General features: G+C 46.5%; 9 protein-coding genes, 5 long non-coding RNA genes and 2 pseudogenes across 69 annotated transcripts; 8 read left to right on the plus strand and 8 right to left on the minus strand.

The window, feature by feature from the left end:
* Positions 1-388: 388 nt before the first annotated feature.
* On the plus strand, positions 389-98,238 carry GATAD2A (GATA zinc finger domain containing 2A). Of its 15 annotated transcripts, none has more exons than XM_070586730.1 (13): positions 463-1,016; positions 37,344-37,429; positions 61,584-61,847; positions 85,277-85,409; positions 85,538-85,669; positions 86,953-87,042; positions 87,720-87,851; positions 88,043-88,210; positions 90,083-90,362; positions 92,782-93,080; positions 93,751-93,825; positions 94,116-94,311; positions 96,415-98,238. In XM_070586730.1, the coding sequence occupies exons 3-13, from the start codon at positions 61,585-61,587 to the stop codon at positions 96,543-96,545; spliced, it is 1,899 nt and encodes a 632-aa protein (XP_070442831.1). In that variant the 5' UTR covers positions 463-1,016; positions 37,344-37,429; position 61,584; the 3' UTR covers positions 96,546-98,238. The 15 variants fall into 15 exon arrangements, with proteins under 15 accessions (XP_070442837.1, XP_070442831.1, XP_070442830.1 ...); XM_070586729.1 differs by having other exon boundaries at positions 487-1,016; positions 61,579-61,847; XM_070586725.1 differs by lacking the exon at positions 463-1,016 and adding an exon at positions 13,231-13,368 and having other exon boundaries at positions 61,579-61,847.
* Positions 98,239-102,001: 3,763 nt separating this feature from the next.
* On the minus strand, positions 102,002-104,064 carry TSSK6 (testis specific serine kinase 6). Its single transcript, XM_008535882.2, has one exon. The coding sequence runs from the start codon at positions 104,062-104,064 to the stop codon at positions 103,243-103,245; it is 822 nt and encodes a 273-aa protein (XP_008534104.1). The 3' UTR covers positions 102,002-103,242.
* A 773-nt stretch (positions 104,065-104,837) lies between these two features.
* NDUFA13 (NADH:ubiquinone oxidoreductase subunit A13) lies at positions 104,838-112,693 on the plus strand. Its single transcript, XM_008535887.2, has 5 exons — positions 104,838-105,019; positions 110,293-110,371; positions 111,774-111,845; positions 112,230-112,299; positions 112,499-112,693. The coding sequence occupies exons 1-5, from the start codon at positions 104,926-104,928 to the stop codon at positions 112,616-112,618; spliced, it is 435 nt and encodes a 144-aa protein (XP_008534109.1). The 5' UTR covers positions 104,838-104,925; the 3' UTR covers positions 112,619-112,693.
* A 514-nt stretch (positions 112,694-113,207) lies between these two features.
* Positions 113,208-120,930, plus strand: YJEFN3 (YjeF N-terminal domain containing 3). 6 transcript variants are annotated; one of them, XM_008535883.2, is made up of 6 exons: positions 113,216-113,374; positions 116,820-116,928; positions 118,520-118,630; positions 118,862-118,975; positions 119,056-119,215; positions 120,570-120,826. In XM_008535883.2, exons 1-6 carry the CDS (start codon positions 113,316-113,318, stop codon positions 120,773-120,775), a joined length of 759 nt encoding a protein of 252 aa, XP_008534105.1. In that variant the 5' UTR covers positions 113,216-113,315; the 3' UTR covers positions 120,776-120,826. The 6 variants fall into 6 exon arrangements, with proteins under 6 accessions (XP_070442844.1, XP_008534105.1, XP_008534107.1 ...); XM_008535885.2 differs by having other exon boundaries at positions 119,056-119,206; XM_070586743.1 differs by lacking the exon at positions 119,056-119,215 and having other exon boundaries at positions 113,208-113,374; positions 118,862-119,055; positions 120,570-120,930.
* Positions 120,931-121,072: 142 nt separating this feature from the next.
* On the plus strand, positions 121,073-129,825 carry CILP2 (cartilage intermediate layer protein 2). Its single transcript, XM_070586741.1, has 8 exons — positions 121,073-121,543; positions 122,597-122,695; positions 123,573-123,845; positions 124,330-124,485; positions 125,561-125,839; positions 126,199-126,307; positions 126,500-126,657; positions 126,898-129,825. The coding sequence occupies exons 1-8, from the start codon at positions 121,480-121,482 to the stop codon at positions 129,231-129,233; spliced, it is 3,474 nt and encodes a 1,157-aa protein (XP_070442842.1). The 5' UTR covers positions 121,073-121,479; the 3' UTR covers positions 129,234-129,825.
* An 18,337-nt stretch (positions 129,826-148,162) lies between these two features.
* LOC103561323 (uncharacterized) lies at positions 148,163-178,228 on the minus strand. 9 transcript variants are annotated; one of them, XR_011530294.1, is made up of 12 exons: positions 177,873-178,224; positions 162,801-162,874; positions 162,484-162,603; positions 159,405-159,487; positions 158,356-158,493; positions 156,003-156,053; positions 152,663-153,265; positions 152,074-152,165; positions 151,445-151,737; positions 149,120-149,388; positions 148,718-148,853; positions 148,163-148,348 (listed from the first exon to the last, which is right to left on the minus strand). It is a non-coding gene; the product is annotated as an uncharacterized lncRNA (long non-coding RNA). The 9 variants fall into 9 exon arrangements; XR_011530297.1 differs by lacking the exons at positions 151,445-151,737; positions 152,074-152,165 and having other exon boundaries at positions 159,305-159,487; XR_011530289.1 differs by lacking the exons at positions 148,163-148,348; positions 148,718-148,853; positions 149,120-149,388; positions 151,445-151,737; positions 152,074-152,165 and having other exon boundaries at positions 152,224-153,265; positions 177,873-178,228.
* A 1,055-nt stretch (positions 178,229-179,283) lies between these two features.
* LPAR2 (lysophosphatidic acid receptor 2) lies at positions 179,284-185,151 on the minus strand. The gene is made up of 3 exons (XM_070586822.1): positions 184,508-185,151; positions 183,067-183,808; positions 179,284-182,310 (listed from the first exon to the last, which is right to left on the minus strand). The coding sequence occupies exons 2-3, from the start codon at positions 183,806-183,808 to the stop codon at positions 181,997-181,999; spliced, it is 1,056 nt and encodes a 351-aa protein (XP_070442923.1). The 5' UTR covers positions 184,508-185,151; the 3' UTR covers positions 179,284-181,996.
* Positions 185,152-185,531: 380 nt separating this feature from the next.
* On the minus strand, positions 185,532-195,029 carry GMIP (GEM interacting protein). 9 transcript variants are annotated; one of them, XM_070586819.1, is made up of 22 exons: positions 194,881-195,018; positions 194,467-194,592; positions 193,851-193,935; positions 193,285-193,360; positions 193,116-193,173; positions 192,713-192,838; positions 192,565-192,629; positions 192,362-192,469; positions 191,826-191,906; positions 191,575-191,745; positions 191,343-191,480; positions 190,840-191,036; positions 190,414-190,502; positions 190,251-190,340; positions 189,822-189,899; positions 189,599-189,753; positions 189,240-189,368; positions 188,940-189,077; positions 188,642-188,838; positions 187,930-188,317; positions 186,477-186,543; positions 185,532-186,345 (listed from the first exon to the last, which is right to left on the minus strand). In XM_070586819.1, the coding sequence occupies exons 2-22, from the start codon at positions 194,474-194,476 to the stop codon at positions 185,972-185,974; spliced, it is 2,820 nt and encodes a 939-aa protein (XP_070442920.1). In that variant the 5' UTR covers positions 194,477-194,592; positions 194,881-195,018; the 3' UTR covers positions 185,532-185,971. The 9 variants fall into 9 exon arrangements, with proteins under 9 accessions (XP_070442920.1, XP_008534112.1, XP_070442918.1 ...); XM_008535890.2 differs by having other exon boundaries at positions 189,180-189,368; XM_070586817.1 differs by having other exon boundaries at positions 189,180-189,368; positions 193,285-193,490; positions 194,881-195,010.
* Positions 195,030-196,561: 1,532 nt separating this feature from the next.
* On the minus strand, positions 196,562-212,287 carry ATP13A1 (ATPase 13A1). Of its 3 annotated transcripts, none has more exons than XM_008535895.2 (26): positions 211,596-212,287; positions 209,503-209,592; positions 209,207-209,397; positions 207,662-207,734; positions 207,284-207,439; positions 207,065-207,134; positions 206,879-206,985; positions 206,177-206,306; positions 205,996-206,051; positions 205,298-205,424; positions 205,083-205,220; positions 204,883-205,003; positions 204,348-204,505; positions 203,804-203,979; positions 203,620-203,730; positions 202,452-202,577; positions 201,517-201,625; positions 199,954-200,153; positions 199,777-199,873; positions 199,004-199,164; positions 198,820-198,934; positions 198,540-198,736; positions 197,521-197,663; positions 197,203-197,314; positions 196,974-197,117; positions 196,562-196,888 (listed from the first exon to the last, which is right to left on the minus strand). In XM_008535895.2, exons 1-26 carry the CDS (start codon positions 211,983-211,985, stop codon positions 196,778-196,780), a joined length of 3,609 nt encoding a protein of 1,202 aa, XP_008534117.2. In that variant the 5' UTR covers positions 211,986-212,287; the 3' UTR covers positions 196,562-196,777. The 3 variants fall into 3 exon arrangements, with proteins under 3 accessions (XP_008534117.2, XP_070442850.1, XP_070442849.1); XM_070586749.1 differs by having other exon boundaries at positions 211,361-212,004; XM_070586748.1 differs by lacking the exon at positions 204,348-204,505 and having other exon boundaries at positions 203,804-203,909.
* Positions 212,288-212,439: 152 nt separating this feature from the next.
* Positions 212,440-422,170, plus strand: LOC103543225 (uncharacterized). 5 transcript variants are annotated; one of them, XR_011530266.1, is made up of 5 exons: positions 212,474-212,595; positions 409,182-409,307; positions 418,033-418,295; positions 419,335-420,380; positions 420,638-422,170. It is a non-coding gene; the product is annotated as an uncharacterized lncRNA (long non-coding RNA). The 5 variants fall into 5 exon arrangements; XR_011530265.1 differs by lacking the exons at positions 409,182-409,307; positions 419,335-420,380 and adding an exon at positions 377,187-377,367 and having other exon boundaries at positions 212,440-212,595; positions 418,033-418,660; XR_011530263.1 differs by lacking the exon at positions 419,335-420,380 and having other exon boundaries at positions 418,033-418,660.
* LOC139077785 (uncharacterized) lies at positions 237,724-241,446 on the plus strand. Its single transcript, XR_011530267.1, has 2 exons — positions 237,724-238,795; positions 238,887-241,446. It is a non-coding gene; the product is annotated as an uncharacterized lncRNA (long non-coding RNA).
* LOC103545332 (olfactory receptor 7A17-like) lies at positions 277,617-281,029 on the minus strand. The gene has a single exon (XM_008512012.2). It carries the CDS (start codon positions 278,556-278,558, stop codon positions 277,617-277,619), a length of 942 nt encoding a protein of 313 aa, XP_008510234.2. The 5' UTR covers positions 278,559-281,029.
* On the minus strand, positions 348,002-348,961 carry LOC139077928 (olfactory receptor 7C1-like; annotated as a pseudogene).
* LOC139077981 (olfactory receptor 7A17-like) lies at positions 390,489-391,453 on the minus strand (annotated as a pseudogene).
* A 31,505-nt stretch (positions 422,171-453,675) lies between the features above and the next one.
* On the plus strand, positions 453,676-463,247 carry LOC139077786 (uncharacterized). The gene is made up of 4 exons (XR_011530268.1): positions 453,676-455,170; positions 455,268-457,857; positions 457,955-460,544; positions 460,642-463,247. It is a non-coding gene; the product is annotated as an uncharacterized lncRNA (long non-coding RNA).
* A 1,877-nt stretch (positions 463,248-465,124) lies between these two features.
* On the plus strand, positions 465,125-485,623 carry LOC139077787 (uncharacterized). Of its 15 annotated transcripts, none has more exons than XR_011530270.1 (11): positions 465,125-465,917; positions 466,015-468,604; positions 468,702-471,291; positions 471,389-473,978; positions 474,076-476,665; positions 476,763-479,352; positions 479,450-481,038; positions 481,576-482,039; positions 482,137-482,213; positions 482,974-483,093; positions 483,260-485,623. It is a non-coding gene; the product is annotated as an uncharacterized lncRNA (long non-coding RNA). The 15 variants fall into 15 exon arrangements; XR_011530276.1 differs by having other exon boundaries at positions 479,450-479,617; positions 480,287-482,039; XR_011530282.1 differs by lacking the exon at positions 483,260-485,623 and having other exon boundaries at positions 479,450-479,617; positions 480,287-481,038; positions 482,974-483,213.
* The last annotated feature ends 50,435 nt before the right edge of the window (positions 485,624-536,058 follow it).

The following is a 536,058-nucleotide window of genomic DNA, read 5'->3' on the forward strand; positions in this document are numbered from 1 at the left end:
GGACCAGGAGCAAGAATCCCCAAGATTCTCTTCAGAAGAGGGTCGAACTCAAAGCTCTAGTCAGAAAAGAGGGCTGGGGCAACGAACCCCGCCCCCGCCCCACCTCGGAAAGGAGGCCGAGCCACGGCTCTCTCCGTCCCCTCAGAGCGCGCCTCACGCGGCCCCGCCCACCGCCTGGCGTAACCATCCCACGCCCGTTTGGCCCAGGCCGCCTCCGGTGCATTGTGGGTGGGGCGCCCCTGCTGAGCGCTGCGTGGAACCCCCAGCCCAGCCAGTTGTCGGCCGCCCGGCTGCCCAGCCGAACCGCCCTCCCGGGTCCCAGCGAGCCGGCCACGGATTGACGCGTCCCCAAGCCCCGCCCCTCGCGGCGTTCCCGCCCCGAAGTCTTAGCCCCGCCCCTGAAGGACCCTGACTGGCCCTGAGGCCCGCTCCACTCTCCTATTGGTAGGCCTCCTGTCAGTCACCCCGTTCCACCTCCTCGGGCCCGCCCAGGCCTCCGGCGCGATCCCGAGGGCCAGCCGGCCCGCGCGCTCATTGGCCGCCGGGCACTGTCCGTCGTGAGGCCGGTCACGCCCTCTATGGGGCGCGGATCCCGGGAGCCCTGGCTGGACCCCATTGGCCTGCCGTGCCGCCACTCGCCGAGACGCGCCTCAACCCGGAAGTGTGTGAGGCGAAATCTGCCTAGCAACCGGGGAAGCCAGGCTGGGAAGCGGGCAATTTCAGTGTGAGACACAGCGGCGAGACCGAGCGGCGGCTCCAAGCGCGGCGCGGCAGCTCCTCCCGCCCGGGGTCAGTGCCCCGGCGCGCGCACGCGCACCCCCGCCGCCGGAGCGCGCCTCGCGCCGCCCGCTCAGTCGATCGGTCGGCTGTCTGTCGCCCTGTCGCCGCCACCGTCGCCGTCGCGTGCGCCACTTGAGGGAGCCGCCGCCTCGGGACCCGAGCGGACCGGACCCGACCCCGCCACCCGGGGCCGCCCGGAGCCTAACAGCCGCCAGCGGGGGCGCCGAGCAACTTCGGTGAGTGAAGGGCCGGCGCTGCTGGTGGCGGGTCCCCGGCTTCCGGTGTCCCGGGCTTGTCTGGGGCTTCCGCTTCTCCAAGGGGACCGCCTCCAGTGCGTGGACCCCCTTGTCCGAGGGGACCCGCCTCTCTGAGGGGAGCCCACTTCTCTGAAGGACCCCACCTCTCCGGGAGCCCCGCTCCTCTGAGGGGAGCCCCCTTCTCTGAGGGAGCCCCCACCTCTCTGAGTGACCCCACCTCTTGAGGGGAGCCCCTTTCTTGAGAGACCCTACCTCTCTGAGAGACCCTCACTTTTCTGAGGGGACCCCCTTTCTCTGATGGACGCTTCGCTTTTCTGAGGGCCACCCCTCTCTAAGGGACACCCCCATCTCTTTGAGGGACCACCTACTTCACTGAGAGACCCCTCCTCCCTTCTCTGAGACTCCCTCTGCCGACTTCTCTAAGGCGACCCCTGCTTCTCTGAGGGACCCCTGCTTCTCTCAGGAGACACCTCTGCTTCTTGGGGACCCTCCCCCTCACTTCTCTGGGGGACCCCCACATCTCTGAGGAGATCCCTGCTTCTCGGAGCTGCTGTCCCCTTTTTCTGATGTGCCCCTTCTCCCCTTGCTTTTCTAAGGTGCCTCCCACTTTTCCTAGGTCCCCTTTACCCCCCTTTTCTGAGATGATCTCCCTGTTTTTCTGTCCCCACTTCTTTGGGTGATCTTCTCCTTCTCCCAAGTGACCCTCAACTAATCTGAGGTGTTCCTACTTCCGTCAGAATCTTTCTTGGAGATGTTCCCCACTTTTCTGAGCTGTCCCCACTTTTGTTGGGACCCCCTCTTTGTTGATGAGTTCCTTCACTTTCCTAATGGGTTCCCCACTACTCTGAAATGCCCATATGTCTGACTGGATCCTCAGTTTTCTGAGGAAAAGTTCCCCACTTTTCCAAAATATTTCCCAGTTCTTTTGGATCACCTACTAATCTGTGGATGCTGCAATGTTTAGAGGCGTTTGCAGAGGTTCTCCCCCTAATATATGTCCTGCTCCTACGGGCCCCTCATATCTCTGAGGCATGCCTCCACTTTTCCAAGATATCCCCTCCTGATGAGAGACAGGGTGGATTTCTCCACTTCTCTAAGGGGTCCCCCTGCATTCCAAGGGGTTCCCCTCCCACTTGCCTGAGGACATTCCCCCTTTCTTGAGGTTTTCCTTCTGATTCTCTAAGGGAGAAACCAATTCATTTCTCCTTGGAGCCCCCGACTTCAAGATTCCCCTATTTCTGTTTGTTGCACTGACTTCCCTCCATTCTGGAAGGAGAGGCCAGAAATGTGCCCCCTCTTCCAGTCTTCTTTCTTACCAAATTTGGGGTCTTTTCTGAACTTTTACCTGAGCTTCCAGGGACCTGGTGGATTTTGTGGCTGGAAGGGAAATGGGAGACAGGCAAAAAACACTTTTTCTCTTGTCCTTTAAGACCTGCTAGATTGGGGGGAGCGGGAGCTGTTGCCAGATGACTACCTTGGTTACTCCATTTTTGAGCTATAGGCCACCACAGTGTTGTCAGGCCAGTGTGAAGGCAGGAAGGACAAGGCTGGAACATTGTCCCCAGATTATCACACTCTCAAACTGTGGGACGACCCACTTCCTGTCCCATCCCTCTGTCCTCCCCGCCCCGCCCCCCCCCCGCCCCCCCCGCCCCCCCCCCCCCCCCCGCCAAAAAAAAAGGAGAAGAGAAATGCTCCTTCAGGTCTTTCTGCTGTGTTTTCTCTCACTAGGCCTTCTGATTTACTCCTTGATCTCTAGAGGATCCTCAGTTTGTGGGCCGCTCTGGTTTGAAAGGCAGAGCAAGAAGCAGGAAATGGGTCACCTTAGAGCCAGGAAGGGTGGAAGGGAGGCAAGGCACAGGGATTTGACTTCATTTCTCTTAAGTTTTAGGTGACTTCAGCCTGGCTGAAAGGAAGTTTTTACGTGGCTTTTACAAATCTCATATGTACCTTTTTTTAATGGCCCACCCTGGATTCCAAGTTCACTCCAGTAGCTAATTTTATCTGCTTTGCCAAATGCAAAGCTCTCTGGAGCCCAAGTAGATGAATGCTGGCATTGAGAGATGGTCCAAAAGACAGGAATGAACTCAGTTTGAAACCTGAGTAACTCGTAACCACTTCATGTCCACACACAAGTCTCAGGCTAAAAACGTGGGGAGAACGTTCCTGAAGTGGAGTTCTGAAATGTAGGCTGAACTCCTGTTTGGTTTAGCATTTCAACAAGTTCTTCCCTCTGACTCTGCTAGAACAGCAGTTCACTTTACAGTTTTACTTAAGGCTGTCTCTCTCCTGTTCATTTCCATCTGGATCTTGCTTAATTTGAGTCCTTTGTGAAGACTCCTGCTGAGGCTATAATTTGAGTTCTAAATCTGTCGATGGACCATGTGGACACAAGTTTCAACTCGAGCTATTTTCTTCTGTGGAGAAGTGTTTGGAGAGTTTCCTGGGCCCTCTGCTCCTGGAGTAGTCAAGTCCAGGCAGGAAGCTGCTGCAGACCTGGTTGCTCTTCTACTGCCTCTTCCTGGTCAGCTGTACACACTGCCCTGAGGGGAAGGGGAAAGATAGTGGGAGCTCAGGGCTTAGGGTGTCCTGAGACAGGGCAGAGACGTGCCGACACACATTTATTATTTTAAATGAAACCCACAGGACCAGCAAAGTGGAGTGTTAGAAAGGGAAGGGGGAGCTTTGAAGTCAGAAGGACCTGATTCAGATTCTGGGTCTGTCCTTCCTAGTTGTGTGGCCTTGGACAAGTTATGGCACAGAATCGGCATTTACTAAATATTTGAGGGGTCATATCTCTGTAAATGTATGTGAAGGTGCCTACACATGGGATGTGCTTCCTAGACATATGAATGAATGAATCTGAGATAATGAACGGGAGGCGGCCAGCGTAGCACCTAGCACACGTGCAATAAAGGTTTGTTGTTGTACGCAGGAGATTAGGATTTTGGCCTGGGCTCCCAGACTAGGAAGCACTTGACATTCAGCCAAGGCTAAATATGCCCAAAGAGAAAGAAACTTGGTATGTCTCTTGCAAAACCCACTGTCCTCCTGGGTCTTGTAGCATTTTCCTGTGTTCAGATAGCAGATGTGAGATGCATTTGCTGTTTGGCAGCCGTTTGTGTTTGCCTTGGCCTTGCCTTTTCCCTCTGTAAAATGGAGTAATTTGTGATTTAAGGGCAAGTAGGGAGATGTATTACTATAATTAGACCATAGGCAAACCAGAAGATTATAATGAACTTGAAGAATTGTGAGAAGAAAAAAGTGGGTGAACCATAAACCTAAAGGGTTATATCTATATTTTGAGACTGCTTGAGTGAGTGATATGCAGCAGTTACCTGGTGATTGATCTCTTCTTATGCATTAGAACCTTGAAAGAACAACTGTTTTCTTAGGGTAATGGATCAGATTTGGGGACAAAAGAATGAGAAAGTGATGTACAAAGGCATTTGACACCACACAATAATAGAACATTGAGAGGGCCAGTGTGTGGCTTAGTGTCCACAGGAGATCAGGATTCACCTTGAACTTCCAGTATCTAGAGAGCTGTGGAGATGCTAACTCAGCTTCTGGGGGTTGGGGGTGGGCAGGACATTTGTTTTTTTGAGAGGATTCTTTCTTAGCAATTAATGAAAGCCCTAAAATCAGGGCCAGTGAGTTGGGCCCAGCCTTTTTCATTTACTAGTGTGGAGATGGATGGCACTTGCCCCTGATAGCTAAAACCCAGGGAGAAATAATGGGTGAAACTCTGAGCTAGGGCCCCACTGGGCTGCTCCCAAGTTTGAAGAAAAGGTTTCTTTCCTCCCCCAACCCCTCTTGAAACATCCCCTCTCCCACCCTCATCTCTGTCTGTCTGTCTGTCTGTCTGTCTCTCTCTGTCTCTGTCTCTCTCTCTGTCTCTGTCTCTGTCTCTCTCTCTCTCCACACACACACACACACACACACACAAAGTGACTTTACTGGTGCTGGCCCCGTGGCCAAGCGGTTAAGTTCGTGAGCTCTGCTTCGGTGGCCCAGGGTTTCGCCGGTTCAGATCCTGGGCACGGACACTGTAGTGCTCATCAAGCCACGGTGAGATGGTGTCCCACATGCCACAACTAGAAGGACCCACAACTAAAAAATATACAACTATGTACTGGGGGGATTTGGGGGAGAAAAAAAAAAAGAAGATTGGCTACTGTTGTTAGCTCAGGTACCAATCTTTAAAAAAAAAAAAAAGTGACTTTATTTAAATTTTATTTAAATTTTTCTTAATTCTTTTAAGGATAGTTATTCCATTATATGAGAAAAGAGCAAAGTTTATTATTTTTAAAATATAAAAAATAAAGTAAACAACTTTAAAGGGATCACTATCCCTTTTGAAATTATGCTGTGTCTCTTGTGTGCTACAGACTTCACTCTGGTGGATGGTGGCGCCACCACCAAGTCTCTTTTATCTAACAGGAAGTTTTTTAAACTTTTTTTTTTTGATTGAAAGATTCTTACAGCAATAAAAACCCTTGGGTAGTTAGAAATGATATTGATCTAGGTACATTTATTAGATGTAATGTAACGTGGTTATCCATTGGTGGGCAGCTCTAAAAGGCATGTGGGTCCCAACACTGCCCAGCATCTAACTCTGGATGATAAACTGTTGATTTATATAACTGAAATAGCTAGGGAAGTCAGGGTTTCCTTCCTGTTGGAGACAGCACTGGGGGCGTTAAATCCCTGTGGGATCTTGATGATAAGAAAGAAGCTGACCTCTTTTGGAATTGGGAAATATCTACTGTATGGAGTGGTTCCATCCAAATGAATGGACGGTGTTATTTTAAACTTCTAGTATTAAGTTTGGCTTTATCTTCTCTGCAGCCCAGTAGCCTTTGTTTATACTGGTACTTCATTTGAATATGAATTTATCCCTCCAAACTGGCCTATAAGGGACATTTGAGCACTCAAGTAAGGACGTTACTTACCACAGGTTTTCCTGTGTGGCCATAAGGTAGGTTTTTTAAAAAATGCAACTTAAATTGGATTGAAAAATAGAAAGTGTTAAATCTTCTGGCACATGTAACTTCCTGTGACAGCAAGTAATTCAGCAATGAATGAGTGCCTGTGATGACCCAGGTGCACCATGCTGGGTGCTGGGAACCTAGCAGGACGGATGCAGTTGGCCCTCCAGGAGCTTATATCCCAGTTGCAGACAAGTAAACAAAAGAATGAAAGAATATCCCAGGGCTTTTTTTGGGAATATCTCTGGATGTTGGGAGCTTAGGGTGGAGTTTCTTCCAGGTTTAGAAGTGAAACCTCACTACTCTTCTAATTTCCTCACTGGGCTCCTTGTTTCTGTTTCCTGTCTCTAAAAAGAGGCAGAAATTATGGCATTTTTCCAGTTGATTGTTGGCAATTGGCACTAGTTGATCCAAGATGACTGTGGCTGTAATCTTGGAGAAAGGAGAGAGTCTGGGATGGTCACTGCCAGGAGCATTTTTAGCTTTGCTTTTCTTGAAGTCGGTGGCAGTGTGTTTTTGGAATCCTGTGCATTTGTTCATGGCAGTGCATATTTTGCAAAGAGATAAACAGCTCTAAAAACCCTTCCCACCTTGTTTGAAATCTTAAAAAAAAAAAAAAAATTCAGACAAAAGGAGTGCCTGGCTGTTGTTTGTGGCATAGGAAAAGTGAGATTTCAAATAGACTGCTTTGTTGTGTATTAGTAGGTTCTTGGTGCACGGAGTTCCTCCTGCCCTAGGGTTCCCTCTTACACTCAGACTGGTTGAAGTGCTATTTTGACTTTCCTATGTTGTGGCCAGATTTGATGTTAATCCACATATCAATTATGTGACAGGTGCTTTTCTTAAGTGTATCTGTGAGGGGTGGAGCCAGAGAGCAGGAGTGGGCATACGCTCCAGCAGAGGATGAGGTTATTATGAGGAGAGTTTCTGGTAGTCTGTCTTCTTTTTCTTTCCTTCCACCCAAGTACTGACTCCGGAGGTGAAGAGGCAGGCCCAGGCCGGAAGTGGGCGTGGACAAGTAATGCAACTCTGCACATGACCAGGCTCCCACCTCTAGGCTCTGTTGTCCTTGGGAAGTGGATGCTTGCTCCCTCTTTACTTCCTGTTCCTCCGCCCTCCAGGCTGAGTTCTTGGGCCTCAACTTGAGCATAGAAAACACGTAAGCTGCTTTGTCATAGCTAGAAGCCGCCAGTGGACGTGCATTTGGCAATTCTGGGGGCTAAGCTAATGTACCCACAAACTCAGGATTATCTGGCAGGGTGGCCAACAGGATGGTTTCCTGTTGCATTGTCAGTATTCCCTGCTGAAGCTTGCCTGCAGAGGGCTGCTCTGGAGATGTGTATAGAACTTAAGGAAGCAGATGGTAGATTGGTCCTTCTACAAAAGTGTGCTCTTGAAGAATAGTTTGCTATTATTTGTCTTCGTTGCTTTGTAAAACTACCATGGGAGGCCCTGTATGCAGTAGAAACTTTAGAGCCCTGAGTTAACATCTGTTGCCAATCATCCTCTTTTTGCTTGAGGAAGATTGTCTCTGAGCTAACATCTGTGGTAATCTTCCTCTATTTTGTATGTGGGACGCTGCCACAGTATGGCTTGATGGTGGTGTGTAGGTCCATGCCTGGGATCTGAACCCGTGAACCCCAGGCTGCTGGAGTGGAGCACGCAAACTCAACCATTATGCCACCGGGCTGGCCTCAGTCTAAAATTCTTAACACAGCAGAACAATTTTTTAACTTGCATGGCATTTTCAAGGTTTAGGCTATATTTATATTTATATTTATACTTAAAAGCTTCCAAGCTTTATATTTAGCCTCTCAAAGCATCTCTATTGAAGGTTGACTTTTGATGTAAATTTGAAATAAAGATCTTACTCTTCCCAAATCAGGAGTTGGTAAAATGTAGGCCTGACTAGGTCAGCATGCTAGAGGGCATGGTGTTTGCTATCAAGCTGAAGGAGACAATTACAAAGACTTGCCACCTGTATTTTCTATAGTGAAATGCTGGGGACCAGCAGAGGAGGGGAGTACCCATCTTATTAGGAAAACTTTTGGGAGGAATATTTTTCCTCCTTCCTATGTCAAGTTGGAAGATCTGCCATTTAACACCTGGGGAGTGGGGTGTGAACTGGATACCAAGTTTTTAAAACATAGTTTTCTTCTTGTCTAAACGAAGGATGTTTTTTACCAGACTGATGATGTGACTAACACTGTTTCTTTGCTAAGCAGACTTAAGACTGTCATATAGCCTTTTTCTTTTCTGGTAGTTTTCTGACTTTATTTTCCTTTTAATTCATAGAAAACGTGGTTCACTTACTAATTTTTCAAAGACTTAAAATTGATGTAAATTAGATGGGCATTTTTTTGTAAGTCTTGTATAGATACAAAAGAGATATTCCTTGCCAACTGGTGACACATGCAGATGAAAACAGAGTGGGAGATACACTTCCGGTTCACGAGGATACTTCTGAGCAGTTAGTATTTAACCCTTTAGGGAAGTATTTGTGCTCAGAACTCTGTAATAGTGGGATATCATCAGGGCCACACAGAGACTAACTGCAGATGGAGCCTGAACTCCACGATGCATCAACACTAAAGTGTTCAGAATCGTGGTTAGAACGACACTCAAAACAAAACAGACACACGCTGACAAAGTGGCCCACCTCTAGAGAGCTGCACTTCAGAGCTTTTCAGCATGCATGACAGGGATGGGGCAAATGGGTGCTGCTCTGTCTCCCACAAACTCCTTATCCCGTGTGAGAATGTCATGATTTAAAAATGACATTGATGGGGCCAGCCCCAGTGGCCTAGTGGTTAAGTTTGGTATGTTCTGCTTCGGCAGCGCAGGTTCGGTTCCTAGGTGTGGACCAACACCACTCATCTGTCAGTGGCCATGCTGTGGTGGTGGCTCACCTGCAAAAAAAGAGGAAGATTGGTGGTGGATGTTAGGTCAGGGTGAATCTTCCTCAGCAAAAAAAAATAAATAAGTAAAAAATGAAAATGACATTTGTCGTAGCAGCTGTAATGTGTCTGGAGTATCATATTTTTCATAAAGCAGCATTATAATAGTCCTTTTAACTATTTTCTGGTGTTTGAAAAAAGTGCCAAAAATATCAAAGTACTAAGGAAACCAAATTCACATAGAAATGAATCTTTTCCTGTCCTTTCCCAACCAATTGCATTGTATCTCACCATGTGAGCATGAGTTTGGGGTGAAATAAGAAAATTTAGAGGACCGGCCTGGTGGCACAGTGGTTAAGTTCACATGTTCCACTTCGGCAGCCCAGGGTTTTCTGGTTTGGATCCCGGGTGCGGACATGGCCCCACTTGGCAAGCCATGCTGTGGTAGGCGTCCCATATATAAAGTAGAGGAAGATGGGCATGGATGTTAGCTCGGGGCCGGTCTTCCTCAGCAAAGAGAGGAGGATTGGTGGCAGATGTTAGCTCAGGGCTAATCTTCCTCAAAAAAAAAAAAAAAGAAAGAAAGAAAATTTAAAACAATTCTCTTTGAGAGATTGTGGTTATATTGTCCCTAAACTCAGTGAAAACAGTTTTAGACTTTAGAGTACTAAAAATGCAAAGTATGGAAAGCAGCCAATGCTCTTTTTCATAAGGATACTTTTTTTTAAAACTTGGTACACTTTTGAGTGAACAACCTGTTTATTCTTTAGAGAGCTTCTCAGAAAACAAGGGGCATTCTGGTATCACTATTAGATAGCAGTAATCTCAAAATTAGTTAAAGTCTACATAACTAGTTCTGCTTAGCTTGTGAATTTAAGTAAGTAGTCAACAATTCATTATGTGTTTTGAGAGAGAAAGGCATCTAGAAAGTTTAAAGGATAATGACTCCATCCTTTTTCAGCCTTTTCTGCCCCAAAGCCCCCACACTCCAGGTGTAACCAGCTCTGGCCTTTCCCTCTGCTGCTCTGGATGCCTCAGATGCTCATCCATTAAGACCTGGCTCAATTGTCACATCCACAAAGATTTCCCAGACCCTTTCTGAGCAGGAGAGCAGCCCCTTCCTCTGTGATTCCTCAGTCTTTCCCATGAATGAATTTTCTGCATTGAAATCATTCTGTGTTTCTGTGCCACCAGCCTGTGAACTTGTGGAGCCAGTGCCTGCAGGTTCCCTTGCAAAACCCTTGGGACGCATGGTTTCTGACAGTTCTGTTGATCTGTGTTCATCCTGTAAGAATCTTAAATTTTATCCACCAGAAACTTTAAAGAAATTTTCTGATCGAAAACAAAAAAGTACAGTACCTCAAACATTCAGTAGATGATGCTACTCCTTTTCAGTCAGTTTCACACTACTGTGGAGCCTTTGACCAATTTCTGCTGTAAAAGAGGACACAAACATGGAATTTGGCCCAAATTTCTTTTCTTCAGTCCCTCTGCAGGAACAGGCTCAGATGGTGTTTAGAAGTGTAGCTAGGGACCTGCCCCGTGGCTGAGTGGTTAAGTTTGCGCGCTCCGCTTTGGCGGCCCAGGGTTTCTCTGGTTCGAATCCTGGGCGCGGACATGGCACTGCTTGTCAGGCCACGTTGAGGTGGCGTCTAACATGCCACAACTAGAAGGACCTGCAACTAAAATATACAACTATGTACTGGGGGGGATTTGGGGAGAAAAAGCAGAAAAAAAAAGAAGATTGGCAGCAGTTGTTAGCTCAGGTGCCAATCTTAAAAAAAAAAGTTTAATAGTACGTTAGAAAGATAATTAGAATATTTTTGCAGTGGTTAATGTGGAAGGAGGCTTGGTTATTATGAGCAAGGATCTGGTGTATGAATGATAGGAAGTTTAAAGTGAATTTGAAAGAAAATTTTGTTTAAATAACAAGTGTTTTTTAAAATATTAACGGGTATTCATAAGTATTCATTGACTGCCTTATTCTTAGGGCAGAGGAAAAACTTCAAGAAAAACTTGGTTCTGGCCTTCGTTGTCTCTAATTAGAGTTTCTTCAGCTTTAGAATGGCATCTGAAGGTGATTGCATCATATTTCATAATCACCCAGCTGAACTATTTGCTGTTTAGTCCAGTACTAGGCACCAAGGCGGCAAGGTCTTTAGTCTAAGCAGCCTTAGCATTTGCCTGCCTGAGCCTTGGGGACCCCAAACGGGTCTGCATTCACTGTTGCTTTTTCCATCTACACACCTGGCCTTCTCTTCCTATCACAAAAATAAACCCTATGTTTCACCTCACCCCCGCCCCTGCTTTCCCAGCTGGAGAAGTTGGTACTGCCCTCTGGAGCAGCCCACCTGTCACCAGTGCACCTCTCAGTCCACAGGGGTGTGTCATTAATATGTTGCAGCTGATGCCTCCCTCTTTAAAACAGAGTGGTTGTTGCCTTGGTGACACACAGGGCTTGTCAGCTCAGACTCTGGAATCCCTACATCTATCTCAAGTCTGTGGTCTCCCATCTGACCACACTTTGCTCCGTTTGTAGTTAATTAAGTTGGCATTAATCAAGACCCAGGTGAGGAGCTGAGATAATATTTTGCTTGTATTGCTTTAATATACATCATCTGATTAATTGTTATGGTGTAAAGCAGTTCTCAAAATATAAGGCTGCTGAATTAGAGAGAAAATCCTGGTAATTGCTTTAACCCATTCCTGCACATGGGATCAGGGAGCTTCCTGCTTCTCTATACCAAGTCACTTGTTTGAGAATAAGACTGTTCTTGTTTGGTTTTTGAATTTGAACATTTGAATTTCTTTGTAGCAAATCAAATCCCTCACCAAACTTGGTTAAGGAAGGCGTTTGGGGGGTCAACAATTTATATTTTGTATCATTTTTAGTTTGAGGAATGCTTCTCTTTTCCCCCAGGGAGGTTGTGCCAGATCTTGCATCAAACAGTTGAAAGATTTTGGTGGTGGTGTGGGGGGACAGCGGTGGAATCAACGACAAAAAGTTACTGATTATGTGAGAAACGCAGCACAGAATTAAAATGGCCTTTTTTGAACTTCTTGTTGGGGGCTGGCCACATAGCAGAAAAACAATTTTATTTGTAAAACTTGTTCTACATTAAGTGTTTTTCAAGGTTCCCCTCAAGACCAATAGTGGGATGAGATTACATTGATTCTCTTTTTAAAAATGAAATAGAAAATATCAGAGTACATTGTAAGTGGTAAAGGTATGTTTGGTGAAACTTTTGTTTCAGTTGTATGAATATGTATTAGGATGTGTTTTGAAAAAATTAAAAGCCACTGTTTAGGAGTCTAGGTGTCTCATCATGAATTATTTGTTTTAATGCTGGAAAAAGAATATGAAAAGGGCCTTATCTGGTGATTTTTCAGAACGTGATCTTGATATTGAGAGCCTTGTAATACTAGATTTTTTATTTTCCCTATTGAAATTGTGTTTCGCTTTATGTAGTTTAACATCTCCAAAGCTCATCCTCTCTTAGGTTAGACTATGTCCTGTTTCCTCTATGTCACTGGAGAGGGAAGGGTGCAGATTTGCCTCCTGGGGGGTTTCACCTTCTCCCCGAGGCACGGGGACAGACGGGGATAACTGGAGAGGGAGAGCAGTCATCCCCCAGGTGTCTTCGAGTGGGTGGGTCTGGAGCTTTCTTCGTAGAACTTTGTTCACGGCGCTGGAGAAGTGATGGTTCAGCCGATTCCCTGTAGGGGAGCTTCTGGGTGTCGATCCCGCGGGGGTGGCATTCTAACCTCCGTTTTCAGAAGCAGCTGAGTTGCCTGAGGTCGCGCAGCTCAACTGGAGCGAGGTCAGCAGTGAGCGCGTCGTGAGTCAGCCCTGGGCGCAGCCCGCCCTGTTCTGCCGCTCGTGAGCTGGCGACGACCTCTCGGTCCTGCGGAGAGCGCTGGGGTTCCGCGGGACGGAAGCCCGCCCGAGCCCGCGTGGGAAACCAGCGAGCGGAGCTGGGCGTCGCGTGAACCGCAGCTGGGAGGGGCGGTGCTTCCGGGGCGGTCCTGGCCGGCCTGGTCCCGCCCTCCCGCCACCTGGCACCGCCTCTCGCACTCAGGCCCCGCCCACAGGCCGCTTGGCCCCGCCCAGCCGGGCGCGGGCGGGCGGCGTCGCCTTTAAGAGCTCCCCGGTGTTTTGGGGGCCGCGGGCCGGGCGCGCTGACCTGGTGCGCATGTCCCGGGCGGTGACGCCGGCGCCGGGCTCCATGTGTGCGGCCGAGGGGCGCATTATCTGGCCGGCGGCGCGGGCGGGCGGGCGGACCGGCGGAGCGAGCGCCGCGGGCCCTGGCGGCCCCACAGGCGGAGCGAGCGCGCGCGGCCCGGCGCCCTCGGCCCCTCGGCCGCCCGGCCCGGCAGGCGACCCCGGCTCCACGGCCCGGCGAACCCGCGCGCTGCCCTAGGGCCCGGCCGGCCCGCGGCCCGGTAAGTTCCGGACCAAACTTGGCGGGGGCCGGGGTCAGATCCGGGGCGCGCCGTGGAGACTGGAGCGGCGGTGGCGGCGTGGGTCAGGCAGGGTTGGGGAGCTGGGGGATCGGGGGGCTGCGAGGGACCCCCGCGTCAGTGTGGAAAAGTGAGAGCAAGCGAGTTCTACTCCTTGTATTCCGGGAGCGTCTTCCTCGCGCTGCCCTGGAAAGTTCCGCGCTCCGACGCCGCCCGGGCACGTGGGGGCCGGGCCGGTTGGGGGTCCCGGAAAGTCGCGGCGACGCCCCTTTTTCTCCTGCTCTTCCTCTGGGGCCTGGGCAGGGGCCGAGCCTCAAGGCGCCGCTTCAGAGCGGCCGGGACGGACGGGCGGGAGGGGGGACGACGGCGGGCGGCACGTGGGCGCGCGGGCTGAGGTCTGGGGCGGGGGCGGGGGTCCCAGGCGGGCCGGGCCGCCGCGTTGAACCCCGCGGCGGCGGCGGCGACGGAGGCAGCGGATCCCGTGTCAGAATAAGAGTCCCCGCGCGCCCACGCCTGCAGGGCCAGCCCTCCCCCGCTCGCGCCGTTCCTGCCTGACCCCCGGTAGCCGCGGGACCCTTCCCCTCCCTGGGCTCCACCCCTTCACAGGGCCCTACACTTTAAATTTGCTTCCCCATCTAGGCGGTGGCTGTATTGATTTCCTTTTTCGCACCTGGAATGGGTCGGCATCAGTGACTAGACAGCAGCAGCTGGCCTTTTAAAGGGATTATTGCCAAGAATCGGAATTGATCACTTCAACAAGGAAAGGCTTGTGGGCAGGGCCCCAGCCTACAGCGTGACTGACATTTGGAGTGTGCGCACTGCCCTGGGACCCAGAAATGAATGGGGGCCCCTCCCTTAGAAACTGAATGACAACTGTTGGGTGCGCGTTTCTGCCCTGCCCTGGGAATTTTACAGGGACTGCTTAATTTTCTGTATCTGACACAACGTCTTTAGGTGTGTAGTTCATCCTTATCTTAAGAGCTTTGAGTTCTTTAGATCAAAGTCCGAGTTAGTTACTTGAGCTTTTAATTTTCTCTCTTCCTCACCTTTTCACTTCTTTGAGTTTTCTTGGAGTACACAGTGCTTGTTAAGTCTCTGGTTCTGTGTCCATTTCGCACAGTGACACCTTCTGGCTGGGGCAGCACACAGAAACTGACGGACAAACAGCCTTCCGGGCTGCTCCTTCAGTCTTGGGCTGACTGTCCTGTTGATGTTTTTTTTCTTCTGATGGTGGTTACAAGTTTTCTTTTAAGTTTGGTTACATGAAATAGTGTTTGCTGGCACAAGATCAGTAGCTTGTTAGACCTGACAGCAAACTGTGGAGGAGGACTAATAGATCATATTAGTCTCCGGATTTGAGTGCCTACTGTGTGCCAAGCTCAGTGCAGAGATATCTTCCGTGCCTGTAACAATGCCATGGGCAGGGGTAATATAATCACCACTTTACATGTGAGGATACTGAGGCTAGTGGGAGTCAGGCTGCTTCCCCAAGGCTGCTGAGTGGTGAAGGTCAGAGCTGGACTTAAGCCTGCCCTGTGGGGCACCAGAGCTGACCAATGCTCCTGTTTGCAAACCCAATATGTGAGCATTTCCTGGGAGCTCCTAAAACGCGAAGTCATTTACTTGTCCAGGTTCCAGTGTACCTCTGCTGGGAGCTGGGAGATGACCTGGTGACTTGGGGACACCGTTCTAGCCCTGCTTTGTCCTCGGAGAACTGAGTTACCAGCTGGCCTTGAAGGAGCCAAGCCTCTGTGCATTCACTTCTTCAGCTTTCAACTCAGAAAAGTTGGCCCTTTTCTAGAGGAGGCAGTTGAAAAGGGGGCTTTTAGGAGCAATTTGCTTGACCTTCTCCTTACTTATTCTTCTGCTCTTCATCTTTTATCCCTTATTCCTCCCCTAAAATTCTGAGGCTGATTTTTACAGAGGATTGCCTGTCGTCTTGGATGTGATGTAGAGAATGGGATAACTGCCATATTACTGATTTGGATGCATTATTTCCACTCAGATGACATCATTTTTTTTAATGTCAAGTCATCTCTATTAATGCAGTATCATTTGGCAGAGCCTACAATGTTATATTTTAATAGTGAGGAAAGAAATAATGCTACTCTTGGTAGAAAAAATCCTGGAAGGATTTGTACCAAAATGTCAACAACAAAATCTCTGGATTAGGGTTAGCAGTAGTTTTTTTCCTTAAACTTTTTGGTATCTCTGTATTTTATGATTATTTTAACAATGAGGAGCATTTTTTATTTCAGTAATAAAACACATTTTAAAGACTCTAATTCTCAACTCTTCAGTAGCTCCTCTCACATGTTTTGCATCATTTATTTTGTGAATTTTTGGCGTTGCAAGTAGTGATTTCTGGATTGACTTATTCAATAAATGTCGGAGTGCATACAGTGCCTCCAGCACTGTGCTAAGAATCCCTGCTCAGCAGAGTTTACTGTGAGATTAGTGGGAGAGAAGTCATAATTAATCTCATAAACGTGGGGAAATTTACAAGGGCCAAGGAGAAAAGGACGCCATGACCTGGTGAGCAAAGCTTGAGGGGGCCTTCCACCAACTGGGATCTGAGGACAAGTAGGAGCTACATATATAAAAGAGAAAAGAGAGAGCGTTTCTGGCAGAGAGAGTGCTTGGGACTGAAGGAAGGTCGGAGTGGTTGGAGCATAGCTGAGCGGGCGTTGGGTCTGAAGGGTTCTGGGATTTACCTTGAGAGCATTGGGACCCCTTTGAAGAGGCTCAGCCAGGACCTTGTTGGGCCTTAGCAGACAACTGAAGGATAATTCTGAAGGACGTGGGTGGGGAAATAGCAAAGCCTTTCGGAAATGGTGGCATTTTCTGGTGTTTGTTCTCTTGGGAGAAAATTAAGAATGACCCACAGAGTTTTGGATATGTCAGTTCTCAACAGAGACAGAAATGTAATGCCCTTACCGCTGAATTCAGTTAACAACTGTCAGTGTGCTAGCCTCTAAAAGCATGGGCAACTCAAATGCTTGTCTGGAGAACTGCCTGCTTGAGCTTGGGGTATTTCTGTGCCATTAAATGCAGCGGCCAAGGTTATTGTGCCTAGACTGATAATTGAGTTAATTTATGCTCATTGTAGAAAACTAGGAAGATTATGAAACAAGTGAGTAGGTGAGGTGTTCATGAGCACTCATCCTGGGGTAATAGTAACAGTTGTAGGGTTGGGAAGTGCAGCAGAACCAGAAGAACGAGTTGGCAGTGTCATAGTTTGAGGCTTACAGAACTGTGCAGGGTCGTTTGTTAAAATGGATGCTCTTGAGTTAGCTAAACTGTTTTAGGAAGTGAGTTAGGCAGTCTGGCCTCAGATTGCTGTTCTCTCAGGTAGCGAAACTTATTTGATGTCCTAACTGTGCAAAGCTACATTTTTGACTTGAATTAGGAAGGCAGCATGTTAAGGTTGAGATAAAAAAAAAAAAAAAAAAAAGGTTGGGGGGACTCAAATCATGGCAGTGAGGTGGAAGTAGTGAGACTTAGAAACAAAGGTACCAGCTCGGGACAGATCTTGCACACGAGTGGATTCCAGCAAACATGATCCAGGACTTTTTAGTCAAGAGGAATGTCAGACCGTGGGCTTCTTGCCCCTCCTCTTGCTTGCTAGGCTGTATTTGTGACCTCTTTTTGTCTGATGAAAATGTAGGTTAGTGTTTTAGAAGACAAAGGAACCTAACTCTAATTGAATACCTGCAGGTAGCCTTAGAAAGTGGCTGGGAATCTTTCAGAACCCCCAAAGGTGTGGGGAAAAGGGCCCTTGCAGCTTCTCAGTGCACTACACCCACTTTCTCTTTCTTGATCCTCTCAAAGTTACCCCTGTTTCACAGATGAATTTATCAGGGGCCTTGCCTTCCTGTTCTCCTGATTCCTGGTTCTTGGGCTCCTTATATGAAAGGACTGAAGACTTGATATCTGTCCGAGGTGCGGAGAGGTCAGCATCTGAGATAGGATGTGCTGGCAGGGGATGGACAGTTCCTGAAAGCAGGCTCCCAGCAAATTGAGGTAGGAGTTTTGGGGAAGATTTGAGGCTGTAGGACTTGGAGGCTGCTTGGCCTCAAAGATAGCCAGGTGCACTTGCAGCTGGGGGAGGAGGGTGAAGCAGCTTGGGGTTGGTGAGAAAGTCTCTACTTGTTTGAGGTTGAGGAATCCTTCAGCCATTCTTCTTGCAGCTCCATCTCCAGACCCAGCACCACCTGACCTGTCTTGCTGGTCAGATCTTTTGATTTGAACCTTCAAACTTAATTCGGCCTAAATCAGGTGCCACCTTTGAGCACACTTTAAAAAATACTGCTGCATTATAGTGGCTGACCAGCTCCTTCGGGTGCCAGGGAGGCTGCTCCATGTCCAGTGCTGCCTGCTGTTTGCTGAGTGAGGCCCTGGGCCTGTTCCTGGGCAGCAGGTCCCTGCAGCAGTTGTGGCCCAGCCCTGGCTTTGCCTCTGACAGGTTGGGTGTGAACTCTGCTGGGCCACTTCCTAGTGAGGTGACCTTGCTGAACCTCACCCTCTGTTTCCCATTTGTAAAAAGGAGGTGGTAATGTCTGCCTTGAATGGCTGAGTTGGGAGTAAGATAATAAATTCAAGTGGCTTAGCACAGTGCCTAGTGCATGTGCCTGCTCCATAAATTGGAGTTCAGTGAGTGTGCTGTTATGATAGGACGAAGCATAATGGCTGCTCTGCTTCTCCCATGTGGAGCACCTGCATGCTTGTGGAGGGACAACAAACCATCACTGTTTGCTTGGTGCCCCTTGGAGCCACAGCCTGTCCCCATGTTCTAGATGGAAGAAGGCGAAGGCCCCTATAGAGGGTGACACTTGCTAGGGTCACCTTGCTGATTATTCCACAGCTAGCTGGGAGTGGGCCCCAGGCTTTCTGATTTCAGACTTTGCGTGTTTTTCCCACCAACCTTGGCTCTTCTCTAGAGATACAGAATAGCTGGGTTGGTGGTGCCCCACCGGAGGCAAGGAGGCAGCCCTTTTCCTGGCCCTGGGCTTGCTAAACCCCACATTCTGACTTTCAGGGGCAGCCCCTCCGTCTGTGAGATGGGAAGATGTTTGACAGGCAGATATGTCATGGGGGTCTTCCATTTGAGAATCAGAAGGCACTTCTGGTTTTATCCCTGAGTAGACTCTGGCAAATGAGGGGAAGTGGGTTGCCTGATGGTACCTACAGCAGTAAATGGGAGAGCCTGGGTCCTAATGTCATCTTCTTTCTGGATTTACAGCTTCTAGCCAGCTTGGGAATTGGACACATCTGGCTTTGTCATTGATTACAGCTTCTGCTGTTCAACCTTGAGCAGGTGGTGTGGCCACTTTGCCTCAGCTTTCCCATCTGTAGATAGGGAAATGTATCTGACCACATAGGGATGGCTGTGAGGACAAGTGGGAAATGGTTGCAAGTAGCCAGGTCTATCCCAGCCCCTGCTCCTCCCTTCACCTCTGAGACAAAATTCTTCTCCCCTTGGATGACAGCTACATGATGATCCCCCTAGGGTCTCACATTTCAGGTTATCACACATGATGAAACACTCAGATTGAGGAGCTAGATTTTCTGTATAACAAAATCCCACCACAGCCTAACAATTTGGAGTTCTTTGGAGCTCTTTGTAAGGAGATCTCACCTAAAAGATTTGGTCAGATTATCCCCTAAGGAGATCTCACCTAAAAAATTTGGTCAGATTATCCAGAAGGGAAGTGAAAAGCCCCGGTGGCCTTAAATTTGCATATAATCCCAACATAACATTTCCTCCGATCCTAGTTGTTCTATGCAATTAGCCTTTGAGTCAGTGGCTGTTAAATTCTCAACACATTCATACCTTAGAGGCAGCTGCTCACTGTGTTCTTGGAGCAAGTTTTAGGCCACTATTCTCGTCACTTGAGTTTCCAGTTGGTGGATTTTTGTGGCAATGACAACAGGATTTTAGTCTCTTGTGTGTTTGGGGCAGGCTCACTCTGCTAGCCAGTTGTGAAAACTTTGCTGCTACAACCTTCATTCACATCCAGAGGAAACATCTGTCCCCAGTTTCTCAATGGTTTTGGGAAGTAGGAGCATGGCTAACTGAATTCTCGGTTTGCAGGCATTGATTAAATTGGTTGAGTCACTCCAGTCCTTTGGTGTTCTCAGGACTTTCGTATCATTGACGGAGCACCTGGACTTCATTTTCTTTTGTCTCATGTATTATCCCTGTGCATTTAAAGGGTTAGGGCCCACCGCCTTCAGTGGTGGTGGTTTTTTCAGAGAATTCTGTAGTCAGATCCCTCCCTGGGATTCACTTAGACCCACTGGAACTGTGGGAGATTTTGAGGGTTCCATTAGTGTTTTCCTTAACACTTTTGTGTGATTAACTGACATTCTCAGCAGTTTGTATGTGGGTCATGTGTCTCCTGCCTCCCATCCCTAAATCTTTAGTGAAGGTTTTAATGTTGAGGCTTTTTCTCTCTTTCCAGCCATACAAGTGAGATTTCCTGCTGCTGAAGTCTGGGGAGGAGTTGCGAGTACTAGGAGTTGCCTGGTCTGCTTTTGAAGTTTTCTTGGGCTAAGATATTAACCTACTGAGTCTGAATGGAAATGTAATTGCAGCCTTACTGTCAATTTATATTTGTCAGTCAAAGCATTGGAAACGTAACTATTTTTGGTTTTGGGCAGCAGACAAGTTTAGGATTCACCTGGGGACTAGCTTGCTTCTCTGTGCTGTTATGCAGAACCTAGCACATGGCACACAGACTTCAAGATGAGCAGGGCAGCCCTTGATGTTACAAGCTGGAAACTGAGGCCCAAGAGGAGTGGCCTGCCCCGAGTTAATTTGCAGAAGGAGGAGAACATAACTCTCTGTTCCCTCCTGGAGCTCCTCTCTGATCCCTGTTATCCTTATTTCTTCATGGCTTGGTTAGTTTTGTTTTAGGTTCCTCCTCCCTTTATTTATGTAGGTCCGTTGGCAGGTTTCCTTCCTCAGGGCCTTGTCTTTTTTTGAGTCTTGAGGTCATTGTGGTGTCTGTAGTGTGGGCATGGGACAGGACACAGGGAGGAGGAACTTGGGGCTGCTTCTGGAATCTCAGGGCTGACTTTTTAAGAAAACTGTGGCAGTGTTTCCTGTTCTGGAACTGAGAGGGTGATGGTTTTCACTTTTATGAGCATAAACCTGCTTTTCCCCATGTATTAAAAAAAAGTTACGGCACTTACTTAACTTGTAGATATCCTTCAGGTGCTTATGTGGGTGACCATTTCAAGGTCCAAAAAAGCAACCGATGGAAATAAAGTGGAACAGGCTGAATCTCGGGTCCTGTGCCAGGCTCCAGCAGTCAGTTGTGCTGTCCAGGGTGAGAGAGAGGGTCCTTAACACTCAGCTAAGGGTGCTGGATGATTCTAGAACAGCGTAAACTGGCTGCTAAAAAGCTCTAAGGGAGATTATTTCTTGCATATCCCTTATATCTGGGGGAGTCCTTTCTGGTTGCTGGAGTGGTCTTTAAACTGCATCACAGGAGAACTGGTTAGAGGGATTGAACATGTTTTGTTTGGAGGAGAGAAGATTGGGGATGAGGGGCAGCGAGGGGTTCCAGTGGGCCCATTGATGAGTTAGAATCTCAGCTCAGGATCCAACAGACGGCCTTTCCTGCTGCTGGCACCATCGGGCACCTGCTCACCCCCTTGGGGAGTATGGAAGGTGTTCCTCTTACTTCCCAGAGATAAGATCAGGTGACCCTGTCACAAAGGCAGCAGAAGTGGACATATTCTCACCTGGGGCAGGGGCTCAGCATTGGTTGAGCTCAGAAACGTGTACCCCACCTTTATGAAGGTGAAGGTGGTGGGAGCGTGTCCACTCTGTTGCCTTGGTTTATTGCTTAAGGGCAAAGGATACTTAAATTGCTTAGAAAAATTAGGGTAACTTTGATCTGTTTAACCAGTCTTCTGAGTCTGTGAACTGCTGTTGGCCTTTTTTTTTTTTTAAGTTATTTTAAAAAGTTAACCCATCGACATTTAAGATGCTAAGCTACTTCTGTAAGTGCTCCATGGCATGAAATGCAGTATGGGCTTCTTATTGTTGCATGATAAATGAACAGAGCAGGAGATGCATTGCTGGCTTTGGAATTCTCTAAGCAGATCTTCTTAGCCAGGAGGCTGGGATGGGTGACAGGGATGCAGAGGTGTCCTTGTAGCCAGGTGGCCCCAGCCCCAGGCTGTGAGTAGCTCTCATTTTACTCCAGTGCACTGTGCAAATATCATTTTAGTTACATACCATAACATGAAAAAGATGGGGCATCTGATCTGTATCTTCCCTGCCCAGTCCCAGCACACTATTCTAAGAAGAGATGGTTTTCTTGGTCTTGGGGCTGTCCACAGGTCTTGTGGAGAGGGTTTGTGACACACTAGACTAGACCATTCACAAGGAGCGTTCCCTTGCACTGGAGCATCAGGGAGGGATGGAATTGGCAGATCACCCTCCCAGACATCAGGGTTTATGGAAAGTCATAGTGGAAAAGAAGGTTGAAAAATGCGGGTTGTTCTGATTATTGTTGATGACCTTAAATAGAAGGCTGTTTACACTTCGTCCTTAAAGCATGGAGAGTCCTCAGAGATTTATAAGGAGGAAAGTGTCCACTTGAATTGGGCAGGGAGGCCACTCAGGAAAAAAGGCCATTGATAAAAGGCAGGCATGAGCTAATACAGCCTTGAATTTGCCTGGTGGGGAATAAAAAGCAGGGACAGGTGCCAAAGACACTGCAGGGAGATTGGGTGGGGATTAACTGGACACCCGGGGCCGAGGACAAATCGTTTGTGCATTCAGCAACTGGGATCCCTTCCTTGCTTGGCCTGTGCTTTGCCTCTGGGTTCTGGTGATGGGTGAGACAGCCTATTCCTGCCCTCAGGGGTCTTATGTCCACATCGGGGAGACAGGGCAAGGTGCCCTAAGAAAGAGGAAGGGCAGGCAGGCACACATCTGAGAGACAGGTGACAGCTGAATGAGGACTAGAGGGTGACACAGGCCCTAACATTGTGGGTCTTTGGTTTTAGGGGTGCTGAGTTTGAGCAAAGATGAGGTGAGCTGGGTCCTGGAGAGGGTGGTCCAAAGTTGTATGTACTGCCTGGGAGAAGGTGTGTGTTGATGAAATAACCTGGCCTATGGTCTTGGATGGCTGCTCTCTGCTTCACTTTCCTGGGAGGACACAGTGGGTTGAGGCAGGGAGGCCCTGTGTGACCATCAAGACCCTCATGAACTCAAGGGGCATGTCTGTGACCCTACTGGATTGTGGCTGGCTCCAGGGGCAGTTGCAGAATTTGATTTATCCTTGCATCTCCTCCTCCCCAAACTAATAGTGTTTTGTGTTAGGTGAAAATTCGATGAAAGGTGAAAGAGGGACCATCTCATATATGTAGGAGAAATTTGTTCCGCTTTGCTCCCAAGAGTGAAGTAGTGCTGGATAGATGGAAATGAGAGGGACACGGTCCTCAACTTAGCCTGAAAAAAGCTTTGTAGCAATTAGAGGGGCCAGGAAGAGGCTTGATGTGATTCCACTGCTCTGGGAGCTTGTTGGTAACCAGCATTTTCTAGATGCTGAGGATTTTCCAGCTTGAGGTTTTGGACACTATTACAGAAAGATGGAGAGAGATTAAGAAGCTTCTCTGAAACATCTGCATGAATTATTCGAACAGCTGCTGCTTACTGGTTTGAGAAAGTTTTCTTTTTATTTTATTATTTTTAATTTTTTATTTATTTTTATTTCTTGAGGAAGATTAGCCCTGAGCCAACTACTGCCAATCCTCCTGTTTTTGCTGAGGAAGACTGGCCCTGAGCTAACATCCATGCCCATCTTCCTCTATTTTATTCGTGGGATGCCTACCACAGCATAGCTTGCCAAGCAGTGCCATGTCCACACCCGGGATCTGAACCGGCGAACCCCGGGCCGCCCAGAAGCAGAATGTATGAACTTAATCGCTGCACCACCGGGCTGGCCCCTTGAGAAGGTTTTCTTGTTTCATGCATTGCTCAAATGTTTTCAAACCTTGGCTCTTTTGGCAGAGTCCAGGGGAGAAGACCAAGTGGGTGTCCTGCTGAGTGACAACGCTGGTTTTGAGAGTGGGGAAGGGTTGTAGTTTCAGGAAGGAAAAGGGCCTTGGGGATTTGGCACTTGGAAAAAAAAGACTTGGGTCCAAGAGTGGCTCCTGGCTGGTGATGACCATGATGCTGTTGGGGTCCTGATTTTGGGGTTGAGGGTGGGAGTGAGGAGTTGGTGGGGTAAATGAGAGCAGCAGCCTGGTGCCTCGTGTACAGAGCTGGGAGGGCCGGGGTGTGCCCTGCCTGCCACCCACCCTGGAAACCTTTCCCTGCAGGACCTGAGCTGTCCCCTGGGCCATGTGTATTCTGCTGCTCTTGAACTCTCCTTGCTGGCTTAGAGGCCAGGGGACTGGTCTCCTTCTCATTAGTCTGTCTGCTCTATTCCCTGCCTCACACTGTGAGCACTGTGCTGTTCAAGTGGGAGGAAGAAGGCAAGTCTGCATACGTGCTCCTTGCTGAGGGACCCTGGTTTGCTCCTTTGCTGCACTAAGAGTTGTGGTTGGCATGTGTGTACATCTCATTGGAAATGAAGATGAAGGCCCTGGTTTATGATCCAGGCCGACAGTGTTGATCAAGTCCTTTAAGCCCTTTCCCTTGACTTGTACCTTGGCAGGTAGGGACTCAGAAATACGTGCTTCGTCAACTTCTGAGGTTTTTGTGCCTTTTACAGAAGGTAAGATTGCACCTGAGTCATTGAATTTGCTGTGTGGTCCGTGGGATGTGGCCTTGCACAGTGAGACTCACTCTTCCAGGAGGTTTCCAGCAATCAGTAAAGGGTTAAGTTAGTGTGTTCTTAGAAGAGGAGTCAGGGGTGTGCTGATCTTTGTTCTGGGAAGTTTTCTCAGAACCTTGGGAAGGATCCAGCCCTAATATGGTCTCGGAGTCAGACTGTCCCCGATGGTGCAGTGGTTCAGATTTGAGCCTGGGCGATGTCTGGTCTGAGTCTGGATCCCCATCTGACTTCTTAACCCTGTGACTCTGGCCAGTTGCTTTGACTTCTCTCAGCCTCAGTTTTCTCATCTGTCAGGTGTGGGCATCAGTGGCAGTCCCTTGTGTGAAGTGTAGGTAACAGTGGTAGTCCTCCATGTGAAGTGTGGGTGACAACGGCAGTCCCTTGTGTGAAGTGGATGTGACAGTGGCAGTCTCCCATGTGAAGTGTGGGTAACAATGGTAGTCCCACATGTGAAGGGTGGGTAACAAAGTCGGTCCCTTGTATGAAGGGTGGGTAACAATGGCAGTATTTCATGTGAAATGTGGGTGATAGTGGCAGTCCCCCGTGTAGAAGTGATGATGTGACAATGGCAGTCCCCAGTGTGAAATGTGGATAACAGTGGCAGTCCCCGTGTGAAGTGTGGGTAACATTGGCAGTCTCTCTTGTGAAGTGTGGGTAACAGTGGTAGTCCCCTGTGTGAAGTGTGGGTGACATTGGCAGTCCCTCAGATGAAGTGTGGGTAACATTGGCAGTAATCCATGTGAAGTGTGGGTAATAATGGCAGTACCTGTGTGAAGTGTGAGTAACATTGGCAGTACCCTGTGTGAACTGTGGGTAATAATGGCAGTACCTGTGTGAAATGTGAGGGACATTGGCAGTACCTTTTTCTGTGGTTATGAGGATTAAATGAAATCGGGCATGTAAAATGCTGGCACTGTGCCTGGCACCAAATAAAGAATTCCGTAATTGTTAGCCACTGTTAACGCTTTTCTTTTCCTCCTTTGGTAACAAAATCTCTTGTCAAGATGTTAAAGATGATTTTCTCGATGTCCCTGAAGTAGTTGTCAATGGGCTTTTCTCTAGCAGTTTGAATTTGTGTGTCTGGCAGTAGCTTTCTCAGTGAAGAGCCAGGCCCTCCCCTTCCCACCCATGAAAGCCCGATGAACGTTCAGGAGGAGGCCTGGACCATGGGGACAGCAGAGCCCTCCCCCTGGCAGTAGTGTCACTGGGGTCTTGGGCACAGACCTGCTGGGTCTCAGGCTGATCTTGGCATTGGATGGTTAGGTAGGACCTGGGTCTGTGTGTGGCAGCTGGAGACAGAGCAGGGCAGTGGGGTGGGCCTCAGAGGAGGCAGGAGGGTCCCCTACAGGACTGGCCCAGTAAAGGTTAGGTGAGTGAATGCCCCCGCCCTTGTGACCCTGCCCCTCCTTGCTCCTTCTAGCTGGTGCCAGCCTTGCAGCCTCCCTGCAAGGCAGGCTGGTGGCCTGGGACCCTGTGTGACTTCCGAGGGGATGTCTTGCTTGGAGTTGGGTTGTCTTGGCAGGGCTGTGCTTCAGAGACACTGGAGTGAAGTGGGCTTTGTGGGTCGTTTGGGAACCTGACCCTTTTTACGACAGTGTTTCTCTGAGATGTGTGGTCTGTTTTCTTAACAACCAATGGCTTAGAAGTGCACCTTTGCCTGGAGGACAAAGTATGTGCTGGCCTCATGTGTACCTGTGTGGTGGCCTGAATGTTTTGGTCTTGTGTGTGCACATGTGCTGGCCCTGTGAGAGTGTGTGTGTGTGTGCGCGCGTGCGTGCATATGCCCGTGTTTGCTGGCTCTACCTGCTGGAGTGGAGCCTGACCCGTGCAGTCACTCAGGTGTGTGCAGATAGAAGAAAAACATTCCGGTCTGTGGTGGACGTGCACTTTGTGTGTCAGAGTCCTGTTTTTTGTGGGGCTCTCAGCTTACTTTGGAGTGAGTCTTAGGCACAGGTGAAGTACCACTGAGGGCACAGCCTGTGCTTTTGTGGCCCTCACAGGTTTCTTCAGACCTTCTTATTTTAAGGCAGAGATTCACAGACGTTTATGTTGCACCTCATAACACATCAGAGCTTTAGTACTAAAACCTCTTACCAGCAAGGAAAACTTCGACTCCAGGCAGAAGTGGTAGATGTGAGATTCTGGGGCCTCACTATTGCACCCTGGGAGGTAGGCCCTTCACTCTTCTAAAGCTTCCGTGGGGTCAGTTTGCCCTTTGCTGCCTTGTTCCTCTTGGAGTGGGGTTCTCCAGGTCTGACCCCCAGTGCAGTTTCCTTCTGGCTTGCTCCCCAGATGCTGGCTCTTCAGCTGCATCAAACAGAACTCCCCACAGCTGGCAGGCCCCATGTCCACCAGCACCTCCTCTCTATGAGGATAAAGTGATGGGAAGTGTCTGTGCAGGGCACTGGGAAGCTCTGACAGCTGAGTGAAGCCAGGTGCTACCCACCTTCACCCCCTCCCACCTTGTCTGAGACCTCAGGGAGGCTCTACTTCCTCCTTCTCAGCCTCAGTTTACACTGTGAGGGCTGGGACGGTGAGGACAGTTGACACTTCTGTGAAACAACCTCTCTGAGGAGCTCCTCTGATCATACTTTTATTGTCGGGTACATTGTTGGGAAGGTGTGGCATCTCTTCATGTAGTTTCTCAGTTTGGTCTTAATTGGCATGTGTAGTGCGAGTCACGATTTACTGAGGGATGGTGCCATCTTTATAGATTCTTCCTTCGCCGTTTGCAGTATTTTACAGTCAGTCATGTGATTTTTGTGATTACTGTGGTGCATCGTTAGCTTTTGCAAAAGTAATCAAGTGTCTGTGGCTGGGAACCAGCTCGTTGGCCTAGACCTAGTGGCAAAGCCGTGGGACCTCTGGGCTGACCATGTGGCCTTAATCAGGGGTATTGGGACCACGGTGTGGTTGCTGGACAGTTCCAGGCATGTCTGAGAAGTTATCAGATGGTGTTGACTGTTTGACCTGGTCCCTGATGGTCACAGAAACTGAATTCTGTCCCTTAGGGAAGCTTGGTTGGTCAGATGGTTGTAGGTTTTGTATGTGAAGACCCAGTATCAGACTGGATTTCCAGAATTCTACCAAGTCCACTCTTCTGTCTGGAACTTGGCTTCGGGGCATCTGGAAGATTTGTGGGTGGATGACACGGACCTTGCGCCTGCCTAGGTACTCACTAGCTGCTCCTGATTTGGATCTTGGTGGACCATTTAGTGTTCTGGGAACTACCAGTTTACTTAGACCTCAGTCAGTTGTTCTGGTCTCCTGTTGCCAGCCTGGAGGATGAGACCTTTCCTGGGGATCAAGGTGGCAGAGGCTACCTGAGGATCCAGGTCTATCCAGCTGCCATGGGATGGTTGGTGGGCGCTTTCCTCAACAGTGAGCAGGCAGCTGGGGGGTGGGGGTGGGGGTAGAGGTGAAAACTGGTGGTCCTCCCCCATTTACATTCTTTGGTGAGATTTCTGCCATCCTACCTGCTGCTGCTAACTGACCAAAATAATCTGATCTTGGACATTACAAGGATAAGTTATGTAAACTACTGTGGGGGGGTTTTGTTTGGATTTTAGGATCATGAAGTTGTCTTCCTCTAGGCCTAGGTCTTCATTTGTATACAGTGGGGCCAGCCCCAGAATGCTGCTCCTTCTGGGTACTCTCGAACAGCAACAAAAGTTTTCCCTTCTCCCTTCCAGTGAAAAATATTCTGGAAAGTAAGGTACAGTTCTTAAACTTTGGGGGAGCACCTGCCGTACCTTATGAGATTGCACCGGTTCTAGCTGCTTGTTCATCAGGACTGCCTGTTTAAAGATGGCTGGTGGGGATGTAAACTCTGGACTTAGCAGATGGTATTTATGCTGCCTCTCAGAGAAATTTGGGGTAATTCGCTGGTCTTTGCCCTGCCCCTGAAGGTGCAGCTCAAGGTTGGTGCTTGTATTATCACCAAATGAGGGAGTGACTGGGCTGTCAAGTTGGGGGCTTTCTCCATAGCATGGAGAAGGTGTTCAGCTGGTGGCTTCATCCCACTCTCATGGCACATCCAGGCCCTCAGCCACCCGGACTTGGGTTGAGGCAGCACATGGTACCTGTGGCCAGGGCCCGGGACCCCTCAGAGGCAGTGGAGGACACCCTGTCCATTGGCAAATGAAAGATTCTTGCTTCTCGGAGGTTGTCTATGTAATGAGTAAGGTGCTGCTGCTTTAAAAACAAACTCAAGAAAACTTGCCACGAGAATAGGACAGCTGGAGGTTTTATTTCTTGACATGAAAATAAACAACCCAGCAGCCAGCTATAAAGCTAATATAGCTGGTTGAGATGCTGCACCACATGGAGGCTGCCTGGATGGTGCATTCTTGAGAATGGAGCTGGCTGCTGTTGGAACCTCCTGTTGGGTGCCTGCTACAATGAAGGTGATGTCTTCTGCAGGTGGGATTTTTTGTGATCTTCACTCCCAAATTTTCGTGTTTCAACTCATGCTAGAGACTCCACTGCTCCCTCCCTAACCTTCCCCCTGTTAGTCGCCCCAGGAAGACTCTCTGCGTGTATTGCAGTCATTGGTTACACAGGAGCATGTATGTTTGCAAAGGAGACCACCTGCTTGCCCAAGCCAAACTAGACGAGGAACCGCAGACAGAGGGAAGGACTGGTTGATGGTGGAGCACATCAGGGACATGGTTGGACTGGGAAGCAGGGTTTTTCTAGAGCCATACTTTTGGCTATGGGCTTTGTTCTCTACATACTTTGGCCTCCAATGGTTAAAATGACGTGTGTGGTCTACCTTGAAGAGATACTGTGCTAAATGAAATAGGCCAAATAGAGATGGACAAATACTGCATGATTCCACTTATATGAGGCACCTAGAACAGTCAAATTCTCTTTTTATTTTATTTTATTTTTTTTGAGGAAGATTAGCCCTGAGCTAACTGCTGCCAGTCCTCCTCTTTTCACTGAGGAAGACTGGCCCTGAGCTAACATCCATGCCCATCTTCCTCTACTTTATATGTGGGACGCCTGCCAAAGCATGGCATGCCAAGGGGTGCTCTGTCTCCACTGGGATCTGAACCGGCGAACCCTGGGCCTCCGAAGCCAAACATGCACACTCAACTGCTCTTTTTTTTTTTTTTTTTTAAAGATTGGCACCTGAGCTAACGTCTGTTGCCAGTTGTCTTTTTTTTTTTATTCTCCCTGAAGTGCCCCTAGTACATAGTTGTATATTCTAGTTGTATATCCTTCTGGTTGTGCTATCTGGGATGCCGCCTCAGCATGGCCTGATGAGTGGTGCCATGTCCGCACCCAGGATCCAAACCGGTGAAGCCCAGGGTCACTGAAGTGGAGCATGTGAACTTAACCACTCAGCCACGGGGCCGGCTCCCAGTCAAATTCTTAGAGACAGAGAATGGAATGGTAGTTGCCAGGGAGTTTGAGGGAGGGAATGGGGAGTTAGTGTTTAATGGGGACAGAATTTCAGTTTTGCAAGGTGAAAAAATTCTGGAGATGGATGGTGGTGTTGGCTGCACAACAATGTGAATGTGCTTAACACCACTGAACTGTACACTTAAAAATGGCTAAGATAGGTGGCTGGCCTCGTGGCCGAGTGGTTAAGTTCGCGCCCTCCACTTCGGCAGCCTGGGGTTTTGCTGGTTTGTATCCAGGGTGCAGACATGCCACTGCTTGTTGGGCCACACTGAGGCGGCATCCCACATGCCACAACTAGAAGGACCCACAACTCCAGTATTCAACTATGTACTGGGGGGGCTTGGGGAGAAAAAGCAGAAAAAAAAACCCCAGCTAAGATGGTAAATTTTGTTATGTATTTTTTTACCACAATAAAAAAATTGAACCTTCTTGAATTCAGAAATATCCTGCATCCTTATGAGAGCATATATTTTTATCCTCCATGAGTTAGCTTGGGGAGAAAGGAATAAAGGCACTCACATTTTGATGGCCCACCTTGTGCCAGAAAATACGGGATTAAAAAAAAAAAAGGATACGTGTGGTTCTAGAAGGCTTATTGTAACATCATCTTGGAAGCATTGGAGCGCAGAGGTTCCGTGGGTGTTCTTTGGTCTCCAGAGGGGTGGGGCCTGGAGGCACTTCCTCTAGCTTGGTGGGGTGACACAGGACTTCTGGAGAGCAGTGTCCAGGAATATCCTTGGTCTTCTCTGCTCCAGTGCTTGGCGCAGAGATCGAAGGTATTACTTGTTTTCTTGTGCCTATTTGTCAGAGAATTCCCTTAATACTGCCCGTATTGGTGTGTGTATACAGAAGGGGAGACACTAGTTCCTATGTCCTTGTTATTAACAGAGATAGTATTTCCTCTTTTGTTCTTGTGACATTTTCTTCAGGATATCCTTTAATATCGTAACGCACCAAGCATCCTCAGTGCTAAACACTTCAATACTTCAGACACTTCCCAAAGTCTCTGACTTGTCTAGATGTGCACATTTGATTCCTGGTGCATTTTAAATATGGGGGTTTATCTGAAGTTTTGAATTGCCGAGAGGACTGTTGCTGGGGACTGAGGGTGGAAACACTGAAAGGAACCTCAAGATAGGAATCGAAATATTTTGTGGAACAACAGTAATCATAGTAGTAAAAGTAAGAACTAGTTGCTTCTGTTTGAGAGCCTGCCTGGTGCCAGGGCCTGTCGCTTGCTCCTCATGATGGTCTTGAGGCCCGAGGGGCTGGGCCGGTGGGTGGCCTCCCACAGGCACAGTTGGATTTGGAGGGTCTGGGCTGAGCAGCTGGTCCTGATTCATTAGGAGGAAGTGCTGGAACATTTGGGATGGTTTGGTGATGTGAAAGGGAGGGACTCCTGGAATGCCCAGGAGAAAGGAGGGGTGTGGTGGGATCGAGTCTTGGAGTGGGCAAGGATCTATTGGAAGGACCTTCACTGGGTGTTTTAGAGCAAGATATTGAATCTTGCTAGGAGGAAGGGAGAAGGGGAGTGTGGGTGCATGGTGCTGGGGTAGCTCACGTTTCTCAGCGGTGGCTGGGGGAGGCCCTTCTACACACAAGGCTGCTGAGGCCTCTGGAACCTCCTAGCGCCTTTCTCCCAACAGGCCTGTGAGGGAGGTGGGGAGAGGCCACCCCTCCTTGGGGAGGCGGGTGGCTGTGGTGGTGCTGTGGCCTTGCCTATCTCCATATTCCGACTTCCTGGTGTTGACTTGGTATTCTAATTAAAGATAGAGTCTATATTTATAATATGTTTTTGCCTCAAGTCCGTGGTAGAAACACAGTGATTGGGTATTTATAACTCATGAAGGATGCCATTTCTTCATTTCCTCCTCTCTGCCTCATTGGGCCCTGGATAATGAGATGAGCTAAGAGCCCTTTCTATTATAAAGCATAAAGCGTTTGGGGAAGAGAACCTAATGAGATACTTGATGTCAGATGTCAAAGATCTGCTATGCCAAGTGATGGAGCTGTAGTTCTTGGGGATGGAAGGAGGCTGAGGAGAGGGGCTGTTTAGGGAGAGCGTGCCTGAATAACAGATGCTTAAGTCTGAAGGAGGAGTAGGAGGAAGGCAGGCTTTTGCAGTGGTGGGAACAGCATGTGCAAAGGCCTGGTGGTGGAGGCAGGCAGATGTGATGGGTGTGAAGAATCAAGGCGAAGCCAATGTAGTTGGAGCTAAGAGCATGGTGTGTCTGTGTATACATGTACATACATGCATGCCAGATGACTTCACATGGTCACCTGGGCCTGAAGCAGGCAGGGCCTTGAAGACCATGATGAAATGTTGTAATCATTGGGGGGTTTTAAGGGGCTTTAGGAACAGCTGCACTGGCACAGTGTGGGGAATGGACGATCTGTCCCTCAGTGAGGCTGTGGTTACCGTGGCTGAGGGAGGACAGGCAGGGGCAGACTAGGGGCCTGGAAAGCACATACTGGCTTATACCCAGTGGATGCGTCAGCTTGACAGTGGAGACCAGGCAGCTGTGGTTGCCAAGGACAGGCTTGTGCAGTGGCCTTAACTGTCAGCTCCTTGGCTCTTGTGGGGCTGATTCTTTGCCTCTCTAGTCTGCCAAGTCATGCTTTCCTCTGGTCCATGGGGACAGAGGGTTAATGGGGCACTGTGCCTTGAGGAGAGCAGGTACTGCTTTGTCCCCTGGGGCTGATGTGGGGCCAGAGCACCTCCTTGGTTTACCTCTGCCCTGACTTTTTGTCGTGGGTGTGCTGCCACGCCTGGGTCATCTCTGTCCCTTTAATGCTCAGCACAGCCCGTTAGGGCTGTGGTTTCCTCCTGCTTTCAAGGATCAGGTAGTCGGTATTTCTGCTGTATTGTCTCTGTCGCTACTACTCAGCTCTGCCTTGTAGCAAAAGCAGCTGTAGATAGTGCACATTCCTGTGGACGTGGCTATGTCCTAGGAGAAGCATTCAGCAGAATAGACTCAGGCAATAGTTTGCCGACGCCTGGATTAGAAAACCAAATCTTCTGCCCAAGTTAAACCTTTCCCTACCAGCCAGCACATGTTGGAGCAGCATGACCTCTGGGCTTCCTTGAGATGCTTCGTGCTTGCTTCAGCAGCACATATACTAAAATTGGAATAATAAAGAGGTGCTCCACTGTTACTCTGCCTCAGTTTCTCCCTTTCTGATAGAGCCAGCAAAGGAGTTACCCTCCTTGACAGTTAGCAATGCAGTTGTTAAGACTTTTGGCAGGGGCCAGCCCCGTGGCTGAGTAGTTAAGTTCGTGTGCTCTGCTTTGGTGGCCCAGGGTTTTGCTGGTTCAGATCCTGGGCACGGACCTAGCACCGCTCATCGAGCCATGCTGAGGCAGCGTCCCACATAGCAGAACTAGAAGGACCTACAACTAGAATATACAACTATGTACTGGGGGGCTTTGGGGAGAAGGAAAAAAAAAGGAGGAAAATTGGCGACAGATGTTAGCTCAGGGCCAATCTTAAAAAATTTGGCAGAGAGGGTCTAGGTGACCCTGGTCTTTGGGGTGCTCAGTTTGTGTGAAACAAGTGGATTTTGTGGACCTAGGGGTGGTAGAAGGTGAACGGTATTGTTGGGTTTCACCTTGGACTTTTTTTGCCCTAATGTCGTTTTCCCAGGACTGGATTGGAGCCACGTTAGTAAATGTTTGAGTGCAGACACAGTTGAAGAATTTTAGAGACCGCACGAGTGTTTGGTGAGTGCAGACAGTGGTAGGAGGAGACCCAAGGTATGCAGCTTTCATAGGGCTGGGCCTCAGAAAGGATGATGGGGCCTTCTTGGGCTCCTTGGTACCCATGGCTCCAGAGACCCGTCCCTGCGCTGGCTGTGCAACCCGAGTGAACTGGAGCTCCAGATGGTGCCCATGTCTGGCCAGATCTCCTCCCCTCAAGTTATTTTTTTTTTTTGTTTTTTTGTTTGTTTGTTTGAGGAAGATCAGTCCTGAGCTAACTACTGCCAATCTTCCTCTTTTTGCTGAGGAAGACTGGCCCTGAGCTAACATCCATGCCCATGTTCCTCTCTTTTATACGTGGGATGCCTACCACAGCATGGCTTTTGCCAATGATGCCATGTCCGCGCCCAGGATCCGAACTGGTGAACCCTGGGCCGCTGAGAAGCGGAAGGTGCTAACTTAACTGCTGCGCCACCGGGCCGGTCCCCTCCCCTCAAGTTAAAAGGGAGCTGACCTCACTTGCCTGAGCTCAAGAGGATGAAATGGCAACGAAGGACTTCTCTTGCCCAAAGTGCAAGTCACTTGATTTCATTGTAAATCACCATGGCTGTTTTCTCATCAAGTCTGATCTCCCTCAGATTGGGAAATCATATTTTGTTTGGGTGGGTCAGAGTCGGGAAGGTGGGGGCGGGGGAGTGTGTGTGTGTGTGTAAGTGTAAGTGTAAGTAGAGTACCCAGGTGCAGGGTCAAAGCCAAACCATAATGATTTATCAAGGGAGTGGAAGAGTCTCTTGTGAGTTGATAATTGTGTACTTAAGGGTTACTTGATACTGTTTTAAATGTATGGGTTGGAAATAAAAACAGTAAAAGCTCTCTAAACTCAGCCAGTGCAGGATGGCTGCCAAAATAGTCCAAATGATGTATCAGAGACAAGCGATTACAGTTTATTTTAGAGATATGCTCCCAGTTCTGGTGGTGCTAAGTGGTCTTTGCTTGGTTTCAGCTCCTTTGTGAATTTCGCACTAATTGTATTGAGGGGCTGCTGCTGTGTGGGCTCCTCAGATCAGTTCCTTCTCCTTCAGTGTTAAACCGTCCCTGCTCATTCAGTCCATAAATATTTATTGAGCACCTGGCATGTGTCAGACACTGTTCTAGGTGCTTGAAATAAAATCTAGTTTTAGCAGGAAGACACCCCTTTTCTTGTGCCATTTACAGGTGAGAAAGTCCATAGGCATAGTAGCTGTGTTTTGTAGAGTATGTGGAGGGGCCAGGGCTGTGGAAGAGAAGGGGCAGGGGTGAGCAGGGTGGGCCTCTGAGAGAAATGGTCATTTGAGGGGACACAGGTCAGCCATCTGGGGGGTAGAGTGAGGCAGAGAGAGCAGCTAGCACACATGCTCTAGCAATTACCATTAGAACAGACCGTCTAAGGATGTTTCTGAGAAATTGCATGAAGCTGAATATGGACTGGGCATTTGACATTTAGGAATCACTATATGGTAGTTATCTTTTCAAAGATCATTTTCAATTTGGGATGCAAACTGGAGAATTGATTGTTAAAATGATGAAGTATCTGGGATTTTTTTTAAAATATAAAAAGGCCCCAAGGAAGGAAGTTGCCTGGTGTGTTGGAGGCTGGAGCAGGGTAAGCAGGCGAGTGGTGGCAGGCAGGTCTCCAGGGCCGGGAGAGGATGGGGCTTCACTCTGAACGGATACAGAGCCTTTGGAGGGTTTTGAGCTGAGGAGTGAAAGCAGGGGGTCCAGTTCGCAGGCCTCCATCCTAGCAGGAAGGACAGTGTTGCCAGCGGAGGTGTGAGAAGTGATGGACCCCAGATGTGTTTGATGGCAGAACCTACTGGATTTCCTGATGAACTGGATATTGGAGTAATCTTCTTCTCCAGATTAAAATCTAAGCAGCTAAAAGACTGGATTTGCCATGAGCTGAGATGGGGAAAGCTGTGTTGGAATGCGAAAGTCTGAGGTGACTTTAAAACTTTTTGCATATTGCACTCTACCCCATGATGCATGTGTATGTTGTGATAATAGATTAAGATGACCTTCCTCCTTGCAGGGTTAGCCCTCCAGGAAAATGTTGTCCTGTGTGTCTTGTGGTCTCATGGAGTAGGGCACTTGGATCTTTGTTGAAAACCAGTTGTCCATATGTGTGTGGGTGCATTCTGTTTGTCCATCTACTTATCTGTCTATATTCATATTACACTGTCTTGGTTACTGTAACTTGAAAGTAAGTCAGTCTTGAAATCAGGTAGGGTAAGTCCTCCAAATTTGTTCCTCTTTTTAATGTTATTTTCACTATTCTAGGTCCTTTGCATTTCCATAAATTTTAGAAACGTAAAAAAGTATGTTGAGAATTTTTGACTGGGACTGCGTTGAATCTCTGGATCAGTTTGGGTGAGAATTGACACCTTCTGGCCTAGGGATAAGGCATGTCTCTCCATTTGGTTAGGTTTTCTTTCATTTCTCTCGGTGATATTGTAGTTTCAGTTTATAGGTCTTGCACAATTTTTTAAATGAAATTGATCCGTAAGTATTGCACATTTATGCTATTGTAAATGGAGCTTTTTCTTTCTTTTTTTTTTTTTTTAAAGCTTTGAGTTCTGGTGGTTTGTTGCCAGTATGTAGAGATACCTCTGACTTTTGTGTATTGACCTTGATCCTGAAGAAAGCAGGTGCTCGGAAAACTCAGGGTGCCGGCTTCTGAGGCTTCTCCCTCCGTGGCAGAGAGGCCTCGGCTTGGGAGGTATGGAAGAACTAGGAGTAAGGGCGTCCACTGCGTTTCCGAGCCTGAAAGGGATCAAAAAGAGTGGCAGAAGAGTCCCCCTTCCTGGGAGCTAGCCTAGTGGTGGCTGTGGTTGGCCCTGGGCCTCACTGAGGAGGGTGCTGTGTGCTCCTTGGTGCGCAAAGTTCTTTCTATAGAGTTCATTGATAGTTGCTTTTATTTTATTTTATTTTTTGCAAGTTCTCCCCTGGGAGTGTTTGTCACCATCTATGAGCTGTGAATTACTCTGAACTCAGTTTAAAAATAAAACTTTCATATCAGAGCAAGCTCCTGGTAGTCATGTGGACGCAAAGAATGACAACAGAGGTGATACTGATAATATTCGGCAAGCTACAACTGACAGCACTGCTTGGGAGTCAGGGGTTTGGCTAATTTGCTGGGTTCAGCCTCTTGCGCCCACAGTCCTGGGCGTCTGACGTCAACAACGGAAGGGAATTACTGGGGCCACTCTGTCTCTGTGACCTTGGGAGAGTTCCTGAACATTCTTGAGCCTTAGTTTTCCTGACTGTAAACCAGGCAGCCCGTTCCTCCCTCTGTGATATAAGCTCAGGAGATGATGCTTGGGATTAAACTGCGAGTTGCCCTATGGGGTTGAAGCCTGCCTATCCCCAAGCACATCCGCCCTCAGCTTCTCGAGGGCAAACTCAGCAGGGCCTGGAATGGTGGGTGGTTTCCTTGGGGTCTGGTCCGTGTGAACGGGGACCAGGGAGTGAAGAGATCATGTCTGCAGAGGGAGACCTGGATGACCCTGGGCAAGTTTCTGAATATCAGACATGCCAGATCTCTTATCTGTAAAATGGGCATGATATTGTAATCTACCCCTAAGATTATCTTGGGGATTCAAGAGATGCTGAGTGTTGGCATAGTACTTGGACTCACTACTAAGTACCTATTAAATGCTAGGTATTACTGGGTCTGCTGTTAATGTTGTTATTGTTATAATCAAACCTTGAACCATTTTCTGTGTTTATTATGTCAGCATGTGGCTGTGTACCACCTCATGTCTTCATCCAGTATGGCTGAAGATGGCTTCTGGTTTATTGGTTGACACCATATCAGGTCATGTGTCAGAGACTGGTAAAAATTTATTTCCTCAGCTTGCCCCCCTATGGAAGGTAGCAGAGACAGAACTCTGGTTGAAATCTAAAATTTTGCTAAGTAGTTCCAGGGGTTGGAGATATTTGAAATGGTTGGTACATTCCAGAAACTTGCTTTGGAAACTCAGTGTTCCTTTCTCTGTCCTTTGCTTTAGGTTGGTCAGCACGTTGATGCAAGTTGCCTTTTGCCATAGCTGCCACCATGGCTGGCTGGTAGGACCAGCATTCCCAGCTCAGATAGGTGAGTGCTTGGGGTCGGTGCCTCTGGAGTGAAGGATCTCATTTGTCCAGCAGACCTCGGTCAGCAACTTGGACATTTGAAACTGAACACTGCTTCAGAAGCTGATGGCCACCTCCTAGAGAAGATGGAGGGAGGCAAGTCCCTCCTGGATTGCATGCTGAGCTGTCTCCGTGAGGTTGCTGAGGCCCTGCCCTCTACCTCCAAGGTGGCCATTTGCTCTCCCCTGGACTCAGCGGTCACTTGTTTGAAAAGCCCAGGTCTAAATAGGATGAGCTGTCCTCCGTGAGGATCAGGGGCAGAAGATAATCCTGGCCAGGTGGCCTTTGCCCTTTGGTCGTTTCTGTGATTTTCCAACACTCACTGAAATGAGCAGAATTTTTTTCCTTAAGTATCTTCAGCGATGCAGGCCCCCTCTTCCCCCCCGCACTGGTGCTTAGAGCTGGTTGACCCTACTCCGCACTGTGCCTTGTGGGAAATTGAGCTGGTCTCCCTGTTTAGGGCTCTCAAATGGAGACTGTCCAGGGCTGTCAGGACCCAGTAGGGCAGAGCCCAAAAGCTGGGTAGGATTTTGTCTGTTACCATCAGGGGCTGGGCAGTGATGGTTTGGGCCAGGGCCACCTACCTGGAGAAGAATGTAGAACTGAGATGTCTTAGAACTGGGAAGCAGCTTGGAGACCTCCTGGCTTTGTCAGCTGCTTCGTCTTACAGGCCAGCCAGTAGGTGACTTGGCGAGGGGTGCATGCCCTTCTGACAGCTTCACAGCTGCACAGGGTGAGAACTGGCTGCTCAGACTAACCTACTGGGCTGAGCACAGTATGTGACAAGGGTTGGGGGTTGGTTTTGTGAGATTTCAGCTCTTACCTGCATATAGCAAGACAATATGGGCATGGTCAAGTAATCCTGGTGTCAGGAAAACACTTCAGAATGTTCTCTTAACAAAAAGGAACTTTACTGGTGTTTAAAAAAAATTTTTTTTTAATTGAGATAATTTACATACAGTACAATTCACCCATTTATAGTGTCTAAGTCAGTGATTTTTTTTTTTTTTGGTATATTCAGGAGTTCCTGAATATCTAGTTCCAGAACATTTTCATTACCCCCCCAAAAAACCCCACATCCATTAGCAGTCACTTCCCATGTCCCCTTCCCCAGCCCCTGCCAACCACTATCTATTTTCTAACTCTATGAATTTGCCTGTTCTGGACATTTTTTTTTTTTTTTAAGATTTTATTTTTTTCCTTTTTCTCCCCAAAGCCCCCCATACATAGTTGTATATTCTTCGTTGTGGGTCCTTCTAGTTGTGGCATGTGGGACGCTGCCTCAGCGTGGTTTGATGAGCAGTGCCATGTCCGCGCCCAGGATTTGAACCAACGAAACACTGGGCCGCCTGCAGCAGAGCACGCGAACTTAACCACTCGGCCATGGGGCCAGCCCCGAGTTCTGGACATTTTAATGTCGACAGAATAATACAATATATGACCTTGTATGTCTGGCTTCTCTAACTCAGTACAATGTTTTTGAAGTTCTTCCACCTAGCATGAATCAATGCTTCATACATTTTTATGGCTGAACTATATTCCATTGCATGGATAGACCACATTTTGTTTATCCATTAATCTGGGATGAATCTGGGCTGTTCCCACCTTTTGGCAGTTGTGAATAGTGCTGCTATGAACATTTGTGCGGACATGTTTTCACTTTTGGGTATATCCCCAGGAGTAGATTGCTGGGTCATGTGGTAGCTGTTTAATGTTTTGAGGAACTGCTGAACTGTTGTCATGGCGGCTGCACCATTTTGCATCCCCCTAGCCCTACTCAAGGGCCCCAGAGCTCTTTGGAGACAATAAGTGACTCAAAGTCTGTGCCAGTTTCCTAGAGCTAGTTGAAGATTATCATGTGTTGACAGTGCTGGTTCCTGGTGCGCATTACTTGGTGCTCATGGCAGCATGTAGTGGGGCAGCCATGAAGAGGTAGGCCTGTCACTTGGCTGTCAGTTGTCTCTCTTTAGACATTAGCGTTTAAGATTAGTGGTTTACATCTGGAAATGGTTTTACCTGCAGCCCAGTGGAGTGAGTGACTGTCCCTCATGTCTGAGGGCAGTGGCCAGCTCAGAGTTTTTCCAGGTCCTTGGCTGGGCACCCCACCTCTGCCTGGCCCTTTAACTCAGAAGTACATGATCTGAGTAATAAGTACTTGCTGAATGAATGAATGAAAAAATGAAAGCAAGAAACCTCCCCTGTCTCTGTCACAGGGCCAGGTGGAAGACATAGCCATAACATTACAAACAGTCAGTTTAGGGGTTTGGAAGAGTACTTCCAAAAGCCATCCCAGGTGTTCCTTTAGGCCCTGTCTCTCTCCACCCAGTGTGTGAAGGGGCTTGATGGGCAAGGACAGTCTGAACAGTTATGGCAGGTGGTGGTCAATGTCAAACAGGCAAAAAAACAACCTTGAGTGATTATTTTTTAAAGATTTATAAATGTGTCAGCCTGTGTATTTTTGTCACGGGTGTAAGTCAGCCCAGCAAATTGATTGGTTTTAGGTTTTCTCTGGCTAGCACCAGTCCACACCCACTTCAAGTTGAACCATGGCCTGTAGTCAGCTGGGGTCTCATTGTTCCTGCTACATAGGACCCAGCGGGCACAGAGGAGGAGCAGAGTGGGAGGAGGGCTGACTCCCAGAAAGCCCTGAGGCATGCACACAACCCCCACACAGCGCCTCACATTGTATGCAGTTGGTGGTGTGCACACTGAGGCTCAGGCTAATGGACATGGTATCCGTCCTTGAATTTTGCCTGTTGGAATTGTTCAGCAGGTACGCACTGTTCATATGCTGAGACTGGCCCTGCACTGGGTATTAAGGATCAAAACTGGGTGTGACTTATAGAAAAACAGACAATTTACAGAAAAAGTGAATGCAAATGGCCCTTAACCAAGGTATGAAAGATACTCAGTCTTTCTGATACCAAGAATAATGCTTGTTGCAGCTTCCCTGAGACATTTCTGACCTTTTGTCCTCGGAGATGGACACTCTTCTATTGATGGGAGTCAGGCACTACCATACGTTGCTTTTAGGGGTTCACAGCTCCTCAGAGGGGGATTGCTTGCCTTTTGCTCCAGCAGTGCCACTTCTAGAAATGTGTCCCAAAGATACGCTGTCAAAAATAAGGATTGTGACAAGGCTGTGCATACAACATTCTGAAGCAGCGAAGCTGGAAATGACTTAGAAGTGTTTCTCAGTTGTGGCTGGGAGTGATGTGGCTGGATCTGCCTATGGGTTGGGAGCCGAGCCCCTAAGTGAAGGAAGGAGGGATGTCTTCATGTCATGGTGACAGGATTTCTGCGGTGAAATGATGAGTAGAAAAAAGAACAAAGTAAATGATAAAGAGGTGTAGCACACTCACTTTTATCCCCCATGAGGAAAAGTGAGGCGGATATGGATATATGTGTATTTGCTTATATTGTATTTTTAAAAATGGAAGTATAAACCATAAATGAACCACATGGTCAACTCCAGAAGAAAGGATGAGAGGGGTTAGGGTTACCTAGAGACTTCTCTGGGGTTTCCTCTCTGTGTAGCACCTGATGGGTGTTTTACATAATTATAAAAGTATGTCAAATGTGTGTTTGTGGGGGCAGTCCCTGAAAACCAAAAGCAAAACAAAATAAATGAATCTAAGTGCGTGTAAGTTGTGACTCAACTTGGTGACTTAACCTCTTGGAGGATTTATTTCACATGACTTTAAAAACACAGAAGTTTGACAGTAAATGTTTTAGTGACTATGCCGTAAGAGGAAAATTTGTTTAAAAATCTTTAACTGGGGGGCTGACCCTGTAGCCGAGTGGTTAAGTTCATGCGCTTCGGTGGCCCAGGGTTTTGCCAGTTTGAATCCTGGGCGCGGATGTGGCACCGCTCATCCAGCCATGCTGAGGTGGCATCCCACATGCCACAACTAGAAGGACCCACAACCAAAAATACACAACTATGTACCGGGGGGCCTTAGGGAGAAAAAAGAAAAATAAAATCTTAAAAAAAAACCCACAAAAAAATTTAACTGTTTTCTTTCTTTTTTTTTTTTTTGGTGAGAAAGATTCACCCTGAGCTAACATCCATCGCCAATCTTCCTGTTTTTTTGCTTGAGGAAGATTAGCTCTGAGCTAACATCTTTGCCAGTCTTCCTCAACTTTGTACTGATGCCTTCACAGCATGGCTGATGAGTGGAGTAGTCTGCACCTGGGATCCGAACCTGCGAACCCCAGGCTGCCAAAGCGGAGCACGTGGAACTTTAACCACTTGACCACAGGGCCAGCCCCAAAAATCTTGAACTGTTTTTAGGAGTTATTTTTCGTTTCAGGTAAACGATATAAATATTCTTACTGTTACATATTGTAAGAGAAAACAAATAAGTACTTAATGTCTTTAAGAACTAGAATTTTCAGGGTGAAAGAAATATGAAAATATAAGGTTGAAGCACTTAAGTTAAAATGTTTTAATTCTAAATCTGCATTGGGAATGGCTCGATTGTGTAAGATGGTACCGTGGTTGTGTCAGAAGGACCCACAGGGGCACCCCTGGCCAAGGATGAGACAGGTGAGTGTGAATGAGAACGCATCCCCAAATTGGAGCATGAAATGTGTTAAAAATCCACAGGTTCGTGTTGGTGCTCAAAGGAAAGGAAGGTACTAGCTGGTCCCCATTGGAAGGTGTTAGGGAACTAACTCATTTTGAAAATTGGTTAATAGAGGGAAAGAAGCAAACATTTATCCGACCTCTTCTCTATGGACTGACTTGAACAAAATAGTGGGTGAGGACAAGTTTCCCTCACAGATCAGTGCTGCCCTACAGAACTTTCCAGAATGCTCTGAATCCTCACTGTCCAATGTGGTACCTGGAATAGTATGAATGAGGAAGTCAAGTTTTAATTTAATTTAAATCTATTTAAATATAGCCACATGTGGCTAATGGATAGAATATTGACATATTTTGACTAATTAATATGAAATGATGGAATTATAAGTTTATACGTTTGCAGACATCTAATGAAATGGTGGGTCCAGACAATGATCCTCAGTGGCTGCCAGCCCCAGAAGAGGGCACAGGTGCTTTTGGAGGGACGTGTGCTGGTCACACCTCAAAATCTAATTTATAGAAAATCAGGGTGTGTTGTTCCACCATAGGGATGCCACCCGTAAAACCCGCCTGTGGGAAACAAGATAAATGATCTAATTTCTTCAACGTATGATTGAAAGGAAAGTGGGGGGGGACCTATAGGTTTCAAACAAGTATGACTCTGACAAAGATTGAAGACTGCTTGTTCAGTTGTCGAAGGTGTGATTGTGGTTTGTCCTGTAGAGATAAATACTGACCCGTTCATTCATAAATGCACGTTGCATAGGATTTGCTTTCCAGAAGCTGGTGGGCTGTGGGAGAAGGGAACAGTGTGTGGAAGGCCAGGCTTGGTTGCCTGATGACAATGGAGCCTGGGTGGTAGGTGCATGCAGTTAGTTATTCATGCTATTCTCTCTACTTCTGTGGGTATGTTTGCAATTTTCCATAATCAAAAGTTTAAAAAATGGGTTTGACCCAGGCATTCCCTCAGGGAGCTTTATGATGCCTGTCACCCAGGGCAGGGCAAATGTCCATTTGCAAAAGTAAGGGTGGTGGCCACTTGTGGTAAGTTGAACTTCAAGCAGAAAACCATCTTCAGAGATTCTGGAATTGCCATGAGGGGCTGTAGTCTGTGGCCTGTCGGGAACAGCCTGTTATTACAGCATTCTTATTTTTTGTAATAGCAACAGTCACAGCTACCCTTCAGGGAGCCCTTGGAGAGCTTTAGTGATAAAGTGGGTGGTGTTCCCATTTCATAGCTGAGGAAGCTGAGGTGTGTGTAGGTGAACCAGGCATCATTCTGGTGCCGATGGCACCTTCTGTTCCCTGCCCCCAAGTACCTGGAGTGCATCCTATTACCACGTGTGTTTCTTCATTTCACTACTCTGACTCTCTGTGACATCCCGTACATTGTTTTCAGACCTAAGTTAATATATTCTTGACTAGAGACCAATCTTACCTCCCCATTGATGTTTGTCAATAGTAGCCATAGCCAGTCAAGAGAGTAGATAAAGTAGATGGTTAACTGGTCTTCAACATGATTTTGTCTTATAAAAAGTAGTGCTTTACAAGTTTGATCCTGTGTGCAATCTGGGGATCGCTGCAACTCCCAGTATAGGAGGGACCTCGCCTCGTGTCTCTTGGCCTGCTGTATGTCCATTGTCTACCCCTACCTCTGTGTGTGTCCTCCTGCTGTGTGTCCACGGCCTATCCCCCCCCCCCCCCCCCCGCACCTCTCTGTGTGTCCTCCTGGGGCCTATGCTGCTTGGGTGGGAGGCCTTTTGTTGGAATCCCCCAAGGATGTCCCTGAGGCCCAGTCAGCTCTGGTCCCTGGTAGAAACTAAGCAGGTGTTTGGATGAATGAGTGAAACACCTAGGAGACTGAGGTAAGGTGGCACATTCCCATTGTTAAGTCTGTGATGGGCCTGACTTGAATCCAGCTCTGCCTTTGGTGGCCTGTGTGACCCCAGCTATCTGAGGCTTTGCCCTCTCTCTGCCTTGGCTCTTCATTGGTAAATTGTCTCTTGTATCTTCCATGTGGTCACATTCCAAGGCATCAGCTCCTTTGCTGAGATATAGTTCTTAGTTCCCACCTGTATGGTGGGCTTGCTGTGGCCTCCTTGGTCACTATGAGAACTAGATGGTTGATGTGTGAGGAGGGGCTGCGCCCTGGTGGATGATGGCTCTTTGGTCGTTTGGGATCTTGTTGCTCAAAGGAGTCTTTCCTTGAGGACCTGTTTCTGTGCCATTGGGGTCAGAGTAAGTCTGCTTTTGTGTTTTAGTAATTTAGCAGCTTTAGAGGGGTTGTGCTTCTTGGGATTACGATTTTGTTTTTGTTTTTTCTGCCTTTTTTTTTAAAAAAACAGAAAAACAGGGGCCGGCCGCATGGCTGAGTGGTTAAAGTTCGTGTGCTCTGCTTCCGCAGACCAGGGTTTTGCCGGTTCGAATCCTGGGCGCAGACATGGCACTGCTTGTCAAGCCATGCTTGGGCAGCATCCCACATGCCACAACTAAAACCGCTCACAACTAAAAATACACAACTATGTAACCCAGGGGCTTTGGGAGAAAAAGGAAAAATAAAATCTTAAAAAAACCAAAACAAAAACAAAAACCAAACTGAGCTAAAATTCATATAATATAAAATTCACATTGGGGCCGGCCCAGTGGCGCAGCGGTTAAGTGCGCACGTTCCGCTTTGGCGGCCCGGGGTTCGCCGGTTCGGATCCTGGGCACCAACATGGCGCCGCTCATCAAGCCATGCGGATGTGGCATCCCACATGCCACAAGTAGAAGGACCCACAACTAAAAACCTACAACTATGTACTGGGGAGCTTTGGGGAGAAAAAGGAAAAATAAAAGCTTTAAAAAAAATCTCCATTTAACTATTTTAAAGTTTTCAGTTCATTGGCATTTAATACATTGACAATATTGTACAACCATCACCTCTAATTCCAGAACAATTTCATCACCCCAAAAAGAAATTGGTACCCATTAAACAGTCACTCCTCACTCTACCACCTCTGTACCCCTAGGGCCCTAGCAACCACTAATCTACTTTCTATCTCTATGGATTTGCCTGTTCTGGGCATTTCAGATAAAGGGAATCATACACTATGTGGCCTTTTGTGCCTGGCTTCCTCAGCTTAGCATGTTTTTGTGGTTCATCTGCATTGTGATGTGAATAAGAACGTCATTCCTTTTTATCACTGAGTAATATTCCGTTGATGCATATACCACATTTTGTTTATCCATTCATCCATTGGTGGACATTTGAGTATTTAATCGTTGGCTATAGTGAATAGTGCTGCTTTTAACGTTGGTGTACATGTTTTTGTTTGAATACATTTTCACATCTCTTGGGTGTATACCTAGGAGTGGAATTGCTGGGTCAATGGTAATTCTGTATTTAACTTTTTGAGGAACTGCCAGACTGTTTTCCATGTCATTGCACAATTTTACAGTCCCACCAGCAGTGTTATGAGGGTTCCAATTTTTCCACATCCTCTACAACACTTGTTATTTTCCTTTTTTTTTTTAGCCAGTTGTTTTTAGTGGGTGTGAGGTGGTATCTCATTGTGGTTTTGATTTGCATTTCCCTAATGACTAATGATGTTGAATATCTTTTCATGTGCTTGTTGGCCATTTGTATATCTTCTTTGGAGAAATGTCTATTCAAGTCCTTTGCCCATTTTTGAATTGGGTTTGTTGAGTTTTAAGAGTTCTGTATATATTCTGGAAACTAGGCCCTAATCAGATATATGATTTGCAAATATTTTCTCCCATTCCGTGGGCTTTTTCACTCTCTCTTTTTTTTTTTTTTAAAAGATTTTATTTTTCCTTTTTCTTCCCAAAGCCCCCCAGTACATAGTTGTATATTTTTAGTTGTGGGTCCTTCTAGTTGTGGTGTGTGGGACGCTGCCTCAGCATGGCTTGAGCAGTGCCATGTCTGCACCCGGGGTCCAAACCCGCGAAACCCTGGGCCGCTGAAGCAGAGCGCGCAAACTTAACCACTCGGCCATGGGGTAGCCCCTCACTCTCTTGACAGTGTCCTATGCACAAAAAATTTTAGTTTTCATGAAGTCCAATTTATCTTTTTTTCTTTTACTGCTCTTGTGCTTTTGGTGTCATATCTAAGAATCTATTTCTAAATCCAAGGTCATGATTTACTGTTATGTTTTCTTCTGAGAGTTTTACAGGCCTAGCTTTTAATATTTAGGTCTTTGACCCATTTTGAGTTAATTTTCATATGTGATGTGAACAGTTTTGTTCATTATCTTTCCTGTTGCCACGAAGACGTTTTGGCTTATTTAACTGAGAAGGAGAAGATGATAGCTGGGAGTTCTGAAAGTACTTTTTCTCGTCTGTTTAGCAAATCTGTATTGGGCACCTATTCTATCCTGCGCCCTGGGACGGTAGGACTAAACAAAGGTATTCCCTGGTTTTGTGGGGGATGGGGTGGGCACACAAACAGAAAGATGAGTAAATAAATAGAATGTCTAGTGGTGATGAGGTGGGAAAAGGGGTAGAGACCCATCGAAGGGCATGTGTGTCACTTTGCTGTCTCAGTTCAGACCTGAAGGAAGTGTGTTACACAGAGATCTGGGGGAGGAGCCTTCCAGGCAGAGGGAGAAGAAAGTGCAGAGGCCCTGAGATGGGAGTGAGCTTGGCTGTCAGAGGAGCAGCTGGGATGTCAGTGTGGCTGGAGCTGAGAGAATGGCGTCAAGGGGTGGGGGATGGCAGGAGATGAGGTCAGAGAGGCTGGCGGACCTGGAGGCTGGAGTGAAGCCTTGGTTTTACCTTGAGTAGTATGTTTCAAAAAAGCACCGCTAATGTGGTGCCCCTCAAACTCAGCTCAGCTATTTCCTGGAGGTTGGTGTAAGTGTCTATACCCAGAAGAACGCCCTGCCCAAGGGGAAGATTTCTATTTAACAAGGAGGAGGAGAGAAGTAGGATTTCTGTTCCAGCTCTAACAGCTGTGCAGGAAGTGCTGCGAGAACTGTTCGTCGGTAGGAACTGTTTCTTAGGCCCATGGGCTTCCTTGAGACCAGAAACTTACTTTAGGCCTAGAGGTAGGTTTCCCTGCTGGCTCTGATCCTCCTGGGGTGGCTCTGCCACCGCAGGACGTGTGCAGGGAGGAGCTTGACAAAAGAAGCCCCGGTAGGACCTCTAGGCGATGGCGTCACCACATTTCTTGGCGCCCTGATGAAAGTGACAAAAGATGCACACTTGCTTCTCCTACTTTCCACTCATGTTCCCTCCTGGGAATGGAGAAAGCTTTTCTGGCCCTTCCTGGGATTTTCCATGGAAAACCTCCCTGCCATGTCCAGCCACAGGCCTCAGTGGAGCTGGTGGTTAGCGCTGTGTCTTGGCTGGGCCCTTAGGGAGTTGGCCCTGGAAGGGTTAAGGCCTCCCATTTTGTGATGTGACACCTGCTGGGCACATTGCAAATGGCATGAAAATGGCAGGTGTAACCCTTTGTGAGATAAGGAGGCTCAGCCCAGGAGGCAGCTGGGAGGGGATAGAGGACTGGTCCTTTCCCGTGGGAGGGAGATTCAATCTGCTAGCCCTCATGCTGATGTCCTACACCAGGTGACTCCTGATCCCTGGTTCCCTGTGGACATTTAATATTGCTCAGATTCCCTGCCACAGGCGGCACCTTTGTTTCTGTGTTGTGTTCTCCCTCAGCATTTGTTTCTCTGTCTGAGGCTGCAGGGTTGGGGTTTGGGCAGAGGCCCTGGCCATTAGAGGCTCAGATGCCTACATGGGGCCACTTTCACGTGGGGAGCATTGGGTGCTTACTGAGCACTTTGGAGAGAGCAAATAGAAATTCCAAGTCCTCATCTCCAAGATGAGCCTCGGGGAGCTGTTGACAGTTTTAGAGACAGTTAGTTGCTACCAGTCTCTCCCCCTCTTAAAATATGATCATTTTGGGGCCGGCCCGGTGGTGTAGTGGTTAAGTTCGTGCTCTCTGCTTTGGCAGCCCGGGGTTTGCAGCTTTGGATCCCAGGGCAGACCTAGCACTGCTGGTCAAGCCATGCTGTGGTGGCATCCCACATAAAATAGAGGAAGGTTGGCACAGATGCTAGCTTGGCGACAGTCTTCCTCAAGCTAAAGGAGGAAGACTGGCAACAGATGTCAGGTTAAGACCAATCTCCCTCACATACACACACACAGAAAATAGTGATCAGTTTAGGTGTCTTTTTCCTACTGTGTGCCGTGACTGGAGATGAACACAGGCTTTCATCTCATGTCACCAGGAAGGGATGCTCAGAGGCCAAGGCATGGGGCCACAGTGTAGACGGAGCTGAGTGAGATCTGTGTGGCTAGGTAGTTGGTGGTGGTCCCTATTTTAAGGAGATAGGCTGTGTTTGGGGGAAGAAAATAACATAATCCCTACACCATTTTCCCGGGATAGAGTCTTTGCTGTCTCCAATCTCCCCCCACCCCACCCTACCTCATGACTCCAGGGAGGGAGGTGAGGAATGGGGACTTGGCTGTTCCACGCCAGGCCCTGCACATCTCCTGAATGAGTTTGAGTGGTGGGGTGCACCGTCAGAAGCTGGCTGTTCCTGTGGCATGAGCCTCATCAAAGGCAGTGACTGTCAGTTTTCTGGAGATGACTTGTCCTGAAACCTGCTTTGTTCCCACACAGAGTACTGTAGTGCGATGCTACCAGCTCCTTTCTCACTGTGTAGGAGTCTACGTGAGATTTGCCTTTAGGAATCTGAACACCATTAAGGTTTTATTTTTAAAATGTTGATGGGGGGCCAGCCCGGTGGCGCAGCGGTTAAGTTTGCACATTCTACTTCTTGGCAGCCCCGGGGTTTGCCGCTTTGGATCCCGGGTGCGGACATGGCGCCTCTTGGCAAAAGCCATGCTGTGGTAGGCGTTCCATGTATAAAGTACAGGAAGATGGGCATGGATGTTAGCTCAGGGCCAGTCTTCCTCAGCAAAAAGAGGAGGATTGGCAGTAGTTGGCTCAGGGCTAATCTTCCTCAAAAAAAAGAAAAAAGAAAATGTTGATGGTTATGACTTATGTTAAAGTTTCTTCTCTCTAGGTTAATTTTGTTAACTATATCCCCAAAAAGCATTATTTTGGAGGCATAATTTACAAGTCCTCTACCTTAAAAAAACAATCAACAATCAGATTGTAAATGTGTGTTTATTTCTAAATGTGAAAGCCAGAGGTGCCAGTTCTTTTTACTCCTTTCACTCTTAACAACCTGCACCTCTGGGTAGTTCTTGAAACAAGGACTGAAAGTGACTGGATAGGATGAATGTCTTGGTCCGACCTTACCTTGGATGACAACCCTCCCGGGTGGTGATGGGCTTAAATTTGATGGGTCATTCCTATTTTAGATGAAGAGCAGGGAAGGGACACCACCATCTAGCAGTGTAGTGTTTGGGAACACCTAGGATGTTAGAAGTGCCATGTTGGGAGGAGGCTGAGATGCTCCTGAACATAACCTTCCCCTTTTGACTCCTGCAACTGAGCTGAGTGCAGCACTTACAGATGGTGTCTCTTCCTGGAAGGGGTAGGTAGAGAGTGCCTGTCGGGGCTCGGGGCAGAGAGGTCACCGGAGGAGAGCACTAGTGCTGAAATTGATTTATTTGATGGAGTGGCTGGAGGCACTTCATTTAAGTTGTGTGTGTGCATGTCTTTTTGGAGTCTACTCTATATCATTTCATAGCTCTCAGTGCTCTCCTCATCTGTCGTTCAGGACCCAGTTAAAGGTTTCAGCCTTCCCCACTCTCACAGGCTGATGGCCTGTCAGGTACTCACCCCACCCACCCTGCATTCCCTGGACTCCTGCAGGGCACCCGGTGCCCAGGGAAGCCCATGGGAGGCCCGGTCTTGGTCTTCACTGCTAACCTCTCACACTGAGTAAGTGGCCTCTCTGTAGTGAGGATGCTTCTTCCTTCCAAGTGACCTCGTTCCATTTAAAAAACAAATGTTAAAAGTTGTAATCTCCTTTTATTTGGCTTTGTCTACTTTTCTTGGAGATGGGTTTTCGTATGCCTGTCTAATTTTTGCCACTTGACCTTTCCTGCTGCCATTTCTTCCTCCCTCTTCTATTTGTAAGAATCCAGATTCTACCCTTGGGGCTCAGCTCAAATGAAACATTTCTGGATTCTTCCTCTCCTCCTCTAGACCAGCAGGGTGGACTCCTTTTCTGGTGTTGACTTGTAATAAAATGATGATTTGCACATTCATCTCACAGCCCTTTCTGGCTGTTTGCTCCCACAAAGGTGGGGACCCTAAGCTGCTTGTCTTCCACCCTCAGCAGAGGAGATTCTCCATGATCACTGGCCCCTCAGAGGTCACTGTCTGATGCAGGATCAGTTTGTCAGGAGCCCATCAGTGTCCACATCCTTCTGGGCCAGATGGGCTGTGAACTAGGAGAAGGAATGTCCTGGGCGGTTAATAACTGACTAGGCTCCTCGTGCTATAGAAGTTTCCTTCTGGGTTCACGCATCACCCAGATAAGCAACAGTAAACAGTGGTCAGTTCTTTGCCTTCTCTGGAAGCTTAAATTACTATGTGCACAAAGTAGTGGAAATAGGCATGGTTGCAGTGCTAGTGATTTGAGAGTGGTCTGCTGCTCCAGCTGGGTGTGAAATCGTTTGTCTGTGACTGGGCTCAAGGAACTGTGGGTTGAAGTGGTAGAGGTGCACAGGAATCCGTGCGAGGCCATGTAAGACTCTGGGCTCCTTCACATGCTTTAGATGTTGTGATTCTGGCAACTGTGTCTAATCTCATTTCTGTACTTTATGGTTTTCCTTCTACTTGAGACAGGTGGATCAGGAGCCAAGTGGACACTGATCACCCATGAGAATTCTTGTCCTTTTGCTCAGAAGTGGATAGAGAAGAAAGACCTTTTCTGAGATAATTGGGCAAGATTTGGCAGTGGGAGAAGGGGATGAAAACTGTACACATGTGTGAGTGCAGGTGGTGTGCATGTGAGCAGGCACACGTGTCTGAGTATGCACCAGTGTGAGTGCACACACACGTATATTTGTGTGTGGTACATGGTTCCTGGTGTGTAGCTAGACTGGTGTGCTGCTGCTTTGGGGAGTGAGGAAGTCTGTTGACACCCCAGCTTTCTGCGTCGGTCCTCTGCCAATAGGGTGTCTATTGAGTGGGGTCAGATGCTCCCAAGTTGGGTTTGCTGTGTGTTCCTTGTCTCTTCCTCTTTTTCTTGATGCCCTTGGCCTCCTGAGAAGAGCCCAGAGCCCAGGCACCCTGGCCAACGGGGGCTGATGGTGAGACCTTCAAAGGAGCAACTGAGCCCCTTCAACAGGACAGAATTTCTTGGTCATGTCTCTCATTTTTGTAAAGTGACTGTCCACCCGGTGAGCTGCATTGGCCTCTCTTAACACCAGGCAGAAGGCTCAGAAAACCCTCATTGGTTCCCCAGGTCCAGGGAGCCCCACTGTTGGATAGACAGGACATTCAGGGGTGAAGTGATGTGCCCACCAATCAGGCCTAGTGTTCCTGTAAATGTTAGCACAATTGAAGGACCAAGGCCCTCACTAGGGGGAGGCTGAGCTGCAGGCAGCATACACTGAGTGCAGACCTTTGGCCACCCAAGAGGATTGTTCTGGAATCTTGATCCATCGCATAGGACAGGGTTGCAGAGCTGTGATGCTGCTGCTTGCCTTCCCAGGACCTGGGACAGTTGAGGTGGTCTGTTGTGGACCTCTGTCCTCCTGAATCCACTCATCCCACCCCCTGCCAGGTAAAGTGCCCATCTCAATATTTTCCTGGCACAGATAATTCCTCTTTCCCCAGCCCTCAAGAGTAAAGGCGAGTCCTGGTTACCTGGAGAGGCTGGGCCCTGCGGCTTCCTTCCTACTGCAGGGTGTCCCTGGGGCCCCCAGGTCTCCAGCCACTCAGCCCAGTGTGCCAGTGCCCTCAGGTCCTTCTCAGACTCAGCCCCTGCGCTTTTCCTCAGAGCTTTGGTTTGTTGCTCAGGCATATGTGCTGAGGGAACCGCTTGTTTCTGTAACTGGGTTAAAGTTTCATCCACTGCAGTAATAGAGTTTATAGCATGCTATTTCCTTGTACGAGGGGACTTATTTATCTTGAGTGTGTGTAGGGCTTTTAGGATGGTATAAAATTGACCCATGCACTGAGACAGAATGACCCTGCAGTGAGCTGTCTGCACTTGACACTTTTCAAAACTAAATTTCTTTTGACTTCGTCAAAGCAGTTAACCTTGAGTCTTGGGCTTGGATTGAATTTAAATGTTTAAGTCTTTGTTTTAACTGATTTTTCTCTGTAGTCAGTTCTGCTATAATGCTTGTTTTGGAAAAGCAGATTTGTTCCAATGCTACTGATACATTAGGGCACAGTTGGATATATACTGATATATGGATATATATTGATATATATATATATATATATATCCAAAGTTGATATATAACACACAGGTTGCATCTGGTTGAGTGCGGTTTTGTCCAGGAGAAATGCTAGGTTATGGGTTGGGAAGCTGTGGCCCTCAGGCTGGTGGCCTGTTTTTGGTAAATAAAGTTTTATTGGGACAATCCATGACCATTTGCGGACATACTATCACAACTGCAGAGCTAAATAGTTGGGACAGAGACTGAATGGCCTACAGAACTGAAAATATTTACTGTGACCCTTTAAGAAAAAGTTTGCTGACTCCTGCACTAGGTGAATCCAGAAAACTACTCTCAGCTAAACAGAGCACCTGCAAGTACACAAAATCAAAATGCACATACTTGGGCCTCCTCCATCCCTTTCTGGGGTCAGACAGCCTCCTCGCAGCACTTCAGAGAAACTCAGAAACCACAGCCCACCCATAGTCACAGCAAACAGGCAGCCCTTCCCCCAGGTGAGGGGTGAGGCTTCAGGAAGCACTTGTGTATTTCTTAGCCATTTAACATGCTACCATTTTTAAAATCAAGTTCCTGTCTTTTTTTATGTCATCGATGACGTCTTGGGATGTTGTGCACCTAACCATGTTCCCAAAAGTCCTGTGTTTTTATGGCTTGATTTTTGCGTGGCAGTTTTTAGGCATGCGTGTGTTATACTCCAGCAGAACTTACTGTACTTTGAAAGCAAACAGCAAAAGGTGTGGTCTCACTCATGACACTCAATAAAGCTGTAATCGTTTCATATTTTGTCTGGACCCCGTGAGGTGAGTGTAACAGGTCAAACCCAACTTTCTGCTTATGAGGAGCTCCTTGTGTCCTTTGGAAACTTCATGCCTGACTCTGGGTGGTTGACACAATATTTTGATGGGCACTGCCTGGAGGAGCATGGGCTTCAGTTCCCAGAACTGTCCTACTCATTCTCTCTGTGACCTCTGCCTACCTCAGTTTCCCCACTTATAAAATGGCAGCTGATGATAGCACTTACCTTGCAGGTGGTTGTGAGGATCATCGGAGCTGATCCATGAGGAGTAGCTGCTCAGTCAGTGTTAGTATTATGCCCTTAAAAGTAAGAAGAATTTACATTTCTGTTAATCACAAAGGAGCAATAAACTTGGGTCAAGATCTGAGGACCCCAGTATCAAAAGGGGGCCTGAGGCGTCTGGTCCATCCCACCCCATCTTGGAGAGAGCTCCTCTTTGTAAAACCTGTGTTCATCTAGTCGTCAGTTGTTTGCCATGCACCTGCTGTGTGGCCGGCACTCTTCTAGGGCTAGGGACACACCAGGAACATTGATGCTGAGGCCCTGCTGTCATGTAGCCTCTTACCTGGTGGCTGTAGGTGACGTCTGACTGCAGGGGGCTTATACCTTCTGGCTTTGGGGTCTTGTCTGGCCTTGCCCTAGGGAGATCAAATCTTAGTTTTCTCAGGTGTGGCCACCATGGAGGCATTTGAGAATGGCTGTTCCATCCTTCTCCTCACTGGCATGGGCATCATTTTAGTCTCACCATGTGCTTGTCACTCCAGATGGAAACAAACCGTTTAAACATGATTAGCAAAAAGCCTATGCACCATACATGGAATGTTCCACAGTGGGCAGCCTGGGAGAGTGCCAGGTAGAAAGAGGACTGGTGGACCTGGGTTTCAGACCCAGACCCTTAGCCCACCTCGTGGGGTAACATTCCCATCTTCAACACACAGAGGCTCTGAGTGAATGGCAGCTGCCCTCCTGGGCATGTATGGGTGTGGCCCTCTGCCCCAATCACTTGCTGAAGAGAAAGTCTCTCTCCTGAGTCTTCTCAGTCCTGGTCTTTGGAGGCCCACGGAGCTTCGAGCCAGATGGCTGGGCTAGGGCCCTCCTCATGGTGTACAAGAGAGAAAACGCTTGTATTTCTGGAGCGTCTTAAATTTTCAGACCACTGAGGGTTAAGAACCTGGGTTCAGTCGGTCAGTAGTCAGACTTTGTTCTTTCCTTGAGAAAACCTTTGGCACAGGACTCACTGTGGCCTCTCGTCCTCTGCCTGAGACCCTCCCTGCTCAGTGGCTTGGCCCTTGTTGTTCCTCTGCCTGGACCATCTCTCTGGATTCCTGTTCCCGCATCAGCCTCAGGTTGTGAGTCTCCATCTCAGCACACTTGCCTTCCAGAAAGCCTGAATGCAGGAGTTTTTAATGATAACACTTGACTTGTTACCTTCATTTTTCTGTATAGGCAAAAAAAAAAAAAAAAAATCCCCAGGAATCACACACTTCATGAGGTTCATTTACAGAAATGTAGGTTTAACTCAGTAGTGCATACAAACTTGTAATGTTTGCCCCACTCTGAAAATGAAGATGAATGGGAAAAAGAAGTTTTTGCCATGGAAGAGTTGAACATCGATCCAGGAGGAGAGATGAAGTATAGGGGTTTTTGCTGTGGGCAGTCTTGGTGAGGGACCATGTGGGATGTGAGCCCTCTCAGAGTGAGCTCACACTGGTGTTGTAGCTTGGCAGCCACTCGGGACACCTGATGGCCCAGGTAGAAGGTCGGCTGGGGGAATGAATCAGGGGGTTTGTGTCTACTCTTTAGAGCTTGAGAGTTGCTGTAGTAAGTGACACAGAAGGGGATCTTTAAGTTGTGTGGAGATTTGGCAATAACAAATGGGAAAGTGGCAGTGGTGTCCCCTCTCACTCCACTGAAGGTTACATGTTTGTCTTGTGTTCTTGGTTTTGCCGGTTGGAGGAGCAGGCCATGTGTCCTCCCTACGTCACCAGTGCCCTCTGATCTGGGAAGTGCCTCCCTCCCACAGGGCCTTCTCCGCTTGCCCTACCCTCAGCTGACACTTGTCCTTTCACTTCTCAGCCTCTCTAGGTAGGAGTGTTATTTCGTCTAACTTGCCTTTTTGTTTTCTCTGACTACAAGACTGATATGTAGTCACTGCTAAGAGATATAATACAGAAATGTTTAGGAGCCGGCTGCGTAACCGAGTGGTTAAGTTTGGGCACTCTGCTCCAGCGGCCCAGGGTTTCGCCAGTTCGGATCCCATGCCCGGACATGGCACTGCTCATCAGGCCATGCTGAGGCGGCATCCCATGTAGTACAACCAGAAGGATCAGAACTAGAATATACAACTACGTACTGGGGGGCTTTGGAGAGAAGGAGAAGGGAAAAACAAAGAAAAGAAGAAAAGATTGGCAACAGATGTTAGCTCAGGTGTGAATCTTTTAAAAAAAAAATTTAATACGGAAAGTGAAAGTTCTTAATCCACTCTTCAGAGGTGAGTGCTGTGGATTTTAGCCCAATTTCTATCAGTTTTGATTTTGGTAAACATTCTTTTGGTATTTTTTCTGCAGATTATAAGCATTTTAAAACCATGTGAATGGTATTCTACAATTCTGCAACTCGGTTTTCTCATTCAGGTTATTTCTGATAACCTTGTTTCTTCACATAGCAGGTCTGTGAGGTATGGTTGGGGAAACTCAGGCTGAGAAAGTGACAGGTTTCCCCAGCCAGTTGTTCCCTGAGGTCTGGCCTCTGTTCTCTGCTCTATGTGGTGGTGGAGGCTGGCTATTTTTGGCGTGAGTTTCTTCCAGAACACAGCTGCTGCATCCCTGCCAGTCAGTCAAGAGATATGTGTCAGAAAGTGGCTCAGACCATGAGCAGAGTGAGGTCTCTGTTCTGGAAGGGAAAGCATTTGCCTGTCAGCTGGGGGCTACCAGCACCACAGTGCACCTTAACTCTTCTCTCCCCAGGTGCCTGAGTTTGACTCTCAAGAACATGGGGAGCCTCTGGAGGGTGTGCAGATCTGGACTCGGCCTTGGGAGCTTCCTCAGGCTGGTGTCTCTAGGAGGGTGGATAGGATTCCTGGGTCCAGGCAGGAGATGAGTCCATGCATAGAGGTGGCACAGCCCCAGCCTTGGGACCCAGGGCGCAGAGACCCATCTGTACTGTGCGTTTACTTGGTGGGCTATGGGCAGCTGGCTGCAGGCCTGGGGAGCTGCCCATTGGTGGGGCCTATGTGTCGAGGGGTGTGGAGGTTGGCCAGTGGCTAGTGAGGCCAGCCTCTGGACTCTGTTATCACCCAGCTTGGCATCTGTTGCTTCACAGGCCCTTCTTTCTTTCTGACAAGAAAGGGTGCTCCACACCACTCTGAGGACAATGGCTGCCCCATGTGCAGGCCTCCACCTGTGAGCAGACGTTTCTCAGCCTCTCTGTGTTGACAGCTCACAATCAGGATGTCCAAACTACCCCACTCCCAGCCTTCTTCCCCCAGATCTGCTCCTTCCTTATCTCAGAAAATCACTTCCATCTTTCCAGTTGCTCAGGCCAAAACAAACAAAACAAAGCAAAGCAACCCTCTCTGGCCTCACGTCCAGCTGTTGGCATGTTCTGTTTCCTGTATCCTCTAAAGTACACCCAGCATTTAGTCCCCTCTCTCTGCACTGCTCTGTCTCCTTCCCTTTCTGAGCCACAAGATACAGATACCCCGTGACTCTCCCTGCCACCCCCTACCCCACTCTGTCCCCAAATCAATCAGATGATCCTTCAGAACACATCGCATCCCCGCCCCCAGACCTCTCCGTGCTCCCCCTGAGGTCAGGCCACACACAGCATCCTCCTTCCGTCACCACCTCCTCTGGGCTCTGGGAAAAGCACTCCAAGTCCACTTTCAGATCATTGGCTCTGTCACTTATCCCAAGCACATATTGCTAAGCTTCCCTTTCCTCATGCCTAAAACAGGAGTATTACTAGTAGTGTTCCTGCTCATGTGTTAGTCACAGAGTGGTATAAGTAGCATTTCCTAGTGCCAATAGTATTAATGATGATGCCTCAGGGTCTGGCTCTGTGAGTTGTGTATGTTTACTCTCTCCCCTCTTTTTCTTCCCCCTAAATAGGGTCATTTGTTGTGTGGGATTTTTTTTCCTCCCCAAAGCCCCAGTTCATGGTTGTATATCCTAGTTGTAAAACTTTCTAGTTCTTCTGTGTGAGCTGCCACCACAGCATGGCAACTGACAGATGGATGGTGTGATTCGATGACCGGGAAACAAACCCGGGCTGCTGGAGCGGTGAGAGTGCCGAATTTGAACCACTAGGTCATCAAGACTAGCTTCCCTCCTCTTTTTTTCAATTATTGAGAGACATTTACTGGCCTCCTGGGCCCGGCCTGTGTGAGGTGCTTTATTTTGGTCTCCCGAGTCCAGTTTAAAAATTCTGGTTCCTGCTATAGCGTAATTTATCCTTTTGGAGTTGTTTTAGAACAGGTTTTCCTCCTGAGGTTCTCAGATGAGTGGCCCGTGCTCTTTCACTAAAATAAAGGAGCTTTTGGTAGAGGCAGTTGAAATCTGCATTTAACCCAAAGCCCTGCATCAGCATTCTGCCCAGGGCTCAGTGGCCCCATAGTCCTGGAGTCTGTCTGTGTTGTGCCTGTGTAGCCTCTAGTGTGGCTGGAACCTGCCCTTCTTGGAGCTGAGGAAACCTGGGTTGTGTCTTGGTTGTGTTTGGAGAGAGTGAGGAGGGGCTGAGGCCGCCTAGGTTCTTGCCCTGCTCCCCTGTAGCCAGCAGCCTATGCCTCAGGCAGCCTTGTGGACCTGGTGGCCTCGTCTTTCCAGTGGGCATGCTGCTGTCGGATCTGCCCTGGAGGCAGCAGCCAGCACTGGATACTGCCTTGGTAAGAGGGACTTGCTCTGTGGGCCAGCAGTTCCCCAGCGGGCCTGTGCTGGAACTTCTGCTGTCGTCACTGCTTTCCCTTCATTCTCCTCTCCTCACTCACCAGGAATTGTGAAGCAGATCCTAATTTGCCAGTCGAGGTCATCCAGCCTCTTCACCTGCTCTTTAGAAAGTATTCTAATGCACCTCCTCACTGCTTTTTGCATCAGCATCGGTCATGCTTCACTCCTCAAGGCTGGCTTCTTCCCCACAAAGTTGTCTCTGTCCCTGGATCTGTGCCTGCAAGGTGGTGGCTGCCAGCCCCGATGTGCTGGGGACATGGGTCCTTCATGTTGAGAGGAGGGAGGAGCCACTTGTTACCAGCACCTGCCCTCTTTAGGAGCAGCTGCCTCTCGGTGCTGGAGATTGGTTGGTAGTAGGCTCCATGGGGGTGCTAAGGAAGCCTTCTCTCTGGAGGAGCTTCCACCCATGGAGGGGAGATCAGAGCTGGAGGTGCCATCCCCCATGGCTGGCCCCACCCCCTCCCACTGTGCTTGTCCTCCCTGTGGTGAGGGAAGGGTGCAGCAGGTCCCCCCAAGAGTGGCCCACCAGAGGTACAGGGCATGTGTGTGGCCAGGCTGGCCATCAGTTCTGGGCCCAGGGTTGGCAGAGTTTCAGCCCCTCAGCTTCAGAGTGAGCTGCCCTGACGCTGCACACAGAGCACAAGCAGGTGGGCTGTCTCCTGGGCTCTTTGCTGGGGACCCCAACCAGCTACCAGAACTGGGGTTCTGTGAGGGCCTGCCGCCTGGGGTGGTCCCCACGGCTGGAGGGAGCAGCCCTGTGGGTGTGAAGCTCTGCTTTGGCCCCTTGTGACTGCTTGTCCTACACCAGTGACAACGAAGTGAGATCACTTGGGCGCCACCTCGCTGGTCTGGTGACCTGGCACACAGCAACCTCGTCTTTGTTCCCCTACCCATGTGGGTGGTTGGGAGCAAGGACTTCATGCAGGGTCTGGGGTTTGGATGAGCTTCATGGATTGGGACTTGGGATTTACCAGGCTGGAGACTGCCCTGGGAGGGGCAGTGGGGCCGCTGGGCTGGATCAGAGGTGGAGTAGGGAAGCATAGGGGACGGGTCTGAGTGCAGGATTAGGGGTGCAGCGTCATGCTGTTTGAGGGTATGTTCTCCCTGCCTACCTCGGAGCCTCCTTCTCCCCTAGGGGGCACCAGGCCAGACTGGGAGCTTCTCCCTTAGGAACAGAATTTCCTCTGACTGTAGTTGGGGCTCTCCTTGCCTGAGGTCCTGGTCTCCCCTCATCTTCCACCCTGATAGGCGCCTCCCTGGTTCTGGGAGTACACATACCTGCCATCCAAGGTGGCTGCCAAAATCCCTCCTCTCATCTAGTTTCCTCAATATTCAAGGAGCTCTTGTTTCAGGCAGTGCCCAAAGGAAAGATGACCCACCCCTCCCACAGTGAGGGAGAGGGCAGGGTGACTGACACTCAGGGCAATGACTTGTCTGCAGTCTCACAGGGAGATAGGATGGACAAGCTGACCGGATTTGTGGTCAAGGCCTGTTCAAGAAGGACATAAAATGTAGAACTTTACGCTAAGAGGGACCTGGGAGCATCCCTTGCTTCCCTCTGGGGCAGTAAGGAAACGACCTCCGCATAGGGTCGAGGAGGGGTTAGGGAGATCTGGGCGAGAGCAGAGGGTTGGGGGTTTGTTAAGGGGACGGCTGGGACAGAGCAGTTGGTAGGGGATGGGTGGCAGGTGCAGGCTGAGATACCAGGAGGGGTTGGGGGCAGATGTAGACCAAAGAGATAGCCCATGCCCTTGAGCTTCAGAGTTCTCAGACCCCGCCCTCCATCAAGACATGATGGGGAGCACCCCAGAGGTGACATGGCCACAGGGAGACCTGCTCAGTTTTGCCCTTTGGGGCTGCCTCTAGGAGCGGATGTCTGAGTGCCCTGGCTGGGCCACACTGGCCTAAGACATATACAGAAGGACTGCTCTGCCTCCCATACCAGGAGCACAAAGCAGCTGTCACTCTCCCTCCTTTCAGTCTAAGTCCACAGAAGGGCTCTTTGGAACAGGGCCCTGCACTCTTGATCATTTGTGAAATGAGCTCCTTTAAGATGGTTGTGAGTCAGTCAGTTTGGGAGCACATCCAATACATGGTGAGGTGGCCCCTTTGTTGTCCTGTGCTGTCCCCAGCCTCCCAGAAAGTGGTCTCCAGGGCTGGGTCTGCCCAAGACAGGTCTCCCAGTGTGTTTGCTAGTGAGGAAACTGAGGCCCTGGGTGCTCTGCCTGTGTGGACACAGAGCTGGGAGGCCTTCAGTGTAGGCACGCCGCAGGTGTGAATTGGGATTCTCTGAGGGGCTCATGTGGTGTGCTCCTCCCTGGGCCCTGTGTTGGTGGACATAGGCACTGACTGTCTTGTGGAGAACTGGCACTTCGGGAATTCTACTAGAGCCTGGCAGCTAAGTGGTTTTTTGTCCCCTGGTGAACTCTTGCATGGCTTTTTACATCCTGATGCTGGCAGTCTTCTTTCCCGTATCCTGCCCTGTTGGAACATCGAGGCTGGGTTCCGAGCGGCTCCTTTAAGAGCAAGCGCCCGTGTCCCAGACTCTGTTGTGGAATGCCAGCAGCCTCCCTGCAGACAGACATCACTGCGCTGTCGTCTGTCCTGTCTCTGTGAGGGTTAACAGCACTTCAGCTTGTTGTCTGGAACCGGTTCAGACTGGTTTTCTGGAAAGTGCTTTGTCTCTCAGACTGAATCCTGGGAAGGGTCATGTGGAGCCCAGTGATGTCATGGGATCAAAAACTGACTCAGCTGTTTTTTTCTTCTTTTCTTTCTTCTTTAAATCAAGATATGTACGTGCTGCAGGTATAGGGCGCTGGTGTGGTGATGGGCCAGGCCTCACCCCACTCAGTATACCTTGCCAGCGGTCAAAGGGTTAAGCGTGATCCCCACTCCTCACCCCACTGAGGTGAGCAGGGAGTGAGGAGGCCACCCCTCACTGAAGCGGAGAAGAATGGTTAGCCCAAGTCATTGCAGTACACAGCTGGACCCAGGCAGTGACACTCCTCCTGAGACAACATGGTCCCCCTTCCCAGATTCTAGACACCTACAGTCCAGTGCAGGTGCTCAGAATCCCATAGGCAGGGAGTTCAGATCTAGAACAGTTTTTCTCTGTTTGTTCTTGAGTCTGGAGTGCAGAGAATTCCTCTTCTCTCTGATAAGCAGCCACCTTCCATTGTTCTTGTCCAGGTCCCTTCAAGTCTCTGGCCCCAGATGGGGTGGCATGTAGCTCAGCTCCCCAGATGCTCCACTGCTGCTCTCTTAGACTTCCCCAGTGAAGAAATGTCCCAGACACACTTTCTTGGTCCTCTGTTTGTTGTACTTACTTCTGCCATCATCACGTGGTGAGGAAAACCAAGCTGACACTTTGAAAAGTTTCTAAGAAGGTAGTGTATTTGTTGTGCCAAGTCTAAATGTTGTACTTTCCCCTTCCCCCCAAGTTCAGAATGACTGAAGAAGCATGCCGAACACGGAGTCAGAAACGAGCACTTGAACGGGACCCAGTGGAAGACGATGTGGAGAGCAAGAAAATAAAAATGGAGAGAGCATTGTTGACTTCAGATTTAAATGCTGATGGAGACACGAGAGTGACACCTGAGCCAGGAGCAGGCCCAGCGCAAGGGTTGCTCAGGGGAGCAGAGGCGACAGCCATGGGCAGAGGCGAAGGGCAGGCAGGCGACGGGCCTGTGGATATGCGCACCTCACACAGGTGAGCGGGAGGGGCTGGGAACTGGAAACAGGTCCCAGTGTAAGGAGGTGGGGGCAAGGCCCTCCCTCACCCCCACAGGAAGCAGGTTTTGGTGGGTTGTCATGGAGATGGCTGTGACCCCAGCCCTGGCATCAGTGTGCTATCCTGGCCAAGGGACCTCACCGCTGTGGCCTGGACATCAGTGGCACAGTGTGGATCTCACAGGAGGGGGTGTGATATCCTCTTATCAGCTCCCTTGCCTGCAGCATGTCTTCATTAAACATGTACCTGCTGTCTGTCCAACTGGGTGCTTTTGGTTTATAGGAAAACTTGCATTTTTCCTTTGGTCCTGCCTCCCTGCTTTTCAGATCTGGAGCTCAGGAGGCCAGAGATGCTATGCCCTGCCTGGGTTGCTTGGCTAGGGGCAGAGTCAGGAGCCCAGTCCAGGGTACTCCTCATAGGTGGCACATTGCAGAGGAAGGGGCCACTCTGTTTGGGTCTTCCATGATGTGCTCTGTTGGTTTCTCCTTAGTTGCTACTTACTTTAAGAGTAACTTTTCTGATCTTCTGTTTTTGTGAGGTTCTTAAGGAAAAAGCTTGAAAAAAAATAAAACTCTGTACTACACCATTTCTTCACTCAGAAACCTTTTCTCCCACAGTTCAGTGGTTACCAGGGGAAGGGGGTTGCAGGGTGGGCACAGGGGGTGAAGGGGAGCACTTATGTGGTGACAGTAAGAAATAATGTACAACTGAAACCTCACATTGATGTAAACTATTATGAACTCAAAATAAAAAAATAAAAAAGAATAGAAACCTTTTCTCCCTGTAAAGAGAAATTCAGGCCTAGCTTCTGCTCCTGTGGTCATCCCTCTTCTCAGAGCTCTAGTGAGAGCTGTTCTCCAGAATATTCACACCCAGATGTTCCATGGGCCAGATGTCCCACCATGGGCATGTGGGTGTGGCCGTGGCTCCTGGCCAGCCCCACAACCTCTCTGTGGTCTACCCCTCGTCTCCCTCACTGTCTCTCCTGCAGATCCCTTCTACATCTTTGTACAGGGGTGGGGTTGGAGGGCGGTAGGTGCAGAGCTGAGGAAGCTGGGGGCTTCTCACATTCTCACTGAGTGTTGACCTGCCCCAACCTGCAGTCTTTGTGTTAAATTGATTATGGAGCCCAAACTGCTAGCATTGTAAGGACTTCAAAGCTTATCTGCCCTAGCATTTCTCAGCTTTAAAAATTCTTAACCTTCTCGAGATAAACGGGAAAATCCAACTGCATCCTACTGGGGAAACATCCTAGTCTGGGGGAATGTGCTTTGTGTTTCTGCTACCCGGAAAGGTCTTTTCTGTCTGGCTCTACTTGCTGCAATCCCTGTTCTAAAACCAGAGGATTCAAGTTCCAGAAAAAAATTGTAAGTCCAGGTCTCCTTTCCCTCCCTCTGACTGGTCCTCAGCAATATCTCAAGTGATGTCCAGATGGGTGAGGAAAAGGAGGAATCCATGGTTTTTTAGTTTTGTTTTTTTTTTTCTGAGGAAGATTAGCCCTGAGCTAACTGCTGCCAATCCTCCTCTTTTTGCTGAGGAAGACTGGCCCTGAGCTAACATCCATGCCCATCTTCCTCTGCTTTATACATGGGATGCCTACCACAGCATGGCTTGCCAAGCGGTGCTATGTCCACATCTGGGATCCAAACCAGTGAACCCCGGGCCGCCAAGAAGCAGAAAGGAATCCATATTTTTAGAAATCTGCTGGGTCTCTCTTGTGTTCCTCGTCTCCTGGTACACATTTTCTCCTGTAATCACCATGCTCCCCTTCAGGGCAGGCTGCTGAATTGCAGGGGAGAAGTTAAGTGTTGAAGGAGCTCAGAACTGGAACTGAAGCCCAGATCTTTCTGTTGCCAAAGCCTGGGGCTGCTTGTGGCCTCTAGTCTTCTTGGTCCCAGGCTTTTCCCACGTGCCCATTGGCTTCCAACCCAGGGTCATTTAGATGATATGACATTGTTTTCTGAAGTTAGTGGGGATGATATCCTTATGACTCATAAAGGACACAGGCAGCGAGGCACAGAGATTAACCCAGGCACATGGGACAGAGGTCTTTCTATAGGACTAGAGACACCCCAGGGCATTTGTGAAGCAGTGTGAGAGTGTGGAAAGAACCCAGCTTTGGAGGCCAGCAGGCAGAGTGGGAGTCAAATCATACTCCCTGACTGATCTTGAGCAAATGATTTTAGCCTGTGCTTCTTTAATTTGTAAAATGGGCAATAATCACTGCCTGCTGGTTCATGGGTGACAGATCAGAATTGGCCCCAGGGTCAGGGGAGGAAGTATTGGTGCATCTGCTCTTCATTCTTTAGTTTCACTCAAAACAAGATGTTGCCTGTAGAGCTAGTGTCTCCTTAGCTAAGTAGAATGTTCTGTCTAGTTCATTGGAGAAGTCCAGTTGTCAGTTTTGACAGAATTATAGGATCAGGTCCAGCCCAGAGCCATTCCAAAACTGTAATATGTTCTGAAGTGAATGGCCCTGGCTTCTGTGTTAGAAACAGGCAGTCTTTGGAGACTTGTTGAGAACGTCTGGCTTGGGACATCCCTTGGGAACCTGTCTATAGCTTGGTGTGGTTGCTCCATTGGTTTCCAAGGTTGGTGTGAAATCCCCCATAGGGCAGATCAAAAGGCACAGCTATATATCTAGTCACAGTTTAGGTTGGCTGCAGCAAAGAGGCTTCAGGTTCACTGGTCTTGTAAGACCAACTTGCCAATTTTAAATTGTCGTGCCAAGAGAATTTTATTTTTTTCTTTACCTTTTTAATTGAGGTATAACGTATATAATGATATAATGAAAAGTACACGTGTGTGCCACTTGATACATTTCACAAAGTAGACGTATCCTTCTAGCTCAATCAAGAAACAAGGGGCCGGCCCCGTGGCTGGGTGATTAGGTTTGCATGCTCCACTTCAGCAGCCCAGGGTTTCGCCAGTTCATATCCTGGGTGTGGACATGGCACTGCTTGTCAGGCCATGCTGAGGCGGCATCCCACATAGCACAACCAGAATATACAACTGTGTGTGTGTGTTGGGGGGTGTTTGAGGAGGAGAAGAAGAAAAAAAGAAGATTGGCAACAGATGTTATCTCAGGTGCCAATCTTTAAAGAAAAGAAAAAAAAAAACATTACTAGCACCCCCAAGATCCCCTTGTGCCCACTTGTTATACCTCCAAGGGTAGCCACTTTCTTGACTTCTAACAGCATTGACTAGTTTTTCTTATTTGTTGTGCTTTAAATAAATGGAATTATATAGTCTGTATCCTTTGCTTGCTTTCAGTCAACATAATGTTTGTGAGATTTAGTTATGTTGTTGTGTTTAGCAGTAGTTAATTCATTTTCACTGCTGTATAGTATGCTGGTTCTAGACTTTGTATTTGGGTTTTGTTTTTTTTTAAACTGCCTCATTTTCTTTCATGCTTTCTTATTCTTATGACCTAGTCTGAGCATGTTGAAGATTAGAGGGGTTTCTGGTGGCTTCTAAGAGAGAGAATTTCCTTTTTCTTTAAGGAAGTGGCTGGTGAATTGGAATCACCAAAATAGAACTTTGTTTTACTGCATTGGGGCAACCTGGAACAGGCAGAGGCAGAAGAAGCATAGGATTGGTTCTCTCCTTCTCTACAGTCCTCCTTCTTGTTTTTCTTTGGCAGTTTTTCTGACTTAGTCTCCCAATGTGTGTTGTGTTTTATTTTCAAAATAAAGCAAGACTGGAGGGCAACTTCCAGCAGTGGTTGAGTGGGGAGAGACTTAATTCTTTCGCCTCAAAAAACAACTATAAAGCAGGGTAGGATTGACCAGAAAAACCAACCATTTCACAGCACTCTGGAAATTGACCAGAGGCATATAACAATCTGAGCAGTGTTTGTGCTTAAGCAGCCGCTGACCTTCAGGTGAGAACAGTGAGATTCTGTGGCATTTGGCCTGGGGTTCCTCAGTTCTGCTGGTAGGGAGGTGCTGCCTGGCTGATGTAAGCTGTCAGGACCAACAGCTTCTCCACAGGAGTGAGAAGGGCTCACTCAATTTAAAGTGGTGGGTAGCAGCCCTGCCTGTTGCCTTGTGTGACAGTCTTGGAGATAGGCAAGTGGGGAGGGACAATGGCTCTATTAGCCCAAGGTTGCAGTCATGTTTGGGGCAAGACAGAAAAAGGGTTTTGAAGAAAAAATGGCCAAATGTTTTTGAGGAGAAGCTCACCCAAGAAGTTCAACAAACCTCAAGTAGCGTGAATACAAAGAGATCTATACCTAGACACATGATAGTCAAACTGTTGCAAGCCAAAGAAAAAGAAAATCTTGAAAGTAGCAAGAGAAAAACAACTCATCACATACAGAGCACCATTAATACGATTAATAGCCAACTTCTCACCTGAGACAATGGAAATCAAAAGGGAGTTGAATGATGTTTAGAGTACTCAAAGAAGAAAACTGTCAATCCAGAATTCTATATCTAGCAAAACTTTTTCAGAAATTAAGATGAAAAAGACATTTTCAGATAAAGACTCAGAGAATCTCTTGCTGGCAGACCTGCCAGCTCTTCAGGATGAAAGGAAATAACTTATTAGTAACTTAGGTTCAGAGGAAGAAATAAAGAGCACTGGAAATGGTAAATATGTGGGCTAATATAAAAGACTATTTTTTTCTCATTTCTTCTGACTTAAAAGACATAACAGTGTATGAAGTATTAACTATAACACTGGAAAGAATTGACAAAAACAGCCATTTCTGCTTTCTGGAAATTGACCAAAGGCAAACAACAATCTGTTGTGTTTATAACATATATAAGTATAATACATGGGACAATAGTAGTACAAAACAGGAGGAATGAAATGGAGCTTTATTGGAGTAAAGTTTCTTTATCTTACCAGGATCAAGTTAGTATTAATCTGAAGTAGATTGTGATACATTAATAACATGCTTATTTTAATCCCTAGGAAACTATTAAGAAAATAACTTTAAAATATAGTAAAAAAAATCAACAGATCAACAGGAGAATTTAGTGGTACAATAAAAAAAAAATTCAACACAGAAGAAAGCAGTCAGTGAGTAACAGAGGAACAAAAAAGGAGGAAGACATGTAGAAAACAAATAGCAGAAAAACCCCAAATAGCAAATGTAAATCCTACTGTATCAATAATTGTATTAAATGTGAATGGTCTGAACACCCCAATCAAAATGTAGAGATTGTCAAACTAGATAAAAAAGCAAGATCTACCTTAATTATGTGTTGTCTGTAAGAAGACACCCCTTTGATCCTTAGGTAAAAGGATGGGAAAAGATATACCATAAGTAACCATAAGAAAGCTAGAATGACTGTATTACTATCATAAAGTAGACTTTAAGATAAAATATATTACTAGAGCCAAAGAAGGACACTTTATAATGATATATCAGGAAGATATAATAGTTGTTAATGTATATGCACCTAATAGAACCCCAAAATACCTGAGGCATAAACCGATGGGACTGATAGTAGAAATAGACAGTTCATCAATTATAGTGAGAGATTTTAATACTCTGATCTCAATACATGGTAGAGCAACTAAACAGAAGGTTGGCAAGATTCTAGAAGACTTGAAGAGCACTGTTGACCCAATGAGCATCTGTACAACACTCTGCCTGGTGACTGCAGCATATATCTTCTCACATGCACATGGAACATTCTCTAGGGTAGACCATGTGCTAGTTCATAAAACAAGCCTCAAGGATGGCTGTAATAAAAAAGACAGACAATGATAAGTGTTGGCAAGGATCTGGAGAAACTGGAACCCTCATACATTGCTGGTGAAAATGTAAAATGGCATAAACAGTTGACAATCTCTTACAAAGTTAGACGTGAACTTACCATATGACTCGGCAATCTATCCAAGGATTGTACCCAAGAGAAATGAAAACATGTCCGCATAAAGACAAGTACATGGGTGTCCATACCAGCATGATTCATAATAGCCAAAAAGTGGAAACCATCCACTTATCCACAGGTAGACAAGACATGCTATGTCTATACAGTGGACTACTATTCAGTAATAAAAAGAACAAACTATTGACACATGCCACAATATGGATGAACCTCGGACTTATCATGCCAAGGAGATGACACCCAATCCAGAGACTACTGTATAATTTCACTTACAAGGAGCGTCCAAAAAAGCAAACATAGTCTAGGGATAGAGAGAAATCAGTGGTTGTCTCGGGCAGGGGGAGGGGTGGTGGGTGGTAGCAGTCATTAACAGCTCATGGGCACAAAGGAACTTTTTGGGGTGATGGAAGTGTTCTAAAATTGGATTGTGCTGTTGGTTGCACAACTCTAAATTTGCTAAAAATCATTCACTTGTACTCTAAGAATGGATGAATTTTGTGGTATGTAAACTATACCTCAATATGGATGTTAAAAAAAAAAGAGAGATTAAAATAGTTTGGTTTCCATTCTGGCATTCATAAATGTGCTCATGGAAAAACAAAAATCCACAGAGGTGAAAGTTGTGAGCCTTTTGGTCTTGTGAGGCCTACCCAAAGGTCGTAGGCACATGCTGACTTTCTCTCACCCCAAGTCCGGACTGTTGGATGAGGCTGTGAGAAGTAGAATCTATTCCTAAGTCTCTGTTACAAATTGTTAATCTTCAGAAATAATCTAGGCCACACACAGGTGAGGACAACTTGCTTTTTAATTTTTTCCTCTTGGGTGAAGGAGCATTCAAATTAGTAAAACATGAGCCTCTTCTCTAGAGGTTCTGGCGTTGGAAAGTTAAAGACTGGGTGCCTCGTCACTCTGGGCCTCTGCGGGGGTTCTGTGAACGGCCACCTCCCTGCTTCACTGAAAATGTGTTTGTGTATGCCTTTTTTTGAGGCACCAACTCTCCTTGGATTGTCAGCAGACCAGGACCAGGCCAGCTCTGTGACAAGCACCACGCTGGTCCCAGGGGACAGAAATGGTTGGATAGGATCTGATCACTCAGCTACTTTCTGGGGTACCATATTATGAAAGAATGTGCAGGGGTCGTGGGGAGACTCTTGAGGGGTGTGGCTTGCTAGGGGTGGAAGTCACTGGGTGCCTAAGCAGGCCATCTCTACTTCCTCATTTTACCTGGAGGAAATATGGCCAGGGTGCCCAGGGTTCCATGGGTGGGGCAGGGGTAGACTAGGGGGACCGTTTCTGCTTTTTAACAGCCTTCCACATGGGTCTTGGTGAATGTGGGGCAAGTGTCGTGGTGACTGCCTGTCCCTGACTTCTGTTGGGGTGTGTGGCCTTGAGACAGTTGTGTGTCTCCCTCCTCTCTCCCCTGTCCCCTTTGCATCACACGTCTCATTTGCTGTGAGTTAGGGCTTCACTTGGACCAAGAGCCTGCCCTGTGGTGTGGATAGGAGGGGCTCCTATCTCCACTGAGGGGCCTTTGGCCTACTGGGAATTGGCAGTAGCATCTGAGCTGTTCGAGCCGTTCTTGGCTTCAGTTTTTCTGGCTTTTCACCTCCCTGGTCAAGCATTTGGGAGCTTTAACAGACTGTAAAATTCACTAAAAGTGCCGTCTGTTTATTGGGCCTTCAAAGCAGGGCACCTGTGTTGAAGCTGGTGTCCTTGATGACAGAATCACTGCTTGTCTTTCTTTTGAGACTTTGGCATTCATCAAGGGGGTAGTAGGGGGTGACACATCCATATAGAAACCAGTCCCCTCTTCCTCTCTTAAGGGTCTCACTGGCTGATCATTTGGAATTAAGACAGGTCCTGGTGGCCTACAGTGGTGAGTGTGGCATGTGTGGCACATCACCCACGTGTACATTAATGCCCGAGTCCTCTTCCAAAGCGAAAATGAATCTGAAAGTAATGTGCTAGTGCAGCTGCTTGTTGTCTGTAATGCGGGACTGTGTGGACGGCCTTGTAGTGTGTAGAAATGGGGCCTGCCGGAAAAAAATGTTCATCACTAACTTTTCCAAGACAACTCCACAGGTCTTAGGTAGAGTCTTTGTTGTTTGGGCAGACATTCTTTACAAGTGGCCTCTTGGGAGAGGAAGGATAAAGTAAACACCAGGGTTGCCAACCCGCCCTGCAAGGAGGTAATGCTGGAGCATGCTGTGTGAGTCTCTCCTGGTACGATTTTCACACATGCATCCACCTGTGTACCCCAAAGCCTTATCAGGATGCAGAACCTTATCATCACCTAGAAGGTTCCCTGGAGCCCTCCATACATTTCCTGCTCTCCCTGATTGGGTATATTCTCCTACTCTAGACTAATCTTGCTGCTTCTCAGACTTTCCCAGAAGTGGAATCATGCAATATGTGCTCAGTGGAGTCTGGCTTCCTTTACTCTGCAGGCTTTGGGATTCATTCTTGTTGTGTGTATCAGTGTTCTGCCAAGTGACTCCTGTGTATCCAGTCACCTATCCATGACACTGGGTGGTCTCCAGTTTGGGGCTGGTGTGAACACGGCTGCCATGATTATTCTTACAGCAGTCTTTGAGTGGACGTCATCGGTCTTCATTTCTCTTGCTAAATATGTAGGTATTAACATGTAGGGATTGACTTGCAGGGGTCCCAGGGTAGGTGTGTGTTGAGTTGTTTTAAAGAAACTGCCAGGCTTCTCCTCTAAAATGTCTAGGCCATTTTACTTTCGCAGGTGTGGGGATCTAGCCGCTTCATCCTCACATGATGTTGTCAGTCTTCACAGTTTTAGCCACAGGGTCTCCAGAGAAGTCTAGGTCCAGGTCCTGGCCTGCTTGTGTGACTGTCACCCTTTTCTGTTCCATGACAGAAGGGTGAGGCTAGTGATTCTTGCTGCACTGGCTGCCTGTGGGTGGGGGTTCTGGCTGGCCATGTGTAGACCTGAGCCCCCACCCACCCTCTTCTCAGGACCATGCCCTACCGCAGCTGTGCGTGGCCCACCAGCCAGCTGTCTGCTGGAATCTGCGTCTTTGATTGAGGCAGGCGAATGGGCCACAGCTGTGGGCGTGCTGGCCCTGGAAAGGGCTCAGGTTATCACATGGCCTGGGTGGGTGTGGTTGTGGCCCTTACCCTTACCCTGGCTCTTCTGCAGTCTTCCTAGCGGGGATTGACACCTTTCCCTTCCCCCACAGTCATGGGTGAGAGCTGTGGCAGTCCTGCATCCAGAAGCCAGTTCCATTGCTTCCTTGAGTTGGGGGCTCTGCACTCTGTGGGAGGCTCTCCAGAGGCCCAGCCTCTCCCTAGCACCTGTTGTGGGCTAGCTGCTGCCTTTCACTTGCTAATTATCTATCTGCTGCTGGGCAACGTCCAGGAGAGGCTGGGCAGTTGGCAGTCTCAGGGAGTGTCTCCCTCAGCTCCAACTAGAGAGCTGTAGCCTGCTTGCGTTTCTTAGAGTGTTCAGCACGTGGTAACAGAGAGGTATGTTCCTTCAGAAATTGGTCCCTGGTACCATGCTCCCTTCCCTGCCTCTGCTGCTGCCTCTCCAAACCTCCGTGGTCTCTCGCCGTCTCCTCATTCTTCGCCGTGCCTCTTCCCTGTGGGCTCCTCATTCCAATTCTGTCTTTCTGTCCACTTGCCTTTATTCTGGACCATATCTAATCCCAGATTTGAAATAACTGAAATTTGAGGGCCTCACCTATACTTCTGGAAGTCATTAGATTATTTTGGGATGGCAGGGTGACAGACTCTGGATGTCCTGTTTCTAACTCCCAAAGTGACCCAGCTCACATGGGACATAGCATGGGCCAGCCTGGTGACAGGTAAAGAGCTCCACAGTTTCACCACTTCCCTGTGTCTTCACGGTGCCCTCCTCTGGCCTTGGAGGGGGTGGTTTCTTGGCAGTGCTAGCCTTCTGCGGATGTCGCCATGTGGTGGCCCCTAACAGGAACCAGAAGGCCACTGTGTACCATCATCAAGGTAAGCACCTGTAAGCGCTCATCCTTGAGCAGTCAGTTCTTCTCTTCACACATATGTAAATTAGGCAGATTTGCAGATTAAGCAGATCATTTCCATATTTTGAAATTATTTGGTATAGTTCTGTGGCTGCAGTTTCTGATACCTCTTCACAGCACATATTCCTGCTAGTGCTTTGACTGTCACGTGCTAACAGGCTCCTCATCCTGTAACCAGTACCCTGGCCACTGTAGCAGGTCATTTAAATGTTCTGCCTATGGGAATAGATGAGGGAGAGTCTCCGACCAGTCCTCCACTGTGCCAGTTAAAACTGCTTTTATATGCGTTGCTTTTTTATGTTGCGGCAGGTTTCTCTACCGTTTTGAGAGCACTTGTGCCAGAACCATAAACAACCCAGGGGGCTGGGTGGCAAGTGTGCTGGAGCACTTGGCCCAAGGGATCCCATCCTGTCCTTCATGGCTACCTCACCTGGTGAAGGAGTGGGGTGAAGGGGCCCCTGGGTGTACAACAGGTGGGAACACTGGCGAATACTGAGGACCTTCCAAGGGTATGTGTGACCCTAGATGGGGCATGCAGGAGTCAAACTGGGAGAGGAATATATTCTCAGTGGAAGGTGCCCTGGAGGAACAGGAGAGCTGGCCTAATTGCTAGAGATTTCTGAGGTTTTTTCCTCAAGAGGACGAGCACATGAATTATAATTTGTGAGCCTGAGGCGGGAAGCAAGTAGTGGAAAAAGAGCGTGGGTGTCCAGCAGCCCAATACCACTCACACCCCCACGTGGCTTGGGACAGTTCACCCGACTCTCAGAGCCCACTGTCTCCTCTGAAGTGAGGCTGGTCATTCTTGAGTCTCAGAAACTCCTGGTGCCATCCAGTAAGATTTGTCACAGTGCTGATGGGAAGGAGCCTTGGGATTCATGAGTGTCTGAGAACGAGGAAGAGGAGAGCATGTGGATGGCCACAGACCCCTGTGGGAGGAAGGCGGGTGACACACAGCCAGGTGGGGACAACTGCCTTTGGAGATGCTGAGATCCTTTGGCCAAGGTGGCCTCCATGCTACTGCCATAGAGGGGCCTGCCTGGGGGTGGGGTGAGAAAAGAAGTCAGGAGTGTCTGAGGGGTAGAGTGATGGGAGACATACCAGACGTTGCTACGTGTCCCCTTCCTTGGGTCCCAAGCCAGAAGACTGCCTTTTTTGTGTGTGTGTGAGGGAGATTGTCACTGAGCTAACATCTGTGCCAGTCTTCCTCTATTTTGTATGTGGGATGCTGCCACAGCATAGCTTGATGATTGGTGTGTGTGTCTGTGCCTGGGATCTGAACCCATAAATCCTGGGCCACCAAAGCGGAGCATGCAAACTTAACCAGTGTACCCCCAGGCTGGCCCCAAGACTGCTTATTTTTAGAGCTTAAATCTTAAAAATAGTTGTGATGTAACCACGTTGAAAAACTTTGGGTCTTAATGGGACTGAGAGCTGGTGACATGCAGAGCTCCTCAAGGCAAGTCCTTGACAGTTTTCAGAAGTAGCTTTAACATGGCAGCACACTCTAAGTAGAATGACCAGTCTCAGCACGCAGCGTTTCCTTCTTTCAGGAGGACTTGCAGTGTCTGGACAGTGTGGGAAAGCGCATTTTAGGAAGTACTTTCTAGGGCACTAACAGCCCAGAGATTGTGGTGCTTGGAGGTTCAGGTTCCTTGAGTCATTGGGTTTGGTCAGAGTCAGGGCCTGAGAAGGTCGACCGTGGTGGGAGCAGGGCCAGGTTGTTGGGCTGGGAAGAACGGGCCATGGGGTGCCCTCTGGAGTGGGGAGAGTTGTGTTCTGGGCTTCAGTGGAGCCTGGGGACACCTGGACTTGAGGGTGGAGGTAGACATGCAGAAGGAGGGAAGTGATGCCTTTGCCAGGGAGCAGTGGTCTGGGGGGAGTGGGGCATGAGGTATAGGGTCCTGGCCTTGGGGACCTGGGGCACCCGGTCGGCCACTGGGAAGTCTGTGCTTGGGCTCCCCATCCGCAGATGCTAAGTGTCCAGGTTGCCTAGATGGGGCTGTATAGTTGCTGCTTTAAAGGCCACAAGAGCAGGGTTACCAAATTTTGTTGGGTTATAATTGAATAGATTTTATAGGAAAATTACAATGTATCTGTGGGGTGAGTTCTACTAAATTTTTAGTGTGTCTCGCTTTTCAAAACACAACTTTGGCAGGAAGAGAAAGCCACTGCGCCATGACATATCAGGAGGACTCCATTTTGGGAGCCTTTGCTCAGGCTGGTGTCTGTGAGGGAGATGGGAAACTGTTTGCCACAAGCACTGGTGCCACCCCTTTTCCGTCTCTGGGCCCCAAAGAACATTTGATTTGTGTGTTAAGCTATCTATTGATGTTTACTGTGTTAGAAAATTTGAAAATATTCATTAAAAGATAACTATAGTAAACCCATCACATAGTAGCATAAACATTTTTTATGAAAAATAACTATTTTGCAAATCTCTTTAAAACTTGGCTTAATAAGTACACAGTTGGATTCTCCTATCTCTTCTGCATCCAGTCTCTTGTGATATGTTGTTAGGGTCTAAGCATGTGAAGAAAGTCCAGCCTCACAGAGAGAAGCAATTGGAACATGGAGGAGTGTTTGGTTAGTCTTTTTGGGTAATTGTATTTCTTCCTTTGACGTGATACCCAAACGCAAAATGGCCTTTTCCTAACAGTTAGTTGCATGTGGATTCTGAAACCTCTTCAGTGAACTTTTTGCACTTGGTTACATTAAAATCTATTAGTCTCTCTTGCACTTTGAACAGGACAATCTTTTTTTTTTTTTTTTTTTTTTCCTGAGGAAGATTCTCCCTGAGCTAACATCTGTTGCCATTCTTCCTCTATTTTGTATGTGGGTTGCCACCATAGCATGGCCACTGACGAGTGGTGTAGATCCACACCCAGGAACCAAACCTGGGCCCCTGAAGCAGAGCACACTGAACTTCACCGCTAGGCCACAGGGCCAGCCCAGAACAATCTTTTATTTAAAAAGAAAAAAAGTACAACTCTTAATTTTAGGATCATTTTAGATTTACAGAAAAGTTGCAAAGATTGTTCCTGCATACCCTGCCCTCTTCTCCTCCATTAACAGATTACTGTGGAACATTTGTCACAAGTAGTGATCCAAATACCTATATGTCACTATTAACCAAAGTCAGATTTCCTCTTTTTTTGTTTGTTTGTTTTTTTGAGGAAGATTAGCCCTGAGCTAATATCCACTGCCAATCCTCTTTTTGCTGAGGACGATTGGCTCTGAGCTGACATCTGTGCCTGTCTTCCTCTACTTTGTATGCGGGATGCCTGCCACAGCATGGCTTGATAAGTGGTGCGTAGGTCTGCACCCGGGATCTGAACTGGTGAATCCTGGGCAGCCAAAGTGGAGCACACAAACTTAACTGCTATGCCACCGGGCCAGCCCCAAGATTTCCTGTTTTTTACCCTTTGTGTCCCAGGATCCCACATGACATTTAGTGATCACATCTCCTTAGGTTCCTCTGAGCTGAGACAGTTTCTTGAACATTCTTGTTTCTGATGACCTTGACAGTTTTGAGGAGGACTGGGAGGGTATGTTGTAGGATGCCCCCCAGTTGGGATCAGTCTGGTATTTTTCTCGTGGTTAGACTGGGGGACGGGTTTGGGGAGGAGGAGCACAGAGGTGAAGTGCCCCTCTCATCATACCGTGTCCAGGGCACATGCCATCAACACAGCATCACTGTGATGTGACCTTGATCACCTGGCTGAGGTGGCATCTGTCAGGTGTCTCCACTGTAATGTGACTCTTGTGCTCCCTTCCATGCTGTACCCTTTGGAAGGAAGTCACTATGTACAGCCCACAGCTAAGCAGTTGGAGGTCATGATCGCTCTCCTGAAGGGCAGAGCATCTGCACAAATTTTTTGGGATTCTTCTACCTGGGATATTTATCTCTTCTCCTTCTGAATGGTCTTTTCCTCATGTCTGAGTTGGAAATACCATTGAACATTAGAAAATGATAATTTACTGAGTTATAAAGATCTTTCAAATACTGACACATTTCGTTATTCAATATTGCAAAATAGTTAGTATCTGATCTGTTGGGAAGCTTTGGGCTCACATTGTGCAAACAAGTTTTCCAAAATTCTACATTTTGCTTGTCAGAAACTCGGACTTTATCGTTGGCAACAAATACTGTTGTTTTTCCTTGAAGTGACAGGCTTTGCTTTGACCATTTTGGGGAAAATGTCTGCCAAACACCCAAGGTCTGAATAACAGCAGTGTGTCTTTCAGTCCTTCCTTCAAGCATTGTGAGTGTTCACACAAGCGCTTTTCTTCCAGACAGCTGTCTTGCTTCGGGATGCAGTGCTTTACCTTGTCACAGAATATTAAAGCTATGTGTACTCGAGGATTGAGGTGTAATAAAATCAGTAATGGCTGTACTTCTTCATCCAGGGCATTGCCTACAGCGTGATGACACCGTGAGTCCTGGCACGGTTTGGCACTGTTGTCCCAAGTTGGTGAAAAGGGCATATGTCGTCTCAATGTTTTTACCAACCTCACAGAGCTCCGGAAAGGGTCCCAAGGGCCATGCTGGGAGAACTGCTGCTGTAGAGTAGCCTAGCGCAACACTGAGAAGCACAGGCATACAGGAGCGGGCTGTCCAGCGTGGGCAGAGGCAAGGACACCCAGCAGGACTCTGCTCACTTCTCAGGCAGCACAGTGGTTAATGGCCTGCTGCGATGAGACATTGGAAGGAAGAGAAGCCCTCAGCCTGGGCCCTTGTTCCCAAGGACCTCCGATTAAAGAGTAGGTGGCTAGATGAATCAATTCAGAGCAGAAAGGGTAATGGGGGCTGCCCTGAGTGTGCACATTACATTCTGTGAGGATGAGGAAGAGAGGTGAGGCTGTTAGCCACTGACTAGGTGCACTAGAGTCTTTTGCATTTCGTGATGTCCCCTCAAGGTGAGTAGCATCCCATTCTACAGATAAGAAACCAAGACTCGGTGACTGGGCCAGGCTCCTGCAGCCACAGAAGTGCACCCAGCCCTTTCTGGTCCTCACAGCTGACTGGGCAGAGTCCTGTGGCTGCTGAGCTCAGAGCAGCTGGAGAACATGTCTGGTAGAGGGGGACACCTGAGGACACCTCAGGATTTGCCAGGGGAAGGCCGGGGAGAATCCAGCAGTTTGAAACAGAGATATTTAAAAGGGGGCAGGAAACTTCAGGCAAAGCAAGGGCTTTCCATTTATCACCAAAGTTGTAGTTGCAAACTGGAAAGCAGTGTTTCTTGAGTGTGGTTTTCATCTGCACAGAAGTGACTTTTCTCTTGCTATGAGTTGGTGAGGAAGCTTGCAACCCAGGGGCTGTATTTGGGTTCATCTGATTTAGGGAGTTCCTCCACGCTACAGAGTGTTCCTGGGTTCTTGCCGTGTTCCTCCCTGGAGGAAGGTCAGCCTAGCACGTTGGTACTGTGGCCAGCAGTTAGGGTCCCACACTTCTTTTTCCTTCACTCTCCCAGGGCCTGGGCTCTTGGGGAGCCTGAATTCCCAAGTAGCAAAACCCTACCCAGCTTCCTCGGGCAGGAGGCAGTCCATGAGTAGGAGAATTGTTTTCCAGTCAAGTCCAAGGACCACATCCATGTTCTCACACTGTCATCTCTTTATCACCCTGGGGACTTGGCATGTGGATGCTGCTGACTGTCCAGGATCCTTCAAGTATAAATAAAAACATTTTCCCCTTTAACCTAGTCCAAAAATGGTATTGGAAAACCCAAGTTAGAGGCTGTCAGAGTTGACATTCATGTAGGACCCATCCTCTGTCACCCTGTGCCTTGTTTTCTGAGATGCCATCAAACCCTCTGCAGGCCATGGGCACCCAGCTGGTCTGACCAGGAGGGGAGGCCCAAGTGCCAGCACACTGCAGGTTGCACTCAGCGGCCCTTGGTGTCCCAGAGTTGGGCAGGCTTGCCAAGGCTGCACAGAAGCCTGGACCTGGTGTGGGCCCAGATAATCTGCAGGCCACGGGTGTGTGACCTCGGGAAGTTACTACCTTCAGATTGTCTCCGTACCTGTGGACTGTAGAGATGATCAAGCAGCTGAGAGGATTACATGGAAGTGTGTCTCTTGGTGGTTGGCGTGGGGGTGGCAAATGTCCTGGGTGATTTTCTAAACCTGACGTAGGTCAGCCTTTCACTTGTATGATTCTGGTCGTTTCTGACAAGTGCCCCTTCCACATTTGTGAGCAGAGTCTGCTGAGTTGGATTTAGTGTTCCTGGTGCTACTGGGTCCTGGCTAGACATGTCAGCTGCTGTCATGGTTGTGCTGCAGTGACCTCCCTGGGCAGCTACCTGCCCTGCAGGCTGCCCTGTTGCCTTTTGGTACTGGGGTCTTTCCATGGGGCCACTGCCAGCTCCTGCCTGAGGGAGTGCTCTCTCCTGCCCATCCTTGGCTTGTCTCTACAGCCCTTGGAGACTTCATGCCCCTCGTACTGGCCCCTGTCACTGCTTCCAGGCATAGCAAGGTCCTCTGGCCCTCCCTGGCCAAGCCATTTGACTTTCAGGGGCTTCTGTGTTCCTAGAAGGAGCCCCAGCAGGATAGGCTGGGTGCCTCCTAGTCTTGCTTGATGACACAGTGCTGCTCCACTCTGACCCTGCACCCTGAGACTGCCTGCCTCTGCTGGGGGCCCTGAGGGGGATGGGCTCAGAGGGCCCGAGCCTGGCCCCTCATGCTCCCTCCTTTTCTTCTGAAGCAGGGCACACCATAGTGGAGTCTCAGAGTGATAGTTGGACCTGAAGTCTCCAGAAAGAATGATGGCTGGGTTTCAAAAATCCCATCCCAGCTGCTCACCTCCATGGCCTCTGTGGCCAAGAAGCAAAATATGTTCTAACTTCCTGACCCCCACAAAGCAGGCTCTGGGCTTTTCTCTTGCTATCCCAGCCAACAGGGTGTCAAGTTACAGGGCTAGGAGAAGTGGTAAGGGAGTCCAGGGAATTGCAGAAGGGCTGGGGCAGGCTGGGAAGCAGGTGGGCTCTGGGAGGTGGGAGTGGGGTCTAAGGAGAAAACCAGCCACCGCTCAGCACCCAACTTCCGCCCAGGGCAGGCAGGTCTTGAGCTTTTGGGTGCAGCCTGTGTTTCTGTGCAGCAGAGCCCCCTCTCTCATCACACCGAGTGTCTCTGAGTGAATGGCTTCCCTTTGGACAAGAGAGTGGGGTGTTGTGAAGTCCCAGTGAACAGCCCCCATGCCCAGGTGACTTTGAAAGACCCAAGAAGAAGCGTGTGTTTGTCAAGATGCCTAACGTGCAGAGGCCTGTGAGCAAGATGTTGCCAGATGGTAGGACTAACCCAGGAACTGGTGGTAACTGTCTTATTTTTCTCTCTTGTGGGACTTTTCTAGAAGTATTTCTGGAATAAGGGGGCTCATTGGCATGTGGAATTGCTTTCCAGCTTTGACTCAGACACCAGGCAGTCTCATCCCAAGTCTGTATCTGCCGCAGGCAGATTTTCTCTCCCCACTTCTCTCTCCCTGCTTTGTCCCAGGTGGTGTCTAGGGTGGGTGGCCTTGTTGGGGACAGTCTGAGGGAGGATATGGATTACAGTGGTATGGGCTATCTCCCTGGGGCCGGAGCTGGGCTGCCGGCCCCATTAGCCTAATGGTTTAAAGTAACGACGGGTTGGTGTAGCCTTGTTTGTCAGGTCTCCTGGTTGGCTGGTCCCAGCTGGGTGCTTGCTTCTCTTATCCTTGCAGTCCTGCATCTGCTGGCCTGGATGCCCCTGGTGGCTTTGTCACTTATGTGGGATCACTGGGCCCATCTCCCTGTCTGTCTCTGATCCTCTTTCCATGCGGCTAGCTTGACATCCTACACCAGGGTGGTCTTAGCACAGTTAGACCCCCAGAGTGTGCTTTCTGAGGGCCCAGGTGGAAGCTGCAAGGCTTCTGTGACCTTGCCGTGAAAGGTTACAGTGTTGCTTTCTCCACGTTGTTGTAGTTCACAGAGTAAGCCACAAAACTAGCCTAGGTTCTCAGGATAGGGCTGAACGGGGGTGTGAGCACTGGGAGGTACAGGTCAGGTGGAATGAGCTGCCTCCACGAGGCTGTCAGGGCTGGGCAGACAGCTTGTCAGGGTGTAGCACCGTGATCCTGTGTACAGGGTTTTTGTCGACCCATGAATTTTAGGGCTCCTTTTTAACATCCACTGAAGTCCTGCACTCATAGGTTAGGGGTTGGATGTCCAGGGCGTATTGCTTGCAAAGACACACAATGACACAGAATTCGGAAGTCCTTTTAAGTTAATTTTCACATGCTTTACCAGCATCTCTCTACATGTGGAAAGAGATGCCTATGTGTGCAAGGTTATCAGTCTGTCTTCAGGCATTACTGGATTCCTTGTGAACTCACAAATCCCTTCCTGGAACCAGGTGCTGGGGAAGAGCAAGTGGTGGGCGCACACCAACTGTGTGGCCTGAGCACCCACCATACCAGGCGTTGCTCCTGCTGCTGGGATGTAGACACAGTGCAGACACAGTCCCTGCCCTTGTTGGTTTGTGAATATTCTAATGTGACCCTTCAGGGCCTATTGTCTGCTCTGTGCAGGCTGGCCTCACAGCGAGCAGCCCATTACTGTTTCAGGAAATGTCGGGCCTGGACCTCCCTGATGGTCTCCTACAGTGTCTGAGCCTCCTTAGCGCTAAGGGGCAGCACGGCAGGGATTTCTGTCCATGTTGTTGTAGGAGGCACAGAGAGGGAAGTGTCCTGCCCTCGGCTCCTTCTCTTGCAAGAGGCACATCCAAGTGAGACCTGGGCGGCTTTATGGGGGAACAACTCCAAGTCTGCAGGCTTGTTGCTTACTTAGTAGGCACAACCACAGGCTCTGGGAGGAAGGAGGTCCTATGACTTCTCTCCCACCTCAGCCAGCATGGCACTAGGAGGAGATTCCTGTACTTCTGGCTCTGGGGAGGTGCAGATCTTACCCCATTTTCTGGGGCTGTGGTGTCAAGTCAGGGCTGGAGCCCTCTCTCTTGTCCTTTTCTTGTTGGGTCACCCTGCGAACATCCTCACCCTCACTGGGAGCCACAATGCCTGGACTTTGTGGAGACAGGCTCCAAGTAGGATGGCAGGTCCCTGGCTGCTATGCCTGTGATGGCCTCCAGCCCCAGCTTGGGGTGCGGGAATCCCTGATGACAGCTGCAGGAGGATGGGAGGCTGCTGGAGGGTGGGCTGACATGGCACAGGGCCACCATGCTGGTGCTGTGCAGGAAGGTGAAGGCACTTCATTGCATGAGTTTGCTGGAGTGATAGCGAACTGGTCACTGGCAAGGGGGTATCTGCTCAGGCCTGTGCTGCCTGTAAGTAGAACCCACAGAATTCTGCTCTGATCTCCCCATTCCCAGGATGGACAGCAGGGGACAGGGCTAAGAAGGCTTTCCCAGGCATGTAGGCTGTGGGGCATTCGCTGTTGGGGGCTCCCCATGAGCACACTGAGGGAGCTCTGACCATCTCTCAGGGCCAGGGTATAGAGGCGCTGGGCCAGCCATGGACCTTTCTGAGGGCACAGATGGTTTGAAGGGTGAGTTGGGGCTCATGAGGGGAACCTGGGGATGTGGAGGAACATGGAGATGGGAGGAGCCCACGGCAGGATGTGTCTGTGGGCAGGAGCCTGGGGTACGGGCGCTGGGGGCCAGAGAGGCCTCAGAGGTGTGAGGGCTTGAATTGAAGGAACACCCTTGGGGGAGGGTCTGGTGGGGTCAAGGTGAGTGTTTGCAGAAGGTGCAGGTGAGGCTGGAGCTGGGTCTAGTGAAGCCCCCCACCCCACCTTTAAACCTGGCTAGCAGCCACCTGCCTCTTGCCACCCAGCCAGGCCCAAGAGATGAGGGGCAGAGGGAGGGAATGGTTGAGGCTGGCTCTGCCTGTCTCCCCGGGCCAGCCCTGAGGAGGAATTTGTTGTCCCGAGGCCTCATTAGGCCATAGTTCACAACCATCGCTGACTTCCTTAGTATGTGTAGGAATCTCAGGGATCTTGTTAAAATGCAGACTGTGAGCAGGTCTGGGGCCGCAAGATGCTGTTTTTCTTTGAGCTCCAGGGAAGCTGCTCCTGGGCCAAGGTGCATAGTAGTCCATCCCTACCTGTGGGCGCACCCCCACCTGCCCCTCCCCATCCTGGTTTTGGGTCTATCCCTTCTGGTGGACGCTAAGGACAGAACTGCCTTTTATCCAGGGGTTTATTCCCACTGCCTGGTACAGCACCTGCTTCTTAGGTAGGTCTTCAGCAAATGGTGAGTGAGTGAGTGAATGAATGAATGAATGTGGATGAAGTTTACCTTCCTCAGGCAGAGAACAACAGAGGTCAGAGCCCCCGAGCACAGTTGCTGCATTCCGTCGATGAGACTGCTTCCTCTGGCACAGGCTAGGAGGACACTAAATATTAACCTTGCGCTGACCACTGGTTGATGAGCAGCTGGGATGGTTGCCTGGTGCTGTGGACGCGAAGTCCTGTCTTGAGTTAAGTTTATAATCCTGGCCTTCCCTCCAGGAAACTTGACGGAAGTTCCTGGCAGGTAACAGAACTTGGGTGTTTGCTTAGCCAGGGCCAGCATATGGGGAGGAGGAGGCGGTGGGACTGTTTTCACTAACAGCCTGGTTTACTTCCAGGGATTTTCGTAGGTCATGTAAAATCTCTTTTAATCATAGTATTTTATATAAAGGTTCCTAAGATGGGCAGGATGGTCTTAGTGGATTTGCCCTGAAATCATGTGGCTTCCAAATAAACTTTGTGCCCAGGTGGCTGCCGTGGGCTGAAGCCGTGCATCTGGCCACAACACTGCCCCCCTGGCACGTTGGGCTATATTTCTTTTGCTTTTGTTCTCCTGGCCTATAAATGGTTTTATAATTTAAAACAATATTTTAAAAAAGAATGCCCATGATAATTTTGAGCCTGTGTTAAAGAGGTGTTCTTTTTGCTGAATTAAAAGAACTCTCTGGGAAAGTACTGAGCAACTTGAAGCACCTTTGCTTTAAAAATTTAGCTTAGGAAAGTTTTTCATGTTGGAAAGTAGAGGGGCTGGTGTGGCCTCTCTGTGTTTGGAAGAAGTGATCTGGGTCCCTGTAACAAGCCAACAGTCCCCTATGGGCCTGCGCCACACAGGAAATGCCTGCAGCCCGGCAGCCCCAGGGTGAGCTGGGCGCCTCCATTTTCTGACAGCACCTGAACTCTACCTCACTTCTCAAAATGAAGGCTGCGTGTCACAAACCGGTTAGAACTGGCTGTTGCCATGGTTTTCACATTGGAAGGCACAGTTAAAGGGTCACATGACCGAGGAGGGAAATGCCTTTGTCACATGACTTTTTGGTGGCCTGATTAGCATACAGGAAGTTCACTCCCTGCTGGCTGCTGGGATGCTGAGTGATCATTGATAGGAGGTGACGTCATCTCTTGGACGAGTTATTGATTAGTCTCAGGCCAAGATGGGACCTGGGAGTGCTGTGGTCAGAGTGGCCATCTCAGGCAGCTTCAGCCTCCAGATGGTCTCGATCCCTAACCTCCTCTTCCCTCAGGCAAATTTGAGTTTTATTAAACATCTCACCTTTAGAAGAAGTACATGCCCTCAGTGAGCTGATAAAAAGTGATAAATCCCTCAGCCACATTTTCTCAGAAAGCGCCTGCAGTCTGTAACTGTAGATGTGGTTCTGCCTGGGTGACTGCTCTGCCTGTGTGCAGCCACCTGGGAGCCCACCTAGCTTGGGACCAGTGGCTGTAGCTCCCGTGCTGGGGCCTTGCGTCTGCTTGGTGTCTGTGCGCGAGTCCAGAGAACCTGGAATTGGAGTCCCAAGATCACCTTGAAAGTCAATCTTCGGTGGAGTGGGCAGTCAGCAGGGAGACACACAGACTTGAAAGAGTGGTAGTTTACGAATTGTATTGGTCTTTGGTGAGGCCAAGTGAGACGTCCTAGGTTACTTCACTTTATAAACAGCCAGTTTCTGGACCTGAGAATGCAGGCTGATACCCCAGTGAATGGATTATATACCTTGAAATGGCACCTTATTTCCCATTCCCCTGGTCTCTTGTGAGAAGCCGGCTGGCAGCTGTGCTGGTTAAATCAGGTCAGGGCTAGGAGTGTTGCAGTGCAGCTGCTGTGCAGCTCTGGGAGACAGGATTAGGAGAGGCGGGGAAGGGGTGTGTGTCAGCAATGAGGGGGGTGTCCTGGGTCCAAGAGGAGTCAGCAAATGTCCTTCCTTAAAGACACAGCTCACTCCAAGAGTGGAAAAGGCAGTTCTGTGGGCTATTAAAGCACCAGTTCTCCTTTTATAACTGTGTCTGCTTGACTGGGGTCTAGTGGAAGTAGTGTGACAACTTTGAGCTGATACTCTCAGTTAACTTAGTTGAGTTTGTTCTCTGGGTCACAGTGCCACCTAGCGGATACGTTTAATCCTCAGCTGGAATTCCTGCTGACAGAAGGATCTGATTCCTTCAACTCAAGTGCTAAGGCCAGATCTTAAGGGAAAGTTTACATTATGTCCTTAGCAAACGGACCTACTTGGTCAGGGTCAAAGCACCCTCTCTGGGATCCATTGGTCCTTGTGTGTGGAGTCAGTGCCACCCATAGCAGAACGTCAGCAGCACTAGATGTGCATCTCCAGCCTAGGGGACTTGTGGGTGGGCAGGATTGGGGTAAGAGGGCGAGAAGGTAACGGGCAGGTGTGGCCTTGGCACCTGACCAGTCCACCTACTATAGATCATGGGAGGTGGGGGTGGCTGGAAACCAGTTTGTGAGCAGATCAGGCAGGTGGAGAGTACCCAGATTTGCAAGAGAAAATGTGTTCTTTGTTCTAGTCAGTTTCAAAACTTGTGGCCACTGCTGCCACATTGCCACTGGCAAGACAAAGAGGCCACGTGTGGCCCAGGAAGGACTATCCAGCAGGCAGTCTTGGCCACCTCATGAGGTGGTAACACCCCATGTCTGGGTGCCAACAGAGGCTGACAACATGTGGATTAGCCCCTCCATCTTCTGGGGGCAGGTGGGCTTACCAGGTGTGAGGGCTGTCAGTTTGGGTCGAGCAAAGATGGTGATTTGTGTGGGGCCAGGCTCTCCGTTAGGTGGCTTTCAGCATGGGCAGGTGGCACCTTCTGGTTTGTGAGGCACACACATTCTATTACACCAGCATGCAGGAGCCCCAACCTAGCCTTGGCCCCAGGATCCCAGGCCAAGCGTTTTTATCCAACATACAGCCACATGGTAGAGAAAGCTGTGGTGTTTTCCAAAATGGGTGTGTCAGACACACAGTTGTCCTCAGCCCTGGGGACATGAAGGTAGGGAACATGAACAGTCCTGGCTGTTGTGGGGCCCACCCATAAACTGGTGGGTTTGATTTCTGTGTGGTGAGTACAATGAGAGAAGGCAGCCTGGGTGGGTTGTGGGGAGGCCCAAGAAGAGAGGCTGTGGAGGCCTGGCAGGGCAGTTGTACTCCCACCTTCTTGCTGTGTCTGTGGCTGAATCCATGCATCCGTGGGGTGTGGGCACAGGGCCCTGGGGAAGAGTGTCTGGCAAAGTCAGGGCACCCTGGTAACAAGCTGCTGTCCCTGCTCCACAGTGACATGAAGTCCGAGAGGAGAACCCCCTCACCTGATGTGATCGTGCTGTCTGACAGTGAGCAGCCTGCGAGTCCACGAGTGAATGGGCTGATGAAGGAGACCTTGAAGGAGACCAGCACCGAGGCCCTCATGGTGAGCCTTGTCCCCATGCTGGGTGAGAACCTGCCCAGTGGCACCCCCAAATAGAGCTGGTGCCAGTGGGGCCTGTGCTCCCCAGCTGCCATCCATCCCTCTCAATCCTCGTCCTCTTGCCCTTGCAGAAAAGCAGTCCTGAAGAACGAGAAAGAATGATTAAGCAACTGAAAGAAGAGTTAAGATTGGAAGAAGCAAAACTCGTTTTATTGAAAAAGTTGCGGCAGAGTCAAATACAAAAGGAAACCACGGCCCAGAAGGTGTGTGCGAATCTGCTCCCTCCTCAAGGGTCAGAAGCACAGTCATTACTTGGCCCACCTCAGCGCCAGGAGCCAGAAAGGCTGGTTGTGAGGGGACAGATTTCCTTAAGAGCATGAGAGCCAACGTCTGAAATGGAAATTTTCAGACTCAAGTTTGCATTTTGGATTTATCTGAAAGCATGTCAAAGTAAGGGTATATCAGAATACATTTGAGTCTAGAATGTTCCAGATCTACGTATGTAAAACTCACTCCCTGTAGACTAAAAGCATCAGGGAAATGGAGAGCAGATATCTCTGAAGCTGCTGGAATCACTTTTCTGGGTTAAGAGCTCTGTCCTGAGCCTGTTTCCAGAAAGGCCTCCTGCCTTGTGGATGGCTGTGCTGGCCGGCAGGGGCTGCCATGGTTTAGTGGACAGATTTCTGAATGCCTCAGGGGTGTGCCACAAAGCTGCCTAGGACCCAGAGGCCCAGTCTTGGGGCTCCTGCTATCTCCCCTCGTGCCCCAGGCTCCTTGTGCTGTTTCTAAACACAACTTACCATGGAAAGCAAGGTCAGGTTTCTTTTGTTGGGCTTTTTTGGTGCCCCATTCTGGGAAGGTTTCTGGTTGGTGATGAACCACCCTTCCTTTTACTCTAACCACTGTCTCAGTAAACCAGAAAGTAAGTGCATCTCGGGCAGTACGAGCCCTGACAGAGTGTGTGAAACATGTGTCACCTTAAGGAAGCAGGACAGGAGGACACTCACTGGTTCAGCTTGGGGGTTTGCTTGAGCTCCCACTTTTAATCACCAAGTAGACACAGTCTGACGTCTGTTAATCTCCTGATGAACAGGGCCTGCCTGTTACTCATTTCCTTGTTAGCTGTTTAAGACTTGGTGAAGTGAACCAGGTCTGTCACTGTCTCTTCTCTAGTGAAATATGTGACTTTACGAAGTGCCTGGACCCAGCATTTTCTCACCAAGTTTGGGATTATTTTGTCCAGCCCGAGGTCCTTTGCCTTAGCCACTGCCGCCAGCCTTCCTGTTCCTTGGAGAGCAGAGCCGGCACCTGAACCAAGAGTGATGCTAATAGTCCCCGGAGGGTGAGGGCTGCTAGAAAATCTCTCTGCCCATTGCGAATATGTCATTTCCTGCCACAGATGGACTTAGCAGGCTTGAAAGCAGAATCTTTGAGAGCCTAATGCCTTTGGAAGAGAAGGAAAACCAATCCTCTACCATCAGCATTTTGTGTAGGGGGACTGGGGCTGGCAGCCCTCTCATCTCCCATGTGTCCTGCTCTCTTGCAGCCTGCAGGCTCTGCTGGGAGTGTTGTGACCACCCCTCCCCCGCTAGTTCGGGGCACCCAGAACATTCCTTCTGGCAAGCCATCGCTTCAGGTCAGTGTTCCCTCTGCATCAGGGTCCTGAGCAACCCCAATCCAGTTCTTGCAAAAGGCTGCTCATTCCTTCTAACTAGACTGGAGTGAGGCTTTCTGGCCACAGCTCACAAAATAAAGCATGTTCACATTTCTGAACCTCTAGGCCCAAATTAGGCTACCGTTGACATCATAAACAAATCATGCTGATGCTGGGAGGGCCCCTAATGAGACTGGAGAGAGGACTTAAGATGCTAGGCAGACCAGGGTCTCTTCGTCCTGACTTTCCCCAGGGCAGTTGTGGTGCCTGCAAGGGCCTTGTCCCAGCATGACTCACAACCTCCTCTGCCCATGGGGTAAGACTGGCAGAGCTCTTGCTCTTAGGCACAGGACTGAGATCTGGACAAGGGCCCACCTCCTCTCAAACAGGCCTGAGCCGCCTGCTCAGACCAACAGGCAGGCAGCACTAGTCCTGGTTAGTGGAACTCTTGCTGTCGTGGCCTCTGAGTCCTGAGTGAGCCCGGGTTTGCATGGCTCTTGTCAGAGTCCATGTTCCTTGTTCTTTCGTGTTTAGAATAAATATGCATTTTACCTTTTTATCTCTATCCCTGTGTTTTTAAAACAAGTATATGCTTTTACAAAAATAGTGAACTCATTTGTTAAAGCCATGAAAGATCTGGGGGTTGGTGTCGTTGACAGACCACTTCGACTCGAATGCCTGGCAGTGTCATCCCGCCGCCCCTGGTCCGTGGTGGACAGCAGGCATCCTCGAAGCTGGGGCCACAGGCGAGCTCACAGGTTGTCATGCCCCCGCTCGTCAGGGGGGCCCAGGTGAGCAGAGTGTGCACTTATGGGACAGGAGCGCATCCAGCAGCCCCAAGCAGCCATCACCTCACAAGAACGACCCTTCCTGGTCCTCCCAACCCCCTGGTGTTGGGGGTCTGTGGGGCCCATCCCTTCCCTGTGCCTCTCTCCATCATCCCTCTCATCGTCTTGTCCCCTACCCTACCCTACCCTGACAGCAAATCCACAACATCAGACAACATTCCAGCACGGGGCCACCCCCGCTCCTCCTGGCCCCCAGGGCATCCGTGCCTAGTGTGCAAATTCAGGGACAGAGGATCATCCAGCAGGGCCTCATCCGCGTCGCCAACGTCCCCAACACCAGTCTGCTCGTCAACATCCCACAGGTGAGGGCCTGGCATGGGGCATGTGCCCTGTGACTGGCCCCTTAAGGGTTCCTGGTCCTGGGGCAAAGTCAGATTTCCAGGTGCAGCATGACCTGCCTGCTCCCTCAGAGCTGAGTGATGCCTTGGATATTCCTTGGGGTTTGGACTTGAGCTCCTCTGGGCCTGTTGGGGTGTGAAAGTCACGGGCAGGAGTCCTGTGTTCATAACTGCTGTCTAGCAGAGGTGGATGGCTGCTGAGAGGGTGAGGGGTGCAGTCCTGAGCTGAGCTGTGAGGAGGATGAGGGGTAGGGAGAGGCAGTATGTGGGACACAGCAGGTTTGTGAGTAGAGATGAGGCCAGGTGAGGTGTCTAGAGCCCCTTTACTCCCCTCAGCAAGAGCACGTATGGAGAACACGTCTGCAAATGTCTTTGCAACACTGTGCTTCTATTCTTAACCATGTGTCCCCTTCACCTCTGTACAGAATCTTTGAGATGGGGAGGGTCTGTCCCCGCCCAGCAGAGCTGGGAAGATGGGTACCAGAGCTGGAAGCAAGAGCCTCATTGACAGATAAAATTACTGGGTCTGCAGGGGTTTTTGCTGACTGCGAGTTATCCTTCCTTGCTCTTTTGGCATGGTGCGTTCTTGCCTGCCTTCCTCAGATAACAGCCTGGCCAGCAGGGCTCTGGGCAGTGTCCCTGCCTCCTCTAAAGTTGAGTTAAAGTCTGCCACCCACATGAGGATGTCCTAGGCAGAGCAAAAGACTGACCTGTGCAGGCAGTTTCATCTACTCTGTAAATGTTGATCAAATTTCTACTGTGTGCCAGACCCTGTTCTTGGCTCGGCATGCTATAAGGATAGGAAAAGGGAAGGCAGTGGTGGAGTGTGTGGCTCTGTTCCCAGCGGGGCTGAGGATGCTCTTCAGGGGAACAGGAAAGAACTGGCTAGTCAGAGGGGGGTGGCCAGGCCAGGGTGTTGAGATGGCATCCTCTGCATTGAGGAGTCTTGCTTGGCTCTGGAGATCCTTTGTGGGGGGTGGGGGTCCTGTGAAAGTGACCTGGGCTCCCTGAGCCCTGTGATGTGTTACATGCAAGTTATCAGGTGTGTGCATTTTCCTGGGGATGGTGTATGCTACTTTCCTCCAATTTCCAGAAGGGTCCTCAATCCCACAAAGCTAAGGGCACTGGCATGGTCAGCTCTGAAGTTTGGGGAGAGCACTTCACAGGGTGAGGGAATGGGTAGACTGGAGCAAGGAGACAATGGAGAGTCAGCCACTAGGGTCCAGACAAAGATGATAAAGTAGGCCAGGAGCAGTAAAGATCGAGAGGAGTGAAGGGACGGGGGTTGGTCCAGGAGCCGCTCTCCCCCTAGCTCTGATGACGACATGTGAACTGACTTAAGACATTAGCATCTCCAGACAAGCACACGCAAAGATGCTCATGAGAGAAATGTCATCGATGCCACAGTGAGCCACCATTTGCACCCTGTGAGGAAAGAGGGTGCCCAGATGTGTGTTGGGAGGAGGGTGAGGCCATAGTGATAGGACAGTGGCCATGCTGCCTGGGTGCGGGGCCCACTGTCTTGGTCATGGTGATGACTTCATGAGTGTCCTCAGGTGGCAAGAGATAGCAAATTGCAGATTTTAAATGTGTGAAGTTTATTGAATATCAGCTAAACCTCAACGAGCATGTTTACAGGATTGGTTATCTCATAGGGCAATGAGTTTAATGCAGCTCTGCCTGCTGCTCACTGATGTCAAGCAGCTTGGAGCTGCTCTCTTAAGGACTCGTTAGTCAGTGCAGCTAATGGTGCCATCCTGGGCTATAGGTGTAGCAGTGGAGCCTGCCTCAGGGCATGCACCCTAGCATACTGACCAGATTGTTGTCTCCTGAAAGCCCTCCCCAGCATCACTGAAAGGGACGACGGCCACCTCTGCTCAGGCCAACTCCACCCCGACTAGCGTGGCTTCTGTAGTCACCTCTGCTGATTCTCCAGCCAGTCGGCAGGCAGCCGCCAAGCTTGCGCTGCGCAAACAGCTGGAGAAGACGCTGCTCGAAATCCCCCCTCCCAAGCCACCTGCCCCAGAGATGAACTTCCTGCCCAGCGCTGCCAACAACGAATTCATCTATCTGGTTGGCCTGGAGGAGGTGGTGCAGAACCTGCTGGAAACACAAGGTGAGCAGGCCCTGGGCCTATTTTCCTCTCTTACACTTAAGTTTCTGTTACCTAAGTTTTTTTCAATGCACAGCACATGTTGGTGCACCAGTGGTGTACCCAGAGTTGTCTTGGGGAGAGCATCTTATGGGCAACATTACATTATCAGTACTTATTTGCTGTGAGGTTTGGATAACTCCTTAAACACATCACAGGTACCTTCCTTCTCCTGTTGGGGACTCCTCTGAGAGCTGGGCCCCACTGACATTCAAGGCTCCACATGTGTGGTCCAAGGTCACAAGCAGCAGTAGCCTTGTGACATTACTGTGCCATGGGGGTGAGCAGGGGAGGGTGAGGAAGAAAGTGTGCGGGAGGCTGACAGGCTTTGCTTCTAGATAGGGCTCTTGGGTGAGAACTTTCCAGAGCATTGAGTGCCCTGAGCCCCCATGGTGGAAGAAGGACATCCATGCCTGGGCTAGACTCGTTTTATCACCCTCCTTAGGAACAGTTTGGAAAGTGTACCAGTGTGTTAGGAGATTTTAGGAATAAAAGGGCATATACAGGGTAGTGATTAAAAACAATATTGGAAACAGAGGTGAGAGGCTGAGTTGGCCCTTAGGGGGTTTCTGCCCTGAGATTGAGCTGGTGGTAACATTAATTGGGCAGTCAGCCTGAATCCTCCCCCCACGTCACCTCATCAGATGCTCAAAGTTGGAGGAGGCCAAGCCATAACCACTCCGGTGCAGGGGAGGGCCCGGTGGGCTCCACCTGTTAGGCTGCCTCAAGGGACCACTGGGCGCCAGAGCCAGGCCCAGGTGGGAGTGGTGCAATCTCTGACACAGCCTGGATGTACCTGGATCCCTTTGGTGTCTCCTTGATGGTGAAGTGAAGTTGGCACAAGAGCTGCTGCAAGGCGGGCAGTATAGGAAGAAGGGTTGGGGAGGCCTGAGACAGGACGAAATGCTCACCTGTCATGCACCTGCCTGCACGGGGCGTTCTGCTCTCTAAGACTAGCCTGTTTCTGCTGCTTCTCTTACCAGCAGAGACGGGCTGGGGTTAGTCACCCTCTCCTGTTGCCAAAAACAGGACCTAATTGTGGGAGGAGTCTCTGAGCCCTGCTTCAGGCATCTTCTGACACCTCCCAGAGCCCCAGGCTGGGTGCCAAGTGTAGCCTCACACCTATGTCTTGGCTCTGACACTGGTCACACAGGCCACAGCTGCCTAGGAAGCAGGTACTACTTCCTCCAGGGTTGGATGTGTGGAAGGAGGTGTGCTCTTGTTACCAGAGCATGTTAGCTACCGGTGGGGACCCAGAGCTGGGGGCCTGAGGTAGACCCTGGGCAGCAGGCGGCTTGGAAAAGTGACATCCCATCTGCTCTGGGGGGTGACAGGTCCACCCAGAGTTGGATCCTGCACAGCCCTTCACTGTTCAAGGGCAGCTCAGGTAGGCCCAGGGCTGGTGGGGAGGGGGTAAAGGCCAGGGTCTCTTAGCACCATGGTCTGTAATGCTGAAGAGGCAGTTAAGTCCCTGAGTGCTGGACACAGAAAAGATAAGAACAAAATGTGAAAAACACCTCTTACTGAAGATTGAATGGCAAAAATATGTAAGCTGAAGAATAAAGACAAATATTGACCCCATGCCTGAGTAGGCACTTTCTATGGTTTCCTCAGTCACCCCTCCTCTGGCTGACTGAGGAGACACCGTGTTCTCATCTCCCAGACAAGGGCACCGAGGCCCCAGAGCAGCCATGTCCCCTCAGCCAGGCAGCAGCTGTGAGTCCTGACCCTCCCTGCCACTGACTGGCCATGTGACTCCACAAATCATTTCATCTCCCTGGCCTCAGTTTCCTCCTCAGGACAATGGGGTTGGGGATACCCCCTCAGGAGGTTGTTGTAAGATTCAGATACCTCGATACCTAGAAGGCATTGGGCACGGTGCTTGTCGATATGAACACTCACTGGATGATCAGTCCTTAATTAAATCGCCCGCTAGCCAGGGTGCCCATCCCAGCGAGGTGGGGGCCTGGAGTGGTCACTGACTCCTCTCCACTGGTGACGAGGTGTGGGAGGGTTAGAAACGTTTGCCTGTGAGATCTAATACTGTGCTGCAGGTGGGAAAGGTGATCAGGAGAAGCCAGTCTGCACTAATGTCTTTGAGAGTTAGTACCCAGGACCCTAACCCATTGGCGTTTTCCAAAGCCCTTCAGCTTTGCTTCTACCTGCAAACTTTCCCTGAGGCTGGCCTAGTGTCCGCACACAGTCGGCGCCCAATATATGTTTGCTGAACAAACAGCCAACATCGACTGGGGCTTTGGTTTCTTGATGCTGGCTGAGCCACGCTCCTGCTGTGTCTCGAATCCCTGTCCTGCCCAGAGGTGATAGAGGCTCTGGCTCGGGCATCCTGTTCCTCTGACATGAGCTCACCCATCTCTCCCTGCAGCGGGCAGGATGTCGGCTGCTGTTGTGCTGTCCCGAGAGCCCTACATGTGTGCGCAGTGCAAGACAGACTTCACGTGCCGCTGGCGGGAGGAGAAGAGCGGTGCCATAATGTGTGAGAACTGCATGGCGTCCAACCAGAAGAAGGCTCTTAAAGTGGAGCATACGAGCCGGCTGAAGGCCGCCTTTGTGAAGGCACTGCAGCAGGAGCAGGAGATCGAGCAGCGCCTCCTGCAGCAGGGCACTGCCCCGACACAGGCCAAGGCTGAACCTGCCGCCGCCCCGCACCCTACGCTGAAGCAGGTGATAGTCCTTGTCCAAGGGCCAGAGCTGTGGCCCTGCAGCCTGGGAACGTGGGCTGGGTGGCCTCACCTTCTGGGAGAGGGGCCTCGTTCCCTTGGCAGGGAGTTGTCACTAGCAGTCAAGATGTTCTGACCTTCTGTCCCACACTCGTTGATCATCTGCCTGGTGGTTAACTGTGCGTCTAAATTACATTTAATGGTGGCATTTGGCGGTGAAAATACTAATTTGCAGTTTGTTTAGATTTTGTAGCTTTCACTCACAGTGTGCCGACTGGCAAGTACTTCTTGTCTTAAAGGACTTTTCTGAAAGCCACAGTGAGATACAAAAGGGGCGTTTAGAAGAACTGTTCTAGCTAAATTAAGGAGAGAAGCAAGTTTGAAATCAAGTTGTTTTTGGCTGCTTTTTTTAATGCTTTGCTTTCCCACCCCCTATAGACCCAAAGCTCCCCGTTGGCAATTTTTTGTGTCCTTGGAAATCATTTGTAGTTCACTAATAAACACATCTTCTCAAGATCCCTATGTAGTGGGTGGCTCTGCGGCCCTCAGGAAACGGCTGGTCCCATGGGGACTGGGCCACGTGCGGCCACAGCTGCTGCCCTTTGGTCACTTTAGGTCACCCTAGGCTGGCCTGTGGACGGTGCTGACCTCGATTTCAACCCCCATTTGTGTAGGTCATAAAACCCCGGCGTAAGTTGGCGTTCCGCTCAGGAGAGGCCCGCGACTGGAGTAACGGGGCTGTGCTACAGGTCAGAACTGCAGTGCCGGGAGTTCCCTGCACCAGGCCACCAACCAGCCCTCACGTCCCAGACTGTGACTACATCAGTCGCCGACTGTCATTCTGCCTGCGTCTGTCTGTCTCTCTCCCTCCCCTCCTCCTCCCCCTTTGGTGTAACTTACCTGGTCTCCTGATTTTGGACTTTAGGGACCCTGTGTGGGTGGGAAGAGGTCAGCCAGAGCAAGGAGAGGCTGCGCTGAGCGTCTCACCCTCTGCTGCCCCCTTCCCCATGTGAGCCGCTGCACCCTCTCTCTGCTCTAGGCCTCCAGCCAGCTATCCCGGGGTTCAGCCACCACGCCCCGAGGTGTCCTGCACACGTTCAGCCAGTCGCCCAAACTGCAGAATGCAGCCTCGGCCACAGCCCTCGTCAGCAGGACCAGCAGACATTCCGAGAGAGCCGTGAGTGCCAGCAAGGGCAACGCCACCTCCAACTGGAAGAAGGCATCTCTGAATACAGGTGGGCAACCCCCATGGGGCTCAAAGTAGGGACCTTGCCATGCTTGGGTCTATCCCTTCCTTATTTTTAACAAAGACGTGCACATGCACAGGGTGAAGGGAAGCAGCACCAAGGGCCCTGAACCCCCAGGTCTGCTCTCTGAGGGTCGCTCCTCTGACTCTTCAGCGCACTCTCTTCTGTTCACTAACTAGGACACCCTGAACAAGTGGTAGCCCTGGGTAGGTAGTAATTGCCTTCATTATGTGCACGTTCTGTACCAAAAATCTCAGGCCTCAACCCAAAACATGGGGCAAACCCAGTTCAGGCAGCATCCCCCCAACCATCTATTGGACTCCTGTCAGCACAGATGCTCATCTTGCCAACTTATGCTCCCCCTGTCCTTTCCTGCTGTTGGAAATACCTTTGTTTGCTGTTATGTTGTACCTTTCGTCATACACTAATTTCATTTCTTGCTCACCCGGACAGTGTCCTTCATTCCCTGCTCTGTGAGACACTCTCTTCCCACCCTCTGGCTTGGACAGGTCAGGTGGTGCGAAGTACAAAAGAGAACAAGAATGCAGGGATGAGGAGGGGGACCCTGGGACAGGGATGGGGATCAAAAACGGGAAAGTGAAGGGTAGGCACAAAAGAGCTGAGAGGAGACAAGCGAGTGCTCTTATTGTGGGAGCAAGTCTCCCCCTGTGGTTGCTGCATCCCTGTAGGAAGAAGAGTCATCATCATAAGATCCGTCTCCCTAGTCAGAACTGGGAAAGCCTTGCTACCTATGCAAACAAAACACGGGAGCCTGCTGTGCATGCAGCTGACCATGAGTTAGAAACATGCCCAAGTATCAGAGCCTGCCCCGAGAGAGTGAGCTCAGGAGAGAGAGGACGTTCATTCAACTCAGAAGAATCCACACAGCCTGGAGAGCGGAGAGCATTTGTAATCATAAACCAGGCAGAGATACTTTTGCTCAGCATGTTAAGATACACCTAAGCACGCATAGGCCGGTTGGAAATTCCTCTCATGGGAAACTTGAAAGTATATGAAATCAGTGGGAAAAGTCAAATACAAGTGTGCGTCTGTGTATGCAGTGATGGCACCAATGCAAAAACTGTGTGTATGTGTGTGTGTAAAGGTAATGTTTGGAAGGGAATATGAAGGAATAAATAGTTGCTGTGTTCAGCAGTAGGATTAGAGGTAAAAGTGTCATAGCTTAAAAGCAGCATTTTCCAGAAGAGTTCTGCCAGCACTCCTGGTCACCTTGGGTTTCTGGGTGGTGGTTTGAGGGAAATGACAGGTTTCTGGAGTGCCAGCCTTCAACACACAGGGAGGGTTCCCTACTGCATTTGACCTCGGAATACCTGTTCCACAGGATGTATTAACCTCCACCAAAAATAATTTTGCAGTAACAGTGACTCTGGAGGGCCCTGCTACAGCTGGGGGTCTGGGGCAGTCCCTCCTCCTGGCCAGCCAAAAATCTGTGTGTGCTGGTGTGTGTGGCAGTCATTTCTTCATTTTCCAATTATAAAAGTGACACTTGTTCATTGTGGAAATTTGGAGAATGCAAAGAGAGAAGAAAGCTGCAAGGAGAAGATAATGGTACTTTCCACCACAGGAGAACCAATGCTGTACTCAGAGGCTTGTCCCCAATCTGCCTCTTCACTTGAGTGTCCCATGTGTAAATGTGTGCCTTATTGAGGGCTCATGCTGTGTCTGCCATTCCATGTCCCTCTTAACATTTTCATAAGAGAACGTTACAGTATCATTAAAAACTCTTTGAGGACAGAACTGTTTTTCATGGCTGCATAATATTTCGTCATACTGGCTTGCCCAGTTGCACAGTTCTGTCATTTGTGGTTTTTCACTGTGCTCAACAGCACTGTGGTAAACACCTCACTTTACAATGTAGCGCTTGGGTAGCTGACAGAATGTGATCATTGGGGTTACTGTGGCAGAGGCTGGGGATGTTGGGAAGGCGGTTGGACTATGTCTTACGTTCTCTTCAGCTCTGAGGCCTAAGATTTACCCCGCCTGTGCTTAGTTGGCTCAGCTGAGGCTGGGCTCCTCCTGGGAGCTTTCACAACTGGGGCCATCTTGGCTTGTCACTCTGTTCTGTTGCAGGCGGGCCCCTCACGTTTGTCAGCCCGAGCTTGGCAGTGCACAAGACCTCCTCCGCCGTGGACCGCCAACGGGAGTACCTCCTGGACATGATCCCGCCACGCTCTATCCCCCAGTCGGCCACATGGAAATAGTGCGAGCCGGGCCCACTGGAGAACAGGCTCCCTTCTCCCTCCCACCTGGCCCTGCTACCCTCCATTTGGGAAGACACCGTGCTCCCCAAGAGAGCGAGCAAGCACCAGCCGCGCTGCAGAAGGGAGAGCTCCATTTTTGGCTGCAAAGTCTCATCGCGGCTGGGGGCCCACTTTACAGGTGGATGAGGATTATCACTGGGGGACCTTTCCCATGGGCTTTCCTCCTTTCTTTGCCTTTAGTTTGCCCAACACCAGCAGAAAAGCAGACCTCGGGGGCTGGTTCTGTTCCCGGCCCTCCCCTTGCCCCCAACAGGGTGCATGTACGGCTCACCCTGGACACTGTGACATGCTTGGGCAAGACTGGCGCCCTGGGCTTCTGAAGTCGAGCGGACCGTTGTTTTGTTTTTGCTTTTCCCCATCTTAGCCTCCCAGTCTTCGACTGCCTTCCTTTACGGCAATCTCTAGGTTAACAGATTTTTTTTTAAATCACCTCATGATGATGGAGTTTAAAGTAAACCTTGCAGACCCAAGGGTCCCTGCCGAGCACGGCCCCCCTGCCCGGTGAGTGGGCCGCTGATCAACCCTCGCTCCATCAGAAGGCCTTTGCTGCTGCTCGTCCCAGAGACCCCTGACCTCCCACACTTCGTAGAAGAACAAACCGCAACCCAGACCCAGCCTGGGAGCTTGGGAGCCCCATGTTGCTGAATGAGGAGGCAGGAGAGAATCGGCAGCAACGTCCAGAGCCTGAGCGGGAAATTGGAGGGGCAGGCTGTTGTGTTTTTGTTATTATTGTTGTGGTTTATTTTATTAAATGTTTTCCTTTTCTTTTCCTACTTATTTTGATGGACAACATCCTAAGCTGCCCTGGCCTGTGCTCCTGTCAGGTGTGTTGGCGTGGGAAAGCACCACCACCACCACCTCCCCCACCCCCGACTTCAGGGTTTCCATTGGGTCTAGTTTAGAACCTTCCTTTAAAGCAGGGCCATGCTGCCAGGGATTGCTTTCAGACTTTTTTTTATCCTCTTTAGAGTCTACAGAAATGTCTTACAAAGGATCAGGTCTGCTCTCAGTTTTGTTTTGTTTTGGTTTTTCCCACTCCTTAGAAATCGGTTCCATGAGGAAAGGCAGAAGCTGTTGTGTGTGTGCTGTGCACAGGCTGGCTCCACGCAGGTGCAAGGGTGTCCCATGTGTACGCACATGTGTGTGGAGATGGGGTACGCTGCTCCCCACTTCAGCCCCAGCCCTGGTTTTCCTATTCATGCAGTTAGGGACTTAATTTAAAATCTTTATTTTGTAGGGCTGCCTTCTTCAAACACACTGCTACAACATTCTAATAAAGGCTCATTTAACCCCTTCTCTCATGGTGTGTGAATATCAGTGTTTAGAAAACATTTTTGACACGCGGTAGAAGACCTAGTTTTGCAAAATGTTCTAATTTTTTGTTGTGTGAAGCCCCAAATTTCTCATAGATTTTTGTTTTGAGTGCATAACTTAGATGGGCTGAAGGAGGGGAGGGCGGGGAAAGGTCACTTCCATTCCAAGATCCAGGGATTTTGGGGAAAGGGGGGAAATTGACATTCAGGAGCAGGAGGGGGCAAGGGTGTGTTTTTACACCAAAAAATTAAGAGTATGCAAGATTTCTACTCCTTGCATTTTTCTGTGTGCCTGGCAAATAAATACCTGTCTCATACTACCCTGAGCTGTTAGCCTTCTCTGTTCAGTAACATGGGCCAGATTTTCCAAATCCTCCAAGAAGGAGCATCCAGGCCAGCCTCTTCTGGCAAACACGTCAGTTCTATGCAGTAACTTGGGATCAGGCATCTGGGGCAAGGTCACCTCTGCACTGGAGGGATGTGCCACAGCTGGGGTTAAGGGGGTCTGTGACTCAAGGGCCCCGAGCCAACCTGCGTACATTGGCCCCCAACCCTGGCCCCATCAGAATCTCACTCGTCACTGTGCTCAGGAACCACCTCTCCTCGCCTTGCCTGGCTGTACTTTGGGCCTCGGGCTGTTGAATAGGCCTTGTGAATTCAGTGCAAACCTGACTGCCACTGTCAGAGGATGGGATGGCCAGGCCCTGGCCCTGCCTCCTCCAGCCCAGCATCCCTGGGAACAGTCCCATCAGGGGCGACTTAACTGTGATGTAAACATAGTTTTTAGAGGGGGGCGAGAACGTGAGATGCCTTAATCTTTAGTTCATTTCTACTGTCTCAAAACTCCTGTCCCCTTTTTTTCTTTAGTTTCCCCCTTTGCAGTGTAACTTCTGTGATAAGCCCCAGAGGGGTGGTCGTGTGATGAAATTTATGGTGTTACAGGAAAAGGCATTCTTAAATACCTCTGGGTGTGGAGTTTGGACATACTAGGAAAGGATATTGACATTAATGGTGTCCTCCCAGCAGCAAAGCTCACTCCTCAAAATTGACCAAGGTGCTGGAGTCGTGGGCTCACCCTGGGATCCTCGGGGGTGAGAGGACCTGGTTCCCAGGAGCAGTGAGAATGTGGGAGTCGCCAGTCCCAAATAAAGATTGTAATGGTCCTGAGTTATCTGTGACACAAACCCCTGACGACAACTGGAAACTTCAAAATGTCAGCTGCTCTGTAAATTGTGGTGGGGGGATTCCCAGCTCATTCCTCCCCACCTTGATGGCCATGTGTGTGTGGACCCACAGGTACACATGCATATGCTCACACAGATACACGTGTCACTTGGAGCCACCCATGGCTCTGGCCATCCTGACCACGTCAGGGGGACTCCGGTCCCCAGTGTCCCATCTGTGACAACTGAACTTGCACCTTTAACAAGGTCAAGAGTGGCCCTTCTCCCAGGGGTGGCCTCTGGTCCTGTCTGTATCCGAACACCTTTGTGAAGCAAAAGCTCACCCCAGTGCAGAGGGAATGAAAGAGGCTACTGAGTACAGTCCTGCTGTTTCTTGTGGCTCCTTGTGTCCCACACCTCACTCCTGTAGACAGACACAGGGCGTAGTTTTCTATATAAATAATATATTCTCATCACAGGGGTGTAAATAATGGAAAAGACAGTCATTGCTGCTCTGCCATAGGGTTTTTCTTTGATGCTGAATTATGCTGCACATGACATTTGCCTAAAGAACTTGGACTGAGATTTTTTTAAAAGGACAGCTAAAGTTTTATAATCCTTAACAAAGAAAGTGTAATAGTTACACTAGTGCAGGGTATTTGGGAGGTGGTTTGTTGGGGGGGGGGGGGTGGTTGTTGTCACTTGTATTTATTGTGACTCTCATTCTTTGATAATAAATGTAAAAAAGAAAAAAATGGCCACCAAACCGGAATAAAAGTTCCAATAAACAAAGAGGCTGGAATCAATGGCTATACATTGTGTCATGAGGAAGTTTTAGAGTCTGAAGGACAATAAAGAAATGGACGATGTGTCGGCTGTATTTTTCTTTCATCCCCTTGGCCGTGGGTTCCCTGCCTTATTTCATCCCAACCTTGGGCAGCTTGGAGACTTGGGATGGTGCAGTAGGGTGACCCTTTGTTAACAGGGAAGCAAAGGATGAGACACCTGCTGCTTAGGCTTCTTTCAGATTTCACTTCCTGCAGGGATGAGTCCTCCCCAATTGGGCACCATGGCCTCACCTCCAGGCCTCCATCTCCTCCAGAACCTGGGGCTTTGTGGCCTGCTTACCCGTGGAGCTGGAGGACTGGGATGAGAATCAAGTGGGTTTTGCTCGTTGGGCTGGCTACTAGCCCCCATCAGTCTCTACCCTGGTGTGGCAGGTTTTCTGGGAGTGCTTTGCAGGCTTGGCACCACGTTGGGTGTCTTTGCTGCAGCATGTGATGTTACAGATGTGGATCCTAAGCACAGACAGAGCCAGGAGCCATCAGCTGGCTCTAAAATGAACAATTCTTAGTGAAAATTCGTTTTCTTCAGAAAATTTGTTGACATAGTGTTTCAAGTTTCATTCACAAAGTGAGACCTGTGATCATTCTGCTGAATTCCATTGTGCACAAAATATGATCCTGTTTTCCTAGGCGCTTTTATTTTTTTGCTGTTTCATGTTTTTGTTGTTGGGGCATCCCTGCCTCAAGGCTGGGGGCTGACAGCCCTCCCCAACGCCACAGTCACCTCGGTCTCACGTGGGCAAGGCACAGAGCTGGTAGAACCCATGACAAATTAAACCCAAGCCTGCCCCACTCCACCCATGACATATTCTGACTGGTGCCCCACACCCCAACACTGGCTGTGAGAAGTGCACTTATAGGGTGCTTTCTCAAGGGCTCCCGCACTCAGCCCTCAGGTGAGTATTCGCTGGATCAGGCACAGGCTCCTCAGTGGACCAGGGGTGAGTCTCAGGCAACTTCTCCAGCTAGCAAATGGGACACTCGCCCTGGTCCTTGAGACCTTGTCCCCTCTAAACTGAGCCATGAGTCTGTGGTCACAGGGCAGGAGGAGACCCGGGCCTCATTGCTCACAGATTCATCAGTGGACAGAAAAAGGCACATGCCACCCCTAGGTATTGAGACCGCACCTTACGACAAGGGCAAGGAGGGAAAAACGAGATGTCAGGGAGGAGGTGAACTTTAGGCCAAGTCTTGAATGAAGAGAGGGGAAAAATGGTTCAAGGAGTAGGAACAGACAGTACAAAGGCTTGGAGGTGAGACCAAGTGTGGCAGGTCAAGGACAAGGAGGACTGGCTGGATGGTGGGAGAAAGGGGCAAGGATGTGGGTTTTATTCTGAGTGCAGTGGGAACCTTGAGAAAGTTCAGGGCCCAGGCCTCCAGTGAGCCATGTCCCTTCCCAGCAACCCCTAGAATGGGTTCCTGCCCCCATTTTCCAAGTGGGGAGCCTGAGGTGTGGCCCAGGTCAGTAGAGACACCCTTCTAATGTAAACCAGAGGAGTTGGGTTTTCTCTCTCAGCCTTGAGGTGAATCAGTCAGAACTGGAGACAAGGCACTTCCCCTCTCTTAGCTTGTTTTCTCATCTGCAAAATGAGGGGGTTGGGGCCACAGCCTGTTAGAAGGAAGTGAGGGGAGAGCTGGCACTTAATTCCGAGGGCACCTGAAAGCCATGGAGGGTGAGAGAGCAGGGGTGGGATATGGTCAGACCCACAGTGGGCAGCTCCTTCAGGGACAGTGTGGGGCTTAGATGGAGGCAGGTAGGATTAGGACTTAGGGAGACGTTTCCCATGCACCCCAAACGACAGACATCCACTGTCACTAAACCCAGTAACCTCAATGCAAGCAAAATAACCCCCAGTCTCCCCCAGACGCTGTGGGAGTGCCCTCTCCAGGACATATATATTTACCTCTTCAACTCCTCTCCCTCCCTCTCCATTTCAGCCACAGGAGCTCCATTCAGTCTTGGGAACAGTGCTTCTGCTGTTTCCAGTGTCTAATTCTTTTAGGGCTCAGCTCAAATGTCGCTGCTTCAGTCCCTCCTTGGTTACCCCCCACCTGGCATTTAGTACAACTTACAATTATTTTATTTCTAGGCCATTCTTTTATTTTACTTGACTTTTCACTTGCCTCCTCGCAGAGGGCAGGGATGGATCCAAGCTTCTTTGCTGAGTCCCAGAGCCTGGCACATACCAGGCGCTCCATAAATGCACGAGTGAACAGAGGACTGAATGAACCAGCTTGCCCAGCTAACCCATGCTCCACCCTTGACTCTCCCCCAAGACTCTGACCTCACCAAAAAAAGCTCCCACCACCTCCCCACCCTACTTCAGCCACATCTGAGTTCAAAGCCCAGCCGTGTTCTTGGGCAAGTGACATCTCTGTGGGTCTCAATTCCCTCATCCGTAAATGTTCAGTTTATGTTGAGACAGATGGTCCCCACCCCCCGCCATTCCATTCTTAAACACAGGAAGGGTGCTGGGGTCCTTGCTCCCCAGCCCAGCATCTCCATCGCCCGCTAATTTACATTTCAAATTCACACAGCTTTTTTCACAGTGTATTTATGTGGGAAGACTAGAGGTATGAATCAAAATGTCTTTGGGCCCATGAATTAATGAGAGGTGTTACAATATCCTGGCATTAAATTAGTGACTAGCAGCAGTAATTATCTATGTGAAGATCAATACTGCTATTAGACTTGATGCCAGGACCATCACGACCCCAAAGACCCTTCGAATCTGCCCAGGCCGGGGAGTCCAAAAGGTCCAAGTTTGAATCTTCTCAACTCCCTTTTGAGACCTAGAGCAGGAACCTCAACCAGCCTTTCTCTAAAATGGGGTGCCTGCGCCTGTCCTCCTCAAGGAAAGCGACCCTCCCTCCCTTCTGATCTGTAAAAGGAGGCCATCGCTAGAGGCAGGTGCGAGGAAGAGCGAGTTTATTGCAAGTTCCAAGGAGGCGTCTTGGGGGTGCTGTCCCCACCGACGTGCGTGGCTGGTTGGGGAAGTCACCGCCGGCTGTGCAGCCGTCGCTCATTCCGCGCAGGCGCAATGCTTCCGTCTCCTCTCGTGCCGCCCCCTCCCAGGGCCTTTTCACGAAGAATCAAGGAAGAACATGCACCCTCCTACTCTCGGGATCGTGGAGGAGGAACCAGATTCCAAACAGGGACGACTGCGGGTCCCCGCCGTCGAGGGAGAAGGGGAAGGGGAAGGGCGCGTGCGCAGTGGTGCGCGGCGGCTTCGCAGGACCCGCGAAGCTCGCCTCTCGCGTGTGCGCTGCGCTTGCGCAGTGCTCGGGACGGCGGGAATGGCGAGAACCCCAGCTTCTAGCCAGAGTTCCCGGCGCGCAGCCAGCCGTTGCGTGCTACCTGACCCGCCGAGGGCCTCGCCGACGGGCTGAACTGCAGCAATTCGGCGATCAGGGCCTTGCAGCGCTCGGACAGCTCGAGGCCGTCGGGGTAGAGAACGCCGCGCTTCTGGCGCCGCGGGAGGCCAGCGATGTCCGAGTCGTCGAAGGGCATGCACCCGGTGACCATGACGTAGAGCACGACGCCCAGGCTCCATACGTCATACTTCTTGGGGTCGTAGGGGATGCCCAGGAGTACCTCGGGCGAGGCGTAGGCGGCAGAGCCGCAGTAGGTGGTGCTCAGGTCGGGATAGCCGTGTGCCTGGCGGCCGAAGCCGAAGTCGGTGAGCTTGACGCGGCGCTCGTCCGGGCTCAGCAGCACGTTTTCGCACTTGAGGTCGCGGTGGACCAGGTGGTTGTCGTGCAGGTAGCGCACGGCTCCGGCGATCTGTGCGAAGAGGTCTCGCGCCTGCCCCCCGGGGATGCGCCCGTTTCGCTGAACGGCCTGCAGCAGGTCGGTGGCGGCTGCCTCCATCACGATGTACAGCTTCCCGTTGCACACCTCGATGAACTCAAAGACGTGCACGATGTGCGGGTGCCGCACTCCCCGAAGTATGGACAGCTCTCGCGGCAGGAACTTGTTGACGAAGTCCGGCGGCGCGCGGCGCCGGTCCACCACCTTGATGGCCACCGTGCCCTTGTACTTCTTGGACGTGGCCACCTTCACCTTGGAGTAACTGCCCTCGCCTATCGTGCGGCCCAGCTTATAGCCGAGTTCGCTCAGAAGTTTGTCGCCCGACATGGTGGCGCCTGGAGTGCGCGGGGAGCAGGAGGCGGCTGCTGTCGGGGGGCGGCCGGACTCCACTCTCGGGCCTAACCCATGGTGCTCGGCACCTGCACACCTGCACCCCCATGTGCCCACTCCCGGGCCTCCGCGCTGCGGTGCCTTTTATTGCCCAGGTAACAATTTCTGCCTTGTGAAGTGACCGCGGGCGTCACCCTGCCTCAGGGTAGGGGCCGCCTGGACCCCGCCCCGCGGGGCCCCGCAAGGCCCTCGGGCTTTGTGACTCATAATCGGTCTGAATGGCCCAGTTCCCAATGAGGGGCCACTAGCAAGGGATCGCTAACACCACCGAGTAGCGGAATACGTGCCTAGCATTGGGGCAGCTCCTCGTGAGTCTGAATCTGAGCAGCAGCCGCCCCCTAACTTGGTGTACCCAACCGTTACCATGTGGAGCCCCGGGCTGCCCGCAGAGGCCCCAGGGGGAGGAAAACAGGAAGGGGGGCTTAACTTGGTGACCTGGCTCCCTCGGAACCTTGGGGATTTTGACTGGCCAGCACATCGCCCCAGAGGGAAGGTGAACGGGAGGTCCTTTAGTGCAAGGACCGGGGCGACCGGGCGGGCTCCAGGCGTAGACACCGACTGAGCCACGCCCCGCCTGGGAGAAGAAGAAATAAGGACCCCTCAGCCGCAGCCCGGCCGCGCAGTCAACCCCAGGCCCGGCCACCGGCGTTTCACTACGCGCTGAGGTCGCTGCACCAGCGCCCTAGGTTTCCCAGCCGTGCCTGAGACCTGCGCGGCTGCTTCCGCCACACTCAGCATGGCCGCGGCCGCCGGTCGCGTAACGTCCGCCCGCGACCGGAAGTGCAAGGTCCTGTGAGAATGGCGGCGTCGAAGGTGAAGCAGGACATGCCGCCGTCGGGGGGCTATGGCCCCATCGACTACAAGCGGAACCTGCCGCGTCGGGGACTGTCGGGTCAGTGTCGCCCTGCGCCGGGGTGTCAGAGTCTGGGTCTTGTGGGTGCCGCGGCGGGGGCGGGGCGCCGGGGAGGCTCGCGGGCCTCAGTTTCCCCTGCGGTATGACGGGAGGCGGAGCCCTGGGATCACCGATAGCTTCACTAGTGACAGTAGCGACTGCTGCAATATGTCGAGCGCTTACTAAACTCATTGCTTTCTTCTCTGACAGCCCAGGAGGTCGATCCCATTAATCATTCCCATTTTACAGTTGATTAAACTGAGATTAGTGTAGCTTGCACCCGGAGCCCTCCTCCGCGCTTTCGTTTCACAGGTGGGGAAACTGAGGCTGGAGAGAGGCTGCGACCTCCGTTTAGGGTCACCCAGAGCAAAGCTGGGGCCGAAACCCAGAACACTGAGGGAATTTAAAAGATGTTCTGTGCGGTGGTTCCTCGCTGGTGGCCCCCACCTGGAGGATGTCCCGGGAATACGTATTCTTAAATTTTTCAAATGTTTTAAGTAACATTTTAAAATTTGTTATTGCGTTGCACACAAAAAAATGTAAGAGAGAAAATAGAAGGCACCGATAGTCTGCACCCAAGGTTAACAGAGAAATACAAAAAATTTAAAACAGTAAAGGGTGAACACATTTGCTGTAACTCATGAAACTTTACATTTAAACTTGGGAATGTTATGCACATCATGCCTCAGTTGAAAAACAAAAAAATTCATGGGCATGGTAAAAAAAAAAAAAAAAGTAATAATTCAGTTAGTAGAAAAGTTAATGTCAAGTGAAAACTAAAAGCTTTCCCTACCCCTTCTTGGCTTTTTTTGTATCCTAGAACAGAGGTTGGTGAACTTTTTCTGTAAAGGGCTAGATAAATAGTGTAGGCTTTGCAGGCCGGATGGTCTCTGTCCACTGCTGCCGCTTTCTTACAACTGTTTGCAAACCTAAAAGTGTTCTTAGCCTGAGGGCCCTACAAAAAAAAGTTACAGGCTAGATTTGGCACCACAGGGGCACTCTGCTCATCCCAGAACAGATTGAAGGAATATAACATGATCTGAGTCTCTTCATTTCTTTTCTCGAGCTATGACTACACCCCCAGGCCAGTGCACCCCTCAGGTGTGTGGCACAAGGTCTGTTTATACATGTGCACCCATGTGACCTCTGTCCAGACCAGGCTACGGAAGGATCCCAGCCCTCCCACCTCCCTGAGCTCCTTCCAGTCAGCATCTCTCTCTCTCTCTTTTTTTTAAAGTCACAAACGTGCCCTTTATCTTGGTCCTCTTTCAGTTCATGATGCAGCAGTGCCTCCTGTGTGCCCTAACTACCACTGCCTGGGCTTTGGTCTCCTCATCCCATCGCTTGATGCCAGCTTGCTTTGTGGCATGTATAAAGCCACCCCAGTCTCTGCTGGCTGCAGAGGGCTGAGGAAGCTAGCCCTTCTGGTGGTGGGGTCTTGTTTGTGTACCTGTATTCAGTATCTGCTTGAGGGTGCATGTGGCACTGGGTGCTGTCCCAAGAAGCTCACAGCCTAGCTGAGGAGACAAACGTCTTGCCAGATTTTCCCGTTGCGACAAGGCCCGGAATAACCAGGGCCTGCTTTAGCCAGGGTGGGCCAGAAGAACATCTCTTAGGAGCCCCTCAGGCCTAGGGAACAGCGAGTATAAAAGCCCTGTTCTCCATCTGGAACCCCACCCTCAGCTTCTGTCCTCCTGGGTCCTCCTCCAGCCTTGCTTCTGAGCCATGGTCCACAGTGGCCCTCTCCCATCAGTCTTTCCCTCTTCTGCTCCTGTCCAAAGTGCTGTGGCCCCAAGCCTGGTACTCACTCCCCTTCTCTGCCTGGACCGCTCACCACCAGCGTCCTGGAACATCCTGGCAAGCCATCAGGCCACCTTTAATCCACACTGCTTCCAAATGACTGCTATCCCCGCCTTTTCCCCTCATCTCTCACACTCGGCTCTCCTCTGTCCACTCCCCCTGCCCCAGCAGGTGACTCTTTTTTCCTTATATCTTTAACATTTTTATTGATAGTCATGTACCATACCATACAATTCACCTATTTCATTTGTTCAAATCACTGATTTTTAGTCTATTCACAGTTGTGCAGATTTAGGATCACCATAATCCTAAATTTACAACACTTTCATTAGTCCAAAAAGAAACCTATTCCCATTAGTAGTCACTCCCCATTCTCCTCTCCCCCACCCCCTGACAACCACTCATCTGCTTTCTGTCTCTGGATTTGCCTCTTCTGGTCGTTTCATATAAATGAAATGACTTGCTACCTGTCCTTTTGTGTCTGGCTTCTTTGACTTAGCATGATGATTTTAATGTTCATTTTGTACCATGTGTTGGTGCTTCATTCCTTTTATGAATGAATAATATTCTTGTATGGCTGGATTACATTTTGTTTATTCATTTACCACTTGATGGACATTTGAGTTGTTTTCACCCTTTGGCTTCTGTGAACATTCCTGTGTAAGCTTTTGTGTGGACATGTGTTTCATTTCTCCGGGGCGAAATTTTACCTAGGAGTGGAATTGCTGGGTCATATGGTAGCTCCGCATTTAATGTCTTAAGGAACTGCCAAACTATTTTCCAAATTGGTTGTACCGTTTTACGTTTCCACCTGCAATGTGTGGAAGTTCCAATTCTCCACATCTGGACAGCACTAATTATTTTCCATGTTTTTGATACTAGCCATCCTAGTGGGTGTGAGTAAGTATCTCATTGTGGTACCTCATTGTGGTTTTTCTTTGCATTTCCCTGCTGACATGGTGTTGAGAGCATCTCTTCAGGTGTTTATTGGCCATTTGTATAGCTTCCTTGGAGAAATGTCTTTTCAGGTCCTTTACACATTTTTTAATTAGGTTGTTTTTAATCATCTTTTTATTATTGAGTTTTAAGAGTTCTTTATATATTTTGGATACCATTCCCTTATCAGATACATGCTTTGCAAATACTTGCTCCCATTCTGTGTGTTGTCTTTTCAGCTTATAGAAGGTGTCAGCACAAAAGTTTTTAATTTCAATGGAGTCCAGTTCATCTATTCTTGTTTTTGTTACTTGTGCTTCCACTGTCATATCTAAGAAACCATTGTCTCATCTAAGGTCACAGAGACTGACTCTTCTGTTTTCTAAGAGTTTTATGGTTTTAGCTCTTACATCGAGCTCTTTGATCCATTTTGAGTTCATTTTTATGTGGGGGGAAGGAAGTAGTACACTTTATTCTTTTGCATGTGGCTATCCAGTTGTCCAATTTGTGGAAAAGACTATTCTTTCCCCATTGAATTGTCTTGGCACCCTTGTCCAAAATCAGTTGACCATAAACGTGAGGGTTTATTTCTGGACTCTCAGCTCTGTTCTGTTGATGTACATGTCCATCCTTTTGCCAGTCCCCCACTGTCTTGTACACACAGCTGCGTGATAAATTTTGAAATTGTGAAGTGCGAGTCCTCCAACTTTGTTCTACTTTTTCAGAATTGTTTTGGCTATTCTGCATTTCCATATGAATTTCATGATCTGCTTGTCAATTTCTGTGGGAATGTTGGGGGAAGGTTGGCATTCTGATGGGGACTGCGTTGAATCTGTACCTCAATTTGAGGAGTGCTGCTGTCTGAACAAGGTTAAGTTCTGATCCATGAACACAGGATGCGTTACCATTTATTTAGGTTTTCTTTATATGTGGCCCACATATCCTTCTGGGCATGCTCCTCACCAGCCTCCTCCACCATATTGGTAGCTCTGGAGGCACAGACCTCCCTGAGGGCCTGGGGTCTCAGCCTCTCAGGAAGAGACAAGTTAGAGCCCTATCATCGTAAAGGAATTTCTCTTACGGGTGGGCCCACACGTGGGTGTCTGGTGTAAGGGCAAGGGGTCTTCACAAGGACCGTCCAGGTCTGTCCCCTGGGGCTGAGTGAGAAGAGGAGGCCCCTGGGCCTCTCTCCAGCTGTTGAAAAGAATGGAGGCAGCTCTGATGAGATGCTCCTGCCCAGTGGAGAGGACATGGAGTGCCCAATGCAGGCGGCCACCCACTGTGAACAAGCCATCGGTGACTGGGAGCTGGTCCTAAGCACTCCGGCCTCTCGGGAGAGGTCCTGCCTCTCAGCACAGGAACCAGGGTGTTGTCTCTACCCTGTCCCCTGTTATGTGGAAGTGTCTTACCCGAAGCTGGTGTTTTTAACAGGTTAAACTAAAGGGGTAAAAATTGAGCCAGTTTCTCCTTTATCTCTGAGTCCAGTAGAGGTGCCGGATGACCCTTGTGCTGGAGGTGAGCTAAAGAAGAGAGAGCCCCTCTCTGTCCCCCAACGAGGCTCAGGGAGTGACCTCAACCACCGTTTCCTGGTCCTTTACTGGGTGTTAACTGAAGCTCGACCTGGCTGAGCTTGTCAATTTGTCCCAGCAACCATGAGGTCTGTCCAGAGAAGAGACTGAGAGGCTGGAAAGATGACGGGGCAGAGCGAGCCAAGCCCAGCCAGGCCCCAGGCAGTCTGGGCCTCCCAGAAGACCCAGCAGGCCCACAGCCTGTCAGTCAGGATTAGAACGCAGGTGCCCACAGGTGCTCAGTAAATATTCATGGCAGCTTCTGTCCCCTGGGGTCCTGGGCAGGGGCTTGACCCTGCTGGATGGGGAGGCACCAGCACCCTGGGAGTCCAGAGGGTGGTTGGGTGGCCCCTGCAGGGCACTGTCTGCCTCTGGCAGCCCTGTCCAGCCCCCCGTGAGCAGCACGCAGGGAGGTGACCCAGGCAGCCGGGAACCTCCATGGAGTTGGGACCCAGTGTGGATACTGTCCTTCCTCATGGGGACCAGCCAGTTGACTGGGAACCAAACAGCCTTCTAGAAGATGATGGGGCCAGGGCCACCCAACATAAACATCTAGACCCTCAGGCTTTTCTGCGGTCCCCCCATAGCCTGCACCTTCCAGAAACCCCAACTTGGGGGCAGAGGTGTTGCAGCCACAGGAGCCTCACCTGTGAGAGAGAAGCTGAGGCAGCTTGGTGTCCCCTGTGTGCTGAGCTGGTGAACGCGATAGAGTGGTCTGCAGCTGTGGGGGAGGGGGCTGTCTGAGGGAGGGGGCTAATGGACATTCCACAAAGACAAAAAATAGAAGAAATACGCACTAGAGTTGGTCCTGGCCACCTCTGGGCAGGGATCGTGGGGGCTTTCACTTTCTCCCTCGCCCATATTTCTGGAGTATTTGCACAGCAAGTGGATTGTGCTTCACGAGAAGAAATGACGAGGGGTGGCCTGTCCTGTGTGCAGGTACTGAGCCCGCTCCCCTTCTCCCCACAGGCTACAGCATGTTTGCTGTGGGCATCGGGACCTTGCTCTTCGGGTACTGGAGCATGATGAAGTGGAACCGTGAACGCAGGTAGGCTCAACTGAGGGTTGGACAGGACGTGCGCCTGTGGACTTGGTGTAGTTGGGATCCCCTTGTCAATCCCCTGGGCCTCAGTGAGTGCGAGCCCTGACCCAGCAGGTTCATCTCTGGGCTTTATCCTCAAGAAATGACTAGTAAGCGAGGAGCTTGCCACCAGGCATCCCTCGGCCTCCACTACTGGGGACCAGAGGGTCCAGGTTAGGATGGCCCATTGGATAGAGGTGAAGGTGGAGAGGCAGGCCCAGTACGTGCTCTCTTAGTAGGGTTTTGTCAGTGGTAACCAGGCAGTGAGGATAATAAGGGCTTAGAAACAGGCCGTGCAAGACAATGGCCGTGCCAGCCACGTGGGGCCTGAGGGACCAGGGCCTGTGGTGACCTCAATTTAGACTCTGGCCTCCTCTCAGCTTGCCTGGATGCCCTGCCAGGAGGCTTCTTCTCATTGGCCCCTGACAGGCTGGGCCCCTTGACCCTGTCCCATCCTGTGGCATGTGTCCTTAGCATCCTCCCTGAGCTCACTCACCCCCCACGGGACCAGGAATCCCTTGAGGGCGGTATTGGAGAAGGCACAGCATGTGGAGGGCGCTTGGCATTATTAAGTGAACTGAGGAGTACCTGGTGGGTACCAGACACTAGGGCCCTGCACTGGACAGAAGAGACCAGGTCCAGCCTCCCGAGGCACACCGCCCACAGGAGATGGACATGGTAGGTGACAGCAGTGTGCGGCTGTGGTGAAGGCAGTAGTCTGGAGCGCGGGTGCTGCTCTGGGTCCTGGGGGATGGGAGAGGGTGGGGACTGAAGTTCACCCAGACCCTTCCCGGTGTGAGATTCCTGGTGATGAGGGGAGACAGCCAGAGGCCACTCCCTGAGCCACATCACTGGACGCCGCTCCCTCCACTTCCCCCAGCCCAGGAGTGGCTGGTGGCTTGGAAGACGTGAAAAAGTAGGGAGAAGAAAGGAGCCGCCTGTGATACATGGACTCCACCCAGCCGTTATTTTGAGATGAAGGGGACAGTAGAGGGAGTTTTTGTAAGGCCCAGAGCCCCGTGATGAATGTGTGTTGGTGAATCAACGTTGTCTCTTCATCATCCCCCGCCCTGTTTCACCGCAATCATCAGGCCCAGGCTGTTTTTAGGATTAGAAAAGTTTTTTAATTGAAAAGAAAGTGTGAAACCAACAGTCTTTTGGACTGATGCCTGTGCCAGCTCTGTGCCCCCCACGCTCACCCTCATCTTGAGCTTCTGGGGGGCGGATCCCACTGCCTTAGGCCTGCCCCACTCACTTGCCTCTCTCCCAACCCCCTTCCCCATGCATCACCCTGGGTGTTTGAGGGCCACGTTGTTTACCAGTCATCCCAGCCTGGTCTGATCTCGTTGTTGCTTTGGGGCTTTTACAGGCGCCTGCAGATTGAGGACTTCGAGGCCCGCATTGCACTGATGCCGTTGTTGCAGGCAGAGAAGGACCGGAGGTGGGGCCACGGGGGCCAGGGTCGGGAAGCCATAGGCCTGAGTGCCCCAGCCTGCAGCTCAGGACACGGCCAGAATTCATGTGGGGACTGGCAGCCTCGTCACACATACAGGGCTACTGTTACCCTTAGAGAGGGCCCTAGACATGACTTATAGCAGAAACCCAAGGGGGAGAACAGGAAGGATTCCTGGTGGAGAGGGCATTAGGGCTGGAGCAGGAAGACAGTAAGAGTTTACCGAGGGGAGGAAAGGAAAGGAGAAGAGGGGTCAGTGTGTACAGAGTTAAAACTGGCAGGAGGTAATGGGGGCATAGAGCATGGAGGGGTCTGGCAGGGACTCCTCAGGGTGCTCAGGCCTGTCCCCCACCTCCCATTCTGTCCCTCCAGGGTCCTGCAGATGCTTCGGGAGAACCTGGAGGAGGAAGCCATCATCATGAAGGACGTGCCCGACTGGAAGGTGGGTCCTGAAGTCCTGGAGAGGGCTGGAGTCCAGGCAGCTGCAGAAATGCAGCCTGTAACAGGAAACCTGGGGCTGAGGCAGGTGGTGGTGCCAGCTGTGTGGAGGGGAAGGCAGCAGCTTTTGACACAGTGGTCAGCAGGCTATGTGGGCCTGAGGGGACAGCTGCACCCCTACCCATACCCCGCTGTCCCCACAGGTGGGTGAGTCTGTGTTCCACACAACGCGCTGGGTGACCCCCATGATGGGCGAGCTCTATGGACTACGCACGAATGAGGAGATTCTCAATGCCACCTACGGCTTCATATGGTACACGTAGGGGTCTGCGCCCCTTGGACCACTGGACCCCCGCCCCCTCCCCACCGGGAAAGAATAAATACTCTTGAGACCCGCCTGTCAGTGTCCCAGGGAGTGAGTGACTGGGGCAGGGGAGGGTGCTACTGGGTCATACACGGCCTGGACACAGGGACTAGACCTGGGGGACTCCTTAGAAGACGCCAGCTGGCAAAGCCTCAAAACACACCCAAAAACTGCCCTTGGATCCACCATCAGCCTCTGCTGCCAGATATGCCTGGACTTTCCTACCTCTCTGTTGAAACCCTGCTTGTGAGCAGCCTGCCTCTGCAGGCTCAGAGCCTCTCTGCTAGGGGCACAGGGGTGGTTGGGCGCCCTGGAGAGGAGAGCCCCGGGTTTGGGGGGGTGGTAGAGGGGAGTCCCCTTGATCCCAGGCCAGGATCCCATGGTAGGAGTAAGCGGCCCATGGCTGCCGGACCAGACTTCATTTCTCTGCCAGTATCCGCCACTCTGGGCTTCCCTCCGTCCCTGCAACGGCTGCACGCCTGGCAGGAAAGGGTTAAGTCCGCCTGCACCCACCGGCCAATGGTTGCGTGCAGCGCCTTCGCGGTGCCTCCTGATTGGCGGGCACGCAGAGTGGGCGGGGGGGCCGCCCTCGGCCCAGGGATGCACTTAAAAGGCCGTGGCGGCGGTGGCCCTCTGCGCACCAGCTCACCTCCGCCATGAGCGGTGCAGCGGGCCCGGACCCGGAGGAGGCGCCCGAGGAGCAGCGTTTCCTAAGGTCAGCCGGGAAGGGGACGTCGGAGACTGCGTGGCTGGGATGTGGCCCGGGAGTCCGGGGACCCGAGGCAGGGGCATGGCCGGGATGGGACCCCGGGGAATCCGAGGCCCACCCTGCGTTTCGCTGGAGAGACTAACCCTGCCTCCGCCAACGCCCCCGAAGCTGCGTTGTCTGGGAGACTGCATCCGCGGCAGGCCCGCCCCTCATGAATTATTCATCACCAATAGCCACCGCCCCGCCCCCCCCCCCCCCCCCGCCCCGCAACCCAACCCTGGCCCGCATCCCCTTTCCATCTCTCCCAGGGACCCTGGAGCACCCGCCCTTCCTTCCCCATCTGGCAAGAGCTGAGCTCTTTTAACTCTTGACTCAAACATTCACACCTCCCTTGGTGGTCCCCCTGCCACTATCCCCTTGTCCAGAGAAGGAAACTGAGGCCTGGGGAGGGAAGCCACTGGCTGAGCCAGCGCTAGGGCAAGTTTTGAACATATGGACCACTTGCCAGCGGGCTGATGAATTTGGGGTCGGAACTGGCAGCTGTGGCTGTGTCTCCCACCTCGTCCTGAGTCATCCTCCTGTGTCCTCTAAGCTTGTGTGACATGGGACCCCAAGCAGGGCTGTGGACCTCACTGTACACAGATTCATTTAGAAGCCCCTTGTGCAACCACCTGCCTCCTGTCCACTCAGCCCCCATTCTCAGGGCAGTATGTCCAGTGACTAGCTGATGCCCAGACTCAGCCTGGAGACCCAGCAACATCCTAGGCAGGGGGAGAAGAATGTTTTAGAAGCTGGAACTGTGACTTCACCTGGCGTGGGGGACAGCAAGGCCAGTTGTGTGGGGCCTCAAATGGCAACTGAGGAATGAAGGGGTGCTGTCAGGTGGGTAGGAGGGGAACACAGCGAGCAAGGGGAGAGGAGGCAGCGAGGCTGGAGACATGATGGGGGGCATGGAGGCGGGATGAGGAATGTGAATATTCTCTGAGGGCTGGGGAGCCATAAGAAGCTTTGGGATGGGGAGTGATGTGATCTCGTGTTCAAGTTTTCAAAGCCCCCATGTCGCGTGTCGAGGAGTTTGGGGGGCATGAAACTGCTGTAGGCAGCCAGGTGAACAGTGATGGCAGGCTGGTGGGCAGAGGCGTGAGGGTGGAGAAAAGCAGAGGGAGCTGAGAGAGCAGGGAGGGTCTGGCACAGGCACCCTGCCCTCAGGGCTTCACCTCCAAAAGAGCCCCTCCCCTACTTAGGGCCCTCCTTGCCCCCTCCCAGAAGCATTCTGGGAGTGTCAGTCCCAGTTCCCTTTGAAACCAGATCACCTCAGCCCTTCTGGGGCTGGCGGCCAAATCCTTGGGCCTTGAAGCCCCTCTCGTCTGGGGGCTGAGATTGGGAGAAGCAAGAGGCACCCTCATAACTGAGCCCCTCACCCCCAGTCTCACAACTGCCTGAGTCTCCCTCCCCCACCAGCTCAAATTTCCTGCTGCCCCCACCCCCAGGCTCCAAGCCTGGACCACCTTCTAGCCACGAGTCCCCATTACCACTCTAATGACCACTTAGGCAAGAAGATGATGTTTCAAAGGCCAAACCTTTGGGACAGAGGAAGAACAGGAGGAATGGATACTCTCCCACTCTCCTCCCTCCCTCGTGTGGGGGCAGCAGCCAGAGCTGTCACAAGATGAAGGTGGAGGAATGAGCCACATTCCTGAACGTGCACCTTCTCCAACCTTCTTTCCTGGGAGGTGGGCCGGGCTGCCCTGGGGGCGGTCTTCATCTGATTCCACCGTGAGCTCCTTTCCCCCACCTGGTCCTTCAGCCTCTTCCAACGTAGGTGGAAGAAAAGCCCAGAGTGGAATCTGGCTCTGGTTGCTGAGGTGACTCAGGGCATGTGGCCGCCCTGTCCTAAGCCTCCATCTCCCCCATCTGCATGGGCCCCCAAAGTGTCTTCCTGACCCAGTTTCTCAGTCTTGCTTGCTCTGCTTCAGCCACACCAACCTCTCTTCTGTCCCTTGAGCCTGCCAAACTCATTCCCACCACAGGGCCTTGGCCCTCACTGTTATTGCAACCTGGATTACCTCCCACAGTGCTCTAGACCTCCTCCTCCAGGAAGCCCTCCCCGACCCCCTATCCCACAGCAGTCCTCACACCCCATCTCTGTTCCTCCTGCTGCCTGGCCTGATCATGCTGCAAAATTGGCTGGAAAGTTGTGGTCTCCTGCTCACAGAATTGAGGAAGGGAACCTCAGGATTCATCCCACCAAATCTCTGCTTCTCCTTCTCTGGTCACATGCTGTGGCTCTGGAGATGGACACCAAGGGTGGAAGTCCTGGTTTTCCCACTTGCTTCCTGCATGACCCTGGGCAAGCAACTTAGCTTCTCTGAGCTGTTGGGTGTTCTTCCAACTCCTCTGGGCCAGGTTCTATCATAATCATCATTGTTACACTCTCTAGAGTCTGCTGAGCTAGGGGCAGGTGCTGTTCCCCAGCAGGAAGGGGTCCTGCCTAGGAGAAGCTGGCATCAGGTCTTAGACCCTGCCCAGCTGCCCCAACCCCTGACTTGGGTGAGGAGCATCTTCTGATCCTCAATGCCAGCTCTCCCTCTCTGCAGCCACCAAGCCGGTGCCCTTTGGAAGCCATCTAGGCCAGGGCCAGCTTGGTCTTGGCACTTAGAAGGGCCCAACACTTGGTTTAATCTGCTGTCACTACCTTAAAATTCTTAATAATTTTTGAACAAGGGGCCCCACATTTTCATTTTGCACTGGGCCTGGCAAATCATATAACCTGTCCTGCCTTCACTTTGCAAAGGAGGAAGCAAGGTTCAGAGAGATGAGATAGACCCAGTAACTCAGCGAGTTGGTGGCAGAGCTTTACCTCAAGCAGAGGCCACAACTATAACTGTCCTTGAAGAAGGGTCACCAATGGATCTCAGAGCTGTGGGCCCCACATCCACCCTCCTAAGTGAGCCATCAATCCCCTCTGCAACCTTCAAAACCCACTTCCCCAGCCACCCTTCGTCCAGTCTACCCACTCCAGCGTCCTGAAGCTCGCTCAATGGTTTCCATTTCCTGAAATCCGTCCATCGCGCCCATCAAAGTCCTTCACGCTGCATTCCGCTTTCTGGGTTCCTCCCGCCTTCCCGGCTGGGGGCGTCAGTGTCACGCTCTGTCTCCCACGCTTTGGGGCAATAGAACCAACATGCGCCGCCACGCGCTTCTTCGACCACCAGAGGGCGCCCGTACCTCAGGTTTTGGCTCAAACCGCCCGCTGCTTAGGCTTCTGTTCAACCGCGTGCGCGTTGAGTGGGGAAACTGAGGGAGGATCCCCGGCTCTGGGCTGCGGAAGCTGCACGAGGGTGGCTCGGAACCTCGGTGGAACATTTCTGGCTCCATCTGAGTCTCTGTCTCTAGGTCCTTTCTCCATCTCTCTGTGTCTCTGAGGTTCTCTCCCCACTCTGTCCCCCAGCGCCGCGGAGGCGGCTGCTCTGGAGCGGGAGCTGCTGGAGGATTATCGCTTTGGGCGGCAGCAGCTGGTGGAGTTGTGCGGCCATGCTAGTGCCGTGGCTGTGACCAAGGTACCTGACTTCTCACCCTCAACCTTGACCCCAATAAGATGGCCAGCCTACCAGAGCCAAGGCTAGCTGCATGACCACCATGGCTAGGATGGGCTTGTCCTCAGGAACCCTCTTTGCTTGGGGCCACCTCAGCGCATCACTCAGATGGGGAAACTGAGGCCCAGAGAGGATCATCAATGGGACAGGCCAGGGTGACATTGAGCATCAGGGCAGAGACAGGGTCCCCAGAGATGTGAGGCTGGGGAGCAGAGACTGAGCCATCGCAGGGACAGGTCTGGGGCCCTTGAGGTGCAGACTTGACTGCTTGTGTCTGCCACCTCCTGAGTCTCAGGCACAGGGGACATCAGCTCCCACAGTCTGAGCACCCCCCAAACGACCCTGTGCCACAGGTGGGGAAATTGAGGCCCAGAGGCTGGGAGGGGCTGCCCAGGGCCCCAGGGGGTGGGAAGCAGAGCTGTATCCAGCTTTGGGGCAAACCTGCAGCCCTCGAGGGACCTCCAAGAGACTCATGCTATCCAGGGTTTCCAGCCATGTTGCCATACCATGCAGGGCCTCAGTTTCATCCTCTCAAGAAAGGGTTATAACTTGACTCCAGTTAAACTCCCGCCTGACCCTTCGTGACCAACTGTCCGGTTTTTGCCCTGAAAACCCTGCTTCCGTCCAGGAGCCCCTCGGTCCCAGCCACCCAGACGCTATCACTCTCCCTGACTTGCGTGTGGGACTCGGCTCTGGGCCTGGTGTGGTGGGGGCACAGGCATCATCAGGGTTGGGCAGGGCCTCGCTGAGACCTTGGAGTGGAGACTCAAAAAAGGGAATAACTTCCCCTCTGTGTAGTTGGAAGTTAGAACCTGGCTGGGCCCCCCTGCACACCCCCCTGCCCCCCCAGCCACCTCACATGCCTGGCAGCCATTGTAACTCCCATTTGATGGAGGCAAAATTGAGGCTGGGAGAGGAGAGGGGGCCGAGGCGACGCAGAGTCAGGGCAGGGCTGGGTCTGGAACACCGGGACTCTTACCTCCTGTGTTAAAGAGAGACACACAGGCCCACAGAGACACAGAGAGTCTGAGAGAGAGAGACTGACAAAGAGAAAAACAGAGACGAAGACAGAGAGAGACTAGATGGAAAGGGACGGCTGAGAGATGGAGAGACAAGGTATGGCAGGTTGGAAAAGTACCCTCCTCCCTTCCTTCCCCCCGCCAATTTGGGGCCTCCAGGAGGGACTGAGTCCTGGAAACATGGGCGGGGGAGGGGCAGCCACTGCGGTGGAAAAAGGTGGAAGAATGTCTGCAATTTGGGCCGAGAATAAACAAACCACAGTCTGGGCGCCAGGCGGTGGCAGGAGGCACGTTTTCCTGGTCAGGCTTGGCAGAGCCTGAGGCAAGGACTCTGCATCTCCAATGAGGAAACTGAGGCCCCAAGAGGCCCCACCCCTCACCCAGAACCCCGCCTAGGATGCCTCTGTTTCTGTCCTATCCTCTTGCCTCCCAGGCCCAAGTCCCAACCCTTCCTCTACTCCAGGGCTCAGTTTCCCCACTGGAGCAAGAAAGAATTCTGAGCCCTGTGCCTTTGACTTTGTTCTGCCTCCTGCTAGGTGTTCCCCTTGCCTGCTCTCTCTCGGAAGCAGAGGATGGTGCTGGTTGTGTGCGGCCCGGAGCAGAACGGGGCAGTGGGGCTGGTCTGTGCCCGGCACCTGCGGGTGTTTGTGAGTAGCATGCATGCCCTTCGCCTCCCAGGGTCACCCCTGACCCCGTCCCAGAATTGCTTCCTCCTCTTGATAGTGTCCCGGGGAACATTGAGGCTGGAAAGGTTACAGGATATCCCCACTGTTTGCCCCAGGCAGGGTCTGCTACCTGGTACCCAGGTCTGAGGTCTAGGCCCCAAGGGGAGCCTGGGAGGGTTCCCAGTGCAGACTCCTTCCTGCCCACCCCCGCAGGAGTACGAACCGACCATCTTCTACCCTACACGCTCCCTGGACCCGCTGCACCGGGACCTGACTACCCAGTGTGAGAAGATGGACATCCCCTTCCTGTCTTATCTGCCCACGGAGGTCAGCGTTCCGTGGCAACTGGGATGGGAGGTGGGGGACGGTGCCCTAAGGCTGCCCCCTGACCCTGCCTGCCATCCCAGGTACAGCTCATCAACAATGCCTACGGGCTGGTGGTGGACGCCGTGCTTGGCCCCGGTGTGGAGCCGGGCGAGGTCGGGGGCCCCTGCACGCGTGCGCTGGCCACACTCAAGCTGTTGTCCATCCCCCTCGTGAGCCTGGACATTCCCTCAGGCATGCCAGGTGGAGGGGGCACATCGGGGCCTGGGGGGCTTGGGTGGGGGCCCCCGTACTCTGTCTTCCGGTAGCCCTGCCCACTCTGAGCCTCACTTGCCCCAGTGTGGATGGCTCGTGCACTCTGGGTGAGGCTGAGGGTCACGTCCATCCCTCAGATGAGGAAGACTGAGGCTGCTGCCCAGGTGACCCCGAGTTCCCTCCCCCCCACACCCAGCCCAGTGTGCCCGCTGCCCACCCTGGCCCAGTCGCCTGGGCAGACGTGAGCTCACTCGGCAAAAGCCTCGCCTGTCCTGGCTGCCGCCCCATGCCTGCTGGAACCATTAGGCAACGGGCAGACGGAACAAACAGCCGCTGGCCAGCCGGACCCTCCACGGGGGTGGCCAGACTCAGGGGGATGTCCTTCAGCTTGCAAGACCCCAGGGCCATCCCAGTAGGGTGCTGCAGAGCAGAGGGGTTGGCTATGAGGAGGTGGGCTGTCTGGTCTGAGGGTGGAAGCTAGGGTAATGGAAGGAAGGATTAAAGTCAGAGGGTGGAGGCTTTTAGTTAGTGGCCCCAGACTCGGGCCAGAGGCAGGACAGAAGGCAAGGCCCCTGGTCTGAAGGAGGAGGCTCATCTGAGAGGTGGCAGAGGCTATGGCCCAATGAGGGAGGGGGTGGGGTCCTGCTAAGTCAAAAGGCAAGATCTAGTCTGAGGGTGAGGGCAGGGATGTCAGGTCACAGGGAAAAGGCTCTAGACACAGGAGGATGGACAGATGCTCAAATTGAGTGAAGAAGGGGCACATCCCATCAGAGGCAAGAACCTGGGGCAAAGAGACAAGTCTGATGGGGGAGGCTTGCCTGAGGATGGAGGCAAGTCTGTCCTCTGAGTGGAGAGTGGGGATCTGGTCCGGGGGTCGGGGAGAAGGCTGGCTGGGGAGTCTGGGTGAGAATAGGTGCTAGTCTAAGTGGGGAAGCTCGGGGTTGGTCAGGAAGCGGATATGGGGACAGGCCGCTGGTCAGAAGGCAGAGGCATAGGTCTGACTGGGAAAGGGCAGCAGGTGGAAATGATGTAATCTGAAGGCAGAGACTGAGTCAGACGGAGGAGGAAGATTAGGCAGCAGGATGGGAGCACGGTAAGAAAAGTATGAGGGTAGAGGCTGTGGTCAGAGGGAGAGCGAAATGCCTTCCAAGGAGGGGGAGAGACTGGTCTGAGGGCGGAGGCTCAGTTCTATGGGGAGGCAGGTATGACCAAGACTCCCTTGCAGAAAGCAGAGGCTGCGTCTGACGGGGGGAAGAGGGAAGTGGGTGGTGGCGCGGCAGGACTCTCATCCCAGGGCAAGCACCCCTCCCAGCTCCCGATCCGCCTCCCCCTCCTCCCTCAGGCTGGGACGCGGAGACCGGCGGCGACGCCGAGGACGGGCTGCGGCCGGACGTGCTGGTGTCGCTGGCGGCGCCCAAGCGCTGCGCCGGCCGCTTCTCCGGGCGCCACCACTTCGTGGCCGGCAGGTTCGTGCCCGACGACGTGCGCCGCAAGTTCGCGCTGCGCCTGCCGGGCTACACCGGCACCGACTGCGTGGCGGCGCTCTGAGCCCGCGCCCCCGCGGCCGGACCCGCGCCAATAAACAGCCGTCCGCCGCCACCTCGCCTCCGCGTCCTCTGTGCGCCGGGCCCGCGCTGGGCGCGCAAACTCGGGGTGGGGGGTCCTTCCCACCGGCCCCCGGCGGCCCAAGGCGGGAGAGCTAGAGGGTAGACACAGGGTGGGACTTCCCGCTGGCCTCCGAGAAAACTGGAGCCAGAAGAGTGGTGGGTAGGTAGATTCAGGGTGGGACTTCCAGCCTGCTCGGGGTAGGGGGGGCCTAAAACCAACTGGATCGAAGTCAGACTCGATGGAAGACTTCGAGCCGCCCAAAGGGCCGCCTAAAGCGCGAAGATTGGGGCAGCTTCAGGCTCGATTCCAAGAGGCACCTCCCGCAGGCAGCTTGGGACCCAACGTGGAGAGTGGAGGGTGGGCTGAGGGAGGGACTTCCAGCCGGCGACGGGGGAAGCAGGCCAGCCAGCCTGAGGGCGGAGGCACAGCCAGACTCACCGAGGGGGGCGACCCAGAGAGGTTGCTCGCACACCGAAGTCACCCAGGGCCGAGGAGGGTCTCTTGGACGGGGCGGGGCCTGGACGGGGCGGGGCCTGCGGTCGCGTTCGCCCCCACTCTCAGCCCCAGCGGCAGCCAGACCTGCAGGAGTCAGACCCGAGCGCGCCGCAGAGCCTAGACCCTTCCTCGGACGCTCAGACCCAGCCATGGCGTCGCTGCCGCCACTACTCTGCCTCTGTGTCGCTGCCGCGCACCTGGCGGGGACCCGAGGTGAGGCGCCCCCAGCCCCCAGCCCAGCCCAGCCCCCTAAGCGCCCCACCCTCTGGCAGCGAGCCTGGCATGCAGCCACGCCTGGAGAGACAGCCAAGGGACCCACTCGCTTCCCTAGACCTGGGTCCACTTCGCCAGCCCGGGGTTGAGGGAGGGGGCGACGAGGAGACGGAGCCTTGGAACCAACTAGGGCGGGGAGGGGTCCTCCTCTGCTCCCTGCCATCCTCGGAGAGACGATAGGCGCACCCAGAGTGGATCTGAACTTCAGGCTCCTCTGGGTTCCCGGGGAACGCTGGGCGCCGGTCTCAGCCCCAGTGTTTGGACCCCAAAGCACCTGGTCCTGGCTCCGGGATGAAGGGGTCAGAGCCGTCCCCTCTCACCTAACTCGTCCCCTCTTCCACACACACACCACTCAGAAAAGAAATTCCCATCTCTGGAACAATCGGCAGGGGAGCGGGGGTAGGGGGGTGGGGGGAGGCTGGGCCCATTTCTCACATGAGGAGACTGAGGCTCTGAGACGGAAGGGACCTGTCTGAGGTCATTGCCCAGTCCAGCTATCTCAAATAACTCGAGCCTAGAGCAGCCAGGCTAGATTCCAAGGACTTCCCATTGGCAGCTTGGGCCCCAAGTGCACGAATGGAAGGTAGACTGAGGGAGGGAATTCCAGTTGGTAAATGGATGAAGCGGAATGCAGCTCAACGTGAGGACAAAGGCACAGCCCACAGAACTCATGGCCGCTGAACACACCCAGGGAGAGAAGTGGATCTGGGGGAGCAGAGCGGACACAGACTTCCCCAGCCCAGGGAGTTGGGGCTGGGTCAGAGGGAGGGATGGGGCTGCCAGAGACTGAGGACGGAGGAAAGCCATGGGGAGGCTTCCTGGAGGAGGGGGTGCTGCAGTCCTTGGGATCAGCCAGAGCTGGGTTCTGGCTTCTAAGAGGCTGTTTTCTCCCCTGTGACATGGGGATGATCCTGGCAGCCCCTTGCATAAAAGGGGCGCAAAGTGGTCCCTATCAGCACATGTCCCTCCCCTCACTCCTCACCCCTTCCACAGGCACCATTTCCACTGAGGAGCCCACAGAAATTGCATGGGGCCTTGAGGGTCCATCGTTGCGCCCTGGCCAGCCCTCAGCAGCGCTGGAGGACTGGGAAGGTGAGTCAGCCTGGGTTCAGGTCCTGGGTCTGCCATGGACTTGCCGTGTGAGCTCTGGCTCGTGGGGCCACATGAGGAGAGGACGTAAACTGGCTGAAGAGACAGAGTCCCTGGACATGGCAGCCCCTCAAATGGTGCCCCAAGAGGTCTAAGTTTTAGGAGCTGGGAGGTGAGCATCCAGGCTGTTTGTCAAGGAGGAAACCGAGGTGGGGCGGGGTGGGTGGGACAACTTGCCCAGGTCAGTCAGGGAAGCAGGAGTTCTGGAACCTGGGTCTCTAGTTTCCCGGCTAGGAAGGTTGCTCTTGAGTCAGGAAGGGAGTGAGCACCTCCTTTCCTGGGTAGATGGAAGCAGGAGTTGACCTGTGGGAGGCTTTCTTCCCACCTGTGGCTTCAGTGAAACAGAGGTTGCCCTGTGGGTTCAGCGAGCAGAGAGCAAGGTCCCAGCTGGTGCTAACGGGGAGCAGCCAGGCAGCAGAAAGCCACAGCTAGGGCTGGTCTCAGGCTCCTCCTGCTGCCTTTGTATCTCTTCACACCTCAGGGGTTCTGAATTCTGAGGCCGGGGGCTGGGGAGACCTCAGCGTGCACTGATGCGCCAGCTCCGGCACTGGGCAGCAGAACTAGGACTGGTGCAAGGGGAGGCCAACGTTCCCGTGACCTCTTTACAGCTCCTTCTGCCCTAGAGGGCTCTGGTTCTGGGAGGGGTCGTGGGCAGGCTGAGCTACCCTGTGCTCCTGGAGGGCGGAGGGACCCGGCTTAGACAGCGGGTAAGGCCCTTACCAGGCAGACAGGGGTGGGCAGGCCACAGCCCGGGCCCCTGCATGCACTGATGGGGCCCGGCAGGCTGCGGCCCGGGTCCCAGCGCGTGCGGTGCCCACAGAGGCCAGCGAGTGGACGTCCTGGTTCAACGTGGACCATCCCGGCGGCGACGGAGACTTCGAGAGCCTGGCCGCCATTCGCTTCTATTACGGGCCGGCGCGCGTGTGCCCGCGGCCTTTGGCACTGGAGGCACGCACCACCGACTGGGCCCTGCCGTCTGCCGTCGGCGAGCGCGTGCACTTGAACCCCACGCGCGGTTTTTGGTGCCTCAACCGCGAGCAGCCGCGCGGCCGCCGCTGCTCCAACTACCATGTGCGCTTCCGCTGCCCGCTCGGTGAGGGCGGGGCCATGGGGGCGGGGGCCTTGTTGGTGGGCGGGGCTACGGAAAGGGCGGGACCGAGATAAGTGATGCTGGGGAGTGGGCAGGACCGGATTGGGGTGGGACTTTGGAAGGGAGGGGCTGGCAGGGATCCCCAGGAGCGCAGCTCCCTCTCGCTGCCCTCGTTTGCTCATCTGTAACAGCTCTGTTCTGTGGGGGCGTGTTTTGAGCCCCAAATATTTGCGAGGCGCGGGGAAAACAGCAGGGCTAACCTCGGGAGCTTATCTGAGGGGCGGGGCGGGACCTCAGCTGCCCCTTCGACAGGTGCGCCTGGGGGAACACTGATGGCGGCAGTGGGCAGGACTTCTCTCTGGAGTACCTGCCCTCGGAGGCACGTGGCGGGGGGCGTCCTTCAGTCTTGCACTGTCACCCGATTTCCAGGAGGCGCAGTCCCCAGGGTGGGCGGCCGCCTGACCCTCCCTCTCTGTCCTTCCCGCAGAGGCTGCGTGGGGCTCGTGGGGCCCGTGGGGTCCCTGTTCAGGGAGCTGCGGGCCAGGCCGTCGTCTGCGCCGCCGCCGCTGCTCAATCCCGGCTGGGGACGCGTGTCCCGGGCGTCCCCAGGAGGCGCAGAAGTGTGTGCGGCCTCCGTGCCCAGGTAGGAGGGGCGGAGCCTGAAGGAGAGGGTTGGGTAGAGGCGGGGCCTGGATGTGGAGGGGAGGGGCCTGTTGAGGGACGTCCCTAAAGGGGAGGGGCTAGTTGAGGTGGATGCTGACGGGGCGGGACTTGGCGGGAAGTGGCCCAGCTTGGGGTGCAGGGCCGGGGCCTGGAAAGCCTGAACTTGGTCCACATGGAGACTGGCCCTTCCCTTCTGGGCCCCCGGAGGAGCATTGGTGAACGTGTACATCTGGCTGGGAAGACGCCACAGGGGTCCTGTCCAGGAACGGGCAGATCTGAGGGGGGCACTTCCTCTGTGTGTACGGCCGAGTATGTGGATGTCCCGGTGGACGCGGACACAAAGAAGCCTGCTCACGCTCACTCGGGGTGCACACACGCGTGGCATTCGCAGCCCCGCCCGTCCCCTACGCCCACGCGGACACGCGCTCACACCCTGGCAGACACGATGCCCAGGCCCTCCCAGGGCCAGACATCAGGCCAGCCAGGAGGCGACTGGAAATTCCGATCCGGCCTGGGCTCCACAAACACGGTCTGGAGACCGGGCCGGCAGAGCCGGCAGCAGGGTGGGGGAGCACAGTGGCCAATGGGGTGGTGGGATCCCCACCCTGCCCCGCCTGGCTTTGCCCTCCGGCGCCTCTGCCCTGAAGTTTCCAGTGGAATTTTCCATTTTATGGAGAAACCGCGGGATTGGGAGGGGAGGGAGATGTTCTGGGCCCAAGACCCAGTCCCCCGCTGGGCCCCCAGCCCACGCCTGGACATTTTCTCTCATGCTGGGAGGAGTCTCTCTGCCTTGAGAGAGTCACCTCTCCTGTCCCCTCCTCCAGGGCATTTTCCTCACCCTTCTGCCCCAGGTCCCTCCCCTTAGCCCAGCCCTGACCACTGAGTCTCATGTCCCCCTCACACTAGGGGCTGCTCCAAGCCGTGTCATGCTGAGGGACACAAGAGTGGGGGTGTCTAGGTACCTTTGCTGAGTGACTGACAGAGTGGAAAGCCCTCCCCAGGAGGGAGTGAAGAAGCTTCTCTGCTCCTCTGTCTCCCTGTGTTCCTCCTCCCAGGGTGCAGCTCCAAAACGTGTGGGTGCCCTGACCACATCCTCCTGGGCTCAGTGGTCACCCCATCTGGCCGACCACTGCCAGGAGCCAGGGTCTTCCTGCGAGACTGGCCTGGCACTGTGGCCACCAGCGATGCCCATGGAACCTTCCGGATGCCTGGAGTCTGTGCCAGCAGCCGGGCCAATGTCAGTGCTCAAATGGATGGCTTCTCTGCAGGCATGGCCCAGGCCCAAGCCAATGGCTCCATATCTGCCGTGGTCACTGTTGTCCTTAATAAGTTGGGTAAGAGCCTCATGACAAGGAGGATGAGGGGGGCTGAGAAACTGAGGAGGAAATTCTGGGTGACACCAATCACTTGGGATGAGGTGATGCAGAGTGAGGTCATTGGGAGAAGAAATAAGATGTGAGACAGTCACTGGAGAAGGCGCAAGGTGAGACATGGAGTTGCAGAGGGAAGTGTTAAGATGGGGCACCATCTGGAGCAGATATGGGGTGAACTCGAAGGGGAGAGGGTCATCAGAAGAGGCACAGGTGAAATAGATCATCTCTGGAAGGGAAAGGATGGGCCCTACTCTTGGGAAGGGTCATTGGGAGAAGCTGGGATGGGGCAGGGCCCTGACCTTTGCCAACTTTGTCCCCAGAGAAGCCCTACCTGGTGAAGCACCCTGAGTCCCGAGTGCGAGAGGCTGGCCAGAACGTGACCTTCTGCTGCAAAGCCTCCGGCACCCCCATGCCCAAGAAATACTCCTGGTGAGTGCCCACCCCGTGCTCACGGGCCTCGCGCCCAGCTCTGGGCATGGACTGGATTCCCGTGATATGTGGTGCCTCAGAGACCTGAAGGAAGCTGCTCTGCAAACTCCTGGGGCTGTGTGTGGGGTGGGGGCGGGTGCAGTTCCCCCCCTGTGCCAAGGGTACCCATAGTGTTGCTCCTCCACCATGCAGGTTCCACAATGGGACCTTGCTGGACAGGCGAACACACAGGTACGGGGCCCATCTGGAGCTGCGGGGGCTGCGCCCGGACCAAGCAGGCACCTACCACTGCAAAGCGTGGAATGACGCGGGCGCCGTGCGCTCGGGCACTGCCCAGCTCACTGTGCTTGGTGAGCATCCTCGGCCCCCTAACCCTGAGCAAGCCCTGCCACCGAACTAAGTCCCGACTTTAGCTAAAACTCAACCCCAAACGGAGCCCCAATTTCAGACTGACCTCTGACCTCACTGAGTCTGATCCAAGGCCCCACTGAGCCTCTGGGTTGAACCCTTGACCCCAGTCCAGGCCCCCAACCTTGGGCTCAGTGGAGCCCTCCCCTTTACCCTGATCCGGCTGATTTCTTGCTCCCCAGACCCAGGCCAGCCTGCCTGCGACCCCAGGCCTCATGAGCACCTGATTAAACTCCCAGACGACTGCAGTCAGCCAGGCAGCAGCCCTGCCTACCTGGACGTGGGCCTCTGCCCCAACACCCTCTGCCCCAGCCGTGCAGGGTCAAGCCCTCGATGTGGGGATGTGGGCTCCCGCTGCTGCTCTGTGCGCCGCCTGGAGAGCAAGGAGATCCACTGCTCCAGCTACATCCTCCCGGTCAAGGTGGTAGCTGAGTGTGGCTGCCAGAAATGCCTGCCCCCTCGGGGGCTGGTCCGGGGACGTGTGGTGGCTGCTGACTCTGGGGAGCCCCTGCACTTCGCCCAAATCCTGCTGGGCCAGGAGCCCATAGGATTCACATCCTACCAGGGTGACTTCACTATCGAGGTGCCACCTTCCACCCAGCGGCTGGTGGTGACTTTCATGGACCCCAGGGGCGAGTTCATGGACACTATCAGGATCCTGCCTTTTGATCCTCGAGGTGCTGGTGTGTACCACGAGGTCAAGGCCATGCGAAAGAAAGCCCCAGTCATCTTAGATGCCACCCAGAGCAACACGATCCCACTCGGGGAGCTGGAAGACCAGGCCCCCTTGGGCGAGCTGGTCCTTCTGCCGGGAGCCTTCCGCAGAGCCAATGGTGAACCCTACTCGGGGGCTGTGGAGGCCCGGGTGACATTCGTGGACCCCCGAGATCTCACCTCTGCCACTGCCGCCCCCAGTGACCTGCGCTTCGTGGACAGCGACGGTGAGCTGGCGCCGCTGCGCACCTACGGAATGTTCGCGGTGGACCTCCGCGCCGCCGGCTCTGCGGAGCAGCTGCAGGCGGGGCCCGTGGCCGTGCGCGTGGCTGCAGGCCAGATCCGCATGGCGGGGCACGTGGAGGCCCTCAAGTTGTGGTCCCTGAACCCCAACACGGGCTTGTGGGAGGAGGAGAGTGGCTTCCAGCGCCAGGGGTCAGCGGCCACTCGGGTCCGCCGGGAGGAGCGGGTCTTCCTGGTGGGCAACGTGGAAATCCGGGAGCGGCGTCTGTTCAACCTGGACGTGCCGGAGCGCCGCCGCTGCTTCGTGAAGGTGCGCGCCTACGCCAACGACAAATTCAACCCCAACGAGCAGGTGGAGGGCGTGGTGGTCACGCTGGTCAACCTGGAGCCCGCCCCCGGCTTCTCGGCCAACCCTCGGGCCTGGGGCCGCTTCGACAGCGCCGTCACCGGCCCCAATGGCGCCTGCCTCCCTGCCTTCTGCGACAGTGACTCGCCCGACGCCTACACGGCCCTGGTCACGGCCACCCTGGGCGGGGAGGAGCTGGAGCCCGCACCTTCCCGACCCCGCCCGCTCCCGGCCACTGTGGGGGTGGCCCAGCCCTACCTGGACAGGCTGGGTTACCGCCGCACCGACCACGACGACCCCGCCCTCAAACGAAACGGCTTCCGCATCAATCTGGCCAAACCCAGGCCTGGCGAATCCACTGAGGCCAACGGCCCCGTGTACCCGTGGCGCAGCCTGCGGGAGTGCCAGGCGGCCCCGGTGACGGCCAGCCACTTCCGCTTCGCGCGCGTGGAGGCGGACAGATACGAGTACAACGTGGTCCCATTCCGCGAGGGGGTGCCGGCCTCCTGGACCGGGGATCTCCTGTCCTGGTGGCCCAACCCACAGGAGTTCCGGGCCTGTTTCCTCAAGGTGAAGATCCAGGGTCCCCAGGAGTACATGGTCCGCTCCCACAATGCTGGGGGCAGCCACCCTCGCACCCAGGGCCAGCTCTATGGGCTCCGGGATGCCCGCAGCGTCCGGGACCCGGAGCGCTCTGGCATGTCGGCTGCCTGTGTGGAGTTCAAGTGCAGTGGGATGCTGTTCGACCAGCGACAGGTGGACAGAACACTGGTGACCATCATGCCCCAGGGCAGCTGCCGTCGCGTGGCTGTCAACGGGCTCCTGCAGGATTACTTGGCCCGGCACCCACCGCTAGCGCCGGCCGATGACCCTGCTGCCTTTTCCATGCTGGCCCCATTGGACCCTCTGGGTCACAACTACGGTGTCTACACAGTCACTGACCAGAGCCCAAGGCTGGCCAAAGAGATCGCCATTGGCCGCTGCTTTGATGGCTCCTCCGATGGCTTCTCTAGGGAGATGAAGGCTGAGGCTGGCACCGCCGTCACTTTCCAGTGCCAGGAGCCACTGGCTGGCCGGCCCAGCCTCTTCCAGAGGCTGCTGGAGTCCCCGGCGGTAGCGCTTGATGATATCCGCAGGGAGATGGGTGAGGTGGCCCGGGCACAAGCCCGAACCACGGGTCCACTCCGCACCCGCCGGGGCAGGGCCCGGCAGTGACCTGGGCCCCAGCTTCACTCCTCTGCCTTGCTCTGGGCTCCTCGGTCCCCAGAAGTCTTATCCCCTTCTCCAGACGCTCCCTCCCCAGGTTTCTGGGCCCCCTTTGCCCCCTGCCCAGAATTCAGAGTCAAGTCCGATGGTGGAAACGCCAGGTGTGACATGAAATGGAGTTTGCCCTGACTGTGGGAGCCAGCGTCCTGAGAGGCCATCGGGCAGGCGTCCGGCTGAGGCCCAGAGGGAATCGCTCCCAGCTCACGTGCCTGCCCTGATTGCATGTGTCTTTCGACCCTGATTTCAGATCTTCTGCCCCTTGGCATTTCTGGCCTTTGGCCTGAGCCCTCTCTGCATGTCGCTGAACTGGGTTCTTTATTGGGTCCTCTGCCCCAAGCTTTGCTCTTGGGGTTATTTATTGAAACAAAGCCTGTGAGGCTGGTCATGGGCGTGAGTGGGGGCTCCGGGCCCAGTGAAGGTCTGGGGCAGGGGCTTCTTGGCTCTGGGGCTGGGGGGCACAATTCTCACATGTTTGGTGCTTGGAGACCCCCTACCCAGGGGGGTCAGGGCAGGGAACCAATTAAAGATGCTTCATTTCCAACTCATGGTGTCAGTCTCAGAGGGCAAAGGATGAAGGCAGGGCTCCCGGACCCAGACGCACCTTGGCAGGTGGAAACAGGCCCGAAACACAAATAGTCATGAGTGTGCAAGGAGCTCTGGGGCCCCATGAGGCCCTGAATGCGTCTCAGGTGGGTGTGTGGGCCCCAGCTGATGCACACAGAAGTGTGTCTGTGACATGTGTGTGCAGAGCCCGCCTCTGAGTGGCCCGAGCCTGTGCTGCTCAAACCACTGAACACAGCGGGAGCTACTGCCCTGGCCTTCTTGCCGGCTCCCGCCTGGCTGTGTGCCCGGGGGCTGCAGCAGGTAGACAAGGGCCCCGGCAGGGGTGCATGCCACCAGCGGCAGGAATCGAGGCTGCCCTGGATTTCGTCAGCCGGGGCCACAGCTGCCCTGCCCTGGGCCCCACTCCACTAAGGCCTGGCCACGCCTTGGCCACGTAGTGACTGGGCTGTCCCAGGCCACGGTCCTGGGCCCTTTGACCTTGCCAGGACTCAGTCTGGAGGCGGCGGAGCCATCGCTTGCTCGTTCTCTATGTGGGAGCGGCCAGGTGAGTCCTCCTGGCACCCCGCTGGGCAGGCGCTGTTCCAACCACACTCTCATTTTACAGAGAGAAACTAAGACCCTAAAAAGAGAGGCAAGGGGCTACCTGGGCGCTGGAGTGAATCCGGGTATGAGCAGGGTCTTGCTGGATGGCCCAGCAGCCCCCTCGAGCACATGTGTGAGACTCCCATGGCCTGGAGACGCTGGCCCCAGAAGGCACTGATGTGACATTGCTGGGGGCCTGGAATAGGAGGTATTGTGCCTGGCTGATGGCCCCTGGGGAGGACTGATGGCAGGAGGTGGGGGTGCAGGGTGTCCCCTGAACCCAAGGCATGCTTGGGCCTTCTGTACACCCACTCTCTCACTTCCTCCTTGATCACCCACCTGTCCACTTGCCCACCTGCCAACCCCCCCATCTACCCTACCATCTGTCTGTCCAGCATTTAGAGGTGCCAACCGCAGAGGGCCTGGGCTTTCCCGCACAGACCCCAGCATACCTGTGGGGTCAGCACTCTGCCCTTGTGGCCCACTGGCTCTTGTCCATCTGACAACTCCCAACCTCGCCAGCCCTCCTGCCTTTGCTCAGGCCACTCCCTTCATGGGTACACCTTCCCCTGCCCAGGGGGCGGACTCGGGGGCCTGGAGGGTCAGGAAGAATCTGGCAAACCCAAGGGTATCAGCCCCTGTCTCTGAGGGTGGGCCCCCAGGCTCTGCTGGAGTCAAGGTTTGGGAGGACCCTGCTGCCAGCACCCCAGCCTCGCCCTGGAGAGGCTCTGAGGGACAAGAGAGGGGAGTTGCTTTGAGGCCCGTTGGGAGCCAGAGGGCATGTGCACTTATCCAGAACATACTGTGTCTACACCCCCAGCTGACAGGGAGACTCAGAGGAGCAAGCCCTCCATCCAAGGCAACCTGGACTTCGGGCCTGCCTGCTCCAGAGCCCTACTCAGGGCTGCCTGCTGGGGTCCTGGGGAGCAGCAGGCATGGGGGGCCTCCCCCTACAGCTGGCGGGCAAAGCTGGCTTCCAGGCGGAGGGTGATGAGGTGTCAGGCCCCATAGCCAAATACCTTTCATTGAGAAAGTGTTGGGGCCGTGGCTGCTGCCAGGCCTCGGCAGCTGGGTTTGGGCGGGCAGCTGGCCCCCCTTCCCTAGGGTGGGGCAGAGGTGGGTGGGCGTCATCCTGAAGTCCCGTCCCAGCTACTGCGGCCGGGCCAGGAATGAGCAGGGGCTCCTGGGGGGCAGCGGGCCAGGGAGGGCGTTCCTGGCAGAGGGCACAGCCCAAGCAAACAGTTGGCACAGGCAGGGCAGCGGCTCAGCACCTCCTGACCCTGCTGACAGCTCGTCAAGAGGGCAGCGTTTGGCCCCAACATCCAGATGAGGAAACTGAGGCTCTAAGAGAAGGAAGCCAGCACCCTGAGCTGACAGCCCTGTGCCTCTTGACGCTGCCCTGGGACCCCACTGTAGCCACGCAGCCAAGAGAGCCGCCCCCTCCCTCCTGGAACGCTGGCCATTTGTCCCTCAGTAAATCCATTGCTCTCCCCACAAACTGGGGCTGTCAGACCACAGCCCCTCAACCTGGGGGCAGTGAGGGGCATGAGGATCCCCAGAGACCCTGGCTTCAGCCACCCTGGGGTCAGCTCAGGGCACAAGGAGGCCCCTGGTCCCACCCACAGCATTTTAGACTTTTATAATTTTAGAACCAGGGGTTCTTAAAATTCCTAGCACCACGCGTGGGAGAAAAATCTTGGAACAATGCTTAAAACAAGAGTTTTAAAACTGCAGAATCCTAGAGGAGGAAGATAAAAATGGACACACATTGAGCACTGACCGGATGCAAGCCCTCCCTTCTCCCCCAAGGCCCAACTCACTTGAAGGTCATGTAATGTATGTGATGTTGGGACTTAAAATAGGCTTTTAGGGAGGGTGATTTTCACACACACAATTCCCATTTCATAGCTGAAGGGACTTGTCCAGAGTCACACAGCAAACAGGGACACCATGGGCTCAGGGGAAGGGCAATGTTTCCCAGAGAAGGAGACAGAGGTGCTGGGTCTTGAAGGATGTGTAGGAGTTTACCAGGTGGGCGAGGCAGGAAGGGCATTTCAGGCAGCTGGAAAGGTATATGTGAAGGCTGGAGGAGGGACACCTTGGGAGGGCATGGAGAGCAGCAGCAGCAGAAGAAGAGAGACATGCAGGGGAGGTGAACAGGGCCTTGAATGCTGAGCAAGGAGCCTGAGTTTTCATGGGGTGCTGAAGGAGGTGCTGGAAGAGAGGAAGGTCACACCATTTCTTGGAACAAAGACTCCCCTGGAGCTGGTGCAGGATTCAGCTTGTTGGAAAACATTTCTTTTATGGAACTGGGGTTTGCTCTCTCTCACGCGGCAGCCCTCGCAGGGTCCAAACCCTGCAGCCCAGCACCCCCTCTCCCCCGGCTGCCTCCTGTCCTGGCTGAACATTGCTGGCTCCTCCACCAGGGCCTCGTGGACCTGGCGCGGCCACCCACCACTTCCCCAGCCCCGTCTGTCTCTCTCATCAGCCCTCGGAGTTGGGTATGACCCAGACTCAGACCCCGAAGACTGGAGCCAGCCTGGCGGGGTGACCTGGCTTCAGTCAGGTAAGGGGAATGCTCGGGCTTCGATGATGGAAACACAGGCAGGGGGCCAGCAGAAAAAGAGCAGGCCAGGTGAATGCTGATGTCCCGCTGCCTGACCTCTCCCGGGGTAGGGGCTGAGACCAGACCCAGGGCCTGGGGAGGTGGGTCTGGGCAGGTAGGAGGGAGGAGACTCCAGGCATGAGGGGAGCAACAGACACCATCATTCTGGGGTGGATGCAGAGGAACACCCACTGCCCCGCCCAGGTCACAGTCACCATGCAGCACTGCAGATGTGGCACATGGAGCCAGACGTCCTCGTCCTCAGTCCTGAGGTCACATCGTCCTCGTCATGCCCTGTCCCCATCCTCCCCAGACACTCCCTCCCACACAACTGGGGCCACCTTCTTCTCACACATTTGGCTATACTGTCCCTCTCAATTGCAGCCCCACATGCAGTCATCCCCCAAGGTGCACGTGGCTGGACATGCTGGACACATCGGACACACCGGACACTGTCCTGTCCCTCGCAGCTGCATGGGTGGCCGCATTCCCTACACCTGGGTCACGTGGTGACACGTGCCGCTGAGGGCACCCGTGCGCTGTGGAGCATAGACACACCCACAGTTGCCCTATGCTGCCCCACATTTGGAGGTACACTGACCCCCAGATGCCCAGACTGTCAGAGTCAGGGCTGAGTCTAACACCTTGTGATCCCCACAAATTCAGTCCCACCAAGCACGCCGGGACTACAGCCGGGCACACACGTCACCTCCCACCCTCCTGGGGCCCTGGGGGGGCGGGGCGTGGGTTGGGGCCGGGGGCTGGGGGCGGCCCTCAAGGTCCCAGCTGCTTTTCCTGGGAAGTCCTGAATCCCTTCCTGCTGACTCAGCTCTGGCGGCAGGCCGGCCGCGTGCTGCCAAACCTCAGGTATGTCCTCGAAGGCTGTCTGGTGGGGCTGCCGTGGAGGCTGGCGGTGAAGGGGGCTCCCACTCAGGACTCAGCCCTCCCTGGCCCTGGCCTCCCCGCTTGCCCCAGATGGAGCTTGAACATACATGGTGGAGCTCGAGGCCTGGTGCCAGCACGGTGGAGGCTGAGGCCGGCTGCTCACACCCCCAGTTCTTCCCGGCTGAGGGTCTGGGGACAAATGAGCTCCAGCCGAGCTGGGCTCCCTCATAAAGAGGCCCTGCTCAGCATACTCTCCTTGCCTCGTAAAGATGCCACTGTCTTGGGTGGTCTGTGGGGAGTAGGCCTGGCTGCCCATTCTGGGGCCCAGCACAGGGAAGGGGACACACACACACACACGTGCACACACGTGCTCCTATGTGATGTCTACATGCGGACCTGTGGGTACAGATATGCTGGATTATGCTCAGGCTCAGCCCTGGAGTGATGCTCCCACAGCCACATTCTGAAGAGGGAGGCAGAGCCAGGCACGGATACCCCAGCCTGTGGGGTCAGGCTTGGGCCAGTGGGAGGGCCCACAGCTGGAAAAACTCAGAGAAGGGCCCAGGAAAGGCTTTCAGGAGGAGAGGGCATTTGATATGGGTTTCAAAGGGTGAATAAAAGTTTGCCAAACCAAGATCAGATGTCCAAAGGTCTTGAAAGCTGGTTTTAGACTTTAGTTTTCGTCTCTGAGGATTTTGAGCAGGGGAGGGACACGGTCAGACAAACCTCAACTCACTGCCTCTTCTTGAGGAGCCAGCGTCTGTCCTCAAGAACTTGCAGTCACAGGCAGGGGGCAGAGCCAGACCCAGTAGGGAGGCGCAGAAGAGACAGGGGGTCTGTGCAGCACCTGCTGTGTGTGGGGCCGGATCCTGTAACAATGACTGAGGGCAGCCTGTATGGTCATCTCCGTTCTACAGCTGAGGAAGGCGAGGCAGGGAGAGGAGAGCGCCTAGCCCAGGGGCGCACAGGGAGGCAGGACTGTTCACAGCCAGCCCTGGCTTTGACCTTCAGTTGTGGCTGCTGACCCAGTCCCAAGCTGACCCTAAAGTTTGAAGGCCAGAATGGTGAGGCTTGAACAGGTCAGCTTTGTTGAGGGTCGTGTCTTTGCTTGTGGGGTCCTGGCTGGGGAAGGAGGTCGCTGCTCACGGGACACACAAGCTCCCCCTGGGCCTCGTCACAAGATCGCCCCCCACCCTTTGTCATTTGGCTGCTGAGTGGCCTTAATGGGGGGCTTCTAGGCAAAGGGATGTCCGACTAGGGGCGTGGGGTGCTTCTCCAGACTTGCTGGGAAGCCAAGGCCATGGGCTTGCTGTCTGGCCCAGCTGAACACAAACACTTGGAAGCGGCTGTACCCAATGGAATCTAGGTTGTGGTCAGGCCGTGGCTGAAGAAGCCACTGGAAAAACACGCCGTCCACGGGGCCAGGCCCAGCTTACGTTTCACCAGGCAGGAGTGGCCTGCCTGGTGTCCAGAGCTAAGGAATGTCCACTCTCCAGCCCTTTGAACCCGCTGTCTGACTGGGGAATCCAGCCTCTGGGTGGTGCCCCACCTCCGTCTCCTGTCCTCAGGCTATGACCTGCCTCCTAATGTGTCCTTGGAGAATCAGGCCTCTTGGCTTGGCTTCCTGATCCAACTGCTGTTGGAAACCTCTTGTCTGCTTGCATGCCCCTGACGATGGGGAGCTTACCCCTTTATGACTGTCATACCCGGCAGCCAGGAACCTATAATTGGGTTGATTTCCTACAGGAAGCTCTGGCTCCCTTGATGGTATGGAGGGGAGGTGAGCGCAGCCTGAATGCTCCATATCCCACACTCCTCTGCAGGTCTAGCCCCTTCCTAGGCCTCTGGCCCCCCAACCCCCAGGCCCTTTGGGCTCAGCGTGAACCAAATGGACCTGTGTCTCTCCCCAAAATGTGCTCTTCACCCCGTGGCCATATTTCAGCGCCATCTGTCTGTCCACCTGTCCTGAGCCACACGAGCTGGGCAGGTGGCCCCCACATCCACTGAGCGCCTGGATGTTGAAGCACTTTACCTGCATCTCTTCACTGACCCCTTCCATTTAGGCTGGTCTTGTATTGCCCCACTTTACAGATGAGGAAACTGAGGCTCAGAGGGTTTACTTGGCCTCCTGGGGTCACAGGGACAGATTCTGGAAGTAGGAGCCTGTCCCCTGCTGGTGCCAAGATAGGGGCCTGGGTGACCTTGTCGTTTGGGTTGGGGCGGCCCCTGGAGGCCAAAGGGGGAGCTGCAGCCTGAGCCACATGGGTGGGCCTGACTGTCTCTGGTCACTCCCCTGCTCACAGGTACTCCATGGCTCCCATGGTCCCTCTCAGTGGGGCAAAGGGGCTCTGTGTGAACCCCTGCTGGGTCACCATGGGGACCCCTGAGCGCAAAACCAAGTTTTTTCAGTCAAACGCAGGCCCTGTCCCCAGTCAACCTCACAGCCTCAGTTTCCCCAGCTGAGTACTGGACCGACAATGGCCTCTGCTTCTTCAGGTCTTGGTGAACGCAGGCTGGCATGCAGTAGGTGTCAGTAACTGCAATTGTCTCCTTCAGTAACACGCAGGAGAGGGGCAGGGATCTGAGCTGGGGTGTCCCAGGCAGCCCCAGTCCCCCTCCCTCAACTACTGCCACCCACCAGGGCTTCACAGTGGTGTTGGGTGGGGGAGGCTAAAAGTCCCCAAACTAAACTAAACCAGAGCCTCAGTTTCCCCCCAGGGCCTGAGGACCTCCTGACTTACTCCGGGGTTCTGCTGTGGCAGGCCTTGAAAGGCTTTCTGGAATCTTAGGGGAACAGACATCTTTACCAAGCACTGATGAAGGGGAGCTTGGAATTTCCATCTTGAAACTTGATGTGAGAGACCTTGAAACTGCATGTGGGGGACCTTGAAGCTGCCACAGCACACCTAGGTTGGTCCCGGACATACCTCTGCCACTTGGACTTGGGGAGCCCTCTAAATCTTCCCAGGCACTGGCCCAGAGGGTCTGGAAATTTTTCCTAGGGCTTGGGCATGGGGAGCCTCCAAATTCTCATGACGGGGGGTCTCAAAACTCCCATTTCGAGGCTCACACCCTTCTGGGTGGCCCTGGGAAGGTGGGAGGTGTGGCCATTCTTGAGGTGGGAGACTGAGGTACAGAGAGGAGGCCTGAAGGGGGTTTGGGCCTGAGCTCCTCTGATCCCAGGGCCTAGGGAGGGGCCCAGGGCCCAGGGCCAGCAGCCAGCCCCCCCAAGGACGGAACTCCAGTTTCAGACCCCCACCCCTGTCCCAGGTGACCCTGAGGTCTTCCCTGGAGATGGCGAAAGTTCAGGGCCCAGAGCTGCAGACGCGAGCAGAGGTGCTACCCCGTGAGAAGGGGCGTGGCCAGGATCGGGGGTGTGGCCAAGCCGCAATAAGGGGTGGGGCCAGAGCTGGGGCGGGGCCAGAGTCAGGGTCACCAATTGGGGGACGCGCCGAGGTCCCAGAGAGGCGGTGGGTAGGTGGGGGCGGGGTCCAGGTGGACAGAGACCACGTGTCTGTCCAGTCTTCTGATTCTACCTCGCCCCAGGAGAGATGGTGAAATTAAAGCGGAAGCTTCGGGAAACTTCGATGAATTATCCACACGGGTGAGTGAGGTTGGAGACCTCCCCGCAGCACAGACCACAGCTCTCCTCACCTTTCAACCCTCCCCGGGACTCGTTTCAGTCCGGAAAATCCCCATCTGCCAGGCAGGCGAAAGGTTGAGGCCCAGAGAGGGGCAGTCTCCTTCCTAGGGTCACACAGCTAGCCCCGTCCCCTGTGACTGGGGGCTACTGGAGGGGTGACGGGTCTAGAGAGAGATCAGCCAGTCAGGCTCGCAGTTGCCAGAGCTGCCCCATCTCTACTCTAGGGGAGAATGAGGTGCCAGGAGGGAGAAACGATAACGACCCCAGCCCTTTGGGTGCCCCTAGCCAAGGGGCTCAGGTCCAGGACGCTGGCTGACCGTTGAGGAGAGGGCGGCTCAGGGGAGAAGAAAGCTGGGGAGGGGGCAGTAGGGACTCAGGGACTCTGAGGGGTCAGGGCCTGGGAGCAGAGGAGAGGTGTCCCAGGGAGGGGAGGGCAGTTAGCCAAAGAAGGGAAGGGAGGGTGCTCAGGCCGAGGGAACGGCCAGTGCAAAGGCCCTGGGGTGGGAATGTGCTTAGGGGAGGGTAATGAGGGGGCCTGTGAAGACGGAGATGACGTCAGAGACGGACCTCGTAGGGCCTGGTTGGGGAGGAGGAGGGGAGACTGGATCCTAAGAGGGAAGGGAAACCAGGGCTAGTAAGTAAACATGTCTGGATCCGATTCACGTTGTAAGATCGCCCCCTAGCGGCCACGTGGAGAACGAGCCAGGAGGTGGGGCCTGTCCACCCTCAAGTTTACCCTCCGACCCTCACAGCCAGGCAGATCTGTCAGACGACCCGCCTCCTGTCTTCCCGTGTCAGTGTCCCTTCTGCCTCCGGGAGCGCCTCCTGCGTGGACGGCGTCCTCCGCTCTTTCGTGGGTGTGTTCACATGGTTCCCATGAGCCCTACAGGGCAGGAGCTGCTTCTATTCCCGCCTCCCAGAGACAGAGGCGTTGCGAGAGACACGCTGAAGAATACCGCGGACGTCTGGCTGTCTGCCCTGAGCGCGGCCCTTTAGTGGGTCAGCCCTTGGACACCACGCCGCAAGGTGAGGGGGTCTTAGGTTCCTGCCCCGGCCCAGGAGAGGCAGGTGTCCAGGCCTCCGGCTCTGTGCTCTCTGAAGGGTCTGCGGGCCATGGCGACCCTTGCTGGCAGGTGGTGGGACACAGCGGCTGGCCCTCTCACCTCCACCTCAATCCTGATCTCCTCCCTGTGCCATTCCCTCCTGATGGGCCCCTCTCAGGTGAAACCCCTGATCCCACACCTCCAAGCCCAGGTTGATGGGAGGATAATGAGCAGGACTGGCTGAGGGGAGCTGTCAGAGTTCCAAGGGCTCCCACACCCATCCCTACACCAGCCTCTTAGGGATTTTTAAAATGCAAACTGCCCAAAGCTATCCCCAGAGACTGCTTCCCCTGCCAATCTCCAGCTCCCTGGTTGCCCCCCCAGAGGCCACGCTATGACCTGTGACTTTGGATAAAAGTCCCCCACCCCAATTTCAGAAATTTACACAAATTGTTGTCCTCCTTACTCTTTAAACTAATGCATCACGGAGAAAAGTCGCTTCAGCCTTTTCTTGGTTGTATAGTATTCCATCGTATGGCTGGACGACCACAGATCAAAACAGTACCAAATTGACAGACGTTTGTTTTCCCATTTTTGCAATTACAAAAAGTGTGGCAAGACGTGGGTCATTTTGCACTCATATACATGTATCTGTAAAAAAATTATTAGAAGTGGAGTTGATGAGGGGAAGGGTGTGTGCATTGTTAATATTAATAGATTCTAGAAAATTGCGGTCTGGAGCAGGGGTCCTGATGAGCAGTCTCACCAGCGCTGCCTTCAGGCTCGCAGCCCTGGCTCTGCCTGTCTCTCCTAACTGGGTGCCGGGGGTGCAGGTCATGAAGCCTCTGAGCCTCTACGTCCCAGCCCGTCGCGTGGACGTGCCATCAGTATCCCCTCTGCCAGCAGGGCGGGCTCGGGGGCACCAGCCGACTCCTCTGTGCTCCCGTAATCTTTATGGCTCCGTTACCGTCATGCGGCCACAGTGTAGGCATTTTTGAATCGTGTAATATAAAACGTTAATAAAGTGCGACTTTACGTGCAGAATTTGACCTAGGGAGGTTTCCTCAAATTAACCCCCCAGAGAGCCAGCGCGAAGCCTTCAGCCAAGAGAATGCAACCCACGGTCACACCACGGCCAGGAGAGGGTGCGCCACACGTCCGTGTCCGCGCCAGCCTCAGGCGGGCAAGTTGCGGCTTTGTGTGTTTCCCTGCGGACCACCTGGTCACTGTGGCCTCTGGCGCCCACACCCTCCACTCCTCTCCAGTGACCAGATGACCTGTCCTGGCACATCCCACCTTCTCCCTCCCTCAGGACCCGCTTGGCAGCTCTCTGCACTCGCTGCCTCAGTTTCCCTCCCACACCCCGCAGCCCCTGGCGACCTCTTTGCTCTCCTTGAGAGGGGACTGTGCCGGAGTCTCTGATTCTCTCTTGAATCAGTCGGCGGCCCCACTGCTGCACCGAAACTGTCACACCCCACGCTGCTCTGTCTGGTGGGCACTTCTTGGTGCTGGTGGAGCTTCGCTTCCTGCTCCTGGGACCTGCCCTGGTTTCCGTGACATCCTCTCCTGGTTTTCGTTTAGTATTCCGGCCTCTCCCGCTTCCAAACTTCTCTCTCCAGAGCAGACCTCTCTTCTGAACATGAGTCACACATTCAGCCCCAAGCCTCCGTGACAGACGTCCCCATCTGTTCTTCCTGTGGCTCAGGCCACCCCACTCCCACTTATGAGCAAGTCCTGCAGTTTCACCTTCGCCTATGTCCGCCCACCCTGCCCAACCCTGCCTGCACTTGACCACCCGCCGCCGGGTTGCAGGTCCCTCCGACCCCCCCGCCTGGCAATCTGTTATCGTCTCAGCAGAGGAGTGGCCTGTCAAGACCTGAGTTCCTCCGTGGTGCCCACTGCTCACACCCGGCCCGGCTGCCTCCAAAGGCTGGCGCCTCTTGCCCCTCCCACCTTTGCGGGCACCTCAGGCAGTGCCGGCCTGTCCGCCCCAAGTCTCTGCACGCTCCCTTGCTCACCTCCCTGAGGTTTTGTCTCAAAGGCGCCTTCTCCAAAGGGATGTTATTAGGTTATAAAGAGGAATGAAGCACTGGCACATGCTGTAATGTGATGAACCTTGAAAACATCAGGCTGAGTGAAAGAAGCCAGGCTCAATAGCCCACATGTTCTATGATCCCACTTACATGAAATGTTCAGGACAGGCAAATCCACAGCGACAGACAGCAGATTAGTGGTTGCCAGGGGCTGGGGGCATAAGGGATGGGGAGTGACTGCTCATAGGGACGAGGTCTCCTTTGGAGAGATGAAAATGTTCTAGAATTAGATATAAGCAGTGACTTCACAACATCATGAATGTAATTAATGCCACTGCACTGTTCACTTAAAAATGGTTAAAATGGAGCGGTCAGCCCGGTGGCACAGCAGTTAAGTTTGCATGTTCCGCTTTGGTGGCCTGGGGTTCACCAGTTCGGATCCCGGGTGCGGACATGGCACTGCTTGTCAAGCCATGCTGTAGTAGATGTCCCACATATAAAGTAGAGGAAGATGGGCACGGATGTTAGCTCAGGGCCAGTCTTCCTCAGCAAAAAGAGGAGGATTGGTGGCAGATGTTAGCTCAGGGTTAATCTTCCTCAAAAAAAAAAAAAAAGGTTACAATGGCAAATTTTATGTTATATGTCTTTTATCACAATTAATGGAAAAAAAGCCACCTTCTCCCGGAGGCTGACCCCAAACCCACTGCAGACTTCTGCTCATGTTTATTCTCTCTTTTCTCTCTGGAACATAACTTGACGAGAGCAGAGCCCTCATCTATTGGTGAGTCTGAGGCCACAGGGAGCCATGTGGCAGGGCAACTGGACCCAAAGACAGGAACGGAGGGCATGGGGAGGGAGTCGGCTGCCATCTTCTGGCTGCAAATGATAGAAAACCCAAATCAAGAGGCACGAGGAGGAAAACCCACTCAGTGGAAATGTCACTGGTGCACTGGGGTCTCTGATGGCTGTCCCCTGCCCACCCTGAAGGTTTGCATGGCAGTGAAGAAAAAGGACAGCCATCCTGGTGACTGTGAAGAGCCAGGCTGGAGGCAGGCCCCCAGAGCAGCCCCCCTGGCACCGAGCCGAGGGGGCGTTGTGGGCACATGCTGCAAAGATGGGAACCAAGCACATGTCCAGAACCAGGCTGAGGGGCTCTGGTCATGGCACCTCCCTCCTGGGAGGAAGACCCTTGCCAGACACAGAGGTGGTGGCTGCTCCAAGATGCATTGTGTGGAAAAAAGCGGTGTGTGCAAAGTGGGGACATGTATAGGCTGGGACATGCCAGGGACCATCACAGACCATCTCACAGGACAGCCTGAGAACTGGCTGCAGTATCACCTGTGGAGAAGGGCCTGGGCCAGGTGGGCCGGGGTACTTCCCTCACCTGCCCTTTTGTGCTACCTGTTTGAAATCCATTTCCTGGTTCTTAAAAGCAGCAGAAGTGGAGGCGTGGAGGACATGGTGTGGCAACAGACTAGGCGACGTGGGCGTGATGGGTCTGAGTGGGCAGGAGCCAGAGGGGCTGGGGCTGGGCAGGAGTCTAGGGAGGACCAGCAGCAGAGGCGAGCACCTCCCATCCTGTGCAGCCATCGCTCTCAGCCTTTTGGGGTGCAGGCCGGGACCTGGAATGTGCTGCCTGGCGGTGGCCTACACCTCTCGGCTGTGACACAGAAGCCCCTCACTCCTGCACCTGGTTCTCATCTGTGATCCTCACAGGACCAGGCGAGGTCACCCGTCAGCTTGGCCTTGTATCACTGCTGCAGTGGTGGCACTTGCAGGGGTTGGAGGCAGGATGGAGGGATCTTTTGGGCGTGGGGGGCTTCGAGGCCAAGAACCAGGAGGATGATGATGCATCCAGCGGGCCAGGATCTGGGGGCAAGTTTGTCTCTCTGGGACATGTCAAGGGACGGAACACTCAGACAGGAGCTCAGATACTGGTGGTGGTGGCAGCTGACATGTGGGGTTAGGGCCCCAGTGACACTGACTGACAGGGATGTGGAATGCCTGCTCAGGGCCCTGAGCTGTCCTGAGCCGGTGGTTTGTTTAATTATCCCAACAGCCACACTCTACCATCTTCATTTCCAGTGAGGGGAGGAGGAGACAGAGGGAAGGTCCCATTTGAGGGCTCAAGTAAAGGAGGAACTGGCTGAGGGGACAGAGGACACCCAGGAATTGGGGGGATGCCAAACGCCAAGGCTCAGGCTGAGCCCTCCTGCCTCTACTTTCTACCCCCTCTGACCCCACCAGGCCTAAGACCCTGCCCCTCGCCCCCCTTGTCTCAGCTGTTTCCTCCCACGTGTCCCAAGGAGCTGTCATGATGCCTGCATGTCAAAGGCCAGTGTCAGGTGAGCAAATCAACGACCCTCGGCTTCCTGCGAGGGACCTCATCACGTGACACGGGGGTGCTGAGAGCAGCTGGGAGGAGCACAGGCCTGGGGGGACACACTCTGCCCTTGGATGGAGACCTGCAGGCCTATGTTCCCAGAAGTGGTGACGGGAGGTGTCCATCTGAAGGACTGGGAGGTGACAGGCTGGTGCCTGCGTGTGGGACTGGGAGTCAAGGGGCAGCTCACATGTTCCTTGGGCGTCAAGGGCTGAGGCGATGGCTCCCAGCTGGGGCAGCCTCAGCCTCCCTGACTTGCTCTCTGAAAGGGCATCTGTCCTGCCCAGGACAGGGGACAGTGCATGCTGGGTGGGATACGGGCGGCACAAGTGGGGTGCCTGCAGCGTGTGGGGTCCACACCAGAACCCTAACATTCCTGCTTACTACTTAGGGTTGATAGGACCCCACCTCATGGTCCAGGGAAGCTGCATGAGGACTTACGCAGCTCCAGATCTCCCTTGGTCTCCCGCCCGGGGACCCTCACCCTGATTCACTCTCACCCACTATGCTAAAGGCGCTGAGCTCTGGGTAGGCACAGAGCAAGATGAGTTCTGGCCACATGGTGGCACCAGAGCTCCCTGCTCTGCCCAGGTACTCATTGTGGGCTGTGGGGTTGCCATGGTGATGAGACGTGCACTGCCCTGCGCCAGGCCCTGCCAATGGCACCAGGAGGCATCCGTTCTTGTGGCCCCACTAGGGGCTGGGGGTAAATCAGTGGGAGTCAACGCTGGAGCTGCAGGGAACACTGGTGTGAAGGAAACAGGTGGGCTGTGTAAGGCCCCGCCTGATGCCCCACATCCTTGCACCTGCATGGCCGCAGCATAGCTGTGCCTGTGTAAGCTCTTTAGGAAGATCCTCTGTGTGGGGTTGGGCCCCTGTGACTGTCAGTGGGATTCTGGGGAGGCCCTAGGCACTGCAAGAAGGATGGGCCCCCCAATCCTGGCTGGCCCGGCATGTTGCCCAACACCCAGAAAGTTCTGGTGGGTGTGTCCCGAGATGCCCACGATCTTGGCTCATTTTCTTCCCAATCACCAAAATCCATCTTCACTCTGGCCCAGGTGGGCACCGACAGAGGGGGCAGCTGGGCTGGCAAGGCTGCAGCATGGACATGGTGGAAGGTCTGAGCTCAGTAGGGATCCAACTGGCAGGGCCTCATTTGCCTGCCCCCACACACCCCCGTGGGGTACACAGACACCCCCCTTGGAGGGAGGGCTCCTTCAAAACAGCCAAAGCCCTTGCCTCAGGCCCACTACTCAGCAGCTGCTCTGGGTTATCGGGTCCTGGGAGGGGGAGTGAAGGACTCAGGTCTTTGCAGAGTGGGCCCCACAGAGCTGTGCTCCGAGGTGGCTCCACCAACCTGTGGTCGTCAGATGATGGTCGAGTGCACAGATGGGCCCCTCCTTGTTGCCAGGACATCTGAGGGAGCCTTGGAGAGGTCAAGAGATGGCCAACAAGATCACCCGTTCCGAGGACCCAGCACCCACCCAGGCTCTGCATCTCTGCCCTGACACCGAGTCAGGGAACCCAAGTGAGGGACCCCAAGAGTGTCCTTAGGATTGTGCCCTGAGACTCACCTGAGACCACAGGCTGTCTCCCCCAGGGGCAGGCCAGTGAGAGGCCACTGTCTGCAGGGTGATAAGCACGTCCCTCGTGGTAGTCAGTGGGGACGGACCAGAGGAACCTGGAAGGGGTGGGAGGACTCAGGACGAGTGTTCCAGCCCTGAAAGTTGCAGAAACTCCTCAGGTGGGATCTACCAGCCCCTCGGCTGGGAAGAGGCAGTGCATGTGGCACCCACAGGTGTCTGGCTCTCCCATGGCTCCCTGTCCCTTCTGCAGCCCCACGTGTCGGGGGACACCAGCTGGGTTGGGAGGGCACACTGCACATGGCCTTTCTCATTGGTATTCATGTTTCCGTCCCCATAGCACCAGCACAGCCTGCAGGGGTCTATTGACTTGATCAGGATCATCGCCAACAAGAACAAAAATCTCACATCTATATAAAGAGGTGTAAGTGGTGACTAGTCGGAAGGGGCCGTGCTGTCCTCTTGCTCCTTCCCCAGTCACAGCTCAGGGGGCCCGGCCACACTTGAGTGACTGTCCCTGGGCTGGGCAGCCTCACTCACTGGACCTGGGCATCGATGGGTAGCTGGCCTGCCTCCTTGTACCCCCGACTTTGGTGGTGTCTGCTGCCGTTTTAGCCATGTAAATGGAAGTCTCTTTTTGAAACTTCATGTTCTTTTTATACAAGATTCTTTTGTTGCCGAACCAGCTGGAGACCTCTGGACACACAGAGATAGCGGTCTCTAGAAAAGCTGACTCAGTAATGAGATGATGGGAACAGACAGCAGGCTCCCTGAGGTGTCTGTACTCCCACTGCTTGGGAGGATCATCTTTGAGTGACAGCTTGCAACCCTGGGGCTGGGTGAGAGGACAGGGCTGAGAAGATGGCACTGATTGAACTGTGGACCCAGGGAAACATCTGTGGTGGGTCGAGGACACCCTGGAGCTGGCATGGCTTACAGGAGAGGGTGCAACCTTGCTGCCTAAGAACCAGGTGCAGCTGGGACCTGGAACAGGGAAGGAGCTGGAGGGAAAACAGGCCTGTCTGTGATGTGCTCAGAGTGCATGCACTCAGGGCAGGGGGCGCAACAGACTCAATTCTGGATTCCTCTTTAGGAGAAGCAAAAGCCAGGGAGACACGCATCCCTTAAGACCCAGTAACCCCATTTCTGGGAATCAGTTCAAGGGAAGAACATGATCGAATTCAAGACTTATCAAAGGATAACACGGGTGAACTGACAGGGGCGTGGGAAGGGGCCGAGCACTAAGCCAGCCTGTGTTCAGCCTTGGAGCTGGCTGGGAGGGAGCCGTTACCACTCCCGTTCCACGAGCAGGCAGTCCCGGCGGCGGAGGAGCTGGCCCAGGGCTAAGTGGTGCCAGCCCAGCTCTGACTCCAAACCTGCACCGAGACTCCCAGGGCAGCGCTTCTCCCCACGGGGTGTTCACCGTGGTGGGGCCGTCCTGTGCACGGTAGGTTGCTGAACAGCGTCCCTGGTCTCCACTACCAGATGCCAGGAGTGCCCCAGCTAGAGTTGTGAAAATGAAAATGTCCCCTGTGGGCAGAAGCCCCCAGGTGAGACCCTGGGCCAGTGTCTCCCTACGAGCATGGAGATGTGCACAACCGGAAACACTTCAATATCCCAAAGTTAGGCACGTGTCCCTGCGGTGGAGTATATGTGTAGGTTAATAAACAGAAATAAACGGTTGAGTTGTGGTGGCAGGACTGTGGATGGATGACCTTTCCTCCTTTAAAAATTTCTTTCTGTAATGTCCCTACATCATCCTCGCAATGTTAACCATGAAAAGAAACAGCCCCTGTGTGTGCTCCCTGCTCCTCAATGTGTCTCTCCTCTCCTGGGTGTCCTTCTGCCCCTGGGTGTGAGGGTGACCTTCTCTTAACCAAGCCAGAGAAACACCTGGTTCCCACTCACCTATAAGGGATGTGCCGGAACATCTTTGTGGACTAGGTTTGCAGAAGAATGGTGGCAAGCGGTTTTCCCTGTTGAATTCAGCTGGCATTTTAGAGGGACAAAGAGCAAACTTCCTGAGGGGGTGAGGGAGGGGGCTGGTGGGTCTGGGGGAGGTCTGCTGCCTGGGGGAGGGCAAGCTCCAGCAGGGTCTTCCCTCTGTATGGGGAGCACTCCAACACAGGCCCCTGGCACAGGGCGGGGCAGCACGGGCTCCCAGATATCCCCCCGTGGTTCAGAGCCCCTGGCCAGCGCCTCTGGCCCTTCCAGCCCCTTTGGTGAGCCAGCTGCAGCTGCCCGGATTTCCACCCCATCCACCAGCTCAGCTCTCCTGCCCCTTCCTCCTCGGGCCTCCTCAGCCTGGAGTTGCAGCTGATTCTGTTCTGAAAACATCTGTGGCCTCATCTATGACGCCCTTTGCCTTAATGGTGTGCTCCCCTCTCACAACCTTCTCCTTGGGGTGAGCCTCACAGCCTGCACAACATCTGCAGCCCAAATCTGGAGCCCCTTCAATTAACTGTCAGTCATTTCAGGTTGTCTCGGGACCTGGCCGACCCACCAAAGTGGGGAGGGGCTCCCAGCCCAGAATTCTGCTGCGGGTGGGTGGGGTCTCAGGGCCCGGGGAGAGTGGGAGTCACTGGAACAAGGCCAGTGCTGGTCAAACTTTTGTTTGCAGTGAACCGTCTCCTCAGATCAAGTCGAGACCCAAGACTCATCTGCCCTCCGGAGGCGCTGGTCCTGAAGTGAATCTGGCAGTTCTTCAGACAACTGTCTGTGGTGGCAAACAAGCCACCACGCCTCACGCTTCTGTCAGGCCCTGAAGCCCCAGATGCCTGGCCTCTTCCTTCAGCTCCGGCCGTGGTGCTGAGGACCCCACAGCAGCTCCAGGGTGACTGAAGTCAGATGTGCCTGAGACAACTGCAAGGTTTTCTGCCTGTGTGGCCCTGAGGGGCTCCTGAGTGCCCTCATCATGAAGTCACAGTGGACTCAGCCTGGGCCGGGGCAGAGGGTGGGGCTAAGGGCACAGGCTCTGGAGGCAGCCTGATTGGGCTGGGCACTCCGCCCCTCCGACTGCACAGGGGGGCTGCCACTATCTGCCTTGGGCGGTGGGGTGGGGTGGAAGGGAAAGCGGGTGACTTTCAGTGAGCCAGTATGCATCAGTGTCAGCGCCAATCCTCCCGACGGCTAGAGGCAGGGGTGCTGCACCCAGACCCCCTCAGGACACTCATGCTGCCCCATGGGTGTGGCCAGTTTCCTCCTCGAGACTTTGGGCCGCCTGGACTTACCGTTCCCACTTTAAAACCTCCTGAAATGTTTCTTGGGCTCTCCCCTTAGCTTCCCCTCCCTCGCCCCCAATTCCATTGAGAACACAGGCAGCAGTGACTCCCAGACTACCAGGATCTCCGGGGGTCGTCCAGGTCCCACCTCCAATCTGCACCAACATTCCCCATCTGGAGCCAGATGCTGCCTGTCTTGTACCCCCAGTCACACACGTAGACCGTGTGAGAAACACTCAAGCCTGCGTGCACCCCGGCCAACCCCAGTATAACTGAATTGGCACGTTAGCACAAGAGCTAGTCTGTCATTTTAAGTCCTGATTTTGCTCCAAGTTCTTTTTTGTTTTTTTTTTCAGAGATTTTATTTTTTTCCTTTTTCTCCCCAAAGCCCCCCAGTACATAGTTGTATATTCTTCGTTGTGAGTCCTTCAAGTTCTGGCATGTGGGACGCTGCCTCAGCGTGGTTTGATGAGCAGTGCCATGTCCGCGCCCAGGATTCGAACCAACGAAACACTGGGCCGCCTGTAGCGGAGCGCATGAACTTAACCACTCGGCTATGGGGCCGGCCCCTCCAAGTTCTTTTTCTTCTCCTAAGCTTATACCCCCACCTCTCTTATGCAGCACAGCATATCCCTCTGATACAAGAATGATGTTAAATAGTAATGCCGACAATTCACCACATGCTACACTCTACCTGCCTTACCCCCGGGACCTCACACCCCATGCCCATTGCCTCAGGGACCTCATGCTCCACATCCATCATCTCAGGGACCTCACACTCCACCCGTGTGCTCCACACATTTAATGAACTTCACACAGGGAAGTCCTCCTCACTGGACTTAACCTTCTCCCCTTCCAGGTTCAGGGGGCATGGCAGGAGAGGACCGTCACCTGGGAGACTGTGATGCCACCCTTCCTAGCCAGCTCTTCTTTGGCTTCTTCACTGCGGTAAGGGTTGCTCAAATGGGAATAAAAATACTCATTCAGGAATTGTGTGGCCTGCTTGCTGAAATTCCACCAGTTACGCCTGCAAACATAGACAGACTCAGCCAGCATTAATACACTGGCTCTCTTGTAATGTCCCCTCATCCCCATCTATGATTTTCTAGAGGTTATAAAACCAGTCAACACTTCAATCGTCTTCCAAGAGGCTGTGTAAGGGCTACACCTGTGGCCACAGCGAGAGCCCGTGGACAAGCTTGGAGGCTCCCAGGACTTAAGCCCAAGCCAGCACTTGACTTGATTCTTCCTAAGACCCGACCTTGGGGTCACTGGCAGCAGATAGGGTCTGACCTGGCATCGAGGAACTGTGAGCACAGGGTCATCATGGCCTCACAGGTGCTCTGCTTCAGCTGCATCTGGATGGTGCTGAACTTGCCATGATGTCACTGACCATGCGCTTGATTTCCTGGGGTGAGACAGACCTCATCCTGCTCTGCTACCGGAGGAGGCTGGTGACGAGTGTGGTGAACTCAAGGCAGGCCTGGGGCGGAGACACGCACGCCAGCCTGGGACTACCCAGCAGGCTCGCTCAGGGCTCCACACAGAAGAAACGTTCATGGCTGTAGAGAAAGGGAAGGTGGAGGACGGGGTGTGGGGGCTTCTGAGGGGATGGAGGCAGGGGGCAGGCAAGAAGGGGACAACGTCCACCTAGTTCTGACTTTCTGGAAAACAAAGTTTAAAGTGTTTTCTTGGAAACAGGTTCTCTTAATACTATCAGCTACTAAGTGGCTTAAGTGCGCTAATATAACTCAGTTTAATCATTTCGTGTGGATATTTATTCATTAACCACTTGTCCCTTTCTCGTTCCCTATATAAGAGAGTAACCTTTTCTGGCAAAAATTCTCTAGTGAAAACTGAAGGAGCTCAAAAGATATCCTTGTAGGAATTTTCCTCACACACGGGGACCCTCACCATGTACTCAGACCCACTGGGTTGCAGCGAGGCTCTTTCTGAAGGAACTGAAAGAAAAGAGCCCCTTTTACCAGTTATCTGTTAGCCTTCCAGCTCAGAGACCCAATTCTCTAACAATCTTACTTGGTCTTCAAGAAGCACCAAATGTAAACTGTGGTTCCTGTGAGCCAGGGCAGCCTGAGCCCAGCGAGGACAGTGCTTGTGGGGCTGCGGACCCCTGCATCTGGTCCTTGCAGACTCTGGGCAGAAGCTACAGCAGCTGGGCCCTAGGGACAAGCCACTAGATCCACTCCAGAGTTGACTGCACTGACTGTTCCTTGTAAAGGCCCCTCCCCGGTCTGACCTCTCCTAGCCCAGAGTAGATAACGGAGGTCCTCCTCCCCGAGTCCCTCTGTTGATTCCATCTCCACAAACAACCCACCATCCGCCCCCTCCCTTAATGCCATTCCTGGACCTCTGCTGCACTGATCCCCCTCCTGCCCTCCATGATCTGCAGAGGAAAACCTTCTCCCCGCTGATCCATTGTGCACACCTGCAAGCCGACTACCTTCAAACACTATGTTTATCACACCAGTGTCTTGTGCAAAGACTTCAACACTCCCCGGCACCCACAGGTAAAACCTAGAATCTGACAGCTGGCACTCAGGGCTTTTCCTGACATCCTTCCAAACCCACCCTCATGAACTCTCCCTCTGCTGGGTCCTGCATGGCCCTCTGTCGGCACAGCAGACGCTCTGCTCCTGTCTCAGGTCTATTCAGCAGCTCCTCCCTGAGTGCCCATGGTCTAGGCTGAGAATTAGGAGTGGGCCGAGAGGGAGACACAGGACCCAGTCCTTCCCCACAGGGCCCGAGCATGCCCTGACACCTGGGGGTGGAGAGGCCACCTCCACACCTTCCATTATAGCTTCAATTGAACTAGGGAAAGGAGTGCTCAAGGTGGGAACATGCGGTTTAGTGAAGGAGTGTGTGCGTGTCCGTGTGTGTTCATGCATGTGTGTGCATGTAGGGGTGTGGGCTCGTGTGTGTGTCTGCATGCACATGTGTGCACGTGTGGCTCTGGGCTGCTGTGGAGCGTGGGGCAGTCTTTCTCTCATTCTTTTATGTATCCAACAGCAAGCATCTGAGAGCCCATCACAAGCCAGGTACCACATCAGGCGTTGGAGATTTTTAAAAATACGCCAAAAAAACCGTGGAACTTATTGTTTCCAAATGAAAACTCTCAAATTACAAAAAGAACACTGGAGCCTTTTCTCATTTCTCTTTGTGGAGTATGCGTTGGTGCAAGAGTTTGGAAATGCTGATTAACAGTGAAAAAGTGCATCTCCTCTGATCTCCAAATTCCTGTTCTAAGCATTTGTCCTACAGAAACACTGACACCTGTGGAGGCTGTATTTACAGGACGCACACGACCACACCGTCACTATGAAAAACTGAAACCACCCGGATGTCCATGAACAAGGAGACAACATGCCCGTCACATCCCAGGCCCTGTGGTGTTAACTGTGCGTCTTCTTGAGGTGCTGTTACAACAGGCATTCACGTGCCACAAGCTTGCTTTCTTTAAGGCTGTACACATTTGCAATATGTACATGTGTGAGTAAAAGCAAGACCTAAAACACCAGAAGTGACCCCGTGCCTTGGTCACCACGACCAGTCACAGCTGTGGACTTGGCCGAGCCGAGCGTATGTTGGGCTTCACCTTACCTGCTCACAAAGTGCCGAGTGCCCCCATCACCTGCTGCTCACTCGCAGCCCTGCGCCTCTCAGTACCGTGCATCTGTCCTCCCAGCGCACCAGCCTGGCCTAATTATTCTCATCAGACACTCATTACCATCAATTACAACAAGCTCATTTCTGGCTGATGGTTCCAGAGCATCTCAAATGTGCTCCTCAGCTTCCCCAGGGACCTCGACTGGCGGGCAGGCAGGCGGCTGTGGGAACCAGGAGCTCAGCTCAGGGACACCATCCATCAGAGGTGCTCAGAAGAAGAGGTGGAACTAAAATAAAGGCACCCCCGAAAACCATCAGATTTCCTTCTGTTCCCAACTTACTGAGGGGATAAAACCCCAGTAAGCCAAACAATGAAGTAAAATAAAATTGTGAATTTCAACATACTGTTTTTTGTAAGAAACAATATGGAACGGCTATGGACTGAATTGTTCCTTCCCCACTAAATTCACTTCTTGAAGCCCTAACCCACCCTGTGACTTGTGGAGACAGGGCCTGTGAGGAGATAATTAAGGTTAAATGTGGTCATAAGGGTGGAGCCCTGACCCGTAGGACCATGGCCTTCTAAGAGGATGAGAGCCCTCTCGCTCTCTCCCGACACCCACCGTGTGAGGCAGCCATCTGCAGACCAGGAGGAGAGCCCTCACTAGGAACTGAATCAGCTGGCACCTTGATCTTGGACTTCCAGCCTCCAGAACTGTGAGAAAATAAATTTCTCTTGTTTAAGCAGCCCCGTGCAGACTAAGACAGGAACATGACCCCAAGACGTTTTTATTTTTCTCCCCTAATGGAACAAAGACATGGCTGTTTGGGGGGAAGCCTCCTTCGCCCTGACCCCCGCCACTGCTGCCTGTCCCCTTGCCCATTCAGGAGTGCCCTTGCTTGGCAGCAGGACTGTGCTCCAGCTTCCTCCCATGCCAGGGTGGGAGGCTGGGCAGAGCCATCTCCAGGACCCCTACTGCACACAAGGGAGGAAGTCTAACCCATGGGTTGAGTGCCAGAGACATTCGATGTCCCGACTGGCCCCTTGGATCAGCCACCTCATGACTCTGTGGCTATAAAAGGGTCAGGCCACCAGCCACAGCCCTGGCTGTGAATGGAGCTGCTCTCAGCACCTGACGGGATGGGATAACATGGGACAGGCCTGGCCCAGAGCCAGCCAGGGCTTGGGCTTTGGAAGCCGGCCCCCCTCACCTGCACAGTGGGGTGGTCTCCATCACCTACCACCCGAGATGGATTAAGCTGTGAGAACCTGCCGCAGAAAGAGGCATTGAAGCCAAGTGAGAGGTGACCAAACTGTACTCCGAGGAGCCCTCCGATGACACACAGTCTGAGACTGGTGTTTGGACCTCAGGGTCAGGGTTTCGAGCCCCTGAGTTGCAAGTGTGTGCTGGGCACCCACATTTGCCACTTGTTCCGGTCACACCAGCCCCCACGTCCATCACCCTGCAGGCCAGTCCACAGCACCAGTCTGGAAGCAACAGCACCAGTGTCTCTTTCATTTGAGGGTGAGAATAATTATTAGGGAGAAAAGCTTGGGGACTCCTTGCTTCCAGAAACCTTTCAATGCTTCTTTGATCACTTGCTGAGCGCTGACTAAGTGCCGGGCATAAGCTGGGGCTCTGGGGGGTGGCAAGTAGCTGCTGCGGCCCCTGGAGAACCAGTCTCCTGCTGCTCTGTCTTGACAGGAACGGGGCCGCAGGGGTGGACCCGGCGTGGTCATCGAGACCTGTGCTGAGGTTAACGTTTCCTGTCCTCATTCATGAACTTGAGTGCAGCTTCTCCCAGCTCCAGTTTCTGTTTTAGTCAAAGCAGAGGTAATAAGGTAATTGTACAAGAAATTCTGGCAAGGAGCTAGTCCCAGTAACCACTATCATCTTTTGTGAGGGTGTTTCCTCCCTACACGATGCCTGTTAACAGAGGATGCGAAAAGGGGAGCAGGTGGTAAATAACTTTTTGTACTTGGACCCCAACTGCTTAAGAAAAAAAATGCTCCAGCTATTGGGAAGGTCTCAATGGCCTGCAATTGCTCTTTCTGATTCTGTCATTGTGTCTATTCCCTAGGGATGGACGCCAATGGAGCGTGTGCGTGGGAGTCTTTTCCTATCAGGGTCATTTCATCCATAGGCCAGAATTTTCCCAACGAACCTGACTCACCTGGGGAGCAGGAAAACTGCACGGCAGCCCCACACCCCCCAGAGGGCTCCCAGAGCTGGCAGGGGCTGCAGATCAGAGGCTTGGTCACTGTTAGGGAGACCGGTTTGATTCTGACTCGGTCAGTGCCAGTTATTGGTAACGGGGAGTTTCTGAGCCTTAATTCCTTTAAGTTGGGAATCATATGCATGAGGATTCAATGAGATCACCAGGGAAGTGTGGGACATGCTGTCCCCAGCACAGAGGCATCTTCGTACACAAGAACTCCTGCTGCTGGAAAAACCCCATCAGACCACGACTTGGAGGCCTAGGGGTGCCCCCCACACCCCCACCTGCATCCCACGAAGGTGCAAGTCTGTCTCTATTATCACTGTGTGGAACCACCCTGCTCTCTTGGGACTGTCGCTGTCGTGTTCACTGCCATCACCCCAGCTCCTGGAATGTGCTTGGCCTTGCAGAATCATGCTCCAGAAATAGGAATCTGTGCTAAGAAACGGCTCCCTGAAGGCCACCAGGTCACTATATGGAATGGCACTACTGGGCCCTCAAGGAAGAGAGAGCCCCTTTCCTCAACAAACTACTTTGGAGGAGAGACCCAGGAAAAGCCACCCACCCACCACATGGAGAACTCAGGATGGGAGCTCCATGAGGAAATCACACCCCAGCTTCATTTGTTTAAGCCACTTTGGCTTAAATAAGTGAACTGCAAATCAATGTCAGCAGCATCTCTGTGTGTGTATGTGCATAAATATATGAATCATAACCACAAGGATTTATCTCCGCACACATGTGCTTTCAAACTCTGTCACTGTAAATCAATGAAAGTGAAAATTCTATGTAAATGAACGTTCATGAAAATCTATCAATGTAAATCATCTCAGTAACCTAAAGGAGAGAACTCAAAAGATACAAAAAGAAAAAAATCTATTAAAACAATACCCATTAGTGATAAAAACCCTTAGCACACCAGGAATAGAAAGAACCCTCCTTAGTGTGATTAACAGGTCTCTCCAAACCACACAGCACCCTCAGGCTTACTGGGGACCTTTAGAGGCACTGCTTCAAGTCAGACACAGACTTGACTCAGCTCTGTCCTCAGGTGCTGGTCAAGAGGATGAGACCAGGAGCCCAGGAAGGACAGACGGGCAAGGCAAGGATGGGAGACGTGATCCACGTGCAGGCTAAAGGGTGTCCCTGTGTTGGGGAAGTCGCCCAGGGAGTCACTGATGTCACCAATAACTCCCTCCTAACCCTCTACCCCAGCCCTAAACTGGCCCCTAGGCGGGGTCAGTGCTCAACAATGGCATTCTATGTGGCTGGCCCCCGACACCATCAAGGGCCATTTCACATTCTTGTTTCCTGGAGATGACGAGTCCTTAACCTAAATGAGGAGACTTTGGGAACACAGACTGTTAGTGTTGAAAACTGCCTGCATTGACCTTTCAAGCGACGTTCTCTAGGTCAGTTCATTCAAGCAGCGTTCTAGATGAAGCCTCATTTTAAGTCACTTTGTCTTAACTTTGTCTTAACTGAACTTTGTCAGTCCCACAGGACTTTACGCAGAATATTCCTTTAACAGTCGTCAGCTTCTGAAATCATGGATGCCATGCACACTAGATACTCGCCAACCCACGGGAGTATCACACCGTGCAAATTGCCATCATTTCTAATTAATCCTTAATTAAAATACATCACAATCTAAGTGCTGAAGCCTCAACCAAATATGCAAATTAATTTTTATTTCAGTATACTTATGCATTTGTTCATTAAAGCTCTGCAATTCTGTAATAAAGTACTGTATGAACTGCTGATGCAAAGTAAAAATGATATACAGTTTAAGTTTGTTTTCCTTGCGTGTGGCAATGAGGCAAAAGGAAAAGCGAGCAAAATGCTTTAATATAAAACTTGGCCAGGTAAAATGTCTAGAAAACTAGTCCATACTCTCCTATGGGCTTTGAGAACATTTAAGAGCAAGAGCTAAGAAAAACACCACTTATGGACAGTTTCTATCTACATTAAACAATTTTATTTCTCATCCAAAGAAATCCTCTGATTTCAACTGAACAATACCTAATGGGAGCCATGAGGAAAGGCCTAGAAGCTTCAGAAGCTGGGCCACCATCACCCAACGTGTGACCTTTATTTTTCTGAGTCCTGCTGCACAGGGAGGTGACCAGTCCAGCAACACGCATGTCAACTATGTCCTACCCGTTCCCAGGCTGGGAATCAGATTTTTAGGCTGGCCAATGCCCTAACTACGCTATTAGGAATTGTCCCAGGAACTGGTGTTAAGCAGGTTCTAGGTGACAGGACAAAGGAGCATCTTCTGTCAAGAAAGATTAGTCACTCCCGTGCTACCACCAAGTTTACTGACACCTACCGTGAGCTGAGACGCACAGCAGGCATGCCTGTGTTTTCTTGGGCTGTCGCTCTGGGGAGAGAATCAGAAAACAAGCCAGAAACAAAAGCACAAGACAATTTCAGTCGATGGTTAGGCCCTAAGAAGAAACCTGAACAGGGTAAGAGAGGCTGCAAGAGAGTGCTGCTTCACGAGTCCCTGTGTGTACTGAGGCCGTAAGCTACAGGCTCACTCTGTATTAGAGACGTGGCCCTGCCCAAAACCCTGTGGTCCTCGAGCTGTTTTTATAACAGTCTGATTGAGACATAATTCAAACGGCATAGAATTCACCCATGTAAAGTATAATTCAGTGGTTTCCAGTAGATCCACAAGGTTGTGTAACCACTACCACTATCTAACATTTTTACCACCCTAAAAAGCAACCTCGTCCCTGTTAGCAGTGACTCCCCATTCCCTCACTTCCAGCCCTTGGCAGCCACTAATCTCTTTCTGCCTGTTCTGGAAACTTCATATAAATGGAATCATATACTCTGTGGCCTTCTGTGTCTGGCTTTTTTCACTCAGCATAAAGTTTTCAAGGTTTATTCACGTTATAGCATGTATCAGAGCTTCGTTTCTTTTTACGGCTGAATAATTTGATTATATAGATGGACTACGTCTGGTTTCTCCAGTCATCATGGACGTTGGGTTTTTTTCATAATGCTTGATCTGTACGTTTGTTTAAAATAATCCACCTGTCTGTTCAACAGAACTTTCCTAATGTTCTGGACCTATGCTGTCTAATACAGGAGTCACCAGCTATATGAGGCTACTGAGCACTTGAAATGTGGCTTTAATTGTATTTAATTTTAATGATTTCAAATGTAAATAGCCCCCGTGGAGACCAGCGGCTGTGTGGCAGGGACCACAGCTCCGCACAGTCTACAGCTGCACAGGAGCAGTTAGGATTGGAGGCTCAATTCACCAGTCACCCTGAGACTCGGGGCTGGGAAAGGACGTTCCAGGCAACCTGGGAAATAGCTCCCCAGCTCTAGGAGATCCACTCCCAGCACAGCCCTAAGGAAATGTGGTACATGGGACTCAGCCCTGGGGAACAGTCAGTCAGAAAAGAGATCCGAGTTCCAGAAGTCACACGCTGGCCCAAAGGGTAACTGCTGGGACAGACCCAGCCAGAAGGCTGGACCTACAGATCATGATTTTGCAATTGCAACAGACCTAACTAGCTGATGAGGAAGGGAAACAAAGGTAAACAAACCTGCCGGATTACTTTTGCCTGACAGCTCCTAGCTGGGCCAGTGAACACTGGTCAGTAAATAATAGGTGTTCCCTATTATATTATGAATTATTTACATTCTTTCCTCTGAAAGGCAGCCATTGGTTCCCCCGCGGCACAGCAAGGGTTCCTTGGCCCGAGAGCAAGGCTGGTGGAGCTGGGACTTCTCGTTCCTCAGTGACACAGTGACCCCAAAACCAACCAAACTGAGGCACAGATGTGCTCTTGAGACCAGCTTGGGGGACAGTCACAGCCAGAAGACAAAGCAGGTCCCTCTGTGTGAACTGCCCTGATACCCAGTGGCTCTTCAAGGGGCTTCCTGCACACACAGGGTCCAAACTGCCTGCACACCCGCAATCCAAGGTCCAAAGGCTTTTGTACAAGTTAGCACGCAAGTGCATCTGGAGGCAGAGCCTGTGTAAGAATGTTCCTGCTCTGTGCTAAAAGCCATCGTTTGAATGCAGGCTCTGCCTCAGTCCTCATCAACATAATGTAGCTAAAACCCAAACAATTCCGAATCCTGTAATACACCTAGCCCCTACGGTTTCGGGAAAGGGATGGGGCCAGTATGCATTTGGTCTTCCCAGCTAAATTCAGAACTCTCCAAAAAGGATTTATTTTGTACTCCTCAGGACAACTCCTCTAGATACAAAGAAAGACTGCTGTTTTTCGGGGTTTTTTTTCTTTTTGCTGAGGAGATTAGCCTTGAGCTGACATCTATTGCCAATCTTCCTCTTTTTGCTTGAGGAAGTTTAGCCCTGAGCTAACATCTGTGCCCATCTTCCTTCGCTTTATATGTGGGTCACAGTGACAGTATGGCTGACGAGTGGTGTAGGTCTGTGCCAGGGATCCGGGCACTGAAGCGGAGTGTGCCAAACTTAACCACTATGCCATGGGGCCCGCCCCAGGACGTCTGTTTTAAGGGAAGGATTTTGGAGGGAGGGGCCACTCCTAGAATGCCCTTGGCTTTCTTAGACTGCCTTAGGCAGGACCACCCAGACACTGCAGAGAACACAGGTGGAGCGCCTGCCTGCACACCGACCTGGAAGATGCACTCGTGTCCCTCCCACAGGCTGGAGGAAGCATCGGAAGGCAACTCACCCTGGAACTCATGAGGCAGTGCTTCCAGGAACATCTGCCAACACTAGGTCTACGTGGCAAGTGGCTTTCTTTTCAGAATGATATGAACAATAAGCCTTGTGTTCTCAGTCAGGCCCCATTCATTCAGTCTTCCTGAACCTCGTAAAGTGAACAGGATGAAAAGGATTTCACTTAATAGGTATCATCAGCAGAAAGTCTTCATTCAACAAAAACGTGAGGGACTTGCACTGCATGCCAGGAACTAAGACAGTCCTAGATCACAGGACACCCTAGACCTTGCGCTGGCTAAGGGAGACAGATGGCAGAGGCCAGGAGCCATCATGGATGCAGTGAGGGCAGTGGACTCAAAGACAGCCTGCAGGGTGGGGGGTGGGATGGGAGCCACAGGCAGTGAAGCACAGGGAGGGTTCCCTTCCTGAGCCAGGACAGGGTGCAACTTGGTTGTGGCTTAATGGGGTGCAATGGTCTGTCTCTGGAGCTTCACTCTGCTTATCTGTAAAACAGGAGTAAGTGTCTGCTCCCAGGCCGCTGGAAGGTTGGGGCGTTAATGCAGGGAAGCATGGAGCTCCAACAATGGCCACTGGGGGTGGGGGGTGTTCAAATGCTCTGCGCAGGTTTGGTCTTTAATGAAATGCCGAAGACTTTAGCCAGAGGGGAAATGTGATAAATGTGAGTTAAATCAAGAAGGAGACGTGCGATCTTCCCTTGTGGGGCCATCCCCGCACCTGCAAGCTCAAAATGCACCCACACCCTGCACACTGATGTTTGAGTCAGTTGGAGGAAAGGAAGCATGACTTTTGGAAGCAATGCCCAGATGTAATGTGTGTGGCTTGTGCTCTGAGCCCCACAGCCTCCTTGGGACTCAGCCTGGGGTGAGTCAGAAGCCCCAAGCACGGCCCTTGCGCCCTGGGAGGATGGGACAGGGTGACTGAGTGGCTAAAATGGACACCTCAGCCTGCTCTGGTGGTAGCAGGTATCAATCCCTTCTTTTTCTCCTGAAACTGCTGAGTCGGAAGCTGATGGACAGCTGCAGTCATATATGTACATACAGAATCAGACGGAGCAAAGAATGAGATGTGCCCAGACTGCGCATCCACAGCTCTCCAGTTTCCTGTTCAGGTCCAGCGCTGCACTGATAGGAAAAAGGTCATTAAGAACTAAAGCTTTCTGAGACAACACTAGATTAAATTACTTTTAAATATCACTTTTCAGGGGCTGGCCCCATGGCCGAGTGGTTAAGTTCATGGCGGCCCAAGGTTTTGCCAGTTCAGATCCTGGGCGCAGACCTAGAATGGCTCATCAGGCCACGCTGAGGTGGTGTCCCACATAGCAGAGCCAGAAGGACCTACAACTGGAATATACAACTAGGTACTTGGCCGGGGGTGGGGGGGGCGGGGGAGGGTTGGGGAGAAGAAGAAAAAAGATTGGCAACAGATGTTGGCTCAGGTGCCAATCTTTAAAAAAGAAAAAAAGACTTTTTATTACTACTAATTCTGTATTTTGCAAAGCTAGTTGTTATCAATAAAAACCTTAGGGGCTCACACATCCAAGGAGCTATGATGACACAGCCAACTGCTGAGGGCAGTGGGGAGCCCCCAAAGGGCTGTTTTTTCCTGGGGACCAGTGGGGATGAGGCCAGGGGACAGCTCACCTCAGTGAGAGGCACCCATGCTAGCCAATTTTTATCAGGGTGATCAACATCACACAGTGCAACAGTACTAAGGAGCATGTGGCTATGGTTGGTGTCTCCAAGGGCTGGGCGTGTCCCCTGCAGGCACTTTCTTCAGCCTACAGGACTTGGGTTTTGCTGCCCAGCGGTTGCAGGAGCACTGCTCATCCAGTTCATACAGAACTCTGAAGGGAGTGCTGCAAGAGGCTGAGGGCAAACTTACCTAAACTAAAAAAAAGCCCAACCTTCGTACTTCCATTTACTGGAAGCCATAATATCTGCTCCTCATCATTTAAATAAGGAGGGGCCGGCCCGTGGCTGAGTGGTTAAGTTCGTGCGCTCCGCTTCAGCGGGCCAGGGTTTCACTGCTTCAAATCCTGGGCGTGGACATGGCACCACTCATCAAGCCATGCTGAGGTGGCATCCCACATGCCACAACTAGAAGGACCCACAACTGAAAATTCACAACTGTGTGCCAGGGGGCTTTGGGGAGAAAAAGGAAAAGTAAAATCTTTAAAATACATACATACATGCATACATAAATAAATAAATAAGGAACAGACATGACAGGCTGTCAGACATTCAAACGCCCTGCAGGGCGAGAGGGTGTCTGTGGAGGAGGATGACCTGGCTTTGGGTGTTAGAGGCCAAGAAAGGTGAGGAGGGTGTCACAGGGCAGCTGCCTGCAGAAGTGGGCTGGTTGGTGGGGGACAGGGGTCAGGGGCCGAGGGGGCGAAGAGTGCATGTCCGGGAGGAGGATTTGGTGTACATGAGAAGGGAGGGAACGGACTAATTAAATAAGCAAAAGTTCTGAGGATAATGGGAGCAGAGTTCTTGCTATCAGAGAAAGGAGATACAAATCTGGGAAGAGAGAAAAACAGGATGACCCTGTGGTGTTGAACTAGAATTAAAGATATTGGAATGAACTCATGGTTTTCAATATATACAGATATAGAAAAAATAGATATGCATGTGTGTGTGTGTACACACAGGAAGTTACTACCCACAAATATTCCTTAGCTGTGTCTTCTGAGAGTGACTAGAGTAGCAACACCTCAATAGCACTGAGCACACTGAGGGCCAAGATCTACTCTAAACGGAGGCTGGGCTCCTGGAGAAATGGCTACTTCTGGCTGGGGCAGAGAGAGGAGAATAGGAGCCTGGAATGTGTTATGGCAGCAGATAAGGGAAAGCTCAAAGGATGACAGAGACATGTCAGAGGGACACGAAGCCAGCTTGAAGGGGCTCCCACTAGCCACATCTGGGACAGTCTGAGCATCAAAATGAAGGATGATAGTAACTGACTGTGATAAAATAGGATTCTATAATCTATACTGATACAAAACACAAAAATGAATAAATGAAAAATTTAACGAGGGATGGAGTCATTTACATAGTCTCAGAGTACCTCCCAACAGAACGCTTATCACAAAGAGAAAGGGAGCAACTTCAAAAAGGAGAAGTCTGGCAGAGACCATCTCACTTGTGTGATCAAAGTTAATGTCCCTAGTAGGGGACAGACTGAATGTGGGTACCACTGACCAGCCTCTGCATGACAACAGGGTGTTGTCTAATTTTGAGGATGCACAGAGGAAATGTAACCTTAAGGAAACATCAGATAAGTCCAAATGGAGCGGCCTGCCTGTGATCTTCCAAATGGTCAAGGTCATGAAAGTCAAGCAAAGATGCGGGCTTGTCACAGATGGAAAAAGACCAAAGAGACATGATGACTAAATGCAACATGAGATTCGGACCTGCATCCTTTTCCATAAAGGACATTATTAGGACGAGTGGCAGAGCTTGAATAAGGTCTGAGGATTCCATGGGAGTGGCGTATCAATGTTCCTTTCCTGACCGTGAGGGTTGTCCTGTAAGCAGGAGAATGTCTTTGTTCTGGACACACACTCAAGCGTGCATGGGTCATGGGGCATCATGGTAGCAAGTTACTAGCAAATAGTTCAGGAAGAAAACTTATTTGCACTGTTCTTGTAAATCTTTGATTGTTTCAAACTAAAAAGTTAAACACACAAACAAACCTATGAAGACAAATGTGGACGACTCAAGCTACAAGACTGAGGAACTGTCACGTATCGATAGAGATCAAGCAGACACGTGGACTAAATGCAACATGGGAGTCTGGACCAGAATGAGAACATTAAGGGAAAAAGTGGGGAAAGCCGAGTAAGATCTGCCGTGCAGAGATAGAGCATTGTACCGAGGTTCATTTCCTGATTTCGATCATTGCAGTGTGGTTCTGAAGGTGGTTGACCTTAGAGGAAGCTGGGAGAAGGATACAGCAGAACTCTCTATACTATTTTTTCAACTTTTCTGCAAATCTAAAATTAATTAAAAATAAAAAGACTTTTTTTAAAAACAAAAAGGTTTGCAGTGGCAGAAGCCATTCAAGGGGATGACTTTGGATGCTTCAAACAAACAAAACAAAATTGTTATGATACTACCTTTTTTTATCATCTTTTCCTTTTCCAAAACAACTGAATGCCACGGTGCCTCTTAGGTATTGCTTAAGACGAATGCAGCTGCTTGTCACACATTGGCAAAAGTACTTCTCCAGTTATAAACTGCAAAATAAATGCATGTGATGCACCAAAAAGCAGGGCACTGACAAGACAGAAATGAACCATCTGAACCATCCACGGCCAGAGAGAGATGGATGAACAAGAAGGCTCATGATGCACATTAGGGCCAAGCCAGGACCCGAGGTGCGTGGTTGTCGACTTCCTGGATCCATGCAGGAAGTGTCTTCTCAACCGCCTACCTGTCTTTTCCTTGATCTCACAGAGCACACTGAAGACAGCAGGCTTCATCCGATGGCAATTCAGAGCATACTTTCTGAAAGAAGGGCAACAGAGGAGCATATGAGAGAAAGAGTGACACTGTCCACCAGGGTAAAGCTCCTCCATATTGAGCCTGCCAGTTCTGTTGAAAATCCTTTATGAAGGTACAGTACAAGAGCATTTCATATGAATTCAATCTGTGCAAGATTCAAATACAGCAATATACAAAAATTCAAAACATTTCCCTTTATATGTAGAATTTTAAACAATGCAAATAATGCAAATTTAAACAATGAAGTAACTCACTAAGAACTATGAAATTTCAAGGTCCAATGATCTGAGAGCAGCACACTTTGGAGCATAAGCAGACACCAGCCATCCTATCCCAGTGGTGTGCAACGTTAATGTAGCAGGTGTTCACTGAGCAGCTACTACATGCCACACACCATTCTAGTGTCACAGAGACAGACAGACAAGGTTCCTACCCATGTGGCAGTTAAGATGGAGTAGGTGAGAGACACCAAACACACACACAAACAAAACCATCAGCCGTGCCAGGTACTTCGTGGTGACTTTACTAGAGTGATGACTAGAAGACATCGTAGTTTGCATGTCTCTAAGGTGACATCACAGCTGAGATTGGAATGACAAAAAGTCACGCCAGAAAAGGGCTGAAGAGGGTAATAATTTAAGCAGAGGAAACAGCCAATGCAAAGGCCCTGAGTGAGAACACACTTGGCTTTTTAAGAGACCAGTATGCTGTAGGGTAAGGGGTGAGGGAGAGAGCCACGCGGTGAAGTTAGAGAGACAAATGGGGCCGACTGAAAGTCTTGTAAGTCAGGGGAATGACTCTGGCTTTTTTTTGCCTGTGATGGGAACTGTGGTTGGCAGAATGGTCCCCAAAGACGTCCATGTGCTAATCCTCGGAACCATGAATACGTTACCTTACAAGGGAAAAAGAACTCTGCAGACATGATTCAGGTCTTGCCCAGCTGTGGTCAGCAAAAGAGATGTGATGACATAGGATCAGAGAGGCTATGCTGTTGACTTTGCAGATGGAGGAAGGGATTACCAGCCAAGGAACGCTGGGAGCCTCAACTAGTTGGAAAAGGCAGGGAAACGGATTCCCCCCAGAGCCTCCAGAAGGAAAGCCCTGCCGACACCTTGATTTTAGTCCAGTGAGATCCATGTGGGATTTGTAACCTACATAAATGGAAGATAACAAGTTTGTGGGGATTTTTTTGGTGAGGAAGATTGGCCCTGAGCTAACACCTGTGCCAATCTTCCTCTATTTTTATGTGGGATGCTGCCACAGTGTGGCTTGACGAACAGTGCTAGGTCTGTGTCTGGGATCCGAACCTGTGAACCCCAGGCCGCCAAAGTGGAGCGCATGAACTCTACAACTATGCCACTGGGCTGGACCCAAGTTTGTCTTTTTTAAGCCACTACATCTGTGGTCATTTGTCACAGTGGCAACAGAAAACTAATACAGGAAGCAATGGAGGATTTTACAGAGTGGTTATCACATGACATGATTTGCATCTTTATTAGTGATTTTTTTTTGGAGGAGATTAGCCCTGAGCTAACATCTGCCACAAATCCTCTTTTCTTTTTTTTGCTGAGGAAGACGGGCACTGAGCTAACATCTGTGCCCATCTTCCTCTACTTTATATGTGGAATGCCTACCACAGCATGGCTTGACAAGCAGTGTGTAGGTCTGCACCTGAGATCCGAATCCGCAAACCCCGGACCGCTGAAGTGGAATGTGCGAACTTAACCACTGTGCCACCAGGCTAGCCCCTATTAGTGTTGATTTTTTGAGATGTAATTCACATATGATAAAATTCAATCTTAAAAGTATACATACAGTTCAGTGGCAACCTTCACCAACTATCAAATTCCAGAACACTTTCATCACCCCCAGAAGAAACCCTGTCCCCATTAGTAGCCACTCCACATTCTCCCCTCCTCCCATCTGGCAACTAATCTTCCTGTCTCTACAGATTTGTCTCTTCTGGACATTTCATATAAATGGAATCATACAGAATGTGGTCTTTTGTTACTGACTTCTTTCACACAGCGTGTCCTTTGTATGGATATATTTTGTATTTCTCTTCATCAGTTGACAGACTTTTGGGTTGTTTCCACTCTTTCGCTTTTATGAATAATGCTGCTACTAACATTTATGTATAAGTTTTTGTGTGAGCATATGCCTAGGAAGAATTGCTGGGTTATATGGTAACTCTATGTTTAATTTTTTGAGGAAATGCCAAACTTTCGCAAAGTGGCTGCACCATTTTACATTCCCATCAGCAACTTACAAGGGTTCCAATTTCTGCACATCCTCACCAACACGTGCTATTGTCTGTTTCATTATGGCCACCCCATTGGGTATGAGGTGGTATCACTGTGGTTTTGATTTGCAATTCTCTAATGGCTAAAGATATTGAGCATCTTTTCATGTGTTTATCAGCCACTCTTTTTGGAGAAATGTCCATTCAAATCTTTTGCTCACTTTTTAATTGGGTTTTCTTTTTATCATGAGTTGTAAGAGTTCTTTATACATTCTGGATACTAGACCTTTCTCAGATATATGACTTGCAAGTCTTTTCTCCCATTCTGTGATTGTCTTTTTACTTTCTTGACAGTGTCCTTTGAAGCACAAAAGTTTATCTTTTTTTTTTTTTTTAAAGATTGGCACCTAAGCTAACAACTGGTGCCAACCTTCTTCTTCTTCTTTTTTTAATTCTTCTCCCCAAAGCCCCCCCCATACATAGTTGTATATTCTAGCTGTGAGTGCCTCTGGTTGTGGTATGTGGGACACCACCTCAGCATGGCCTCATGAGCAGTGCCATGTCCGCCCCCAGGATCCAAACCCATGAAACCCTGGGCCACTGAAGCAGAGTGCACGAACTTAACCACTTGGCCATGGGGCTGGCCCCCAAAATTTATCATTTTGATGAAATCCAATTTATCTATTTTTCCTTTTGCTGCTTGTGCTTAAGGTGTCATATCTAAGAAACTGTTACATAACTCAAGGTTACAAAGATTTATGCCGATGTTCTCTTTCAATAGTTTTATAAGTTTAGCTCTGACAGATAAGTATTTGATCCGTCTGAGCTAATTTTTGTATATGGTATTAGGTAAGGGTCCAACTTCATTCTTTTGCATGTGGAGATCCAGTTTTCCCAGCACATTTGTTGGAGAGACTATTCTTTCCCCACTGAATGGTCTTGGCACCCTTGTAGAAAATCAGTTGGCCACAGATGTATGGGTTTATTTCTGCACTTTCAATTATATTCCATTGATCAATTTGCCTATCCTTAAGTGAACTGCATTTCAAAAAGATCACAGTGGCTGCTCTGTGGAAAATGGACTAGAAGGCAAACGTGGAACCAGGAACACCAATGTGGAGGCTACTACACACTGGAATAGTCCAGAAATGGCGCTGGCTTAGTTAACAGTTATGGTAGCAAACATAAAAAGTAAACAGATCTTTGACTTGGGGGATGGAATTAACAAGACCTCCTGACAAACTGACGTGGGGTTTTAGGGAAAGAGGAGATTCAATGATAGCTACTAGTTTTAGGCCTGAGCAACTGGATGGATGGAGACACCATTAACTACAATAAAGGAGACTGGAGGACAGCAGGTTTTGGGGAGGAGGGTCTGGAAAGGAGAGCTGTACTTTGATAAGGTTACACTTGAGTACCTATGGGCTACCCAAGAGGACGTATCAGATAGACAGCTGGGCACATGGACATGGACTCAAGGCTGAAGATAATACAAAGATGGGGAGTCCTGGGCATAGAGATGGCACTTAAAGCCCTGAGACTTGAGGAAATCACCATAGGAGAATGTAGACAGAGAGGGGCCCAGGCACACAGACTTGTAGAGATGAAGCAGAGAAGAGTCTGCAGAGGAGACTGGGACCAAACTGCCGGTGAGGAGGAACCAAGAAAAACAGTTTCAAGGAGAGAAGAGTACTCTGTGAGAAATGCTTCTGAGACGCGAAGCAGGAGAAGAACGCAGAAGAGATCTTGGATTTAGCAACATGGAGGTCACTGGTGACTCAGCAGTGGGAGGGAGAAGGGAGGAGTAGGGAGAAGGGAGAAGAGGGAGGAGAAGCTTGGGAAAGAATAGGTGGAGGAGGAGAGGAAGCGGAAGCAGCAACCACAAACTCTTTGAGATCTGATCATAATGGAGAGTAAAGAAATGTAGCAGCTGCTAAAAGAAAGGGTGTGTAGTAATCATGTTTTTTATTTTCTGTATTTTATGATGCTTTGACCTCTTAGGGCTAGCTAATTCCAGATATAGCAAACAGCTTGCCTGAGAGCGTGCCTTTCACATGCAAACCCAAATCCAAAGGCAATATGCCCAACCACCTCCTTTCTCTAACTCTCAGCACCAGCCAATATTCTCCCGGCTGTAAATCACCCCAGGGCCAGGTACCAGACAACTAGAAACCACCCCTATAGCCCAGAGCCTGCAGAAATTATTTAAACTATTCCAATTTAAACTTGCTTAAACTTGCCAACTCTGCCTTGTCCAGTCCTTCCTGCAGAAATCACAATTAAAGCTCTGGGCCATGCTTCCCCTCACTCCTGCCTCCTGACAGATTCAGGTGCTTCCCCATGTGGCCCTGCACACCTCCATGGGAACTGTAAGTAATAAACTCTTTTTTCAAAGTTGTCTTGATGTCTCTCATCTTACCATACCTGATTAAAACAAATCCCAAGTACAGATCAAGGTAGGGTGAGTCAAGGAAGATTTTTTGTTATTGTTGTTTCTTTGTGTGTTTTTAAAGACAGAATACACTAGCACATGTTTACACGCCAAAAAGCCAGCCTAGAAGGAGAATTTTTATTTATTTTTATTTTTTAAAGATTGGCACCTGAGCTAACAACTGTTGCCAACCTTTTTTTTTTACCCCTCTTCTTCCCCAAGCGCCAGTACATAGTTGTATCTTCTAGTTGTGAGCGCCTCTGGTTGTGCCATGTGGGATGCCGCCTCAGCATGGCCTGATGAGTGGTGCCATGTCCGCGCCCAGGATCCGAACCCATAAAACCCTGGGCTGCCCAAGTGGAATGTGTGAACCCAACCACTTGGCCATGGGGCTGGCCCCCTAAAGGGAGAATTTGATAATGCAAAGAGAGAGGAAAGATAACTGCAGTCACGATGGTGTGTCCATGTGTCAGAACTTCTGTGAACAACTTTGATGAGTGCTATACCATTATTTTAACATTTACTGTTGTTATGATTTTAAATCCTGTAATGCTGTCATCCAAGCATTCATTATTAAAAGATGCTGCCATGGCTGGATATTGTACCTGAAAATCAGTAGTTTCACAATGGAAGTCAAATGGGATTAACACCATGAGGAAGATCAAATACTTGCCACAATGCCCTATACTGTTAATCTATGAGAGAGTGTCTTATTTCCAAGTGTCTTCCAAATTCACCATGCACTCCTGTGGGATGCCTTTAAAAAGGCTAGAGCCTTTTTAGTGCAGAACTAAGACCCAGGTCTCTGAACCCCAAATATCAAAATGTTCGTGGGAGATGAGATTTGATCTTCTGTAAATCTAAACCCAAACGTTAGTCTTTCTTATATGGTATACAGTATTTGATCACATAGGATATTCAGCCTAAATTGTTGTCTTTCCATAGAAGCAGTATTACCATTAATGAAAAGGGACACCAGTTAGAGCTTGCTACCTTCTGTAAATGTAATTCTAAACACATGAGGGGAAACAATGAAGTGGGCTGTTCTGCTTCCCAAAGGGGTCTCAGGACTGTTTATTCCCAGGTCATTTTTCTGCTTATAAAACATCTTACTTTAGATACAGTATGAAGCATCTTTTAATGCATAGAAAGCAATTTCACAGGATGTCTTTACGGTTTACTATGAAAAGAAAATAAATGCCTAAGCTTTGAGCATGTTCTTGGCCTCCAGGTGATTAAGCAACTGACAGCAAACTATCAATGATGACATAAAGTAGGACAGACCAGTGAGTTCACAGCATCACCAAAGGGGATGAATTCACTTATGCGACGGACACATCCTAAGGTGACCCCCACTGCAGAATCTGTGACTTGCAAAGTGATAAAGGTGATGGTATAGTCGTATAGTCTCTCCTGTTGTTGTTATCTATAACTCCACCTTAGTGGTCCAGAGAGTGTCATCTGCTGGCCTTGAAGTCAGCTGTCATGTTGTGAGAGGGCCCAAGGCAGGGAACTGCAGGTGGCCTCTTGGAGCTGAGAGTAGCTGCCAGCTGACGGCCAGCAAGAAAACAGAGACCTCAGTCCTTTCACTGCAAGGAACCGAATTCTGCCAAGAACCCTGCAAGACTGGAAGAGGACCCTGAACTCCAGGTAGGAACATAGCGTGGCCAACACCTTGACTGCAGCCAAGCTCAGCTGTGCCCAGATTCTTGACTCATGTAAACTGAGATCATAGATGTATGTTGTTTTAATCTGCTAGGTTTGTGGTAATTTGTTACATAGCAATAGATAGCTGAGACAACTGAACAGATTGTAAACCAGTGCATGGGGACCGTGGAGAGAAAAACGGGATCTGTGCCTAGCAAGTACACGACCTGTTTTATCTGATCCAAGTATCTGCATTAAAACAAAACAAAATGTTAGTGTTTATGAAGAAGTAAAACTCCAAAGAATGAAAAATAATAAATCCTTTATACAAATAGAGTTCCAAGGATTCTTCTAAACTAAAAACAAAGTAAAACAAAACTAAATATCCTTTTAAAACCAATGCAAAGAATCTGTAGCAAAACTACTGAAAGTCATTAACAATCATGCCGGAAAAAGAAAGCAGAGAGTTTTATCCCCTTTCAATTTCACTTGTTGAATAGTCACAGGACTATCATTTATTGAGGAACTACTATATGCTGATCACTGTATAAGGAGAAAGGAACATGGGAACGAACAGAACATAAGCCACATTCTGCCTTCTACCAACAGTGTATTATAGCTCCTAATTTTAGCTATAATTTACGTTTCCAAATTATGGAACAACCTGCTTTCCTGAATAAGGTAGCATTTTAAATTACCAGAGAACTTGATTTAGATATATATTCAGAGGTCTCGTCCCTGTAGAACAGGATACTTGAAAAAGCTTCCCTGAGAGCCACAGTGATTCTAACACTTCAGCCAAAGATGGAATCAGATCCCCTTAATGATTCTCCTTTCTAGAAGGATTATTTTAGCTGACAAAAACAGTCAACAATATTCTGCACCTCCTGGAAACAGACCTAGGTACACAAAAAAAATTAGAAGACATGTTCCCTACCCTGAGGAAATAAAACCTGGATGGAAAACCTTGAAATTCACAGAGGGTGCTGAGCTCCACAAAGGAATACAGCCCAGGAGTCAGACGCCCCCAGCATTTCAAAATACAGTGAAATAAATATATTCAAAATAAATATATTCAAAATAAAGTGAAACTGGGAAGAATCAATCCGTAATGGATGCCATCAATCATCTGTAGAGGTCACTCTAAAAATAAACCTACAAATAACAAAACAAAAACAGTCAAGTAAATGGGGGTCAAGCATATGTACGGATACCCAAGTTCAACCATGGAAATTATTACAGTGATTTCAGCAAGACGAGGCCTTGGATCACGAGCTAGTTTTGGCACCAGGAAAAAAGGAAAATTCTTTAACATGACGCAAGAAAAAGTCTGCAGGACTTGAATAAACGAGCGATCTTGGAGCCGGCTCAGTAGCTCAGCAGTTAAGTTCACATGTTCCGCTTCAGCAGCCTGTGGTTCAGCAGTCGGTCCCAGGTGCGGACCTATGCACTACTTGTCAAGCCACGCTGTGGCAGGCATCCCACATAAAATAGAGGAAGATGGGCATGGATGTTAGCTCAGGGCCAGTCTTCCTCAAAAAAAAAAAAAAAAAAAAAGAGCAATCTTTAGATGGAATAAATTTAAGTCTACAAAAAGCTCTTTGTAATGTCATTTCCTAATTTGTCCATGAATTGGTCACATTCAACACTAATGCTAAATTTCTTGTTTAAAAATACGATTTCTCATCTCTCTCCTGATCAGAAAGGTGAAATGGCTTCTCACTGTCTGCTTCAATAAACTCCAATCCCTTCACAAGGCATTCAAGGCTCTTCGCCAGTGTCTTTCTGACCCCCTCCCTCCTCTGAGTTTGGAGAAGTCCTACTCCTCTGTCAAGCCCACGACTCTCAAGGGTTGGCCTGTCCCAGCCTGGATTCGTTACTCTCCACTCTGTTCCCTTTAAAGTTTTTAACCACAGCTGAACTGGGCATGAGGAAGGCCTCAACTTCTTCATTTTGGAAACTCCAGGCCAGCACCATACTTGGGACACTAGCTGAGAAAGGACCTATTGAACTGAACTGAAGAAAAGGCATAAGCTAGAGATGTCAACCTGGCAGAGAGTAGAAATGAACAGTGTGAGGGCAGAGCTCTAACGTCTCCAGACTTAACTGTGGCAAGTGGAGAAGTAAAAAACTGGGGTGATAACTGCTGGGTTCCACAATCAAAGAAGGGAGCAGAAGCCAAGGGCACACAGAGCTCAGCCGGGAGCCCCGCTTCTTGGTTTCTATTCTAGGGCCGAGCACACAGTGGGCACTTACCCTCTCTAGGAATGAAGGAGATGTGTTAAGGGGTTTAATAGTGCTGCATGAGAAGAGAGAAATAACATCAAAAAGAATAATGGCCAATAGATAGTAGATTTGAGCAGGAGGAAGTTAAGAATAAAGGAGAAAGCTGCATTAGTGAGAAATAAGAGCAGGAGCCCTTAAACCACTGGGGGGGCTCAATCTGAAAGTTGATAAAAGAGTTATCTCAAGACATTCCTGAAGAATGGTAGAGAGGAGCTAAGGACTATTGATTTTTCTTCTGATCTAAGACCAATACCGTAGAAAGGTCGAGTACTTCAAGAAGTACTTACATAAGGAACAGAACAAACTGCATGCTCACTCCTCAGCTGACAAGGCACTCAAGGGCATGCTTGATCGGACAGCAGCTAAGGCCGGCAGTCACCCCACTGAGTCCCCCTTCAAAGGCCGTGCCCTCTACTCATGGCTGATAGAACCACACTGCATGCTTTCACGCTCTGAGCCTTCCCTGCACAGATGCTTGTCCCCAGACCAGAATGCCATGCCTTCTTTCTCTGTCTACGCAAAGGCTCTCATCCAGATCATGGTCCTTTCTTAGGTGCATCCTCCTGTTCCCCAGCCTGACTTTGGCTGGATTCTAGGGTCCCATTGTCCACACTCCACCAGCTCTTGTCTTGTTGACAGATGGCCTCAGTCACCCCGGCTTATTCCTCATTGTCTTCTCTCTGGTCCACCCCTCCCCACTGCATCGCACTTTCCATTGTCTCTCTCTCCTGAAACCAGAGCTTTTTAGGACCCATTGCTGAATCCCTAGACATGGCACAAAATGAAGGTTTACTGAGCAAATGAGATTAAATCCATGACAATGAACATAAAAAACATCCTCTCAAGCCTTTAGCCCAACTGTCTCCCACAGCACCTGATCACCTCTGAGCTCTCTGAGCAGTAAGCGATGCTGTATGCTAGTGAGTCCGTGGGAGCTCTGGAGAAAGCAAGGAGGGAGGCAGGTCAGCACCAGATTTCAAGAGAACACAGCCAAGTATCTATCCAACCACCCCCTAGTTGTCTGACTTCAGGCAAGTTCTTACTCACTCAAGACCAGTTCCTCATCTAGAAACTCAGTGAAAAACCACCCACTTCCTAGGGTTTCTGGGAGGTTTAAATGGGGGAAATCATGGTTGTTGTCGTCATCATCAACCACCATATTCTGACGGAGGTGCTCGGTAACTGCCACTTGAGTGAATGGTACTTGCTCATTTGTGAAACTTTTCTGAAACATTCTGTGTGTTGCTTTACTTATTAATAAAACCACTTCAAAAGAGATTTCACTTGGATTTTAGATAGCTTGGCGATACTAGATTTTAGATAGCTTCAGGAAATTGTTTTAAAACCAACAAAATTCAAATCTTAGAAAAGTACACTAAGGACAGCAAGACTCTCCTTTGGCAGTAGACCAAGCCAAGTTAAGCATGTTAGCCTAAGAGCAAAGCTAAATCCTGCAAGCAGGCTAAGAACAGAGACTGCTGGCACTAAGCTGACTGGTATCTAATGAACCTCCTTAAGGATAATGAAAAAGAAAATTTCAACTCTGAAATTCTCCTTCCAAGGTTTGGACTAATAGATCTTCTCTTGCTAACGTTATCTGGCTTTGGGAAATTCCAAACCATAAATTCTTCTTCTGACTCCTCGCATTCTTTGAATGGGTGTGCTGAAAGCTGAATGCTCCCTGACAGACATTAATGTGCATACTTCTAAAGGTCTGTGTCTCCATACTTAGTATTCCAGAGGTACCAAGATGAGGGCCACATCATTCAGTTGACAGTTTATGCCTTGCTACTTGGGTAAGTTCCAAGGATAGTCAAAATTACATCATCATCTCCCTTTAATAGTTATAATTTAATCCATATTATAAGAAAAGTCGATCTGCAGAAATACTGGAGGAATTAAGAAAGTCATGAAAATTTCTACTAGTGGAACATACCTAACAAGTCATATATGAAAAAAAAAAAGTTCAGAGAAATATTTTCCTCCTAAGAAAAGTTATGAAGGCCCTAATTGTAGTATCTGATATGTTGCCTAAAAGCCAACTTCTAAATATAATCTTTTTAGTTTCAGGTACATCACCCTGTTTACATACTGCTTGCTTCTAAAACATATATTACAGTGACCATTCTCCATCATATTTTTACTCATTATATGTAAAATTTTTTTGCCCTAAAAACCTTATTACCATTCCCCAGTAGTCATTTTCTATTACACTCAGGTTCTACAAACTAACACAAATTTGGGCTGTGGTTTCATAAACTATGTAAAGGAAATACACAAACAACCCTGGAACCTCTAAAACGCGGTTTCCTTAGATTGAAAATGTAAACAGACTCTGAAACAACAGGGCCCTGTGGTCCCAGACCAAGTGTTTCATTTAGAGAGAAAAAAAAAATCAACTATTTTCTGAATTTTATTTGTTCATTTTTAATTTTATTTCTTTATTAAGTATGTATAATGCTAATATGTGATCCTTGTGATTAATTTAAAATCCATTATGCCCACAAATATAACTTAGGCTCAAAAATAATTTCTGTTTGTCAGATTAACCATCTACTAGGTAAATTGATGGATGAAAATTAAATAGGACACTGTCATCTCTACTCTTGAGAACCCAACCTTTCCATGTGTGGTCTGGGATCAGCAGCATTGGCATCCTTGGGAGGCTGTTAGAAACACAGATTCTTGGGCCCCACGAGACCTGCTATATCAGAATTTTACATTGCAATAAGATGCAGAGATTTGCTGCACCTCCAGCGGAGAAGCAATGCTCTGGAGCACCATTGTCCAGCATTTTCTGCTATAATGGAAATGTTTTCTATCCAAGCTAATATGGTAGCCACTAGCCATACGTGGCCGCTGAGCACTTGAAATGTAGCTAGTGCAACTGAGGAACTGAATATTTAATTTTATTTAATTTTAATTCATTTTAATTTAAAAAGACACATGGCAAATGGCTACCACATTAGACAGTGTAGCTCTCTAGCATATCTGCATGTACTTGCAAGCAAGGGGTCAAGAGGTGACCACTACAGCCATATCCACAAAGCCTGCCAAGACAATCCGTCTGTCATTCCAACATGTAGAATGACCTGAAGAAGGGCCAGTCCTCTTCAGCTGCCTCTCCCAGAATATCAAGTATGGAACCTGAGTCTCCAGGTTGACACTGCTAACCATTCTGGTTCCTCTTTTGATTGGGTTTCCAAAACCCACCCCTCAGTCATTCCCAGCTCTCTAGAGTTTTCCTAGTGACTTCTTAGGAATCTCACTGCTAGACAAAAAAGGAGTCCACCAACCTCTGATGAGTGGCAGCTTCCAGGTTCCAGGGCACCTGAAGCCTGATGATTCTCAAAGGTGTGGTACAGGGGCACACTGATCTGGTGAGGGGAGGGCCCAGAGCTTGCAACAGACTTTCAAAAGGGCCTATGATTCAAACATGGGTTAAGGACCCTGAGAGGAAGGAAGAACTTTGGAGCCTGCCAGTCCTGACAGAGGAGTCCTCAACTCTAGTCTGATAACCCTCATAAACTCCTCAAAAAGGTAGTTGAGAGAAGCAAATGAAATAACCTGTGAACTGTATATAAACTGTAAAATGTTGTAAAATTTATTATTATAAAAAAATAAGACTACGCATGATAGAGCAAAATACTCAGACAATCCTTGGCAAATGAGATAAAACTTTCTGCTTTACTGTCCCATACAAGAAAGGAATGAGAACGTGATGAGTGAAAGGTCCAAATCAGAAGACATAGAGCTGTCCCTTCTCCAGGAAGAGCTCAGGGTGTAGCTGACGAAGGTCAGAAGATGGAGCATTCCCTCCCCCAGGAAGCCTCCAGCTGACTTGGGCTGAATCTAAACTAAGATGGTGCCTTCCTAAGTACCCGACGTCTCTCCACTATCTGTGTAGCCAGACAGAAGAACAATACAGAGTTCACTATTCTGACTATTCAGCTATAATGACAAAATGAATTATAATAATGCAGAAAGGTGTACGTAAGACTCCAAGTTTAAGGAGAGTAGGTGCGTTTTCCTTCTTTAAACACACTTATGGTGACAAAACAGGTTGAGAAGAGGGCCTCACATCTGAGACGAACAATGCCTTCTTTCTAGATAGTCGAGTTTAACTGTCTCCAGGGGCTACAGGGGTCAGCAGGCACATTGAGAGAGGGCAGAGTCAGAAGAACTTGCGAAGGCCTCATCCAGTCAGCTGATCAGGAGAGACACAATCTGCTTCCCCTCCCAGGTTGATAATCCACCAGGCTGCAGAGTCTGCTGTGAGGAACAGACCCATCCAAGTTGTTTTCTCCAGAGTGGAGTAAGTGGCCCACCTGAAGAGTGAAGACTATTGTCGGGATTTGGGTGACTTTTAGGGCCCTGAATTCATCTAAAGCCTATGTCTGAAGAAGTGGGACAGATTTGAAGCTTCTAACATCTCAAAATAAAAGCCCAAGGGGTCTTTGTACCTCAGAAAGAAACCAGGAACCAGCTACCTAACAGCTATGTTGTCAAGCATGTATATTCAATTTCTTAGCCTTAAAAGAAAAAGAGCTCTCTTAGAACAGCAAAGAAGAGATGACTGCATTCCATTCTAAAGCCTATCTAGGGGAGTCTAGAATCTCAAGATTGCTATAAGAAAAAAGCAGCAGCCTCGGGGCTGTGCTGGGGTGACAGATGCCTGAGGAAGGCCACATCTGAGCAGAGCTCACTCTGTAAGCAACTCCCCGCCTAGAACAGAAGGAACACAGTAGTTCCATAAACACCCAGAGCTCTGCCTCTGTAGTTCCTGGGTGTAAAGAGCCCATTTCCCCTAGCACAGCTCCTACTTATCCTTCCAGCATCTCCTAAGTGCCACAAAGCTTCACTGAATGCTAAGTGCCTGGCATTGCGCACAGCCCTGGGGATACACAGGAAACTACAACCAAGGCCCTGCTCTTAGACTAGACAGTGCATCACAGAAGGGCACCTTCTCCTGGCCCAGCTCTTTTCTGCCAGGAATTATCTTTACTCAGCATACTGCTGTTATGACAACTATTTATAAATTAGTCACCCCCACACACTATTTCTCAATGAGCTCAGAGAACATCTTAGCCATCTTGGTTTCGCTAGCACCTAGCACAATGCTCCAAAAAGTAGAAGGAACATGGTGATGATGGTGGTGGTGCTGGTGGTGGGGTGATACTCCTAACTTTTCAGATAGAGGCTATAAAACTGCAGGAAGAGTTGACCCTCCTCAAGAAGCAAGGGAAGGAAAGTTTGAAGAACAAAAACATGCCATATCTACCTTTTACTTTGCCTCTTCCTTCCTGGGGCTGCTATTCACCTGGCTTTGTAACCTCTCCTCACTAAAGGGCTCTAGTGACTGCACAGCCCACACCACCAGACCCTGGTCGCATCCCCAGGACCATCCTTCACCCCGAAACAGACCCCAATCAACAAGGCCTCATCCTCCAAAAGGACTTCCTTCAGTCCTTTCCTATTTTCTAACAATTCAAGCAGGGCCCAAACACGATGGGCTGCCTTGTGAAGCAGATTTTACTAGTTGCGCCTGGCTGACAAATGGTGGCTGGAGGCAAGTGAGACAGGTGGTTTTAAAACTGCTGGGATTTCCCCACCGCAACTGAAATAAAATCCAAACTCCTTCCTGAGACTTGCAGACTCAGAGTGATCTGATTCAAGCCTCTCTCCAAAATCACCCTGGGATGTTCAGTTCCTGATCCTGCTTTCTTCCCACTCTTTCATCCCACCTGAGGGCCTCTGAAGGTGCCATGACATGCCCTCTCCACAGCCTGCTCTTCTTCAACTGACTTCCAACTGCATGCCATCCTCTTCCTTACAGTTTTTCTCACGACTTATTTTTTGCTACTTATTTTCTGAGCTTGAGAGCAGCGACTATGTCAGCACCAGGCTCGGCGCCCTGCACATAGTAAGTGCCTAAGTAAACATTTGCCAAACTAATAAAAAAGGGGTCCTCCGTCCCCACCTAGCTCCCCCACTAACCATTTTACCTGATGGTTCCCACACCAAGTCACCCCATCTCTTCATTCCCACAACTCACTCTCCATTACTCTCTGCCCTCAAAACTTCCCACCCTCATAAAATCCCACTCACCCACTCGTCCATCCTTCATAAATCCCGTGTACAAGCATCTCTCAGCCCTTACACCCCCTTTCACCATGAACTTCCCCAGCCACAAACTCCCCTTAAACCCCCTCCCTGTCGCCCCAGGACGCGCTCCTAAAACCCATCACACACTGCTCAGCCCCATAAGCCTTCAAGTCGTTCCATTTACACCCCAGAAATCCATTCGGCCGCAGACCCTCCTTCAGGCCTCCCCAAGACCCCAGATCTCCACCCCCCTGAGACTCACCCATGCTCTTACCCCGCGCCCTCCTCACCTCTCGCGCCCCGAGCCGACCCGGCCCTGGCACCCTCGGCCCGCCCTCTTCACTGCGGCAACTTTGGTGGCCCCCGCCCCCGCCGAGCCTGCTCAGCACCTGGCCCACGCCTCGTCCAGGCTCTGGTAGGTGAGGGCCTCGATCGGCTGCAGGACGTCGCCTGTGTCGGGGCCCGGCGGGGGCCCGGGCGGCGCAAGCCGGGGGGCGGAGCGGGGTGCTGCCGGCGCGGCGGGGCGCCCATGGGCGGCGGGGTCCCGCAGGCGCTAAGGAGGAGGCGCCGGGAAGGGGCGCTAGCTCGTGCCCCGCCGCCTCCAGCCAACGGCCGCCAACCAGGCGGCCGCGCACCGCCCACGGACAAGCCCCACCATCGCCGCCAGCCAATCGCAGCGGCCCAGGGCGCCGCGCACCGGACACGCCGCCACCAGCCCCCCTCAAAGGCCTAAGACTCGGTTGGGGGTTGCCGAGGCAACGGTGCTTCTCACCGCCACCGTCCTCCCGCCCCAAAAAGGGCGCCGCCGGCTTCGCTTTGCTTCAGAGGCCCACACCCCGACGTCTCCGCCTCTCGCTCCTCCTCAGAGCAGCTACTCCTGCTCAGAGACCTTACTCCTCCTCAGAGCCGCACGCTTCTGAGAGCCCCACGGTTCTCCTCAGACCCCCACAGTTCCCTTCAGAGCCCCACAGTTCCCCTCAGAGTCCCACCGTCCTCCTCGGGGCCCCACAGTTCCCCTCAGAGCTCCACCGTTCTCCTCGGAGCCCCACGGTTCCCCTCGGAGCCCCACCGGCCCCCTCAGAGCTCCACCGTTCTCCTCGGAGCCCCACGGTTCCCCTCAGAGCCCCACCGTTCCCCTCAGAGCTCCACCGTTCCCCTCAGAGCTCCCACACCTCCTCAGAGACCCCCCATATCTCCTCACAGCTCCCCACTCCTTTTCAGAGCCCCCCACTCCTCAAAGCCCTCACTCTTCCTCCTTAGAGCGCCCACTCCTCAGGGACCTCACTTCTCCTCAGAGCCCCCACTCTCCCTCAGAGCCCCTTACTCTTCTTCAGAGGCCCTCATATATCAGAGCCACCTACTCCTCTGGGACCCACACAACTCAGAGTCCCCAATTCTCAGAGCACCCCACTCTTCCTCCAAGCCACCCCTTCCTTCTTAGAACTCTCCATGGCTCTGAGAGCCCCATCAACACGTCCTCCCTCCCCTGCCATTCATCTCCAGAAGCCTCAAGCCCCAGACCCCTGCTCAGTCCCCTAATGTTACCCTCAGCCTCAGCCCCATCAGGTGGGTCACTAGGGCTCCCAGCTTCCTGGATCCACCTCCACCACAAGCGTTCCATGAGGGGCACAGGTGTTTGGTGCTGGTGGCTGGGTTAGAACCGAGTGATTTTCTCAGCTGCAGAAATCAATTCTATTTACCTTTTGAGGTTTGGCATAAGAGTGACCTCACCTGTTTATTCATTCTCTTGCTCTACAGCATTCCGGGCCTAGAAAACTGCTAGCGTGTGGTTACCCAATGAATGAACGATGCTTCCTGAGAATCTACACTGCAGTGCACCCCAAGTCAGAGCAAATCTTCACAGGTCTTTGTTTCTAGCCGTTGGGACTCAAGGCATCAGAGAAGGATCCTCGCATGAGAGAAAAGGGACAGACTGGGCATTAATCACTTTTCCAAAGTCATGGGACCTCCTAGAGCCTGTTTGCTCTGAGGACAGACTCCAGATGCAAGCTCATAAGGGGTCCTCGCTGGGAACCCTTCAGGACAGGGCCCAACTTCTTCCCATTGTTGCTGGAGAGGAAATGCAAACACCATCTGGTGTGATTGGATTGGGAAGACTCCAAGAGACAGCAGGGAATGGAAATGAGTGATGTGAGCCAGTATAAGAACAACCTAGAAAGCTCCCTGATGAAGGAAACCTAACACTTGGCCCCAGTAACACGAAGTACTAGAACATGTGGGCGCTATGGTGAGCCTGTGCAAAAGGTCAACTGCTTGTGCAGCACTGCACAGCACGCCTGAAAAGTAGTGGGTAAGTTTGGTCTCCTTCAGAGAACAGTAGTGGGGAGAGAAAGTTGAAAGCTTCAGGGACCAGCAGAGACAAAAACATGAAGTCACTTGGTGTAGAGGAGAGACCTCCAAGAGAGGAAAAAATGTTGGGCCAAAATCCCAAAGAAGATCCGAGTGTGGGTTAGAACCTGGAGGATGCTGATCAAGAGCAGCCAGCTCAGAGCAGGTGAAACACAGAGCTGCCTTTTGGAGGCCAGTGGGGGTCCCCACCCCATAGAAATTGGTCGGCTGCCTTGGCACCCAAAGTTGCACGTGTGTCCAACAGTCCTGGAGCTCCATGGAGGCAAGGACTGCATCTTTCATGGGCGTGTGCCTGGGCACATGGTGAAAGGTGCTGGCCTGGGTCATCACCCCTGGAGATTCAGGCCCTAGGCCTTAGGAGCCATACCGCCCACCTTGGACCCTGGAGAAGTACCTAGCACCCCAGTGCATTCTTGCCTCCTCATGGAGTTGCCTTAGGGCGGGGGGAGTTTTCTCAAAGAGAAACCCAGCCCCATTTAATGTAGAAAGACTCAGATGTTTTTGGTTCTTCAGGAATGTGTGCTTTTGTAGTTTAAGAAATGGCCTCTGATGGGATGACTGAGTTCAAATTCCAGCTGTTATTTAGCATGTGAACCTGAAGTAGAGATATAACCCTGTCTCCTCCCTGGTGAGGCAGAAGCAGAGAATCTAGATCCTGGTCTACATCGAGTCTAGCAGCGTGCCTCTATGAGCATCTGAGATGGGGCTTATCAGGGGTCTAGCATGTCTGAGGCCTTGCGGGGCTGTGGGTGAGGTGGGGAAAGCTGGCCTGAGCTTGTGACCAACTCCAGACTTTGTGGGAATCTGAAGCCTTTCCCCAGGGGCCTCTAGTCCCTCGATGCATCTCTGTGCCCTTTCAAAGCTGTGTAACCATGGGCCAGATCTCAACCTCTCTGAGCCACTGTCCTCACATGAAAATAAGTGTAATACCTGTGCCAAAAGATGCAGGTGATGATTAAAGAATCCATCTAAAGTGCCTATCAGTGTGCCAGGCACATCAGAGGAGCCTGAGAAATGGCAACTCTCAAATCCTGCATCCTGCTCCATGGACCCCACTATGCTTGGCTCACAGGTGTGTATGTAGGTGGTGGGGTGGGCAATGGGATGGACATACCTGACTATTCACAACCTGGACTCAGACAAAAGGGCAGGCAGGAGAGGGTGGGCTCACACAGGTCAGAGAGCACTCTGGACTCCAGAGGACGGAAACAGACAGGTGAGTGGCGAGATGAGGCAGAGGAACAGGCAGAGGAGACAGAGGCAAAAGGAAATGGATGCAAGAATCCAACAAGAGAGATGGAGTGACAGCCACACAGAGACTGAAGACGAATGAGAACAGAGCCAAGAAAATGCCACTTTGAAGGATCCCAGCCCAGCCCAAGCTAAGGTGGACAATTCTGGGATACAGGGACAGAGACTAAGTTGATGGCAGAATGCTTTAGAGATCTCAAAGCAGAAAGAACGGTTTTCTCCTTATATCATGCCCTTCCTGTGGACCCCCTCAATTCTAATGGGGACAGGCAAGACCCCCAGAGGCTGCAAGGGGCCACAAGTCTTTCCCAGCTCACTCTCAGAACCCCTCAGTCTGTGCCCCTAAAGAATCAGCCTCAGGCAGATGGTGCATCTCCGTTCCGTCCTTGTTACTCTGCTGCACTGGGCAGTGAGGCCTGAGAGTGCCCTCATCTTTTCCACCCTTAACACCCATACCACCACGGACGAGATAGCAGTCCACAGAGTTTACCAGGGATATGCAGTAAAAATAGAAAAATGTCCATTAAAAAAACCCACAACCTGAGATGATTGAAGACCCAGATTTCCGCTCCCCATCCGACTCTCTCTGGAGTGCTTAGAGATGACCCCAAACACCAGGCCCTGGGGCAGGCAGAGCTGTTGCCTAGGAAGGGCTGGCAGTGGTGCTGTGCCACGTCAGACTGAGGGTCCGCCTTTCAGTCTGTCCCGCAGATTGGGTAGGGCCAGGTGCATCCAGAAGTGGTGAGGTGCTGCGATCTGTTGCTTGCTGCACCCTGCTGAAGTCTGAGGTTGGCTAAAGGGTGGAGTCCATCAGGGGGTGGCCATTTTCAGGAAGCATGATGCGAGTGCTAGGGCCTGTCCGGGTGGAGGGTGTGTAGCTGGCAGACTCGTGGGTGGACCGGCGGAGGCAAAGACAGCAGAGGAGGCGGCGGAAGGTGCGACGCATCTCAGCATCACGGCACGAGTACACTACAGCGTTGACCAGTGAGTTGGCCTCAGCTAACAGTAGGAGATACTTCTCCACAGCTAGAACATTGCAGGACTTGCAGCCCAGACCATCCAGGAGCAGTACCACCTGGCCCGGCGTCCAGCAGACCACGAATGCCCCTGTGGGATGGAGCCTGAAGTGAGAGGGGCTAACCGTTGGGGGGCCCAGCACCCACAGCTCTGAGCTCAGGGCTGGAGCCGTCTCCAGGGCTCGGGCAACAGCTGTGCAGTTTGCGGGGTAAGAGCTTCCTGTCTGGCTGCCTGGGCAGTGTGATGGGGCAGAACTGCTAAGAGGGGACACCTTTCTCTGATTTGTCTGCCAGAAGGGACACCTTTTCTAACTGGTACAAGGTGGCCAGGGCCCTGGACATTTCTACATGGACGTTTGTTCTATGGGGGAAGGAGGTCACCGTGGGACAGGCTGGTTATTTGAGGGGGAGGGGATCTTTGGGAAGAGTCGCTCTTTGTTCTTGGAGGCAGGGGTGGGTATCCCATGACGAGAGGATCTTACTCCCTCCCCCACTCAGATCATCCTACTTTCAACGGCCAGAGTGAACAAACACACTACTCTCTGCTAAAAATCCTTAAGGGCTTCCCGTGGAACTCAGAACAAAATCTGACTCCTGTCTGTGTCTTTTGAGGCTGTGCTGACCTCTCCTGTGCATGGGCCAGCCACGCCCGCCTCCTCTCTTTTTTGAAGGTGCTGCCCGGGGCTTTCACTTTCTGTTCCCTCTGCTTGGAACTCTTTTCCCTTCCCCAGCATGTAGGTCTCTGCTCAGATATCACCTCCTTGGAGAACACTGCCCACCCAAACCATCCCCTCCCATCACACTCTATCAGGTCCCTGGGAGTTGGGGCAAGTGGGCTCCCACTCACCCAGGATGATGACAACAGTCTTGACCAGGTTGAGTGTGGTCTCGCGGTAGCGGGGGTGGCAGCTGACATGCTCTGCCATGCGCTGCACTCGCCGCCGCACGTAGAAGAAGATGCGAGTGTAGACAGCCACCATGAGCAGGAATACAAGCAGGCTGGACAGGGCCCAGACGGCCAGGTAGGAGCGGCTGAGCAGGGGGGCCATGCGTGAGCAGCTGTCCAGAGCACAGAGGCAGTGCCAGGAGTGGGCAGGCAGCAGCCCCAGGCCCAGCGCGGCCACCCACACGCCCACGATGAGCATGACCACCCGGCCGCGGGGAAGACGACTGTGCAGCTGGACGGCCATCACGCTGCGGTGCCGCTCCACGGCAATGGCCAGCAGTGTGGCCACCGATGCTGTTAGGCTCGTGTCCAGCAGGCCCTGCCGCAGGAACCAGCCCTCGAGTGAGAGCCGGGCTGTGCGAGGGCCTGTGTGGAACATGAGGAAAAGGTAGGCCACTCCAGCAAAGAGGTCAGCTGCAGCCAGGTTGCCGAGTAGGTAGTAAATGGGCTGATGGAAGCGGCGGTTGGAGGCGATGGCCGCAATGACCAGCAGGTTGGTCAGCAGCACCAGCACGCTGACTGTCAGCCCCAGCGCCACCACAACTACATCCTTGGGCCGCCAGTGGGAGCTGAGCTCCTTGCCACTGTTGTTGTAGAAGAAGCTGATGGTCTCGTTGTAGTAGCACTGGCCCATGGTTACCATCTGGGGGCACAACCGGAGAGGTCAGTGTGGGTGGTGGTGGTTGGAAGAACACAGAAAGGGGCAGCACAGAAAGGAGCAGCAGCCAGAAGGGAGGGTCTCAAACTCAGATACCTGGGGCAAAGTGGTCATAGTGGGGACCAGGGTGACCTGGAAAAGCAGGCGGGATGGGGGAGTGGGGGTGTTGTTTGGGCACAGCTCTTGCTTATTTACTAATAAGATTCCTACAAAGACATCTCCCAAACCTTTTTGCCCACCCGCTGCCAATCTGTGACACGTGTGTGTTGGGAGGGTTTAGGGCAAGACAAGTAGGGGCGTGAGCTGTGAAAGTAGGTGAGGGAGGGTCGGTTTGGTGCTGGGGTCAGTGCAGGGAGCAGAGCCGAGGGGGCGTGTGTGCGCAAGGTGGGACCATTGCTGGGACCCTGAATGGGGTCAGTGCTGGGCCATGGAGGTGACCGGGGCGACCAGAGTGGGCAGCGGGCTTTGGGCGCGATTGAGCCCAAAGCGGGTGGGACGGAGGAGCCTGGTGGCCTCCGGGACAAAAGGGGCGGTCAGGGAGGCGGCGGCTGGCGGGCCTCCCGGCGCCCCCAGGCTGTGGGAGGAGCAGTGGGATAGGAGGAGGAGACAGCACCCGGGCCCTGCGGGCACGTGCCGCGCCCTGCCCGGGACCCGCACCCACCCGCCCCGTCCGTGCCGCCTCACCTGGGCCACCCGTCACGCCGCAGAGCCGGCAGCCTCGTGGGGGGTTGGGGCGCGCCCTAGACCCATGGCTCGGCGACCGCGGCTAGAGCGAAGGAACGTCCCGGTGCGCCGGCGCGGGCGACGGAGAGAGCGCGGGAGGAGGTGTCCTGCCCACAGCGCCCCGCCCTAGCCCGGGCCACAGCGCCCCGCCCCCGCCACCTGGGGAGTCCCGCCCCTACCACCTGGGGACCCCAGCCTCCGCGGCCGTGGCGAGGACAGGGTCGCCCGGAACCGCAGCCCCCCCATTTCCTCCTCGCCTGGCGGCCCCTCGTCTCCCCTCTCCACTTCCGGCGCGGGACCCCCATCCCAGTCCCCGCGCACCTCACGCGCCCGCAGTCTTGGGCCTCCGAGGGGCTGAATCCCTCGCGGCCGAGAATCCCTCCGTGACCTCGCGCCGCCGGGGCGCAGCTCGGGGTGGTCTCAGGGTACGCACCCCCGCCCCACCCCACCCGCCCGCTCCTCGCGGCCAATCCGCCGCGATGTTCCAAGCCACGCCCTGATCCGACCCGGCTCCCACCGCAGGGACCCCAGCCCCGCCTCGGCTTCCCCAGCCTGGAGCTACTGTGCGCCTCGGCCTCCTTGCCCCGCGGACCCCTCTGGCTCCAGCTGACAGTCTGGCCGGCCACACTCAAGTTGCTTGCAATCCCGATGCCCCCGCACCCTGCCCCTGGCAGCGCTGCCCCTTGCCAGGCCCAGGCCTGTGGCGGCCCTGGGCTCCCACGGCGGGAGCACACAGTCCCATTGTCTCAGTTATCTGCACTTTGTTACATTTGTTTGATTGTGCAGGTCTGGATCGGAGACACGGAACTCCGGGAGGGCTGAGCCAGCGTGACTCAGCCTGGTGCCTGGACTGCCTGTATGTAGGTGCTCAGGGGTATTTGGGGATGCACGGGGGCCTTGGTTTCCCTGGTGGGGCCAGAGGATGCTGCCCTCACCGACCTCTCCCCTGTCACCCTTCCCTGGCAAAGAAAGACATTCAAGGGTATAAAGGACACACAGTTTATTCAGAGGCCATCAGACCCCAGGCACCACCAGGATGTGCCTCCTGAGCTGGTCACTTGGGGTCAGCTAGAAGCAGGTGGAGATGGGGGCGTGTCCACAACCAAAGTAGCCAAAGGCACCCCTGTTCCAGGGGTCAGAGACTAGGGTGGACCCCAAGGATCCTGTGACCTGTATTGACCCTGAGTATTGACCCTGAGTATTGACCCTGAGTGACCTCTGATCCTGAGTGGCCCTGAGGCTTGGTAGCGACCTGTGTTCAGTGGGGGAAATCCTGGTACATTGCCCCAGAAAGGGTTTTAGTCTTCCCCCAGGCTGTGTAGTCTTTCCTTATAGGAACTCTCCAGAACCTCCAACATTGAACTCCTGGGGAGAAGTGGATCCATCTTCTCAGTCCTTGGCCCCTTGGTCAGAGTGCTGGGATGGTCAGAGATGGTCCTCGACTTCCTCAGGTTGGGGGTCCCGGCTACAGGTGGCCTTGGGCACAGCCTCGTTGTGCATCTTGGAGAGGAGCCGGGCTGTCTCCTGGGTGATCTCAAAATGCTTGGGCAGCGGCGTGCGGCGCAGGGGGCTGCCCTCAGGGGAGGCGGCGGCAGGGCCAGGCCCCCGCCTCCGCAAGCTTCCTTGGGGCACTGATGTGTCAGGGGTCTCTTCGCACAATTTGGAAGCCACCAGCGCCAAGCTGGACAGTTGGTGGGTGACAGGCCGCACGCCCCCCCGGGGATACTTCACTGGCTGGCGGCTGAAGTGGCCACGGGACTGTGTTCCCAGGGATGAGTCCTCAGGGCCTTGGCTGGGCGCTGTGGGATGGGATGGTCAATGCTGAGCCACCCTAAGTGCTCTGGATATCCCCCAGGGAGTCTCTCTCAGCCAAGCTACCCTGGGGCAGGGGCACCCCCAGAATTCCTTTGCTACTCCCTAACACACTCACCTTCCCTTCCTTCATCTTTGGTGTCTTCGGCCACTTCCTCTCTCTGGTCACTCTGCGGAGTTGGTATCTGTAAGAAGAAACCCAAGACCAAGACCCCAACAATAAAATCCCAGTTCTTCGAGACACTTGGAGAGCTGAAGGTTTGTTCCTGGATATATAAAAGTTTCTTTGCAGTTTTGGTGTCTAGGAAGAAACAATGCCCTTCACTGTGTACTGCTTGTCCCCCTGTGCAGAGGAGCATCATTAATCTTGATTGTGGGCTCCGGGAGGACAGCAGACGACCAGCCCAGGGAGCCATCTGCGAATTAGGACCTGGTGAACTACCCATCTCCATCCTGCTCTGCTCTCTGCAACATTACGCCCGATTTTTAGCTGTAGATTCTCACTGTTCTTCCTTTAGCTAAACGTTAACGGCAGCTGGATTTCTTTGTTAAGTGTCAGACATTGTAAGTGTCCTGAGCACTTCCCGAGCCATTCCAGTTCTCAGAGTCCCACAGCTCACCGTGCCCCTTTCCCAGGTCTGGGCTGCTGTGGGGGAGGTCTGTCCTGTCAGGAATGGTGGGTGTAGCAGGATCTGAGGGATGGCAAAGCCCCCTTTGGAAGACTCATCTGTACATGGTTTTCAATAACAGTATCTATGTTTTAGGGCTGTGGTGAGGAGGACAGGAAGCCTATAAAGCGCCTGTGCATAGGAGATATGCGGTCAATGGCTGCCGCTAGACCCTTCTTTGGCCTCACTTCCTACCATCTTCCCTTCACTCATTCATTTATAGTGCGGGGTTGTGCCCTGAACACACCAGGCATGCTCCCACCAAAGGGCCTTTGCACTGGCCGTTCTCTTTGCCTGGAACTCTTCCCCTGATTTCTACCTGGCTTCCTGCTCCCTCACATCCTTCCAATCTTAGCTCAAAAACCACCTTCCCCATGAGACTCACCCACACCATTCTATTTACTGCTACAAACTGCCTTCCACCTCTCACCTTGGTGCCCTTGAGGTCCCTTAATTTATGCTACTTTCTTTTCTCTATTATTCTTGTCACCTTGTAATATCCTATGTAATTGATTCTGTATCATATTTCTTGTTTGTTGTTGATTTCTTTCCCACTAGAATGCAGGCACCAAGAAGATGGGTTCTTTGAATATCCTGCTCACTGATGGATCTGTAAGGCCTAGAACAATGCTTGACACATAGTAGGTGTTCAAAAATATTCTGTTGAAGGAATGCACGATCACCCACGTTGTTACCTCTGCAAGGCTGTACCCTGCCATTCCTCCCTTATTACCCACCACTCCATTCCTCACTTTTCCTTCCAAAACAAGCGCAGGGTAAATAAGGAAGGGAGGGAGGGAATAAAGGAGAAATTTTTAGAGAGAGGAAGGCAGGCAGACAGGAGAGAGAGAATTAAATGGAGAGAAGGCTTTCCCCATGTCAGTGGACCCAGCAGGTTCCTACCTTGGGGGGCATGGCCTCAGGATGCTTCTCCAGGGTACCATGGGGCTCAGGGTCTGGGTCAGGGTCTGAGGTAAGGGCTGGGGGCAGGGGCTCTAGGGCAAGATGTGGGGGTGGTGGCTGGGGGCTGGTTGTGAGGGGCCCAGGGGCTGGGCTGGGGTCTTGGGGTGCGGGCTGGGTGGCCAGGGGGAGTTCATCCATCCCGAAGATCTGCTCGTAGTACACAATGAGGAGCTCCACAAGCTGGGCCTGGTGCCCAGAGTCCAGCAGGCAGGTGACAGGGCCGGCCCCCACTGCTCCTGGACCATCTGGCGGCCGCAGCAGTGTCGGCCCAAACACAATGCCCAGGTTGTTGGCAGACATCTTGTTTTCCTCAAACTGTGCAGCCACCCTAGGGACAGTGTAAGGAGAAGGGTCAGGGCATGGAGTGCATAGTCACTGGTCATTGAGTAGGACCTGCAGGCCAGGCTAGTGGCAACTTGCCCAAGTCTTGGTCATTGTTTGAGACCAGCAGCCACATGCCCGGCGATGGAGGTCAGGCGTCAGCACCCAGAGTTAGGAATCAAAAGGTATTAAAGTTCAGAGCTCAGAAAACACATGCAAAGGTTAGTCTCGGGGTCAGTCTCAGGGGTCAGTAGTCACAGATCAGGGGAAGGGGTCACAGATTTGTGCCTCAGGTCAGAAGTCACATTTCATGGTCAAGGACAGTGCACACCTGAACAGATGGGCCACCAGGTGCCGCAGGGTGTTGTAGTTAGAGTCAGGCAGCTGCACCAAGAGGGTCTTCAGCGAGCGGATAACCTCAGGGCTGGGGCTGGGGGTCCTGGGGTCGAGCCCAGGTTCTGCATGCAGGGTCTTAGCCAGAGAGATGAAGGCGTCGTAGAGGTGGAAGGGGACCACGGGGTCAGTGAGCTGGCGGTGGAATGGTGGGGGGACAAGGGTGTGGGTGGGCTGCAGAGGGTCCTCAGCCTGAGCCCGCCCGGCCCCTGCCCCCTGAGCTTCTGAGCACTCACCTCCTGGAGGAATCGCTTAAGGACACTCGAGACATCGTGAGGCGAGTTCCCGGACAGGTCCACCAATGCTCGGCCATTCTCTAAAGCCTGGCACAGCCGCTCCACGCGGACCCGAGACCCGCTGACCCGATAGATGCCCTGTAGGGCAGGGGCAGGAAATGGACACCTGACTTGCAATCTGGCCATCGAGAGGGCGGGTCACTACTGGGGATGGTCAAGGGCCAAGGGTCAAAGCAGCACCTGCACACCCAGGGCGCGCTGTTCTATCTCAGCTGTGCACCTGGTGATCACAAAGGGTACCTCCTCCGGGAAGTCTCTGGGCAGCTGCAAGAAGTCAACCCCAAAGAGGGGGGTCCGGGCTGGGAGCCGCCTGTGTCCACAGAGGATCAGCAGAGTCTCGAGGCAGCGCTTGTGGCAGGTCAGAAAGCACTAGGGGGAAGGTCACAGGTCAGAGAGGTCACTGGGGGTCATCAGGGAAGAGAAGGTCGTAGGGATCCTCAGGGGACTAGGGGCTCATAGGAGATCATCAGATCAGGGCAGGTCCCAGGGGCAGGAGGGTTGTGGGGATCTCAGGTCAGGGAGGTGGCTGGGGTCAGGGACGTCAGTGGGACATCAGTGAGGGTCAGCCAAGGTTGTTGGGTCATCAGCCCAGGCCACACCTCCTCGCACTCTGTCCCGCTGACCATGAAGGCCTCACACTCTCGGCACTTGGCTGGACCGCGCAGCCGTCGCAGCCGATGGGTCTGGGCCGCACTGGACAGTGTCCACTTCCTGAAGGGGCTGCCTGTCCCGTTCTCCAGCCCATCTCCAAGGTCTGCGGGGAGACAGGGTCAGGGATGCCTGGTCCAACCCCAACCCCACCCTGCCTGCTTCTAGCCTCACCAGGATCTCGCTCCTCAAAGTCGTCTGAGGACTCGGTGCCTGTGGACGAGACCTTCATCAGCCGTCTTGTGCCAGAGCCTGCAGAGAGTCAGAGACGTCAGGGATCATAGGGGTCACAGGGAGGCTCCAAGGCTAAGGGGACATTTCCAATTTTCAGGCCTTCTAGCATCACCCACAGATGCCCTTGTGGAAAGGGTCAGAGGTCAAGAGGGAGGTCAGAGAGGTCAGAGGTTAGGGGTTAGAGAATTGGTCAGCAACCTTGGGGGGGTTGGTTCAGAAAAGAGTGGGTCAGAGGTTGAGAAAATAGAACAGGGGTGTGGGGTAGGTCAAAAGTCAAAGGACAGATTAGAGATTGAGGGTTAAAGGCTGGCCAGGGGCTGGAGGATGGTCAGAGATTGGGAGGGTGTCAGGGTGAGGTCCTGGTCCCACCTGGGCTGGAAGTAGGAGAGTCCAGGGACCGAGACTCACTGCCACCTCCCACGCTGTCCACATCACTCCCTGGAGTGGGGCCAGGAGTCCCTAGGAGGGGACAAGTGAATTAGGACGACCCCCTGCACGGCCACCATTCCCGCCCATCCCTCACTGCACTCACCCTGCCAGCCAGTGCCTGCGTCCTCCCAAGGGCCTGGCTCAGCCACAGTCTCATCCAGCTGCGGAGGCAGGGGGCCAGAGAGCTTCTTTCTTGTGTCCAGAGGGGAGGTAAAAGGAGAAGTTTGAGGGCTCTGATAACCAGGAAACTGGGTAGGAGTGACAGCACCCAGGCATCCCATCTAAGACCCAGCTCCAAGTACTTGGGTCTGCAAGCCCTGATGCCCATGAGCATCAGACCCCAGTGCAGTAAGCCCCAAGTTCTGACTCTCCCAGGGCTGGGACAACTCCTCCAAAATGAGAGCCCTGGGTACTAAATTACAAGCATCAAGACTTTGAGTTCTCTCACCCCGAGGACTCAGCCCCACTGTGCCAACAGCCTGGCACCGCGTCTCCGGGGCTCCTTCCCACCCTGCTCCCAGGGGCCCACCTGTGCACTGTGGGCACGAACTCCTGGAAAGAGAAGGCAGGAGGCGGGGGCGGTGGGGCCTCCGGCTGAAGGGTCCGCACGAACTCCTGGTAGCGCTGGCCGGGCTCGAAGGGTTTGCAGCACTCGGCCAGGGTGGCAAAAGTGCGGGGGCCACGCTCCGCCTGAGCCCCACGCAGCCCAAACAGCCCCAGGGTCACCTGCGGGGCGGAGACAGCCTGTGAGAGAGGCTCCAGGCCAGACTGTGGTGGGACCTGACTCTGAGAGACTCGATGGTGGTCAGGATTGGGGGCGGGACCGGGCAGTGGGCGTGGGCGGTCCGTCTGAGCCGGGGTCACGGTGGGAGCTGGGTCGGGTCTTCCCGCAGGACCCCAAGGGGGTGGGTCCGAGACGGAGGTGAGGTCAGAGGCTGGGAGCGAGAACTGGCTGTCTAGGGAGATGGAGCGAGTCCTGGTTCCCTGGAGGCAGTTTAGGGGCAGAGGGCGCTCAGTGGGGAAGAGTCTCACCCGCCTCAGCACTTCGTCCCCCTGCAGCACCAGCTTGCGCACGTGCGACACGATCCGCCGCTTGGCGGCCTCCAGGTCTTGCTGCCGCGCATTGGCCTCGCGGACGCAGGCCTGGTACAGCGCCTCCGCCTCCTGCGCCTGGGGAAATCGAGGCCGGGGCGCGTGTGGGAGAGAGCGTGGGGCGGGGGCGGAGCACCGAAGCGCTGGGTGGGGCACGAGGCTGCATCTCCACCTTGGCCTGGGCCTCCTCTCTCGAGCGCCGCCGCCGCTCCTGTTGCTTGCTGGGTCCCAGCGAGGCTTGGGGGGTCATGTCCTCGGGGGACGCCTGGGAGCGCACTCGCAGGTCCTCGCTGCGCTGCACGTACTGGAGCTGGGCCCTCCGCAGCGCCTGCACAGCCTCGTTCTAGGGGCGGCGGAGGGACGCAGTCAGCGTGCTTTCCTCTCTTCCCCCAGCCCACCCCGCCTTCCCCTGCTCGGCCTCACCATCCGCTTCTGCTCTTTCAGCCACTGCTCCTTGAACTCTTTCCGCCACTTCTCAATCTCAGTCCGTTTGGCGGCCAGAGGCTGGCAAGGATGGGGGATGGGGATGCTGCCTCAGGGCCACTTGGTCCCTCCATTCCCCGTGGCCACATGCCTTTCACCCTCTGAACCCTCTTCTGGGTCTGCACTCTCCCTGGGGGTCTTTTCACTCAGACCTGTTCTCTCCCACCCTGGTCTCTCTCTCCCCACAAAGAGTCTTAGTGGTCACCTCATCCTTTCTGCTGGGACCCAGAGATGCCAAGGCTCTCTTCCTGGGAACACTCAGCACCTCGCCCCGCACCAGGCAAACAAACAAAAGCAGTTTTGCAATTGTACAGGAAGCCTGGTTTGAATCTCTGCTGGGTAACCTTAGGTAAGTTCCTCAGCATCCCTGGGCCTCAGCTTCCTCATCAGCAAAATGGTGCTGCTGATTGTAACTTGCCTTCCTCCTGGGTAGTTATGAACGGAATGACGCGTGAAGGACAGCAGCGTCCCCTCACCTGGTAGTAGTCTCTCTTCTGCTGGGCCACCGTCTCCATGGCTATGGTTCCCAGGTTGAGGTCATGCTCCAGAAACAGGGTGTAGACGTATTGCAGTGGCATGTGGCTCTGGGAGGGGGAGTGTTGGAGGATGCTGAGGATTTAGAGGGGCCTGGCCAGGGTTCTGGAGGACTTGGGCTCTGGGGGGGTCTGGTCATGGCTACCTGCTGGTGGATGGACACCTTGCCAGCCTCGGCGATCTTCATGATGCTTTTGGCAAACTCCAGCTCTAGGGGGAGACAGCAGGGGTCTGAGTCTGTCCTGGGTGTGGGTGCTGCTTGGGGCCTGGGGCCAGGCAGTTGGGGACCTCACCGTAGCTCGCTCTCTTCTCGGTCCAGGCCAGCAGCTCCTTGGCATAGCGGCTCCAGGTCTTGGCATACTCCAGGGCCGCATCCACACCCCCCTTGGTCCGAATGAGACGCAAGTCCAGTTCCTCCCCTGGGGCAGACGGGTAGACCTCTGACCTCTGACCCCTGACCTCCTGTGGAAGCCTTCCCTGAGCCCCCAGACCAGTAGCCCCTATTTACACCCTATGGCTCCCCAAAACACCCCTTTGTAGATTTGTACACAATTGTCCATCCAGACTGAGGGCAGGTACTCAGATCTGTTGTGTGCACCACCATGTCCCTGGTGCACAGAACAGGCAGTTGGTGATGTCCGGTCAAGGGAAGGCTTCCTTTCTGCCCCCACCCCTCTGGCCTCAAAGCCCCCCTACCTGTGAGGGGTGCAGGACCTTCTGAGGAGGGGCCACTCCAGTGGCTGGTTTCGCTAGTCTGAGGGGAGGGAGACAGCAGTTCAGGAGCAAGCAGGACAGGCGCCCACCTCCGTACAGCCCCTTCTCCCGGAGGTTCCCTCCTCCCTGCCCCTTTGGCCCTGCCCCTCACCACAGTGGCTGTGGGGGTCTTGTCAGGCTCTGGGTCTCCTGAGAGCACAGGGTCTCCAACCAGCATCTCAAAGGTCCTGGGAGGTAAGGGTGTCAGGATGCCTCTCTCCACCCAGTCTGTCCCACTCAGGGGTGCTGGGGACCCCAGGATAGTTTGGGGGATGGTGCTGGATGTCACCTCTGTGACATCTCTTGTGTCTGGAAGGTCTGAGGGATGGGGTTTTGGAGGGAAACCAGGTGAGACTTTTTATGGGACTTGAGACACTTTGAAGGGTCTGAGGTAAGTTTGGGGCTAATAGAGTGGGATTATAGGGATCTCAAATGTTTTAAGAGGTCACAAGAAGGATATGTGGGGGTTCTAGGACCACTTTGGGGATTTCCAGTGGATTTGAAAAGTTGAATTTTGGGATTATTCAGGTGTTTTGGAGGGGCCCATCTTAGACTTCTCAGGTTATTAGGTAAGTGGGTCCAGATGTTGCAGGTTCCTAATGGGGCTCCAGGCACCTAAATGATTACGGCTTTGGGGTATCCTAGCAGGATTTGGGGGTGACCCTGGCTCAGACTCACACATTCCCCAGTGAGATCTCGAGGTTGTCCAGGCTCCGGAAGATGTCACTGTACCTCTTCCTGCTCTCAGGAGCCGGGGTTAGCCCTGGGGGAGTGGAGTGTCACATGGACCAACCAAAGGCTCCCTCCACCCACGAAGCCTCACCTCAGCCTGGCTGTTTGGAGGGTAGGGAGAGAGAGAGAGACAGAAAGAAGGGGGAGAGAGAGTGTTCTGGCCCCCTGGCCCATGGGGAGTGCAGGATGGGGACAGGTGTCTGAACCGGGATGGAGGGAGTGGGCTTGAATGGGGCCGACTCAGGGCAGGCAGATAGACTCAGGCACAACCCAACAAAGAGACAGCTGCTGAGAGGAGCAGGGACACCCACACATGCTCCAGCCCAGAAGAAAAGTGACAAAACAGAGATGCCCCAGATGCAGCCACAATGTCTTCAGGGAGACAGCCCGCTGGACAACGGAACCACATGGACCTCAGGCCAGACAGATGGAAGTACAGACTGGCACAGAGCCTGGGGCAGAAGCACGCACGGGGAGACTGCAACCACGAGGGATATAAAGGCCGAATGACACTCAACATGCACAGCGGAGACACAAAGACAGCCGGAAACAGAAGTCGGACCTTGCCACATTTCTGCTGCAGCCCCCTTCTAGGGAGCCCAGATCAGCACTGCTCCCTCCCCGGGCTATGGAGGAGCCGGGTGGGGATCCTGCCGCGTCGCCCCTCTCCATCAGCGGTCCTGACACCCTGCCCCCATCACAAATATCAGAAGCAGAAGCGGCCACTTCCCCTTCCTGGGCCCCCTCCCCCAGGCATCCGGGGTGAAGACTCCAAAGGGGGAGGGGGTCAAGGACTGGTGCCCCGGGTCCCTCTCGGCTCGGGGTTCCCCACAGTGGAGGATCTCTCCATCCTCCCCATTCAGGAACTCCTCTCCCGGTTCTCTGGACGGAGAGAGGTAGGCAGGGCCCCTAGATGTAGGAAGTGGGGTACGGTCGGGGGAGGCCACTCTCGCATCCCGTATCCCGGACCGCCTACCCGGCTCTGCTGCATCCATGGCCCGGCCCGGGGATCGCTCGGCGGGGACGGGGCTGGGATGGGATCGCGCGCCGCCGGGGCCCGGCCCCGATTTCCTGCCTTGGCGGCCGCCGCCCGGGTTCCGCGTCGCCCCGCCCAGCGGAGGCCCCGCCCCGAGTCGACCACGCCCCGCCGCGGAGGAGGCCCGGCCCGTGGCCACGCCTCGGCCTGCCGGGCCCCGCCAAGGCCCAGGAAACGAGGACCACGCCTCCTGCCGGAGCAGCGGTAGATGGGGGTTGCGTGGACGCGGATGCCGCAGGACTCCATACTGGCGAAGGTTCCCCCCCCCAGATCTTTGCGCGACCCCAGAGCCCCAGCACACTACCCCCTCAGTGACCCCTTACAGTTCACCTGGCTCCGGGAGCCTGTCCCCGAACCTTCCACTCTGTGACGCCCTTGCCCAGGGAACTCTTTGACCCCTGACCCATGCCGTCCCGACTGGGGCCACGGAGCCCCCTGGTGGAGGCCTGATATCTTGCCCGATTCCAGCTGTATCTGGAGTCCCCTAACGCTCTGGGCTGGAGACCCCTGGCCTGGGGTACCCCCAGTGACCCTCAAAGCTGGATCAGGCTCTTCAGGTCCTGATTACAGCACAGCCAGAAGTGCGCCTGGTGCCTCTCTCAGGCACAGGGCAGAGACGCCAGCCCTGAACTTCCCAAGAATCATCCCCAGCAAACGCCAAGTCCAGAGTGCTCCCCTGGGGGTGACCTGAAATTGTCTCAAGGATTCCACATGACCACAGTAGCCTGTGTGCTGGGTGGGGTCTGGCACCTCTACTGCTCTAGACTTAGCTGGTCCTGGCCCCTTCCTGGCTTCGGCTCCCAAAACTTTCCTTGGGCTGCGGGCCACACTGCACCCAATGGGGAAGCTAGACAGGGGGAAGGGTGGGAAATGGTTAAGAACTCCCCAAAGTGGATTGGCAGGGAGGGGGAGATTGTCTAGAAGCCTGGGCCTGGGTCCCCTGGTCTGAGGTGGTCACATGCAGCTTATCAAAGTTATAAAAATGTCCCCACACCTTGCACTCAGTGGAATTTCTGGCTGGAAATAAACACTTCATGTTTATAACTTTGCTTCCTAAAATTTTTGGCTGGTGAGAAGGCAAATCTCCCACCGGCCGTGACTCTCAGCTCTCATGCTGCGTATTCTGCAATTCCTGAGTTGTTAGTGAGAACCCTTTAACAGGAAGGACAGCGTCAGTACGAGGGCCCAGCCAGGCCGCCAGGTCAAAGACATGAGATGGCGACGGCACCTGCGGGGTGCCAAGACCTGAGTATGACCTGAGCCAGTATTTGTAATGATGTGGATTGAACTCCGTCTCATCTAAGGCACTCTGAGAGGAAAACATGCTATTATTTTGTGTATTATTAAAAAGAGAAAAATGCCATCGATCCTAAGACTTCTTCCAGTGCCTGATGTTAAAATGTGAAGCTGAAATCACAGAAATATGGGAGTGCTTGTTAAACTAGGAAATATGCAAAGCTCCCTGGGCTGGGAGCTTAGCCTGTCCAAGTGCTGAATGCATTCCAGATGGTGTGGTTAATGACCTCACACAGCCCATGGGGAGGCTGCTGGGACCTTCCTCGGTGACTACCCAGCCCCCCAACAACCCCTTGCGTGGTGCAAACAGAGGCAGAGGCTTGGCTTCTTAAAATCATTGGATGCTGCTTTATTTACCAAAGGTGCCGGCCTAAGGCTGGTTCTGCCAGCCAGACCTACACAGGTGGTTGTACGGGGTCCCAGCTCAGTCTTGGTAGGCAAGGCTGGGTCAGCCTTGCCATGGGGGCAGTGTTCCCTCCTGGGGCCCTCACAGGGCCTGCCTGGTGGCAGCAGGATGGGCAGTGAATGTGGCACCATCGTCTCACGAAGGCACTTTCAGCTTTGGGGTCCCCAGGAAGAACTGCAGGATGCGGTCGGCCAGGAAAGCCAGGCAGAAGTCCAGGAGCAGGACCTGGGTGATGACCAGCTTGAACTGCAGGGCAGGGAGTGATGATGAGCTAGGTGCCTGCAGATGAGCCCAGGCCAAGTCCCAGGGCCATGTCCACAGGGCCACTCACCTCCACGGGGATGTCCACGAGGCCAAACTGGCTGTTGAAGTCGGGTGAGGAGCCAAGAAGCAGGCCGATAATGGCCAGGAGTGACAAGGCCAGGCTCCATACTAGGGGCCTGTTCTCAGGCAGGCTCTCCATGAAGGGTGGGCCCTGCAGGGACAGATGGACGGATGGCTGAGTGTTATGAGGGCCAGGCAGGTGAATAAAGCATGCTCAGGTAGGAGCTGGGCCTCACCTTGTAGTTGATGGCAAAGGTGGCCATCTGCATGGCCATGGCCATGATGTACACGGTGCTGTTGACCAGGCTTGGCTCAAACTCCTTGTACAGGTCCACAAATTGCTCCTGCCTACAGGGATGTGTGGGGATCAGGGCCCCTCTGTAGCTCCCGCTGCCCTTGCACAGAGCCAGGGATCTGCCTGGCTGACCCTGCTGGCCTGGCCCTGGTTACCCTAGGGCTATGTCTGTGTGCACGTCCTCGTGCCACCTCCCACCGCAGGGACGTCGCCTCCTCTGGGAGCACCCTGTCCGTCCCCATGCCAGAGCAGCACTCACTTCTCAGGGCTCCGGGCCTGGGCCTCACTGTACAGGTAGACGAGACTCAGGAAGTGCACGCAAAACTGAAGCACAACCGTGAGGATGGTGTACAGGTTGAAGATGTTGGGCAGGGGCCGCTCCCGGGAGAGGGTCTTGAGGGGCTGCAGTGGCAGGGTAGGGGTCAGGGCCCAGACTTGCCCTGGGGCCCCCAGCCCACTCTGCCTCCTAGCAGGCCAAGTGCAGAGAGGGTCTCCAAATCCTGGGGGTCACGGGTCAGCACCGGTCCTCAGAGACCTGCTCACCCCCGCAGCCCCTCAGCCCAGATGCCACACCACCCTCGCTTGATGCCCACACTCCATACAGTAGTCACAAGGGTCTTAAAATCCACACCCTTTCCCATTCCCCTTGCTCTAGAACAAACCCAAAGCCCTCTCGGGGGCCCATGGTTAACCCAGCCCACCTCCTGCCCCCTCTAGCCACTGAGGCCTTTTTGAGTCAGCCCACGTCTGTCTGTGACCTTCTGCCTAGTTCCTGGCTGACTCCCTTGTTCTTTACACATTGGCTTCAATGCCAGCATCACACAGGCTTCCCCAACCAACCCCTAGGTCTCCCGCATAGTCTGGGACCCGCTTTGTTTTTTTCACAGCACTGCATTCTCTGAGTGGTCTTAATAATTGTTTGTCCATTTGTCCCCAGCTCACCTTGGGGCTCTGTGTGGCCCACCTGAGACCCCAGGCCATGGACAGTGCCAGGGCCCAAGTTGTGTCACTGGGCGGAGCCTCAGCGCGCACCTGCCCTACCTCCTCATTCCCATCTGTAATGTGGGGACGATAGTTCCCACCCCAAGGGCTGCAGTGATAAAGAGCAGGGATGACACATGGTGGCACCTCTAATAGCCTGCCCTGGCTGGCTTGAGCATCCCTACCCATCAATCTGAGAAGCCTCTTAGCACCTCCAGGGTGGGTACTGTGGCTCAGAGGCAGAGAATACCCGTGGGCTGGGGCAGAGCCCCTGCTTTGTCTCGAGGCCCAGCCCACCTTGGAGCGGGAAATGAAGAGGAAGCAGCCGGCCAGCAGCAGCCCCTGCAGTGTGGCCTGGAAGTCGCTGAACTTGACGCCTTCCAGGTAGAGTACACTCTGACTGTATGCCAGGATGAGGGCGTTGAGTGCCAGAATCTTGAACATCTGCAGTGTGGTCACCAGCGTGCAGCGGCCCTGCTTGATCACGTGGCAGACTGGGGTGGGGGTGGGGGGGGTAGGTGTGGGCCTGGGTGCCAGGAAGGGTGGGCAGGGGGATGGGGTGGGTGGCAGGACTCACTGCATTGGATGGATGAAAGCTTGGAGGTAAAGGGTGCCGCGATGCTGGCATCCCCCAGCTTCACGATGGGCGTGCTCTCGTCCTCGAGGTCCCGCAGCACCTGGCTCAGGCGGTCCTGTGGAGCAGGTGGCAGGGGTGAGACCTGGCCACAAGGGGGTGCTGGTGTCCCCGTCCCATGACTCACCCGCTGGGAGGTTGGCTGCTCCTCAGGGGTTGGGAGCCCCGACCTGTGCCTGGCCACCCTGGAGGTGACCCTACTGCTGCTGTTGCTCAAGATGGGGCTGTCCCGGGGCCGTCGCCGCCGCTCGACAACCCGCTCAGGGGCATTGGCCAGGAGTGCCACACCTGTGGGGGACAGGGGCAGGGCGTGTGTTTGTGTCAGGATCCAGTGGGAGCCTGCTGGCCCTACGCTGAGGCCCAGCACAGAGCAGGATGTCTGCTCAAGGCCAAGGTGGAGCTGCTGGCCTCGTGGCTGAACCTCCCCAATGAACCTCAGAACATCTATCTTACCTTCTACAAACTAATACTCCATAAATGCTACAGTCGATAAATAAATCAAATAAATATTTACAAAGCACTAAAACTGTTACATTAGTCTTTAAACGTCAATTTGGCATCTGTCCGAGGGTATGAACCCTTAGCAAATGCTTCAGCTCCAACTGTGTCCCCTGACTTGTCCCATCTCTCAGCCTCTGGCCTCAGTGCCTCCACGCAGCGCCTGAGCAAACCAAGCCGGGTCTGCTCCACACAGCTGCCCCAGCCCTGGTGGCCCGGGCTGCACTGTTCCTCAGACACCTGTGTCCCTTCCTGCCTTTGTAGCCCCCTTGGATCTCCAACGCCAAGGGCCCCTGCCTCATCCCCTCACTGTCTTGTCATGCTTGATGACATGTCTCTGATGCTAAGCCTGTGTTGGCAGAGCAGTGAAGGAAGGACAAGGCCCCAGCCCGTGGGGCTCACCCACGTCAGCATGCTTCAGAGCACCCACGTCGTTGGTGCCATCCCCACACATGAGGGTCACGTAGCCCAGCTCCTTCAGACTGGTGATGACAAACTCCTGTATGGGCAGAGATGGGCTGAGTGAGGGCTGCGTGAAGCACCAGGGCCCTGCCTACCTCCGTCATCCCCTGCACTCACCTTCTGTTTGGGGGCCACGCGGGCGAACACCTGCACATGGGGGATGAGGCGAAGCAGCTGCTGGGGGTCCTCAGCCTGCAGGTGTGCCAGGCCATCGCCAGTGAGGCACAGTGCGTGCTCCAGGGCCAGTGACTTTGGGGAGCCCTGGGCCAGGGGTAGCACAACGCTGCCGTCGATGGAGTGCCACTCACAGGATCGACCTGCAGGGTCAGTACCCAGGGTCCAAGATGGGGTTCAGCCACCCAGATGGACCCCCAATACCCAGTCGGAGTCTCTCCTCTCTGGAGGACCGTCTCGGTCCCCACTCTTCCTCATCTTTCCCAACCCGGATTTAAGAACCTAGGGCCTGAATCACTGAGACCATGTAACAAGCCAGATTCGAACCCAGGTAGCTGACCTCAGAAGCCAGGCATTTCCCTAAGCCTCCCACTTAATGAACTCCCAGCCTTTGGGCCTGCTTAAAACCCCGCTCACCCAGGGCCAGGGCACCCCGAGTCACTTCCTCACGCCAGACACTTGCTATCTACTTCCTCTTTCTGGCTGGCTGGCCCAGGCAGGGACTCTTGAGCACCAAGGATGGCTGAGGGGGGCCCACTAGCCCTCCTGGCACTGGCTGGCTTCCCCGGTAGGACAGTAACTTTCACCTAGCTTTTGTTGTGGCCATTTTGTTAGGGCAACTTTGCCTGCCAGTCAACAGTACTGACAGCCACTTTGGGCCACCTTCCCACAACCTGTGGGCTAGGGCAGACAGCTAGGACCTGCAATGCAGACTGGGGGAAGGGCTGGAAGCTTCCAGAAGCTGTCCTAGCTGGTGAACGTCACTCCTGAGGCAGACTGCACTGGGCGCCATCCCGTGGTGTCTGACAGACCCCACCCCACCAGCGAGGATGTGCAGCAGCTGGATTTGCCCCTCAATTGGTTTGACTCCAGGGCACTACTTGCAGCCCACTGAGTGATCAGTTCTTGGTCACTCAGGAACAGCCTGTGGCCATGAGCTCTGGAGTTAAGACACCTGGGTTCAAATCCATGGTGACACCAAGGGACCCAGGCAGCAGATTCATTTCCGTTTCCTTGTGTATAAAGCAGGAGCCCAACAGCTAACCTAGTCGGCTTCCTCCTTTGTGGTGTGAGGATGGCAAGGCCCCCTTGAGGGCCAGAGGGACCAACATGGTAACAGGCACCAAGCCCTCTGCCCGGGGTCTGGCCATGCTGAGCACTGGCAGGCCCTGCGCTCAGCAGAGGAGCCCTTGCTGTACGCAGGCAGCCTGCCAGGCCCGAGGTGCGTGTGAGGATATGAAACGTGGGCAGATGTGACTACAACCAACCACCTTGTGATTGTAAGTTGCTGGTGATCCAGGAATCAGTGACCACCTGCATGCTGCTGGGCATGTGGGTCTGGAGCTCTGGCCAGAGGGCCCAAGTATGCCCAGAAGACAGGGCTGTCTCACAGGTGCTAGATGAGGTGGGGCGTGTTCACCCAGGCCTGGCATACAGACAAGCTGCCAGATGGGAGCTGTCCTTGGACTCAGGGTCCGCTCAGCCCCTGGCCACACAGGGCCTCACCTTTTTCCATGGGAGGCTGCAGGATCAGCGTGTGTGCCTTTTCAATGAAGTGCAGCTCCTGGGCCACATGGCAGGCAGTGAGCGGGTTGTCACCTGTGATCATGACCACCTGAGGAGAGGGTGGAGTCTCAGTGGGGCAGGGCCCAGTGAGTTATTACTGCAGCCTGGAGACCTGGTGTCCGAGTCCTTTTAAGGAAAGCTACAGAGAAAGGTCCTGGCCCCCTTATAGGGAATGGGCTTCCAGGGACCACAATCCACCCCTACTTGGGGCGTTTTATGCATACAATACACACATGTGTACCTTCCTGAGAATGGCCATAGCCTCTATTTGCAATACAATCTAAGAATCAACCCTTGGCGTGGATCCTCTTGGCTTGGTAGCTTCCCCAGGTGCAAGGACATAGGCTCTGGCCTCCTGGCTTAGAGCCCAGTGACGGGAAGACAGGTTGTGACTGCTGAGGGTCAGGTGTGGACTAATTATGTCACCACCCTCTGAGATGGCTCACCTCCCAGACTCTAAACTGCATCCTGAGTCCCAAACTAGAAAACACAAAACCACAAGACAGATGGATGTGGCCTCAGTGTTGCCTCCACATCCCCTGAAGCAGCCTCAGTTTTCTCCTCTCTAGGATGAGATAGAGAGTCAGGGAATAGACCTCACCTCCCAGGAACACTAGGGGTCGGAGGAGATGTGAGGAGGGTGGGCACAGGTCAGGTCCCAGAGCATCCTCAGGCCCAGAGCAGTGTGAGCGCCCGAGCAATGATGGCACTCGGCCAAAATCTAAGACGTCCTTGCTGCTGACACCTGGACACCCAAGCCTGGTTGTACCACTGAGGATAGAACTGTCCCCTGATGTCACATCCCCCTCTCTGTAAGGAGATGTGACCACTCTGCCTCCCTTGGGGCCCAGTGGGGAGGGGTCTGGCAGCCATACCCGGTGGGATGCGTTCTGGATCTCACGGATCACAGCCTTGGAGTCGGCCTTGAGTGGGCAGGAAACCACGATGAAGCCGACGAACTTGAGGTTGCACTCCAGGGTCTCCCGCTTCACCTCCCGGGCCTGTGGATAGATGTGGGGCTGCCCTCACGACCTGTCCCCACCCATTCCCATGCTTGGGGTGGGGGAGGTCAGGGAAGGCCCTGTCCTCACAGGAGGAACACTTGAGGACAGAAGGTAAGAGGCAGGGGTAGGGCGCTAGGCACCCTGGCGCCAGAGGCTTGGCAGTGGCTGAGTGGTCCCAGCCCCCGGATGGTGTCTCTACTCGCTGACACTGACAACAGCACAGCATGGAGCCCCTGTGGCTCAGCTTCTGAGATGATAAGGTCGAGACTCTCCTTTGTTAACCACTGAGCAGACGCTCATCCTCTGCTTCACATCAGAAACCCAAAACTCCCTGCCCTCACGGAGCTTGTCTTCTACTGGAGGAGACGTGTAATAAAGCAAATCACAGAGATCTGAATGCTGAGTGCCTGAGGAGAGATGAAGGTAGGGGAATGAGGCAGAAAGGGTCGGGGGCCAGCACTGAGTGGGCTGACTCTGAGAGGGGCTGTGACCACTTTCAGGAATGGGCAGGGCTGTAAGCCTCAACCTGGGCTCTGAAAACAGGGTGGTGACCTGTCGTTTTTTCTGGAAGAAATCTCGCACCCTCTGGGGGCAAGTAGACTGGATGAGGACTGAGAGGAGAGCAGGTGAAGGAGCAGCATTGGTAGTGGAGATGGGAGGAGAGCTGGTAGTGGGAAGTGGGGTGTGAGCGAGAGCCAGGGATGCCCAAGACAATGTGGTGACCAGGTGGTTGGGCAGGGCAAGGGTGGAGCTGGGCCAGAGCTGGGAAATCCAAGATGCCTCCTGTGTAAGGATCCAAGGGTGAAGAGGTAGGAGGCTGGGAGAAGGCTCTGTAGGAGGTGCCAGGATGGGATGGGGTCCGATGAGGGGCGCGGCGTGAAGCAGAGAAGGGACTGAGGACTGAGCGCCACTCAGGGCCTCCAAAGGTAGAGGCCAAGATGAAGATGAAATCACGTCCACTCACGCAGCACTGCGGGTGACAGGAGGCGATAGAGCCGAGGGGCTGGCAGGGCAGCAAGTAGGGAACCTGGGCCCTTACCTGCTGGTGAGTGAGGTGCCCCAGCTCCTTGTACCCCAGCGCCAGGACGCGGGCTCCTTCCCGGGAAATCTCCGTGTGGATGTGATGGTAGTCGGGTGGGCACTGGGAGAACTGCAGAGAACGCAGGGGGATGTCACTGACTGCTCTGTGCCCACCTCCCTTCCCTGGGCTGCGGCCAGCTCACCATGGAGTGCAGGGTTTCAGGGGCCCCCTTCACAGTCGCGATGTAGCAGAGGTCGGTGGAACCGAGCTTCTCGTAGGAGGCGAGCACGGACATTCGCTTTAGGGCACTGGCAAAATGAAAGCGCTGGTGAATTTTCAGCCCCTGAGTTTTAATACTTCGGGGGAATACTTTCTCATCTGGAAACAAATAAGTACGAGTCCTGAGGGCCTTCGCTCCAAAGAGGCAGCCAAGCCCCCCCTGCCCTCTCCACCCTCTTCCTCCCCCAGCCCCAGGCCCGGAGTCTGAGGGGGCTCCTGGCTCCAGGAGGGGTCAGAGCTGCGAGACCTTGGCTTGGAAACCCCTGCCCCGAGCCTTCAGGTGGAGTGGGCTCCAACCCAGAGAGACACACAAAGGCATGGCCTGTCCCAGGTCAGAGCTGAGCCTGTGCCCACCCGCCTGCTGCTGAGTTGGACACACAGGTGTCTCTGAGAGGTGAGGCCCTCCTGGGAGGGGGTACAAGAGCTGGCGGTGTGTCTGCACTGGGCCTGAGGCTCCAGCCCCTCACCTTTGGTCAGTGTCCAGTCTACGGCTGTCAGCATAGCCTTCTCCAGGGGGTCACCCACAAGGGTGCCATCATCCAGCTGCATAAGGGAGTGGCATGAGGCCAGGGCTCGGTGTGTTTCTACAGGGATGTTGGACACAGGAGTCACCTCCTTCCCATCTCTGCAAGGATGGGAAATAATTGGTTATAGGGTGGAGGCGAGCCAAGTGGAGGGACCCCTGGGAATTGCCAGCCAGGATGACAGAGGAGCCCCCAAACTCTGTGCCAGTCACTATGTGGGGCTGGGGGGAGTGTTGTCTTGGTCCTTGTGACACCTATGTCCATCTCACAGATGCCCCTAGAATTCATGCAGCTGCTTGGGGCCCAAGCTGAGCCCCCATGCCTCTGTCACTCACACTGAGGACTGCATGGGGAGCCCTCCAGATTGGACTTCTAATAGGCCCTCACTTCAGGGGATTGGGCTGGGCAGCTGTGTGTCCTCTGAGCTTCCAGAACACCCTCTGCTGAGCGCCTTGTGGCCCAGGCCCCCAATGCTCACCTGAGCCCAGCCACGCCTCGCACCACCAGGCTGTCACTGGTCAAGGTCCCCGTCTTATCGAAGCAACACACTTCCACCTTGCCGGCAAAGGGGATCCGGAAGGGCTCTGTGCAGTACATGTCTGCGAGGTGGGAGCCAGGGTCAGGGGTCCCACCAGGCCCCAGCCTGCTTGGCACCCCGGCCCTGTCCCAGAGACTCACAGAGCTTAGCCAGGGCGATGAGGGAGGTGTTGACGGCCAGAGACAGCTCGATGGGCAGCTCAGGGGGCACAACTGAGGTGAGAATCAGCGTGCATTCCAGAAACAGCTTGTAGCGGTTCCGGCTGGGGTCCTTAGTACCTGTAGAGACAGGGCTTGCCAGCCTGGGGCCGTGGGTGTAGGGCCAGCAGACAGGTGGGGGGGGCCATGGCGCTCACCTTCAATCCACACATAGGCGGCTGCTGCGATGGCAAAGACCAGGAGAAAGAGGATGAAGATGAAGGTTTCTAGGTTGTTCGCAGTAACCCTCTTGACCCCAAATAGGATGGTGCGCAGCAGCTTGCCCTAGAGAGATGGAGGAACAGAGATTTTTCTTACGGGGGTGGCAGCCTGAGAACAAGGGCCAGTTTCTCCCTCTGCTGATGGGGAATGCCTGCCCTATGCCCACAAGTGAGCCCTGTAGCCAATGACGCAGCTGTCTCAGGGACCACACAGCTACGTGGGCAGCTGCCACTCAGCCAAGAGCTACGGAGCTATGGAGACCAGCAGCTGAGGCCTGCGGGTCAGGGAAAGAAGTGGGTGAGATATGAGACGAGCTTTCTGGAAGGAAATTTGATTATCAGTTCCATCAGGTAGTCCTCAGCCTGCTTTAGTGAAGAGTTTACAGTTAAGACTCTGTTCACACCCCAAAGTGTGTGGTAATAGCCCATATGCTGTCTGTGCTCACTACTAGCACCTCAGCTTGGGAGAACGAGCTTGGCCTGGGGCTTACCTCTGCACCCTGGCCCTCATCCCCAGACCTGCTGTCAGAACGAGCCTGTGGGGTGGACGTTCTGGGGTCTGAAAGGGCCTCCGTCTCAACTGTCCACCACCCACCTTGGGCCCACCGTCTCCAGAACCGGGTAAGGCACCATACCTGGGATGTGTTGAATCCAGTCCTCAGGACGTAGGCCACGCACCCGTTGTCAACCGCTGGGGAGACAAGTAGAGACAGTGTCACTCGTGTCTGCTTGTCCCGATTCCCTCATGGGCAAGCACACATGGGGATAGTGGGGGTGGCAAGGCCAAGACACCCCCAGATGCCCTGAGGCACCTACGCTTCAGGCCTGTGGTGGCCTTCTGTGGGGGAATGTGCTGCACCACCTTGGTGCCCCCGAAGATGACGTGGAGCCGGGAGTCGGCCTGGAGGTCCAGCACTCGGTTGGGGCTGAGATCTTCAATGGGCTCCTGGGGAGGAAAGTAGTATGGTAAAGCTGATGCCGGTCCCACCTCAGCTTCCTCCTCTGTCCCTAGTCTCTGGAGAGCTAGACCCTGGGTCTGGGAGGAGCTCACCTGACCCTCATAGAGCTCCCTGTCCAACCCAGTGCATCTCGCCAGGTACAGGTGCCTCTGCCTTGTGTGCTCTACCTGCATGTGCAGTGACGACTCCCGTGACTCCACACCTGGCCACACCCAGGATTCACACCCTCCCCGTTTCTCAGCTCACCTCAGTCTGACACCCCAGGGTGCCTGGCCATTCCCCTGATGCTCTTGGCCTCTTATCTCCTTCCCTCTCTCCATTGCCACCCAGCTGCCCTTTGCCTAGGCTTCTGACTGGCAGGAAACTCAGCAGCTCCATCGAGATGCTGCACCCACTTTGCCTCCTACAGCCTCCGGGGCCAGGGGCTCCACCCTCCGCCATCTGTGCCTGGGTGGGATCCCGGCCCAGCCATCAGCCCTCTCCTGGCCTGTTTCCTCCTCTGTGAATGGGACAGCAACGTGTGTGAATAGACTAAGGACACCCCCGAACCCCCAAGCACCTTCATCTGTGGCACTGACTCCCCTGTGAGCATGGCCTCGTCCACAATGCAGCGGCCCCGCAGCAGGAGCACATCACACGGTACCAGGTTCTCCTGTGGGGAGCGGCCTGCAGGGCAGGGGCAGGAGGGTTGGACAGAAGCCCAAGCCAGGGGCTCCCACTGGGACAGAGTAGAACTGAGTCTCACCGATGGAGACGATGTCCCCGGGAACAATCTCGTCGCTGGCGACGGGCCTCCACTTGCGGCTTCGGTAAACCTGGGTGAGAGCAAGGTGTCATCAGCTCTGGGTGTTCAGGCGCACATGGTGTGGGGACATCCCCAGAGCTGACAGCACCCTGCTTCTGCCCTGTGCCTGCCCCAAGACCAACAGGAGCCCTCCCCATTCGGTCTCCCTGCTGGCCACACCTGGATCATGTGAGGCTTATTGCCCATCTTCCGGATCTCTGACATGTTACGCATCTGCTGCTGCACCAGAGAGGCCTCAAAAGCCACCAGCATGGAGAGTGTGAAGACGCTGTAGTACCAGTATTCGTCCAGACACCAGAGCCCCACGCAGAACACCTGTGGGACATGGGCCAGTCTGTCCCTGCACCCACCCATCTGTCCATGGGAATGCCATATATACCCCTGCAGAGGCTGGGATGGCACACCAAGATTCCACCCATGGGCTTGGACCCATGAGGGGAGGGAAAGGTTTTTGGGTTTAGAGGTGCATACGGGTTGCTTTGGCTGTGAAAGCACTAAGGAACAGGGTGAGGAAAAGGGCCAGAGCTGCTGCTTTACCTGGAACACAAAGAATGGTGCTGTGGCTCTCTCCTTGAACAGCTCCGAGAAGTCGGGCACCACCATCTCAGCCCTACAAGAGACCAGATCCTGTTCTCTACTCGTGGTGGAGACCGTGGAGGCCCTACTCTGACACTGCTACCTGGGGGCACTGCAGGCCTCCCTGGGAAATGAAGTGCTCCAGGAACCCTCTAGACAGGACGCTCCACTCAAATATGGCTTTCCTGGTTCCCAAGGTACCGGGGTAGACTTGCTGCCCACTCCCAGCCTTGTGCTCCACAGAACCCAGATGAAGTTTCTGAATCAGCAACAGGCTCTTCAGGCAGCCATCCACCCAAGCGGGGCTGGTGCGAGACAAGAACCCATCTGGTCGGGCGACAAGGCAACTGGAGAGTGAATGTCTGACTGTGGGACAGGAGCCCTGAAGCTGCACAGAGGCGGCCAGCAGCTGGGTGCCAGGGAGTCCCCTGGGGCCTAAAATATGGTGCCTGAGTCTCACTCCACTTTGGAGAGGGGAGGTCTGGAGCCGCTATTTGCTAAAAACTCCCTGAATAAAAGCCCTGGAATATGAAGAACTAGGCCTAAGGTGTGTTCTATGACACTGTATAGTGGGCCCATGTGGCCAGGTGACCGGCCAGAACAACTAGGGCCACCGTCACGCTGCCCTTGAAGTGGAGGGATGTCCTGGACATGGGATGTGAGAAAATAAGGGGCCCCACTGTGAACAAACAACAATTGAGCCTCATCCTGTATTGCGTCGGGCACATCTGCATGAGTAGGGATGGTATGAAAGGGAATGTGCCAGGCTGCCACTGTGGTTGACCTGGGTGGGGGGGATGGTAAATGCTTCTTAAACATCTTCATAGTAGATCGATAGTTGTGATAAACATGTTTGTAGTTCTCTGAACAGCAATTAACCCAGGAAAGGTTCCCTAGAGGTTTTGAGGATTTTTGGTTGAGGATGATTGTCCTGGTGGCCAGGACAGGGGCTCTAGAGCCCAGCTCTGTCCCCTCTCAGCCACATGTCAGCATGGGTGGTTTTGGTGATTAAAGCAGAAAGCTCGTACAGAGCATCTGCCATTCCACATGGTACAACTGAGAACTTTTCTGCTTGCTGACATCGTTTTATCACCATTCCTGAAGTGCAAGGATATGGACGGGGAAAACATCGAAAACTTACGCTTAATGAAAAAATTCAAAACAAAGAGGAGAACTAAATAATAACGAGATAAGGAACAGCAGTCAAGCCTTGTGGGCCACAGGCCAGGCTCCCACCAAGAGATGCCCCTGCCATGGGGAAGCGCTCTCGCCTGCGAGCCCTCCAGGAGTCTTGTCACAGGTAAGTTCAGGGTACACTAGACTAGAGCAGGTTTCTCAGAGGGTGCTGGCCACCTTCATCTAGGAGGTTTTGCTGAAAAGGTGGACTCTTCCGTCCTCCTTCGCAGGCACCCAGACTTGGGAGCATGGCCAGGCAGCTAGATTGTAACCATGGGCAGAGCCCAACTTCTGCCAGCAGGGGCAATGCATGGGGACATGGGGACTCACTTGTTGCTCCCAAACTTCTTCTCGGCTGCGCGGATCTCCGAGTCCTCCTGGAACCCTCTGTTGCTCTGGTAGTATGAGAAGGCATTTCCCACGGGAAAGGCCACTGGGAGGAACCGCTTCTTCTCTAGAGCGTCGTAGGAATACTTTATTTTCTGGAATTCAAAGGACAGCACCTCCTGCCCATCTTCGCCCTGTGGGAGAACATGTGTCTGTGGCACAGGCCCCTGATCTGGGCGTGTCAGCGCCTGGGAATCCCACCCAAGCCATGCTAGGGCAGCCTCGCAGGCAGTCCCTACCTCATTGCGATGCAGGGCCACAAGCTCAGTGGAGCCATTGTTGGGGGTTGGCACCACCTTCACGAAGGTCACTTTGCTGGGGTCATACTCCTGCAAGAGGCAAAGCGCTGTGCTGAGCCCTTCTTAACCCCCAGCTCCACAGCCCTCACTGGGGAGGCTGCAGGTACAGCAGCTCTGTGCACATGTTCCAGAACATGCCACTGGGCTCCAAGTGCTGGCTTGGCCACTCCCTAGTCTGTCACTTGGACAAAGAACAACACCTTGCCACACCTTTGGTCCCATATCATAAAACTGGGGTCATGGACAGCAACCAACACCGAAGACTGCTGAAGATGACAGGAACTCAAACAGGAAGAATGCCACCTGGCAAGAGGTGTGCCCTCAATCCACGTGAGACAAGCTCTGTGACAGCCTACCTGGCCTGCTGCTTCCTGCCCTCCCATCCCGCTTCAGGCTGTATCCTCAAGGGATTAGGAATGATGAGGCTTGAGGCTTGTCCATGCCTTGACTAAGGGCCTTGGCACGAGCTGTTTTCTCTGCCTGGAGTACTTACTCATACAACCAGCTTCAGGCCTTTGCTCAGATGTCACCTTCTCAGGAGGCCTTCCCTGGCTGCTCCATCTAAAGTTCCCTCATGACATTCCTATCCTCGTCCTGATTCTCTCCCTCTTTAGCATCGTCAGCTGAGGACAAGTTCTATCCCCCCCACCAATACCACGAAGGTGAAGGGTTTCGTCTGTTTTGTTTACTGCTGTTTCCTCAGCACCTAAGACACGGAGGCATGGAATGGGGCTCTGTTAGCACTCCTTCAGTCCTGAGCTGTATCCATCCACCACTCTCTGGCAGACCCTGTGACGTGTGTTTTTGGGGTAGGGGGGCCACCATGGTGACCCCAAGAAACAAGGCCCCACCCCTTGGGGAGTCTATGGGCCACTAAAGCCGGCAGAAAATAACAACAGAAGACATATCTAGGAACTCTGGTGACTTCATAGAAGAAAAGTGCAAAGTGCTACATGGGGCAGCCCCATGCCAGGTGCTTTGCAAATGTCATCTATTTCTTCTCACGATGGTACCCTGAGGTAGGCACTATGGTTCTCACTTTACACAAGAGGAAATTGAAACCCAGAGAGCAGCGCACCCTGAGAGCTCTGAAGCAAACTCAGATCTGCCTATCCTAACCCCACAGCTGCTTAGCTCCTCCTTGTTCTCCATCCCTGGAGAGGAAGTTAACAGTCACACTTTTTAGGTGCAGGCCAAAACACAGCTAAGAGTTTGGGGGATGTCACACTCTCTTCAACTCCCCTTCATTTTTTTGTCCCTCACTAGGGTCTCTCACTGTACTGACTTGAAGCCACCAAGCTCAGAAGTTTGAACCCGTCCCCTGGGATAAGGGAGTGTGGCGGGGGGGCTGTTCTGTCTCTCTCTGCAGCCCTTGGTGCTGTTCCCTTTCCCTCTTCTTTCAGCAAACACAGATCTGGGATCAGAGGGGAGGCTGGCTGCAGGTTGACCTCAGCATTCCTGACTCCAACCCTGCCATAAGTCACTTGCTAACAAATAGCTCCTGCTTCTCTTAAACACTGCGATTAACTGCATTCCAAGCTCGTTTGGGTTGTACTACCCGAAGGCTTCTGAGCACTGGACAGCAGAGTTCTCAAACCAAGCTTCACAGACAGGGAAACCCACCCTGCAGGTCTGGCCTCCCACTTTAAAAACCAAGGTAAGACACAGAAGAAAAACAAAGCAGGAGTGTTTCCAGGAGAAACAACCCAGTACTCGCTATTATGGAAGCTGGCATTAACAAGCTCTATCAAACAGCGCCATACGCCAAGCCCCACGTTAACCTTCCTATAGGTATTACCTTATGGATCTAAATGACTGCACCAGGGGGAAATTCCAGAGGAGGGAAGAGAGTCAGACCACGCCAGGTCGCACAGCAAGTCAGCAGTGGGTCCAGGATTTAGCCAGCGCAGAAGCGCAGAGGACGCCCCTGGGAACCCAAGCCCAGTAGATGCTGGGCCCGGGCCGAGCCCAGAACCAACCCGAACGCCGTGCTGCGATTCGCGGCGAGGCCCGGCTCGTGCCCGTGCACTTACCGGAGTGCAGGTGAGCGCGCAGTGCGCGTGCACGGACCAATGCCCCGAGAGGACAGTGAGCGCGTGCGCGAGGCAGATGGAGGCAAGCACGAGCAGCGCAGCCTCAGGGACCTGCGCCCAGCTGTTGCCCCAGCCCCAGCAGCCGGCGGCCGCGGCGCCCAGCCAGGCCGGGTAGAGCAACCCCGCGAACGGCAGCACCGTGAGGCGCCGCAGCACCGCCAGCCGCCGATACGGCCACACGGCGGCCACCAGCTCGTCGCCGCTCGCTATCAGCGCTGGCCCGGCGGCAAGGAGCGTACGCGGCTGCGGCCCGGGCTTGGGCTGCCCGCCGGGCCGGGCCCCACAAGACACCGCGTTGCCTGCCGCCGCCGCCGCCGCTGCCGCCGCCATCTTTCCCAGCGCCGCGCTCGCTTCCGGGCAGAGGCACCGCCTCACTTCCGAGGTTTTACTTCCGGTGAGCCCTGGGCGCCGCTGTGGCAGCCGGGAATGGGAAGAGCCAGGGTAACGTAAGGGGCTGAGTCCGGAAGTGGCTACTCAGGGCGCCGCCATGACAGGCTGTGGCCGGAAGGAGAGGCAGGAGGCCGCCATGACAGAGAGGGCTTGAAAGGACTCAGGTGGCCTTCCGCCCAGCCACGGCCGACTGAGACCGGAAAAGGCGAGACAAGGCGGACGGGGCGCCACCACGACAAACTGAACCGGAAGAGGTGAGCCCTCCTCCGAGAACACATCCGGCTGTCTGGGTCACAGGGGCGGAGCCTGGACTCTGCGGAGGCGGGGCCAATCAGGGAAGGGCCCGCGTACAGGGGCCGAGGCCTGGGCACGCCGAAGGGGCGGGGTTTGCCGTGGGGGCTTGGGAGGGGCGGGGGGCGGTGGTTTCTGGGTGGTTCTCCGCCGGCCGGGGAAGCGCTTCCTGCGGGGTCCTGGGCAGGCGGCTGTGCTGGCTGGCTTAGAGAGCCAACACGGGACACAGCCGCATTGGACGAGAGCCATCATGTAATAGGTAATAATTACGCACCCAAAGTGCTACTTTAACATAAAAATATGCAAAAGTGGTGTTTATTTGAAATGAGATATTATTTTGTGCTATTTACTTTTTGTTACATAAATGCTGTTTGAACAAAACAGTAGCAATGTGTATTGTATATAGTACGATATTTTTGTTTCTTTGTTTTTTGACTCAGCAATTTGAACTAATTTTTAAACTTTTTATTGGATATTTGAATTTTGTAGGCTATATTGTCGCATATTCTTAAGATACATAAGTAAGACTTTGTAAAAGGAGAACATAAATGCAATAGGACTTAGATATACTATAATAAAAATGACGATGACATTGCTTTCTGTCCCATTACACAGTAGGATATTTTTATTTACAGTTTTCTTTTCCAATAATACTTCTCTGAAGGGACTGCAACCTTTAGGACATCCTTTTCTTTTATGAAGTGATAAAACTAACTCAAAGGAGCATTTGTCAAGTAATTATCAAGCCCACAATTACTCTGATTTTTGGTGTCATTCCAAGCTAAATATCCTCTCAACTAGAAGCTTTCAGTATGGATTTTACTTACTAGTAACAACAGGCTTTTTTGACTTGTAGGAATTAATTTCTAGCTCTCCAAATTAGATTTATTTTGCAGACCAGCTATTTGTCAATCAGGTCTTTGCATCTATAAATTCATCATATGCCAAAATGTGTCCAAAATGTTCATTATTTTTGAACACTGTGAAGCACATTGGATGTCATCATAAGTTAAACCTCCCTTTTTCAAGGACAATGGTTTTAAAACATAGAGGTAATTTGAAGTTGTGAAATCAAAGTTGAATTACAAATAGTTACATTTTTAGGCAAGAAACTGAGAACATACTGTTTAATTTGACTGCCGCTTTCTGGTGACATTTTGAATTCAGAAGCAGTCTTATTTTAAAACAGGAGTCATTTTTCATGGTATGAGTTTTTGTCATAACTTCAAACAGTTTAGGGGCAGTTAGTTCATCCTTGTCTGGCCTCCTTATGGCCACTTCAAAGATCACCAAAGAGTTTTGGAGAAACAGCATGTCAATTTCTGCTTGACTGTAATTGTTTTCTCCATTTGAATCTTCAATGCCAAATTAGAGGAGGGCAATTTTCTTTTCTCACACTTTGAAAATATGATTTTATGGCCGGCCAACTTAAAAAAACTCTTGTATTAGAGTAGTTTTAGGTTCAAGCAAAAGTGCAGTGAGAGAAAAGTACAGTGATTTCCTATATATCTCCTGCCCCCATGCATTTATACCCTCCCTGGTTATCAGCTTCTCCCACCGGAGTGGTACATTGTTACCAAAAAAAGAAAACCCAAAAAAACAAACCAAGTCATTGTCTGTAGTTCACCCCTGGGTCACTCTTGGTATTGTACATTCTGTGGGTTTGGACAGATAAATAGTGACATGTATCCATCATTATGGTCTCAAACAGAGTAGTTTTACTGCCGTAAAAATCCTCTGTGCTCTTCCTCCCCCCAACCCCTGGCAACCACTGATCTTTTTACAATCTCCATAGCATTGCCTTTTCCAGCGTATCATACAGTTGGAATCATACAGTATGTAGCCATTTCAGATTGGCTTCCTTCACTTAGCAATGCATTTAAGGTTCCTCTGTGTCTTTTCATGGCTTGATAGCTCATTTCTTTTTAGCACCAAATAATATTCCGTTATCTGAATGTACCATAGTTTATTTTTCCATTCACCTACTGAAGGACAACTTGGTTGCTTTCAAGTTTTGGCAATTATGAATAAAGCTGCTATAAACATCCATGTGCGGGTTTTTAATTTTTTAATGGTGACATGATAACATACATTTCTTTCTTTCCTTCCTTTTTTTAATTCATGTTTTCCAGTTTTATTGAGATATAATTGACATATAACATTGTGTAAGTTTAAGGTGTACAACATGATGATTTAATACACGTGTGTATTGTGTAATGATTACCTCAGGAAAGTTAGTTAACACCTCCATCACCTCACATAGTTACCTTTTTTTGTGGTGAGAATGTTTAAGATCTACTCTCTTAGCAAACTTCAAGTATACAAAACAGTATTACTAATTACAGTCACCGTGCTGTACATTACATCCCCAGGACCTTTGTAACCTTTGACCAACATGTCTCTATTTATCTCACCCCTCAGTTCGTGGCAACCCCCTTCTGCTCTCTATGAGTTCCATGTTTTTAGATTTCGCATGTAAGTGCGGTCACATAGTGTTTGTCTTTCTGTGTCTGACTTCTTTCACTAAGCATGATGCCCTCAAAGTCCATCATGTTTTCACAAATGGCAGGATTTCCTTCTTTCATATGGCTGTAAATCTGTCATCCATCTATCTATCTATCCATCCATCCTCATCTCACATTTTCTTTATTCGTTCATTGGTAGATGAACATTTAGGTTGTTTCAATGTCTTGGCTATTGTGAATAATGCTGCAGTAAACATGGGAGTGCAGACATCTCTTTAAGATACTCATTTCATTTCCTTAGAGATAGTGATTTCTTTTGCTTTGGATATATAACCAAAAGTATGATTGCTGGATCATATGCTAGTTTTATTTTTAATTTTTTGAGGAACCTCCATACTGTTTCCCATAGCGACTGTACCAATTTACATTCCCACCAACAGAGTGCAAGGGTTCAATTTTCTCCACATGCTCACCAGCATTTCCTATCTCTTGCCTTTTTATTTATTTATTTATTTAATTTTTCATTGCGGTAACATTGGCTTATAACATTATATAAATTTCAGGTGTACACCCGTTAGATTGGCAAAAACATCCAAAACCAAGAGTGACAAATGTTGGAGAGGTTGTGGAGAAAAAGGAACCCTCATACACTGTTGGTGGGAATGCAAACTGGTACAGCCACTATGGAAAACAGTATGGAGATTTCTCAAAAAGTTAAAAATAGAAATACCCTATGACCCAGCCATCTCATTACTGGGTATCTATCCTAAGAACCTGAAATCAGAAATCCCAAGAGTCCCTTGCACCCCTATGTTCATCGCAGCATTATTTACAATAGCCAAGATGTGGAACCAACCTACATGCCCAGAAACTGATGATTGGATAAAGAAGATATGGTATATATACACAATGGAATACTACTCAGCCATAAAAAAAGACAAAATTGGCCCATTCGCAGCAACGTGGATGGACCTTGGGGGTATTATGTTGAGCGAAATAGGCCAGTCAGAGAAAGATGAACTCTATATGACTCCACTCATAGGTGGAAGTTAATATATTGACAAGGAGATCTGATCGGTGGTTACCAGGGAAAAGGGGGGGTGGGGGGAGGGCACAAAGGGGGAAGTGGTGTACCCACAACATGACTAACAATAATGTACAACTGAAATCTCACAAGGTTGTAATCTATCATAACATTAATAAAAAAAATTTCAGGTGTACATCATTATATATTTTTGATTTCTGTGTAGATTACATCATGTTCACCACCTAAGGATTAATTACCTTCCATCACCACACACATGTGCCTAGCCACCCCTTTCACCCTACTCCCTTCTCCCTTCCCCTCCAGTAATCACCAATCCAATCTCTGTTTCTATGTGTGTGTTTGTCGTTTTTGTCTTCTACTTATGAGTTAGATCATACGGTATTTGACTTTCTCCCTCTATTTCACTTAGCATAATACCTTCAAGGTCTATCCATGTTGTCACATATGGCTGGATTTCATCCTTTCTTATGATTGAGTAGTCTTCCATTGTGTATATATACCGCATCTTCTTTATCTGTTCGTCCCTTCATGGGCACCTAGTTTACTTCCAAGTCTTGGCTCTTGTGAATAATGCTACAGTGAACATAGGGGTGCGTGTATCTTTATGCATTCGAGTTTTCATGTTCTTTGTAAAAATACCCAGCAGTGGAATAGCTGGATCATATGGTAGATCTATTCTTAATTTTCTGAGGAATCTCCATACTGTTTTCCATAGTGGCTGCACCAGTTTGCACTCCCACCAGCAGTGTATGAGGGTTTCCTTCTCTCCACATCCTCTCCAACACCTATTGTTTCCTGTCTTATTAATTATAGCCATTCTGTCTTGTCTTTTTGATGATAGCCATTCTAGCAGGTATGAGGTGCTATCTCATTCTAATTTTGATTTGCATTTCCCTGATGATTAGTGATGTTGAGCACCTTTTCGTTTACCTGTTGGCCATTTTTATGTCTTCTTTGGAAAAATGTTCAGATCCTCTGCTCATCTTTTAATTGAATTGTTTACATTTTATTACTATTGAGTTGTATGAGTTCTTTTTATATTTTGGATATTAACCCCTTATCATACATATGGTTTGCAAATATTTTCTCCCATTCTGTAGGTTGCCTTTTTATTTTGTTGATGGTTTCTTTTGCTGTACTGAAGCTTTTTAGTTTGGTGTAGTCCCACTTATTAATTTTTGCTTTTGTTGCTTATGCTTTGGTGTCATATTCAGGAAATCACTGCCAAGACTAATGTCAAGGAGCATATTATCTATGTTTTCTTCTAAAATTTTTATGGTTTCAGGTTTTATGTTTAAGTCCTTAATCCATTTCGAGTTAATTTTTGTGAGTAGTGTAAGAAGTGGGTCCAAACTCATTCTTTTGCATGTGGATATCCGTGTGGATTTCCCAACACCATTTATTGAAGAGACTATCCTTGCCCCATTCGTGACTCCCTTGTCAAGTATTAATTGACCACGTATGCATGGGTTTGTTTCTGGGCTCTTGATTCTGTTCCATTGGTCTGTGTCTGTTTTTATGCCAGTACTATACTGTTTCGATTACTATAGTTTTGTAAGATAGTTTTAAATCAGGACGTGTGATGCCTCCAGCTTTGTTCTTTCTCAAGATTGCCTTGGCTATTTGGAGTCTTTTGTGGTTCCATACAAGTTTTAGAATTGTTTTTCTATTTCTGTGAAAATGCCATTGGGGATTGCACTGAATCTATAGATGGCTTTGGGTAGTATGACATTTTAACAATATTAACTCTTCCGATCTGTGAACACAGGATATCCTTCCATTTGTTTTTGTCTTCTTCAATTTCTCTTATCAATGTGTTACGGTTTTCAGTGTATAGATCTTTCACTTCCTTGGTTAAATTTATAATTAAGGCGTTTTATTGTTTTTGATGCTATTGTGAATGGGATTGTTCCTTATTTCTTTCTCAGATAGTTCTCTATTGGTGTATAGAAATGCAACTGATTTTGTATGTTGATTTTGTGTCCTGAAACTTTACTGAATTTTTTTATTAGTTCTAACAGTTTTTTGGTGGAGTCTTTAGGATTTTCTATGAAAACATCCTATCATCAGCAAACATGACAAATTGACATCTTCCTTTCGAATTTGGATGCCTCTTTCTTTCTTTCTTTCTCTTCCTTCCTTCCTCCCTCCCTTCCCTCCCTCCCTTCCGTCCCTTCCCTCCCTCCCATTCTTCCCTCCCTCCTTTCCTTCCTTCCTTCCTTCCTTCCTTTCTTTCATTCCTTCTTTCTTTAATTCCTTCTTTCTTTATTGCCCTGAGCTAACATCTGTTGCCAATCTTCCTCTTTTTGCTTGAGGAAGGTTGTCGCTGAGCTAACATCTGTGCCAACCTTCTTGTATTTTATGTGGCATGCTGCCACGGCATGGTTTGACGAGTGGTGCTAGGTCCACGCTTGGGATCCGAACCTGCAAACCCTGGGCTGCTGAAGCGGAGTGCACAAACTTAACCACTACACCATTGGGATGTCCCTGTTATTTCTTTTTCATGCCTGATTCCTCTGGCTAGGACTTCACTATTTGAATAGAAGTAGTGAGGGTAGGCCCTCTTGTCTTGTTCCTGATCTTAGTGGGAAAACTTTCGACCTTTCACCACTGAGTATGCTATTAGCTGTGGGTTTGTTATATATGGCTTTTATTATGTTGACGTATGTTCTTTCTATACCTACGTTTTGGAGAGCTTTTATCATGAAAGTATGTTGAATTTTGTCAAATGCTTTTCTGCATCTATTGAGATGATCATATGATTTTTGTATTTCATTCAATTAGAGGTGTGCCTCATTTTTTTTTCTTTTGAGGAAGATTAGCCCTGAGCTAACTGCTGTCAATCCTCCTCTTTTTGCTGAGGAAGACTGGCCCTGAGCTAACATCCATGCCCATCTTCTACTTTATATGTGGGACGCCTACCACAGCATGGCATGCCAAGTGGTACCATGTCTGCACCCGGGATCTGAACTGGTGAACCCCGGGCCGCCAAAGCAGAACGTGCACACTTAACCGCTGCGCCACCGGGATGGCCCCCCAGGCATACCTCGTTTTATTGCACCTTGCTTTATTGCACTTTGCAGATATTGTTTTTTACAAGACCCTCCACCAGTAAAAAGATTGGACTGCTGAAGGGTCAGATGATGACTAGCAATTTTTAGCACTAAGATTTTAATTAATTAAATGTATGTTTTTTTTAAAAGGCATATTGCTATTGCACACTTAATAGACTACAATATAGTGTAAACCAAACTTTTATATGTGTTGGGAAACCAAAAAATTCATGTGACTCACTCTGTTGCAGTATTCACTTTATTGTGGTGGTCTGATACTGGACCCACAGTATCTCTGAGATAGGCCTGTAATATAGTGTACCACATTTAGTGATTTGCATATCTTGAACCATCTTTGCATCCCAGGATGAATCTTGCTTGATCATGGTGTGTGATCCTTCTAATGTACTGTTGAATTTGGTTTGCTAATATTTCGCTGAGAAATTTTGCATCTATAATCATTAGGAATACTGGCCTATAATTTTCTTTTTTGTAGTGTCCTTATCTAGCTTTAGTAATGGGGCAATGCTGGCCTTGTAAAATGAATTTGGGAGTGTTCCCTACTCTTCAATCTTTTGGGTAAGTTTGAGAAGACTTGGTGTTAGTTTTTCTTTCAATGTTTGGTGGAATTCACTTATGAAGCCACCTGGTCCTGGAGTTTTCTTTGTTGGAAGGTTTTTGAGTACTGATTCAAACTCCTTGTCGTAGGTCTATTCAGATTTTCTACTTCTCCTGATTCAGACCTTTTAGGTTGTATGTTCCTAGAAATTTATCTGTTTCTACTAGGTTGTTCAATTTGTTGGTGTATTATAGTTTATACTAGTCTCTAATGATCCTTTGTATATCTGTGGTATCTGTTGTAATGTCTCCTTCTTCATTTATAGTTTTATTTATTTGAATCCTCTTTTTTTCTTGGAAGGTATAGCTTAAGATTTGTCAATTTTGTTTGTGTTTTCAAAAATAGAGCTCTTAGTTTTGCTTGTCTTTTCTATTCTCTGTTTCATTTATTTCTTCTGTGATCTTTGTTATTTCTTTCCTTCTACTAATTTGGGCTTAGTTTGTTCTTTTACTAGTTCCTTGAGGTGTAAAGTTAGGTTGTTTGTTTGAGATCTTTCTTTTTTCTTAATGTAGGCACTTATCGCTGTGTGGTGTAAGTGCCTGACATTAAGCTTTTTGATTGTAGTTTTAGTGCCTGACATTGTTTATTATTTATTTTTTATTTTATTGAGATTGTAATACTTTATAGCATTGTGAAATTTTGGTTGTACATTATTATTTGGCATCACCATATATGTGAGCCCCTTTATCACTTATGCCCACCCTCTAACTCCCTTCCACTCTGGCAACCACTTATCTGTTCTGTTTGTCCATGTGTTTGTTTATTTTCCATAAATGAGTGAAATCATACCATGTTTGTCTTTCTCTATCTGGCTTATTTCACTTAACTTAATACCTTCAAGGTCCATCCATGTTGTTGCAAATGAGACAATTTTGTCTTTTTTTATGGCCGAGTAGTATTCCATTGTGTATATGTACCACATCTTCTTTATCCATTCATCAGTTGATGGGCACTTGGGTTGCTTCCACCTCATGACTATTGTGAATAATGCTGTGGTGAACGTAGGGGTGGGTAAGTCTCTTTGAATTGTTGATTTCCTGTCCTTTGTATAAATACCCAGTAGTTGGATAGCTGGGTCATGTGGTATTTCTATTTTTAATTTTTTGAGAAATCTCCATATTGTTTTCCATAGTGGCTGCACCAGTTTGCATTTCCACCAGCAGTTTTTGAGGGTTCCCTTCTCTCCACATCCTCTCCAACATTTGTTGTTTTTTGTCATGGTAATTATAGCCATTCTAATAGGTGTAAGGTGATATCTCGTAGTTTTGATTTCTATTTCCCTAATGATTACTGATGTTGAACATCTTTTCATGTGTCTCTTGGCCATTTTTCTTTGGAAAAATGTCTGTTCATATCCTCTGCCCATTTTTTGATCAGGTTGTTTGTTTTTTTCTTGTTGAGTTGTATGAGTTCTTTATATATTTTGGAAATTAACCTCTTGTCTGATATATGATTTGCAAATATTTTCTCCCAGTTGGTGGGTTGTCTTTTCATTTTATTCATTGGTTCCTTTGCTTTGCAGAAGCTCCTTAGTCTGATATAGTTCCCTTTGTTTATTTCTCCTTTTGTTTCCTTTGCCTGAGTAGACATGGTGTTTGAAAAGATCCTTCTAAGACTGATGTCAAAGAATGCACTGCTTATATTTTCTTCTAGGCGAATTATGGTTTCACATTTTACCTTCAGGTCTTTAATCCGTTTTGAGTTATTTTTTGTATATGGTGAAAGATAGTGCTCTACTTTTACTCCCTGCATGTGGCTATCCAGTTTTCCCAGTACTGTTTATTGAAGAGACTTTCCTTTCTCCATTGTATGTTCTTGGCTCCTTTGTCAAAGATTAGCTGTCTGTAGATTTGTGGTTTTATTTCTGGACTTTCAGTTCTGTTCCATTGATCTATGTGTCTGTTTTTGTACCAGTACCATGCTGTTTTGATTACTATAGCTCTGTAGTATCAAAGTCAGAGATTGTGATGCCTCAAGCTTTGTTCTTTTTTCTCAAGATTGCTTTAGCTATTTGGGGTCTTTTCTTGTTGCATATGAATTTTAGGATCCTATGTTCTGTTTCCTTGAAGAATGTCAATTGCTTTAGCTATTTGGGGTCTTTTCTTGTTTCATATGAATTTTAGGATCCTTTGTTCTGTTTCCTTGAAGAATGTCATTGGGATTCTGATTGGGATTGCAGTGAATCTATAGATTGCTTTAGGTAATATGGACATTTTAATTATATTTATTCTTCCAGTCCATGAACATGGAATATCTTTCCATTTCTTTATGTCATAATCAATTTGTTTCAATAATGTCTTACAGTTTTCCTTGTATAGGTCTTTCACCTCCTTGGTTAAATTTATTCCTAAATATTTTATTCTTTTTGTTGTGATTGTAAATGGGATTGTATTCTTGACTTCTCTTTCTGTTAGTTCATTGCTATAGAATAGAAACGCAACTGATTTTTGTAAGTTGATTTTGTACCCTGCAACTTTGCTGTAGTTGTTGATTATTTCTAATAGTTCTGATGCATTCTTTAGGGTTTTCTATATATAAAGTCATGTTGTCTGCAAACAGTGAGAGTTTTACTTCTTCATTGCCAATTTGGATACCTTTTATTTCCTTTTCTTGCCTAATTGCTCTGGCCAAAACCTCCAGTACTATGTTGAATAAGACTGACAAGAGTGGGCATCCTTGTCTTGTTCCTGTTCTCAGATAGATTGTTTTCAGCTTTTGTTTTGGGAGGTTTTTGATTACTGTTTCAATCTCTTTACTTGTGATTGGTCTATTCAGATTCTCTATTTCTTCTTAGTTCAGTTTTGGGATGTTGTATGAGTCTAAAATTTATCCACTTTTTCTAGATTGTCCTATTTGTTGGCATATAGTTTTTCATAGTATCCTCTTATAGTCCGTTGTATTTCTGTGGTATCCATTGTAATTTTTCCCTTTTCATTTCTAATTTTACTTATTTGAGCCTTCTCTCTTTTTATCTTAGTGAGCCTGGCTAAGAGTTGGTCAATTTTGTTTATCTTCTCAAAGAACCAGCTTTTAGTTTCATTGATCCTTTCTACCATTTTTTGGGTCTCTATTTCATTTATTTCTGCTCTAATTTTTATTATTTGCCTCCTCCTGCTGACTTTGGGCTTTGTTCTTTTTCTAGTTCTGTTATATATAGTTTAAGATTGCTTATTTGTGATTTTTCTTGTTTGTTAAGGTGGGCCTGTGTTGCTATGAATTTCCCTCTTAGGACTGCTTTTGCTGCCTCCTATATGAATTGATATGGTGTATTTTCATTTTCTTTTATCTTCAGATATTTTTTTGATTTCTACTTTAGTTTCTTCAATGATCCATTTGTTATTCAGTAGCATGTTGTTTAGTCTCCATGTATTTGACTTTCCCAACTTTTTTTTTGTAGTTGATTTCAGTGGCACAGCATTCTTGTTGCAAGGATGCTTCATATGATTTCAATCTTAAATTTATTGAGGTTTACCTTGTTTCTCAGTAGATGATCTATCTTTAGAATGTTCCATGTGCACTTAAGAAGAATGTGTATTCTGCTGTTTTTGGGAGGAGTGTTTTGGATATATCTATATATCCATCTGGTCTAATTTTTTGCTTAATTCCACTATTTCCTTGTTAACCTTTTGTCTGGGTGATCTATCTATTGATGCAAGTGGGGTGTTGAGGTCCTCCACTATTATTGTGTTACTGTTAATTCCTCCCTTTAGCTCTGTTAATAGTTTCTTTATGTACTTTGGTGCATCTGTGTTGGGTGCATATATATTTGTAAGTGTTTTGTCCTCTTGGTGGAGTGTCCCTTTTATCATTATATACTGCTCCTCTTTGTCTCTCATTGCCTTTTTTTTTTTTACCTTGAAGTCTACTTTGATATAATTATGGCAACACCTGCTTTCTTTTGCTTGCCATTTGCTTGGAGTATAGTCTTCCATCCCTTCACTCTGAGCCTGTGTTTGTCTTTAGAGCTTAGATGTGTTTCCTGGAGGCATCGTATTGTTGGGTGTTGTTTTATAATCCATCCAGCCAGTCTGTGTCTTTTGATTGGAGAATTCATCCATTTAAGTTTAGAGTGATTATTGATATATGAGGGGTTAATAGTGCCATTTTATCTCTTGTTTTCTGGTTGTTCTGGATTTCCCCTGTTTCTCATCCCATGTATTTCTGACTGCCAGTTCAGTTTGGTGGTTCTCTATGATGTTTTTCTCAGTTTTCTCTTTATTTATCATTTGTGTCTGTGTTCTGATTTTTTGTTTAGTGGTTACTGTGAGGTTTTTATAAATGATCTTGTAGATGAGATAGTCTCTTTTCTGATAGCCTCTTATTTCCTTAGTCTAAGCAGGTTCCATTCCTTTCTTCTTCCCCATCTAAGTTATTGTTGTCACAACTTATTCCGTTTTGTGTTTTGAGTTTGTGATTAACATGAAGTGATTATAGTTATTTTTGATGTTTTCCTTCCCTTTATCTTTAATGTTATAATTGTTAGCTAACCTGTTCTGATAGAGAGCTTCAATTTTCTGATTTTGTCTGTCTATTTATCTCCTTGCTCAGGGCTTTGTAAACCCCCTGTTTTTTTTTTCTGGTATGAGGGCATTCTTGATTATTTCTTGTGGCTGGGTGGGGGGTGGTCTTTTGGTGATGAACTCCCTCAGCTTTTGGTTATCTGGGAAGGTTTTTATTTCTCCATCATATCTGAAGGATGTTTGTGCTGGATAGGATAGTCTTGGCTGTAAATTTTTGTCTTTTAGAATTTTGAATATATTATCCCATTCTCTCTTAGCCTGTAGGGTTTCTGCTGAGAAATCCTCTGAAAGACTGATATTGGTTCTTTTGTAGGTTATTTTCTTCTGCCTTGCTGCCCTTAATATTTTCTTTGTCATTGACTTTTGCTGGTTTTACTAATATATGCCTTGAAGAAAGTCTTTTTACATTGATGTAGTTAGGAGTTCTATTTGCTTCATTTACATATAATTCCAGCTCCTTCCCCAGGTTTGTGAAGTTCTCAGCTATTATTTCTTTGAACAATCTCTCTGTTCCCTTCTCTCTCTTGTCACCCTCTGGAAAACCTATAATCCTTGTGTTATAATTTCCTAATTGAGTTGGATATTTCTCAGAGAATTTCTTAATTCCTTTTTAGAGTTAGTTCTCTCTCCTCCTCCGTCTGAAGCAGTTCAATATATCTGTCCTCTAAATTACTAATTCTGCCCTCCATAATGTCAGCTCTGTTATTTAAAGACTCCAGATTTTTCTTTGTCTCATTCATTGTTTTTCATCTCCAACATTTCTGATTGTTTTTTTTTAGTGGTATCAATCTCTTTTGTGAAGAATTCCCTCTGTTCATTAATTTTATTCCTGAGCTCATTGAACAGTCTTTCTGAATTTTTTGTACTTTATTGAGTTTCTTTATGATAACGATTTTGAATTCTCTGTCATTTAGATTGTAAATTCCTGTGAGTCAGGATTTATTTCTGGGTACTTGTCATTTTCCTTCTTGTCTGGAGTATTAATATACCTCTGCATACTATTTGATGGCATGGACTTATGCCGTTGCATAGTGGTAGTATCTGGTTGCAGATTTCACCGGTTGCTACTTGTGGGATGGGCAGGAGCTGTGTATTCTGAGCCTGCCGTGATCCCTGGCAGCTGTACCTGTCTGTTGGAAGCCATGCCAACAGGACCCATCTGCTTTTTCCCTCTGGCTGCCATTGCCTTACACATGTAGATGTGCAGGCACTCTGGTGGGGGTCCCCTGCTCTGGCCAACCAGCTGAGCTGGTGTGCCAGGCAGAAGGGAAGGAGGGTTGCTTTCTTTTGTGTCCATGATCCTGTGTGCCCCCACTCTGCACTGCTGTCTGACCTCCTGGGCTGCTCAGCTTGGTGAAGACAACCCTGTGATTTCTTTGCCTCCTCAGTGTGGAGCATTCTCAGAGTGGCAGAAGGCCACTCTGAGAGTGAAGGCGTTCCTGCAGAGGTCTTCTCTTTCCCCTCCTCCTCTCGGAGTCACATGCTGCCATGTGAGGTCCCATGCCCTAGATTGCTGCCATTCAGGAGGGAGAGGAGATTCCCTTACCTCTTTCCACTGCCTCCTGGGAGGTCCAGCACCTTCACCTTCAGATATATGACTGCATGGATCTCTCAGACATCTGCTATGTTGTGTATATGTCCTCTGTTGGTTTATGAATGTCTTCTTCATTATACCTTATGGGGGAAAGACTAAGGGAAGAGCTCACTCTGCCATCATGCTGACGTCACCCATGATATTAAGTTTTTGATACTGAGGCATCCATTTCAAAAGACATCCATCCTGAATAAGCATCTTACCAGCTGTATTACACTGCTGCTAGCAAAATGACCAGATAAGGAACTAGGTTGCCCCCACCCATGAAGTTCTCTCTTTCAGAAAGCGCTGGGTTACTTAAATAACTGACTATTTGAGTGACCCCACTTCTCCTTTCCTGTACCCTTATTCCTGCTCTTATGCTGCAAATTAGCCAATAAAGAGTGAACTCATGAGACTCTAGACATTCCATTCTCAGACCCTAAGAATGGTAGAGCCCCAGGTCTGTGTGCACTTTCTCCCTCTACATGCAGACTCACTGTGTGGCCCTCACGTGTGGTGTGTGTGCTCCAGGACCTGTGAGTAATAAATCTTGTTCCTCAGAGTTCCCTGATGGTTGTTGCTAAAGTATGTCCTACTGTCATCATAAGAACCACGAAGGCTGGTCCAGCTGCAACATTGGCTCTGGTTGAGGAATGTCTCTGGGGGCTCATTAAGAGTTACATGACCAAGGTGAGTGCTGAGGCATACCTCGCTGGGAGCATCACCATCAATAGACTGGGAGCTAGCACGCTAGAAACTTCCTTCTTAACACTGCTTTTGCTGTATCCCATAAGTTTTGTTATGTTGTGTTTCCATTTTTGTTTGTTTCAAGATATTTTTGGATTTCCCTTTTGATTTCTTCCTTGATCCATTGGTTGTTCAGGAGTGTGTTGAATTTCCACATATTTGTGAATTTTCCAGTTTTTTTCCTCTTACCAATTTCTATTTTCATTCCACTGTGGTCAGAAAAGATATTTGGTATGATTTCAATCTTTTCAAATTTGCTGTGATTTGTTTTGTGACATAATGGTGATCTATCCTGGAGAATGCTCCATAAATATTTGAGAAGAATGTATTTTCTGCTGCTGTGTCATGGAATGTTCTGTGTATGTCTTATAGATCCATTTGGCCTAAAGTATAGTTCAGGTTATGATTGTGCATCCAGTTTTGATCTGTGGGTTTTTTCTCAATGCCAAACAATTCTCAGACACCAGATGGGTGTCCTACAAGTTAACTCAATTCTGACACTATTTACCTGGAGACAGCATCAGATCCCACAGGTAAAGGGCTCAGTCCTACAAGACTGCACCCCCCACCCCCCACCTTCAGATCCTAGAAGCACCTCCTGAGTCTCCTAGCTGGATGGGGGCCTGAATGAGACTTAGAAATATTTTTGAGGAGTGCCTCCCACTAGGCCCCATGTAGGACTGCAGCTGGGGCCAGGGGTACCCTCTTGGCTTCTCTTGCTGGCCTGAGCTGATCCCCACTGGAAGGAGACAGAAGAATTTTTGAGAGGGCTCATCTGGTGACTGGGCCCGCAAGTTACCCTCCTTGGGCCTCCGTGTCTGGCCTGAGCTGGTCCAGGTCTCAGGAGGTAGACTAAGAAAACTTTTCAGGAGGTGCTCCCAATGACCGGGACTCATGAGGGACCAAGACCAGACTCTGGGTGCCCTTCATGGCACTCCCTGGCTGGCCTGTGCCAGTGTGCCCACTCCAGAGGGTGGAAATAAAGGAAGACCACCCAAATGCGAAGAACAGAGCCTGCTTATTCAGAGCATGCTAGAGCAAGGGGGGCAGCCACCATCCCTGCATTTGGCAGAGACTCAAAGGCAGGCAGGAGAGAGGGAGAGCTTTATGGTGGAGAAGGGAAGGCACAGGTGTGCCCATGGGAGGCTGTTGGCATGAGGAAGCCAGGTGGCTGACAGGAAGCAGGTGTCCTATGTGATTGGTCACAGGAGCTTATTTGGCTTTGGTGGCAGAAATTAGGGAAGCTACAGTCACCGACGAAGTCTTGACTCTCTGGGCCAACTGCTGCAGAGGTTGTGGATCAGAGTTCCATTGTCATGTATGGTCTGGCCCTCATCTTTTTGTATATTCCATCTCTCAAAGGTGACTTGAAAACCTTTTGGGAGGCACATCCAACCCTCAGGTCCGGCATGGTTCTGCGGTCAGGCCCAGGGCCTTCTCCCTAGACTTTCTTGACTGGCTGTTTGGTCCCCACCATGGAAGGGGAATTGAAAAGCGTTTCCAGAAGCGAATGTGATGAATGGTACTCACGTGGGACCTTGGTTGGGTACAGAACACCTCCTTGGTTGGCCCTGGATGGCTGCCTCCTCTAGAGGGAGACTTAGAAAAATTTTTGTGGGGGAGCCAGCCTGTGGCTGAGTGGTTAAGTTCACTCACTGTGCTTCAGTGGCCTGGGGTTCACCGGTTCAGATCCTGGGTGTGGACCTATACCCCACTCATCAAGCCATGCTGTGGTGGCATCCCACGCAGAAGAACTAGAATGACCTACAACTAGGATATACAACTATGTACTGGCACTTTGGGGAGGAAAAAAAAGAGGAAGATTGGCAACAGATGTTAGCTTAGGGCCAATCTTCTTCACCAAAGAAAAGGGGCATACTTTGAAAGATTTAGAGGATGTCCAACAAGTAGGCCCCACATGGGATGCTGCCAGGCCCAGGGGACCTTCTGAGGGCATCTTACCCATCCAAAGCCAGTGCCCTTCCTCCAGAGGGGGACTTTGAAATGTTTTTGAAATTTTATTTTTATATATACATTTTTGATTATAGTAGAATATACATAGTATAAAATTTTGTATCTTAATAATTTTAAAGCATCCAGTTCAGTAGTGTTAAGCATATTCACATCCCTGTGCAAAAGATCTACAGAACTTTTTCATCATCCCAGACAGAAACTCTGTACTCATTAAACCCCGTTTCCCCTTCCCTCCGGCCCTCACAACCACTAGTCTACTTTCTGTCTCTTGGATTTACCTATTTTGGACATTTCTTATAAATAGAATCATACAATATGTGGTTTTTTGTTTGTCTTCTTTCACTCATCGTAGTGTCTTCAAGATTTATCTACGTTGGAGTATGTGTCAGAGTTTAATTCCTTTTAAATATATATCTAGAAAGAGATTTATTCTAAGGAATTGGCTCATGTAATTGTAGAGGCTGACAAGTCCCAAGATCTGCAGTTGGCAGGAGAGTGCATGAGGTACTTCCATTCTGAATGCTGACCAGGGAGACCCAGGAAGAGCTGATGTTTCTGTCCAAAGGCAGGAAAAAACCCCATGTCCGAGCTGGAAAGCAGCCAGGCAGAAGTTGTTCCCTTTTGTTCACAAAGGATTAGCCTTTTTGTTCTACTCAGACCTTCAACTGATTGGATGAGACCCATGCACATTAGGGAGGGCCATTTGCTTTACCCAGTCTCCTGACTCAAATGGTAATCTCTTCCAGAAACATCCTCGCAGACGCACCCAGAATAATGTTTGACCAAATGTCTGGGCACCTCTTGGCACAGTTGACTTGACGTGTAAAATTCACTATCATGCCAGACTTACCTAATAGTGCAATTGGTTGGAGTTGGAAACCTATTAAACATGACTAGGATGTTAGCAGTGGGGGAAAGAGAAGCATTGTAGAAGGATAAAGCCCTTTATCGGGCTTATGTCCAATGGGCTGTGTTGGGAATCCATGCCAGTGCAACATTGTAATATGAAACAGGCGAATAGCTCTGCCCACAGGAGACTTGGAATCCAGAAGTAACTAAGACCTGGCTTGTGGTTTACACTCCAGTCCATGACAATGTCTGTGCAAGGACCAACTGTGTGAGAAGGCTGAGAGAATGCTACTGTAATTCTAACTGACATTTTGTGTGGATCTTAGACTCACCCATGTGTAACTGCATTTTGGTGTAATACTGGTATAATTGGTAAAGTTAATTTGATTTTACTGTTATACTGATATCAGTGATCAAATTTATCGAGAGAATGAATTAAACTCCCCACAAGCTGTTTTTCTGATGAAAGTTGATTGGCTAGAGAAAGAACAGATTTTGTTAATAATCATTAACTTTCATTAAATCAGTCTATTGATACTTTTCATAAAGTTCGTATTTAGTGGTGGAGGGAGGTAAAAGAGTTGTCAAGTTTGTAGATGGTTGTGAACAAGTCTGTGCTGGAATGGTTGGTAAACGGAAATGTTTCTTTAAAGCAATACGTATCCCTCAGTGGAAGATACAAACAATTAGCATTTGGTGTGTATCTTTCTACTTTTATTTTATAAATGTTGACTGATGCAGAAGGAAGAATTATGAGTGGTTTGTAATTCAGAATGCTGGACTAAAGGTCAGAGGCTTGCACTGTTATGTACAGGTCTAATCTCAGTTGCTCTGTTTCAACCCTGTGCTTATCTTTGAGACACCAGGAGCATGGTGCTGACTCTTGGCCAAGCGTGAATGAAATCTGGCTAAGTAGTGATTGATATAGACCTGTGCTAGAGTCTGCAAGACACGAGGGGGCAACCTTAGCAGTTTATGAGCATTGGTTTTAGAAAACATACAGATTGATGGTTTGCACCTGGTTTCAATTATGTTCTTTGGTTTCTACTATTGAGACTGGTCATGAAACCTGCTTTTGGCTGTGTGATCAGAAGGATATTAAAAACTCTTCCTCAGATGATGCTGTGGCTCCACTGACACGAAGATGTCTTGCACAATCTTGGTGATTCGTGATCAGAAGATGAAGTCTGTTCTATGGGACTGAGAAAGGACCCTGAGAGTTACAACTGGAAGTCACAGGTCTCTCTGATGTTGGCTTGTGCCTTATTTTTCTTGCCGTACCAGATAATGTCTTCAAGGTTCATCTACGTCTTAGCATGTGTCAGAATTTCATTCCTTTTTAAGGCTGAATAATATTCCATTGTATGGATAGACCACATTGTATTTGTCCATTCATCTATCACTTGGGTTGCTTCTACCTTTTGGCTATTGTGAACAATGCTGCTATGAATGTGGGTGTACAAATATCTCTTTGAAACCCTGCATTTAATTGTTTTGGCTATATACACAGAAGGGGAATTGCTGGATTATATGGTAATTCTATTTTTAATTTTTTGAGAAGCTGCGGACTGTTTTCCATAGTGGCTGCACCATTTTACCTTTTCACCAGGAGTGTATAAAGGTTCCAATTTCTCCACATCCTTGTCAACACTTGTTATTTTCTACTGTTCTTTATAGAGCCATCCTAATGGGTGTGAAGTAGTATCTCGTGTTTTTTTTTTTTTTTAAGGAAGATTATCCCTGAGCTAACTGCTGCCAATCCTCCTCTTTTTGCTGAGGAAGACTGGCCCTGAGCTAACATCCATGCCCATCTTCCTCTACTTTGTACGTGGAACGCCTCCCACAGCATGGCTTTTTGCCAAGTGGTGCTGTGTCTGCACCCTGGATCTGAACTGGTGAACCCCGGGCTGCTGAGAAGCGGAATGTGCGAACTTAACCGCTGCACCACCAGGCTGGCCCCGTCTGATTTTTTGTTTAGTGGTTACCGTTAGGTTTGTATAATAGATCTTGTAGATGAGAAAGTCCATTTTATGATAGCCTCTTATCACCATTAGCCTAGTCAGGGTCCATCTCTTTCCTCTTCCCTAAGTTATTGTTGTCACAAATTATTGTTTTGTGTTGTGAGTTTTTGATTAAAACGAAGTGTTTATAATTATTTTTAATACTTTTCCTGGGGGCCGGCCTGGTGGTGCAGTGGTTAAGTGCGCACATTCTGCTTCAGCGGCCCAGGGTTCACCGGTTCAGATCCTGGGTGCAGACATGGCACTGCTTGGCACGCCATGCTGTGGTAGGCGTCCCACATATAAAGTAGAGGAAGATGGGCATGGATGTTAGCTCAGGGCCAGTCTTCCTCAGCATAAAGAGGAGGATTGGCAGCAGTTAGCTCAGGGCTAATCTTCCTCAAAAAAACCCCCAAACTTTTCCTTCACTTTATCTTTAATGTTATAATTGTTTGCTGATCTTTGCTGATAGAGAGCTGCAATTTTATGATTTTGTTTGTCTATTTATCTCCTTGCTCAAGGATTTCTAAACCTTTTCCTTTTTGTTTCAGGTATGAGGGCCTTCTTGATTGTCTCTTGTAGTGGGGTCTTTTGGTGATGAACTCCTTCAGCTTTTGGTTATCTGGGAAGGTTTTTATTTCTCCATCATATCTGAAGGATATTTTCGCTGGACAGAGTATCCTTGGCTGATAGTTTTTGCGTTTCAGTATTTTGAATCTTATCATCTTGTTCTCTCCTAGCCTGTAAGTTTTCTGCTGAGAAATCCACTGAAATCCTGATAGGCATTCCTTTTTAGGTTATTTTCTTCTGCTTTGCTGCTCTTAATATTTTTTCTTCATCATTGACTTTTGCCAGTTTTACTATCATTTGCCTTGGAGAAGGTCTTTTTGCATTCATGTAAGTTGGAGTTCTGTTGGTTTCATGTACTTCTAAGTCCAATTCCTTCCCCAGGTTTTGGAAGTTCTCAGCTATTATTTCTTTGAACAAGTTCTCTGCTCTTTTCTCCCTTGCTTCTCCCTCTAGAATACCTAATCCTTATGTTGCGTTTCCTAATTGATTAAGATATTTCCCGAAGAATTTCTTCATTTTAAAAAAATCTTAGTTCTCTTTCCTCCTCCACCTGGAGGATTTCTATATTTCTGTCCTCTAAATTACCCATTCTGTCCTCCATGATATTGGCTTTGTTTTTTAAAGGTCTCTAGATTGTTTTTTTGTCTCATTCATTGTTTTCTTCATCTCCAGAATTTCTGTCTGGTTGTTGTTTAGAATTTCAATCTCTTTTGTGAAGAATTCCTTCTGATCATTAATTTTATTCCTGAGTTCATTCAATTGTCTTTCTGAGTTTTCTTGTAACTCATTGAGTTTTTTTATGATAACTATTTTGAATTGTCTGTCATTTAGATTCTGACTTTCTGTGACTTCAGGATTGGTTTCTGGAAATTTGTCATTTTCCTTTTGCTCTGAAGTGTTAGTATAGTTAGTATAGTTTTTCATAGTGTTTGATGAACTGATCCTTTTCCGGGGCCTTTGTAGTAGCGTCAGGTTACAGATTCCACCTGCCAGCTCTGGAGGTGGGGGCTGGGCCGGAGCTGTGTTTTCTGAACCCGCTGTGTATGCTGGAAGTCATGCTGGTAGGGCTTGTCTGTTTGCCTGCTGGCCACAGCTGGTGACCTTACACACACATGTGCAGGTGCTCTGGTGTGGGACCACTGCCTTGGCAGGGGACTGACTGAGCTGGTGCACTAGGTGGGAGGAGAGGGGTGCTTTCTTTCCCACGTAGGCTGGCTCTGCACTCATGGACAGTTCACTTGAGTTGCTGTGCTTACTAGGGGCTCTTTTGTGGGGCCTGAGCCACACCACTCGGTGGAGAGCATTCTGTTCCCATGGGCAGGGCTGCTGAAGCATGATGGGTGCTCCTGTGGCCAGACTGCAACTCTGAAAGCGGAAGTGTTCATGCACAGGCTTGGCTGCCCCCCACTTCCTTTTACAGTCATGCACCAGCTGCTGTGTGAGGACCTGTCACCTAGACGGCTGCTACTGGGGAGGGGGAGGGATTTGCTCACCTCTTTCCATTGCTTCCTGGGGATCTAGTCCCCCCACCTTTAGATGTATGGCTGTGTGGATCTCTCAGACATCCTATTGTATTGTATAGGGAATCCTCTATTGGTTAATGAATGTCTAGTTAGTTGTAACTTAGTGGGGAGAGACTAAGGGAACCACTCACTCCACTATGATGCTGATGTCACTGCCCACTTCATTCTTTTGCTCGTGGAGATCCAGTTTTCCCAGAACCATTTGTTGAAAAGACTATTCTTTCCCCATTGAATGGTCTTGGCACCCTTGTAAAAAGTTATTTGACCATATATGTGAGAGTTTATCTCTGGGCTCTATATTCTAGTCCATTGGTCTATATGTCTGTCTTTATGCCAGTACCACACAATTTTGATTAGTGTAGCTTTGTAATAAGTTTTGAAATCAGGAAATGTGAGTTCTCCAAATGCTTGGCCCTGCTGTGGCTCCTCATGTGACTCAGTCACTGGATATGCTTCCTGAAAAATCTTCTAAGTCTCTCTTTGTGGGGATGGCCAGAAGTCTGGGACCCCCAACCCTGCCATGGGCCCACATGGGGCACGGTTGCTACATGTACATACTGAAATTCTTTCTAAGTCTCCTTTCAAGGAGGGGACCATTCCAGGCCAGCCACTTCAACTTTCCTAGGACAAAAATACGAGAGGGACAGCGCAAGGCCAGGTACTGGTAAGTCGCAGAGCTCCTGCCTAACTCAGGGGTCTGGATAAGTCATGATCCTGGTCAAGTTGGCTGTTGGGAGTTGACTGGCTGCTGCCTTTACAGGGCTTCTCCAGAGCTCTGGGCATCCCCGGAATGGAATTTAATCTGGCTATGGTACCTGAGGTAGAGTTCCAGGAGGCCAGCAGTGATGGCAGTCTCATTCTGCTGTGCCCAGTGTGGCTGAGGAAAGCATTCTCCATAGATTTACTTGCAGATAGGGAAAGGGGCCACTGCCACTATCCAGGTGACATCTGGGGATGGTGTACGAGGGTTAACTGGCATCCAGAGGACCCTCCACTGGGCAGGACTGTCCCAGGCAACCAGGAGTAGGATGTGTGGGGCTGGATCATCTGATGAGCTTCTTGAAAAATTTTTCAAGACCTCTTCTGGAGGCCTGGTCATTCCCCGCCTGGGCCTTTTGGACACATGGGGATCCAGGCCCTCCTACTACACCATATGAAGAGTAGATCAGATGGCCCGTGGGGTCCTGGGTCTCTCATGATGATGGGGTTCTTGTGGGTCCCTGTTGCCAGACTGCAGTTTCAGGAAGTCAGCCTGAGGGTAAGATTGCCCATGCTGACTGGAGTGTGTGTGTTCTGAACTGGCAGGCCAGATTGGGCCACCAGAATGGTGGTGACATACTGATCTTTGGTTCCTCTGAAAGATGTCAGACTTTAGATGCATTCATAGTTCTGGGCTTTACAATCTGTCACCCAAGACCACTCCTGCTTGAGTTGCACATGTGGGCCTATGTGCTGGCTCTTGCCTATGCACATGTCCTGACCACACTGCTACTTAGGGTCTGTGGTACCTGAGGGTGTCATCGGTCCTTTATCCAGGGTATGAGTCTGAAAAGCATCATGCCAATGTCAACCCAAGGTCAAATTCAAGGTATTGTTCTAGGCCACACTCAAGATAGAAGTCAAATTTCAGGCAGTGATAGAAATTGTGAGGATGATAGTCAAGGACAGTATATGGATCTGCAAAAGATCAAGGTCAGGGTCAAATTATCAGTCAGTGATAGAAATAAACATTGATTATAGTCAGTGACAGGATTTGGTCTGAAACAGAGGCAGTGTGAAGTCCAGGTCAAGATAAATAATCAATCAGTAATAAAAATTGTCAGGATGATAGCTGATACAGGATATGGGTCTGAAAAGAGTCAAGGTCAAGGTCAGGTTCAGATTAAGTTCATGGGCAAGGGCAAGGACAGAGTTAATGTTTAAGTCAAGTATAAATTATCTGTCAGTAGGAGAAGATCAAGACAATTCTAAGGGACAGGATATAGGTGCAAAGGGTCAAAGTTAAGGTTGTGGTCAGGTTACAGTCAATGTCAGATCAAGGTCAAATTATTGGTCACAGAGCGAGAAAGTCAGGAAGATGGGGTATGTTAGACAAGGGTCTATATCAAATTCAAGATTATGTCAAATTCAAACTCAGGTCAACAGCAAGATCAAGGTGAAATTCTCAGTCAGCATTAGAGATGGTGGGGATAATATTTTTACAGAGATTATAGTTTTGAAAAGGGTAACAGTCAAAATCAGGCCATGGTCAAGTAGAGTGTCATGTAAAATTCAAAATCAAGGTCATATTTTGGTCTTAGCGATATCTTTTTGGATGTCTCCTCAGGCAAGGGAAACGAAAGCGAAAATAAACAAATGGAACTACATCAATCTAAAATGCTTCTTCACAGCAAAGGAAACCATTAATAAAACAACAAGACAACCTACTGAATGGGAGAAGATATTTGCAAATCATATATCTGATAAGGGGTTAATATCCAAGATATATAAAGAACTATACAACTCATCAACAAAAAAATAAACAACCCTATTAAAAAAGAGGCAGAGGATCTGAATACACATTTTCCAAAGAAGACATCCAGATGGCCAACAGAAACATGAAAAGATGTTCAACATCACTAATTATTGGGGAAATGCAAATCAAAACTACAATGAGGAGACAAAAACATACAGACCATAGCAGAAGACAAGGGTCTATGTTAAGTTCAAGATTATGTCAATGCCAAGATCAAGGTCAAATTCCCAATCAGTGAAAGAAATGGTCAGGGTGATATTCCTGTGGTCCTAAAAAAAGGTCAGGGTTTGGGGTTGGTCACACCAAGTGTGAGATCAAGTTCAAGGTCAAAATTATATTATCAGTCAGTGATAAAGATGGTCACGATGATAGAATCAAAGTTTAAGGGTAGAAAACGTTCTAATGAAAGGTCAACGTGAAAGCAAAGTTTAAGACAAAGTTAAAAATCATGATTAAGTTCAAATTCTCAGAGATAAAATGAACAGAATGATAGACAAAGATAGGATTTGTTCATAGTTAAGGTCAACATAAAGGTCATGTGCAAAGTCAAACCAGGGTCGATTAAGGTCAAATTATCTGTCAATGATAGAAAATGTCAGGATGGTAGACAAGGACAGGATGTAGGGTAATAGGTTCAAGCTCAAATTAAAAGTGAGGTAATGGTCAACTTCAGGTAAATTCAAGGTCATAGTAAAGGTCAAGTCAGGTTCAAATTTGATTTCAGTGATAGACATTGATAGGATAATCAAAGGTGGAATATTGTGAATCAGTGTCAAGATCAAGTTCAAGGACAAAGGATATGGACAAACTGATGTCAAAGGAAATGTCAAGATCCTGTCAAGTTTCAAATGACTGGTTTGTAATAGAAAAACAAAAACCAAAAGGACAGAACAGAGACTAAAAATGATCAGTGTCAACTTCAAGGTAAAAATCAAGATCAAATTATCAGTGAGGGATAGATCAGAAAGTCCCATACATAATATGCATCTGAAAAAGGTCAAGGTCACCTTCAAGGTCAAGATCAAAGTACCAAGTTTAGGACAAATTCTCATTAAGAAAGTCAGTGGCAGTATTTTGATTATCAGGGTCAAGGTAAAAGCTAAATTCAAGTTCGAGATCAAGATAAAGTTCATGGTCTAAAAGACCTCCATAGACATATGAGGTCAAGGTCGTGGTCAAATTTTCAGTCAGTGATAAAAAAGGTCAGATAATAGGGACAGGATAAGGGACTGAAAGTACCAAGGTAAAAGGCGGTACTCACTTTCAAGGACAATATCAAGGTTAAAATCAAGGTCAAATTTTGAGGGTTAGGGTCAAGATGAGAATTAAAGTTAGAGGATCAGGGTCAGGGTCAGATAAGGATAAAGTTAGATTTAGTGTTATGGTTTGGGATAGATGTTAGGGTTGGAATAAGTATTAGGAGCAGGGATGCGGTCAGGGTACAGTGCTGGGGTTGGGTCTGGTTTGGGTATATGTTCATTCGTGTTCATGTTCTTGTTTGTTGTTGGATTTGAATTCAGGCTCAGGCTCAGGCCAGGAGTTGGGAGAGTGTATAACATGCAGAAGAGACTGGTGAACACAGTAGTATTTGACTGAAATAACACTATCTGCATTTATTTGTGCACCTAGCAGTCTTCTAACATGTTTTTTACATGTGTCTTTAGAGAGTACACAATACGCACCCCATAGACGTAAATACAGTGTTCCACTGAAGTAACACTTTCCTGATTCCTTCATGCAACTAGAATTTTTAGATCCATCTTTTACACATTTCTTTACAGAGCTTAGATCATGCAGCACAGTCTTTCACAGAGAACGAACACAGTCTTTCAATGAAAAAACACTATCCTGATTCTTTCATGCAAGCAGCTCTTCAGAAGCTTTTATGTGTGTCTTTAGAGTGTATAATGTGCAGCACAGTCTAATGTGAACACAGTATTTCACTGAAAGAACACTATCCTTGTTCTTTCAGGTGACTAGAACTGTTTTAGAAACATCTTTCCTAGATGTGTCTCTAGGGAGCTATAATGTAATGTGCAGCACAGGGTACTGGACACAGTGTTTCACAGGAATAAGATTCATGGACTCAGCCATTGCCTTGGAAATGACTCTTATGCATTTGTCTTTAGAGTGTATAACATGTAGCAGAAAATGATGAACACAGAGTTTCACAGAAATAACACTGTCCTCATTTGTGTAACTGGTACTCTTAGAAGCATCTTTTAGACTGCGTCTTTAGAGTGTGTACTACATGCAGCACAGATTTGTGAAAACGGAGTTTCAAAGAAAAAACACTATCTTAATTCTTTTGTGTAACTAGCATCTTTACAAAGATCTTTTGTAGTCCAAACTGGGGGATGAAAGTCCTTTAACACCTGACCCCATCACACAGAGTCCACGTACACTCTAGTCCCAAGGAAACAAGATCCATGGGGCTTCAGGTCCCTTGGACCTGCTCTCGGCCACTGCTTTAGGAAGCAGGCCAGGTGGATGGGAAAAAACGGATGCGCACACGCACGTGCGCGCACGCACACACACTCACACTCACTCATCCTAGGGGCCTGTAGGTCTTCCCACCAGGGCCTGGCAGCAAGGGGAGCAGACAACATCCTAGGAGACAGTTGCTGCCAGTTCCTGGCTCATCCCCCTCCCCCAAGGCCAGCCTCAGGGCAGCACTCTCACTTCTTGGCCCAGCCCAGGTGCTGCCTCCACCAGAACAGTTCTCTTCTTTTTCATGCTGGGGGTGCAGTATGGGTGGAGGGTCCAGGTCTGGGTGGGTAGACTGGAGCTGGAGTACGGAGGACCACTGCAGGGCTTCACTGGAGCCAGGTGGGCCAGTTAAGTTGGGGTGAAGGAGGGGCGCTGGCTGCGCCAAGGGCCTAGGGCTGGAGGTAGCCAGGAGGCCTTGGGCCTGGGATGTTCTTGGGACGCCCAGCCGAGGGCCCCACTGACAACAGCCGTACCAACCTGAATGTGGCCAGTCTTCTCTGCCACCAGAAGGTAAGTGGGGTCCAGCCCTGAGAATACTGGGTGCCTTTGCCACCTTCCCCTCTCCATCCCCGCCAGTCACCTGTCCCTCCTCTTGCCGCAGACGGGAGCAGGCTCCCTCCAAACATCATCTGCCCTCCGACTCCTGGACATTACAGTCCCTGTCACCCTCAGCTGCCCAGGACCTCTTATTGCACTGGCACAGTGGCATCCAGCCCTGCAATCTCGCGGCAGTGGGACGCGCTGGCAGAGGGGCATCAGCGTGTCCTGGTCGACCCCCGTGGGTGGCTCCACACCCCGCCGTGCACCTGCACGTCCATCTCCGGCGACTGGGTGACGCGCCGACGCCCTGGCACTGGCGGGACGATCCTGCCAGCGCCGCTAGCTTCCTAGGACTTCGCCTCCATCACAGCCGCCAAGCGCTTGTTGGTTTCCGGGGGCTCCGGAGAAAAACTACGTAAAAGTTTCCGCCAGGTGGCGCCTGACAACTGGTGCGAACGTCTCCGGGACGGACCGGGGTTGCCTGCTGTTGTGGACACGCCGCCGGCCGCCCGTCCAAACGCCCGACCTCGGAGCGCCGTCTCTCGTCCCGGGGCAAACGCAGGGCGTCCCCCTCGGGGCTCTTGGCCGGCGCGGCGCGACCCCAGCAGCAGAAAGGGGACTTGGAAATGTTCTCAGGATGTCCCTTGAACCACTGTTCCCCTCCAGGGACGGCTGCTGGGAGCGGACAGGCTCCGGACTCTGGAGAGGACGCGGGAATGTCCTGGAGACGCGCGCAGGCAGGGGGCCCTGCTGGGCCTCCCAGAGCGGTACCGGGCTCCCCGCGGACGTAGAAAAGTCTGCAGGACTCGGGCAGGCGTGGACTGTAAACCCGAAACCGTGAAGGTACTCGTAGAAACATGGACGAATCATTTTAATTCTGTGATTTCAGAGCGGAGAAGGTCTTTCTAAAGCATAAAACAAAGCCCAGAAGCCGTAAAGAAAATGCCTCCGGGAGGGGCTCACGCCATCCTCAGAGTCACTGAGCGCGCTGGGAGGCCGTGGCAATTCACGCCTCGGTGGTCCAGAACACTGGCTGCCGCCCCGACCTATGGCAAAGCAGACCTCTCCATGGACCGGGACGGCTGACCCGTTGAATGAAATGGTCTTCCCAGCTCTCCTCTGGGCCAAAGGAAGAAACGGCCCTTAGACCCGGAACCCAAGGTACAATCCCGAGTCAATAGTATGCAGCTGCGTCTCGGGCCCTTTGGGTCAGCTCATCACCGCTTCTCAAGAAAGAGTGAGGTGCCTAAAGTCCATGGGCGTTACTGCAGAAAGGGGAGAAAGAGTGACCAAAACCCACAAGGACACAGCATACCCCCGCCTCTCCCGCCCCCCTCGCCCTGGGTCAACTGCTTCTCACCGGGCCCAGCCGTGAGGGGAGGAGAAAACGTCTCAACAGATCATCTCTCCTGCCTCCTGGTTCCTCTGGCCTGTTGCCTGGGTCATTCAGATTCTGGGGGTTTCTTGATGTGACTGTGGGGGTGTGAGAGCTTGGAGCTTCCTAGTCTGCCATTTTGCTGACCAGTACCTGACATTTTATTCTGTCTGCTACATTCCTCCTCCTCAGTACTCAGTCAAAATTAAGAAAACAATACTCTCCAGACATTGCGTCCAGTTTTCAAATGTGAACAAGGTTTAATAAGACAGAGGGAAACAGTGGTTTGAACAAATTTGGGAAGGGATTGCTAAGAGAATTTTATCTTTTTTGGAATGTATCAAAATGTTCAAGTGCATTCCATGAAAACTTTAGTATGTTTAAAAGTAGACAAAGAAATGACTCCTCATTGCTCCCTCTGGCCCAACCCTCTCTCTTCTCCTACCTGACGCTGCGCAGCCTCCACTTTGGCATCTGTCACCATGGGTTGCTTGAACTCACCTGATGAGACACCTGCCTCCGGCTGTCCTGTGCACGGCTGTTTGCACTCGTCTCTATCCTCGCGTTCACTGGAGGCCCGAGCCCATTGCTCAGTTAGAGAGTGGAAACCTTTCCCCACGGAGGCCAAGGGGCGGATGAGAAAATCACAGTCTTTTACATTTCTTCTCTGCAAAAACATCCTTAATGGAGAACAGGATAAATGAATCAGTTAGTGGAAATGTAAGGAAGGAGGTAATTTCTTGATTAATCCCTAGTCTGCCCTATGCCTGACGGGGTCTTGGTGAAATGTAACTGGAACTGATATTTCCTGGGTGCACTTAGAGGATCTGAGCCAAGAGGAGAAACCTGCCCGACTGGCAAAGACTATCAATTCGGTAGTAAGAACAATCCCCTACTCACTTGCGTGTCATTGTCAGGAACTCAGCCACCACCTGTCTTCCTCTGTGTTCTCATTGAGGGACAGTCTGAACACTAAGCAGATAAAACTGAGGAAAGAGAGAAAAGCTATGAGAATCCAGTCTTTTAAAATATTGCTGGAGACACCAGTCTTGAATCCCCAGACACACACCTGCCAGCGACCCTGCCCAACCTGTGTACTTGCAGGGGGACCTAAGACAAATGAGGGAGCCCTCTCCTCTCCCAGGGCTGAAGGTAATAAGGCTTGGATACTGTTGATCATAAGGAAGATAGTAATAGTCCCATTTTTTAGATAACAAAATAAAAATCGTGGGGTTTTATACTTTAATTACACCTTCTATTTAGAGTTATTATTTAATTAATATTTAATTCCTTGGATTAATACCAACTCCTAGGAAACCCTCGTAACTATCACCTGAGGATTCTTGTCTCCACAGCAAGGACACCACTCTGGAATTTCTGAGTTATTAATTCTTGGTTAGGTGCACACACATTACTTCTCTAATACCAATCCCAGCCCTTTAGAGCTTCCACCCTCCCTGCTGTACCCTGCCCCCCACTCTCTGGACACACTTGTCCTCAAACATTTGGTCTCCTCTGCAGGTGGGATTCAGGCAACATCAGGACATTGACCCTGACTCTGCCCCACGTGACCTTGTACATGTGGCAGGCTACTTTGGAATCTCTTTAATGGTGGACGGGACAATCCAAGGACTCACATCTTATTGGTCTTGTTCAATGACTCTCATCATGCATGTCAGGCACTAAAAACCCCTTGCACAGGCAGGGAGCAGGAGTACACGTGTTATAAGTCTGCTGTCGTGTCCCACAATCCCCACACAACAGACAGGCTCAGCAAATGCTGAGTGCAGGAGTTTAATTTGGGGAGAAATCGAGTTGACTTCTTCAGATATCTTAGTGAAATGGTATCTGGAATTCTGTCTTAATAATTATCATCAGCAGGATCATTTCACAATTTATGTATATGAAAGCATTTGTTGCCTCCAAAGTATTACCTAAATCAATGTTAATAATTCAGTGTACAGCCTGGACAAATAATGCAGTGTGTCAGGAACGGAGGTGGATTACAACCCTTTGATCCTGAGTTCCTGAAAAGAGAAACCATTTCTGGTAGTATGAATTGAAACCCTGTGGGTGGGAAATACATATACTGGCTTATATAATCCTATTTCCCTGATGTTTATGGACTTGTTGTCTGCTTAACAAGTGAAGCGAACTGTGTTCAGAGACTTTAGTAATACAACAAAATTCCATGCTAGAAAATGACAGAGCGAGAATGTAAATTTAGCTCTGTTGTCTCTGAATCTCAAATTCCTAAACTTGCTTGTCTTGGGGGATATATCCCAGACCGAAGTTTTACCTGGATGGCCCCTCAGATGAATGATCTGAGACTCTTATCTCTTAGCATGCCCCTTCTCCTTTCAGCAAGTTCACACAATTACTCCCTGTGTTAAGTTTCTCCTAATTCAGAGGAACTTTCAGTGCATTGACCCCAATTCCCAAACGTCAGCCCCTCCTCTCTTCAGTTTTGCAGATGTTTCACCTGCATGTTCTCATTTCAACTATACACACCAGGAGCAAACATTATCCATCCCTCCAACCTTTCACCACATCTGGTGATCAAGACCTCAGTCCCAGATGACTCCAAATACTGTATTGCCCTTTCCATGCCTGCATCTGTCACAGGACATGGCATGTCACAGACACTGACCAGGCCTAATTACAGAGTCACCAATCTCCCAGTGGCTTTCCAAATTATCAAGTGTCCTTCTATGCTTTGGTACTTAATTAATCTTTCCACGCTTCATAAATATTTCAGACTTTCACCAAGCCTTTCAAATATAAAAATTCCTCACCTGTCCTCTCAGTTTCCACAAATGGGATCATCTTCTGCTGCACTGATGAATTTGATGATTTGAAGTAATACTTCAGCTCACTGCCATGAAGTCTACAAATATCCCTGCATTCTTACCATTAGTGACTCGTCTCCTGATTCAATTGAAAAGTTATCTTGATCCTTGGTTTAGTCCAGTTGTATCCCTTCCTTTCCTGCTTTCTAGAGAAATTTTATTATTGATTATAAACGTCATGTTCTTTACTAGTAACCACCCCACCCCTCCTCCATCAAACCCCTTTAACTCATTCTGTCTCTTTATTACTAAAACAAAAACCTCTCCTGAGCCAATTTCTCTCTTGTTCTTGCCCCATGACTTCCTTCCCCTTCACAATGAACCTGAACGATCAGTACTCATGGAATTACAGTCTTCTCATTCCCTGACACCTCAGACTTACTAAGATCGCCAACGATCTGTATGTAAATAAATCTTGATAAGATCACAGTTATCTGCCCATCGTTAAGTCCAAGGAGTGTTTCTGTGTTTTTATCTTGGAACAAAAGCAGAATTGGAACATGATCTCCTTTTTGGGTGATTACTTGTCCTAGGCTTCTTGACATCTCAGGCTCCTGATTGCTTGTAAATATGACCACACCCCCCTGGTGTTTTTCCCAGGTCCTTTTCACACAACACTATTGGGACAACTCAGGACTCAATTCTAGCTTTGTTTTCTCTGATTACTTTATACTGTCTTGGAACTCTTATGCATTTCCTCCATTGTTTCAATTTCTTCTATTGTTATCTCAATGATGACAATGTCTAAAACCACGTCCAGATTTCATTTCTGATATATAATCCCTACACGTGTACGTTTTAGGCCCCTAAATAAAACATGTCTCTACTGAAGCCATTAACTCCCCACTCACCAACTAAATACTCCTTCTCCTCTTAGTCTCCGGTCTCATATGATAGCTCCAGTCGCTATCCAGGGAGTAACGTTTAACACAAGCTCTCAGATCACATAAACAAAACCAAGCAGTGCTGTTGTCAGTACACTGAGCGCCACTGTCATCCCTCATTTCCACACCAGAATCCAGACTTGTATTCCCACCCTATATTCAGTTTCAGTTTAAAATGTCAATTCTGCAGAGATCCCCTTTTAAACTACTACTGGAGTAAGCATTTTCTCCCCCTCTTATCTTGAATAGAACTTGACTTTTCCTTTAGGCCACTGTGAAATAAGTTAAGACGTGTTCTTTTGATTTAATATGATGTAACCTTTGAAATTGTTTCAAATAATTGTAAAATGATTATAAGTACATTGGATCTTTGAAAAGTGAGATATAAAAGTATAGAGTATAATCTTTATTTTATAAAAACAAATGCATGTTTACCTCACATGGGAAAGTTGATTCTCTGGGACATGCAACAGCAGTTATACCTGTGCTGAGATTATGAGGCATATGGTGTGTTCTCATCAAACAGCAGTGTTTCTGCCAGGAACCTAGTAGATTTGTTTTTCCCTTGTTTGAACTGACAGTTAGATGCTTTGCATGCTTTAAGTAAGGAACTCAAGCTTTAACATGTCTTCTCTGTCTCTCTCTCTGGGTTATCTTGTTTTGGTTTTGATGGGGTAAGGGGAATAAGGAGAACATGCCCGAGGAATCCCCTTGTTGAGTGGACGCGTATGGTCTTGGTGAAAGCCCTCATCCAGTGGAGCTCCTAGAGATGTGGCCAACAGGCACTAATTCCCTTTCGGTGCCTGACAAAGCAGGATTGACCTCCCTCTGCTGTTGGTTCTGTTTTGTTTGATATTATGTCTGGTATTTTTCAAGCCAAAAACTTGTGTCCAAAGGAAAGTTCCGGAAATGCTTCCAAGGATGATGATGAGAATTTGATTTCGAAGTGACTATTCCCGGCATTTGATGAAACTTCTTCATCGTTAATCACCATCTGGATTGTTCTGGATCCGTTCCATCATTTCACAGTGATAGTGCCATCCTCTACATTCCTTACCAAAAATTATTCTTTTGTTTAGAAGCCACTAGTGTGTTATTACTTTATCATCTTAAAAAAAAAATTCATGTTTCTGGGATTTTGTTTTTGTTTTGGAGTTTTTTAAAGCAGCTAGGTGTTTTTGAGCTGAAAATGAAAAGTATTTATTATGGAAATCCTCTTGATGTACCCATAAGGATGAAACAGGTCAGACTGTTTGTTATAAGCTATGAAAATTCTAGAAGGTTTTCCTCTGATGTGACCTGTAAAATTTTCCCTTTCAACAAAGATTTTCTTTCTTTGTGTTCTGTAGCTTATTTTAAAAGACCCGCTGGGGCATGTCCAGTGAGATAGTTCTGTTGGAGTGAGGATAGTGCTGCATACAACCTGTGCTTCATACCGTCTGGGCCTTACCGTACTCTGCACAAAAGGCCAAGGGCTGGCCTTTTGAAGACAGGGCTATTTTTGCATTATGAGTTCTGAGATGCTGAAAAGACCTTCTGTGGCTTTCCTTATATCCTAAATTTCACAATTAGAAACTTATTCTTTTAAATCTTGAAGACCTTTCACCATGAGTTTCTGTTAAAAGATGACTATCTAGGATGGAAAGCAGCTGTCATTCAGAATCTTACCAGAGTTTCCTGCCAGCCTCCTTGGAGGATGGAGCAGAATAACCTGGTGGGGGAAGGGCTCATGACTGCTAGGCCTTGGGGAAAAGCTAGGGGGGAAGTTCTTTTACCAGGGACTTTCCATGCTGGGCCTGGATTGCAGTGACAGCAGCTGAAAGCAACTTAAATGATTTTAATTTGAATACAGCTTTGTACAACTTCCTTCCATTTTACCTCATCCTCTTTGTTTCTTGTAACTCTCATATGGGAATGGGGTGGTTTCAGGGATTCACTGAACTTGTTTACAATATTCAAATGGTCTTATATCTTGTGGGTTTTTTTATAGAGGTATGATTGATATATAACATTATGTTAGTTTCAAGTGCATAACATAATGATTCAATATTTGTGTTTATTGTGAAGTGGTCACCACAACAAGTCTAGTTAACATCTGTCCCCAAACATAGTTACACATTTTTCTGTATGCGTGTGATGAGGATATGGTGTGTGTTAAGTTGCAGAGGAATCAACAATGATGTCATACATTTCCATGTACAACTGGATGAATTTGGACATAAGTATATACCCATGAGACCATCACGGCCAGAAACACATCCATCACCTCCTGAAGTTTTCTCCCACCCTGTTTATTACTATCATTGTTCTGTGGTAAGAACTCTTAACATAATATCTACTCTATTAGCAAATGTTAACTACATAATACAGTCTTGTTAGCTATAGGCACTATGCTGTATATCGATCTCCAGAACTTATTTTTCTTGCATAACTGAAACTTTGTACTCTTTGACCATCAGCTCCTCATTTCTCCATCCCCCAGCCCCTGGCAACTACCAGTCCAATCTCTGCTTCTATGAGTTTGACTATTTTTTTTTTTCTGCTTTATCTCCCCAACCGCCCCCCTCCGTACATAGTTGTATATCTTAGTTGTGGGTCTTTCTAGTTGTAGCATGTGGGACGCCGCCTTAACGTGACCTGACGAGCAGTGCCATGTCCGTGCCCAGGATCCGAACCCTGGGCTGCCGCAGCAGAATGGGCGAACTTAACCACTCAGCCACGGGGCCGGCCCCTGACTATTTTTTTTTAATTTTTAAAGATTTTATTTTATTTTTTTTCCTTTTTCTCCCCAAAGCCCCCTGGTACATAGTTGTATATTCTTCGTTGTGGGTCCTTCTAGTTGTGGCATGTGGGACGCTGCCTCAGCGTGGTTTGATGAGCAGTGCCATGTCCATGCCCAGGATTCGAACCAAAGAAACACTGGGCTGCCTGCAGCGGAGCGCGCGAACTTAACCACTCAGCCACGGGGCCAGCCCCCCCTGACTATTTTTGATTCCACATATAAGAGATCATATGTATTTGTCTGTTATATTTCACTTAGCATAATGTTCTCTAGGCCCCTTCATGTTGTCACAAATGGGAGAAATTCCTTCTTTTTAAAGGCTGAATAATATTCTATTATACATATAGATGTATTTATATCTATCTATCTAGTCTATCTTTATCTATCTATCTATCTATCTATCTATCATCTATATCTCAAAAGAGACATTTTCAGCATCAGTAATGTGACAATAAGCCACTGCTTCTTGGGATTTCATTGTCTATTTGAATGATGGCTTGAGGTATTATTAAAATCCTCTTCCTAATTACTTACCTTTGTCTGAAAGATTTACCAGTTTCTGGGAGTGATGTGTTAAAAAATAATATAGTATCTGTAGTAGTTATATTTTCCCTCAAAATGACTTATTTTTAAATTGAATCTTCTCTCCTGTCTTTTCCCATGTGGCAGTCATCTGGAATTTTAGTTAGAATGTGTTTTAATGTCTTGTTTTAAAGCTAATATAATTTAGATACACTAATTTTTTTCTTTCCCTCATAACTCTTATTTTTTCCTGGGTTTGCATTTCTTCTTTTTGGTGTACATTCCTCATTGTTTTTTTCACTGAAGGCCTGTGGGAGGTCAGCTTAGAGTCTGCCTGTATATCGGAAAATGTCTTTACCTCTTTCTTCGACACGTAGTTTGGCAAGATATTTAATTTTGGTTCCAAGTATTTTTTTCCCGTTCTTGTCAAGTCATTTAATATGTCTGATCCTCCATATATTTAGCTATAAAATGGGAATAAAGCCCTCAAGGATGGTGAATATCACTGAGGTAATGCATGTAGAGCTTGCCAGTCATGTTGCTTAGCAGATATTAAGTAATCAACTAGAATAGCTGTTATTATCATTATTATAACCTTTGGAGAGGGCATTCTTGGAGAGTGCCTGCTTCAGACTGAGGAGGCAAAGCTCACACCAAAAAAATGGGAGCAATGGAATAGGTGATTTTAATTCTTAGCCCTTGGCTGTCTTCAGCAGTGGTGGTCTGCAAGCTGTGTAGAGATAATGTGTCTATTCCCCACACCCTTGGCAGGACAGCCCAGCCTGCCTCATGCCTGGGTGCTTTGGCCTGCTTTTTGGGGAGCCTCTGCTGTGACTGTCTAGGTGGATTCAGTGCAGAGAAGATGAAAAAAAGACTGCCTTGCTTTTCCCTCAGGCTTTTCCTCTGAGTCTTCTTCATCTTTACATCCAATGCAGACATTGCCTATACTCTTGGTATTCCTCTGGGCCTTAGACTTCCCTCTGCTACTCAGCAATGGAGGTTAGGAAGCCTATACCTGGAATTCAGGAGATTCCTTAGAGCATTTTTTATATCTCCATGCCCTGTGACTAAAGTCAATGGAAAACTACAAGAAACCAACCCAGGCAGGACCACCTATGTCCCAAACCCTTCAGGAATGTAGGCTGTGGTCCCCCAAATAGGCAGAGAACCATGACCAGCCCAGGTGCTTGCTGAGGTCAAAGGGGATATGAAATGGGTAACGGAAGAAGGTAGTTAAAAATACTAGCTATGAAAAGGGGATCAGCTGCAAAAACATGGGTTTGATGCTTATGAGTATTTTTTTAATTCTGTTTTGAATAAGTGTGAGTGCATGATGTATTTGTGTGTGTGTGTGCATATATATATGTTAAATTTATGTCAAAGTGAAAAAAAAGAAAGTGATGAAATAGTTCTTGCTGCAAATGTGGGCCTCTTTTTGTTGAGTATCAGTTCATTTTTGGCCCTTGGAAGCCCAAATGTACAATAAATTGTTACCTCTGCCATATAGTAGGCTCAAGACTTATTAAATATTGGTACATATCGAGTCAGCTCTCAGGAGCCTCATAGCTCTGTGAGAGAAACCCCTTGGACATAGTGCCTTCCTCCTGGCCCTGAACCAGCCCTGGGACCTCGCACTTCTCTTTCTCTTTGGAGGGGAAGTGCAGCCCTCCCTACTTTGCTTCAACAAATCACTTTCCTTGATGGCTGTGCTGCACCAGGAAGTGCCCTGCCGGGAACCAGGATTTATCCCCAGCTTCTGGCTGTCCTGAAATGGCCTCCTTGACAGAATCCAGCCTGTCGTGTGTCTGGGTGACACTTGTAGCCACTGGGAAGGAGGGGATAACTCAGAAGTGCCAAGAAATTCACCTGGCCCTTGTCTTACAGGATATTTTCAGGGGATGGTGTTCAAAATGCCAAGTGGTAACCTTTATCTCCTGGTCATGGGGTGGGTTCTCAGGGTGAGCTCAGAGCAGCGTCTGTTTAATACCTGATGGGAAGCATTTCAGGATTTTAATTGGTCAGGCTGTGTCCACGCATGTCTCTGAATCATCAGTTTGATGGCATTCCCTGCTAGACCCCTCACCCACATTCCTCTTATGCCTCCTCTTTCAAAGGTCCCAACAGCAAAGGTTCACAGCCCCCCTGACAAAACCACAGCACAAGACTAGGGAAAAGAACACGGCTCTCCCAGGGGCTACATTCTGTGCGCTTGGGCCCAGCTACCCTTTAGAATGAATCAGTAACCACATGACTGAGTGTGTAAACTGGTTATTGTTCGAGACCATGGACCTCAGAACCACAGGGGCCCAGATATCACCCTGGACAGTAAGGGAGAGTGTGGGTCATTCAGTTGCCAGGATTATGGTCCCTTATTCTGGCAAACTAGAGCTCACCCATGATCTATGAGGCTCAGCCAGGGAGAAGCAGCCACAATGTACCTAACAGAGAGGCTGGGGGCCTCCTAGGTAATTTCTGCCCTAAAAAGAATTGTATAAGGAAGTGCAGAGGTGCTGAAAATCCTAGTTCACAGGGAGAATGATGTTTATGGAATGAAGCCCAGATGTAGCCTTAAAAGCTGCATCGCAGATCTTTCCCTTGGATGTGAAACCAGCAGGAAAAGAAATTCTGAGGTCATAGACCAAGATCCCAGGAGGAGTCCCATCTAGGGAAACAGTGACCATGGAGTCCCAAGAGGAGGCCTGAGGAGAGAAAGTCCTGCTTGCCCTTGTCCATCTGTAAATGACCTTCCGCTGACCTTGTCCTCTCCGCATGCACATTTTGAGTTTTTACATTGTTTTCCCCACTTAGTGCTGCTGTAATCCAGAGACTGAAATAGAAAACTAAAAGTTCCTAATATTTGGTCAAAAGAAACTGCAGCAGGAGAAGCAGAAAACATTCCTTCTTCCTCGAAAGCTGTAGAAAGGCAGCCACTGTCCCTTAGCAGGATATGGTCCTGGCAAGTGCCATCTGAAAGACACCCACATTTCAGTGGTTGTCTCTGTGTCTGTGAAAGTCCCAGGAGTTCTGAGAGGCTGTGTCTGCTCCTGGCCCAGGTGAACCACACTGAAATGACCCTGTCCTCTGAGGAAAGGGGACTTGGGGGTGTCCTTCAGCAGCCAGGGAAGGGGGCTGGCTCTTTTCACTTCCCCCTTGTAAAGTAAGCTGTGACCCCGCGAGACTCCTTAATTCGAGGAGGAATGTGAGATTCTGTGTCTCATTTACATGAGCTGAGGAAGTGAAAGAACCATACCGTGACTCCCAGGCTATCAAAGAAACGGGATTTTAATATAATATTCAAATCTAATATTTACTACTAACAACAAGTAAGTATTGCCCCTCCCCAGTGAGTAAATAGGTGCTGGGGTGCAGATGTCAGGGAGTTGGGGCAGGTCGTCCTCTCTCTCTCAGGCTTCAGGGATCCAAGGAGAAGGCTTACCATGTTCTCCTTCCCATCAGGGTGGAAGCTGGCCCAGTGCACCCTGAGTGTCTCAGCTGTGTCCCCACTACTGAGGAAGAGGCTCCACTTGATCTGGTCTCAGGAGTGTTGTCTGCCTCTTGTCCATGCTCTGTGCTGAGGGCCTGGTGACTGAGTAGAAGAGACTGATTATTGATTATCATGACCCACCTCCCTGCCCTCTCTGCACTGTGCTCCAAACCCTGTGCTGAGTGCTCAGTCAACAGTACCCCATTTGTCCCTGATGTGGGAGCTGGCACTTAGCCTCACCCATTTCCCAGAGGAGGAAATCAAGTCCCAGAAAGGTGGGGGGAATTGTCCATCGCAGGACTGCTCAGTAGTGGAGTTGGGATCCCAGCACCAGCTGTCCAACTCCCCAGGCCTATGCTTAGCCCAAAGCTTTACTGAGCCCCTAGATTCAGTCACAGCTGATCTGGATACTCAACCCTGAGCTTGAAATGGAGGGTTCTTCTTGGCCTTGAAGAACAGTCAAATCTTGCTGGCCCACTGGAATGGGGGCTCCAGCTGGCAGGACAAGGCTGTAGCTACAGGACAGAGTGGACCTGTGAACTACCAGAAGCCACACCTCAGGTGTCCGTCTCAGAGCCTGCCAGCAGCTGGAGTCCCGGTGCCCCCGGGGTCACCATGAAACAAGATCTGGGGCTGACCAGACAACCATGGCCACGGGCATTGGAGCTGGCCATCAGACAGAGTCTGCCCTGCCCTCACCCAACTCCTGCCCCACCTCACCTCTTATCCTCACTAAGGGGCTCCGTGGGCTGAAACCAGGACCCAAATTGCTCCTGGGGCTCAAGGTTGTAATGATGCTCAGTCTCCTGGAGTAGCGAGATGTCTTCAATTACTTTCAATTGCTGGGACACAGGAAGGACAGGATGCAGACAGGGCCTGCAGGTAGGGGATCCTGCAGGGGTCTTGTAGGGATTGAGGAGAGGGGCAGGGAGCCAGTCTGGGGTCTTTGCCCACTTGGGAACCCTCCTTCCCCCCAATTCCATCCAGGACTTGCCTGTGCTCATCGTTGGGTTGAAATAGTTCCTCCTCAGGAAAATGTCCTTGATCCAGCCCCTTCCCCCACCCGCCAATGTGATGGGATCCCCAGCCCTGTGTATCTAACTCTCCCAATAAATATAAGACCCAAGGGATGGGGCCAGAGAGGGTCTTGTCCAAGAGGGTCTCTGATTTTCACACCCCCACTGTCCCACAGTGAGGCGACAGCTGCTTACCTCATCCCTTTTCTGAAAGTTGATCACATTGTTCTGGAAGGCAGACAGCCAAAGTCCATGAGAAACAGCTCACTTAGCCCATAACGAGCCCCCATCCCCACCTCTTCTCATGTTGCACTACTGCTGGGGGGCAGGCACTTCTGGAAATAGGACTGGGACCTGCACCAGCCTCTGGGCTCCACAGCAGGGGGGACAGGGGAGCCGAGGCCAGAGACCTTGTAACCCAACCCTCTCTGATGACGGATGGGGAGACTGAGGCCTCAGGCAGGAAGGGACAGCTCAGCCACTGATGTATTTCCTGACTTGGAGGGGCCTGACTTCACTCACTCCATGAGCGGGGCCTGAGGGAGAGACTGAGTCCAGCTCAGGCACAACCTCCTGCAGCTCTGCAGTCAGGCAGCTCTGAGCTTCACCAGCCCAGAGAAGCTGGATGGCAGCTTATGTGGGTCCTCAGTTCATTCATTGCTAAGATGGTCCTGAGGCCCCGGCTCCCAGGGGTGGCTGTGAGGCTTTCGTGAGAGGAGGTTTGCCAAGTGCTGAGAGCTCAGGGCTCACTGTGGGGCTCTCTCCTCCCAAACCTCAGGATCCTCATCTCCTGGCCCCACCTCCAGGCTCACTCATCTCCAGATAATCCTCCATCACATTTTCCAGCAACTGCAGGTAACTGAATTATGTGCCAAGGAAGGGGGCAACACCCTGTGCCATTGGGGTGGGGGTGGTGATGAGCCTCTGCTCTCAGGGGACCCCAAAGACCCTCCTCTAAAATCCCTCACTCAAGCCTCCTGGCCACCCCAGGCTCCCACTTAGAGCACCGCAGGACCTTTAGCAGCCTCCCCCCAATTCTCTCCTCCTCTCCCCTCCAGAGGCACCATGCCGCTCACCTCCCAGGGCTGGCTTTTGGCAAATCCCAGGGTATATGGTCCCTGCCCCTCCCCACCCCAAATCCATCCTGCACCCAGCCCTTCCAAACCTCCTCCTGGTCACTTCAAATGCAGGCCTTTCAGGCTCTGTGGCACCAGGAGCTGGGCTGGCGGAGGAAGGCCTCTCTCCTGGTGGACACCTGCAGCTTAGAGGGGGGGAGCCCCCTCTCCTCTGACTCCTGGGCCCCTCCCCCACAGGTACCCTCACGTGCTGCTGCTGCCTCTCCTGGGCTCCTTGGGGGGCCGATCTGCAGGGTGATCATCATGGAGGTTGCCTCCTGCCAGGGTCAAGGACAGGGTCAGTGAGGTCATACTCTCCTCCACATGTTCCCTCAGGCCCCTGACCTCAGACCCTGGACATCTGACTTGGGTCACCTGGGCCCTCTGCTGCTCCCATCTCCAGGGTGCTCAGAACCTAGATCAATCCCAGCTCCAACACTGCTGTGTGACATTGGGGCTGCCCAGGCCTCCCTGGGCCTCTTTCCTCATCTGGAAAGTGTAAGAACTCTGCCTGCCTCCCAGGGTCTCCTGAGGGCTCAGTGTCGTCTGACTGTCATCATTGCTCTCCCTTCACCTCTTGAGAAGGAGCCAGCGCAAATCTCCTGCACATGCCTCTCCTCCCTTGAACCTCATCACCCCCCGACCCCTTAGAACAGGAGAGAGTTCTATTGCTGCAAAGTAAACACATGAAAATCTCCAATTTGGCTCAAGCCAGGATCTGACATTTAAGGAAACTAATTCCTGAAGTAGAATTGCTGGCCTAAGGTCCCAGAGAAACTCAGAGACCTGCCAACCAGGTTAGTCCCTGTCTTCCAGGTTCACTGTCTCCCAGGTGGTCCCAGCTGACTGAGGGGGCAATGCCAGCCCTATGTAGGGTGTCTGGCCCACCCTGGTGCTGCTCAGAGAGTGGAGTGCCCACCTGGAAACCTGTCTTCTTCAGACCATGAATCGAGGGGTTCTGCAGAGCAGAGACGATGGCATGCAGTGAGGAGAAACTCCTTAGGACTCAGCACACCTGGGGAAGGGAAGAGAGTGAGCTGTGAGGGGGAGCTAGTGCCCTGCTTCCTCTGGCCTCTGTCCCCTCGTGGACATCTCCTGTCCTCAATGAGACAGATGCCCAAGGAACCCAGGGAGGGCAAACCTGGGACCTGATGAGTAACACTCCCAGGGATAGCTCAACCCAAGGAGGAAGCCCAGGAGGGAAGTGAGCTTGCCACCACTGGGACCAGGAGTCAAGGTCAGTGTGGCCTTGGCAGGAGGGACCTAGGGACTGTGCAGGGGCTCAGACCACAGACTCAATCCTGAGAGTTGAGAAAGCAGAAGAGGTGGAGAGGGCCTTCCTGGCCTCCCATGACTTACCTTGGCCATCTGCATCCAGAGCTCCACCACCCTGGCCGTGTCCTGGGTCATCATGCTCGGGTCCCTGAGGCCAGTGGTGATGATGCAGTTGGCCACAGTGATGAAGTGTGTAGGGTGGCATGGATGGTGGGCGCCAAGTACTCATTTTCCCTGACATCCTGCCAGAACCAGATGATGTGCAGGTAATGGCAGGGCACTGCCTTCTTGAATGGTTCCTGAGGAGATTGGGGAGTGTCTCCCGGCCCTACCACACCCCAGCTCAGCGTCCAGAGTTCTCCCACAGTCCCAGGCAGGGTAAGTGGTCAGAGCTGGAGCTCAGGAAGCTGAGGATGTGACCTGAGGCTTGTGGGAGTCCCTGGATTTTGCCTCTGTCCACTGAGGGTACCCAGCACAGGATGACCCAGGACACAACACTGTGGGGATGGGAAGAGGCATTTGCTCCCAGCCCAGTCTCACTTCCTCCAACGACCAGAACACAGCTCACACCTGCCCGTGTCAAGGGGCATCTTCCACCCATTCTGATCACCCTCTTGTCTGACTCCCCATTCAGATACACATTCCCCCGAGGCAGCAACAACCATGGGCTTTGTTTGTTTGTCTTCCATGTAGGAAAGTACATATCAGGTGCCTAATAAATGCCGAGGCTGTTGAGGCCTCCTGGGCAAATGGGTGATGGACCCAAGGATCTGGCAGCACTTCAGTGAGCTCCCCTCCCCGACCAAAGGGCCAGACTGCCCAACTCCCTCTCTGTTGTACCTCATTCATCTGCACAGCCACTCTGCAGCAGGTGCTCATAGTGTCCATCTCTACTGTCCACGTAGGGACAGCAAAGGCTTGGGGGTTAAGAAAGCTGCCCAGGTCCTAGGGTTGGTAAGTGGAGGAGCTGGGATTTGGACCCAAATCATTGTATTCTGGATCAGGGAATGGCAGGTCTGGGGCAGCTGACGGCACAGGGAAGGCAGGCCCCACCTGCCCTGAGAGCCCCACTGTGCACCACATCCATCCTCGTCAGCTGCTCTGCCACCAGCTGGGGAGGGAACTTCAAGAGGTTAGGCTTTTCCTCCCTCAGCAGTTTCTTGGTGGTCACAGCCCAGAAGCAGGTGGGCTCCAGGGCTGGATCTGGCTCTCTTATTATTTCTGCAGCTGGAGGTGTAAGTCACAGGAGAGTCCATCGTCCATCTGGCTCCAGCTCAGGAGCTGGCACTGGGGCTGAATTTAATGGTGGTGCTTGCTCTAGCCCAGGAGGGGCTGATGGAGGCCATGCTCGCTCCAGCTCTAGTACAGGTGGGGAAACTAGAGCTGGAGCTGGCTTTAACCCAGGAGCTGGGCCTTCCTCTGGCTCTGGAGCTGGCGGGAGCTCTGGAGCTGGCACTGGAGTGGGATAAAGAGAAGTTTCACCCACATACCTGACTTTCCTTGTGCCTTTCCAAAGAGAAAGACTCCACTGCCTTTAAGGGAACTGCAGCTCCTGCACCCCAGCACAGATAGTCTTCCCAGACTGCAGTCCTCTCTCCTTCCAGCTCTGCCTCAGTAGGCTCCAGATGCCCTAGCTGAACCCAGAGAAGGTCAGCATGGCTCTCCAGGTCCAAGCCAGGCAAATTGACACACACATAGGCCAGCTTCAGCTTGAAATAGGGAAAGTGCAGGGGCTCCCAGAAATCCTGCACTTGGTTCAGCCAGGTTCCCACCATAGAAAGGATAGCACTGGGGGAAGGCAGTTGGGCTGCCGAGTCAGAGGCCTGGCCTTTCCTTCCACACGGTCCTCCCAAGGCACGCTTGTTTGGGTCTGGGCCCCTATGCCTGCCCCTTCCCATCTAGGAGAGAGCCCCATCTCAGCCCCGACCCCTGTGTGGCTGTCCTGGCAGTGGCAGGCCTGTTCATCCAGCAGGTTGAACACAGAGTCTGTGTGAGTCTCTTCTCCCACTGACACTCTTCTCCCGAAGGGCCTGGAGAAGGCCCACCTCAGCCCTCCATGCACTTGGGCAACTGGACTGCGGACTCAGGCAGATTTGTGAGCAGGTTGCTCACACACCTTCTGTTCTGGACCTGGTGGTGGTCAAAGAGGTGGATGTGGAGAAGGGGAGGAAGATCGAGATGCGACTGTAGTGGGGATGGGTCTCTAGGAGACAACCCAGCCCAACCTCCTCTCTGGTTCCTGATGGACTGGGAACCCATCCACAATTCTCTTTGACTCCTGTCCTCCTGGAATGGAAGCCATCAGACCTCAAACCTCTCATGGGAATCAAAAGATGCGAGCAGGTTTCTGCTAGGTCCACCCCAGCCATAGCCCCCGTACACTCCCCTACCTTGTTCTGTAGAAACAGAAGGTCTTCCTTCTGGACCCAAACACCGCTCACTTTTTCAGGTGGTCCATGGTCTGTCATCCTGGTCAGAATATGGGAAGATGCTTCCAGATGTTGAAGAGGCTACAAGGGCATCACGTGGGATGTATGGTGGACAGGACCTGCGAATGGTGTTGAGTGTGACTGTCTGACAGACCAGAATTGAGGCCCAGGGATCGCGTCTGCTTCATTCATGGCATTATGCTAAGTGTCTCCAAGAGTCCTGCATATAGTAGGTACTTAATGTATTGTTGAGTGAATGAAGTCCAACCAGAACCACCCTAGATGTCTGAGTGGGCCTGGGCCCCTCTGCTTCCCTAGTGATCCCTAATTGGCTACCCCAAGGACAAGGACCAAGACCAGCTGGATGGAATCTCAAACTCCTTGACAGGGTGCTTTTCCATATGTTTTCCAGACTCAGAAAGGCCACATCCCAGTGATGGTAGAGGCCGACTGCTTTTCACAGGGGACAGAGAAATAATAACCGTGAGCAACCACAGCACATCCTGCAGCCCCTTCTGCAGAGCCAGGCAGCAAGTAAGCACCTGCCGTGGCTGATCCCATGATTTCCTACAATAACCCTAAGAAGTTCATCTTCCTACCACTCCACTTTTCAGAAGAGATAAGTGAAGCTCAGAGAGGTGTGTTGACATTTCACAGACACACAGTTAGTAGGTGAGAGACTCACCACTGTGCTATGGAGGGGCTGGCACTCACCTGTGGAACACCTGGTCCAGGACCTGTTGGGTGGTGGTGAAGGTGGCGATGGTACGTGGATGAGAAGGTGGTGATGTAGGAGATGTCTCCATCCAGGAAGGCTGGTACCAGGGCCTCTGCTAGCTTCTCTGTTATGCCTGTCTTGGGGGTCAGCGTTGTGCAGGTCTCATCCTGTGCCAGAGTTGACTCCTTTTCACACCGAGTGGACAAGGAGGGACATGTAGTCAGTGGCATCACCATGAGCCACCAGGAAGATCAGGGTTTGGAGTTCAGACCAGAAGCTCTCATCACCTCAGGAACTTGGGCAAGAGGAGGGACATGAGAGCCCACACAGAAAAAGGTTCTAGGCTTTAACAGCATCATTTGATTTTGGGGAGAATGATAAACAACTGGTACCTTCCAGGCATTTTTTGAGCTGAGAAACAATAGCACGTCCCAGTATTAATAGCCTGTGTTAAGTGCCTTATCCCAGTGAATCATCAACAAACTTCCCCACTGTAGATATTGGAAAACAGAGGGTTAGAGATTTTAAGTGGCTGCTCCAGATCACGCAGGTCAGAACCTAGGACTGTCCATAGCATGGGCTACATGACATTCCCTCTCAACTGGAGGCTTGGTCTGCTCCTGACACGGAGGGGAAGGCTCTGGGGAAACTGCATTCCTGGGAGGATCCCAGGGGAGTCACCAGATTCCAGTCTGGGTTCTGGGTCCACCCCAGTCACCTGGGGGTCCTGGATGTGGAGACCCCGTGTGCCCCTACTTACCCAAGACCACGGTTGGCTGTTGTTGGTTGCCAGATGCATCTGCCCCTTGTCTAGGGAGGTGGAGTAGTTGAAGCCGTCAATCAGCTCCTCGACGATGTCCTGGGTGGAGCTCTACTAAGGCAGAGCCTGGTGCTGGGCCAGTAAGCATCAGGGACTTTCCACCCAATTGGTGGTTCTATGTTATGGCAGACCTAGTAAACTAACAGACTATGAGGACACACTTCAGATGTTCCCTGCAGCACTGCTGAAATGGCAACAGAATTGAATCATGTCAAGGTCCAACAACATTGAAAGGTTGAATTGCTGTGGCAAATGACTTCCTTTATGAGATATTGTGAAGTCACATAAAGCCACAGCTCCTGATCTGACAGACCTACAATGATTAGATGTGTTCTGTGAGGTGACAAGTTGCAGAGAAATGTATAGAATCAAGTAATCCCACGCCCCTCCTTTGTGTAGAAGTCACCCTCTGAAGTGTGATGATTTGTAAGGCTTGGAGAAGCTCTGCAAGGACAGTGGAGCTGATTGTTCCACAGGATACCTGGAGTGAGTCATTAAAAAAATCAAAACAGTGGCAAAGTGCTGATGCTCATAAAAAGCGGCCTTGTGAAAAGTGAAAGCAACATTAAATATTTTCTCTACCATTCCAACAAGAAAGTGAGGAGTATATTTCTACTCTACCACGTAGTGGGTGAGTTACATGTGGAGGTCCAGATTCCTTTGGGATCTGGCCTGTGGGACACTCATGTTGGAAAGGCCTGGGAGGGCCCCAGGGGAGTCCCTAGCTTTGAGTCAGAGTTCTGGGCCACCCTGATCATCTCAGGGTCTTGGGTATGGAGATCCCTCTCCACCCATTTTCACCTCAGACCAGTGGATGGTGTTGGCGGCCTGGTGCACCTGCCCGTTGTCTAGGGAGTTAGAGCAGTTGGACCCATTGGTCAACTCCTTGATGATGTCTGAGTGGAATTTTGCAAAAATACTGCTCAATAGAGAGGCTAGGAGGCATCGAGGCCTGCCTGGATATTGTCACGGTGGGGCAACCCCATGAGAATTTCTGTTTCCTAGTTCAGGCACAGAGTGGCATCTGCAAAGAACTCTAGTCAGGGAGGGAATAGTATGAAACCTCTTGGACTTGGGTCACATATGAGTAGAGGAGCTCACCTTATGCTGTCAGCCATGACCTGGGGGATGAACACAACAGGTCCACCAGGCCTCCAATACCTAACAACCTGCTCCTGACCAAGAAGAGCATGCCATTCATCCCTTGCTTTCCCTCCTCCACTCACACACACACAAACACACACACGCACACACACATGATGAGGGGCACGGGGTGTGGGGCTGCTCCAGTGGGATCATAATGTGGCCTGTCCCACATTGGCTTGCCCTGGTCTGCCCTGTGTTACCTTTGGGTACCTCCTGCCAAATGGCCAGTGGTATCAGGGATGAGGGCTGAGCCAATGTCTACAGCAACAGAAGAGCCTTTCACTCTGGGCTTTCGCCAGCCCAGTGCCTCTGCAATTCAGGACACAACAGCAGAACATCTTGTTCTCCTGAGTGTGTCTGGTCAAGTGAGTTGGATAGGGGGCTGTGGGTTCCTGGTGACCAGAGTTCTAAGTTCTGTTGGGGCTATCACCAAGAAAGTGAGGTCACTCTCTCAAGATTCCATTACCTGACCCATTCCTTCAAACAGACTACCCAAAGCCCCCTGCTGGGCTGTTACTACTCACCCTTCTCCCCTATATCATCTCCTTAACTGTACACAGTGAGCCAGCACAGCGCTAGCCACAGCTCCCTGGAAATGTAATTAGGGTCCTAGCTTTGAGGAGACAGAGCTGAATTCAGACCTCCTTTTTCTGACCAGTTCTCTGTCCTGGAAACCTCATTGTGCCTCTCAGGTCCTTCCCAGTCTCCTAACATGTACAGTGGGGATCAGGCTAGAATCTGCTTCCTAGGGACATCGTCGGGTATATAGGAGATAATATCTATCACACCTGAGGGCTAGTGTCATGTATATCTAAGGCATAAACTTAGAGATGGAAGAATAGTGAGAAGGGGTGGGACACAGCTTGGGACACCACTCAAAACAGGCCTGGGTTCTGGCAATGTGATATTGGAACACTCACTTCTACCTTGGCCTCATTTTAATGTCAGAACCATGAGGGACTTAATGAACGAATTCCAGACACTGTCATCCTCTGGATTAAAACCTTTCAATTGTTTCCTGTTACATTTAGAATGAGACCCAAGTGCCTCATCTTAGTCTTTGAGGTGGGAAACCTCTACAGTGGCAGCCACTGGTCCCACCCATGGTATACCCATCCTTTCCACATCGCTGTGTAACCACTGAGTCATTAGTTACTCGCTTCTGACTAATAGAATACAGCCAATGTGAAGGGATGCCATTTCTGTTTTAAACACAAGAAGTCTCTCACTTCCTTCTTACTCCCTCTCTTGTGTTCCACTTTTCTCTCTGTCTCTCTCTGTATCTCTGTCTCTCTCTCTGTCATATCCCTGAACTGGGGAATCAAGCACAGATATTTTGAGCTGCTCTATGTAGAGGCCCACCAAGGAGAGAACCGAAGCAGTGCCCAGGCAGACAGATAGAAAGGAACTTGTGCTCTGAGCCCAAACTGCATCCTGAATCCTTTGAGTGAACTTGGGAGCAAATCTTATGTCAGTTGAGCCTCAGTTGAGGCTGCAGCCTCAGCCTGTGAGACAGCTTGAGCACAGGAACAGAGCTAATACGTGCCTGGATTCTTCATCCACCAAACTTGAGATGTTAAATACTTGTAGTTGTTTGTTTGTTTGTTTGTTTGTTTTTTGAGGAAGATTAGCCCTGAGTTAACTACTGCCAATCCTCCTCTTTTTGCTGAGGAAGACTGGCCCCGAGCTAACGCCCATGCCCATCTTCCTCTGCTTTATATGTGGGACGCCTACAACAACATGGCTTTTGCCAAGCGGTGCCATGTCTGCACCCGGGATCCCAACTGGTGAACCCTGGGCCGCTGAGAAGCGGAACGTGCGAACTTAACCGCTGCGCCACTGGGACGGCCCCAAAATACTTGTAGTTTTAAGATGCAACATATTGGAGCAATGTTTCCAGATAGGAAGGGATAACTAACAGTCTACCAGGCCCCAAGATCTGGCCCTGCCCTCCTCCTGCTCCTCTCTCCTCCCAGGCTCTCCCCAGCCACACTGGCCATGCTTCTAACCTCCTCTTGTCAAACTCACTTCTGCCTGCAAGTCTCTGCACCAGTGATGTCTTCTCCCTGACACGCTGCTCCCAGACTTGTGCAGGGCTGGCTCCCTCTTGTCATTCTGGTCCCAGCAAATGTCACCCCAGTGAGGCCTTTCAGACCCTCCTACCCAGTGACACCCCCCACCCCCAGCCCTCCCTCATATCACCCTGCTTTATTTTTCAGTTAGCACTTACTCTTTCCTTTCATATGTTTTGCTTCTGTGCTTTTGTCCTTCTCTCCTCCAGACTGGTAGCTCCTGGAAGACAGAGACCACTTGGCCATTTTCAGCACTGGACTTGGACACTCCAAGGTACCTGGCATGGGATGAGTTCTCAGAGCATCATCTCTGAAGAAGTAAAAGGGAAGATCTTGGAGCTCTTCTTCCTTCCTCTGACCAGGTCGTTCCATAGAGATGATCACTAACAACAAGAGGTGCATGTTGTTTCCGAGGCAGGGGCATGGCCAGAATGACCTTTGCGTGACTGTTTCTGCTTCAGTCGCTCCAGGAAAGCTCAGGGGGCACCACTGACACAGGAGGCTGTCTTTCCCTGATGGCCAGCACTATAACGGCAGCCCCTGGCAGGAAGCTTTAGTTGGGTGACCTGGAGGCAGAGGCCCTCCAGAGTCCCAGGGGTAAAGGAGCAGGACCTGCAGGGTTTCAGGGCTGTGTAAGGGACCTCAGAAGACACTCTTGCCCTCTCTTTGCCTCTCTATTCTGCGGTGTCTAGTTTGCTCAAAAGTCGTCTTCACCTCAGCCAGGGCAGTGATTCCCCCTACTTCCAAATGAGGACTCCCAGGATCTGATTATGAGTGATCTTGCTCTCAGACCCCTGACTCTCAGTCCCTGGCTCTGCCGCATTCTGCCCTACCCCAAATCTTTAATTCCCGAGCTCCTCTCTGCCCTGAAGGACATTCAGGCAGTGAAAAGCATATACCCATTGTCCTCAGAGCACAGTGGGTCATTGGTAGAGAACCAAGGTCTACAGACTTTACAAGCATGCAGAACCCTTGGGACCAGCCACTGCAAGCACCCAATTTGTAGAGAAGGAAACAGACCTTCTCTCCTGTAGTCCTTGTCTATACTAGAGGATAGGGTGTGCTCAGCCCAGTTCCAGGGGCCCAGAGTGGTGGAGTGCAGGACCCTAGACCTTGTCCTCTGGAGACTACTGTGGAGATGGCCTCTGCCCAGGCAGGACGGTGGAAAATTTAAGGATCACCCTCATGCTATGGACCTCTGGACATGTTGGCAGGAGAATGAATGCCCTATTCCATTGCAGAGCTGTCTCAAGCCCCTTTCTTCTCTTTCCCTTGTCACTTACAGGGTCTATGCTCTTCTTAACTACCCTCCCATGGCCCCCAACTGTGAAGTTGGCTTCTGTTTGTGCATGCCTGTGCCTCATGAGGATGCAGGAAGGAAAATGGCCCAAACTGGGAGGAGCTGAGCAGGGTTCACCGAGATCTTAGGGGCTGTCATTTCGAAATTAAATGTGATTGGAGGGGTTGAGCCAGTGTCCTCATTTTTCTTCTTGACTGTGCCTATGTACTGTTCTCTGGGCCAGTCCCTGCCTCTTTCTGGGCTTCAGTTTCCCAACTGTACAAAGAGACATTGAATGCAGAACTTCATAAGTGCATGCACAGCAGGACACGTTGTCAGGCTCCATCAACACTGGATGGGCTGTTGGAGTGCCAGGTTCCAGTGGGCACAGGTGCATTGGCCTCCTAACATGGGTTGATGCTGGTGGACATGGAACAGGAGTGTCCAGGTCTCCTATCAGGGCCCAGTGCTCACAAGTGGCCAGGTGCAGGCCCCAGGACAAAGAGTGCACCTGAGCCCTGCCTTGTCTCTGCACCAGCATATGCACTGCACCAGCTGTTCTGCTTATGAGTGAGTTCTTTGCCATCCCCACCTGCAACTTCTGAGCACCAACATCTTCTGGAGCCCCATAGGTGCCCCCAGTGCAGTCAGGTGGGTCCTCAGGGTGCTGGACCTGGTGGGCCTGTAGAGCCTGGAGAAGAGAGAATCTCTTTTCTATTTTCTCTCTCAGCTTTGTCACATTTTTGAATTCAATAATTTTGTCATAGTATGACTGAGCTTGAGCATATTTTCATATATTTAGAGCTATTTATATATTTTTTCCCATAAACTTTGGGTTCATGTGTTTTACCAATTTTTCTACAGTGTGTGTTCTTTTCCTTATTAATTTCTAGGAACTTTTTATATATTGGGGACATGAGCCCTTTTGTGATATGAATTGCAAATATTTCTTCACAGTTTATCATTTCTTCCTTGTTATTATGATGTTTTGCTTTGGCTCAGGTTTTTTTTTTTTTTTTTTAATGTTCTTGTTTGTTTTGCTATGTGTTGCTAAGATGTCACTTGTCTCCTAATTGATCTAAGATTCATACAATCGCAATAAAGTATCTCAGCAGATATCTTGTGGACACTGACAATCCAATTTCAGAATTTTCATTGAAATACAAGTGGTAGCATATAGTCAAGACAATCTTGAAGGAGAACACACTTGGAGGGCTTCCACTAGCAGGTGTGAAGTCTTAGTATAAAGCTACACTCATCAGGGCAGTGTGCTCTCATAGTGCAAGGATGGCCCCAAGGAGAAGTAGAAAGAATAGAGAGTCCTTCTGAGACTCACAGATATGAATATTTGTATGTGACAGAGGAGGCAGGCAGAGCACTGGGGAGAAGATAGTCTTCTCAGTCAATGGCTCGGGGGCACTGGCTATCCATACAGGAAAGAAATTCATCTTGACTTCTACCTCACACCATAAACAAAAGTCAGTTCCAGGTGGATTTTACAACCAAATGTGGATGTTTAAAACAGTGACATTTGCAGTAGATGACACAGGAGTATATTTTCATGACTTTGGGGCAGGCAAAGATTTCTTAGATAGGTCACAGTGTACACTAAACATGAAGACAAAAATCAATAAATTGGACCTGATTACAATTAAGAATGTCTCTTCATCAAAAGACACCTTCAAGAGAGTAGGAAGGCAAGAACAGAATGGGAATAAACATTTGCAATATTTTATCTGGAAAAATCTTCTTATAGGATATGTAACTAACTCCCACAAATTATTAAGAAAAAAGACAATCTACCAGAAAAAATGGGCAAAATATGTGACTAGGAATTTTACAAAAAAGATAACCAAATGACCAACAAGTATTTGAAAAGGTGTATAACATCGTTACTTGTCAGGAAAATGCAAATTAAAACCACGATGTGATACCAATACACAGTGACTAACATAAAAACCACCAACAATACCAAGCATTGGTGTGGATAGAGTCACTGGGCTTTCATACACTGCTGTGGGTGACAGCTGCTACAACCACTTTCAAAAACTGTTAGGATCTCCTAAAATGGACTTACACATACTCTAGGACCCCAAAATTTTTCTCTTAGGTAGATACCCAATAGAAATGCCTACACATGTGCATGATTGCAAAAGAATGTTCGGAGCAGCGTTATTTGGTAATCCTCTAAACTTGAAACAACCCAAACTTGCATCAACAATAAAAGGATAAATAAAATGGGGTACATTTTTTAATAAGGTTATATGCTACAGAAATAAAAATGAACTACAGCCACATTCATAAATATGTTTGAAATTCACAAACGTAATGAAAGCAGCCTGACATAAAAGAGTAAGTTCTATATGATTCCATTTAAATAAAGTTCAAAAACAAGCAAAACTAATAAAGAAATAATAATATTTGCTACCCTTGGGGAAGAGAGGGCAGTGACTTGGGATGGGCACATGAGGGTCTCCTGGAGAGTTGGTAATGTTCTATTTCTTATAGGTACTGGTTAGCAGGTGTGTCTCCTTTGGATAATTCATTAAACTATACACTTAACGATTTCCATACTTTTAAGTGTGTATGCTATGGTTTAACACACAAATCCAATCAGTTGGATCCAGAACTTTCTTTTTTGGTTAGTCTCATGGCCAGATAGCATAGTGTTTGCTTCAAGACTCTGGAATTACATAGTGTAGACTCATATCCTGGATCTCAGCACTTCCTATTTCAGAGATCTTGGCTAAGTTACTAACTCTCCGAGCTCAAGGCTTCATCAGTAAAATGGGCTAATTATGGTACTTTTCTCATAGTTATTGATTATTAATATTAATAATCCTCTTTAATAAATATTAGCTCTTGGGGTGGTCTTTGTTGCTTTCTCTATGGACCATGGAGAAGATGGTCCATGTGGAGAAGCTGGACGATGGCATGTGGAAGGAGGAGAATGATTAGGTTTGAGTCAAGAAACATTTTGAAGTTGAAGAGTAAGTGGAAAGATATGATTTTGGGGTGAAGGAAAAACAAACCAAAGGCTTGGCTTCACCCCTTCCACTTCCTATCTTGGGCTTCCTGCCCATCTCTAAACACAGAAGGTAGGCTAACTAGGTGACCTCTAGCTGATTAGTCTTTCCAGCTATAACATTGTAGAGTCAGCAGGGCAATGAAAATGTCACCCAAAAGCCAAACACAAATGTTCATGATTGATCCAAACTGAAACTCAAAGACCCAGAAACTTGGGAGTGAAAGGAGGTCAATTCCCAGAGGTGAGATTATGGGGTATTTTGTTTTCTCCATTGAATTTTTTCTATGTTCTAATTTTCTGTCACAAGTGTGCCTCTTAATCAGAACAAAACTCCAAACATGATATATCCATGCCTATATATTTATATCCATACATTTTAAAATATAAGCACCTGCCAAATTATAGATACCAGGAAGTAGAGCGGAGAGACCATCTGGGCAGGAAAACACTATTTCTGAGGTATAAGGACCAAGCCAGCACCTGCTTGGTCCTTATACCTCGGGTCAGGACAGGTCACCCTAGGTCAGGACAGAAGTGTCACTGACTCCTCATCATTCCCGGACATTTCCTACTTTGTATTGTGCTTTTCACCCCTGCCCTCAGTTACCTACACTTTTTATTTTTCAAGCTAAAATTAGTCCAATCTTCTGTTACAATATTTCACCTTGTTCATAAAACCCAGGACCAAAGAAGGAGAATAAAAGAGTTGTATACTCACTGTATATTTCTGAAAGTAGTCTGGATGTAATGGTCACTTGCTCCAGGAAGTTGGCATAAGCAGCATTAATTAGCAATTGGAACAGGGATCCCTGCCAAGGGGAGGGATTCTCTGAGGAGCTGACTATCTCATATATATGGGAAACCCTCAGTCAGGTTCAGTGTCAACCACAAGTGTTTTCAGCTCTGACCATGCAGAACTCTGGCTGAGTGTGTGGGAAAAGATCCAAACTCTGGGAGAGTCAGACCAGGACATTCCTAGTATTCATACATTTACCCAGGGAGTGCTCATTGTGTCTGAATTATGTACAAGACACTGTACTAAGGGCAATCGAAATGGAATCAAAATTAGTAAGTAATATGTGTGCTTCATGAAACACATTCCAGTTGGATTCTCTGAACTCCTGTATTTGATAGCAAACAATGTCCAGAGAGAGGAGGGGTGACAGTGAGTGAGGAAGGTGAGATGAGGGGTCAGGCTGAGTGGATGGGATACTTACTACTGGTAGTGGACTGGAAGATTGGCTGGGTTTGGCCATGTGGAGACAGAAGGATCCCCACAGAGGAGGAGAATGAAGAAGGGCAGGTGGGCGGGGGGCATATGTAGGAAGAGTGAGGAGTTTGCTGAAGCAGAGAGAGTCGGGGTGGGAACCAGAGTGTGGGGGCCTCTGTGGTCAAGTAGGGACTGTGGGTTGGATTTGGTAGGAGCTGCAGAGTTGGGAGGGACTTTTGAGCAGAAGAGTGGGTAGGTCAGAGCTATTTTTTAGGAGGGTTCTGTGGCAGTGGTGGGTTGGATGAATGGAACTCAAATTGTTATATAAATGAGCCTTTCCATTATAATTCCATCCAAGCCTTGAGCCCTGAATTCTGAGCCCTCAATTTCTTTTAAACAGAGAAAGAGATGGTCTCCTTTAGAAAGACTTTCAGCTTCTGACTCCTTGATGTTCTGACGTAGATTCTAGCTCTGCACGGATTAGGGAAGGTGTTCGAAGTCAAGGCAGCTCAGAACTTGAAGTCATCTTCTCCTTCTTGCTTCTTGGTGATTTTCTGGGATTTTTTGTACTCGTCTTTATATCTGTTTAAAGATTTCATGAACAATAAGTGTCTGCTGAGAGTGGAGCTGTAGGCATTGAATTCTTTCAGTATGATCACTAGGGACTCAATTACTTCCTTTGTCAGGAGAATGTGAAAACATTCTTACCTGTGAGGTAAGTAGGCGAGACCCCTGTTTATGTGGGGCTTGGCTGAGTGTGAGAGACCCCAGCCAAAAGCCACACCCTAATCCCACTGAGCGGGCTGGAACCTGGCATTTGGCTCTACCCAGCACTGCTGAGTGTGTTTCCTTTCAAAATAACAGTCCTTGGTTGGTTTTGCAATTTTTCTGATCATGCAAAACATATATGCTTTTTGTAGAACATTTGGTAAACACACATGAGAGCGGTTTCTGCTTGTTGTGATATGAGTTTCCATTTCCTGTCCACTGTCCTAATCCTGTCCTTGAACTTTACCTATATCATCCCATCAAACCCTCCAGTGCCCCAAGGCCCAGATACTTCCCTCTTTCCCAGGTAGGAGACCAAGGCTCAGGAGTTACCCATTTGCCTCAAGTTATGCTTCTGATTCTAAGTACTGCAAGCAATTGGCAGTGCAATTCCATTTCTGTGGATGGTCTTTACAGAATTAGTTGTACAAAGACACAAACACACTAGGAAGTTCACAGAGAACTATTTTTCATGTTGAGAGATTAAAACCAATCTTAAAAAGCCAATCAGTTGGGGGATGGTTAAATCTTTATGAAGCATCCATATTAATGAATTCTTTTTTCATTGAGGTAAACTTAGTTTATAATGCTATGTAAATTTCAGGTGTACATTATATTTCGACTGCTGTATAGACTACATTGTGTTCATCATCAAAAGTCCAGCTGCTAGTTGTCACCATACAAATGTGCCCCTTTACACCTTTCACCCTCCCTCCATCCCCCTTCTGCTCTGGAACCACCAATCCATTCTATCTACGTATTTGTTTGTTGTTGTTTTATCTTCCACATGAGTGAAATCACACAATACTTGGCTTTCTCCTTCTGACATTTTGCTTAGCATAACCTCAAGGTACATCCATGTTGTTGCAAATGGCAAGATTTCAGATTTTTTTAATGGCTGATTTTATTTTTTTATGGGTGCTAGTATTCCATTGTGTGTATATATATATATATATATATACCACATTTTGTTTTGGCTGAGGAAGATTCGTCCTGAGCTAACATCTGCTGCCAATCTTCCTCTTTTTTCTTTTAATTGAGGAAGATTAGCCCTGAGGTAACATCTGTGCCAATCTTCCTCTACTTTATATGTGGGTCGCTGCCACAGCATGGCTTGAGTGGTGTAGGTCTGTGCTTGGGATCCAAATCCATGAACCCAGAATGCTGAAGTGGAGAGCGTCGAACTTAACCACTATGCCATGGGGTGGGCCCTGTACCTTTTTTTAAAAAAAATTATTTTATTGAGATCATAATGGCTTATAACATTGTGTAAATTTCAGGTGTACATTATTATATTTAGCTTCTGTATAGACCGCATCATGTTCACCACCAGTAGTCTAGTTTTATCTGTCACTGTACATATGTGCCCTTTTACCCCTTTTGTCCTCTCTTCACCTCCTTCCCCTCAGGTAACACAAATCTGTTGTCCTTATCTATGCATTTGTTTATCTTCCACATATGAGTGAAATCATACAATATTTGTCTTTCTCTGTCTGACTTATTTTCTTAGCATAATACCCTCAAGGTCCATCCGTGTTATTGAAAATGGGGCAATTTTGTCTTTTTTATGGCTGAGTAGTATTCTATTCTATATGTATATATACACAAACCAAATCTTTTATGCATTCATCCCTTCATGGGCACTTGGTTGCTTCCACATCTTGGCTATTGTGAATAATGCTGTGATGAACATAAGGGTGCATATATCTTTTTGAATTGTTGATTTCATGTATTTTGGATAAATACCCAGTAGTGGAATAGCTGGATCATATGGTATTCCTATTTTTAATTTTTTGAGAAATCTCCATCCTGTTTTCCATAGTGGCTGCACCAGTTTGCATTCCCACCAGCAGTGTATGAGTGTTCACTTTTCTCTACATCCTCTCCAACACTAGTTATTTCTTGTCTTGTTAATTATATCCATTTTGATGGGTGTGAGGTGATATCTTATTGTAGTTTTGATTTGCGTTCCCCTCATAATTAGTGATGTTGAACATCTTTTCATGTGCCTGTTGGCCATCTGTATATCTTTGGAAAAATGTCTGTTCATATCCTCTGTCCATTTCTTGATTGGGCTGTTCATTTTTTGGCTGTTGGGTTGTATAAGTTCCTTATATATTTTGGAAATTAACCTTTTGTCAGATATATGATTTGCAAATATTTTCTCTCATTTGGTGGGTTGTCTTTTGGTTTTGTTGATGATTTCCTTTGCCTTGCAGAAGCTTTTTAATTTTATGTAGTCTCATTTTTTTTTTTTTCCATTTGCTTCCCTTGCCTGAGTAGACATGGTATTTAAAAAGACACTGCTAAGAGTGATGTCAAAGAGCATAGTGCCTGTTTTTTTCTGGGAGCTTTATGGTTTTAGGTCTCACATTCAAGTCTTTAATCCATTTTGAGTTAATTTTTGTGTATGGTGTAAGATGATGGTCTACTTTCGTCCTTTTGCATGTGGCTGTCCAGTTTTCCCAAAACCATTGTTGACGACACTTTCCTTTCTCCGTCATATGGTCTTGGCTACTTTGTCGAAAATGAGCTGTCCATAGATGTGTGGGTTTATTTCTGGGCTCTCAATTCTGTTCCATTGATCCTTATGTCTTTTTGTGCCAGTACCATGCTGTTTTGGTTACTATAGCTTTGTAGTATATTTTGAAATCAGGGAGTGTGATACCTCCAGCTTCGTTCTTTTTTTCTCAGGATACCTTTGGCTATTTGGGGCCTTTTGTTGTTCCATATAAATTTTGGGATTCTTTGTTCTATTTCTGTGAATAATGTTGTTATGACTTTGAGACAGCATCGATCTGTAGATTGTTTTAGGGAGTATGGACATTTTAACTATGTTAATTCTTCCAGTCCAAGAGCATGGACTGTCTTTCCATTTCTTTGTGTCTTCTTCCATTTCTTTCAACAATATTTTACAGTTTTCAGTGTACAGATCTTTCACCTCTTTGGTTAAGTTTATTCCTAGATATTTTATTCATTTTGTTGCAATTGTAAATGGGATTACATTCTTAATTTCTCTTTCTGCTAGTTCATTATTAGTGTATAGAAATGCAGCTGATTTTTGTATGTTGATTTTGTATCTTTCAACTTGACTGTATTCACTTATTATTTCTAAAAGTTTTTTAATGGATTCTTTATGGTTTTCTATATATATATACACAAAATCATGTCATCTGCAAATACTGACAGTTTCACTTCTTCCTTTCCAATTGGATCCCTTTTATTTCTTTTTCTTGCCTAATTGCTCTGGCTAAGACCTCCAATACTATGTTAAGTAACAGTGGTGAAAGTGAGCATCCTTGTCTGGTTCCTGCTCTTAGAGAGACTGCTTTCAGTTTTTCTCCATTGAGGATGATATTAGCTGTGGTTTGTCATATATAGCCTTTATTATGTTGAGGTACTTTCCTTCTACACCTATTTTATTCAGAGTTGCTTTTTTTTTTATCATAAATGGATGCTGTATCTTGTCAAATGCTTTTTCTGCATCTATTGAGATGATCATGTGATTTTTATTCTTCATTTTGTTAATGTGGTGTATCACATTGATTGATTTGTGGATGTTGAACCATCCCTGCATTCCTGGAATAAATCCCAGTTGATCATAGTGTATGAACTTTTCAATGTATTGTTGTATTTGGTTTCCTAATATTTTGCTGAGGGTTTTTGCATCTATGTTCATCAGCAATTTTGGCCTGTAATTTTCCTTTTTTGTGTTGTCCTTGTCTGGTTTTGGTACCAGAGTAATTTTGGCTTTGTAGGATGAGTTAGGAAGCTTCCCTTCCTCTTCAATGTTTTGGACGAGTTTGAGAAGGATAGCTATTAAGTCTTCCTTGAATGTTTGGTAGAATTCACCAGGGAAGCCACCTGGTCCTGGACTTTTATTTTTTGGGAGGTTTTTGATTACTGTTTTGATCTCCTTACTGGCAATTGGTCTGTTCAGATTCTCTATTTCTTCTTGATTCAGTTTTGGAAGGTTGTATATTTCTAAGAATGTGTCTATTTCTTCTAGATTATCCAATTTGTTGGCGTATAGTTTTTCAATGTATTCTCTCATAATCTTTTGTATTTCTGTAGTATCCATTGTAATTTCTCCTCTCTCATGTCTAATTTTATTTATTTGAGCCTTGTCTCTTTTTTCTTAGTGAGTCTGGCTAAGGGATGGTCAATTTTGTTTGTCTTCTCAAAGAAACAGCTCTTTGTTTCATTGATCCTTTTTACTGTTTTTTTGTTTCAATTTCATTTATTTCTGCTCTAATTTCTATTATTTCCCTCCTTCTGCTGACTTTGAGCTTTTTTGTTCTTCTTTTGCTAATTCTATTAGGTGTGGTTTGAGATTGCTTGTTTGAGATTTTTCTTGATTGTTAAGATAGGCCTGTGTTGCAATGAATTTCCCTCTTGTGTGTACATATTTTGTTGAGTCCAAAGAAAATGTTCAAAGGTAAAGTTGTGGGTATGTATATATGCGTGTGTGTACTTGGATCCGCATTTTAACTTTAATAAACATACACACATATAAATACACAAACACAGCCTCATTTATAATCTCATATTTTATGTTGAAAGGAAACTTGAGAGAAAGTAGGAGATGATAGAAATCAAAAGAATGAATGTTTGAATTGACATGAAATTAAAAGAGAATAAAAATATAGACACAAAAATTTAAATTAAACATAGACATAAATTTAAATTATAAATTACTTTTCTATTCTTAATGCCTCAAAGGCATCAAAATCTGAAGCACATTTACTTTGGTGCATGAGAAATTCTCCATTAACTAAAGAGACTGAATGCCTCCAAATTGATTCCAATTTCTTCTACTTATGGTGGGATTACAGCAGAGTATGCCTTTCTCCAGGGGAAGCTAAATGAATGAATTGATATGCTTAATCTCAGTTTCCTGAATAAAATTTTATTGGATAAATGTTTCTATTCAATTCCTAATGCTAATGTAAAATTACCACACTGGTGACTTAAAACAAACACATTTATGCTCTTACAATTCTGGGGGTCAAAGGCCTGAAATGGGTCTCATTGAGCTAAAATCAAGATGCTTGCTTGGCTGGGTTCCTTCTGGAGGCTGCAGGGAAGAATCAATTTACTTTCCTATTCCAAGCTCATATTATAGTACAAAAATATCTAAAGATATTTCTTATAAATAACAAATATTTCATAATGAGGGAGAGCTCTTAACTTGTGATATAAATATGAAATTTCCTGATTGTTTTGGAAATGTGTCACGAAGCCAAGGTATGTGGCACTCAAGGTTTATATCAAAGGAACTTAGTTCTACCCTTTGTCAAAAAGGAAAATAGCAATTCTATGTAAATATCAGGGACTGTGTCTCCACCACAAGTCGATAGTTTGAAGATTCAAGGGATCTAATCCAGATGGGTTGCTCAGTCTTAGACTTTGGAGAAAGTTTTAAATCAGGATTGAGATAAGGGACTGCTGCAACGTTAGACTTCTGGAAGCCAGCAGAAATCATGAGAAAGAACTAATAAAAACTGAATTCACTTAATTCTAACCTGGTCTAATGGGAACACAAAATTTAGAGACAAACTTTTCTTCTCTTCAGACTAGTTTCCCACGGAGAAATCAGATGTCTGGAGGTTGGGGTAACAAGAAGGAAATGTGACAAATAAGCAGACATAAGGAGCTGTAAATATCTCCTCTGCTGTAGTCTCTTGGTGTGTGCACATGTGGGCCGGAGCAGACCTGGTTGTCGCTTTTGGAGTTCTAAGTTTGGCTGGGGGACTGATGCTTCACTCCTTTCTGCTGTCTTGTCTGGGAGAGAGCTTAAGTCTCCATCATCAATCATCCAAAAGGAATTCGGACTTCCACACAGTGGAGACCTTCCCTTCAGACTACCCATCCAGGTGAGTCTGAGAGCCTGGTATGTACTGAAAGAAGGGGTCAGAGAGAATCACCTGACAGCCACCAGCCTAGCCCAGAGCCTAGAGATCTCTATAGTTGTCTCCTTGTCTGATTAAGTAAATATGAATTTATTTATGATGGAAAAAAGGGAAGTGAACTTTGAACTCACAACATATGGGTAATTGTTGATAATTAGGAGATGGAAGTCCTGTTAGGGGAGGGAATGGGAGGCATAAAGTGCTTCCAGTAAAAGTAGAACATATCCAAGGAGCTGTGAAATTAAAAGGAGTAGAAAAATAGGGTACTATGCATGGAAGAATGTCCAGTGCAATGAGGACATTTCTTTTTTATATTTAAGATGGGGTATATTCAAATATGTTTCCATATTGATAGGAAAGATCTAGACCAGTGTATTGCTTGTGAATATTGCCTTGCAATAGTAATTCATGAGACATGCATTTCATGGTATCTTCTTTCACTCTGGGTATTCACATAAAAAAGTTTTTATTTGATAGGTAAAAAATGGTATGCTAAATGCTTTACTTTGCAATTATTTCATTACCCGTGACCAGAATATATTCGTGGGTTACTTATTCATGTATTTTCTTTATTGTAAAATTGTCTGTACAAATGCTTTACATTTGTATAATGGGGTCAGAGGGTTTTTATTCCTGTTTTTGGTTGCATTCTTCCAAACAAGGAATTAAAGTTTTTTTCACCAATTTTGCTGTTAGTCATTGAGTTCTTTTACGTATGTATAGATGTATATGCAGGGATTTGTGGGTGTTTATTAATAAAGTGAAGTCAAATCTATCACTCAGTCATTTTGTGTCCTCTCTATTGTTTTTTTAGATTTTTCTTCTTTTTTTCTGAGGAAGATTCGCCCTGAGCTAACATCTGTTGCCCATCTACCTCTTTTTGTATATGAGCTGCCACCACAGCGTGGCCACTGACAGATGAGTGGTGTAGGTTCACACCCAGGAACTGAACCCAGGCCACCAAAGTGGAACACACCAAACTTAACCAGTAGGCCACCAGGGCTGGCCCTAGATTTAATTTTTTTTTTTTTTGCTGAAAGAATTTAGCTGTCACTTTAATATTCTTCACTTGCAAATCCTTTCTATAAACAAAAAAAAGAAGTGAATGTTCTTCTGTATACTTAGTGCTAATAAATCACCCTTTACACATATTGCCAACTAGTTTTCACATTCTGTCATTTCTTATTCCTTTTGGCCTTAGATCTATTTCTAAAAGTGGCATCGTATTTAACTGTAATCTTGAAAGCATGTTCTTTACCTCTGACTAAGAATTACCTCTGCCTCCCATAAGCATATTTGAATCCACATAGCTTTATATAAGATGAAATTATAACTTAGATGCTGCTTCCTCTGAATTTTAAAAGCCCTTCTATTATATTCTTTTATTTCCAAGTAATTGGAAATTTATTCTGGAATTAGTGACCCATATTCATATCACTAAATTATATTTTATGTTTTTATATAGGGAAGTTTTAGACTGTCATTCAATTTTGTTTCCTACAACTGTTTTGATACCACTATACTTAACCTTATTTCATTCCTACTGACAATCTTTATTGCATAAGTTTTTAGCTTTTTAAAAAACTTCTCTTCCTGTGCTATGCATGTGTACATACTCATATACTTTTATACAAAATCATGAACAGTATCTTGTACCCATCATAAATCGTCTTTTTGTTTCAGTGCAGTCTTTTTTCTCTTTTTCTTTTTATGTTAAAACTCTTATTCTCCACCACAGGCAATGTTGTTCCCCCAGGGGACATTGAACAGTGTCCAGAGACATTTTTGGCTGTCACATGGGGAGTTGTCAGAAGAGGCCAGGAATGCTCTAAACATCCTCCAATACACAGGATACAACCCACCAAAAAGAATGATCTGATCCAGAATGTTGATAGTGCCAAGACTGAGAAAACTTGAGTTAAAAAAAAGTCTGTATTTTAATATTTATAGCTGGCTTCAGGTGGTTTCCCAAATGTGTAACACTTCACATTTCTGCCACCAAAATTAGAGAATCTTCTTCTGCTACCTGTTTAAAAATTTCACCCCCATTAAATGAGAGAGATCTTTACGTTGTCTCACAGGCTGATGGATGTGAAAGAGATTTCTTGTTGTTTCCTGAAAGTATTACTCAATTTGGGCAAATATTCATACATTTGATCACCATGTTCATTATTATGCACCCATCATTACTATATGTCCATGAATTATATGCCTATGGTTCTACAGTTACTAGCGTTTCAAGTAATTTTTACAAATTATGGTTTATTGACTTTTGGTTGGATATGTTGTCCATAAAAAAGTTTGAAATTTTATATAGTTAAACATGTATACTTCTGATTTTCTTGCCTTAATTATGATGGATTTACCTACTTGTAGCTTTTATATGTATTTTTTTAAACATGTTCACCTACAATGTACTGTTTCCCTTTACATTGAGGTCCTTAACCCCTCTGAATTTTTTAAGTCATGTGAGATAGGGAACCCCTTCCTTTTGTTCCAGATGGCTAGCCATTTATGGTAGCTTTTATGAAATAATCAACCTTTATGCTCTAAATTGAAGTATACCATGTCATATATTAAATGTCCATATGTACTGAGATAAATTCAACAAATAACAGAGTATCTGCTACATGCCAGAGAGTTCTAGGTACATTTGATGTTATATTCTCTTATGTCAAGGTCTTTGATAAATTAATTATTGATTCATATTGATATTGTTCAATTACTGTTATTTTACATCATATTTCAGTTAGTTTTCAATGTTCCATTCAATTTTGTATAATACAGTTGTATGAAACTACTCTATTTAACTGGTTTTATTATCTATGCCAATGCTTTTATTTCATGACTCCTCATTTTCTTAAATTTTTTTCTATACAAGTGCACATATATTCACATACCACTTTGGAAAACTGCAGTGAACAATGCAAGGAAGGCCTTTCTTCTTTAGTACTTACATTATACCGGTAAAGTCACAGTACAATGACATAAATGTGTGTATGACATAATGTCCTCAGGCATAAATCTTATGGAGAAATTTATTCAGAGTCAGAGGATGGATTACCATGGCATGTGCAGAATTTTATAGAGTATTTGTCAAAAAAAGAGATCAAAACTCAAAGCCCAGGAAAAAGAAAGAAGCCACATTAGAAAAGTGAAAGGACATGGCTCACACTATAAGATTGTATAAAATCCAATTGTTCAAATAAATATGAAATAGGCAGAGAAAAAACAAGTCTTCTACTGCATCATAAATAACGTGTCCAACTTTTGTTGCTCTTTGCATATTTCCTTTGGTAAAGTGTTGGTTTATTCTCTTAGCACATTTTTCTCTTGGAGTGTTCAGTCGTAAGGTGATTGACACCATAAGGATGTCACTACTTTTGTCTTCTGGTCAAATTTATTTTTGCTCCTTTATTATTTTTGCTGATCATCAAGGTCATATCAGGTTGGTGTATTTATTATAATTTGTCTTTCAATGAAGACTCCTCTTGGAGATATGTGTTTGATAATCATTTTGTCAGTGACCAAGGTAGGCATTGTGAGCACCAAGCTGAAAGAGAAAAGGATCCCACTGGTATGTTAAAGTCTATATTATGAAGAAGAGCAGTTAAGATGGTGATATACAAGGAAATGTCAAACATAAAAGTGAAAAACAGTGGTCTCACAATTTTTTCTATTGTAAAATTATAGAAATTGCCTTGGTCGTCAAGTGTAGTTTTTTCCATAGGAGTAGTACAACTCATGACATTGCTTCTAGTAAAACAAAAGAAAAATTATTTGGTATGATATACATCATTTGAGAAAAATTATTCTGAATAAATCCATATTGTCGCATTAGGTAAATGGGAATTTCCAAATATTTCTGATCCATGGTTGGAAACAAATTTGGCCAATTAGGATAACAACAAAGAGAAAACTGTTGGATATCAGAGAGAGCAGAAAGCTTAGTAAAGTGAGTTACATAAATCGAGTAGAGAAGTCAAGGTCAAAGAAATGGAAATTCCAGGAAACAAAGAAAGAGCAATATTCTTCACAGTCTGATCAAATAATCACCATTTCTGAATCTGAGGCTTTGACCTCTGCAATCATGGGACTTCTTCAGTCCTAAGATAATTTTGTGGTTTCCTTCACAAAGAAGGCTTTCAGGGCCCTCTTTATGTCTTTATTCCTCAAACTGTAGATGAAGGGGTTCAGCATGGGTGTGACCACAGTGTACATCACTGAGGCTGTTGCACTTGAGTGTGAGCTGTGAGTAGCAGCTGAGCTAAGGTATACACCTAGCATTGTACAATAAAATAGGGAGACAACTGAGAGGTGAGATGCACAGGTGGAAAATGCTTTATACTTCCCTTGAGCTGATGAGATTCCACGTATGCAGGAAACTATCTTAGAGTATGAGTAAAGGATACCAGCAAAAGGACCACCACCCATCAGGACAGCTGCAAAATACATCACCATGTTATTAATAAATGTGTCAGAACAGGCAAGTTGGACCATCTGATTCAGTTCACAGAAAAAGTGAGGGATTTCCAAGTTGGTACAGAAGGAAAGCTGCAACACCATTAAGCTTTGTAACAAGGAATTCAGGATACACATGATCCAGGACACCAGAACCAGCAGTCCACAGAGCCGGAGGTTCATGATGACTGTATAGTGCAGGGGATGGCAGATGGCCACAAACCGGTCATAGGCCATTACTGTCAGGAGAAAGATGTCCAACACTGCAGAGAGTGTGAAAAAATAAATCTGCGTGATGCAATCTTCATAGGTGATAGCTTTACTCTCTGTCTGGATGTTCCACAGCATCTTTGGGATGGTGGTGGAAGTGAAACAGATGTCTACAAAGGACAAGTTGGAGAGGAAGAAGTACATGGGTGTGTGGAGGTGGGAGTCTGAGATGGTGGCCAGGATGATGAGCAGGTTTCCAAACACAGTGATCAGGTACATGGAGAGGAAAAGCCCAAATATGAGAGGTTGCAATTCTGGTTCTTCTGAAAATCCCAAGAGAAGAAATTCTGAAATTTGTGTATCATTGCCTGGTTCCATGTGATTGAGGTGACTTCCAGGAAAGAGGAAATAACATGACTACTTTTCAAACAAACTTGCATTACTCACATATTTGAAATTCTACAATTTATATTCTACCATCAAGAAATTAATTTTAATATTTTGTGTATTCATCTGGTTCCTTTTAGGGTATCCTCCATACCACCTATGGTATGGAATTCTTATTCCAGTCAGCTTTCCCCCTAAGTAATCATGTTTTCTACAGTTTTAATGAGAAATTCTTCATGTATTTCAGGAATATATATTTTTCTTTCTTTCTTTCTTAGTTCTCTATTTTTTTAATTGCAGTAACATTGGATTATAACATTATATAGCTTTCGGATGTACATCGGCCATTTGTGACAATATGGATGGACCTTGAGAGTATTTCAGGAATACATTGAGTGCTGTCCATGAGGCACTATCTAGGCAATAAGTATAGGGTGCTGAAGAACAAAAGTCCTTGCAATTCATTCATGGAGAAAGAATATATAAGTAAGCAATAAAATTATATAACATTCATATGGTAACAAGTGGTATAAAGAAAAGGAAAACAGATATAAAGAAGAGAATGATTAGAGTGTTCTATTTTTCATGAGTATTTAGGCAAGATATGCAAACAAGGTGACATGTGAACAGAGACTTCAAGTAAGAGGGAGAGAAATGCAAGGTTGTGTGGGGAAGTGAATGCCTTGTAGAGAGAATGGCTGGTGTGAATACCCCGAGGAAGGTGCTTATTTCAAATGTTCAAGTCAAAAAAAGTGAAGCCAGTGTTGCAAGGTGAATGAGCATGAGTAAGAGTGAGGGGAGATGGTGTCAGACATGTTGAGGAGTGAAGTGGCCTCTCTGCTGCTGCTGAAACCTCAAGGCACAGGGACTCCCTCATCCATACTACCTCATTCACTTTATTAATCTTGTTGCAAAGGCATCCCATGAATTGAAATCGATCCCCTCCTTAGTACCTTCTTTTGATTGAATACTGGCCCCTGTATTGTAAGAATCACCTTAGAATGTATGAGTCCTTCTACCCGTGTTCTGCGGACTGCTCACACTACACAAGTCACACACACAGCACACCATGGCCTCTTGGGTTGTGTTATTTCCTTGTTTTTCTCAGCGTCATCTATGCTAGGAATAGATACAACCCAAGCTGGCCAGGTCAATGATCTTTCCCAGTATAATGTAGAAATGATTCCCAGAAATTCCAATTCTTAAGCCTCCCACAGACAAATAAACTCGGTGCTCCACATTAGGATGACTATTTTTTGCCATGTATTTAAACAAACATAAAAAAATCTGTTCAATAAATGGAGAAACAGAGTGAGAGGAATGAAATGGATGAGGAGGAAAAAAGGTCTATGAGCTCAGATGGTCCCTGGGAGACTGTGAGGAAGCATAATCTCCCTTGGTTCTGGCAGCGTTCCAACCCTGATTACATTCCTTTGATGCCCAGCAAAAATAATAAGAGGACAAAAATTAACTTGTCCAAAAGACAAAAGTAGTGATATCGTTATGGTGTCAAACACCTTACATATTGTGCACCCAAGAGAAAATGAGCAAAGGGATAAACCAGTACTTCACAAAAGAAAATGTATACAATATAACGAAGTTGGGCATTTTTAGTATCAAGCACAAGTCTTGCTTTTCTTGTGCCTTATTCCATAATTATTTGACCAATTAGTTTTTGTATGGTCCGATAGGGGATGAGATTAGCCCATCTCTCTCTTTTCTTATGTGGCATCTTTTCTTTGTTACTTTTGGGCTTTGGGTTTTGATCTCTCTTTTGACAAACCCAATGGGCACACTCTAATCTTGTTTCTAGACTTTATCCAATGTGCAAAGGCCTATCAGACTATACTTTCTAAATCCTGCACATGCCGTGACAATGCTACCTTTTTATACTGAATAAGATTCTTCATATGATTACACCTGAGGACATTACATCATATACACATTTATTTCATTGTGATGCATGATCCAAAAGAGCAGGGACTTTTCACTCTGTTCACTTTTCTATTTTTCACAAAGGTATGTGAGTATATGTTCACTTGTACAGAGACAAATCTAAGAATATGAAAAGTGATAAAATGAAACAAGTGAACAGATAATAAAACCAAGTTAAAATGAGTAAATTTTTTTTAAAGATTGGCACCTGAGCTAACACCTGTTACCAATCTTCTTTTTTCTTCTTCTCCCCAAAGCTCCCCAGTAGGAGGTTGGATATTGTAGCTGCAAATCCTCTGGTTGTGCTAAGTGGGATGTCACCTCAGCATGGCCTGATGAGTGGTGCCATGTCCATGCAAGGTTGTATTTCAATTTAGTTATAAAAGCCTAGATTGTTAAATAAAAGCTTACATAAATGACTATCTGTTTGGAAGAACATGAAATTAGTCCCCTCTCTCAGACATTTTACAAAAAAATCAGAGGGATTACAATCTCAGTGTAACAGTACCCAATACATTTTAGATGAACATCTCAAAAAAAATACATAAAAATATACAGGTGGGCCAAACCATCTTCAATAAAGAAAGAAACTCAGTAGTAAGAGGATAGACATATTTAAATAAAATTAAAATTCTGTATGGTCAAAAATATGCTCCAAAAATCAGTTGAGAAACAATGATCTGTAGAAATCATTTGAAATGGTGGTAACTGTAGGAAAAAATGGGCAAATATGATATGGGAATGTAAAAGTAATAGGTGAATCAAAATGGTGGTCAAATATATGAAGTTTGGTGAAACTGAGTAATAGTTTAAGAAAACAACAAGAAGTCTGTTTCATACCCATCAGCCTGGGAAAAAAAATAAAGAGCTGTCACATTGATTGGGGTTGGAACTTTAAACTGGTTACAAAAGGGTTACTCTGTTAGTTTGCTGGCAGAGAAGTGTTACAAGGTTCAAAAACAACCTGAACACGCCTATAAATATTACAAATAATGATATTCATCAACTCGAGTTTTTTCAGTCTCAGGACTATTGACATTCTGGGACAGATTATCCTCTGTGAAGAGGTGTGTCCTATACATTAAAGAATGTTTAGAGCATCTCCGGCCACCACTCATGACTCTCCAGTGTGACAGCCAAATATGCCTTTGGACATTCCTCAATGTGCCCTGGGCGACAAAATTGCTCCCTTTTAGTACTACAGTTTAAATTTAACAATATTAAATTTTTTTAAGCATTGATATACTAGCAATTTAGTGATAAAGAATAGGAAAGATCATCAAAAGTGTGAGTAGCACAGCTACACTATGAAATATTATGCAGCCACTGAAATAAATGCATTAATTAATTAAGCAAAGAAACACAGCGATCTCTTCCTTCTGGACTAGGTTCAATTGGCTTTCAGGTGACAACAGGTGAATGTTCTTGGCTTCCATTCTGTCTGACCTTCTCATGCAAGGTCAACTGGGTTGTTGGACTCACCTGGATGGAAACTCTAAGAAAAAGGTCTCTGTAGGGAAGTCTGAATTCCTTCCTGGATAGTTATTGATGGAGACTAGAGCTCTGTCCCCAGACAAGACAGCAGGAAGGAATAAGGCATCAGTCCCCCAGCCCGAAACAGGACTCCAAACAAACAGAAACCATGTTCCCTCTATCCCAAGTTTACACACACTGAGAGACTGAAGATGAGGAGATATTTACAGCTCCCCATATCTGCTCATTAGGCACATTTCCCTCTTGTTACCAAAACCTCTAAGCACATGATTCCCCTGTGGAAAACTGTTTTAGACAGAAAGAAAATTTTCCTAATGGTTCTCTACTCCCAAGAGATCAGTTAGGAGTCAAGTGAATCCAGTTTTTTTTTCACTCCTCCGTGAACTTGCCTTCCTTCCAGATCTCTAAATCTCCTATCACTTAATCTCAGCCCGGAGTTAAAGTTCTCTCCAAGATGAAGACTGAGGAACCTATCTGGATTAGGTCTTTTGTGTCTTCAAAGCATTGACTTATGGTGAGGGCAAAACCCTGACATCTCTAGAAAATTTCTGTTTTCCTTTTTAACAGAGAGAGAATTGTGTTTCTTTCTCTTTCTTTCTTTCTTTTCTTTTTCTTTCTGTCTCTTATTTTTAAAAATTATTTCAGAGTTTACATTGGCTTATAATTTTTGTAAATTTCAGGTGTACCTTATTCTATATCAGTTTCTGTATAGATTGCATTGTATTCTCCAACAATAGTCTAGGTTTTATCTGTCACCATACCTATGTGCCCCTTTACCTAAACTTTTCACCCTTCCCCTACCTCCTTCCCTTCTGCTAACCACTAATCTGTTTTCCTTACTCGTGTGTTTATCTTCCACATATGAGTGAAAACATACAGTGTTTGTCTTTCTCTGTCTGACTATTTTGCTTAGCATAATACACTCGAGGTCCATCTATCTTGTTGCAAATGGGACAATTTTGTCTTTTTTTTAAGGCTATGTAGTTTTCCATTGTATATATGTGTGTGTGTGTGTGTGTGTGTATGTATACATATGTACCACATCTTCTTTATCCATTCATCTGTTGATAGGCACTTGGGTTGCTGCCATATCTTGGCTATTGTGAATAATGACGTGGTGAACATAGGAATTCATAAATCTCTTTGAATTGTTGATTTCACGTTTTTTTGGATAAATACTCAGTAGTAGGATAGCTGGATCATATGGTATTCCTATTTTTAACTTTTTGAGAAATCTCCATACTGTTTTCTGTAGTGTTGTACCCGTTTGCAGTCCCACCAGCACTGTATGAGGGTTCCCTTTTCTCTACATCCTCTCCAACGCTAGTTATTTCTTGTCTTATTAATTATAGCCATTTTGATGGGTGTGAGGTGATATCTCATTGTAGTTTTGATTTGCATTTTTTTACTAATTAGTGATGTTGAACATCTTTTAATGTGCCTAGTGGCCATCTGTTTATCTTCTTTGGCAAAATGTCTGTTCATATCCTTTTTGATTGCGTTGTTCATCTTTTCGTTGCTGAGTTGTATAAGTTCCTTATATATTTTGGAAATTAACCCCTTGTTGGATATATGATTTGCCATTTTTTTTCTCCCATTTGGTGCGTTGGCGTTTTGTTTTGTTGATGATTTCCTTTGCCTTGCAGTAGCTTTTTAGTCTGATGTAGTCCCATTTGTTCATTCTTTCTTTTGTTTCCCTGCCTGAGTAGACATGGTATTCAAAAAGATACTGCTAAGACCGATGTCAAAGAGTATACTGCCTATATTTTCTTCTAGGAATTTTATGGTTTCAGGTCTTATGTTCAAGTTTTTAATCCATTTTGAGTTAATTTTTGTATATGGTGTAAGATAATGGTCTACTTTCATTCTTTTGCATGCGGCTGTCCAGTTTTCCTAACACCATTTATTGAAGAGACTTTCCATTTGCCATTGCATGTTCTTGGCCCCTTTCTGGAAAGATAGCTGTTCATAGCTATGTGGTTTTGTTTCTGGACTTTCAATTCTGTTCCACTGATTTGTGTGTCTATTTTTGTCACAGCACCATGCTGTTTTGATTACTATGGCTTTGTAGTATAATTTGAAGTCAGGGATTGTGATACCTCCAGCTTTGTTCTTTTTTTTCCTCAGGAGTGCTTTGGCTATTCGGGGCCTTTTGTTGTTCCATATAAATTTTAGGGTTCCTTGTTCTGTTTCTATGAAGAATGTCATTGGGATTCTGATTGAGATTGCATTGAATTTGTAGATTACTTTAGATAACATGGACATTTTAAGTATGTTTATTCTTCCCATCCATGAGCATGGAATATCTTACCATTTCTTTGTGTCTTCTTTGATTTCTTTCAATAATTTCTTATAGTTTTCAGTGTATAGGTCTTTCACTTCCTTGGTTAAATTGATTCCTAAATATTTTATTCTTTTTGTTGCAGTTGTAACTGGATTTGTATTCTTGACTTTTCTTTCTGCTAGTTCATTATTAGTGTATAGAAATGCAACTGATGTTTGTATGTTGATATTATATCCTGCAACTTTACTGTATTTCTTGATTATTTCTAATGGTTTTTCGGTAAGTTCTTCAGGGTTTTCTATATATAGAATCATGTCATCTGCAAAGAGTTTCACCTCTTCCTTTCCAGTTTGGATCACTTTTTATTTCTTTTTCTTGCCTAATTGCTCTATCCAAAACATCCAGTAATATGTTGAATAAGAGTTGTGAGAATGGGCATCCTTCTCTTGTTTCTGTTCTCACAGGAATTGCCCTCAGTTTTTCACCATTAAGTATGATGTTCCCTTGTTTTTGTCTTATTATGTTGAGGCATTTTCCTTCTATGTTCATTTTATTTAGAGTTTGATCATAAATGGATATTGGATCTTGTCAAATGCTTTTTCTGCATCTATTGAGATGATCATGTGATTTTTATTCTTCATTTTTTTAATGTGTTGTATCACATTGATTGATTTGTGGATGTTGAACCATCCCTGCATCCCTGGAATAAATTCCAGCTGATCGTGGTGTGTGACCCTTTTAATATATTGCTGTATTTGGTTTGCTAATATTTTGCTGAGGGTTTTTGCATCTATGTTCATCAGCAATTTTGGCCTGTAATTTTCCTTTTTTGTGTTGTCCTTGTCTGGTTTTGGTATCAGGGTAACATTGACATTGTAAAATGAATTAGGAAGCATCCCATCCTCTTCAATTTTTCAGAATAGTTTGAGAAGGATAGGAATTAAATCTTCTGTGATTGTTTGGTAGAATTCATGAGAGAAGTTGTCTGGCCCTGGACTTTCGTTTTATTGGAGGTTTTTGATTGCTTTTTCATTCTCTTTGCTTGGGATTTGTCTATTCTGATTTTCTATTTCTTCTTGATTCATTGTTTTAAAAATTGAGATTCATAATAGTTTACATCGTTGTGAAATTTCAGTTGTACGTTATTTCTGGTCTGTCACCACGTAAGTGCTCTCCTGCATCCCCTGTGCCCACTCTCCACCTCCCTTCCACTGGTAACCACCGAACTATTTTTTTTGTCCATGTGTTTGTTTATATTCCACATATAAGTGAAATCATATGGTGTTTGTCTTTCTCAGTCTGGCTTATTTCGCTTAGCATAATACCGTCTAGGTCCATCCATGTTGTTGCAAATGGGATGATTTTGCGAGAGGTTGTATGATTCTTAGAATTTATCCATTTCTTCTAGGTTATCCTGTTATTGGTGTATAGCTTTTCATAGTATTCTCTATAATTCTTTATATTTCTGAGGTGTCCATTGTAATTTCTCCTCTTCCATGTCTAATTTTATTTATTTGAGTTTTCTCTCTTTTTTTCTTAGTGAGTCTGGCTAAGGCTTGCCAGTTTTGTTTATCTTTTCAAAGAATCAGCTCTTGGTTTCATTGATTCTTTCTGTTGTTTTTTTAGTCTCTATTTTATTTCTGCTCTGATTTTATTATTTCCTTCCTTCTATCGACTTTGGGATTTGTTTGTTCTTCTTTTTCTAGTTCTGTTGCGCATAGGCTAAGCTTGTTTATTTGAGATTTTTCTTGTTTCTTGATGTAGGTGTGTATTGCTATACATTTCCCTCTTAGAACTTCTTTTGCTGCACCCCATAAGTCTTGTTATGTTGTGTTTCCATTTTCATTAGTCTCCAGGTATTTTTTGATTTCTCCTTTGATTTCTTCATTGATCCAACAGTTGTTCAGTAGAGTGTAGTTTAATCTCCACATATTTGTGATTTTCCCAGCTTTTCTCTTGTAGTTTATTTTGAGTTTCATAGCATTGTGGTCAGAAAAGTTGTTTGATATGATTTCAATCTTCTTAAATTTATTGAGGGTTGCTTTCTTTTCCAGCGTATGGTCTATCTTTGAGAATGTTCCAAGTGTAATTGAGAAGCATGTGTATTCTGCTGTTTTTGGATGTAATGTTCTAGATATATCTATTAAGCTCATCTGGTCTAGTGTTTCATTTAAGGCCACTGTTTCCTTGTTGACTTTCTGTCTGGATGGTCTGCATGCTGATGTAGTTGGGGTGTTAAGGCCCCCTGCTATTATCGTGTTGCTGTCAATTTCTCCCTTTGGGTCTGTTAGTTGTTGCTTTATATACTTTGGTGCTTCTGTGTTAGGTGCATAAATATATTAATAAGTGTTATGTATTCTTAGTGGAATGTCCCTTTTATCACCATACAATGGCCATCTCTGTGTCTTGTTATCTTTTTTATCTTGAATTTGGCTTTGTTTGATATAGCTATGGCTACATCTCCTTTCTTTTACTTGCCATTTGCCTGGAGTATCATCTTCCATCCCTTCACTCTGAGCCTATGTTTGTCTTTAGAGCTGATATGTGTTTTCTGGAGGTAGCATATTATTGGGTCTTGGTTTTTAATCCATCCAGCCACTCTATGTCTTTTGATTGGAGAATTCGATCCATTTACATTTAGAGTGATTATTGATATATGAGAGCTTAATACTGCCATTTTATCTTTTGTTTTCCAGTTGTTCTATATCTCCATCATTTCTTTTCCCTTGAATTTCTGTCTGCCATTTCAGTTTGGTGGTTTTCTGTGATGGTTTTTCTCTTTATTTATGATTTGTGACTCTGCTCTGATTTTTTTATTTTGTTGTTACTGTGAGGTTTGTATATAAGTTGTCATAGAGGAGATCGTCCATTTTCTGTTAGTCTCTTATCTCCATTAGCCTGTGCAGGTTCCATCCCTTACCTCTTCCCCTTCTACGTTTTTGTTGTCACAAATTATTCTTTTTTGTGTTGTGACCAAATTGAAGTGGTTATAGTTATTTTTGATGCTTTCTTTGCTAGCCTATTCTAATATAGAGCTGCAATTTTCTGATTTTCTCTCTCTATTTATCTCTTTGCTCAAAGCTTTGTAAACTTTTGCCTTTTTCCTTCATGTAGGAAGGCTACCTTCATCATTTCTTGTAAGGGAGGTTTAGTGGTGATGAAATCCATCAGCTTTTGTTTGTCTGGGAAAGCTTTTATTTCTCCATCATATTTGAAGGATAATTTCACTGGATAGAATATTCTTGGCTGATAGTTATTTTCTTTCAGTATTTTGAATATATCATTCCACTCTCTCCTAGCCTGTAAGGTTTCTCCTGAGAAATCTGCAGAAAGCCTGATGGGGGTTCCTTTGTAGGTTATTTTCTTCTCTCTGTCTGCCCTTAATATTTTTTCTTTGTCATTGACTTTTTTTTTTTTGAACCTAACAACCATTTTTATTTTGGCTAGAATACTTCTCTCCACAACCATGTGGGTTCTCTCCCCCAGCATCAGCTCCAGCACATAGGCTTGTTTTTTTGTCATTGACTTTTGACAGTTTTAATATTATATGCCTTGGAGAAAGTCTTTTTGGATTGGTGTAATTAGGAGTTCTATTAGCTTCATATATTTGCATGTCCAGTTCTTTCCCCAGGTTGGGGAAGTTCTCAGCTATTATTTCTTTGCATAAGCTCTGTGCTCCTTTATCCCTCTCTTCTCCCTCTGGGACACGTATAATCCTCATATTACTTTTCCTAACTGAGTCAGATTTTCTCAAAGAATTTGTTCATTTAAAAAAAATATTAGTTTTCTCTCCTTCTCCACCTGTATCATTTCTAGGTTTCTATGATTGAGCTATATGATTCTTTCCTCCATAATATGTACTCTATTTTTTATGCAGTCTGCATTTTTTTTATCTCATTAATTGTGTTCATCATATCCAGAATTTCTGTTTGGTTTTTTTTAGAGCTTCAATCTCTTTGGTGAAGTATTCCTTCTGTTCATTAATTTTATTCTTGAGCTCATTGATCTGCTTTTGTGAGTTGTCTTGTATTTCATACAAGAAATACAGCTGTTGTGAATTCTCTGTCAGTCAGATTTTAATCTTCTGTGACTTCAAGTTTGGTTTCTGGAGAATTGTCACTCTTCTTCTGTTTTGCTGTGTTACTGTAATTCTTCATGCTGTTTGATGAATTGATCCTCTGCTTGCACATTTGTGGTAGTAACCACCTTTCTTATTTGGTTACTTTGGTTCTGAGCTGCTTCTAATTGTATTTGAGAGCCTGCCCTTTCCACCTTCCACTGCCTCTGCTTGAGGCATTGTCAGTGCCCTCCTTGTGCCACTTGTGCCTCTGAGGTTGCTGGTGTCTTCCTGCTTTTGATATCACTGTAGTCTCAGGTGTTGCCACTGGGGTCACCAAGCTGTGAGCATCTCTGCTGCTTTTGCGGTCTTTTGGGCTTCATGTTCCTCCACTTGGTCTTCATGGGCTTGAGGGCTGCTGCCCCATGCATCAGCTGTGCTGCTGTTCCTGGGTTATTTGGGGCTGATAGTAGCACCTCTGAGTGGTGCTGGGGCAACATGTGTCACTGTTGCTGTCAGGGGCCTGGGTTCTTCTATGTATCCCCTGCTGCTAGTATAGCCAGTGTGGGGTGCCACCACAGGGGCCTGGGACATGGATTCTGCTGTGGTTCCTGGAGGCTGAGGTCGTAGCTGCCACATGCCGCTGCTGAGGGAGGATTAGGGGTAGGATGTTGTTGCTGGCCCTGCAGTCTCTGGACACTGGTGCCTGCCACTGTGCTTTTTGAGACCTCAGGTCAGGGGACCCTGTTCCTGCTGATGAAATCTGTGTTTTATTTTTATTCTGGTAACATTGATTTATAACATATGACTGTCAGGTGTACATTGTTGTATTTCGATTCCTGTGTAGATTACATCATGTTTACCACACAGAGACCAATTAAAATCCATCACCACACACATGTGCCTAATCACCCCTTTTGCCCTACTCCCTCTCTCCTTCTCCTCTTTTAACCACCAATCCAATCTCTGTCTCTATGTGATTGTTTGTTGTTGTTTTTATCTTCTACTTATGAGTGAGATCATATGGTATTTGACTTTCTCCCTCTGATTTATTTCAGTTAGCATAATACCCTCAAGGTCCATCCATGTTATCACAAATGGATGGATTTCATCATTTTTTATGGCTGACTAGTACTCCATTTTGTACATATACCACATCTTCTTTATTCATTCATCCCTTGATGGACACTTAGGTTGCTTCCAAGTCTTGGCTATTGTGAATAATGATGCAGTGAACCTTGGTGGTGCATGTATCTTTATGCATTCATGTTTTCATTCCTTTGGATAAATACCAGGCAGTGGAATAGCTGGATCTTATGGTGGCTACACAAGTTTGCACTCACAAAAGCAGTGTATGAGAGTTCCTTTCTCTCCACATCCTCTCCAACACTTGCTTCTATCTTGTTAGTTATAGCCATTCTAACAGGAGTGAGGTGATATCTCATTGTAGGTTTGATTTGCATTTCCCTGATAGTTAGTGATGTTGAACATCCTTCCATGTGCCTGTTTACCATCTGTATATCTTCTTTGTAAAAATGTCTATTCAGATCTTTTGCCCATTTTTAAATTGGGTTGTTTGTTTTTTTGTTGTTGAGAGGTATGAGTTCTTTATATATTTTGGATATTAACCTCTTGACAGACATATGGTTTGCAAATATCTTCTCCCAATTGTTAGGATGTTTTCATGTTTTGTTGATGGTTTCCTTTGCTGTGCAGAAGCTTTTTGATTTGTTGTAGTCCCATTGTTTATTTTTTCTATTATTTCCCTTGCCCAGTCAGACATGGTACTTGAAAATAGGCTGCTAAGACCCATGTTGATGAGCATACTGCCTATGTTTTCCTCTAGAAGTTTCATAGTTTCAGGTCTTACATTCAAGTCTTTAATCCATTTTGAGTTAATTTTTATTATGGTGTAAGATAATGGTATATTTTCATTCTTTTGTATGTGGCTGTCCAGTTTTCCCAACATCATTTATTGAAGAGACTTTCCTGTCTCCATTGTATGTTCTTGGCTCCCTTGTCAAAAATTAGCTATCCATAGATGTTTGGGTTTATTTCTGGGCTCTCAATTCTGTTCCACTGATCCTTGTGTCTGTTTTTGAGCCAGTGCCATGCTGGCATTATATAGTTACTGTAGCTTTGTAGTATATTTTGAAATCAGAGACTGTGGTACTTCCAACTTTGTACTTTTTTCTCAGGGTTCCTTTGGCTATTCAGGATCTTTTGTTGTTCCATATAAATTTTAGGATTCTTTGTTCTATTTCTGGGAAAAATGTTGTTGGACCTTTGATAAGGATTGCATTGAATCTGTAGATTGCTTTAAGAAGTATGGACATTTTAACTATGTTAATTCTTCCATTTTAAGATCACAAAACATCTTTCCATTCTTTTGTGACTTCTTCAATTTTTCTCAACAATATTTTATAGTTTTCAGTGTACAGATCTTTCACTTCTTTGGTTAAGATTATTCTTAAGTATTTTATTCTTTTTGTTGCAATTGTGAATGGAGTTGTATTCATAATTTCTCTTTCTGCTACTTTGTTGTTAGAGTATAGGAATGCAACTGATTTTGTATGTTGATTGTGTGCCCTGCAACCTTATTGTATTCATTTATTATTTCTAAAAGTTTTTTGGTGGACTCTTTAGGGTTTCTGTATACAAAATCATGTCATCTGCAAATAGTGACAGTTTCACTTCTTCCTTTCCAATTTGGATCCCTTTTGTTTCTTTTACTTGCTTGATTGCTCTGGCTAGAACTTCCAGTATTATGTTAAATAAGAGTGGTGAAAGTGGGCATCCTTGTCTGGTGCCTGTTCTTAGAGGGATAGCGTTCAGTTTTTCTCCATTGAGAATGATATTAGCTGTGGGTTTGTCATATATGGGCTTTATTATGTTGAGAGACTTTCCTTCTATACTCACTTTATTCAGAGTTTACATCATAAATGGATGCTGTATATTGTCAAATGCTTTCTCACATCTATTGAGATGGTCATGTGAGTTTTATTCTTCGTTTTGTTAATGTGGTGTATCACATTGGTTAATTTGAAGATGTCGAACCATCCCTGCATCCTGGGATTGAATCCTACTTGATCATGATGTATGCTCTTTTTAATGTATTGTTGTATCGATTTGCTAGTATTTTGTCGAGGATTTTTGCATTGACATTCATCAGTGATATTGACATGTAATTTTCTTTTTATGTGTTGTCCTTGTCTGGTTTTGGTATCAGGGTAATGTTGGTTCATAGAATGATTTAAGAAGCTTCCTCTCGTCTTCAATATTTTTGGAAGAGTTTGAGAAGGATAGCTATTAAGTCTTCTTTGAATGTGTGGTAGAATTCACCAGGGAAGCCATATAGTCCTGGACTTTTATTTTTTTCAGAGGTTTTTAATACTGTTTCAATCTCCTTACTGGTGATTCGTCTATTCAAATTCTCTATTTCTTCTTGATTCAGTTTTGGAAGGTCGTATGATTCTAAGAATTCATCCATTTCTTCTAGATCATCCAATTTGTTGCCATATAGCTTTTCATAGTATTCTCTTATAATCTTTTGTATTGCTGAGGTGTCCATTGTAATTTCTCCTCTTTCATTTATGATTTGGTGTATTCGAGCCTCCTCTCTTTTTTTCTTGGTGAGTCTAGCTAAAAGTTTGTCAATTTTGTTTATCTTTTCAAAAGACCAGTTCTTTGTTTTATTGATTTTTTCTAATTTTTTTCAGTCTCTATTTCATTTATTTCTACTCTGATTTTTATTACTTCCTTCCTTCTACTGATTTGTGGCTTTATTCCTTCTTCTTTTTCCAGTTCCTTATGCCCACTGTTAGATTGTTTATTTGAGATTTTTCTTGTTTGTTAAGGTAGGCCTGTGTTGCCATAAACTTCCCTCTTAGAATCATTTTTGCTGTATCCCATAAATTTTGGCATGTCATCTTCTCATTTTAATTTTTCTCCAGGTATTCTTTGATTTCTCCTTTGATTTCTTCATTGACCCAATTGTTGTGCAGTAGCATTTTGTTTAATCTCCACATATGTGTGGCTTTTCTGATTTTCTTCCTGTAGATTTCTAGTTTCATACCATTGTGGTCAGAAAAGATGCTTGGTATTATTTCAATCTCCTTAAATTTATTGATACTTGTTTTGTGGCCTAATATGTGATCCATCCCAAAGAATGTTCAATGTGCATTTGAAAAGAATGTGTATTCTGTGGTTTTTGGATGGAATGTTCTGTATATGTCTACTAAGTCCATCTGGTTTAATGTGTCGTTTAAGTCCAATGTTTCCTTATTGATCTTCTGTTTCGATGATCTATCTGTTGGTGTATGTAGAGTGTTAAAGTCCCCTACTATTATTGTTACTGTCTATTTCTGCTTTTATGCCTGTTAATAATTGCTTTATGTATTTAGATGCTCCTATATTGGGTGCATAGATGTTTAGAAGTGTTATATCTTCTTGTTGGATTGTTTCTTTTAACATTATGTAGTGTCCTTGTCTTTTATTAGAGTTTTTGTTTTAAAGTCTATTTTTTCTGATATAACTATTGCTGCTTCAGCTTTACTTTCTTTTCTATTTGCATGAGTATCTTTTTCCATCCCTTCACTTTAAGTTTGTGAGTGTCTTTAGGTCTGAAGTGTGTCTCCTGTATGCAGCATATTTTGGATCTTGCTTTTTTTAAAATCCAATCAGCCACCCTGTGCCTTTTGGTTGGAGCATCTAGTACATTGACATTTAAAGTAGCTATTGATAAGTACGTACTTATTGCTATTTTGTTACTTTTTTCTGGGTGTTTTAGTGGTTCTTCTCTGTTCATTTCTTCTCTTTATGTCTTCCCTTGTGGTTTGATTGCATTCTTTACTATTATGTTTGGGCTCCTTTCTCTTAATTTTTTGTGTATTTATTATAGGTTTCTGGTTAGTGGTTACCATGAGGTTCATATATGATAACCTACATGTATAGCAATCTGTTATATTGATGGTCTCTTTAGTTTGATCTCTTGCTTAAAGCTCTACTCTTTTACTCCTCTTCTCCCACACTTTATGTTTCTGGTATCATATCTAACCTCTTTTTTTGTGTGTGTATCCATTACCCTCTTATCATGTAAATAGATAATTTTAGTACTTTAGTCTTTTGACATTCATATTAGCTTTATAGGTTGTTGATCTGCTACCTTTACTGTATATTTACCTTTACCAGTGATTTTAGTCCCTTTAGCATTTCTTGTAAGGCTTGCCTCTTCGTGATAAACTCCTTTAGTTTTTGCTTGCCTGGGAAGTTCTTTATATCTCTTTCCATTCTGAATGTTAAACTTGGCGGGTAGAGTAATCTTGGCTGTAGGTTTTTTCTTTAAGCACTTTAAATATATTGTGCCACTCCCTTCTAGCCTGCAAGGTTTCTGCTCACAAGTCAGCTGATAGCCTTATGGGGTTTCCTTTGTACGTCACTTGTTGCCTTTCTCTTGCAGCTTTTAGGATTCACTGTTTATCTTTAATTTTGGACATTTTAATTATAATGTGTCTTGGTGTGGGCCTCTTTGGGCTTATCTTGTTTGGTGCTCTCTGTGCTTCCTGTACCTGGATGTCTGTTTTCTTCTTTAGGTTAGTCAAGTCAATAAAACAAAGAACTGGTCTTTTGAAAAGATAAACAAAATTGACAAACTTTTAGCTAGACTCACCAAGAAAAAAAAGAGAGGAGGCTCAAATACACCAAATCATAAATGAAAGAGGAGAAATTACAATGGACACCTCAGCAATACAGAAGATTATAAGAGAATACTATGAAAAGCTATATGGCAACAAATTGGATGATCTACCTTTTTTCTCTCTCTTCTCCCCCGGGACACCTATAATACAAATGTTAGTGTGCTTGATGTTGTCCCAGAGGTCCCTTAGACTCTCCTCATTCTTTTTAATTTTTTTCTTTTATCTCTTCAGCTTGGGTGATTTCCTGTAGTCTTTCATCCAGCTCGCTGATCTGTTCTTCTGTATCATCTACTCTGCTATTGAGTCCCTCTAATGAATTTTTCATTTCCAGTATTGTATTCTTCATTTCTGAATGGATCTTTTAATATTTTCCAATCCTTTGTTGATGTTCTCACTGAGTTCATCCATTCTTCTCCCAAGATCAGTGAGCATCCTTATGACTTTTTGTTTGAACTCCTTGTCAGTTAGATTGTTTATTTCTGTTTCATTTAGTTCTTTTTCTTGGGTTTTGTTCTGTTCTCTTACTTGGAACGTGTTCCTTTGTCTCCTCATATTGCCTCTTTCTCTTTGCTTATATCTGTGTATTAGGTAGGTCAGCTATATCTTCTGATGTTGGAGAGGTGGCCTTATGTAAGAGCTGTCTTATGAGGCCTAGCAGTGTGCTTCCCTCTTGTCACCAGTTCCAAATGTTCCAGGAGTGGCCTCTGTGTTTCCTTCTGTAGTGGCAGGGTTCCTCTTGCTGCAGGTACCCATGGAGGCTAGGCTGTCCTCCTATCTGGATTGGTGTAGTGCTTAGCTGTGTGTGCCTGCTATGGACCCTTCAGTCATTTTATTGGGTGTGGGGAGCCCCAGCACAGTTGGCTGCAAGGCCTAATAACACATTCCTGTTGCAGTTTTTCTGTTAAGTGAGTAGGTCCACAGCATTGCTGGTTGCTGGGCTCGGGGGCTTACAATTGCTGCAGGCCTCCAGCCTGCAAGGCTCTTGTCAGCTCCGTCAGGATTGCAACTGAGTAGGGCTTGCCCCAGGCACAGGAGCACCCAATTGTTTCAGGCTTTGGAAGGTGGGGCCAATCACCTATGTGGCTGTTTGAGAAGCACAAGTCTTCTGCCGCTGACAAGCCCCACTACCACGGGGCCACACATACCATCAACACAGTCCTGTCCCATGCCTGTGCCCTGACTCCTTGTAGCAGACCCTCTCGCCCCACTGCAGAGGCCCCACACACTGCACCTGCTCCTTGAGCATGCCCTTCCCCACAGAGGTAGACCCACTCACCTGGCTGCAGAGGATCCAGGCACCCAGCCTCTTCAGGCCCACAAGGTGCCCAAGGGCTTCCTGTTGGGTGGGGCCTGTCCCTAGGGTCAGCTACCTGCCCCGGCTGAGCTGGATTAAAATGGTGCTCTAGTGGGTGGGGCAGACCCTGGGCTAACAGGCAGGAGGAAGAACTCCAATTGTCTCTGCCAGCATCTGTGTCAGCCCACCTGCAACAGGTCACAATAGTGGCTGCTACCAACGCCTCAGTCCCTAGAGAGGTCTCACCTCTCACTGAGATGTACCCACAGCTTATCAGGTGAGTCTCTTTTCACCAAAGGACAGTGCACCTTTTTTTTCTGGTGATTTTAGGTTGCTTTCTGAAATAGGTGAATTTGTGCAGGGCCCTTTAAAAACCATCTTTTACCCCCTTATATCAGATTGCTTTTCTAGGGGTATTCCCCATTGTTATTAGTAGCCAGCAAAGACAGATGTTATGATGCTTGTCTAAGTTGTGCTGAATCCTAAAGCTGAATATAGCAGTCATTTTCCCTGGTCAGATTCCCAGCTCATCCAGGGAAGCTCGAGTACCTTAGGATTGCTCCTGGCCGGCCATGAAGCTCTGTGGCTTGCAAAGATGGCTTTTTTCTCTCCAGAAGGGAATTCCTGTCTCTTCCACCTCAGTTAGGACTGTCCCCTTTTGCGGGGATTCTTTTTATCCAGTTTTCAGTTCTTCCCAGGGGTAATTTATCCCAGAGTAGTTGTAAATTTGTTGTATCCATGGGAGGAGGTAAGTTCAGAGTCCACCCACACAGCCATCTTAACACGTCTCCAAAATCTGTGTTTTGATTACTTTCTCCACTGCTGGAGAGACCAGCTGCACCGACAGGGGAGGAGGAGGGTGTTGGGTCACCAGTAATGCTCTGTGTCCTGAAGCCTCAGGATGTGTGTGCCACTGGCCACCACTGAGTGAGGGCAGGGGACACAGCCTCTGGTTGTTGGTGCTGGTGTGTGTGCTGATGACCTGCTCTGAAACCTCAGATCAGGGCACCCTGCCCCTTCTTGGGAAATTTACACCTTGGATGTAGTCCCTACTGCTGGGAAGACTGGTGCCACTGCTGGGGGAGGGGGAGAGGACCAGGTCACTGCCTCTGTTCTGTGTCCCGAAGCCTCAGGATGTGTTTGCCACCTGCCACTGCTGGGGGTTGGGCAGGGGAGAAGCCATGGGTGCTCTGTTTGCCCTTAAAGCCTGTGGTCACTGGTGTGTGTGCCAGTGTGGGGATCTGCATTTTGGACCACTGCTGCTGAAGGAGAGGGAGGGGGCTGCTCTCCTAGTTCCACTGCCACCCAGAGGTCCAGTCCACTTACCTTCGGATGTATAGATGAGGGAGTCTTTTGCTGGTCACTGGATGTCTGACTGGTTGTAACTTAGGGGGGAAAGATGAAGAGAACAACTCACTCCACCGTGATCCTGACATCACTCTGAGTTCTTTTGATAATAAACCTTGGGCACTGCACACATTGGCTTCTTGACTATGTTGCCCTAACAATTAGGAATTTCAAACATATCACAAGCTAAGTACTGTCATTTAGTCCCTCATTAAAAAAATGTTTGTTAATTGTAAGAGATATATTTAGATCTTTTAAGTACTATAACCTGAACTTAGCACCTTATAGGGATTGTCTGATTTAATTTTATAAATGTATTATCTTGAGGAAGTAGATTTATGAACTCCTTCTCCATTGCGGAAATGGTGCTTGGAGGGGTTTAGTGATCTGCTCAAAGTTAATATCTGAGTATGTGATGAGCCTTGATTGTAATTCTGTCAGGATGCTCTTAGTTCTTAAACTCTGGGGAAGTGATTCTCAACCAGAAATGATTTTTCCCCTGGGGATATTTGTCAAAGTCTGAATGGATGCTGCTAAACACCTATGATCCACAGGAAAAACATCCCAAAGGTATTATTATTCTGTCCCAGATGTCAATAGTAAAGGTGAGAAAAACTATTCTAGACCAGCACTTCTCCAACTTTAATGTGTCTATGAATAAACAAGGATTCTACTACAAATGAAAAATCTGATTCAGCAAGTCCTGGTGGGCCCAGAGATTCTGTATTTCTAACAAGCTCCCGGGTGATGATGCTGCTGCAGGTCCTGGTGTGTGGACCGCTCTTTGGGTAGGAAGGCTGTGATCCTGTGTTAGACATAGGTGTAGGTAGTTTAGGTATTCTGCACCAAATGTCGTCTTTGCACATAATTTTGAAGGAATAGTGTAATCACTCACTCCAGAAGCTGTGGTAAATTTTGTTTGTTTCTTTTACGTAAGGATCCTTAAGTGACACAAAATAATACACTTCTGAAAAAGACTTTGTAGAAGGCAGAATAAGGGCCTCCAAAATATGTCCACATCCTAATCCCCAGTACCACTGAATATATTATTTTTTTATAGCAAAGAAGGATTAAGGTAGCAGACCGAACAAGGCTGCTAATCGACTGACTTTAAGATAAGATTAGTCATGGTTATCCAGTGGGACTAAGGTAATCACAATAGTCCTCTAAATGTTGAATACGGAGACAAAGAGTTGGTGTCAGAGATTTTGAAAATGCTACACTGCTGGCTTTGAAAATAGAGGAAGGGCCCAGAGCCAAGGAACACAGGTGGCCAGCAACACAAACTTGAATTGGAAAGAAAACATATTCTCCCCTGAGCCTCTAGAAGGAACCCAGCCCTGCAGACATCTTGATATTAGCCCAGTGAGACTCATTTCAAGCTTCTAACAGCCAGAACTGTAAGAGCATGTTGTTTGTTTTAGGAAACTAATGTGGGAATATTTTAAGCAGCAATAGCAATGTCATATAGATATTTATTCAATAAAATTTGTTTGAGTAAAGTGATTTTAAGCTTCTCAGTTCATTCATTAGCTTCCCTAGGGTAAGGACATTTTACTTTGAAAACCCACATTAAGTAGAAAACAAAATTAAATTTATTTGGAGATATTCTGCCCCAGTAGCTGGTATAATAAATTCCTAATTGCATAAATGTAAATGTGGTTCTGACTATCATGCCTTTGTGGCATTAAGATGGAAAAAGTAATTCATATCAAAATTAAAGTTACCCATTTTACTTTAAAGCTTTGTGTCTATATTTTTACATTCTTTTATTTCTTATTAATTTATGCATTCCTTATTTTCATTTATATCCTCTCCAACGTTCCCTCAAGTTCTCTTTAAATGTAGAAAGTGGAATCATAAGTGCATCTGTGTATGTACATATATGTGTGTGAGTATGCTTATTTGAAACAAACTTTTACACAAACACACACACATGTACATAGACACAACTGTACCTTTGAATGTTTTCTTTCGACTAAAAAGTGAGTTTTCATACATATCATTTATTCCTCACAACATCTGTATAAGCTATGTTTATTATCCCACATTACCTTCAGATAAGGGAAATGAGGCTCAAGGAGCTTAAAATTTTAACTGTTACATAAAGTAGTTAAATCTTACGTGCACTGTCTTAAATTATACACAAATGAAAACATGCACTATGTACTCAATTTTTGTACAGTTCCTCTCATTCATCAAATTGTACACTTTATATATGCAGTTCATTTTGTGTAATTGTACTCCAATCATAATTAAATGGAAAAAATCTAATGATGCATGGCTAATGGTAGGATCTACACCACAGGTAGCTGATTATCACTTAAGAGGGGTGGGAGATATCTCTTCTAACTGGGAAGAAAGCTGAGTGCAATATATATGGGTATAGGAACAGTGGAGTTTAATTAATTCACATGATAAGACTCATTTTTTTCTGTAAATAGAACATTAACCTAGATATAGAGTTGGAATAAACTTACCATAAATTGGCTAAAGACAGAAGAGACTACAGCCTCTCACAAGATCATGGATGAGCCTTAGAAACACAGTGTAGAGCCTGTCAGCTGACTACACACTCATGAAGAGCCCAGCAGAGATTAGAAACCCTCCCCAGCATATAATTGTATTTGAAAATGAAGTAATATAGTCTCCCGTTTGATATGTGATGGCTTGCTATGCAGCAATAGCTAACTGATACAATAATCAGGGAACAGAACTGATGGTCTGTGCTTTTCATTTTTGGCATATGTTATGATACTCGAAGAGTGCATTCATGATTCTTAGGCTATGCAAGTTTACTTCAGATAACTGCATTAACAAGTGCCTACCTTGGGTCTCCCTTCCAGGTAACTAGGAGAGTTTGGAAGGACATGCATGTTTGTGCAGAAAAACTGGTGACCCTGAAAACATGACTGGGCAGGACATCAAGCTCTCTTGTGAATATTCCTCTCATCATAACAATGAAGAAATTCCTGAGCATGAAGGAGATATGAAGTGAATGATATTGACATTGTTCATTCATTGTCCCTTTAGTATTTAGGACAAATGTTTTAAGAGAGGGAGCTATTTTTTAGAGCAATAGAATCATATTTGTAGGTAGCATTAGAAGTTTTCATGCAGAAACAGGAAGATAATTCAGTAATGAAACAAAATACACTAACCAATTCTTTACCTCATTGAATAAACCCCCTCACTCATGGACACCAATCTGCCATGCTTTCATAAATAGATGCACAGAATAAAAAAGAAATATTTTGCATAGTAATAAAATGAATGATTTGAAATTTTGCTTCCTCATATTTATGATCATCTCTGACATTAAGATCATACTAGGTCACAAATCAATCAACCTGAAACACCACATTAACAAAATGAAGACTAAAAATCACATGATCATCTCAATAGATGCAGAGAAAGCATTTGACAGGATACAGCATCCATTTATGATATAAACTCTGAATAAAATGGGTATGGATAGAAAGTACCTCAACATAATAAAGACCATATATGACAACCCCACAGCTAATATCATTCTCAATGGAGAAAAACTGAAAGCTATCCCTCTAAGAACAGAAACCAGACAGGGATGCTCACTTTCACCATTCTTATTTAACATAGTACTGGCAGTTCTAGCCAGAGCAATCAGGCAAGAAAAAGAAATGAGAGGGATACAAATTGGAAAAGAAGAAGTGAAACTGTCACTATTTGTAGAGGACATGATTTTATATACAGAAACCCTAAAGAATCCACCAAAATCTTTTAGAAATAATAAATGAATACAGCAAAGTTGCAGGATGCAAAATCAACATATGAAAATCAATTATGTTTCTATACACTAACAATGAAGTAGCAGAAAGAGAAACTATGAATACAATCCCATTTACAATTGCAACAAAAAGAATAAAACACTTAAGAATAATCTTAACCAAAGAAGTGAAAGATCTGTACACTGAAAACTATAAAACATTGTTGAAAGAAATTGAAGAAGACACAAAGAAATGGAAAGATATTCTGTGCTCTTTGGTTGGAAGAATTAACATAGTTAGAATATGCATACTTCCTAAAGCCATCTACAGATTCAGTGCACTCCCTATCAAAGTTCCAACAACATTTTTCACAGAAATAGAACAAAAAATCCTAAAATTTATATAGAACAACAAAAGACCCTGAATAGCCAAAGGAATTCTGAGGAAAAAGAACAAAGTGGGAGGTATCACACTCCCTGATTTCAAAATATACTACAAAGCCATAGTAACCAAAACAGCATGGTACTGGCACAAAAACAGACACAGATCAATGGAACAGAATTGAGAGCCCAGAAATAAACCCACACATCTATGGACAGCTAATTTTCCATAAGGTAGCCAAGAACATATGATGGAGAAAAGAAAGTCTCTTCAACAAATGGCATTGGGAAAACTGAACAGCCACATGCAAAAGAATGAAAGTAGACCATTATCTTACACCAGGTTCCCAAACAGTGATCAGGGACATGGAGAGAACACCACCAAATATGAGGAGATGAAGTTCTGCTTCCTTTGATAATCCCAGAGGAAGAAATTCTGAAATTTGGCTATCATTGCCTGGTATCATATGGTGGTGGTGATGACTAAGAATGAAAAAAATAACATGATTAATTTTTACACAAATGGGCCTAATAATATAGTTGAAATGCTACAACTTGTCTTTGCTGTCAGGAATCCAATATATATGTTTTGTACAGATCTGATTCCCTTTAAGGGATCTTCTGTGACCTCTCTGCCTAGAAGTTCCTGTCCCACTCTGAGACTTTTCCCTAAGAGCTCTTGTATTACACAGTTTTAATGAGGAATGCTGTCACGTACTTGAGGAATATATGTTGAGTACTGACTGTCTTCTAGTCAAAGGGTATAGGATGCTGAAAAAATGAGCATAAAGATATAATTGTGGTGAAAGAATATAAGCAAATAAATACCACATATCTTATCAGATGGTGACATGTGCTATGAAGAAAAAAAGTAGGTATAAACAAGAGTAAATGAAGATTTTATTTTTTACTGGGAATTCAAGAAGCCCTGCAAACAAAGTGACATTTGAATAGAGACCTCAAGAAAGATGGGATGGGAGACACAAAGCTATCTAGCGATAGTGTGTGCCGTGCAGGGGAAAGAGCCAGTGCAGCAACCCTGAGGAAAGTAGTTTTTCTAGAAAATCAGGAAGCCAGTGAGTTGAGGGTAATGAGCAGCAGGGAGATTGATGAGAGATGGTGTCAGAGAATGTTGAGGTACAAGGTGGCCTCCCTGATACAGCTGACACTTCAAGACATGGGGAGTCCCTTGTTCACATGTTGTTCCATTCACTTTATTAATTCTGTTTCCAAGGAACCCTGTAGAAATGATTTCCATCTGTTGGTTAACATTCTGGGGTCTGTCTTTTAAGGGTCACATTTTGGAGTATGTGGGCTAGATACCACTGCCCTGAGAACTGCTCATGACTACCCAAATACACAGGCTCACTCACAACCAATACACACACAGTACACACACACACACAGTGCACTATGACCTGCTGGGACCATGTTACTATCAGGCTCTTCTCACCATAGCCACAATTGGAAAAGAAATGATACGAGGAAGCTGTCAACATTGGATTATCTAATTGTAAAGAATTTAGAAATAGTGTTCACATTCCTGTTGGTAAGCCTCCATGGACATGTAGACATGGGGCTTCATATTCATATGACCATTTTGTGTCCTGTATTTAAGGAAACATAAAAAGCACTTCAAAAACATATAGAGGGACAATATAAACATGATTGGAAAAAAGACCTAATAAGTTCAGGTGGTGTCTGAAAGATTATGATGAAGAGAAATACTCCTTGGTCCTGGCAGCATTCCAACCCCAGTTATATCCCTTTGGTGCCTAGAATAACTAATAAAGCAGAATAAAACAATTTATTTTCAAGAGAAAGGACTGATATCTTACAATGTTGACACCTCACTGATTGAACATCCTACTAGAAAAATAAGCAAAGGGAATAGACCCTCAATTTATAACAGAAAATATACAGCATACAACAATAGTGGGGGATTTTAAAGATGAAATGGAAGAAGACTTTCTAAATGATATTAAATGCAAAGCTTTTGGAATCAGAAAAGCAAGTTTTGAATCTCTGATCTACTGCATGTTAGCTGTTTGTCCAGGGGAAGCAACCAAATTATTCAAAATGTTAATATCCTCACTCAAATAGTGGGGATAGCAGTATCCACTCTCTGGAGGTGGAGGGCAGATTTAGTCAATATACATAAGAAGGTGAACATAGTTTCTTCCAGTTAGTAAATGAATGGTCATCACTGGTGATGAGGTGAGGATGAATTCCTCTCACATGTCTCCATTGTTTCCTCACCTCTAGGAAAGGAAATAATTTTTAAGTAAAGCTCATTAACATACCTCTTTTTGCATATTACATACATTATTTTCATGTGAATAGCCAACAAATGAGATGATACTGTGAAAGGTATGTCTCAAGAACTGTTGTTGCAAAGTAATATCTAACTCCTCGGTCAGGAATTTCTAATAAATACAGAACATGCTGAAATACACTCATCTTAAACATTTAAAAAAATGCCCCCAGCTCACTGCACAGGCCTCCACACTTAAGACTGTATTTTACAACTCCTCTTAACTTCAAAACTCTGATATGTCTGATTTATCTAATTTTCTGATATGTCTAATTTTACCTGAACCACTTTATGCCTCCCATTCTTTTTTCATCACTTAATTGTAACAATGATCCTTGTATTTCTGAGCTCCAAATGTGCATTTAAAAACATACTAAATAAATTCATTACAAATTAATTAGTCTCGGTAGCAAACAACCGTGGCATTTTCTTGGCTCTTGGCTAGGCTGGTCAGGCTCTCAGGTGACCTCAGATAAAAGTCCTCCACATTTTTTTTTAAGATCGGCACCTGAGCTAACATCTGTTGCCAATCTTCTTTTTTTCTTCTTCTCCTCAAAGCCTGCTAGTACATAGTTGTATATTCTAGTTGTAGGTCCTTCTGCTTGTGCTCTGTGGGACGCCACCTCAGCATGGCCTAATGAATGGTGCCATGTCTGCGCCTAGGATCTGAACTGGCAAAACCCAGGGCTGCTGAAGCAGAGCGTGTGAACTTAACTACTTGGCTGCGGAACAAGCTCCTGAACCTTTCTTGAAGTAACTACTGGGCACCTGGATTCACCTGGATGGGGTCTCTGAGAGGAAGGTCTCTGTATGGAAGTCTGAATTTCTCCCTGGATTGTTGACAATGGAGAATGAAGCTCTGTTCCCAGAGACGATAGCAGGAAGTAGTCAAAATTCAGTTCCTACCCAGTCTTAGAAATCCATAAGGAACAACCATGACTTGTTCAGCTCAAGGTTGCACACTGAGGGACTACAGCAGAGGAGATATTTACAGCTCCCTATGTCTGCTCATTAGGCTCTGTTTCCAACATTACTCCCACCTCTGAGCATATCATTTCCCCAGGGGACTCAAAGAAATTATTCCTGCTGATGCTCTGTTTCTAAGACCAAGTTAGAAGTCAGGTGAATTCAGTTGTTATTACTCCTCCATAAAGTCTCCTGCCCTTGAGAGAGAGAGAGAGATCTACTGTCTCACAACTTATCACAATCCTGAATTTAACTTATGTTCAAAGTCAAAGACTGAAGACCTGTGGGTTAGATCCATTGGATCTTCAAACACTGAACTGTGGTGGGGACACAGCCCCTGGCATCTCCGTAAAATTGCTATTCCACTCTTCAACAAGGGGGAGAACTTTGTTCCTTTGGTAGAAAATCTTGGGCACTAAATTCTTTGTGACACATTTGCCTAAACAATTAGTAGTTTTGTACTTATATCACAAGTTCAGAACTGTCATTTTATCCCTCATTATGAAATATTAGTTAATTGTAGGAGATCTATTTAGATCTTTTCATGCCAGATAACCTGAACTTAGCACCTTGTAGGGATTGCCTCATTTAATTTTTACAAAAGGCCATTTTGTGAGGTAGTATTTTATGAATTCCATTCTCCATTGTATAAATGGGGCTCAGAGGGGTTTAGTGATCTGTCCACCTTTACAAAGTGAGGAAGGCATGAGGTCTTGTTTGGAACTCTGTGAAAATGCTTTCAGTGCTGAAACATTGGGCCAGTGGTTCTCAATCAGAGATGACTGATAGTTGGTACTTGGCAATATTGGAATGCTGCTAATCACCTAAAATTCACAGGACAACACACTACACAAATACTGATCCATCCTCAAATGTCAATAGTGAGAAGGTAAGAAAGCCCACTCAAGACCAGCGTTTCTCCAACTCCAATGTGCACATGAGTCCCCAGGGATTCTAGTTCAAATGCAGATTCTGATTCAGCAGGTCTCCTGTGGACCCAGATACTCTGCATTTCTAACAAGCTCCTGGGTGATGTTGATCCTGCAGATCCAAATCTGTGGACCACTCTTTGAGTAAAAATGCTGTGGTCCTGTATCAGGGTCAGATGTAGGTTGTTTCAGGACTTCTCCACCAAAAATAGTCATTGCATGTAATTTTGAAAGAAAAGTGTATTCACTCACTCCTGAGTCTGTGATAAATTCTGTTTCTTTCTTTGTATAAGGGACATTGAGTGACACCAAATAATATACTTCTGAAAGTTACTTTGTAGGAAGCAGAATAAGGACCTCCAAAATATGTCTAAATCCTAATTACAAGAACCTTTGATATGTTATTTCATAAAGCAAGGGGTATTTAAGGTGGCAAATGAAATGATTGCTAGTCAGCTGACCTTAATAAAGATTAGGCATGATTATCCAGGTGGGACTAAGTTAGTCACCTGGTTCTCTAAATGTGGAAGAAAGAGGCGGAAGAGTTGGGTTGAGAGAGAGATCTGATGTTCAGCTGCTGGTTTTGAAGTTAGGGGAAAAGACCATGAGCCAAGGAATGCAGGTGGTCCCCAGAAAATGGTATAGGAATGTAATCAGACCCTCACCTGGAACCTTCAGAAGGAACCCAGATGTGCAGACTTCATTATTTTCACTCTATAAGACTCTTAAAATCTTCTGACACCCCAAACTGTAAGACGAGAATTTTATTTTGTTTTGTTTTCATTTCAGTGTGGTAATTTGTTATAGCAGCAATAGGAAACTAATACAGATTTTTATCCAGTAAAAGCTTGTCTGAGGAAACTGAATTTAAGCCTCTCAATTCATTCATTTAGCTTCACTTGGGTAAAGTCATTTTGTATTGGTATCCTACCTTAAGTAAAAGTAGAAATCTAAAGCCAATTTGGAGCTATTCAGCTCCATTAGCTGATATAGAGAATTCCCCATTGTAGAAATGCAAATGTGGTTCTGACTTTGAATCCTTTGAGGCATTAAGATAGAAGAAGTAATTCCTTGTTAAAATTACTCATTCTACTCCAAATTTTGTGTCTAAATTCCTCCATTCTTTTAGTGTCATGTTAATTTAAAGATTTAATTTTTTCCTTTTTCTCCCCAAAGCCCCCCAGTACACAGTTGTATACTTCTCGTTGTGGGTTCTTCTAGTTGTGGCATGTGGGATGCCGCCTCAGCGTGGCCCGATGAGCAGTGCCATGTCCGCGCCCAGGATTCGAACCAACGAAACACTGGGCCGCCTGCAGCGGAGCGCGCGAACTCAATCACTCGGCCACGGGGCCAGCCCCTAGTGTCATGTTAATTTAAACAATAGACTTATTTATTCTTTTTATATCTAGTCTCTCCAACCTCTTTTCTAGTTTCCAATAAACTTAAAAGGTAGGATTAGAAATTCATCTGTCTGTGTACATATGTGTGTGTGAGTGTGGTTATTTGAAAGAGAATGTAAACACACACACACACTTATACACACAAACATGTTTTACCCTTGAACATTTTCTTTGAATTCAACATAGTGTCTCCACACATTTTATTTATTCCTTCAGACATCCATATGATATATTTATTGTCCCACATTACATTCAGAAATAAGCAAACTGAGGAGAGTCTCATCAGAAACATGGTGGAGTGAGCTCTTCTCTTTATCTCTCCCACCTCTGAATTACAACTAAGCAGACATTCATTGACCAAAGGGGATACCCATGCAGCACAACAGGATGCCTGAGAGATCCATGCAGCTATACACATGAAGGTGGGTGGACTGTACCCCTGGAAAGCAGTGGAGACAGGTGAGCACTCCACTCCCCCTTCCTTGCAGCAATGATTCAGCTTGCGGATCTTCACATGGTGGCTGGCACTACTGTAAGGTGAAGTGGGGACAGCCCAGACTGCAGGCAAACACTATCCTGCCCAGCAGGAGTGCCCACTGAGGCACCACAGCCCTGCCACTGGGAATGTGCCTCAGTACAATTGTGAGAAGAGGCAGTGGCAGTTCTGCATGCACGTGCATGAGCACTTTCCCCACTGGTGGAAGTGCCCACTGTGTTGCTGAAGCCCCACCAGGGGAAACATGCCTTGGTGTGAGTGTCAGAAGAGGGGGCAGTACACCTGTGCGTGCACATGAATGCTTTCCTAGCTGGTGGGAGTGCCCAATATGCCACCATGGCCCTAACAATTGGCCCCAGCTCATACCCCCGTGAAGAAACACCACCCACCAAGCACAGTGGCTGATGTGACTGTAAACAGATGTGGCGGCAATCCAGCATGTGTGTGAACACTAGCCCAGCCTACAGGATCACCCACTGTACCTGCACAACTTCCAGCAGGTGAGGTAGGATCAGAAACACAGCTCTTGCTGCCTCCTACTTGTAGCAGGTGGAATCTGCAACCTGATACTGCCACAAATGTGCCAGCAAAGTATTAGTTGATCAAAGAACATGAAAAACTAAGTAACAATTCAGAGCAGAAGGAAAATGACAAGTCTCCAGAAACCAACTGTAAAGTCACAGAAATTTACAATCTAAATGACAATGAATTCAAAATACCTGTCTAAAGAAACTCAATGAGTTACAAGAAAACTCAGAAAGACAGTTCAATGAGCTAAGGAATAAAATTAATGAGGAGAGGAAATATTTCACCAAAGAGATTGAAACTATTAAAAAAAAACCCAAACAAATTCTGGATATGAACACAAACAATGAGATAGAAAATAATCTAGAATCCTTAAAAAATAGAGCTGACTTTATGGAGGATAGAATTAGTGATTTAGAGGATAGAAATATAGAAAGGCTTCAGGTGGAGGGGGAGAGAGAACTAAGATTTTTAAAAAATGAAGGAAATCATGAGAAATATTTCACTCAATTAGAAAAAAACAATATAAGGATTATAGCTATTCTAGAGGGAGAAGAGAGGGAGGAAGGAGCATAGAGATTGTTCAAAGAAATAATAGCTGAGAACTTCCAAAACCTGGGGAAGGCACTGGACTTACAAGTACATGAAGCCAGTAGAACTCCTAATTACATCAATGCAAAAAGACCTTAAGGCTCCAAGGCAATACCAAAGTAAACAACAAAGAAAAAATAGTAAGGGAAGCAAGGCAGAAGAAAATAATCTACAAAGAAACCCCTATCAGGCTTTCAGCAGATTTCTTGGTGGAAACCTTACAGGCTAGTTGAGTACAGAATGATATATTAAAAATACTGAAAGACAGAAACTTTTAGCCAAGAATACTCTACTCAGTGAAGCTATCCCTCAGATACAATGGAGAAATGAAACCTTTCCTAGATAAACAAAAGCTAAGAGATTTCTTCACCACTAGATCTCACTTACAAGAAATGATAAAGAAAGCCTTTATCCCTGAAACAAAAAGGCAAAAGATTACAAAACTTTGCACAAGGAGATAAATAGGCAGATAAAATCAAGAAACTGCAGCTCTCTATCAGAACAGCTTAGTAAACACTTAATTATAACATAAAAGATAAAGGGAAGAAAAGCATCGAAAGTAACTATAAAGACTTCAATTTAGTCACAAACTCACAACACACAGAAAGAATAATTTGTGACAACAGTAACTCAGAAGGGGAAGAGGAAAAAGATGGAATCCTCTTAGGCAAATGGTGATAAGTGACTATCAGAAAATGGACTATCTCATCTATGACATCTTTTATGCAAACCTCATGATAACCACTAAACAAAAAATCAGAGCAGAGTCACATTCATAAATAGAGAGAAAACTGATAAAACCACCAAACTGAAATGGCAGTCAGGAATACAAGGGGAGAGAAACAATGGAAATATAGAACAACCATGAAACAAGAGATAAAATGGCAATATTAAGCCCTCAAATATCAATAATCACTCTAAATGTAAATGGATGGAATGCTGTAATCAAAAGACACAGAGTAGCTGGACGCATTAAAAAACAAGACCCAACATAATACTCCCTCCAAGAAACACATCTCAACTCCAAAGACAAACATAGGCTTAGAGTTAAGGGATGGAGGACCATACTTCAAGCAATGGTAGACAAAAGAAAGCAGATGTTACCATACTTACATCAAAAAGCAGACTTCAAGATAAAAAAGACCAGGAGAGACAAAGAGGCACAGGCTATAATGATAAAAGGGACTTTCCACTAAGAGGACATAACACTTATGAATATATATACACTTAACACAAGAACACCAAAGTACATAGAGCAACTACTAGTAGACTTAAAGGGAGAAAATAACAGCAATGCAATAATAGTAGTGGACCTCAACATTCCCCACTTGCATCAATGGGTGGATCATCCAGACAGAAAGTCAATAAGCAAACAGTGGATTTAAATGAAACACTAAGCCAAATGGGCTTAATAGACATATCTAGAACATTCCATCCCAAAACAGCAGAAAACACATTCTTATCAAGTGCACATGGAACATTTTCAAATATAGACCATATGTTGGGAAACAAGGCAAGCCTCAATAAGTTTAAGAAGATTGAAATCATACGAAGCACCTTTTCTGAGCACAATGCTATGAAATCAGAAATCAGCTACAAGAAAAAGCTGGGAATGTCACACATATGTGGAGACTAAACGACATGCTACTGAACGACAATCGGATCAATGAAGAAATCAAAGGATAAATTAAAAAATTCCTGAAGACAAATGAAAAGGAAAATATAACATACCAACTCTTATGGGATGCATCAAAAGTGATCCTAACAGGGAAATTCGTAGCAAAACAGGCCCACCTTAACAAACAACAAAAATCTCAAATAAGTAATATTAAAATGCACCTAACAGAGCTAGAAAAATAAGAACAGACAAAGCCCAAAGTCAGCAGAAGAAGGGAAATAATAAAAGTCAGAGCAGAAATAAACAAAATAGAGACTAAAAAAATAAAAAGTAAAAAAGATCAATGAAACTAAGAGCTGGTTCTTTGAGAAGATAAACAAAATTGACAAACCCCTAGCCAGGCTCATCAAGAAAACAAGAGAGAAAGGTCAAATAAATAAAATTAGAAATGAAAGAGGAGAAATTACAACAGATACTGCAGAAATAGAAAGAATTATAAGAGAATACTATGAAAAACTACATGCCCACAAATTGGATAACCTAGAAGAAGTGGATGAATTCCTAGACTAATACAACCTCCCAAAACTGAATCAAGAAGAAACAGAGAATCTGAACAGACCAACCACAAGTACAGAGATTGAAACAGTAATCAAAAACCTCCCAAAAAACAGGCCTCAACACCCCACTCATATTAATGGATAGATCATCCAGATAGCAAATCAAAAGGAAACAGTGGAATTAAATGAAAAGCCTGACCAGATGGCCTTAATAGACATATATAGAACACTCCATCCCAAAACAGTAGAATACACATTCTCCTCAAGTGTGCATGAAACAGTCTCAAGAATAGACCATATGTTGGGAAACAAGGCAAGCCTCAATAAATTTAAGATTGAAATAATAACAAGCATCTTTTCTGATCACAATGCTATAAAGCTAGAAATTAATTACAAGAAAAAGCTGAGAAAAGGACAAAGATGTGGAGACTAAACAACATGCTATTGAACAACCAATGGATCATTGAAGAAATTGAAGGAGAAATAAAAAAAATATCTGGAGACAAATGAAAATGAAAACATACCATACCAACTCATACGAGATGCAGCAAACTTCTATTAAGAAGGAAACTCTTCACAATACAGGCTTACCTTAACAAACAAGAAAAAACTGAAATAAACAATCTCAAACTACAGCTAATTGAGTTAGAAAAAGAAGAATAAACAAAGCCCAAAGCTAGCAGAAGGAGAGAAATAATAAAAATCAGGGCAGAAATAAGTGCTATTGAAACAAAAAAGGCAGTAGAAAGAATCAATGAAACAAAGAGCTGGTTCTTTGAGAAGATAAAATTGACAACCCCCTAGCCAGACTTACAAAGAAAAAAAGAGAGAAAGCTCAGATAAATAAACTCAGAAATGAAAGAGGAGAAATAACAACAGATTCTGCAGAAATACAATGGATTATAAGAGAATACTATGAAAAACTATATGCCAACAAAATGGACAATCTAGAAGAAGTGGTTAAATTCTTAGACTCGTATAACCTCCCAAAGCTGAATGAAGAAGAAACAGAGAATCTGAATAGACCAATCACAAATAAAGAGATTCAAACAGTAATCAAACGCATCCCAAAGAATAAAACCCCAGGACCAGACGGCTTCCCTGGGGAATTCTACCAAACTTTCAGAGAGGAATTAATACATATCCTTCTCAAGCTATTCAAAAAAAATTAGGGAAGATGGAACACTTCCTAACACATTCTATAAGGCCAACGTCACTCTGATACCAAAGCCTGACAAGGACAACACAAAAAAGGGAAACTACAGGCCAATATCGCTGATGAATATAGATGCAAAAATCCTCAACAAAATATTGGCAACAAAAGTACAGCAAACATCAAAAAGATCATACATCATGATCAAGTGGGATTCATACCAGGGACACAGGGATGGTTCAATATCTGCATTCAATCAATGTGATAAACCACATTAACAAAATGAGGAATAAAAACCACACGATCATCTCAATAGATGCAGAGAAAACACTTGACAAGATCCAATAGCCATTTATGATAAAAACTCTTAACAAAATGGGGATAGAAGGAAATTACCTCAACATAATAAAGGCCATATATGACAAACCCACAGCCAACATCATACTCAACTGCGAAAAACTGAATGTCATCCCTGTGAGAACGGGAACAAGAGCAGGGGGACCACTGATCACCACTCTTATTCAACATAGTACTGGAGGTTTTGGCCAGAGCAATTAGGCAAGACAAAGGAATAAAAGGAATCCAAATAGGGAGTGAAGAAGTGAAAGTCTCACTGTTTGGAGATGACATGATCTTACATACAGAAAAACCCTAAAGAATCCATCGGAAAACTATTAGAAATAATCAACAACTACAGTAAAGTTGCAGGGTACAAAATCAACTTACAAAAATCAGTTGCATTTCTGTACTCTAATAACCAACTTACAGGAAGAGAATAAAGAATACAATTCCATTTACAATCACAGAAAAAGAATAAAGTACATAGGAATAAACTTAATAAGGAGGTGAAGGACTTATACAATGAAAACTATAAGACATTATTAAAAGAAATAGATAATGACATAAAGAGATGGAGAGAGATTCCATGCACATAGATTGGGAGAATAAACATAGTTAAAATCTCCATACTACCCAAAGCAATCTACAGATTCAATGCAATCCCCATCAGAACTCCAATGATATTCTTCACAGAAATAGAACAAAGAATAAACAAGTAATAAAAATTAGAGCAGAAATAAATGAAGTAGAGACTAAAAAAGCAGTAGAGAGGATCAATGAAACTAAGAGCTGGTTCTTTGAAAAGACAAACAAAATTGACAAACTCTTATCCAGACTCACCAAGAAAAGAAGAGAGAAGGCTCAAATAAATAAAATTAGAAATGAAAGAGGAGAAATGACAATGGATACAGCAGAAATACAAAGAATTATAAGAGAATACTATGAAAAACTATGCCAACAAATTGGATAACCTAGAAGAAGTGGATAAATTCTTAGACTCATACAACCTCCCCAAACTGAATCAAGATGAAATAGAGAATATGAATAGACCAATCATAATTAAAAGAATTGAAACAGTAATCAAAAACCTCCCAAAAAGCAAAAGTCCAAGACCAGATGGTTTCTCTGGAGAATTCTGTTGCATTTCTATACAGTAATAATGAACTAGCAGAAAGAGAAGTCAAGAATACAATTCCATTTACAATAACAACAAAAAGAATAAAATGTCTAGGAATAAATTTAATCAAGGAGGTGAAAGACCTATACTCTGAAAACTATAACATTATTGAAAGAAATTGAAGACATAAAGAAATGGAAAGATATTCCATGCTCATGGATTGGAAGAATAAACATAGCTAAAATGTCCATATTACCTAAAGCTATCTACAGATTCAATACAATCCCAATCAGAATCCCAATGACATTCTTCAGAGAAATAGAACAAAGAATCCTAAAATTTATATGAAACAACAAAAGACCCCAAATAGCCAAAGCAATCTTGAGAAAAAAGAACAAAGCTGAGGCATCACAATCCCTGACTTGAAAATATTCTACAAAGCCATAGTAATCAAAACAGCATGGTACTGGCAGAAAAACAGACACAGATCAGTGGAACAGAAGTGAAAGCCTCAAAATAAAATCACACATTTTTGAACAGCTCATCTTTGACAAAGGAGCCAAGAACATACAATGGAGAAAGGAAAGTCTCTTCAACAAATAGTACTGGGAAAACTGGACAGCCACATGCAAAGAATGAAAGTAGACCATTATCTTATACCATACACAAAAATTAACTCAAAATGGATTAAAGACTTGAATGTAAGACCTGAAACCATGAAGCTCCTGGAAGAATATATAAGCAGTATGCTCTTTAACATCGGTCTTAGCAGTATCTTTTTGAATATCATGTCTACTCAAGCAAGCGAAACAGAAGAAAAATAAACAAATGGGACTTCATCAGACTAACAAGCTTCCATAAGGCAAAGGAAACCATGAACAAAGTGAAAAGGCAATCCACAAAATGGGAGAAAATATTTGCAAATCGTATATCCAACAAAGTTTAATTTCCAAAATATATAAAGAACTCATACAACTCAGCAATAAGAAAAACCAAACAATCCAATCAAAAAATGGGCAGAAGATATGAACAGACATTTATCCAAAAAATTTTTTTCCAAAGAAAAATACAGATGGCCAACAGGCACATGAAAAGATGCTCAACATCACTTATCATTAGGGAAATGCAAATCAAAACTATCACAAGGGGCCAGCCCTGTGGCTGAGCAGTTAAGTTCACGTGCTCCGCTTTGGTGGCCCAGGGTTTCTCTGCTTTGAATCCTGGGCTTAGACATGGTACTGCTCATCAAGCCATGCTGAGGTGGCATCCCACATGCCACAACTAGAAGGGCTCACAACTAAAAATAGACAACTATGTACCTGGGGGATTTGGGGAGAAAAAGGAAAAATAAAATCTTTAAAAAAAACCCCTACAATGAGATGTCACCTTACACCAGTCAGAATGGCAATAATTACCAAGACCAAAAACAACAAATGTTGGAGAGGATGTGGAGAAAAGGGAGCCTGCATACACTGCTGTTGGAGTGGCACCTGGTGCAGCCACTATGGGTAACAGTATAGAGGTTTCTCAAAAAATTAATAATAGAAATACCACATGATTGAGCTATCGCACTACTGGGTACTTATCCAAAGAGCATGAAATAAACAATTCAAACAGATTTATGCACCCCTATTTTCATTGCAGCATTATCACAATAGCCAAGACGTGGAAGTAACCCATGTCCTTCAACTGATGAATGGATAAAGAAGATGCGGTATCTATATATTCAATGGAATACTACTCAGCCATAAAAAAGATGATATCATCCCATTTGCAACAACATGAATGAACGTTGAGGGTATTAGGTTAAGCAAAATAAGCCAGACAGAGAAAGAAAAATACCACATGATTTCACTCGTATGTGGAAGATAAACAAACACATGGATAAAGAGAACAGATTAGTGGTTACCATGTGTGAAGAGGGTTGGAGGTAGGCAAAAGTGATAAAGGGGCACCTATGTATGGTGATGGACAAAAATTAGACTATTGTGGTGAGCATGATGCAATCTATACAGAAACTGATAAACAACAATGTACACCTGAAATCACAATGTTATAAACCACCATGAACTCAATAAAATAAAGAAATAAGGAAATTGAGTCTGAGGGATTTTAAATTTTTCACATTTAAATAATGAAATAGTGAAAGCTTACTATTCACTCCCTTGAATATGTACAAAAAGAATCAAGCATTATGTGCTCTCAATTTTTGTATGACTCCTTCAATTCTACAAATTATATATTTTGTTTTATTTTGTGTTTTCCAGCTCTACTGGGATAGAATTGACATACAACATTGTATAAGTTGTACAGTTGGTGGTGAGCAGGATTCATTCTATACAAAAATTGATATATAATAATGTACACCTGAAGCAACACAATGTTATAAACCATATGACCTCAATAAAATAATTTTAAAAAGTTCTTTTATTTGAGGATAAATAAACCTGAAAAAGTTCAATTAAAGTGAATCCACTTAAAAGTAGAAGAAATGGGGGCTGGCCCCGTGGCCGAGTGGTTAAGTCTGTGCGCTCCGCTGCAGGCGGCCCAGTGTTTCGTTGGTTCGAATCCTGGGCACGGACATGGCACTGCTCATCAAACCACGCTGAGGCAGCGTCCCACATGCTACAACTAGAAGGACCCACAACGAAGAATATACAACTATGTACTGGGGGACTTTGGGGAGAAAAAGGAAAAAATAAAATCTTTAAAAAAAAAAAGTAGAAGAAATGTTAGTAAATATTTGATTTAATATCTTTTTTTGACATGAATTTTCTTGAATAGAAGATGTATAATCCAAAATTCTAATATTTGCCAACTTTGAATTCGTCATGGCCAGATGGGAGGTCACAATAGTACATAACAATCTCAAAATATTTTTTTTATAATTGTTATAATAGCAATATAGTGAGAACGTATATGTAACGCCTTCAAAGTGTGAATAGCACAGCCACACATTGGAATCTTATGTAGACACTGAAATTATGAGTCAGCATTACTCAAAGTGATTGGGGTTAAGTCCATGAGATATTATTGTGTAAGAAGGAAGAGTAGACACAAAGAAAGACTTAATCTAATTTCATTCCTACTGACAATCTTTATTGTGTAAATTTTTAGCTTTTTAAAAAACTTCTCTTCCTGTATTATGCACATATACATATTCATATGCTTTTATACAAGATCATAATAGTATCCTGTATCCATCATAAGTGCTCCTTATATTTAAGTATAGTGGTATCAAAACAGTATTGAATGACAATCTAAAACTTCCCTATATAAAGACATAAAATATAATTTAGTGATATGAATATGGGTCACTAATTTCAGATTAAATTTCCAATTACTTGGAAATAAAAGAATATAATAGAAGGGCTTTAAAATTTGAGAGGAAGCAGCATCTAAGTTATAATTTCATCTTACATAAAGCTATGTGGATTCAAATATGCTTATGGGAGGTAGAGGTGATCCTTAAGAGGTAAATAAGAATGCCTTCAAGATTACAGTTAAAGGTGATGCAACTTTTAGAGATAGATCTAAGGCCAAAAGGAATAAGAAATGACAGAATGTGGGGCTGGCCCAGTGGCGTAATGGTTAAGTTCACACTGTCTGCTTTGGCGGCCCACGGTTTGCAGGTTTGGATCCCAGGCGCAGACCTAGCACCACTTGCCAAGCTACCCTGTGGCAGCATCCCACATAAAATAGAGGGAGATTGGCATAGGTGTTAGCTCAGTGACAATCTTCCTCAAGCAAAAAGAAGAATATTGGGGGGCCTGCCCAGTGGCACAGCGGTGAAGTTCACACGCTCTGCTTTGGCAGCCCAGGGTTCACCAGTTAGGATCCTGGTCATGGACCTACCTACCACTTCTCAAGCCATGCTGAGGTAGGTATTAAACATACAAAATAGAGGAAGATGGACAGAGATGATAGCTCAGGGACAATTTTCCTCTGCAAAAAGAGGAGGGTTGGCAGTGGATGTTAGCTCAGGGCTAGTCTTCCTCAGAAAAAAGAAAAAAAAGAGGAAGATTGGCAACAGATGCTAGTTCAGGGCCAATCTTCCTTATTAAAAAAAGGAAATAACAGAATGTGAAAACTAGTTGGTAATATGTGTAAAGGGTGATTTATTAGCACTAAGTATACAGGACATTCACTTTTATTTTTGTTTATAGAAAGGATTTGCAAGTGAAGAATGTAAAAGTGACACCTAAATTCTTTCCATAAAAAATAAAATCTAAAAAAGCAATAGAGAGAACATGAGATGACTGAGTGATAGATTTGACCTCACTTTATTAGTAAGTAGTCCCAATTCCCTGCATACACATCTATACATACTTAAATGACAAACAGAAAAATTGATGAAAAAACTCCAATTCCTTGTTTAGAAAAATGCAATCAAAAATAAGAATAAAAACCCTCTGACCCCGTTATACAAATGCAAAGAACTTGTACAGACAATTTACAGTCAAGAAAACTTATGAATAACTAACCCACAAATATATCGGAGTCACAGGTAATGAAATAATTGCAAAGTAAAGCTATTTAGCATGCCCTTTTTAACTTAACTTTAATTTTTTTATTTGAATGTCCAGAGTGAAAGAAAATACTGTGAAATATATGTCTCATGAACTATTGCTGAAGGTATATTTGCAAGCAGTACATTGGTCTAGATCGTTTCTATAAATATGGAAACACATTTGAATATGCCCCATCTTAAACATAAAAAAGAAATACCCTCACATCACTGGACATTCTTCCACGTATGATACTCTATTTTCCTACTCCATTTAATTGAAAAACTCCTTGGATATGTTCTACTTGTACTGGAAGCACTTAATGCCTCCCATTCCCTCCTCTAACTAGGCTTTCATCCCCTAATTTTCAACGATTACCCATGTGTTGATGAGTTCAATGTTCACTTCTCTTTTTTGCATCATAAATAGATTAATTAATCAGACCAGGAAACAATTGTAGAGATCTCTAGGCTCTAGACTAGGCTAGTGGCTGTCAGGTGGCCTCAAGTAAATATACCTGACTTTGATTCTCTCTGATCTTTTCCTACGGTACCTACTGGGTCTCAGACTCACTTGGATGGGTAGTCTGAGGGGAAGGTCTCTACGTGTAAGTCTGAATTCCTCCTGGATGGTTGATGATGAAGACTGAAGCTCTTTCCCAGACAAGACAGCAGGAAGGAGTGAAGCACCAGTTATCATAGTCAAATGGACTCAAAAAACAACAACAAGGTCCCATGCAGTTCAAACTTGCACATGCTGAGGGACTCCAGCAAGGAGATACTTACAGCTCCCAAGGTCTGCTCATTAGGCACATTTCCCTCTTATTACTCCAACCTCTAAGCCAACGATTTCCCTGTGGGACACTAGTCTGAACAGAAAAAAATGTTTCCCTGGAGATTCTGTGTTCCCAGTAGACCAGGTTAGGATCAAGCAAATCCAGTCTTTATTAGTCCTTTCTCATAAACTCTGCTGGTTTCCAGAGATCTACTCTCCCAGCCCCTTATCCCAACTCTGATTTAAAATTTTCTCAAAAGTCTAAGACTGAACAATCTTTCTGGATTAGATCCCTTGAATCTTCAAACTATTGACTTGTGGTGGAGACACAGCCACTGATATCTACAGAAAATACCATTCTCCTCTGCAACAAAGGGGAGAACTTAGTTCTTTTGATATAAACCTTGGGCACTACACGCTTCAGCTTCATGGCACATTTGCCGTAACAATTAGGAATTTCATACTTATATCACAAGTTAGGAGCTGTCATTTTGTCCCTCATTATGAAGCATTTGTTAATTATAAGAAATGTATTTAGATATTTTTGCACTATAATATGAGCTTGGAATAGTAAAGTAAATAGATCCTTCCCTGTGGCCTCCAGAAGGAACCCAGCCCTGCAAGCATCTTGATTGTAGCCCAATGAGACCCACTTCAGGCTTCTGACCCCCCAGAATTGTAAAAGCATAAGTGAATTTGTTTTAAATCACCAGTGTGGTGATTTTACATTAGCATTAAAAATTGAATACAAACATTTATCCTATAAAATTTTGTTCAGGAAACTGAGATTATGTATCTCCATTCATTTAGCTTCCTCTGGGTAAAGGCATTTTGTATTGTAATCCCGCCTTAGGTAGAAGAAGAAATTTAAAATCAATTTGGAGATATTCAGCCTCTTTAACTGTTAGAGAATTTCTCATTGCATAAGTGCAAATGTGCTTCAGATTTTGACACGTTTGCAGCATTTAGAATGGAAAAATAATTCATCGCTTACACTTACATCTACATTGACTTTAAATCTTTGTGTCTAAATTTCTACATTCTTTTAATTTCACGTAAACTCAAATGTTCATTCTTTCCATTTCTATCCTCTTGAACTTTCTCTCAAGTTTCTTTTCAATGTAAAATATGAAGTTAAAAATAAGTCTGTGTTTGTGTACCTATATGTATGTGAGCATATTTATTTGAAATAAAAGTGTATAGAAATAAGCACACACATATACATACACATGAGCTTTACTTTTGAATATTTTCTTTGGACTCAACAAAATAGCCCAAACATTTCATTTGTTTCTTGTAACATCTGTCTGAAGTTATGTTTACTATCCCACACTACTTTCAGAAATAAGAAAGTTGAGGTTCCGAGTAATTAAATTAGGAACAATTTCATTAAAACGCCATTAATGTTTATTGTGCACTTTCTTGAATTATACAGAAATGGAAACATACTGTACTGTGTGTTTTTACGGCTGTAATTTTTTTTAAAGATTTTATTTTTTCCTTTTTCTCCCCAAAGCCCGCGGTACATAGTTGTATATTCTTCGTTGTGGGTCCTTCTAGTTGTGGCATGTGGGACGCTGCCTCAGCATGGTTTGATGAGCAGTGCCATGTCCATGCCCAGGATTCGTACCAACGAAACACTGGGCCGCCTGCAGCAGAGCGCGCGAACTTAACCACTCAGCCACGGGGCCAGCCCCTTTATGGCTGTAATTTTGTATGGCTCCTTTAATTAATCAAATTGTACTTTTCAAATATGTGCAGTTTATAGCAGCTAATTATATTCCAATAAATTACTTAGGAAGAAAAAAGTCTAGCAGTGCATGGATGAGTGTAAGGTCTAGAGCACAGGTAGCTGATTCACACTGAGAAGCGGTGGGAGATATCTCTTCTACCTGGGAAGAAAGAAAAGTGTCATCTATGGATATAGAAACAGTAGTAGTAAATTAAAGCAATTCACACATGATACTTTTCATGCCTATAAAACGGAAGATAAAACTAGATAGAGAAATAGAGCAAACTGATCATACATTGGTTCAAGTGAGAAGAGCAGCATGGCCTCACGCAACATCATGGATGAGCCTTAGGAACACAGTGTAGAGACTCACAGCTGACTATAGACCCACGAGGAGATCAGCAGAGCTTAGAACAATTTTTCACCATACAATCTCATTTGACAACAAAAGTGCTATATTAAATCATTTACTTTTAGGATGGCTTGTTATGCAGCAATAGCTAACTGAGACAATAATCAAAGTGAAGAGAGATGAGGACAATTATAATAATCTGCTGCAGATTATTCTTGGCATTTGTTCTTATATTTGAAGATAGCATTCATGATTACTTTTTAATTTCAGTTTATTTCAGACAACTGTATTTAAAAATTCTTGGGGCCAGCCCCGTGGCCTAGTAGTTAAGTTCACATGCTCCACTTTGACAGCCCAGGGTTTCACCGGTTTGGATCCTGGGTGCAGACCTAGCACTGCTCATCAGGCCATGCTGAGGTGGCGTCCCACATAGCACAACTAGAAGGACCTACAGCTAGAATATGCAACTACGTACTGGGGGACTTTGGGGAGAAGAAAAAAAAAGAGGAAGATTGGCAACAGATGTTAACCCAGGGCCAATCTTTAGAAAAAAAAAAGAAACCTCTCATTGGGGTTCTTTTCCAGGTAACAAAGAAAAGTTGAAAGGGATGCATGTTTGTGTAGAAAACTGGTCACCTTGATTTACATGTCTGGACAGGAATGCATACTCTCTCTGGAGTCATTCTTTGATAATAAAAAATAAATAAAATCCTGAGCACAATGGAGATATATAATAGATGATAATGATCATTCATCATCCTTTTCATAATTATCGCAAAATTTAGAAGAAGGGATATATTTTCTTTACAGCAATGAAAGGAGTCATATTATAGGTAGCATTGGATGTTTTCAAGCAGAAAAAAGAAGGTAATTAAATAAAGAATAGAAAACACCAATCTATCCTTCATCTGTACGTATAAATGCCGTCACACATGGGCAGCAATCCTCCATACTCCAATGAATATATGTATGGCATGAAGAACAAATATTTTTCATAGTAACACAATGTGTGATTTAAAATTTTGCCCCATCGTATTGAAGGTCATCTGAGATTCTAAGGTCATATTAGGTCAATATGTTTATTAAAATTTGTCTTTTAATGAAGACTCATCTTGGAGACGTGTGCTTAATAAATATTTTGCCAGTGACCAAGGTAGGCATTGTTGACATCAAGCTGAAAGAGAACAGGATCCTTATGAGGAGAACAAAACCCAATGACCAGCTATAAAACACAATTTAAAGTCCACATTATCAAGAAGAGAGGTTTAGATAGTGATATATAAAGGAATGTCAGACATAAAAGCCAAAACCAGTAGTATCACATTTATAAAATTATATAAATTCCCTTGGTCAGTAAGCATAGTTTTTCCAGAGAAGTGGTACAACTATGACAATTGTTTTAGTAAAAAATAAAAAAACTTGGTATGATATATGTCATTTTAGAAAAATTATTCTAAAAAATCTATGTTGTCTTATTACTTAAATGAAAATTTCCAAATGTTTCTGATCTGTTGTTGGAATAAATTTGGGAAAGTAGGAAACAACCAAGAGAAAAACTATTGGATATCAGAGAGAGGAGAGAGCTTAACAAAGTGAGGTAGTTAAAGTGACTAGAGAAAGTTGTGGTCAAAGAAATGGAAATTCCAGGAAATAAATAGAAAGATGTTATATTTTCACGGTCTGATCAAATAATCAACATTTTTGACTCTGAGACTTTGACCCCTGTAATCTTGGGCATTTCTTCAATCTAGGACAACTGGCCCTTTAACAGTTTCCTTAAGGAATGTTTTCAGAGGGCCAGCCTGGTGGCTCAGCAGTTAAGTGCACATGTTACACTCTGGCAGCCCGGGGTTCGCTGGTTCGGATCCTGGGTGCGGACACGGCACCACTTGGCAAGCCATGCTGTGGCAGGCATCTCACATATAAAGTAGAGGAAGATGGGCATGGATGTTAGCTCAGGCCAGTCTTCCTCAGCAAATGGAGGAGGATTGGCAGTAGATGTTAGCTCAGGGGTAATCTTCCTCAAAAAAAAAAAAAAAAAAAGCTTTTTAGTTTGATGTAGTCCCATTTGTTTATTTTTTCTTTTGTTCCCCTTGCCTGAGAAGATATGGTATTCAAAACCGGGCTGCGAAGACCAATGTCGAAGAGCCTGCTACCTATGTATTCTTCTAGTTTTATGATTTCAGGTTTTACATTCAAGTCTTTAATCCATTTTGAGTTAGTTTTTGCATATGGTGAAAGACAATGGTCTAATTTCATTCTTTTGCATGTGGCTGTCTAGTTTTCCCAACACCATTTATTGAAGATACTTTCTTTTCTCCATTGTATGTTCTTGGCTCCTTTTTTGAAAATTAGCTGTCCATAGATATGTGGGTTTATCTCTGGGCTGTCAGTTCTGTTCCATTGATCTGTGTATCTGTTTTTCTGCCAGTACTATGCTGTTTTAATTTCTGTAGCTTTGTAGTATATTTTGAATTTTGGGAGTATGGTACCTCCAGCTTTGTTCTTTTTTCTCAGAATTGCTTTGGCTATTTGGGGTCTTTTGTTGTTCCATACGAATTTTAGGATACTTTATTCTATTTCTGTGTCATCGGGGTTCTGATTGGGATTGCATTAAATCTGTAGGTTGCTTTAGGCAATATGGACATTTTAACTATGTCTATTTTTACAATCCATGAGAATGGAATATCTTTCCATTTCTTTATATCTTCAAATTCTTTCAATAACGTCTTACAGTTTTCAGTGTATAGGTCTTTCACCTCCTTGGTTAAATTTATTCCTAAGCGTTTTATTCTTTTTGTTGTAATTGAAAATTGGATTGTATTCTTGATTTCTCTTTCTGCTAGTTTGTTATTAGTGTGTAGAAATTCAGCTGGTTTTTGTATATTGATTTTTACTCTGCAACTTTACTGCATTCATTAATTATTTCTTGTTTTTTTTGATGGACTCTTTAGAGCTTTCTATATATAGAATCATGTCATCTACAAATAGTGTAAACCAAAACTACAATGAGATATCACCTCACACCTGTCAGAATAGAAGTTATTAAAATGACAAGAAATAACAAGCGTTGGAGAGGATGTGGATAAAAGGGAACCCTCACACCCTGCTGGTGGGAATGCAAACTTGTGCAGCCACTATGGAAAACAATATGGAGATTTCTCAAAAAATTAAAAATAGAAATGCCATACCATCCAGCTATTCCACTTCTGGGTATTTACCCACCGAATGTTAAAACACTAATTCAAAAAGACATATGCACCCCTATGTTCATTGCAGTATTATTCACAATAATGAAGACTTTGAAGCAAACCAAGTGCCCATCAGCAGATGAATGGATAAAGAAGATGTGGTGTATATACATGTACTCTGAAATACTACTCAACCATAAAAAAGGCAATATCATGACATTTGCAACAACGTGGATGAAGCTTGAGGGTACTATGCTAAGCAAAATAAGTCAGAAAGAGAAAGACAAGTACCATATGATTTCACACATATGTGGAAGATAAACAAACACATAGATAAGGAGAACATATTGGTGGTTACCAGAGGAAAACGGGGTTTGGAGGTGGGTAAAGGGGTAAAGGGGTATATATATATATATATATATATATATACAGTGACAGATGGAAATTAGACTTCTAGCCGTGAACATGGTAAAGTCTATACAAAAGCTGAAATATAATAGTGTACACCTGAAATTTACACAATGTTACAAGCCAATGTGACCTCAATAAAATACTTAAAAAAAGTATATAAAACCTACTTGATCATGATGTATAATCTTTTTACTGTATTATTGTATTTGATTTGCTAGTATTTTTTTGAGGATTTTTGGATTGATTTTCATCAGTGCTGTTGGCCTGTAATTTTCTTTTTTTTGTGTTGTTCTTGTCTGGTTTTGGTATCAGGATAATGAGTTAGGAAGCCTCCCCTCCTCTTCAATTTTGTAGGAGAGTTTGGGAAGGATAGGTATTAAGTCTTCTTTGAATGTTTGGTAGAATTCACCAGGGAAGCCATCTGGTCCTGGACTTTTATTTTTTTTTATTTATTTATTTTTTTAATCAAAGATATATTTATTATTTCTGTTCCAAGGTCTATTTTTTTTTATTAATGTTATGATAGATTACAACCTTGTGAGATTTCAGTTGTACATTTTTGTTAGTCATGTTGTGGGTACACCACTTCCCCCTTTGTGCCCTCCCCCCACGCCCCCCTTTCCCTGGCAACCACCGATCAGATCTCCTTGTCAATATACTAACTTCCACCTATGAGTGGAGTCATATAGAGTTCGTCTTTCTCTGACTGGCTTATTTCGCTTAACATAATACCCTCGAGGTCCATCCACGTTGCTGTGAATGGGCCAATTTTGTCTTTTTTTATGGCTGAGTAGTATTCCATTGTGTATATATACCATATCTTCTTTATCCAATCATCAGTTTCTGGGCATGTAGGTTGGTTCCACGTCTTGGCTATTGTAAATAATGCTGCGATGAACATAGGGGTGCAAGGGACTCTTGGGATTTCTGATTTCAGGTTCTTAGGATAGATACCCAGTAATGGGATGGCTGGGTCATAGGGTATTTCTATTTTTAACTTTTTGAGAAATCTCCATATTGTTTTCCATAGTGGCTGTACCAGTTTGCATTCCCACCAACAGTGTATGAGGGTTCCTTTTTCTCCACAACCTCTCCAACATTTGTCGCTCTTGGTTTTGGATGTTTTTGCCAATCTAACGGGTGTAAGGTGGTATCTTAGTGTAGTTTTGATTTGCATTTCCCTGATGATTAGCGATGATGAACATCTTTTCATGTGTCTATTGGCCATATTCATATCTTCTTTTGAGAAATGTCTGTTCATGTCCTCTGCCCATTTTTTGATCGGGTTGTTTGTTTTTTTGTTGTTAAGCCAGTGTGAGTTCTTTGTATATTATGGAGATTAACCCTTTGTCGGATAAGTGGCTTGTAAATATTTTTTCCCAATTAGTGAGCTGTTTTTTTGTTTCAATCCTGTTTTCCCTTGCCTTAAAGAAGCTCTTTAGTCTGATGAAGTCCCATTTGTTTATTCTTTCTATTGTTTCCCTCAACTGAGGAGTTATAGTGTCCGAAAAGATTCTTTTGAAACTGATGTCAAAGAGTGTACTGCCTATATTCTCTTCCAGAAGACTTATTGTTTCAGGCCTAATCTTTAGGTCTTTGATCCATTTTGAGTTTATTTTGGTGTGTGGTGAAAAAGAATGGTCAATTTTCAATCTTTTGCATGTGGCTGTCCAGTTTTCCCAGCACCATTTGTTGAAGAGACTTTCTTTTCTCCATTGTAGGCCCTCTGCTCCTTTGTCAAAGATTAGCTGTCCATAGATGTGTGGTTTTATCTCTGGGCTTTCAATTCTGTTCTATTGATCTGTGGACCTGTTTTTGTACCAGTACCATGCTGTTTTGATCACTGTAGCTTTGTAGTATGTTTTGAAATTGGGGATTGTGATTCCGCCGGCTTTGTTTTTCTTGCTCAGGATTGCTTTAGCAATTCGTGGTCTTTTGTTGCCCCATACGAATTTTAGGATTCTTTGTTCAATTTCTGTGAAGAATGTTCTTGGGATTCTGATTGGGATAGCATTGAATCTGTAGATTGCTTTAGGTAGTATGGACATTTTAACTATGTTTATTCTTCCAATCCATGTGCATGGAATGTCTTTCCATCTCTTTATGTCGTCGTCAATTTCTTTCAAGAAAGTCTTGTAGTTTTCATTGTATAGATCCTTCACTTCCTTGGTTAAGTTTATCCCAAGGTATTTTATTCTTTTCGTTGCGATTGTGAATGGGATTGAGTTCTTGAGTTCTTTTTCTGTTAGTTCATTGTTAGTGTATAGAAATGCTACTGATTTATGTATGTTGATTTTATACCCTGCTACTTTGCTGTAGTTGTTGATTATTTCTAATAGTTTTTCTATGGATTCTTTGGGGTTTTCTATATATAAGATCATGTCGTCTGCAAACAGCGAGAGTTTTACTTCTTCGTTACCTATTTGGATTCCTTTTATTTCTTTTTCCTGCCGAATTGCTCTGGCCAACACCTCCAGTACTATGTTGAATAGGAGTGGTGAAAGTGGGCACCCTTGTCTTGTTCCTGTCCTCAGAGGGATGGCTTTCAGTTTTTGTCCATTGAGTATGATGTTGGCTGTGGGTCTGTCATATATGGCCTTTATTATGTTGAGGTACTTTCCTTCTATACCCATTTTATTGAGGGTTTTTATCATAAATGGGTGTTGGATCTTGTCGAATGCTTTCTCTGCATCTATTGAGATGATCATGTGGTTTTTGTTTTTCATTTTGTTGATGTAGTGTATCACGTTGATTGACTTGCGGATGTTGAAGCACCCCTGTGTCCCTGGTATAAATCCCACTTGATCATGATGTATAATCTTTTTACTGTATTATTATATTTGATTTGCTAGTATTTTTTTGAGGATTTTTGGATCGATTTCCATCAGTGCTGTTGGCCTGTAATTTTCTTTTTTTTGTGTTGTCCTTGTCTGGTTTTGGTATCAGGATAATGAGTTAGGAAGCCTCCCCTCCTCTTCAGTTTTGTAGGAGAGTTTGGGAAGGATAGGTATTAAGTCTTCTTTGAATGTTTGGTAGAATTCACCAGGGAAGCCATCTGGTCCTGGACTTTTATTTTTTTGGGAAGTTTTTGATTGCTGTTTTGATCTCCTTACTGGTGATTGGTCTATTCAAATTCTCTACTTCTTCTTGGTCCAGTTTTGTAAGGTTGTATGGTTCTAAGAATTTATCCATTTCTTCTAGATTATCCAATTTGTTGGTGTATAGCTTTACATAGTAGTCTCTTATTGTCTTTTGTATTTCTGAGGTGTCCGTTGTAATTTCTCCTCTTTCATTTCTGATTTTATTTATTTGAGCCTTCTCTATTTTTTCCTTGGCGAGTCTAGCTAAGGGTTTGTCAATTTTGTTTATCTTCTTTTTCAACCAGCTCTTGGTTTCATTAATTTTTTCTATTTTTTTAAGTCTTTATTTTGTTTATTTCTGCTCTAATTTTTATTATTTCCTTCCTTCTGCTGATTTTTGGCTTTGTTTGTTCTTCTTTTTCCAATTCCTTTAGATCCATTGTTAGATTGTTTATTTGTGATTTTTCTTCTTTGTTGAGGTAGGCCTGTCTTGCTATAAACTTTCCTCTTACAACTGCTTTTGCTTTATCCCATAGATTTTGGCATGTTGTATTTTCATTTTCATTTGTCTCCAGGAATTTTTTTATTTTTTCCTTTGATTTCTTCATTGACCCAATCATTGTTCAGTAGCATTTTGTTTAATCCCCACATTTTTATGGCTTTTCTGATTTTATTCTTGTAGTTGATTTCTAGTTTCATACCTTTGTGGGAGCCATTATTGTGACCAGTACAGGCATGCTGACACAGACACTGGCATACACCATTGGAGTTCTTCCCCTGGCCTGTTAGCCCAGGGTCTGCCTGACCCACTACAGTGCGAATTTAATCCAGCTCAGCCAGGGCAGGCATCCCATCCTAGGGGCTGGCCCCACCCAAGAGCAAGCCCTTGGGCAACTTGTGGGCCTGCATATGTGGGGTTCCCAGAACCTCTGCAGCTAGACAAGGGGGTCCACCTCTGCAGGTCAGGGTGTGCATGAGGAGCTGGTAGATTGTGCAAGGTGTTGGTGGAGTGTGTGGGGGCTCTGCAGTGGGGTGACTGGGTCCACATCAGTGGGTTTGGGCCAGCACATGGGACAGGACTGTGTTCAAGGGGTGTGAGGCTGTGTGGGCAGTGGGGCTTTTCAGTTGAAGCAGACTTTTTGTTATCAAACAGTTACATAGGGGATCAACTGGAACTTCCAGATTCTGAAACAATTTGGCATGCCCATGCCTGGGGCCAGCCCCACTCACCTGCAATCCTGAGAGAGCAGACAACAGCCTTGCAAGCCAGAGGCCTACAGAAATTGTAAGCCCCTAAGCCTAGCAAGCAGCCATGCTGGGAGCCTACTCACTTAGCAGAAAATCTGCAACATGAATGTGTTATTAGATCTTACAGCCAACTGTGCTGGGGCTCCCCTTGCCCAATAAAGTGAGTGAAGTGTCCATAGCAGCCACACACTGCTGAGCATTACAACCAACTGGCCAAGTGACAGCCTAGACTCCCTGGGCACCTGCAGCAAGAGGAACCCTGTTACAACAGGAGGACACAAGTAGCCCACACAGAGGACATTGGTGACAAAGGGGAAGGAAGTGGTGAAGAGAGGAAAGTACACTGCTGGGCCTCATAAGGCATCTCTTACATAAGTTCACCTCTCTAAGATTGGGAGACATAGCTCACTTACCTAATACATAGATATAAACACAGAGAAAGTGGGACTATGAGGAGACAAAGGACCATGTTAAGTAAGGGAATAGGACAAAACCCCAGAAAAGTAACCAAGCAAAACAGAAATAAACAATCTACCTGACAAAGCATTCAAACAAAAAGTCATAAGGATGCTCATTCATCTTGGGAAAAGAATGGATGAACACAGTGAGAACATCAACAAAGAATTAGAAAATATAAAAAAGAACCATTCAGAAATGAAGAATACAACACTGGAAATCAAAAATTCACTAGAGTGACACAATAACAGAATAGATGATACAGAAGAACAGATCAACAAGCTGGATGAAAGACTAGAGGAAATCACCCAAAATGAATAGATACAAGAAAAAGTATTAAAAAGAACAAGGACAGTCTAAGGGACCTCTGGGACAACATCAAGAGCACTAACATCCATATTATAGGTGTCCAAGAAGTAGAATAGAGAGACAAAGGGCCAGAGAAGTTATTTGAAGAAATAATAGCTGAAAAATTTCCTAACCTAAGGAAGGAAACAGACATCCAGGTACAGGAAGCACAGAGAGCACCAAGGAAGATAAACCCAAACAGGCCCACACAAAGACACAATACAATTAAAATGTCAAGAATTAAAGATAAAGAGAGAATCCTGAAAGCTGTAAGAGAGGCAACAAGTGACATACAAAGGAAACCCCATAAAGCTATCAGCTGACTTCTCACCCCAAACCCTACAGGCTAGAAAGAAGGGGCATGATATATTTAAAGTGCTGGAAAGAAAGAGCCTACATCAAGAATACTGTACCTGGCAAGGTTATCATTCAGAGTGGAAGGAGAGATAAAGAGTTTCTCAGACAAGCAAAAACTAAAGTTTATCACCAAGAAATCAGCCTGATAAGGAATACTAAAGGGACTTGTTTAAGCGGTAAAGAGAAGACCACAAATAGGAATAAGAAAATTATTTTTAAAAAGAAATAAAGTCACTAGAAAGGCAAATACACAGTAAAGATAGCAGATCAACAACCTATGAAGCTAATATGAAGGTCAAAATACAAAAGTACTACAATTATCTATTTCACTGATAAGAGGGTAACGGATACACACACACGAAAAAAAGAGGTTAGATATGATATGAAAAACATAAAATATGGGAGGAGGGGAGTAAAAGAGTAGAGCTTTTAGCAAGCAGTCAAACTAAAGAGATCATCAACATAACATAGATTGATATATATGTAGGTTATTATATATGAACCTCATGGTAATCACAAACAAGAAACCTATAATAAATACACAAAAAACTAAGAGAAAGGGACCCAAACATAATACTAAAGAAAGTCATCAAAACACAAGTGAAGAGACCAAAGAAGAGGAAAGGAATAAAGAAGAGCTAACACACTCAGAAAAAAGGTAACAAAATGGCAATCAGTACATACTTACCAATAGCTACGTTGTTTATTTACTTTTTGTTGAGGAAAATTGGTTCTGAGCTAACATCTATTGCCAATCTTGCTTTCTTTTTTTCTCCCCAAAGCTATAAACATAGTTGCATATCCTAGTTGTATGTCAATCTAGTTCTTCCATTGGGATGCTGTCATAACATGGCTTGATAAATGGTGTGTAGGTCCACATCCAGGATCTAAACTCGTGAACCCTAGGCTGCCAAAGTGGAGCACATGAACTTAACCACTTGGGGGGGTAGCTATTGGGTGCCATGGGGCTGGCCCTCAATAGCTACTTTAAATGTCAGTGGACTAAATGTTCCAATCAAAAGGCATAGGGTGGCTGATTGGATAAAAACAAGACCCATATATATGCTACATACAAGAGACACACTTAAGACCTAAAGACACTCACAAACTGAAAGGGAAGGAATGGAAAAAGATACTCCATGCAGACAGCAATGAAAAGGAAGCTGGAGCAGCATTACTTATATCAGACAAAATAGACTTTAAAACAAAAACTGTGACAAGAGACAAAGAAGGGCACTACATTTTGATAAAAGGAGCAATAAAACAAGAAGATACAACACTTGTAAATATCTATGCACCCAACATAGGAGCACTTAAGTATATAAAGCAATTATTAACTGACATAAAAGGAGAAATAGACAGTGACACATAATAGTAGTGGACTTTAACACTCCATTTACCAATGGTTAGATCATCCAAACAGAAGATCGATAAGGAAACACTGTCCTTAAATAACACATTAGACCAGGTGGACTTAGTACATATATACAGAACATTCCATCCAAAACCCACAGAATACACATTCTTTTCAAATGCACATGGGACATTCTCTATAATTGATCTCATATTAGGCCCAGAACAAGTCTCAATAAATTTCAGAAGATTGAAATAATACCAAGCATCTTTTCTGACCACAATAGTATGAAACCAGAAATCAACTGCAAGAAGAATATTAGAAAAGCCACAAATATGTGCGGATTAAACAAAACACTACTGAACAATGATTGGGTCAATGAAGAAATTAAAAGAGAAATCAAAGAATACCTGGAGACAAATGAAAATGAAAATACAACTTGCAAAAATTTATGGAATACAGCAAAACTGATTCTAAGAGGGAAGTTTATAGCAATACAGGCCTACCTCAACAAACAAGAAAAAATCTCAAATAAACAATCTCACAGTAAATCTAAAGGAACCAGAAAAAGAAGAATGCACAAAGCCCCAAATTAGTAGAAGGAAGGAAATAATAAAAATTAGAGCAGAAATAAATGAAATAGAGACTAAAAAAAAAGAAAAGAAAAGAAAAGAAAAATCAATGAAACGAAGAGCTGGTTCTTTGAAAAGATAAACAAAATTGACAACTGTTAGCTAGACTCACCAAGAAAAAAAGAGAAGAGACTCAAATAAATAAAATCAGAACTGAAAGAGGAGAAATTACAGCAGACACCTCAGAAATACAAAAGATTATAAAAGAATACTAAAAAAAGCTATACACCAACAAATTGGATGATCTAGAAGAAATAGATAAATTCTTAGAATCATGCAATCTTCCAAAACTGAATCAAGAAAAATTAGAGAATCTGAGTAAACCAGTCATCAGTAAGGAGATTGAAACAGTAATCAAAAACCTCCCCAAAAGTAGAAGTCCAGGACCAGAGGGTTTCCTTGGTGAACTCTACTCAACACTCAAAGAAGACTTAATAACTATCCTTCCCAAAACTATTCCAAAAAGTTGAAGAGTGGGGAGAAGCTTCCAAATACACAGATCACTCAGCCAGCATTTCCCTGATACCAAAGCTAGACAAGGACAACACAAAAAAGAAAAATCCTGGCCGATATCACTGATGAAGATTGATGCAAAAATCCTCAACAAAATACTGCCAAAGTGAATACAATACATTAAAAAGTCCATACACCAAGATCAAGTGGAATTTATTCCAAGGATGCAGGGATGCTTCAACATCCACAAATCAATCAACATGATACACCACATTAACAAAATGGGGAATAAGAATAACATAATCATCTCAATAGATGCAGAGAAAGTGTTTGATGAGACACAGCATCCATTTATGATAAAACTCTGAATAATACGAATATAGAAGGAAAGAACCTCAGCATAATAAAGGCCATATATGACAATTCCACAGCTAATATCATTCTCAATGGAGAAAAACTGAAAGCTATCTCTCTATGGACAGGAACCAGAGAAGGATGCCTGCTTTCACCATTCTTATTTAACACAGTATTGGAAGTGCTAGCCAGAGCAATCAGGCAAGAAAAAGAAATACAAGTGATCCAAATTGGAAAGGAAGAAGTGAAACTGTCACTATTATATGTAGAAAACCCTAAAGAATCCACCAGAAAACTTAAGAAATAATAAATGAATATGGTCAAGTTGCAGGATACAAAATCAATATACAAAAATTCGTTGTGTTTATATACAATAACAACAAAGTAGCAGAAAGAAATTAAGAATACAATCCCATTTACAATACAAGAAGAATAAAATGCCTAGGAATTAACTTAACCAAAGAGGTGAAAGATCTGCACACTGAAAACTATAAAACATTGTTGAAAGAAATTGAAGAAGACACAAAGAAATGGAAAGATATTCTGTGCTCTTGTATTGGGAGAATTAACATAGTTAACATGTCCATACTTCCTAAAGCAATCTACAGATTTGATGCAATCCCTATCAAAGTTCCAACAACATTTTTCACAGCAAAAGAGCAAAGAATCCTAAAATTTACATGGAACAACAAAAGACCCTGAATACCCAAAAGAATCCTGAGAAAAAAGAGGAAAGCTGGAGGTATCATGCTCCCTGATTTCAAAATATGCTGCAAAGCTATAGTAACCAAAACATCATGGTACTGGCACTAAAACAGATACACAGATCAATGCGATAGAATTGAGAACTCAGAAATAAACCCACACATCTGTGGACAGCTAATTTTTTATGAGAGAGCCAGGAACATACAATGGAGAAATGAAAGTCTTTTCAATAAATGGTGTTGGGAAAACTGGCCAGGCACATGCAAAAGAATGAAAATAGACCATTATCTTACACCATACACAAAAATTAACTCAAAATGGATTCAACACTTGAATGTAAGACCTGGGACCATTAAACTTCCAGAAGAAAACATAGGCAGTACGGTCTTAGATATTGGTCTTAGCAGCCTATTTTCAAGTACCATGTCTGTCTGGGCAGGGGAAACAATAGAAAAAATAAACAAATGGGACTACATTAAACTAAAAAGTTTCTGCACAGCAAAGGAAGCCATCAACAAAACATAAAGACAACCTAACAATTGGGAGAAGATATTTGCAAACCATATATCTGATGAGGGGTTAATATCCAAAATATATAAAGAACTCATACATCTCAACAACAAAAAACCCAACCCAATTAAAAAAATGGGCAAAAGATCTGAACAGAAATTTCTCCAAAGGAGATATACAGATGGCCAACAGGCACATGAAAAGATGTTCAACATCACTAACTATCAAGGAAATGCAAATCAAAACTGCAGTAAGACATCACCTCACGCCTGTCAGAATGGCCATAATTAACAAGACAGGAAATAAGTGTTGGAGAGGATGTGGAGAAAAGGAAACTCTGATACGAACTGGTGCAGCCACTGTTGACAACAGTATGGAGATTCCTCAAAAAATTAAGAGTAGAATTTCCATATTATCCAGCTATTCCACTGCTGGGTATTTATCCAAAGAACATGAAAACATGAACGTGTAAAGATACATGCACACCTATGTTCATTGCAGCATTATTCACAATAGCCAAGACTTGGAAGCAACCTAGGTGACCACCAAGGGACGAATGGATAAAGAAGATGTGGTATGCATACACAATGGAATCCTATTCACCCACAAAAATGATGAAATTCAGCCATTTGTGACAATGTGGATGGACCTTGAGGGTATTATGCTAAGTGAAATAAGTCAGAGGGAGAAAGTTGAATATCATATGACCTCACTCATAAATAGAAAATAAAACAACAACAAAGAATCACTTAGAGATAGAGATTGGATTGGTGGTTACCAGAAGGGAAGAGGGGAGGGAGGAGGGCGAAAGGGGTGATTAGGTACATATGTGGGGTGAGGTATTGTAATTAGTCTCCGGGTGGTGAACATGATGTAATCTACTCAGAAACCAAAATATAATGATGAACACCTGAAATTTATTTAATCTTATAAACCAATGTTACCACAATAAAAAAAAGAAAAGAAAAAATTAAAATTATTCCAAAGTAAAAATATCAAAAGAAGTGGATGCAAGAGAAAAACACTGTAGTGTTCATCAGTACAGAAAAGTTTTTTAGAAAACAGATCACAATCATTTCAAATATTAACAAAAATAGAAATCTCCTGGAACAGGGACTAGAAACTTGCAAATACACAATAAACAACAGTAGTAAATTTACTCAATAGGCTAAAATTTCTTAAAGCCCTTCATGTGTCAAGCACTTGTGATGTGTTTAATGTGCCTTAGCTCATTTTATCATGATTTTAAAAATTGAGGTATTATTAGCATATAACATTACATTAGTTTCAGGTGTACAACATCATAACATCATAATTTGATATTTGTATATATTGCAAAATGATCATCACAATAAGTCTAGTTATCTGTCCCATTTATAGTTAGAAAATTTTTTTTTCTTGTGATGAGGACTTTTAAGATCTAGTCTCTTAACAACTTTCAAATATGCAATACTGTATTATTAACTATAGTCTTCATGCTATACATTACATCCTCATGACTTATTTATTTTAAAACTGATTGTTTTGCATTTTGACCCCCTTCACCCATTTCATCCACCACCCACCCCCTGCCTCTGGCAACCATTGATCACTATTATTTTTTTATTTAATGAATGTATATATGTTTACAGTAATGCAGTGATAGTAATTAATATGTATAGATGCTCACTACATGTTAGCACTGATTTAAAAACTTCCCATGCACTATTCCTTTTACATTAATCTTCATATTAACACTATGAAGCAAATACTATTCCTATCCTCATTTTACAAATGTTGAAACTGACACCCAGAATCATTAACTTCATATCAAAAGCTGTATGAAGGAATTGTAAGTACTAAATATGCAGAATCCCAGGGAATGTTTTTTGTTTGAATGAATGAATAAATGAATAAATGAATGAGTGAATAAATAAGAAATATTTTATAGATAAAAGGATACAGGAGCATCTTTGATAGAGAAGAACAGAGGCACTCTTGTAGTGGCTCCTGAAAAGCAGCTAAGATGGCTGAGTAAGAAACTCTGGAGAGATGCTGGGGGCTCAGAGAAGGTCAGTTTCATTAGAAAGGTGAGAGACCTTCAGAACTGGGTTCCAGAAGAGACAGGAAGGAAAATGAGTGGAAGAGAAATTGACAGAGCCACAAGAATTGAGTTGTGCAGAATGTTTGAAGTAAGTGGACTCCCATATCATGTTATCCTCATTTGTGACACCCATATTTGTCCTCTGAGAGCTCTGCCTGCCTCCCTCCCTGTTTCCCCCAGCAGGTACTCTGATGGCATTGCTGAGCCTCCAGTTCCCTGGGTCCTTTCTTCTCTGAGTGATAGATATTTAATAAGAAAGGGCAGAGAGGTGGTGTCAGGTATCCATTCTCTGAAAGTGCATAGCTGAACTCCCTCCTTCCTGGGGTAGTTGAGTTGTAGGTGAGAGACGTTAAGGGGCATATTTATGTTTCTGCAGCCTCAGATGTTGAATTCTCATTATCTGCATTAAATCAATTGTTCCATTTTTACTCTATTCACTGAAAAATTTGCTTCCCATGACTGAGGGAGCCAAAATAGAAAGGACCTTCTTTTCTGCTAGTTTTGTCCCCAGAGGAACATCCTGGATGTTAGATATGTGCATGTACTCCCCTGAGCCCCTTAGTCATGTGTTCTTTCCTCCATGGATCTAACTTCCACTGTCCTCTCTCATGAGCATTTCCCCAACATTTGAGAGGGAATTTGTCTCTCAGAGGCATGATGGCGCATTTTTTAAGACCATGTGAGTCTCAAGAATCTTGACTTGGATTTGGGAACAGGGATCTGGACCACTCCCAACAAACTATTCCAATGACTTTGCCACAACTTCTGTTTTTTAAAAAAATTATTTTATTGAAATCATATTAGCTATACCATTGTGTAAATTTCAGGTGTACATTATTACATTTCAGTTTCTGTATAGACTGCATTGTGTTAACCACCAATAGTATAGTTTTTATCCATCACCATACATACTCCTGTTTTTACTATTGAAGATGCAATCTAGAGAAAGTTCCAGGCATACAGTGCGGGAATTATGGTGGGAGGAGGATGGCTGGCTGAACAGGCAGGACTCTGTGGGTAACTACACCTTTACAGGGTCAAACCCAGTCCATCAGATGGTCCTCAGTATTCAAGCCCAGAGGGAACAGCCTATATCAGTTCATAAGGGGCTGATTCTAAAGTCATAATCAAACATCATGAAAACATTTTCAGAGAATGGGCAGGCACTTAGAGTGACTATTTTGAGAGACCATTTTCAGCCTGAGGGGTCATCAACAGGATGAGTCCTTTACCACCAGAAGGGCAGACCTACTATGGGATCCACTAGGTTCATATCATTCTATCAAGTTTTCCTGGATTAGCCTCCTACTTCTCTTCCCCACAGTATCGCCATTCCTTGATCATGCTTGGTAAGAAGGCTTTAGTCTCTACTAAAGTATGTTCCAAGGAAACAGCCCTGTGAAATCCACTTTCAATTAAAAACGTTTTTGAGGTTGTTGTGGAGTACAACGTGCAGTGACTTCTGTCTGAGAACAATTGTCTATGTGTCTTTATTGTCCATGGCTCAAGAATAGTTGTTCTTTGAATAATTGATTTGTGTTTATTTTTTCAATGTCGTAAGTCTTGTGATTAATCCAGTCTCCCTTCCTTCTTCTGGCTGCTATAGGACATAGGGCCAGATCTGGGGCTCCACTTTAGCATTTGTACAAGGATTTATGTTTTATTATTATCATGCATAAAAATGTTTGAAGGAAGAGAGTTAGGACATGAATCAGAGAGGAGAGTCGGGACCACCTCATGTATAGTTTTTTAAGCCACTGGGAAGTCTGTGACTTTTAATGATATCGGAAACTATTAGGGGGTTTTTGAGTGGAGAAATTATTGATCAGCATTATATTTTAAAAAAATTGTTCAGTTACTAAAGTGAGAATTACCTGTGTGCTGGAAGAGACAAGGAAGAAGCATGAAATTAATTAGAAAGCTATTGCAATATTCCAGTATGAAGAGTGACCATATAACTTATTGCCTGTTATGCACTGAATGTTTGTGTTCCCCCAATATTCAGATGTTGAAATGCTAACCCCGAGTGTGACTATAACTTGAGTTAGAGCCTATAAGGAAGTGATAAATGTTAAATGAGGTCATAAGGATGGAGTATCTGATAGGGCTGGTGCCCTTGTAAGAGGAAGTGACAATAGAGCTTTCTCTCCCTCCCCACAAACATGCACCAAGGAAAGTACACATGAGGGTATAGTGAGAAAATGGCCATCTGCAAGCCTGGAAGAGAGCTCTCACCACAAATCAAACTCTGCCAGACCTTGATTTTGAATTTTGCAGTTTCCAAGACTGTGAGCAAGTGAGTCTTTGTCATTTAAGCCTCTCAGTATGTGGTATTATGTTAAAGCAAGTCAAGCAGTCTATGACATTGCCCCCAACAAAATTGGAATTAAAGTTGAAAATTTTTAAATGGAAAAAGGTGCTATTAAAAATTTTTATGGGACAACAGATGTAAATTGGCACCATTCCACGTAAATTGGTATGTGTGATCACCTAACCAGGAACAATGACGGTGGCTGAGAACAGAGTGGCAGCAGTGGAGGTGGTAATAGGGGGTCAGATGCAAGATGTAGTTTGAAGGGAGAGCAGATGGGTTTTGCTGAAGGATTTGATGTGGGGTGATAGAGGGAGGAGTCAAGGGCAACTCAGAGGATTTTGGCTTGAGATATTAGAGTAATGGTTTTTTGTTTTTAATTTACAGACATGGGAAGACAGTGAGTGGGACATATTGGGGAATAATCAGTGTTAAAGTTCAGGACTGGTCAAGTTTGATATGCCTGTTTAACTACCAAGTGGATATTTTCAGGAGGCAGGTGGACCTAACCCTCTGGAGTGAACCTGTATGAAGATATGAATTTTGGATTCATTAGTCTTCACATATGATTCTAAAGCTATGAGACAGCATGAAATTACCCAGAGTGAGAACAAACAGGAAAGAGGAAAGTTTGAGGACTGAATCACAGAACATTGCAGCACTGAGAACTTGAGAAAATGAGAAGAAGCCAGCGAAAGATGGAGAAGGAGCTGCCAGAGAGGTAGGAGTGAAACCAAGAGAAGAAAATGATCAAGAAGGAGTGATTGATTGTATCAAAGAGAGCTGAAGAGTCAAGTAATATTAGAACTGAGCATTGGCCATTGGATTTGCATTCTGAGGTCTCTGACAAAATTGTTTAGGTGGCATTTTGAGGAAGAAAGTCCTGTAGAAAAAGTTTAAAAGAGAATTGAGGAGAGAAAGTGGAGATAGTGTATTTGGAATGCTCTCTTGTGGAGTTTTGATGAAATGGAGAGTAGAGATAAAGCGGCAGTATCTGGAGGGGAAAATGGGGTTAAGAAAACAAACTTATTTATTAACATAAAATTCACACACTACAAAATTCACCCAGGAAACATTTTAGATGGAGAAAATGGCAGTATGTTTACATAATTCAGGGTGTAATCTATCAGGGACAGCAAATTTGATGTTGCAAAGAGAGATTTTCTGAGGGTGTGTTTTTGGGTAGGGGCAAGGGGATGGATCTAGGGCACATATAGACCTATTGGCTTTCACAGAAGCACAGTGGGAAGGTGGAGTGTTTAGGGGCAGAGTTGGTGGGTGGGTTGTTATGGTGGTGAATGTGAATGGAAAATTGTTTCTGAATTTTTCAGATTTCTCAGTGAGTGAAGAGCCAAAGGAATCAGTTGGGAATGAGAATAGGTGAGGAGGTTTTTGAGGTATGAGGAGACAGAAGACAATAAATAGTCATCTAAGGGTGAAAAGGAAAGAGGTGGGTAGGCAGGACGTTAAAGGATGGAAGGAAGGAGGAAGGGAATTTGGGGGTGAGTGAAAATGTGCATTAGAATTCTAGTGCGATGAAGAGATTTTGGAAGGAAAGTCATTTGGATCGTAGCATCTTCTTGAATCCTACCCTCTATTATCCTACTCTTTTTTCACAGCCTTCTATCAGTTCTGTTTTCTCACCTCATGACTTGGCTGCAATTCAAAATTGAGAGTTTTCAAATTTTTCTTTTTCCTCATTTCACCATTCACCTCCTAGTTTCATTTCTTTCCCATCTGGTTCACACACTTTGGCAGGGCATCCATCCTATTCTGTTCACCTTATCTTGTCAATTTACCTCAAATAAATCCATTCCTACCCAGCAGATATGCTCAATTTGTTGCCCAATATTCTCCTCTGTAGGTACTATCCTGCATGCCTGTTGAGATTTTACTTTCTTTTCTCTATTCATTGGGGAAGAGCTATTTTTTCTTCTGTTCATAGTGGATTGGAACTCCCAAGCTTTATAACCACTGGGTCCTTCCTACACTTGGAAAATTTTCTTCATCTATTTTCTCCCCTAATCTGGCTTCCACTTTTAATACCAACTAATTTGTACCTATTTATACCAATAATGATCTACTAATAGTGAAATCTCATGGTCACATTTAATTATTCTCTGACATTTGACCTCTCAACAATTCTTTTTTCAAATTCTTTACTCCTTTTACTTCAGTTCTCTCACTCTTTCTGACCTCCCATCACTCTAACCTTTTCTACTTGTACACCTTCACTAATTAATGTTTAACATGTAGCTTGTAAACACACACACATACACGTATACACACATATGCACATACACATACATGCACCCAGGGATCTTTGGCTACAGATTATCCAGGGTATAGGAAGCATATTCTGTGATTTTCAGTACACAACTAGAGTGTTATGTACACTTTCATGTCCCACAGTTTAGAAGCAGTAATGATAGACCTGAGGGTATAAGAGGACATTAGTGGAACAGAAATTATAGGTAAAGGAATTCATTCCATCTCTTAGGGAGAATGGAAGATTCATGAGGCTGAAGACAGGAACACAGTTGTTGCTTAAGAAGTGATGGGTTGTTACATAGGAGAGGGTTGAAAATTGATATATTCCTTCAAAAGAACTAAACCAATCATGGGCATCATAGGAAAGGTAATTTTGACTTAGAATAAAGAAAAGTCTTTAATATTGAGAGCTATCCAACAATAGACTGGCTTCCACCATCCCTCTTCTTTTCAGGTAAAGACAGAAAGATCATTTCCTTTAATTAAGTGGGTTATATGAAAAGTCGGTCATTCATCCAGTCCTTCCCATATCATGCACCAGTCCCCTTGAAGCTTATAACACTGCCTTTGCTTTAAAATGTGCATGATGTCAAGTTTATAATTTCACAATGAAGACTTCACATCATGACATTACTTATAATCACTGTGAAGTTTATACAATACCTAAGAATTTTACCAGCTTCAGAGCTTTGGAAATTCCATTTATTAATTTACAATTTGCATAGACTAGTTTAGATCTATTCATTCAACAAGAATTTATCACATTTTCCTTCTGTGTCAGAATTTTTTTAAAAAGATTGGCCATGAGCCAACATCTGTTGTCAATCTTTTTTTTTCTTCCTCTCCCCAAAGCCCCCAAGTATATAGTTGTATATTCTGGTTGTAGATCATTCTAGTTCTACTATGTGGGACACTGCCTCAGCATGGTTTGATGAGTGGTGCCAGGTCCGCACCCAGGATTGGAACCATGAAACCCTGTGCTGCTGAAGTGGAGCGGGTGAATTTAACCACTTGGCCACGGGGCCAGCCTCTAAGATTTTCTTTTCTAAGCAGAGGAGATATGAAGATTAAGAAAAGATAAGTTCCAGTGGGCGGAGCAAAATGGCGGGGTGAGCTGACCCGGGATTCTCTCCCCTCCAAAATACAACAAAAGATTGGAAGAACTGAATTTCAGAGAATAAACATAATGCCAGCTCGTTAGAGACCTACAATACCAAGAAGGCAGAGATCATAACCTTGCTTACACCCTCGGAGGCACTGGAACAGTAGGAGAGAACATCGCTCCCTCCCCTAGAGTCTGCGATCGCTGTGGCGCGGGTCGGGAGGGAGCGGGGGAGGGGCCGCGCGATCGGGAGATCATCCAGGACTCCTGCCGCTGATTCAGTGGAGACCCGCTGACGGGGGGAAAGCTTCCGTCTGTGGGGACCCTATAAATCAAGGGCCTTGGGAGACCAGAGAACAGAACTGATCTGAACCCAGACCGGCGCGTGTGAGTAACAGCCCCTCCCCGCTAACAAAGCCAGTGGGCGCAGCCATCTTGCCCCAAGGCGGAGAGCTAACACGCCGCTCTCGACCCCCATCTAGTGGTGACAGGCTGTAACTGCAACTGAATTCTACCACCATGAGAAAAAACCGCTCCTCTACCATCCAGCAATTTATAAAAGCCCCAGACCAGAAGGAAAACAATAAAAACACAGAATTAAGTCCTGAGGACTTGGAATTAGGTAAACTAAGTGATAATGAATTCAGAGCAGCTATAATCAAAAAACTCAATGAGGTAGAGAGAAAGATAGAGAAACAAGCCGAGTTCTGGAGTTACTTCACAAAAGAGATTGAAATCATAAAGAAGAATCAAACAGAATTACTTGAGATGAAAAACACAATGGACCAGATAAAACAGAATACGGATTCCCTGAATGCCCGTGTAGACAACCTAGAGGAGCAAATCAGCATAATCGAGGACAGACAGGCTGAATGGCGCCAGACAGAGGAAGAAAGAGAACTAAGAATTTAAAAAAATGAGGAAAATCTCCGAGAGATAATGGATTCAATGAGGAGTAAGAACATAAGGATCATAGGAATTCCCGAGAATATGGAAAAGGAAAATGGAGCAGAAAGTGTGCTTAACGAAATTATTGAAGAGAACTTCCCAAATCTAGGGATCAATGGAGAAATGTGTGTAGAGGAGGGTTTTAGATCTCCTAGATTTGTCAATGTAAAAAGACCCACCGCAAGGCACATAATAGTAAAGTTGGCAAATAGGAATGATAAGGAAAGAATTCTCAGGGAAGTAAGAAAAAAAAAAGAGAATAACCTATAAAGGAGCCCCTATCAGACTGTCAGCGGATTTCTCTACAGAAACCCTACAAGCTAGGAGAGAATGGAGTGATATATTCAAAACTTTAAAGGATAAAAACCTTCAGCCAAGAATACTCTATCCAGCAAGAATTTCCTTCAGATATGAGGGAGAAATTAAATCTTTTCCAGACAAACAAAAGTTAAGGGAATTTGTAACTAAAAGCCCTCCATTACAAGAAATCCTCAAGAAGGCTCTCATACTTGAAAAAAGAAAAAAGGGAGAAAGGGGACACAATCCACAGACTAGGGAGACCGATGGATAGAACCAGAACAGGATAGCAAATATTCAACTATAGCATTAGGGTAAAAATAAGGAAACTACCAAAACAAGGCCGATCTTAGCACTCTAACTACAGATTAATAAGACTAGTTGGAATAAAAAATGAAAATGAAAAATGAAAATAATTATTTAGGAGGGGAAGAGCAAAGGGTCTAAATCAGTATTGGTTGAGTAAGTAAGAGACCACCAGAGAATAGACTATATTATACACGAGATTCTAAATACAAACTTCAAGGTAGACACTAAAATAAAGTACAGAACAGAGTCACAAATCATAGATAAGGAAAAATCTAAGAAACCCAGCATAAGAAATTGCAGTATTAAATGGGTAGTCTAAAGCACACAGGAAAAGAAACACAGGAAAACAAGATAATGAGCGACAGATTGACAGCATTAAGTCCACATGCATCAGTAATCACTCTCAATGTGAACGGATTGAACTCTCCAATAAAAAGACACAGAGTGGCAAAATGGATTAAAGAACAAGATCCAACAATTTGTTGCCTCCAGGAAACACACCTCAGCCCCAAGGACAAACACAGACTCAGGGTGAAGGGGTGGAGGACAATACTTCAAGCAAATAGCGAGGAAAAAAAGGCAGGTGTTGCAATTCTCATATCAGACCAAGTGGATTTCAAAATAAGACAGGTAAAGAGAGACACAGAGGGACAATATATAATGATCAAAGGGACACTTCATCAAGAAGAAATAACGCTTATAAATATCTATGCACCCAACACAGGAGCACCAAGATTCATAGAGCAACTATTTACAGACCTAAAGGAAGATGTTAAAAACAACACAATAATAGTAGGGGACCTCAACACCCCACTCACATCAATGGACAGATCATCCAGACAGAAAATCAACAAGGAAATAGTGGAGCTGAATGAAAAACTAAAACAATTGGACTTAATAGACATATATAGATCACTCCACCCTGAAGGAGCTGAATACACATTCTTCTCAAGTGCACATGGAACATTCTCTAGGATAAACCATATGTTGGGAAACAAGGCAAGCCTCTACAAATTTAAAAAAATTAAAATAATAACAAGCATCTTCTCAGATCATAGTGCTATAAGGCTAGAAATTAATTACAAGAAAAAAGCTGAGAAAGGCACAAAGATGTGGAGACTAAACAACACACTACTGAACAAGCAATGGATCATTGAAGAAATTAAAGAAGAAATAAAAAAATACCTGGAAACAAATGAAAATGATAGCATGCCATACCAACTCATATGGGATACAGCAAAAGCTGTATTAAGAGGAAAATTCATCGCAATACAGGCACATCTTAACAAACAAGAAAAATCCCAAATAAGCAACCTTAAAGCACACCTAACTGAACTAGAGAAAAAAGAACAAATGAAGCCCAAAGTCAGCAGAAGGAGAGAAATAATAAAAATCAGAGCAGAAATAAATACTATTGAAACGACAAAGGCAGTAGAAAGGATCAATGAGACAAAGAGCTTGTTTTTTGAGAAGATAAATAAAATTGACAAACCACTAGCCAGACTTACAAAGAAAAAAAGGGAGAAAGCTCAAATAAACAAAATCAGAAATGAGCGAGGAGAAATAACAACAGACTCTGCAGAAATACAACAGATTATAAGAGAATACTACAAAAAACTATATGCCAACAAAATGGATAATCTAGAGGAAATGGATAAATTCCTGGACTCCTACAATCTCCCAAAGCTCACTCAAGAAGAGGCGGACAATTTGAACAGACCAATCACAAGGAAAGCAATTGAAACAGCAATCAAAAACATCCCAAAGAATAAAACCCCAGGACCAGATGGCTTTCCTGGGGAATTCTACCAAACTTTCAGAGAGGACTTAATACCTATCCTTTTCAAGCTATTCCAAAAAATTAGGGAAGATGGAACACTTCCTAACACATTCTATGAGGCCAACATCACGCTGATACCAAAACCTGACAAGGACACCACGAAAAAAGAGAACTACAGGCCAATATCACTGATGAACATAGATGCAAAAATTCTAAACAAAATTTTGGCAACCAGAATTCAGCAATTCATCAGAAGAATCATACATCAGGATCAGGTGGGATTCATACCAGGGACACAGGGATGGTTCAACATCCGCAAATCAATCAACGTGATACACCACATCAACAAACTGAGGAATAAAAACCACATGATCATCTCAATAGATGCAGAGAAGGCATTTGACAAGATCCAACAGCCATTTATGATAAAAACTCTGAACAAAATGGGCATAGAAGGAAACTACCTCAACATAATAAAGGCCATATACGACAAACCCATAGCCAACATCATACTCAATGGGCAAAAACTGAACCCCATCCCCCTGAAAACAGGAACGAGACAAGGATGCTCTCTATCACCACTCTTATTTAACATAGTACTGGAGGTCCTGGCCAGAGCAATCAGGCAAGAAAAAGGAATAAAAGGAATCCAAATAGGGAGGGAAGAAGTGAAACTCTCGCTGTTTGCAGACGACATGATCTTATATATAGAAAACCCCAAAGAATCCATTGGAAAACTGTTAGAAGTAATCAACAACTACAGCAAAGTTGCAGGGTATAAAATCAATTTGCATAAATCAGTAGCATTTCTATACTCCAGTAATGAACCAACAGAAAAAGAAGTCAAGAATACAATACCATTCACAATCGCAACAAAAAGAATAAAATACCTTGGGGTAAATTTAACTAAGGAAGTGAAGGACCTATATAATGAAAATTACAAGGCGTTTCTGAGAGAATTGGATGACGACATAAGGAGATGGAAAGACATTCCATGTACATGGATTGGAAGAATAAACATAGTTAAAATGTCCATTCTACCTAAAGCAATCTACAGATTCAACGCCATCCCAATCAGAATCCCAATGACATTCTTTACAGAATTAGAACAAAGAATCCTAAAATTCATATGGGGCAACAAAAGACTCCGAATTGCTAAAGCAATCCTGAGAAAAAAGAACAAAACGGGAGGCATCACAATCCCTGACTTCAAAACATACTACAAAGCTACAGTAATCAAAACAGCACGGTACTAGTACAAAAACAGGTGCAGAGATCGATGGAACAAAATTGAAAGCCCAGAAATAAAACCACACATCTATGGACAGCTTAGCTTCGACAAAGGAGCTGAGGGCATACAATGGAGAAAAGAAAGTCTTTTCAACAAATGGTGCTGGAAAAACTGGAAAGCCACATGTAAAAGAATGAAAATTGACCATTCTTTTTCACCATTCACCAAAATAAACTCAAAATGGATTAAAGACCTAAAGGTGAGACCTGAAACCATAAGGCTTCTGGAAGAAAACGTAGGCAGTACACTCTTTGACATCAGTATTAAAAGGATCTTTTTGGACACCATGCCTTCTCAGAGAAGGGAAACAATAGAAAGAATAAACAAATGGGACTTCATCAGATTAAAGAGCTTCTTCAAGGCAAATGAAAACAGGATTGAAACAAAAAAACAACCCACTAACTGGGAAAAAATATTTGCAAGTAATACATCTGACAAAGGCTTAATATCCATAATATATAAAGAACTCTCGCAACTCAATCACAAAACATCAAACAACCCAATCAAAAAATGGGCTGGAGACATGAACAGACATTTCTCCAAAGAAGATATACTGATGGCCAATAGGCACATTAAAAGATGCTCATCATCGCTGATCATCAGGGAAATGCAAATCAAAACTACACTAAGATATAACCTTACACCCGTTAGAATGACAAAAATATCTAAAACTAATAGCAACAAATGTTGGAGAGGTTGCAGAGAAAAAGGAACCCTCATACACTGCTGGTGGGAATGCAAACTGGTGCAGCCACTATGGAAAACAGTATGGAGATTCCTCAAAAAACTAAAAATAGAACTACCATACGATCCAGCCATCCCACTACTGGGTATTTATCCAAAGAGCCTGAAGTCAGCAATCCCAAAAGTCCTGTGCACCCCAATGTTTATTGCAGCACTGTTTACAATAGCCAAGACGTGGAAGCAACCTAAGTGCCCATCAACAGACGAATGGATAAAGAAGATGTGGTACATATATACAATGGAATACTACTCAGCTGCAAAACAGAACAAAATCATTCCATTTGCAATAACATGGATGGACCTTGAGAGAATTATGTTAAGTGAAATAAGCCAGCGAGAGAAAGATAATCTGTGTATGACTCCACTCATATGAGGAATTTAAAACTATGGACCAAGAACAGTTTAGTGGATACCAGGGGAAAGGTGGGGTGGGGGGTGGGCACAAAGGGTGAAGTGGTGCACCTACAACATGACTGACAAACATTAATGTACAATTGAAATTTCACAAGATTGTAACCTATCAATAACTCAATAAAAAAAAAAAGAAAAGATAAGTTCCTGACCATTAGGAAAATTGCTATTTACATTATTAGGAAAAGGATCACTTATTGTTTGATTTAGCATCTCTAACCACATACATTAATAGTAATAATGAAGTTTTGTGGAGAATTTCACGTCATCGTTAGGGGATTTTGATGGTGTTCTGAGATGCTTAAAAATCTAACTACCTGAACTGAGAACAATAGTTAATTCAGGGGCCTGCAAACTCTTACAGTGAATGGCCAGATAGTAAATATTTTAGGCTTTTTAGGCAACAACTCAAACCTGCTCTTGTAGCATTAAAGTAGCTATCAAAAACATGTGCACAAGTGAGTGTGGCTATATTCCAATAAAAATTTATTTACAAAACCAGAAAAAGTGCTGGATTTGATGTGCTGTGCATACATTGCATTTGAAACTACTCCTGATAAAACTGCCCTTTATGGGTTGAATTGTGTTCCCTAGAAATTCATATGTTGAAGTCCTAATCTCCAGAACCTTAGAATTTGCGCTTATTTGGAAATAGGGCTGTTGTGGATGTAATTAATCAAAATAAGACAAAGTCTATAGTGGACTAGATTGGGTCTCTAATCGATATGAATGGTATCCTTATAAAAGGGGAAATTTGGACACACACACACACACACACTCACACACAAACAGGAAGAACACCATATGAAGATGAACGCAGAGATCAGATAATGATTCTACTTGCCATGCAATGGCAAAGATGACTAACAAACAAACAGAAGCTCAGGTTGAGGCGTGGAACAGGTTATTCCTCACAGCCCTCAGGAGGAACCAACCCTTCTGACACCTTGATTTCAGAATTCCAGTTTCTAGAACTGTGAGACAGTAAATTGCTGTAATTTAAGCCACCCAATTTGTGGTACTTGGTGATGGCAGCCCTAGAAAATTAACACACTGTCTTTAAAAATAATAAAAATCCAGACACAGTAAGATATAGTGATTCCAGGACTAGAAGAGGATAAACTGATGTTCGGATTCATCCAAGATCCATGAAAAATGCCTCCTAATGGTTTGAGCCTTGATACTTATGAGAGTCCTGCAACAGCCCCATCACTGAGAGGTGCTTCCCTGCTGAGGAGTCTCCCCAAGGCACTCTTCATGTTCCTGTTCCTCAGACTGTGGATAAAGGGGTTTAGCATAGGAGTGACCAAAATGTATATCACTGATGCCACCAGACTTGTCCTAGAGGATGAAGGGGATGAGGAACTGAAGTAGACCCAAACTCCTTGCCATAGAACAAGCAGACCACTGAGAGGTGAGACCCACAGATGGAAAAGACTTTGCATTTGTCCCCAGCTGAGGAAATCCTCAGTATGGAGCAAGCAATTTGATAGTAAGAGAAAAGTATTCTATTGAAAGGAATTGCTTCCAGAGGGCTAGTTGCAAAATACACCACTAGGTTATTGATGAGGGTGTCAGAACAGGCGAGCTTCAGGACTTTAGGAAGATTACAAAAAAAGTTTGGGGTTTCAATGTGTGTGCAGAAGGACAACCTCAAAAGGGTCAGGTCTTGAGCAGGGAGCCCATGACACTGATGCACCCGGACCCTAGGACCAGCAATCCACAGAGCAGGGACTTCATGATAACTGTGTAGTGCAGGGGGTGACATATGGCCACAAAGCAGTCATAGGCCATCACGATTGGGAGTAAATTTTCCAGGCATCAAAACACAACGAAGAAAATATTTAGTTGAGGCAGCGTGCATATGTTATGACTTTGCTCTCTATGTGGATGTTCAGCATCATCTTTGGGATGGTAGTGGAGCTGAAACAGACGTCAGTAAAGGATAGGTTGGAGAGGAAGAAGGACATGTGTGTTTGGAGGTGGGAGTCCTAGCTGATGGCCAGGATGACGAACAGGTTCCCAGTGAACATGACCAGGTCCATCAATAGCAACAGCCCAAAGAGAATAAAGTGAATCTCCAACTTTGCTGAAAATTCTAGGAAGAGAAACTCTAAAGTACATGTTTGATTTCCTAATTCCATGAAGATGAAATAACTGCCAGGAAAGATAAAAAACAATATTTAATTATCATCACAATGACAGCACAGCGATATGGTTGCCTTTAATTTCAGGTGAAGGAATTGATAAAGTACTACCTTTTTCTAATTGCCTTTAGTTGGAGAATTTTCAATTCTTCCACCCTTCTGTTTGCTGTCACTACCATCTGGAAGTGTCATCTTAGATCCAAAGTAGGTGTGCCCTTTATAGCCTCGTTGCTCAAAGTGTGATCCATGAACAAGCAGGATCAGCATTACACAAGAGCTTCTTTGAATGCAGAATCCAAGGCCCCACTCAGGCCTGCTGAACTAGAATCTACATTTTAACAAGATCTCCAGGAGTTTCACATGTACATTAATGTTTGAGAAGTGTTGGTCTATGTCTATGGCTTCTAGTCCTTCAGCTTTTGTCTCCTCACTTTTATTTTCCTTCACACCTTTCCTCAAACACCATTACTTAACATGTAGGAAAAAATAGGAGCTTAATAATTATGTTTTTTCTGCCATCTCTTTAGAGTCAATACGTTTTATACTTTGGTGTCAACTATTCCAAACATTGTTTATGAATCCTATGTTTAATTTGTTATTGCAAATATCTATAACTTTCATAATGATATGCATTGCTTAGATGATTATCTACTACATTATTTTATGTGTTTAATTTTTTACATTCTGTGTCATTGGAAAGCCTGATAGCCATTATGCCTTTTTTCTTTTTTATTTCAGTAAAATTTCTTAAAATACAGTTTTAAAAAGTAATATAGGCACTGCATATTAGGCTAATGTTGTATTATTGCATTTTTTGTTTTTAAGGTTAAAATTCAGAGTTGTTATGCAAGTACATATTTACATACATATACTTTCAAAAGTGCTTAGAAGCTTGTTAGAGATTGATGTCAGAGAAAATGGTGGAGTAAGGAACTCCAAAGGCCCAACACTCCACAAAAACATTAAAAATACTGGGAAAAACTGTCAGTATCAATTTTGTCAGAGATTTGAAAAAGAATTGATGGTTTAGAACAAGGAAGGAACACTTAATCAAGAAAAAGATGACTGAAATAAAGTTAGAAAGCTTTGTTGTGATTCAGCTTATTGTTTTCCCCAAACCCCCTCCCTGGCTCAGTGGCAGTGTTGAAGATGAACATCACAGTTTCTGTGTGGATTCCTGGGGTAGGAGGGAGCAAAAAATTTTGGTTTTCTGTTTTGCCTTGTCTTATTGCTCCCTGGAGGACAAACACAAAGGGTTTGCCTTTACTTTGCGTAACTTGGAACCTCTCTCAAAGTGAAAAAGCAGCTATGTGGAGTGTGATTGGTAAGCATATTTAAAGGCAAATGAATTACCTGCTGGTGTCTGGGCAAATGATTTGAGTTGGGGCAAACAAGAGACACATTGAAATGCCTGGGAGGAAAGAGTGGGGAGTGAGGTGCTTTGGGTATCTGTCTTTGAAAGTTGTCACATATTCCTGAGAAGTTAGAAGGTCAGGCACATATCAAGGGTAGGAAGCATGCTCAGAAAAGATCAGAAAAGCCCTGATCTCTTACCTCTGGCTGATATTCAATTTCTGCACAAAAAATGTGAAGGAAATCGTGAGAAGTTACAAAATGTCCAGCTGAGTATTAAGGGCATGCTCTGACACACACACACACACAGTGCCAATCTGCAAAGACTGGGGAATTTTGATTTTTGGCTCAAGAATTTAAGAAAATCTCTTTATCACTAACTGACTGTTTAGCTAAAACAACAGAGACTTCAGTGAATACACATGACAAAAAAATAGTCTGTACAAAATTAACTTAGAAAATTCATTAAGAAAACAAACAAACAACCCACAACAAGTCCCAACAGTAAACTCCAAGGAGGAGGGAGAGTACAATCTCTGGAGTTATCACATTATAACATCCAAAATATCCAGTTTTCAACAACAACAACAACAACAAAAATATGAGGTATGCAGAGAAATAAAAAATAATTGGCAAATTCACAGGAAAAAATAAAATAGCAGACTCTGACCCTGAGGAAGCCAAGACATTGGACTTACCAGAGAAAGTCTTACTATCAACTGTCTTAAATATGCTCAAGGAACTAAAGGAAACCATGTACAAAGAGCTAAAGGAAACTAGGATGATGTTGTCTGATGAAAGAGAGAATATCTATAAAGAGCTAGAAATTATAAAAGGAATCAAATAGAAATTCTGAAGTTCAAAAGTACAGTAAATGAAATGAGAAACTCATTACAAGTCTTCATCAGCGTATTTTATCAGGCAGAAGAAAGTATCAGTAAACTTAAAGATAAATCAATTGAAATTATGTATTCTGAGGAGCACAAATAAAAAAAGAATGAGGAAAAATGAATAGAGCCTAAAAAACCAGTGGGACACCATCAAACATGACAACATATGTATAATGGTCCTCCCAGAAGGGGAAGGGAGAGAAGTGAGCAGAACAAATATTTGAAGAAATATTGACTGAGAAGTTCCCAAATTTGATGAAAGATATGAGTCCACATGTTCAAGAAACTCAACAAATTCCAAGTAGAATAAACTCAGGTCTATACTAAAACACATTGTAATGAAACTGTGAACACAAAGAGTGCTGAAAGAAAAAAATGATCAACCAAGAATTGTATATCCAGCAAAGCTAGCCTTCAAAAACGAAGGAGTGAAAACTTGGAAATAAATAAATGCTACAAAATGGGTAAAAATCCAAAATATTATGCTGAGTGAAAGAAACCTGATACAAAAGACCACATATTGCTTGGTTCCATTTATCTGAAATATTTAAAATACATAAATTCATAGAGACAGAAACAGAATGATGTTTGCCAGGGACTAGGGCAGAGGAGAATGGGGGGAGAAACTGAAATTATAATGTATAAGTGGTTTTACTTTTGAGTATTGGAAATATTTTGGAACTAGATAGAGCTGGTGGTTGCACAACATTGTGAATGTATTAAACAAAACTGATTTTTTTTTGCTTTAAAATGGTTAAAGTTATGTGAATTTAAACTCAATAAATTGTTTCTTTAAAAGAAGAAATTAAGACAGTCCCAGAAAAACAGAAGTTGAAAGGATTTGTTGCTGATACCGACCCTGATATCAGTTTCCCCACATTAAACCCAGCGTATATGGGGTTAAAACCAAAACACTCATTCCCTGCTTACTCTCTGGCTTCCTGGCTCCAGAATCCACTATCCTCCATGGAGACAGACACCGTCAAGGACAAGCACGTGGACTATCTCCTCCCACAAAGAGATATGGGCTGGTGGGAAAGCTGCTGACCAGCAAGGTCATGAGCTCCCTCCTCTCTGCAAGTAGTCTCAAGGCCAAAGACAGGCTGGTGGGAAAGCTCTGACCAGCAAGGCCATATGCTCCCCCTCCCCTATCTAAAACCCCAAATAAAAACCCTTCCTTTTAGCTTTTTGGGGAGTTTTGGATTTCAGCGTTAGCTGCCCTCTCTCCTTGCTCAGCACTGTGCAAAAATAAAATTCCTACTTTCTTCCACCACACTCGGTGTCAGAGATTGGCTTGCTGTGCAACGGGTGAGCAAACTCACTTCAGGTTCGGTAACATTGCTAGTAGATCTACCCTATAAGAAGTGTTAAGTGGAGTCCTTCAGGCTGAAATGACAGGACACTAAATATTAACTTGAAAGCATATGAAGAAATAAAGAACATTGATAAAGATAACTACATAGGTAAATATGGAAGTTAGTATTATTGCATTGTTGGGTAGCAACTCCTCATTTGTATGTAAGAGAGAAAAAATGATGAAAGAGAGAAGAGAAGCTGGCTCTTGTGTGAAAAATATAGAGTAACACTGTAGAGAGTAGAAGTTCAAGATCCTGAGGAAAAGACACCGTTGGAATTGAAATTATGAATGAGAAATTCACAGAACAGGAGTGGAGAGAGAATGGAGAGAGAATGTAGTGAATGCAAAACCCCACCAGTGCTAAAGGCTTACGTGTTGTAGAATTCTTAGAAATGGGCTTTTCCTCTCTTTTTGTCCTCCTCTATCTTCCCAGAGATACTGCTCACCAAAGCCTCTTTTTCCTTCATACCTGTAGATGAACATTTCTCTATCCTTTTTCATTTTTACCATTAAGAAGATTTTTTAATGATTGCTTTATATACTTTGGTGCTCCTGTGTTAGGTGCATATATATTCATAAGTGTTATGTCTTCTTGGTGGAACGTCTCTTTATCATTATATGGTGCCCATCTTTGTCTCTCATCTTTTTTTATCTTGAAATTTGCTTTGTCTGATATAAGTATAGCTACACCACACTCCTTTGCTTGCCATTTGCTTGGAGTATCATCTTCCATCCCTCACTCTGAGCCTTTGTATGTCTTTAGAGCTGAGATGTCTTTCTTGGAGGCAGCATATAGTTGGGTCCTGTTTTTTAACCCATCCAGCCACTCCATGTTTTTGGATTGGAGAATTCAATCCATTTATGTTTAGAGTGATTATTGATATATGAGGGCTTAATACTTCCCTCTTGTTTTCTGATTGTTATGTATTTCTGTTTCGTTGGATTTCTATCTGCTATTTCCGTTGGGGCTTTTCTTTGATGGTTTTCACTTTGTTTATGCTTTGTGACTCTGCTCTGATTTTTTGTTTTGTGGTTACTGTGAGGTTTGTATAAAAGATCTCATGGATGAGATATCCCATTTTCTGATAGCCTCTTATCTCCATTAGCCTAACAGTTTCCATCCCTCTCCTCTTCCCCATCTGTGTTGTTGCTGTCACAAATTATTGTTTTTTGTGTTGTGAGTTTGTGCCTAAATTGAATCATTTATAGTTATTTTTGATACTTTCCTTCCCTTTATCTTTTATATTTTAATTAAGTGTTTGCTAACCTATTCTGATAGAGAGCTGCAGTTTCCTGATTTTGTCTCTCTATTTATTGCCTTGCTCAAAGTTTTGTAAACCTTTGCCTTTTTGTTTCAATAGAAGGGCTGCCTTTATCATTCCTTTAAGGTGATTCTAGTGGTGATGAACTCCGTCAGCTTTTGTTTATTTGGGAAAGCTTTTATTTCTTCATCATATCTGAAGGATAATTTCACTGGATGGAGTATTCGTGGCTGAACATTTTTGTCTTTCAGTATTTTGAATATGTCATTCCATTCTCTCTAGCCTATAAGGTATCTGCTGAAAACCTGATAGGAGTTCCTTTGTAGGTTCTTTTCTTTTCTTTTCTTTTTTTGCTAATGGAAGATTAGCTCTGAGCTAACATCTGTTACCAATCTTCCTCATTTTTTTTAAGATTGGCACCTGAGCTAACAACTGTTGCCAACCTTCTTTTTTTTCCTACTTTTTCTCCCCAAATTCCCCCAGTACATAGTTGTATATTTTAGTTGTGGGTCCCTCTAATTGTGGTATGTGTGATGCTGCCTCAACATGGCCTGACAAGCGGTGCCATGTCCACACCCAGGATCTGAACCAGCAAAACCCTGGGCCACTGAAGCAGAGCACGTGAGCTTAACCACTGAGTCACAGGGCTGGCCCGCTGTAGGTTATTTTCTTTTGCCTTGCTTCCCTTAATATTTTTTCCTTGTCATTGACTTTTACCTGTTTTAATATTGTATGCCTTGGGGAAAGTCTTTTTCAATTGATGTTGTTAGGAGTTCTATTGGCTTCATGTACTTTAAGTCCAGTTTTCCCCAGGTTTGGGAAGTACTCAGTGTTATTAATTTGAATAAGCTCTCTGCTCCTGTTCCCTCACTTCTCCCTCTGGGATACCTATAATCCTTCTGTAACTTTTCCTAATTGAGTCAAATATTCTTCGAAGAATTTCCTCACTTTTTAAAAATCTTAGTTCTTTCTCTTCTTCCACCTGAAGCTTTTATATATTTGTATTTTCTAAGTTACTAATTCTCTCCTCCATAAGGTCTGCTCTATATTTATGGTTTCCAGGTTTTTTTTTTTTTTTTTTTTTTGGTGAGGAAGATTTACCCTGAGCTAACATCTGTTGCCAATCCTCTTTTGTTTTTTGCTTGAGGAAGATTAGCCCTGAGCCAACATTCATGCCAATCTTCCTCTACTTTGTACATGGGATGCCTCCACAGTATGGTTGATGAGTGGAGTGGGTCCACACGTGGGATCTGAACCCATGAACCCAGGCCACTGAAGCAGATTGCATGGAACTTTAACCACTTGGCTATGGGGCCAGCCCATCTACATTACTTTGTATTTCATTAACTGTGCTCTTCATATCCAGAATTTCTTTATAGGTTTTTTTAAAGGGCTTCAATCTCTTTGGTGAAGTATTCCTTCTACTCATTAATTTTATTCCTGAGCTCATTGAACTGTCTTTCTGTGTTTTCTCATAACTTGTTAGTTTCTTTATAACACGTATTTTGAATTCTCTCTCATTTAGATGGTAATCTTCTGTGACTTCAGGTTTGCTTTCTGAAGACTGGTCATTTTCCTTCTGTTCTTCATTGTTAATGTAGCTGTACATGGCATTTGATGAATTGATCCTCTGTCAACACATTTTTGGTATTATCAGGTCACAGATTCCACCTGCCACCACTGGGGAGTGGCGGGCCAGGATCTGTGTTTTCTGTTCCTGCCTAATCTGCTGATAGTTGTGCCTGGTCTGGCTGCTCTGTTTTCCTGTGGGCTGGGCAGGTTGGGCTCACATGGGGGCTGCTGTGTTTGGGAGGCGGGTCCAGCTGAGATACTGCACTAGGTGGGTGGGGTGCCTTCCTTGTGGGCCAGGTGCTGCACTCATAGGCAGGTTTGGCTGAGCTGTTGTGCTTGGCAGGTGGGGCACCTTCATGTGGGCTGAGCTGCTGCCACTCGGTTGGGAAATTCACGTGAGTGGGGCAGCTGTTCTCGGTGGGTTGAGCTCATGTGGGTGGGGCACTTTCACATGGGCCAGGCACTTTGCTTGGTAGGTGAGTCCAGCTGAGCTTCCGAGTTTGGAGGGCAGGGCACCTTTGCTTGGGTTGAGCCACTGCCCCTTGGTGGGGAGCATTTATGTGGACAGGGCTGCTTCTGTAAGTGGGTGCTCCTACTAGCTGGGGTACCACTCTGAAAGCATTCCCATGCAGGTGGGCTACCCCAGTCTCCATTCACAGTCATGCTGGCAGCTGTGTGAGGATCTGTAACCAGCATCACTGCCATCAGGGAGGAGGAGGGGTACATTCATCCCTTTCCACTGCTTCCTGGGATCCAGTCCACCTAGCTTTAGATGTACAGCTGCACGGATCTCTCAGGTGTCCTGTTGTGTTTTGTAGGGAATCCTCTGTTGGTTAATGGATGTCTGTTTAGTTATAACTTAAAGGGGAGAGAAAAAGGGAACTCATTCTACCATGATGCTGATGTCACTCCCATTTCTACTTTCTTTCTGATAAAGATAACATGATCTGGCCAGCTTGAAGTGTACCCACTACTGGCATAATTAGTGTGACTGGGGATGAGAAAGGCATTGTAGTAAATAGCCCAGGAGGCCTTGATGGGCCATGGTGTGTGTGTGTGTGTTTGTGCACATGTGCATGTGTATATGCTCTTTGTGGAGTAAGACCAGTCCTCAGAGCAGGGTTATCTGGGCTCATATATTCCAAGGTGGCTTGTAATATAGAAGCCAGAACTCAATCAACAGAAATAACTAAAGGGGGTTGTCCATTTCAATTCAAGGGACACCATTATAACAAAATGAATAAAGTCCTACAAAAACTTGTGAGTGAGAGAATCCCTGTGTCTTATAGCTTCCACTGTAGCAGGGCAGCTGCTTCATTCATCAACTTTCTCTGACACCATCTTTCATCACTCTCCTTCTTGTTCATTTCCCTCAACACATTGGATTCCTTTTGAGACTTGATTATCTGAAACAAGCCCCATCTTCAGGTTTAAATAAATTAATTATAAATTAATTAGTTGACATAACAGACAAACATCGCATTCTCTTGGCTCTTGGTTAGGCTGTTTATTCTCTCAGATGACCTCAGATAAAAGTTCTCCACTTCTGTTCTCTCTCAACCTTTTCTGAAGTAACTACTGGGCTCCAAGACTCAGCTGGATGGGGACTCTGAGAAGAAAGTTTCCATGTAGAAGTCTGAATTTCTCACTGGAAGGTTGATGATGGAGACTGAAGCTCTCTTCCCAGATAGGACAGCAGGCAAGAGTCAAACATTGGTTCCCATCCAGAGTTAAGAATCCAAGAACAATAACCATGTCCTGCCCAGTTTGAGGTTGAACATACTTAGGGACTGCAGCAGAGGAGATATTTACAGCTCCCCATATCTGCTCCTTAGGCACTCTTTCCACTGTCACTCCCACCTCTGAACACATCATTTTCCCAGGGGGCATTCATCTGGACACAATGGAAATTATTCCTGCTGATTCTCTGTTTCCAAAACCAAATTAGAAGTCAGGTGAGTCCAGTTTTTATTACTGCTTGTCCATTAACTCTCCTGTTTTACAGAGGTATACCCTCTCACACCTTATCACAATCCTGAGTTTAAGTTTTGTCCAAAGTCAAAGACCAAATAGCCTGTCAGTTAGATCCCTTGGATCTTCAAACATTGAATTGTGGTAGGGACACAGCCCCTGGCATCTCCAGGAAATCACTGTGTTTTTTGCCACTCTCTCTCTCTTTCTCTTTTTAAAAAAAATAACAACTTTTCTGTTAGAGTTTATTATGGTTAGACACAATGTAATGTTTTTCAACTTTTTAACAGTAGTTTTCAACATTGGCTTTTTTGCTATGGTAACATTGGTTTATAACATTATATAAATTGCAAGTGTACATCATTATATTCCGATTCCTGTGTAGATTATATCATGTTCACCATCCAAAGACTAGTTACAATACATCACCATACACATGTGCCTAATTTCCCCTTTTGCCCTCCTCCCTCTTCTTTCCCTCCTGGTAACCCCCAATCCAACCTCTGTCTCTATGTGATTTTTTGTTGATGGTTTTATCTTCTACTTATGGATGAGATCATCTGGTATTTGACTTTCTCGCTCTGACTTATTTCTCTTAGCATAATACCTTCAAGGTCCATTCATGCTGTCACAAATGGCCAGGTCGCATCATTTTTCATGGCTGAATAGTATTTCACTGTGTATACATCCCACATATTCTTTATCCGTTCCTCATTTGATAGGCACTCAGGTTGCTTCCAAGTCTTGGCTATTGTAAATAACGTTGCAATGAACAGAGGGATGCATGTATCTTTACATATTCATATTATCACGTTCTTTGGAAAAATACACAGCAGTGGAATAGCTGGATCATATGGTAGTTCTATTCTTATTTTTTCGAGGAATCTCCATACTGTTTTCCATAGTGGCTGCAACACTTGGCACTCACACCAGTGGTGTATTAGAATTCCCTTCTCTCTGCATCCTCTACAACACATGTTGATTCCTGTATTGTTAATTATAGCCATTCTGGCGGAAGTGAGGTGATATCTCATTGTAGGTTTGATTTGCATTTCCTGATAGTTAATGATGTTGAACATCCTTCCATGTGCCTGTGACCATCTGTATATCTTATTTGTAAAAATGTCTATTCAGATCTGTTGCCCATTTTCTAATTGGGTTGTTAGTTTTTTTGTTGTTGAGATGTATGAGTTCTTTATATATTTTGGATATTAACCTCTTGTCAGACATATGGTTTACAAATATCTTCTCCCAATTGTTAGGTTGTCTTCATGTTTTGTTTCCTTTGCTGTGCAGAAGCTTTTAGTTTGATGTAGTCCCATTTGTTTATTTTTTCTATTGTTTCCCTTGCCCAGTCAGACATGGCACTTGAAAACATGCTGCTAATACTGATGTCAAAGAGCATACTGCCTACATTTTCTTCTAGACATTTCATGGTTTCAGGTCTTACATTCAAGCCATTAATCCATTTTGAGTTAATTTTTGTGTATGGTTCAAGATAATGGTCTACTTTCGTTCTTTTGCATGTTGCTGTCAAATTTTCCCAAAACCATTTATTAAAGAGACTTTCCTTTCTCCATTGCATGTTCTTGGCTCCCTTGTTGAAAATTAGCTGTTCATAGATGTACGGGTTTATTTCTGGGCTCTCGATTCTCTTTCATTGATCTATGTATCTGTTTTAGTGGCAGTACCATGATGTTTTGGTTACTATAGCTTTGTAATATATTTCGAAATCAGGGCGTGTGATACTTCCAGCTTTGTTCCTTTTTCTCAAGGTTTCTTTGGCCATTCGGGGTCTTTTGTTGTTCCATATAAATTTTAGAAATTTTTGTTCCATTTCTGTGAAAAATGTTGGAACTTTGATAGGGATTGCATTGAATCTGTAGATTGCTTTAGGAAGTATGGACATTTTAACTATGTTCATTTTTCCAGTCCAAGAGCATGGAATATCTTTCCATTTCTTTATGTCTTTTTCAAGTTCTTTCAAGATTGTTTTATAGCTTTCAGTGTACAGATCTTTCACCACTTTGGTTAAGTTATTCTTAGGTATTTTATTCTTTTTGTTGCAATTGTAAATGGGATTGTGTTCTTAATTTCTCTTTCTGCCACTACGTTTTTAGTATATAGAAAAACAACTGATTTTTGTATGTTTATTTGTATCCAGCAAATTTAGGGTATTCATTTATTATTTTTAAAAGTTTTTTGGTGGATTCTGTAGGGGTTTCTATATATAAAATCATGTCATCTGCAAATTGTGACAGTTTCCCTTCTTCCTTTCCAATTTGAATCCCTTTTATTTCTTTTTCTTGCCTGATTGCTTTGGCGAGAACTTCCAGTACTGTGTTAAATAAGAGTGGTGAAAGTGGGCATCCTTGTCTGGTTCCTGTTCTTACATGGGGAGCTGTCAGTTTTTGTCCATTGAGATTGATATTAGCTGCGGATTTGTTGTATATGGCATTTATTATGTTAGGTACTTTCCTTTTAGACCCATTTTATTCAGAGGTTTTTCATAAATAGGTGTTGTCTCTTGTCCAATCCTTTGTCTGCATCTATTGAGATGATCGTGTGATTTTTATTCTTCATTTTGTTAATGTGGTGTATCACATTGATTGATTTGTGGTGGTTGAACCATCCCTGCATCCATGGAATAAATCTCACTTGATCATGGTGTATGATCTTGTAAATATATTGTTGTATTTGATTTGATAGTATTTTTTTTGAGGATTTTTGCATCTATGTTCATCAGTGATATTGTCCCATAATTTTCTTATTTTGTCTTGTCCTTGTCTGGTTTTGGCATCAGGGTAATGTTGGCCTCATAGGATGAGTTAGGAAGCTTCCACTCCTCTTCCAGTTTTTGGAAGAGTTTGAGAAGAAGAGGTATTAAGTCTTCTCTGAATGTTTGGTAGAATTCACCAGGGAAGCCATCTGGTCCAGGAATTTTATTTTTTGTGAGGTTTTTGATTACTGTTTTGATCTCCTCACTGGATTGGTCTATTCAAATTCTCTATTTCTTATTGATTAAGTTTTGGAAGGTTGTATGATTCTAAGAATTTATCCATCTCTTCCAGACTACCCAATTCGTTGGTGTATAGCTTTTTCTAGCATTCTTTTATCTTTTGTATTTCTGAAATACCCATTGTAATTTCTCCTCTTTCATTTCTGCTTTCTTTGAGCCTTTTTTCTTTTTTTCTTGGTGAGTCTAGCTAAAGATTTGTCAATTTTGTTTGTCTTTTCAAAGAATCAGCTCTTGCTTTCTTGATTTTTTTCTATTGTGCTCTTTAATCTCTATTTCATTTATTTCTGCTCTGATTTTTATTATTTCCTTCCTTCTACCGATTTGAGGCTTTGTTTGTTCTTCTTTTTCCAGTTCTTTTCTGCACACTGTTAGATTATTTGGGACTTTTCTCTTTTGTTGAGGTAGGCCTGAATTGCTATAAACTCCCCTCTTAGAAACAGTTTTGCTGAATCCCATAGATTTTTGCATGTCATATGTTCCTTTTCATTTGTCTCCAGGTATTTTTTGATTTTTCTTTTGATTTCTTTATTGACCCAGTCATTTTTCAGTATCACTTTGTTTAACCTTCACATATTTGTGGCTTTTCTGATTTTCTTCCTGTAGTTGATTTCTAGTTTCATACCTTCGTGGTCACAAAAGATGCTTAGGATTATTTCAATCTTCTTAAATTTATTGAGACTTGCTTTTGGCCTAATATGTGATCAATTCTGGAGAATGTTCCACGTGCATTTGAAAAGAATGTGTATTCTGTGGCTTTTGGATGGAATGTTCTGTATGTATCTACCAAGTCCATCTTGTCTAATGTGTTCTTTAAGGCCAGTGTTTCCTTATTGATCTGTTTTGATGATCTATCCATTGGTGTAAGTGGAGTATTAAAGTCCCCTAGTATTATTGTGCTACTGTCTATTTCTCCTTTTATGTCTGTTAATGATTGCTTTATATATATATATAAGAATTTATATGCTTCTATGTTGAGTGCATAGATATTTACAAGTGTTATATCCTCTTGTTGTATTGTTCCCTTTATTTTTATTTAGTGCCCTTCTTTGTCTCTTGTTACAGTTTTTGTTTTAAAGTCTATTTGGTCTGATATAAGTATTGCTATCCCAGCTGTCTTTTCATTTATACTTGCATGGAGTATCTTTTTCCATCCCCTTCACTTTCAGTTTGTGAATGTCATTAGGTCCAAAGTGTGTCTCTTGTATGCAGCGTATACATAGGTCTTTTTTTTTTTTCCATCCAATCTGCCACCCTATGCCTCTTGATTTGAGCATTTAGTCCATTGAATTTAAAGTAGCTATTGATAAATATGTATTTATTGCCATTTTGTTACTTTTTCCTGGGTGTTTTAGTCATTCTTCTCTGTTGCTTTCTTCTTCTCTTTCTCTCTTCCCTTGTGGCTTGATGGCTTTCTTTAGTAATATGTTTGACTTATTTTCTTTTACTTATTTGCATGTTTATTATAGGTTTCTGGTTTGTGATTACCATGAGGTTCATATATAATAATCTATGCACATAGCAATCTATATTGAGTTGCTAATGTCTTTAGTTTGGTTTCTTTCTAAAAGCTCTACTCTTTTACTCCTCTCCTCCCACATTTTATGTTTTGATATCATATCTAATCTCTTGTGTATGTGTATCCGTTACCCTCTTATCATTGAAATAGGTAATTTTAGTACTTTTGTCTTTTAACCTTCATAGCATCTTCATAGGTGGTTGACCTGCTACCTTTATTGTATATTTGCCATTACCAGTGAATTTATTACTTTCTTTTGGATAATTTTCTTATTCCTATTTGTAGTCTTCTCTTTCCAACTTAAGTCCCTTTAGCATTTCTTTTTTTTAAATTTATTTTTTAGTTTTTATTTTTTGGGATGTACATCATATTTCGAATTCTGTATACATTCCACCATATTCACCAACGTTTTTTTTTAAAGGAAGATTAGCCCTAAGCTAACTGCTGCCAATCCTCCTCTTTTTGCTGAGGAAGACTGGCCCTGAGCTAATATCTATACCCATCTTCCTCTACTTTATATATGGGATGCCTACCACAGCATGGCTTTTGCCAAGCGGTGCCATGTCCGCACCTGGGATCTGAACTGGTGAACCCCAGGTCGCTGAGAAGCAGAATGTGTGAACTTAACTGCTGTGCCACTGGGCTGGCCCCCCTTTAGCAATTATTGTAGAACTGCTCTCTTGGTGATAAACTCCTTTAATTTTTGCTTGTCTGGGAAACTCTTTATCTCTCCTTCCATTCTGACTTATAACTTTACTGGGTAGAGTATTCTTTGCTGTGGGCTTTTTCCTTTAAGCACTTTAAATATATCGTGCCACTCTCTTCTATTTTGTAGGGTTTTGGATGAGAAGTCAGATGGTAGCCGTATGGGGCTTCTTTTGTATGTCACTTGTTGCCTTTCTCTTGTGGCTTTTAGGATTCTCTTTTTTCCTTTAATTTTGGACATTTTAATTATAATGTGTCTTGGTGTGGGCCTCTTTGTGTTTATCTTGTTTGGTGCTCTCTGTGCTTCCTGTACTTGGATGTCTGTTTCCTTCCTTAGGTTAAGAAAGTGTTCAGCTATTATTTCTTCAAATAGATTCTTTGCCCCTTTGTCTCTCTCTCTTCTTCTTCTGGGACACCTATAATATGAATGTTAATTCACTTGATGTTCTCTCAGGGTTCCCTTAGACTGTTCTCATTCTTTTTAATTTTGTTTTCTTTTACCTGTCCAGCTTGAGTGATTTCCTCTAGTCTTTTGTCCAGCTCGCTGATCCGTTCTTCTGTATCATCTACTCTTCTATTGAGTCCCACTAGTGAATTTTTCATTTCCAGTATTGTATTCTTCATTTCTGAATGGTTCTTTTTTATATTTTCCAACTCTTTGTTGATGTTCTGACTGTGTTCATCCATTATTTTCCCAAGATCACTGTGCATCCTTATGACTTTTTGTTTGTACTCTTTATCAGGTAGATTGTTTATTTCTGTTTCATTTAGTTCTTTTTCTCGGGTTTTCTCCTCTTCCCCTGCTTGGAACATATTCTTTTGCCTTCTCATTTTGCCTCTTTGTCTGTGCTTACATCTGTGTATTAGGTGGGTCAGCTACGTCTCCTGATCTTGGAGAGGTGGCCTTACATAAGAGACACCTTATGAGGCCCAGCAGTGTGCTTCCCTCTCATCACCAGTTCCTAATGTTCCAGGAGTGACCCCTGTGTGGGCTACATGTATTCTTCTGTTGTGGCAGGTTGCTCTTGCTGCAGGTGCCCAGGGAGTCTAGGCTGTCCTTGTGGCCAGCTGGTTATAATGCTCAGCTGTGTGTGGCTGCTACGGACCCTTCAGTCACTTTTATCAGGCTTTGGGAACCCCAGCACAGTTGGTTACAAGGTCTAATAGCACATTCCTGTTGCCGTTTTTCTATTAAGTGAGTAGGTCCCCAGCTTGGTTGGTTGCTAGGCTCAGGGGCTCACAATTGCTATAGGCCTCTGGCTTTCAAGGCTTTTGTCAACTCTGTCAGGATCGCAGATGAGTAGGCCTGGCCCCAGGCACAGGAGCACCCAGTAGTTTCAGGCATTAGAAGGTGGGCCTGACCCCCTATGTGGCTGTTTGAGAATCACAGGTCTTCTGCCACTGATAAGGCCCAGGGGCCACAGGCCCACACACACCATCAACACATTCCTGGCCTGTGCATACGTCACAACCCCCTTGAAACTGCCCAGTCACCCCACTGCAGAGGTCCCCACACTCTCCTCCAAGGGCCCCCACACTCCACCTGTTCCTCATGCAGGCCCTGCCCCACAGAGGTGGACATGCTCACCTGACTGCAGAGTATCCAGGCACCCAGTTTAGGCCAACTGACAAGTAGCCTAAGGGTTTGCTCTTGGGTGTGTTGGGTGGTGCAAGTCCTCAGGGCAGGCTGCCTGCCCTGGCTGAGCTGGATCAAATTGGTGCTTTAGTGGGTGTGGTGGAACCTGGGCTAACAGACAAGGGAAAGTACTCAAATGATGTCTACCAGCGTTTGTGTCAGCACGCCTGTACTAGGTCACAATAATGGCTGCTTCCTATGTCTCCATTCCCAGAGAGGTTTCATCTGTCACCAAGGTGCACCCAGAGCCTACCAGGTGAGTCTCTTCTCACCAAAGGACTGTGCACTTTTCTTTCTGGTGATTTTAGGTTGCTTTCTCAGATGGGTGAATTTATGCATGGGCCCTTTAAGAGTTGAGTTTTTCTGCTCATGTCTGAAAGCTTCTCTGGGGGGTGTTCCCCATTGCAGTTAACAGCCTGAAAATGAATATTTTGAGACTCATCTCAGTTGTTCTGAATCTGAAGGATGTTTATGGCAGTAATGTGCCCCTGTTCAGGTCCCTGCTCCTTCATGAAAGACTGCATACCTTAGCTTTGCTCCTGGCTGGCTATGAGGCCCCACAGCTCACAGGTAGCTTTTTACTCTCCAAAAAGGAATTTCTGCCTCTTCGCTTTAATTAGGCCTGTCCCTTGTTGTGGGGGTTCTTTCTATCTAGTTGTCAGTTCTCTCTTGGGGTAATTTTTCCAAGAATAGTTGCAACCTGGTTGTGTTCATGGGAAAGAGGTTAGTTCAGAGTCCACCTACACCACCATCTTGATGAGATCCCCTTCAATCAGATGGATTAAAGACCTGACTATAAGAGTGACCAACACATTTTAGATGACTATGTAGAACTAAATATAAAATCTATGAATGGGCAAGTTCATCATTATTATGGCAAGAAATTCAGAAGTAAGAAGATAGACATATTTAACTAAATAAAATTTAAAAATTTTAAGGCCACAAATATCCCCCAAAAAGTCAATTGAGAATCGATAATCCATAAAATTAATTTGAAAGGCTGATAACTATAAAAATAGGCATATAATATAATAATAATTAGTAAATAAAAAAGTTGATCAAATATATGAATTTTGCCCAAACTCAGTAATAGTTTAAGAAAACAACAAGAATTTTCTTTTACATTCATCTGACTGGGAAAAAACTTAAAGAATTCCCACATTGCTTGGGGTTGGAATTTTTAAACAGGTAATAAAAGAAAAGTATTCTCTAATTTTACTGACTAATATGTGAAGAGTTACAGCTTCTAGAGGAAACAACCTGAAGACAGGTATAATATTAAAAATACAAATATTCTTTAACTCAAGTCTTCTCAATCTCAGCACTATTGACATTCCAGGCCAGATCATTCTCTCTGGTGGGGTCTGTCTGTGTATTGTAAGATATTTAGAGCATCTCTGGCCTCCACTCTCCTTTCCCCAGTGTGACAGCCAAAAATATAACTGAACAATGCTCAATGTCCACTGGGGACAAAATTGCCCCTGATTGACAACCATTTTTAACTTAACAAAGTCAAAGTATTTTTGCAGCATTGATATAATAGTAATTTAATAGAAAAGAATACAAAAGACCATCAAAAATATAAATGATACAGCCACATCTTGAAATGTCATTCAGGCATCGAATTAGTGAATCAGCATTAAACTAGTTGATTAGAGGGATGTCCACAAGATACTATTGAGTAAGAAGAGAAAGTGGAGAAAACTTAGAAAACAGGATATCCTAAAACATAAAGAGTACTTATGATGTGTTAGGATTCTATTTATGCATTTGATTTAAAAGTGAGTAAACTGAATAGCCAAGAGTTGGAAACAACCTGAGTGCCCATGAAGGGACTAATGGATAAAGAAGACATGGTATATATACACAATGGAGTACTACTAACCTATGAAAAAAGATGAAATCTTGCCATTTGCAACAACATGGATGGAACTTGAGGATATTATGCTAAATGAAATAAATCAGATGGAGAATGTCAAATACCATATGATCTCACTCATAAATAGAAGATAAAAACAACAACAACAAATAAATACATAGAGACATATTAGATCAGTGGTTACTAAGGGGAAGGGGGGAGAGAGGAGGGCAAAAGGGCTGACTGGGAACATGCATGTGGTGATAGGTGGTATAAGTCTTTGGGTGGTGAGCAGGATGTAGTCTACAGAGAAATCAAAATATAATGATGTACACCTGAAATTTATATAACATTATAAACCAAAGTTACTTCAATAAAAAATAAAAAAATAAAGTAATTCAGTTAAATGCCTTAAAAGAAAGTGTGTGAATTGTATGTGTGCATAATATATATATAACAGTTTTGAAAGAAACTAAGAACTTTACAATGAAAAATGTCAGGAAGATGGAATTAGGTTTAGTAGTTTCAAAACAACTCTATGAAACAAAATACATTGAAAATCTAAATCTAACTATATTTAAAGATATAAATAGTAATAATTTGATGACTTCAACAAGTGTCACTAATCCATAAATGAAATGCCAAGGACTTAGAAATAAAAGACTATAACAGAAAGGCTTTTAAAATGTGTGGAGGAAGCAGTAACTAAGGCTATAATTACATCTTATATAAAGATTATGGATTCAAATATGCTTGTGGAAGATACAGGTGATCTATGGTCAAAGGTAAAGAAAAATGTCTTATAAATTATGGTGGAATGTGTTGCAGCTTTTAGAAATAGCTCTAATCATAGAAAGCCAAAAGGAACAATAAGGAATAAGAGAGATCTGGAAACAAGTTGGAAACATATATAAAGGTGGTTAGCAATAAGTAGGCAGGACATTCACTTTTGTTTTTGTTAAAACAAGCATTACTAGAGAAGAATATTGAAGTGGCATCTCCACTCTTTCAGTAAAAAATAAAAAGATAATGGAGGAATGACATCAGCACCACGGCGGAGTGAGCTCTCCAGTTAATCTCTCCCATCCACCATACAATGAAAAAGACATTCATACTCCAACAGAGGACATCCAAACACAGCAGAAAAGACGTCTGAAAGACCCATGCAGCCATACGATGGAGGGCAGAGAGGCTGGAGCCCCCCTTGGAGGAGGTGGAATGGGGTAAGAGAAAACTTTGCTCCGCCCGCAAAAGGCTGTGTTCTTGGACTGTGTGCAGCCTTCAAGAGTGAAGGAAGGGGGAGGGGATGCCTGCTCATGGGAACATCAAAGATCCCTGAGGACACTCATGGCCTAGAGGGAAGCCCTTTACTGGGGTGAAAGTTGTCATGGCAGTTGATCTCATCAAGCCAACACCCCAGGAGAGCAGATAGTGAGGCCAGAGCGAGAAAACCTGGGCAGCATGCAGAAGAAAGCACCCTTCCCCCGCCCCACCCAGCATGGGCTCCAGTGCCTAGGATCTCAGCAAAATGCAGAGGGTTCCGAATATGGGGTTCTTGACTCCCACCAGTGGTGATAGGCGTAACTGCAACCAAATAATACCATGATATGCAAAAACAGAGCCACGCCATCTAGTAGTATCAAAAATTATATTAAATCTCCAGACCAGAGAGAAAGTGAAAAGTACCCAGAAATCAGTCGTGAGGAAACAGAAATATGTAATCTAAATGACAGAGAATTCAAAATAACTGTCATCTAAAAACTCAATGAGTTAAAAGACAATATAGAGAAATAATTCAGTGAGTTCAGGAGGTACTTCACAAAAGAGATTGAAACTGTAAGGAAGAATCAATCAGAAATATTGGAGATGAAAAACACAATGGAAGAGATAAAACAAGATATGGATTCTCTGAATGCTCGAGCAGACATCATAGAGGAGTGAATCAGCATAATAGAGGATAGAAATGTTGAAAAGCTCCAGATATGGGGAGAGAGACAACTAAGACTAAAAAGAAATGAAGAGGGGCCAGCACCATGGTGCAGCAGTTAAGTGTGCACATTCCACTTTGGCAGCCCAGGGTTCGCTGGTTTGGATCCTGGGTGCAGACATGGCACCACTTGACAAGCCATACTGTGGTAGGTGTCCCACATATAAAGTAGAGGAAGATGGGCATGGATGTGAGTTTAGGGCTAGTTTTCCTCAACAAAAAGAGGAGGATTAGCAGTAGATGTTAGCTCAGGGCTAATCTTCCTCAAAAAAAAAAAAAAATGAAGAAAGTCTCCAAGAAATATCCAACTCAATTGGGAAGTGCAACATGAGAATTATAGGTGTTCCAGAGTGATAGGAGAAGGAGAATGGAGCAGAAAGCTTGTTCAAAGAAATAATAGAAGAGAACTTCCCAAACCTGGGAAGGAGATGGAAATCCATGTGGAATAGGCTATCAGATCTCCTACATATGTCAGTGTAAAAAGACCTACTTCAAGGCATATAGTAATGAAACTGGCAAAAGTGAATGACAAAGAAAAAATACTAAGGGCAGCAAGACAGAAGAAAATAACCTGCAAAGGAATCCCTATCATGTTTTCAGCAGCTTTCTCACAGAAACCTTACAGACTAGGAGAGAATGGAATGACATATTCAAATCTTTGAAGGACAAAAACTTTCAGACAAGAATAAGCTATCCAGTGAAAATATCCTTCAGATATGATGGAGAAATAAAAACTTTCCCAGATAAACAAAAGCTAAGGGAGTTCATAGCCATGAGGCCCTCCCCTACAAGAAATCCTCAAGAAGCCCCTAATATTTGAAAAAAAAGGGAGAAAGGTGTAGAAAGCACAGAGTAAGGTGATAAATAGGTAGACAAAATAAGAAAATTGTAGCTATACATCAGAACAGGTTAGCAAATGCTCAAGAGTAGCATTAAAGATAAAGGGAAAGAAAAAGACCACAAACTCACAACACAAGATGGAATAATATGTGAGAAAAACAATTTAGGAGGGGAAGAGGAATGGGATTGAATCAGTTTAGTCTAAGGAAATAAGAGGCCATCAGAAAATAGACTATCTTATCTATGAGATTTTGAATACGAACCTCGTGGTAACCACTAAACAAAAAAGCAGAACAGAGACACAAAGAATAAATAAGGAGAAAACAAGGAAACACATCATAAAAAATACATAATTCAATGCGTAGACCAAAACACACAGGATGAGAAACAAAGGAGATGCAGGAGGACCGGAAAATGAGTGATAAAGTGGCAGCATTAAGCCCTCATATATTGATAATCACCCTAAACATAAATGGATGGAATTCTCCAATAAAAAGACACAGAGTGGCAAGATGGATTATAGAACAAGACCCAACAATATGCTGCCTCCAGGAAACACATCTCAACTCCAACGACAAACACAGGCTCAGAGTGAAGGGATGGAAGACAATACTCCAAGCTAATGGAAAACAAAAGAAAGCAGGTGTCACAATACTTGTATCAGACAAAGTAGAATTCAGGATAAGACAGGCAAAGAGAGACAGGGGCAGTATATAATGATCAAAGGGACACTCTACCAAGAAGACATAACACTTATAAATATCTATGTACCCAACAGAGGAGCACCAAAGTTCAAAAAGCAACTATTAACAAACTTAAAAGAAGATATTAATAATAAGACAATAATAGTAGGAGACCACATCACTCCAATCACATCAATAGATAGATCATCAGAAAGAAAATCAACAAGGAAACAGTGGAATTAAATGAAATGCTAGGCCAATTGGACTTAATAAACTTATATAGAACATTCTATCCAAAATCAGCAGAATACACATTCTTCTCAAGTGCATGGAACATTCTCAAGGACAGACCACATGTTGGGAAACAAGGCAAGCCTCAATAAATTTAAGAAGATTGAAATAACAACAAGCATCATTTCTGATCACAAATGCTATGAAGCTAGAAATTAATTACAAGAAAAAAGCTGAGAAAGGGACAAAGATGTGGAGACTAAACAATATGCTATTGAAAAACCAATGGATCATTGAAGAAATTAAAGGAGAAATAAAAAAATATCTGGAGACAAATGAAAATGAAAACGTACCATACCAACTCATAGGGGATGCAGCAAAAGCCATTTAAAAGGGAAATTCATCACAATACAGGCTCACCTTAACAAACAAGAAAAATCCCAAGTAAGCAGTCTCAAATTACATCCTAATTGAATTAGAAAAAGAAGAACAAACAAAGCCCAAAGCCAGCAGAAGGAGAGAAATAATAAAAATCAGAGTAGAAATAAGTGCTATTGAAACAAAAAAGGCAGTAGAAAGGATCAATGAAACAAAGGGCTGGTTCTTTGAAAAGATAAACAAAATTGACAACCCCCTAGCCAGACTTACAAAGAAGAAAAGAGAGAAAGCTCAGATAAATAAAATTAGAAATGAAAGAGGAGAAACAACAATAGATAACAGAGAAATACAAAGGATTATAATAGGATACTATGAAAAGCTATATGCCAACAAAACGGACAATCTAGAGGAAATGGATAAATTCTTAGAGTCTTACAACCTCCCAAAGCTGAATCAAGAAGAAATAGATAATCTGAACAGACCAATCACAAGGAAAGACATTGAAACAGTAACCAAAAGCATCCCCCCAAAATAAAAGAACAGGACCAGATGGCTTTCCTGGAGAATTCTACCAAATTTTCAGAGAGGATTTAATATGTACCCTTCTCAAGCTATGCCAAAAAATTAGGAAAGATGGAATGCTTCCTAACACATTCTATGAGGCCAACATCACCCTTCAATCAAAGCCTGATAAGGGCAACACCAAAAAGGAAAACTACAGGCCAATATCACTGATGAACATACATGCAAAAATCATCAAAAAAATATTGAGAACCCGAATACGGCAACACATCAAAAAGATCATACATCATGATCAAGTTGGATTTATACCAGGGACACAGGGATGGCTCAACGTCCACAAATCAATCAAGGTGATACAGCACATTAACAAAATGAGGAATAAAAACCACATGATCATCTCAATAGATGCAGAGAAAACATTCAAGAAGATCCAATAGCCATTTATGATAAAAACTCTTAACAAAATGAGGATAAAAGGAAATTACCTCAACATAATAAAGGCCACAAATGACAAACCAACAGTCAACATCATACTCAATGGGCAAAAACTGAGCGCCATACCTCTGAGACCAGGAACAACACAAGGATGCCCACAATCACCACTCTTATTCAACATAGTACTGGAGGTTTTGGCCAGAACAATTAGGCAAGAGAAAGGAATAAAAGGAATCCAAACAGGGAGTGAAGAAGTGAAACTCTCACTGTTTGGAGATGACATGATCTTATATATAGAAAACCTCAAAGAATTGGTCGGAAAACTATTAGAATAATTAACAACTACAGTAAAGTTGCAGGGTACAAAATCAACTTACAAAAATCAGTTGCTTTTCTATACTTTAATAACAAACTTACAGAAAGAGAACTCAAGAATACAATTCCATTTACAATCACGATAAAAAGAATAAAATATCTCGGAATAAATTTAACCAAGGAGGTGAAGGACTTATACAATGAAAACTATGACGTTATTGAAAGAAATAGATGATGAACTAAAGAGAGGAAAAGAGATTCCATGCACATGGATTGGAAGAATAAACACAGTTAAAATCTCCATACTACCCAAAGCAATCTACAGATTCAATGCAATCCCAATCAGAATCACAATGATATTCTTCACAGAAATAGAGCAAAGAATCCTAAAATTAATATGTAGTAACCAAAGACCCTAAATTGCTAAAGCAATCCTGAGAAAAAAGAACAAAGCTGGAGGCATCACAATCCCTGACTTCAAAATGGACTACAAATAGTAATCAAAACATCATGACACTTGTACAAAAACCGGCATGCAGATTAATGGAACAGAACTGAAAGCCCAGAAATAAAACCGCACATCTACGGACAGCTAATCTTCAACAAAGGTGCCAAGAACATACAGTGGAGAAAAGACAGTCTCTTCAATAAATGGTGTTGGGAAATCTGGACAACCAATTGCAATAGAATGAAAGTGGACCATTATCTCACGCCATACACAAAAATAAACTCAAAATGGATCAAAGACTTGAAGGTAAGTCCTGAAACTATAGAACTTCTGGAAGATAATATAGGTAGCACACTCTTTGACATGGAACTAAAAAGGATCTTTTCGGATACCATGTCTTCTCCGACAAGGGAAACAAAAGAACAAATAAACAGGTGGGAGTTCATCAGACTAAAGAGCCTCTGCAAGGCAAAAGAAACTAGGATCAAAACAAAAGACAACATACCAATTGGGAGAAAATACTTGCAAATCATATATCTGACAAGGGGTTAATCTCTGTAATATATAAGGAACTCACACAACTGAACAACAAAAAAACAAACAGCCCAATCAAAACAAGGGCAGAGGATATGAACAGACATTTCTCCAAAGAAGTTATACAGATGGCAATAAACACAGAAAAGATGTTCAATGTCACTAATCTTCAGGGAAATGCAAATCAAAACTACACCAAGATGCCACCTAACATCCATTAAAATGGCTATAATCACTAAGACTAAAAATAACAAATGTTGATGAGGGTGTGGAGAGAAGAGAACCCTCACACACTGCTGGTGCAAATGCAAACTGGTGCAGCCACTATGGAAACAGTATGGAGATTCCTCAAAAAACTAAAAATAAAAATAGAAATACCATATGACCCAGCTATCCTACTACTGGGTATCTACCCAAACAATTTGAAATCAACAATCCAAAGTAACATATGTACCCCTATGTTCATTGCAGCACTATTCACAATAGCCAAGACATGGGGCAATCCAAGTGCCCATTGACTGATGATTGGATGAAGAAGATGTGGTATATATATACAATGGAATACTACTCAGGCATAAAAAAGACAAAATCGTCTCATTTACAACAACATGGGTGGACGTGGAGGGTATTATGCTAAGTGAAATAACCCAGGCTGAGAGAGACAAACACCAGATGATTTCACTCATATGTGGAATATAAACAAATGCATGGACTAAGAAGACAGTTCAGTGGTTACCAGGGGAAGGAGGGGTGGATGGACACAGGGGGTGAAAGGGAGCACTTACGTGGTGATAAACAAGAAATAATGTACAACTGAAATTTCACAATGATGTAAGCTATTATGAACTCGATAAAAAAAGTAACAGGGGAAACACAATACGACCAACTGATAGACTGTGAACAAAGTTTATAAAGTTTCACACATTTCCCACAAATACACCTAAACTTACATGAAAACAAAGGGCAAACAACAATGTCCATGAAAAAAACTCCTCCAAGTCTTTCTTTGAAAGAATGGAATCAAAGATAGGAATAAAAAGACACTGAATCAATATACAAGAGCAAAGGACTTGCACAGATAATTTGTAATAGGGAAAGTAAATTGCTAAAAATACTCACAATATATTCATCCTCACAGAGAATAAAATAATTGCAAAGTAAAGCTTGTTGGCATACCCCTTTCCATACATTAAATTTTTTTTATATGAATACCTAGCGTGAAAGAAGACACCGTGATTTGTATGCCTCTTGAACTGCTTTTGCAAGCTATATTTCCTAGCATTCCCTAGTCAGGATCTTTCGTGACAATATGGAAACATAGTTGAATATGACCCATCTTAAAAATAAAAGTGAAAGGTTCTCACTTCACAGTACATTCCTCAACAGCTAATACCCGCCCCCCCCCTTTTTTTTAAATATTGGCACCTGAGCTAACAACTGTTGACAATCTTTCTTTTTTATTCCTGCTGTTTCTCCCCAAATCCTCCCAGTACATAGTTGTATATTTTAGTTGTGGCATGTAGGACACCGAACATGACCTGACGAGCAGTGCCATGCCTGCTCCCAGGATCCGAACCAACAAAACTCCATAGCCACAGAAACAGAGTGCAGGAACTTAACCACTCTGCCATGGGGCCCGCCTTTTTTTTTTTTTTTATACCACTCCCATTTACTGCAAAGGTCTTTGGACTTATGACTTTTTACTGGTAATACTTTAAATATCCCATTCCCCTTTTCAATTGAGCTTCCATTACTGTCGTTTAATTGTCAACATTGCTGACCCTTGCATTGCTGAGTTCCATGTTCACGTCTCCATTTGGCCTCATAAATAAATACACTAATTAATCAAACAAGCAAACAGCAACAGCAATCTCTCAGCTCTGGTCTATGCTAGATTGGCTCTCAGGTCACTTCAGGTAAATGTTCTTGGCTTCCATTGTCTCTGATCCTGTCCTGCAGTGTCTACTGGGCTCTTGGATTCACCGATGGATAGGAACTCTGAGATGAAGTTCTTGCCATGGAAGTCCAAATTCCTCCCTGGATGTTTGATGATGGAGGGTAAAGCTCTATCCCCAGACAAGACAATAGGAAGGGGTCAAGTGTTAGACCTTGAGCCAGACTTAGGACTTCAAATTTATCAATCATGTCTCATTCAGCCCAAGGATGCACACAGAGGGCCTTCAGTAGAGGAGGTATATACAGCTCCCTATATCTGCTCATTAGATACATATTACTACAACCTCTAAGCACATGATTTCCCTTGGGGACACTGCTCTGGACAGAAAGGAAGTTTTCCCTGCAGATTCTTTGTTCCCAAGAGATCAGGTTAGAAGTCAGGTGGATCCAGTTTTTATCACTCATCCATTAATTTTCCTGTCTTCTGGAGGCCTAACTTTCCAGCACCTTATCCCAACACTGAGCCAAAGTTTTTTCCAATATAAGGCTGAGAAATCTTTTTTATTAGGTCCCTTGGATATTCAAAGAATTGTCTTGTGGTGGGGACACAACCCCTCATATCTTCAGAAAATTACTTTTTGCCTCTCCAAGAAAGGGGATAACTTTATTTCTTTAATATGAAACCCTGGTCAGTACACTGCTTGGCTTCATGACAGTTTTGCCAACTCAATTAGGAATTTTATATGCATATCACAGCTTAGAGCTGTCATTTAGTCCCTCATTATAAAAGGTTAGTTAACTTAGATTATCTGATTTAGTTTTTAGAAAGGTCCCTTCTATGAGTTTGTACTATTATGGACTCCATTCTCTGTCCAAGAAATGGGGCTTGGGAGGTTCAGTGATCTACCCAAAGTTATATCTGAGTAAGGGATAGGACATTTTACCAGAATTCTGTAAAGTTGTTTCCAGTTTTCAAACTCTGGGCTAGTGGTTCTGAACTAGAGATGATTTTGCCCATGATGACATTTGCAATGTCTGAAAGGATACCACTAAGCATCTAAAATATACAGCACAGCACCCAACATGAATAATTATTCTGTCCCAAATGTCAACAGTGAGAAAATGAGCAAACTTATTATAGACCAGCAAGCTTCCAACTTCACTGTGCATACCAATTACCTAGGATTCTAGTACCAATGCAGATTCTGATTCAGTGGGTGCTGGTGGGCACAGAGACTCTGCATTTTAAATAAGCTCCTGGGTGATGTTGATGCTGCAGGTCCTAGACTGTGGATCCCTCTTTGGGTAGCAAGGTTGTGATCCTGTGGTAGATTTAGGCGTAGGTAGTTTTAGGTCTTCTGCACCAAAAATCATCTCTGCATGTAATTTTGAAGGACTAGTATATTCACTCATTCCGGAGACTCTGATAAATTATGTTTTTTATTCTTTTATAGAAGGGCCCTTTAATGACATCAAATAAAATACATCCAAAAAAGACTTTGCAGTAGGCAGAATAAGGGCCTCCAAAAGATGTCTATGTCCTGGTGCCAGAAATCTTGAATATGTTAGTTCATATGGCAAGGGGGGATTAAGATAGCTGGTGGAATAAGGTTGCTAATCAGTTTACCTTAACGAGATTAGCCATGATTGCCCATGTGGAACTAAGATAATGAAAAAGTTCCTCTAAATGTGGAAAGCTGTGGAAGAGAGAGGAAAGTGTCAGAGTCAGGGAGAGATTTGAAAATGTTACACTGGTGGCTATGAAGATGCAGGAGAGGCATGAGGCAAGGAATGCAGCTGGGCCCTTGAAACTGGAATAGCAAAGTAAATGGACTCTCTCCTGAAGCCTCCAGAAGGAACTCAGCCCTGAAGACACCTTGATTTTATCGCTTTTCATTTCAGGCTTCTGATTTCCAGAATTGTAGGAGCATAAATTCATTCCTTTTCTGCTAAGTGTGATAATTTGTTACAGCAGCAATAGGAATCTAATATAGACATCTATTCAGTAAAATTTTGTCAAGGAAACTGAGTTTAAGCCTCTCAGTTCACTTATTTAGCTTCCCTTGGGTAAGAGCATTTTATGTTGAAATCCCACCTTAAGTGGAAGAAATTTTAACTCAACTTGAAGATATTCTGCTCAGTAGCTGGTGTAGAGAATTACCCATTGCATAAGTGTAAACATGGTTCTGACTTTGAGGCCTTTGAGGCATAAAGATAGGAAATGTAATTTGTTATTAAAATTAGGGTTATCCATTCTAATTTATATCTTTGTGTCTAAATTTCTACATTCTTTTAGTTTCATGTTAATTCAAACATTCATTCTTTTCATGTCTATCCTCTCCAACTCTCAGGGTATCTTTCAACATAAAAGGTGTTTACATATATATTTGGGTGTTAAAATGTGAAAGAAAATATATACAAACATAAACACACATTTACATAAACATACCTTTTACCCTTGAATGTTTTATTTGACTCAATAAAGTATTTCCACATATTTCATGTACTCCTTGCATATCCATCAGAAATAAGGAAATTGAGTCTCAGAGGCATTCTTTTTTTAAGAATTACATAACAAAGCAGTTAATGATCATTGTGCACTTTCTTGATTATACCTAAATGAACCCATACAGTACGTACTCTCAGTTTTTGTATGGCTCTTTTAGTCCAGCAAATGATACATTTTAAGTATGTGCAATTTTTGCATGTAATTATACTCAAATACTTTAGTTAAATGGAAAAAAAACTGGGGATCTCGTCAAGATGGCGGTGTGAGTAAATGCTGAACTCGTCTCCTCCCACGAACAGAACCAGGTTACAACAATTTTTGGAAGAACTACCCTGGATTGAAAACTGAAAACGGATAAGAAGAACCTCCACGACAAGGGACAGTCCTGACGAAGGCAGAAGAGGCAGTAATTACTGCTGGAGAGGAAAAAAGCCACCTTTGGGAGCAGTGGAGCTTCTCAGCTGGCCAGGCGGGAGACACCCCAAGGTACGAGCCCTCCCTGGAGGAGTGAGGTCTGGAGCGGGGGCAATACTGCTGTAAGCATCCTTCAGACTCAGCCCAACTGAGATGGGGGTCTTACCCTCTGGCTTTGCGGCTATTGACTGCAGCAGGGACACCCCCAGAAAAGCTATCGGCCGAAAGCCGAAAAGACCCGGGTCTTAAAGGACCCATGCACAAACTCACTCATTGCAGCAACCTAAAATCACCAGAGAGAAGTCTGACAGTCCTTTGGTGAAATGAGACTCACCTGGTGGGCTCTGGGGGCATCTTGTTGAGAGGAGGGACCTATCTGGAGACTGAGACATTGGTGGGGGCTATTGTTCTGAGCTGGTCCAGGGGTGCTGATATGGACACTGGTAGGGGCCATTGAGGTCCATCCCTTGGGCTGTTAGCCCAGGGGTCTGCCACACCCACTAGAGCACAGGTTTAATCCAGTTCAGCCAGGGAAGGCAACCCGCCCTAGGGACTGGCCCCACCTAACAGCAAGCCCTCAGGCTACTTTTCAGCCTACATTGACTGGGTGTCTTGATCCTCTACAGGCAGGCAAGGGTGTCTGCCTCTGTGGGGCAGGGCCTGTGTAAAGACGAGGTTATCTGTGGGGGGCATTGGTTGAGAGGTGGGAGCCACTGCAGTGTGGCATTGGGGTATGCTCCAGGGGGTTGAGAAGGGTGCATGGACCAGGACTGTGTTGACAGTGTATGTGGTCCTGTGGGGGGTGAGGTTTAGCAGCAGCAGCAGACCTGTGCTTCACAAATAGCCATAAAAAGGATCAGCACCACCTTCCAAAGCCTGAAACAATTGAGTGCCCCCATGCCAAGGGCTAGCCCCACTCAGCTGCACTCCTAAGAGAACTGACAAGAGCCTTGTAGACCTGAGGCCTATCACAACTGTACGCCCCTGAGCCTAGTAACCAGCTACATTGGGTACCAACCCAATTAAGAGGAAAACTGCAACAAGAGAGTGCTGATAGACTTTGTAGCCAACAGGGCTGAGGCTCCTCAAACCGGATTTACAAACAGCTGGCCAGGGAAGGAAAGGTTAGACTCCCTGGGTACCTGCAGTGGGAGCAACCCTGCCACAGCAGAAGAACACAAGTAGCCCACAAAGGGGTCACTCCTGGTTCTTATGGATTGGTGATGAGAGGGAAGCACACTGCTGGGCCTCATAAGGCATCTCATATATAAGGCCACTTCTCCAAGATCAGGAGACTTAGTTGACTCACCTACTACAAAGAAAATAGTACAGAGAAAGAGGCATAATGAGGAGGCAAAGGAATACTTTCCAAGCAAGAGAACAGTAGAAAACTCCAGAAAAAGGACTAAGTGAAACAGAAACTAGCAACCTACTTGATAAAGAGTTCAAGCAAAATATAATGAGGATGCTCACACATATGTGGAGAAGAATGGATGAACACAGTGAGCACATCAGCAAAGAACTGGAAGATATTAAAAAAAATCCAATCAGAAATGAAGAATACAACGCTCGAAATGAGAAATTCACTAGAGGGACTCAATAGCAGAGTAGAGGAAGCAGAAGAATGGATCAGCAAGCTAGACGAAAGGCTAGAGGAAATCACCCAAGCAGAATAGAAAAGAGAAAAAAGAATTAGACAGAATGAGAACAGTGTAAGAGAACTCTGGGACAATATCAAGCATGCTAACATTCAGAAGGAAAAGAGAGAGACAAAGGGGCAGAAAATTTATTTGTTGAAATAATAGAGGAAAATTTTCCTAACCCAAGGGAGGAAACAGACATCCCAGTTCAGGAAGCACAGAGAGCTCCAAACAAGACAAGCCCAAAGAGGCCCACACCAAGGCATATTATAATCAAAATGTCCCAAATTAAAGACAAAGAGAGAATCCTAAAAGCAGCAAGAGAAAGGCCACAAGTGACATATAAAGGGAAGCCCATTAGGCTATCAGCAGACTTCTCAGTCAAGACCCTACAGGCGAGAAAAGAATGGCATGACATATTTAAAGTGCTAAAAGGAAAAAACCTACAGTCAAGAATACTCTAACCATTAAGGTTGTCATTCAGAATGGAAGGAGAGATAAAGAGCTTCCCAGACAAACAAAAATTAAAGGAGTTTATCACCAAAAAACCAGTTCTGCAAGAAATGCTGAAGGGACTTATTTAAGTGGGAAAGCAATAACCACAAATAGAGATTAAAAAATTATCAAAAAACCCCAAAACAACAACAACAAAAACACCAGGCAATAAAATCACTTTTAAGGTAAAAATATATTAAAGGCAGCAGATCAACTACCTGTGAAGATAATATGAAGGTTAAAAGAGAAATGTACTAAAATCACCTATTTCAATGATAAGAGGGTAATGAATAGACATACACTAAACAAGAGACTATATATGATGTGAAAAACATATAATGTGGGAGGACGGGAGTGAAAAAGTAGAGCTTTTAGAAAGAGGTCAAGCTAAAGAATCTATCTACTCAATATAGACTGTTATACACATAGTATATTAAATAGGCTCCTCATGGTGACCACAAATCAGAAACCTATAAGAAGCAGGAAAAAAAGTAAGACAAAAGAAATCAAACATATTACTAAAGATACCCATCAAACCACAAGGGAAGAGAGCAAGAGAAAAAGAAAGGAACAGAGAAGAACTACTAAAACACCAGAAAAAAAGGTGACAAAATGGCAATAAATACACATTTATCAATAGCTACTTTAAATGTCAATGGACTAAATGCTCCAATCAAATGCCATAGGGTGGTCAATTGGATAAAAAAACAAGACCCATGTATATGCTGCATACAAGAGACACACTTCAGACCTACAGAGACTCACAAACTGAAAGTGAAACGATGGAAAAAGATATTCCATGCAAAAGGCAAAGAAAAGAAAGCGGGGGTAGCAATACTTATATCAGACAAAATAGACTTTAAAACAAAAACTGTAATAAGAGACAAAGATGGGCACTACATAATGATAAAGGGAGCAATCCAACAAGAAAATATAACACTTGTAAATATCTATGCACCCAACATAGGAGCGCCTAAATATATAAAGCAATTATTAATAGACATAAGAGGAGAAATAGACAGTAACACAATAATAGTAGGGGACTTTAACACTCCACTTACACCAATAGATAGATCATCCAAACAGAAGATCAATAAGGAAACACTGGCCTTAAAGGACACATTAGACCAGATGGACTTAGTAGATATATACAGAACATTCCCTCCAAAAACCACAGAATACACATTCTTTTCAAATGCACATGGAAGATTCTCTATGATTGATCACATATTAGGCCACAAAACAAGTCTCCATAAATTTAAGAAGCTCGAAATAATACCACGCATCTTTTCTGACAACAAAGGTATGAAATTGGAAACCAACTAAGAAAGAAAACCAGAAAACCCACAAAAATGTGGAGATTGAACAAAATGCTACTGAACAACGATTGGGACAATGACGAAATTAAAGAAGAAATAAAAAAATTCCTAGAGACAAATGAAAATGAAAACACGACATGCCAAAATCTGTGGGATACAGCAAAAGCAATTCTAAGAGGAAAGTTTATGGCAATTCAGGCCTACCTCAACAAAGAATAAAAATCCCAAATAGACAATCTAAAAGTGCACCTAAAGGTACTGGAAAAAGAACAACAAACAAAGCCCAAAATCAGCAGAAGGAAGGAAATAATAAAAATCAGAGCAGAAATAAATGAAATAGAGACTAAAAAAAAAAAAAAATAGAAAAAATTAATAAAACCAAGAGCTGGTTCTTTGAAAAGATAAACAAAATTGACAAACCCTTAGCTAGACTCACCAAGAAAAAAAGAAAGAAGGCTCAAATAAATAAAATCAGAAATGAAAGAGGAGAGATTACAACGGACACCTCAGAAATACAAAAGATAATAAAAGAATACTATGAAAAGCTATATGCCAACAAATTGGATAACCAAGAAGAAATGGATAAATTCTTAGAAACATACAACCTTCCAAAACTGGACCAAGAAGATGTAGAAAATTTGAATAGACTGATCACCAGTGAGGAGATCGAAACAGCAATCAAAAACCTCCCCAAAAATAAAAGTCCAGGACCAGATGGCTTCCCTGGTGAATTCTACCAAACATTCAAAGAAGTCTTAATACCTATCCTTCTCAAACTCTTCCAAAAATTTGAAGAGGAGGGGAGGCTTCCTAACTCCTTCTATGAAGCCAACATCATCCTGATACCAAAACCAGATAAGGATAACACAAAAAAAGAAAATTACAGGCCAATATCACTGATGAACATCGATGCGAAAATCCTCAACAAAATACTAGCAAATCAAATACAACCACACATTAAAAAGATCATACATCATGATCAAGTGGGTTTCATTCTAGGAATGCAGGGATGGTTCAACATCCACAAATCTATCAACGTGATACACCACATTAACAAAACGAAGAATAAAAATCACATGATCATCTCAATAGATGCAGAGAAAGCATTTGACAAGATCAAGCATCTGTTTATGATAAAAACTCTAAATAAAATGGGTACAGAAGGAAAATACCTCAACACAATAAAGGCCATATATGACAAACCCACGGCAAATATCCTTCTCAATGGAGAAAAACTGAAAGCTATCACTCTAAGAACAGGAACCAGACAAGGATGCTCACAGTCACCACTCTTACTTAACATAGTATTGGAAGTCCTAAGCAGAGTAATCGGGCAAGAAAAAGAAATAAAAGGGATCCAAGTTGGAAAAGAAGAAGTGAAACTGTCACTCTTTGCAGACGACATGCTTTTATATCTAGGAAACCCTAAAGATTCCACTAAAAAACTTTTAGAAATAATAAAGGAATACAGTCAAGTTGCGGGACACAAAATCAACATACAAAAATTAGTTGCATTTCTATACACTATTAACGAAGTAGCAGAAAGAGAAATTAAGAATACAATCCCATTTACAATTGCAGCAAAAAGAATAAAATACCTAGGAATAAACTTAACCAAAGAGGTGAAAGATCTGTACACTGAAAACTATAAAACATTATTGAAAGAAATCGAAGAAGACACAAAGAAATGGAAAGATATTCCATGCTCTTGGATTGGAAGAATTAACATCGTTAAAATGTCCATACTTCCTAAAGCAATCTATAGATTCAACGCAATCCCTATCGAAGTTCCAACAACATGTTTTACAGAAATAGAACAAAGAATCCTAAAATTTATATGGAATAACAAAAGACCCTGAATAGCCAAAGGATTCCTGAGGAAAAAGAATAAAGCTGGAGGTATCACACTCCCTGATTCCAAATTATACTACAAAGCCATAGCAACCAACCAGCATGGTACTGGCACAAAAACAGACACACAGATCAATGGAACAGAATTGAGAGCCAGAATTAAACCCACACATTTATGGACAGCTAATATTTGACAAGGGAGCCAAGAGCATACGATGGTGAAAGGAGAGTCTCTTCAATAAATGGTTTTGGGAAAACTGGACAGCCACATGCAAAAGAATGAAAGTAGACCATTCCCTTACACCATGCACAAAAATAAACTCAAAATGGATTAAAGACTTGAATGTAAGACCCAAAACCATGAGACTTCTAGAAGAAAACATAGGCAGTATGCTCTTTGACATCAGTCTGAGTAGCATATTTTCAAGTCCCATGTTTGAGAGGACAAAAGAAAAAATGAACAAATGGGACTACATCAAACTAAAAAGCTTCTGCACAGCAAAGGAAACCATCAACAAAAGGAAAAGACAACCTAACAATTGGGAGAAGATATTTGCAAACCATGTATCAGATAAGGGGTTAATATCCAAAATATACAAAGAACTAATACAACTCAACAACAAAAAATCTAACAATCCAATTAGAAAATGGGCAAAAGATCTGAAGAGAGATTTCTCCAAAGAAGATATATGGATGGCCAAAAGGCATATGAAAAGATGCTCAACATCATTAGCTATCAGGGAAATGCAAATCAAAACTACAATGAGGTATCACCTCACTCCGGTCAGAATGGCTATAATTAACAAGACAGGAAACAACAAGTGTTGGAGAGGATGTGGGGAGAAGGGAACCCTCATACACTGCTGGTGGGAATGTAACCTGGTGCAGCCACTATGGAAAGCAGTATGGAGTATCCTCAGAAAATTAAGGATAGATCTACCATATGATCCATCTATTCCACTGCTGGGTATTTATCCAAAGAACTTGAAAACAGAAAGACATAAAGATACTTGCACCCCTATGTTCATTGCGGCATTATACACAATAGCCAAGACATGGAAGCAACCCAGGTGCCCATCAAGGGACGAACGGATAAAGATGTGGTATTTATACACGATGGACTACTACTCAGCCATAAGAAATGACAAAATCCGGCCATTTGTGACAACATGGATGGACCTTGAGGGTATTATGCTGAGTGAAATAAGTCAGAGGGAGAAAGTCAGATACCATACGGACTCAATCATAAGTAGAAGATAAAAACAACGACAAAAAAACACATAGCATTGGAGATTGGATTGGTGGTTACCATAGAGGAAAGGGGGAGGGGGGAGGGGAAAAGGGGTGATTAGGCTCACATGTGAGGGGATGGACTATAATTAGTTTTCGGGTGGTGAACATGATGTAATGTACACAGAATTTGAAATATGATGTACATCCAAAAATAAAAAAAGGAAAAAAACTAATGATGCATGATCAAGGTAGCATCTAGAGCACAGGTAGCTGATTCACTCTTAACAGGGTCAGGAGACATGTCTTCTAACTGGGAAGAAAGAAAAGTGTTATATATGGATATAGAAACAGTGAATTAAATGTAGTAATTCACATGATATTTGTAATTAGAAGATTAACATAGAAATACTAAATAGAAATGCACTAAACTGACATTAATTGGTTCAAGACAAAAATGCACTATGGCCACATATAACATGATAAATGAGTCTTAAAAACACAATATATAGATGGACAGCTGACCACAGACTCATGAGAAGCTCAGGATAAGTTAGAAAAACTCCACACCATATAATCCCATTTGATAAAAAGGTATTATTCTAAATCACTTGATTTTAGGATGATTTGTTATACAGCAATAGCTATTTGATACAATAATCAAAGCAAACAGAAATGAGGGCAATTTAAAAATCTGTTTCTCTTTATTTTTGGCATATGTTCTAATTGAAGACAGCCTTCATGATCATTCTCCTTATTCAACTTAATTTCAGATAATTGCATTAACAAGTGACATATTGAAATTCCATTCCAAGGGCCATGAAGAGGTTGGAAGGACATGCATGTTTGTCGAACAAACTGCCCACCCTGAGTCACATGACTGGGTAGGAATTCAAGCTCTCTTGTGAGTCATCCTTTGATTATGAAGATTGAGGAAATTCCTCAGTTATAATTGTAGGCAGCACTGAAATTTTTCAAACAGAAACAGAAAACTAGCTCAGTAAAATCTATAAAGACACCAACTAATCATTCACTCAAATGCATAAACCCCCTTACACGTGGACACCAATATTCCACACCTCAATGAGTAGATGTATATCATGAAAAGGAATATTTTGCAGAGTAACAAAATGTGTGATTTAAAATTTTGCTTCCTCATATCTAAAGACATCGCTGACTCTAAGACCATATTAGGTCAATCTATTATTAAAATCTGTCTTTCTGTGAAGACTCTTCTGGGAGATCTATATTTGATTATCAATTTTTGCCAAAGATTATGGTAGGCATAATCTAGACACTGAGCTGAATAAGAGAATAACACCGGGAGGCTGGTTACTAAACTCAGTAGCATGTAAAGTCTACAATGTCAGCAAGAGCAGTTAAGGCAGTGAAATAGAAGAGAATAATGGACTCAAATGAAAATATAGTTTCAGATTTTTCTCTGCAATAAAATTATATAAATGGCCTCAGTTGCTAAGTGTAGTTTTTTCCACATGAGTAACACAACTCATAACTATTCTTTCAGGAAAACCAGAAAAAATATTCCTTGGGATGATATGTATTATTTGAGAGAAACTTATTTAAGAAAAAATTCTTGCCCCAAGAAATAAATAGAAATTTATAAATATTTCTGATGCAAGTTTGGGAAAAACTTTGTGAAAGTAAGAGGATGGATAAAGGGGAAAACTTTCTATAAATCAGACAGAGCAGAGAGCTTAATCAAGTGAGTCACTTAAATTGTACAAAGAAGTTTAAGTCAAAGAAATGAAAATTCCCAGGGCCAGCCCAGTGGCATAGCAGTTAAATTTGAGTGGTCCGACTTGGCAGCCTGAGGTTCACTGGTTCGGATCCTGGGCACAAACCTAGCACCACTCATCAAGCCATGCTGTGGCAGCATCCCATATAGAGGAGCCAGAAGGACTTACAACTAGGATATAGAACTATGTACTGGGGCTTTGGGAAGAAAGGAAAAAGAAAAGAGGAAAATTGGCAACAGATGTTAGCTCAGTGCCAAGCTGCCTCACCAAAAAAAAAAAAAAAAAAAAAGAAATGAAAATTCCAAAAATAAATAGAAAGAGGAGATTCTGTTTCCAAAATCTGTTTAAAAATCACAATTTCTGGCTCTGAGGTTTTTTTTTAAATTGAGTTCATAGCGGTTTACATCAATGTGAGATTTTTCTCTTTCTGTAAGTTCATTATTGAAGTATGGAAAAGCAACTGATTTTTGTACGTTCATTCTGTACCCTGCAACTTTACTGTAGTTGTTAATATTTTTATTAGTTTTCTGATGGATTTTTTGTTTTTTTCCATATATAAGATCATGGCATCTGCAAACAGTGAGAGTTTCACTTCTTCACTCCCTATTTAGATTCCATTTATTCCTTTCTCTTGCCTAATTGCTCTGGCCAAAACCTCCAGTACTATGTTGAATAAGAGAGGTGAGAGTGGGCTTTGTCTTGTTCCTGTTCTCAGGGGGATGGCGCTCAGTTTTTGCCCATTGAGTATGATGTTGGCTGTGGGTTTGTCATATGTGGCCTTTATTATGTTGAGGTAATTTCCCTCTATCCTCATTTTGTTAAGAGTTTTTTTTTAATCATAAATGGCTGTGGGATCTTGTCAAATGCTTTCTCTGCATCTATTGAGATGATCATGTGGTTTTTATTCCTCAGTTTGTTGATGCAGTGTATCACCTTGATTGATTTATGGATGTTGAACCATCCCTGTGTCCCCGGTATGAATCCTACTTGATCACAGTGTATGATCTTTTTGATGGATTGCTGAATTCGGGTTGACAAAATTTTATTGAGAATTTGCATCTATGTTCATCAGCAATATTGGCCTGTAGTTTTCCTTTTTTGTGCTGTCCTTGTCAGGCTTTGGTATCAGAGTGATATTGACCTTGTAGAATGTTAGGAAGTGTTCCATCTTCCCTAATTTTTTGGAATATCTTGAGAAGGATAGGTATTAAATCCTCTCTGAAAGTTTGGTGGAATTCCCCAGGGAAGCTGTCTGGTCCTGGGCTTTTATTTTTGGGGATACTTTTGATTACTGTTTCAATTTCTTTCCTTGTCATTGGTATATTCAGATAGTCTGTTTCTTTTTGATTCAGCTTTGGGAGGTTCTAAGAGTCTAAGAATTTATCCATTTCCTCTAGATTATCCATTTTGTTGGCATACAGTTTTTTGTAGTATTCTCTTATAATCCTTTGTACTTCTGTGGTGTCTGTTGTTATTTCTCTTCTTTCATTTGTGATTTTGTTTATCTGAGCTTTCTCTCTTTTTTTCTTTCTAAGTCCTGCTAGGGGTTTTTCAATTTTATTTATCTTCTCAAAGAACCAGCTCTTTGTTTCATTGACCCTTTCTACTGCCTTTTTTGTTTCAATAGCATTTATTTCTGCTCTGATTTTTGTTATTTCTCCTCTTCTGCTGACTTTGGGCTTTGTTTGTTCTTCTTTTTCTAATTCAGTTAGGTGTAATTTGAGATTGCTTACTTGGGATTTTTCTTGTTTGTTAAGGTGAGCCTGTATTGCGATGAATTTCCCTCTCAACATGGCTTTTGCTGCATCTCATATGAGTTGGTGTGGTACGTTATAATTTTCATTGGTCTCCAGACACTTTTTGATTTCTCCTTTAATTTCTTCAATGACCCGTTGGTTTTTCAATAGCATATTGTTTAGTCTCCACATCTTTGTCCCTTTCTCAGCTTTTTTCTTGTAACTCATTTCTAGCTTTATAGCATTATGATCAGAAAAGATGCTTATTATTTCAATTTGCTTAAATTTATTGAGGCTTGCCTTGTTTCTCAACATATGGTCTATCCTTGAGAATGTTCTATGCGCACTTGAGAAGAATGTGTATTCTATTGTTTTTGGATGGGGTATCTATATATGTCTATTAAGTCCAACTGGTTTAGCTTTTCATTTAATTCCACTGTTTCATTTTGATTTTCTGTCTGGATGATCTATCCATTGATGTGAGTGGAGTGCTGAGATCCCCTACTATTATTGTGTTGTTATTAATATCTTCTTTTAGGTTTGTTAATAGCAGCTTTATGAACTTTAGTGCTCCTCTGTTGGGTGCATAGATATTTATAAGTGTTATTTCTTCTTGATGGAGTGTCCCTTTGATCATTTTTACTGCCCCTTTTTGTCTCTCTTTACCTGTCTTATCTTGAAGTCTACTTTGTCTGAAAGTATTGTGACACCTGCTTCTTTTGTTTTCCATTAGCTTAGAGTATCATCTTCCACCCCTTCAGTCTGAGCCTGTGTTTGTCATTGGAGCCGAGGTGTGTTTCCTGGAGGTAGCATAGTGTTGGTTCTTGTTCTTTAATCCATCTTACCACTCTGTGTCTTTTATTGGAGAATTCAATCCATTTACATTTAGGGTGATTGTTGATGTATGAGGGCTTAATGCTGTCATTTTTCCACTCATTTTCTGGTTTTCCTGCCTTTCCTTTGTTTCTTGTCCTGTGTGTTTTGGTCTACCCATTGAATTATGTAGTTTTTTTTTTTTATGCAGTGTTTCCTTATTTATTCTTTGTGTCTCTGTTCTGCTTCTTTGTTTAATGGTTCCCCTGAGGTTTGTGTTTAGAATCCCATAGATAAGATAGTCCATTTTCTGATGGCCTCTTATTTCCTTAGTCTAAACTGATTCAGTCCCTTTCCTCCTTCCCTCCTAAGTTGTTTTTCTCATATCTTATTCCATCTTGTGTTGTGAATTTGTGGTTAAAATGACAGGATTATCTTTGTTTTTGGTGTTTTCCTTCCCTTTAGCTTAATGCTATAGTTGAATATTTGCTATCTTATTCTGATTTTGTTTACCTATTTTATCTCCTTACTCTGTGTTTTGTGACCCCTTTCTCTCCTTTTTCTTTTTCAGGTATGAGGGCCTTCTTGAGGATTTCTTCTAGGGAGGGTCTCATGGCTATGAAGTCCCTTAGATTTTTGTTTGTCTGGGAAAGTTTTTATTTCTGCCTCATATCTGAAGGATAGTTTTGCTGGATAGAGTATTCTTGGCTGGAGATTTTTGTCTTTTAAAGATTTGAATATGTCATTCCAGTCTCTCCTAGCCTGTAAGGTTTCTGCAAAGAAGTCCACTGAAAGCCTGATAGGGGTTTCTTTCTAGGTTATTTTCTTCTTCTGCCTCACTGCCCTTGCTATTCTTTCTTTGTCATTCATTTTTGCCAGTTTTACTTCTATATGCCTTGCAGTAGGTCTTTTTATATTGACAAATCTAGGAGATCTGGAAGATTCTTCCACACAGATTTCCCTCTCTTTCCCTAGGTTTGGGAAGTTCTGTGCTATTATTTCTTTGAACATGCTTTCTGCTCCATTCTCCTTCTCTTCTTCTTGAATACCTATAATTTTTATGTTGCATTTCATCATTGAGTCAGATATTTCTTGGAGACTTTCTTCATTTGTTCTTAGTCTTAGTTCTCTCTCCTTCTCTATCTGGAGCATTTCAACATGTCTATTCTCAATTATGCTGATACATTCCTCTATGATGTCCACTCAAGCATTCAGGGAATCCATATTTTGTTTTATCTCTTCCATTGTGTCTTTCATCTCTAATATTTCTGATTGATTCTTCCTTATAGTTTCAATCTCTTTTGTGAAGTAACTCCTTACCTCGTTGAATTGTTTCTCTACATTCTCTTTTACCTCGTTGAGTTTTTTTAAAAAATTGGCACTGGAGCTAACAACTGTTCCCAATCATCTTTCTTTTTTCTTCTGCTTTTTCTCCCCAAGTCCTTCCAGTACATAGTTGTATATTTTAGTTGTAGGTCCTTCTAGTTGTGGCATGTGGGACACCACGTCAGTGTGGCCTGCAAGTGGTGCCATGTCTGTGCCCAGGACCTGAACCAGTGAAATCCTGGGCTGACAAAGCAGAGTGCATGAACTTAACCACTCAGCCACAGGGCTGGCCCTTGACTTATTTGATAATAGCTATTTTTAATTCATTGTCATTTGATTTACATATTTCTGTGTCCTCAGGACTAAATTCTGGTTGCTTGTCAATTTCTCTCTGGTCTGGAGATTTGATGTAGTGTCTGGTGTTGCTAGAGGTAGGTTGGGTCTTACACATTCTGATATTATTTGCTTTCAGTTACGGCCTATCGCCACTAGTTGGGGGTCTAGAGCTGCATATTATGAGCACTCCACCTTCAGCTGAGATGAAGGGCTGTGGAGTGGTGGGGGGCGGGTGGGGAGAAGGGCGCTTTCTCCTGCATGTACTCCAGGCTTTTTCACTGTCGCTATCTGTCTCCTGGGGTGTTGGCTTGATGAGCTCACCCCTCATGAAATCTTTCACCCTGTTAGAGGGCTTCCCTCTAGGTTGCAAGGGCACTAGGGAGTCCTTGGTGATCCTGTGAATGAGTGACCCCTCCCCTGCTCCTTCCCTCATGGAACCTCCCATGGTTGCGATTGCAGTCTTTCTGGGAGGAAGCAAAGTTCTCTCTTACCCCATTCCAGCTCCTCTGAGGGGGGCTCCAGTCTCTCCACCCTGCATCGTGTGGCTGCATGTCTCTCTGAAGTTTTTGTCTTGTTAGGATATCTTCTGTTGGAGTATGTATGCCCCTTTTTGTTGTATGTTGGATGGGACAGAGTCCCGGGCAAGTTCACTCCACCATGATTCTGGCTCTGAGCTTTTGAGCCCTGCACTCAAGGGCTCTCTTTCAGCCCCAGGACAATTGTTTCTTTTATAGCTTTCTTCCCATAGAATCTTTTCAGAGCTCCCCTTATGTCTTCATTGGTCAGACTGTAAATAAAGGGGTTCAGCATGGGTGTGACCACAGTATACATCACTGAGGCTGTTGCACTTGAGTGTGAGTTGTGGGTAGCAGCAGAGCTAAGGAACACTCCAACACTTGTACAATAAAATAAGGAGATGTGATAAGTGAGATGCACAGGTGGAAAATGCTTTATACTTCCCCTGAGCTGATGAGATTCCACATATGGAGGAAACTACCTTAGTGTATGAGTAAAGAATACAAGCAAGGGAACCACCACCCAGCAGCCCAACTGCAAGATACATCATAATGTTATTAAGAAAGGTGTCAGAACAAGCAAGTTGGACCACTTGATTGGTTTCACAGAAAAAATGGGTGATTTCCATGTCTGTAAAGAAGGACTGTTGCACAACCATTAGGATTTATATCAAAGAATATAGGACACTCCTAATCCAGGACACCAGAACCAGGAGGCCACAAAACCAAGGGTTCATGATGACTGTGTAGTGCCAGGGATGACAGATGGCCACAAACCAATCATAAGCCATCACAATCAGGAGGAGGACGTCTAATCCTGAAAATAATACAAAAAATACATCTGTGCAATGCAGCCTTTATAGGTTATGACTTTGCTCCATGTCTGGATGTTCCACAGCATCTTTGGGATGGTGGCGAAGGTGAAACAGATCTCTACAAAGGACAGGTTGGAGATGAAATAGTACATGGGTGTGTGTAGATGGAGTCTTAGCTGATGGCCAGAATGATAAGCAGATTTTCAAAGACAGTTATCAGGTACATTGAGAGGAAAAGCACAAATATAAGGAGTTACAATTCTAGTTCTTGTGATTATCCTAGTAGAAGAAATTCTGAGATCTGTGTATCATTCCCCAGCTCCATGTGGTGGAGGTGACAACTAGGAAAGAAAAAATAATATGATTAATTTTCACACAATGGGCATTACTAACATAGTTGAAATGTTACAATTTATACTTTTCAGTCAAGAAACCAGTATATATCTTTTTCATGCATCTGATCCCCTTTAAAGGATCTCCTCTGATATATCTGATTATGATTTCCTATTCCACTCTAACTCTTTCTTCCAAAAGGTCATGCATTATACAGTTTTAATAAGAAATTCTTTAATGCATTTGAGGAATATATGTTGAGTACCGACCATCCTTCTAGGCACAGGTTATAGGGTGCTGATAACAAAAGTCCCTATAATCCAGTGATAGAGAAAGAATATAAGTAAATAAAAAATCATGTATCATGTCAGGTGGTGTCAGGTGTCACGAGGAAAACAAAAATAGGTATAAAGGAGAATGGATGGGGTATTATTTTTTTTTTTACTGGGAATTCAAGAAACTTGCCAACAAGGTGACGTTTTAATAACGCCTTCAAGGAAGATACAGCAGGAGAGAAGAAGTTGTCTGGGAAAAATGTGTGTCCTGCAGGGGAAAGAGCCAGTGCAAAGACCCTGAGGGAGGTCTTTCTTTCAGATATTCATGGCTCAAAAGGGAGCCAGTATATTGAGGGGAATGAGCAACAGGGAGAGTGATGCTAGATGGTGTCAGAGAATATTGAGGAATGAGGTGGCTCCCTGTTACAGCTTAAACTCAAGACACAGGGATTCCCTTGATAACATGTTGCTCCTTGAACTTTATTATTTTTTTCCCAAGGAATCCTATGGAAAAAATGGATATCCTCCTTATTTCAATCCATAGTTAATATTCTGGCTTCTGTATTTTAATCATTACATTTTAGAGTATATGAGCTGGGATATCCCTACCCTGAAAACTGTTCATGCCCCACAAAACACACACGTACATACAGAGTGCACTATGAATTCCTTGAGCCTTTTAGCTGCTAGGATCTTCTCACCCCCAACCATGATAATTAGGAAAAAAAATGACACAAGACATGTAGTGAACACAAAATTATCTTTACCCTAAAGAATGTAGAAATAGTACCCAAGTTCCAGTTTATAAGCCTCCCAAGGATATGTAGACATGGTACTTTAGAATCAAATGACCATTTTGTGCCCTGTATTAAAAGAAACATAAAGAATAGTTCAGAAACAGAGAGAGGAGAGAAAGAGATATGAGGGTGAAAAAAGACCTAATAAGCTCAGGTGGTCCCTGAGAGATCATGATGAGGAGAAAGTTTCTTTGGTTCTGGCAGCCTTCCAACCCCAGTTATATCCCCTTGACACCCAGAATAATGAATAAATCAGGAAAAACCAATTTACCCAAAAGAGAAAGGAGTGATATCTTTACAATATCAAGATATCTCATTGATTGAACATCCCACTAGAAAAATGAGCAAAGGGAATAAATCCACAATTTACGAAAGGAAATACACAATATACAATAGTGGGAGATTATTAAAGTGAAATGGTAAAGGGAACTTCTAAATTATATTAAATGCAAATCTTTTGGAATCACAAAACCTGGTATTGAATTTTGAATCTACCGTATAGTATCTGTTTGAACTTTGAGAGGCAAGTGAATCATGATAAATGTTTATATCCTCACCCAAATCATAGGAATAGGAGTATTGATCCTCCTGAGGTGGTTGAGGATATATGTAAAAAGTTTATCATTGTTTCTTCCTGTTAGTAAGAGGATGGTTACCAGTGATGATGATTCTCTTTGTTCCTTTTTGTGGAATGGTCAGTGCTAAGGCCCTGAGGAAGCTGCTTGCTTCAGTTGTTCAAGTCAAAAAAAGAAAGGTGATGTTGCAAGATGAATGAGCAAGAGGGAGTGTGGTGAGGCATGGTGTGAGTGAATGTCAAGATGTGAAATAGCTTCTCTGTTACTGCTGAAACTTCAAGACATACACAGTTTGTCATTCACACCATGGACCTCTTGCACTTTATTAATCTTGTAAAGGCACTCCATCAATTGTAATAAAGCCTGTCTTTAGTAACTTCTGTTTAGTGAGTTGTGGCCTGTTTTATAGGAACCAGCTTGAAACATATGAGCCCAGGTACATCTGCTCTGAGGGCTGCTTTCACTCCCTAATGGGCATACACACACACGCACACACACACACACACACACACCATGACCTATTTGGCTTCCATGCCCTTTCCCCCCCAGCCACACTGATTAGACTAAGAGTGGATATGATGCAAGCTGGCCAGAGCAATTATCTTTCCCCTAAAGAATGTAGAAATGGTATCCAGAATTTCCAAATTGTAAGCCTCCCATTGAAAAACAAATTTGGGGTTCTATATTCTCTGCACTGTATTTAAAAAAACATTAAAAAATCTGTTCAATAAATAAAGGGAGAGAAAGAGATAGAGAAATGAAATGGATGAGGAGAAAAAAATCTCATAAGATTAGGTGGCCCCTGAGAGACTGTGAGGAATAAAAATCTTCCTTGGTTCTGAGGGCATGCTAATCCTTATTAAATCCCCTTTATACCCAGAAAAATAATAAAAGAACAAAAATAAATTTGTCCAAAATCCAAAGTAGTTATATATTTACGGTGTCAAACACCTTATAAATTGAACACCTCAAGAGAAGAATGTGTAAAAGGAATAAATTGAAACTTCACAAAGGAAAATATATAAAGTACAACAAAAGTTGAGCATTTTTAATATCAAGAAGACTTCTTAGGGCCAGCCCAGTGGTGTAGTAATTAGGTTTGCACCCTCTGCTTTGGCGGCCAGAAGTTTGCAGGTTTGAATGCCAGGCACGGACCTACACACTGCTCATCAGCCCATGCTGTGGTGGCGTCCCACAAATAAAACAGAGGAAGATTGTCATAGATGTTAGCTCAGGGCCAATCTTCCTCAAGCAAAAAGAAGAGGATTGGCAACAGATGTTAGCTCAGGATCAATCTTCCTCACCAAAAAAACCCCCCAAAAAACCCCCCCAAAACACTTGTTTATCCTGAGCATATTCTGTATTTACTTGACCAATTGGTTTGTATATGATCTGAAGGCATACGAGGTAAGCCCCTTTCTCACTTTTTTAATGTAGCACTTTTTCTTTGTTATTCTTGAGCTTTTGGGTTTGATCTATTTTTTGACAAGCTCAATGAGCATGCTCTAATCCTCATTCTGGACTTCACCCAACATGTGAAGGCCTCTCAAGACCATGCTCTATAAATTCTGTGCACACCACGACATTTTATCTTTTTACACTGAATAACTTTATTCATATGATTATGCCCGAGGACGTTATGTCATAACACATGTACTTCATTGCACTCTGTCTTTGCTGCTATAGTGTATGATCCAAAAGAGCAGGGGCTTCACTTGCTGCATTCACCTTGGTATTTTCACAAAAGTATGTGAATATATGTGCACTTGTATGCAACACATTTAAGAATATAAAAAGTTATATAATAAAAAGAATGAAGGGAGAATGAAATCAAGTTTAGCATTGTGATTTCAAAAACAAATTTAGTAAGTAAAATTGAATGGAAAATCACACACTAACTGAAACAGTATACAAAATGGTAATAATCTATCTGGAAGAAAATGAATTTTTGCCCAACCCTCAGACATCTTCCAAAAACTCAGAAAGATTACGAACTCAGTGTAAGAATAACCAACATATTTTAGATAAACATCTAGAAAACTACATTTAAAATGTAAAGGTGGACAAATGCATCTTATATAAGGCAAGAACGTCAGAAGTAAAAAGATAGACATATTTAAACTTACACACAGTTTAAGATGGACACAAAACTTTTTTCTTGGCTAAAAAAATGCAACTAAATGTCAATTGGAGATTTTTTTTTTATTAATGTTATGATAGATTACAACCTTGTGAGATTTCAGTTGTACATTATTGTTAGTCATGTTGTGGGTACACCACTTCCCCCTTTGTGCCCTCCCCCTCCCCCCCTTTTCCCTGGTAACCACAGATCAGATCTCCTTGTCAATATGTTAACTTCCACCTATGAGTGGAGTCATATAGAGTTCGTCTTTCTCTGACTGGCTTATTTCGCTTAACATAATACCCTCGAGGTCCATCCACGTTGCTGCGAATGGGCCAATTTTGTCTTTTTTTATGGCTGAGTAGTATTCCATTGTGTATATATACCATATCTTCTTTATCCAATCATCAGTTTCTGGGCATGTAGGTTGGTTCCACGTCTTGGCTATTGTAAATAATGCTGCGATGAACATAGGGGTGCAAGGGACTCTTGGGTTTTCTGATTTCAGTTTCTTAGGATAGATACCCAGTAATGGGATGGCTGGGTCATAGGGTATTTCTATTTTTAACTTTTTGAGAAATCTCCATACTGTTTTCCATAGTGGCTGTACCAGTTTGCATTCCCACCAACAGTGTATGAGGGTTCCTTTTTCTCCACAACCTCTCCAACATTTGTCGCTCTTGGTTTTGGATGTTTTTGCCAATCTAACGGGTGTAAGGTGATATCTTAGTGTAGTTTTGATTTGCATTTCCCTGATGATTAGCGATGATGAACATCTTTTCATGTGTCTATTGGCCATATTTATATCTTCCTTTGAGAAATGTCTGTTCATGTCCTCTGCCCATTTTTTGATCGGGTTGTTTGTTTTTTTGTTGTTAAGCCATGTGAGTTCTTTGTATATTATGGAGATTAACCCTTTGTCAGATAAGTGGCTTGTAAATATTTTTTCCCAATTAGTGAGCTGTTTTTTTGTTTCAATCCTGTTTTCCCTTGCCTTGAAGAAGCTCTTTAGTCTGATGAAGTCCCATTTGTTTATTCTTTCTATTGTTTCCCTCAACTGAGGAGTTATAGTGTCCGAAAAGATTCTTTTGAAACTGATGTCAAAGAGTGTACTGCCTATATTCTCTTCCAGAAGACTTATTGTTTCAGGCCTAATCTTTAGGTCTTTGATCCATTTTGAGTTTATTTTGGTGTGTGGTGAAAAAGAATGGTCAATTTTCAATCTTTTGCATGTGGCTGTCCAGTTTTCCCAGCACCATTTGTTGAAGAGACTTTCTTTTCTCCATTGTAGGCCCTCTGCTCCTTTGTCGAAGATTAGCTGTCCATAGATGTGTGGTTTTATCTCTGGGCTTTCAATTCTGTTCCATTGATCTGTGGACCTGTTTTTGTACCAGTACCATGCTGTTTTGATCACTGTAGCTTTGTAGTATGTTTTGAAATTGGGGATTGTGATTCCGCCGGCTTTGTTTTTCTTGCTCAGGATTGCTTTAGCAATTCGAGGTCTTTTGTTGCCCCATATGAATTTTAGGATTCTTTGTTCAATTTCTGTGAAGAATGTTCTTGGGATTCTGATTGGGATAGCATTGAATCTGTAGATTGCTTTAGGTAGTATGGACATTTTAACTATGTTTATTCTTCCAATCCATGTGCATGGAATGTCTTTCCATCTCTTTATGTCGTCGTCAATTTCTTTCAAGAAAGTCTTGTAGTTTTCATTGTATAGATCCTTCACTTCCTTGGTTAAGTTTATCCCAAGGTATTTTATTCTTTTCATTGCGATTGTGAATGGGATTGAGTTCTTGAGTTCTTTTTCTGTTAGTTCATTGTTAGTGTATAGAAATGCTACTGATTTATGCACGTTAATTTTATACCCTGCTACTTTGCTGTAGTTGTTGATTATTTCTAATAGTTTTTCTATGGATTCTTTGGGGTTTTCTATATATAAGATCATGTCATCTGCAAACAGTGAGAGTTTTACTTCTTCGTTACCTATTTGGATTCCTTTTATTTCTTTTTCCTGCCGAATTGCTCTGGCCAACACCTCCAGTACTATGTTGAATAGGAGTGGTGAAAGTGGGCACCCTTGTCTTGTTCCTGTCCTCAGAGGGATGGCTTTCAGTTTTTGTCCATTGAGTATGATGTTGGCTGTGGGTCTGTCATATATGACCTTTATTATGTTGAGGTACTTTCCTTCTATACCCATTTTATTGAGGGTTTTTATCATAAATGGGTGTTGGATCTTGTCGAATGCTTTCTCTGCATCTATTGAGATGATCATGTGGTTTTTGTTTTTCATTTTGTTGATGTAGTGTATCACGTTGATTGACTTGCAGATGTTGAACCATCCCTGTGTCCCTGGTATAAATCCCACTTGATCATGGTGTATAATCTTTTTGATGTATTGCTGTATTCGGTTTGCCAAAATTTTGTTGAGGATTTTTGCATCTATGTTCATCAGTGATATCGGCCTGTAGTTCTCCTTCTTTGTGTTGTCCTTGTCAGGTTTGGGGATCAGAGTGATGTTGGCTTCATAGAATGTGTTAGGGAGTACTCCATCTTTCTCAATTTTCTGGAACAGTTTCAGAAGAATAGGTATTAAGTCTTCTTTGAATGTTTGGTAGAATTCTCCAGAGAAGCCGTCTGGTCCTGGACTCTTATTTTTGGGGAGGTTTTTGATTACCGTTTCTATTTCCTTACTTGTGATTGGCCTATTCAGATTCTCCATTTCTTCCTGATTCAGTTTGGGGAGATTGTAGGAGTCTAGGAATTTGTCCATTTCTTCCAGGTTGTTCAATTTGTTGGCATATAGTTTTTCATAGTATTCTCTTATGATCTCTTGTATTTCATTGGTATCTGTTGTGATTTCTCCTCTCTCATTCCTAATTTTATTTATTTGCGATTTCTCTCTTCTTTTCTTGGTGAGTCTGGCTAAAGGTTTGTCGATTTTGTTAATTTTTTTGAAGAACCAACTCTTTGTTTCATTGATCCTTTCTATTGTCTTTTTTGTTTCAATATCGTTTATTTCTGCTCTTATTTTTATTATTTCCCTCCTTCTACTGACTCTGGGCTTTGTTTGTTCTTCTTTTTCTAGTTCTGTTAGGTGTCGTTTGAGGTTGCTTATGTGAGCTTTTTCTTGTTTAGTGAGGTGAGCCTGTATTGCGATGAATTTCCCTCTTAGAACTGCTTTTGCTGCATCCCAAATGATTTGGTATGTTGTGTTCTCACTTTCATTTGTCTCCAGATAATATTTGATTTCTTCTTTAATTTCTTCAATGATCCATTGTTTGTTCAGAAGCGTGTTGTTTAGTCTCCACATTTTTGCACCTTTCTCTGCTTTTTTCTTGTAGTTGATTTCTAGTTTCATAGCATTATGATCAGAAAAGATGCTTGATATTATTTCAACTCTCTTGTATTTATTGATGTTTGCTTTGTTTCCCAAAATATGGTCAATCCTTGAGAATGTTCCATGTGCACTTGAGAAGAATGTGTAACCTGCTGTTTTTGGATGAAGTGTTCTATATATATCTATTAAGTCCATCTGGTCTAATTTTTCATTTAATTCTATTATTTCCTTGTTGATTTTCTGTCTGGATGTTCTGTCCATTGGTGTTAATGGTGTGTTGAGGTCCCCTACTATTATTGTATTGTTGTTGATGTCTTCTTTTAGTTCTATTAAGAGTTGCTTTACAAATTTTGGTGCTCCTGTGTTGGGTGCGTATATATTTATAAGTGTTATGTCTTCTTGGTGGAGAGTCCCTTTTATCATTATATACTGTCCCTCTTTGTCTTTCTTTATCTGTTTTGCTTTGAAATCTACCTTGTCTGATATTAGTATAGCGACATCTGCTTTCTTTTGTTCATTATTAGCTTGGAGTATTGTTCTCCATCCCTTCACTCTGAGTCTGTGTTTGTCTTTGGGGCTGAGGTGTGTTTCCTGGAGGCAGCATATTGTTGGGTCTTGTTCTTTTATCCCTCCTGCCACTCTGTGTCTTTTGATTGGGGAGTTCAATCCATTTACATTTAGAGTGATTATTGAGATGTGGGGGCCTACCACTACCATTTTATGTCTTGTTTTCCGGTTTTCTTCAATTTCCTTTGTTTCTCGTCCCATGGTTTAATCTGTTCTGATGAAGAGCTGCTACTCTCTGTTGTTGTCCTTCTACTTATCTCCTCTGCTCTTGGTTTTGTAGCCCCTTTCCTTTTTTGGATTTTTCAGGAATGAGGGTTTTCCTGAGGATTTCCTGAAGAGGAGGTTTTGTGGCAATGAACTCCCTTAATTTTTGTTTATCTGGGAAAGTTTTTATTTCTCCATTGTATTTGAAGGATATTTTTGCTGGGTAGAGAATTCTCGGCTGTAGATTTTTGTCCTTCAGATTTTTGAATATATCATTCCACTCTCTTCTAGCCTGTAAAGTTTCTGCTGAGAAATCTGCTGATAGCCTGATGGGGGTTCCTTTGTAGGTTAGTTTCTTTTGCCTGGCTGTCCTTAGTATTTTCTCCTTGTCGTTGACTTTTGCTAGCTTCACTACTATATGCCGTGGGGTTGGTCTTCTTGCATTGATAAAGTTTGGAGATCTGTTGGCTTCTGTCACCTGAAGATCCATCTCTCTCACCAGATTTGGGAAGTTCTCAGCCATTATTTCTTTGAATAGGCTTTCTGCCCCTTTTTCCTTCTCTTCTCCCTCTGGTATACCTATAATCCTTACATTGCATCTCCTAATTGTGTCTGATAATTCTCGGAGAGTTTCTTCATTTCTTTTTAGTCTTACTTCTCTCTCCTCCTCTGCCTGCAGCATTTCTATATTGCCGTCTTCCAAATTGCTAATTCTTTCCTCCATATTATCGGCCCTACTGTTCAGTGCATCTAGATTTTTCTTAATCTCTTCTATTGTGTTCTTCATTTCCAATATTTCTGTTTGGTTCTTCTTTATCGTATCAAACTCTTTTGTGACATAACTCCTGAATTCGTTGAGTTGTCAGTCAGAATTCTCTCTTAACTCATTGAGTATTTTAATGATGGCTGTTTTGAAGTCATCATCATTTAGGTTATATATCTCATTTTCTTTGGGATTGTTTTCTGTGTATTTGTTATTTTCCTTCTGTTCTGGAGATTTAATGTATTTTTTCATATTGCTTGATGTTGTTGATTTGTGCCTCCGCATAGAGATAGAGTTTAGTTGCTCCTTTCACTTGTTTCTGCTGCTGCGGTGGGGGAGCAGCTGTTTATACTGCACCAACCAGGAACCCTATCCACAGTTGCTAACTGGGCCTGGGCCCCTCCTCGTAGTCACAGTGGTTCTTTGGATTCCCTCCTCTGCTGTGGGGGCCATCACAGGGGGGCTTCAGGCTGCTGGTGCCTACTGTTGCAGCCCACCTAGATGTGCTCCCTCCTTGGGGTCTGCAATGGTGTTATGGGCTTTTCCAGCGGCCAGGGGTAGGATCACTTATATTTGTTGCTCCGTCACTGTCGGCACCCACAAAATCTCACTTGTCCACTATGGGTCGCAGGAGAGCTATTGGCATCTTCTACAGTCAGTGGTTAGTTCACCTAACTATGCTACTTTTGTCCTGGGGTCTTCCAGCCTTGTGGCTGCTGGCTGGGTGCTTTCTACTAGTGCTGTGCAGAGGCTTTCCCTGAGGCTGCTGTGAGCCTGTAGGGTTTCCCCCTAGGCTATGGAGCTGGGTCGCTGGAACTCCACCCAGCCCCAGTCCTGTTCCCCAGGAACTCAGGGAGCCCTTTGCCCTGTCTTGGGGGATAGCCAGAGATACTGATTTCAGTGGTAGCTGGTCAGCTGCTGCCCTGCCTGATATTCTCCTCTCTGGGACCCTCCCGGTGTTGTGGATGCTGGGCGTTGCCCCTCCGCTAATAGCAGACAGAGAGTTTTGTCTGCTGCCCAGGCAGAACTCTGGAGCTTCCCCTCTGGGCCACAGGGCCGGCCGCTGGAGCTCCCGCTAGCCCCAGTCCTCTCCGAGATCTCCGGCAAACCCTTACCCCATGGGGCGGGCAATGGCAGCTGGGGGTCACCTCGCCCTCTGGGGTTCTCTCCGGGACTTTCCTGGAGCTGTGAATGCTGGGCGTGGCCCCTCCGCTAATGGCAGACAGAGAGCTTTGTCTGCTGCCCTGGCAGAACTCTGGAGCTTCACCCAGCCCCAGTCCTCTCCGAGATCCCTGGCAATCCCTAGCCCCACGGGGCAGGCAACGGCAGCTGGGGGTCGCCCCGTCCCCTGGGATTCCCTCTGGGACTTTCCTGGAGTTGAATGCTGGGCATGGCCCCTCCGCTAATGGCAGACAGAGAGTTTTGTCTGCTGCCCGGGCGGAACTCTGGAGCCTCCCCTCCAGGGCGTGGAGCTGGCCTCTGCAGCTTCACCCAGCCCCGGTCCTCTCCAAGATCTCCAGCAATCCCTAGCCCCACGGGGCAGGCAACAGCAGCTGGAGGTCCCCTCGCCCTCCGGAACTCTCTCGGGGACTTTCCCGGAGCTGTGAATGCTGGGCGTGGCCCCTCTACTAATGGCAGACAGAGAGCTTTGTCTGCTGCCCTGGCAGAACTCTGGAGCCTCACCCAGCCCCAGTCCTCTCCGAGATCCCCGGCAATCCCTAGCCCCACGGGGCAGGCAACGGCAGCTGGGGGTCGCCCCGCCCTCTGGGATTCTCTCCGGGACTTTCCCGGAGTTGAATGCTGGGCGTGGCCCCTCCACTAATGGCAGACAGAGAGTTTTGTCTGCTGCCCGGGCGGAATTCTGGAGCTTCCCCTCTGGGGCACGGAGCTGGCCTCTGAAGCTTCACCCAGCCCCAGTCCGCTCTGAGATCTCCGGTAATCCCTAGCCCCACCATGCAGGCAGTGGCAGCTGGGGGACCTCCGTACCCTCAGTGATTCTCTCTGGGACCCTCCGGGTGCCGTGAACACTAGGGGGGATCTCCCCGCGGGCTCAGGTGTGTAACTCTAGAGTTTCCCTCTGCGTTTAGGAGTAATTGCGGGGGGTTTAGGTAGGGTTCTGGTCACCTGTTTCCACCGTCGCTCCTCTGTTGTGTGCTCGCTCCTGCCCTAGATGTGTGTTGATCTTCTGGGGGCGTCCGTTGGAAGAAAGCCGCTTGCAGGTACTAGGCTGTTCGGTCGGGGTCGGAGAGTTTTCACCTATTTCCACATCCTCCTGGAGGAAAGTCCATCCGCCTTCTGATGTATAGTCACGTGGGTCTCTCAGACGCCCTGAGATGCTGTCTGGATATCCTTTGTTAAGCGATAAGTGTCCAAATAATTGTAGACTCGAAGGGGGAGAGACAAAGAGGACTACTCACGGCGCCATCTTGGATCTGTTCAAAATACAGTCTTTTATATTGTCCACATATTTACCTTTCTTGGTGCTCCTCATTTCTTTGCATGGATTCCTGTCATGAACTTACTCTCTGGTGCTATTTTCTTTCAACGTAAAGGACTTCCTTTAGTGTTTCTTGTAAGGCAGGTGTGCTATCAACAAATTATCTCAGTCATAGTTTGTTGGAGACAGTATCCATTTCACTTTTATTCTTTGCGGGATAGTTTTAATGGATATAGAATTCTTAGTTGACAGCTTTTTCCTTCACCGTTTAGAATATGTCACTCCGCTGTCTTCTTTCCTCCATTGTTTCTGATGAGAAGCTAGCCATTAGTTATATCGTTGTTCCCTTGTTTGTGATCAGTCATTTTTTTCTTGCTGCTTTCAAGATTTTCTGTCTTTAAACTGTTTGAATAGATGTGTCTAGGGTGGATTTCTTTTTCATTTATTCTTTTTGTGATTCATTGACCTTCCAGAATAAGTCATATTTTTCATCAAATTTTGGAACTTTGGGCCATTATTTCTTTATCCCCTCCTCCTTCTGTTTATTTCTCCCTCTCTCTTTTCCTTCTAGGATTCCCGTTACACATATATTGCTATGTCCCACATATCTCCAAGGCACTGATCAATATTATTAATTTTTTCCTCTTTTCTTCAGATTAGGTGATTTCTATTGATCTATCTTCAAATTTGTTGATTCTTTCTTACGTCCATCTCAAATCTGGTGTTGAGTCCCTCACATAAATTTTTCAGTTCAGTTATTGTACTTTTCAACTCCAGAGTTTGCATTTGGTTCTTTTGTTGTGATTCCTATCTTTGTTGATATTCTTTATTTGTTGAGCCACTGTCATCATACATTCTTTTAATGTTTTTAAAAAGATGGTTTTCTTTAGTTTTTTGAACATATTTATAATAGCCCTTTGATGTTTTTGTCTGCTAATTTCAACATCTGGGCACTCTTGGACAAAGTTCGTACTGATGGCCTTTTTTTTTCTTTCCTTAGTATGGCTCAACTTTTCTGTTTCTTTGCACGGCTCATAATTTCTTGTTGAAAACTGGATATTTTAAGATTATATGTTTTAGCAACTCTGGATTCTAATCTTCCCCTTCTCCCCAAGGGTGATTATTGTGGTTGTTTGATTGTTGTTTAATAATAACTTGCCTAAATTAAATTTGTGGAATCTATTTTCTTCTTTTTTATTCAATTATTTTATTGAGGTTATGGTTTATAACATTGTGTAATTTCAGGTGTACATTATTATATATCAGTTTCTGTATACTGCATTGTGCTCCCCACCTATAGCCTATTTTTTAACCACCATACATATGTGCCCCTTCACCCCTTTTGCCCACTCTCCCACCCCCTTCCTCTCTGGTAATCACTAATCTGTTCTCTTTATCTATGTGTTTGTTTATCTTCCACATATGAGTGAAATCATACAGTGTTTGTCTTTCTCTGTCTGGCTAATTTTGCTTAACATAATAGCTTCAAGGTCCATCCATGTTGTTGCAAATGGGAAAATTTTGTCTTTTGTATGGCTGAGTAGTGTTCCATTGTATATATATACATGGCATCTTCTTTATCCATTCATCAGTTGATGGACACTTGGGTTGCTTCCACATTATTGTGAATAATGCTGTGATGAACACAGGGATGCATAAATCTCTTTGAGTTGTTGATTTCATGTTCTTTGGATAAACACACAGCAGTGGGATAGCTGTATTGTATGTTATTTCTATTTTTAATTTTTTGAGAAATCTTCATACTGTTTTCCATAGTGACTGCACCAGTTTGCATTCCTACCAGCAATGTGTGACAGTTCCCTTTTCTCCACATCCTCTCCAACATTTTTTATTTTTGTCCTGTTAATTATAGCCATTCTGACAGGTGTAAGGTGATATCTCATTGTAGTTTTGATTTGCATCTTCCTAATAATTAGTAATGTCAAATATCTTTTCATGTGCCTGTTGGCCATCTGTATATCTTCTTTGGAAAAATGTCTGTTCATATCCTATTTCAATTTTTTGATAGAGTTTTTTTTTTTGTGTTGAGTTGTGTGAGTTATTTATGTTGGAAATTAATCCCTTGTTGGATATATGATTTGCAAATATTTTCTCCCAGTTGGTGGGTTCTCTTTTTGTTTTGTTCATGGTTTCCTTGGCTTTGCAGAAGCTTCTTAGTCTGATGTAGTCCCATTTGTTTATTTTTTCGTTTGTTTCCCTTGCCTGACTAGACGTGATATTGGAAGAGATACTGCTAAGACTGATGTCAAACAGTGTACTCCCTTTATTTCTTCTAGGAGTTTAATGGCTTCAGGTCTTACATTCAAGTCTTTAATCCATTTTGAGTTAATGTTTTTGTATCATGTAAGAAAATGGTCTACTTTAATTCTTTTGCATGTGCCTGGCCAGTTTTCCCAGCACCATTTATAAAAGAGACTTTCTCCATTGGGTGTTCTTGGCTCCTTTGTTGAAGATTAGCTGTCTTTAGATGTGTAGTTTTATTTCTGGGGTTTCAATTCTGTTCCATTGATCTATGTGTTTCTTTTTCTGCCAGTATCATGCTGTTTTGATTACTACTGTTTTGTAGTATATTTTGAAGTCAGGGATTGTGATACCTCCAGTTTTGTTCTTTCATCTCAGGATTGTTTTGGCTATTCAGGGTCTTTTCTTGCTCAGTAGAAATTTTAGGATTCTTTGTTCTGTTTCCATGAAAAATGTCATTGGGATTCTGAATGGGATTGAATTGGATCTGTATATTGCTTTAGGTAATAAGGACATTTTAGCTGTGTTTATTCTTCCAATCCAAGAGCATGGAATATTTTCCCATTTCTTTGTGTCTCCCTTGGTTTCTTTCAATAATGTCTTATAGTTTTCAATGTATAGGTCTTTCACCTCCTTGATTAAATTTATTCCTAGATATTTTATTCTTTTTGTTGAGATTGTAAATGGGATTGTATTATTGACTTCTCTCACTGTTAGTTCACTATTAACGTATAGAAATGCAACTGATTTTTGTAAATTGATTTTGTACCCTGCAATTTTGCTGTAGTTGTTGATTATTTCTAATAGTCTTTTTGGTGGATTCTTTAGGCTTTTCTATATATCAATCATGTCATCCACAAACAGTGAGAGTTTTACTTCTTCCTTTCCAATTCAGATCTCTTTTATTTCTTTTTGTTGCTTAATTGCTCAGTCTAGGACTCCTGGTACTATGTTTAATAAGAGTGGTAAGAGTGTCTTTTTCCTGTTCTTAGAGGGATGGCTTTCAGTTTTTCACCGTTAAGTATGATGTTGGCTGTGGGTTTGTTATATATGGTTTTTATTATGTTGAGATACTTTCCTTCTATATCCATTTTATTGAGAGTTTTTATCATAAATGGATGTTGGATCTTGTCAAATGCTTTCTCTGCATCTATTGAGATGACCATGTGTGATTTTTAATCCTAACTTTGCTAATGTGGTGTATCACATTGATTGATTTGTGGATGTTGAAAAATCCCTGCACTCCTGGAATAAATCTCACTTGATCATGGCATATAATCCTTTTAATGTATTGCTGTATTCAATTTGCTGATATTTTGTTGAGGATTTTTGCATCTATGTTCAACAGCAATATTGGCCTGTAATTTTCTTTTTTGTGTGTTTTCCCTGTCTGGTTTTGGTATCTGGGTAATGTTGACCTCATATAATGAGTTATGAAATGTCTTATTTTCTTCAATTTTTTGGAATAGTTTTAGAAGGATAGGTATTAAATCTTCTTTGAGTGTTTGGTAGGATTTACCAGAGAAGCTATCTTGTCCTAGACTTTTGTTTTTTGGGAGGTTTTTGATTACTGTTTCAACCTCTTTACTTCTTATTGGTCTATTCAGGTTCTCTATTTCTTCTTGATTTAGTTTTGAGAGATTGTATGATTCTAAGAATTTATCCATTTCTTCTAGGTTATCCAATTTTTTGGCATATGGTTTTTCATATTATTCTCTTATAGTCCTCTGTATTTCTGAAGTATCTGCTGTAATTTCTCCTCTTTCATTTCTAATTTTACTTATTTGAGCCTTATCTCTTCTTTTTCTTAGTGAGTCTGTCTAAGGGGTTGTCAATTTTATTTATCCTCTCAAAGAACCAGCTCTTAATTTCATTGACAGATTCATAACTTTGTGGTCAGAAAAGCTGCTCCATATGATTTCAATTTTCTTAAATTGATGCTTGTCTTGTTTCCCAACAGTTGATATATCTTTGAAAATGCTTCATGTGCACTTGAGAATATTGTGTTTTCTGAATGTGTTTTTAGATGGAATGTTCTATACGTATATCTATTACGTCTATCTGGTCTAGTGTTTCATTTAAGTCTGTGGGCTCAGATGATGCTGTTCCTGGATTGTCTTCGGTTGCTGCTTGCACCACTCTCAGGGGTTCTCGGTTCACAGGTATCACTGTAGCTGATGGGGGCTTGAGGCCCCAGGGACTTGTATACAGCCCCCTTTGCTGGTGGAGCTGTTGACTGGGTTGCTGCCACTGGGGGCTGGGCCACAGGTTCTATTGTGGTTCCTGTTGCTTCCAGTTGTAGATTCCACATGCCACTGCTGGGGGTGCTGGGGCTGTTTTCTTTTCCAACCCCATCTGCTCATAGTTGTGCCTGTCAGTCCACTGTGCATTTGTGCAGGCAGGCTGCAGCCACTTGGTGGTTCATGCTCATATGGGCAAGGCTACTGTGCTTCGTAGCAAGTTGCAGCTGGGCTGCGGTGTTTGGTGAGTGGTTCTAGCTCATGCAGGCAGGGAGCCTTTGCATGGGCCAGGCTGCTGTCTTTGGCAGGTGGGTCTGGCCAGGCTGCTGCACTCAGTGGGTATGGTGCCTTTGTGTGGGCTAAGATGCTGCCACTCAGTGGGGGGCATTTTCTTGGGTGGGGTCACCGTGGTAGGTGGGTACTCCCATGGCCTGGGCTGTCACTCCAAAAGCATTTGCACGTCTGCCAGGCTGTCTCCACCTCCACTCACAGTCATGTCGACTGCTGTGCTGACCAGGATCACTGTTGCTGGGGACAGAGAAGAGGGATCTGTTCCCTTAGTTCCAGTGCTTCCCAGGGGTCCAGTCTGCTCACCTTCAGATATACGGTTGCGTGGACCTCTCAGGCATCCTGTTGTGTTGTGTAGGGAATCCTCTGTTGGTTAATGGATGTCTGTTTAGCTGTAATTTAGAGGGGAGAGACAATGGGAACAACTCATTCTGCCGTGATGCTGACATCACTCCATTTTTTTCTCCAGTATATTTACAATGTTGTGCAACCATCACCACTATCTAATTCCAGAGAATTTCCATCCACCCCAAAAGAAATTCCCCATCAGCAATCACTACAAATTCTCCCCATCATCCATCCTCTGGAAGCCATTAATCTACTGTCTGTCTCTGTGGATTTGTCTTTTCTGGAAATTACCTGTGAGTAGAATCATATAATATTGGTACTTTGTCTTATAAGAATAAAATATTCTGGTTTTTATTTAACTGTTATGGCCAGAAAGGTATTGTTATCTAACCCATTGTGGGGCATGAAGAAATAATGATTATCTTGTCAAAGATAGTTGTATAATTCCTTCTTTGGTTTTCAACAATCTCTTCTTGACCAGAATATTCACTCTAAAGATGTCTCCATGATATCCTCATCTCTCTCCCAGTGATAATCCTGGAATCCAGATGTTAGGTCGAATTCTAGAAACCTAACTATTCTTTGGCTCCTCTTCTTGTCCAGGTTACATTACTTCTCTCTCTAATGGGTTTGTTTAGTCCTGGTTTATCAGTATCCTGGCTGCCAAGTCAGCTTATGTCTCAGTGGGTGGTGAGTCTTTTGACCATCAGCCCTGGCCTCTGTTTCTCTTGCTCTGTATCTACATTTACCCCAGTGCCTCCCCTTCTGCAGGGATGAAGACTACTCTATTCCTGGTAGTCATTTTCAGGCCAGGTGCAGCTTTCATAGGTATAACCTCCTGAATTTTCTGCCCTTTAAGAATTCTGTGATAGTAGAGTACTCTCTCACAAAATCTACTGTGTCGGTGGTATTGTCAGTGGGGTGCACTGAAATTCCAGTAGTAGGACTTACGTTAATAAAGAGCCAAGATTACTTAACAACTCAAGAGGACTTTTGGTGAAATCTCTAAGGTCATCATCCACTCACGTTCCTTAACGTTACTGTTCACTCCTAATTGTGTTTCCATGTCCCTCTGGGAGGAGAGAGTTGGAACCTTTTTTTTCACAGACCAGCTGGATGGTGAGAATGGAGGTCACCTGGACCTGTACACAATGAGGCCACTTCAGAGATGTGTCCCCAAGTAAAGGAACACTCAGTCATCCCAGCATCCACACATAGTAGATATTCTACCTAAGTCTAGTATCTAATAGGAAATTCTCCATTCAAATTTGAAGACAGGATTACTCTTGTATTTGGGGGTACTTCTGTATGGTGTATGCTGGATAGTCTCCACTTGTATCTTTTACAAAAAATAAATTAAAGTTTCCAATTCAGAGATATTGTTATCAGTCATTTCTGGGGTCCTGGCATGGATTTAATAATGCAGCCCTGCCAGAGAGTTGGTCAGACTCCACTCCCTCCTTCTATTTATAGTAGTTTGAGTGTTCTTTTTTCTGCAGTTCTTTCTGATGCTGCTGCTGCTGTTGCTGCAAAGCATTTGGAGCAGTAAGGGATTTGGCCTGACCATCCAGGTGTTGGCGTGTATGGCCTGTTGCTTGTAGCAGGGACCAGCCTACAAGCTTGAGGTATGCTGGTAGAGCAAAGAGCACTACCCCACCCAATCAGACTTTGGAGGATGGCACTCTGGTACTGGAGAGGCCCAGCTCCTTCTCCTCAGGGATATCCCACATACCTGATATTCTTCCTAAAAATGAAATTCCACCAAATTCCTGCCTGTTCCCTGGGAGGGGCTCCATGGGGCCAGATGGAAGTAACATCCCATACATCCAAGAAGTCCATACCCTTTAGCACTTGGTACTAAGAGGAAGCCTGTGACATTACAAAATAGCAAGGTTTGTCTTTTTCTCCTTCTAGAAGCACGGATCTCCCAGCAGCACCTGGAGGTTGTGGGAATGTTTTACTGGGGTTTTGTTCAGGTACCTGAACTCAGGCCTACTTACCCTTTCCAGATGGCCTGGGTTGGGTATTGATGGAGGTTCCCAGGTGGGATTTGGAGTGTATAGGTTCAGTCTAGACTGTATCCGTGACCTGCAGAGAGGTCTCGCGCCAGGGTCTGTCTTACATCCATGGAACTGGGTGGAGAGAATCCAACCAATGGGTAACCCAGTATACTCTTATTTACCATGGGACCCTGAGCATCCTTTGCAGTAGGAAGAGACAGAGTCATGAACAACTAGGAACGTGGTGGTGATCAAAGCAGCCCTGGTCCCTGTCCTCATGGAGCTCTAATTCCAGTAGAGTGCCAGACTCATCCTCAGATGACTCAGACATAGACAACCCAGAATGGGCAGCTCAGGGATGGGGCATGCAGAAGCAGCTTGTTTGAAGATTGTTTATATGGGGTTTTTAGTGCCCTCTGGTGCCTACTGTGCAGATGCCTGCCCAGGAATTATGATGAATGACAGAATGACACTCAGGAACCACTGTATGTGAAATAATGCTTATCCTTCACCCAGGAAGCAGCGACAGGACTCTCCTAAGGAGATGAGCTCAGGTTCACTCCTGTTTGAAGCATGTATCAAGTGAGAATCTTGACTTTGGAATTCTTTTTTTTGTTATTGAGGACCTTGGGTCAGGGTGAGGTTCCTGCATGTGAGCTGAGGTAGAGGGTTTGAACTTCCTTCTTCCACCAAGGGAGGGAGCGCACAGACTGCCCAAATATGCAATGGAAGTGAGAGAGGTGGGGCTCAAAAGTTGTCAAAGTCAAACATGAAAAATTGAATCTTCCTCCTATACAAGGAAGTGAATGGTGTTACCTGTAAATGGACTATTTGGCTTTTTGAGAAAGTGTAAAGATTCAAACTCAGGGTTGTCTGATCCCAAATCCTCATCACTGTTGAGTCAAGGGCTCTCAGTGTCCATGAAGCCCTGGCCTGGCCCTCAACTTCTTCCAATCAGCACAGCCTCCAAGACCCTCTGCCCTGCCCTTATCTCACTCCACTTTTCCACCCAGGTCCTGACTCAGCCCCTGGAAAGACCAGGCTCCAGGCCCAGGATGGTGGGCTGGGCTCCTCCCTCCTCAGAGATGCCAACCCCAATCCTGTGCCCAGGGGAATGTGCTTTTCTCTGTCACCGGCTGGCGTCCAGGCCAATCTCATTCCTCTTTTTGGCAAAGACACTGGGCTGGGTGCTAAGCGTACTTCAACCTCCCCAGGAAGCAGCTGGGAGGGAGGATGTGAGAGATGAACCGTGTTTTTGGAGGATGCGATAAGACAGCTAAGTCAGTGTCTCTTAAGAGAGGAGAAGGTGAGCCTGTGCCTGGAGCCTTTCCAGTCCCATGTTTATTAACTATTTGTATGTGACTCACTAGGAAAAATAGATATTACATCATTAAGTAGCTTACACATAGTCCAAAGGAAAGCTTAATTATACAGTAATGGTTATGATTCTTTGCAGTGCACACTACTCTATTTTCAATCAATTCTATTTTAATTTTTTAAGTACCCCTTATGACAAACTCATTGGTTTTACCAGAAAGAGTGTCATGATCCAGTTTGGGGAACACTATTCTGCCTGCAGCTGAAGGAGAGGGGAGGCCTGAGGAGCAGGGGGAGAAGTGGTTCTGGGAGGGAGCGTGTTGTCCTCTACCCCCTTGGGAAAGAGTGGACATTTAGGACTCTGGCAATTGCACAATTACTTCTGTGTCAGGAGCCTCCTCCCTGGTCTCCTGTCTCCTGTTTCAATCCTCCTGTCCACCCCTCTCACAGGAGATGGATACTAGGATCTTCCAAAGACCCACATCTCATCACTTCCATCCCCTGCTTAGGACCTGTCTGTGGCTCCCAGTGCATTCAGGCTAAGTCCAGAATCTTCATTGAAGCCCACAGGGTGACTGGCTCTTCCCTTTCCCCTGACCTCTGCCCTCCCAAGACTGAGTTCTGCTGAAATAGTTACAGATCTTGCTCATTCTCAAAATCACATCTCAGATGTCCCCTCCTCCAGGAAGCCATCCCTGATGCCCTTGGCCCTCCTTCCCAGCCTTCCTCACTCTGGGTCATTATTGTCTGGGATGGTCTGTGTCCTCCGTTGGATACGAGAACTAGAAGGACAGGGCCTGGGACTAAGTCATTACTGTGTCCTCAACATCAACTAGTACAGGGTTGGTGACAGATAAGGTGCTCAGGTAATACTGAATGAATGAATAAAAGAATGAATAAAATAATCAATGGATGAATGCATGGGTGAATGAATGAACGAAAGTGCTGTGTTTGGAGTGTGTCTATCTCAAAATGACTGCCTTGACATACTGAGTTTCTGAGAATTGGTGCCTGAAGTTCAAACACCTCCCTCTCCAGGCAGCCTCCCTGTCCTTCTTGTAATGCTGTTGCTCAGCTGTACCCTGTGGGATCTCATCCCCTTGGGAAGGCCTAAGAACCTCCCTCCCAGCCACCTCTCCCATGGTTCCCACCCCACACACATAGGACCCAACCCTGTGCTGGGGGCTGGAAACAAGGCTACCAGCACCATCTGGGCCCTGCCAGGAGAGTACAGGTTGGGTTGGGGCTCAGAGGCTTCTCTATTTCTGATTTTACTAATCCCTTGGATGCATCTACTAAGAAACATAGATATCACATCATTTGTGCAGCTTACACACAGTCTCAAAAGAAAGTGAAAAGAAATAGACAAAATAGTGCACTGCCAGCCTCCCTCAGGGGACCGGGTCCGTCACCTTCTCATCCCAAGTGACTTCTCTCAGAGGAAAATCTACCCCCTCTCCCTCAGATCAAGCATATTCAAGAAGGAAGGTTAATTCCTGTGAAGAAGACAAGTGTAAACCTTTCACTGGTTCTGTTGTCTTAACTCTTATGGGGTCGTGATTTACTTGAGGGTCTCCAATCACCTATAAAGTCATCAATTGCTCACCCAGCGCCAGGCACAGCTTCTCCCATTATCTCATTCATAATCTCCCCTCCCCTCCCCTCCTCTCCTTTCTCTTCCTCTCTTCTGATCTCCTCTCCCCTTCTCTCTCCACAAACCAAATGAAAACAGTGGCTTTTGCAGGGCAGCCACAGCACTGAATCTCAGACCCTGAAACAGTGCCTGGGATGTGCAAGTTGTGTGTCCTTGAATAAGTGACGACTAAAAAGAAACAGAGTAGACACTTGTTCTTGTGACATTTGAGTTCCTGTCTTGGTTTTGTAAGTGACCTGAGAAGCCTGGAAAATTTCGCACTTTTCCAACTTATTCAAATTGGAATTTCCAAATCCATAAACAAAAGGTCACTGCCTATCACAGCCACTGTTGCCTGAATGACATCAGCTGTGGTTAAGTGAGCAGGTACTACGCTCTGGTCCTTGGACTTAGAGTATGAGGTCAGGGAGCTGACAAGTCCCTTCAGGAGGGTTCTTAATGTACAAAAGAACATGGGGAAAGTAGAAGACTTGTAAGGTCATATGGATCAGGCCTAATTAGCTATTTCAACTTGGGAGAGTAGGGATGGGTCCAAGGTGTGTCCTATGCCTTCCTTTTGCTACAGTGAGAGGAAGAGAGGCAGGCATTTGGCAGAAGGGAAAGGGAAGGGAGCATCGGTTCTCTCCTGCCTCTTACAGGATCTGACATCAGGTTTCAAGGTGACAGATACCCCGTGTGAGGCCTGCCCCAGCTCCAGACCCAAGCAATGCCCCTGGAGGCCAGGGAAGAGGACTGGAGATCCACTGACATCACCCACTCCTCTCTAGAGATAAAAGGACCTGCTGAATTTGTTGCTTTCCCATCGACTGAACTAAAGCAAATCCCAGACAGGACTCCCCAATGCAGACTCCAGGGTAAGGTAATCCCATCTCCAGTTACAACCACAATCTGGCCACAACCCCACCCAATGTCCAATAACCACATGAAAAGATGCTCAACGTCATTTTTAACAGAAATTCTAATCAAAATCACTAGGAATTACCACTTCATATCCACTATAATGGTGATAATTTTTTTTTTTTTGGTGAGGAAGATTGTCCCTGAGCTAACATCTGTGCCAGTCTTCCTCTACTTTGTATGTGAGAAGCTGCCACAGCATGGCTTGATGAGAGGTGTATAGGTCCACACCTGGGATCCGAACCCATGAACCCTGAGCTGCCTAAGTGGAGCATGTGTACCCAACCGCTACGCCACTGGGCCAGCCTTGATAATTTTTTAAAATGGAAAAAAAGGTGTTAGCAAGAGTGCGGAAAAATTGAAACACTCCACACTTTGCTAGTGGAAATGTAAAATGGTGCAACCATTGTGGAAAACTGTTAGTGTGCTCCTCCCTAAGTTAAACATAAAATTACCATGTGAACAAGCATTTCTACTACTGGGTGCATACCCAAAAGAGTTGAAACAGTTGTTCAAACAATCACTGTACACAAATGTTTGTAGAGGCATTATTCACAACAGTCAAAAGGTGGAACTATCTCAAGTGGCCATCAATTTATGAATGGGTAACTAAATGTGGTATATCCATATAATGAAATATTACTTCTCGTAAGAATGAAGTATAGATACATTCCACAACACGGATGAATCTTGAGAACCCTGTGATGAGCGAAAGAAGCCAGACATAAATCACCACATATTGTATCATTATATTTATATGAAAAATCCAAAGTACATAAATACATTGAAACAGAAAGCAGATTAATGGTTTCTAGGAGCTGGGAGGAAAGTGGAATGGGCAGCAATTGCTTAATGAGTCTGGGGTTTCCATATGGGGTGATGAAAATATTTTGGTGGTGGTTACACATTTTGAATGTGCTAAATGCCACTAAACTATAACAATTTACAATGGTTAAAATGATGAATTTTATGTTATGTGTATTTTACCTCAAACATAGAAAAGAAAATTAAAAGCATTTGAATGGGGGGCGGGGGGGTGTGGGTGGGGGCTGGTCCAGAGCGCAGAAGGAACTGTCCACACCTTTGGTGCTGACCAACTCGATCTGTTTCATTATTTCTGTTGCTGGAATGATACTTTCCCTGAGTGTCTTCACTTTATAGTGTGATTCTGATTCCCATCTGCTTGTGCAGAGTGTAGGCTGGTTGGGTTCAATTAAACCTAAAATCCTTGATCTATTTGGTCCCTGAAACAACTTCTTCCCTTCTCATTGAAGATCAAAAGCCACAACTGGGCTCGATTCTCAGGTGTCTTTCTTGACTGCAAAGCCACAAAGAGCTATGATAAGTGCTCAGCAGAAGACATCCAAGGTGCTGTCAGGATGTAATGGGGTGACTGACCTCAGCCTCGGAGTTCTGAGATGTTTCAGGGAGGGTGAAATTTAAACTGAAAGCTGGAGAATGCATAGAATGCACGGGAAGCGAGTGGGGAGAGAGTTAGACAGGAATCATCATGATTGAACCTTGAAACATGTGGATGCAAGGGGAGAACAGACTCTGAAGTTGACGAGCAGAAAGTGGGGAGAGGGTGGTGAGGCCTGCATCTGGGGGACATGGGAGTTGAGTCATGGGAGACATTTGGGGTTGTAATAAGGAGCTGTAATAAGTTGAGGGTGATTGGGAGCCATGAAGGGTATACAGGACACTTGGCATCGATCCCACACACTCAGGGCCACCCTGTCTGCAGAGGCTGGGCAGCTTCAGATGACCTTTCCTGGATGGACTTGCAGCTGGGGTTCTGGATGCATCTGAAGCTTGAGGCACCACAGCCATGGGGTCAGCAGGTGTTTCTCCAGCAGCAACCATGAGTTCAGGCTATAGCTTTGAGGTGCTGATAGGCTGCTGGGGCTGCAGAAGTGATATTCACATCCCTGAGTCGCATCAGCAGGCTGTTCTGGACATCGTTCCTGGAGGCACAGCCTAGAGCCTGCTCTTCCAGCTCCTCCTGTGACAAGTAGGCTCTTAATTCACTGTTTTACTTGGAGGATTCAACCAGGGCTGGGATTGGGACAGACCATCCATCCTTTGGTCACCAGGAGTCCATATACAGGGAGCAGGGGTCAATTCCAGAAATCTTGATAATGTGGCTGGAGTAAAGGAATGACACAGCCTTCTCCTCAGCCAGCAGGGGAGGATGTTCTGGCTCTGGAAAGCGCCAGCCCCTCCTCCTGCATACCTGACATTCTCTCTGTACACTTCAAAGTCCACAACATTCCTGCCTGTCCCCTGGGAGGGGCTTCCTGAGGCCATATGGAAATAACACCCAGATGCTGACAGGAGAGATATTCAGTCAATTTATTCCTGGGGCAAAGGAGAAGCCAGTGGGGAATCCAGTAAAAGCAGAACATGACGGTGTTCTCCTGGATTTCACATCTAGGAGCCCAGCTCTGCCAGCCTCGACCAGGAGCTGTGGGAACATCAACCCGGCTCTTGTCCAGGGGAGTCTGTGAGCAGAGCCTGCCTGTCCTTCATGGACGGACTCGTCCAGGGGGCTTTGGAGGCTCCTGGACTGGAATTCAGGAATCCTGGGTTCTGTTCTAGCCTGTGTCACTGACCAGCATTAGGACATTGTGTCAGTGTCTTCCTTGGATCAAGGGAGCAGGATGAGAGAGTAAAACAAGTGACTGGTCAGGATCTTACACGTACTGCCAAGAGAGCCAGAACCTTCTTTAACCATAAGTAGAAGCTGAGTCCCAACACCTAATGATGGCTTCAACCAAGACAGGCTGGGTCCTGCCTCATAGATCTGGGCTCTTACGCAGAAGACAGAGCCGTCCTCAGACAGTGAGGTCCCGTGGTGCACACAGTAGGATGTGGTCTCTGAGGGAGCTGATGGTGGGATTAGACAGGATTGTGTGCAAAGGCTTTTTTGATACCTTGAGAAGAGACAGAAGCAAGATGCAAACTCAGGGCTGTCTGACCCCAAAGCCTCAATGCTGTTGAATTAGTGGCTCTCAGTGCCCACACATCTCAGGACTGGCCACCGTGCTCCCACCAGCACAGCCTCTGACCCCCTGCCCTATTCTGACCTGCCCTTTGGTCATTCATCTCCCTTGAGAGATGAGCCTCCAGGCCCAGGAGTGTGGACTGAGCTAAGCCTTTCTCAGAGAAAAACCTCCAGCCCCGCCCTGGGGAATATGACTTCTCTTCACCCTGGCTGGTGTCCAAACCTCTAATGCACAGGCCTGTGTCCTGGCCTACCTCAAGCCATTTCAGAAAGTGAACAGAATCAAGGTCATGAGAGATTAGCCCTGAACTGGAAAACATGATGAGGCAGCTAAGTGTGTAGCAGTCAGCAAAGGATGGAACTAGCCCTCGCCTGGGGCCTCTTCCACTCATGAGTTTACTAAGCAATAAATAAGTATTACATCATTACATGACTCCCAACATTCTTGAAGGAAAGTTTCAGGAAACAACATTTGACAAGATTCTGTTCAGCACACACTAATACATTTCCTAATATAGTTTTTAATTAAAAAATATAGTTTATGAGCAACTCAAGTGGTTATATAACCTACTAAAAGGTTGCAATTCAGTTTGGAAAATATTGCTCTACTGTGAGGCTGTGAGAGAAAGGAGGCCAGGACACAGGGGAGATGTGGGGCTGGAAGAGGAGCATGCTGTCCCCCTAGCCCTTTGGAGAAAGAGGACATTTAGGTCTCTGGTAATTGCACAAATATTTCTGCTATGGATCTCCCGTGGTCTCCTACTCCAGTCTCAACCTTCTTGTTCATCCTCCTCACAGCGCACAGATACAGAGATATTCATAGACACAAATCTGAACTGTCCTCTCCTGATCAGGACTGAGCCATGGTGCCCAGTGCACTGAGGATGAAGTCCTGAGTACTCCCCGAGGCTCCAAAGGGACTGACTGTGCCGCATCCCTCCAGCCTCCTCTCTCTGCCCTGCCCTCCTCTCTCTCTGGGATCAGACTGAAATAGTCACAGTTCTGGCTCATCCTTGAAATCTTAGCTCAGACATCTCCTCCTCCAGGAAGCTCTCCCTGAACTCCCAATGTGAGTGATGACCCCCCCACCCCGGGTTCCCACACCCCCTGGGTTTCCCCAAACCAAACCTGACCTCTCTGAGCCATTATGGTCTGAGGTGGTCTGTGGCCTCCAATGGTGGGATGGCACCTGCTACTGGGTCATCACTGTGTCCCCATCGTCTAGCACAGGGCTGGGCACACAGCTCATCCTCAGTTAATATTTGTTGCCAGGCCCTTAATTGTGTCATCTCTGTTAGACCAAAAGACAATGGGTCAGGTGAGCCTGGTTATCTCCATTTTACAGGGAAGGAAACTGAGGCTCAGAAGGCAAAGTCACATCCAAAGGTTTACCCTGGGAAACCTGGTGAGAGGGTACCAGCATCAATCTCCATGGCACCCTCAGAGGTGATCTGTGACAATACCTGTGTCCCCAACAGGAAAACACCAGAGCTTGCGCTGAGGACACTCCTGGAATTGGCCTGGATGTTTCCCTGAATCCTCCACTTCTGCTAGGTCTGGACACTGATGTGGTTCCCACCTTACAGTGAAGGATGTGCTCCATTCGTCTTTCACTTGGTCCTCACCCTGGTTTCTGTCTGGAGTGGGTACATTTCATGAAGGAGCTGAGTCTGGGCCTGGGCTCCAGATGGAGGAGAGAGCGAGCATTGCAGTCTCCCTCAGAGAAGCAGAGATGCAGAAGGTAGGACCTTTGCAAACACAGGAAAGGGTACACCAACTGCCTACAAGATGGACAGGCCACCTTTTTCAGATCCTGGAGAGAATCTTACCAAAGTGCAGGCTGAGTGCTCCTGAGACAGATTCCTGCAGAAGCTGTGGGAGGAGCCTCCCAGTCCTCACTGCACGGGGTGACCTGGACCCACAGAACTAACCCCACGGTGTCCCTCTGGGAAGGGGATCCTTCACCTTCTGTTTTCATATCCTGATCCCAAGGTGGTTCTTCTCAGGGGAAATCCCACATCCATCTCCCTCTGAACATGCATGTTAAGGATTAAAGACTTTGAGAATCTACCCATGTGGTGGAATTTCTCCCACAGAACTTCACAGGCAAGTAATATTGATAATGACATTGACCACAACCACGAAACTAAAATTTATGTTATCATTCTCTCTTTCAAACTCAGTGAAAATTGTCAGTTTTGACTGTCCTGCTCACCACTCCCCCATCTGTGTCTGAAACAAAGCCTGGGGCATGCAAAGTGCTAAGTGGACAAGTGCTCCTGAATAAATGACCATTAATGAAGAGGCAGAGCAAGAGATGGAGAAGAGCACTGTGGGGGACTGTGAGCCCCAAGGGTCCTCTAGGGCCTTTGTCATGTTCGGTTTTATGAGCTACCTTAGCATCTTCCCCACACATTCCCCTTTTCCTCAACCTTGTTCAACCTGAAATTTTCAGATGTGCAAAAACTGGTCTCTTTCACTTGAATACACAGTTTGGTGAGCCCTGGGCTGGGGGTGTGAGATCAGGGAGCTGACTGACCCCCCTGGAAGGATGGAAAGGATAAGAATACTACACCCCTAAGGGAGAGTGGGAATGAGGCCCTCATGTTAGATGTGAGAGGAAGGCATTGGGGGAGAGGATGGTGGTGGGGCATCTGGTCCTGCCCCAGGGCCCAGCGTGTCTCTGCAGGCCAGGCAGAGGATTGATGACATCACCAGTTTTTGAATAGGAATAAAAGCACCTGCTTCAATCTGGTGATCTTCTCTCAACTCCACTACAGGTAACCCAGAGCATGGTTCCCTGATGCTGCATCCTGCGTAAGGAGGACCCCAGTTCCCAGCGAGCCCATCTCCAATCTCAGCCACCACCCCATCCTTACCTCAACCTAGTCCTCCTCCCTACTCCAGGCCCTACAAATGATTCCATCAGAGTGATACCCATTCCACATCCCCAAGATCAGCCCCATCCACTTCTCTGATTGTTTCCAAACTCACACCCAATGCTATATATATCCTGGGTTTCCACGCCAAACCTAATCTTCTCAGTTTTAATGTCAGTCATGTATACAAGACAACAAGAGTGTCAGCTCAGCTCCCTTGATGGCCTGACTGTATCTGAGCCTCCTGTTCTAAACTCCTCACCCAGGAAGTATTCACATTTTCCAGAACCCTAAACCCACTTCTTCCAAGTGTCCTGCCTGCATCCTTTCACTTTCCACAGGCCCATAATCCAAAGACATCTGAACACGGGTGACTGGATCCCACCCTGGACTGCTCTTAACATTTCCATGTGCCTCATACAGAACAGACACCCCCTCAGACCTTCCCTTTGGCGCTGGCTGGGCTCCCCAAGGTGGACTCATGGCTACCCTGTCGGCCTCACCTTATCCCTCTCCTCTCCTACAGTTGTCCCCACTACTCTCTGCATCCTCATGCTCCTCTGTTCACACAGAGTTCCAAATGAGCCCAGGAGGGGCACTCAGGTGTGGGGGGTGGCTCCCAGAGGGTCCCACGTTGGGACCCCCTGCCCTGCTGCCTGGGTCACACCAGCTCTGTCTCTACCAGTATCCCCCAGAGGAGCTCATCAGATGCTGTGCCAGCTGCACACGACATGTGGGGATAAGTTCTATGACCCCCTGAAGCACTGTTGCTATGATGATGCTGTAGTGCCCTTGGGCAGGACCTGAAAATGTGGAAAGTGCACCTTTATGGTCTGCTTCAAGCAGTGCTGGCCCTGGTCGTTCAGATCCCAGGAGTGCTTTGTGGTGAAGGTGAAAGGCCAGAACTGGCCCTCGGCCCTGTCCTCAGATGACAGGGTTTGTCACAGGTAAGGCCCTGTCCCCTCCGTGAGATTAGGGGGTGCAGGGGAAGGGGGAGGGTCTGGATGCCTGTTCTGTCCAAAATGCAACCCCCTGGCCCTGTCTACCTGCTCTGTTCCATTTACCTCTGCTTTTGTTTTTATTTCTCTCAGCCTCTTTGCTGTCATTCTTGTGTCTCTCTTTTCCATTCCTCTGCCCATGTTCTGTCCATCCCTTTGTCTCTGTCCATCTCTTTCTTGCTTACTCTCTCTGTCTCTCTCTTCAGTATCAGCTGGCAGAGGACCAGATGACCAGATCACTGCTGGATTCTGCTTCCTGAATGAGCCCAGAGAGATGCACCTGGTGTAGACATGTCTGGGACACGGAGTGGGTATCTGGGGACGGGAGACACTCAGACTCAATACTCCTTTGTTTTTCTTTCTCCTCTATAACACTCAGTCTGAATCCATCCTACGCAGGGTGATCAGTATCCTCTAGGACCTGTGAGTGATAAATCTTATTCTTTAAAGTTCCCTGATGGTTTTTGATGAAGTGTGTCCTATGATCATAAGAACCACAAGGGCTGGCCCAGCCACAACATTGATGCCAGTTGGAGAAATATCTGTGGGGCTGCCACAAGTAATATGGGCCATGGTGAATGTCTCAGGCATTTCTACCCTACAGTATCACTATCAATAGGCTGAGACCCACACAACACCCGTTCATCCATTGATAGACATTTGGGTTGTTTCCAATTTGGGGCTATTATAAATAATTCTGCTATGAATATTCATGTACAAGTGGGTGTGGAGAGGTATTTCATTGTGGATTTGATTTACATTTCCCTAATGATTAAACATGTTGATTATCTTGTCATAGGTTTATTGGTTAATGTATATCATCTTTGGAGAAATGTCTTTAAATTCTTTGCCTGTTTTTTAATTTTTTTTTGGCTTTTTATTGTTGACTAGTAAGAGTTCTTATTGTATTCTGAATGTTTTGCTATCAGGCATATGAATTGAAAATATTTTCTTTCATTTTGATGACTTTTTGCTTTCTTGATGGTGTTCTTTGAAGTACAAAGTTTTTAATCTTAACGAAGTCCAATTTAGCTATTTCTCTGTGGTTTTGGTGTCATCTAAGGAACCATTGCCTATCTCCACATCATGAAGATTTAATCCTATGTTTCTTCTATGAATTTCATAGTTTTAGCTCTTACATTTATTTCTCTGATCCATTTCACGGTTAATTTTTAATATGATGCAATATACAAGTCCACATCATTGTTTTGCATGTCTATATCCAATTGTATAAAACTTTATTCTTTCCTCTGTTGAATTGTCTTTGCACCCTTGACCATTAATTGACCATAAAAGTAAGAGCTTATTTTTGGAGTCTCAATTTATATTCCATTGAAATATATGTCCATCCTTATGCCAGTACCACACTGTCCTGATTATTCTAGCTTAGTCATAAGTTTTGAAATCACGAGGTGTGAGTCCTCCAAGTATTTTCTTCTTTGTCAAGATTGTGTTGGCTATTGCAGGTCCCTAGCCTATCATGAATTTTAGGTTCTGGTTGTCAATTTCTGTAAAAAGAGTGATTGGATTTTTTACAAGGATTATGTTTAATCTTTAGATCAGTTTGGGAGAGTAGTGCCATCCAGACAATAATAAATTTTCTAATCTGTCACCATGGGAAGTATTCCCATTTATTTAGTTCTTCTGGAAGCATAGTTTTGTTTTATAAAAAATGTCACTTGACATTGTCCAAATAGCTCTTTGTGTTACAAGAATAAAATAAAATATTCTGTCTTAAATTTTCCTGTTATGGCCAAGAAAGTATTGATATGTAATCCATTGGAAATGAGAAACAGTCATGATTAACTTGTACAAGGCTGTCCTATCACCTGAGCTTAAATCTTCAACATGCTCTGTAGTCTCCTGAATATTCACTCTAAGATCGGGCAGTTTTCTGTGATGACCTCCTCTCACCCCCAGTTAGTAACTCTGGAATCTAGCTGTTAGGTTGAGTTCTAGATGCTTGACTATTCTTTGGCTCCTCTGTCTTGTCCAGTTTGCATTACTTCACTCTAATGTTATTAGTCCTAGTTTATTGATTCCCAGGTTGTCGAGTCACCATAGATCCCACTGGTGGCGAGTCTTTTGACCATCAGCCCTTGCCTCCATTTCTCTTGCTCTGTATCTGGTGTGTCTACATTGCTCCTAGCCCTCCCCACCCCAGCCTCTCTACCTGCTGCTAATTCATCCTCTTCTAAGGGGACAAGGGCCACACTCTTCTTTCCAGTCATTTTCTGGCCAGATCAAATTTTTATGGGTATAACTCCCTGAATTTCCTTTCCTTTAAAATTATTAGGCACCTGTCAACAATCTGTATCAGTAGTATATTCTTTCATAAAACATGATATGCCCTTGGCTTGTAAGGAAAATGTGCTGGAAGTCCAGTCATAGAACTTGAGATAGTAAGTCCCAAGCTTACCTATAGGCTTGAGAGGACTTTGTGTGCAATCTCCAAGGTCATCATCTGCCTGTGTTTTCCTGTGTCACTATTGCCTCCTAATTGTATCTCCTTATATCCCTCTGGAAGGAGGGAGTTGGAGTCTCTCTACAGAACTGGGGCTGAGTCCAGTTTATAGTGATGGTGGAGATCATCTAAACGTGTTCAGAATGTGGCCACTTCCAAGACACATGCCCAAGGATGGGACACCCCATCACCCAGCATCTCTGCATGATGCAACCTCCACCTCATCTGGGATCTAATTGTGGTTGCCCTGGCTACGTTGGAAGATGGGGTGACTCATGCACTTGGGTATTGCTTTATTGTTTTTCTGGGTAAATTCAAGTTTCTAAAAAAATTACAAATGTTAAATCTTCCCAGTTCAGCAGTGTTGCACTGGGGCACATCTGGAGTCCCAGCGTGGAGCACGTACAGCCCTGCCAGAGAACTTGTCAGCTCCTCCTTCTAAAATGCAAAGAAGAGATCTGTCTTGCTCATCCAGGTAGTGGTCATCTAATTGCCTGTTGCAGGTACCAGAGATCAGGCCTGAAACCTACAGTATGACTGGGGACCTCCCCAGCCAGCATGTGCAGGTGGGCCCTCTGGCCTGGGAGTCCCAGCCCCTACTCAGTGACATCCTGCATACCTGACTCTTTCCTTACTTGGCTGATACTCCACTGAGGTTCTGCTTTTTGCCTAGGAGGGCTTTCTGAGAACTGATAGAAATAACAATCTCATGATTCCAGGAGGAAGATTCAGTCTGTTTGCTCCTGGGACAAAAGCGGAAGCTATTGGGGAAGCCGGTAACAGGAAGAAATGTCAATTTCCTTCTTTGTTTCACATTCCAGAAGCACAGATCTGCTGATACCATGCAGAGGCTGTGGGAACATAGTACCTGCGGCTTCTCCAGGAGTGTCTGAGGCGCTGGCCAGGGACTGGTGGAGCAGGGCTGGGAGTCAGGGAGCCAGTCCAGACCATGTCTGTGACCTGTAGTGGGGCCTCCTGTCAGGGTCTTCCTTGTATCCTGGGACCCAGGGGGAGAGAACATGACCAGTGGGGGTTGGGGATACTCTTATTTCCTGCGAGACCCTGAGCATCCTCTGCAGGGGAAGAGACAGAGTCTCCAACAAGTGGGCACAAGGTGGTGACCATGGCAGTACTGCTCCTTGTCCTCGTAGAACTCTAGGACCAGTACAGATGGCCAACTTGTCCCTGAATGGTGACAACCAGAGTGGGCAGGGCTGGGATGGGGGATGAAGAGGCAGCTAGTTGTTGGAATGTTTTACTTGGATGTCTAGCATCTCCTGTTGGAGGTCGGGCAGCCCTTGCCTAGAGATCTATATTGATGTGGGGTGAATGACACACAGGCACCATCATGTATGAAATAAAATTGATCACACATGCAGGAAACAGCAACTGGACTCCCCAAGGAGCAGGGCTCGTGATCAGTCTGGAGGGAAGTCCAAGTGAAGTGAGGTGGGTGGCTTTGACCTTTCTTTAGGTTAGGACGAGGTCAGAGTGAGAGTTCCTGGATGTGTGATAGGTTTATGTGGTTGGAACTTCCTGCTGGTGTCAAGGGAGAAAGGGTGTTGGCTCTTTTACAGGTCTGGCCATGTGGAGTAGAAATGGGAGGTGATGGGCTGAACCCGTCAGTCTCTAGCATCAAAAATGGAGTCTTTGTCCTTATTACACAGAGGTGGAAAGTACTACCTGAAAATAGCTTCTTGGTACCTCTATGGAGGTGCAGGGACAGGTTTCAAGCTTAGGGTTATCTCACTTTAAAGCCTCATCGCTGTCAGTTTAGTGGCTCTCAGTGTCGACGGAGCCCTGGCCTGACCCATGCTGCCTTTCCGCTAGCACAGCCTCTAAGATCCTCTGCCTTGTCCTGTCCTGATCTCCTTCCTCTTTTCTGCCCTCAGGGCCTGACTTAGCTGCCCTGAGAGATCAGGTTCCTCCCACCCTGGAGATGCCAGACCAAATCCTGCCTTGGGGAACCTTCTTCTCTTTTGCACCCTGACCCCACCCACCTTTTTGGTAGAGACAACCAGGCCTGGGGCTCAGCCTACCTACAGCCTCCCCAGAAATGCCTGGGACCGAGATTATAAGACCTGAACTCTTTCGGGGGGAAGACTTGACTGTAAGTCAGTGGCTCTTAGCAAATGAGCTGGTGAACCCTGGCCCAAAGCCTTCCCCATTCCAGGATTCACTAACCTTTTAGCTGTGACTCACTGAGAAATGATCAAAGTGGTTGTTTGTGAGCACTAAGTGTAGGGTGGATTGTTATGCAGCAGGAGGTAACTGAGATGCCATCGAGGTGTTATTATTGACATCAAGTGAGGGTGGCACCTCTTCAGTCCACTGCTCCTTCCCCAGGGCCTGGGGTCTCCATTGTGGTTGTCAAGAACATGACTTACAACCATGATGGTGCCCTCATGCCTGACAATTGTAGGAGGGTCTTGTCTCTGGTCAAGTTTTTGAGTGGGAGACTTCCTAAATCCTGTGCTGCCTGTCATCCTCCATCCCCTGAAGGGAGTGGAGGCATTTATCACATAAGTTCAGGGAGTGACTATGTACTAAGTGCCCTTCAAAACACATTCACTTCGAGCCCTTTAGTAGGTTCCATGTGATCTCTGCTTTCCAGAGGAGGAAACTGAGGGATGAGGAGGTCTCTCAGTCCTCTGGGATCCAGATGAGAGGCCTCTCTCCAGAGCCTGCTCTTCCCCAGGAGTCTGCCCTCAGGGGGTCCCACTGGTCTCCTGGGTTCTGGGGAACTTCATGTCCCACGGTATTTTTGCAAGTCTCAAGCCAGCCCCATTCTGCATGGGACACTGCCGTCTCCCCCAGCCTGCAGTGCTGCCTCCTGCTTGTTTTTTAGGGTTTTTTTGGACCACTTTTCATAATGCTGACCTGGTCCCCTCATCCTGTAAGCAGGAATAGGGCTTGTCTATGCTTCTCCTGGAGGAAAGAAATGTTAAAAAACAAAATTCAACTGAGTACAGTTTAAAGATATTATTGGCTTCATTCAATGATTTATGAACTGGGCAGCACCCAATCTAGCAGATGGAAAGGAGCTCCAAAGAGTTATTTAAGAGAAGAGATTTTAAAGGCAGAAGGGAGCAGGAAAGAGGAAGTTACACTAGGCAAAAAGGCAGGTTGGTTATTGCACGGTCACTTTCCCTTTTAGGGGATGGCAGGGGTCTACCAGGTAGATTACCTAACTAATGCTGATCAGGCAATTTCTGATTGATAGGTTTAAGATTCCATTTCTGGGAGAGCCAAATCTGCAATTAATTTAAGTCTTGCTTTGGTGAGGTGGGACTTAGCATAAGTGACTCCGTTTGGGACCCGTTGCCTTGTTTTTAACAGAAGAGAGCTGTCTCCACTCACCACCCAGAGAAAAATCAGATCTGTCCTCCTCACTGTCCCATGTGCTTTTCACCTGGACTCTTACATCCCGTGTCCTTCCTTGTCTAGGCATCGGTCACCACCAAATACAGTACAGCAGCAACAGGACACAGTGAGAGGAGCAGCAGTAGGAGCAGCTGCACAGACAGTGCTCTGATCTTGATGCCCTGGAGGCCACTGTGAAATGGGCTGCAGTTATGACCAGTGGCCCCTTATTCATATGAGGCTCCTACACTGACTCTGCCTCCAGCTCCCTGGACCCCGAGGGCTACCACAGGTACTCACCAAATACTACAGGGAACGTGATGTTCAGCCTGCAGTGTCCCATGTGGCAAAGTGAACCTCTGCTCCTCTCCAGGGAGAATCTGAGTGGCCACCCAGATCTCATAGGTCCCATCCCCACTGGGCAGGATGGGTCCAGGCCCAAAGGTGCCATGGTGCACAAGCTCCCCATGCCAAAGCCAGGTTAGGGTGGCACCCTGAGGATAGAAGCTAAAAGCCCAGGACTTCAGGGTGACTGTGCCCATTGGGTTCTTACTGTGAGTCATGGTCACCAACAGGGGGTCTGGGGGAAGCAAGGAAGAGTGCAGTGAGGCCGAGGACCCTCCCTCCTTGCACTGAAGTGAAACCAAGAGCAGGAACCAGTCAGCCCTGAGAAGTCACCCATGCACATTGGCCCAGGCCCCCCTCCAGGGAGGCTCTGTCCCCAGTGGAGAGAAGACTGTGGGAGGCACTCACACTGCCCCAATGGTCCCAGGACCCTACGAGGGTGTCAGGTTCTTGCCCACCTGGAAAACCTGAGAGGAGATGAACTCCTGCTCCCAGGGACCAGCGCATCCACCTGAGGATGCTTGGCACACAGTGTGGAAGAATTTGTAGGTAGTAATGGAACAGAGGGGCTGCTCTGGTCTACGGTGGGGTGAGAATCTGCTCTACGTGTGATGTACCTCCTTCTTCCATGACAAAATTGGTTTCACATGCTCCAGGGGGCAATGGGAGGACTGTCCACAAGGAAGGACAGCTGACTCTGCAGCGCTGATCTTTTTGTCCTGGGCCTTGCATTCCTCTGGGGACCTCTGGCTGATTATAGGTGTTTTCATCCTCCTCCCACACACATCAGTATCCCAAAACTCTGTCTTTTTTTTCTATCACAAGACTTAGGCAAGGAGGAAATTTTAAACTGGACTCTTCTATAATAACAAGCAGAACAAAAGTGGAATTACCCTCATAATATGATTCTGGGTGGTTTGGGTTTGAATATGTGACCCTCGCTCCAGAGCTGGAATATTCTGTTCTCTCTTACCTCCCAGCCAGGTTGGCCCTATCTTAGAACCTCCACCAAGCAGTTCAAACTTAGATGCCTCCTCTCCTCAAAGTCCTCATCCCAGGGAATGAGGGTCTTACAGAGAAAAAGTTTCCCTCTCCTGTCTGCCTATGCCCTGAGGTCTGAGATCTGGGCCCACATCTGGGGACTCTCTGCTTCTCCAGCTGATGGACCAGCAATGGGTCCAGAGGAGATCCCTCACCGACTCACATGGGTGTGCATCCTCCAATATTTGGTCAGAACTCAGCACCCAACCTAAAGGCAGAGCAGGACCCCCACTCAGAGAACAACAGGGAAGTTCTCTTCCTTGTAGGAACCAGGGGAGAACTCAGTTCATGGACTCTCCTGCCAGGGTCAGTACCTGAATTCTCCAGGAAGCCCCTCCAGGAGGCCAGGTATCTCCAGAGTTGTGCAGGACAAGTCACACATGGGAAAATCTTAACCAGATCAGCCCTGGGGCCTTGGGTCTCCCAGAGCTTCTTGATGCACTGGGCTGACGGTGCAGCCACCATCCATGTGAGGGTCTCTGGGATGAAAGCGAGGAAGTCCTGCCCATTATAGCCCAAGCACCAGAAGCCTCTAGTGTTGAGGTCTTCCTGGAGCTCACAGCCCAGCGTGACCTGGAGGGAGTGAAGGCCTGGCCCACCACAAGCAGTGAGTGACCTGTCACCTCACTGTCCCTGAACTTCTCCACTGAATGGGACTCCAGCCCAGAGGGGCATGTCTCCTCCTTCATCCATGGTGAGGTACCTGGTACAGTCTCAGGAGGGCTTCATCTCTCTGCGCAATTCCAGACTTTCTGTGTCCCGCCTTCCCTCAGCTGCAGGACGAACAGGGCAGGGACCAGACTTGGACCCACACTCCCCTGGCCCTGCCTCACTTATCCAAGCCCTGGCCCTGCTGACCCGTGATCTTTCCAGAGTCTGTCTGAGGTGCCCCTCCTTCTCCTTCAGGTCCTCAGTCTCTCTTCCTGGGCCTCAGCTCCTGGGTTCATCTTGATCCCTAGATAATGGTGCTCTGCCCTGTGGCTCTTGCCACCATGGCACAAGAGAGCTCATCATCAAAGTATCCCAGGGCCAGGAACTGGGGCTACCCAGGCCTATCCAGAGACAGGGCAACAAGGTTGTAGCAGAAAGAGTGGGTTCCTGAGGGAGGAGGGCATGTGGGTGATTCACCCTGCCACATTCAATGTTTCTAACAGCTGCCTCTGTCTTGAATTACTTAACTCAGGCTATTCTGTCCTGACCCATCTGAGAGGTGAGTGCAAGGAACCAGGCAGAGTGTTTTATGATGGACAAGATGAGAGAAGGAAGGGTCAGGCGAAAAGGTTAGGGTGGAAAGAGGAAAGGTTTAAGACTTGGAAGAGAAAGCAAAAGTACCTTAGGGCAGAGAGACAGAAGCAGAAATGACTGAGAGACCCACAGCTGCACAAGGCAGGAGACTGAGAACCTCTGAAAGGCAGAACCCAAATCTCCCAGGATCTTTCAGGACTGAGAAGAACTGGCAGGCTCTCAGCTGAAACCTCTAAACTGAGGAGGTCACAGCTCAGATGACTGAATCTTACGAGACCTGTGCCCTTGTGCTGACCCAGGTCGATCCTGATTGAATTGAGGTGGCGAGGCTCTTGTAGTGTCTGCTGAACTGAGGAAAAGGGTAAACTGTCCTGGGTGGAAGTTAATATCAACCAAAAAGATGGATATGTTGTACACAATGTCTGGGACAGAATGAGAATGTCTAGACTTCCAAAAAGGTAAGAATTCAAGACTGGTAATCACGAAGGAGAGAGGGTTCCAGAGAACTGGAGCCCACCTGCAAACGATCCTGATGTTGGTAATAGCAGAAAAAAATTTAATATTAATATTGATATGTTTCAGAAAATGGGCAAAATATTTGAAGGGACAGAGGATTTCACCAGAGAACTGAAATGTATAAAAATAAAATAGGGGGCCAGCTTCGAGGTCTGGTGGTTAAGTTCGTGTGCTCTGCTTCAGTGGCCCAGGGTTTTGCTGGTTCGGACCCTGGGTACAGCATGGCACCACTCATGAAGCCATGCTGAGGCGGCGTCCCACATGCCACAACTAGAAGGACCCACAACTAAAATATATGACTATGTACTGTGGATATTTGGGGAGAAAAAGCAGAAAAAAAGAAAATATTGGCAACAGTTAGCGCAGGTGCCACTCTTTAAGAAAAAAATAATAAAATGGGACTTCTAGAAATGAAACATACAATATCTGAAGTTTTGAACTCACGAGATGGGATTTGCAGCAGATTAGATAGAGAAAGACAGGATTAGTGAGCTTGAGGATGAGAAAATGGAAGATACAAAAACAGAAGCTTAGAGAAATATAAATGGAGAAAAAGGGAAAGTTAATCTTAGGTGAGTGACCTTCTCATCTGTGTAACTAAAGTTTCAGGAGAGAAGGGAGAAAATGCAATGTTGGCATTATTCAAAGAGATAATAGCCAAGAATTGTCCAGAACACGTGAAAGACATCAACCCCAGGTTTAAGAAGCTTGGCAAGCTTTAAGAAGGATAAACAGAAACAAAGCCACCTGAGGGATTGGCCCAGGGACGTAATGTTTGAGTTTGCGTGCTCCCCTTTGGTGGCCTGGGGTTCATGGGTTCAGATCCAGGTGTGGACACAGCATGGCTTGTGTCTAAAAAAAATAGAGGAAGATTGGCACAGATGTTAGCTCAGGGACAATCTTCCTCACACACACACACAAAAGAAACAAAGCCACCTGAGAACATCATGGCCAAAATATTGAACAGCTGAGACGAAGAGAAACATTGAAAATAAAAACACCAAAAGAAAAGAAGACATAGTACTTTAGGGAGCATTTTATAAGACTGTGAGAGCTGACTTCTCAACAGAAATGATGGAAGGCAGAACACAATGAAATGACATCTTTCAAGTGCTGAAATTAAATCATCACCAACTTACAAATCCATAGCCAGTAAAAACACTATACTTCCAGAAAGAAAGTCAAATAAAGATGGTTTAAGGGAAAAAAATGTGCACGGTCGCTACTATCAGGTCTGCACTAAAGGAAAAACTAGCCAAAGTTCCTCAAGGAGAGGAGATATTCTCCCAGAATGAAAGAAGCAAATGCGGGCATGAACACCAAAGAACAATTACGTGCAGTTACGATGAATACTGAAGCTATAGAATAATCATTTTAATGTTCTGTGGAATTTAAAGTATATGTACAACTAAAACTTATGAAAACAATAATGTGAGAGTTTGAGGGAGTGGCAAATGGAATTTAAAGGTCTAGCCATATTTGGCAATTGTTAAAAGTAATAATTAGGTGCTGGCCCAGTGGTGCAGAGGTTAAGTTCACACGTTCCGATCCTCGGCAGCCCAGGATTCGCCGGTTCGGATCCCGGGTGTGGACATGGCACTGTTTGGCAAAAGTCATGCTGTGGTAGGCGTCCCACGTATAAAGTAGAGGAAGGTGGGCATGGATGTTAGCTCAGGGCTAATCTTCCTCAAAAAAAAGTAATAATGAGTTCTTGACTAAAGTACTAATACATGTTATAATCTCTAAAGAAATTAACCCTGTGAAAAGAGTAAGAAATGTATAATTAACAAATTAATAGGAGAAAAAAATGGAATGTTGAAAAAGCTAGATATCCAAAAGAAGGGAAAAAAGAAGAAAAAAGGAATAAAGAGGTTGGCTAAATAGAAAATATAGAGTGAGATGGTAGAAATAAACCGAAACGTATCAGTAATTACATTAATGTAAGTGGACTAAAAACCCCATATAAAAGAGTAAGGTTATCAGATATGTTTCAAAGAAAAAGACACGAAATCAAATTTTGTTGCTTGTAAGAGTCATACTTTTAACACAAAGACATTGGAAGACTGAAATGGAAAGGATGGAAAAATGATATAAATGTAGGCTTTAACCAGAAGAAGGCTGGCAAAGCTCTTCTAATATCAGAGCAAGATTAAGACAAAAAGCACCATTAGAGATAAAGAGATACCAATGCAACAGGAGATATCGCCATCATAAATATTTCTGTTTCCACTTACATAGCTTTAAAATACATAAAACGACATTAGCAGAACTAAAAGTAGAGACAGACTCAAAACACTGAAGGAGATGTTAACACATCTCTTACAATAACCATAGTACACGCAGGCATGAAATCTGTCAGGTACACGGTTTAAAGGACAGAATTAACTTGACATAGTTGACACGTATGAACAGATGACATTTCACATTATTTCCATGTGCACATGGAGCATTTGCTAAAATAAGCCACGCACTGAGGCATAGTGACTCAACAATTCTCGAAGACCGAAATCTTTCAGAATATGTTATCTGGCCACTGTGACAGTACACTAGAAATCAATTTTTAAAAAAGTTATCTAGAAAATCTCCAATTGCCTGGAAATTAAACAGTACACTTGATATAATCCATTGGTTGGAGAAGAAGTCATACTGGAAATTACAAAATATTTTAAACTGAATGAGAATGAAACCAAGACATATCAAACCTTGGGAGTGCAGCTAAAGCAGTGATTAGAGAGAAATTAACAGTCTTAAATGCATATATTAGAAAAAAAGAAAGATGAAATAGTAAATGCTCTCAGCTTCAATCTCAAGAAATTAGAAAAAGAACATGAAATACATAAAAGTCAAAAGAAATAAAGACAAAAGGAGAAATCAATGAGATACAAAATTACAGATAATAAAAATGGACAAATTTCTCAAAAAAAAAAAAATTTCACCTTACCGAAGCTTTTAAGAAAAAGTCAATAGCTCCTGAAATATTAAGAAATTAAGATCATGATTAAATATTTCCCACCAAGAAAACTCCAGGCCCAGATGGCTTCATTGGTTAATTCTTAGAAATGTTTAAGAATAAAACAAAAATCTATACAAAGTGTAGCAGAAAATGGAACATGGTGGAACCCCCTAGGTATGCTTCATCAGGCTAACACAAATCTGATGACCCCTCAAGACCAGCCTCCCTGCCAGTCCCCCCAGACCCTTACTACCCTCATAATGCAGCCCCTCAGACATCAGCCCCCTTCCGTGGACCCTAGATACTCACCACCCCCCACCATGGCTCGCAAATACCGGCTTCCCTGTGGGTCTCCTTCTCCTCAGACACTGCCCCTTTACCAGGACCTCAGACACTGCTATCCCCTTCCATGGCCGCTCACATACTCCTTGCGGCTTCCCCGACTCGCTGCTAGCTTTATCGCAGCCGCCCTCCCATACTTACCGCCCACACACTGCCTCCTCCAGACCCTCACCTGCCGCCCTGCCACCCCCAGAGACCCCCGCTGTCCCCCCACCTTAGACACCCTTCTCATGGCCTCCCACACACTGTCCTCCACCACGGTCCCCAGGTAGTCCCCTGGCAGACATCCCCCCCCGTGGAGTCCCTCAGACACTCACTGTCCCCCTTTTCACGTGTCTCTGGGGAACCCTCGGCCTCCTCCCTGCCTGTGCCTCCAGGTCCTACAGACACTTGCTGCCCCTCCACCCCAGGAAACATGGCGCTCACGTCACCAGCCCGCGGATACCAGCCCGACACTCCGCACATGCCCCTCTCCCTGCCCCTCAAGCACTCCCGCCCCCTTTTGTAGAGCCCCCTGCAAGCAAGGCCTTTGCAAGCCCCTAACCTCCTGCTCTCCCTCCCCTGAGCCCCACTCAAAGCCCGGACTCCCCAGTCCCCCACCATCACCTAGGCTCTCACTAGCATGGGACCCCAGCGACTCCTCCTGTAGTAGCAACAAGAGCAGCAGGTGGTTCCAGCACGGTCTTGGGACCCAAGGCGACCCCATCCCCAACCCTGTCCAGAGGTCTTGGAGCCCTGTGTGAAAGCCTGCTGTTTCTGGCATCCCCTTTCACTTTCAGGTCTGTAAAGCTGAGCTTACTATGATTAGAGTGTATAGTCAGCCCCAGAGCCTCCCAAGGACCTGATCCCACCTGGAAGGCAATCAGGTTAGCCAAGAACCCCAAGTATGTGCCTCAAGGATCCCAGATTCCCTCTGGCTGAGGAGGTAGAGGGGCTGAAGTCTGTCTATTAATCAAATTGGGGTGAGTTTATTATGAGCTCGTCTGACGACCATATAGCCCAGAAGAACCTTCTCCAAGTAAGCACTCCAAAGAAGCAGAGTGTATAGTGCGCTTATATATTGTCTTGGAACAACGAATATACTTAAAATATGACAGGAATATCTTTTATTACAGTCAAAGAGGTTTTGCTGGCACAGCAGGGCAGTGGTCACAAGGTGAGCACAGCAAGTCAGTGGTCAGAAGATGAGCATAACAGGTTAGTAATTAATCCTTAGATTCTGGGAAGAAATGTTCATCTTTAAAGAAATGCTGACATGGGGGAGGCATACATCTCTATCTTTAAAAGCATCCTTCTTGGCTTTGGGGCATTGTAAATGTTTAAAGCAGTTGTACAACGCATACTCAACAGGCTGCATCAGGCCTTTCTGGAAAAATAAGGTCAGGCTGAATTAGTTTTAAACCAAATGGCTTCCTCATGCACCTCAATATATCTTATTGTTTTTCATTTATTCATCAGTGTTCAGAGTCTCAATCCCGCCCCCCCCCCACCCCCACCCAGGGGTCCATCTGTGTCCATGCCCTGTGTCTGTCCAGCTGTGGCTGCCCCTGCTGAAGAGAGACCCTATCGCACAACAGGGTGGGGTGACAGTGCAGAAATGATAGCCACATGGGGTCCACTGTGTTTGAGGCTCAGAAGCCCCTTACCCACAAGCTGAGTTATGTAACCTGGGTTCCCGCCCTCCACCTCCCTCCCCTCAGACTAAGCCCCTCCTCCTTCTCTTTCTTCCTCAGATAAAGGGGTCAGAAGTGTCCCAGCCCCCTAAGGAGGTCACCAGTCAGGGCTGAGGCTTTTCTGCCTGGCAGGGTGTGAGCAGAGCAGGGACTTGCAGTGTCACCCAGGACAAGATCCTGCTGCCATGGAGGAGGGTCTCACCCATCACAAGGTCCACCTGTGGGGCTGTGGGAAAAGGTCCTCCCTTTGAGACAAGATCCTGCTGTGAGAGAGGGTCTGGGACCTGGTGAAGGCCAGGAGGCCATGGAGGAGGCTGCAGAAGGAATGTGGTGGAGATGCTGTTGCTTGGGGGGGGGGGTGCCCCAAGGGAGGGATTCTGGGGAGCCTGAAAGAGCCCCAGTAGGAGGGCATGGTGCAGGTGGAAAGGGAAGGCATCTGGTGCCTGCAAGCCCAGTGAAGCTGACAGTGAGCATGGAGGTGTCTCCATAAGACTCATGCCTCAAGAACAAAGTGACAGGATCAAGTGGATGCCCCTGATGGCAAACCTCTCCAGGCCCAGAAATCATCCAAGTCCCTTACAGCCAGATTCATGGTGATCAGGTCGGGAGGACAGAAATGCAGCTCATGTCAGAATGGGAGGCTAGGACCCTTCCCCAGTGCTGGGGCTCCATGGGGCACAGCTGTGTAGAAACATCACATGAGGAGGACGTAGGGGTTGGGGAGTCAACTGTAAGGGAAAGAGGTTTGCAAAGATCTTCCATAGCAATTCTGGGAAGTTACTATGCGACGATCCAAACATCCAGTCAGATACACATTGAAAAAGTGCTTTCATCCATGCATCCATCCATTCATCCATCCTTCCATCCAGTCATCTATCCTTCCATCCTTCTATCTATCCGTCCATTCATACATCCTTCCATCCATCCATCAATCTACCTATCCATCCCTCCATTCATCAATTCATTCATTTAACACTCCCTTAGCACCTGTTCTGTGCTCAGCCCTATGCTAGATGATGCTGGGGATGCGTGATGACTTAGTCCCAGGCCCTGTCCTTCTGAGTCTTACAGACCAGTGGAGGATACAGATCATCCCAGACAATGATGACCTAGACTGAGCAGGGCTGGACAGGATACACAGGGGTCAGGAGTGTCTAGCTGGAGGAAGGGACTTGTGAGCTGAGATGTTAAGAATGGGAGAGAACTGTGACTATTTCAGTGAGGCTGAGCATAGGGAGGGCAGAGGGTGGGCAGGGAGAGGGGGCAGCCAGGGCGCAGGGCCAGTCACCTTGTGGGCCTCTGTGAGGACTTTGGAGTTTATCCTCAGTGCACTGGGAGCCACGGAGGGGTCACAAACAGGAGTTGGAAGTGGTCAGATTTGTGGAACATCCTCATGTCTGTCTGCTGTGAGGAGGGTGGACTGGAGGGTTGATACAGGAGGCAGGAGACCAGGGAGGAGGCTACTGTAGCAGAAATAATTGTGCAATTACCAGAGTCCTAAATGTCTGAGTTCTCTCAGTGGGGAGTGGGGGCAGCACACGCCCCTACTAGCACCAGAGATCTCCCTGATCTTTTAGCCTCCTGTCTCTACAGCTGCAGGCTAGAGCAGTGGCTTCCAGTTCTCCAGTTGGTTGTAAAAACAATTGAGTCATTCATAACTGCCATGTTTTCAAAATCTGAAAGGAAAAAAAGATTAGAAAATAGAATAGTGTACATTACACAGAGTCTTGTCAATTACTGTTTAATGAAACTTTCTTTTGGACTGTGTGCAAGCCACATAACGATGTAACATCAGTTCTTCCTAGTGAGTGGAAGCCGAACAGTAAGCGGAAGAATGGAGACTGTTCTAGCCACAGGCTCACCTGCTCCTTTCCTAAGAGCCGCTGACTTAAACTACCCATCATATCAATCAGCAGAGGTCCAGCGGTCATTTCCTTGGTTCCAGGTGTTTCCTGGGGAGGTTGAAGCAGGCTTGGCACCCCGCCTGGTTGTCCGCCATGAAGAGGGTGAGGTCGAGCCTGGAGCCAGGGTGAGAGAGAAGAGCATGTTCCCCAGGGCAGGTTGGGGTTGGTGTCTCTGGGGAGGGAGAAGCTCAGCTGGAGCCTGCAGCCTGGTCTTTCAGGGTGGCTGAATCAGGCCCTGGGGCAGGAAAGTGGAGGGAGATCAGGACAGGGCAACGGGGTCAGAGGCTGTGCTGGTGGGAGCGCAGTGGCCAGTCCTGAGATGTGTGGGCACTGAGAGCCACTATCTCAACAGCATTGAGGCCTTGGGGTCAGACAGACTTGAGTTCAAATCCTGCCTCTGACACCTTCTTAAGGAGTCAATAAAGCCCTTTACAGATAGCCCCATTCAGCTCTCTGTAATCAGAGGGAAAACACCCCCTGGATGTCAGACAGGCTTTAACCCTCATGCCCTCCCTCAGCCTCACGTCTGGGCCAGCTCTTAAGAAAGTCTTTGGGCTCCCTGCCTTTACCCCTACAGGAAGTTCAAAGCCTGCGAAACAAGCCCTGTCCCAACCCCGAGCCAAAAGAATAGCCAAGCAGCGACCCTGCTTTCCTCTTACTTCACTCTGGGTGAAATAGCCTTCTTCTTGGGAAATCCTATTGTCTCCTGCGTGTGTAACAAACTTTATTAAACTTTATTTCATGTTCATTAGTGCCCGTGTGTCATTCCTCCTGATATCCATATAAATTCCTGCTGAGGGGCGGTCCTGCATCCAGCAGGGGTTGCTAGGCACCCAGAACCACCACCACCAACAACAAAAATCCTAAAATCTAGCTGCCTCTGCACTGCTCAATCTCGTTGTCACTGTCTGGGGACCAGTCTGCTGTTTCTACTGGACGTAAAGCTCTGTGACATCAGGGACTAGTGCTGCTGTGGCCACAGCCATATGCCCAGTTGTTGGAGACTCTGTCTCTTCTAGAGACCAGAGGACACTCAGGTTCTCACGGGAAATAAGAGACATTGCAACCTCATTGGTTGTATTCTCCTCACCATGTTTCCTCTGTGTAGGGAAGACCCCAGCACAAGGCCCCTCTTCAGGTTACAGACATGGTCTGGACTGGACTCAGACACCCAGCACCCAGCCAAGGGCTTCCATCAGTCCTGGGACCAGCACTCCAGAAAAGGCAAGCAGGCCCTGGTCTCAGGCAACCCTGGACAAACCCCAAGTAAGCTTGAACTTAAATGTCCCAATTTCAAGACACACTACAAAGCTACAATAATTAGGACACTGGAGTGCTGGCATAAGGACTGACATGTATATCAATTGAATAGTATTGAGATTCCAGAAGTATATCCTCACATGTATGATCAAGTGACTACTTTTTTTTTTTTTTTTTTTTGGTGAGGAAGATTGGCCCTGAGCTAACATCTGTGCCAATCTTGCTCTCTCTTTTTTTTTTTTGAGGAAGATTAGCCTTGAGATAACAACTGCCACCAATCTTTAACATCTGTTCCCCTCTCCCTCTATTTTATATGTGGAACGTCTGCCACAGCATGACTTGATAAGTGGTGCATAGGTCTGACCCTGGGATCTGAACTGATGAACCCCGGACTGCCGAAGCGGAGCATGTGAACTTAACAGCTGCGCCACCAGGCCGGCCCCAGTCTTCCTCTATTTGATATGTGGCACGCTCCCACAGCATGGCTTGATGAATGGTGTGCGTGCCTGCACCCAGGATCCAAACCTGCAAACCCTGGGCTGCTGAAGCAGAGTGCATGAACTTAACCACTATGCAACCCGGTCGGCCCTACAATTGACTTTGACAAAGGAGCCAAGACATTTCAAAGAAGAGTATTTTCAAGAAATGGTACTGGAACTGAATATTCACATGCAAAACAATGAAGTTGGACTGTTTCCTCTCACCATATTAAAAATTACCTCAAAATGCATCACAGAACTAAATGTAAAACCTAAAAGTACAAAATTCTTAAAGAAAACTAGGAATAAATCTTCGTGACCTAGAGTTAGGCAACTGTTTCTTAGATGACATCAAAAGCACAAGAGAAAAAAGTAAAAATAGGGGCTGGCCCCGTGACCAAGAGGTTAAGTTCATGTGCTCTGCTTTAGCACACCAGGGTTTGCTGGTTCAGATCCTGGATGCAGACCTACACACTGCTCATCCAGCCATGCTGTGACATCATCCCACGTAGAAGAACTAGAGTGACGTCCAACTAGGATATACAACTATTTACTGCGGCTCTGGGGAGAAAAAAAGAAGTAAAAATAGATGAACTGGATTTCATCAACTTAAAACTTCAAAGAACATCATCCAGAAAGTGATCAGGGGCCAGCCCAGTGGTGCAGTGGTTGAGTTCGGAGCGATCTGCTTTGCTGGCCCGGGGCTTGCAGGTTTGGATCCTGGGTTCAGACCTACATTTACATCACTCATCAAATCATGCTGTGGCAGCATCCCATATACAAAACAGAGGAAGATGGGCACAGATGTTAGCTAAGGGGCACTCTCCCTCAAGCAAAAAGAGGAAGATTGGCAAGAGATGTTAGCCCAGGGCCAATTTCCCCACCAGAAAAAAAAAAAAAAAAAGAAAGTGAACAGACAACTCCCCCTATGGGAGAAAATGTTTGCAAATCACATGCCCAATAAGGGAAATGTATCTAGAATGTAATAAAACTTTTACAAGTCAACAATTTTAAGTAAAATAATTTAAAAATTGTAAAGGATCTAAGCATATTTCTTTAAAGAAGATACAGAAATAGCCAATAAGAGCATGAAAAGATATTCAACATTTTTAATCACTAGGGGAATGGAAATGAGATACCACTTCACACCACTCGTACAGAGATTCACAGCAGCATTATTTTTAATAGTCATAAGCAGAAATCAAAAAATCCCAATTTCCATCAACTGATAATGGATAAATAAAATGTGATACGTCCATACAGTGGAATATTACTGACAACAAAGAGAAATGAAGTAGTGACACATGCTAAAACATGCATAAACCTTGAAAACTATGCAAGGTGAAAGATGCAAGTCACCAAAGACCACGTATGATTCCGTTTATATGGAAGATCAGGCAAATCCATAGAGATAGAAAGTAGATTCATGGTTTCCGGGGGCTGGGAGGAGGGGGTATTGGGAGTGATTGCTAACAGATATCGGGTTTCCTTTGAGGGTGATGGAAATAGTCTGGAATTAGATAGCAGTGGTGGTTGTACAACGTGTTAAATATACTTAAAAGAACATTGAATTTATACACGTTAAATGGTTAAAATGGTGAATTTAATGTTACATAAATCTTACCTCAAAAAATTACTGTTGAAAACCTAAGCAATGAAGACAAAAATCAGCCCTAAACATGTTAGTTACACAGCACTCTCGTCCCAGTATTTTGGGGTCAGGCAAGTTCCTACGCTTCACTGGCTCTAAAGGAAAAACTGAGTCAATGTGAGCACGCGTACATTGCTGAACACTTGCGCTGTTGGCTCATAGTTTCTATACAATTTTGACTCTACTTTTTTCCCCCTTTAACATGATATTGTGAACCTTTTCCATGTCATTAATATATTTTTGAAATATAGAAACAAAATTAGGATACTGGTTAAATCAATCTTGGTAAATTCAGACACTGCAGTAATACTCAGCCATTAGAAAGCTTGAGATGAATCTAGGGGTCCTCAGACAGAAATATTTCTAAATTATATTTAAAAGGCAAGAGTGAAAGATAGATGTGTGTAAGTTTAAAGCAAACAAAAACTTTATTTTTCAGTAAGCAGTTACACTATGTTTAATATATTCCAGGTATTGATCAAAATCCTGTATAAATATTGATCCATTTTATCTGTTTTTCACCACCATTTTGCAAATGAGGAAACCAAAGCACAGAAGGACCTGTCACTCACAGAGGTCACGCAATTAGTGGCAGAGGCAGAATCTGACCTGGGCACTCCAGCCACAGAGTTCCTGTTCCCCCTGCACCCGCTGCCTCCCATCCTGTCTATGCAGACATGCTCTTCTATGCACAGAACCTTCTGGAAAAACACTCTAGAAACTGTTGATAGTGTGTTCCTCGAGGGGAGGAAGCCACTGAGGATGGGGAGGAGCTTTGCTTTACATTTTATTTATTCCTGTGCTGCTTAAGTTTACAACATGCATTTAGTATAAATAAATATAAATATAAAATAAAATAATAGAAATCACCAGCTATGCCAATATGGAAAGAATGTAAAAATTCGAAAATTAAAGATAAAACACTTGGGGGCAGCCCCCTGGCCAAGTGGTTAAAGTTCTGGGCACTCCACTTCAGTGGCCAGGGTTCGTGGCTGTGGATCGCGGGTGCAGACCTTTTCCGCTCGTCAGCCACACTGTGCAGGCATCCCACATGCAAAATAGAGGTGTCAGCTCAGGGCGAATCTTCCTCACTAAAAAACTGAACAAACAAACATTAAATAAGGCTACAAAAGAAAAATAAACAGACTCAAACCAAATATTTGTGAATTCCATTATTTATGAACAAAGAAAATAATCAAGTCACATCTGGAGAGAAACCTAAGTATAGAAAGTTACTCTGCTTACAGAGTATCCAATGAGGATGGTGACTTGAAATTTTTACTGTTAAACGCTTTTGGCAAATATTTTGTAAGAAGATTTAAACATTAAATCTCTTAAAAATATTTTTGAAATGTTTTAACTTAAAAATTTCTACTGTGTAAAAGTATGCACATGAAAGTTAGTAAATTGGGTGGAAACTCAGTTTCCACAACTTAAAAGTACTTTGGCATTTTTGAGATCTATAGTTCCAAAATATTTCCTGAGCGCAGGCTTAGACCTATATATGTATAATCTGAATTGAAAAACAAAAAACAAAAACCTCACTCTGATGATCCCTAAATACTACTCAAAATCCACCGTATCCCCGAACGCGGACCGTGCCCGCCCTCTGCACCAGCAAACCTGTGTCTGCTCCCTGTCCCACCACAGCCCAGGTTGCCTGCCTCCGTGTCGACTCATTTAGGATCTTTCCAACTGTCCATTTTCACGGCCAACCCCGGTGGACACTCCTTCCCGAGACCCTATGGTCGTCCCAACTACAATACACACAGAGGAACCGCAGTCTCAGGCGTCGGGCTCTGTGAACCTCCGAAGGAGGGACCTGGGTTAGAGGAGGACACTCGGGGGGTCCAGGACACACTCTGCAGGGCATACGCAACAGGAAGGAACAGAGGTCCCAGAAGCCAGGAGGGTCAGGCCTTGGGCAGGACAGAGGCCCTAAAGTGCCAGAGTCTTCTCCAGGTCACGGTGTCCTGGGCACTTTGAGCTTCTCTGGGGTTGAAACCTGAGTGCCACCTGCCCCACGGGTCCTGTGACCCGCGCATGCGTGAACCAGTGGGGCGTCCTCTCCCAGCCCCACTCCCAGACCAGACTAGGGTCCTCAGGGAAAGGGTGGGAACACTTCCCTCCATCACCACCACGCCCCTTGTGCATGCGCCCAGCGGTTCCTGGCAAATTCCTCCCCATCTAAGGCCAACAGTTTGCAATAGCTCTTGGTCCTGAAATGACGTCGAGTCCCTGGACAACTAGCCCATTTTGCAACGCAGCCCCCCACCACCCGGTACTGAGTTATGAGAGCTACTTCTTCTGGGACAAGAATCCAGAAGACACAATGAGCCTCTATCAACCCGGTGCAGCCCCACACCTGCACCTGGAATCCATGCCCCAAGGCTTACGTCTGGTGTCTGGCTCAAACACACATATCTGGGCACACAGAGCCCACGGCATCCACGCAGAGACGGGAATCTCATCCTTCACAGAATCACTAGTTCCCTTGCTTTATTTAGTATGACATCAATCAGAAAAGAAAAAAGAGCTTTGAGAGTTCACCAAGTTTAATAAAATGTTCAACCTTGTCATTGTCTGGTGGAGGCAAGAGAGTCTGTGTCAGAGTGACTGTCAGGGTGAGGAACAGTTGCTGAGGTGACCTTGTACCCAAGTCACCCAAATCCTCATGTGAATCAGCACTGAGTCACCAGAGCTAATCACCACGTCTGACACAGGTGGAAGCTGCAGCCCTGGAATTTCATGCGTTTACCGAGCCACCAGTCCCTAGTTCCAGACCCGGACCCCAGCCAGGCTTGCGGGCCCCAGGCTGGGGAAGGTCCCTGTCTCCCCTGTGCGCTGTCCTGAGGAAGAAGAGCCCCTAAAACTGGATTTAGAAACTGGGGCTCAAAGTGTTCATACAAACATCATGAATTTAGGATGGCTGTAATAATTTTTGACTAAGCAATGTTTATAAGCAATAAAATTATAAACACTAGAATAATCGAATTCGTCCTAATATTTGTAGCATTGTTTTGTTTGCTGGTTTCCTAATGAATAATAAAATTTGTAGTGAACAAAATAACGTTTCATAATTTAATAATATTCTGTTATTTAATTTCCATTTGGGACCTGAGTCTTTTAGGAAAAAAATCTTATTTGGCTACTTTCAGAAAATGAAGGAAGAGTAAGAGAAAATGAGGAACGTACAATGTCCTTTGTCTTCACCAATCAAACTTCAGAACAATGGACATGATGAGAGAACTTTAGGTACATATTTCCTGTACAGTATGGTGTCTTCAGGCCACAGTGTTATACAAACAACAGGCCATAATTACTGCTAGTGATGCAAGTACTTCAGTAGCTGAGAAGAAGGAATATTTGAAATTTGCCCAAATCATGAATCCTGGGTAAAAGTTCATTTTTGAGAATATGGTACTAAAAAGTGTGTTCGGGATTTCATTACCCTGGACCAGAGAGTCAGTGCTGTCCTTCAAGTGTCCTGTGAGAGGGTTCATCTCTTCAGTGTGTCCCCAGGCAGTGTGGTGACCTAGGGGAAGGGATTCTGGGAAGCTGATAGCATAGGAGGAATTACTGATCTGCCCAACGAGCCAAAGTTTAAAATGGACTACTAATCATAGTAAAATAAATTTTATTAATAATTTTAAATTATCTGATAGAATTTCACATTCGTCCTTCTCTTGTGGAAGTTCATCCCATGGTAGTGAGAGTTGGCTACAGTCTCTACAATAGAGATTTTAATCCTCAAGAATTTTATCACTGATCCAGATTTCTGTATGGTGTTTGTAGTGGGGAGTGTGTACCCGGACAGACTGAGAAGCTGCCATGATAAGAGGGGTAGGACAGAAAGGCGGACGAGGAGTCAATGCAGTGCGGGAGAAAAGAGGACTCGGGGTTGGGCTCAGAAGGGCAGGTAGGATGGTGCTCAGATAGAGAGGAGAAGCTAGGCTGGGTAGTCTGTGTGAAAACAATCAGAGAGAAAGAGCACACACAAAGCATGGTACAGAGGATGTGGAAGGGGTAGAAGGTCTGAGTGGGGCTGGAGGACAGACCACAAATAAATTAAAATTGAAAAGAGACTGGAGAATGGGAGAGGAGACGCTGACACAGAGGGAAAGGTGGGGCAACAGGTAAATGGATAGACACAGAGTGGGTCACATAAAGAGCTCAACCTTTAGCTCCTTCCCTGGGCAAAGGGAGAGAAGACCCTGGCCTCAGGCAGAGGCACAGAGCAGTGATGGAGGACATCAGAGAGAGACCAAGGCAGGGGGAGAGCAGAGCGACTCGGGGAGGCCAAATGACAGTGGACAGATGGCTTGAAGTTGTGGGAGACACAGAGAGCATGAGAGGTGGTGTGAAGGGGAGAAACAGGGTGACAAAAATAACAGCCTTCTTCCCAGAGAGGCAGACAATCAGGAACCAAAGGAATCAGTGAAGCAGTGACCCAGAGACATCACCACTCTATCCAAACCCCTACACGAAGGGACTTGACCAAACTCTAGCATGGCTTCTAGGGCATAAGGCTGTGTCCTGGGATGACCCCAACCCCCTCCTCCATAGGAATGCCTGCCTGGAAAAGCTCAGTGCTGCCAGGATCACTGACTATTTGTTCTACTCAATACTTGATGACAGGCTTCTGATGTCCCTTCTTAGAGCATTTCTTAAAAAGGGCTTATAATACTGTAATTGTGAATATGTATCATTTGCAACTCAGAAGCCTCTCTGTCGAGGACCTGAGAGCCCTTCCTTTGAAATGGAATCATGAAGAAGGGAGAGGCCTCTTTCCTAGTCCCTGTTTGCCTTCACCTGGGAAAATCAGCAGTATCGCTGGACTTTATGCCAGAAGGATTCACTGAGGGCCTTGCCCAAACCTGGCACACCCTAAACGCAAATTTGAGAAACTGAAAATTCCCAGGAAATTCCAACTTAATCCAGTCTGTGAATAATCTCTTATTAAGTTCTGACAGTTATGCCAGCTCTCTTCTGGACACTGAGGACATTCTGAAGTCACTAGCAAAAAAGGGCACAAGGTGGCTAAAGACAAAAGTCAACTACTGCCCCTGTGTGTCTGTCATCTGGGTCATGACTTCTCGGCTGCAGGAAAACCTCTCCACAGACCGACCTTCCACCATCATATTTTCCTCTCATGGAAACAAAATGACAATTGAGAGGTTTTTGGGGTCTTGTGGGGTGTCGTAGGATGTGGATACCTAATTTCCCTATGATTGCTTCACCTCTTTAAACCATGACTAGGGAGCTGTTTCCAGACCCAGGAGTCTGGAATCCCCCATCCAAAGATGCCTTCCACAACCTTAAGGGCTCTGTCTTCACCGCCCACACATGGACTTCCCCATTCCTCCCTACCCTTTTCCTTGTTTCTGCAAGAATGAGAGGCTCATGCCTTTGGAGGGTTATCCTCACAACATAACACACACCAGAGACCCCTAGGGAGCTTGAAGTTAGCCCTGCACCCGGGAGCTCAAGCATATCCCCCTTACACCTGAGCCATTGCTGCAACTGCCAAACTTTTCCAAGCCACCTGCGAATTGGTACTGGGTTATTGCTGGATAGACATCTGTTCTTCATGCTGTACAAACCTATTGCTCCATGAAAACACACAGCACTTCTCTGTGTCTGGCTTATCTCACGTGAAATTCTACTACCCTCCCCCTCTCAAGTCACCATAAACCACTGGCAAAACCTTAACCCTGCTGCCTGCTTCACTGACCCACTGATGGGACCCCCAGTATTCTGTCAGATCATTGTCTCATCCTAGATTAGACTTCCCCAAGAGGATGCTTTGTGTCCAAGACTCTTTTTGTCTGAGTTACTCTCTATGTCCAAGGTTCCCACCTCCAGGGGAAGGATGCGACCTTAAAGGTTGGATATGCCATCAATAATCAGCACACCCTCTAAAATATTAAGTCCTATCCTATGACAAATGAGCTTAGGTGGTTAAATTATTCGCTCTCACTCTGGCTGGCATAAGAGCAGGAGGAATGAAGGTTAACATCTGTACTGACAGCCTCTGTGCCTCTGGGGTAGTATAGGATTTGCATCCCCTATGGAAACAGAGAGGATTTATGACAGCAGCCAGGACTCCGGGCAGGAACGGACACGAAATAGCAGGAGCTTCTGAGGCACTGTTAACACCCCCGTCAATTGCTTTATTAAAACTGAGGGATGTTATATAAAAAACTCAGGAGGCTCGGGCAAGTAAACTGGCTGATAAATATGCCAAACTGGCAGCCTCCTCCACAACCACTCGTGAAATCCAAGCCCCTTTATGCCCATGTCTGTCTTTCGCTCTGCATCTGGTCATCTCTGTATTTCCCATTCTCTGTCTCCCGCTTCACTGTCAGCTGACGGAATATCAGGCGGCCAGATGATGCGGGAGCTGCATCCTGGACGAGCCTGGAGAGAGGGACTGGGGGCTGATCTAGATATGGGACATGGAGTGGGTGTTTGGGGACAGGAGAGACTCAGACTCAATCTCCCTTCTCATTCTGTCTCCTCCTTAACACTCAGCAGGGAAATGCCCGGAGTAGAGTCACCAGGCCCCTTTCTATGATTCTGAAGAAGTCTGAGGGCCCCTGACCCTAAACGATTACTCCTATGGCCAATAGCAAGGCATAATCCCCAGGCCGGCCGTGTGGCCCTTTTCTGAGAAAGTTCCTTTCCCTACGCCTTTCTGCAATCAGGAGGTAAAGCACAAAACACTTCTTCACGTTGCACATCAGATCTGCTGTAATTATGGGAGCTTGGAGTTTGGGAAGAGTCACGTAGGGAGCATTTGAGACCCTTCTCTGGAATCGAGTGGGTGTAAGACACACCCACTTGTTCTCCGTTCACGAGTTTCAACATGAACACTCAGGATCTCCAGGGTTCACTAAATAAAAATCTCATCACAATCAGCGAGTTCAAGGTCTCGCATCAAATTCGCCAGGGCATGGGACAGAGACGAAGAGCCACACCACAGGGTGGGAGGGAGGGGGCTTCAGCGCTGAGCTTGAGCCCAACCTGTGTTCGCCCAGCGGGCGAGCTTGGGGCCGGCACGCCCCCTGGCGGGCGGAGGGCGCAGAGCGGGGCGGGGTGGGGCTGCGCAGTGTGGACCAGGGGGCCGTCGCCCGCCCTGGGGACAGAAAAGTCGCCAGTGCTGAGTCCAGGTAAGAAAAGTTAAGACCATTAGCAACCAAGACCAGGTCTCCAGAGCGTGATATTTGCAGACCCCGTAGTAAGGACGTGAATACATCATCTTTTACTTTCCAAAACCCTGGGGGTCAATGCAGTGATTCCTTCTCTCTTACAGAGGAGAACACTGAGGAGTCGCATCCCAGCTGAGTACTCACACTCGACTGCTATCCTCACGCCCTTCCCAAACTGGACTGGGATACAGATCTATCACAATCAATCTATATTTGTGTAAAGAAGTAGAAGTTTTATTTTTTCAGTGCGGAAATAGAAAATTACAGTTGGATGTAGGTGGATGCTGTGTACAGGAAGGTGCCCTGGAGAAGGAGACATTGATACAGAGCCCATCAGAAGCATGCTTGGTGTGACCCGGGGGAGAGAATTTCAGGCAAGTGGAAGAGCAGGTGAAAGATCAGAGGCAGAGAGCAGATGATCACGCAGTGGGACAGAGAGGCACCGAGACTGGGGTGAGGTGTGGAGAGTCAAGAGATGCGGGGAGTCAGGGCGTTCACTCCCTCAGGGCTGAGGACCTGGAAGGATAGTAACAGTACCTCTGAGTCCTTGTTGGTGCCTGACCCTGTCCTCAGCACATTATATACATCCATCCATTTCATCCTGTCTAAAATCTCATGATCCTGAGACTACTAATATCCCCTCTTGACAACTAGGGAAACTGAGGCACTCAGACTAAAAGAAGTGACACAGTTTCATCCAGATCACCCTGTTTGTCCCTGGCAGAGCTGGGGTTTGAAACCAGGATGTGTGTGGGGCCAGAGTCAGATCTTGACTACCGCACTCTTCTGTTATCAGTGCCTATCACCATGACAACAGTGGGGCTGGTCCCCGACATGGACATCTAAGTCGTACCAAGACTTATAACTCCTCTGTTTCCCCTGAATCCTACACAGACATTCTAAGAGCTTTTCTCCCTTTCTGAATCGAAGCCCAGAGAATTTCTAGCACCCAGTCCCTTTTAACAAACACCCCCTGAGTACAGAACCACCAGTCATCTCATTCAGCAGCTAAAATGTCATGATTTTCTTCTAAAAAGTTATGGAAGAGCAATCTTTCCTCTAGCTACCTAGAACTACAAATCCTAGGTCAATGAGAATCAGTCTTTCCATGACCAATTTGTGTAGCTACCCCTAATCTCACCATTATCAAATAGAAAGTAGCTCAAAAAATCATATACTATTTGTTTAAAAAAAAGTAAAACTATATTTAGTGCTTAGTCATGAAAAACTAAGCATTCACAAGACCTCAAGTAGAATCAATAAAGTAGTGAATGAATGAAGAGTAACTTCCTAGTTTAAGAATGAAGTTTGGAGGCAGAGGATCACATTTCACCCAGTGAAGAGTCTACTCATGACCTGAGCTTGAATTTCTGGCCTGGTGAACCTGAGGCTGTGAAAGACTCTTTGTGCAATGTTTCTGGCAATGTGGATTGACAAGCAACTTTATCACCCAAACAGTGACCACATATAAGGGGAGCCAATAGTGGACACTCTTGACTGATGAGAAGCACCTCTCTCCTTGCATGCCTTCTGACCTCCACAGTCTCTTGACCTGACATGAAATCTCATCTGCTTCCAAGCACATGGATGGGGAGACATGGTCAGAACTGTGGACAGAGCCCGCTGTCATCCTGGTGCAGGTGACATCTCATTGTGTGGGGATGAAGGCAACTGAGAAGTCTCCCACTCTAAGGTACAGAACCCCTGGGGAAATGTCTAAAGAACATGTTCTGGGATGTCAGAGTAGGATCTGAGTAAGAAGCATGAATAAGCTCTGACTGAACTGAAATCAGGGAGGTCTGCTGGGACCCCGAGGTCTAGAACCCAGCATAAAACTCATGTAGTGTGTTTGCTGGTGCCGCAGAATTAACTTCCCCTATATTCACCAGCATGAAACAACCACTTTATGATTTCTGGTCCACAGGTCACGTCTTCCTCAGAATGGAACCAGAGTCCTCACCCTGGCCTGCAAGGCTCTGTGCCTTCTGGCCCCTCTGACCCTCTCCTCCTCATTAGAGATCATTCTCCCTGCCCCCTCCAGCCACCCTGACCTCTGTCCTTCAGCCATGACCCACCCACTCAGCCTCAGAGCCTTTACCCCCACTGTAGCCCCAGCTTACTACACTCTTTCCTTGCTCTGCCATCCTGGAGCCGCCTCAGTCACTCTGTTCCTTTTTATTGTCGCTTCTGTCACCATCTGAATTCATCTGGTTGGCTTTGCTTGTTTCTCCCTGCTAGTCTTTAAATCCCATTGGGCTACATTCCCACTGTTCATGCCTGTGTCCCCACGCCAGCATCTGGCACACGGCGGGACACATAGTAGTTGCCTAATGGCAATAGTCCATGCGTTCTGGGGCTCTGACTACATGCCAGGCAGTGTCCTATAGGCTTTGCTGCCCCTACCTCCTCCAAGCCCTGAGGAAAGACAGTCTCCCTATTGGACCACTCCAGGTGGTGGGGCTGGAAGGCTTCCCTCAATGGCCACTGCTGAAGGGAGGGAGTAAGCAAGGACCAATGGGAGTCTGTGGCACCTCCCACCATGCCCTCCTCCGTGATTACAAGGCTCCAGACTCCAGCACCCAGTTTCTCTGAAAAAGACTGTTCCCAACATCCCCAGACACCCATTTGGAGGCGGTCCTCTCCCCCAGCCCAATATATACCCTCTAGGGAGATATTTAGAGAAATCCTCCAACTCGCTGCAGGAGCTAAAGGACAAACAGCGGCTGCGGAAACCGTCCACTAGAGGAAGGAGTGGGTGAGCCTCCTGCACTCGCCAGTCCCGGCCAGGCGCCTGCCAGCCCCGCGTGCTCCAGCCCGCTTTCTCCAGGAGCTGCGGTTCCGGGAGCGGTTGGCCACCTCCCCGAGCCTGTCACGGCAGCGGGGAGCCGACTCTCGTGAGGCCAGGAGATGGACGGACCGTTCCCGCTTCCTCTGCTGCCCAGTCAGTTCTGCTGAGGTATGGGAAACTTGAAGACAGAGTGAAAAGAAAAAATAGAGAAAGAGAGAGCACCTTCCGAGGAGATCCCCTGGCTCCGAAGACCCCTACAATTACCCCGACTCCCCAGGGAGCTCCTTCCCGGTATAAAGAGTGGAAGCCAGAAGACGAAGTGCTGGAAGGCGAAAACAGCTAAACTGCAAGCGAATCAGGGATGAATTTGCCATCCAGTCTGCAGCTGAGTCAGATCCCGTTGTTCCGGAGGGACTTTTCTCTTCTCGATCATAGCGCTATGGTGAGGTCAGATTTTAACACTGGGGAAGCGGGCCGGGGGAGCATAGAGCCATAAGCACCTTCTTGGACCTCTTTGAGCACCTTTCCTGAAAATGTCAAATGAGTTCCTGATAAGGGCTTCCCGCGATCTTATGTTTGGAAAAGCGTCTCTCAGGATGGAGAGAGGCTTCCAAATGCCAGTCCGAAGCCTTGGCCGAGCAAGAGACATCTTAGGAAGACACCCAGGAAAGACAACAGGGAGGGAAAAAAGAATCACACTCAGTCACACAGCTACAAGGTCAGCAGGAGGAATGGGACGTGCAGGGAGGCCCAAGCAGATGCAGGCAAGCCCCAACCCTCCACGCGCACAGGCAGCTCCACGGGCTCCGGCTGTGGCTCCAAGTGCTGAAGACCCTGATTTAGTAGAGCTTGCCCAGAAGCTCACAGGCAGTCCTATCCCAGAGTCACAGAGCAGACCCCTTCCATGATAGTTCCAGGCAAACCCTCAAAGATGACCTGAGGAAGGGAAATCAGTGCTAGTCTCTTGATCCTGCTTGATCAGCCTGGCCCTGTCCAGCCACACTCCACCTTTCAAGCCAGAACCGTCTGTCTTTCCTTCTTTAATTCCTTCTCCATTCATTCTTTCAGTCATTCATTCATTTGCAGATCCCAATGACACAGGAAGGGCACAGAATGCACCTGCACAGGCACGTGGCCACCGCCAGAGGGCGAAACGCCGCTTTCAGAACGCGGTGGATCCGTGGCTCAGCAACTGCGTGGGTCTCAGTGAGGCTCCGGCAACGGTTGCGGCGCATGCGCAGTGGGAGGGCCGGCTGCCCTCCCAGGGTCCTGGGCTCTGGGAGGGGAGGAAGAGGCCAGGATGGGAGAGGCAAAAGCAGGTGAGGAGGGCGCGCCCACTTTCCTCTCCTCAGGTCCCTGAGAACCCAGATCTCTGGGTCGCTGCTGCGGCTGCCGCTGCCATTTCTCCCGCTACCGCCACTGCGGCCTCCGCCCCTGCTGATTGCCTAGCTGCCGCCACCACCACCACAGTGTGGGCCGGCCCTGGCGGAGAGACGTGGGCTCGCCAGTCACCACTGAGGCCTCAAATCCAGACCCTCGTGGGTTGGCAATGGATCAGACGGGGTGGCGGGGCAGGATGAAATCCGGCGAGGTGGAGGTGCGGTGTCCCGCTCTAAATGACGGTCGTGGCAAGCAACCGTCAATCCATTGATCCTGAGGCTGATTCCTCCGCTAGATGTGGGCAGAGGAGGCCCATTCCCTGGCCACAGAGCACAGGGGCCCCTGTCTCTCCCGGTGCCTTTCAGGAATCTGTTGAATGCCACTCTGGCTGACGGCGCCCCTCTACCAGCCACCCCCAAGACCATCGTCCTCCCTCAGGTACCTGGGCATGGCCAGTGAGGACCCTGGTTTGGAGGGTGCTGCTCCCTGTTGGGCACAGCAGTTGCCCGCGAGCGTCTCCCTTCTGCAGAGGCAAGGACGCTTCCCAGAAAACTCTCAGTCCTCACGGCTCTTTCCTCCAGAGTTGTCCTGCTGAGAGTCTTGGCCCAGGTGGGGCAGCCACGGCCAGCCTCCTTTGGACAGAGCAGCAAGCCATGTGGTGCTCGTCTCTGTGTGCCTCGCATACGTGCACTGAGGGAGGGCAGGGGAGGGCCTTTCTTAGTGCCTAGTTGCCGATTTCTGACAAACGAGTGCCCTCCGCAGCAGGGAAACATGGGTGTCCTGACTCGAGAGAAGAGGGTGGGACTTGCTGATGGAAGAGCCTGCCCGGTGTGTTCTTGTGGCCTGTGGGGCCTGCCTTGTGTGGCAAACTCCTTTGGCGGGTCATTCTCAACCTTCTGGCTTGACAAGGGTTTTCCTCGCCCTGGAGTTTGAAGGTCCAAGTTGTGTTGTGAGACCGTGCTATTTTTTGGCAGGGCAAATGAGGCCTTGGGGCAACCAGGTGGCAGAGGGATCACCTTGATCTCCTCCCCAGTCCGGTTTTGGCAGACAGGGCCCAACCTCGATTTCCAAAGAAGGATGCAAGGACCCGAGCAGAAGGATTTCAGAGGAGCTTAGACACAGCTGAAGGGAGTGGGAACCCTGTGCCGTACGACACGTGCGCCCTCGAGGAGGAGGAGAGAATCATGGAGCAAGCACAGAGAGCAGAAACGTCAAGATGGGCATGTGTGGATTTGGGGTCCAGGAAGGAAAGATGGAGAGAGAGCCTGAGTGTTTCTGAGGCAGTATTTCGAGATTCCAAGACTGACAGGGACCCCAAGCCATCCTTTGGGCCACAAGAACCACCCCCGCAGGCGTCACCACCAAGAATATCCCATCTGAGATTGGAAGAGGAAATGTGCTGATCGCTACCTCAAGGTCTGAGACATGTACAGAGAGGGTGAGTTGAAAGAAAAATGCAGAGAGAGCCCCTTCGAAGGAATGCTCCCCAACACGAAGACCTTCCACCGACACGCACCCCCCCTCCCCCAACCCAGGGACCTCCTTCCCAGTCGAAAGACTGGAAGCAGGGACGTGAAGTGTTGGAAGGACAAAACAAAGAGCTGAACTGCAAGTGAGTCAATCGTGAAATTGCCATCCAGTACGCGGATGAGTCTGTCCACTTGTCCCAAAATGATATTCCTCTTCCTGATCATGGCACCATGGTGAGCTGAAGTTTGAGCACTGGGGAAGGGGGCTGGGGGAGCATGGCGCCACAGCACCTTCTTGGACCTCTTTGGGCCCCTTCCCTGCGAGTGTCAAAAGAGTTCCCGATAAGGTCTTCCGGCGTTCTTGGGTTTGGAAAGGTGTCTCTTGGGATGGAGGGGGCGGCTCTTCCAACTGCTGGTCCGAAGCCTTGGCCAGGTCAGGCGCACCTGCAGGACACCCAGGAAAGACAACAAGGTGGGGAAAAGAAGAATCATACTCGGCCGCACGGCTGAACACAGCCACTTGGCCACACATCCACAAGGTGAGCGGGAGGAATGGGGAGTGCAGGGAGGCCCGAGCCATGCAGGCCAGCCCCATCCCTCTACTCGCAGGGGCAGATCCGGAGGCCTGGGCTGTGCCTCCAGGCGCTGAAGCCCCTGATTCAGCAAAAGTGCCTGGAACCACACAGGCAGTCCTGTCTCGGGGTCACAGGGCAGACTGTATCCTCCACTGTCCCAGGCGAGCCTTCAAAGATGACCTGAGGAAGGGATGTCAGTGCTAGGCTCCTGGTCCACTTGGTCAGCCTGGCCCTATCCGGCCAGCTCCATCTTCCAAGCCAGAACCATCCATCCTTGCTTCTTGCCTTACTTCCTTCTCCATTCATCCTTTCAATCCTTCATCTGCAGGTCCCACTGATGGACGCAGACCACAGCATGCGCCTGCACAAGCACCTGGCCAGCGGCAGAGGGCGTGCCCACTCTCTCCGAGCCAGATGGACCCGTCGCTTAGCAACCGCGTGGCTCGTTGTGAGGCCAGAGGCGCTCGTTGCCGCACACGCGCGGTGGGGTTGGAGGGCTGGCTTCCACTCCAGGGCGCTGGGCTCTCGGAGGGGTGAGGGAGAGGCCAGGATGACCAATGGGAGCGGTGAGAGGAGGGGGGAGGTGAGGGCGTGCCCACTTTCCTCTCCTCAGGTCCCTGAGAACCCAGATCTCTGGGTCGCTGCTGCGGCTGCCGCTGCCATTTCTCCCGCTACCGCCACTGCGGCCTCCGCCCCTGCTGATTGCCTAGCTGCCGCCACCACCACCACAGTGTGGGCCGGCCCTGGCGGAGAGACGTGGGCTCGCCAGTCACCACTGAGGCCTCAAATCCAGACCCTCGTGGGTTGGCAATGGATCAGACGGGGTGGCGGGGCAGGATGAAATCCGGCGAGGTGGAGGTGCGGTGTCCCGCTCTAAATGACGGTCGTGGCAAGCAACCGTCAATCCATTGATCCTGAGGCTGATTCCTCCGCTAGATGTGGGCAGAGGAGGCCCATTCCCTGGCCACAGAGCACAGGGGCCCCTGTCTCTCCCGGTGCCTTTCAGGAATCTGTTGAATGCCACTCTGGCTGACGGCGCCCCTCTACCAGCCACCCCCAAGACCATCGTCCTCCCTCAGGTACCTGGGCATGGCCAGTGAGGACCCTGGTTTGGAGGGTGCTGCTCCCTGTTGGGCACAGCAGTTGCCCGCGAGCGTCTCCCTTCTGCAGAGGCAAGGACGCTTCCCAGAAAACTCTCAGTCCTCACGGCTCTTTCCTCCAGAGTTGTCCTGCTGAGAGTCTTGGCCCAGGTGGCAGCCACGGCCAGCCTCCTTTGGACAGAGCAGCAAGCCATGTGGTGCTCGTCTCTGTGTGCCTCGCATCCGTGCACTCAGGGAGAGGGCCAGGGGAGGGCCTTTCTTAGTGCCTAGTTGCCGATTTCTCACAAACGAGTGCCCTCCGCAGCAGGGAAACATGGGTGTCCTGACTCGAGAGAAGAGGGTGGGACTTGCTGATGGAAGAGCCTGCCCGGTGCGTTCTTGTGGCCTGTGGGGCCTGCCTTGTGTGGCAAACTCCTTTGGCGGGTCATTCTCAACCTTCTGGCTTGACAAGGGTTTTCCTCGCCCTGGAGTTTGAAGGTCCAAGTTGTGTTGTGAGACCGTGCTATTTTTTGGCAGGGCAAATGAGGCCTTGGGGCAACCAGGTGGCAGAGGGATCACCTTGATCTCCTCCCCAGTCCGGTTTTGGCAGACAGGGCCCAACCTCGATTTCCAAAGAAGGATGCAAGGACCCGAGCAGAAGGATTTCAGAGGAGCTTAGACACAGCTGAAGGGAGTGGGAACCCTGTGCCGTACGACACGTGCGCCCTCGAGGAGGAGGAGAGAATCATGGAGCAAGCACAGAGAGCAGAAACGTCAAGATGGGCATGTGTGGATTTGGGGTCCAGGAAGGAAAGATGGAGAGAGAGCCTGAGTGTTTCTGAGGCAGTATTTCGAGATTCCAAGACTGACAGGGACCCCAAGCCATCCTTTGGGCCACAAGAACCACCCCCGCAGGCGTCACCACCAAGAATATCCCATCTGAGATTGGAAGAGGAAATGTGCTGATCGCTACCTCAAGGTCTGAGACATGTACAGAGAGGGTGAGTTGAAAGAAAAATGCAGAGAGAGCCCCTTCGAAGGAATGCTCCCCAACACGAAGACCTTCCACCGACACGCACCCCCCCTCCCCCAACCCAGGGACCTCCTTCCCAGTCGAAAGACTGGAAGCAGGGACGTGAAGTGTTGGAAGGACAAAACAAAGAGCTGAACTGCAAGTGAGTCAATCGTGAAATTGCCATCCAGTACGCGGATGAGTCTGTCCACTTGTCCCAAAATGATATTCCTCTTCCTGATCATGGCACCATGGTGAGCTGAAGTTTGAGCACTGGGGAAGGGGGCTGGGGGAGCATGGCGCCACAGCACCTTCTTGGACCTCTTTGGGCCCCTTCCCTGCGAGTGTCAAAAGAGTTCCCGATAAGGTCTTCCGGCGTTCTTGGGTTTGGAAAGGTGTCTCTTGGGATGGAGGGGGCGGCTCTTCCAACTGCTGGTCCGAAGCCTTGGCCAGGTCAGGCGCACCTGCAGGACACCCAGGAAAGACAACAAGGTGGGGAAAAGAAGAATCATACTCGGCCGCACGGCTGAACACAGCCACTTGGCCACACATCCACAAGGTGAGCGGGAGGAATGGGGAGTGCAGGGAGGCCCGAGCCATGCAGGCCAGCCCCATCCCTCTACTCGCAGGGGCAGATCCGGAGGCCTGGGCTGTGCCTCCAGGCGCTGAAGCCCCTGATTCAGCAAAAGTGCCTGGAACCACACAGGCAGTCCTGTCTCGGGGTCACAGGGCAGACTGTATCCTCCACTGTCCCAGGCGAGCCTTCAAAGATGACCTGAGGAAGGGATGTCAGTGCTAGGCTCCTGGTCCACTTGGTCAGCCTGGCCCTATCCGGCCAGCTCCATCTTCCAAGCCAGAACCATCCATCCTTGCTTCTTGCCTTACTTCCTTCTCCATTCATCCTTTCAATCCTTCATCTGCAGGTCCCACTGATGGACGCAGACCACAGCATGCGCCTGCACAAGCACCTGGCCAGCGGCAGAGGGCGTGCCCACTCTCTCCGAGCCAGATGGACCCGTCGCTTAGCAACCGCGTGGCTCGTTGTGAGGCCAGAGGCGCTCGTTGCCGCACACGCGCGGTGGGGTTGGAGGGCTGGCTTCCACTCCAGGGCGCTGGGCTCTCGGAGGGGTGAGGGAGAGGCCAGGATGACCAATGGGAGCGGTGAGAGGAGGGGGGGAGGTGAGGGCGTGCCCACTTTCCTCTCCTCAGGTCCCTGAGAACCCAGATCTCTGGGTCGCTGCTGCGGCTGCCGCTGCCATTTCTCCCGCTACCGCCACTGCGGCCTCCGCCCCTGCTGATTGCCTAGCTGCCGCCACCACCACCACAGTGTGGGCCGGCCCTGGCGGAGAGACGTGGGCTCGCCAGTCACCACTGAGGCCTCAAATCCAGACCCTCGTGGGTTGGCAATGGATCAGACGGGGTGGCGGGGCAGGATGAAATCCGGCGAGGTGGAGGTGCGGTGTCCCGCTCTAAATGACGGTCGTGGCAAGCAACCGTCAATCCATTGATCCTGAGGCTGATTCCTCCGCTAGATGTGGGCAGAGGAGGCCCATTCCCTGGCCACAGAGCACAGGGGCCCCTGTCTCTCCCGGTGCCTTTCAGGAATCTGTTGAATGCCACTCTGGCTGACGGCGCCCCTCTACCAGCCACCCCCAAGACCATCGTCCTCCCTCAGGTACCTGGGCATGGCCAGTGAGGACCCTGGTTTGGAGGGTGCTGCTCCCTGTTGGGCACAGCAGTTGCCCGCGAGCGTCTCCCTTCTGCAGAGGCAAGGACGCTTCCCAGAAAACTCTCAGTCCTCACGGCTCTTTCCTCCAGAGTTGTCCTGCTGAGAGTCTTGGCCCAGGTGGCAGCCACGGCCAGCCTCCTTTGGACAGAGCAGCAAGCCATGTGGTGCTCGTCTCTGTGTGCCTCGCATCCGTGCACTCAGGGAGAGGGCCAGGGGAGGGCCTTTCTTAGTGCCTAGTTGCCGATTTCTCACAAACGAGTGCCCTCCGCAGCAGGGAAACATGGGTGTCCTGACTCGAGAGAAGAGGGTGGGACTTGCTGATGGAAGAGCCTGCCCGGTGCGTTCTTGTGGCCTGTGGGGCCTGCCTTGTGTGGCAAACTCCTTTGGCGGGTCATTCTCAACCTTCTGGCTTGACAAGGGTTTTCCTCGCCCTGGAGTTTGAAGGTCCAAGTTGTGTTGTGAGACCGTGCTATTTTTTGGCAGGGCAAATGAGGCCTTGGGGCAACCAGGTGGCAGAGGGATCACCTTGATCTCCTCCCCAGTCCGGTTTTGGCAGACAGGGCCCAACCTCGATTTCCAAAGAAGGATGCAAGGACCCGAGCAGAAGGATTTCAGAGGAGCTTAGACACAGCTGAAGGGAGTGGGAACCCTGTGCCGTACGACACGTGCGCCCTCGAGGAGGAGGAGAGAATCATGGAGCAAGCACAGAGAGCAGAAACGTCAAGATGGGCATGTGTGGATTTGGGGTCCAGGAAGGAAAGATGGAGAGAGAGCCTGAGTGTTTCTGAGGCAGTATTTCGAGATTCCAAGACTGACAGGGACCCCAAGCCATCCTTTGGGCCACAAGAACCACCCCCGCAGGCGTCACCACCAAGAATATCCCATCTGAGATTGGAAGAGGAAATGTGCTGATCGCTACCTCAAGGTCTGAGACATGTACAGAGAGGGTGAGTTGAAAGAAAAATGCAGAGAGAGCCCCTTCGAAGGAATGCTCCCCAACACGAAGACCTTCCACCGACACGCACCCCCCCTCCCCCAACCCAGGGACCTCCTTCCCAGTCGAAAGACTGGAAGCAGGGACGTGAAGTGTTGGAAGGGCAAAACAAAGAGCTGAACTGCAAGTGAGTCAATCGTGAAATTGCCATCCAGTACGCGGATGAGTCTGTCCACTTGTCCCAAAATGATATTCCTCTTCCTGATCATGGCACCATGGTGAGCTGAAGTTTGAGCACTGGGGAAGGGGGCTGGGGGAGCATGGCGCCACAGCACCTTCTTGGACCTCTTTGGGCCCCTTCCCTGCGAGTGTCAAAAGAGTTCCCGATAAGGTCTTCCGGCGTTCTTGGGTTTGGAAAGGTGTCTCTTGGGATGGAGGGGGCGGCTCTTCCAACTGCTGGTCCGAAGCCTTGGCCAGGTCAGGCGCACCTGCAGGACACCCAGGAAAGACAACAAGGTGGGGAAAAGAAGAATCATACTCGGCCGCACGGCTGAACACAGCCACTTGGCCACACATCCACAAGGTGAGCGGGAGGAATGGGGAGTGCAGGGAGGCCCGAGCCATGCAGGCCAGCCCCATCCCTCTACTCGCAGGGGCAGATCCGGAGGCCTGGGCTGTGCCTCCAGGCGCTGAAGCCCCTGATTCAGCAAAAGTGCCTGGAACCACACAGGCAGTCCTGTCTCGGGGTCACAGGGCAGACTGTATCCTCCACTGTCCCAGGCGAGCCTTCAAAGATGACCTGAGGAAGGGATGTCAGTGCTAGGCTCCTGGTCCACTTGGTCAGCCTGGCCCTATCCGGCCAGCTCCATCTTCCAAGCCAGAACCATCCATCCTTGCTTCTTGCCTTACTTCCTTCTCCATTCATCCTTTCAATCCTTCATCTGCAGGTCCCACTGATGGACGCAGACCACAGCATGCGCCTGCACAAGCACCTGGCCAGCGGCAGAGGGCGTGCCCACTCTCTCCGAGCCAGATGGACCCGTCGCTTAGCAACCGCGTGGCTCGTTGTGAGGCCAGAGGCGCTCGTTGCCGCACACGCGCGGTGGGGTTGGAGGGCTGGCTTCCACTCCAGGGCGCTGGGCTCTCGGAGGGGTGAGGGAGAGGCCAGGATGACCAATGGGAGCGGTGAGAGGAGGGGGGGAGGTGAGGGCGTGCCCACTTTCCTCTCCTCAGGTCCCTGAGAACCCAGATCTCTGGGTCGCTGCTGCGGCTGCCGCTGCCATTTCTCCCGCTACCGCCACTGCGGCCTCCGCCCCTGCTGATTGCCTAGCTGCCGCCACCACCACCACAGTGTGGGCCGGCCCTGGCGGAGAGACGTGGGCTCGCCAGTCACCACTGAGGCCTCAAATCCAGACCCTCGTGGGTTGGCAATGGATCAGACGGGGTGGCGGGGCAGGATGAAATCCGGCGAGGTGGAGGTGCGGTGTCCCGCTCTAAATGACGGTCGTGGCAAGCAACCGTCAATCCATTGATCCTGAGGCTGATTCCTCCGCTAGATGTGGGCAGAGGAGGCCCATTCCCTGGCCACAGAGCACAGGGGCCCCTGTCTCTCCCGGTGCCTTTCAGGAATCTGTTGAATGCCACTCTGGCTGACGGCGCCCCTCTACCAGCCACCCCCAAGACCATCGTCCTCCCTCAGGTACCTGGGCATGGCCAGTGAGGACCCTGGTTTGGAGGGTGCTGCTCCCTGTTGGGCACAGCAGTTGCCCGCGAGCGTCTCCCTTCTGCAGAGGCAAGGACGCTTCCCAGAAAACTCTCAGTCCTCACGGCTCTTTCCTCCAGAGTTGTCCTGCTGAGAGTCTTGGCCCAGGTGGCAGCCACGGCCAGCCTCCTTTGGACAGAGCAGCAAGCCATGTGGTGCTCGTCTCTGTGTGCCTCGCATCCGTGCACTCAGGGAGAGGGCCAGGGGAGGGCCTTTCTTAGTGCCTAGTTGCCGATTTCTCACAAACGAGTGCCCTCCGCAGCAGGGAAACATGGGTGTCCTGACTCGAGAGAAGAGGGTGGGACTTGCTGATGGAAGAGCCTGCCCGGTGCGTTCTTGTGGCCTGTGGGGCCTGCCTTGTGTGGCAAACTCCTTTGGCGGGTCATTCTCAACCTTCTGGCTTGACAAGGGTTTTCCTCGCCCTGGAGTTTGAAGGTCCAAGTTGTGTTGTGAGACCGTGCTATTTTTTGGCAGGGCAAATGAGGCCTTGGGGCAACCAGGTGGCAGAGGGATCACCTTGATCTCCTCCCCAGTCCGGTTTTGGCAGACAGGGCCCAACCTCGATTTCCAAAGAAGGATGCAAGGACCCGAGCAGAAGGATTTCAGAGGAGCTTAGACACAGCTGAAGGGAGTGGGAACCCTGTGCCGTACGACACGTGCGCCCTCGAGGAGGAGGAGAGAATCATGGAGCAAGCACAGAGAGCAGAAACGTCAAGATGGGCATGTGTGGATTTGGGGTCCAGGAAGGAAAGATGGAGAGAGAGCCTGAGTGTTTCTGAGGCAGTATTTCGAGATTCCAAGACTGACAGGGACCCCAAGCCATCCTTTGGGCCACAAGAACCACCCCCGCAGGCGTCACCACCAAGAATATCCCATCTGAGATTGGAAGAGGAAATGTGCTGATCGCTACCTCAAGGTCTGAGACATGTACAGAGAGGGTGAGTTGAAAGAAAAATGCAGAGAGAGCCCCTTCGAAGGAATGCTCCCCAACACGAAGACCTTCCACCGACACGCACCCCCCCTCCCCCAACCCAGGGACCTCCTTCCCAGTCGAAAGACTGGAAGCAGGGACGTGAAGTGTTGGAAGGGCAAAACAAAGAGCTGAACTGCAAGTGAGTCAATCGTGAAATTGCCATCCAGTACGCGGATGAGTCTGTCCACTTGTCCCAAAATGATATTCCTCTTCCTGATCATGGCACCATGGTGAGCTGAAGTTTGAGCACTGGGGAAGGGGGCTGGGGGAGCATGGCGCCACAGCACCTTCTTGGACCTCTTTGGGCCCCTTCCCTGCGAGTGTCAAAAGAGTTCCCGATAAGGTCTTCCGGCGTTCTTGGGTTTGGAAAGGTGTCTCTTGGGATGGAGGGGGCGGCTCTTCCAACTGCTGGTCCGAAGCCTTGGCCAGGTCAGGCGCACCTGCAGGACACCCAGGAAAGACAACAAGGTGGGGAAAAGAAGAATCATACTCGGCCGCACGGCTGAACACAGCCACTTGGCCACACATCCACAAGGTGAGCGGGAGGAATGGGGAGTGCAGGGAGGCCCGAGCCATGCAGGCCAGCCCCATCCCTCTACTCGCAGGGGCAGATCCGGAGGCCTGGGCTGTGCCTCCAGGCGCTGAAGCCCCTGATTCAGCAAAAGTGCCTGGAACCACACAGGCAGTCCTGTCTCGGGGTCACAGGGCAGACTGTATCCTCCACTGTCCCAGGCGAGCCTTCAAAGATGACCTGAGGAAGGGATGTCAGTGCTAGGCTCCTGGTCCACTTGGTCAGCCTGGCCCTATCCGGCCAGCTCCATCTTCCAAGCCAGAACCATCCATCCTTGCTTCTTGCCTTACTTCCTTCTCCATTCATCCTTTCAATCCTTCATCTGCAGGTCCCACTGATGGACGCAGACCACAGCATGCGCCTGCACAAGCACCTGGCCAGCGGCAGAGGGCGTGCCCACTCTCTCCGAGCCAGATGGACCCGTCGCTTAGCAACCGCGTGGCTCGTTGTGAGGCCAGAGGCGCTCGTTGCCGCACACGCGCGGTGGGGTTGGAGGGCTGGCTTCCACTCCAGGGCGCTGGGCTCTCGGAGGGGTGAGGGAGAGGCCAGGATGACCAATGGGAGCGGTGAGAGGAGGGGGGAGGTGAGGGCGTGCCCACTTTCCTCTCCTCAGGTCCCTGAGAACCCAGATCTCTGGGTCGCTGCTGCGGCTGCCGCTGCCATTTCTCCCGCTACCGCCACTGCGGCCTCCGCCCCTGCTGATTGCCTAGCTGCCGCCACCACCACCACAGTGTGGGCCGGCCCTGGCGGAGAGACGTGGGCTCGCCAGTCACCACTGAGGCCTCAAATCCAGACCCTCGTGGGTTGGCAATGGATCAGACGGGGTGGCGGGGCAGGATGAAATCCGGCGAGGTGGAGGTGCGGTGTCCCGCTCTAAATGACGGTCGTGGCAAGCAACCGTCAATCCATTGATCCTGAGGCTGATTCCTCCGCTAGATGTGGGCAGAGGAGGCCCATTCCCTGGCCACAGAGCACAGGGGCCCCTGTCTCTCCCGGTGCCTTTCAGGAATCTGTTGAATGCCACTCTGGCTGACGGCGCCCCTCTACCAGCCACCCCCAAGACCATCGTCCTCCCTCAGGTACCTGGGCATGGCCAGTGAGGACCCTGGTTTGGAGGGTGCTGCTCCCTGTTGGGCACAGCAGTTGCCCGCGAGCGTCTCCCTTCTGCAGAGGCAAGGACGCTTCCCAGAAAACTCTCAGTCCTCACGGCTCTTTCCTCCAGAGTTGTCCTGCTGAGAGTCTTGGCCCAGGTGGCAGCCACGGCCAGCCTCCTTTGGGCAGAGCAGCAAGCCATGTGGTGCTCGTCTCTGTGTGCCTCGCATCCGTGCACTCAGGGAGAGGGCCAGGGGAGGGCCTTTCTTAGTGCCTAGTTGCCGATTTCTCACAAACGAGTGCCCTCCGCAGCAGGGAAACATGGGTGTCCTGACTCGAGAGAAGAGGGTGGGACTTGCTGATGGAAGAGCCTGCCCGGTGCGTTCTTGTGGCCTGTGGGGCCTGCCTTGTGTGGCAAACTCCTTTGGCGGGTCATTCTCAACCTTCTGGCTTGACAAGGGTTTTCCTCGCCCTGGAGTTTGAAGGTCCAAGTTGTGTTGTGAGACCGTGCTTTTTTTTGGCAGGGCAAATGAGGCCTTGGGGCAACCAGGTGGCAGAGGGATCACCTTGATCTCCTCCCCAGTCCGGTTTTGGCAGACAGGGCCCAACCTCGATTTCCAAAGAAGGATGCAAGGACCCGAGCAGAAGGATTTCAGAGGAGCTTAGACACAGCTGAAGGGAGTGGGAACCCTGTGCCGTACGACACGTGCGCCCTCGAGGAGGAGGAGAGAATCATGGAGCAAGCACAGAGAGCAGAAACGTCAAGATGGGCATGTGTGGATTTGGGGTCCAGGAAGGAAAGATGGAGAGAGAGCCTGAGTGTTTCTGAGGCAGTATTTCGAGATTCCAAGACTGACAGGGACCCCAAGCCATCCTTTGGGCCACAAGAACCACCCCCGCAGGCGTCACCACCAAGAATATCCCATCTGAGATTGGAAGAGGAAATGTGCTGATCGCTACCTCAAGGTCTGAGACATGTACAGAGAGGGTGAGTTGAAAGAAAAATGCAGAGAGAGCCCCTTCGAAGGAATGCTCCCCAACACGAAGACCTTCCACCGACACGCACCCCCCCTCCCCCAACCCAGGGACCTCCTTCCCAGTCGAAAGACTGGAAGCAGGGACGTGAAGTGTTGGAAGGGCAAAACAAAGAGCTGAACTGCAAGTGAGTCAATCGTGAAATTGCCATCCAGTACGCGGATGAGTCTGTCCACTTGTCCCAAAATGATATTCCTCTTCCTGATCATGGCACCATGGTGAGCTGAAGTTTGAGCACTGGGGAAGGGGGCTGGGGGAGCATGGCGCCACAGCACCTTCTTGGACCTCTTTGGGCCCCTTCCCTGCGAGTGTCAAAAGAGTTCCCGATAAGGTCTTCCGGCGTTCTTGGGTTTGGAAAGGTGTCTCTTGGGATGGAGGGGGCGGCTCTTCCAACTGCTGGTCCGAAGCCTTGGCCAGGTCAGGCGCACCTGCAGGACACCCAGGAAAGACAACAAGGTGGGGAAAAGAAGAATCATACTCGGCCGCACGGCTGAACACAGCCACTTGGCCACACATCCACAAGGTGAGCGGGAGGAATGGGGAGTGCAGGGAGGCCCGAGCCATGCAGGCCAGCCCCATCCCTCTACTCGCAGGGGCAGATCCGGAGGCCTGGGCTGTGCCTCCAGGCGCTGAAGCCCCTGATTCAGCAAAAGTGCCTGGAACCACACAGGCAGTCCTGTCTCGGGGTCACAGGGCAGACTGTATCCTCCACTGTCCCAGGCGAGCCTTCAAAGATGACCTGAGGAAGGGATGTCAGTGCTAGGCTCCTGGTCCACTTGGTCAGCCTGGCCCTATCCGGCCAGCTCCATCTTCCAAGCCAGAACCATCCATCCTTGCTTCTTGCCTTACTTCCTTCTCCATTCATCCTTTCAATCCTTCATCTGCAGGTCCCACTGATGGACGCAGACCACAGCATGCGCCTGCACAAGCACCTGGCCAGCGGCAGAGGGCGTGCCCACTCTCTCCGAGCCAGATGGACCCGTCGCTTAGCAACCGCGTGGCTCGTTGTGAGGCCAGAGGCGCTCGTTGCCGCACACGCGCGGTGGGGTTGGAGGGCTGGCTTCCACTCCAGGGCGCTGGGCTCTCGGAGGGGTGAGGGAGAGGCCAGGATGACCAATGGGAGCGGTGAGAGGAGGGGGGGAGGTGAGGGCGTGCCCACTTTCCTCTCCTCAGGTCCCTGAGAACCCAGATCTCTGGGTCGCTGCTGCGGCTGCCGCTGCCATTTCTCCCGCTACCGCCACTGCGGCCTCCGCCCCTGCTGATTGCCTAGCTGCCGCCACCACCACCACAGTGTGGGCCGGCCCTGGCGGAGAGACGTGGGCTCGCCAGTCACCACTGAGGCCTCAAATCCAGACCCTCGTGGGTTGGCAATGGATCAGACGGGGTGGCGGGGCAGGATGAAATCCGGCGAGGTGGAGGTGCGGTGTCCCGCTCTAAATGACGGTCGTGGCAAGCAACCGTCAATCCATTGATCCTGAGGCTGATTCCTCCGCTAGATGTGGGCAGAGGAGGCCCATTCCCTGGCCACAGAGCACAGGGGCCCCTGTCTCTCCCGGTGCCTTTCAGGAATCTGTTGAATGCCACTCTGGCTGACGGCGCCCCTCTACCAGCCACCCCCAAGACCATCGTCCTCCCTCAGGTACCTGGGCATGGCCAGTGAGGACCCTGGTTTGGAGGGTGCTGCTCCCTGTTGGGCACAGCAGTTGCCCGCGAGCGTCTCCCTTCTGCAGAGGCAAGGACGCTTCCCAGAAAACTCTCAGTCCTCACGGCTCTTTCCTCCAGAGTTGTCCTGCTGAGAGTCTTGGCCCAGGTGGCAGCCACGGCCAGCCTCCTTTGGGCAGAGCAGCAAGCCATGTGGTGCTCGTCTCTGTGTGCCTCGCATCCGTGCACTCAGGGAGAGGGCCAGGGGAGGGCCTTTCTTAGTGCCTAGTTGCCGATTTCTCACAAACGAGTGCCCTCCGCAGCAGGGAAACATGGGTGTCCTGACTCGAGAGAAGAGGGTGGGACTTGCTGATGGAAGAGCCTGCCCGGTGCGTTCTTGTGGCCTGTGGGGCCTGCCTTGTGTGGCAAACTCCTTTGGCGGGTCATTCTCAACCTTCTGGCTTGACAAGGGTTTTCCTCGCCCTGGAGTTTGAAGGTCCAAGTTGTGTTGTGAGACCGTGCTATTTTTTGGCAGGGCAAATGAGGCCTTGGGGCAACCAGGTGGCAGAGGGATCACCTTGATCTCCTCCCCAGTCCGGTTTTGGCAGACAGGGCCCAACCTCGATTTCCAAAGAAGGATGCAAGGACCCGAGCAGAAGGATTTCAGAGGAGCTTAGACACAGCTGAAGGGAGTGGGAACCCTGTGCCGTACGACACGTGCGCCCTCGAGGAGGAGGAGAGAATCATGGAGCAAGCACAGAGAGCAGAAACGTCAAGATGGGCATGTGTGGATTTGGGGTCCAGGAAGGAAAGATGGAGAGAGAGCCTGAGTGTTTCTGAGGCAGTATTTCGAGATTCCAAGACTGACAGGGACCCCAAGCCATCCTTTGGGCCACAAGAACCACCCCCGCAGGCGTCACCACCAAGAATATCCCATCTGAGATTGGAAGAGGAAATGTGCTGATCGCTACCTCAAGGTCTGAGACATGTACAGAGAGGGTGAGTTGAAAGAAAAATGCAGAGAGAGCCCCTTCGAAGGAATGCTCCCCAACACGAAGACCTTCCACCGACACGCACCCCCCCTCCCCCAACCCAGGGACCTCCTTCCCAGTCGAAAGACTGGAAGCAGGGACGTGAAGTGTTGGAAGGACAAAACAAAGAGCTGAACTGCAAGTGAGTCAATCGTGAAATTGCCATCCAGTACGCGGATGAGTCTGTCCACTTGTCCCAAAATGATATTCCTCTTCCTGATCATGGCACCATGGTGAGCTGAAGTTTGAGCACTGGGGAAGGGGGCTGGGGGAGCATGGCGCCACAGCACCTTCTTGGACCTCTTTGGGCCCCTTCCCTGCGAGTGTCAAAAGAGTTCCCGATAAGGTCTTCCGGCGTTCTTGGGTTTGGAAAGGTGTCTCTTGGGATGGAGGGGGCGGCTCTTCCAACTGCTGGTCCGAAGCCTTGGCCAGGTCAGGCGCACCTGCAGGACACCCAGGAAAGACAACAAGGTGGGGAAAAGAAGAATCATACTCGGCCGCACGGCTGAACACAGCCACTTGGCCACACATCCACAAGGTGAGCGGGAGGAATGGGGAGTGCAGGGAGGCCCGAGCCATGCAGGCCAGCCCCATCCCTCTACTCGCAGGGGCAGATCCGGAGGCCTGGGCTGTGCCTCCAGGCGCTGAAGCCCCTGATTCAGCAAAAGTGCCTGGAACCACACAGGCAGTCCTGTCTCGGGGTCACAGGGCAGACTGTATCCTCCACTGTCCCAGGCGAGCCTTCAAAGATGACCTGAGGAAGGGATGTCAGTGCTAGGCTCCTGGTCCACTTGGTCAGCCTGGCCCTATCCGGCCAGCTCCATCTTCCAAGCCAGAACCATCCATCCTTGCTTCTTGCCTTACTTCCTTCTCCATTCATCCTTTCAATCCTTCATCTGCAGGTCCCACTGATGGACGCAGACCACAGCATGCGCCTGCACAAGCACCTGGCCAGCGGCAGAGGGCGTGCCCACTCTCTCCGAGCCAGATGGACCCGTCGCTTAGCAACCGCGTGGCTCGTTGTGAGGCCAGAGGCGCTCGTTGCCGCACACGCGCGGTGGGGTTGGAGGGCTGGCTTCCACTCCAGGGCGCTGGGCTCTCGGAGGGGTGAGGGAGAGGCCAGGATGACCAATGGGAGCGGTGAGAGGAGGGGGGGAGGTGAGGGCGTGCCCACTTTCCTCTCCTCAGGTCCCTGAGAACCCAGATCTCTGGGTCGCTGCTGCGGCTGCCGCTGCCATTTCTCCCGCTACCGCCACTGCGGCCTCCGCCCCTGCTGATTGCCTAGCTGCCGCCACCACCACCACAGTGTGGGCCGGCCCTGGCGGAGAGACGTGGGCTCGCCAGTCACCACTGAGGCCTCAAATCCAGACCCTCGTGGGTTGGCAATGGATCAGACGGGGTGGCGGGGCAGGATGAAATCCGGCGAGGTGGAGGTGCGGTGTCCCGCTCTAAATGACGGTCGTGGCAAGCAACCGTCAATCCATTGATCCTGAGGCTGATTCCTCCGCTAGATGTGGGCAGAGGAGGCCCATTCCCTGGCCACAGAGCACAGGGGCCCCTGTCTCTCCCGGTGCCTTTCAGGAATCTGTTGAATGCCACTCTGGCTGACGGCGCCCCTCTACCAGCCACCCCCAAGACCATCGTCCTCCCTCAGGTACCTGGGCATGGCCAGTGAGGACCCTGGTTTGGAGGGTGCTGCTCCCTGTTGGGCACAGCAGTTGCCCGCGAGCGTCTCCCTTCTGCAGAGGCAAGGACGCTTCCCAGAAAACTCTCAGTCCTCACGGCTCTTTCCTCCAGAGTTGTCCTGCTGAGAGTCTTGGCCCAGGTGGCAGCCACGGCCAGCCTCCTTTGGACAGAGCAGCAAGCCATGTGGTGCTCGTCTCTGTGTGCCTCGCATCCGTGCACTCAGGGAGAGGGCCAGGGGAGGGCCTTTCTTAGTGCCTAGTTGCCGATTTCTCACAAACGAGTGCCCTCCGCAGCAGGGAAACATGGGTGTCCTGACTCGAGAGAAGAGGGTGGGACTTGCTGATGGAAGAGCCTGCCCGGTGCGTTCTTGTGGCCTGTGGGGCCTGCCTTGTGTGGCGAACTCCTTTGGCGGGTCATTCTCAACCTTCTGGCTTGACAAGGGTTTTCCTCGCCCTGGAGTTTGAAGGTCCAAGTTGTGTTGTGAGACCGTGCTATTTTTTGGCAGGGCAAATGAGGCCTTGGGGCAACCAGGTGGCAGAGGGATCACCTTGATCTCCTCCCCAGTCCGGTTTTGGCAGACAGGGCCCAACCTCGATTTCCAAAGAAGGATGCAAGGACCCGAGCAGAAGGATTTCAGAGGAGCTTAGACACAGCTGAAGGGAGTGGGAACCCTGTGCCGTACGACACGTGCGCCCTCGAGGAGGAGGAGAGAATCATGGAGCAAGCACAGAGAGCAGAAACGTCAAGATGGGCATGTGTGGATTTGGGGTCCAGGAAGGAAAGATGGAGAGAGAGCCTGAGTGTTTCTGAGGCAGTATTTCGAGATTCCAAGACTGACAGGGACCCCAAGCCATCCTTTGGGCCACAAGAACCACCCCCGCAGGCGTCACCACCAAGAATATCCCATCTGAGATTGGAAGAGGAAATGTGCTGATCGCTACCTCAAGGTCTGAGACATGTACAGAGAGGGTGAGTTGAAAGAAAAATGCAGAGAGAGCCCCTTCGAAGGAATGCTCCCCAACACGAAGACCTTCCACCGACACGCACCCCCCCTCCCCCAACCCAGGGACCTCCTTCCCAGTCGAAAGACTGGAAGCAGGGACGTGAAGTGTTGGAAGGACAAAACAAAGAGCTGAACTGCAAGTGAGTCAATCGTGAAATTGCCATCCAGTACGCGGATGAGTCTGTCCACTTGTCCCAAAATGATATTCCTCTTCCTGATCATGGCACCATGGTGAGCTGAAGTTTGAGCACTGGGGAAGGGGGCTGGGGGAGCATGGCGCCACAGCACCTTCTTGGACCTCTTTGGGCCCCTTCCCTGCGAGTGTCAAAAGAGTTCCCGATAAGGTCTTCCGGCGTTCTTGGGTTTGGAAAGGTGTCTCTTGGGATGGAGGGGGCGGCTCTTCCAACTGCTGGTCCGAAGCCTTGGCCAGGTCAGGCGCACCTGCAGGACACCCAGGAAAGACAACAAGGTGGGGAAAAGAAGAATCATACTCGGCCGCACGGCTGAACACAGCCACTTGGCCACACATCCACAAGGTGAGCGGGAGGAATGGGGAGTGCAGGGAGGCCCGAGCCATGCAGGCCAGCCCCATCCCTCTACTCGCAGGGGCAGATCCGGAGGCCTGGGCTGTGCCTCCAGGCGCTGAAGCCCCTGATTCAGCAAAAGTGCCTGGAACCACACAGGCAGTCCTGTCTCGGGGTCACAGGGCAGACTGTATCCTCCACTGTCCCAGGCGAGCCTTCAAAGATGACCTGAGGAAGGGATGTCAGTGCTAGGCTCCTGGTCCACTTGGTCAGCCTGGCCCTATCCGGCCAGCTCCATCTTCCAAGCCAGAACCATCCATCCTTGCTTCTTGCCTTACTTCCTTCTCCATTCATCCTTTCAATCCTTCATCTGCAGGTCCCACTGATGGACGCAGACCACAGCATGCGCCTGCACAAGCACCTGGCCAGCGGCAGAGGGCGTGCCCACTCTCTCCGAGCCAGATGGACCCGTCGCTTAGCAACCGCGTGGCTCGTTGTGAGGCCAGAGGCGCTCGTTGCCGCACACGCGCGGTGGGGTTGGAGGGCTGGCTTCCACTCCAGGGCGCTGGGCTCTCGGAGGGGTGAGGGAGAGGCCAGGATGACCAATGGGAGCGGTGAGAGGAGGGGGGGAGGTGAGGGCGTGCCCACTTTCCTCTCCTCAGGTCCCTGAGAACCCAGATCTCTGGGTCGCTGCTGCGGCTGCCGCTGCCATTTCTCCCGCTACCGCCACTGCGGCCTCCGCCCCTGCTGATTGCCTAGCTGCCGCCACCACCACCACAGTGTGGGCCGGCCCTGGCGGAGAGACGTGGGCTCGCCAGTCACCACTGAGGCCTCAAATCCAGACCCTCGTGGGTTGGCAATGGATCAGACGGGGTGGCGGGGCAGGATGAAATCCGGCGAGGTGGAGGTGCGGTGTCCCGCTCTAAATGACGGTCGTGGCAAGCAACCGTCAATCCATTGATCCTGAGGCTGATTCCTCCGCTAGATGTGGGCAGAGGAGGCCCATTCCCTGGCCACAGAGCACAGGGGCCCCTGTCTCTCCCGGTGCCTTTCAGGAATCTGTTGAATGCCACTCTGGCTGACGGCGCCCCTCTACCAGCCACCCCCAAGACCATCGTCCTCCCTCAGGTACCTGGGCATGGCCAGTGAGGACCCTGGTTTGGAGGGTGCTGCTCCCTGTTGGGCACAGCAGTTGCCCGCGAGCGTCTCCCTTCTGCAGAGGCAAGGACGCTTCCCAGAAAACTCTCAGTCCTCACGGCTCTTTCCTCCAGAGTTGTCCTGCTGAGAGTCTTGGCCCAGGTGGCAGCCACGGCCAGCCTCCTTTGGACAGAGCAGCAAGCCATGTGGTGCTCGTCTCTGTGTGCCTCGCATCCGTGCACTCAGGGAGAGGGCCAGGGGAGGGCCTTTCTTAGTGCCTAGTTGCCGATTTCTCACAAACGAGTGCCCTCCGCAGCAGGGAAACATGGGTGTCCTGACTCGAGAGAAGAGGGTGGGACTTGCTGATGGAAGAGCCTGCCCGGTGCGTTCTTGTGGCCTGTGGGGCCTGCCTTGTGTGGCGAACTCCTTTGGCGGGTCATTCTCAACCTTCTGGCTTGACAAGGGTTTTCCTCGCCCTGGAGTTTGAAGGTCCAAGTTGTGTTGTGAGACCGTGCTATTTTTTGGCAGGGCAAATGAGGCCTTGGGGCAACCAGGTGGCAGAGGGATCACCTTGATCTCCTCCCCAGTCCGGTTTTGGCAGACAGGGCCCAACCTCGATTTCCAAAGAAGGATGCAAGGACCCGAGCAGAAGGATTTCAGAGGAGCTTAGACACAGCTGAAGGGAGTGGGAACCCTGTGCCGTACGACACGTGCGCCCTCGAGGAGGAGGAGAGAATCATGGAGCAAGCACAGAGAGCAGAAACGTCAAGATGGGCATGTGTGGATTTGGGGTCCAGGAAGGAAAGATGGAGAGAGAGCCTGAGTGTTTCTGAGGCAGTATTTCGAGATTCCAAGACTGACAGGGACCCCAAGCCATCCTTTGGGCCACAAGAACCACCCCCGCAGGCGTCACCACCAAGAATATCCCATCTGAGATTGGAAGAGGAAATGTGCTGATCGCTACCTCAAGGTCTGAGACATGTACAGAGAGGGTGAGTTGAAAGAAAAATGCAGAGAGAGCCCCTTCGAAGGAATGCTCCCCAACACGAAGACCTTCCACCGACACGCACCCCCCCTCCCCCAACCCAGGGACCTCCTTCCCAGTCGAAAGACTGGAAGCAGGGACGTGAAGTGTTGGAAGGACAAAACAAAGAGCTGAACTGCAAGTGAGTCAATCGTGAAATTGCCATCCAGTACGCGGATGAGTCTGTCCACTTGTCCCAAAATGATATTCCTCTTCCTGATCATGGCACCATGGTGAGCTGAAGTTTGAGCACTGGGGAAGGGGGCTGGGGGAGCATGGCGCCACAGCACCTTCTTGGACCTCTTTGGGCCCCTTCCCTGCGAGTGTCAAAAGAGTTCCCGATAAGGTCTTCCGGCGTTCTTGGGTTTGGAAAGGTGTCTCTTGGGATGGAGGGGGCGGCTCTTCCAACTGCTGGTCCGAAGCCTTGGCCAGGTCAGGCGCACCTGCAGGACACCCAGGAAAGACAACAAGGTGGGGAAAAGAAGAATCATACTCGGCCGCACGGCTGAACACAGCCACTTGGCCACACATCCACAAGGTGAGCGGGAGGAATGGGGAGTGCAGGGAGGCCCGAGCCATGCAGGCCAGCCCCATCCCTCTACTCGCAGGGGCAGATCCGGAGGCCTGGGCTGGGCCTCCAGGCGCTGAAGCCCCTGATTCAGCAAAAGTGCCTGGAACCACACAGGCAGTCCTGTCTCGGGGTCACAGGGCAGACTGTATCCTCCACTGTCCCAGGCGAGCCTTCAAAGATGACCTGAGGAAGGGATGTCAGTGCTAGGCTCCTGGTCCACTTGGTCAGCCTGGCCCTATCCGGCCAGCTCCATCTTCCAAGCCAGAACCATCCATCCTTGCTTCTTGCCTTACTTCCTTCTCCATTCATCCTTTCAATCCTTCATCTGCAGGTCCCACTGATGGACGCAGACCACAGCATGCGCCTGCACAAGCACCTGGCCAGCGGCAGAGGGCGTGCCCACTCTCTCCGAGCCAGATGGACCCGTCGCTTAGCAACCGCGTGGCTCGTTGTGAGGCCAGAGGCGCTCGTTGCCGCACACGCGCGGTGGGGTTGGAGGGCTGGCTTCCACTCCAGGGCGCTGGGCTCTCGGAGGGGTGAGGGAGAGGCCAGGATGACCAATGGGAGCGGTGAGAGGAGGGGGGGAGGTGAGGGCGTGCCCACTTTCCTCTCCTCAGGTCCCTGAGAACCCAGATCTCTGGGTCGCTGCTGCGGCTGCCGCTGCCATTTCTCCCGCTACCGCCACTGCGGCCTCCGCCCCTGCTGATTGCCTAGCTGCCGCCACCACCACCACAGTGTGGGCCGGCCCTGGCGGAGAGACGTGGGCTCGCCAGTCACCACTGAGGCCTCAAATCCAGACCCTCGTGGGTTGGCAATGGATCAGACGGGGTGGCGGGGCAGGATGAAATCCGGCGAGGTGGAGGTGCGGTGTCCCGCTCTAAATGAGGGTCGTGGCAAGCAACCGTCAATCCATTGATCCTGAGGCTGATTCCTCCGCTAGATGTGGGCAGAGGAGGCCCATTCCCTGGCCACAGAGCACAGGGGCCCCTGTCTCTCCCGGTGCCTTTCAGGAATCTGTTGAATGCCACTCTGGCTGACGGCGCCCCTCTACCAGCCACCCCCAAGACCATCGTCCTCCCTCAGGTACCTGGGCATGGCCAGTGAGGACCCTGGTTTGGAGGGTGCTGCTCCCTGTTGGGCACAGCAGTTGCCCGCGAGCGTCTCCCTTCTGCAGAGGCAAGGACGCTTCCCAGAAAACTCTCAGTCCTCACGGCTCTTTCCTCCAGAGTTGTCCTGCTGAGAGTCTTGGCCCAGGTGGCAGCCACGGCCAGCCTCCTTTGGACAGAGCAGCAAGCCATGTGGTGCTCGTCTCTGTGTGCCTCGCATCCGTGCACTCAGGGAGAGGGCCAGGGGAGGGCCTTTCTTAGTGCCTAGTTGCCGATTTCTCACAAACGAGTGCCCTCCGCAGCAGGGAAACATGGGTGTCCTGACTCGAGAGAAGAGGGTGGGACTTGCTGATGGAAGAGCCTGCCCGGTGCGTTCTTGTGGCCTGTGGGGCCTGCCTTGTGTGGCGAACTCCTTTGGCGGGTCATTCTCAACCTTCTGGCTTGACAAGGGTTTTCCTCGCCCTGGAGTTTGAAGGTCCAAGTTGTGTTGTGAGACCGTGCTATTTTTTGGCAGGGCAAATGAGGCCTTGGGGCAACCAGGTGGCAGAGGGATCACCTTGATCTCCTCCCCAGTCCGGTTTTGGCAGACAGGGCCCAACCTCGATTTCCAAAGAAGGATGCAAGGACCCGAGCAGAAGGATTTCAGAGGAGCTTAGACACAGCTGAAGGGAGTGGGAACCCTGTGCCGTACGACACGTGCGCCCTCGAGGAGGAGGAGAGAATCATGGAGCAAGCACAGAGAGCAGAAACGTCAAGATGGGCATGTGTGGATTTGGGGTCCAGGAAGGAAAGATGGAGAGAGAGCCTGAGTGTTTCTGAGGCAGTATTTCGAGATTCCAAGACTGACAGGGACCCCAAGCCATCCTTTGGGCCACAAGAACCACCCCCGCAGGCGTCACCACCAAGAATATCCCATCTGAGATTGGAAGAGGAAATGTGCTGATCGCTACCTCAAGGTCTGAGACATGTACAGAGAGGGTGAGTTGAAAGAAAAATGCAGAGAGAGCCCCTTCGAAGGAATGCTCCCCAACACGAAGACCTTCCACCGACACGCACCCCCCCTCCCCCAACCCAGGGACCTCCTTCCCAGTCGAAAGACTGGAAGCAGGGACGTGAAGTGTTGGAAGGACAAAACAAAGAGCTGAACTGCAAGTGAGTCAATCGTGAAATTGCCATCCAGTACGCGGATGAGTCTGTCCACTTGTCCCAAAATGATATTCCTCTTCCTGATCATGGCACCATGGTGAGCTGAAGTTTGAGCACTGGGGAAGGGGGCTGGGGGAGCATGGCGCCACAGCACCTTCTTGGACCTCTTTGGGCCCCTTCCCTGCGAGTGTCAAAAGAGTTCCCGATAAGGTCTTCCGGCGTTCTTGGGTTTGGAAAGGTGTCTCTTGGGATGGAGGGGGCGGCTCTTCCAACTGCTGGTCCGAAGCCTTGGCCAGGTCAGGCGCACCTGCAGGACACCCAGGAAAGACAACAAGGTGGGGAAAAGAAGAATCATACTCGGCCGCACGGCTGAACACAGCCACTTGGCCACACATCCACAAGGTGAGCGGGAGGAATGGGGAGTGCAGGGAGGCCCGAGCCATGCAGGCCAGCCCCATCCCTCTACTCGCAGGGGCAGATCCGGAGGCCTGGGCTGTGCCTCCAGGCGCTGAAGCCCCTGATTCAGCAAAAGTGCCTGGAACCACACAGGCAGTCCTGTCTCGGGGTCACAGGGCAGACTGTATCCTCCACTGTCCCAGGCGAGCCTTCAAAGATGACCTGAGGAAGGGATGTCAGTGCTAGGCTCCTGGTCCACTTGGTCAGCCTGGCCCTATCCGGCCAGCTCCATCTTCCAAGCCAGAACCATCCATCCTTGCTTCTTGCCTTACTTCCTTCTCCATTCATCCTTTCAATCCTTCATCTGCAGGTCCCACTGATGGACGCAGACCACAGCATGCGCCTGCACAAGCACCTGGCCAGCGGCAGAGGGCGTGCCCACTCTCTCCGAGCCAGATGGACCCGTCGCTTAGCAACCGCGTGGCTCGTTGTGAGGCCAGAGGCGCTCGTTGCCGCACACGCGCGGTGGGGTTGGAGGGCTGGCTTCCACTCCAGGGCGCTGGGCTCTCGGAGGGGTGAGGGAGAGGCCAGGATGACCAATGGGAGCGGTGAGAGGAGGGGGGGAGGTGAGGGCGTGCCCACTTTCCTCTCCTCAGGTCCCTGAGAACCCAGATCTCTGGGTCGCTGCTGCGGCTGCCGCTGCCATTTCTCCCGCTACCGCCACTGCGGCCTCCGCCCCTGCTGATTGCCTAGCTGCCGCCACCACCACCACAGTGTGGGCCGGCCCTGGCGGAGAGACGTGGGCTCGCCAGTCACCACTGAGGCCTCAAATCCAGACCCTCGTGGGTTGGCAATGGATCAGACGGGGTGGCGGGGCAGGATGAAATCCGGCGAGGTGGAGGTGCGGTGTCCCGCTCTAAATGACGGTCGTGGCAAGCAACCGTCAATCCATTGATCCTGAGGCTGATTCCTCCGCTAGATGTGGGCAGAGGAGGCCCATTCCCTGGCCACAGAGCACAGGGGCCCCTGTCTCTCCCGGTGCCTTTCAGGAATCTGTTGAATGCCACTCTGGCTGACGGCGCCCCTCTACCAGCCACCCCCAAGACCATCGTCCTCCCTCAGGTACCTGGGCATGGCCAGTGAGGACCCTGGTTTGGAGGGTGCTGCTCCCTGTTGGGCACAGCAGTTGCCCGCGAGCGTCTCCCTTCTGCAGAGGCAAGGACGCTTCCCAGAAAACTCTCAGTCCTCACGGCTCTTTCCTCCAGAGTTGTCCTGCTGAGAGTCTTGGCCCAGGTGGCAGCCACGGCCAGCCTCCTTTGGACAGAGCAGCAAGCCATGTGGTGCTCGTCTCTGTGTGCCTCGCATCCGTGCACTCAGGGAGAGGGCCAGGGGAGGGCCTTTCTTAGTGCCTAGTTGCCGATTTCTCACAAACGAGTGCCCTCCGCAGCAGGGAAACATGGGTGTCCTGACTCGAGAGAAGAGGGTGGGACTTGCTGATGGAAGAGCCTGCCCGGTGCGTTCTTGTGGCCTGTGGGGCCTGCCTTGTGTGGCGAACTCCTTTGGCGGGTCATTCTCAACCTTCTGGCTTGACAAGGGTTTTCCTCGCCCTGGAGTTTGAAGGTCCAAGTTGTGTTGTGAGACCGTGCTATTTTTTGGCAGGGCAAATGAGGCCTTGGGGCAACCAGGTGGCAGAGGGATCACCTTGATCTCCTCCCCAGTCCGGTTTTGGCAGACAGGGCCCAACCTCGATTTCCAAAGAAGGATGCAAGGACCCGAGCAGAAGGATTTCAGAGGAGCTTAGACACAGCTGAAGGGAGTGGGAACCCTGTGCCGTACGACACGTGCGCCCTCGAGGAGGAGGAGAGAATCATGGAGCAAGCACAGAGAGCAGAAACGTCAAGATGGGCATGTGTGGATTTGGGGTCCAGGAAGGAAAGATGGAGAGAGAGCCTGAGTGTTTCTGAGGCAGTATTTCGAGATTCCAAGACTGACAGGGACCCCAAGCCATCCTTTGGGCCACAAGAACCACCCCCGCAGGCGTCACCACCAAGAATATCCCATCTGAGATTGGAAGAGGAAATGTGCTGATCGCTACCTCAAGGTCTGAGACATGTACAGAGAGGGTGAGTTGAAAGAAAAATGCAGAGAGAGCCCCTTCGAAGGAATGCTCCCCAACACGAAGACCTTCCACCGACACGCACCCCCCCTCCCCCAACCCAGGGACCTCCTTCCCAGTCGAAAGACTGGAAGCAGGGACGTGAAGTGTTGGAAGGACAAAACAAAGAGCTGAACTGCAAGTGAGTCAATCGTGAAATTGCCATCCAGTACGCGGATGAGTCTGTCCACTTGTCCCAAAATGATATTCCTCTTCCTGATCATGGCACCATGGTGAGCTGAAGTTTGAGCACTGGGGAAGGGGGCTGGGGGAGCATGGCGCCACAGCACCTTCTTGGACCTCTTTGGGCCCCTTCCCTGCGAGTGTCAAAAGAGTTCCCGATAAGGTCTTCCGGCGTTCTTGGGTTTGGAAAGGTGTCTCTTGGGATGGAGGGGGCGGCTCTTCCAACTGCTGGTCCGAAGCCTTGGCCAGGTCAGGCGCACCTGCAGGACACCCAGGAAAGACAACAAGGTGGGGAAAAGAAGAATCATACTCGGCCGCACGGCTGAACACAGCCACTTGGCCACACATCCACAAGGTGAGCGGGAGGAATGGGGAGTGCAGGGAGGCCCGAGCCATGCAGGCCAGCCCCATCCCTCTACTCGCAGGGGCAGATCCGGAGGCCTGGGCTGTGCCTCCAGGCGCTGAAGCCCCTGATTCAGCAAAAGTGCCTGGAACCACACAGGCAGTCCTGTCTCGGGGTCACAGGGCAGACTGTATCCTCCACTGTCCCAGGCGAGCCTTCAAAGATGACCTGAGGAAGGGATGTCAGTGCTAGGCTCCTGGTCCACTTGGTCAGCCTGGCCCTATCCGGCCAGCTCCATCTTCCAAGCCAGAACCATCCATCCTTGCTTCTTGCCTTACTTCCTTCTCCATTCATCCTTTCAATCCTTCATCTGCAGGTCCCACTGATGGACGCAGACCACAGCATGCGCCTGCACAAGCACCTGGCCAGCGGCAGAGGGCGTGCCCACTCTCTCCGAGCCAGATGGACCCGTCGCTTAGCAACCGCGTGGCTCGTTGTGAGGCCAGAGGCGCTCGTTGCCGCACACGCGCGGTGGGGTTGGAGGGCTGGCTTCCACTCCAGGGCGCTGGGCTCTCGGAGGGGTGAGGGAGAGGCCAGGATGACCAATGGGAGCGGTGAGAGGAGGGGGGGAGGTGAGGGCGTGCCCACTTTCCTCTCCTCAGGTCCCTGAGAACCCAGATCTCTGGGTCGCTGCTGCGGCTGCCGCTGCCATTTCTCCCGCTACCGCCACTGCGGCCTCCGCCCCTGCTGATTGCCTAGCTGCCGCCACCACCACCACAGTGTGGGCCGGCCCTGGCGGAGAGACGTGGGCTCGCCAGTCACCACTGAGGCCTCAAATCCAGACCCTCGTGGGTTGGCAATGGATCAGACGGGGTGGCGGGGCAGGATGAAATCCGGCGAGGTGGAGGTGCGGTGTCCCGCTCTAAATGACGGTCGTGGCAAGCAACCGTCAATCCATTGATCCTGAGGCTGATTCCTCCGCTAGATGTGGGCAGAGGAGGCCCATTCCCTGGCCACAGAGCACAGGGGCCCCTGTCTCTCCCGGTGCCTTTCAGGAATCTGTTGAATGCCACTCTGGCTGACGGCGCCCCTCTACCAGCCACCCCCAAGACCATCGTCCTCCCTCAGGTACCTGGGCATGGCCAGTGAGGACCCTGGTTTGGAGGGTGCTGCTCCCTGTTGGGCACAGCAGTTGCCCGCGAGCGTCTCCCTTCTGCAGAGGCAAGGACGCTTCCCAGAAAACTCTCAGTCCTCACGGCTCTTTCCTCCAGAGTTGTCCTGCTGAGAGTCTTGGCCCAGGTGGCAGCCACGGCCAGCCTCCTTTGGACAGAGCAGCAAGCCATGTGGTGCTCGTCTCTGTGTGCCTCGCATCCGTGCACTCAGGGAGAGGGCCAGGGGAGGGCCTTTCTTAGTGCCTAGTTGCCGATTTCTGACAAACGAGTGCCCTCCGCAGCAGGGAAACATGGGTGTCCTGACTCGAGAGAAGAGGGTGGGACTTGCTGATGGAAGAGCCTGCCCGGTGCGTTCTTGTGGCCTGTGGGGCCTGCCTTGTGTGGCAAACTCCTTTGGCGGGTCATTCTCAACCTTCTGGCTTGACAAGGGTTTTCCTCGCCCTGGAGTTTGAAGGTCCAAGTTGTGTTGTGAGACCGTGCTATTTTTTGGCAGGGCAAATGAGGCCTTGGGGCAACCAGGTGGCAGAGGGATCACCTTGATCTCCTCCCCAGTCCGGTTTTGGCAGACAGGGCCCAACCTCGATTTCCAAAGAAGGATGCAAGGACCCGAGCAGAAGGATTTCAGAGGAGCTTAGACACAGCTGAAGGGAGTGGGAACCCTGTGCCGTACGACACGTGCGCCCTCGAGGAGGAGGAGAGAATCATGGAGCAAGCACAGAGAGCAGAAACGTCAAGATGGGCATGTGTGGATTTGGGGTCCAGGAAGGAAAGATGGAGAGAGAGCCTGAGTGTTTCTGAGGCAGTATTTCGAGATTCCAAGACTGACAGGGACCCCAAGCCATCCTTTGGGCCACAAGAACCACCCCCGCAGGCGTCACCACCAAGAATATCCCATCTGAGATTGGAAGAGGAAATGTGCTGATCGCTACCTCAAGGTCTGAGACATGTACAGAGAGGGTGAGTTGAAAGAAAAATGCAGAGAGAGCCCCTTCGAAGGAATGCTCCCCAACACGAAGACCTTCCACCGACACGCACCCCCCCTCCCCCAACCCAGGGACCTCCTTCCCAGTCGAAAGACTGGAAGCAGGGACGTGAAGTGTTGGAAGGACAAAACAAAGAGCTGAACTGCAAGTGAGTCAATCGTGAAATTGCCATCCAGTACGCGGATGAGTCTGTCCACTTGTCCCAAAATGATATTCCTCTTCCTGATCATGGCACCATGGTGAGCTGAAGTTTGAGCACTGGGGAAGGGGGCTGGGGGAGCATGGCGCCACAGCACCTTCTTGGACCTCTTTGGGCCCCTTCCCTGCGAGTGTCAAAAGAGTTCCCGATAAGGTCTTCCGGCGTTCTTGGGTTTGGAAAGGTGTCTCTTGGGATGGAGGGGGCGGCTCTTCCAACTGCTGGTCCGAAGCCTTGGCCAGGTCAGGCGCACCTGCAGGACACCCAGGAAAGACAACAAGGTGGGGAAAAGAAGAATCATACTCGGCCGCACGGCTGAACACAGCCACTTGGCCACACATCCACAAGGTGAGCGGGAGGAATGGGGAGTGCAGGGAGGCCCGAGCCATGCAGGCCAGCCCCATCCCTCTACTCGCAGGGGCAGATCCGGAGGCCTGGGCTGTGCCTCCAGGCGCTGAAGCCCCTGATTCAGCAAAAGTGCCTGGAACCACACAGGCAGTCCTGTCTCGGGGTCACAGGGCAGACTGTATCCTCCACTGTCCCAGGCGAGCCTTCAAAGATGACCTGAGGAAGGGATGTCAGTGCTAGGCTCCTGGTCCACTTGGTCAGCCTGGCCCTATCCGGCCAGCTCCATCTTCCAAGCCAGAACCATCCATCCTTGCTTCTTGCCTTACTTCCTTCTCCATTCATCCTTTCAATCCTTCATCTGCAGGTCCCACTGATGGACGCAGACCACAGCATGCGCCTGCACAAGCACCTGGCCAGCGGCAGAGGGCGTGCCCACTCTCTCCGAGCCAGATGGACCCGTCGCTTAGCAACCGCGTGGCTCGTTGTGAGGCCAGAGGCGCTCGTTGCCGCACACGCGCGGTGGGGTTGGAGGGCTGGCTTCCACTCCAGGGCGCTGGGCTCTCGGAGGGGTGAGGGAGAGGCCAGGATGACCAATGGGAGCGGTGAGAGGAGGGGGGGAGGTGAGGGCGTGCCCACTTTCCTCTCCTCAGGTCCCTGAGAACCCAGATCTCTGGGTCGCTGCTGCGGCTGCCGCTGCCATTTCTCCCGCTACCGCCACTGCGGCCTCCGCCCCTGCTGATTGCCTAGCTGCCGCCACCACCACCACAGTGTGGGCCGGCCCTGGCGGAGAGACGTGGGCTCGCCAGTCACCACTGAGGCCTCAAATCCAGACCCTCGTGGGTTGGCAATGGATCAGACGGGGTGGCGGGGCAGGATGAAATCCGGCGAGGTGGAGGTGCGGTGTCCCGCTCTAAATGACGGTCGTGGCAAGCAACCGTCAATCCATTGATCCTGAGGCTGATTCCTCCGCTAGATGTGGGCAGAGGAGGCCCATTCCCTGGCCACAGAGCACAGGGGCCCCTGTCTCTCCCGGTGCCTTTCAGGAATCTGTTGAATGCCACTCTGGCTGACGGCGCCCCTCTACCAGCCACCCCCAAGACCATCGTCCTCCCTCAGGTACCTGGGCATGGCCAGTGAGGACCCTGGTTTGGAGGGTGCTGCTCCCTGTTGGGCACAGCAGTTGCCCGCGAGCGTCTCCCTTCTGCAGAGGCAAGGACGCTTCCCAGAAAACTCTCAGTCCTCACGGCTCTTTCCTCCAGAGTTGTCCTGCTGAGAGTCTTGGCCCAGGTGGCAGCCACGGCCAGCCTCCTTTGGGCAGAGCAGCAAGCCATGTGGTGCTCGTCTCTGTGTGCCTCGCATCCGTGCACTCAGGGAGAGGGCCAGGGGAGGGCCTTTCTTAGTGCCTAGTTGCCGATTTCTCACAAACGAGTGCCCTCCGCAGCAGGGAAACATGGGTGTCCTGACTCGAGAGAAGAGGGTGGGACTTGCTGATGGAAGAGCCTGCCCGGTGCGTTCTTGTGGCCTGTGGGGCCTGCCTTGTGTGGCAAACTCCTTTGGCGGGTCATTCTCAACCTTCTGGCTTGACAAGGGTTTTCCTCGCCCTGGAGTTTGAAGGTCCAAGTTGTGTTGTGAGACCGTGCTTTTTTTTGGCAGGACAAATGAGGCCTTGGGGCAACCAGGTGGCAGAGGGATCACCTTGATCTCCTCCCCAGTCCGGTTTTGGCAGACAGGGCCCAACCTCGATTTCCAAAGAAGGATGCAAGGACCCGAGCAGAAGGATTTCAGAGGAGCTTAGACACAGCTGAAGGGAGTGGGAACCCTGTGCCGTACGACACGTGCGCCCTCGAGGAGGAGGAGAGAATCATGGAGCAAGCACAGAGAGCAGAAACGTCAAGATGGGCATGTGTGGATTTGGGGTCCAGGAAGGAAAGATGGAGAGAGAGCCTGAGTGTTTCTGAGGCAGTATTTCGAGATTCCAAGACTGACAGGGACCCCAAGCCATCCTTTGGGCCACAAGAACCACCCCCGCAGGCGTCACCACCAAGAATATCCCATCTGAGATTGGAAGAGGAAATGTGCTGATCGCTACCTCAAGGTCTGAGACATGTACAGAGAGGGTGAGTTGAAAGAAAAATGCAGAGAGAGCCCCTTCGAAGGAATGCTCCCCAACACGAAGACCTTCCACCGACACGCACCCCCCCTCCCCCAACCCAGGGACCTCCTTCGCAGTCGAAAGACTGGAAACAGGGACGTGAAGTGTTGGAAGGACAAAACAAAGAGCTGAACTGCAAGTGAGTCAGTTGTGAATTTGCCATCCAGTACGCGGATGAGTCTGTCCACTTGTCCCAAAATGATATTCCTCTTCCTGATCATGGCACCATGGTGAGCTGAAGTTTGAGCACTGGGGAAGGGGGCTGGGGGAGCATGGCGCCACAGCACCTTCTTGGACCTCTTTGGGCCCCTTCCCTGCGAGTGTCAAAAGAGTTCCCGATAAGGTCTTCCGGCGTTCTTGGGTTTGGAAAGGTGTCTCTTGGGATGGAGGGGGCGGCTCTTCCAACTGCTGGTCCGAAGCCTTGGCCAGGTCAGGCGCACCTGCAGGACACCCAGGAAAGACAACAAGGTGGGGAAAAGAAGAATCATACTCGGCCGCACGGCTGAACACAGCCACTTGGCCACACATCCACAAGGTGAGCGGGAGGAATGGGGAGTGCAGGGAGGCCCGAGCCATGCAGGCCAGCCCCATCCCTCTACTCGCAGGGGCAGATCCGGAGGCCTGGGCTGTGCCTCCAGGCGCTGAAGCCCCTGATTCAGCAAAAGTGCCTGGAACCACACAGGCAGTCCTGTCTCGGGGTCACAGGGCAGACTGTATCCTCCACTGTCCCAGGCGAGCCTTCAAAGATGACCTGAGGAAGGGATGTCAGTGCTAGGCTCCTGGTCCACTTGGTCAGCCTGGCCCTATCCGGCCAGCTCCATCTTCCAAGCCAGAACCATCCATCCTTGCTTCTTGCCTTACTTCCTTCTCCATTCATCCTTTCAATGCTTCATCTGCAGGTCCCACTGATGGACGCAGACCACAGCATGCGCCTGCACAAGCACCTGGCCAGCGGCAGAGGGCGTGCCCACTCTCTCCGAGCCAGATGGACCCGTCGCTTAGCAACCGCGTGGCTCGTTGTGAGGCCAGAGGCGCTCGTTGCCGCACACGCGCGGTGGGGTTGGAGGGCTGGCTTCCACTCCAGGGCGCTGGGCTCTCGGAGGGGTGAGGGAGAGGCCAGGATGACCAATGGGAGCGGTGAGAGGAGGGGGGGTGGTGAGGGCGTGCCCACTTTCCTCTCCTCAGGTATCTGAGAACCCAGATCTCGGGGCGTTGCTGCCGCTGCCATTTCTCCTTCCTCCGTCGTCCCCTCCAGCACCGCCACTGCCCCAGCTGATTTCCTACCCGTTCCCCACACCCCCGTGGTGTGGGCTGGACTTTCTGCTGAGAGGCCAGCATGTCAGTCACCACTGAGGTCTCAAATGTGGACCAGGGTGGCTTGGCAATGGGTCCGACGGGCTGGTGGGGCACGATGAAATCTGGTGAGGTCGGGGTGAGGAAGATCTCCCAGTCTCGCTCTCAATGATGGTGATGGCAATTGTCAATCCATTGACTCTGAGACGGTTTGCTCCCCTAGATGTGAGCAGGGGAGGCCTATTCCTTGGCCACAGACCACAGGGGCCCCTGCCTCTGCCGGCGCCTTTCAGGAACCTGTTGAATAGCCCTCTCCCCCCAGCGCCCCTCCACCCTCTCTGCCCTAGACCATCTTCCCTCAGGAGCTGGGTCATGACGGGCGCAGACCTGTATGTGCAGTGTGCTCCTCCCTGGTCAGGCACACAAGTTGTCTGGCAGCATCCTCCTCAGACAGGCAGGAGGACGCTTCCCGGAAAACTTGCAGGACTCAGGGCTCTTTCCTCCATTGTTGTCTTGGTGAGAGTCTTGGCTTGGGTGGCAGGTACAGCCAGCCTCCTTTGAACAAAGCATGCAAGCCATAGGGTGCTCCTTTCCCTCAGCCCCACATCTGTGCACTCAGGGTGAGGACGAGCGGATGGTCTTCCTCCGCCCTTAGTCATGGATTTCCTCCAAGATTACTGTCCTAGGCAGCAGGGAAGCATGGCTTTCCTTACCCAGGAGAAGAGGGCAAGACCTGCTGACGGAAGAGCATGAGTGGTGGGCTCCCTGTTCCTCAGGTGGCCTGCCTAGGGGTGGCCAGACTCCTTTTTCAAGTCTTTTTCAGGCTGCTGACTTGACAAAGCCTTTCTTCCTCCTGGAGTTTAAAAGTTTGGGTCGTGCTATGAGGACGTGTTTTTTCAAGGAAAAAATGAGGCCTAGGAGGAACCAGGTGGCAGAGGGCTAGCCTTGATCTCCTCTCCAGTCCAGTGTTGGCAAACAGGTCCAGACTAAGACTTCCAAAGAATGGAAGCAGTGACCTGAGCAAAAGGGTTTAAGAGGAGGTGAGACACAGCTGAAGGAAATGGGAACCCTGTGCCCTGAAACACATGGGCTCTCAAGTAAGAGGAGAGAATCCTAGAAAAGACTGAGGAGCAAACAGAAGCACAGAGAACAGAAACATCAAGACAACATGTGTGGATTTGGTATCCAGTAGGGAAAGATTGAGAGAGAGCCTGAGTGTTTCTGAGGCAGTGTTTGGAGATTCCAAGATTGGCACTGACCCCAAACCATTCTTTGGACCATAAGAAGAACCCCCGGAGGGGTCATCATCAAGAATATCTTGTGCAGGACCACGAGAGAAACTGTGCTGAGTGCCACCCCAAGGTCTGAGAAGCTTGCAGACAGGGTGAAAAGAAAGAAAAAGCAGAGAAAGCACCTTCCAAGGAGCACCCCTTGCCCAGAAGACCCCCCACATCATCACTGCTAACCCCTGGGAACCCATCTAGAAGAGTGGCAGCCAGAGGATGAAGCACTGGAAGGCCAGAACAGACAGCTAACCTGCAAGTGGGTCAGTGGTGAATTTGCCATCCAGTCTGCAGTTGAGAGCCTTATCATCCAAACTGGCTTTCCTCTTCTTGTTCATGCCACCACAGTGAGGTCAGATTTTAGCACTGGGGGCAGGGGGCTAGGGGAGCATCAGAGCCATAAGCACCTTTTTGGACCTCTTTGAGCACCTCTCCTGCAAGTGTCACATGAGTTCCTGATAAGGTCTTCTGGCGTTCTTATGTTTGGAAAAGTGTCTCTCAGGATGGAGAGGGCCGTCTTCCAACTGCCAGTCTGAAGCCTTGCCCAAGTCAGGCACATCTTCAGGACACCCAGGAAAGCCAACAAGGAGGGGGAAAAGAATCACACTCAGCCACACAACTGAATGGATAAGGAAGAGGAATAAGGATGGTAGCCTGAGGAGCCCTAACATTAAGAGGTTACCATAGGAAACTAAGAAGGAGCCACTAATGGGTAAGAGGAAAACCAAGAATGTATAATGTCACAGAAACCAAGTGAAGAAAGTGCATCAAGGAGGAGGGAGTGATCAGTTGTGTCAAGTGCTGCTAATAGGTCAGATAGAATAAGAATTGAAAGTCAACCATCAGGTTTAGTAAGATGAAGATTATTGGTAATCTCGACAAGAGCAGTTTTGGTAGAGTGATGGGTGCAAAAGTCTGATTAGAGTGGATTCAGGAGAGAACAAGAGAAAATAAATTGCAAGCAGGAAACATAGATAATATTTTCTATATTATATTGCTAGATATGGGGCAGTGGTTGATGGGAGAGGGGAATAAAGAAAAGCGTGTATGTGTGCTGTTTGTTTTCAAGGTGAGGGATTTGCTGGAGCCAAGAACTTGAGGGGCTGGCCCCGTGGCGGAGCGGTTAAGTTCCCATGTTCTGCTGCTGCGGCCCAGGGTTTTGCTGGGTTAGATCCTGGGCACACACATGGCAACACTCATCAGGCCACCTGAGGCGGCGTCCCACATACCACAACTAGAAGGATCCACAACTGAAATATACAACTATGTACTAGGGGGATTTGGGGAGAAAAAGAAAAAGAAAAGAACTTGAAAGACAAAAGCGGGTGGGGTCTAGTGCCCAAGTGGAGGGACTACCTTTAGATAATATGTTTGGTTCATTTGTGGGAAGAGAGCAAAAGCGGTGTATATGGGCACAGATGTAGATAGGTGGGTAGGTGAGTGAGTCTGGAAACTCTTCTGATAGCTTCAATTGTCTCAGTGAAGTAAGAAGCAGGGTTATTAGTTGAGAGAAAGGCAATGGGAGTATGTGTTGTAGGTTTTTAAAGTTGTGTATGACAGTGAAAGGACCTAGAAAACAAAACAAAAAAACAGTTTGCAGAGAATCATTAAACCCCACCTGAGGTTCATGGTTATATGTTGAAATCGGGACTAGAGTGACAGCCCCCTTTCCTCTGGCCACCCTTGGGCCCGGGCGCAGCTGGCCTCCTTCGAGAGGGAAGTGAAGGTGTGGCGCTGATGGGAAAGCTCCATCTCTCCACGGGGCTTCCTGGGACCTGTAATTCGCCTGCCGCCTCCACCTTTTCCCTCAGGAACTTTGAGGGGAGAGAGACAAAACACAAGGCGCTACAGACAAGGCACGTTCGAAACTGAAGTCGCCCAACGTCAGTACGTTAGGAGCTATAGTTCCTGTCACCTCCCCAAATACCATTTCCACTCCCGTCTACGTGTCGCAGGCAATATCGGGGAAGTAACTTGGCCCGCCTGGTGGGGAGGTAAAGCCGAGGAGCTTCCCTGCGAGCACAGTGGGAATTGTCGACCTCAAGGCAAGGCGCATTGAGGCCTTTAGTGCCCCGTCGTCTCCCTTCTCTACGATCGCTAGGGGACGCTGGGGAACAGGCTAGGCTGCAGGGAAAGGCGAAACTACGGAACTTGGGAGGGATCGCGCTGGAAACTGCAGCTTCCACATGTTGGGACATAGTCGCAAACTGGAAAAGCGGTCCCCTAGCCGTCACGTTCCCTGGAGCGAGCGAGAGAGGCGTGGCCTGGGGAGCGCACACGGTGGACGCTGGGAAAGGGAGTCCCGCCTCTGCGGCCCAGGCCGAGGGTTGTGGTCCGCCTGCGGTCAGGAGAGTTGTTCCGAGCCCCTAGCCCGGAGGGACAAGTCACTGGCCCGAGGGAGATCCCGCACTACTCCCGCCTCGCCCCCCTTTCACACCCTTCTCCTGTCCTCCCTTCTGGTGTCTGTCTCTGAACTGGACGGGGAGAGAGGCTCGAGACCAACGGAGAAAGAAGGCAGAAGAGCGCGGGAGAGTCAAGGAAGCAGTCGTGGACCGGGAGGGGGCGGGGACAGCCTCCCGGGCTCGCAGGCCGGAAGCCTGTGCGGTGGGAGACCGGGCCCTGGAGAAGACGCCCCCGTCTCGCTGGCGCGCTTGCGCCCTGTGAGTCCCTGGCCCCGGCGGCCGCGAGAGGCCTCACTCTGCCCCGTGCCCGCACGCACGTGTAGGCGATGGGTCTCGCGTGTCTTCCCGCCAAAATTCGGTGGCAACATTTCCCAGTTGAGCAAGGCGGAGGTGAGCCCTTTGCAGAGGTCGGGTGGCCCGGAAGGTTGTGATTGCTTTGGCTCCTACGCGCGTCCCCGCTCCCGACCAGCTGCCTCCAGACATCGCTTTCCCCAGGTCGTCCACACGGAAGGCAAAGGGACGGGGGAAGGTGGCGGGGCAGCCCAGGCGCCCTCTCACGGCTTTGCCTTCCAGCCGCCTCCCTGCCTGCCTGTTTGCCTCGGTGAATCCAGAGAAATGTTTGGGTAATGCTCTGTTTCCTATCAGTTGTCTTTATAATAGATTTTCCTTTGTGGCTTCTTCAGACTTGGTGGGGCTCGGGTGCTGTCATCGTATGGGGCACAAGGAGACCCTTTATAACCACAAAGAGCCAGCTGTGCACCCAGGCCGCTGATGCAGGGCCTCTGTCACCAAGGCCAGAGCCTCATGTGCACGTCTCACAAGTCTGGTGATTATGGCACAATAGCTAAGAACATGCCTGGAGTCTGGCGCTCTGGCCCTGCCACGTTCCAGCTGTGTGGCTGGAGAAGGGTATAGCGGTACCTTTAGGTAGGGCTGCCACGTTCAGCAAATAAGAATGTGGGACATCCAGTTAAGTTTGAATTTCAGTTAAAAAACGGGTAACTTTTTAGTACGAGTATGTCCCAAATATTTATCTGAAATTCAAATTTAACCAGGAATCAAATTCAAACTTAACTCTATTTTATCTGGCAACCCTGATTTAAGGGATGAACATGTCTTTAGAACAGTGCCTGGCATGCGGAAATGTGCAGTAAGATTTATATAAAAAGGCAAAACTCCTCCCACCACACCCCCACAAACACTTTAGTGTCTCTAGTCATCTGGCTGTGCTATCTGAAATGGCCAGCCCTCAGAAATCCACTGTCAAACAAGGTCAGTTTAAATACCCCACTGCACTATAGTGATACCAGTCCACCATCAAAAAGGGCCAGATTCCTCCTGCCTCCCAGTGCTTGGCACATTCATGTGGGGATTTTCAGGTTCTGAGTAATGTTGGTGCTGTGTCACTGGACACAAGGGTGTGTGTAGGGGTTAGGGGAGTCTGACCCATTATGATGCTGGAGCCAGTGACTCTTTCTATAGGAAGCTGTGTCTGGAATCTGTCTCTCTAGAATGAGGGGCATGCTATCTTCCGTGGAGGATAAATGTGTGAGCTAGGAGGAAATGGAGAGGGAATGGGGAGGCCTGTGATGTCGTATGCCGTGAGTAACAGGTTTTCCCAACTTGGAGAATGCATCTTGAGTGGCACTGGTCTCACTGAGCTCATTGAGACGTCTGCCGTATGTGAGAAAAGACTGAGAAGTCTAAAGGAAAAAAGGAAATACCGAAGTGGCAGGACCTAGGATGATAAATGTAAGTCTATTTGAATCTTAAGTTTCTCTTTTTGTCTCTCCTATTCTCTCTCAATCTCAGGATGCCCCTTCACTCGTGTCACTATAATAGCACCCTGAATTTATATTATACATTTTCATTATAAAGCTTTTTGAATTTTATCTCACTTTAATTTTTATTTTTATTTATATTTTAAAATTTATTTTTATTGAGTTCATAACAGTTTACATCAATGTGAAATTTCAGTTGTACATTATTTCTTGTCTGTCACCACGTAAGTGCTCCCCTTCACCCCCTGTGCCCACCCTGCAACCCCCTTCCCCTGATAACCACTGAACTGTTTTCTTTGTCCCAGTACTTGTTTATAGTCCACATATGAGTGAAATCATCTGGTGTTTGTCTTCTCAGACTGGCTTATTTCGCTTAGTATAATTCCCTCCAGGTTCTTCCATGTTATTGCAAATGGGATGAATTTGTCTATTTTTCTGGCTGAGTAGTATTCCATTGTATATATATACACCACATCTTCTTTATCCAATCATTGGTCGGTGGGCACTTGGGTTGCTTCCATGTCTTGGCTATTGTGAATAGTGCTGCAATGAACATAGGGGTGCATATGTTACTCTGGATTGTTGATTTCAAATTGTTTGGGTAGATAGCCAGTAGTGGGACAGCTGGATCATACGGTATTTCTATTTTTAGTTTTATGAGGAATCTCCATACTGTTTTCCATAGTGGCTGCACTGGTTTGCATTCCCACCAGCAGTGTATGAGGGTTCCCTTCTCTCCACACCCTCTCCAACATTTGATATTTTTAGCCTTAGTGATTATAGCCATTTTAACAGGTGTAAGGTGATATCTTAGTGTAGTTTCAATTTGCATTTCCCTAATGATTTAGTGATGTTGAACATCTTTTCATGTGTTTATTGGCCATCTGTATATCTTCTTTGGAAAAATGTCCATCTCCTCTGCCCACGTTTTGATCGGGTTGTTTGCTTTCTTATTGTTCATTTGTGTGAGTTCCTTATATATTATGGAGATTAACCCCTTGTCAGATATATGATTTGCAAATATTTTCTGCCCAATTGGTGGGTTGTCTCTTTGATTTGATCCTAGTTTCTTTTGCCTTGCAGAAGCTCTTTAATCTGATGAAGTCCCACTTGTTTATTTTTTCTATTGTTTCCCTTGTCTGAGAGGCCATGGTATTTGAAAAGATCTTTTTCAGTTTGATGTCAAAGACTGTACTACCTATATTATCTTCCAGGAGTTTTATAGTTTCAGGACGTATCTTCAAGTCTACCATTTGGAGTTTATTTTCGTGTATTGTGTGAGGTAATGGTCTACCTTCATTGTTTTGCATGTGGCTGTCCAGTTTTCCCAACACCATTTATTGAAGAGACTATCTTTTCTCCATCATATGGTCTTGGCACCTTTGTTGAAGATTAGCTGTCTGTAGATGTGTGCTTTTATTTCTGGGCTTTAAGTTCTGTTCCATTGATCTATGTGCCTGTTTTTGTACCAGTACCATGCTGTTTTGATTACTATGGCTTTGTAGTACATTTTGAAGTTAGGGATTGTGATGCTTACAGCTGTGTTCTTTTTTCTCAGGATTGCCTTAGCAATTCGGGGTCTTTGGTTGCCCCATATGAATTTTAGGATTCTTTGCTCTATTTCTGTGAAGAATGTCATTGGGATTCTGATGGGGATTGCATTGAGTCTGTAGATTGCTTTGGGTAGTATGGACATTTTAACTATGTTTATTCTTCCAATCCATGAGCAAGGAATCTCTTTCCATCTCTTTAAGTCATTATCAATTTCTTTCAGCAATGTCTTATAATTTTCATTGTATAAATCCTTCACCTCCTTGGTTAAATTTATTCCTAGGTACTTAATTTTTTTAGTTGCCATTGCAAATGGAATTGTATTCTTGAGTTCTCTTTCTGTAAGTTCGTTATTGGAATATAGAAAAGCAACTGATTTTTGTAAGTTGACTTTGAATCTCACAACTTTACTGTAGTTGTTAATTATTTCTAATAGTTTTCCAATGGATTTTTTTGTTTTGTTTTCTATATATAAGATCATGTCTTCTGCAAACAGCGAGAGTTTCACTTCTTCACTTCCTATTTGGATTTCTTTTATTCCTTTCTCTTGCCCAATTGCTCTGGCCAAAACCTCCAGTATTATGTTGAATAAGAGTGGTGATAGTGGGCATCCTTGTCTTGTTCCTGGTCTCAGGGGGATGGCATTCAGCTTTTGCCTATTGAGTATGATGTTGGCTGTGGATTTGTCATATGTGGCCTTTATTATGTTGAGGTAATTTCCTTCTATCCCCATTTTGTTAAGAGTTTTTATCATAAATGGCTGTTGGATCTTGTCAAATGCTTGCTCTGCATCTATTGAGATGATCATGTGGTTTTTATTCCTCAATTTGTTGATGTGGTGTATCACATTGATTGATTTGTGGATGTTGAACCAGCCCTGTGTCCCTGGTATGAATCCCACTTGATCGTGATGTATGATCCTTTTGATGAATTGCTGAATTTGGGTTGCCAAAATTTTGTTGGGAAGTTTTGCATCTATGTTCTTCAGCGATATTGGCCTGTAGTTCTCTTTTTTCGTGGTGTCTTTGTCAGGCTTTGGTATCAGAGTGATGTTGGCCTCATAGGATGTGTTAGGAAGTGTTCCATCCTCCCGAATTTTTTGGAATAGATTTAAAATGATAGGTATTAAATCCTCTCTGAAAGTTTGGTAGAATTCCCCAGGAAAGCCATTTGGTCCTGGGGTTTGATTCTTTGGGATGCTTTTGATTGCTGTTTTAATCTCTTTCCTTGTGTTTGGTCTATTCAGATTATCTGTTTCTTCTTGACTTAGCTTTGGGAGATTGTAAGAGTCTAAGAATTTATCCATTTCCTCTTGGTTATCCATTTTGTTGGCATATAGTTTTTTGTAGTCTCTTATAATCCATTGTATTTCTGTGGAGTCTGCTGTTATTTCTCTTCTTTCATTTCTGATTGTTTATTTGAACTTTCTTTTTTTCTTTGTAAGTCTGGCTAGGGGTTTGTCAATTTTATTTATCTTCTCAAAGAACCAGCTCTTTGTTTCATTGATCCTTTCTACTACCTTTTTTGTTTCAATAGCATTCATTTCTGCTCTGATTTTCATTATTTCTCTCCTTCTGCTGACTTTTGGCTTTGTTGGTTCTTCTTTTTCTAATTCAGTTAGGTGTAATTTGAGATTGCTTATTTGGGATTTTTCTTGTTTGTTAAGATGTGCCTGTATTGCAATGAATTTCCCTCTTAATACAGCTTTTACTGCATCCCATATGAGTTGGTATGACATGTTATCGTTTTCATTTGTCTCCAGATATTTTTTGATTTCTCCTTTAATTTCTTCAGTGATCCATTGCTTGTTCAATAGCATATTGTTTACTCTCCACATCTTTCTCCTTTTCTCAGCTTTTTTTCATGTAATTAATTTCTAGCTTTATAACATTCTGATCAGAGAAGATGCTTGTTATTATTTCAATCTTCTTAAATTTATTGAGGCTTGCCTTGTTTCCCAACATATGGTCTATCCTTGAGAATGTTCCTCGTGCACTTGGGAAAAATGTGTATCCTGCTGTTTTTTGATGGAGTGTTCTATATATGTCTATTAAGTTCAACTGGTTTAGCTTTTCATTTAATTCCACTGTTTCATTTTGATTTTCTGTTTGGATGATCTATCCATTGATGTGAGTGGGGTGTTGAGGTTCCCTACTAATATAGTGTTATTTTTAATATCTTCTTTTAGGTTTTTTAATAGTTGCTTTATGAACTTTGCTGCTCCTGTGTCAGAGCATAGATATTTATAAGTGTTATTTCTTCTTGATGTAGTGTCCCTTTGGTCATTATATACTGCCCCTCTTTGTCTCACTTTCCCTGCCTTATCTTGAAGGCTACTTTGTCTGATATAAGTATTGCAACACCTGATTTCTTTTGTTTGCCATTAGCTTGGAGTATTGTCTTCCACACCTTCACTCTGAGCCTGTGTTTGTCATTGGAGCTGAGGTGTGTTTCCTGGAGGCAGCAAATTGTTGGATCTTGTTCTTTAATCCATCTTGCTACTCTGTGTCTTTTTATTGGAGATTTCAATCCCTTTACAATGAGGGTGATTATTGTTGTATGAGGGCTTAATGCTGTCATTATATCACTTGTTTTCCAGTTTTCTGCATTTCCTTTGTTTCTCATCCTGTGTGTTTTGATCTACCCATTGGATTATGTAGTTTTTAATGATGTGTTTCTTCACTTTTTCCTTATTTATTTTTTGTGTCTCTATTCTGCTTTTTAGTTCAGTGGCTACCCTGAAGTTTGTATTCAGAATCTCGTGTATAAGATAGTCCATTTTCTGATGGCCTCTTATTTCCTTAGTCTAAACTGATTTCAGTCCCTTTCCTCCTCCCCTCCTAAGCTGTTTTTCTCATATCTTATTCCAACTTGTGTTGTGAGTTTGTGGTTAAATGACAAGATTGTCTTTGTTTTTGGTGTTTTCCTTCCCTTTAGCCTAATGCTATAGTTGAACATTTGCTATCCTATTCTGATTCTGTCTACCTGTTTATCTCAATACTCTGTGTTTTGTGACTCCTTTCTTCCTTTTTTTCTTTTTTCAGGTATGAGGGCCTTCTTGAGGATTTCTTGTGTGTGGGGGGGGCGGTCTTGTGGCTATGAAGTCCCTTAGCTTTTGTTTGTCTGGCAAAGAGTTAATTTCTCCCTCATATCTGAAGGATGTTTTTGCTGGATAGAGTATTTTTGGCTGAATATTTTTATCCTTTAAAGTTTTGAATATGTCATTCCATTCTCTCCTAGCTTGTAAAGTTTCTGCAGAAAAATCTGCTGAAAGCCTGATAGAGGTTCCTTTGTAGGTTATTTTCTTCTGCCTTGCTGCCCTGAGTATTCTTTCTTTGTCATTCATTTTTGCCAGTTTTGCTACTATATGCCTTGCAGTAGGTTTTTTTACATTGACAAATCTAGGAGATCTGGAAGCTTCCTTCACACATATTTCTCTTTCTTCCCCTAGATTTTGGAAGTTCTCTGCTGTTATTTCTTTGAACACACTTTCTGCTCCATTCTCCTTCTCTTCACCTTCTTGAATACCTATAATTCTTATGTTGCATTTCCTCCAGATATTTCTCATAGACTTTCTTTATTTCTTTTTAGTTTTTCTTCTCTCTCCTCCTCTATCTGGAGCATTTCTACATGTCTATCTTTGATTATGCTGATTCACTCCTCTATGATGTCCACACAAGCATTCAGAGAATCCATATTTTGTTTTATCTCTTCCATTGTGTCTTTCATCTCTAATATTTCTGATTGATTCTTCTTTATAGTTTCAATCTCTTTTGTGAAGTAGCTCCTGAACTTGTTGAATTGTTTCTCTATATTCTCTTTTACCTCATTGAGTTTTTTGATGATAGCTATTTTGAATTATTGTCGTTTAGCTTACATATTTCTGTGTCCTCAGGACTGAGTTCTGGGTGCTTGTCATTTTATCTCTTGTCTGGAGATTTGATGTAGTGTCTGATGTTGGAAGGTCGGGTCTTTCTCATTTTGATATTATTCGGTTGCAGTTACAGCCTATTGCCACTGGGTCGGGGTCAAGAGCCACATATTCTGAGCCTTCCGCCTTGAGCAGAGATGGCACAGTGTGGGTTGGGGGAGGGGCATTTTCGCCAATGTGCAGTCTGGGCTTTCCCTATCAGTTCCCACTATCTGGTATCCTGGGGTCTTGGCTTGATGAGGTCACCCCGCGGGAAAGCTTTGCCCTGTTAAAGGGCTTCCCTCTAGGCTGCAAGTCCTGGCTGATCCTGCAAATGGGTGACCCCTCCCCCACTCCTTCCTTCAAGGAGCCAGTGATCCCAGTATTTAGGGGAGGGCAGCTCCAGCCTCTCCACCATCCCTCATGTGTCTGTGTGTCTCACCAAGGTTTTTATGTTCTTAGGGTATCTTCTGTTGGAGTATGGTTGCTCCTTTTTGTTGTATGTTGGAGGGGAGAGAGTCCCAGGCAAGTTCACTCCATCATGATGCTCCTTAAGGGCCTTATTTTAACTTACCTTTTTAAAGGCCCTAACTCCAAATATGGTCACATTCTGAGGTTCTGAGGGTTAGGGCTTTAACATGCTTTTTGTTGTTGTTGGCAGAGGAAACACAATTCAGTTCATAACATTGAGCAATAATGTGCAGAAGTGTTAAGGGCCTGTGGCAGATTGTCTCCCCCAACCGCATATATAAGGCAAGAGTAAAATGAATTTCCCAAGCTAAACAATCCTTTGTAACCAGCACCTGGATTAAGAGTAACATCATTATCAGCACCCTCAAAGTCCCATTTCATGCTATCCTCCAGTAACTATCTTTGAAGAAAACCATATCCTAATTTTTTACAGCATAAATTAGTTTCCTACTTGGTGCTGTCAAAATGTACAATTGGAATTTATCTTACATAGTCTTCTGTGTCTGTGTTCTGTTGCTCAACATTCCTTGGGGGATTCACACCTACTGTTGACTGTGGTTTTAGGTGATTCATTCTCATTGCTGTATATTATCCTATTGTGTAAATATATCAGAATTTACCCATTCTACTGTTGATGGGCATTCTAGTACGTCACTTTTGATGCACATATGTATGCTCTCAAGGATGTCTGCACCTCGTGTCTGCTGCCTCAAAGCACTACCCTATTTCTTATCTCACGAGAAAGGAACCTTAGAAATGATCAGCTATGATGATTTTAAAAGCCAAGTATCAGGTGAATTAGTGATTTTTGTTTTGCAAATATGCTATACTTACATTTTTCAAGGGTTAGTGTTATGGACAGAAGGTTTGTGCCACCACCCTCAAACTCATATGTTAAAGCCCTGACCCCCAATGTGATGGTATTTGGAAATGGCCTTTGAGAGGTAATTAAGGTTAGATGAGGTCATGAAGTGGCACCCACATTATAGTATTAGTGCCCTTATAAGAAGAGATACCAGAGAGCTTGCTCTCTGTGCCATGTGGGGACGTAGCAAGAAGGTGGCCATCTGCAACCCAAGAAGAGAATTCTCACCAGAAACTGAATTGGCTGGCACCCTGATCATGGATTTCTGGCTTCCAGAACTGTGAGAAAATAAATTTCTGTTGTTTTAAGCCACTCAGTCTGTGGTATTTTGTTATGGTAGCCCGAGGAGACTAATACAATTAGGAACATTTAGTTTCTTTCATGAGACTTCCTATCTAGCCCTCTTTCACAAAATAACTAGTAGCTCCAACCAAATAGAAGTGTATTTCCCTATCACATAAAAGACTGGAGGAACTATAATAAATATGGCAAACATACGATGTCCTCAGGGTTATTATATACTATATGCAGGCAACACCTTGGAGAAAGGGAAGAAAAGGAGCAGAAAACCTAAGCAAGATGCCTTTAAGAAATGTAACCAGAAACTGCTACAAAATTCCAGTGATGGCCCATTGATTATAATTTGTTCTATGGCCACAGCTAGCAGCAGTAAATGCAGTCCTTAATCTGACTGGGTATAATCTCAACCATGGAGGATCTACTACCACAAAAGAGGGTTAAAATGAATTTTGCACAGGTTACAAATAAGACTGCCCACTCTGGAAGCCAAAGATATGCTTTAAATTTGACTAAATGCAACTAAGGAAAGTGGGACTGCGTGATTTCCTGGCGACCATTACTGGTACAAAGATTTACAGAACTGAACTTAGATCCTGAAATTGAGGACATATTGGTTCACTTCCTGAGTGTTGAGAATAATCTGGTCATCTTTTCCCTTTTCCCTCCCCAACTTTATATCCCATCAAACAACATCCAAACTTCGGTTTCTAATGTTGTTCTTTACTATAAGGAGGAAGGCTAATTCCCTCTCACTATAAAATTAAAAGTGAACAAAGACAAAGGATAGGTCTGAATGTCCTTCTGTTTTCAGAAAAAAATATAATGCTTTCAAGGAAGTCATGGACAGTGCTGAAGAGAAAGGAGTTAATGTAATGGGACTGCTACGGGTGAAGTTGTTCCATTTAAGCATAAGATGACAATGATAATTTAATTTTAAAAATTAGTCATAAAATAATGATAACATTAAAATAAGAATCGATGGTTAGAGAAATATTAATATAAAATGAAGATACTTAATCTATAAATATGAATAGATATAATAAGATAACGTATATTATACTGTTATCAGTAAGTTAGAGGGTGTTAATACAAACAGGTATTTGTTCTCTCATCAATTGTATGTCTGTTTAGAAAGTATAGATAGCAATATCTAATTTTGTTAATCTGTGTAAATAGTGAGAGAAATAAGGAAAACAGGAAATCCGTGAAAGAAATAAGGATTATACAAAGAAAAGGAAAAATAGATCAGCACTGATGGTCATTCAGAATAACCACACAGAGGGTGGTCCCACAGGTCATCAGCACTAGGCATGTTACAAACAAAAACCAAACAGGTGGAAGATTCAATAAGATCCCCAAAAGAAAAAAAATTGCCAAATGTCTAAAGAGAAAAATCTAACCACAGACTAAATCAGTCATCTCCTAGGAGTTGAAATATCTATCAATTATTTTTAAAAGAACTAATAATTTATTAAGAAGCAAAATACATTTTAAAAAACCAAACAGACCTGTTTAATACACTATCATGGTGGGAAAAACATTACATTTATAAAATTTTAATTTACAAAAACAGATTTTGACTTAAATATCCTAAACTTAATCTGTCAATATTTATTATTAAAAAGACACAAAGTCTAAGCTGGTATAAATTCAAATTAGAGTGTTATAATGTTAGGATGTTAAATGCAATCCCTGTAGTAACCCCAATGAAAAGAGCTATAGAATACACACAGAAGGAAATGAGAAAGGAATTAAAATATGTCATTGCAAAAAATCAACACAAAAGAAGACAATAATGCAGGGAATTAGGGATAAGAAAAGCTGTAAGGCATATAGAAGACAAATAGCACAATGACAGAAGTCTCTCCCTATCAGTAATTACTTTAAATGTAAATGGATTAAACTCTACAGTCAAAAGACAGAGACTGGCAGAATGCATTAAAAAATTATTAAACTATATGCTCTCAATAAGAGACTCACTTTAGGTCTAGGGACACAAATAGGTTGAAAGTGAAAGGATGGAAAAAGATATTCCATGCAAATAGTAACCAAAAGAGAACAAGGGTGCTAGAAATAAGCCCCTCACAAAAAGACGAGTATGATTGTATTTACATCAAGTACCTGGAAGAGTCAAAATTGTAGAGACAGAAAGGAGAATGGTGGTTGTCTGGGGCTGGAGGGAAGGGGAAAGGGGAGTCATTGTTTAATGGGTGTAGAGTTTCAGTTTTGCAAGATGAAAACAGATGGATGTGGTGATGCTTGCACAATATAAATGTATTTAATACCACTGACCTGTACACTTAAAAACAGTTAAGATGGTAAATTTTATACTATGTGTATTTTACCACAATTTTTAAAATATGTTATTAAATTAAAAGAAAAGACCTAAAGTAGTTCAGGATCACATTGACTCTGACCTGCCCCAGTGATCTGACCAAGAAACAAACGCTTGATCACACAAGACTCTGCCACCTTGTCTGACTGCTCCCATGGGGAAAAAAACATCAAAGAAGAAAAAGTGGGAAGGAATTAGAATATAAATAAAAAAACAGCATAAGAATAAAGAAAGAATTGAATCTATGGCAATGCATTTGAAAAACAAATTACTATAAGTTCACTGATCAGTTTTATAAATACTTCTGTCTTTTGTGAAAGTTGTCTCTGCATTTACTGATTTTAGTTGATTTTAAAAAACATTAAGTTTCTGACTTTCAGCAGATGTTCAGAGGTTACATTTGCAATTGATCACTAAATAATTAGAGACATTTAATTCGTTAAATCTTTAAGATTTGGTTTATTAGCTGTCTAAATCAAGTATGTAGAGAAGTGCTAATTACTTGATGTTTAATGAAATACTAATTGATAGATTAAAGGATTAGAAATTGGCTTTAAACAAGGGCGAATATTTCTAAATACTAAAAATCCCTAAATTAGTGAGGTTTTCTAGTGAGTATTTCTAAAGTAGTATTTCTAATATTTCTAATTAGTGAATATTCCTAAATATTAATTATTTATAAAAACTCAGAGATGAAAGAATCTATTAGTACCAGTATGGTTGCTGAGAAGCATCCAAACCTTTTTAAGGAGCCAAACTGCATTGTATGTCCTTCCAGAAAGCTGGGATGTCCTGACTACTATCGCCAAAACACATGGTACCTGACTTTTATTAAGAGGCTCATGTAAAAAATGCTTCTTTTAAAGTGATTAAAGACCTGACATCAAAATCAACAGATAGAAAACGTTTCCTGAGTTTTCAAAGACAAGTTCTATCTTGTCTTTTAAACTTTTTAAGCTTTTAAACTTTTAAAAAACTGATAATTTCAATATCAAACATGAAAAGTATAATACAATCTCACATACAAATGTAAATGTGAACATTCTAAATCAAATATTAACACATGGAATTCAGCAGGTATAAAGAATAATATACCAGAACTGAACAGGATTTATTCCCCAGATGGTTAAAAACCAAGAAAGCTGTCAGTATTAATCAATATATCAGTAAATAAAGGAGAATAGTATATGACTAAAGCAACAAATAGTAAAATGGCATTTGGAAAAAATGAGACATTTCCAATGTAGGAAACTACTTAGATGCAACACAGATTATCTACCCATAACCAAAAGCAAACAACTGATTACCCATGAAATGTCGATATAATTTCCACTAAATTGGAGGAAAATACAGAAAGCCTGGTATCACCATCAATATACAACATAGCCAAAGCTCTTCCAATAAAAGAACTAATCCATGTAAATATTAAAAAGGAATTTTCATTTTGACTTGCCAATAGTTTGACTGATTACTTAGAAAACGAAATATTCTGATAAAATTGTGAACAGAAATAATAAGAATATTTGCTCATACTTAAAAATTACTATATTGAAATTAAAAATATTTGTATGAGGGGTATTGAACACAGTTAAAAATAGCATAAATCAGCCTAAGTCTGGAAAAAATAAGGACATGATATAAAACAAGCGAAGGATTTGAATACTGCATATTTTGTAAAGCACTTATAAATCAGTAGGAAAAAAGTGAACAAATGGGCACAAAACAGAACTAGGAAAATCATAATAAACAACATGATTGGCGAATAAAAATTTGTGAAAAATACTCAACTTGCCAGCAAGTAGAAAAGTAAAAACTAAACCACATACTAGAAGGACAAATATAGGACGCTTATTTCACGTTTGACCGAGTGGTCAGATGTTACAAAAATATACAAGTTAGCAACACGTACCAAAGCTGAAAATGTACACACCCTATGCCTTAGCAATTAGAGACTGTTGCTCACACATCCTAGTATATAAGAACAAAGTCAGCTGCTGTTTTTGCAATAGTGAAAAACAGTCAACAACTGTATAATGATCAAAAGGCAGACCACATTCATTGAGGTATATGTATATAAAACTTGGCCTAAGAGATAATTCATTTTGTAGAAAAATAGCTGCCATACATTCAGAAAAAGGAAGTTAATTGCGTGTCGTGATGTCAGCTGTCTGCCATCAAATCATCACTATACATGAAATAATGACTGATAATCCCAACTTTAGAGTCACTCCCTTTGGATTTGGCAACATTTTCCAGAGATGTTAATTGGTATTTACCACAGGTCTCTATTCATTTGTTTGTCTGATATGAGTGTTTTATTGTTCAAAAGTAGGGATCTAGTGTTTAGTACTTCGTAAATTTAAGTGTAAAAACGTTTTAAAAAATATCAAGTACCAATGGTGTTCCTGGGGCCTAATTTCAAAAATTTGGGCTAAAGGTATGCCTTTCCACTCAACATGTATACATAGTAACCTGGAGAAGTATCAGGCTGGCCTATTGCGATGACATATTTTACTAGAGAACTCAAATTATCCTGTGTTGTGTTATATTTAATTCTAAAACTTAAACTTGTATGGGTCAATGGTTTTAACTATCAGATGGTGAATGATTAAATAGGATATTGGGTTTCCCATCGGCAACAAATGGACATAGAAATGTGGATTATAAGAGAAAATTACATTGACATCCTAGATGGTTGGTTGACAATGTGTAATTTGTGATTTTCCACGATCATTCTTATTTGAAAGGTATTAATTCTTTTATCGAGTTGAATACTAACTATGAAAAAAATCAGTATTTCATCAAAAATAATATGCTTTGATGCTGGCACTTTCTCAACATTGCCGGAAAATACAGTGGAAGGTATTTCAAATGGCTAATTTATGATGGTTATCTGGCTGGTAGTGATTTAAAGTAGTTATCAATTACAAAGAGCATTCTGATTTAGAAAATGGTAAAATGCAGAAAAAAATAACATTCCTTTTAGTATTGAAGCAATCAATTATCTATAATTCAACTCATTCTTAAAGTCAAATAAATACCAGAAAAACTAGTGAATCTAGATCACAGGTCAGCAAACGTTTTCCTAAAGGGCCAATAGTAAAGGGCCAATAGTAAATATTTTAGGCTTATGGAGATACAGGATCTGTTAAAACTACTCAACTCTGCTGTTGAAGCCAGAAGCCTTAGATAATATGTAAATGAATGAGTATGGCTGTGTTCCAATAACACTTTATTTACAAAAAGAGGTAGTGACCATCATTTGCTGATCTCTAATCTTGAAAGTACCAGAGATAGATCAATCTTTTTGTCATTTGTCAAGATTTATAATTAAACTGGAATAGTTAAGTCTTGGATATTCTAGATCAATGCTTTTTAGTTTCATAGTTCTTTTGGGTAGATTCTTAGTATCATTTGATGAATGATGTATTTAAATTTTATGTGCTTAATTTCATAAGTGAAGCACATACAACTTGATTTTTTGGACCTAATCTACAGAGATTTAGTATAATTATACAATCCATGTAGCAATGAGATGGAAAAACTTTGTTAGAAATAATTTCCTTATTTAAGTCTTACCTGAGTATATGCTGCTTTTAAGAGAGAGAGGTTGTTTTCCTTTGATTTTATTAAAAAAATTTTCCAATATCATTTTAGGTTAATTCTTTCTAGGAACATAACTCATTCTCTCTAGATATCTAAATATATTGAAATAAAATGAGGCATTACTTTGTAATTTAAATTTTTTCCTCCATATTTATATCCCCTTTCTTATTAACAATGCTATAATGTAATCATTCTTATTTTTTCTTGACCAGATTTACCAACATCTATTTGATGTTAATATACTTTTAACAGAGAATTTTAAAAGTTAAAAAACGTTGTTTCAAGATTACTGTTCATTTTTAAATCATTAAACTGTACTTCTAGATCATTAGTTTTCAGAGAAAAACCAAATTTTTTAAAGAGTACTATTTCAGTTACTAATCAGTAAGCTCTAATAATTTTAGTTGTATTAGTTCCTTATATTGGCCCAGGATTTATGTTGTTATTTTTCTAGCTTTGTAGGTCAAATTCTTTTTCATTATTTTATCAATGCCTACTAAGTGACAGGCAGTGAATAGGTTTAGGGGATAAAGAGGTGAATGGAAATGAAGTTCTGGTCTTCATTTTGGTTTCCTGCATGTGCTGAAGAGTCTTAAATTTACAACTAGTAGAGGACTGACAACATCCCAGAGTTCTGGTATACAGGCATTTCATTATCATTCTTTCTAAACAAAAGGTCCTAATTTCAATTTTGTTTTTCTATTTAGCTCAGGACTTATACATGAGATTATCAATTTGCAAAAGGAGGTAATAAAATACCACCATGCAGACAATCACTGTAAAATGGATCTCTACAATGCAGAGATCTAGCAGTCACCACTACGAAAAACTGGTAACAGCTAGCATCATTAATAGTGGCAAAACTCAACGTTATATGTTTTCTAACGTACACAACACCAACTTAATGAAATCTCTTCATTTAACTCCAAATTTACTGGAACTATTAGGGATAGAAAAACAATATAAATGACCCATAAGGAAACTAAAAAATCCAGAACATGAGACACTTGATAAGATAAGTTGTAGTCTTCAAAAATCCAAAGTCATGAAAAAAATGGTGAGGATGTTGTTCTAAAGCAGGAATTGGCAAAAATTTTTGTAAAACCAGGCAGTAAATATTTTAGGCTTCGTGGGTCATGCAGCCTCCTTTGCAACTATTCTGCTCTGCCAGAGGAGTACAAAAGCAGTCAGAACGGTATGTAAACAAATGAACAGGGCAGTGCTCCAATAAATCTCATGTTTTAAATCCTCTCATCTTTTTACTATTCTACTAGATTTCATCCAGAAAGAATTATTTAAAACTTAACAAAGGCATAAGTAATTATGTAAAGCTATCTAAATTTATCACACCCATATGGACTTGATCTCATAACTCACCAATATTAATACAAATAATGACAATACTAAAAATAGAATCTAATGCTTACTGAACAGAGACTATGTTTGAGATAGCTTCCGAAGTTTTCTATATTCCAATAACAGCACTGTAATGTTGGTACTATTATCATCATTTACAAATGACTCCCACAGAGATAAATATCTTACCCAATGTCATACACACTGTAAAGAATCAAATGGCAATCCTTATGTTTTTTGACATTTGTTAGGTCAACAAGGGTTTTCTAGGGTATGAGTTTTCTCAAGTTTAACAATAATTAACTAGGGCTGGAGGGCTTTTATAAATAAAGCGTAAAAACAAGGGAATTTCCACATTCTCTGAATTTTCCTCCATTATGAATATTTTTATAATCCATAAATAGAGAAATAGTAGTAAAGGCTTTCTTATGTTACCTAAAAATATATTATAAATTCCCTGAATATGAACATTTGGGTTATAAATTTAAAAATATATATTATTTACACTCTGAGGAATTCTCATCAGTCTAAATTATTTAATGCCTTATAAGACCTGAACTGTATCTAAAAACATTCCCACATCCTTTTCATTCAAATTGTTCCTCAGTGTTATAAATCCACTGACGTTCTGTACATTGTCTATTGCATATATATATGCCCTTCCACAGTCTTACATTCATTAGATCTCTCTCCAGTATGAATTCTTGGATGCACTTTAAGACTTGAATTAAGCCTAAAGGACTTCCTGCATTTGTTACATTCAAATGGTTTCTCACCGCTGTGAATACTCTGATATCGAGTAAAGGCCTTACTACATTCCTTATATTCATAAGGTTTCTCACCAGTATGAAATCTATGATGCACAATTAGTTGATGGCTGCTACTAAAAGCCTTTGCACACTCTACATTCATGGGGTTTCTCATCAGTGTGAATTCTATGATGCATTCTCAGGCTTTCAACATGACTAAAGGCCTTCTAACATTCCTTACATTCACACGGTTTCTCACCAGTATGAATTCTCTCATGCCTAATAAGGCTTGAGGTGCAACTAAAGGCCTCCCACATTCACGGCATTCATAGGCTTTCTCACCAGTATGAATTCTGTGATGCATTCTTAGGCTTCCACCATGAATAAAGCCCTTCCCACATTCTTTACATTTATAGAGTTTCTCCCCAGTATGAATTCTCTCATGTTGAATAAGTGCTGAAACATGACTAAAGGCCTTCCCACATTCCTTACATTTGTAGGGTTTCTCCCCAGTATGAACTCTATGATGTACTCTAAGATCTATACCATGACTAAAGGTCACCCCACATTCATGGCATTCATAGGGTTTTTCACTTGTATGAATTCTGTCTTGTTGCACAAGGTGAGAGGCTTTCCCATATTCCTTACATTCACAGGGTTTCTCACCAGCATGAATTCTCTGATGAACCCTAAGATCTATCCTACAACTAAAGGTCATTCCACCTTCCTCACATTTATAGGATTTTTCACCAGGCTGAATTCTCTGATGTTGCAGAAGTTTGGATGCACGACTAAAGGCCTTTCCGCATTGCTTACATTCATATGGTTTCTCTCAAGTATGAATTCTTTGATGTACTGTGAGGTCTGTATGTCAAATAAGGCTTTCACACATTCGTCACATTCATAGGGTTTCTCTCTATTACGAATTTTCTTATGTAGAATAAGAGAGGAATATTTTTAATAAATGTGTACTTTTTCATAGCTGATTATTCCATATCTTGACTCCAAATCTAAAAGAAATTAGAAAAACATTTGTTTTCCTGGAAAAAAATGGTGAATGTTCTATAGCAGGTTTTTTAAAAATTAAAAATATCACCCATTAGAGATGAATACTTTACAGAACTCTAAAATCAGCTATTCAGTTTGCAACAGTTACTGACAGTGTCTCCATGACTCATCTGTCACACTTTACTACGATGCCTTAATGTACTCTTTCCCATATCAGTTTCCATATAAAATATAAATATGTTAAAAGCAACTACTTATACCTGGTCTTTCTCCAATTATATTTCCCCTGAAACATACAGATACTGTGTTTCTTCCTCCAATGCACAGCGTGTCTGCATTTCTTTGTCCCCATATCAAATAGAATAATAAAAGTTTTTATTTTCTTATCTTCCTTGAGCTCCTTCTTATTAATTACCCATTCTACAGAAGTTCCATCTGTTGTGTTCCTTCATATCTTCTCTCAGGTCCTCTCTCACTTTTCTTTTTAACCAAGGTTGACCATTCTGACAATTCCTACAAGCGTGTCAATGAATTTTCAGACATGTACTAGGTATACACCCTATGAAAAGTCTTATAAAATTCTGTGAATTTTGGGACTTTGAGAAAAAAAGGGAAACCAAACTATAAAGCAAAGGAGCCTGGAGGAAGAGTGCCAGGAAGTATGTGAAAAAGAATCAATGACATAGCCTGTAAGATAACAACCAATATGAAGGAGTGTCTCAATGAACTTTGAAAGTGCTGGATGAGTGGGATGAGACTGGTGGAAAATAAAATCTGAGAGTAGAGTATGGTAGGTGTCAAAACTCTGAAATAATGCAAACACTCCCTCCAAAAACAAGTAATGATAGAAATTAATAACCATATCAGAAAAGCAAAACACATTCCATGTGAAAATAGAAGTGTCCTCTCCAGAATAAATGCTAGGTAAATGTGGAAATAAAAAAACTGAAATGGAAAAACTACAGTAAACCACAATAGAGAAAATAAGTACATATCAGAATCTTGGGCAATTTCAGCATTCAGAGAATTCAAGGATTTAAGCACTTATTTCAATAAAAATGGAAAAAATAAATGACTTAAGGAACAAATTCCAAACTTAGAAAATAAATGAAGTAAAGGAAAGCAGAATAAATAAATTAAGATAAAACAAAATGTAATGAGTTAGAAAAGAGCAGTGTTAACAAATAAACTGAAGAGCTGGCGCTTTAAAAATTGAGATTTAAAACATTAGCTAACCAAATCAAAAAAGAGTAAAAATAAAAACAAATGATTAAGGAGTAAATGCAAAATTAAAATGAATTTTATTGATATTATGAATATTTTTGAATACATCATTAGTACTTTTGAAAGTATCCATGGAAAATTTTATATAAAAATTCAACAAAATTCATCAAATAAATCACCAAGAAAAGAAAGCCTAACCAGACCTATTGCCACAGAAGAGATAAAACAAGTTGTCAGACAAGACAGTGGTAATGTGCACTCTTTAACTCCTAAATTATAATTTCTAGGTATGAATGTCCACTATATGGATCCAGGATAGTTGGATAAAAATACAGTTTGGGATGGGAGCAAGAAAGATGAGCCTAGAAATCTTATGCTAAAAAGAAATAAAGACATCATGCTTACAGAGGCGTGACTGCCAAAACTATAAAAATAGCATAAAAATGGTTGTGATATGGGGCCTGCCCGGTGGTGCAGCAAAGTGCACGTGTTCCACTTTGGCGGCCCGGGGTTCGCTGGCCTGGATCCTGGGTGCAGACATGGCCCTGCGTGGTATGCCATGCTGTGGTAGGCGTCCCACATATAAAAAGTAGAGGAAGATTGGCATGAATGTTAGCTCAGGGCCAGTCTTCCTCAGAAAGAGGAGGATTGGCAGCAGTTAGCTCAGGACTAATCTTCCTTAAAAAAAAAAAAAGATTGTGATATGGACAATGTAATAAAAAGCAATGAATCTACAATGATACAAGAAAAAAATGAATGAAAAAATAATTTTGACCACTAAATAAATCCTTAATTGAAGTTCTAGTTCCATCATGGTGGTGTAAACCTCTTAAAGTCCATCTCCCTCTTTGACTGATATCAACTAAAAATGCTTGACTCTATAAAAAAAATCAAACATCTGAGGTCAGCAAATAAGAGTAAACAAAAGAGGAGGATTTGGCAGGGAAGTGAAAACCTTAAAAGTGACCTACCCTAGGCTGAGTTTCTTGCTATTTTCAGTATCACTCACAGCCTTGCCACATGGGTGGGCCCCAGTTATATTGGGGCAAAAATGGGCTACAGAATCTTGCTACAAGAATCATGGCAAGGAACACCACCAAACTGGAAAGTGAAGGAGGAATCCTAGAGGGGAAATATTCCAAGAAGATTTCCTAATTTGGGTGCAAAGCAGTACAAATACAGTCTAAACCTGAATTACACATGCATGAGAAGGACACAAACCAGTGTAGCAAAACCTCAGAGAACCAAACTGAGAATTAAATCACTGCCCACAACAGCAGAACAAATATGTATCTAAATTGTATCGTGTTGATTACTTACTAAAATAAAAATATCAACATGTAAACATATCAGTAGTCTCCAGAGAAATGGACAAAACCCAGAATCAACACAATGTAGCACTCACAATGTCCACAATAAAATAAAATTATTCATCATGAAAAGAACAAAAAATGTAATTCACTCTCAAGGTAAAAGATAAACCATAGATGCTAAACCGGAGACAACCCAGGTGGTGAAATTATCAGACAAAGATATAAAGCAGCTATTTTAGCTATACTCTAAGAAACTTTAAAAAAATTTAAATCCATATATTTGACATTATTGAAAAGATGGGAAATATAACAAGAAAAACAAACTACATAAAGAACAAAATGAAAATTGTATAACTAAAAAATGTAACTTCTAAATTTGCTGAATGAGCTTATTGCAAAATGGAAACAACAGAGGAAGGAGTTAGAAAACTTGATAGATGTATAGAAAATATTCAAGCTGAAATTCATAGATGATATAGGTTAAAAAATTTTAAAGATTGGCAGCTGCAGTAACATCTGTTGCCAATCTTTTTTTTTTTCTTCATCTTCTGCCCAAAGCCCCGTGGTACATACTTGTATATTCTAGTTGTAGGTCCTTCTGGTTGTGCCACATGGGACGCCACCTCAGCATGGCCTGATGAGCGGTGCCATGTCCGCACCCAGGATCCAAACCAGCAAAACCCTGGGCCGCTGAAGCAGAGTGTGTGAACTTAACCACTCGGCTATGGGGCTGGCCCCTAGGTTAAAAATTTTTATAGTAGTTGGGGGCCAGCCCCGTGGCTGACTGGTTAAGTTTGCACACTCTGCTGCAGCGGCCCAGGGTTTCGCTGGTTCGGATCGTGGGTGTGGACATTGTACCGCTTGTCAGGCCACGTTGAGGCGGCGTCCCACATGCCACAACTAGAAGGACCTGCAACTAAGATATACAACTATGTACTGGGGGAATTTTGGGAGATAAAGCAGAAAAAAAAACCCAAGATTGGCAACAGTTGTTAGCTCAGGTGCCAATGTTACAAAAAAAATTTATAATAGAACTTCAGGGACCTGTTGTAATATATCAAAAGATGTAATTAGAATCTGAAAAGAAAAACAGAAAGAGACAAAGGCAAAAACAGTCTGATGACAAGAACAATATTATTAAAGGAAGTTATTTAGGCTGATGGAAAATGATACAAAAGAGAACCCTGAATCATCAGGAATGAAGGAGAGGTATCAGGAAAGGAAAATATCTAGGTAAATATATAAGATCATTTATTCCCCTCTTAAGTTCTTTCAGATATGTATGTTTGTTGAAAGCAAAGCTTATAACACTACTTGGTGGTATTTCCAATGTATGTAGATGTGATAAACATGAGAATTATGAAGGGAAAGTTATGTATAAAGGAAGCTGAAGATGCAAGCTTTCTTCATTTTACAAGAAATACAATATTAACTATGCAGATTGTGAAAGCTTAGGTATATTGTTTACTGTAATCCCTATAACATATATTAAAATAAATATGCAAAGAGAAACAGCCAAATGCCAATAGAAAAATTAAAATGAATAGTAAAAACATTTTAAATATTTCAGTTCAAGGCAGGAAATGGGAAACAGAAGAACTAAAAACAAAGGGAATAGGACACTAGGAAGATGACAAACTGTGAAGACACAGGCCCTTGTTTTCCCCAAGTGACACTGAATTAACAGCAATATATGTACCAAAATACCTTTGAGTGAAACCTAAAAACTAGGTAGGGAGCTACAGCACCCAGGTAAGCACATAAACAAGAGAAGAGACAGCCAAGACAGTTAAGTGTTGGTCATAGTTTGCTCACCCTAGCCCCTTGTGCCACCCAGTGTAACAAGGCGTGGTTGGGAGAATACCTGCTCCCAATTTCTGGCTCCTCTCTTAGGACGGAAAGAAAAGTGGAACTTCTGTCCAGAATTCTGGCTTGTCTTGGGGCTGCCCAAGGGACAAGTTTCTGTCTCCCCTGGTTTGGGGCACCGAAGGAATGGTGGCAGATCAAGTTGGAGGCCATTGAAAACAGAGGTAAGCACCACAGTGTGTTACAGCAGCAGAGAATACACTGTTCCACAGGCAGTTGCCAGGAGAAGCAAAAGATTAAGGATAGAAGAACACAACAGAAACTGAAAGCTCCTGAGAAGAAAGAGGAAATTAAGATAGTCAAGCAGCTGTATATACCAAAATAAAAGCACACACAACTCCAAAAAAGACACATCCCCATAAAAGCTTTGAAAGGTTACAGAACCCTGGCTGGGCTGATTGGGGAAGGTCTTCCCCTGCACGAAGCTAGTCTGTAAAGACTGAGTGGGGTAGCCAGTTTCTCAAATCTAGTATCTCAACAAAATATCACAAGGCATACAAAGAAACAAGGAAACATGGCCCAATCAAAGGATGACAACAAAGCTCTAGAAACTAACTCTGAAGAAATGCAGATCTATGAAGTTTCTGAAAAAGAATTTAAAACAACTGTCTTAAAGACACTAAATGAGCTAAAAGACAACTAGGTGAAATCAGGAAAACAATGCATGGAGAAAATGAGAACATCAACAAAGTGCTCCATTCCTGAACACTTGAGGATGCTTACTTCCAGGGATGTATCCCCCCGGAAGATAGGTAGCTGGGTCCTCTGCTCTGGTAGCTGCCAGTATGATGGATCACAGCCATAGAAGGAACCCTCGGACCCTTTCCACACCACCACCCAGGGAAGAGTGGGAGAGAGGCTCAGGATGGAGAATCTCAGATCTCTCCTGGAGTCTGGGGCTGGGCTCCTCACTGGAAGCTTTTACACTTGGTCACACTCACTATGGCCAGCATAGAACTGGTTGTGTGATGACAACTAGGACTGGACTTGGGTGACAGACTAGGGTGGGATTGCTTTGAGTCAGTGCGGCTCGACAGGTCATCATGAATGTGTGAGTGGCTGAGGAGACCATGCACGTGTGTGTGAGAGTCACCTGCCATCTTCTGGGTCTAGTAGGCAGTTGGAAGACTCTCTCTCCCTACACATCATCCTTCCCCACATGCATAACCATAACAAGAAAATGGTTTGATTCTGAACCTGGCTCCAAGAGGTTCTGGGTACTCCTGAGAGCAAATTAAACTCACAGCTATATGAGAGTTCTACTTCTAGCACAATAGTGCGAAAAACTGCAAACTAGTGCAAAAATTTTTTTAAATATTTAGGTCTCTACAAATGGTCCTAAGGGCATACAGTAAATGAAGAAACAGTTATTCAAGAAAATCTTCTAAAATTTAATAAAAACAGTTCAAACATTATTTGAACCAAGATCTATGCCCTGATCCTCCCCCAGCTCAATGAGATGGAAACTCCACTCCTGACTGGTATAGCCAAGAACACAGGCACCTTCTCACCCCAGCTCGTGGGGCAGGTTTCCATGTCAGGAGAGGCAACCTGAGAAGTTCTGAGGCTGCTGCCAACCACTCCACTGAGCCCTCAGCTCCTAACCCATGAGTGTCCCTCAGAGACAAGCCTGCCATTGTCCCCACCTCCCACCAGAGCCATGGTTCAGACATTTTGCCCAGGGGAAGAAGCAGACCATAGAACAGAGAGAGAAGCAGATGGTAGAACAGAGAGCTCCAAGGTTCTCCCCAAAGGAACTGACTTCATTTGCAACAGAGTGTACAAATGTTTAATCCTAAGAGTTCTCTAAAAATAGAAAGTTATGGTGAAAGGCAGTTGGGAAGCAATTGGTGGATTCATTGGAGAAACAGGCTGAATTGTAGGCCAACCAGTTTGTCAAAAAGAAATAGGAAATGAGACAGCCGTGAAGAGCCCTCCCGGGGTCAGAACAAAGTTCAAAGATTGACTTTGGGAACTATGCCTTCAAAGGATCCTGAATGGGTTTTGCAAGGAGGGGTTGTTTTGGGGGGGTTGGGTTTTTTGGGGGGTATCTTCTCAAAGAATGTAATTTTAGTATTTCCAAGGGCAGATAATGATCCATAATGACTAACATTAAGAATATCCTAAGACCAGGTACATAGGGACACACCTTACCAGATAAGAAAGATGTGTAAGTTGCATAATATTATTAATAATTGAATGCCCCTCAAGTACTCAAAAAGAAAAACTCTTGTTCTCTTCAGTAACATAATTTCTAATGTTTATTTACTTAGAAAATCTTTAAATATTTTACATTTTAATGAAAGTAATAAATTCACATGTTTAACATATAAAATAGTAGAGGAAAGCTGATGAGAGAGAGAGAGAAAGGAAAAGAAAGAGAAGGAGGGATTTAGGGACCAAGGGAGAAGGAAAGGGAGGGAAGGAGAGAGAGATGGAGGGAGGAAGGCCTCTAAATGACCTTTCCCACCTCTAGACTGGCTCCTCAGAGGGAACCACTTTTAACTGGTTCTGGTTTCCGTTCTTCTATGATCACCTCCATATCTTTTGGTTAAGTCACTATTTTTCAATTAACTTTAGACATTGTTTATTTTTCTACTATGATAGATAAGGATTTAGGTCTCTTTACCAATCATCTCCCAATATAGTTATATCAATATTTTTAGCTGTATTTTCAATTGCATCTAATTGCAACAATAATCAATAAACTTAAAACTTTCCACTAACTATAGACAATATCCCTTAGCTCCCCACTATGCAAGTGAAAGTATCAGCATCTTCACCCCTCTCTCCAGCTCTCCTCACCGTTCTCTCACAAAAGGGGACTAAATTTGGTTGGATGAGTCTATGAGGTAATCTAGCCCTGTGCATTATTAAAAATGGTAGAGTTATCAGCCTGCAGTTGGGGTAGTGTTATAGCTGGGTATAGTCAGGAAAAGAGAAAGTCAAATAAAGACCTGCCAAAACCACTGTCATCGCAGGGGAACTGTGGGCATACACAAGGGGCAAGTACATAATGTCCTCTGAGGAACATTATTAGAGGCTTCCCCCTGTAGGAGTGGGGAATGATGGGGGAGAGGTTATTATCATGAAAATAACCCAGCCAGTCACTGCACAAGTAAGCACGCAAATAACAATAACAAGCCCCTAGGGACAGGGGGAGTAGCCTGAGTTGCTACCATATATTATCTAAAATGTGCAAGTTTCCAACAAAAATTATGAGACATACAAAGAAACAGGAGAGTATGACCCATACACTGAAGAAAAAGCAGGCAACAGAAATTGCCTGTATGAATGATGTGTTAGTGTTCTCCAGAGAAGCATAAACAATAAGTTGCATGTGTAGAGAGACAGATTTATTTTAAAGAATTGGCCAATGTGATTGTGGAGGCTCAGCAAGTTCAAAATCTTCAGAGCAAGCCACCAGCTGGAGATCCAGGAGAGAGCCGCAGTTAAAGTCTGAAGGCAATCTGCTGGCAGAACTCCTTATCTTCCTGGGAGGTTGGTTTTTTTCTATTAAGGCCTTCAACTGATTGTATGAGACCCACCTACATTATGGAGGGTAATCTGCTTTATTCAGTCTACTGATTTAAGTGTTAATCTTATCTAAAAAATACCTTCACAGAAAGACCTAGAATGTTTGACCAAATATCTGGGTACCACGGCCTAGCCAAGTTGATACATAAAATGAACCATCACATTTCCACCCTTGTCAACTTGGCACTCATACATATCTCCTTAAACTACATTAAATCTCCAAATAAAGTCAATAACAAGGCCATACTTCCACCTGATTTGATACAACTATCCTACATACAACCAAAAACACACTAAGCCTCTCCCTAGAAGAGGAACCAAAGTCCTTTGGTTATGTTTACTCTTCTCCTTGATATCCCATAACTTAAATACTATGATGTAATGTTAAAAATACTTAAATACTATGATGTAAAGTCAATACATCTTATTCTTCATGGTAAGGGATAATAAAGATAGGGAAGAAAACAAATATATTTCCTTTATATAGATACATATACAGACACACACATATAAACATCTTTCAACAAAATAAGGAAGAAATACTGATGACAATACAGTCCTTTGTTCTGTAACTGGTCACATGGCCGTAGCTGGTATTTATAACTACTTTTTTCTACTACCCATTCAGTGTTCCCTTTGCCTTCAGCTGGCACCTAAGCTGATTGTGATTCTAACTGGTGGAGTGATCCAAACCTTCATTCCTGAAGGGTCTGGGCCATTAATAGTCCTGCCTAGCTTAGGTTGTTGTATTTTCCACTGACCTTAATCACAGGGCATGTTAATACGAAGAAATGTCTTAAGGGATCTCTTCTATTCCAGACATACTCTTTCCTATGGATTGAATGTTTGTGTCCCTCCAACTTGCATAGGTTAAAACCCTAATCCCAGTGTAATGGTATTTGGAGGTGGGGCCTTTGGGAGGTAATTAATATTGGATTAGGTCATGAAGGTGGGCCTTCCTAATAGGGTTAATGCCTTTATAAAAGAGGAAGAGACTCTAGATCACTCTCTCTCTGCCTGCATGCACCAAGGAAGGCCATGTGAGGACAAAATCAGAAAGAGAGGGTCCTTACCAAGAACCCAACTATGTTGGCAGACTTATGGGCTCCAGAACTGAGAAATAAACATTTGTTGTTTAAAAAATCCTGTCTATGGTATTCCGGTATAGCAGCCTGAACTAAGATACTTTCTTACTTCCATTATGGGATAGTAGTCCAATTTCCCCTTGGCAGTTAGGATCAAATACCTCAACCAGCACAGCAATTTCCTTCTTTGCCTATTGATTCAGAGTCATGAGGAACCCAAAGAGACTGGGCGTCAGTCTTAACTTTCAGTTCAATGGAATCATTGTTTTATCTCCTGGTCAAGTCATTCCTCCCTCTGGAACTAAGGCCTCTAGGCCGTCAAAGTATAAGGTCATTGGGAAAGGAAGCAAAAATTTTGCTAATGGGTCACTAGGGGTAATAGTAAGTGATGCCACTCCCTTTTCATACCTTGATTCCTGGACCTGCAAATCTTGTTTGGGAGAAACAGCACCCTATGTTGGATGCTGATTCAGAGCATATACAGTCTTCTGGAGAACCTTGCCCCAGCCCTCCGAGGTATTGCCACATAGCTGGCACTGGCACTGAGTATTCAAAAAGCCATTCCATTGTTCTATCAAACCAGCTGCTGCAGGGTAATGGGGAACATGGTAAGACCAGTGAATTTAATGAGCATGGGCCCATTGTGTCACTTCTTTTTCTGTGAAGTGAGTTACTTGATCAGAAGGAATGCTGTGTAGAATAAGATATGGTGGCTAAGGCATTCTGTAAGCCCATAGGTGGTACTTTTGGCAAAAGCATTGCATTCAGGGAAAGCAAATCTGTATCCAGAGTAAGCACCTATTCCAGTAAGAACAAAACACTGCCCTTTCCGTGTTAGAAGCGGTCCAATGTAATCAACTTGCCACCAAGTAGCTGGCTGACCACCCCAGGGAATGATGCCATATCCAGGATTCAGTGTTGGTCTCTGCTGCTGGAAGATTGGACACTCAGCATTGGCTGTAGCCACATCAGCCTTGGTGAGTGGAAGTCGTTGTTGCTGAACCCATTGGGCAATGACAAGAGTGGCTGGGGAAAGAGGCTGATATTTACATAACTGGCTATCTTATGCACTTGATTATTAAAATTCTCCTCTGCTGAGAGTACCCTTTGGTGAGCATTCATGTGGGACACAAATATCTTCATGATTTTTTGTCTATTCAGGGAAGTCTATCCACATACCTCTTCCCCAGACTTCCTTGTCACATTTTCGGTCATGTTCCTTCCAAGTCCCTGACCATTCAACCAAATCATTGGCTGAAGCCCATGAATCAGCACATAATCACACATCTGGCAATGTTTCCTTCCGAGCACAGTGGACAACAAGGTGTACTGCCCAAAGTTCTGCCTACTGGAAGGCTTTCTCTTCACTACAGTCCTTCATAGATGTCCCAGAGAGAGGGTGTAGTGCTGTAGCTGTCCACTTCTGAGTGGTGCCTGCATATTGTGCAGAACTATCCATAAACCAGGCTTGAGTCTCCTCGTCCTCTCTCAACTGATCATAGGAAACTTCCAATGAGGCCATAAGTGCAGGCAGAGAGAGAAAAGGCAGTATGCCAGGAGTGTGGACCATGGGCATTTGGGTCACTGCTTCATGTAACTTTCTTGCGTCTTCAGGTCCTGCCTAGGCCTAATCTCATATATATCACTTCTTTTTGGTGATGGAGTGCTGATGTGCACACCCAACTTTATGGCTTAGTGTATCAGATAACACCCAGTTCATAACGGGAAACCCAGGTCACATGGTAATGTGGTGATCCATGGTTAAGCATTCAGTCTACTAAGGCCCAGTAGCAGGCCAAAAGCTTCTCAAAAGGAGAGTAGTTATCCTTAGAGAATGTCAGGGCTTTGCTCCAGAGTCATAAGGGCCTATGCTCTGATCGAAATATAGGGGCCTGCCAAAGAATCCAGATTGCATCCTTATCTGCCAATGACACAAGCACCATTGGATCTGCTGGATCACGTGACCCAAGTGGCAGAGTAGCTTGCATGGCAGCCTGAGCCTGTTGCAGAGCCTTATCTTGTTCTAGGCTCCACTCAAAACTATGAGCTTTGGGGTCATTGGTAAAAAGGCCAGAGCAACACACCCAAATGAGGAATATGTTGCCTCTAAAATCTGAAGAAACTCACTAGGGGTTGTGTCTCTTTTTGGTAATAGGAGAGATGCAACAACTTATCTTTCACTTTATAAGGGATATCTTGGCATGTCCAGCACCACTGGACCTCTAGAAATTTCACTGAAGTGGAAGGCCCCTGAATTTCTTTTTTGATTTATTTTTCACCCTCTGACACACAAATGTACTACCAATAAGTCTAGAGTAGTTGCTACTTCTTGCTCATAAGTCCAATCATCATAATGTCATCAGTATAATGAAGCGGTATGACATCTTGTGGAAGGAAAGGTTATCAAGATCCCTGCAAACTAAATTATAATATGTGGCTCACGAACTGATATAACCCTGAGGTAAGACAATTGAAGATGTACTGCTGACCTTCCCAGCTGAAAGCAAACTGATTCTGATGGTCTTTACTAATAGAGATGAAGAAAAAAGCATTTGCCAGATCAATAGCTGCATACCAGGTAGCAGGGGTGAGTTAATTCGCTCAAGCAATAAAACCACATCTTGTACAGCAGCTGGAATTACAGTCACCAACTGGTTAAGCTTATGATAATCCACTGTCATTCTCCAAGATCCATGTCTTCTGCAAAGAATAAGTGAGCTGAATGCGGATGTGGTGGAAATCACTCCCTCTGCAACTTTCAAGTTCTTGACGGTGGCACCATCTCTGAAATCCCTTCAGGGATGCAATATTGCTTTTGGTTTACTATTTTTTAGGTAGAGACAGTTCCAATGACTTCCGCTTGGTCTTTTCCACCATAATAGCCCTCACTCCAGAGATCAGGGAAACAATTTGGGGATTCTTGCCAGTTGCTGAGTATGTCTATTCCAATTATGCATTCCATAACTGAGGAAATGACCCCAGGATGGGGCCAGGAACCCACTGGGAGATGGAACTGAGCTAAAACTCCTTTGATTATTTGACCTCCATAAGCCTCTACTCTTTTTTTTTTTTTTAATTTTAGAAAGCTTTATACATATGTTAGTAATATTAGCAAATTAACCAGAAAACCAAGCAAAACACATAAGAGGGTGTGTTTCAGGCATGTCAACTGCCCCCAGGAACCGACAGCGAGGGCACAGCTTGAGACCTTGCCTGCACTGTCCGTAAACAGAGGTGCAGGGCTGCCCAGTGTTAGCAGAGGTCTTGACAGAACCACCGTAGGCCACAGCCATCAACCAGTCAGTAAGCAGGGACTCCACTCTCCTCACCAGCATGTCCCCCTCTCTCATCCTTACTATGGAGCTTTTCTTCTTCAACCATCAAGCAAGGGAACACATGATGTGCCCTCACATGTGGGACAAGTTTTTTAAAAACCCAGTCATCTAAACCAGTGCTTCTCAAAGTTTCCCATGAATACATTTCCCCTGAGAGTCTGGTTAAATCCAGATTTTGCTTGAATAGTTCTGGGTTGGGGCCCAAGATGGTCCAAAAATCTCCTAGGCGACACCCCTGCTGCTGGACATCACACCACACTTCGAGAAGCAAAGTTCTAAGCCTCTACTCTTATGTACTAGACCACAGCGATATTTTGGATCTCCTGGAATCAGTGTCAGTTTGGAGCCCCAATACACAGCCACCCTGGTAAAATGCTGTATGTCCCTTTGGGGAAGACTGGGAGAAAGATTAACAGTATTAATTTGGGGCAGTGTATCAGACTCCTTCCTCAAAGAGGCCTGGCCTCCCCTTCATTCAAGCAGTTCTGGCTCAAGTCTGGGAATTGATTGAGGGGTCATGACTCTCTGTTTTTATGATTCAAGTTAGACTTTTGTTTACTTGACCTAGAAATTTGCTCATACAGATCAAGTGAAAATGTAGTAGGCTTCCCGTCTAGTTCACCTCTAGGAACACAATGATCAACTAGCCAATACCATAGGTCTCTCTGAAGGTCAGGCTATTCTGATGGCTGCTTTGGCTTTTCTAACCATTATGGTAACCACGCTCACCTTACCTTTTGTTATTGAGTGCTGCCACTTGGCCCATGCCACCTCCTGAACCAATTATTCCAATTACATTTAGTGTTCCCAGTTCAGGAGCAGCAGCTCTCACTATAAGTTCCAGCCTACAGAGAAGAGTAGTAACAGAGTTCTTCAAGGATTCTGGGGGCTTCCCTTACAAACTTACTTCTCACAGTCATGGTGAAATGTGTGTCTTCTTTTGATCCTGCCAGGTAGATGGGTAGCTCTTACATGGCAAATCCACTCTAACATTCCAAGCTCCCTAAGCCTTTGAATCACTCTCTCTATAGTATACCAAGGCAGGTCTAGCATTTCAAGTTCATTCACTGTGGGCCACCTTTTGGTCCATGTTTCAGTCAACAAATCAAACAAACTTCTAACTCCCCAAGCTGCAGGATTAACCCAGAATCTCTGCTTAGTGGACCCTTATCAATAAATTTCACCTGATCCAAGATTACGTTCCTTCCACCATTGTCCCATACTCTTTATATTCATTCCTACATATATTCTCCAGATTTCTGTCTCTATAAACTGGAAAAATCAAGTCGTTCTTTTGGAGTGTAGCACACTCCCTCGTGGATCCCACTTTATACCTCACCTTAAAGGACTTGCTATGACTCGAGTCTAGTTACACACCTAGAAGCAAAGAGTGGTGAGGAGATGGGTCCTGAGGAGAATCAGCTGTGTCTTGCAAGGCAACTATTTCAGGGGAGCCCATTACAGTTTTCTCAGGTATTTCAGGATTGATCTCAGATGGGATTGAAGAGACTGCTTCCACTGGCAAAGAAGACTCATCAGAATTCCTCACCTTCATCAGGGCCTTCCCAATCAATGCCCTCACTTTAATAGTAGACGCCATGGGAGGCTAGAAATTCAATTTGCATTGTAATTCAGTCACTCACAGGATGAGATTCTGGGTTTGGTTTTCAGCAATCTTGACTCTGTGGATATAGCAAAGAAGGGTCTCTTTTCAGAGCAGACATGGAAGTTTTTAGGTCATTTATGTGGCACTTGAGCTGGGAATTCAAATCCCTGAACTCATCTCCACCCCCCCCCCCCAACTTTGTCTAGCAACATTAGGAGCAGTCAATATTACTATACTTGCTAATTTGACAAAAATATTCAGAGCTATCACATACATGGTCACCCAGAAACTTTTCCTCTTATAAGTGCTTGATTACGTACATCCAATGATGATATTTTCCATATCCTTATGCCACATCACATCATGGGCTATCAATATTCTTTTGGCTACTGGAAATAGAGCCATTAGTATCTTTAAATTTAATCAGAGTAGAGAATCAATTCCAGGAACCCCAGAACCAATGCAGAAAACTCATCCTTAAGATTCTGCTCCTCCAAAACCACTCTTGGTACCAAAATCTATATTAGTGTTCCCCAGAGAAACAGAACCAACAGGATGTAGAGAGATTTATTTTTAGGAGCTGCCTCATATGATTGTGGAGGCTTGGCAAGTCCAAAATCTGCAGGGTAGGCTGGCAGGATGGAAACTTAGCAAAGTATGGTTCAAATCCAAAGACAGTCTGCTGGCAGAATTCTCTTTTCTTCTAGGACAGTCAGTCTTTTTCTACTAAGATCTGCAAATGGTTGCATGAGACTCATCCACATTATGAAGGATAGTCTGCTTTAATCAAAGTCTACTGATTTAAATGTTAATCTCACCTAAAAAATCACTTCACAGGAACATCCAGAATAATGTTTTACCAAATGTCTGGGTTTTGTGACCTAGTGAAGCTGACACATAATATTAACCATCACAAGTGACCAGATGTCAGATTTAACAAAAATTCTTGAAAGTAGTCATTATAAATATGATCAAAGAACTAAAGGAAGCCATGATTAAAGAAAGAAAGGAAGGTATAATGACAATGTCACATCAAATAGAGAATATCAGTAGATAGAAATTATAAAAAAAGAACCAAATGAAAATTCTGGAGTTTAAAAGTAAAAGAACTAAAATGAAAAATTCATGAGAGGGGTTCAACAGTATATTTGAACTGGCAGAAGAAAAAAATTAACCAAGTTGAGGATAGATCAACAGAAATTATGCAATCTGAAGAACAGAGAGAATTTTAAAAATGAAGAAAAATGAACTGAGTAGCATAGAAATATGGGTCACTGTTAAGCACACAGACATATACATAATGGGAGTACCAGAAGAGAAAAGACAGGAAGGAACAGAAAAACATATTGAAAGAAATAATGGCTGAAAACATCCCTGAATTTATTTTAAAAGCATTAATCTACACATACAGGAAGTTTAATAACTCCAAATTGGATAAACACAAAGAAATCCATTAACAGAAATGTAATAATAAAAAAGATAAAAGACAATGACAAAGAGAAAATCTTGAAAGCAGCAAGAGGAAAGCTACTTGTCACTTACAAGTGAACCTCAATAAGATTAACAGCTGACTTCTCATCAGAAACAACAGAGGCCTGAAGGCAGTGAGGTAACATATTCAAGTGCTCAAAGAAAAAACTATCAACCAAGAATTTCATATTCAGTAAAGCTGTTTCAAAAATGAAGGCAAAATAAAGATATTCCCAGATAAACAAAAACAAAGAGAATTTGCTGCTAGCAGACCAGCGTTACAAGAAATAATAAAGGTATTCAGGATGAAAGCAAGTGATGCCAGACAGTAATTTGAATCCATACCAAAAAAAGGCCACTCGTAAGTGTAATTATGTAATTGTAAAAGTGTAAATGCATATTTATTCTTCTTTGTTCTCTTAACTAACTTAAAAAGAAGTGGTATAAAACAATATGTATCTATGTTCTGTTGTGCCTATAATATATATAAATGTAATATATTTGCAAAAGAGAGCACAAAGAAGGTGGATGGGAGCAAAGCTGAACCGGGTTAAGACGGCTGTCCAAATCCACAGGAACAAATCAAGAGAAACAGAAATAATAATATATAAATATGTAATTGTTTTCATTTCTTCTCTTAGCTTCTTTAAAAGATATGCGCTTATATAAAGTAAAAATTACATCAATGTTTTGTTAGGTTTGTAACATTTATAGATGTGATACCTATAACAATACTACCACAAAATGAGGGGAAAAGGGCATAGAGCTATGTAGGAGTAATGTTTTTATATGCACTGGCATTTAGTTAGTACAAGTCTAAAGCTGATTCTGAAAACTTAAAATGTACATAGCAAGCATTAGAATAACCACGGAGAAAATAATTCAAAAAAATACGTAGTGAAAAATTCATTAAAGAAATTAAAGTACTACCTTAGAAAATATTCACTTAATGAAAAAGAAAGTAATAAAGGAGAAATAGAAGAACAAAAAAGATATGAGACATGTAGAGAACAAACAGTAAAATGGCTACAAATTCAACCATATCAATAATAACATTAAACGTGAATGGATGAAATGATACAAACAAAGGCAGAGATCATCAGCCTGAATTTAAAAAATAGACCGAACAATATGCTGTATAGAGGAGACACACATTAAATTAAAAAATACACAGAGGTTGAAAGTGAAAGAAGGGAAAATAACATATGGTGCAAACAGAAACCGAAAGAAAGCTGGACTGGTTACACTCACAGATAACGTAGGTTTTAAAACAAAATATATCACTAGAGATACAGAGGGACATTTTATAATGATAAAAGGTCAATCCATCAGAAAGATGTAAAATTATTAACATATATACACCTAACAACAAAGCACAAAAACATGGCAGAAATGAAGGAAAAATAGACAATAGAGTGAGAATAGTTAGAGACTTCAATATTCCACTTTTAATAATGGATAGAAAAACTAGCTAGAAGATCAACAAGCAAATAGAAGGGTTAATACCATAAACCAAATAGACCTAATAGACATCTATAGAACACTCCACTCAACAACAGCAAAATATACATTCTGCTAAAGTGCATGTGGAACACGCTCCAGGATATACCACATGCCAGGCCATAAAACAAACCTCAGTAAATTTAAAAGGCTAGAAATAATACAAAGTATATTCTCTGACTGCAATGGAATTAAATTATAAATCAGTAACGGAAAGAAATTTGGGACACTCACAAATACATGAAAACTAAATAACACGTTCCTAAATAATCAATGGGTCAAAGAAGAATCAAAAGAAAAATTAGAAAATACTATGAGATGAATAAAAATGAACACACAACAGACCAAATATTGGGATGCCGTGAATGTAGTGCTTTCCCTATTGTCCTCACAAATTTTCCCCATGTTTTTCTGGATGTTCCACAGTGACAGTTGGAATCATTAAATCTCTTTCTAACCACTTAGAGCACTGCCTAGGTAGAAAATAATACCAATAAAAAAATCAACAGTTTGGAGCCTCCTTGCAGAATGTTTATGACAGGGTGCTCTGCAGAAACTTGACCCTCAGATTTTCTTTATCGTTAATTGGCAGAAGTTCAAAGACGTCACCTGAAAGCTATGAAAAGTTTTCTGCATTAGCAAACCAAAGACTTCTAAGCTCTTCTAAAGACTGTGACAGCTGCTAGAATGGATGCTTCATCTAAAATGTGGAAAGAAACTCCCACTGAGTACTTCCCTTTTGCTGCCTGAGTTGATGCAGTGTGTGTTGGTGAGAAAGCTTTTCTCACTACTTTTTCCCAGAATCCCTTTGTAAGGCGATGCCAGGATATCTAGGCAGCAGTTTCTTTCATACAGCAATGGGGATGGGAGTGAGGTACACATTACAGGTTTTCACTTTGCTTTGAGGACAGAGAACTTGCTGGGGAAGCAGAAGCAGAAATGAGGAGGTAGCCAGGAACCTTGTGTGAGTGTATGTGTCATGCTTTATACCTTATACATCAAGCATGATTGATGTATCAGAAGGGGCATGTCAAGGTCTGGAGTCTCACTGGTGAGTGGCTCTGCTTTAGCTAATACTAGAGTGTCATTTCTCCTAGACTGTCTCAGCTTACAGAACAAGGAGATATATGTGTGTATATACTGTCTAGAGGAGACATTCCCTAACACGTATATATACATATATCTATAAATATTTTTATATGTAACCATCTGTGTCTATATTAAACTAAACGTGAGTTCATACTGATGTTTTCAATTCTACTCCATTAATATGTGGATCATTCTAGCCTCTTCCCCTTGCTTATCTGCAGCCTCCTCCCAGTCTAAGAGTGAGACTTCCGCCTTTGGCCATCCTTTTTCCTTAATTGTTCAGTTCTAATATACATGTAGGGCAGTATCAGAATTGTTATCACAATGAGAAACAAATTTATCAGCTAGAGTACAGCGCCTGTGAACAGTTCCTTTCCCCTTAGCCTTACAGACTCCACTTATTTCCAAAGCTACTTATCCAGGTTAGCATCTGATTTCCCCACCCCCTTCAGTGATGTTGCCTCATACATTTATAATAAACTTACATTATTTTCTAATGCTCTTAATTTCTTTTAGGAATTCTCCACACCTCCTAAATTATTTTTAAAATTTTCGTGCATTAAGGTTTACTCCTTGTGCTATAAAGTTTTATGGGTCTTGACTAATACTTAATGTTTTTTCTTCACCATTTCAGTATCACAGAAAAGTATCACCAACCTAAAAATTCCCCTATGCTTTATCTATTCAATCTTTTCTTCCTTCTCTGAGCCCCTGGCAACCTCTCATCTGTTTAAGGTCGTTAAAGTTTTGCCTTTCCCAGAATGTCATATAATTTGAAACATATATCATTTAGCCTTTTTTTGACTGGCTTTTTTTCACCTGGCAATATGCATTTAAGATTTGTACATTTTCATGGCTTGATAGATCATTTTTTTAATCGCTGAATAATATTCCATTGTATGGATGTATCAGAATTTGTTTATATATTCACATATTAAAGGTCATGTTGCTTGCTTTCAGCTTTTGGTGATTATAAATCTGCTATAACATTAACATGCAGGTTTTTGTGTGAACATAAATTCTCAAATATGTTGCATAAATACCCTAGGAACAGGACTACTGGGTCATATGATAAGATCATGTTTAGTTTTGTAAAAAAGTGTCAAATTGCCTTTCAAAGAGGCTATACCATTTTGCATTCCCCTCACCAATGAAAGTTTCTTTTGCCCTGCATCCTTTCCATCGGGTGGTATTATCAGTTACTTGTTTTTCAGCCATCTAAGTTTGTAGTGGTATCTCATTGTTGTTTTAATTTGCAAATCCCTAAGAACATGATGTTGAGCACCTTTTAATATGCTTATTTGCCATTTGTATATCTTTTCCAGTGAGCTGTCTGTTCAGATATTTTGCTCATTTCTGGTTTTTTTTCTGTGAGGAAGATTGGCCCTGAGTTAACATCTGTGCCAATCTTCCCCTATTTCCTGTGGGAAGTCACTACAACATGGCTTGATGAGCAGTGCTAGGTCAGTGCCCAGGATCCGAATCTGTGAACCCCGGGCTGCCAAAGTGGAGCGTGCAAATTTAACCATTATGTCACCAGGCCAGCCCCTACTTTGCCCATTTTTAAATTGAGTTATTTATTTACTTGTTAAGTTCTAAGAATTCTTTGAATATTTTGGATACAAATCCTTTATCAAAAATCCATTTTAGGGGCTAGCCCCACATCCTGGTGGTTAAGTTCAGCATGCTCCATTTTGGCAGCCCAAGTTTGGCTCCCAGGCATGGACCCACATCACTCATTGGAGCCCATGCTGTGGTGGTGACCCACAAATAAAATAGAGGAAGATTGGCACAAATATTACCTCAGGGCAGATCTTCCTCAAGCAAAAAGGAAGATTGGCAACAGATGCTAGCTCAGAGCAAATTTTCCTAGCAAAAATACAATAAAATCTGTTTTAGAGTAATGTCAGCATCATAGCAGAGTGAGTTGTTCCCTTTGTCTCTCTCCTTTAAGTTACAACCAGTTAGGAATTTATTGACCAACAGAGGATTCCCTACACAGTACAACAAGATGCATAAGAGATCCACATGTCTATATATCTGGAGAGGCTCCTGTGACTGTAAGTGGAGGCAGCAGGTGGCCTGGCCCACACAACTGCAAGCATCCATGCTTGGAACAGGAAAAACTGCCCCTGCACCCACAGCATTTGCAGGGGGAACCAGCAACCAGAAGCTTCAGGAACCACAGCAAAACCAATGACCCAGCCCCCAGAGGCAGCACCCCTGACACCAGCTCTGCCAGTGGTCAGGGCTACATCAAGTCCCCAGATCCCCAGGTCCACAGCAGCAACAGTGACATTCATGAACACAGCACCCCTGGAAGCAGTGCAACCAGCACCCCCAGACAACCCAGGAACTGTAAGCACAGGTGGTGAATGGGGCACGTGAGCCCATGGAGAGCAAGGGGAGGAACATAAGACCCAGCTGACTCTGGAAGCAGCAGAAGTGTTCATGGTCTAGTGACCTAAGTGGTGACACTTGGATGGCAGTGACATCATAAGCAGCAAGGCACTGGCAACCTCAGAGGTACAAGGCAGCACAAGGATGGCACTGATGATGATTCTAGCAGAGGCAGTGGAAGGTGAGAAGTGCAGGCTCTCAAATACAACCAGAAGCATCCCAGAAGCAAAGTAACTAAAGTTGTACCCACATAAGAAAAGGTAATTACCACCACAAATGCATTGGCAGAGGATCAGTTCATCAAAAAAACAAGAAGAACTACAGTAACATGGCAGAAAGAAAGAGAATGATAACTCTCCAGAAATCAAACTTGAAGTCACAGGAGATTACAATCTGACAGAGAATTCAAAATAGCTGTCACAAAGAGGCTCAATGAGTTAAAAGGAAACTCAGAAAGACAGTTCAATGAACACAGGAATAAAATTAATGAACAGAAGGAGTAATTCACCAAAGAGATGGAAACTCTAAAAAGAACCCCCAGAAATTCTGGAAATGAAGAACGCAATTAAAATGAGATGAAAAATAATGTAAGGGGGCCAGCCTCATGGCAGAGTGGTTAAGTTCGCATGCACTGCTTCCGAGGCCCAGGGTTTCACCAGTTCGGATCCTGGGTGCAGACATGGCACCACTCATCAGGCCATGCTGAGGTGGCGTCCCATATGCCACAACTAGAAGGACCCACAACTAAAAATATACAACTATGTACCAGGGGGCTTTGGGGAGAAAAAGGAAAAATAAAATCCTTAAAAAAAAAAAAAAAAAAGGGCCAGCCCCATGGTCGAGTGGTTAAGTTCGTGTGCTCCACTTTGGCGGCCCAGGGTTTCATCAGTTCGGATCCTGGGTGCGGACATGGCACCACTCATCAGGCCATACTGAGGCAGCATCCCACATGCCACAACTAGAAGGACCCACAAATAAAATATACAGCTGTGTACTGGGGGGATTTGGGGAGAAAAAGCAAAAAAAGATTCGCCACAGTTGTTAGCTCAGGTGCCAATCTTTAGAAAAAAATAATAATGTAGAAAGCATTAAAAATAGAGCAGAGCATATGGAGGAGAGGATCAGAGAGCTCAAAGATAGAAACCTAGAAATGATTCAGGTGGAGGAGGAGAGAGAACAAAGATTTTTTTAAAAATGAAGAAATTTTTCAAGAAATACCTGATTCACTTAGGAAAAATAACATAAGGATTATAGGTATCCCAGAAGGAGAAGTGAGGAAGAAAGGAGCAGAGAGCTTATTCAAAGAAATAATAGCAGAGAACTTCTCAAACCTGGTGAAGGAACTGGACATGCAAGTACATGAAGTTAATAGAAATCCTAACTACATCAATGCAAAAAGACCTTCTCCAAGGCATATATTAAACTGTCAACAGTCAATGACAAAGAAAGAATATTAAGAGCAGCCAGAGAAAAAGAAATAACCTACAAAGGAATGCCCATCAGGCTTTCAGAGGATTTCTCAGCAGAAACCCCTCAGGCTAGGAGAGAGTGGAATGACATATTAAAAGTACCGAAAGAAAAAACTTTAAGCCAAGAATACTCTATCCAGTGAAGCTATTCTTCAGATATGATGAAGAAATAAAAGCTTTCCCAGATAAACAAATGTGGAGGGAGTTCATTGCCACTAGACCTGCTTTACAAGAAATGTTGAAAGAAGCCCTCCTACCTGAAACAAAAAGGGAGAGATTTACAAAGCTTTGAGCAAAGAGATAAGTAGACAGACAGAATTAGAAAATTGCAGTCTTATATTGGAATAGGCTAGACAATACTATATTATAACATAAAGGATAAAGGGAAAGAAAGACTCAAAAATAACTATAAACACTTCAATTTAGTCACAAATTCACAACACAAAAAAGAATAATTTGTGACGATAATAATGTAGAAGGGGAAGAGGAAACGGACAGAACCTGAACAGGCTAATGGAGATAAGAGGCTACTAGAAAAAGCACTATCTCATCTATAAGATCTATTATACAAAATTCATGGTAACCACAAAACAAAAAATCAGAGCAGAGTCACAAATCATAAATGAAGAGAAAACTAACAAAACATCAGAGAAAACCACCAGACTGAAATGGCAGACAGAAATACAAGAAAAAAGAAACAATGGAAGTATAGAGCATCCAGAAAACAAAAGATAAAATGGAAATATTAAGCCCTCATATATCAATAATCGCCCTAAATGTAAATGAATTGAATTCATCAAACAAGAGACAGGATGGCTGGATAGAGTAAAAAACAAGACCCAGCAATATGCTGCCTCCAAGAAATATATCTCAACTGTAAAGACAAATATAGGCTCAGAGTGAAGGGATGGAAGATGGTACTCCAAGAAAATGACAAGCAACAGAAAGCAAGTGTAGCCATACTTACATCAGACAAAACAGACTTCAAGGAGAAAAACATAACAAGAGACAAAGATGGGCATTATATAATGAGAAAAGGGACAGTCCACCAAGAAGAAATAACACATTAATATAAATGCATCTAACACAGAAGCACCAAAGCATACAAAGCAATTATTAACAGACCTAAAGGGAGAGATTGACAGTAACAATAGGGAACCTCAATATCCCAATTATATCAGTGGATAGATCATCCAGACAATGTCAACAAGAAAACAGTAGCCTTAAATGAAACACTAGGCCAGATGGACTTAATAGATATAGACAGAAATTCCATCCCAAAACAACAGAATACACATTCTTCTCACAAACACATGGAACATTCTCAAAGATAGAACACATGTTGGGAAACAAGGCAAGCCTCAATAAATTTAAGAAGATTGAAATCATATCAAGCATCTTTTACGACCACAATGCTATGAAATTAGACATCAACTACAAGAAAAAAGCTGAAAAAGTCACAAATGGGGGAGACTAAACAATATCCCACTGAAGAATTATTGGATCAATGAAGAAATCAAAGGAGAAATCAACAAATACCTGGAGATGTTTGAAAATGAAAACACAACATACCAAAACATGTGGGATGCAGCAATGTGGTACTTACAGAGAAATTTGTAACAATAGAGGCCTACCTTAAAAAACAAGAAAAATGTCAAATAAACAATCTAATCTGTGGGGGCTGTCCTGGTGGCATAGCTGTTAAGTGCACATGTTCTTCTTCTTGGCAGCCCAGGGTTCACTGGTTTGGATCCCAGGTGTGGACATGACACCACTTGGCAAAAAGCCATGCTGTGGTAGGCATCCCACGTATAAAGTACAGGAAGATGGGCATGGATGTTAGCTCAGGGCCAGTCTTCCTCAGCAAAAAGAGGAGGACTGGCAGTAGTTAGCTCAGGGCTAATCTTCCTCAAAAAGAACCAAAAAACAAAAAAAATGCCCATCTAATCTTACACCTAAAGGAACTAGAAAAAGAACAAACCAAGTCTAGAGTTGGGAGAAGGAAGGAAATAGTAAAAATCAGAGCAGAAATGAATGAAAAAGAGACCAAAAAATAGGATCGATGAAACTAAGAGCTGGTCCTTTGAGAAGATAAACAAAATTGACAAACCCTTAGCCAGACTCACTAACGAAAAAAGAAAGAAGACTCAAATAAATAAAAGCATACATGAAAAAGGAGAAATTACAATAGATACCACAGATATGCAAAAGATTATAAGAGAATTACTATGAAAAGCTATATGCCAACAAATTGGATAACCTAGAAGAAATGGATAAATTCTTAGACTTATACAACCTCCCAAAACTGAATCAAGAAGAAATAGAGAATCTGAATAGGCCAATCACAAGTAAAGAAATTGAAACAGTGATAAAAACCTCCCCAAAAAAACAAAAGTTCAGGACCACATGGCTTCTCTGATGAATTCTACCAAACCTTCAAAGAAGACAATACTTATCCTTCACAAACTCTTCCGAAAAATTGAGATGACAAGATGCTTCCTAAATCATTTTGTGGGGTGAACATTACGCTAATACTAAAACAAGACAAGGATAATACAAAAAAGGAAAATTACAGGCCAATATTGCTGATGAACATACATGCAAAAATCCTCAACAAAATATTAGCAAATTGAATATGACAATACATTAAAAGGATTATACACCACAATAAAGTTGGATTTATTCCAGGGATGTAGGGATGGTTCGACATCCACAAATCTATCAATGTGAAACACCACATTAACAAAATGATTATTAAAATTCAAATGATCATCTCAATAGATGTAGACAAAGCATTTGACAAGATCCAACATCCTTTTATAATAAAAATTCTCAATAAAATGGATAAAGAAGGAAAGTACCCAACATAATAAAGGCCATATATGACAAACCCACAGCCAACATCATACTTAATGGTGAAAAACTGAAAGCCATTCCTCTGAGAACAGGAACAAGACAAGAGTGCCCATTCTCACTACTCTTATTCAACATAGTACTGGAAGTTTTGGCCAGAGAAATTAGGCAGGAAAAATAAGTAAAAAAGATCCAAATTGGAAGGAAGAAGTACAACTCTCACTGTATGTGGATGACATGTTTCTACATATAGAAAACTCTAAAGAATCCACCAGAAAAGTATTAGAAATAATCAACAACAACAGCAAAGTTGCAGGGTACAAAATCAACATACAAAAATCAGTTGCATTTCTATATGCTAATAACGAGCTAGTAGAAAAAGTCAAGGATACAATCTTACTTAAAACTGTCACAAAAAGAATAAAATATCTAGGAATAAATGTAAGCAAGTAGGTGGAAGACCTATACTTCCAACTGAAAACTGTAAGACATTATTGAAAGAAATTGAAGAAGACATAAAGAAATGGAAAGATATTCCATGCTCATGGATTGGAAGAACAAACATAGTTAAAATGTCTATATTACCTAAAGTAACCTACAGAATCATGCAATCCCAATCATACTCCCAATGACATTCTTCATGGAAATATAACAAAGAATCCTAAAGTTCACATGGAACAACAAAATATCCCGAATAGCCGAAGCAATCCTGAGAAAAAAGAATAAACCTGGAGGTATCACACTCCATGACTTCAAAATATGCTACAAAGCTACTACCAAATCAAAACAGCATGGGGGCCGGCCCCGTGGCCGAGTGGTTAAGTTTGAGCACTCTGCTGTGCAGCCCAGGATTTCACTGGTTCGGATCTTGGGTGCGGACATGGCATCACTCATCAGGCCATGCTGAGGTGGCATTCCACATGCCACAACTGGAAGGACCCACAACTAAGACTATACAACTATGTACTGGGGGGCTTTGGGGAGAAAAAGGAAATAAGTAAAATCTTTTAAAAAACCCAGCATGGTACTGGCACAAAAACAGACACACACAGATCAATGAAACAGAATTGAAAGCCCAGAAATAAAACCACACATCTACGGACACCTAATTTTTGACAAAGCAGCCAAGAACATACAATAGAGAAAGAAAAGTCTCTTCAGTAAATGGTGTGGGGCCAGCCCCAGTGGCCTAGTGGTTAAGTTCAGCATGCTTCACTTCGATGGCCCAAGTTCAGTTCCTGGGCCAGAACCTACACCAATCATCTGTCAGTGGCCATGCTGTGGTGGTGGCTAACACACAAAAAAAGGAAGATTAGCAATGGTTGTTAGCTCAGGGCAAATCTTCTTCAGCAAAATAAATAAATAAATAAGTTATTAAAAAATAAAGAAATAAAAATAATAACAAATAAATGGTGCTGGGAAAATTGGACAGCCATGTGAAAAAGAAAGAAAGTAGACCATTATCTCCATCAAACACAAAAATTAACTCAAAATGTATTAAAGACTTGAATGTAAGCCTCGAAACCATAAAACTCCTGGAAGAAAATATAGGCAGTTCATTCTTTGACATCAGGCTTAGCAGTGTCTTTTTGAATACCATGTCTCCTCAGGCACAGGAAACAAAGAAAAAATAAACAAATGGAACTACATCAGGCTAAAAAGCTTCTGCAAGGCAAAGGAAACCATCAACAAAACAAAAAGACAACCCATCAACTGGGAGAACATATTTGCAAGTCACATAATCAAGAAGGGATTAATTTCCAAAATACATAAAGAACTCATACAATTCAACAAGAAAAAAATGTAAAACTCAGTCATAAAACGGGCAGAAGATATGAACAGACATTTTTCCATAGAAGATATACAAGTGCCCAAGAGGCACATGAAAAGATGTTCAACATCACTAATCATTAGGGAAATGCAAATCAAAACTACAGTAAGATACCATCTCACACCTGTCAGAAGGCTATTATTAACAAAACAAGAAATAAGAAGTGTTGGAGAAGATGTAGAGAAAAGGGAACCACATGCACTGCTGGTGGGAGAGCAAACTGGTGCAGCCACTATGGAAACAGTATGGAGATTTCTCAAAAAATTAAAAATATAAATGCCATATGATCTAGCAATTCCACTACTACATATTTATCCAAAGAACATGAAATCAATAATTCAAAGAGATTTATGCATCCCTATGTTTATCACAGCATTATTCACAATAGCTAAGACATGGAAGCAACCTAAGTGCCCATCAAAAGACGAATGGATAAAGATGTGGCATTTATATATACAATGGAATACTACTCAGCCATAAAAAAGACACAATCATGTCATTTATGACAACATGTATGGACCTTGAGGGTATTATGCTAAGCAAAATAAATCTGACAAAGAAAGACAAATACCGTATGATTTCACTCACATGTGGGAGATAAACACATAGATAAGAAAAACCGAGTAGTGGTTACCAGAGGGGAAGCAGGTGGGGGGAGGGCAAAAGGGGTAAAGGGGCACATATGTATGGTGATGGATGAAAACTAGACTATTAGTAGTGAACACAATTCAGTTTCTACAGAAACTGATATAAAATAATATACACATGAAATTTACACGTTATAAGCCAATATGACCTGAATAGCATAATTTTTTAAAAATCTGTTTTGTAAAGATCTTACAAAATCTTACGAAATATTTGCAAACTTTCTCCTAGTCTTAGACTTGTCTTTTCATTCTCTGAACAATTTCTTAGCAGAGCAGGGGTTTTTAATTTTAATAAGTCCAAATTATTTTTTATTTCATGGATAGTACTATTGGTGTTGTATTGAAAAACATATCATCAAACCCAGTCATGTAGATTTTCTCCTATGTTTTCTTCAAGAAGCTTTATAGTTTATCATTTTACATTTAGGGTTATGATCCATTTTGAGTTAACTTTTGTGTAAAGTGTAAGATCTGTGTCTAGGTTCATTTTTTTGTATATAGATATCCGATTTATCCAGTACCATTTGGTAAAAGAGCATCATTTCTCCATTAAACTGCCTTTGCTCCTTTGTCAAAGATAAATTGACTATATTTGCGTGGGTCTATTTCTGGGCTCTGTGTTCTGTTCCGCTGATTTATGTGTCTATTATCTCATCAATAACACAGTCGTGGTTACTGCAGGTTTATAGTAAGACTTGAAATTGGATAATGTCAGTCCTCCAAATTTGTTCTTCTTTAGTATTGTGTTAGCTATTCTAGATCTTTTGGCTTTTCATATGAAGTTTAGAATTAGTTTGTTAATATCCACAACAGCTTGCTGGGATTTTAATTAGAATTGCGTTGAATATATAGATCAAATTGGGAAGAACTGACATCTTAACAATATTGAGACTTCCTATCCATAAATATGGAATATCCCTCCATTTATTTATATCTTCGACTTTTTTCATCAATGTTTTATAGTTTTCTGCATATGTGTCCTTAAACTATTTTGTTGGACATGCCTAAGTATTTCATTTTTTAGGGTGCTATTATAATGGCATTGGTTTTTTATTTAAACTCCAGTTGTTCACTGTTGGTACATGAGAAAGCAATTCGTATTTTTTTAATACTCTATTTTTTATTATTTTTAATTTTGATAAAGTACACATAACATAAAATTTACCACCATAACCATTTTCAAGTATTAAATATATTCTCAATATTGTGCAACCAATATCCAGGACTTTTTTATCTTGCAAAACTGAAACTCTATACTCAAAAACAATACTTTCCCAATTCCCTCTCTCCCAAGTCCCTGGTAACCACCATTCTATTTGCTGTCTTTATAAATTTGACTACTCTAGGTACCTCATATAAGTGGAATCATGCATTTGTCTTGTTATGATTGACATTTCACTTAGCATAATGTCCTCAAGGTTCATAACTGACTTTTGTATATAACTTTGTATCCTGTGAACTTGCACTACTCACTTAGTTCCATGAATTGTTTTGTCTTGTTTTTTTGGTCAATTATTTGGGATTTTATACTTAGACAATTGTATCTTCTGCAAATAACGAGTTTTATTCTTCCTTTCTAATCTTTAACACTTTCTTTCTTTTTCTTGTGTTATTGCAGCAGCTAGGATTTCCAGCACAGTGTTGAATGGGAGTGCAGGAGGAGAGCATCCAGTTTTCACCATTATGATGTTAGCTGTAAGTTTTCTGTATATTCTTTGTCAAACTGAGAAAGTTCTATGTTATTTTTAATTTGCTGGGAATTTTTACCAGGAATGAGTGTGAAATTTTGTGTTTTTCTGCGTCAATTAATTTTTTTTTTTTAAAGATTGGTACCTGGGCTAACAACTGTTCCCAATCTTTTTTTTTTCTGCTTTATCTCCGCAACCCCCCCCCCTCACCCGTACACAGCTGTATATCTTAGTTGCAAGTCCTTCTAGTTGTGGGATGTGGGATGCCGCCTCAACGTGGCCTGACGAGCGGTGCCATGTCCGCGCCCAGGATCTGAACCTGGGCCGCCACAGCGGAGTGCGGGAACTTAACCACTTGGCCACGGAGTCAGCCCCTGCATCAATTAATTTGATCATGTGATTTTTCTTCTTAAGTCTGTTGATACGATGAATTACATTAATTGATTTTAGAATGTTAAATCAGCCTTCACGCCTGGAATAAGTCCCACATGGTCATCATGTAAAATTATATATACTTGGAATTGATTTGCTAATATTTTATTGAGAATTTTTTGCATCTATGTTCATTGTTTTCCTTTCTTGTAATGTGTTTATCTTGTTTTGGATAATGCTGCCCTCATAGAATGTGTTAGAAAGTGTTTCTACTACTTTTATTTTCTAGAAGAGATTGTGGAGAACTGGTATGAACTCTTCCTTAAATGTTTGGTAGAATTCACCAATGAAGCCATCTGGAAGTTTAATAATTACTGATTCCACTTCTTTAATAGATATAGATATATTCAGCTTATCTATTTTTCCTTTGTGAGTGTTTCCAATTTGTACCTTTCAAAGAATTGGTGCTTTTCATCAAAATCATGTAATTTGTGAGCATCTAGTTGTTCAGAATCTCTTTATTATCCTTCCATGTCCATGTGATTATTAGTAATGAACACCTTTGACATTTGATATTAGTAATTTGTGTCTCCTCTATTTTTTTCTTGGTTAGTCTGCTTTATCAATTTTACTGATCTTTTCAAATAACCAGCTTTTTATTTCATCGATTTTGACAAATTGTTTCTCATTTTTAATTTTATGAGTTTTTGCTAATTTTTTTTTAAGATTTTATTTTTTTCCTTTTTCTCCCCAAAGTTCCCCGGTACATAGTTGTATATTTTAGTTGTGGGTCCTTCTAGTTGTGGCATGTGGGACGCTGCCTCAGCGTGGTTTGATGAGCAGTGCCATGTCTGCGCCCAGGATTCGAACCAATGAAACACTGGGCCGCCTGCAGCGGATTGTGTGAACTTAACCACTCGGCCACGGGGCCAGCCCCCTGCTCTAATTTTTATTATTCATTTCCTCCTGCTTGCATTAGGCTTACATTGCTTCTTTCTCTAGTTTCCTAAGGAAGAATCTTAAATTATTGGTTTTAGATTTTTTTCTTTTCTAATATATGCATTTAATACTTTAAATTTCCTTCTAAGCACTACTTTCACTGCATACCACAAATTTTGATAAATTGTATTTTTATTCATTAAAAAATTTATTTCTCTTTAGACTTATTGATATAACGGTTATTTAAACGTCTTTTGTTTCATTTCCAAATATATGAGGATTTTCCAGCTTTCTGTTTTGATTACTAATTTAGTCCCATTGTGGTCTGAGACCATACTTTGTATGGTTTCTATTCTTCAAATTTATCAAGATACTGTTCTTTAAAAAAATTTTTTATTGTGGTCTAAATAGTTTATAACATTGTGAAATTTCAGTTATACATTAATATTTGTCAAACACCATATAAATGTGCCCCTGCTCCTCTTGTCCCTGCTTCCCCCGGTAACCACTAAATTGTTCTCTTTGTCCATAAGTTTGTTTATATTCCACCTATGAGTGAAATCATATAGTGTTTGTCTTTCTCTGTCTGGCTTATTTCACTTAATATGATGCCCTCCAGGACCATCCATGTGGTTGCAAATGGGGACAGTGGCATTTGTATACTCTAATAATGAACTAACAGAACAAGAACTCAAGAATACAACCCCATTTACAATCACAACAAAAAGAATAAAATATCTAGGGATAAATTTAACCAAGGAAGTGAAAGACCTATACAAGGAAAACTATAGGACATTACTGAAAGAAATTGATCATGACATAAAGAAATGGAAATATATTCTATGTACAT

Source organism: Equus przewalskii, chromosome 20 (genome assembly GCF_037783145.1).
Source record: "Equus przewalskii isolate Varuska chromosome 20, EquPr2, whole genome shotgun sequence".
NCBI classification, from domain to species: domain Eukaryota; kingdom Metazoa; phylum Chordata; class Mammalia; order Perissodactyla; family Equidae; genus Equus; species Equus przewalskii.

Bases quoted from the DNA above. Each gene is read 5' to 3' on its own strand.
- YJEFN3 (XM_070586743.1), top strand. From the start codon at position 113,316: ATGAGCGGTGCAGCGGGCCCGGACCCGGAGGAGGCGCCCGAGGAGCAG. The intron at 116,929-118,519 runs GTACCTGACTTC...GCCTCCTGCTAG, and splicing joins GTGCCGTGGCTGTGACCAAG to GTGTTCCCCTTGCCTGCTCT. The intron at 118,631-118,861 runs GTGAGTAGCATG...CCACCCCCGCAG, and splicing joins CCCGGCACCTGCGGGTGTTT to GAGTACGAACCGACCATCTT.
- GMIP (XM_070586816.1), bottom strand. The intron at 191,481-191,574 runs GTGGAGATGCAG...CGATTTCCCCAG, and splicing joins GAGAGGAGGCCCAGGCCAAG to GCGCAGGAGGCGGAGGCGCT. The intron at 191,037-191,342 runs GTGAGACTCTTC...TCCGCCCCGCAG, and splicing joins GGGACGAAGTGCTGAGGCGG to GTGACCCTGGGGCTGTTTGG.
- GATAD2A (XM_070586730.1), top strand. From the start codon at position 61,585: ATGACTGAAGAAGCATGCCGAACACGGAGTCAGAAACGAGCACTTGAA. The intron at 87,043-87,719 runs GTCAGTGTTCCC...TGTCGTTGACAG, and splicing joins CTGGCAAGCCATCGCTTCAG to ACCACTTCGACTCGAATGCC. The intron at 93,081-93,750 runs GTGATAGTCCTT...CCATTTGTGTAG, and splicing joins CGCACCCTACGCTGAAGCAG to GTCATAAAACCCCGGCGTAA.
- ATP13A1 (XM_008535895.2), bottom strand. From the start codon at position 211,985: ATGGCGGCGGCAGCGGCGGCGGCGGCGGCAGGCAACGCGGTGTCTTGT. The intron at 207,135-207,283 runs GTGTGGCCAGCA...GCTCTCACCCAG, and splicing joins ATAAGCCTCACATGATCCAG to GTTTACCGAAGCCGCAAGTG. The intron at 205,004-205,082 runs GTGAGTCTCTGG...CCCACCTCGCAG, and splicing joins CATCGCCCTGGCTAAGCTCT to ACATGTACTGCACAGAGCCC.
- LPAR2 (XM_070586822.1), bottom strand. From the start codon at position 183,808: ATGGTAACCATGGGCCAGTGCTACTACAACGAGACCATCAGCTTCTTC. The intron at 182,311-183,066 runs GTGAGTGGGAGC...TCCATCCCACAG, and splicing joins GACTGTTGTCATCATCCTGG to GGGCATTCGTGGTCTGCTGG.
- TSSK6 (XM_008535882.2), bottom strand. From the start codon at position 104,064: ATGTCGGGCGACAAACTTCTGAGCGAACTCGGCTATAAGCTGGGCCGC.
- NDUFA13 (XM_008535887.2), top strand. From the start codon at position 104,926: ATGGCGGCGTCGAAGGTGAAGCAGGACATGCCGCCGTCGGGGGGCTAT. The intron at 110,372-111,773 runs GTAGGCTCAACT...GGGCTTTTACAG, and splicing joins AAGTGGAACCGTGAACGCAG to GCGCCTGCAGATTGAGGACT. The intron at 111,846-112,229 runs GTGGGGCCACGG...CTGTCCCTCCAG, and splicing joins CAGGCAGAGAAGGACCGGAG to GGTCCTGCAGATGCTTCGGG.
- CILP2 (XM_070586741.1), top strand. From the start codon at position 121,480: ATGGCGTCGCTGCCGCCACTACTCTGCCTCTGTGTCGCTGCCGCGCAC. The intron at 125,840-126,198 runs GTAAGAGCCTCA...CTTTGTCCCCAG, and splicing joins TGTTGTCCTTAATAAGTTGG to AGAAGCCCTACCTGGTGAAG. The intron at 126,308-126,499 runs GTGAGTGCCCAC...TCCACCATGCAG, and splicing joins ATGCCCAAGAAATACTCCTG to GTTCCACAATGGGACCTTGC.
- LOC103545332 (XM_008512012.2), bottom strand. From the start codon at position 278,558: ATGGAACCAGGCAATGATACACAAATTTCAGAATTTCTTCTCTTGGGA.